Source organism: Geotrypetes seraphini, chromosome 4 (genome assembly GCF_902459505.1).
Source record: "Geotrypetes seraphini chromosome 4, aGeoSer1.1, whole genome shotgun sequence".
Taxonomy (NCBI): Eukaryota; Metazoa; Chordata; class Amphibia; order Gymnophiona; family Dermophiidae; genus Geotrypetes; species Geotrypetes seraphini.
The window spans coordinates 239,354,648-239,931,363 of record NC_047087.1 but is presented as its reverse complement, the minus strand read 5'-3'; the positions used below and the strand labels follow the sequence as shown (position 1 = coordinate 239,931,363).

The window sequence follows — 576,716 nt, the reverse complement described above, 5'->3', positions numbered from 1 at the left end:
ACTAGCAAACTTTAAGATCTTCAATCAAGTTTGCTTGAAAAGCTGTCCGCGATGGGGCTCCGTGGATGATGTCACCCACATGTAGAGAATATCTGCGTGCTGTCCCTGGATAACACCTGTTACGGTAAGTAACTGTGCTTTAAAGCTCTGCCTCTTGAGAATTCACAGCCTTCAGTTTGTAGCTAACAGTTCGATCCCTTTTTGGGTACCTGTTGGCCACCCTGCATCATTTTATCTGGAATGCAGGGCTCTCCCTGAAGGGGCTCATCTACTGTTAAGGGAGGTTCAGCCCAGGCTCTTAGGTGCCCTTAGTTGGCTCAGCTGTGACTCGCAGGGTGCCAGCTGCGTCTTTGCGCCTCCACCCATCCCGGTGCGCATTCGTTAGTCCGCAGGGGTGGATGTATAATCAGACAGGAGTCTGACTGGAAGCCTGAAGATCAGTTTTGAAGAATCACTCCCAGCATTATGGCAGTGAAATTCTCATACAGCTACTGTGAAACAGATGAAAGCAGGTTTGCAATACGGATCCTGTCTGGTAACAATGAGCACACAGGCTGACAACCTGTGAGACATTGAGGGAGACTGGAAAAGTGGAATTTTGAGTGTTTCTGGATGTTCAGTGTTCACCTTCCTGAAAAATCCTAAAATCAGTTTTTAAAGTTCTGGAAATCTAATCTAATCTAATCTAAACCTTAAGTTTATATACCGCATCATCTCCATGAGTATGGAGCTCGACACGGTTTGCAAGAACTTAAAATAGTGTGCCGGTGGTTATCTTGGATTTTTTTTCCCCAAATGTTTGAGTTTTGAATGATATACATTGAGAGTGAGATTAGAACAGTAGAACAATAAGAAAGGTTGTTGCTTTGTAATTAATAATGCAGTTTTAAGCAATGTCATATCAAGAAGGATGATATATTTTACAAGAGCCCATGTTTTGGAAGAACAGTTAGTTTTTCTAGCATTAATTTCTTCATGTCTTCATATGATGCAAAGATAATTCCACTATTCAGAGAAATTCAAATTTGAATTGTCTTTCCAATGACACTATAAGGTGCACTGCTAATGCAATCATTATGTCAAAGGGGTTTGCAATAGCCTGTTTTATCTTTTGAATGCTGGTCTGTGCTTTGATGTAGAAGTCATAGTTATCACCCACAGCTAGTTCTTTCTGCCAGCTTTTCTTTAAGGTTAAATGCAAAGCTTATCACATTTCATTTATAAAGAGTAATGGCTTGCATTTTTCATCCTTTCCATAGGTGAGGAAGATAACTCTGCTATTGTATGGTTCTGGGTCCATGCAGGAGAGGCTCAGCGGTGCCCATCATGTGGCGCTCACTATAAGCTGGTCCATCACGACCCTCCACATTAGAAAACTGCTTAATACAACTGAAAGAAAGAAGATTTTACATTTGTTTGAATAAAGCATATAATAAGTGTTTGCCAATATTTTGTTTCAGTTTCTTTGGTTTTTTTTTATAGCACTTCCACAACTTCATACGGTGTTCCACTCATTGGGTGCAGTCATGCTAATTGTGCTGGGGAGAGGGACTGAACAATTATGGCTTTATTTCTTGAAATCCTGGTATCAGCTTTGTTAGTGTGTACTCCTGGCGGTAAGGATCATGGAGCAGACACCATTCAACTTATGTCCTACATATATACTGTATAAAAAAACCTACAGAATATTTATCAATTTTGACATTGTGCCTTGACAATTTCTTCAGGGGCTTGATTTACCTGAAACTGATCAACAATGTTACCTTTCCACACAAGGATCAGTAGTAGAGTCAGTTCTGTTTAAGTGAGTTTTAACTTAGCTACCTAAGCTATTCATTCTTTTTTATGTTTCTTAAAAGAGAAAAAAAAAATATATATATATGGCTGTCAGTTTAACCTTTGGCCCTAGCTTAGGGGTGGGCAACCACAGTCTTCCAGTGCTACAACCCAGTCAGATTTTCAAGATTACCATAATGAATGTGAGATTGTCATACAATGGTCTCATGCATTGTAGGAATCTTGAAAACCCAACCGGGTTGTGGCTTTTGAGGACCTTTACCCAGCTCTGCCCTAGCTTACAGGTGCACAATGGCTGAGAGACACTCCCCATTGGGGCTATAAATTTTACCTCCCCTCCCCCATCTAGGAAATGGAAGCTAAAGCCTGGGCTGGGAATCAAACTTGTTTTCTGCCATGGTATGTATTGCCATTCAGAATAAAATATTTTGAAGAATACCTTGGAAGAGCCAATTTAAATATGACAGTAAACTGAATTAGATTCTACAGACATAAATTATTTTTTTTGTTTGTTTGATATATTATGAAATATATAAATAATTTAATAAAATTTTAGTGAATATCTCATGTCCGCAACCGCCTTCAGTTCTCACCTCCTCCAGCACCGGACACAACCGCCAATTTACATCAAGCAGTCACCACCAGGAGAGGTGCCGAATTTTGCGAGAGTTCATGAGATTACGTATACACACACAAGCTGCACTGCCTCCAATGGTTACCTTATGTTCTGGAACGTTGCCCGTCTCACTGCTGTAACCTCATGCAAGCGCTTGAGACGCAGGAAAGCACTTGTGTGAGGTTACAGCAGTGAGGTAGGCAACTTTCCAGAACAGTGGTGACATACCGAGGGCCTCAAAATAGTACCTGGTGGGCCACATGTTTGAGACCACTGCTCTAGACATCATCTGTTAGGGGGGATTTTTTTAAAACTTCTGTTGCAGTCCCAAAACAATGCCATCTTAGAAAATACCCAGATGGCACCCATTTGATTTGGATCACTGTTAAAATGCAGCCTCTCTATACTTTCTGTACTGTTTATTGGTAGGAAATATTTATGTATGGTAACAAATCAATGGATTTGGTGCCTTTCAGTTAATTATTTTTTTTAACTAATCAAGTGAATTAATATAAGATTACTGGAGCCTACATTTATTCTTTTTTTGTGATGAAATTACTAGATCTAGGTAAATAACATTCTAAGACAAGCCACAATAAGCAAACAAGAACCACACTGTCTGAAAATGTGACATTTTATTACAAAATAACTTATTTACAAAATCATAAGGCTAACTGTGAACAGGAAAACAATGTTTTCACTTGGTGATTAAAGAAAATCAGCAAATCTTTCATGCACTCACGCACAATCAAATTTCATTAGCAAAATGTTAAAATCCATGTTGTGGAAATTGAAATTCATTTGCAATACACATTTTTTTAAGATGGCAATCAAGATGTACAGACTGCTCTGTTCAGTCTGTTCACCATAATTGTAAGGATCTATTTATTTGTGTGTATCTCATAGTACTGAACATTTTGCAAATAGTGTTTATCATTGCCTTTGTTATGTCTGCTGGACCTAGCACTTCAATAAATTTTATGTAATGAGTTTGAGTCTTTTTCTGCCACATCATTATTTCACTTCAGATACTATACTAAATTGAAGCCTTCATAATGATCTATAGCTTGGATTAGCTTGGACTTCAAGGTTTCTTTATCTGTGTACTTTGGAAGATCAAGAAGATTAAAGCAAGTGTGGGCCACTGGAAGATAACTCTCTCCTCCTGCAGTTGGTTGTATGACCAGCTTAAGACTCTTCATTCCGAGGATAGGGATCCGATCACTACCAGTTAGAAATACTATCAGGAAAATACATCAAAGAGAAATCTTATTAGGATTCTACAAGCCAAGACAACTAGTACTGCATTATACCAAAACTATTTTATGCAACAATTTCTCATTTTAATTTTTTATTAACTTGTAGCACTAGTTGAAATTATTATACAGGTCATGCAATAAGGCCTACTTATGATTCAGAAAGAAGATTATTGGATGAGCAGTACCCTATTCAGATAATTACGTGCTAAGTTAATAAATATATTCATATAAAATTTACAAGCTTGCAGTTTATATGTATTTAAACTTTCTATACCACCTTGCCTGATAAGCCAGATCTAGATGGTTTACAGACTAAATAATAATTGTGAAAGAAGTCAATAAGTCAAACATATCAGTTCATACAAAGTGAGTCAAACAAAAGAACAAATAAAGTTAAAAATAATTGCTTAGAAGCAGTGTCATTCTTACTAGCATGACTTTCTGCCCATCTCCCCAAATACCTATAGAAGAAAACATTTTTACAGCCACTTTAAATTTATATAACAAGGTTTTGCCCAAAGATAATGTGGAAGACATTTTCATAAAGCTGGTGCAATGAAGGAAGCATAAGGAAAGATTAGGTTCTTACCTTGGTAATCTTTTTACTGGTAGACAGACACTATATTCCTGAACCTGTGGATAGTCAATTCCTTCTCATGAGAATTCTTATAGGGAGCTTAATTAGCATTCTTTTTCTCCGCCTCCCATCCTGGGCTGTCCTCCAGTTTTTCAGTTTGTACCAAAGCAGATGGTTAGCCCTGGAGAGGAAACAGAATATGGAGGGGTACGGGGATACTTCCCGAGAAACATGTCTGTTCTGTTCATATCATCAAGCATAATATAAACAAAACAACCATTTGCAATATATAACAAGGTGAAAAACAATCAAATCACCAACTTGAGCGCAACCTGCAATAAGAGTGTGGGAGATTTTATAGATACTCCCTAGTTTCTTCAACGCAACTTTGCCATGGCTTTGCCCACCTGAAGGGGCCCTTCCGGGTCCTCCCAATGGTCTGTGTGCATTTTTGTAATGGCTTGATGAGAGGAAAAACAGGTGGTCTTTGCTTTTGTGCTGTTCATAAGCAAGCACTGTGATAGGCGATCAACTCCAAAAATGCTGAAGACTTAAATAGCCTGCACACAGTTGGGTCCTCGCTGAGATCAGGGGCCTCCACCAGATCCAGCTTCCCTAGAGATGAAGCAGCATTTCTTACTAAAAACATACCCCAACTAGAAGAGTAAAGGCATTGAAATAAGAGCCCTTTTCATCCCAGTCTTCCTCAGACTGGACCTCCCCATCTGGTGCACTGAACTGTTGCTGGGGAATTGTGCTCTTGGGTGGGGGGAACCCACGGTGCCAGCATGGCCATGATCCCCGAGGGTTCCATGCAGCCATATTAATCATGCAAGCTTCAAACATAATGAAGAATTGAGGGGGGGAACTCCTGTCCAGGACATCCAGATAGCTCTTGTGGATGCTCACAAGCTCCTTTCTGTGGTTTTGCAGCAGCACCACGTCTGCACTTTCCCGTGGATGCACTTGCAATGTTCCTCAGTTCAAACTTGGACTTTTTCTCCTGGCCCTCATATCATCTTGGTATTAAGACCCGCCCTCCCACGGGGGACATGGATAATCCTCAAATGGCCATCCATTGCAAATCTAGTATGAATCCTGAGGAGTCAATCACATCTGGTTTTAAACAAAATCAAGATGTTATGAGGCAGACAGAGGCTTTTATTTTCAAATTGGAAAATCTATGGCCTCCAGGGCAGTGATTTTAGCACCAAAAACGGCCTGGGAGAGCTACAGTGTGTCTCAAAAACTAGCAATTTTGGGATTTTAGAGGTGGAGAATCTGTAACCACAGAACCCAAAAAAACCCTCCTACAATTAGCCCTTGCTAGATCCAAACAACTATTCACCCTCACAAACCAACGCTTCACCAGTATCCAAGGAAAAAGCCACAACAATCAAACAGAACTTGATAGTGAGACTCTCTCGAACTTCTTCCAGTCCAAAGTACAAACTATTCACAACAATCTTGACACCAACACTAACCACACTCCCACCCCCAGCCTAACCCAAATTCCCCATCCTCTACCACTCTCCCCCAACTTGATGTGGCCATCCATGCCGAGGTTCTCGAGACCCTGAGATAACTCAAACCTTCCAACACCATCCTCGATCCCTGTCCATCCAGCCTCCTGCTGTCCACAGAAGACGCCATGCCAGAATCCATCCTTCCCATCATTAACACCTCCCTCTCCACAGGGACAGTTCCCCTCAGCTGGAAATCAGCTATTATCAAACCCACTCTCAAAAAACCCACCCTTGACCCTAACGAACCTGGCAACTATTGCCCGGTCTCCAACCTCCCATTTGTCTCCAAACTCCTAGAACGAATTGTGCTCCGCCGACTACACCCTTTCATAGAAGAACAAGTGGCCCTGTCCCCTGCTCAATCCCCCTCCTATTCAACCTCTACATTAGACCTGTCATTGATATAGCACAGAGTACATTAAAATCCACTCCTATGCCGATGACATCTAGCTGCTCCTCACTCTAGGCAAAAACCGATCGTCCCAAATTGCTAACCTCCAACACTGCCTCTCTGACATGAAAACCTGGATGACAAACAACAAACTACAACTGAACGCCTCTAAGACCGAACTCTTATGGATTAGGAAAAAAAACACCAAATACACACGCCCAACACTATCATGGGACTCCACTCTACTAACGGCAACAGATCAAGTACGCAGCCTAGGAGTAACCTTAGACGGACACCTATCCCTATCCACCCACATATCCCAAGTAGTCTCTACCTCCTACTACCTCCGCCAACTGAGAAGGATCAAACCCTACATCTCCACACGTGACCTAGCCCAACTCCTCTACGTATATGTCCTCTCCAGAATGGATTACTGCAACTCCCTATTTAATGGAATAACCAAAAAAGATCTCAAGCGCCTCCAATGGGTCCAAAATGCAGCTATCCGCCTCCTACACAGCCTCAACTACCATGATCCCATCTCCCCAGCACTCCGCGCTGAACACTGGCTCCCAATTAACCAACGCTGTGCATTCAAGGCCCTGGCAATAGCACACAAAAGAATTTATGCCACTACATAAAATCCAAGCTACCCATCTACATCCCCACCCACACCCTCCGCCCGCAAACGCTCCTACAGTCACTTCATTCCCCAACTCTGGAACCAACTCCCCCCCTCAATTCAGACTACAGAACTCACTAATGACATTCCGGAAAATGGTAAAGACCCTCCTCTTCAACTAAAGGTCACCCTCAGTCTACACCTAACCCCCTTAAACCCCACCTCTACCCTTCTTTCTCCATTCTAATCTTCTGCCTAAATTTCTGTATAGTCCACTCTCAGCCTATACTCAAATAACTTGTATCTAAACTAAACTACTTATATTTAACTTACTGTTCTTAATTTGCTGTATAGTCTCTATATCTAAACTGCTGCACAGTCTCGTATGTCCAAGTATTTAAATCTACTGTATAATCTTGTATGTCCAATTCACTCCATTGTGAATGTTTACTTGTAAACCGTTCTGAGCTACTGGGAGGACGAGATAAAAATCTAAATAAATAAATAAATAGTGCAGGCTATCCAAGTGGGTGCAGTGCAAAGCAGCCTGCCCCTTGAGAGGAAGAGGAAAATTACAGTAAACTCTGGTATGAAGGAAAATACACTAATAAAGTCCTTGTATGATACAGGTGAAGCACAATAAGTCCTTTGGATAACGTTAAAGGTGAAGAAACCAGATCTCAAATGAGAAAAATCCCTTTTCTCCCCTCCTGCTTTAATAAATCAGTATATTAAAAGACATTTCTGACTACATTTGCCAGCTGTCATGTACTGGTTGGGAAATAACCTGCTGGACTAAGCGAAACTTATGAGGAGGAACAAACAAGCAATACTTAACTCTTTTGCATGGCAACAGGGCCGCACATCTGGTATGATACTATAGAAAGATGAACACATCTCATGGTCAAAAATAGAATTCTCAAGAATATCATTTAGTAAGACGTGTCTTGTGATAACAGGGCAGGGGGGGTGAGGCTCGGAATTGCTGATATGATAGATTAAAGGGACATTTGCGGGAAAAGGATAGGCCTTAAGGTAAACTGAACAGACTTATAGCGTGACACAAATGTATCTCTCTGCGTTCCTGAATCCACCCCTCAACTTCCGGTACATGACATTTAAAATCAGTCACTTTGCGGCGCGCGCCAAAGAGGGACATATACTAAATTTATAAAAATATGGGGGCCATTGACAAAATATTGCAATGAATAAATAGTAGGATTTTTCTTCTTCTTTTCTTCTTTTAAATATCTTCTTTGTGACACACATAGAGGGGGGTAGTGAAAATAATTTTTACATAATAGACTATAATATGATATATAATATGTAATATATGATTAAAAAATAATAGAAGGGTGGGGGGAAGGAGAGGGGGAAAAATATATTTAGAATATGATGTATTAGATATAAAAGTGATATTGTGTATTTATCAATTGTATTTTAATATTTTGTACACTTTATGTAAAACTTGAAAAAAAAAAATAAAAAGGAAAAAAAAAAAAAAAAGGAGCAGGTTCTGCTCCTTAATGCGCTCCTTTGTGCGATACTGCAGTGCGGATTGTGGATTATTTCTAAAGTCATTTTCAAATCCAAAAAAACTACAAAAAAATTAAATAAAATTTCTAACCTTTGCTTAATAGCTCCTTTTTTTTGTGCTATACTATTGGAAACTGACGTATATGCTCCTCATACTCCTAATTCTAATTTTGCAGATATGGAGAATACACCATCATTTATTCCGGTCTTTTGGGGTCGTAGACACATAAAAATCGAACCCAATCAGATTAACACGCACACTATTTCACCACCTAATTTAAAATTACTTTCTACTGATAGAACATCTTCCACTAACTCCAAATTACCTCAAAAGCTCAAGTTCAAATCTTTAAATATATGCTTAATTAATACTCGCTCTATTAAAACAAAATATCATCTTATTAGCGATCTTATTATAGATCAATCGATAGATATATTATTTCTAACTGAAACGTGGTTATTAGAGGGTGATGAAGCGTATCTTACTTTTGCCTGTCCAGATGGTTTCTCCTTTTTTTATAACCATCGTTCCAAAAAAAAAGGTGGAGGACTAGCTGTAATATTTAAAGAATTTTTACTAACCCAGGTGGATCAATCTATAGGCAATGTGCCTATTGAATATTTGCAACTTACCATACAAACAAAACCTAGAACAGATGTATTACTAATTTACCTTCCTCCCCCGATAAATTCTGATAATATTGCCCATCTTCAATCCTTACTTTTTGAATTCGGTAGTTCTTCCTCAAATCCATTAATCTTGGGAGACTTTAATATCCACTTTGATGATCAAAGCAACAGTTTTACTAAAACAGCTCTTTCCTTTATTAATCAATTAGATTTATGCTCATTAATAACACAACCAACACATCAGGCTGGTCATACCATTGACACAGTATTAATTCCAACATCAGAAAAGAATAACTTCTCCTTAAATTATTGCCGTTCAGTTCCTTGGTCTGATCACTTTCTGATTTCATTGACATATGTTAACCCATATATTAAACCTAATATTAAACAACAAACACTTTCATTCAGGGATTTTACGGAACTTTCATCTGAAACAATACAAGCTACATTTAAACTAGATTTTTCTGAATCAGCTACTACCTCAATAGAGGATTTAACCAATTTGTGGAATAGAGCTATTCAATCTACTTTAAATAAGCTTGCTCCAATACAAAATAAAATCATTTCTGCCCGTAAAATTAGTAATCCTTGGTTTACCGCAGATCTTTTACTACTAAAAAAACAATTAAGATCTCTTGAACGTAGATGGAGGAAGGATAAATCCCATAATAATCTTATAACATACAAGGAACATGTGAAAACCTATAAAACAAAAATAAATCAAACCAAAATGAAATACTATTCCGGAAAAATTTTAAAAGCTAAAAACCCTTCTATTCTTTATAACATCCTTAATAAAATAACATCAAATAATAAAAAACAATGTGATTCAAATAGCAGAGTTCCTACAGCCCAAGAAATTGCTGACTATTTCACTGAAAAAATTATCAACATTAGGAAATCATTCAAAAATTTATCACTTTTAAGTGATTTTGAACAGACCAATCCAGATTTACTATCCTCTAAATGTTCAAAATTCAAAATGCCTAGCATAAATGAGATTGAAATTATTCTAAAAACTCTGAATATCAAAAGTTCAAAAGCTGATCAAATACCACCACTAATTCTTAAACAATATTTTGACATCTTTGGGCCTTTGATTCATGTATTAGTTACAGAGAGTTTAAATCAACATACGGTACCCTTGGATTGGAAAAAATCATATATCCGACCAATTACTAAAAAAAAAAATGTAGATCACAATGAACTGTCTAACTATAGACCAATATCTAATATTACATTTCTGGCAAAATTAACAGAAAAAATTGTTTTCAACCAAATTTCAGAGTTTATAGAACAAACCAATGTGTTACATCCGAATCAAACCGGTTTTAGACAACACCATAGTACAGAACACTCCCTCATTGGTATGACAACTTCTATTCAATATTTTTTGGATCATCATCAATCGGTGCTGTTAATTTCGTTGGATCTTTCAGCAGCATTTGATACGATTGATCACCAGTTACTCCTCGCTCTACTTCAATCTATTGGGGTTACAGATGAAGTTCTAGCCTGGTTCACATCTTACTTTAGTGATCGTACTTCTACAGTTATCTTCAATAATTCTTCATCTCTACCTTCTCAGATTTCTCATGGGGTTCCACAAGGATCTATTCTTTCACCTTTGCTTTTTAATATTTTTCTAGCACCACTAATGACACTATGCCAATCCATAGGATTTCATGTTTTTGCCTATGCCGATGATATACAATTATTGCACCCCTTAAATAACAATAACATAAGTGAAATTTCGGTCATTAATGGAAAACTTGATCAAGTTCATCATTGGCTAGATAAAAACAGACTGGCCCCTCAATATCAAAAAAACTAATGTTATGCTATTTCCTTGGAAGGATAGTTTTCCTCTTGTTTCTCCAATTTCAATTCATAACACTCCCCTACAATTAGTTAAAAATGCAAAAATTTTAGGAGTAATTTTTGATAATAAACTCAATTATCATGATCATATTAGTAACATTGTGAAAACTACCTTTTATAGGTTGCGTAAAATTCGTTCCATCTCTAAATTTCTCTGCCCCAAGGCACTTACTATATTGATTCACTCTTTGGTGATGTCTAAAATTGATTACTGCAATTCTTTATTCAAAGGAATTGCGCTATATGAAATCAAACGACTACAAATTATACAAAATACAGCTATAAAATTAATAACTAAGTCTAAAAAATTTGATCATGTAACACCTCTCCTCAAAAAGGCTCATTGGCTTCCTGTTATTCATAGAATCACTTATAAGTTATGCATAATTATTTTTAAAACTCTAAACAATAAAACCCCTGCATTTTTATTTAGGTTACTTATTCCATATTCTGCAAAGAGAATTCTACGATCTAGCGAACAAAATCTGCTATCTATTCCTTCATTAAAAATTATTAATACGAGGAGACAATTTATTTTTTCATGTACAGCACCACAGACTTGGAACGCCCTCCCTATTTTTTTACGGGAGGAGAAAGAGTTTGGGAAATTTAAAACCGAATTAAAAACCTTCCTTTTTAAAGATGCATTTTCAACATAATTTTATTATTGGAGTATTATATTTTACTTTTGTTATACCTGTGTTACCTATTTCCCTTTTGTATTTTCCCTCAATGTTTCTTCTTTACTTTATGAATTGTATTTCATCCCTCCTTACCCTATGTTTAGTAATGTTAAAATTAAGAGCAATTTACCGCTATTTAAGTATTTGTTTGTATTGTATTGTTTTCTAAGAATTGTAAATTTTATAGTGTACATCGCTTAGAATGTTTGATTAAGCGATTAATCAAGTCACCTAATAAACTTGAACTTGAACTTGAAACTTAAACTATAAACCAATAAATGAATTTACAGATGTAATGACGTATAAGAGAACCAATAAAGATGTATCGCGATTTAGACCAACGTGGTGCTGACCACCAAGAAATGTATAAAAACAGGCCTTTAAAAGGAAGTAAGCAGAACAGACATAAAAGGATCCTCAGGCCTGAAGATCACATTCTGTTACTCTATATGCTGAATGATTTATTCTTGTAGGCTGTTACTGATTTGTTAATAAATATCCTTATTGATTGATACCAGTATATAGAGTGTGAGGTCTCTATCTCGGTGTAAGCTCCGACAGCGGCCTACTTCACCCTTGGAAGCAAACATTCAATCTCAGAATCTGCGCTCTCCCACAGCCAGAGATGCCCCAAGATTGGGATCCTCTGCAGCACTAAACAGCCTCGCAACCAATCGGCAAAAGCAAAATTTATTTGAAAATAAACACGAGCAGAAAAGACATGCTCTTACCATCTTACTTGTAGAGAGACAACTGAGGAACTGGAAGGCAGCCCAGAAGGATGGGAGGCGGAACAAATGCTAATGAAGCTTCCTATAAGAATTCTAGTGAGCAGGGATTGACTACCCACAGGTTCAGGAATGGAGTGTCTGTCACACCAGAATGCATTGTTGATTCTAATTTAGCTGCTTAAGGGTTAGGATGACCAAACTATGGTCATTTAAAAATCTAATAGCATGCAGGGGCACATAGGAATAACTCTAAGTCTAATAGATGTTGGCACTGTCATCTCAAAGCAGGGTCTTTAGATCATTTATTATTCTATTGTCCATTTATTATGACCTTTTGGAAATCAATTTGGGACCAAATTAATTGTTTATTAGACAATCCAGTGGCATTGTCATATGATACTGTGTTGTTTGGTATGGCAATGAGAGCTAAAAGTCAGATTTCTTCAAATAATAAAAAATTATTATTTATAATGACTGGGGTTGCCATTCAACAAATTATATACAATTGGAAAAACTGGAGTAGACTAAACTATAATTTTTGGTGGAATTCCCTATGTCATATATATAAAATGGAAAGATATATTGCAATACAGCGAGAGTGTTTTAGAAAATTTCAAGATATGTGGGAACCATTAACAAAATACTGCAATGATTAAATGATTTTTTCCCCCTTGATTTACAGGTTCAATTATGAGGGGGGAGGGGAGATAATTTTATTATTATATATTGTACAATGTATTTGATTATATAACAGGAAGGGATGGGGAGATGGGGGTTATTAGCATTTTATGTGTACTCTTGATGATTATTAAGTGATATATTTATGATTTATTTGTTTTATTATATTGATGCACTTATTGTACTTTTGAAAATGAATAAAGAATTTTTTTAAAAAGAAAGCCCTTCCTGAATAGCTCAGATCATCAAAATAAGAATCTTAAATGTTATCTTTAATGAAACCAGAAGCCAATGAAAAATGAAATAACAATGGAGTTGCATGATCAGCTTTTCAAGGTTGACCTAAAAATCTGATAGCTGTATTTTGTAACGATTAAATTTTCTTCACATTAGCTTGGGTAATGCGAGCATAAATGAAGTTACAATTATCTATTCTTAAAAGAAAAAGGGCATCTTGATGATAACGGATTGGCTGAAAGTGACAAAGTATAGAAAACTCAGTAGAAACTTAATTTAGATATTTGGGGTATGAAAGCAAGCTATAAATTAATAAAGACTCAAGATATTTTAAAAAGTCAACTGATTGAACAGGGGAATCAAATGAAATTGGGGTTACAGAGAACACAGACGAATGATCAGAGATCAAGTAGTTTTTTTTGTCTGGATTCAATACCAAATGTTTGAAAGACTGATGAGTACTGGAAGACAGTTTATAAATATTTAAAATAAATACATACAAGGGATTTAATATAAACATCAGCATTTGTCATCTCTGATTAAAGAAATGTAAAATTATTTATTTAAAAACCTAGAAATAGTCAATTAATGTGGCAAACCTAGATTCGAACACTATACTTACATAAAAATTGCTTTTTCTTTTCCAGTGGTAATTCATGAAACACTTCCCAAAAGAGTTTAATTGCAGTGTGCTCTGCCCAGTACTCGTCTTTGTATTCAGTGTTCTAATGAAAATAAAATATTTGTTCAGATGAACTTATTCCCACACATCTATATATAATAAGTGACAAAACAAGATGTATGCAAAAGAAAAAAGAGATCTTTAATTACAAAGGAATAAATGAGTAAATTTGACAGATACATAAATAGTAGCCAGGGTTGAAGTTTTGATAACTAGTACCATTGCTCAAAACTTTCAAACTTCTGCAAATGCAACACCCTCTTGTGCCTATTATGAAACGTAAATATAAACATTTTTCCTGGTATTTATAAAAACAGATCAATTAACAGGAAACCAAGGGGCCCTTTTACCGAGCAGCACTAAAAAGTGGCCTATGGTAGCCCCAATGCGGGTCTTTCCTACATACTGAGACCACTTTTTAATGCTGCCATGCCAAACACGGCCATGCGCTAATTTCTCCATTAAAACGTGAGCCCTCATTGCCATCCCCAAAGATCAGAAGAACTCAATCGCATTGACGTCCAATTACAGACCCATAGCGAGTACCCCCTTATTCACCAAACTACAGGAAGGGTTGGTCAACCTGGAATTATTAAATCACTTAGATAAATTCAACCTCCTCAATGAACATCAATCTGGGTTTAGAAAAGGATTCAGCAGAGAGACAGTCCTAGATCTATCCTCAACCACCTATATGATCTCTTCAGTAAAGGTACCAGTGCCCTGATCTTACAACTGGACTTCAGCAGCGCTTTCGACTTAATGGATCATGAAATAATGCTGAACTGCCTAGACGCAATGGACCTCTCAGGAAGCGTTTGGACCTGGTTCCAGGGCTTCTTAACGAAACGATCGTATCAAGTGGTCTACGATGGGAAATATTCTAATTCTTGGAAAAGTCCATCGGGAGTTCCCCAGGGTTCCCCCCTATCTCCCACCTTATTTAACATCTATACTTCTTCCTTAGGCCATCTTCTACAAAAGTTAAACCTAATATACTATATATACGCCGATGACATCTCTATCCTAATCCCAGTGACCAAAGTGACCAATGACACCTCAAAACAAATCTCCCACATCATGACCGAAATAGAACAATGGTGTCTTAATTTTAAACTGAAACTCAACTCAGAAAAGACAAAAATCTTCATAGCAAGCCCAAAAGATAAAATCAACTCAACAATAATACACTTAAATGGTCATGACCATCTAATATCCAAAACTATAAAAATACTAGGAGTCACCCTAGACACTCATCTGACCTTGATCGAACACACAAACTTGGTGACCAAAAAATGCTTCTACACACTTTGGAAATTAAAAAACATAAAAAATATTTCGACCCTCCATCTTTTAGACTACTGGTTCAGTCACTGATCCTATCCACCTTAAGACTACTGTAATATCATCTATGAGGGCACTCCCAAAAAAACTTTGAGAAAATTAAGGATAGTGCAAAACACGGCCGTCAGACTAATTTTCGGACTAAAGAAAAGTGACCACATTAGCCCCTACTATAAACTGCTGCACTGGTTGCCAATTGAGGCACGGACTTTATTCAAGTTTTTCTGTTTTTGCTATAAACTGGTGTGGGGAATGGCCCCAATTTACCTATTACCTCACTTCGAACTTTTCACCCCCACAAGGACAACCAGAAATCGCAACCTCTTTGCCTACCCGAAGATCATAGGTTGCAAATACAGAACCTTTCTGGATAGAACTTTTAAATTTCAAGCTGCCAGACAGCAAACCTGGCTAGGCAACTTCACCGACAAAACCAGGCAGACCTATGGTGCCTTTTGGAAAGAAATCAAGACCGCTCTATTCAATAGATTTATTTCCCAGCCAGACAATGCCCCCCCCCATCCCAAAACCTTTTATCTTTACATTGACACCACACTCTTCACAAATGTATTCTGTTCTACTCTTGAATATTCAGTGTCTCCCTCACCTCCTGTATTCTGTAATTCGCTGACCATCCAGCCCCTTTGATGTAAAATGCTTAAGATTATACTGTAACCTATTTGTAACCTGTAAACACTGATTACTCAGTGACTTTCTACCTGTTCTCACCTTGTAATTCGCTGATTGTACAGCTCTCTTTCACTGTAAACCGCCTAGAAGTCGCAAGATTATGGCGGTATAGAAAAAATAAAGTTGTTATTATTATCTATTTTGTAGTCTGCAAGAGCTCATGCGCTAATCCTGCACCAGTTAGTGCCCACATAGTAACCGATTAGGCATAGCTGCGCCTACTCTTAGCCCCCAAATATGCTCCCAGCACTAAAAAATAAATTGTATTTTTTAGCACGTGGGTAGTACACTTGTATGCAAAAAATACTGAGCACACCCTGTGTTAGTGCTTACTGCAGCTTAGTAAAGGACCCCTAAATATAGAGAAACTGTTGCAGACTATTACTTTACAAATATGACTAGCCAGTGTTAGAGGTCTGCTTTCAGTGCTATTTCTAAAACATTCATTTTAGAACACAGAATATGTAGAATAATACATTTTTTTGTGAGGCTGATGGGGTATATTTCTTCCATCTTTCATTTAAAGAGCAATTTTCAAAGCAATTTTTGCAGACAAAAAAGTATGTTATCTACAATTTAGTAGTCTAAAAATCATTCAACCTATGTCTATATTTAAAAAGGTATATTATGCCAGTTTGAAAAAAAAAAACGTTTTAAAGTGTTTTGCAATGTTTGCAATAGTTTTATTTTTTTGCCTATGCTTTTTAATATCTTTCTAAGTCTTCTGGCTACTTTAGTATCAAAACTTTCTATTATACTGACATTTTGCTGTTACTTCTCACATCACACCTTGTACCAATCTACCACCTTTCCAGGATTATTTATCTGTTGTATCTACTTGATTATCTATCAATAGACTGGTATTAAACCCAGAAAAAAATAGTGGTCTGTTGGATGACTGGTTCCCATCTAAAACCCACGTTGATTCCTCATCTGTTTAATATGGATTTCCAACCAGTCCAGTCATTTCGCTACTTACAAACTCTTCAAAATAATGCTGCTTGTTTTCTGTCATGAACGAGAGGTACCTGGAGTATTCGTGGATTACAATTAGCAGTGGTTCTGGATTACAATTAGCAGTGTTTTTTCTAAATCTTTCTTTCTCCCGTTTGACTACATTAGCTAGTATTAAGATATCTGAATGCTTTAAACTTTCCTATTTTAATTGTAATAATAATAATAATAATAATAATTTTATTCTTATATACCGCCATACCCGGAGAGTTCTAGGCGGTTTACATCAGTTACAGTAGTATCTGCGTTGACACGCAGATTTACAAACAGTTTGAACAATTTTAAACAATTTATCAGCAGTACACAATTTATCAGGTAGAAACAAATGTAAGAGCGGGGTTTACAGCATTTTATCATGTAAAGACAATTTATCCGATGTAAATAGTTTATTGGATATAAGCAGTGTTAATCGAACTTAACAGAGGATGACTGGCGGAGGGGAGATGGGGGAGAGGGGAGCAATTAAGGGGGGGAAGAGCGGGGGTGGGTGGGGGGGGTGTAGTAATGTAAGCGGGGGGGGGGGGGTGTTAGGGGTCTTGTTTGCCGAATAGGTGGGTTTTGAGTGATTTTCTGAAGCCGAGGTAAGTGGGGGCCTCGAGTATCATTTGTGCAAGCCATGGGTTGAGCTTAGCTGCTTGGAAGGCGAAGGTTTTGTCTAGGAATCTTTTAAGGTGGCAGAGTTTTAGAGACGGGAAGGCGAACAGCTGAATTCTACGGGATTTCTTGTTTGTGTTGTAGAGGTTAAAGTGAGAATTAATGTAACTTGGTGCTGAACCATTTATCGATTTGTAGCAGAAGCATGCGAATTTAAAGAGGACTCTAGATTCAAATGGCAGCCAGTGAAGTTGGTGGTAGAAGGGGGTGATGTGTTCCCATTTCTTAAGGCCGAAGATGAGACGCACCGCGGTATTTTGGATTATTTTTAGTCTCATGGTGGTTTTCTTTGTGGCGTTGAGGTATATGATGTTGCAGTAGTCAAGGATGCTGAGGATGGAGGATTGTACAAGTAGGCGAAAAGAGGTGTCGTCAAAGTATTTTTTTTATGGTGCGGAGTTTCCACAGTACGGAGAAGCTTTTCCTGACCATGAGATCGGTGTGGTTTTCTAAGGATAGATTTTTGTCCAGAGTGACTCCCAGTATCTTTAGCGTGGGCTCGAGGGGGAAAGTTTGTCCTTTTAGTTGAATTGAAGTGTCCTTGATTTTGTCCTTGGGGGTGGCTAGGAAGAATTTTGATTTGTCGGGATTGAGTTTCAGTCTAAAAGATAACATCCAGAGTTCGATCTGGTTGAGAATGTTTGTAATGTAGTTGAGTCGTTCTTGTGAGAAATTGGTTAGTGGGATGGCTATTGTGATGTCGTCTGCATAGATGAAAGATTTAAGTTTGAGGTTGTGTAGAAGGTTCCCTAGGGAGGCTAGGTAGATATTGAACAGGGTGGGTGACAGGGGGGAGCCCTGAGGGACCCCGCAGGTATTGTCCCAACTATATGAGAACAAGTTGTTCTTGAGCACCGTGTAGGATCTATTTCTTAGGAACCCCTGGAACCCCTGGAACCAGTAGTTCTTTTTACTTTTGTTTTTTAACTATTATAAACTGCCTTGACCTTAGAAAATGCAATATAGCAAGTTTTAGAATAAACAATAAAGGGCTCATAATCAAAAGTTTAAAGCATCCAAAAACCAGCCTAAGTTGGTACTTGGACGTCCAAGTGCTGATACTCAAAACCAACTTTCTGGACATGCAGCTGCACTTCTAAGCTGCTGTGTGTCCAGAGAGCAAAGGGGCGTCTTGGAAGGTGTGTTATGGGCGGGAATTGGGCGGGCTTTAATCTGGACATACCCCAGCTATAATCAAAACTTTTCTAGAGGGAACTTAGACACAACTCAAACAGGTCTGTCTAACTGCTGGCTTCTAAGTTCCACAAAGGTGCCTTAACTGACAAGAAGACCACTGGAGGATTTAAGGCATGACCCCCCCATCTCCCCCATTACTTCCCCAGTGGTCACGACCCCCCCTCCCACCAACCAAAGATCAGAAAAAAACAAACAAACCCCGTAGGCTTCCCATCAGTTGATCGCGGCAGAAGGAATCCCCATGGAGCCCTACACACACACCCTGATATCCCATACCACCCCCAACATCTCTGCCCCCCACCACATTCCTGGCCACCCCTCCCACATCCCCGGAACAAACAGCAGGAGGGAAGATCATTCCCTCCTGCATACAGGGCCACGTGCTGCAATGGGGCTTCTCCCTCCCAATGTATCTTGGGATGCATTGGGAGGAGGAAGCTCCATTGCAGCACACAGCCCTGCAGACAGGAGGGAGTGAGCTTCCCTCCTGCCATTTGCTCTTCCAAAGGTACAGGGGGTTCCGGGGATGTGGGAGGGTACCCAGGAATGTTAGGATGTGTGTATGTGTATGGTGGGGGCGGGGGGGGGGGGGGTAGAGACGTCGGGGAAGGTATGGGATATCAGGATGTTAGGGGAGATGATGATGGGATGTGAGGGGGGAGGTACATAAGAACATAAGAAGCGCCATCTCCGGATCAGACCTTCGGTCCATCAAGTCCGGCGATCCGCACACGCGGAGGCCCTGCCAGGTATACACCTGGCTTATTTTATAACCAACCATATCTTTATATGCCTCTCTCAAGGAGATATGCATCTAGTTTGCTTTTGAAGCCTAGGACTATCAAGGGAATGGGTGTAGGGCTCAATAGCTCAACTGATCCTGATATGAGGAATCCCCATCAGCTGAGCTGCCAGGAATCCTCCAAAACCGGCTTAGCTGATGGGGATTCCTTCTGCCGTGATCAGACAAGGTAGTTGGTGGGTACATTTACAAAACTTGTTTTTGTATGTTTTTCGTGTTCATTTTCAAAAATAAAAGATAGAAATTTGGCAGCTTTGAAAATGGACATTTTTCCTGCTGAGTTTGTGGATGTTTTACACAAAACGTCCACCTAAGTGTTTAAGCAATTCTAGACTTTGTGAAGCAGCCAATGCAAATGCAGAATTCTGACTGGTTTCTTTCAAAGAGGAGACTTCTAGCTTCCTTTACCTAGGTGACTTAATATAATATTAAAATTGCCAGTCTACTTAAAATGAAGTTATGGTACCTACCCATAGCAGGTATTCTCTGAGGATAGCAAGACATTAGCCATCACTCATGGGTGACATCATTGATGGAGTCTGGAATGAATAACTCCAGCAATTTTTTCCAGAGGTTTTTGAGCAGTTTTACTGCACATATGTGCCTGTTCCCACCTGCTGTTCCCGTGTGGGATCTCCTCTGTAAAATTTCAAATTCAAGTAATATAACTCCTTGAGGAGATAGGTGGGTGACTTATGAGAATGTACTGTATGTTCTACTGTCTTTGGAGAACACCTACTAAAGGTAAGTAAGTTATTTTCTCCAAGTTTAAGCAGGACTGATAAATCCTCACTTAGGGTATTCCCTAGCTAGAGGAATCCCTTTCAAAATCCTCAGATTTAAGCAATTCTAATGATAGATATATCCAAACTAGGCTGGAGGGAGGGACTCATTAGACAAGTTCCACACCCAGGGTATATGGTCTGCTCAGGAGAAGCATTATCAGATAAACCTCCCAGAGCTACGGGCAGTATGTAACACTCTAAAGTCATGGTCTCCAGCCTTTTTCATATAAAGAGCTGCAGTGTGAATACAAGAAAGCTCTGAGAGTCATCAAAAGATTTCAAGCTTACACATACTACTATTTTTGTGAACTGCCTTGATCTGCTTGTTCAGGTTGAGTATTAAACATTAACATAGTAACATAGTAGATGACGGCAGATAACGACCCGAATGGTCCATCCAGTCTGCCCAACCTGATTCAATTTAAATTATTTTAATTTTTTCTTCTTAGCTATTTCTGGGCAAGAATCCAAAGCTCTACCCAGTCCTGTGCTTGGGTTCCAACTGCCATAATTGCCGTCAAAACCTACTCCAGCCCATCTACGCTTTCCCAGCCATTGAAGCCTTCTCCAGCCCAACCTCCCCCAAACGGCCATATACAGACACAGACCTTGCAAATCTGCCCAGTACTGGCCTTAGTTCAATATTTAATATTATTTTCTGATTCAAGATCCTCTGTGTTCATCCCACACTTCTTTGAACTCAGTCACCGTTTTTCTCTCCACCACCTCTCTCTTGAATCTACCACCCCTCAACCTCAAATTATGTTCACTGGTTTTAACATTTTCCTTTCTCTGGAAAAGATTTTGTTCTACGTTAATAACCTTCAAGTATTTGAACGTCTGAATCATATCTCTCCTGTCCCTCCTTTCCTCTAGGGTATACATATTCAGGGCTTCCAGTCTCTCCTCATACGTCTTCTGGCACAAGCCTCCTATCATTTTCATTGCCCTCCTCTGGACCGCTTCAAGTCTTCTTACGTCCTCTGCTAGATATGGTCTTCAAAACTGAACACAATACTCCAAGTGGGGCCTCACCAATGACCTGTACAGGGGCATCAACACCTTCTTCTTTCTACTGGCTACGCCTCTCTTTATATAGCCCAGCATCCTTCTGGCAGCAGCCACCGCCTCGTCACACTGTTTTTTCGCCTTTAGATCTTCAGACACTATCACTCCAAGGTCCCTCTCCCCGTCCGTGCATAACAGCTTCTCATCTCCCAGCATATACGGTTCCTTCAGATTATTAATCCCCAAATGCATTACTCTGCATTTCTTTGCATTGAATTTTAGTTGCCAGGCATTAGACCATTCCTCTAACTTTTGCAGATCTTTTTTTATATTTTCCACTCCCTCTTCGGTGTCTACTGTTACAAATCTTGGTATCATCTGCAAAAAGGCACACTTTTCCTTCTAACCCTTCAGCAATGTCACTCACAAACATACTGAACAGGATCGGCCCCAGCACTGAACCCTGAGGGACTCCACTATTCACCTTTCCTTCCTCCAAGCGACTTCCATTAACCACCACCCTCTGGCGTCTGTCCGACAGCCAGTTTCTAACCCAGTTCACCACTTTGGATCCCAACTTCAGCTCTTCAAGTTTGTTCAACAGCCTCCTATGAGGAACCGTATCAAAGGCTTTGCTGAAATCTAAGTAAATTACATCTAGCATATGTTCTCGATCCATCTCTCCAGTCAACCAATCAAAAAATTCAATCAGGTTCGTTTGGCACGATTTACCTTTTGTGAAGCCATGTTGCCTCGGATTCTGTAACCCATTAGATTCAAGGAAGTACATTATCCTTTCAGCAACACTTCCATTATTTTTCCAACAACCGAAGTGAGGTTCACCGGCCTGTAGTTTCCCACTCATCCCTGTGACCACTTTTGTGAATAGGGACCACATCCGCTCTCCTCCAATCCCCAGAAACCACTCCCATCTCCAGAGATTTGTTGAATAAGTCTTTAATAGGACCTGCCAGAACCTCTCTGAGCTCCCTCAGTATCCTGGGATGGATCCCATCTGGTCCCATCGCTTTGTCCACCTTCAGTTTTTCAAGTTGATCATAAACACTCTCCTCTGTGAACGGCACAGAATCTACTCCATTTTCTCATGTAACTTTGCCAGACAATCTTGGTCCTTCTCCAGGATTTTCTTCTGTGAACACAGAACATAAGTATTTGTTTATCACATTTGCTTTTTCCTCATCACTCTCCACATATCAGTTCCCAGAATCTTTTAGTTTAGCAATTCCATTTTTTATCTTCCTCCTTTCACTAGTATATCTGAAAATATTTTTGTCTCCCTTTTTTACATTTTTAGCCTTTTGTTCTTCCGCCTGTGCTTTCGCCAGATGTCTCTCTCTCTTGGCTTCTTTCAGTTTCACCCTGTAGTCCTTTCTGCATTCCTCTTCTTGGGTTTTTTTATATTTCACGAACGCCAACAATTAATACTAACATTAATTTTATAACACTTCAAGTATATATTTAAAAACACTTTATTTTGGATGGTCAACAGTAGCATTCCATAAATGAGACATCTGAATACACTTAAGAGATTGCAGTTATTATTGAAATTAATACATTTACAGGATTTGAAGAACATTTTTCAGCCAACTGTTTGAGGGCTGAAATTGAGAACTTCAGGGGCTGTGCGCTGAAGACCACTGCTCTAAGGGCTTTTAGAGGTCAATTATCTGATAAGGTTGTTCTGATTCAAATAGATAAAAGAGTGGTGGCTTTAGCTACAATGCAGGCTGGGACATCTAGGCCCTCTTCTGTCTGGGATCAGAGACAGACTCCTATTGAATTAGGAGGAACAGGAAGGTGGAGGATACCTGTTTGTCTTTGGGATTAACAGGATCTCCAGTGCCTGATAAGGCTGGGCTGGCGAGTGTCACTGCTGCTTTATGAGCATAGAAGCCTCTTGCAATTTCTGACGAGATTGTCTCAATGGTATGGCAGTAGGCTTTTCTTGTACATCAAGACTTAGGTCTGAGACCTTCAACCTAATGAGTCTGTGGGTACCCATAGCATAAGTTCTTGATACTTTATAAAAAAAAATCATAGGTTGTATGGATCATGTATTTCTACAGTATTTCCTTTTAATTACCAATAAGCAGAATTCTTCTACCTTCTCCCTAGGAAGAACATCAGCAAGTTCTGCTATACTGTACACAATGTTGTGCAAGTACATCCGATGCTATATAGGAAGTGAGCACAGAATTTTGAAACAATCTTTTCCTAAAAGATTCCCTTGTCCTACCCTTCCCACCCTGGAGACGCTATAGAGTGAGAGTCTTGAAACTTTCAGTTCCTTTGAAAGTGGATTCTAAAACTTTCCTGCTCTCATATAAACCCAGCTATGTCCACCTGGAAAGCAACTCTTATCTCTTTCTACTTCTGACTCTATAGGGACATTTCTGAAAATGTATGTTTTTTTAAATTAAATGAATAAAACTGTTGCATATATCTTATAGTTCATTGTAATTAGCTTTGTATCATTTCCTATTTCCTCCCTCTCACACCCTGCATATCTTTATCCTTCCATACTCCAGGCTGGGTGACTCTTTCTCCCCTCCTCCTTAAGAAATAAACAGCCTAAAGCTTGTTAACCTAAACCCATTCCCTGTTCTCATAAGCACAGCTATTTCTAGCTGGAAAACAACTCATCTCTTGCTACTTCTGACTGTCTACCAGGAACATTTACTTCTGACAAATGCCCCTAGTTAAAGTACAGGCTACCTTCTAGGAGATCTCCATAGCTGCACTGTGAACTCAGCCTAGGCCCCCCCATCCAGCCTCCCCCTCATCCCACCCAACCCTAGGCTCACATTACATATATAGATCCACTCACCAATCACCCCCAACACCCTCCACCTGTTACCCAGCCAAATCCAACCTACACAGAAAAAAGGTAACAAAATAAAAAATTTTATTCAACAACCCAAATGTTATACCTTATACTTATAATAATCTTACCCATCATGTGCTGTCCTGTCCCAGTCATCAACCAGGGCAGATACACTGACCCAATAAATTCTTCTCAGAATAAACCATCCCAACACAGCCCCCACAACCTAAAAGACATCCCTATTTTCTCATACACCCTCACAACTAAAAATCTATCTATCACCCTCATAAATATCAAATCAGTAAATAACAAAGGCATCATACCAAATGACCTCACAGATAAAAACTGGGACATATTCCAGATTCTAAAACTTGGCTTAAAGGCAATGATGGAGTTACACTAGATATATGTCCCTTAGGCTATCAAGCTTTAGCAGGCTCCCATACACACAAAAAAGGAGGAGTAACAGCCATTACCTGCCCATGACCAATCAATTACAGAGAAGTATACATTGGCACTAGATCCCAATATGTCACATTATAATAAAAACTTGTATTGAAAAAACATGCACTGTAAGGATAACTATGCCAAATTGTAACCGGGAAACTATATTTGTTGATACTAGACTCTTAGTTTGTATCAAGTTAGGATACAACCTTGTATTGTAATCTTGTACTGTAATTATTTCAAATTATAATCTGTTAACCATATAATATGTATGCTTAACCTGCAACCCATTCTGAGCTCTTTGGGGACAACGGGATAGAAAACAAGTTAATTAAATAAATTCAATGTTAAGGAAGCTGCTGCTTTTCAAATCCAGAAGGGTTCTGGACTCTGCAAACCCACTTCAGGAGTCTATGAATCTCAGACTCCCTTGGTAGGTCAAGCAACTGGAAGATATCAAATGTTGCTGCCCTGGACTCCTACTCAGCCTCTAACTGAAATGGGATGGCCTAAGCCATCTCCTGGACAAAATCAATGAAAGAGTTCCACAGGTGGAGATTTGTACTAGAGAATGACACGGGGAAAAAATATGTCCCCGTCACTGCACCGTCCCCGGCCCACCATCCTCTGCACCGCCCCGTCACCGCCGTTCCCTTCACCGCCCCGTCACCGTCACCGCCATCCCTTTCACCGCCCCATCACCGCCACCCCATTCACCGCCCCCGTCTAGCACCCATCTTCTTCCCTCCGTTCCCCCATAGTCTGGCATCTGTCTTCTTCCCTTCCAGCGTCTTCTCCCCACTCTGCCTTCCACATTTCCTTTCAGGGTCTGTTCCTCTCTACCCTCTTTCAATGTCTGTTCTATTCCTTTCCACCACCACCCTTCCCTCCCTCCTTTACCATCTGTTCCTTTCTACCACCCTTCTTTCATATCTTCTATCAGTCCCCCCACCATCACTAGCAGTCTCTCTTCTCCCTTACCATGAGCAAATAGAAATTCTGAAAATTGTATTGCTGAGGCATTATTTCTAGTACGCCTTTTTTTCCAGATGGATAATGACATCAATTTTATAATTCTTACTGTCTGCTCTGATTTCATTCACAATTTGGTTTGTGTTTTGTACCTGAGGATTCCATGAGGCATTTAACCTTTTCCTGTCTTCTGTGATTTCAAGTTGATTCCTTCAATTATGGAGTCTCAAGGCAGTAGCAGTTTTCTATTTTGGGCTCTTTTGACATTGTTTAAGGGATTTCTTGTACATTTGGTGCTGGTCTTCTTTGATGAGGTCACTTCAGAATCTATTTCCAAGGAAGAGAAACTTTTTCCCTTTCACCCCCTCCTTCCTTGTGTGAGCCGGAACATGCGGTCCCCGCAAGCAAGTAATTTTATATCATTTTCATTCTATTCATTCATAGAAATTAAAGTCTAGATAATGCCAGTCACATAACAAAACATGATTTTACAAAAATAATTCCCTGCACAGTCAAGCCTGCAAGGATTACTAGATGTCTTTCAGCAGCTCCCCTCCCTCCCTCCCCCTTACCTTTGTGGCCAAGTCAAAATGATCTACCAACAATAAAAATTTTAAAAACACAAAGCACGCTGTACGCAGAGAAAATGTTAATTATCATTTATATTCCATGGGTTTTCAAAGAGGTCAAGGCAGATGACTTTATGCAATATCACCTCAGTAACAACTATACAAAAATAGACAAATATTCCCCCTCCCTTTTTACTAAACTGCGATAGCGGTTTTTAGCGCAGGGAGCTGCGCAGAATGCCCCACGCTGCTCTCGACGGTCATAGGCTCCCTGCGCTAAAAACCGCTATTGCGTTTTAGTAAAAGGGGGCCATAGTGCAAAATATAGACAGAAGATATAAATTCTCAAAATGGACACATTTTGATCACTAAGTTGAAAATAAAATCATTTTTCCTACCTTTTTGTCTGGTGATTTCATGAGTCTCTGGTCCTTCTTCTGGTCCTTCTTTCTTCTCCTGCCCCCCCCCTCTTTCTTTCTCTCTCCCCCTGGCTCCCCTCTTTCTTTCTGCCTTTCTTTCTCTCCCCCTTGACCCCCTCTTTATTTCTGCCTTTCTTTCTCTCTTCCCCTGGCCTCCCTCTTTATTTCTCTCTCCCCTTGGCCCTCCTCTTTCTTTCTGCCTTTCTTTCTCTCCCTCTTGACTCCCTCTTTATTTCTGCCTTTCTTTCTCTCTCCCCTGACCCCTCTTTATTTTTTCCTTTCTTTCTCTCTCCCCCTAGCTCCCACAAAGCCATCGTGCCAATTTCTCCACTTCCACGATTCCTACCCTCACCCCCAAGCCAGCAGCCGATTTCTCCCTGCTCCTTCCCCGATATCCTGATGTCCTGAACTTCATCGGGCAGCAGCAGCATTCACAATTCACTGCTGTTGCCCGCTTCAGGCCTTCCTCTCTGTCGGGTCCTGTCTTCATGAAAACAGGAAATAGGCAGCACCCGGCAGAGAACAAGGCCTGAAGCCGGCAACAGCAGTGAATTGTAAACGCTGCTGCTACCCGAAGAAGGTAATGGAGCACGAGGCAGACCGCTTCTCCCCCCTCCCAGCCGAACCCCCGCTGACCCTCCTATCTCTCCCCCCCAAGTGAACCTTTCCGACCCTCCCAGCGAAAGCAGCAAACCTCCCTCCAGTAGCGTCGGCTTTCTCCTCCCTCTGCCGCGTCACTGATGGACCCATTGAGACCGAAATTTCTGATGCTGATGGAACAGTTATGTCCCTAAAAGCTTCTCATATTGCTTTCCTCTATCACAAATCCCTCTCTGATCTCTGTGAAGGATCATGGTTGGGTTCCAGGTATTGCAGGATCCAAGAAAGTGTATCCAAAACAGATATGATCCTGTTGCACCAAAAGCAACTTTTTTAAACTGCTGAAAGTCTTCTTTTTGGACATATCTTACCTAAAAATAACTAGCAAAATCAAACTCTTTAATAGTGAGAAGCACCTTTAATAGGAGCTCAACGCTATGCCTGACTCAGACTGAGCTAAGGCAGATTACAAAACAGAATTTCAAACTCATTCGAAAAGCCTAACTAAGGAGGCTAAGAGGGAAAATTAATCTGCACTACAGCAAAATGGCTTAAAATTAGAACCATGTGCTTAATCGATTGCTCTGTGAAAAAAGAAAGTCTTAGGAGGTCTCACACAGCAACACATTTGGGAACAGGGGTGCATGTGTGGTAGAACTGCTTAAAAGCTTCAGAAAAAAATTGCTGCAGCAGTACTTCCTGTGCTGGGCTCCATCTATGACACATCATCCAAGAGAAAAGATTTATCAGCTCTGCTTGTCCTCTGAGATTACTAAGAACTGAAGCATAGCCCAAAACCCATAATCAAGCCTAACATATTTAAACCTATTAGACACATAAAAAGAACTAGTTACTTCTACCTACATTTAGTGGCACCATTCCTCACTGATATCTGTACATTTATATTTTCAAAAATGTGCACTTTTAAGAAAAGAATATCTGCACAAAAAATGAGAGAGATGTATGTGCAGATACTTTTCCTGGCTTTTATGGCTCATCATTGTAAACTACTTAAAGCTGTTTACATGTTATAAAGAAAGTACATGCATACCATCCTTTGAAAAATGGTGTAACTTATGCACACATTTGAAGCATAAGTTAGTTGGCATGTTCTATAATTATCTTAATAGAAAAGAGTGGGGGGTTTTAGTCCAAGCACTGTGACTGGAAATTAAAACCCCTATGACTGGAATTGCAATAAGATTATTGCAATTGGAAACATTAGGATTGTTTGAATTTTTCATTCTGGTGGGAAACTGTATGTCAATATTACAGGTTTGAAAGAGAGATGTCAGAAAAATCTGGGGAGTTTCGAAAATTTAAAGAAACATGGGGTCCACTAGATACATATGTTAATTTTCTTTAAGCATACTCACATATAATATACCCTTTTGGACTTGGTTTCAGTTCAAAATCTTTTTATACACATACAGGAGGTGGGTGGGGGGTGGGCTTATTTTGGGGGGTTGGTCTTAAGTTATTTATGTATAGTTTCTTGGTGTTTCTGAACATATTGCTAATTTATGTAAATTTTCTTACACTGTGCATCAGCTATATTTTAATGTTGGACAGGAGGAAAAGGAAAGAGGTGCTGCTGGACAGGGGGAAGGTAAAACAAAGGGAGAAGGGCTGCTGCTGCATAAGGAGAGCAGTGAAGGGGTGGTGGTTGACACAGGGGAGGTAAAAGGAAGGGAAAATGGACAGGGGGAGCAGGCAAGGGATGGTGATGGACAGCCAAGGAAAAAGAAAGGCAGAAAGAAAGAAAGCGGCTAAGGAGAGAGAGAGAAAGAAATAAAGACAGACACACACACATATGTTCTAGCACCTGTTAATGTAACGGGCTTAAAGACTAGTCAGCTATATTTTGCTATATAAAATTAATAAACAATTTAAAAAAAAACAAAAAAACCCTACAACAGTCCCATTTCATTTGCAAATTATTTAAACTCATTAAGTTAATTTTTTTTTCAAAAGGAAGTTATTAAAGAAACTCCTTGACAAATAAACTGTAGCTTATTAGCAATAATTCTCCCCTAATAGAAGATATCTTTTAAAAAACGGCCCTGATTAAGCATTTAAATTTGAAGCATGTTTTAATTTTACATTTATTCTTAAAAAGAATTAGACTACTCCTTACTTTTTCTAGTTCCTTCCAGTCATAATTTGTGTTTCCAATCACCATTGCTTGCAGTTCATTGGGCTGAAAGAGCTGAAGAACTTTACCTCCACAAACCTTGTGAAAGCCTGCATGAAATGCATCAAATAAGGAAGCCACGGATTTATTGAATATATAGTCCACATAGGCTTCTACATATTCCTGCCTGTAAATTTGGAACAAAAAATAAAACAGTTTTATATTATACAAATATCTATCTTTAAAGTTGTTTGTTGCTACTTTATGCCAATGTTTATGTTATATAAAATACAGCAAAAGAGTAGATTTTCTTACAAACAATTTTGAAAGCCTTTTATTCAGGTAAATAGCAGTGTGAAAAATGCTTTCACTCATTCCAGCTGAAATTATATGCAAGCAGTGACATAGCGAGGGTGGGTGGCGCCTCTCCCCTGCGCATGCGCGCCCCCTTCCTTTCCTCGTACCTCTTTAATTTTCCTGGCGTAAGGAGCATCACGAACTTGCTGCCCGTGTTGTATCAGCTCTCCCTCTATCACTTCTTATGCACGGGACCTGGAAGTGACATCAGAGAGTTGACACTGACATGAGCAGCAAGTTCAAAATGCTGCTCATGCCAAGAAAATTATAGAGGTTCGAGGGAAGGGGCGCACGGCAGGGGAGGGGCTGGGAAAAAGCAGGGGGGTGGAGAGGACGATGGGTGCCTGCGCTCCCACCAAGATGGCACCCAGGGCGGACCACCCCCTTCCCCCCTTATTACGCCACTGTATGCGAGTTTTCATATAGCAAATCAATGGGAGGCGCTCCTGGCATTACATTTAGGCATTACGTTTAGGGGTAACAAAATCTAAGGGCTCCTTTTACAAAGCCGCGCTAGCGGGTTTAACAAGCGCAACTTCATCACACGCTAACCACCGCGCTGGCCGAAAAACTACCGCCTGCTCAAGAGGAGGCGGTAGCGGCTAGCGCGGCCGGCGGTTTAGTGCACGCTATTATACGCGTTAAACTGCTAGCACGGCTTTGTAAAAGGAGCCCTAAGTGTATTGTTTCTCAGCCCAAAAAACAGGTACAAAGACTATGGGTACCCCATGAGCAATTTTAATTTAATTTCAGTTTATATACAGCATTGTCCCAAACAAGTCCAAAGAAAATGAAACTTGGTTATTAAAATTCAATCAATACGACTTTTGGCATGTGACCCCTTTATATTTAAAGTTTTATTGGTTACCCATTAAGTTTTGCATTCAATTTAAATTTCTCAGTTTAACACAGATCTCTTTATAGAAATAATTATTTGAGCTCCTTTATATATTTATTTGAGCATCTTTATTTGAGCTCCGTGAATATTTCATGTAAGATAAATGTCCCAACAAAGATTGGCGGTTCCACTGCGCAGATGGAAAAAATATATCTTATCTGATATTTTCTTTCCTTTAGTGACCATCTACCAGCAGGTAGAATCAGAGAGCATTAAACTACGGTAAGTTCTGTCACACAGGATGTCATGCCCTAAATAAACGAGCCTAAACAAAATAAAAATTGCATATGAAAGACTCAATATTAAACAAATTATCCTAAAAGCAAAATGATATGAAAAAAAAATTTGTGAACTTAAAAAATGGTAAGAGGTAACCAAATTGGCTATTCAAAGCAAGCAAGAAACAAGAACCATAGAGGGGCAAAATCGAAAGGGACATCTAAGTCCGTTTACATCCATCTCGCAAGTCATCCAAAGTTAAAAAGAGCCTAAGACATATTTTCAAAAGAGACGTCCAACTTTTTTTTCGTTTCGAAAATCGTCTAATTATACGACCTGCCGATCTGATCATCCAAGCCGCTAAATCGTACATTTTTATACCACATTTCCGTCCAAGTCCAAAACGCCTAGAACAAACCCTGTTGGATGTGGGAAGGGTCTGCAAAGTGATGGACTGCACACCCAGACATGCCACCTAAATAGTGGGGTACCTTTTTGTGAAGTGCTGTGAACTTCACAAAAAGAGTGCCATGGCTTCTCCTCCCTACAGCTCCCTTATAGGTCACGGTGAGCCCCCAAACCACCTCCAGAATCCCCTAGACCTACTTATCTACCACCCTAATAGCCACTTATATGCCAGTAAAAAAGGGTTTTGGGGGTGTATTGGGCAGTGCACATGTTTAAGTATCAATGCAGTGATTACAGGGGCTTATGGGTATGGGTCCTCTTCTCTATGGGTCCCTAGCCCACCCCCAAGATGACTTAAGCTGCCTCTGGGCTGGACGACTAAGCTTTCCTATGCTAGGCAGCCAGGTGATGATAGTCTGGAGGCTGAAATTTAAAGTTGTGAATAAAATTTTTATGGGGGTTGGGGGGGTTGGTGATCACTGGGGTAGTGTGTGGGGGTCTGTGTTATGTGTTTGAAGTGCTTATCTGATGAGTTTAGGTGGGTTTTTGTAACTTAGACCATGTTTTACATGGTCTAAGTCACAACGTCCAAGTTCCATCGATCCTGGGCTGTATAACTTTCGGTTATACATGCTGTATGACTAAGTCTAAGCCGGCCCATGTCCCGCTCTCGATACGCCTTCCGAAACTCCCCGTTTAGCTTTGGACGTTGAGCGGCACTATGAAAGCCTAGGTCATTTAGAAATACGTCCAAAACCCATTTTTATTTTCGGCGCGTGGACGTTTTTGAGAAATGTTCGTCCAAGTGCCGACTTAGGCTGGTTTTTGGACATTTTTCTCTTTCGATTATGAGCCCCATAGTGTTCAGTAAAGGGCTAATGAAATTTCAGGTCCGTTTTCTTGTTCCATTTCCCATTTTTGTTATTAAAGTTTTTAATTTGAAGGTCTGGTCTTCTCTGCTCCTCTGATGCTCCTTGGTCAGCCAGTGTTTCTCATAACAAAGCAGAAGGATAATTAGTGAGAACAATGATATAAGGAGAACTCCTCCCTCACAGCCACTAGATATGAATCTGACAACAATCAGAACTTGATGATGCCAGAAGGCCAACTATCTAAGAAAAGGAAAAGGGAGGGACTCTGGATTCAATAATAATAACAACAACAACAACAGTTTATATACTGCAGGACCGTGAAGTTCTATGCGGTTTACAATGATTAAAAGATGTTACAGATTGAGTAGAATTAACAAAGTTCAGAGTTAGTGATTAACAGTTCTAAATATCATTTGTTGAGGACAAGATTGTATAGGTCAGTTACCTAAGTACTTCAGGAACAAAATGTGTTTTTAGGCGTTTCCTGAATTTCCTATAAGTAGTATGCATGAGCAGTTGTTCCATTTACCCCATAATGCTGCTTGATGTGAGAAAGATGTTGGTGATGACTTTTAAATTTACAACCTCTAAACGGTGGAGAAACAAAGTTCAGATGTGAGCTTCTCCTATGTCTGTTGGTTGTGAAAGAGAAAAGGTCTGTTATATATTTAGGGGCTAAGCCATAAAGTACCTTGAAGCAAAAACAACCAAACTTGAATTTCACATGTGCCTCCATCGGCAGCCAGTGTAGAAGTCGATAGGAAGGTGTTACATGATCAAACTTCTACAAGATTCAACTGCTATGACTAAAGGAAAGAAAATTATCAGGTAAGACATAATTTTTCCTTCCATGTCATCAGCAGCAGATGAATTCACAGACTTCTGAGATGTAGCAAAGCAGTCCTCATTAGGGTGGGATAGTGAAAGTTATGCAGCGGAGCCAATGTCATAAAGGAGGCTAGTGAGCTAGCTACTACCTAGAGGTTTAGAACCAGTGTCCACATGTTCTGAAGGAAGATATCCTTCACCTACAGATTTGGGAACTAAAGATTAGATTAGAAAAAAGCCATTCACTGTCGCTGACTAGAAGAGGATAAGGGCTCATAGCCACCACATAGTTGTGGATAACCAGCCTAAGAAAAACAGACCAGACCAGACACACAGTAGAAGGCAGCTATAAAGAGAGATGTAGAAATGAAGACAGATCCACACCTCTACGACGAGAACGAAAATCCAAATGCAAGAGTTGTAGGGCAGAGATGTCATCAGCCAGGAAGTTGTTCAACAAATAAATCTTTATTGGGTCTGCTATTAGTCTAGACTTGACACAGCCAGTGTTTCGGTAGCTCTTGCCTTTTTCAAGAATCTACAAAACATATCAATAAAGAGGGACCAGAGAATTGCAACTGAGCAATGAAATGGAGCCCATGCTCAAGCGAGGAGGTATGGACCACCAATCGCTATGAAACTGAACTCCAAATCCAATATTGCAAGGAGCTAAGCTGAACTAATACAGCCAGAGAAGAGGTCCTAGGCCAAGATAGAACACTTTGGAATAACCCATCGCTGAGTGTTCAACATCCTTTGCCTCACGACTTCCCCTTTTCTGGATCTGCCTAGGCCAAGATAAACATATAGATAGCAGATCTTATTCTGTGACAGAGCGAGTAGATCAGTGCCTATATTTAGCACTGTAAACTGCATAATACCGCATATCAAATGAAATACAGTGGTACCTCAGTTTGCGAATGCACCAGTTTGCGAGTGTTTTGCAAGACGAGCAAAACATTCGCAAAATCGACGCCTCGTAAACTGAGTGTGCCTCAATTTACGAGCGCCCCCCCCCCACGATCCGGCACCCTCCCCCCCCACGATCCAGCACCCTCCGCTCACGTCGCACCCCCTCCTCGCCACGATCCGGCATCCCCCAGGCATCCACCCACCCACCCGATCACATTTCTTGCCCCTGTTTGGCACCGGCACCAACGCACAGGAATCTCAGAGAGAACGGGAACCCGAAGGCCTTGAGCATGCGCAGATGCTCAAGGCCCAGCGCGAAGGAGGCATATCTTCGGGCACCGGCATATCCTGTGCGTTGGTGCCGGTGCCAATCGGGGGTAAGAAATGTGATCGGGTGGGTGGTGGATGCCTAGGGGATGCCGGATCGCGGCGGGGAGAGGGTGCGACGTGAGCGGGGGAGGGGTCGCCGGACCGCGGGGGGGGGAACGAGCGGGGGGCCTTCATGAGCGGGGGGAGCATTGCCGGTTCTTGGGGGGGGGGAGCAGCGCCGCTGGCCTCGGGGAGGGGGGGTGGGAACGTATCAAACTGAGTTTCCATTATTTCCTATGGGGAAACTCGCTTTGATATACGAGTATTTTGGTTTACGAGCATGCTTCTGGAACGAATTATGCTCGTAAACCAAGGTACCAATGTAAATCTAATCCAATGAATAAGACTACATAAAACACAACATGCAGTTGATATGAGAACTAACATATGAGTACAATGACCAGTAATATGTTCCAGCATATTCTCAAATATAGCTCACCAGATTAACAAGTAACTGACCTCAGGATTTACACCCAGGAAAGGATAAAAAGGGAGAGACTCTAGAGGAGGCAACGTGAGCTGCCTTTTATTTTTATCATTATTAGCTCAGTGATGTAACCAATTCAAATGTGACACAATTCTATTGAAGTGGCAGAAATGATACTAAGAAATCAATTATTTTCCACCACAGTTCAGACAGAAAGCAAATCTGCTTTTAAAACTCACAGTGACCAAAATCACTACTCTTCCCCAATTTCTCATTTAACCCCCCCTCCCCCCCCTCTCAGGGGGTTTCACTATTATTAAAAAGGTCTCGAGTTAAAGTCAGGCAGGAACAGAGGGAAGGAGGGTTGTCAGGGCTGGCTCTGCTGCTTCAGGAATGGAAGGAGGGGTTGAATGGAAGGAGGGGATTGTCAGGACTGGCTGCCTGCTGCTTCAGGAACAGAGGAAGGGAGGGAGATTTGTGGCTGCTGCTGATGCCTTTGGGGCTGGAGGGAGGGGTTGTTGGGTGACGAGCACCACTTTGGACATTGTCTGAGGAGTGCAGGAGACAATTTTTTTTTGCTGTCAATTTTTTTTGCCGGTTGGTTGAGAATGCCGGTTAATTGAATACTGATTAACTGAGATTCTACTGTAGAAAGGCTCCAACAGAAAACAAAATAAAAACATGGAATCATTAATTATCAACCAAAATATTAAACTCTAAAATAAATTACAATCAACAAAGAATACAAATAAAAATCCAACAGTTATAAAAATAATAATCAAACCAAACAGCTTAAAAGACGGAAATCCAAAACAGAATTGACTCATTGAACATAAAGATTTATGACAAATGTTAAAAATTAAGAATATGACCTGATGCTGGTTTGAAATGCAAGATTAAGTTCTTCCAATAAATAGAACTGATGGTGGTAATTGTATTAGTTAAGACCTTAAAATACACTAATATTATATAAAATGATCTAGCTGAATAATAGAACTGCTTCAGAGCATTACATAGTAACATAGTAGATGAAGGGAGATAAAGACCCGAATGGTCCATCCAGTCTGCCCAACCTGATTCAATTTAAATTTTTTAATTTTTTTCTTCTTAGCTATTTCTGGGCAAGAATCCAAAGCTCTACCCGGTACTGTGCTTGGGTTCCAACTGCCGAAATCTCTGTTAAAACCTACTCCATCCCATCTAAACCCTCTCATTCTGACACAGCAAAGTATAAACAGCACAGTACGCAGAGTACATATTTTTCTAAATAGAACAAAATATTTTGGTTTAATGTCTGAACAAGATGAAGCCATAACATGGACCTGAAAATAAGCTAAAAGTCACACTAATATATTTGTCGCTTGAAGAGTTAGGAGAAATCATGTGACTATAACTGTATGGTTGCAGCATACAGGAACGTATTGCTTAGCAAATGAGAAAGTTTCTGTAAACTATTCTGCAATAGAAGAGAACATGTCTGTAAGGCCAGCGTGACCTTAGTAAGCATGTTGTTTACTTCCTTCTATTGCTGACAGAAGTGAAACCAATAGCATGTGATGAGTTAAGTCACTGTTGCTAAGGAAAAGTACTAATGAAGTAAAATTAACAGAAAACCATGCGATTTGAATAGAACCAATAGAATATTGTTGAAGTTTGTAATTTGTAAATGGATTTTAATTGGAAGATGTACCAATTATGTATGTTTAATAATGTCATTATCCCAATAAAATGACCAGTCACTCGTAATATGATGAGACTTTGACTGTGAGCTTACTGGCTTCAGTGAGCAGTCAAATATTCCTCAAAGCTTTGACTATTAACACACTTTTGTGTGTTAGATTTCTTTCTTGACTCCTCTGAGATAAGAACTGAGGAATATATTTAAGAATTGAGGGGGGCATCCTGTCCACATAGTTATTTCAGCCAAACAGAACAACAATAAATTGGGGCTTAAAATTGTAGACAAAAAGGAAATAGAACTGTGGAGCCAGAGGAGGGGACAAAAGTAACAGAAAAGGAGCAGAATGACTGGTTCTGTCCCAGACTTGTGCTTTCCATCCTTTTTAAAGGAAGGGGATAGAGAAGGCAGCAGAACATCCCTAAAGTTCTGGATTTTGAAAAGAAGTGGTGAAACTATGTTCCAGGCCAAGCCTCCAGAGACAATACAAAATTAACTTTTTATTTATTTATTTAAAAATTTCTTATTCACTACTTCCTATAGTCCTGCATTGAGAAATCTGGCAAAAATGTTTTCTGCATAATCAAATATTTGTTAAATTTACATAAATGATTCTTTGACTACTACTCACTTGTTTTGTTGGTTAACAAAGGTGTTTTCACCATTTGGAATCAGTTCTTTAACTTCTGTTGCACCAAAATTTTCCACAGTAATCTATTAAATGGTATAAAAGATATAAATTTACTATCCACAGCATGAAAATTACCATATATGGCGACTTGACATGTTTCTACAACATATGTGTTGAAAGTCCATTCAGCCACGTCACTTTTCTTATTAAAGTAAAGCATATAAATTATCACACAGTGAAGCTAGAATAAAAGGAAAACCTGATATGTTTAGACCTCCTCCCCCCCCCCCCACACACATTTAAGCTACAGAGCAGTAAAATTAAAATTTCCCAGCAAAAACACTCCTCCCTCCATATTCACAGGGGTTAGAGGCAAAGGTGGCCCGCAAATAAGAAAAATTTGCAAATAATTTTAGACCCACTCCCACCTCCCTGACCTCTCCACACCTTGCTTAGGGCCGCCTTTGACCCACCTTCAGCTCCCTCCTGCCTCCCAGACCTCTCCACACATAGAAAAATGATAGCAGATAAAGGCCAAATGGCCCATCCGCAGTAACCATTCTCTCTTCCTCCAATCCTCCCAGTCCTGTTCTGCTTGGTCATTTAGGCTGTTAGCTGGCTTTCTCTGTGGTGGAAGAGATCCAATGCCCCCAGGAAGTATAGTGCATCCCAGACCTGTCACATAAGCTTTTCACAGGAGATTCACAAACTCCGGGGTAAATCCTTGAACAGGTGGCCCCATAGACCCTATAGAAACTCAGAATGGCTTCTCTTGGACTCCATAGTATCCCTACACTTGTGTTTTGTGCCTTCACTGTTTGTGGCCTCCTGAAGGGGTTTTCACCCTACCACTCAGACCCCCTGCAATTCCCCAACCTTAGAGGACTCAAGAGGAGGTTCAGCCCGAGGCTCCAGCCTTCCCTCGTGTGCCACAAGGCACATGGATGCTCCTCAGTCAACCAACCAGCACAAAACTGACATGATATATGGGCAGAACAGCCTGAGGAGTCTATCCCAGTCAATTTTGAGCCAAATCAAGGGGTTCTGAGGCAGATTGAGGCTTTAGAAAAAAAAAGATAGTTTAAAATCTAAGATGGTTGCTGCCAATGAATTTGCACCAAAAGCGGTCTGTGAGGACTCCCTTGAAGTTTAAAAAATTCAGGGAAAGGGATATTGGAGGTGGGGAACCCTACCTCTGGCCCCAGAAATTACATAGGAAAAAGTGGGCTATACTCAGAGTGCTGAGCTGTTGCCTGCCTATGTCAGATTTGCTGCAGCCTGACTTAATGCCACAAATTCTCCATGGACTTTATCCAAAATTGGAGATCTTTGGGCTGCCAGTCAGACTGATACCAACTGTGAACTCAACCCCCACTAATCCTTGCGGTGCGGCAGGGAGAGTTAAAAAATGCAGCCGGCTCCCTAAAACCCAAAGGGAGTCACATAGGGGCCCCACAGCCTGTGCTCAAGCCTCTAATAAATTAGAAGGCAAGCATGCTTTAAGGAGAACATACCCCGAGTCTCGAAGAAGCACAAAGAAGGCTGGCTCAACAGGTAAAGTTGGGAGTTGCCCCGATAGCTGCAGCCCACTCTTGTGGAGTCTGTGTCCCAAATCTGGGGGTCCTCTTGGCACTGAAGCCTCACGAAATGTAAGAAAAATACCCCCAAATAATACAAACCAAACAGAACACACCTTCTCAGTTTGCTTACAGAAGGAAAAATTGAACAGGGCACTATAATCCACTAGTGGAGAAGGAGAAGTTGAAAGATATGATTGTGCAACAGTTTGCAAGCACGGATTGAACACCTAGCATATGTAGACTCCTGTGTTTATGTAACAGAAATGGAGTTTCCACTTGGAAAATCTGACATGAGTTGCAATCAAAAATTTAGCAAAGAGAGGGCGACATCTATGTCTAAGAAGAATACTCACGATCAAATTATTTATTCATTGTAGACAAACGTGAGATGATTCAAGCTATCACTGTTTTCTGGTCAGAGAAAATACTTCTAATCAGTCTTCTAAACAATTTATATAACAAAAACTTACTGTAAAATTGAGATACAATGTCTCTTCTAAATTATCTTCTGGATAATCAAGCAACAGCTGCATACTTCTGTAAGAGAATGAACATATTTAGTATCATTTCACAATTAATACATTACTCCACATTAAAATGAGCAGGGCAATTTTCAGAAATCCTTTTCTTGGGTAAATTATGATTCATCTAATTAAAAGGGCTTTCTGAAAATTTACTCTTTGCACTCAGCTTCCACAAGGCACACAGTTTTATCCAAAAAGGAGTAATTTTATAAATTGTTTACAACATATAAATGGAAAATGTCTACTATAAAATTGTGTGGAAGCATCTGCATGTAATATATGCATAGAAACTTACAAGATGGCACAGGGGCAGAACTCTGATATAAATGTCTTTTATAAAGGATTCATGTACTGTATAGAGTTCATCTACAGTGGTGCAATTGTTTCAGAGTAGGTGTATAGTTCAAGAGAAAAATATTAGGATTTTGGTTTTCAATCACGGGTATCCTTCTAGCCAATGTGCATTATCAGTCTAATATTTAGCTGTTAATTAAGGGGCCTTTAACTAAGCTGCTCTAGGTGTTAATACAGCTTAAAGGCATATCATGGAAAGCACTCAGGTGTCTTGCAGTAAATGCCAAATTAGACGCACTAAAACTATTTTAAAAATTGGGGGGGATGGGGTGTCAGGGGCAGAGAGTGGGCATTCCTGTGCTAATCAGTTAGTGCAGCTACATTACAGTGCATGGCTATTATTACAAAAAATAGCTGTGGTAAAAAATAGCCTTAGTGTGTGGCATTCTAAGGCCATTTTTGCCACAGAATAGTAAAGTACCTATAAATGTGTAGCTCCAACATTCAAACCTATACAGTTAATTATGTGCATAAAAGCTAATAATGCAGTCAGTATGCCCTTCTAAAATTAGTTTTAAAAACACTGAAGTTTGATATTGTCTTTCAAATACCTTCTTAATACAGTGGGTGCCTTGGTTTAAGAGCATAATTTGTTCCAGAAGCATGCTCTTAAACCAAAACACTCGTATATCAAAGCAAGTTTCCCCATAGGAAGTAAGGGAAACTGCTTTGATTGGTTCCACCTCCCCCCCCCCTCGAGGGTACTGGCGCTGCTTCATTCTCCCCCCCCCTTGAGGAATCCGACGCTGTTCCAAACCCCTCCCCGTGATCTGGCTTCCCCCCCCTGCAAACAGGCATCCTCCTCCTACTCACATTGCCCCCCCCTCCACCGCGATCATACTCCCCCCCCCCGAGCAGTCAATGACACTTCCTTTACCTGACTTGGCACCAGTGCTGGTGCCCGAAGATCCTCCCTCTTCTGGTGCGGCATGGGCTGGGCGGTGCATCGGAGATCCTCCTTCTTCTGGTCTGGGCTGGGCTGGCTTTGAGCATTTGCGCATGCTCAAAGCCTTCTGGTCTAGCTCTCAATCTCGGAGAGAGTGAGACCAGAAGGCTTTGAGCATGCGCAAATGCTCAAAGCCAGTCCAGCCCAGCCCAGCCCAGCCCAGAAGAAGGAGGATCTCCGATGCACCACCCAGCCCAGGCCGCGCCAGAAGAGGGAGGATCTTCGGGCACTGGCACTGGTGCCAAGTCGGGTAAAGGAAGTGTCATTGACTGCTCGGGGGGGGGGAAGTAGGATCATGGTGGAGGGGGGCAACGCGAGTGGGGGGGATGCCGGATCGCGGGGGGGGGGGGGGGGGGGCGCTCGTACAGCGAGGCAAGCTCGGTTTACGAGGCACCAAGTTTGCAAATGTTTTGCTCGTCTTGAAAAACACTCGCAAACTGGTGTACTCGTAAACCGAGGTACCACTGTATAATGTGCCTTTTCTCTCCAAAAGACCCGACCCTGAACCCAGTTCTGCTAAATCACTGCATCAGGAGCTTTTTCAAAACCAATAGTGTTACTCATTACAAAGAATTTTATTTTTATCCAGTGAAACTGCCAACAATGATATTAATAAACTATAAATGTTTAGTGCAGTATTCATATTACTAATAATACAGATGATCCAACAACTCTCCCTTTCCATTGTATTTTTTTATGAGAAAATTAATATCCCCTACCCTTCTCTGGCTATATCCATGCTCTATTTATTATTCCTCTGTGTCTCATATTGAAAACCATACTGCTAATTCCTCTATACAGTGAAATAAATCCTCAGAATTTCCTCCATTTACATTTATCCTGGTCCTTAGGTCACTATTCATTTCTTCAATCTACCCTATAAACTTCTCAAAATCCTTCCTCTCCATAAATTTCCAATTCACTTGATCAAATGCATATTTGCTATCTATGGCTAAGGCTGACAATTGGATTCAAATTCTCAGGACAGAGTTGATCCAGTCCTGGGTTTACCCCAGTGCATGCTAGGACTTGTAGTTTTGCCTTTTTAGGGAATACAATGGGGAGATCAGAACTACAAGCCCCTCTGCATGCAACAGGATAAATCCGGGACTGGATCAACTTTCTTCTGTGAATCTAGATCCAGTTTTATCTATGGCCAGCAGTATTGATGGGACTTTCTCTTGCCTTGCCCTTCAAATCAAATTTAGGACTCATTTATTCCCTGCATAACATCTGGAGAAAAAAACTGGTTTACAATCCCTGGATATTAAAATTCTCCCCATCTTGTGCTCTGTATAGTTTGCTGGCAGGAAACAGAAGATCAATGCTCAAAAGATAACAACGAAATGAACACAGTGGAGATTAGTGCTGCCGAATTCACTATTTGAATCGGTTCACCGATTCATTTCGGGTGAATCGATTCGAATCGATTAAAAAAAAAAAAAAAAAATTGGCTTCCTGATTCAGATGACCCTCCCCCCTCGCCCCCTAAAGCAGGAGCGGCAGCACTGCTCTTGTTGGCTGGCTGCTGCCGCACCTGCTTTAGAGGCAAGGGGGGAGGGTCAGTTGCGAAGTACTGCTGTCCAGTTCCCCCCCCCCCCCGTGGCGTCCGCCTTCCCCGAACCGTTTACCTTTGAAGAGCAATCTGTACAGAAGATCGCGGTGTTAGCGATGTTTGCAAACAGTTTCGGAGCTGTTTCCTCCGCCGCGATCCTACCTCTGACGTCAGAGGAGGGGCGGGACCGCGGAAGAGGAAACAGTTCCGAAGCTAACATCGCTAACCCCACGATCTTCTGTGCAGGCTACTCTTCAAAGGTAAACGGTGCGGGAAGGCCAGGGGGAAGCTGGACACCAGGGGGAACTCTCAGGCCTTCTGGGAGGGGGTGAGCAGTCCTTTGGTGTGGGGGGTGGGACAGGCCTTCAGGGAGGACAGGCAGGCAGGCCTCCAGGGGTGTGATGGAGGTCTTTAAGGGGGGAAGACAGGCCTTCAAGGGGGGGAGACAGGCCTTCAAGGGGGGAAGACAGGCAGGAAGGCCTTCAAGGGGGATGGGGTGCAGGCCTTTAAAGGGGGGTCAAGCTTTCAAGTGGGGTCAAGCTTTCAAGGGGGGAGACAAGCCTTCAAGGGGGAGGAAACAGGCCTTCAAGGGGGAGGAAGCAGGCTTTCAAGGGGGGACAGGCCTTCAAGGGGGGGAGACAGGCCTTCAAGGGGGGGGAGACAGGCCTTCAAGGGAGGGTACAGGCCTTCAAGGGGGGGACAGGCCTTTAAATGGGGGACAGACCTTCAAGGGAGGGGGCCCTGGTGTAGAAGTACACGGAGGGAGGGAGGGAAGGGGGGTTGAAAGAGACATGCATATGCTGGACTTTGAGGGGGAAGAAATAATGGGTCTAAAAATAGAGGAGAAGAAGAGGGATGATGGACAATGGGATTTAGGGAGGGAAGGAACAGAAAGGGAAAGAAGTTGGACACAAGGGATGGTGTGGAGGGGGGATAGATACTGGATAGGAGGGTAGTTGAGAAAAGAAAGGGAGAGATGGTGGACTCTGGGGTGGTGGGGAAGGAGGGAGAGATGCTGGATGAAAAGGTAGTTAAGAAAAGATGGATCTGTGGAGGGAAACGAAAAAAGGAAAGATGCCAGAGGACAGAGATGGCAGGTGGATGGTTAGCATGGAGAAAGAAGAAAGAAGGACACCCTGGCAAGCAAGTTATCAGAAGACAACCATAGCCTGGGACCAACAAGATTTGAATAATGACCAGACAACAAAAGGTAGGAAAATTAATTTTATTTTCTGTTTTATGATTACAATTTGTCAGATTTGGTGTTAGACCGCAAACGTGAACTAGGATTTAACAAAGAGATGAAAAGTCTTTTTTGTTTGTTGATTTTGTTCACACCACAGCACCAGTGTGGTTAGGAGAAGGCAAAGGGGGTGAAGAGGCTATAAAATAAACACACCAGGATGTTTGAAAAAAACACCCAATTGGGAAGGAAAATTGAATCGAATCAAAAATCCAATTCAATAGGCTGAATCGAATCAAATTTTTTTTTCCTGAATCGGGCAGCACTAGTGGAGATGACCACAAGGTGCAGAAAAAGTCTTTAACAAGACAATTTCAAAATGACTTGATACGGCCATGTTTAGACCGCCTGGCCTGCATCAGAAATCTACATTTAAAAAAAATTAGATTACATTAAACAAATTAAAATACAAAAACAAATAATCATACAAACATTAAATTTTAAATCATTTTAGTAATATAAATACCAATACTTCCAAATAATGTATAACCTAAAACAAAAAATATGAAATATGAATCTGAAACCCAAACATATAAATATTAAGGCCCTTTTATACTAAGCCGAAGTAGAGGTTTTTTACCGCGGTTTGGAGTGCTAAATGCTCCGACACTGCTCTGATGCTCATAGGAATTCTATGAGCAGAGCAGCATCAGAGCATTTAGTGCTCTTAGCTGCGCAAGAATCCTCTACCAAGGCTTAGTAAAATGGGGGGGGGGGGGGTAAAATTATACATAAATTGTTGACATAAAAGCACAGATATCCAAAAACATTTAAGTACTTAATAATTTAAAAAAAAATTAAAATATTTTTGATAAATAAAAAGTCAATTAACTACAAAGAAGGAAAATTAAAAGGCACATAAAGAAGCAAAAAAATGATTTTGTCTATCAAAAAACTATTGCACATACCTGAATTCTATTCAGAAAAACAAAGTCTTGGACAGTCACACAGCTTGCGATAAACCTGATATTAACTGAGCCCATAAGGAAAAGAAGAAAAGGAAAAAAGTGGTGAAAGGGGGGAAAACAAAAAAAAAAGGGGGAGGGGAAAAGGAAGAATATAAAAAAAGAAAAGAACAGGAGGGGAAAATTAAAACATGATATACAAAAGACGAACAATGTAGAAAACATCAGTAACAGGTTTTACTAAGCAACGTAAGAGCATTTTACGCGGGCCAGCAAGGTAAGTGCTCCGATGCTCATAGGAATTCATACATCAACTCGAGCATGAGCATTGGAGCGGTAAAATGACCTTACGCTGCTTAGTAAAAGGAGCCCTAAATATCAAACAGGAGAAAATATTGGAACTAATTAAAACCTATCTCTTTGATAAATTTCTCTGACTCCTTCCTGCCTTGTTGTATCTCTGAAATACTTCCGGATATACCTAACTACTCTCAGCTTACTAATGTAATTTTAAAGTTTTTTTCTGTAACATCGCTGTCTCTATACAGTCTCTTCCTCTGTAAACCGCTCTGAACTGCTTGTGGTATTGCGGTATACAAAAATAAAGTTATTATTATTATTAAACCTAATTATAAAATTTAAACATCAAAAAAGTGAAAAAATTAAAATACTAGCTCATCAGAAAATCATATATTGACAAACTTATAAAAGTATCAAAACCATATATCATAAAATATATAGTGCTCTTGTAACTGGGCTCTCTTAAAATCTATGTTCCACGACAACACTGGTGAGTCCAAAATAAAAAAAAGTGGATCAAGTGTCCCTGGATATCATTGGGGTTATAAAATTTTAAAAAGTTTATTTTGATCAACATGTAAAAATAGTCTTCAAAATAGATAACACATATATAAAATTTTGCTACAATACCCTAATTGCTCCCAAAGAAGTATTGTGGCAAAATTTTATATATGTGTTGTCTATTTTGAAGACTATTTTTATATGTTGGTCAAAATAAACTTTTACATTTTTATAACTCTTGTGATATCCAGGGACTCTTGTTCCACTTTTTTTGGGTTTGGACTCTCTTAAAATATGACATTGTCCACATTTATCTCAATTAAAGAAAAACCTTATATAGGGCCCCTTTTATAAAAACATGGAAGTAATGCTGCTGTGGTAAACACAATGAAGCTCATTCAATTCCTATGGACTTTGGTGTATTTACCAGGGCAGTATCGCTATCACGGCTTTATAAAAGGGCCCATAGTGAAATGTACTTTCTGTGAAAAAAGTCACTGTTTCATTGCAGCAGAGGTGCAAAGGCTTATGTGCGCTGTGAAGCTGAAATAAAGCTTTTTTTCTTTTTTTCCCCTTTGTAATCGCAAGCTGTATGACCATCTGAGAGTTTCTGTTTTCCTGACTAGAATTCAGGTATGTACAATAGATTTTTAAGCATATAAACTTTGCAATTTTTTTGATATACAAAAAACTTTTTTTTTTAACTTCTTTATATGCCTTTTTTATTATTATACCCTTTTTTTAATTAACTCTTTATTTTCAAAAATGTTTTAAAAATTAAGTACAATTACAATTTATTAAAATGTAATATACCACCTAGCCCAAATAGATTTAGGCAGCATATTATTACACAAATGTAAAATAAAATAGTTCCAATAATTAGAAAGAAGAAATCTAATCTATTCATACACAAAAGAAATACATCAACATACACTTACAATTCAAACAAGCTCCTTCAAATATTTACCCCCCCCTCCTTTACAAAGCCATGCTAGTGTTTTTAGCGCCAGCCACCGCAGTAACAGCTCTGACGCTCATAAAATTCCTATGAGTGTCCGAGCTGTTACCGCGGTGGCTGGCGCTAAAAATGCTAGTACAGCTTTGTAAAAGAGGGGGTTAGTGCATTGATAGATCTTGGCCTCCCCATCGAGATGACACTGAAATGCTAATTTGAAATAATGCATTTTAAGCAGAATTTTAAACTTTTTCCCAGACATTTCTCCCTGAACCTCCCAGGGTACATTATTCTAAAGGGTAGAAGATATCCAAGCAAATGCACTATTACATGTTGCTACCCAACGAGAACTACCGTATAACCATGCGCGTTATATTCGTGAGCGCGTTATCCCCTTTTTTTTTCCATAGTTCCCCCCCTCCCGACGTCCGATTCACTCTGCAGGACCGCTCGCACCCCCACCCCGAAGGACCGATCACGCTCGAACACGCACCTCCACCCCCACCCCGAAGGACCGCTCGCACCCCCACAGCCTCCCCACCCCCCCATCATGTAGAAGCTGCCTACCGTCGTCCTGCTGCTTCCTCTTCCGGCGGTCCCGCCTTTTCTCTGATGTCAGAGAAAGGGCTGGATCGCCGGAAGAGGAAGCAGCGTAGACGCAGGGCTAAGAGAAGGGGCAGGACCGCCGGCAGAGGAAGCAGCAGGACGACAGTAGGCAGCTTCTACATGATGGGGGGGGGAGACTGTGGGAGTGCGAGCGGTCCTTCGGGGTGGGGGTGCGAGCAGTCCTGCGGGGGGGGGGTGAATCGGACATCGGGGGGGGGGCATCAGGCTTTCAGGGTGGGGACAGGACTTCAAGGGGGGACAGGACTTCAAAGGGGAGAGGAGAGTCGGGGCGGGCTAAAGGAGAGTCAGGCTGGCCAGAGGAGAGTCGGGGGCGGGCTAAAGGAGAGTCGGGCAGCGACGGGAGAGTTGGGGCGGCATGCGCGGTATATAAAAATTTATTTACATAAATTACAGTTTCCCGCGCGCTATACCTGTGTGCGCGTTTTACACGGGTGCGCGGTATATGAGTGAAAATACGGTATATACTGAAATATTCTTAGGCTGATGATCTTAGAGCCTTCACAGGTTTTGAATAGTTTCACTAATGCACTTACACCGCCCCCCCCCCTTTTTACAAAACTGCAAAAGTGTTTTTTAGCACCAGCTGGTGTGCTGAATGCTGTGCGCTGCTCCGACGTGAGAGTTCCCATGAGCATTGGTGCAGCGCACAGCATTCAGTGCACCGGCACTAAAAAAAAAAAATGCTTTCATGGTTTTGTAAAAGGGGGATTGAATACAAAGGTTGTTTATCATAAAACACATAGGGCTCCTTTTACAAAGCCGCGTTAGGGCCTTAATGCGCGGAATAGCGCATGCTAAATTGCTGCACGTGCTAGCTGCTACTGCCTCCTTTGGAGCAGGCAGTAGATTTCCGGCTAGCACACGCTAATCCAGTGCGTGCGTTAAAACCGCTAGCACGGCTTTGTAAAAGGAGCCCATAATGTGCTAATAAAAGAACTTTAAACCAGGTTCTATAGAACACTGGCAACCAATGATACCGCACAAACAGAGGGGTAATGTGATTAAACTTCTTCACGCCTCCTAACAATGTACTTTGAATTGTCTGCTTTTTTAAGCCAGTAGCTGGCAAACCCACATAAACCATGAGTATTAGCATAATCTAATTGGGAGATTAACAAAGAATATGCATATAATAGTATTTGTTATGCAGATTCCTCCTTATACTTCCACAATAATTGCTGTTGACAAAGAATTTTTAAACAAACTTTTTTTTTTTTTTATAAAACTGAAATGTGTTCAGCAAATGTCAATCTAGCATTAAAAATAACTCCTAAATATCAAAAATTAGATACCACTAGCAGAGTACTTACATGATTTTGGATATCTGTGCTTTTTTGTATAATTTACAGTACATATGGAATTTTTATATTTATATGTTTGGGTTTCAGATTCATATTTCATATTCTTTATGTTTTAGTTTATGTGTTATTTGGAATTATTGGTATTTGTATTATCTAATACTGTTTATAATTTTATATGTTTGTGTTTGTATGATTTTTTTTGTTTTTGCATTTTCATTTGTTTAATGTAATCTCATATTTTTTCTTGTAGGTTTTTGTTGCAGACCAAAAGGCAGAAACATGGCCATGTTGAGTCATTTTGAAATTGTCCTATTAAAGATTATTTTTACACCTCATGGTCATCTCCAGTGTTCGTGTGCCTGCATAGTTTGCTGTCACCGGATGGTGTGAACAACATGAAGAAAGACCTGGCAAAGCTTGAAGAATGGTCTGAAATTTGGCAGAAAAGATTTAATGTTAAGAGAATGCAAGGTCATGCATTTGGGCTAAAAAAAACCCCAAGGGAACGGTACATTTTAGGGGGTGAAGAACTTATGTGGACGACAAACGAATAGGACTTGGGGAGATTGTATGTGGATGATCTTAAAGTGGCTAAACATGTTGAAAAGTTGACGGCAAAAGCTAAGGATATTAGGGTGAATAGAGTGGGAAAAAGGAGGTATTGACTCTGATGAGACCTCATTTAGAATATTGTATACAATTCTGGAAGCCGCACCTTAAAAAAATATATAAAAAAGGATGGAGTCGGTCCAGAGGAAGGCTACTAAAATGGTGCGTGGTCTTCGTCATAAGGTGTTTGGGGATAGACTTAAAGATCTCAATATATATACTTTAGAGGAAAGATGGGAGAGGGGAGATATGATAGAGATGTTTAAATACCTACGTGGCGTAAATGCGCATGAGTCGAGTCTCTTTCATTTGAAAGGAAGCTCTGGAATGAGAGGGCACAGGATGAAGTTAAGAGGTGATAGTCAATATCGGGGTAGTTAAATCACCCATTATTATTGTATTACCCAATTTATTAGCCTCTCTAATTTCTGACACATTTCAGCATCTGTCCATTCATCCTGGAATTTCTACCCATAGGGATTCTAAAGTGTGTTTCAAGCGTTCTCATCATCATCCATTTCTTACCTTCATTACAGGAAACAACTCAAGACTTTCTTGTTTATTAAATTCCTTAGCTCTTAATACTAATATATTTTTCATTTTGATTTATGTATCGTAGCTAGTCTTTTGGAAACCACATTGAACTTTACGGTAATGGCGGTCCTAGAAATAAATTCTTATGTTATGTTTCTGCTCCTGTCGAATTTTCAGTCCATTCAATTCAAGGCCCTCCTTAACATTTAACTCTACTCTTCCACCAATTTGATCCACTGAGTCACTGCAATCTAGTTCGTACCTTGGTATGACAGTGTGCCATTGGTTATCTTCCTTCAACCAAGTCTCAGAGAATATAAGAACATAAGAATTGCCGCTTCTGGCATTTGCATGTTTATCATATCTATTTACAATTTGCTCAGCAGTTGGCATGGATAATTTCTTCAAAATCAGCCTGCTCTGTACTTAAAGAAACCTGGTTTACTGTGGCTTGTATTGCAATTTCACTATTGGGGTGCTCTGTCTTCCCTTTTATGGTGATATCTTTTAAAGATACCTGGTTCCGAACCATGCTCTTTTGAGTGACTGTCAGCCTTCCCCCAGTTTCTAATTTAAAAGCTGTTCTATTTCCTTTTTAAATGTTGACAACAACAAACTATGATATAAAATACACTAGGAGCATGATGCTCTTTTGAATTTTAAATCAAAAGCCAGAAGAAATGAAAAATATGTTATCATTTACTTTTGTTTTAGGTACAAGGATGACTTGATATGATTTATATTGTTTGACTGTTTTGTGTTATATTTTGCTTTGATTTTAATGCACACCATCTCAAATGGCATTGTTAAAGAAGGAGAAATTAGGTTCTTACCTGCTAATTTTCTTTTATGTTAGCTTGTAGACTGGTATAGTCCTTACGAATGGGTAATATGCCTCACTGCTACCAGCAGGTAGAGACTGAGATCAAACTTGTATATCAGTATAGCATGCCCCTCTTGCTACTCCAGTTTGCCAAACAGCCAAGCAGAACCTAGGAAATTTCTTAACTGAAAAACAGTAAATGACACTCCAAACAGGAGTGTAAGAAAACAACAAACATCTTTAAACAACTAAGATGGCTAAGCTAGCTGAGCCATCGTCGCTGTTCTTAATTCTCCCTGGCCCTAGAAAAATACTTGAAACTGCAGAAAAATTCAGAATCTGCACGCGAGCAAAAACCCGCAAACACCACACAAAGACAGACAGACAGGGGGACTACCGTATTTTCTCGCATATAATGCGCGCGTTATACGTGGTTTTTACGTACCGCGCATACCCTTGCGCGTTGTACAAAATTTTTTTTACATAGTTCCCCCCCTGACGTCCGATTCACCCCCCCCCCGCAGGACCGCTCGCACCCCCACCCCGAAGGACCGCTCGCACGCACCCGCACCCCCACCCCCACCCCGAAGGACCGCTCACATGCACTCCCACCCGCACTCGCACCCCCACCCTGAAGGACCGCTCACACCCCCACAGCCTCCCGACCCCCCCACCCATCATGTAGAAGCTCCTACCGGTGTCCTGCTGCTTCCTCTTGGTGGTCCCGACACCCGACACGATCGGGGCAAGAGGGAGCTCAAGCCCTCTTGCCCCCCCCCCGACTCCCCGACAATATCGGGCCAGGAGGGAGCCCAAGTCCTCCTGGCCCTGGCGACCCCCTGGGGGCGGGGCCTGAGGCACATGGGCCCAACCCAACCATGTGCCCAAGGCCCCGCCCCCAGGAGGGACCTAAGGCTCCCGGGCCTATTCTGATTGGCCCAGGTGCCTTAGTCCCCACCAGTAGGCAGAGCTTTGGGACAGATGGGCCAATCCGGCCTCATTCCGTCGTTGGCTGCCTGCCGGACAGGCGAGTTTGGCTCCTGTCTGTCCGGCCAACTACACAAAGGTACGGGGAAGGGGAGTGGGGGTGTCGTGGGAGTCGGCCAGGGGGGTCGCGGGTCGGCTGGGGGGGCGGTCGTTGGGAGGAGGGATGTTTGCGTCGAGGGCAGGAGGGCCTGGGATCCCTCCTGCCCGTAATGTAGTGCGGGGTGGGGGTGGGGGGTCGCCATGGCCAGGAGGGTTTGGGCTCCCTCCTGGCCCGATATTGTCGGGGAGTTGGGGAGTCGGCGGGGCAAGAGGGCTTGGGCTCCCTTTTGCCCCGATCGTGTCGGGGAGTCGGGGGGGGCAAGAGGGCTTGAGCTCCCTCTTGCCCCGATCGTGTCAGGGGTGCCGCTGTTGGCTGGAGCAAGAGGGCTTGAGCTCCCTCTTGTCCCGATCGTGTCGGGGGGTGCCGCGGTTGGCTGGGGCAAGAGGGCTTGAGCTCCCTCTTGCCCCGATCGTGTCGGGGAGTCGGGACCACCAAGAGGAAGCAGCAGGACACCGGTAGGAGCTTCTACAGGGGGGGTTGGGAGGCTGTGGGGGTGCGAGCGGTCCTTCAGGGTGGGGGTGGGAGTGCGTGCGAGCGGTCCTTCGGGGTAGGGGTGCGAGTGCGTGCGAGCGGTCCTGCGGGGGGGGGGGTGAATCGGACGTCAGGGGGGGGCATCAGGCTTTCAGGGTGGGGACAGGACTTCAAGGGGGAGAGGAGAGTCGGGGCGGGCGAAAGGAGAGTCGGGGTGGCCAGAGGAGAGTTGGGGCGGGCGAAAGGAGAGTCGGGCGGCGACGGGAGAGTCGGGCAGCATGCGCGGTTTACGGGTGTGCGCAGTATATAAAAATTTATGTACATAAATTTGTGTTTTTCGCGCGCTATACCCGTGTGCACGTTTTACACGGGTGCGCGTTATCTACGTGAAAATACGGTATACCAGTCTACAAGCTAAAAGAAAGAAAATTAGCAGGTAAGAACCTAATTTCTCCTTCTGTATCGCTTGGTAGACTGGTATAATCCTTACGAATGGGATGTACCAAAGCAGTACCCATCAAGGGTGGGACCCCCGAAGGGCCGACACCAGAACACGTTCACCAAATAACGTGTCCCGATGGGTGTGACCATCCACACGGTAGTATCTGACAAAGGAATGCAGAGAAGACCAAACTGCAGCCTTGCAAATATCCACTGGAGGCACTAGAGAAGACTCAGCCCAAGAAGCTGTCTGACCCCTAGTGGAAGGAGCCTTGAGAAAGTTGGGAACAGGCTTCTTCTTCAGATGATAAGCGAAAGCAATAGTCTCCTTGATCCAGTGCACAATAGTAGCCTTAGAAGCACCATCTCCCTTACAAGGACCCGCTAGAAGGACAAAGAGATGATCTGATTTCCTGATCTCCTGGGTCCTCTGCACATAAGAGCGAAGGACCTGACTGACATCCAAATTGTGCAGCTGTCTCTGCTCAGAAGAGCCCTCCCAACAACCCAACACTGGGAGGACTACAGCTCCCTAGAAAACTCCAAGAAGGGAGCCCTACAAGAGAAAGTCTGCAGCTCAGAAAGACGTCTAGCTGAAGTAATGGCCAACAAGAAGACCACTTTAAGAGTAAGGACCTTCAAAGAGAAGACACCCAACGGTTCAAAAGGAGGGCACACCAGAACCAGAATCAGATACTAAGATGGAAAAGAGGGTCATACAGGAGGCCTGAGCAACTTGGCCGCCCGCGAGACGCGAATCAAATCAGGAATGGCAGTCAAACGCTGACCTTTCAAGAACCCCCAAAAGGCTGACAAGGTCGCAAGCTGAACCCGGAGAGAAGACCAAGCCAGTCCCTTATCTAGGCAATCCTGCAAGAACTCTAAGAAGTTAGGCAGGGAAGCGCGAAACGAGACCACTCCATGCGAATCACATCACTCCTCAAATAGACGCAAAATCCTTACATAAGCCCGAGAGGTAGAGAGCGTTGAGATCACTTTATCTGAATACCCCTTCTTACCTAGGTGACCCCTTTCAAGAGCCAAGCTCTGAGACAAAAGAGACCCCGATCGAACATTGGAATGGGACCCTGAGTTAGAAGGTCATCCAAGAGAAGCAGAGGAAGAGGATCCACCACAAGATGCCTCACCAGATCCGCGCACTACGGTCGTTGAGGCCAATCCGGAGCCATCAGAACCACGAGGCCCGGAAGGCAAATTATGCGGAGAAGAATCCTGCCCACTAATGGCCACAGAGGGAACACATACAACAGCCCCTCCGTTGGCCATGGTTGAACCAGAGCATCCAGGCCCTCAGCTTGCACAGGCCGGCCACAAGTACCACGCGCCTGGAGCACAAGGAGCACTTTTTCCCTTTAAAAGAGCTCATTGTGCTGAAAATCGCCCTAGTTGTAAAGAAAGTGTAGGTTAGTTGAGAAAAAACACAGAAAAAAAGGCAGTTATAAAGGGAAATGAGCCCTTTAGACCGGCACACCTCAGGATTTTTTTGTTATTTCTTTTTACTAAGTCAGAACAGACTCCATGGCTCTCAAAGCTGGAGGGCTGACCAATCAGGGGGCCAGGCTGCCTGCTGAGGCCCACTACAAAAATATGGGGAGGTGGAGGAAGGTGGGGGGGAGGGACCCAGCATGAGACTCGCCGGGTTTAACACCCCCGAGGTCGGACGGATCCCCAAACAGAACCCACCCAAGCTCTATCCGGCACAAAAAGGGGAACCAGGAGTCCACAAACAAAGTTCCAACAGTGCTAAGAGGGGAGCTTGAAAGCCATACCACCTGCTACCAGAGACTGAGGAAAACTGGAGTAGCAAAAGGGGCATGCTATAGTGCTATACGAGTTTGATCTCAGTCGCCATCTGCTGGTAGTAGTGAGGCATATTACCCATTCATAAGGACTATACCAGTCTACCAAGCGATACAGAATGCGTATATTAAATTTTGAACAAATAAAGGCAGTTTACCGCACACTAGCTCTAGAATGGTAGCAAAAGACAGAGAAAAAGAGCAGCACTCAAGTTTGGGAAGCCACTGTATAATGCAGACACCTCGCTTAATTCAGTTTGACCCTTTCTAAATCTTCTTTCCATGTCTTAACAATATAGTAAATGGCCATCCAAGGGTGCACAAAGATTTCACTGACCCACAATCAACAAAAAATCACAGCATGGTACAGTGAGATTCTTCCTCTTTTGATAGGTGCATGTAAAACTTCAAACTACAATTCAGTATCAGCTCCCCCCCCTCCACACACACTTGGGATCATCTCACTTGGGACACTTGGGACCATCTCCATGGTATTAACTAACCTGCCAACGTCTGGCATCAGCTCCTTTAAATCTTCCAAGGTTGGTTTATTTTTCAGCAGCTTCTTATATAAAGCCAAAGGGAAATGAAGGTCTACAATGGTAAAATTGTAAATTGCTAGGCCACAGACAACACCAATTAGGTGGAACAAATCACTGTCTTCAAAAGTCTAAGAATGAAAAAAATGAGACAATACACACATTACTTATTCCAGCATTTAATACGTTTCATTGCAAAATTGTTGAAAATTTTAGCATTAAAATCAAGCAAACTGAAGGCCTAATAAAGTAAAGTTGCTTACCTATAATAGGTGTTCTCTAACAATGCTATCCTAAGCAGCCAGAGTCTAACAGATATAAAAATATAGTAAGTGTTTTCTAGAGCAGGACACAAAGCATGTGAAGGACTTCCCGCTTCAGCACCATAGCATGGGACCACCTCAATTCTGTACAGAGCTAGTATTAGAAGCAGCTGACTCCTTATGGAGAGGGGTGGATTTTGTAAAGACTGATAACCTGCTTGAGGTAAGCAACTTTGCTTTCTCCAAAGACAAGCAAAATATGTAGACTTTACAAGTGGGAATTCCTAATTGTAGGTAGCTTTAAAAAAATATACAGAATGCCAACAGGCAACAAAATATGTTTTGCTGGCAACATGCCCTATCTGTACATTTTCTCTCTCTTTCTTTAAAGAAAGCACCCTGAAAATTAAAAAAAGACCCTGGGAGAATATTGTTGGTTAAGATGGAGTTCATCCTTTTGGAACAAGTGCCCTCTTTCCCAGAAGGTTGCCCAGTTCCTAACAAATCTAAATCCCTCACCCCTGTATCATAGTCTCAACCACAAATTGAGACTTCGGAGCTCTGCCTCTTGGGTCCTGTGCATGGAACTGGGAATATTTCTGAAAATGTTACCATGGAGGATCTGGATTTCAGCCTTCTACCTAAGAGCCTAAATTTGGCTTTCAGAACCTCTTTCCCACATTTTCCTATGTCATTGGTACTATATATACCAAGACACTGGCCCCCTCCCCAGCACTAGCTAAAATCCTATCTAAATGACGTGTGAGGTCCGCCACATTCGCACCAGGCAGGCAAGTGACCAGGCAATCCTCACGCCCACTAGCCACCCAGCTATCTATATGTCTAATGATCGAATCACCAACTACAACAGCTGTCCTAACCCTTCCCTCCTGGGCAGAAGCCCCTGGAGACACATCCTCGATTGTTACACTTTATTGAACAGTGGGAACATAAGCACCCTTTCTCCACCAGTAATTTATATTTGGATTTAGCTTATAGCTTTTCATTGGTAACTGATTTACAATTGGGTACAGATATTTCCCTCTCTAGCCCTAAGTTTGTTTCTGAGGTAATGGAGGGTGAAGTATTTTGCCCAAGGTCACAACAAACATCAGTGGGAGAAACAGGATTTGAACCCTAACTTCCCTGGTTTTCAGCACACTGCTCATTAGCAATTTTCTTAGTTCTGGGTTAGGTTACCAAGAATACCACATTTCTTAACAGATTTTAAAATGTTATTTATGCTTTTTAAAAAACATACTGTAGCTGTTTAGTAGTTTCCTGACTGTTGTTCTACTTGCATCAAATCTTTTCCAAGAAAATCATAGCTTATTGTACTCCAGTACGTGTTTTGTGAATTATACCTTATCAGAAAACCAGATGAGTCTGGATTCTTCATAGTACTGGAACATTCCATATTTAGGATCCAGAAGCTCTCTCATGATCAACAAGAAAAATTCCTTGCGCAAACCGCCAGCATCAACAGCTTCTTCCCCTACAAAAATCACCTGAAGAGTGCATTTAAAATTAACTCTCAACATTAATAATAAATCTATGTATATTATAACTATGACAATGAAAGAAATTAAATGGCTTTACTGCATATAGGTGAGAAAAATTCTAAGAATACTGGGCTCAATTTTCAGTCGGTAGCAGGCAGCATGGTTAACTGCTGTCGCTGGTGCTAACCCCAGATATTCAATGTCGGGCTGTATCCTGCAACTGGCACTGAATATCCAGTTTCAGGTTTGTCCACAACTTAACCAATTAAGCTGATATTCAGCACTATCAGTTAAGTGCTTAGTGGTTAAACATAGGCCTACTATTTATGTGCTAAACTTAGCTGGGTTAGCGCTGAATATTCACATTTAACCTGCTAAGTCAAGTAGAAGTCAGTTAGTGGTTAGCTATTAAGTGCTAATATTCAGCAGAGATAACCAGCTAACTCATGATGAATATTAGCAGCCAAGCGCTATTCCTGGTCGGTTAAATAGCATTGCATATTGGAGGGGGAGTGGGAAAGTAAAAATACATCACACGTTTACAGCTGTGATATCTGTATACTGGTATATGCAGTCTGTGTGTCCTGGATGGGTAACAAGGCAACATTGTGATCAAATTGGGATAATGAGCAAGCACACTTTGAAGTGGAATTCTGAAACTGACTGTACATACAATGGTAAAAGTTATATACTGTACCTTGAGTGGTTTCTTGTAATCTATATTTTTGGTTTTTCGAAGGACTTCCATGGCATCTCCTACAATATTTTCTCTGCGCACTATCAGAATTAAACAAGGGTTTACAGATTCAAAAACTGGTAAAAAAATAGATGTGAAATTCTGTCTGTGGGCTTGATCAACAGCCATCTAGAAGAAAAGCAAATTTTAAAAAAATCTAGTTTTACTATGCATAAATGTTACTGAATATCAAATGATTTTTCTTATATCAAATAATTTTTATTGTAGTTTGAAGAATTAGAAAACAGTAAATCATGCAATATATTCATATTTCCATCAACTAGAATTTGGACATACACATATACTAATATAAAGGCAAACATATGCAGAAAATCAAAGTATTCATCAAAGCCCAAGGAATCAACAGTCAAACTAATGAAGGCAGACAAGTCCTGGAAAACATACATGGCAGGATCTTGAAGTTTTATGGATTCAGAGGATCATGTCTTTTGCAGGATTAACTCCTTGTCCACATGTTTTGTAAAGCACACAATAATATCTTGAGTTTCAAGTTTATGTTAATTTGATGTATCGCTTATTTAGATTTACTAAGCGAGATACAACATTAATAAAAAATATAAACATATATTTAGATATACCATTTAAAATTTAAAAATGATGGGTTAGACCAACAGACTTACAGACTAATCAATACAAAAGGTAAAAAGGGACAGAACTAAAATTCAATGCTTTAAAGTACAGAGGAGAACCACAAATGGAAAGAACATTAGGGAGACCTGTTATTTTGTGATATGGGGTTCCTAGGAATCGATGCGCTTGCTTGAGATTTGTTTGGGAACAGTGTCAGTGCCGGAAATCTGCTGATAGGCTTTGCACTATTTGTGCAATGTTTTATTGACTGGTGATCTCTGGAACTCCCCTGAAATGAGTACTCCTCCCACAATTTTCAAGGATACCAATTTCATCTGCCAACTCATTGTGTTGTACATGTAGATGGTCACATTTCAAGTGGTTATTGGCTCTCCTTTCTCTTTTGATCTGGACCGGACAGAATTCATCCGAGAGTCCTAAAAGAACTGAAATTTGAAATTGAAGAACTATTGCAAAAACTTGCCAACCTGTCAATCAAAACAGGACAGATACCGGACGACTGGAAGATAGCGAACGTCACGCCAATATTTAAAAAAGGATCGAGAGGAGTACCAGGCAAGTCTCAAGTCTGTCCCTGGAAAGATGGTTGAGGCGCTGATCAAAGATAGTATAGTCCGGCACCTAGACACACACGACCTGATGAGAGCCAGTAAATATGGGTTCAGGAAAGGGAAATCATGTTTGACGAACCTACTTCAATTTTTTGAGACAGTGAACAGACAAATTGATAGTGGAGAACCGGTGGATATTGTATACTTGGACTTTCAGAAAGCTTTCGACAAGGTTCCACATGGAAGACTTCTCAGGAAACTACAAGGCCATTGAATAGAGGGAGATATACTAAGACGGATAGGCAAATGGCTAGAGAACAGAAAACAGAGAGTGGTCATAAATGGGAAGTTCTCATAATGGGAAAAAGTGCCTAGCGGTGTACCCCAGGGCTCAGTACTTGGACCCATCTTATTTAATATTTTCATAAATGACCTAGAAGAAGGAACATCCAGTGAAATCATCAAGTTTGCAGACGACACAAAGCTATGCCGGGCAATCAGATCGCAGAAGGACAGCGAGGAACTCCAGAGCGACTTGAATCAATTGGAGAAGTGGGCAGATAAATGGCAGATGAAATTTAATGTGGAAAAATGCAAAGTGATACATTTAGGCAGAAAAAACAAAGAACACAAGTATAGTATATCAGGTGTAACTCTGGGAAAGACCGAACAGGAAAAGGACCTGGGTGTACTGATAGTTAGGACCCTGAAACCATCAGCGGTGAAGAAAGCAAATAGAATGCTAGGCATGATAAACAAGGGAATTACGAGTAGATCAGAGAAAGTTATAATACCGCTCTACAGAGCCATGGTCAGACCGCACCTGGAATACTGCGTCCAGCATTGGTCTCCATACCTAAAGAAGGATATAAAACTGCTAGAGAGGGTGCAGAGACGAGCAACGAAGCTAGTGAAAGGTATGGAGAACCTGGACTATGAGGAACGACTTAAGAGACTGGGGTTGTTCTCCCTTGAGAAGAGGAGACTGCGAGGAGAACTGATCAAGACTTTAAAAATACTGAAAGGATTCGACAAAATAGAGCAGGGGAAGCAGTTATTTACAATGTCCAATGTGACACGGACAAGAGGACATAAACTGAAGCTGAGGGCGGACAGGTCCAGGACGAATATCAGGAAGTTCTGTTTCACGCAGCGAGTGGTGGACACCTGGAATGTTTTCCCAGAGGAAGTAATTGCAGAATCCACCGTTCTAGGATTTAAGGGTAAACTAAATGCACATCTCCTTAAGAGTGGCATAGAGTGATACGGGTAAGGGTAAATTAGATGCACATCTCCCTTGAGAAGCATACAGTGATATGGGGACTAAAACTAGGCTAGGGTACACCTGGTGGGGCCTCCGCGTGTGCGGATCACCGGACTTGATGGACCCAGGGTCTGATCCAGAGATAGCAATTCTTATGGTCTCCAAGGTTCTCATGCAGACACCCAGATGCTTCATATCACTGTGCAAATGTTCAATCTTACCAGACGCATTTGTGCATATTTCTTTGGGTGACTTCTGAAGATTGCTAAAAAACCGTTTCATTTCCCGACTAAAGGAGCTGCTGTTCATGTGCCTCAACTGACATGTTGCCTAAGTTGGAAACAGCCTCACATGTCAGCTTAGCCGGCCACAAAGTAGAGTCACTCCTGAGTCTCTAGAATTGCCATAGTTCCTTTACATCAGTCTGCTTGATTGTTAATCATATATTGTGATTAACAACACGGACAGGGCAAAAGATGCAATTGATCTGTCTTGATGGATGAGTATATGCTGTAACTATTTTGTTGAGTGGCGTAAAAAAGCTTTGGCATTAAGTGGCCATTTAGGAGCCTGACATCACTTCCTCTCCCATTAATCAGTTTCTATACATATCCTTTATTTACCAATTGGGCTATTATGTTTTTCCCAACAACATTTACTATTGTACCTTCCCACCTTCAAATTTGTTTGTGCTCAGACAACCTGATTTGCTGTTCTGGCCTCTTCACTCTAGAATACTGTTCCTGTTGAATTTAATCTAGAAAGCACAGTTACTTACCTGTAACAGGTGTTATCCAAGGACAGCAGGCAGATAGTCTCACATGTGGGTGGCATTATCCATGGAGCCCGATACGGACAGTATAAAAATGTACTGTCACTTTAAAAAAATTTTCAAAGTCTTGAGACTGCCTGTGTTGTGCATGCACTGGTGCTTTCCTGCCCAACATTGGCTCGCAGGACCATTAGTTCAGTAAAAAAGCTAAAAGGCCAACTAGGAGAGGTGGGAGGGTTGTGAGAATATCTGCCTGCTGTCCTTGGATAAGAAGGCAGCATATTCTCTCATGTAGGACTCCCTAACTGCCAGGATCATAATTGGTTGGAGTAAAGTTGGCATTTAAATAGAGAATAAATTTTGCAGAACTGCTTGGTCAAACCGACTATCCCATCTGGAATGATTTTCCAAACAGTAGTGGGATGTGAAGGTATGAACTGAGGACCAAATGGCTGCTTTACATATGTCCTCATTGGAGTGGCACGTAGATGGGCTATTGAAGTTTCCATTGCTCTTACTTTATGTGCAGTGACACGAGCTTCCAGCATCAGCCCAGCCTGAGCATAACAGGAGGAGATACAGTCAGCTAACCATGTGAAGATAGTTCTCTTGGTGATAGGGGCTCCAAGTCTATTAAGATTGAAAGACAAAAACAGTTGAGTAGAAGTTCTATAAGGCTTGGTCCAAACTAAGTAATAAGCTAGTGTACGTTTATAGTCCAATGTGTGGAGTGCAGCTTCACCAGGGTGAGTGTGTGGTTTTGGTAAGAAGACAGGAAGAACTATGGACTGGTTCAGATGAAATTCTGAGATGGCCTTCAGGAGGAACTTCGGATGAATATGAAAAACTACCCTATCGTGGTAGAACGTTGTATAAGGTGGATCTGATACAAGTGCTTGAAGTTCACTGACTCGACGAGCAGATATGATGCAAACTAAAATTATTACTTTCTAAGTGAGATGTTTGAGAGATGAAGATGCAAATGGTTCAAAGGGAGGCTTCATCAGGGTTGAACGTATAACATTAAGATCCCAAGCAACTGGAGGAAGCATGAATGGTGGGTTTGGTATGAAGACCTTTCATGAATCTGGCAACTATAAGGTGTGCTAATAAAAGGTTATTTGGTTTTTTTTTTTAAATCGAGAAGGGTATGAAAAGCTGTAATAGCACTGAGATGAACTCTAACTGAAGTAGTTTTGAGACCAGAGTCAAAGAGGTATAGGAGGTAGTCCAAAATCAATAAGAGAGGACAAGTGATTGGATCTAACATATTTGTATTACACCAGTGTGTGAAGCAAGTCCACTTAAAACGATAACAGCGTTATGTGGAAGGCTTTCTAGAAGCATCAATGATGGCTGATACTGGCGCTGACAGTGGAAAAGCATCTACCTCTTGGGAGAGAGATACCATGCTGTGAGTGCTAACGAACGTAGTTTAGGATGGAGTAGAGAACCTTCATTCTGTATCAGCAATGTTAGAAAGTTTGGAAGTGCAATGGGTTCCTGTACTCTGTACTGCAGGAGAAGAGAGAACCATGGTGCTATGAGTATTATAGTGGTTTAATCTTGGCGAAGTTTGAGTATAGTTTTCCCAAGTAGAAGAACTGGAGGATAAGCATAAAGAAAGGTATCTTGCTAGTCGCAGAGAAAAGCATCAGATCCAGACTGGAAGCTTGTAGTTGGGAGGGGAGGGGAAAAACACAAATACATCAACTTGTGGAGTTTCACAAGCTTTGAATATTTGGCATAGAGCAGTTGAACTGAGTGACCACCCATGAGGTTGTAGGAGTCTGCTCAGTCTGTTCGCCTAGATATTCTGCTTTCCTGCTAGATAAACTGCTTTGAGGAATATGTTTCAAGGTATCGCCCAGGACCAAATTTGAATTGCTTCCTGACAAAGCAGGCGAGATCTTGTGCCTCACTGTTTGTTAACGTAGTACATGGCTATTTGGTTGTCTGTTCGGAAAAGCACTAGAATGAGAAGGCAATCCTGGAATGTGGGTAGAGCATTCCGGATTGCTCAGAGCTCGAAGGTGATTTATGTGGAGTGTTCTTTCGAGGGTACTCCTTGTTCTGAAGAGGTGCTGAGTTATTAAGCGGAAGAAAAACTCTATTGAAATATCTTACCTGCTAGTATTTATACTTGGGAAAAGGTGCAAGTACTTCTGCAACCACAGTATGACAGGGAAGCATCGTGTAACCAAAGCTGTTGCTCAGGTTATAACTTCTGTCTGTTTACAGACAGAAAATGTTACCCAAGCAAAGGGAGTGGTTCCATGTGCAAGTTGTCTTCAGTTTGAATCCATCACGATAGAAGTAAATGAACTGAGGCCAGGATTCTCAAAAACCCGCATTAAAAAGCGATGGTCTGCTAATGCAGCCATTTTGATAGCGAATCTAAAAAAGCGAGACATTCTCAAAATATCACGCGTCCTAAACAGAATTTGGGCCCAAGTGTTTTATTTATGAGATTTTGTGAATAAGTAGGAATATGGTCAGCAGAAGTTTTCATTAGATATAAAATGTATTGTTTAAATACATTGTATGTTGACTGTAAACTGCTTAGAATTGTAAGTGGTATATAAATTTTTTAAATAAATAATTAAAATTGATATGGGAAGGCACAAAAAAGGGAAAAAAAGTAGCACAACTGGAGAGACTCCAATGACACACGTCTTCTTAGCTCCACGGAAAACTAAGAACTGATGGACCTGCGAGCGAATGTCAGTCGGGAAGGAACTTGTGCATGTACAGTACAGGCAGTCTTGAAACTTCTAGGAAGTTAAAGTGACAGCACACTTACACTGTCCGTACCGGGCTCCGTGGATTACATCACTCATCTGTGAAAATATGCTGCCTTCTTGATCTGGGATAAAATAATCCTCTTAGTTTGCTGATTCTACCTTACAATTAAAAGAAGTACAAACAATTATTACTACTATTTATTATTTCTATAGCACTAAAAGGCGTACACAATGCTGTACATTTACATTTAACATGTAATAGATGGTCCCCTCTCAGAAGAGCTTACAATCTAATTTAGACAGACAGGACATATAGAGGGTTGGGAGTTTCTTGCAAACGGGCTTGCACTGTGGGGAAGAGCGGCAGAAAGCAGGAGAGTCGGGGCGAGCAGGCAGGAGAGATCAGGGCAGGTGTGTTCGGGACAGGCAGGCAGGCTCATTCGGGGCTGCAGGAGATGGGGCTGACAGGTTAGAAAGCAGGACGGCAGAAGGCAGAGCAGTCGCAAAGAGCTTCAGCGACTGGTCCTGAGCAGTAATTTTTGCGAGCCTAGTCAGATCGAAAAAAAGTTTAGTGACTTGCGTCCCTGCCTACTTTGCATGCAGTTCCCCTCATTTGCATGCACACACCAGAAGCGGATTGCTACACAGGTTTGTGAATACTGCAAGAGGGAAATCTGGTTGCTAAGGGCTCGCAAACCAATCGGTACACGATCGGTTTGCTTAGTGAATCTAGCCCAATGAACACTGTGTTCACAGCATTCTTATCTCTAGTCAAGTCTGGCAAGAGGCAAGAATCAAATCTGGGATTTTCCCAATGGCAGCACACCATGCTGCTACTAACCCCCTCTTTTACAAAGGTGTGTTAGCCATTTTAGTGCGTGCTAAATGCTAACGCGTCCATAGACTAGCATGCATGTGTTAGCATTTGGCGCGCGCTAAAATGCTTAGTGCACCTTCTTAAAAGGACCCCTAAGTTACCAAGCTGACCCTCAAATATTATTTTATCAATTTTAAAAAATACTTAGGAAGAACTTAGTTTATGGAAACAGTTCCAACAGAAGCATTAAATTATAAAAGTCAAATTAAAGTTTAACCTGCATCTGCAAAACAGCATCAGTCTGCAACAGTGTCGTCTTTGCTTGTGCATCAAAAACAAATGGATATGTGCAAATTGTAATTGGAACATCTGCTGCCTGCAAGAAGAAAGCTCCAAGTTGACATTCACAATAGCAAAAAATTACAGGTCCAATCATAGTAGCCAAGAAAATATTTCAACTGCTGGATTTAAAGTGTTAATTAAATGTTCATTTTAAACTAACATTCAGGCACATGTGTTTGAAATTGCACATCATTGATGAATCTACTCTATAGGCACTATGGCGTTCAGTAAAACATACTGCTGTTTCGAGTCTTATCAGATTCTCATGTAGGCATCACACTAATAAAAGTACAGCTTACAAACAGTAGGAACCAACAAGCCAGACTTGGCAAATACCAATGGAGACCTTTAACTAAGGTACACAAAAAAATGGTCTTAGCGTACTTTTATGTGGGTTTCCCCCACGCACTAAGGTAATTTTTACTGCAGTCGCAAAAATGATCTCTCTCTATTTCTTGTATTAAGGTCATGCGATAATGTTGCCATTAGCGTGTGTCCATTAAACAAAATTAGTACTTGTGTACTACTTTCTGTCAACTATTTTATAGGCGGTAAGGGTTCACAAGCTATTCCTGCATTATTCAGTTAGTATGCAGTAATATAGCTGTGCTAATGGCTTTGCGCAGGAACGTCCACTCTCTACCCCACCAGACATGTCCCCTCAAAAAACAAGTTTTGTTTTTTAATTTAGTGTATACACATTTGGCATTTACTGCAGGATGCTTAAGTATGTCCCATGATATGCCATTTTAAGCTGTGCTAGGCATGCATTAGTGCCTAATGCAGGTTAGTGAAAACCCCCAATATTAGCAGACCTCTCAACAACTATCCAAAGACAGACAGAAGGCAGATGGAAAGATGAGAGATCAATAAGAAAGACTGTCTCCATTTGCCCTTTATCATTCTTTCTCTCTTTCACATCTTCTTACCTGTTCATCGTCTCCAGTTCCCAACTCTGCTCACCCTCCCAACTACTCTCCCTAAGGTATTTGAGCTAGGAGGGAGAGAAATCAGTGAAGGAAGAAAGGTGAACAGGAGGCTAAACTGTCTTATGACAAGAGGAAATGCATCAGGGGCTGAGGCAACTAACCTTGTCAGGAACGTAAAGGTTATCAGATCATCCAATACAAGGTGAATAAAACAGAACAGCAGCTGAAAATGATGCTGTAGTTAACTACAAATATTCACTTCATCATGAAAAATATGTTTCATTAATATTGTTAATAAACATCCACACAGAATCAGAAATCACATCAGCAGACAATCAACTCAGTGTCCATATTTGAATAAGAAAGTGGACTTTCCCAATCAAAAGGCTCTTAACACTGTTACAGTTTTCTAACGCATGTTTTCATCAATTCAACTTTCCAGATTTTTAAAACTATCAAATCCAACCAGTAGCTTTCATATATTCATGACTTCTTAAACAGAATTCAGTTAATATTTTTAAATATATAGCTGTTTGGTTTGAAGTCTACTTTCCCAATCAAATCTTTGGATATTGTTATGGGCATTGAATTGGTGGTAATTAATATTGCTGGCATGTATAATACTCTTTCATACTCTGCAAGCTGAGATAACTAAAATTGAACAATACATGGATAATTTTACAAAAGACTAGTTTAAACTAGTCCTTTTTTTAGAGACTGCCTTCAAAAATCTCAAATGCAGACATACATCATCTTTGGTTAATTTGTACATTAGCCCAACAAAAAATATTGCAACCTGTTTAGAAAATATCAAAGAAAAACATTGTAGATGGAAGAGCAATGAGAACAAAGTTGTATGGAAATGGAGAAATTCAAAAATATTGTAGATATGCAAAAGAAAGATATTTTCAACAAAAATATAAAGATCTCCAAGTACTGGGCAGCAAAATGTGGCTTTAACGCGTCCCTTATACAGGTCTTTCGTCTGCACTAAGGCACTTTTCCTGTGACCATAAATTGGCCGATATTCTAATTTTCCAAATGGCCACGTGCTAATTTTTCATTAAAATAATTAACTCGTAAGCCGCTACCACCTTTTATTATAGAGGCAGTAAGGGTCCCCACACTAATCAATTAGAATGCAGAAATGCCCCATGTACTAACAATTAGTGCTATCATACCCATTCTCTGCTCCTCAGAAACACTCCCTTGCAGAAAAATTACTAATTTTTTCTTTGTGCTGTGCATTTGTATGCAAGTGTCCATTTAACATGGGATGCCAGAGCACATCCCACAGTAAGCATTTTTAATCTGTTATAAGTGTGCACTAGCACTTACTGCAGTCTAGTAAAAAGACCACAGAGTCCCTTGCTGTTTAAAAAACTACACACGAAATTAAATGTACAAAACAAAGGCAGTAATTTAATCTAATCTAAACCTTAAGTTTATATACCGTATCATCTCCATGAATATGAAGCTCGACACGGTTTACAAGAACTTAAAATATAGGTAGAGAAGGAAAAGGTTTACATGAACTTATACGTAGAAGGGAAGAAAAAGGGGGGAGGATAGAATTACAATTTGGTGAAAAGCCAAGTTTTCAGTTGTTTGCGGAATAATTGGAGGGAGCCCAGATTCCGCAGCGGGATGGTGAGGTCGTTCCAAAGTCCTGTGATTTTGAAGAGAAGGGATTTTCCCAGTTTACCTGCATAGTGAATGCCGAGTAGAGAGGGGAAGGCTAGTTTATACCTTTGGGCGGTTCTGGAGGAGTCGGGACTTGAGGAGTTGTAAGATAGTGGGATAAGGGGAGGAAGGATGCCGTGAATGATCTTAAAAGCCAGGCAGGAACATTTGAAATGGATTCTGGAGATCATTGGGAGCCAATGAAGTTTGGCAAGGAGTGGGGAGACATGGTCAGATTTGCGTTTTGTAAAGATCAATTTGGCTGCAGTATTCTGGATTAGCTGGAGTTTTTGAAGACTTTTTTTTTGATAGGCTTAAGTAGATGGCATTGCAGTAATCTAGTTTGGAGAGGATGATGGATTGGACAAGGACGGCAAAATGTTGTTGGCGGAAGTAGGATCTTACTTTTCTAAGCATCTGGAGGCTGAAAAAGCATGATTTTGCCAAGGAGTTGAGGTGGTCATTGAGGGAGAGAGAAGAATCGATAATGATGCCAAGGACCTTGCTTGGGAACTCAAACTGCAGTGCATCACCTGAGGGTAACGCGAAGAGGGAATGCAGGTGTTCTAATTTTGGACCGAGCCAGTGTAATTTGATTTTGATTCATTTAGTTTCATCTGTACCGAGAGGGACCAGGAGCGGATTCTCATTATGCAAGCTGTAATGTTCTTGTGGAGGTTGGTGAGGTTCTGGTCTGTCTCGAGGAGGACAAGGATGTCATCAGCGTATGTGTAGATTGTTTCTAGGGGGGATAGTTGAAGGAGTTTCAGGGAGGACATATAGATGTTAAAGAGAATAGGGGATAGGGGTGATCCCTGAGGGACACCGCAAGATGGTGTCCAAGGAGTGGACATGGTGCCATTTGTATAGGAGCGAGAGCGTAAGAAGTTTGAGAACCACTTTAGGACGGTGGAGTCAATTTCTATCTCGGAAAGTGATAAAGTAGTATGTCGTTGTGCAGAAAGATCGAATTGTAATAGGACAGCGAATTTGTTACACGAATGTAGTTGTTGCACCTTTGAAATTAGGGAAACTAGGAGGGATTCGGTGCTGAAGCTGGGTCTAAAGAGGGAGACATTAAAGGAAGCTAAGCAGAGTACATTAGAAGTGAGAACTCTCTAACCTGATAAGAAAATAAGAGTTGCCATACTGGGACAGACTGAAGGTCCATCAAGCACAGTAGTCTGTTTCTATCAGTGGTTAACCCAGGTCACAAGTACCTGGCAAATCCCGAAGAGTAAAACAGATTTTATGCTGCCTATCCTAGGAATAAGCAGTGCATTTCCCCAAGCCATCTCAATAATGGCTTATGGTTTAGGACATTATCTAAATCATTTTTAAACCCTGCTAAGCTAACTGCTTTTACCACATTCTTTGGCAATGAATTCTAGAGTTTATACAATGAGTGAAGACAAATCACTTCAGATAACATCCCATGCGATTCTTCATCCAGGAATATTTGATTCAGTTCAATTACTATGAATGAACAAAGATGGGTTTTATTTTCATATGGGCTTTATAAAGGCAATTTTTGGAACCAGAGCTAATTTAGGCTTGCTGTGACAAAGGTTGTGAATACTTAGGTGAACAGACCTTTTGGTTTCTTATTAATTTTTTAAAAATCTATTATTGCTCTTTACATTGAAAGCATACCATATGTTGTATAGATTAATTAATAAACTCCTACTATAACGCATTTTCCTTAGCAACAGCAGCAGATGAATCCAGAGACCAATGGGATAGCACACATCTACCAGCAGACGGAGATAGAGAAACCGATTAACAGGTGGTCCTATTGGCTGGCACTCCTCCTGTATCTCCAGTATCTCCCAGCAGGTGATGGTCACTATTCAACTAGCTCCTGGATTCTGGCTGTGACTGGAAACTTATTTTCTCCTGTTGAGGTTTCTCTTCAGTGAGACTGCCATTCTGTTTCTCCTGTTGAAGTTTCTCTTCAGTGAGCTGGCAATGCTATTTCTCCTGTTGAGATTTTCTCTTCAGTGAGACAGGGGTGTCCGGCTGAACGGTGCCGGCTTTAGGGATTACACCTGCCCCCTCCCCCCCCAGGTCCCTGCCTCACCCTCCCTCCATTGCTAGAGGTCTCAATTTTTTTATTTTTTTCCCTTCTCTGTTTAAAAAAAATAAAAAAAAGGGAGACCACAGTTGCTACATTCTGCCCTGTTAGTGCTGCACAACCAGCTCTTACTGGCTTCAACCGGCCCTAACAACAAGCTTGTGAGTATGTATGTGTTTTTTACTGTTGTTTGAACTTCAGGTTCTGTTTGGGAGTCTTAGTACTGTGGGTTCAGTCAACGTACATTTAAGGAATGGATATTTTATTGAGGCTAAGTTTTTTATGACTAGAAATCTGTTGAGGGAGCCGGGACTTTTCCGCCTTTTGCATGCATGCGCTTGGTTTCCTTGTTGGTTACAGGGTGGCAGTAGCTGTGCGATTTCATGCTCACACTTGTTCTCCTTGTCTTCAGTGCAGCAGTAGTAGTCCTGTTTATTCTGAGGCTCTCTTTCATCGGTGTTTCTCACGGCCATGTGCAGCTGATTGTGCAGGTTTATAGCAGCGCGCATGAGATGGGACATGTTTTTTCCGGCGCTGTGGGACGCACCGCACCGTTCTTCTGGTTATTCCCGAGTCTTATTTTCTTTCTATGCAGGCCGCAGCAGGGTAAATTTTGCGGGGCTTGAATCCGACTATGTTTCTAGGAGCGTTGATGAAGCAGCCACGTGTCAGCGAGAATCAGGCAATGGCAGGAGAGCTGCAGCATTCCGGTAGTTTATTTACAGCTGACTTTGGTGAGGGTATGCCGTGGCTTCTCTCCTTTCCAGTTCAGACAAATTGTACGTGTTATACCAGCTTTGGGACAAGCTTGGGCAGATTTATATGTCTATGTCTGTGTTCCTGCTGTATTCCCTTGAAGGAAGCTGCTAGTTTAATCGGACTCTGGGATTAGCACTCAAGGGGATTACCAGAGAGACTCTGATCTGTGCTAGGTCACCCAGTCTTGGTTTGTCTCCGGACTGGGTCGACATACGGCAACTCATGGCAAGTGAGATCAGCAGTAAGATAGTGCCCTGTATTTCACACGGGTATCTCATTGTCTCTCTTGGGGTCCCTGCAGATTGAGCCTTTGTCTGTTGGTAACTGTCCTTATTTAGGCCTCTGTGCTGAGCTGCATGTGTCTAGTAGTGGCATAGGATATATATGCCTAAAGGTAGTACTAACAGTTTCCAAGTTCGGGCTGTCTCTATGGGCATAATGACACTTTGCATCTTCCTGCGGCCAGGACTCTCTTTCTCTATTTCTCTATAACGCTGGTTTCTCCTGTCGTCATCTTCTCATGGCACATGCTAGATGGACCCCCCCGACCAGACAGGAAAGGCTGTGCAGCTGTGCAGGAGCCAGTTACTTATTCTCTCAAACCCATGGAGGAGCGCGCGCTATGTGGCGGTTAGCCTCATCCCTGAAGCTCTCATTAGCGATGTGAGCTTTGTCTGATACCTGTTAGGATGCTGTTGTTTTCCATGGGGCGGTAGATGCAGCATCCTGATTGCATCTAGTACGTATTCTCTTTAAAGGACATACATATTTCGCTCACGTTGCATGGAGTTAGTACTGTTTTCATGGTTCCAGTATACTCCTCTTTACATTGCGAAACTTGATTTTTCCTAGGAGAATTTCTTTCTTCTTACAGATCCTACCGTTCTCATCCTGCCATTCCCTGACCTTCTGCACTTCATTGTGAGGGGATCTTGACTTCTTCCAATGACTCGTCAGGCTTTCTCATGAGGGAGAAGACACTATAATGTCAGGTCAGGGGGCTGTGAAGATTTTTCAGAATGCTTGCAACTTTGCATCCTCCTCAGGTTTCCGGTTCGTTCTTGGAGTCTCAATGTTTTGTGTTTCCCTTTTAAGTGTTACTGGTCCTCAGGGCAGTTCTTGTAGTTCTTCGGGAACTAAGGGATGTTGTTCCACTTACTGCATGGTGCCCAAGATGGGGGCATTGGGCAGGCTGGATCCCATTCTGCTGAATTAGTTTCTCAGGGTTACACATTTCTGCAGAAAAACTGGGAGAATATTTACATTTTCACTATGGACTCCAAATCTGCACTAGGTTTGCTTGCCTCTCTTGGAGCAGCGCTTTCGGTTTTGGCACATGCCATTTCGCCTACCCAAGGCTTCACGAACATTTTAGAAAATGTGGGCAGTAGTACCGTTTTGGCGCTACCAAGCGATTCACCTAATTTCTTCTTGACTGACTGCTTGATTCGGATGTCTTCCAGTCAGGCCATTTGACTGACACGAAAAGGGTGGTTTCAGTTCTTCAAATTTGCACAGTGCTCTTTTCTCTTGTATTATTTATAGGTATATCAGGGAGATGTTTTTATTCATATAGGAGAGAAATGTGTTTCTTCCCAGAGACTAGGGCGATGGGTCACAGTCTCAGGTTTGCATTCTTCTTCAGTCACCATGACCAAGAGTATGGGATTCTGTACAGGTTCTAGGATCCATGTTGCTGACTCCATTGGGAACTTCGGCTTGCTTTCCCATTATAACGCTACAGCAGTCGCTTTTGTTCCGGTGGTTCCCGGTATCTCAGTGCACAAGTAGAGAGAGACACACAGACAGTCACAGAAGGACAGGGGGCTAAAGACACAGATTGAAAAAATAACAAAACACAGGTAAGGTCAAAAAATTTTGGGAATAAGATTTTAGAGGTGGGGGATCCCGTCCCTAGATTCAGAAACCTTAAAAATTGACTCTTCTCTGCCCCCCCTCCTCCTCCCCGATTTTTATCATGGGCTGTCACAGCCTTACTTACTCTGCCATGCTGATGCTGGGAGCTGCAAAGGGCTGAAACAGCAGCCAGAGAACTTCTGCCTCAGACAAGCCTGGAAACCCAGATAGCTTGCTTCTTCAGTCTGTCCCTCAGTCCAATAGGCCGGACCTCAATCCCCAACGGAACCCACGCGCAAATTCGGGGGAGGAAACACAGTCAGCATCCAATCCTGGTGAAAAATCGCCATGGGGCCACTCAGCCTGCGCTCAAGGTCTCTGTGGACAAAACCTAGAGCAAACCTTGCTCCCAAGCGAATGGTTCCTGAACTCCAGGACTGTTAATGCAGACTGGCCAAGCAGGTTGCTGCTTAGCTACAGACTACTGCCCTCAGTGTCTGTTGTTCTCTGCAGCCAGAGATTTTCTGAAACTGGGATCTTCCGCAACACCGAAAAGCCTCACCACCGGATTTAAAAAAAAAAAAAAAAAAAGATTAAATGAAAAATAAATACAGACAGGCTCCTACCATCTTGCGTGTAGAGATTACAACTGAAGTGTTAAAGAAGAGCCCAGAGTGAGGGGCGACTGAGCAGAAAAATGAGGCTCTCTACACAGATCTCATGATCAGAGGTTCACAACTCATCTGTTCCAGAATGATGTGCTTATTGCACTCAAAATAAGTTTTTGTAGCACAGAACAGTGCTAAGCTTACCTCAGTTAATCCATTATTGGGATCCTAATATAGCACAGCAGCAGTAATTAGAAGGAAAAAGTAGTATTAATGAATCTATAGCCAATTGTATTTTGCTGTTGTATATATACACGTTATATAGTGTTATAAAATCATTATGTGAACAATACTAAACTGCATGCAAAACCAATTCATGACAACACTTGGATATGTTGTGGGGATTTTTTTTTTTTAAAGAAAGCTTTCATTAGCAGCCTTCGCTGTGCTCATCTGTCTCCTCACAAGTTTAAAACCCTAATCTTTACTTTATTTCATGGAGCCTGCCCATCTTGTTATTCATTCATTTATTGGGATTTATTAGCCTCCTTTATGGTTTCACCTTTTATATTTTCAAAATTCATGTTTCAATTCTGACATCAGATTAGGAATTGTCTGTCAAGAATTATATTTCTATGAGCCTGCATTTAAAGAACAGGCTGCAGATTAAATAATTCTTATTAATCAGACTAGACTGCTCTACCAAGAATATACTGTAGAGTCAGTAGAGTGTCAACTAAATAGCTTCTTTCTATCAAGTTCTCTTCCCTGGGCAATGCTAATCACTAAGAGGGAAATTCTATAAAAAGCGTCTAAATAAATAGGCATCTAAAAGATAGGCACCTGACTTATTTAGTAAATTGACTTCAATTTTAGCTTTAACAAGCTCATAGTTGAAAAAATAAAAATTAATTGGATGATGGGCGCCTATCTTCTGAGGCACAATTCTACAAAAGATAGGTGCCCAACTCCAAAGTAGGCATGTTTAGGGGTGGAGAAGGACTTCGGTGCCCCTAGGCACGATTCTCTAAAGCAGTGGTTCCCAACCCTGTCCTGGAGGAACACCAGGCCAATTGGGTTTTCAGGCTAGCCCTAATGAATATGCATGAAGCAAATTTGCATGCCTATCACTTCCATCATATGCAAATCTCTCTCATGCATATTCATTAGGGCTAGCCTGAAAACCTGATTGGCCTGGTGTTCCTCCAGGACAGGATTGGGAATCACTGCTCTAAAGGACTTGGGTGCCTATAATGTAGGCCTTTAAAACCCTAATCTGCATTATAGGTGCCTAAGTTTTAAGTTAGGCAGGCACCTATTATAGAATCGTGCCTAAGTGTGATTGACAAGAGACAGGCGCCTATCTTTTCTAGTCATTTACAGAATTTCCACCTAATATTACAAAAGCACATACCTAATGAAATACAGTAACTGGGCTCAAATTTCACCACCAAAAATATACTGGCTATTAACCATTTTGAGGTCATGGGACTGGGCTCTAATTTGTTTAACCACCGAGAGCACACAGACCCGATCCTACCAAGAGTGTGAACTCTTCCCCCCCTGCAATCCGCTAAGAAGATCGACTGTTGGCTCCGGGCGGCTTTCCCGCAAAGGAGAGAATCCTGCATTCACCGTGGACCTCATCTGGGGCAGCCTCCTTGGAGCGGCTGGGGCACAGGCAGTGTGTCTGGGAGGGAATACATGGATGGGAGAACATCGCAGGGGAGGAGACATAGGCATCCTGGGACTGTCGGCCAAGTCTCTTCCCTGAAGAAGCCCTTTCTGGAAACGTCAATCGCTCCTCCTAAACTTACTTGCTCCACTTCATCACTGACGCTGACCCATTCTGCTTCTATTCCTTTCTCTCCTCTCTTCTACCTTCCAAAGTATTTAGATCAATGCTGTCTTGTTAAAATGTTTATTTTATTTTTATTTTTCCTCTAACTCTACTTTTCACTTCTCTATTACCCTCCAGGTACTTTAGTTAGATTGTGAGCCTTCGGGACAGTAAGGGAATTTTCCAAGTACCTTTCTTATTTCTAATCTTAATGTATATTTTCTGTAAACCGCTTAGAACCTAACGGATGTAGCGGTATATAAGAAATAAATTACATTACATTACATTTTTATCTTTGTTTTAGCTTTGCAGAGCTAATCATTTAAGGGGCTCTTTTACTAAAGTTTAGCGTGCATTAACAGAATTAGTGCACACTAAATGCTAAGAAGCTCATAGGTATAAAATGGGCTGCTCAGAATATAGCATGCACTAATTCCATTAGTGTGTGGGAAGCTTTAGTAAAAGGGCCCCTATATGTAGCTTTTCTCTTTCAATAGGTGGCATAATGCCAAAGGGATTTTGTTTTGGAAATCTACAAGTTCACATTCCACAAGGAATTGCCACGTTTGATCTCATGGATGCTGGACAACTATGTTTAGGTAATGCAGAGATACAACGGCCACACTCACCACTCCATAAGCCTGTTGCTGGAACCAGTTGATATAATCATTCCTGATATCTATGTAATCTTGCACTTCTTGAATGTAGAACTTGTCATACTGTATTATTTGCCCTGATCTTTCATTCACCTGGAGGAAAATATAATTACTAAATATAACCATGCATATTAAGTCTCTGACTATCCTTTATTATGACAAGTATCTATGGATTCTAAAATTAATGCATTTTCATTTCTAAAAAGATATGGAATAAAAATCAATACCTCTGAGATGTTTTTGTAATTTGAATAAAAAGGGGGGGGGGGAAATAAACTTCCAAACAGTACTGCAACAAAAACCTAAGTATTGGTACTAAGACAAGAATGGGTAAAGTGACATCATAAGCTGAAAGCCCAATGAAGGAAGTTTATAAACCTTAATAGTTTTCAGGGCAATTTCCAAGAAAAAAAAAAAAGGATTTTAGAAAACTGCCTACCCTCTATAGCAGTGGGGCACAAACTCAAACCCTTTGCAGGGCCACATTTTGGATTTGTAGGTACTTGGAGGGCCTCAAAAAAAAACAAAAAACAGTTAATGTCTTATTAAAGAAACTAGTCTTTAAGCCCATTACATTAACGGGTGCTAGAATATATGTCTCTCTTTCTTTCTGTCTCTCTCTCTCTCCCGATGTCTCTCTCTCGACTCCCTTTTTCTGTCTGTCTTTCTGTCACTCTCCCTGCCCCTGTGTCTTTCTTCCTTTCTGTCTGTCTCCCTCCCTCCTTCTGTCTGTCTGTTATTCTTTCCCTCCATTTCCCTGTGCAGTAGTATTTCCACCCCACTTCCCTGCAACAGCATTTCCCTCCCCCCCTCCTGACTTCCCTGTGCAGCAGCAGCAGCGGTATTTGTCTTCCCCTCCAGGTCCCTGTGCAGCAGGTGCAGCAGTTACAGCATTTCCCCCACCCCTTCCCTTCTCTTACCGCGATCTTGCCTACTCCGTTCGGCCCCTCCCCCACGTTCTGGCCTGCTGCGATCTGGCTGCTCCGTTCGGCTCCTCGCGGCTGGAGTCCTCTTCTTTGTCGTGTCCCCCCTTCCCTTCCCGCGGTCTTGAGCTTCGGTCTGGTCTGGCCTGCTCGCCTTGCCGTATTTTTTTTTTTAAGTTGAAAGACGCGGCGGTGGCTCCTCTCATTATCCCCACCTGCGTCGGAAGTCTGACGCAGGCGGGGATCGCAAGAGAAGCCACCGCTGTGTCTTTCAACTAAAAAATGCAATACGGCAGGGAGCAGGCCAGACCGAAAAACAGAACTGTAAGCCGCGCATGCATACTTCCTATGGGTCGCTACAGCTCACGGAAAAGCGGCGCACGCATAGGAAGTGCGCATGCACGGCTTACCGTTTTATTATATTAAATGACAATTTTGCATAAGGTAAAACTATAGTTTATAAATATTTCCTTTTGGCTAAGTCTTAATAATAATATTGTAATTTATAGCTAAAGAGATATATGATCAAGAAACTGTTTTATTTTACTTTTGTGATTATGATAAACATACCGAGAACCTCAAAATAGTACCTGGCGGGCCGCATGTGGCACCTGGGCCATGAGTTTCAGACCACTGCTCTATAGGGTAAAAATAAAGCATACTCTTTGTATAACACACATAATTTTATCCATGAAGGTGGAGTTATGTTAGTGGAGACAACAATGCACATACTGTAGTTTTAGAGAACCACGATAGAAAACAGATATATATTTCTGTGGGCACTTTTTCTATGGGCAAGAATAATCAAAGCAAAACCACCCATGCAGTTTTGCTTTGATTAGTAGTACAAACTTTATGGGTAAATACTTGGGGCAAAACATACACCAATGTGGGCAACTTAATTATTGCCCTAGGGCAGGGGTAGGCAATTCCGGTCCTTGAGAGCTGGAGCCAGGTCAGGTTTTCAGGATATCCACAATAAATATGCATGAGATGATTTGCATCTCAAGGAGGCAGTGCATGCAAATCCATTTCATACATATTCATTGTGGATATCCTGAAACCTGACCTGGCTCTGGCTCTCGAGGACCGGAATTGCCTACCCCTGCCCTAGGGTGATGGTGGGTTTGCTTTTTTTTTAAATATATACTCTAAAATTAACATGAAGTTTCCACAAAAATCCATTGTTCAAATTTTTCTTAGGGTCAAATAAAGAAAGAAAAAGGAAACTATTTTTTGTTATTGTAATCTACTCCGCTGCACATTTCCTTAGTATACAGCAGTGGTTTTCAACCCTGTCCTGGAGGACCACTAGGCCAATCGGATTTTCAGGTTAGCCCTAATGAATATGCATGAGAGAGATTTGCATAGAATGGAGGTGACAGGCATGCAAATATGCTCCATGCATATTCATTAGGGCTATCCTGAAAACCCGATTGGCCTGGTAGTCCTCCAGGAAAGGGTTGGGAACCACTGGTATACAGCACATACAAATGAGGAGAAAGTTAAACAAAATCTCGCTAATAAAAATAGGGAAAAATAAGGGGGAAGCATCACACCATTCATTTACCCCAAAACAATCTCTGACTATACTACACTTGCAGACATAGCTGTAATAAACACACCATATTAACAGTAAGAAATGTATCCAACTGATCTAGTTCCCAAAAAGCATAATTATGCACTTGATGACTTACAAAACACTTGAAAGAACAACAACAAAAAAAAAAATAGCCCCAATTGCAAGCATACTAGCCTTCATCTAGTTCATGCTCTGTCAGGAAAAACCTGCAGTTTTTTACAATATTTTTTTGCACACTTCTTTCAAAAGCCAACTGGAACAGGGCAATCTATTGGTCACCAATTTGAATTTTGGTGGGGGGGGGGGGGAACCTGTAACAAGCACAATGCTAGCTGTGGAAACCCTGAGAGAACATACTGTATATCCCAGCTTCATGGGTAGATCATTTTTAAACTCACCAGACTTTTCCATTCTATGGGGGGGTGGGAAGACACCAACTAACTTTCCCACCAAAATTCAAATTGGTGACCAATGAACTGTCCTGTTCCCAATCAGGTCAGTGAACCTATTATTTACAAAGACAAACTGCAGGCTTCACAGCATACCTAGAAGAAAGCCACAGCATGATGGCTGAAACTTCTGTTTCTACAAGACGTAATGAGACCTGGAAACCTACAACAAGCAAGATGCCAGCTGTGGAACAATGAGAGAATGCAGTTGTATGAGCCGCCGATTTGGGTACCCCTTTTCATGTTACATCGGTGAGACCTGTTCGCGATGTCCTTGATCTGCTCCTACCACATCTAGGTGTTATGGGTGACATTTTGAACCCAGCCCAGCACCAGTGTAAAGGAGAAAGAGTACCCCCCACCACATCCTGGTCCACTAAACTACCAGGAAAAACACCAGGTGAGCCCTTGGGGGTATAGTCAGATTATGTGGTGAGCTTTGGCTTGAAGGGGCTGATTGGGGGGGGTTGCTTTCCAGGTGGGAGCCTTGTATTGCTATGGTCTTTGGCATATAGTAGATGCTGTTTAGGAAGGGGGGTGAATAAGGGTACACGACCAAAGTAATCCTCTCTCTTAGTTTTGTGCCAAGGTCTGTGACACGGAATGTGGGCCCATGTCTCCTACATTTACCGTACAGGCTTTGTGCTTACTGTACCTTTTGTTTTACACTTAAGCTAAGTGCAAAAATCTACTGCACTTTAGTAAACAGCCCCCTAAATTTTCACAAACATTTAGTACAACTTAAACATTAAGAGAATCATATTTACTACCTGCATGTGAGAAATTTTGTTTTATTTGATTTCATGATAATCACAATACAAGGCATTAATTCAACAATTCACTACTGCATTAATTCCTGATATCATAATGGAAATCCTTTCTAAAATTTCAATGCAACGTTTATCACTTTAGTTTGCACTGATTTTAGGAAACAGGCAAGGTAGTCACACAAACTTAACATTTTGCTTGTCATAACATCAGGAAAAGAAGTTATGTGAACATCAAAAGAATTTCTTCTACATTTTTATAGTCAGATCAGTTCTAATAAAAAGCAACTCCAAAAAATTCTTTATGACAACTTGAACATACCCTGTGCAAAATTCCCAAAACTTTGAAGGCAGCATGCAGAAAGCTACTGAAGATTCTTCTCTCAGTAGTAGGGATACCAATCTTGTAAACCTTCAGGAGCTGTACAACAACGTCTTTGAAAAGTTGCACTATCTTGAGAAACAATGGGGGTTCTAACAGAGACCACCAGTTTTCTGTCATGAAAGATTCAAAATGCAATTTTTACAAGATGCACAATCACTAACTTATTTATTTTATTTACTCGTCCACTTGTAACAGATTTAGTTAACACTTATGAAAAAGGTGTCAGGCTGATGATACCTCTTTGTGTAAAAACATCCATTTATGCTAAGAAAACAGGACAAATATGTAATCCATTCTGTCTTTTACACTGTCCCAAAACTTTTATGGAGAGATCAGTTCTCAAGATGAGAATATAAATATTTGCCAAGTAGTGTCCCTTGAAAAGAATGATTTCAATATTGTGTTCCACTGGGAAACAGACTGACACCACAAGCTCATTGTACACAAGCATTCAAAAGCTCAAATACAGTAGAATCCCAGTTAACCGGCACTCAACCAACCGGCAAAAAAATAAAATAAATCATCTTCTGCCCCATCACTTACCCCCTCCCTCCAGCCCCAGCAGGGCTTTTCCTTTGTCTTGTCACTTCCAACGTGGAAAAGGAAAGGCCTTGCCAGGGTTGTCCGCAAGCAGCCTGTTTACAGTGCTGCCTCTGCTGCTTTGGGAGAGCTGCCGGTAAAAGATGCTGGCTCTACTTGTTGAGGTGTGTCCATCGGAGGCCAGACCTGCACGGAAGGAGGGCAGACCAAAAGTGTGTCGGGAGAGGAAGGGACATGGATACTGGACCTGCAGGGTGAAGGGCAGGGGAGGGGAGATAGATAGATGTTGGACCCATAAGTATGGGGGAGAGAAAGTGACCCAGACCAGAAAGGAAGGTAGGAAGGTAAGAAGAGATGGGATATAGTATTAGTTAGGCCTGTTTTTAATAGTTAACTCTCAAGCAACCAGAAACTACATTTATCCAGCATCTACCAATCCCCATGGGTGCCAGTTAACTGAGAGTCTACTGTAATTTTAATCAGACTGGGCTGGATTTAAGTTAGCAACAGAGGAAATTTTCTGTTAATGTGCCAGGCTCTTAAAGTATTCTTTTAATCACTTGGAAGAAAATAAAACAGTTTGGTCCCGATGCTCAAAAGCTTTCTGTGGCAGTAAAACTTGTCAAAGCAGTCTTACTGGCATAGAAATCTCTGCCAACGCACAAAAGGGTTCTCCATGATTGCTAACAGGAATGCTGTACCATCACCAAATAATCAGTGCCAAAATTTTCCAGCAGCTCTAGAGCTGCCAGTAGCTGTTGTGCGTGTGTTCTATGGTGAACAACACACACACACACAACAGCTGTGCCCATTTTTTTTTAGCGGGCGCAGCTGTTGTGCGTGTGTTCTGTGCTCACACAACACACGCATAAGAGCAGTGGCCATTTTTTTTTTTTTAAAGTCCATGGCTCGCTGCTATCGGCTGATCGTGGCAGGGGAATCCCCAATCAGCTGAGCCAGCAGGACTCCCCAAAGCCGCTAATTGACGGTTTTGGGGAGTCTTGCTGGTTCAGCTGATCAGGAGAAGTGATCAGCTAAACTAGCAGGGAGTAACCTCCCCAATTTCTCCCTCCCACTGATCCCACCCCCAATCCCCAAGCACAAATATACATAATAATAATAACAGTTTATATACCGCAGCACCGTGAAGTTCTATATGGTTTACAAAGATTAAAAGTTACAGATTGAGTAGTACTAACAGAGTTAAGATTTAACAGTCAGTTATTGTGTGGAGAGATTGTTCAGTGTAGCTGCTTAAGTACTTTAGGAACAAATAGTCCCCCCCCTCCCACTGAGCCCCCAACCACAACCCCCCATACCTTTGCTGGAAAGATGGTCAGGATGGATGCCCACTCCCCTCCTGCCCCAAGGCAAGCCTTTTCAAAATGGCAGCCGTGCCCCTGTCCAGTGCATCTTGGGATGCACTGGGAGGGGCCTAAATGCCATATAAGCTGACTGGTGACTTTGGGGAGTCATGCCAGCTCAGCTGATCAGGGATTCCCCTGCCGCAATCAGATGAGTCGGCAGGGAGAGTAGCAGCTGGGCAGAAGAAAATTTTGACAGAAGGGTTGAGAGGGGAAGAGGTGTGCCTAGTGATTGTTTTTCTGAAGAGGTGCCAGGCACAGTTCTCTCCCACCCCCCTTTTACTGGGGCTACTCACCACGAATAGCATGCATATAATTTGCATGCTATTCATGCTGAGCATCACCAGTACCTGAAAAATCGTTCCCACCACAGTATTTTTTACCATGGTATCAGAGCTTTGTGCTTCTTGCCCTCTGATGTTTCTGTCTTTGGCTTATTTTTTTGTTAATACCTTGGAAGGCGGTGACATACCAGAAACCAATTCAGTATATCAACCAATTCAGTATGTCAACAAACTTGCTCCAAATAAAATAAGCTATCATCAGAACAAAGAAACAAGCATTTAGGACTACCCCTTGTTGTGTCTTATCTGGGGGAGAGCCTGTATAGTCTGTGCTCCTCACTGCAGGCATTTTTGATCACTGTTCTCATGAGGCAGGAGCATAGGAAGATAGCTCTTGACCTGCTTCACTGCTAGACCACCAGGGCTTTAAAGGTAAGATCTACAGGGGTCAGGGAGGCGAGGTGGTGTACAGTAGGCTGGGACAGGACGCGAGAAGGATTGCTCCTGTCCCGGCTCATCGCTGGACCACCAGGGCTTCAGGCAGGCCTGTAGTGGGCATCGAGGGCTGGGCAGGAAGGTAAAGAAGGAGGGAGGAAATGAGGGCTGGGCACAAGGCAGGGAATTTGAATATAAACCCCCCTCCCCCATTATATTCAAGTCAACCTTTTTTTCTTATTTTTTGAAGGAAAAGAGGTGGCTAAATTTCATGATTTTCAGATGATATTATAGCAAGTCAAGTGATGTTTTATAATTCAAATGTTATTCCATGTTACACTTGATGTAAGTTATAAAAAAGAATAAAAAATTATTAAAAAAAAAAAAAAACCCATAATGTCTATTCTGCGATCCTGATTATCTTTAACCATCACACTCCCCTCGTTAGGGAGGTCTGTGCGCCTGATTACCTGTGCCACAGCATTATCTATTTTAAGTTGTTCAGAAACTGCTGAAATTCAGGCGCCAGCGAATAAAGCTTCAACATAGTTTTAGGGATGCCTGAATCAGCCCAAGAAGCTGCAGATGAGACAGAAAAAAAGGAAGACAGCACTTTAGAATGGTCCAGAACCGAAGACGTGGAAGGAAGAGGATCCAGCTTGAGCTCTTTTAGAACATCAAGAGAAAGGAGACAGAACTGCTGAAAAAGCCTACATACTGCAGGGTTATCCCCCAAATCTGGACTCTCATGGCGACCAAGGCGACTAGTCCCAGCAAAGGTATGTCAGATCCAAATTAGAAGCAGTATCAGGAGATATAATGGGTATAATATCAGAATGGCAGCAGATGCAATCGAGGTCCACCACAGCAGGATGAGAGGACTCCTGAACAGGAAGCTTTGTCACCGGTGTAACAGGTCGTGACGACTCTGCTGCGCCTGCCGGCCGCAACAAACACACTGGGCCTGTGGAATAAGCTTTTCAGAGAAGCCAAATAAATTCAGGCAAAAAGTCATACCCTGTCCATGGCAGGGAGCTGTTGAGACATTTGCGCTCCACCACAAGAGCCCCCCAGACTCGGAACACCGGCATTTTGCACCAGAAGCTAGTAGAACTGCTGGATGATATTCTCCACCGAATTCATGGACCCAGATTGGCTCCTCAATCCATGAGACTGCGGAGGAGGCCAAATCCGAAATTCCTGCCCCCTCCTCCTGTATACACGGTTGAGGATCAGGCGCCAATCGGACACAATCACTCTACAAATTCAGTAGATTAGAGGCTGGGGAGTCCATCCTAAATGATTTTTTAACAAGTTGAGGGGTTTTGAGGCAGAAAAAGAAGTTAGAAAAAAAGATCGATTTTAAAATCCAAGATGGCCACCGTCACAAATTTGCACCAAAAAGGCAAAAATAAACAAAATCGAAAATCAAAAATAGTGATTTGGGGTCTGGGGAGGTGGGAGACCTGAACCCTACTCACAGAAACTGTGAAAAACTAAGTTTAAATCGATCCACAAGATACTCCCGAAGTTCCCATAGGAAATAATGGAGGCACTCAGTCTCTGTAGTGCCTTTTACCTGTCAGTATTTTTAAGCAGCTGAGTGGAGAAAAAGGACTTTCTGCCTCAGAAACAGCTCCAAATTGCACAGAATTAAAGATCTTCGGACTGCCAGATGGCGAGAGATTGACCACAACCTCAAACCCCCCCCCCCCCCCAGATCTTCTGCCAAGCAGTCGGGGATGGGAAAGGCAATGAAACCCGGATGGATTTCTGTCCACAGCACACAGCCTGCATTAGAAACCTACAACAGAGTCATAAGAACATAAGAATTGCTGCTGCTGGGTCAGACCAGTGGTCCATCGTGCCCAGCAGTCCACTCCCGCCGCGGCCCTTAGGTCAAAGACCATTGTCCTAACTGAGTCTACCCTTACCTGCATACGTTCTGGTTTAGCAGGAACTTGTCCAACTTTGTCTTGAATCCCTGGAGGGTGGTTTTACCCAATAACAGCCTCCGGAAGAGCGTTCCAGTTTTCCACCACTCTCTGGGTGAAGAAGAACTTCCTTACATTTGTATGAAATCTATCCCTTTTTAACTTTAGAGAGTGCCCTCTTGTTTCTACCTATCTTGGAAAGGGTGAACAACATGTCTTTATCTACTAAGTCTATTCCCTTCATTATCTTGAATGTTTCGATCATGTCCCCTCTCAGTCTCCTCTTTTCAAGTGAGAAAAGGCCCAGTTTCTCTAACCTCTCACTGTACTGCAACTCCTCCAGCCCCTTAACCATTTTAGTCACTCTTCTCTGGAACCCTTTCGAGTAGTACTGTGTCCTTCTTTATGTACAGTGACCAGTGCTGGATGCAATATTTCAGGTGGAGGATGTACCATGGCCCGGTACAGCAGCATGATAACCTTCTCCGATCTGTTCGTGATCCACTTCTTAATCATTCCTAGCATTCTGTTCGCCATTTTCACCACCGCCGCACATTGCACGGAAGGCTTCATTGTCTTGTTGACCAGTACTCCCAAGTCTCTTTCCTGGGGGATCTCTCCGAGTACCGCATCGGACATCCTGTATTCATGAATAAGATTTTTGTAACCGACATCCATCACCTTACACTTTTCCATGTTAAACCTCATTTGCCATGTCGCGGTCCATTTCTCGAGCGTGTTTATGTCACGTTGCAGGTCTTCGCAATCCTTCTGTATCTTCACTACTCAGAATAACTTCGTATCATCCGCAAATTTTATCACCTCGCTCGTCCTACCAATTTCCAGGTCATTTAAAAATATGTTGAAGAGCACGGGTCCAAGCACTAAACCCTGCGGCACTCCACTTGTGATGCTTTTCCAGTTTGAGTATTGTCCATTTACCCCCAATCTCCGTTTCCTATCCACCAACCAGTTTTTAATCCACGTGAGTATTTTACCGTCAATTCCATGGCTCGCAATTTTTCAAAATAGTCGTTCATGCGGGACCTTGTCAAACGCCTTCTGAAAATCCAGATATACAATGTCGACCGGGTCACCCTTGTCTATCTGCCTGTTTACTCCCTTGAAGAAGTGCAGTAAGTTCATCAAGCAAGATCTTCCTTTGCTGAAGCCGTGTTGGCTGGTCCTCATCAGATTGTGTCCGTCTAGGTGATCAATGATGCGGTCCTTTATCAGTGCCTTTACCATCTTTCCCGGTACCGAGGTCAGACTCATCTGTCTGTAGTTTCCTGGATCTCCCCTCGAACCTTTCTTGAAGATCGTCGTAACATTCGCCACTTTCCAGTCTTCCAGAATCCTTCCCAATTCGATCGACAGCTCTCTTCCTATCTAGAAAGATTCTCCATTCTCCTACCTTACCAATATGGCTTCAGACCCAACTTCTGCACCGAATCCCTATTGGTCTCACTAATCTCTAAGGTTCAGCAACTGCATTCTCGTAACAAGTTCGCTGTTCTTCTACAATTCGACCTCTCTGCAGCTTTTGATGTTGTCCACCACGATATTCTAATTTTCCAACTCTCCGAGATAGGCATTAGCTCCACAGTTCTAGACTGGTTCTCCAAATTCTTACGTTCCTGCTCTTACACGGTTAACATGAGCGGCATCTCATCCTCCCCCTGGATTCCGACTTGTGGTGTCCCGCAAGGCTCACCCCTCTCTCCAATCCTTTGACATGTCCTCCCTGAAACTCCTCCAACTATCCCCCCTTGAAACACTTTACACTTACGCTGATGACATCCTCGTCCTCCTTGAGACCGACTTGAACCTCACTAACCTCTCTACGAACATATCCTCATGCATAACGATCCTCCAATCCTGGGCACTCACAGTACAAATGAAACTGAACGAGTCCAAAACAAAACTCCTTTGGCTCGGCCCAAAATTAGACCATTTACCCTCCTCCATCCCATTGTCCTCCGGCTCCTCACTACAGCTCGAGTTCTCAAGCAAAGTTCTGGGTGTCACCTTGAACTCTTCTCTATCCTTCAATGACCATCTCCACTCCTTGGTAAAAAAAATGCTTCTTCAGCCTTCATATGCTAAGGAAAGTCAGACCCTACTTTCATCAAAAACACTTTGCCGTCCTAGTACAATCCATCATCCTTTCCAGATTGGACTATTGCAATTCTGTCTACCTCAGCCTAACCAAGAAAAGCCTCCATAGACTTCAGCGGATTCAGAACGCCGTGGCTAAGCTTATTTTTGCAAAAAGCAAATTTGATCACGTCTCGCCACTCCTGTCTAAGCTCCATTGGCTCCCAATAATCCCCAGGATCCACTTCAAATGCGCATGCCTAGCTTTCAAGATCCTACATGGCATCCTTCCTGCAGTTACTCCTCTATCCTGGAACTCCGCAACTCCTACCCTCCTCCAGATCCTCCCAAACTCTTAAACTATCTTTCCCTTCCACAAAAGGTATGTCGCATGGAGGCAAACTAGGGTCATCCCTCCCCTTTAGAATCACTGAGCTCTGGAATAACCTTTCCTCCCCGCTCCAAACCTCAAGCTCCCTCCAACTCTTCCGCAAACACCTAAAAACCTGACTATTCTCAAAACTGTAACACTTCCCCCCTCTTTGGCCTCTCCCACCTATCCATACCCTCTTACACCTAATCCTTAAACCCTCCACTGGAGTTCCTTTCTCATCCTAAATCCTGTAAACTGTGCCGAGCTCTGCGTCTACGGAGATGGTGCGGTATATAAACCTATGGTTTAGTTTAGTTTAGTTTTAGATTGGTTATTAGTTGAAGCAGTTCAGCTATAGCCCCCTTCAGTTCCTTGATTACCCTCAGATGGATGCGTCGGGTCCAGGGGATTTATTGTTTTTAAGCCTATCAATCTGCCTGCATATCTCTTCTAGACTGACTGTCAACCTAGTCGTTTCCCACCTTCGTTTCCTGCGTATAGCCTGTCAGCTTCCGGTATGCTGTGTATATCCCCTTCGGCAAATACAGACGCAAAAAATGTGTTCAGTTTGTCGGCGATGCCTTTGTCTTCTTTTAGCACTCCCTTTATTCCATGGTCATCCAACGGCCCCACCGCTTCCTTCACGGGTCATTTCCCCTAAATATATCAAAAGAACGGCTTGAAGTTTTTTGCCTCTTTGGTTATTTTTTCCTCGTAGTCTCTTTTAGCCCCTCTTACTGCCTTATAGCACCTGCTTTTATGTTGTTTGTGCTTTCTCCAGTTTTCATCCATTTTTTGATTGTTCGTATTGCTTGCAGAAACTAGGGTTTGTTACTAACTCAGCCTGAGGGAGTGGACCATATGATTAGAAAAGATGTGGATTTCTGCAACACCCGGTCTGCAGGTTGGGATTAAACACCTAGCGTATGGAATCCGAAGGGACATAACAGAAAAAGAAATTACTTTAAAAATACAACAAAAGAAACAAAAACCTACTTACAAAATTCAATACACTTGCACAATGCATCCATATAATTAAAATCCACAAACTGTTCCTGCCTTCATTATATTAAGTATACATATGAATTCCTAAAACATTTTTGAAGCAGCACTTCTGCATTTGCTTAACAAAAATTATACACATATGCACACACAATAATATATATACTGTGTTCTCTCTAATAGTAACCCACCTCTAGTAATGGCATACATTTCTGTTTCAGCATCAAAAAACTAAATTTGCAGTAACCGACACTGTTCTTCTCCACTCTTCACTACATTCCCCACCCCATGATGACCAGATCCCTTTTCTTTCATTTTTTCACGGTTCTAGCGCTGAGTCAGTGTGGGGCCTTGGGCACGCACCGATCTCAAGGCTTTGTGAATGCGCAAGTTCTCAATGCCCTGCACCAGACAAGTGCCATAACCATGAGGAGAGGTAAGAAAGAAAGATCCGGTGATCTCGGGGAGAGAGAGTAGAAAAGAGCAATGTTGGTTACTGTGGAGGAGCAGGATGAAGGTTAAGAAATTTTGCCTCCATCAATAACCCATCCTAAACTTCAGATAGCCCATTGTTCCTAATAATATCCCAGAAAAATGCAGCTTTTGGATTGGAAGCGACTGCCTTTATATTTGTGGGTCTCCCAGCTACCATTCCCTCTTTGCTGGGGGATCTCAAAAGAAAGCATATTCTTCTACAGATGCTGCTTGCAATATTTTTGATCTTCTTTTCCATAGGATATTTTCATTTTAAATATACAGTATCTACAACATTTCAATAAAAACACCACCATAATCTGCTTACCAAGTATTTTCAGAGGTGCTTTGTCTAGATTCACAAGAGCTGTTCCAAAGGGAATAGCTAATGTTGTGAAATTGTTTTCATCATTCATAAGTGGGCATTCTGGGAGGGTTAGATACAATCTCAGAGCTTCAACATCAGGTAAAGTATTTGTCAATTTAGGAATAAGGTTTTTCTCCAAGCTAGCAGCCACCTAAACAAAAATTAAAACACGAACTTGATTTTGCAATAAATATTCAAGTATATGAATATGTCTGAAGAACATAAAAATCACAATGCTCAATTCTTGTTAGTTTAACTAGTAAGTAATTCAGTATGCTAACTGCACTTTATGAACTCAAAGCAAGCAAAGTCTTTCAATTCTCTACTTTACAACACATCAGTCTGGAGAGGCTCAACATAATGGTGTCAAACATATTTGTTAGCTTGCAGAGAAGACACTACAGGACAACTTTTACATACCTTCACTTGTAACTTTCTCTCTTTTACCTGGATTTTCTTCCACTAATTTGCTTACCATGAGCACAGTTGTGTCATACTCAATAATTGGAGACTACCAAAACATCTTGTATTCAGGATACTCACAATGAACATTTATAAGTTTCATCTGTATTCTCTAGTATAAAGTTTTTTACCTGCTTCTATTACTTCAAAAACCTGATGTGATAGCAATCATCAAATATTCCTTGTTGCACTAAAGGATAAGATAAAAAGTTTTCCAAGCTCATCTCAGAAGTGTTGCTATGAAGACAATGTACATTAATCCAGCCCCCCCCCACATTTTATCTGGATTATTCTGCTTGGAAAACTGTGCCAACCAATCTGATTGATCTCTTTAACAGGGTGACCAGAGAACTAGTTTGAGAACATGCATGTAGTCTTCTTGAGTTTCAACAAAGCATTTGATACAGTTCCTAATTGGCGGCTCATGAATAAACTGAGCAGACTGAAGTTTAGAACCCAAAGTGTTGAACTGAAATACAACCTGGTTGACTGACAAACAAATGCTTGTGGTAAATTAAATTTGCTCAGAGGAAAGAATGTAAGTAGTGAAGTGTCTCAGACATCCAGTGCGTTTGGAGGAAGTGACATCATTGAGCATGATGGGCACTTAGGCTCCCAGATCCTCAGTCTGCAACCCTAATCCGTGGCCCAGCAGAAATGCCATCAGCTCTAGTGTAGCAATTTTTTTGCTTTTTATCAGTCGAGTGAATTTCTTCCCTATATGAGTACATTGATATGAAAACCAGCAAGAGCGGTTGATGTCTCCGAGTTTGCTTAACATAACGCTTTCGCACCATCAAAAGGCAGGCTGTGTCATTATGGTGGCTGAGCAGGGGACAGCAGAATCTGATTCAGACTACAGAGAATCCAATGCAGGAAGTTCACAGTTTACTCAAAAGATATCAGAGCTGATCTTAAGGCTGTACGAGAAGAACTTTTGACTTAGGGAGCTTATTTGAGAGGGGAAATATTGGAGCTTGATCATTGCATGGAGCAGGCTGAAAAAATAGGCTGTGGCAGTCATTGGCTTCCAAAAACAAGTGAGAGATATGAGGTCAGTGATCTTGAAAATCGCCAGCTGCCATAGTAATTTGTGATATAGAGAAATTACATGAATAAGGAGATTTTGTGTCTGATGTGCAAAGAATTGCCAGCTCCATATTAACAGAAGGAGACAAGAAAGTCCTACCAGCAAAGATAAATATTGTCAGAGCCCACTGATCTATAGGGATCTCAAGAGCTAATATTCATAAGGACATAATAGCTTGCTTCCAAAGTTATCAACAGAAGGAAGCCGTACTGTGCTAAGGCAAGAAAGCAAACTGTTATTCTTTGGGAAACTTATGAAATTTATATTTATCAAGATCTGGCAGCAATAACTTTGAGAAAGAGAAGAGAGTTGTGAACTCTAACTTCACACCTAAGAAATATGGGCATCTGATATCGGTGGCAGTTTCCCTTTGCTCTTTTGTTTAGTAAGGATGGTAAATCTCATTGCATAAGAAATAAAAGAGGAGGCAGCGCAATTCCTTCCAGCTGAGGAGAGGTTGGATCCACCGCAGGTGGGCCTCTCATCATCATAAAATCACTGCTCTGCAAGATCTTCAGTGGCAGCTGGTTTCTACAGGGTGAGACTGTCTGTGACAACAAGCTTTGGATGTTGATGTCACCATGGATAAAAATCCCTGAGGGCGATTATATGTACAGGGAGGTTTTGACTTTTTTGCGACTCATCTAAACACTTTTGGTTCTGGCAAAGTATTGATGGTGCAGGGACCTATAAGTTTTTTCATTTATGGCCTGTTGCAGTCTTTTCCTTTTTGGCTGTCTCTGCACTTGCACTAGTTGAGAACTGATGTGTCTTCCTCATTTTCTCTATTTAAGTCAAACGTTCCCATTGACTCACCTGAAAACACCTTAGAACAACTACAAAGGAAGCTCTTTTCATATGTGTGGAGGAGACAACCCCTAAGGTCTCAAAATTCATTTTACTTAAGAGGCGAGTAAAAAGGAGGGGCAGGAACTGCGAATGTTAGGTGGTACAACTGGGCCTCACAAATTCAGTCTTTGCTGGAGTGGGGAGAGGATGTTCCTAAAGCTTGAGTTAGGATTGGACAAACTATGTTGTGGCCCATCTCTCGATATACTGTCCTTTGGGATCATGAACGCATGTCCAATATGGCAGAAATTCCCAATCTCTTTTTGAGACATTCTATTACACTATTGTCAAAAGCTAAGTTCTTATTGAGTGCAAAAAGATTGTCCTTGTTAGCACCTTTTACTCTTCTATCCGCACATGCTTCATTTTGGGATTCCAGAATGCTTCACCTATGGGAATGTAGGGGTATTCATCATATAGGTGTGTTGTATGATAAAGGTTTCTTTGGTCCTTTGAAGATTTGAAAGAACATTCTAATATCCCAAATCAAGAATTCTACTTTTATTTATAATTACGCCGTTTACTTAAGAGTTGTCCTGTGAGGTCTTGGTTGCCCAATTAACATCTTTTGAAGAGTTATTCAGAGGGGGAGCATGACAATGTAGGTTGATTTCTTATCTATATGACTTCTACACTGCTATGTGAATGAAAGAGGTGGTATGATTTGGGGCAAACTTTCACTGACCAAGAGTGGACAGATATTTATTAGAACACCCTTCATATTTTATTTATGTACATTCATTGCTCATTTTTGGATTATTGCATAGTCTGGTGGAGGAGGGCTGAAGAAACAAGTGGGGAGTTATATACTGTATTTAGTATCCTCTAAAAATTAAGAGGTTCCTTTCTGGGCCTTTATGTCTAAGAAGCAATTCATTTTACACAGTGTATATTTTGCTTCTTATTTTTAATGTGTATTGTTTTTTCGTTGTAACATTGTCTTCAGTTGCTAATAACAAGACCTCTAAATTTTTTTTAAAAAAATTGTACATTTGGTACAAATATTTTCCCTTGCTGTTCTGTAATCTGGAACCTGGGACGTTGGATCATTTACTGTATCATTGTCCCTACATTAAAAGTTTTTGGAATGCAATTTGGCCACAAATTAATAAATTGATGGAAAATCATGTAGCAATATCATATGATACAGTGTTATTTGGAATGATGATGAGAAAAAAAAGTCAAATTTCACCAGAAAATAACAAGCTTTTACTAGTCATGACAGGGGTTGCCATTCAGCATATAACCAATAACTGGAAGAATCATAGTAACCTTAATTATACATTTTGGTGGAATACAATTTGTCATATATTCAAAATGGAAAGAGTAATAGCAATACAAAGAGGGCCATATCCTAAATTTATAAAAATATGGGGGCCATTGACAAAGTATTGTACTGAATGAATAGTAGGATTTATTTTCTTCTTTTTCTTGTCTTCTTTATGGCACACATGGAGGGGGGGTAGTGAAAATAATTTTACATAACATGTTATAATATGGTATACAATATGTATAAGGTGATTGGAAAGTACTTGAAGGGTGGGGGGTGGGAGAGGGGATAAAAAAATTTGTTCAGAATATTATGTAATAGATATAAAAGTGATATTGTGTATTCATTAGTTGTAACTCAATATTTTGTACACTTCATGTAAAATATGAAAATGAATAAAGAATTATAAAAAAAAAAAATTTAGTGATATCTCTGGACCTCTTTTGTTATATCAAGCATTGAAAACAGGCATATTGAATCTCTTTAAAAGTAAATAAATCATAGGAAAATATTTTATTTGGGGAACTTAGAAAACAGGAAAGCAAATTGCTTTCTAAATACAACTGATACAGGAAGGTTAACAAGAGGAAAAGTGTAACCTCTCTTCCAGTTTTAGACATGCTGGGGCCCAGGGCTGAAATTAAGAAGGGCTCCCTGATCCTTCTCCTCCTTGCACCCCACCCCCCACCGGTTCTCCCCGCTTGCTATTACTACTACACATAATGCATTATTAAATTACTTCTTCACAACAAAACCCAGACAGACCTTTACTAAATACAGACCAAGGGATCACAAATCGAAACTGAACTGGGAACCCCAAGAAATTATACTCAGCAAGTAGCACAACAATGGAAAAATAAAAACAGATACACACTTCTTTCAGTACGAAACATACAGGGACCTGGGCCCAAGTCCACCAAAAATTAGCCACCCTCCCTTGCTGTGGCTGGTGGGGATCATGAAGCCCTGCCAGCTGAAGTCCACCTCTTCCTGTCTGGCACCCCAAAATTTCCAAGTTCTATAGTTAGCGGCAGTGTCTCTGAGCTGCTACCAGCAGCAGAGCAGATCCTGGAGAGCTCTGGCCGCTGAACTGGAGGAAGAGGTCTTCAGCTGGCAGGGCTTTGGGATCCTCACCAGCTTATGTATTTATATTTTGCATTTGGGCAGGGGATAGGAAGAAAATTTAGTGCCCATCCACTTTGGGATCAAGGCCACTTCCCACCCTTACACCTCACTCCTCCATTAGCTGTCCTGCATACAATACAAAGATCTGTGATGCATATATCCCAAAGTTAATATATTCCAAGTAAAAAATTTAAAATAAAACACTTTCTTCTACCTTTGCTGCCAAGACACTTTATTTTTCCATCATGCAGGTCCCATTTTGTCTCTTCTACTTTCTTGTGTCTTCTGATAATTCCCTTTCCCGTGGTTGCTGTCCATATGTCTTTTCTACTCTCGCTAGTCTTGTTTCATTCCTTCAATATACCTATTTTTAATATAATATTTCCTTTTTTTAGCTCTTCCTTCTCTTTTTTCTTTTATGCACCTCCATCCACTCAAATGTCACTCTTTCCTTCTTTTTATTTTTCAGCTACCAACTTCCCATCTCCTTTTCTCATGCTGTAGCTTTATTTCCCATCTCACACCTTCCCCAGTCTCCTAGACCCTTCTATCTTTCATCTACTCCTCAGTACCACATTTCTAGCTCTGTACTCACTATCCTCCTCTCTACTCCTCATTATCATATTTCTACTTCTATACTAGCTCTTTTCCTCACATTTGTCTCCTTGTCACTCCCATCCCTTGGTCTGTCTCATGATTCCACAATTTCCAGTACATAAGAACATATGAATTGCCATACTGGGACAGACCAAAGGTCCATCAAGCCCAGTATCCTGTTTCCAACAGTGGCCAACCCAGCTAGATCCCAAGTAGTAAAACAGATTTTATGTTCCTTATCCTAGGAATAAGCAGTTGATTTCCCCAAGCCATCTCAATAATGTAGCCAAGCATTGCCTCTCCCTCTCTCATTGCCTGGAAGAGTGGGCGAATAAATGGCAGATGAAATTCAATGTAGGGAAATGCAAGGTCATGCATATAGGGAGAAAGAACCCGATGTTCAGCTACCAAATGGGGGGATTAGTATTAGAGGGAAGTAACCTTGAAAGAGATTTGGGTGTACTGGTGGATACAACAATGAAGTCAACTGTGCAATGCGCAGCAGCCGCGAAGAAGGCAAACAGAATGTTGGGTATTATTAAAAATGGTATTACGACCAGAACAAAAGAAGTCATCCTGCCGTTGTATCGGGCAATGGTGCGCCCGCACCTGGAGTACTGTGTTCAGTATTGGTCACCGCACCTTAAGAAGGATATGGCAATACTTGAGATGGTCCAGAGGAGAGCGACACGAATGATTAAGGGCATGGAAAACCTTTCATACACAGAAAGACTGGAGAAGCTGGAGCTCTTCTCCCTGGAAAAGCGGAGACTCAGAGGAGACATGATAGAGACCTACAAGATCATGAGGGGCATAGAGAGAGTGGTGAGAGACAGATTCTTCAAACTTTCAAAACATAAAAGAACAAGAGGGCATTCGGAAAAATTGGAAGGGGATAGATTCAGAACAAATGCTAGGAAGTTTTTCTTTACTCAGCGGGTGGTGGAGACTTGGAATGCGCTTCCAGAGGATGTAATAGGGCAGAGTACGGTACTGGGGTTTAAGAAAGGATTGGACAATTTCCTGTTGGAAAAGGGGATAGAGGGGGTATAGATAGAGGATTATTATGCAGGTCCTGGACCTGTTGGGCCGCCGCGTGAGCGGACTGCTGGGCACGATGGACCTCAGGTCTGACCCGGCAGAGGCATTGCTTATGTATCTTATGTTATGTATGTATCTTCCTGTCCTTTTTCCTCCACTATATTCCTATCCCATCTCTCTTCCCCTCTGTCCTCCTCCCAATGATCTATCATATCACCTCATAAGAACATAAGAATAGCCTTACTGGATCAGACCTAAGGTCCATCAAGCCCCGTAGCCCGTCCTTACGGTGGCCAATCCAGGTCACCAGTACATGGCAAAAACCCAAAGAGTAGCAGCATTCCATGCAACCGATCCAGGGTAAACAGTGGCATCCCCCATGTCTTTCTCAATAACAAGACTATGGACTTTTCCTCCAAGAAATTGTCCAAAAGTTTCTTAAAACCATTTACGTTATCTGCTCTTACCACAACCTCTGGCATTGCGTTCTCTGAGTGAAAAAATATTTCCTCCTATTGGTTTTAAAAGTATTTCCCTGTGTTGGCTGCCTGGATCCAAGAAGGCCGTGGTGCAGACTCTCTGAGAGCGACACTTCTGACTGTTTCACTCGTTTTCCTTTTTCCTGCTAGTCAGCTTTCTGGTTACTTACTTTAGATGCCGAAGAGAAGGGGCCGGAGCGCAGCTGGCGCCTCGCAGCGCTCCGAGGCGCCCTCCTTCGGCAGAGTCGACGAGATGTTGCGGCGGTTGCAGGAGGCAGTCCTTCCTGTGTCGGGAGCAAGCCCGTTGAGAGCACCGGAGATGGGCGAGACCAGGGTTGTCTCTCCAGGGCTAGAAACTACCTTGAGCCCCGACTTGAGAGCACCACTTCTGTGTCCCCGGTCAGCCAGTTCCCCAGAGGTGGAGGAAACATCGGAGATGGGGGAAGTACTTCCCCTCGAGGCAGCAGGGCCATCATGGGAAACTGAGGCAATACTCTCTGACCAGGGAGTAGTTGCTGGAGAAGCCGGGCTGGGACAAGCAACCGGTGATGTAGGATTCCAGCCTGAACCTAATTAGGGGAACTTTTCTTCTTCTGACGGTGAGCATTTTTACACTCAGCAAAGTCTTTCAATTTTGGAGAAACCAGCGCAAGTGACTTTAGATTCACTATGGGATTTGATTGCAAATTTTACTAGGAATATTAGTCCCAATTTCCAATATATTGAGGGGAAATTGATTCAACATTCTAGAGAGCTGAAAGATTTGTCTGAGGAAGTGACTGTTTCAAAGGATACAATTCAAAAGCTTGATCAAGAAATTTCTTTGACCTAACAAGTACAGGAGTCCCTAATTAAAAACAATATTAACTTAAGGAAGAAATTGGAGACACTTGAAAATAATTCCCGGAATAATAATTTGAGATTAATTAATTTCCCTAGATTGACTTCGGTTACGCCTAGGGAAATGCTTAGGAGAAACTCTGCAAGTTTCAGAAGAAACTTTACTACCATTTGTTCAAGGGTACTATTTGCCAAATAAAGCAGGGGCCCCAATGCAATTTAAAATATCGGATCAAGCATTACTGAATGTTTCTGAATTGTTAGAAACTTAAAATAGAGAAACAGTTGTACCTTCTACAATGATTTTGACTGTAGCTCTCGCCATGGATAAAACATGGTTATTGAGACTTTTCTTTAAAAATAGACAGAAAGAGTTTCTTGGTTGCAAAATATAAATGTTTCCTGATCTCTCTAGAGAAACTCAAAAGCAACGTAGATAATTTTTGCTGTTGAAATCTGGAGTCACTTCACTAGTAGCAACGTTTTACTTGAGGCATCCTTGCAAGTGTATTGTCTGCTACGGTTCACTTAAGTATGTTTTCTTTGAGCCACAACAATTAACAGCTTTCCTGGCTATGTCCCGACTGGATAAAGAGAAATCAACAGCTCCATAGTCACATATCTGCCCATCTCTCAGTTGTGTCTGTATTTTATCTTCTAATAATAATTTCCTTTGTTCACTTTAATGAATTCTTGGATCCACATTTTGAGGACTTGAGTTGAGTTGGTTGAAAGAATTTTCCTGTATGTTTCTCTTTTTATTTAGATTGAACATGATTTATATTGGATATAGGTCATATCTATACTAACTAACTTTCTGTACAAATGATTACTTGGTATGTCATTTGAAAATTAATAAAATAATTAAGAATAAAAGTATTTCTCTGTAACTTCATCGAGTGTCCCCTCTCTCTTCCCTCCCCCATATGGTCCAACATTGCTTCCACTCTCTTTCCTGATGTTCTGTCCTCCTCTCAGCCTATGATCCAGCCCGGGACTGGCATCCTATACAGAATCCGGGCCTTATAGTTTGGATTTAGGTCACATCTTCCTGGAAAAACACTTGCATTTAACCTGTTAAAAAATACATCAAATAATGATACATCCCTAAATAAGCATAATACATCAACAGAAACATACCTGCTGGCATATTTGTGGATGATCAGGCTGTATGAGCTTGTGAAACAGAAGTCTAGCAGTATTCATGTCAACCCCTGGGAATCTGGCACTGGTTCGGTAATGATCATCATTGCTGAAAATATACATAAATATAAACTCTGGAATTCACTGTCAGAGAATGTGGTGAAAACATTTAGCTTAGCAGGTTTAAAAAAGGTTTGGATAATTTCTTAAAAGAAAAGTCCATAAACTATTATTAAAATGGACTTGGGGAAATCCACTGCTTATTTCTAAGATAACCAGCATAAAATCTGTTTTATTCTTTAGGATCTTGTCAGGTACTTTTGACCTGAGTTGGCCACTCTTAGAAAAAGGATACTGGGCTTGACGAACCTTCAGTCAGTCCCAGTATGGCAACTCTTATGTCTTATGTACATTTGTAAATACACTTAAATTTTAACAACTTCTATGCAGCCCAAGAACCCCTCCCTATGTCTCAATCTATTTAAATATGATGCTTAATCTCTTCTTAGTAGGGTTCCTTTTAAAGCTATAAACTAAACTCCTCTTCACACTTTTTGCCCCCATTAACAAATACAGGATTGTTTTGGTAATATGCTATAATGCAGCTGCAACATTCCATGTTAAGTTTCTGCAGTGTAATAACATGTTCAAAAATCATATTGTTTGCTGTCCAATGGACATGGTATTACTGAACTAAAATATGGGTCAAATATTTGCCATGCTTAGTCATACCACCTCCTAGTAGGACATGCAGTAAGCTATCCAGATCTCTTTCCTGTGTGCTCATACCCCTTCTCCTTTTTAATATTTTAGAATTTTTCCTGGCTTTAGAGGATAATAGGTAATCTTTTCTTTAAAACTGCCATCTTACTAGTGTAGTCAGCATGCATATACGTAAAAACAATTTTCTTAAGGAGAAAATGTACACACCCCTGTGAAACTTTCCAAAAATACCCACATACAGTTAACCCAAATTTTAAGAACAGTTACACATACAATCTGATAATCGAAGGGTATGAGTAAAAGTCTAACCCCCTCTTATACGAAACCATGCTAGTGGTTTCTAGAGCAGGGAGCTGCACTGAAAGGCCCGCGCTGCTCCCGACGCTCATAGGAACTCAATGAGCATCGGGAGCAGCGTGGGTCATTCAGCGCGGCTCTCTGTGTTAAAAACAGCTAGTGTGGTTTCGTAGAAGAGGGGGTAAATTTTGTTCCAGCTCATTAAGGAGCACACCGGCTTGTTCTAGGTAAAAGTAAGTTTGCAAGGGAATTCAGTACACACTTAACTGCATATTGTCCATTTTTAAATGTGCAATCACCTGAAAAATTAACCCCTTTGAAAATTGCCCATACTGTGTACATGTACCTTGATCCACAGGATGACACAATTGCTGGTGGCAGAGACTGAAATGATGCATATACAGTGGTACCTCAGTTTACGAGTGCACCAGTTTGTGAGTGTTTTGCAAGATGAGCAAAACATTTGCAAACTTGGTGCCTCGTAAACCGAGCTTGCCTCGCTGTACGAGCGCCCTCCCCCCCCAACGATCTGGTATCCCCTCCAGCGATCCGGCATCCCCCCCGCTCGCGTTGCCCCCCTCCACCGCGATCCTACTTCCCCCCCTCCCCCCCGAGCAGTCAATGACACTTCCTTTACCCGACTTGGCACCAGTGCTGGTTCCCGAAGATCCTCCCTCTTCTGGCGCGGCCTGGGCTGGGCGGTGCATCGGAGATCCTCCTCCTTCTTCTGGTCTGGGCTGGGCTGGACTGGCTTTGAGCATTTGCGCATGCTCAAAGCCTTCTGGTCTCGCTCTCTCTGAGATTGAGAGCGAGACCAGAAGGCTTTGAGCATGCGCAAATGCTCAAAGCCAGTCCAGCCCAGCCCAGACCAGAAGGAGGATCTCCGACGCACTGCCCAGCCCAGGCCGCGCCAGAAGATGGAGGATCTTCGAGCACTGGCACTGGTGCCAAGTCAGGTAAAGGAAGTGTCATTGACTGCTTGGGGGGGGGTGGAAGTAGGATCGCGGTGGAGGGGGGGGCAATGTGAGTGGGGGAGGATCGCGGGGAGGGGTTTGGAACAGCGTCGGATTCCTCAAGGGGGGGGGAAATGGAACCAATCAAAGCAGTTTCCCTTACTTCCTATGGGGAAACTTGCTTTGATATACGAGCAATTTGGTTTACGAGCATGCTTCTGGAACGAATTATGCTCGTAAACCAAGGTTCCACTGTACTTTGGAATTTTCAAAAAATATGTACACTATTTTGGTCACAAAAAAAACTTGCAAAAAGAAAAAATGAGAAGGGAATACCTTTCTTCAGGCAATGCTTACAATGAAGTGCATGTGGACTTTCACTTTGAAACAGGAGAAAAATGAACTGGCAGTTCATCTAGTATGAAAACCAGCTCATTAATAAGCAGACACCACTGAATTACAGACTCAAAACCACCACTTCTGTCTCTGAAGAGTTTAGTTTTATCCTATAAGACTGCAATAATTTATTTCAACTGAAGATAAACTGATAAGCTACAGAAAGGCTAACATCATGAAATAGTGGCAGGTAAATTTGTAAAAAGGCACCAACTGTAGGAGCTGATTATGGCACCTACAGTAAGCCTATTCTATGAAGAAAAAAAAAATATGTGCCCACTTTTCTCCACAGAATACTAGTAAGTGGCACATACATCTTGGTGTGACCACTTACACCAGACCTATAGCTGGTATAAATGCATGTGCCTAGATGTATGTATTAAGGCAATAAATGGTAGTAACCTATAATTTATTACTGTATGTGTATGCTCTGCATAGACTCTACCCATGCACATAACAAGCAGCAAATACAAGTCATCAAACATGGTGTATATTTTTCCACTAGATGGTAAGAGGCCATTCACATGTATACTCACTTACACATGTAAATAACTAAAATATTCAAAACTCAAAAGGGAAACACAAACTATTACATGCTACTAAGTGTATGCAATCAAAATGAAAAAAAAAAAAACCACACAAAAAAATTAGCAAAATATGCAAATCTTAAACTTTTCATATACTTGTATGTCAGTGTGCTCAGAGGTGTTCTTGGAGAAACCAAGATGTAGGGTGAGGCCCCATAGGTAAAAATCTCAATCTCTTCTCAATCATTGCACATAATGAAACTGCCCAATGATGCAAATTAATAATCTGTGTATGACAGAAAATATGCACTGATTTCTTATAGCAAACTCTTGGGTTCTGTCCTGACGCATTTTGCCAGAAACTGCTTCAAAAGACACTGACTACATGGGTCAACGATTGGCTGAGTGGCAGATGTCAGAGGGTGGTGGTCAACAGCACCCTCTCTGAGACTTCGGAGGTGACCAGCGGAGTGCCGCAGGGCTCGGTCCTGGGTCCACTCCTTTTTAATATATTCATAGGGGACTTGACTCGAGGGCTTCAAGGTAAAGTAACATTATTCGTCGACGACGCCAAACTATGCAATATAGTAAGTGAAAGCAACTTGCAGGACAGTATGGTGCAGGACCTGTTGCATTGGAAAGCTGGTCCTCGACCTGGCAGCTGGGCTTCAACGCTAAGAAATGTAAGGTCATGCACCTCGGTAGCGGTAATCCATGCAGAACTTACACCTTGAATGGAGAAACATTAGCTAGGACTTCAGTAGAACGAGATTTGGGAGTAATCATCAGTACAGATATGAAGGCTGCCAAACAAGTGGAGAAGGCCTTATCCAAGGCAAGGCAGATGATGGGTTGTATCAATAGAAGTTTCGTCAGCCGGAAACCTGAAGTCATAATGCCACCATACAGAGCCTTGGTGAGACCTCATCTGGAATACTGTGTGCAATTCTGGAGGCCACATTACCATAAAGACGTGCTCAGAGTCGAGTCGGTTCAGCGGATGGCCACTAGGATGATCTCGGGGCTCAAGGATCTCTCGTACGAAGAGAGACTGCACAAACTGCAGCTCTACACTCTTGAGGAACGTAGGGAGAGGGGGGACATGATTGAAACATTTAAATATATCACAGGATGTGTCGAGGTGGAAGATGACATTTTCTTTCCCAAAGGACCCTCGGCCACAAGAGGACATCCGCTCAAACTCAGAGGAGGGAAATTTAATGGCGACACCAGGAAGTACTTCTTCACGGAAAGAGTGATAGATCGCTGGAACAAGCTTCCAGTGCAGGTGGTCGAGGCCACCAGCGTGCCTGACTTTAAGAATAAATGGGACACCTACGTAGGATCACTACAAAGGTCAAGTTAAAGAGTTGGGTCATTAGCACACAAACTAAAAAGACTAAATTAGGTGGGTCAGTAGAGTGGGCAGACTTGATGGGCTATAGCCCTTTTCTGCTGTCATCTTTCTATGTTTCTATGTTTCTATCCATAACAAACTCTTTTCAATGTGCGGTATAGTCTCATTTCAAAAGTTCCAAATCTTTTGAGGCAGCTTCTGGTGAAACGCGTCAGGATCCAAGAGTTTGCTATAAAAGATAAGTGCATATTTTCTGTCATACACAGATTATTGATTTGCATCATTGGGCAGTTTCATTATGTGCAATGATTGAGAAGAGGTTGAGATTATTACCTGTGGGGCTTCACCATACATCGTGATCTTTCCAAGAACACATCTGCGGAGACAAGGCCATTCAACGCTCCACGGGGCGGTGAATGGCCTTGTTCCCGTACCAGCGGTGACCACTTTTTTTCTGTTCCCATTTTGGCGGGTTACCCGTGGCTAGCCACGGGTAACAGCCACCGTGTCATTCTCTAATACAAGTACAGTATGTGAAAAGTTTAAGATTTGCATATTTTGCTAAGTGTTTTTCATTGTAACAACTAAAATACTGCCATTTACATGCCTTCTGAAACTAGGTAGTTCCTTATAGAATTACGCCCCTCCCTTTCCCAGAACACAGCCTGTGCACCTACCCGACTGCAAGAAAACTTCCATTCAGACATCCAGTTGATGAAAATGTTCCATCAATCTCACTGAAGAGTAAAATACATTAGAAAAGCAGAGTGTCAGATTAGTCTCAAAAATATATGCTAATAAAGATTAAAACATTTTCAAAAATGAAAATCTTACAAAGCACAAGTTAGCAGTTGTCAATCTGAAGCAGCATTCTACTCAGAAGTGGATTCTATCATAGATAATTTAGGAGTTACTTCACATGAAATATATATAGACTTAATATTTTGAGAATAAGCATTTTATGTATTATCACTTTTGTTATAGTAGCTCTTCTTTCATATCAAAAGAATATATGCCAATTAGCACTGAACACCAGACACCTAATGCAACAAATCAATAATAACTGCCAGATTTGAACAGATATTTGAGCAAATCAGATTCAACAGATTGATCACTGGTTATTAACACTTGTTCTAGTCGATTCTAATTTGACAAAGTTGTTTGTAAAGAAGATCAAATAATGAAATTTCTTGCCCGATACCATATATTCTCGAATATAAACCAAGATTTTTTAGCCAAAACATCTAACACCTACATATAGTTCCATGGTTGAGGTGCCTGGGTCTTTACTAAGGCCCAAATCTGGATTTTTATTTATTTATTTTATTTTATTCTAGTTCTGTTTGGAAGGCCATTTACTGGCTAGCATCAACTAAATTAAACCAGATATTCCAGTCTTTGCAAGGGTATCTTGACTTTGGCCCTGGTTTATTACCCAGAGTAGGGTCTCAAACAGTAGCACCTCTTTTGAAATCACCCTTATCAACCAAACATCTCAACGGGGGTATATACAAGTCACCCCTCTTTCCTCTACTAGTCTTTTTTTCCCACATTTTTTAAAATTTTCACATTTCAAATTTTACATCACAATTTACATATTGGGATACTTGAAAACAATAGAAAAATTAACAGAAATAGTCATCAAGAAATCTGAGATGACTTGACCATAGGATTTTCATACAAAATAATGGAATCATGAACTAATTGTTGTGTTAACTTACACGAAGTCCAGAATGAGCCAGAAGGTTACCACCTTCTTGGAAACTACATAGTAAATGGAACCTCTTCTTCTTTCTGCCCTTGGGTAATTACTCTCACCTAAAGTAGTCTCGCCAGAGTGCCATTCATGAACCCCTTTCTCAGAAGTATGGTCACTAGGACACCATAAAAGCCTATAGGATTAGTGGGAGGGGAGCTAGTTCCACAAGCCATCTTCTTCAGTCAAAGCTGAAGCTCCTTGACTTGCTAAAGGTCTGATCCTCTCTGGCAGGTCAACTTCCTCAGGCTGATTCGCACCCAAGGGCCTCACCCTCTCTGAAGCCAAGTTATCTTTCTTATTTATATTTTTGAGTCCTTTTACCCAGTGGCATAATAAGGGTGAGGGGAAGGGGCAGTCCACCCTGTGTGCCTTCTAGAGAATGACAAGGGGACCGTTTACCACGGTAAACCGTGGTCACTGCAGTAAATCCGCAGGAATGGGGACAAGATTTTTCATCCCCCACGGGAATAGGGTCAAGGCCTTTCACCGCCCCATGGAAGCGGTGAAAATTCTTGCTCCTGTGGTAAAAAAAATTGCACCCTTGTCAGACTCAGCATCTCCTCCCCAGCTCCTCTTGGGCCTATTTTACCTTCAGGAGCCAGCCATGCCACAATGAAGACAGAAAGTACTCAAAACCAAAGCCTGAGACCAATGTGATTTGAAGAATCAAATTACCAGACAACAAAAGACAGAAATTTTTTTTTTTTAATATTTTGTGATTAGAATATTTCAGATTTGAAATATGTATCCTGCTAGAGCTGATATTAAGACATAACTGGGGACCGCAAAGCCCAGGCTGTGCTTCTTTAGCTTCCAGCTGACCTAGGGCTCTCTCTGACCAGGGGGCAGTTGCCCTAGTTGCTCTCCCCTAACACTATTCCTGCCATGTATGACTGAAATATTCTGTTAGCTTGATTTTTCTATGTAGCATTTTGTAGTAATTTGGTTTGTTCAGTTTTCACAATAGTGGAGGGGATATTTGTGAAAGGGAAGGGAGACAGGGGTTTCGTTGATCCTTGCTCTGTATTATTGTGTTTATAAAATGACAATTGTACAGAATAGTCTCTTTTTATACTTTAATAAAATAAGTTCTGTATAAAATCATAACTATTCAAGGATTGTGCGGGTGGAATATGACAGTTTGCAAAGTGGGGACTGAGCTTGCGGGGATGGGGCAGGGGCAGGGGACTGAACTCGTGGGAATGGGGCAGAAATGGGGATGAGCTGACGGGGCAGGAACAGTGATAAATTTTTTCCCCGTGTCATTCTCTAGTGCCGTCTTGGTGGGGGCACCAGCACTCGTCCTTCTTTCTGCCCCTCCCCACTCTTCCCCCCCTGCCGTGCGCGTGCTCCCCTTCCCTCATACCTCTTTAATTTTCTCAGCGCAAGCAGTATAACTAACTTACTGCCCATGTCGGTGTCGGCTCTCTCTGATGTCACTTCCAGGTTCCATGCCTAGAAAGTGACATCAGAGGGAGAGCCAACATGACATGGGCAGTAAGTTTGTGATGCTGCTAGTGCTTGAAAAATTAAAGAGGTACGGGGAAGGGGGGCACACATGCAGTGGGGGGGGGGGCAGGAAGACATGGGGGATGGAGACGAGGGTGGGGAAGGGGCACCACCACCTCAGGTGCCTCTCACCCTTGCTATGCCACTTCTTTTACCTATATCTTCACACCAAGTTTCTGGATACTCTTCTAGGTTTATCTTTCAGGCACCATAGCAATTTCTGCTCCCCTATACTCTGTGCTTTTTCAGTTCTTTGCTAAATAGACACCCTTTGAAGAACTGCTTGTTAAGATGAGCCTTGGAGCCTACACCTGCGCCTAATGACACAGCCAGATTCCCCTGTGAGCAGCAACCAAAGAAGCCACTGCCTTTGCTGAAGTTCAAATTAAAATCATGCTTGACATCTGTTAGGAATACCGTTTAAGACTTTAGTCTACTTTCTTTATTTGCCAGCAGTTCTAGTTGAGACTTCTGGATCACTCTCAGCATTGCCCTTGCTAAATTTGCCCTCATCTGATCCTATTTCTAGTTTGGGCCTCTTTAAAGTTGGCTCTGCCCCCAGGCTTGGCTATGGCACCACAGGCTGCTGTAATAGCAGGTCTGGAATTTCAGCTGCATTATATTTCTTTTTTTTTTACTTGAAAATCTTTATTAGAAGTTTTATGATATACAAGCAAAATGTAGATATCAAAGCTCAATCACCCCATAGTATGTAACAAAACAGAAAACAGCATAATCAGAAATCACAATAAAGCAAGAAGAAAACATCATTGACAAACAGATATCCCCTGCAATGAGTCGCAAATCCCCCCACCCCTCCCAAATAAACTGAAATATTCAAAGTGGACAACTCCCTGTTGTTCCTTCAGGCAGTTATCCCCACAGCAACAAACCCCCAATTCCCCCAGCCCCAGTAAACTTAAACCAAAGTATCAATCTTGTCCATAATAACAGTCCAAGTTCGAATAGATGAAAAATAGTGCCCATGTTGTTTAGCGATGGAAAGTTCCATGGTACACAATTGATGAAATTTCAGAGACCATTCTAACATAACAGGTGCCTCAGATCTTTTCCAGTGGTAAGCAATTAAACATTTAGCTGCAGCTAATCCCCACCTTCGGAGTTTAGTTTGCCAAGTGTGTTCACACACATTATGGAAGCCCAGTAAACATTCTACTGGCACTAACGGGAGCACAAGTTGTAACAATTGGGATAAACAGCCAATAACATGTTTCCAAAAAATGTGTAAAGGAAGACAATCCCACCATATATGCAAAAATGTGCCCACGGCCCCCCCACATCTCCAACACATTGCAGAAGACCCCGGAAACATTTTATGTAATCTAGCTGGGGTATAATACCACCTTGTAAACACCTTGTAGGCATTCTCCTGTATAAGAACACAAGAGGATGCCTTTCCCACCTCAAGACAAAGTTGGGTCCACTCCCTCTCCGAAAAAGAACACCCCAAGTCCCGTTCCCAAAGACCCTTACATTTAGGATGAAAGACAACCGAGCCCCTAAAATATTGATAGAGAACTGAAATGGGTTTGGGCAGACTACGAAGTGTAAGCCACAAGTGTTCCAAGGGAGCCCTCATCTTGATCGATTCCCCAGTCCAGCCCTGTGATTGAATAAAATGTCGGGTTTGGGAGTAAGCTAAAAAATCCCCCTTAGGCAAAGCTGTACTCTTCTGAAAAGACTCAAAGGACACCAGGATCCCCTTATGAAGGACATCAGAAAATGTCCGGAGCCCTAGACGCTCCCAGCGCTGAAAAACCGAGCTCCTACCCACCGGGAAGTAAGGTTCTTCACACAATGCCCCCAAAAGCGAAGGCACCATCCCTGCTCCCCATTTCTTCCGCGTCTCACACCATATCCGCAAAAGGTGAGTCAAAATAGGGTTACTCAAAGTTCTGAAAACCACCCGTTCAGATAAAGAAGACCAAATCAAGGATCGCAAAACCCGGTTACCCATGAATTGCTGTTCCAATTGTACAACACATTTTTGTTCAGCTATATCCCAATCCAACAAAATTCGCAACTGCGCCGCCCTATAATACCAGAACCAATTGGGAAGCGCTCGCCCCCCAGACTCACGGGGCAACCACATACACTGACGAGATATCCGAGGCGGCTTTCCCTTCCAAATAAACCGAAAGAAGAGAGCATGAAGTTCTTTTAAACACCACCGACGGTAGCGGTATAGGTAATGTTTGAAAAAGAAACAATAAACGAGGCAAAATATTCATTTTAGTAACCGCTATCCATCCCCACCAAGACAACCACAGCCCAGACCACCGCTGTAAATCCGTCCTAATCTGCCTAATTATGGGGGTATAATTCAAAGTGTATAGTTGAGAAAGATCCCGAGAAATATAAATCCCCAAGTATTTCAGCGCCCCAGAAGCCCAACGAAACGGAAATCTCCCCGACAGTCCTCTTTCATCATCAGCAGTCAAGGTGATTCCCAACAATTCCGACTTATCCAGATTGACAGTAAAACCGGACACCAGACCAAATTCAGCAAATATGTCTAACAAGATAGGAAGGGAAAATTCAGGGTCTCGCACATATAACAAAACGTCGTCAGCAAACAACGCAAGCCGATGTTCCTGAGCCCAATCCATACTCCTCTCAAATCTGGATGCTCACGTATGCGGATAGCTAAGGGCTCAATAGACAACGCAAACAAGAGCGGAGAGAGAGGGCACCCCTGACGTGTACCCCGTTCAATTGAAAAAAACTCTGTGTAGCCCCCATTCACCCTAATAGTCGCCCTCGGAGATCGGTAGAACGCCCGCACCCAAGCCAGAAAGAAATTCCCACACCCCGTCCGCTCCATGACCTGCCATAAAAAGTCCCAACCCACCTGATCAAAAGCTTTCTCCGCAACAACTACTAAAAGAGCTACTTTATCCAAAGTTTGCTGCGCCTCCCAGATAAGATGCAACGTTCTTCGAATATTGTCACTAACTTGACGTCGTTGAATAAACCCCGACTGATCCATATGAATCAGGTTAGGCAAGCACTTCCCCAGCCGGAGGGCCAAAACTTTTGCCAAAATTTTGCATCGGTGTTCAATAATGAAATGGGCCGATACGCACCACAACTATCAGAATCTCTCCCCGGTTTAAGCAATATCGAAATACCCGCGTCCCCCATCAATGGCGGTAGTGAATTCCCTCCCCTCACCCCATTAATAACCCGTACCAATAGAGGAGCTAGAACGACCCGATACTGTTTGTAAAAACTATTAGTGTACCCATCTAAACCCGGGGACTTTCCCAATTTCAATCTGGCAATAACCCCCAGTACCTCCCCCAAGGAAACAGGACTATTAAGATATGCTATATCAGAGTCTCCCAGGTGTGGCAATGTCACTTTATCTAAATACGCCGTGATAGAGTCCAATTGTACCCCCTCCATTTTCCCATATAATTTGGTGTAAAAGAAAAGAAAAACCTTCTTAATAGCCTCATCAGTACACTGCATCTTCCCCTCCATATCCCTAATCCGGGTAATAGCGGTTCGGGCTTGTTTCAATTTAATGTATCGAGCAAGTCGCGAGCCAGCTTTATTGCTATATTCATACATCGTCTGGCGCAATCGTAGTCTATAATAGTCAATCTCCTCCATCTATAGAAGAGAAAGCTCATGTCGCGCTCTCAAAAGCTGTGCAAACACTTCTGGGTCAGGAGAACTCTGGTGTTGCCTCCCCAAAGAAATCAAAGTCTCCCGAAGGGATATAGCTCTGCGCTCCTGCTGTCGCTTAAGGCGTGCCCCCCCCATTTAATAAAGACCCCACGGATCACAGCCTTAAGAGCATCCCACAATATGGAGTCCCCAACCATGCCATTATCATTGTCATGTAGATAATTAGTAATAGCCTCCCCCACCTCCCTGTCCACCTCCGTATGCTTTAACAGCGATTCATTAAGCCTCCGAAAGGCCCGATGATGCCCCACATCCCAATAGCCTTCACAAGCTATCCAGACAGGCGCATGATCAGAGATATGTATAGCTTCAATTTCAGCAGCTCTGATTCCCACCCACTGATTACGATGAGTCCAAATACTATCAATCCTGGCATAAGAACAATGAACAGAAGAATAATGTGTATACGTCCTCTGAGAAGGGTGGTGCAAGCGCCAACCGTCAATCAAGCCCAGGGAGGACATCAGGGCAAGAAAAGCCTTGCGAGAAGCTTGGGAAGATGGTTGAAGTCCTCCCTGTGAGTGATCAAGCAGCACATCAGGAGTGACATTAAAATCCCCCCCCAAATATACAGACCCCCCAACAAAGTTGACTAAATCTTCCTTAAGAGAGCCATAAAAGGCCGCCTGACCTCCATTAGGACCATAGATATTAATCACAGTGATAAGACGGCCCTGCAATGTACCCTGCAGTGCCAGACACCTTCCCCCAGAATCCCTATATACCTTCAGAACAGTAAAACCCAAACCCTTGCGGATAAGAATTGCCAGTCCTCCCACCTTTTTAGTAGACTGAACACTTTGATGCGTCCATACATGCTCAAAGTGAGAGGACTGCAAGACCCCCACATGTCTGGGTCTCAAATGGGTTTCCTGAAGCATACAGATATCCCATTTTAATCTATTCAATTCACAATATACTACACTACGTTTACCCGGACTGTTCAAACCGTTTACATTCCATGATCCAATAGTTAGAAGTTTACTCTTACTCCCTCCCAAACCCCCCCCCCACCCCCCTCCCCCCGTACCCAAAGCTGACCCCCTCAATGAAGGTCTAGCCAGCCCTTAGAAAGTGAAAATTACCCCAGGTGACTAGCCCAAGCAGCTCCCCATGACAGCAACACAGAACCAAAAACTGCAGCAAAACAAGCCGCCAGTAAAGCTAAAGATAAACATCAGAAAGTGCAGAGTCTCTTTCCAAAAGCCAGACCGGAGATAGCACACCAATCAGTACCTCTCCCAGTCCATGTCAATCCAGGTGGCCCTGGTAAAGAATTGTCGAAATAAGAAGTCTCCTCCATAATCAGGTCCCCTGTTTAGCTGCTCGCTTGCCAGAGCGCAGAACTGTAGACCAAGCGCCAGGTACTCCCGAAGTGCTAGCTGTAGCAGGCACTGGCACCGTCTCTGGAACATTCACACAACCCAGCTCTTTCATAGCTAACCAGGCTTCCGTGACCGTAGCCACCTTTTGAGACCTCCCATTGACGGTAAGCCAGACCCCAAAGGGGAACAGCCAGCGGTACTTGTGGCCACCATCCCGCAGCACTTGCGTGACCTCCTTGAACGCCCTGCGCTTCTGTAGTGTAGCCCAAGCCAGGTCCTGATATACGCCCACTTCCAACTCATTCCAGCGAAAACGGGGGTGGCGCCGTGCCAGCTGCAAAATCTTCTCTTTAAGGGAATAATCCGCAAAACAGGCGATGATATCTTTAAAGCCAGGACCTCTCACAGGACCTAAGCTCCGATGCGCTCTCTGCAGCTTAATCTCCTCAGGCATCTCGGCTCCATCCACACCTAGTAGGCTCCGACAGAACTCTCGCACCACACTCTTGCAATCACGATATGCCTCCCCCTCTGGGATTTTCTTAAAGCACAGGTTACACCGGCGTGACCTATTCTCAAGATCTTCCACCTGCGCCTGTAACTCCTGCAGCTCAGATGATAAATGGGCTGTGGATTCCTTAACCCCGGTAACTGTGGCAGACAAGACCTCCACGTGCTCCTCAGAGGCTGACACTCGGGCTCCCAGCTCTCCCACATCTGCACGGAGCTCCGCCAGAGCAGCTTTCACATCCACTCTCACTCCTACCATTTCATCCTTCAGGTCCTGGAACCACGTTTGAAAGGATTTGTGCACCGTCTCACTGAGCTTCTCCGAAAGCGCCACAGTCCCAGCCTCAAGCAGCTCCACCGGTGCCGACGGCCCCGCGGCCATTTTGAGCGAGTCTCCTGCACTCCCCTGTGCTTCACTCGCTGTTTTCTCCCCTCCGTCGCCGAAATATTTGAATTTATCCAGCTTTTTCCGCATCGCCATAGCTTCACCCGTGAAATGTGATCCCGTTAATAAGCGCGGTTTAGCGCTAGAAGCTTGAAAAGCACTTTTTCACAACGGCCACTACGGAGCTCCCGATTCAGGCAGCCATGCGCTAGGATGACATCACTTCCTTCGACTTCGCATTATATTTCTTTTTAATTTAAAAAACATTGTGGCAATTTCTTCTTAAAAGATCGTCCTATTTTATTTACTTTTTTATTGTCCACTCCTACTTCCATATAGCCCCAACAGCAGATTACAGACTGAAAACCCAATACATTCTTTCTAAACCCCTTCCTCCACCTCATTCCAAACATAACAAAATACAGCATGTTACTATGAAAGAATATACTGTATAATTTACATATAGAAACACAGCCGCTACAATAAAATGAATTGGGCACAATAAAGCAGAAGTAGTCTAATGGTTAGTGCAGTATGCTGAGAACCAGGGAACTGGATTTGATTCTCATTGCAGCTTTTTGATATCCTGGACAAGTCAACCCTCGACTGACCTAGATACAAAAGTTTAGACTGTGAGCTCACTAGAGAGACAGAGAAAATACCTGCATATAATATGTACCACTTTGGTTATATCAAGAATCTAATAAGTATATGCATGATTTCTACTCACTTTGCTATCTCCATTGGAAGTCTTCCTGATGGGTAATTCTTCCATCTCTGAATAATCATCTCATTCACAGTCCAGATCTGCCTAGAAGGGTCTATATTTCTAAAGTCATCCGGTGCTAATAAATTCTAAAATATAAAAACAAATCCAAAAAAGCAAAAAAGATTAAAGCAATGACATCAATCCTTTTCTGCCCAAACTTTAAATTGTACCACAATTCTTAATATACTATGACTGTTCCTCTCACAGCTGGGGAAAAAATAAGGACAGGTAAAAACACTTCCATAAAAAATTGCCATGTTGTAACAACTTTCAGTTCAAGTACAGGTATGCACCACACAATATCCACGTTACATTCTGTGAAAGTGGATGTTATGTGATTTGGATGATGTATGAACATTTAGTACAGCTAGGTTAGTGCCGTCAGTGCATGCCATCTCCCCCCCCAAAGAAAATACTGTGCTCCCCCTCCACCCCTAAACAGACACCTCCAACCTCCTTCCCAGACCAAGAGGAAGGACTTCAGGACTATCTTGTTTCTCTGGTGATCTAGTGGCACATTTGATCAGGAGCTATTTCCACAATGAAAATGGAAGTCTCGGTGATTCCCACTTACTCATTTCATCGCTGAAAGGAGTAAGTGGGAATCGCTCCTATCCCAATGTACGACTAGCCTACCCAGTCAACAAGGTAGGGCTGGGGTCCTTCCTCTGCATCAGGGAGGAAGGGGGAATGTTACCTTTCCTTTTCAGGGGGACCAGTCCTTCTTCCAAGCAAATATTTCTGGATGTTAATAGGGACTCTTGTTTTTCAGTGATGACTCCTATTTTGTGGAACTCTCTTCCGTTATATTTAAGGGCTGAAACATCATTCAAAAATTTCAAGTCATAATTAAAAGTCTACTTTTTCAGTAGTGCTTTTGGGTCAACATCTTCCTAATTCTTAACTTTACTCAACCCGGACAAATACTTTTTTTTTTTTAATCCTTTTAGCTTTTGTTATTGCCAATTTCCTTTTTTACCTACAATACTTTTGTAAGAACTTTTCCTATTGGTTTTTCCATTCATCTCATTTTGTTTTGGTTTTATCGTGTTATATATCCATTGTCTTTTGATACATACCCTCCCTGTTTTAATAATGTAAACCACTTAGATTTAATTTTATTTGTTAATCATTGTGGTATATCAAATAAACTGAACTAAACCATGGATATTAATGTGAAAATGAGATTATGTATGCACCCTGGTAAGCTATTTTCCAGTAGATGGGTGAGACATTCTAGACCATAAGGTTATTTCCCTTTACTCGCATGGGTTGCAGAACAGAATAATAAGTTTTTCGTTCCACCTCTAGGGTACATCACAGGCTAGCTTAGCTCGTCCTATCAGTTCGTACCCAAGCATACAGAGGCACTACCATCTGTGAAGTAGAGGCATAGGCTAAACAAGTGTTCTGCTCAAAACAAATAAACAGTACTATTAACCATCAACATAGGCTTCAAAGAAGCTCAGGAACTACTCCCATAACATGGAGAACATATTCACAAAACTCTCCTTAGCCCAAAAGGGCTGACCATTCTCCACAGAACAGATAGGAGACGCATAGGGAGATAGACATCTGACTTGAACTCTGAAATCTGCAAGCAAGCATAGCAAGGACAGGGCGAGTGTCTAGAATGTCTCACCTATCTATTGGAAAAGAGCTTACCAGGGTGTACAAAAGCAGTCCCCAACTAGTCAGGGTTGGTTTGCTGCGCTGGCCTTCAATACCGAGAACCCAAAAGCAGAGTTCTGACAGGCAGCATCATCCACTCTGTAGAATTTGGCAAACATGGGAAGAGACAACCATGTTACCACCCTGTAAAACTCCTCAGGCGAATAAGATCTAGCTTCGGACCACAAAAAAGCCACACTCCTGGCAAAATGCACCTGAACAAAAAGGGGACTCTTTCCCTGCAAGAATGTAAGGGTATCAAATGGCTCTACAGATCCACCTGGAGATCGTGGCCTTAGAAGCAGGCACACCACGCTTCAACAAACAAATCAGCACAAACAGAGGGCCAGAAAAACGAAACCCGTTAGTGCTCTCCAGAGAACTCAGAAGCATCCTGCGCATGCCTAGTTTCCTCATAAGCCAATCCTGATGTTTGGAACTCACTGGCTGACAAACAGGCAAACACACTTTTGAATGACAGGGAAAGCTGAAACCACCGTCTGCAAAAAGGAAGGAACTGTCCGTAGAGAAACTTGTATCTCCGAAATGCTGAGAAAGGCATCCTAACAAGACAATGCCCACAGATTGGAAACCCTATGGGCATAAGTGATGGCGATCAAAAAACACAGTCATGAGAACTAAGTCCAGAAGAAACGCAAGATATGGGTAAACTTGCAACCTCCTCCTCCAATGAGCCGCCCCAACCACCAGCACAGTGTTGAAGGTCCGGGGCGCTGTCGTCATACAACAATGGCAGAGCCATAAACTGATAATACTGATCCCGCACATGAAGCTCTAGGAGGAAGCGGTGACCTGGGAAAAATGGGAATCTCTAAATCTACCCCTGTGAAATCCAGGGAGGCCCGAAACTCACCTGGAGCCACTGTTGAAAAGACCAATTTCAAGGTCTCCATTCGGAACCGAGTAAGCTTGAGAGCCACCTGCAGGTATTTTAGATCCAGAAGAGGTCTCCAATCTACTGATGCATTCTTTAGTACGATCAAGTATACAGAGTATCTGCCTAAGCCCGAAAGGGCGCTTCACCTCGGCTCTATTGCTCGAATATCCAGGAAATGCTGAACAACAGGCTGGACTATGCGCGTTGCATCCAGTCTCCTGACAGGAGAACCACAAACCAATCTAACAGGGGATGGGCAATTGCCAGCTTGTAGCCTGACTGAAGAAATTCTAAGACCCACATGTCTGTCACAATGTGCATTCAGGTCTGCAGATGCTCCAAGATCCAATCCTCTATCCACAGAGGAGTCCCTCAGATCCCTGGCATCATTTTATTTTTTTTTTCTTTTGGGCAGGTCAGGCAGAGGCAGGCTGAGAGCACCCGCAGTTTGCAAACCAACCCCTGGAACCTTGAAAGGATCTCCACAACAAGGAAGAATAATGTGGTCTGTAGACACAAAAAATTCTTTGGGAGCCCCAAAAAGGGGGCGCCATACCATTTGGCAGCACCTGCGGATGACGATCCATCACTGAAGTTATGAGGGCATCCACTCAATTGCCCAACAGCAACTGACCATGAAAGGCAGCTAGGCTAGAGTTACCATGGAGGACATATCAGCAGCCTACTGCCAAACCCAAAGCATTCGGCAGGCTGACATAGAATACACTGACTCTGAAGCCAGCCCTCTCAAAAGGTCATAGAACCATCTGTCATGAAGTTCATCCCAGCCATCAGAAGCTAAGGAGGAGGCTCTACCACCTCAGTCTCTAGCATAGGCAGTGACATGCGTCGGGACACCTGAGCACTCCTGGAATCACCTAAGGATGCCGCAACAACTGCTGTTACTCCTACACCAGAGGATACCAGTTGGAGATAGCACTAGCATTCCGAAAAGCCCATCCGGAGAGTCAAACTGTTCCATAACTATGAGACTGATATCCGGATGCAATGGAAAGGACTCAGACTGCGAGCGCACACTGCAAAGTCAGGGAGAAGAAGTAACAGAAATAGGAGGAACTGATGCACACGCTGAACTCCCTGAGGAGGAAGTGTCGGGCAGAAACTGTGCAGGGGGTACAGAACAACCAGCAGCCAGATCCTTGGCTGGAAACTTGGAGCACAAAAATCTCACGCACCCTGAGAAGGTATCTGGACCCTGGGGCATAGAGTCACCTTAAATGACTGAAACTTGCACATTTAAGGCTGCAGAGGGTCCATCTCGTGGCTGGCCACTGCCACCGCAGAATCAAGCAAAAATGGCCGCCCTGATGAGCTAGTTGAATGTGTAATCACCTTCTTCTGTGAAGGGGAGGCTGAAACACTCTAAAAGCGGCAAATTTGCTCAAATTTGGAATGAATCCAAACCAGGAGACCCTCAGGACTCCATTCCAGCAGTTTTCCTGGCAAAAACCTGAATTTTAAAGAAGCAGGGAGAAGTTGAAAAAAAAATTGCTGAAAATCCAAGATGGCTGCCGGACCCGAATTCATGCCAAACACACACTAAAAACGGCACTTCCTGAAATTAAAAAATTGCCAAAATAGGATTTTTCAGGTGGGGGAACACAGAGATCACTAGAAAACACTCAAAACCCCTTGAAATTTTGCTTTAGAAATCGTTGTTGGAACCTGTCAGCTCCTCTTACTCACAAACGCTGGTCACAGAAACCGCAGCTGCTCTCTAGCTCTGATTAAGAGCCAAAGTGAGAATTCACTGCCACATTGCTGGAAAAGCTGTCTTCAAGCTGATCTTCGGCTGCTGGTCAGACTCCACTGTCTGACTGTGCTTCCATCCCTGCAGACCACCGACTGCGCATGAAGATGAGCAGAGGTGCAAAAATGCAGCCTGCACACAGCGAAACACCGCTGAGTCCTCTAAGTATGCTGAACAGTCTGTGCTCGACCTCCCCCCCCCCCATTAACAGGGAGTAAGATAAGGTCAAGGACGGCTCTGACATCCAAGGAAGACTAGCAGACTCGCTGACAGGTACCCCAAAGTCTGTGAATTCTTAAGCAGGCAGCACATCAAATGTCCATAGAACGCAAAAGGGAACAAAATTACATTAAATTAAAAATAATAAATTGGAGAAAGCAGAACTAACACACTGCAACCACATGCAGAAGAGAAAAACTGATGGGAAGAGCTAAGCTAGCCTGTAATGTACCCTAGAGGCGGAGTGAAAAACTTATAATTCTCTTCTGCAACCCATGCGAGTAAAGGGAAATATAATCCTACTAGTATTTTAGCCCGTTACATTAACGGGTGCTAGAATATATGTCTGTCTGTCTTTATTTCTGTCTCTCTCTCCCTCCCGCTGTCTTTTTTTCTGTCTGTCTCTGTCCCTGGCCCCCTTTGTCTGTCTGTGTATCTCCCTGCCCCTGTGTCTTTCTTCTTTTCTTTCTATCTCTCTTCCTCCCGCTGTCTGTCTGTCTTTCTGTCTGTCTGTCTCTCTCCCTGCCTCCTATGCAGCAGCATTTCTCTCCCACCACTTCCCTGTGCAGCAGCCAAAGCAGCATTCCCTCTCCCTCCATTTCCCTCCCTCCACACCACTTCCCTGTGCAGCAGCAGTAGCGTTTCCTCTACCCCCTTTCCTTCCCTTCCCGCGGTCCCGACTAGGAACCTGGCGATTCCAGCAGCATATGCAGCAGTCTTCACACGCTGCTTCGGGTCCTTCTACTGCCCTGATTTACTCTGGCACGTCCCTAATGACATCATCAGAGACGAGGCAGAGCAAATCAGGGCAGTAGAAGGGCCCGAAGCAACGTGTGAAGACTGCTTCACATGCTGCTGGAATCGCCAGGTTCGTAGTCGGGACCGCAGGAAGGGAAGGGGAGGGAGGCAAAGGACTAAGTGAGCCGTCAGACGTCGGGAAGGGATGGGAGGGTCAGACTAGCGAAAAAAAACCTTACCGAGTGGGGAGCCGGCAAAGGAGTGTTTTCTGCTGCCGCGAGCATGGGGTCTGTTAAGCGCGCATGCGCACTCCTGCGGCCACAGACATATGGAACACGCAGATAGGAGTGTGCATGTGTAGCTAGCATTTTATTATATAGGATGGTCTAGAACAGACATGGGCAACTCTGGTCCTCAAGGACCGGAATCCAGTGAATAAACTTTCAATGCATATTCATTGGGGAAATCCTGAAAACCCAATTGGATTCCAGCCCTCGAGGACCATAGTTGCCCATGTCTGGTCTAGAATGTCTCACCTATTGCAATGGAATGGACATTGTTTGGAATGACAGTATGCAGCGCATGATTGTATTGTATATTTGTAATAAGCCTATTTCTGTATAAAATACCTTTTTCTGCACCACACCCGCGCCTGTTGTCTTATTGTACTATAACCCCACTACTTCTGAGAAGTGGACCCGGGATCAAAAGAAAAAGGAACCATTTTAAGATTGAATCAGGTTGGGCAGACTAGATGAACCATTCAGGTCTTTATCTGCCATCATCTACTATGTTACTATGTATTTAAAACAAGACAAAATACAAAGAAAGATTACATGCCATACATATATTTTATTGATGTATGTCAATTATAATCCAAAAGCACAACTGTGTTGCACACCAAATGTGAAAGATGAATTGTCTTCTGGGGATTTGTTTTATGTAGATGTACTGTCTTTTTCATTACAATAAACCTTTTGTTTTATCAATTCTTACTTCAAGGGTCTACAATTTATTTATTATTGGCCACTCACACTTTTATGTCTTTTGGCATTACTTTCGTAGGGGACATTTCTCCTTTTTTGTTTTTGCTTTTTCTGACTTTACAGGTTCAAATAGGCCTGATAAAGATTTAAGAATGGTAGCAGTATTTAGATGCTGTAAAGATGCAGAAGGCTGAAAATATGCTTACTTTGGAGTCATTAAACAATTATGAATATTGAAGGTCCTTGTCTCCAGTGAGTCGATTTGTCCTAGAGAGCAGTTAGAGGAAGAGCTTAAAGTTCACCAGAGAATGGTGCTCCACCAGGATTCTGTCACAAAAGGCACTTTAACCTCCTTTTTCCTACTTGTCATTCCTCTCCCTGTGCACCCTTCTAATTGTTTGGTCATCTTGAGATCAGAAATTTTTGCTCCCAGGATCCTACTCTTCTTTCACGCAAAGAATTACTTCATCCCCCTATAACCCCCTTGGGGTTTTCCAGCCCAAATTCATGACCTTACATTTTTTTAGCAATAACTTTTAGCTGTCAAATTTCAGATCATTCATCAAGGTTCACTGGTTGCCCCATCTTAAAAAAAGGATAGATATAGAACTATAAAAGATACAGAGAAACAGCAACTAAAATGAGAAAGAAGGGACAACTCCCTTAAGATACTTCAGTTGGAGAAGAGACAGCAGAGGGAATATGAAAAACTTACAAAATTATAAGTGGGATAGAACAAGTAAATAAGCAATGGTTATTTACCCCTTCAAATAGTTCTAATAACTGGGGACATACAATATTATGCAAACAAAGTGTGAGGGAGTCAGGATTCTCCCTCACTAGTGATATTATTGTGTCAATGGGCAGCAGGAAGGTGCAGGCCCATTAGTGGGTAAACTACAGGGTCCAGGATGCACTAAGCTCTGTAGCTTAGAGTTCAACCCTCATCCAGCAGGTGGCCCTGAACTGCATGAATAGGTTACCCTGCTGAGTCATGGGGTGGCACCCAGGCAGGAAGAGATTTATATGCCCAGTCTGGAATTCATTCAGAGAGGTCCTTGTGGGAAGGGAGGTCCCCATGGGAGAGAGGCCCCAGAGAGAGAAAGGTCTAAGGGAAGAAACCTGCAGAGAGACAGTGAGAGAGAGCTGGCTGGGTGAGAAGCCTGCTATATGTATTGGAGGTTTGGACAGTGTTGGCTAAGGTAAGGTGTTGGCTAAGGTAAGCCAATTGCAGTTTGGTTGAAGCTGTGTACTGAAGACACTTATACTGATGAGAAAATGACAGCTAATGTTTGGTTTGGCTGAGGTAAGCCATCCATGTCCTTTGAAAAGGCTGGAAGCCGATTAATTGACTAAAAACTGAGGATTGCTGAATTGAATGTGAAATGATACTGCCTAGAGAACAGACTGTTGCACTGGACTGAGAGAGAATAGTTAAAAGTATATAGAGTATTGTTTTTTCTGAACCTATGAGGGAACAGGCTCAGGCATATGAACAAATAAAGTTTTTCATTATACCTTCCAAGAGTGTCTAGAACAGTAGTCTCAAATTTGCGGCCCGCCAGGTACTATTTTGAGGCTCTCGGTATGTTTATCATAATCCCAAAAGCAAAATAAAACAGTTTCTTGATCATATGTCTCTTTAGCTATAAATTACAATATTACTATTAAGACTTAGCCAAAAGGAAAGATTTATAAACTATAAAGAGTTTTACCTCATGCAAAATTGTCATTTCTTTAATAAGATATTAACTATTTTTTTCTGAGGTCCTCCAAGTACCTACAAATCTAAAATGTGGCCCTGCAAAGGGCTTGAGTTGAGACCATTGGTCTAGAATGTGTATATATGTGTGAGTACACAAGGGTTATTAGAAAACCTGACCAGGAGCCTTACATGTGCTGGTAATATTATGGGAGCTGACCGCTCAGCCCATTCACACAAAGCAAATCACAGAAAGCACTTCTTCACTCAACACACAATCAAGCTATGCTACTGAAGGGTAAGGCTGTTTTTGTAAAAGGGTTAATTTAAAGCTAGTGCTATGATTTGTGAAGGGACTCCATAAACCTTTATTAACCAGGTACACCTGGAAATGCCACCATTTATCTCTAGGATATTCCAAGTTATTTCCTAATGTCCCAGACTTGCAACTATCGGATCAAGATCCTGGACTCAATGAGCCTGTGGTCTGACCCTGCATGACACATCTTACATTCTTACATGTAATAGTCTAAAGGTATGAGGCCACTGGCCTTCACTTTGTATTAGGGAATCATTTTCATTCTTGCCTCATTTGCAAAATTAATGTGGTGCATTTGAATTACCTGTGGGTCACAGTAATGTGAAAAACTTTGATCCCCACCAGAAAATATTTTCTTTACACAGTAACAGTCGCTTAAACCTGTAACAGAAAAATATAAATTTAAATCTTTAAATTTGTTGCATTTAAAAGATATACACAGTAATGCATACACATGAATCTTATATTTTATAATGTACTTTACCTTAATCCTATCGTTCCAGTAGGTCCTGTATGTTTTAATATATGTTACCCTATTTTACTATTTTTATTATGTATAAACCACTTAGAAGACTGATAGGCGGTATATCAAATTTTTATTAAACTTGAAGCTTGAATCTTTATGGGCTTTGCCAGAGCAAACCCTACATATTTGATGAATGCCAAATAGCAACAAGATTCTGGACTCATACATTGAATAAGCCACATAACAGCAGTTTTGTGCCACGTCCTTACTTGATGTGGGTAGGTTCAGGCTACTGTGAGAAACCCAGTTGCCTTTTACAGTGAAAGGACTTTTCCTGTTGCAAGTTGTCCCAGTCCCTAGTTGTCCATTACCTCCAAGACCAAAGGAATACATTCTTCCAGATGAAGGAACAAAAGCTAATGTGTGCTGTCTAATAGTAAAGTAAGAAATACATAGTTATAAACAAATTGAACCTATAATCTAAATTAAAAGGCCAACAGTATAAATTACCGTTTTATTCATTCAAATCTTTACCAAAAAATAAATAAAATTACATAGCGACACAGCAACACAATAAATGATAGCAGAAAAAGACCCATCCAGTCTGCTAGACCTGCACCTGCTACTTCAGGCAGGTTATACTCCTTCTTGATCAAATACTTGCATCACAAATATGGCAATCAGCAATTTCCCACAATGCCAACTGCATACAGACAGTTTTGATACAATATTGGAAGACTGACTTTATAATTTTGCTTGCAGCATAGTCACATTTGTTGTTAATGCTTGATCAAAACAACAATTCCAACAATGTTGTAAACTGAAATTTTACTCACTATCAACCTTAAGATGTCTTCTCCTTCCCCCCCCCCCCCACTCCCCCGATATACTCCTAGAATGTGATATGAATGTGATAAAAAAATGCATACTTGTTCTTGATCTGTCTTACTATTGTCAAGATACTGTTTGGAAATAGCCTTACTCACCAAAGCCAACTCCAACCCATTCAGATCGGTCTTCCATAACTGAGACACAACACAGACCATAGAAGCTTACCTTCTAGTGCCCTTACTTTCCAACTACTTTTTAGGGGGTGAAGAACTTATGTGCACGACAGAATAGCGGGACTTGGGTGTGATTGCATGTGATGATCTTAAGGTGGTCAAATAGGTTGAAAAGGTGACGGCGAAAGCTAGAAGGATGCTATGTTGCCTAGGGAGAGGCATGGCCAATAGGAAAAAGGATATACTGATGCCTTTGTATAAGACTCTGGTAAGACCTCATTTAGAATATTGTGTACAATTCTGGAGGCCGTACCTTCAAAAAGATATAAAAAGGTTGGAGTCATTCCAGAGGAAGGCTACTAAAATGGTATGTGGTCTGGTCTTCGTGATAAGGCGTATGGGGACAGACTTAAAGATCTCAATCTGTATACTTTAGTGGAAAGGCGGGAGACAGATAGAGAGAGAGAAAGATAGACAGAGAGAGAGACAGATAGAGAGAGAGAGAGAGAAAGAGAGCAAGAGAGAGAGACAGAAAGAGAGAGAAACAGAAAGAGAGAGAAATAGAGAGATAGAGAGCAAGAGATAGAAATAGAGAGAGAGATAGAAAGAGAGAGAGAGAGATAGAAAGAGATAGAAAGAGAGAGAGAGAGCGATAGAGAGAGATAGAAAGAGAGACAGATAGACAGAGAGATAGAGAAATAGAGAGAGAGACAGAAAGAGAGATAGAGAGAGAGAAAGATAGACAGAGACAGAGAGAGAAAGATAGAGAGATAGACAGAGACAGAAAGAGAGATAGAGAGATAGAGAGAGAGAAAGATAGACAGAGACAGAGAGAGAAAGATAGACAGAGAGATAGAAAGAGAGAGAGATAGAAAGATAGACAGAGAGATAGAAAGAGAGAGAGATAGAAAGAGAGAGAGAGAGAGATCCTTCTGGCCCAAGAGAGAGAAAGAGCACTTGTGCTTCCTTGTGATGTACGTATGCCGCCGCTGTGGCGTCGGAAAAACTCACAATGCTGCTCCTTTCTAAAGTGGCTGAAGAGTGAGTTGCGGCAGCCAAATTTCCCAAAGCTCCAGTCAACTGACGTTTCGGACCAGGAGTCCACTGCTCCTGAATGCAGTGGCCCTGCAGTGAGCCCCCACCCAACAGGCTGACAGCCATCATAAGGGTCATCCACTCAGAAATCCAAAGAAGCCAGCCCTAGCAGAGAGCCTCCCCCTGAAGCCACCAGCTCAAGCCGCTATCTGGCACCGTCCAGGGGAGTGGCATCTGAAGGGGAAAACTCTGCAGAGACCACCAAGATAGGAGCGGCTACTGTAAAGGGTGCTCTGGTCCAGGGGATCACCTCCAAGGAGGCTGATAGAGACCCCAGAACCTGCAGATAAAACCAGGCTGAGGAAGCTGGACGGTACAGGAGAATTCTGATCCATTATTGAAGGTTCTGTCTGCATGCCTTGAGAAGAAATATACGGCCCTGGAGATGATGAGAAGGCCCAGAAACTCCAGAGTCTGGGAGGATGCCAAACGGCTCTTCCTGAACTTGTGCTAATGCCTGCAGCAGAGACACTATCATCTCCACCAGACTTTCGCACTCCTGACAAGACAGAGCCCGGATCAACCAGGAAGGGTGGACTTGGACCCCTTGCTGGCAGAAAGCTACTACAACTACCATCACCTTGGCGAAAGTGTGGGGCGCCGTAACAAGGTCAAAGGGCAGAACATGAAATGTTGTTGCAGAACCTGGAAAACGCAGAAACCAGCGTTGCTCCGGGTAGATCAAAATATGGAGGAAAACTTCTGAGATCCAAGGATGCTAGAAACTCCCCTGGAGAAACAGTAGCTATTACCGTGCACTCCATTGCCATTTGGAAAATAGGAATTCGCAAGAAGCAGGTGACCAAATTTAGATCCAGAATGGATCTCCAATTCTCTGATCCTTTCTGGGGTACGATGAAGCATGAGGAATATCAGTCTAAGCCTGATTCGTGTTCTGGACCACGATATCTAAGAGGCGCTGCAGAGAATCTCGGACCTCGGACTCCATTCCAGTTGATTTGCCAGAGTCCAAAAACAAAGTCAGAGGAGGGCAAAGGAGGACTAACTAGTGTCTTATGAAGGTTGAGTCCACTCCTGATAAAACTGAGAAGTCAGCCTCTAAGATGGGGAAGCCATGCCCAACCCCTGGCGTCATCACCACTGCACAGGAACCTGAGGCCGACTGGAACTGGAACTGTTATAAGGTGGGTGTAGCCCTGGGAATGTCTCCGGGATAAAACTGCGGATCCCTGACAACACCTGCGGGAGGAAAGAGTACTATGATCCCCCCTCCCGACATCCGGCAAAACTTGTTCACAGGGAGAGACTTAGGGCGGCGCTCGGCAACACCTGAGTAGAGGTCATCCAGACCTGTATCAACAAGAATCTGACCCTTTAAAGGAAGTCCACTTAAGGAGACCTTTGAGGTATCATCCCCAGCCCAAAGACTGATCAAAAAAAGTCCAGCGTGCAGACACTTCACCAGTAGAGAATGTATTAAGAACTTGAAGGAGATCATAAAGGGCATCCAGCACCTAATCCACACCAACCATCACTAGCGGAGAACAGGCATGCACCTCCACAGAGGATGCATTGCACAGGCCGGAATGAAAGGCACACGCCATAAAGGAAATGGCCACCGCCGCTTGGATATCTAAAGATTCCACTAGAAAAGAAAGTTTTTAATATAATATCAACCCTAATCCTGAGAGTCCTTAAATCTCATTCACAAGGGAGGGCTGCGCGCTGGATAATCTGTGCTAAGGTGGAATCTACCTCCGGCTGTTCAAACCTGCTGAAAATCAGGATTCCGGTGATAAAGGTTTGACATAGTATTAGATGGTTGGGAAGAACTTTTTGGGGTATCACAATGTTCTGAAACCAGACCAAAGAGTTGTGAACTGAATGGAGTAAAGGCCCATGACCAAAACCTGAGAAGTGAAAGGTGAAAAATCCAAATGGAGCTCTTTCAGAACATCAGCAGTAAAGAAGCCCGCTTAAAAATCTGCAAAAAAGGTACCAAAATTCAGACACACAGGGCGGCTGAGGTGATTGATCCCAGCAAAAGCATCAGCTGAATCCAAAATAAAGGCAGTGGCAGGAGACAGAAGAATCATAATATCTGCATGGCAACTACTGCAATTGAGGTCTGCCAAAGCCAGACGAGAGGGTTCCTGAACAGGAAGCTCCACCACAGGAGCAACAAACCAAAAAAAACCTGACGTACCCGCTGGCTGTGTCAAATGAATGGGGTCTGAAGAATGTGCCAAATAAAATCCGGTGAAAAGGCACATCCCGGAACCATGGCAGGGCTCTGTTGAGGTACATGTGCTGTGCCAAAAGTCACCAAACACAGAATGCAGGCATTTTGTGCCAGACTCCTGGACGGCCTCTGGGCAAGTTTTTCTTTGGAAGGCACGGACCCAGGCTGGCTCCCCAACCCAGTACTCAGAGGGGGCAAAGTCTGAAGCTCCCTCTACCTCCCCTGTGCACTAGGTACATGATTGCTGATCTGGTGCCGATCCAGCACAATCAATGTTCACATTCAACAGATTAGGGCCTGGGGAGTCCATCCCAACAATTTTTAATAAAATTTGAGGGATTTTGAGGCAGAAATAAAACTTAGAAAAAAAAGATCTTTTCAAATCCAAGATGGCCACACCAGCGAATTTGCACCAAAAATGGCAAAAATAAACAAAATCCAAAAATAAAAAATAGCTATTTGGGGGGTCTGGGGAGGTGGGGGACCTGAATCCTACCCTCAGAAACTGTGAAAAATGACTTTTAAAGCAATCCAGAAACCACCCCTGAAGTTCACATAGGAAGGTACACATAGTTCTGTAGTGCCTTGCCTGTCAGCAATTTTAAACGAAGCACAAACACTCCAAGAACCTGCCAAAGAAACTTGAGAAAGAAACCCACCAAGAGGCAGAATAGATCACAAGGTTCTAAGAGTGGCGACTAAATGACCAAAAAACTGTGAACACAACGCTAAATAACATGGATACAATAAATATAATTTAAATGGAGTACCCTCAGTGTGATTGGGCAGCGAGGGGAGATATACTCCAGCGCTTCACATAACAGGACAGGGACCAACAAGCCCCTGCCCACACACCATCATAGGGTACCTCCTTGTGTGTGATAAATCAAAATTGTGAAAAATGAATCACCAACCAACAAGTGAACACAAGAGGTCAATTAAGAAGCCACTCTAAGAACCTCCCCAACCAGCTCCCACGAACAAAAATCAAAAACCGACTTAGCTTGAAGATGTTCTTGTCAAGTTGTCAGACAGCAGCGACCCACAGTGAAACGCCGCTGAATACCAGGTCATTTAGTCACCACTTAGAACCTTGTGATCTATTCTGCCTCTTGGTGGGTTTCTTTCTCAAGCAATTTTAAACAGCAGCTGAGTGGAAGAAAATGATTTTTCTGCCTCAGAAACTTCTCCAAATTACCAGAGTGGAAGATCTTACTGCTAGCCGGCCAGACACCGATTACGACCTCTGCCCCGTCCCCTCGTCTACACAATCGGGGACGGGAAAGGCAGCCTGTACCTTGAAACCTGGGTGGGTTTCACTCCAGACACAAACAAGCCTGCGCTTGAAACCCATGACAGGATCACCAGCAAGTAGATTCCCCAGAGGAAGAGACCCCAAGTCTAGAAATGGTGGCACACAGATCCACGAGAGTTTCTCTTTGAAACAGCAGCCTAGCACTGTCGGACTGCATCCTTTCCTCCGACAGGGGACCACTGGGAAGGGGGTCTCAAGACACTGAAGCCACTGAGAAAAAAAACTTTAAGCAAAAATTAAGAAAAAGAAGCAGAGCAACTGCAAAAGACATCTGCACAGATTGCTTGCAGAAATTGAAACTGGATATGTTTGCTAGCTCTCAGGCTAAGGGGGTGGAGCAAGTGCTCAGAAAAGATTGTGGATTTCTGAAACTCCTGGACTGTGGGTTGGGAACACCTAGTGTATGGAATCCAAAAGGGACTTAACAGAATAGCTGGTTAAAATAGATATCTAAAAAGATTTTAATAAATAATGTTTTACAAAACATCCGTGTTGACTTCTTTTCAATAGAAGCAAAATCCTACCAAATACAGAAATAAGATCACTTCCTTATGTTAAAAAGTGACACTGTACAAAACAAGAAAATGAGCAGGTGCAATGTAAATATCAATTGAGAAAATCCAATTTGAAAGTTTGAAAGACCTGTCTTACCACATATTTTAAGAAAATGTGTAACAATTTCAGATATTTGTATCACGCTACTATATAAAGCCATCTCAGCCAGAAACATTTCTGGCTAACAGAAGGCAGACCAACATATTCAACACTATAGAGGAGTACAGATGTCTTTAATCTGAAGCTCAGGAGGCATGTGTAACACATATTAGACCTTTCTAATTTTTAATATTGTAAACCGCCCAGATACATGTGATGGTCGGTATATCAAGCCATGAATAAACTTGAAACTTCTTCAACTAAAATAACTGTAGGCAGAGTTTAAGTCTGAGCTACATTAATAGTCCAATATGTGACAAAAGCTGAGTGCAATAGAACTAATTTTTCTTGGAGGAAGGGATGGTATCAGCAGCCACAGTCTCTCTCCCAGGGGCTGATGGACAAAAGCCATAACTGGATTTTCCACACTTTTTTCAAAGGGTGTCTTTTTTTAAAAAAAGTTTTGAAATGCTTATTAAAACTCCTATCATATAGAAAGGATCCTACCACATCTGTAGAACTTGTTACTAAAATTAATTGTCATTTGGTTCTTCACTGAAGAAATCAGTTCTTACAGTTGGCCTGTGCCATTAAATATTTGCTACATTGACCATTACCTGCCACAGGCTATCTGTGTGACGATATTTCCCATGAGTTCAAAGACTTTTCTTGGGTTTATTTCATGGTTTGTAGAATTGTGTCCCAACTGGCCATATCCTCCTGCTCCAAATGTAAACACACCTCCTTCCTGAACAATAAAATGTAAAAATTAGTTATTATTCAAACCAATAGAAGGCAGGAGTTTACATTTTTCTGGGCTAATCTGTCCAACTCATCTACAAGATTTCAGCACCTCTATGGGCAATAAAAATGCTACATGCTTTAAACAATTTCAAAGTTTTGGGGTGCGACTGTTTACCTAATATACAAAATAAAAGGTTAGAACCAGTGCACTTTTCAGGTAAATACCAAATTGATAGCTCAATCAGACTCAACTTCAGTGATCCAGTTACACATATAAAAGTCACTTTCTGAAGGATGCTATGAGAGACTCTCCGCTTCAGGCTCTTGAGCTCTGGCAGTGTTTCTTTCAATATTTTGAAAGGACAGGCTACACCGCTCTTGCTTTTCTGTGTACTAATAATGCTCTTTGACAAAGAAAGAAGACACCACCTAGACTGTGCAACTGATATTGACAATCCCTGATGCAGGCATCTGCCAAAGCACAGCCTGTGTCAGGTGCCTCATTAAAGTCAGGCTACAAACCTATTCTTGGAGGCCCATTGTGCTTTTGTTGTTTAGTACTGCTATAATGAATAACAATACAATATTTCATGGCATCAAAGGTACTTATAAAATATCAAAACAATATCATTCATTACTAATTGGAACATGTACCTCTAATTGGAACATCACTAAGAACTGCCTTCAAAAACTATAATTGATTCAAAATACCACCGTGAAGTTGATCTATGGAAAGAGCAAATTCGACCATGTGACTCCTTTGCTTTTCTCTCTCCATTGGCTCCCGGTTTATTTTAGAATTCAATTTAAGTGTTTATGAATTGTTTTTAATATTTTACATGGTATCTTTACTCCTCTTCTTCCTCTGCTATGGAACGTTTATAGATTTTCATATGCGAGAAGCATTCATCGATTTAAACTTTCTCTTCCTTCTAGGAAAGGAATTCAAGGAGTTAAGAATTTTAGCAGCTCTCTGGCATTTAAATTTCCCCAATTATGGAATGAACTTCCCCTAATTTTGAGGTGTCCCAGTTCCTTCCAACTCTTCCATAAACTTCTAAAAACTTTTTTATTCGCTAATCAATTTGAAAACTAACTCTCTTGTATTTCAGTTTACTTTATTTTTTTAATTTATTGTTAACCGCGTTGAGCTTCCTTTGGTTGATGACCCGGTATATAAGGTTAAGGTTAAGTTTTAGTTTAGTTTAGTAAATACCTTTGTAAGAGCAGCTGTGTGATCTTCTCCACAACATATGTGAATAATCTTCTGAGACCTTAATGACTTTAGAAGGACAGGGTAATATTTATCTGAAATTTAATAAAAGCAAATAAAAGTTGATTTCATTGTAAAATGTGCATGAAATTAGCAATAATGATGGCTCATCTTCACTTTGGTCTATCATCAAGAAGCCACAGTTCATGTTTCTAACTGCAGACTGACTAATTGACTTGTATAGGAAATGAGAACCCTATGCACCCTTTCATTTTAAATAACTAATAATATTGATCTTTTTTTGGAGGAGGTTCGATCCTTCAAAAGCGGATGGGAAAGGATATGGATTTAGCTCAAGCCTTTCTCAACAGTACCTCAAGACAAGTTATATTCATGTACAATAGGTATTTTCCGGTCCCTAGCATGCTTACAATCTAAGTTTATATCCAAGGTAATGGAGGATTAAATGATTTGCTCAAGATCACAAGGGATTTGAATTGAGTTATTTTGCCACTCTCTGGTTTATACAGTACTTACCTGTTCATTTCATTTCCTTGAAATCTGGCACCACCAGATGATCCAGCGCAGCTCAATTGGGAGTCAGCTGACCAACTGGATCAGGAGCATAAAAATAAATGTCTCAGAACTAGAAGCTGCTATGACCATCTGCCCGCTGGAGACAGAAAATATTGAGGAGCAGAGCTCAGCTCAGTGTTTTATATTTCCACCTGCTGGTTGATGGGCATAACTATCCCACAAGTTCTGGAATAGTGGGAAGCAGCGTAATGGAAGAACAGTTTATTAAAACTGAACAAATCTGTGTTTCCAAGTTTATTCCAAATTTGATATACTGTCTATCACATGTATCTAGACAGTTTACAATACTATAACATTTAAAAAAAGGGTAGTAAAAAAGAAAAAAAAAGTTTAAAAGTAATATATATATATATATATACACACACACACACACACACACATACATACACACACTGGATATAGTCATACAGAAACAGGAGGATCTGGGGGCTGGTCAAGAGTAAAAATACATTGAGATAAAATAAATAAAAAGGGTGGTAAAGGGGGAGGGGAAGAAAACAAAGGGGAAGGGATTACGCTTCTTAAAAAAAAATCCATAAAAACGGTGTCAGTGGTTGCTATAGGCTGTTATAATGAAAACTAACAAACAAGCATTAATGGTCTTGGCAGTCAAGATTGGCATATACATTCAAAATAGAAGTGGCTGCTGACAACATGCACGATTGAGCAAAGAATAATTTAGAGACAAATGTCATTATTTATATAAATTCCAGTATCTGCATGGGTTTCCAAACCTTATAGGTATCTACGTGCAGTGGCGTACCTAGGGTATGTGGCACCCGGGGCCCATCATTTTTTGACACCCCCCCCCCATGTAAAAAAATTTTTTTTTTTTTGCAATAACCATGAAATGGAATAAATGGTCAGAATAGAAACAGGCAGTGAAATTTTTCTTTTATTGAACCTCATATATGTAACCATTATTCCAAACATAACATAACATAAATTATGTCTAAATTGTCATGACATTAGAAGTACATATGGAGTAGTTGCAGGTGATGCTTGGGACAGTTCTGATTGTGTTAGTTCGATTTTATGTGTTTTTTGAATAGAAGGGTTTTTATTTCTTTTTGAAGGTTTTGCAGTCTGTGGTTGATATCAATTGGTTGTAGAGTTGGGGGTCGAGTGTTGCAGCTCGAATGGCTAGGAGGTTGTCTAACAGTTTTTTTCTTTTGACGTTTTTGGTTGGAGGGTGTGTGAATGGTGCACAAGTTCTCCTATGTCTGTTTGAAGTGGATTGAATTATTTAGCTGAAGAAATTAGTTACCCCCCCATTCCACACACATTAATTCTCTTCCATTTTTGTTCCCATTATAAAAAAACACTGATAAGTTCCCAGGAAAAAAATACATTAAAATAAGAAATGAAAACAAAGGCCCCTACAGATGAGAACATAACATAAAAATAGCCTAACTGGGTCACACCAATGGTCCATCATGCCCAGTAGCCCATTCTCATGGTAGCCAATAGTGCTGCCCGATTCAGAGAAAAATATTTCATTCGATTCGATTCACCCTGTTGAATCGATTTTTCGATTCGATTAACCGTTAATGACACCGCTTTTTAAGTTTAAACAAAGTACAACAATAAATTTCACAACAACAATAAATTTCACAAAGTACTTAAAAAAAAATCACATTTTTCCATTAAAGCAGTTCTGGAGACATTTGCTTGAACAGTCTTTTTTCCCAGTCCATAAGCAAGCAATATGAAAAAGATTTCCTTAATTATCTACTCAAACATTTTTGCTATTTACTTTCATTGTACCTAGACTATTATTCAGTAGAAAAAATTTAGTTTGTTCAATCAAGCAGAACATTCACTCATAGAAGTCCAATGTCCACACAGGATTTGATTGAACAAACCAAATTTTTCTACTGAATAATAGTTTAGGTATACTGAATAGCAAAAATGTTAAAGCCATACAGAAAAGCAGTAAAAGTCAATAGGTTCTCCAAGTGAGAACAACCTGATGTCTCAGCACTTGAGGAAAAGACCATGTAATAATGTTTATAAGATAAATCATATAAATGATTATACTGAAGCAGGTTGTCCTCAGCGTGAGAGGTAAGCAAGAGGAGAGAATTCTCCAGCGCTTTACACAATAAGGCACAGGTTAATCACCCTCTGCCTGCAGTGCACACCATCATAGGACACCTCAGGTGTGCTCAAATTAATCAATGTGATAAATTAAACAGTAATAAACAATTGGTCAATCACAAGAGTGCAAGATCAAACAGGTTGTTCCCACTCAAGAGAACCTATTGACTTTACTGCTTTTCTGTGTGAGTAGATAATTAAGCAAATTTCTGATAGCCTACAGAACTGATTCTCACCTTCCATCCCCAGCCCCCAAGACTTACCAGACCCCCCCCTGCCGATGTATTTACTTACTGCCTGTACTGGATATTAAATCGTGGGGAAGAGAGGAGAAATGCGGGAAAAGAGCCAGCCAAAACTAGTATTTGTTGCTGCTGAGTGCACCAATCCAGGGCAAGCAGACGCTTCCCCCATGTCTTAATAACAGACAATGGACTTTTCCTCCAGGAATTTGTCCAAACCTTTCTTAAAACCAGCTACGCTATCTACTTTTAACATAATTTCTGGCCACTTCATTTTTAAGCTTAGATCTTTCCTTCCAAATAGAGACCTTGCTAGATGTCAAATACAGCACAAGGTAACTTCACACGGACTTAACTGTGCAGGAAATGAATCTCCTCATACATCCACCATATAGTGCAAAAATGTGCAAAGGTCTGTTTTTTTCTTTCGATCACTACATAGCCTAATGCCACACAAGCAGCGCTGTTACAAACATATTCTGAAGGTCAATGCTAAGGTTGACAAAGTTTCCTTCCTTGGACCAGAAGGAGATACTGACAAACCACTGGAAGAGATTCTAAAACAACTACCCAGAAATAACACCCAAAGACCCACTCAGTGTGTGAACCAGTTGAGTGGAGTGGACTAACTGGGGGTGGAAATGGGCCCAGAGTTTGCTCAGCAGAATTTCCCAGACTACCTCTTCCTCTCAACACACTGACATGCTACCACCACCACCAACACTAGGAACACCTCACCGAGTATGCCAGCAATGCTTATAAACTTTATAAAACACATTACAGTGGTGCCTCGCATAACGAACGCCTCGCACAACGAACGCTGCACACAACGAACTTCATGTCTTGATTCACACAACGAACTTCGTTTCACACAACAAACTTCACACAACGAACTTCGTTTCACACAACGAACTTCGTTTCACACAACGAACTTCGTTTCACACAACGAAGTCGCCCGAGCTGCCGATGTATTGCATCCTTCCGCGCAGGCACTGCAGGCAGTCGTTAGTCACTGCGCTTAACTGCCCTCTCTCACTGTATACAGTCGTCCTTTTAAGATAAACTCAATATTTTTTATATATCATGGCTTCTAAAAAAAGCAGGAAGGTGATTTCTGTTGAAATGAAACGGGAAATAATTAGAAGGAGTGAATGTGGGGTAAAACAGTGTGACCTCGTCAAAGAGTTTGGCCTCAGCAAGACCACCATTTTCACCATTTTGACAAATTTATCTTTTTTTATGTCATCTTAGCATATTTTATGCTGCAGAACGAATTATTTTTTTTAACATGTATTGTTATGGGAAAACGCGTTTCACATAACGAACTTTTCGCATAACAAACTTGCTCCTGGAACGAATTAAGTTCGTTGTGTGAGGCACCACTGTATTATATTTTCTTATAAAGCATATATTTTAACTGAACTCAGCCTTGCCATTCACAAAAATAGAAAAGTTCCCATTTCAAGCTGTCTCATGTATACTTTTCAAATCTAACATATTGTAATCACAAAACAGAAAATAAAATTATTTTTTCTACCTTTTGTTCTCTGGTCAATATTCAAATCTTGTTGGTCCCAGGCTCTTGTTGTCTTGCTTGCCAGGGTCTCCTTTCTCCGTGCTAACCATCCGTCTGCCATCTCTGTCCTCCCCTTCCGTTTCCCTTCCCTCTCCCGGAGATCTGGCATCTTTCCTTTTTTTGTCTCGATCCACAGATTCACCTTTTCTCAACTCCCCACCACCTTTTCTCATCTCTCCCTTTCTGTTCCCAACTATCCTCCTATCCAATATCTCTATCCCCCCTCCACACCATCCCCTGTTTCCAAGTTCTCTTCCTTTCTGTTCCTTCCCTCCCTAAATCCCATTATGCACCATCTCTCTCCCACTCCTCTGTTTTTAGACCCATTATTTCTAACCCACAAAGTCTGGCATATGCACGTATCTTTGAACCCCCCTTCCCTCTCTCCCTCTGTGTACTTTTACACCAGGACCCCCCTCCCCCGAAGGTCTGTCCCCCCTCCGAAGGGCTACACCCCACCCCTGAAGGCCTGCACCCCCCGAAGGACTTTACCTCCCACCCAAAGGTCTGTCCCCCTCTGAAGGCCTAAACCCCACCCCTGAAGGCCTGCACCCTCCCCGAAGGTCTGTACCTCTGAAGGCCTGCACCCCCCCTGAAGGCCTGCACCCCCCCCCACCCGAAGATGTGTCCCCCCCTGAAAGCCTGCACCCCCCCGAAGGTCTGTACCTCCTGAAGGCCTGCACCCCCCTGAAGGCCTGCACCCCCCTGGAGGCCTGCACCCCCCCGAAGGACTTTACCTCCCACCCAAAGGTCTGTCCCCCTCTGAAGGTCTAAACCCCACCCCTGAAGGCCTGCACCCTCCCCGAAGGTCTGTACCTCCTGAAGGCCTGCACCCCCCTGAAGGCCTGCACCCCCCCTGAAGGCCTGCACCCCCCCTGAAGGCCTGCACCCCCCCACCCGAAGATCTGTCCCCCCCTGAAAGCCTGCACCCCCCCGAAGGTCTGTACCTCCTGAAGGCCTGCACCCCACTGAAGGCCTGCACCCCCCTGGAGGCCTGCACCCCCCCCTGAAGGTCTGTACCTCCTGAAGGCCTGCACCCCCCTGGAGGCCTGCACCCCCCCTGAAGGCCTGCACCCCCCTGAAGGCCTGCACCCCCCCTGAAGGCCTGCACCCCCCCACCCGAAGATCTGTCCCCCCACCCGAAGATCTGTCCCCCCCTGAAAACCTACACCCCCCCGAAGGTCTTTACCTCCCACCCAAAGGTCTGTCCCCCCCCTTAAGGCCTACACCTCCCTCTTAAGGGCTACACCCCACCCCTTAAGGCCTACACCCCCCATCTAGTACTGTCTAATGCAATTAGGTACGGGTCAGGAGGCCAGAGGGGAAGCAGGACATTGCAGCAATTCCCAACTGACCCTCCCCCCTCGCCCTCTAAAGCAGGAGCAGGCTAGCAAGAGGAAATTGCCGATCCTGCTTTAGGGGGGGAGGGTCAGTTGATGATTCGGGAGGCCGATTTTGGGCTTTTTAAAAAATTGATTCGGGCAGAAATAAAATAACAATAAAACCACCACCAAGCAGCCCAGCGATACTCACCCTCAGTTCCTGCCTTAATTGCAGTGTTCCACGCGGCTCGGGCTCCCTTTCTTGCTTCCACCCAGCCGGAAACCGGAAGTTGCTGATCAAGCTCCGACGGCGACGGGGGGTGTGGCCGTGGGTGAATGGAATTTGAGAGAGGGCTCAGGCAGGATCACTTCGGGGACTCGCGGAAGCCTTGGAGTCGGGCCATAGCAGGGAAGTTCCCGGGCCATGACTCCAAGGCTCGAGCACCCCTAATGAGCTGGTACCCGGGGCGGCCCGCCCCCCCCGCCCCCCCCTAGGTACGCCACTGTCTACGTGTTACACTCATATGCAAAAGGTTAAGTCAGTGGTATTTTCCTGTTGGTTAATTCTAACAGCAAAGTTTATTCCAAAGACCAGAATAAACATCAGCTACAATTATTCTAGTTCAGAGAAAAGTAGCTCTCCTGCATCAGAGCCAAACAAGTCACAATGAATTTTTTTGGGTATGTCAGTTGATCATCTAGCAAATCAAGCTATGTTTGTCCTTAACTGCCTCTCACCATTTTCATCCATCTTAGTGATAGCAATAGCACACTAGCACTAACACACTTCCGGTTGACATACCACATTTCCTTCAGGAAGCTGGCACAACCATTTCTTCAAACCAGCAATTAATTGTTGCTACTAAACACTGTCTTCGCAATTTCCCTTGCTCCTACAGGTTTCTACTGTCTAACTTATACCTCAGACTTAAAGAGGAAGAGGGAATATAATACTATTAATATTAAAAAAAAAAAAAAATCATAACTAAAATGACTGTTTCAATCATTTCCAAAGCTTAGCCAGAAAAGATTCCAGTTCTGGCCTCCTATCCTACTTGCCAACAAAATGTTAAAGGCTCAGAATTCCCTGGCAGTTCTTCTGATCCACGTAGTTCCCAAAGATACACATTAATTTACAAATCTATTTTTTTCCACAGTCTTTAGCTCAAGGAAAGATTAGGTATTTACCTGGATTTTTTTTTTTTTTTATCTTCTTTCTGGAAGGAGAACATACATATGAGTCCTGACAATAGGTGATATTCCTTTACTCGTGAGATGTTTGCAGAAGGATGAAATTTACATTATGTCCAGCATCCAGCAGTTCGAGCTAATACATGCCCATGCCTCCCAGAACTCCGTTAGCCTGTGGGAATTTGGCTACAGTTCTGGCATCATTGGGACTTCCTGGAGGCTGCAACAGAGCGTGGTCTATAGGCCTGGGTATGTCTAGAGTTATCATACATTTGTCTGGGAACCCATATTGCTCTCTGGGCAGAAAATCCTTTGGAATACTAAGGAAAGTGCACGGAGCCACAAAAATTATTCAAAGTAGACCTTCAAAGGTTCCAGGGTCTACTGTTTGGAAGTGTCTTAGGAAGACGATCAGCCACACTGACTATAAGATGTCCAAACCCTTTCCAAAAAGCATCTGCCTCTTAAAGGAGAGTCTGCTTAAGATGGCTTTAAGAGCCGAATCTCCCACCCATTGTTGGATCCATTGCGGGATTCTGGATCCATTGTGGGATTCTGTGGGTGGAAACAGAATAAGCTGAGACTCTGCTCAGGACTCTTAAAAATGTTATACATGGCATCTACCACATAGCCAATCCCTTCTATGACTAATTGTGGGCACAATTCATTGCTCTGTTATGACAGATATGTGCCAAAAAAAGGCAGCTGAGGCCATTTTAAAATCACAAGTCTAAAGCTCCAAACTGGTGTTTAAGGACTATATCCACTGTGGTCCTACAAATCCTTCAAGTCTACAACCCCTCACTAGGGAAGAAGTCCTCTTGGTAACCTGAGCTACCAATGAGTCCACCTTAAACCGGACAAATAACTGCTGAAATTCAGGAGCCATGGGTTACAGCCTTGTCATTGTTTCAGCTCTCCTTAGGGAGCCATCTGGGACCTCCCAATGCTCTGTAATTAGGGCAGTAAGATCCAGATGCAACAGAAAAAATGAAGTCTGCGCCTGGGATGCACTCATAAACAAGCACTATGCTGCTATAGACTAGAGAGCTGAACGGGAACGGGGACGACGGGAATCCCGCGGGACCCGCGGGCATCCCGCGGGTTCCCCCTTTGGGTCACGGGGATCCCGTGGGGACGCCCCCTAGGGTCACGGGGATCCCGTGGGGACGCCCCCTAGGGTCGCGGGGATCCCGTGGGGACACCTCCGAGGGTCGCGGGGTTCCTGCGGGGCTGGATGTACTCAGTCGCGCGGCTCTTCTCCCTACCTTCTCTGCTTGCAGCACAGAGCCGATCGGAAGTCTTCCCGACGTCAGCGCTGACGTCGGAGGGGAGGGAAGGCTTAAACAAAGATGGATGTACTCAGTCGCGCGGCTCTTCTCCCTACCTTCTCTGCTTGCAGCACAGAGCCGAACGGAAGTCTTCCCGACGTCAGCGCTGACGTCGGGAAGACTTCCGTTCGGCTCTGTGCTGCAGGTAGTGCAGGTAAGGAGGAAAGTAGCCTCGCGGTTCGAGTGGCTACCAAGGGAGGGGGCGGTCCGCCCCGCCACACCCCGCCCCGGTTGCAGCACAGCCGGCCAGGTCCCCTTACTTTTGTGGCACTTCCCCGACCGACCGACAACAGCCCCGGTCCAACAAGCCTCCCTGCCCTGTAGCCGCGAATCTAAATTATCTTCTTACAGCAGCTGTAATAAGGTAATTTAGATTCGCAGTTAAGGGCAGGGAGGTTTGTCGGACCGGGGCTGTTGTCAGTCGGTCGGGGAAGTGCCACAAAAGTAAGGGGACCTGGCCGGCTGTGCTGCAACCGGGACGGTAGAGAAGGAGTGGGGAGAAGGACGCTGAAAGGCCATGGGGAAGACGGGAGGAGGGGGGGAAGGACTCTGAAAGCACTTGAAGACAGAGGAGGGAGAAGGACGCTGAAAGCACATGGGGAATACAAAGGGGTGGAGAAGGACGCTGAAAGGCCATGGGAAGGACGGGGGGGGGGACGGACTCTGAAAGCACTTGTGGAAGACAGAGGGGGGAGAAGGATGCTGAAAGCACATGGGGAAGACAAAGGGGTGGAGAAGGACGCTGAAAGGACATGGGGAAGACAAAGGGGTGGAGAAGGACGCTGAAAGGCCATGGGAAGGGCGGGGGGGGAAGGACTCTGAAAGCACTTGTGGAAGACAGAGGGGGGAGAAGGATGCTGAAAGCACATGGGGAAGACAAAGGGGTGGAGAAGGATGCTGAAAGCACATGGGGAAGACAAAGGGGTGGAGAAGGACGCTGAAAGGTCATGGGGAAGACGGGGGGTGGGGTGGAGAAGGATGCTGAAAGGCCATGGGGAAGACAGAGAGGGAGAAGGACGCTGAAAGGACATGGGGAAGCAGAGGGGGGAGAAGGACACTGAAAGCACATGTGGAAGACAGAGGGGGGAGAAGGACGCTGACAGGACATGGGGAAGATGGCGGGGAGAAGGACGCTGAAAGGAAATGGGGAAGAGAGAGTAGGGAGAAGACACTGGCAGGGAAGAAGACAGATGCCAGACTATGGGGGAGCGGAGAGAAGAAGATGGGTGCCAGACCAATTTGGAAGGGGGAAGAAAGGGAGAGGCACAGTAACAGAGCAAATGGAAGATGCAGAAGGAAGAGAGACAGTGGATGGAAGGAATTGAATGAGAACATGAGGAAAGCAGAAACTAGGAAAAGAATTATATTTTATTTTTTTATTTTGCTTCAGGATAAAGTAGTATATTAGTTGTGTTGATAAAAATTTATAAACATTAGAGGCTCTGGTAGAAACCCATTTGCAAAGTATGTATTCTTCCCAATTAATATTTTCAAATTAATAAAGTCTTTTTGCTTATTTGTAAATGGGTTTCTACCAGAGCCTTTAATTCAGTAGCATAATTAAATGAAATAACAATTTCTGAAGTTTATATGGACGGGCGGGGACGGAGGGGATTCCTCGCGGGGACGGGTGGGGACGGAGGGGATTCCTCGCGGGGACGGGTGGGGACGGAGGGATTCCTCACGGGGACGGGTGGGGACGGGTTGGATCCTCACGGGGACGGGTGAGGACGGGTGGGACTTTGGCGGGGACGGGTGGGGACGGGTGGGATTTCTGTCCCCGCGCAACTCTCTACTATAGACTGCAGAGCCTTCAAGTTTATCTCCCACAACGACTCTGGGATAAGCCCCAGCAACGCCGTCGCTTTAAAAAGGCAGTGTATTGTCAGATCTTCCCCATGTTCAAGGGAGACTACAGTCTCCTGGCCTCCTGTCTCTGTTTGAGACCCCGAATCCCCCAGAAGGGACGATTCACTCTGGGACAGTAAAGGCATAGAATCAGACTTCCAGTCTCCCCAGTCATTATCAGCCTGGTCCTCTGGCTCCTGTTCCTGCATTTCTGCTGAAGCACGTGCACTTTGAGAAGACACATCCCCTTGTGCAGAAAACATTGTTTCCTCGACCACCGTGGAAGACCCCTGACAGTTTAAGTAACCTTTCCAAAATAAACTGACAAAATCCAGGTTAAATCCCTGACCAGAGACTCCTGGTTTACCCTGCCAGGCCTCATTTGGCCGTTTCCTGGGATCCACAGCGTCCATGCACCTGCCCTTCACCCATGCTCCATCCCAAGGCTACGGAGAGGATCTCTTCCCCAGACAAGGGGTCCACTGTGAACCCCAGCCTTAAGGGTGCCAGACAGGACTAAGCACAAGGCTCCCACCCCTCTATCATGTGCCCCACGGCACACAGCTGCTGTTCAGTCTGCCATCTGTTCAAGATGGCTGCTGCAGCAGTGTGGTCACACTAAAAAACGGCCCGAGGACCCCCCTCCTCCTCCCCAAGGGTCTAAAAATTCTGGGAAGGGGTCCCTAAAGATTCAGTCATTCCTACAACTCAATTCCATTCTGTTCTACATCTTTAGTTTGGATCTTTGCTTGGCACTGAACCTATTACTCTGCATTGGACATAAATAGGTTATTTACTGAGGAGTGTTTCTGATAGACACAAAGCCTCTAATGTACTGAAGTACTCAAGTAAAATATAAATAAGCTTTACAGTAAGAAATTCAATCTGTCTCCAAGGCCTCCTTTTACAAAACTGCGATAGTTTCTAACGTGGGAACCACGCTGAATGGCCCGCGCTGCTCCCGACGCTCACTGAGTTCCTATGAGCATCGGGAGCAGCGCAGGCCATTCAGCGCGGCTCCCCGGGCTAGAAACTGCTATCACAGTTTCGTAAAAGAGGGTGCAAGTTTCCATTTGGTGATGTTCATCCCTTTATCTTCATTAACAGAAATTAATGTTTTAAATGGAATGCAATATAAACAATTTATAATATTAAAATTTTGCACAAACTAATTATAGGTTGCAGCATTTCCCAATTTAACACAGATATCAGTCTACCACTCACTGTTAAGCTGATCAACTTACATCCTTAGGTGTACTACAGCATCTTTTCTGGTTTCTCCAATAAAAGGTATCATAATCTACAGATTACAAATTGCTTTACCACATGTTATGTTACTATGTATATATTGCTTTACTGCTGCCCTATGCATATCAATAATGAAATAAATAACTTACCATTTTCATCATTAAGTCCTAGTTGTCCAAATTTGTTGCGCCCCCATCCAAAAATGGCCCCTGAAAGAGTCAGTACAACACTATGTGCTCCCCCTGCTGCAATCTGGGCAAAAGGAATTCCCAATAATGTCTTCACTAGTTGTGGTGAAGTCTGGTTTTTGTATTCATAGCCTATTCCCAGTTGTCCATATTTATTCTGTCCCCAAGAATAAACTTCACTTCCTAAAAAAACAAACAAACAAAAGCCACACAAAACCAAAATGCACAATTAGCAGAAAAAGTAATTTAAACAGGGGGAAAAAAACACCTTGATTATTCAATTATGGAAGCTTATAGGAATAGTTTGGAAAGGGAAATAAAGAAGTAGGGTGGTAGGGGAAATGGTGGACAATTTGTCACCAACACATAGAGCAATTCATAGGAGAATTAACTCCCTTGCAATCCTCAAACTATGCCCACAGCATATCATTGTGCACGTTATTATAAAGGACACCAGTCAGGTAATGTATCACATGAGTTAGCAGTATTTTCACTCACAGTGTTATAGCCATATACTGTAATTCTCTTGAGATATTACCTTATCTTTAAACCCACTAAAATGAAGCTCAAAATCAAAGAGTATGCAAAGCCATCAAGATATTTTAAACTCAAAGCAAACATTCATGGCACAATGTAACTACAGAGTTATATTCAAACAATATAACCACATCTAGATCATCACATGGTATACTTATAAAGATCACTCATAAGATCAGGACATCTAAACAATTCTATATCTTAAAGATGCTGTGCATATAGACCTTTCACAATGCACAAACTACACTATAAGCAATGGCGCATCAAGAAGGGAGAAGGGGTGGTCTGCTCTGGGTGCAGCCAATCAGGGCTGGCATCTTGGTCCGGGAACTTCTTCCCTATCTGGCTGCGGCATCCTTCATAACTTACTGGTCTGCCAGAGTCAGGCCCTTCTCTCTGCCGGGCCCTGCTTCATGGAAGCAGGAAGTTGGTGGGACCAGCAGAGAAGAAAGCCTGACAGGCAAGAGCAGCAAGTTGTGAAGGATATCGCTGACGATGAAGGAAGGCAAATTTTCTTGGGGTGCAGATTGAGAAAGAGGTACCCATCAGGGGGAGCGAGGGAGAAAGAAGGAAAACTAGGGAAGGGAGAGGAGAGAGAGATGCCATAGCATGGGAAATGGAGGGAGGGAGAGAAGGAAGGAAAGGAAGGAAGGAGAAGATGCCATAGCATGGAGGGGGAGGGAAAGTAGGAAAAATATGCCAGACGGTGGGATGGGATAGAAGAAAGCATCAGTTACTGCTCCTTTGCTTTGGAACTCTGCCCCAGCCCATTTAAGAGAGGAAACAACCCTAAATCACTTCAAAACAAAACTGAAAACCTTTCTGTTTCAAGATGCCTTTGGGCTATAACTGTCTTCTTAAGGACGTTTTCCCCCATCAATTCTTTCAGTTTGCAACTTTCAGTTTCCCCTCCCTTTTGTAGCTTCCCTTCTCTTTTTTGCACTTTAAAACATTGTAGTTTTCCCCCTGTTCCTATTATGTTCTGTATGTTTTCCTTCCATGTTGTTTGTCTCTGTATTAATATGTATAAAACAATGCTCAGTTTTTAAGCTTTTTGTTATATTATGAATTATGTTTTACCCCCTTTGTTATTTTTAAATTTAATTATTACATGTATACCGCCTTGAAGCCTGATTTGGCGGTATAACAAACTTTTTTTTTCCCCAAAAAGTTTATTGAGGAAATGCAAAAAGATACATAACAATGAACAAGGCAACCAACATCTCATACAATCACATCCTGCCACCCCGCCAAAAGTCATACTGGGATTCTTCAGTATGAGACAAAACAGTCCAAAGCAAAACAAAACCCCATCCACATCCCCTCCCACCTCCCCTCATCCCCATCTCATTTGTGTGCAAAGAGCTAACTAGGAACCACCAAAGTAGCTGGGTGAGACCACTAGGAGACCGATGACCACTTAATGTAAGGATCCCAAACCTTCAAAAACTGAAAGAGGCGATTATGCATGAGAGCTGTCAATTTAGACAAATGAAAAATAAAAGCTAATTTCCCCAATAAATGCTGCCTAGTAGGTAAACTTGAAGAGATGCCAGAACATGGAAGGGGGATGGAGAGGGGGTGAAGCTGAAATGAATCATGTATAAAGAAGAGATGGGGCACAGACTGGATGGAAGGGAGAGAGGGTAGACAGTTTATGGAAGGGGCACAGAAACACGGAAGATGCAATATGGAAGGGAAAGAGAGAGCAGACAGTGGATGGAAGGAGCAGAAAAAGAGGGTGGACAGTGGATGGAAAAGAGAGAGGGGCAGATGTTGGATGGAATGAAGAGAGTGAAGAAAAGATGAGGAAAGCAGAAACCTGAGATGAGAAAAGGTAGAAAAAAAAACTTTTTTTTTTTTGTTGTTACTTTAGCATAAAGTAGTATTGTAGCTGTATTGATAAATGCTTATAAACAGAAAATGGAAATAAGGTAGTCTTTTTGTTGGACTAATTTTAATACATCTTTTACTAACTTTTAGAGACCAAAATCTTCTTCCTTAGGTCAGGACAGGATATCATAACAAAAGTATACTGTCCTGACCTGAGGAAGGTGGTTTTGGCCTCTGAAAACTTATTGAAAAACGTATTAGTACAATAAAATAGCATTATCTTATTTTCCATTTTTTTGTTTTATTTCTATTTGTTAAGTGGTGATTGTTATTTGTCAGTTTTTTCAAATTTACGTCTGCTACCTTTATAATTTAAATTTTGCACAGTATTTTGAGACCTGCATCATCACTGTTTCTGTTTTTGTGGTGTTTAACTGTATGCAGAGTCTGGCTTTTTGATTTGATTTTATTTCTTATATACCGCTATACCGTGAGGTTCAAAGCGGTTTACAATGAAGATAGATTAAAGACACATTAAAATAAAATAAATAAAAATGGTACTTTGAATTTCCCTAGCTGTCAGTTCAGTTTAACTTTGTCTACATATTTCATTTTTAGTTTGTGATTACTTATTCCATATTGGATGGAGGTGTATCTGTGTTTTGTGTGTATGAAAGAGACATGGTTTCTATTAGCATTGACTGTGCAGGAACAATCTGTACTAATCTGGCTTGTTTAGTTTTACAATGTGTGTATTGGTGTTCTAGTGTTCACTAGTGTTTAAAATGCTGCCTTTTCCTAGGTGCACCCTTGTTGTGTGACTTGTGAATTATTAATAAAAATAAAAATAACTGTTTTTATATGTCAAATATACTAGCTATGCCGCTGACTATAATTAACAGGATAATACCACTTTGTCTATTTGTCTATTAAGAGAAACTGGATGGGATTTACTATACCGCCTTTCTGTGGTAACAATCAAAGTGCAGGTACTTATTTTGACCCTTAAGTGACTTGCTCGGAGTCACAAGGAACTGCAGTGGGATTGGAACTGCACTAGCCATTAGGCATATAAAATGTGTGTCTGTAGACATGCTTACTGGTAACTTGAGGTGTTAGCTACCTTAAAATCTTATCAAAATGACTAAATCCCACCTAAAGAAAATCATAGGCATGTCCTTTGTCACATTATCATTTTTAGGACTTTGTTTTCAGCTAAACTGGATTGCCAGATATGGGACACAGACCGTACTAGTATGGCTGTGACGAACTAAAGCTAGGAGTCATCACCTAAGCATCACTCAACACATTAAAACGCACATGCAACCATTTTGTTTTGTTTTTTTATACTATTAATTTTCAAATTAGAGATCCTCTGAGTTCATCCCATGCCTTTTTGAATTCAGTTATTGTTTTTGTTTCCACCACCTCAGTCAGGATGGCATCAACCACCATCTCTGTAATAAAGAATTTCCTGACACTACTCTTAAGTGATGATTCAGCTCTCAACACATAACTAAAGAGGTACAAGGAGGATATGCACATCTTATTTAGATTAAAACCGATGCTCCTGCCTGTGGATTTTCGTTCTGTCGTTCAAGCCTTATTATTATCTCGAATTGATTACTGCAATCTTTTGTATCTCGGATTGTCAAAGAAAACATGTAAACCTGTCAACTTTTAATGAATTCAGCAGCTAGATTGATAATGGGCATTCCTAGGGTTGCCCATATTACTCCAATCTTAAAAGCTCTCCCCTGGTTACCTGTTCAACAGAGAATTTGCTATAAAACTCTGTTTATCAAATATTGTACTCCTCTTCTCCTACTTGTTTTCAAAGCTTGTGGGAAATCTACCAACCCACAAGATGTTTGAGATCTGAAGGAGAGATATTGCTCATCAGTTAAAAGAAAATGGGATTCGTTATGTTAAATACAGAATATCGATTTTCTTACTTGCCGGTAAGAATCTTTGGAATTCAATTTCAGATATAATGAGATTATGCAAAGATCATGTGTCTTTTAAGAAAATGTTAAACACACAATTATTTGTGGACGCCTTTCTTTAACTTTGTGGTTATTATTTGTTTTAGATTTAAAGAATTCTGTATTGAGGAAATTTGTGGGGAAGATTTATTTGTTTGCTGCATTTTACAATGTTTCTGCTTGAAATTGTGGATGTAAATGTTTTGTACATCACTTAGATTTATGCGATTCATAAATTTTTAAAATAAATAAATAAGTCTATCATCCTGCAACCTCAATCCATGTCCTCTAGTTTTACCGTTTTCCCTTCTCTGGAAAAGATTTGTTTCTATACTAATATCTTTCAAATATTTAAACGTCTATATCATATCTCCCCTGTCTCATTTCTCTTCTAGGGCAGTGGTCCCCAATCCTGTCCTTGAGGGCCACCAGGCCAATTGGGCTTTCAGGATAGTCCTAATGAATATGCATGGAGCAGAATTGCATGACTGCCACTTCCATTATATGCAAATCTCTCTCATGCAAATTCATTAGGGCTAGCCTAAAAACCTGATTGGCCTGGTGGTCCTCCAGAACAGGGTTGGGGACCACTGTTCTAGGATCTACATATTCAGGTCTGCAGTCTTTTCTTGTATGTCTTTTAGCACAAGCCCTATACCAATTTTGTTGTCTTCCTCTGGGCTGCTTCAAGTCTTTTTACATCCTTAGCAAGATACAGCTTCCAAACTGAACACAATACTCCAAGTGAGGCTTCACCAATGACTTGGAAAGAAAACAAGAAGCAGACCATATGAAGAATAGTAGCTTTAATTAATATACTCCCAGGAAGCGGTGCCTGCCGTGGCTGCATTAGGGGCTAAATTATCAGCTGGTGACAAAGAATGACTTCTACTAGTGCTGAAAGACATGATCCTGGGTCTACCACAACTGACAACTAGTTGTTGTTTGTCACAGCCACTGCCTCATCACACTGTTCTGTTACCTTTAGATTCTCTGATGCTATCACTCCAAGGTCTCTCTCCCTGTCTGTACATATCAGCCTCTCACCTCCTAGCACATAGGGTTTCTATGGATTTCTACTCCCCAAGTGCTTCACTCTGCATATTTTTGCATTGAATTTTAAATTGAGAAACATTAAACCATTCTAATTTTTGCAGATCCTTTTTTATGTTTTCCACTGCCTCTGAGATGTCCACACTGTTACCAATCTTGGTATCATCCACAAAAGGCAAACCTTACCTTCTAACCCTTCAGCAATGTTGCTCACAAATATATTGAACAAAATCCTTGTGGTGATTAATGAAATTCACTCGGAGGAAGGAAGTTGAGTAGTGGAGTTTCTCAAGGATCAGAGGAGATTACAGCTTCTTCTTCTGTCACTACTTTTGTGGAGAGGGACCACATCCACTCTTCTCCAGTCCTGTGGAACCTCTCCTGTCTCCAAGGATTATTAAACAAATCTTTAAGAGGACCTACCAGAACCTCTTCGAGCTTCCTCAATATCCTGAGATGGATCCCCTCCGGTCCACCTTCAATTTTTCAAGTTGTTCACACACTTTCTTCTGTGAACAGTGCAATATCCACTTCATTCTCGTATGTACCTTTGCCAGCCAATAGTGGTCCTACTCCAGGATTTTCTTCCGTGAACACAGAACAGAAGTATTTATTTAGCTTGTTTACATTTTCCTAATCATATTTCACATAGTGGTATATAGCATCTTTCAGTCTCACAATTCTATTTTTAGCCTTTCTACTTTCATTAATATACTTGAAAATATTCTTGTCACCTCTCCTTACATTTCTAGCCTTTTTTTTCTGCTTTAATGGTCTCCTGGAAGAGGTGGTGGAGACAGAGACTGTGTCTGAGTTCAAGAAAGCCTGGAATAAGCACGTGGAATCTCTTAGAGGAAGAGATAATGGCTACTGTGAATGGACAGACTGGATAGTCTATTTGGCCTTTATCTACCATCATGTTTCTATGTTTCTCTCTTGGGGGTCCTTTTACTAAACTGCAGCAAAAAGTAGCCTTGCGTCCTCTTAGGCGGAACTTTCCCACATTCTATGGCCACTTTTTCTGTGGACAGAAAATGGCCAATTTTTCCATTTAATGGCCATGCACTAATTTTGTCATTAGCATGCAGCCATTAAAAAAAATTAATGTGTAAGCCCCTACCACCTATTTTGTAGGCAGTAAGGCTCCGATTATCATAAAAGAACTCTAAGTTAGGTAGCAGTAGGCGCCCTACCAATGCCTAACGTAATTGTTTTAATTGGTGATAAATGGCATGGTAATTAACTGTGTCGTTTAAACCCAATTAAAAACACATTAAAAAAAATGTAGGTGCCTAGAGGTAACTACAGAGAAAAGTAACTATTTCCCATCTGTAGAGGCACCTACTGGTGCCTATGTCGAAAGCAGGTTTGGTTTACACCAGAAGTGGACATAAGCACTGATAGGCACCTCTATGGACACAATTCTCATCAAAAGTAAGCACCAGAAATATAGGGCTTTAAAACTCTGGCCTATATTTCCAGTACCTACTTTCAACATGGTCATGATTTTGTAAATGGCATTGTTGTGTGATTATAAGCCACACAAAATGATATTCAAAGTTTCAAATACCAGAAAGTAGGTGCTAATACTCTTCAATACAGGACAGCAGAAGAGACCTCAGTGTTTCTCAGGAATAACCTGTGAAACTTATCTATGGCAATAGATATATTGTCATAGAGAAATACATTCCTGGTCTCAGCTATTTCCACTGCCTGATCAAACTTCCTTTTCACTTATTATCACTCTTTCGTTTTTCAAAATATTATCGAGGATAATCCAAATATAGAAAAGAGAAAGCACTTATCTTAGTTATTTCTTCTGGTAATGTAAAATCACCGCAGAATGCAGTTTAAAAAGGAGCGAGGTAATAAAACTCTCTCGCTTAAAGAAGTCGGTCTCCTTTTCCAGAGTCGACCTCTTGCTTTCAACGATATCCCGACAGGCCCTGTTTCGCCCTACGGCTGCATCAGGGGATTATTTTTTAAAGTACGAGCTACTGCTTCAATGATTTCCTCATAAAGAAATTCCTTTTTCTTTATGAGGAAATCATTGAAGAAGTAGCTCGTACTTTAAAAAATAATCCCCTGATGCAGCCGTAGGGCGAAACAGGGCCTGTCGGGATATCGTTGAAAGCAAGAGGTCGACTCTGGAAAAGGAGACCGACTTCTTTAAGCGAGATAGTTTTATTACCTCGCTCCTTTTTAAACTGCATTATGCCGTGATTTTACATTACCAGAAGAAATAACTAAGATAAGTGCTTTCTCTTTTCTATATTTGAATTATCCTCGATAATATTTTGAAAAACAAAAGAGTGATAATAAGTGAAAAGGAAGTTTGATCAGGCAGTGGAAATAGCTGAGACCAGGGATATATTTCTCTATGACAATATATCTATTGCCATAGATAAGTTTCACAGGTTATTCCTGAGAAACACTGAGGTCTCTTCTGCTGTCCTGTATTGAAGAGTATTAGCACCTACTTTCTGGTATTTGAAACTTTGAATATCATTTTGTGTGGCTTATGATCTTTTGAAGATATTCAGCTTGTACTGAGATAGTAGTATTGTTGTGTGATTGACATGTGAATGGTGATACTTTTCTGGGTGGTCATCGATAACGGTGCCATTTAGAGTCCAGGCCTAAAGGCCCCCATACTAATCAATTAGCATGTAGCAAAGCCCATGTACTGATTTGCGCAGTCATGCCTATTCCCTGCCCTCAGACATGCCCCCCTTACAAAAATTAAATTAAATTTTTTTTCAGTCCACACAAAGTGCATATTTTACATAGGATTCCAGAGCATGTCCTGAAGTAAGCCATTTTAACCTGCGATAAGCACATGCTAGTGCTTATCGCAACTTTGTAAAATGGTCCCTTGGCTTCTTTCATTTTCATCCAGTATTCCTTTTTATGTTCCTCTTGAGTTTTTCATGAACACCACCAACTCCTTAGCCTTTTTTTTTTTCAGCCATTTGTTTGGAGAACCATATTGATTTCCTTTTTCTCTTCCACTTCTTGTATGTCCTCCCATCCTATCAGTTCTTTCTTCAAGTATGGCCCCATTTTACTAAATTTATTAACTTCATTGGTTTACTCAGAAGTAAATTATGAGAAGGATAAATAGCTCGTTCCACTCATTCCAAGACAGTCCTTCACAATCCACATTTATCATATATAAATATCAAATGGGCCTCAGATGTCATATGAATTCCACAAGATCATCTACTTTTCTTCTACTGCTGAATCACACAACCAAATTCTTACCTTTAAACAGCATGCCTGATATCTCATAGTGATAACTCCCCAAGATGGAGTCGTCCTTCACACACACTTAAATAGAATCAGTCAGCTAATCATTTAATGGCCAGTCACAGAGCACATAGATAAACCAATTCCAATCCATTCATTCTTGGCATTAAGCCCATTAGGATTAACAGTGCTTAAAAAAAAAAAAATCCAATGCTGTCCTTTCTCTTCATTGGCTTACAGAGAGGAATGAATGAATGTTGCTACCATGATCACCAGCCTACAACTGCAAAAGAAATATTATGAGACTGAACCTTAAAGCTTTAGCACTTTTTTAAGTAATGTTCTTTGTGTACTATTGGAATTTTTACTACTTTGTGAAATTACCAAGACAGTGATAGGTCAATTAAAGGAAATATGTGTTTTACTGGATGTAAATTTTTTTATTTTTTTATTTTTTAAGAAAAAAACCTGTATGTATTGTCATCCTGTATTGAATCTTGTATCTGTTCCTTATTTTATGCTCACTTCAAGAGAGACTTTCCCATGTCCTCCTTGCTGCCTAGCTGGCATATGTGTAGTGAAGGAAAATGAAGATACTTTAGCTGATCAGAAATGGAAGCCATGGCTGCTGCAACAGATATTGCCTCAAGACAGACTCAATCAATCACTCTTCCTGATCCAGAGGTGGAGGTTTCTGGATGGGGGAGTGCAATGCTGAACATAAGCTCATAAAATGGGCTGTCACCCATGGTTCAGGGAGATTCTTGGTTGGATCTGCCAGTTAGCAGATCACCAAGCTCTCTCAAGGCCTTAATTTTTTAAACTATAATTTGTGTGTAGTTGTTATTCCTTGTCCTCCCCTAGAGCTGGAAGTAAGGGCTAGGGGGATAGGAAGTCTGTCCATGTAGTTATTCAGAGCAAACAGGTCTTTATAATTTAACCATCTCTCAAAAATGCTGCAAAGGAAGGAAGGGCTAAATACTGAAAATGGTGACAGATAGTAACATAGTAAATGGCTTAAAAAAACAAGCAGTAACAAGCCTCCCCATCATGAGAAAGGCCATCGGAATGTCTGGTATGTGGTTTAGATGCCTGTGTTTGTGGGAGTTTCTACATTTCAAAAATTTATGGCGGGGGGTCTAGTTGGGCTTTGTATTCCTTGTGGGCATTGGGGGCGGGGACTACTTGGTTTCTGTTTTTCCTCATGTTGGACGGAAGATCTTAAAGACCTGAACGGTCCATCCAGTCTGTCCATTAGTTATACCCATTAAAAATACATGATTAAATTAACTTGTCTCTTCTTTGATATTTCTGGGTCATAGACTGTAAAGCAGAGTTGCCCAAGTCTGGTCCTCAAGATCTACTGGCAGGCCAGGTTTTCTGGATATCCGCAATGAATATGCATGAAAGAGATTTGCCTGCATTACCTTCTTGGTATGCAAATCTCTCATATGCATGTTCATTGTGGATATCCTGAAAACCTGGCCTGCCAGTAGATCTCAAGGACCGGACTTGGGCAGCCCTGCTGTAAAGTCTACTTGGTATTATCCTAGGTTCCAAATGCTGAAATTGTCATCCAAGCTCACTCCAGCCTATCCAACCATCCTGTTTGCAGGATATCTACCATAAAGTCTGGCCAGTAACATCCTCATGTTCCAAGTTAGTGGAGTTCCCATTGATGCCCTCCCCAGCCCATCCTACACCAAATCATCACATATGGGACACAGACCGTGCAAGTCTGTTCAGTACTGACCTTAGCTCTTCAATTTACATTTAGAGATCATCTATGTTTATCTTATGCTTTTTTGAATTCCATCAGCATTTTCCTCTCCACCACTTCCCTCGGGAGAGCATTCCAGGCATCCACCATCCTTCTCCGTGGAATAGAATTTCTTAACATTGCTCCTGAACCTTCCTCCACGCATCCTCAAATTATGCCCTCTAGTTTTACCATTTTCTCTTCTCTGGAAAAGATTTGGGTTTATATTAATACCATTCTAATTCCAGTGACCAACGTGACCAAAGATACCTTAAAACACATTTCCCATATCATGACTGAAATTGAACAATGGACTATCAATTTTAAACTGAAACTAAACAGAGAAGACAAAAATTTTCTTGGCAAGCCCAAAGGACAAAATCACTATAACATCAATACACCTAAATGGTCACGAACACCCAATATCAAAAAGTATAAAAATATTAGGAGTCACCCTAGACACCCACTTGACTTTGATCGAACATACAAACTTGGTGACAAAAAAGTGCTTCTCTACACTTTGGAAATTAAAAACCATCAAAAAATATTTTGACCCTCTATCTTTCAGACTACTGGTACAGTCATTGATTCTATCCACCCTAGACTACTGCAACATCATTTATGTGGGTATACATAAAAAAAACCGTGAGAAAATTAAGAATAGTGCAAAACATGGCCGTCCACTTAATATTCAGACTAAAGAAAAGTGATCACATTAGTCCCTACTACAAACTGCTACACTGGTTGCCAATAGAGGCACAAATTTTATTCAAGTTCTCTTGCTTTTGCTACAAACTGGTGTGGGGAATGGCCCCCACCTATCTCTTACCTCACTTCAAACTATACACCCCCACAAGGCCAACCAGAAATTGCAACCTCTTTGCCTATCCGAAGATCACTGATTGAACTTTCTGGACAGAACTTTTAAGTTTCAAGCTGATAGACAGCAATCCTGGCTAGGCAACCTCATTGATAGAGCTAAGTCGACCTACAATGTTTTTCGGAAAGAAATTAAGATCACACTGTTCAATAGATTTATTTCCTAGTCAGACAACTCCCTCCTTTTTAAAACTAATACTCATCATGTCGATACTGCGTATTCTCACTAATTATTCAATAGATTTATTTACTAGTCAGACAACTCCCTCCTTTTTAAAGCTAATACTCATCATGTCGATACTGCGTATTCTCACTAATTATTCAATAGATTTATTTACTAGTCAGACAACTCCCTCCTTTTTAAAGCTAATACTCATCATGTCGATACTGCATATTCCCACTAATGGCATTCTGTATTCACTGAACGCTCAGTGACTTCCTCACCATCTGTATCCTGAAATTCGCTGGCTATCCAGCCCCCTTCACTGTAACATGTTAATATTATATTGTTAACATTAATATTATAATTCTTACTATTCTGTACTCTATAATCACTGACTGCTCAATGACATCTTCCCTATTTGTACATTGTAATTCGCTGATTGTACAGTTCTCTTCACTGTGAACCACCTAGAAGTCGTAAGATTATGGCGGTATAGAAAAAATAAAGTTATTATTATTATTAAACGTCTGTATCATATCTCCCCTGTCCCTCCATGATAAAAAAAATTCAGATTGCAGCAATCCAAGATAGCCGCACTCACCTGAAGCCTGCAAGGTCTCTTCTGGGTTTTTCCTTGGTTTATAGTTTGCCTGAGTGTAAGGAAAACTTCTTTCTTCATGCCGAAACAGCACAGTAGGAGCGCTGCAAGCGCCTCGCGGCACCCCAAGTTCACTTATTGGACAACTTTTTGAAAAGACTGCAGAAGGAAACTATGTCAGAGGGACGCCCGCTGGAGACTTTGGAATGGAGCAGAGGTATGCTGGATATCCCAGGGCTGGACACCACGTTGAGCCCCGATTACAGAGTCCCTCCTCCTCAGCCGCAGAGTGTCAGCTCGCCGAAGCGGGTCAGGATACAGAGATGGTGGTGGTTCCTCTTCCATAGGCTTTTGTATCAACACCAGCAGACTCTGACTCCCCTCGTTTGAAGGAAGGCCTACCTAAGGACTCTGTGAGCAGGATCCCAATGGAGGTATTCAGGAGAAGAGTCAGATTGGTGAGCAGTTTACAACTGTGCAATTGCAAAATTGTTTCTTGACTAAACCCTCCAAAGTTACTCTTGATTTTCTATGGATTTAATGGCTAATGTGGGGAAACCTTTGTGCCCTCAAATTCAGTGTCTGGAAAGAAGAATCAAAAAGCAAGAAAAAGAATTAAAAGTTGAAATGGGTTCTTCAAAATCTCAGCTTGATACATATGATAAGGATTTAAGTGAGATACGTCAAACTCAGGATGTTATAATTAAAGATAATATGAACTTTAGCAGAAAAATAGAAATATTGGAAAAAATAGTTCTCGGATAATTTACATTTCTTGAACTTTCCTCAGGTATTCACAGTGATGACAAGAGAGATGCTGAAAAGATTTTTTTTTTGGCAGAGAAAGGAAATCCAAGATGGCGGCAGCCCCGGGACGGCATCTCTGACTGCAATCTATTGAGTAGTCCATTTCGTTTTCAAAAACTTCTAATGCTGCATTCGAAGCGTAAGGGGGACGATCCGGACCGATTCCCTTGCACTCCGGACTTCAACCCCAACACAACACTCTATTTTGGACTTCACAAACGTACCTGGGAGTTGCAGACCAAATGTCGGAGGGATGTCTGGAGTTTCCTCGAAGGAAGAGGAGCTGAGGTATCGGACTGGGAGATTTCTCTCTCCCCTCCAGCAGTTGTGCTTCCTTCACGCCCAGATTATTCTGCAGCTGAGTTGAGGGAGCCCAGTGAACTTTCTCACGAGGGAGACCCCAATTGCAGGGGCAGAAGCAGTGGAAATCTCGGCTGAACAATGAGATTTGGAAGGAAATCCTCCAGTAGGATCATCTCCGGTGGTTACATTAGAGAGCATATGGAATGCTCTCTTAAAGCTCAACTCTGCTGTTAATAAATCTTCTCAGAAGCTAACAACGCTTGTGAGTACTGTTAATTCCTTATCTCAAAAATTTGAAGGAACTAAGCAGCAATTAACTTCAGAGGTTATGCAGGTGAAAGAAAAAGTTGAAGATCTCCAATCTTTATCCTCAGGATTGGTTAAAGATAAAATTTTTCTTAACAGAAAAATAGAACAATTGGAAAATTATAATCGCAGGCTCAACACTCGCTTGTTAAACTTTCCAAAATCATTAGGAGTGACTCCCATGGAAATGTTTAGAAAATTTTTGACTGAAACTTTCAACTATTCGGCTGACTGTATTCCACCAGTCAATCATATTTACTATATTACTGTAAAAAAGGTCATGGGAACCACACCGGAAGAAGGTGTACAGAATCCATCAGAAGGTGTTTTGAATTTTACAGATTTCCTTGAGACCTCAATAACTGAGACCTCAGAGCGTGCCACGCTAATTGTTTCCTTTGTTTTTGAGCAGGACATGTCTGCTTTACTTAGACAATATTTTTGCAACCCTCAAGTATTATTCTTGGGGGAAAAAGTTTGGATCTACCCAGATGTTACTAGACAGACGCAAAAGCGCAGAAAATTATTTATTGCTATGAGAGTTGAAGTTGCAAATCTAGGTGGGAATTTCTTTTGGCTTACCCCTGTAAGTGCATTATTAAGTATTTGGGGTCAAAATATGTTTTTTTTTCACCTGAGCAACTACGTGTTTTCATAGATATGAAGAAATTGTCGACAGGGGGAGTTTATTGTTTATAACACAGCAATGTAAAAGGCTGGAATTTTCTGTTAAGCCAATACCGGGCCACATTTTGGATTTGTAGGTACTTGGAAGGCCTCAGAAAAAGTAGGTAATGTCTTATTAAAGAAATGACAATTTTGCGTGAGGTAAAACTCTTTATAGTTTATAAATCTCCTTTTGGTTAAGTCTTAATAATAATGATATTGTAATTTATAGCAAAAGAGACATATGATCAATAAACTGTTTTATTTTACTTTTGTGATTATGATAAACATACCGAGGGCCTCAAAATAGTACCTGGCAGGCCGCATGTGGCCCCCAGGCTGCAAGTTTGAGACCACTGCTTTAGAGGGTTCTCTTCACCATTTTCTGATTCCTTTCTCTTGTTGGACTTATTGTGGTCTAAGGAAGATATTTCTTTTTGCTACTTATGTTTAAATATACCTCATTTTGACTTTTCCTTCTGTATTTCTTTCACAAGAGTTATCTTGTACATTATTTGTAAATTCAATAAATAAATAATAAAAAGATTTTTTTTAAGTATTGTTGGTTCCTAAGGAATCAATTCCTCCTTTTTCCCAGGTCTATTATCTACCAATTAGAAGATCAAAAGACCAGCAAATTCCTAATCAAAATAAATAACAGTTAGTTATTTCAACTATTTTGGAGACCTCTGATAAAGAAGTAGCTAAATCTTCAATATTAGAGGCTTTGCTGGCACTTTTGCAAGATAAAATGTGGATTTTGAAAATGTTCTTCAAAAACAGACAGAGAATTTCTGGGCTTTAATATCCAGATATTCTCAGATGTTTCCTGGAATACACAAAAGCAGGAGTTAGTTTTATAGGAGGGATTTTCTTTTTGAGATACTCATGCAAATGCATAGTGAGATATCAATCTTTAAAATATGTATTTTTTAACCTTCTCATCTTACTGCTTTTCTATTCATCAAACGCCTTGAGGAAGTACAAAGTTTGAGCTCTTAAAAGATTGATAGTCTCTGGAAGCCAGACATCAGATGATATAATTTCCTTTTAGTTTTTCTAGTTTAAACTAGTAGTATTTTTATATTTCTGCTCTTTGTAATCTTAGATCTATAAATTGTGGACTTGAGAATTATTAGTCAATAATATATGGGAATCTGTTAGTAGGTATGGTAATTAATTGTGCTATGTTTGTAATACAGTGGTGCCTCACACAACGAACTTAATTGGTTCCAGGAGCAAGTTTGTTATGCGAAAAGTTCGTTATGTGAAACGTGTTTTCCCATAACAATACATGTTAAAAAAAATAATTCGTTCTGTAGCATAAAATATGCTAAGATGACATAAAAAAAGATAAATTTTTTGTTATTATTTTTATTTAGATACATCTAAAAACATACCGTATTTGCCGGCGTATAAGACGACTTTTCAGTACCTTAAAATCCTCCCCAAAGTCTGGGGTCGTCTTATACGCCGGGTACTGTTTACATGCCCTTACTTTACATGCCCTAACATCTCCTTCTTTACCTCCTTACGGTGCTTACGGTAAGTCCTCCTGGCCCTGGCGACCCCCCCCCCCCTAGTTGTTCGGGCCAGGAGGGAGCCTAAATCCTCCTGGCCACGGCGACCCCCCTAACCCCACCCCGCACTACATTACGGGCAGGAGGGATCCCAGGCCCTCCTGCCCTCGACGCAAACCCCCCTCCCCCCAACGACCGCCCCCCCCAAGAACCTCCGACCGCCCCCCCAGCCGACCCGCGACCCCCCTGGCCGACCCCCACGACACCCCCACCCCCCTTCCCCGTACCTTTCTGTAGTTGGCCGGACAGACGGGAGCCAAACCCGCCTGTCCGGCAGGCAGCCAACGACGGAATGAGGCCGGATTGGCCCATCCGTCCCAAAGCTCCGCCTACTGGTGGGGCCTAAGGCGCCTGGGCCAATCAGAATAGGCCCGGGAGCCTTAGGTCCCTCCTGGGGGCGGGGCCTGAGGCACATGGTCGGGTTGGGCCCATGTGCCTCAGGCCCCGCCCCTAGGAGGGACCTAAGGCTCCCGGGCCTATTCTGATTGGCCCAGGCGCCTTAGGCCCCACCAGTAGGCGGAGCTTTGGGACAGATGGGCCAATCCGGCCTCATTCCGTCGTTGGCTGCCTGCCGGACAGGCGGGTTTGGCTCCCGTCTGTCCGGCCAACTACAGAAAGGTACGGGGAAGGGGGGTAGGGGTCGGCCAGGGGGGTCGCGGGTCGGCTGGGGGGGCGGTCGGAGGTTCTTGGGGGGGGCGGTCGTTGGGGGGAGGGGGGTTTGCGTCGAGGGCAGGAGGGCCTGGGATCCCTCCTGCCCGTAATGTAGTGCAGGGTGGGGTTAGGGGGTCGCCGTGGCCAGGAGGATTTGGGCTCCCTCCTGGCCCGATATTGTGTGGGGAGTTGGGGAATCGGCGGGGCAAGAGGGCTTGGGCTCCTTTTTGCCCCGATCGTGTCGGGGAGTCGGGGGGGGCAAGAGGGAGCCAGGCGGAGAGAGGGCAGTTAAGCGCAGTGCCTGCGTGGAAGGATGCAGCTCGGGCGACTTCGTTGTGTGAAACGAAGTTCGTTGTACGGATCAAGACATAAAGTTCGTTGTGCGCAGCGTTCGCTGTGCAAGGCGTCCGTTATGCGAGGCACCACTGTATATTCATCAGACTGTGTTAAAAATTTAGGGTAAATGCAACTTCCCAGGAATAATTAGAAGTTCTTGTTATAAGTATTATTATATTTGTATACTTTTAGGTTTGCTGTTATTTGTGTTGTTTTTTTAGATTTGTAAGTTTATTTATTTAAAATTTCAATAAGTTTATTTATGTGTTAACAAATCTTTCTGAGAACAACATAACATATGTTCATATAAATCTGTAATAATGTTGTGAGCCTGTGACACTGACTCCCCTTTTCAAAACCCAACATGCATCTAAAATAAGAGGGAGAAAAAGCCTCAGATTAACGTAGCAGTATGAACCAACAGGTGCAAAATAAACTTAGGGCTGGTCATGGCTTGGCTGCACTTTTCAAGGCAGGATAGTTCCCCTGATGAGCCAAATCTTTTGGTAAAACAAGGTTGCTTGTTGGGAAGTTTTGAAAGACATGACAGTGTTGGAGCTCATTGTCGTCTTTTTCAGCTAAGTCCTTGAACGTGCTTCTGTTTGAATTTGCCCTTTTTCTTAAACCTTTCTTAAATGAATTAAAGTGGAGGCAGCTTTAGTTCATTGCCCCTGCCTTCCAAAAGGCAGAAAAAAATGATCATTCAGCAATGACTATTGTGCAACCTAAACAATTTTTGTGGTTGCCCTTGTTGTGGTTGATTTGCCATCTCCTCAGCAGTGGGAATACCAGTCTACTGCTGGAGACAATGAAAGAAGGCAAGGAGTAAAGTCAAATGCATGATCTCACCTGGGAATACAGGCTAGATATGAGATGAGTTTTTTGCTATGTTAATCTGAGGCTTTTTCTCCCTCTTATTTTGGATGCATGCTGGGTTTTGAAAAGAGGAATCACTCAGTGTCATGGGATCACAACATTATTACAGATTTAAATAAATTATTTATGGAAAAATAAATAGAAAACAAAGAGCAAATAAAATGTTTCTTTACATATTTTTGTTCTTCTGAAATGTATTGGACTGTATCAATCTTTTCTATACAAGATTTATGCTTGATAAAATAACTGAAACTTGATTTTAAAAAATGATACAAAAATGCAGGTTTGCCTTGACTGTAATATGCAGATAGACCTCTGAAAGATCCAAGGAGATCAGCTACTCACCTAGAGGGACCGAGGTAATCACCAAGCATAGTGTCCCCATCCAAAAGAATCTTGAGGCAGGCATTGACCTCTTTCAGGTCAAGGGTAAGAAACCCTTTCTTTGGAACCACAAAATAATCTAGATGAAAAGCATTGATAAAGAAGGCTAAAAGATGCAAAAACTCACAGTAACAACTTTTTCAGGTACACCAGAAGTAGAAAGCCTGTAAGGGAATCCATGGGGCCATTAGATCATCAGGGAGCACAAGGTCAAGAGGCTGAGTGAATTATTTGCTTCGGTTTTTATGGAAGATGTATGAGATATACCTGAACCAGAAATGGTTTTCAAAGGTGACGATGCAGAGGAACTGAAAGAAATCTCAGTGAATCTAGAAGATACTAACAAATCAACAAGTTAAAGAGTGATAAGTCACCTGGTCCAGATGCTATACACTCCAGGGTACTGAAAGAACTCAAACATGAAATTGTTCTGTCAGTAATCTGTAATCTGTCGCTAAAATCATCTGTAGTACTTGAAGACTAGAGGGTGGACAATGTAACGCTGATTTTTTAAAAGGGTTCCAGAGATAGTCTGGGAAGTTAGAGACTTCTAAGCACAACTTCAGTGCAAGGCAAAATAATAGAAATTATTATAAAGAATAAAATTATGGAACATGTAGACAAACATGGTTTAATGGGACACAGTCAGCATGGGTTCAACCAAGTGAAGTCTTGCCTCATCAATTTGCTTCATTTCTTTGAAGGTGTGAATAAACTTGTAGAAAAAGGTAAGCCAGTTGATGTAGTGTATCTAGATTTTCAAAAAGTTTTTCACAAAGTTTCTCATGAGAAACTCCTGAGAAAATTAAGAGACATGGGATGGGAGGCAATGTTTTGTTGTAGATAAGGAATTGTTTACTGGACAGAAATCAGACTTCCTGTTTTTGACCTCAGCCCTTTCTCTCCTCTGCTAATATCTGGTCCTACCCACTCCATGGGACACACTCTAGACATGGTCTTCACTCCAAACACACTAACCCATCTTTTTTAACTTCAGAATATCATCCCCCTCCCATGGACTGACCACTCTTTGATTACTTTCTCCTTAAGCACTTCCTTTGATAAACCAAAAATTTCCACATAGATCTTAGCAAAATCAGTTCCTCTATAATTCATGATTCATTGGAACTTCAACTTGAGAAATTTTCATCACTAACAATCAATGAAAAGATAAACATATGGTATGAATCCATGGAATGCTTACTTTAATGAACAAGACTGCTCCTTTAATATACCACACTTCTTCCTCATTTAAAAAGCATTGGTATTCTTCAGACTTACTACTACTCCACTGACAACTACGCTCTCTAGAAAGGAAATGGAGACATCATCATACTCTTTCATCACCAAATCGCTACAAAGAAAAAGCATGGAAATCAAGTTAACAGAATACTTTAGTCACACATGGCAAGAATAATGTTAGGGGAGTGCAACTAGGGCAACTGCCCCCTGGTCAGAGAGCCCTAAGCTAGCTGGAAGCTAAAGAAGCACAGCCTGGACTTTGTGGTCCCCAGTTATGTCTAATACCAGCTCTAGCAGGATACATATTTCAAATCTGAAATATTCTAATCACAAAATATAAATTAAATTTATTTTTTTTCTTTTTGTTGTCTGGTAATTTTATTCTTCAAATCACATTGGTCCCAGGCTTTAGTTTTAGGTTCCTTCTGTCTTCATCGTGGCATGGCTGGCTCTTGAAGGTAAAATAGGTACAAGAGGAGCTGGGGAGAAGATGCTGAGTCTGACACGGGTGCAATTTTTTTTACCACAGGAGTAAGACTTTTTACCGCTCCCACGGGGTTGTAAAAGGTCTTGTCCCCATTCCTGCGTTAAACCAGTCTCCATGCTCTATTCTAGAAGCTAAAAGGAAATACTATTCCAAAAGGATATCTACAGCCAATAACACATCAGCACTTTGATACTCAAATCTCTAACATCTCAAGCAAATCCTGATTTACCTAATGCTTCCACCCCCACAGCTAAAAATTTGGTGAACCATTTTCAAAACAAAATAGTGTCAGCATGTAATAATTTTTCTTAGTCACAACCATCCCAAGATCCAAGATCCCCAAGCAAACTCATCCATTTGTCATTCAGTCTCCTCTCCACATTCTCACTACCATCACTCACCGAGATTGAGCAGACCTTACAGTCCATGAAAGAATTAGAAAATTCACTTGATACAATTCCCTCTATAATCCTGAAAAGATATTTCACTATATTCGCTCCTTTCATTCAAAATATGATCTTTGACAGTATTTCTACAGGAACTATGCCCAGATTAAGGAATTCAACCAAAACCCAAAGGACAGACTTTATCAACTGAAGAATGCTCAAACTTTAGACCAATAGAAAATCTTCCATTCTTAGCTAAACTTACCAAGAAAATAATATTTAGTCAACTATCTTCCTTCCTAGAAAAAACAAGCGCTTTTTATCCAAACCAAACAGGATTCAGACCCTAATCTAATTAGGTAATCTAATTAGGATTTCTTAATTGCACTTATCCAGTACAGGTTCAAGGCGATTTACAAGATAAGAAGCCCATGCAGAATCATGGGGAAATAGTTAAATCACATTGAAGAAGATGGTTATACTGTTATAAGAGAGGAAAAAGTTATAACATTGTAGAGGAAGGTTACATTGTGCAAGAAAGGAAGCAGTTACAAAAGATTAGGTTCTTACCTGTGCTAATCTTCTTTCTTGTAAATCCGCACTTTATTCTGGGACCAGTGGGCTATTTCCCTTCACCCGCCAGGATCTGTAGGAAGCCTCAAAACTTCAGAAGCTTTTTCCCCCTCCCTTACATACCTTCTCCCTAAGCATGCTCACCAGTCAGTCTGAAAGCAGCCAGGAACATCTGTAGAGGATAAGATAACTCCCTGACAAGTAAGTACAATCCCACTTTATTCCAGGACCAGTGGGATGTAACAAAGCAGTCCCGAAAATTCATGGTGGGACTGATAAGACCACTGCCAACACAGAGGCACCAAAAGCAGCATATTGCTTGGACACCACATCGATCCTGTAAAACTTGGTAAATGTAAACTAAACTAAACCTTAGGTTTGTATACCGCACCATCTCCGCAATCGTAGAGCTCGGCATGGTTTACAGGAGCTGGGATGGAAAGGAACTCCAATGGAGGGTTAAAGGATTAAGTGTAAAGAAGGTTTAGATGGGTGTAAGATACCGGAGAGGGAGGAAGTGTTACATTTTTGAGAATAGCCAAGTTTTCAGATGTTTACGGAAAAGTTGGTGGGAGCTTGAGTTTTGGAGTGGGGCGGTAAGGTTATTCCAGAGCTCAGTGATTCTAAAGGGGAGGGATGTCCCTAGTTTTCTTGCATGGGATATACCTTTTATAGAAGGGAAGGATAGTTTTAATATTTGGAAGGATCTGGTGGAATTAGGAATTAAGGAATTCCAAGATAATGGAATAACGGGAGGAAGGATGCCGTGAAGGATCTTGAAAGTTAGGCAGCACATTTAAAGTGAACCCTGGAGATTACCAGGAGCCAGTGAAGCTTGGACAGGAGTGGTGAGACATGGTCGAATTTACTTTTTGCAAAAATAAGCTTAGCCACAGCATTCTGAATCTGCTGAAGTCTATGGAGGTTTTTCTTAGTTAGGCTTAGGTAGATAGAGTTGCAATAGTCCAATCTGGAGAGGATGATGGATTGTACAAGGATGGCAAAGTGTTTTTGATGAAAGCAGGATCTCACTTTTCTCAGCATATGAAAGCTAAAAAAGCATTTTTTTATCAGGGAGTTGAGATGGTCATTGAAGGATAGTGAAGAGTCCAAGGTGATGCCCAGAACTTTGCTTGAAAACTCAAGCTGTAGTGTGGAGCTGGAGGACAATAAGATGGAGGAGGGTAATTGGTCTAATTTTGGGCCGAGCCAAAGTAGTTTTGTTTTGGACTCGTTCAGTTTCATTTGTACTGTGAGGGCCCAGGATTGGAGGTTCGTTATACATGAGGATATGTTCTCGGAGAGGTTCGAGTCGATCTCGAGGAGGACAAGGATGTATGCAAGGAGGACCAGGCAGCGGCACTGCAAATCTTGTCCAGAGAAACAGCCGATAACTCCACCCAAAAGGAGGAAACCCCTCTGGTTGAAGGAGCCTGGACCTCGAGGGGGGAGGGAGGCCATGCGAATCCACCTGGAAATGGTAGCCATTGAAGTTGGCTTCCCTCTGCGAGCAAGACCTGCCCAGACAAACAGGTGGTCAGAGAGGCGAATCTCAGTGACCTCCAAATACCACAATAAACTTCTGCGCATGCCCATAAACCAGAAGAAGCAAAAGCAGGAAGCTGGACTTCTTGATTCACATGGAAAGTGGAAACCACTTTCGGAGAAAAGGAAGGAACAGTATGCGGCATCACCGTGGAATCCAGAATCCGTAGAAAAGGAATCCTGCAGAAGAGGGCCTGCAGCTCTGAAACCCTGCGGGCTAAAATAACAGCCACCAGGAAGACTGTCTTGAGTATGAGATCCATCAGAGACACCTGCTCTAGAGGCACATACTGAGGGCGAGCAAGAGAGTGAAGAACCAGATTAAAATTCCATGTTGGACAGGGAAGGCACAAGGGAGGCCTGAGCTGCAACACTCCCCACAGAAAACAAACCACATCTGGATTGACTGCCAATGAGCTCCTCAGGGAAGGAGAGCCCATACACAAAAGCCTAGAAATCTGTACCCGGAACGAACTACTGCTAGACCTTTCTTCTGGTCATCATGAAGAAACTCCAGGACCCAAGGAATCAATGGAAAAGAAAGGTTCACCTGCCTCAAGGTGCACCAGGTGTAACACCTCCAAGCCTCGCATAGGCCGCCATAGGACATCCGCTTGCTGTGAAGCAACATGGCGATCACCGTTGAAGAATAGCCCAGGCTAGTCAAGGTCACGCACGCTCAAGAGCCATGCCCTAAGATCAAAGCGGCCCAGAATTTGCATTGCTATCGGACCCTGTGTGAGAAAGCAATAATGACAAGAGAGCCTGAGCCTCCGAACCTGCTGGAGCTAAAGTTGGCATACCACAGCCACCTCTGCTAATTGGGTGTTACCAGAATCACAAGACCCTCATGGGCCGCTATGCACCTCTACAGACACCCATCATGGGCCACGGAGGGAAGCCTTAAAGAAGACCCTCCTGGGTCCCAAAGATCCACTATGCAAACAAATGCTCATCGAGAGAGTGACCACTCTCCAGGGTCAAGCATCTGATGACTGAGAAAGTCTGATTGGACGCTGTCCACTCCTGCCACGTGCGCCGCACACAGTGCCACAAGGCATCTCTCCGCCCACCAAAAGAGCAGCTGAGCCTCCACACTCAGAGGGGCTCTTCGTGCCACGCTGATGATTGACGGAAGCCACCACCGTGGCACTGTCCGAGAACACACGGACAGCTCGATGGAGATGACTCTCAAAGAGAAGGGCCAGCCAAATCGCCCGCAGTTCCAGGCGATTGATCGACTACTCTGAGGGTGCCTACCGGCCCTGAACAAGGACAGACATGCACACAGTTCCCCACCCTTTGAGACTCGCATCTGTTGACAAGATCACCCAGTCCAAGAACCAGAGTGGAAGACCCTGGGACAATGAGAGAAGACACAACCACCACTCTAGACTGTTGTCGTCCAGGGCAGGGGTGTAACGGGTCCTGTTGTGAATTCTAGAGTAAAAGCAGGGTATCCTGCAGCTGACGTAGGCGGGCTCTAGCCCAAGGAACCACATTGATCAATGCCACCAAGGTCCCCAGAACCTGGAGATACTGCCAAGCTGTCAGGACTGGAGTGGCCAGAAGGTCACTGATAACCTGTTGTAGCTTCTCCTGATGGGACATGGGCAGAGACACTTTGTTCTGACTCGTGTGAAACCGAACTCCCAGGTACTCTAAATCCTGGGTGGGCTCAAGGTGACTTTCTGAAGTTGATCATCCAACCCTGAAATTGCAGCAACTGTATCACCTGATGGACAGCCTGATACCCCTTGGACACAGAAGGCACTCTGATCAACCAGTCGTCCAGATACGGGTGAACCAGGACACCCATGGAGCACAGATGTGGCTTCATTTTGGTGAAGGTCCAGGGTGCCATCGCCAACGGGCAGTACCATAAACTGTAAATGTCGCCACAGAATATGGAATCCCAAGTACTTCTGGCGGTCCGGGAAAATGGGAATATGGAGATCTGCCTCTGTAAAATCCAGGGAGGCTAAAAACTCCCCCGGCGCCACCAATGCAATCACTGAGTGCACCATCTCCATGTGGAATCGAGGGACTTTCAGGGCTGCATTGACAGTCTTGAGGTCTCTAAATGTTGGATTCTTTCTTTGGAACAATGAAGTATATCGAATATCTCCCAGAGTCCGAGTCTTGCTCTGGCATAGGTTCTATGGCCGCAATATCCAAAAGTCTGTGGACTTTAGCCTGCATCCAAACCACCTGCTCGGGGTGGCTGGCAGGGGAATCCAGAAAATAATTGGTCAGAGGACAGAGAAACTCCAACTTGTAAACATCTGAGAACCTCCAGAAACCAGCGGTCAGAGGTGATGGTCTCCCATTCCACCAGAAAGGCCGACAACCGCCCCCAATGCATGAAGGGGAGACAATGGCCTGGCATCAAAACTGTTTCTTGGCAGCAGCCACCGATCGACTTGCCGCGGACTGCTGATGGCAAGACCCATCAAAATGCAGTCTGGCAGATGAGGTTGACCTGTGGAAGGGCCCGAGTACATGTGAGGACGTCGAAAGGGACGAGAATTAGAATGCCCAGAAGGGTGGGACCTGCTCCCAGGCAATGCCTTGGGGTTACGATCCTGAACACTGGCCATAAGGTTACCCAGACCCTGACTGAACAGGAACTGACCCTTGAAGGGCAACCAGCTCAATTTAGCCTTAAAAGAGGAATCACTAGACCATTGCCAAATCAAGAGCATCCTGCGAGACGAAACAGAATAGGCACCAAGCTTGGAAAAAACATTCAAGATGTCGTACAGGGCATCAGCCATGTAATTTACTCTGGACATGAGAAAATCCAAATCCTGACGCACACAGTGTCAGGATCATGGCGCAGCTTGGAGTGGCATGCCTGAGCCATGAAAGAGGAGGCCGTCGCTGCTTTAACCCCAGCCAAATCAAACAGATGCTTAAGGATAAAATCCATGTGTCGGTCGTGGACACCCTTCAGCCCCCCCCCCAATCACTAGGGAGAGATGTGCGCTTGGTAAATCCACCCTTCGGAGAAGTAAAGCACTCATTAAAGCCATCTGCCATAGGATAAAGCCACGCCATGGCTTGAGCACATTTCAAGGGACTCTTAGAAGTCTCCCAGAAATCCGTAAGAATCCAGACAACATCAGGATGATCAGGAAGAGGTAGATTGTGGCCTCTGGTCACTTATAAGGGAACATTCAGCAGAAATCAGCTGGTCTGTCTGTAACTTCAATTCCTACAGAGAATCAGAGATTAAATCCACAAGATATGTGGGTTTGAAGAATCTGTGTACAGTGGGGTCCTCCCCCTGGAGATCCACTAGATTCGCCATGTCCATGGCCGCCGAAGAGCAATGGAAAGACTGACTGGCACAATTGCAGGCACAGTCAACTTACTCCCGGTACACTTGCAGGAAGACAAGAAGAAAGACCCTGGTCCCTTGGAACAGGGGTCCCTGTGACTAGCACAAGCACCAGTGGAAGGGAAACAGGCCGGGAGTTTTTAACTAAGTATGCCTGATAAAGCATGTGCACAAATTCCAGGAGAAAACCATCCACTCAGATTTGAAATGTGTGAAAGATTTATGAGGTTTTTCGCTAGAACTGTGCTTAAGGTTCACTGAAACACAGCCAATGTACTCCCCAGGGCCCCCTGACATCAATTTTGCATGAGTCGGGGCATAAGGCGCATGAAGAACCTCCCTCGAGATCAAAGGCACTGCATTCAAGCAAATCTTGCCCCCTCATGATCCGCAGCACACATGGAACACGGCTGTGCAACCGATAGCCATCTGTCACAAATGAGGCATGAATCCATCCCCATCCTGCCCTGGGGAGGTCATCTATGTGGCTTTCTTTCTAAAATGAAGCTGGCAACTATGAAAAATAACTTTAAAATCAAATCTGGAAAAATCCAAAATGGCCACCGAGACCCTGTTTTGACTAAAAAATAACCCAGAAAAACCAGAGATTTTAGGAATTTAGGGGTGGAGGGTATAGGACATGCAGGGGAAACACCTAAAACCCCCTTTTTAAAGACCCCCAAAAATCACTGATTCAAGCTGTTAGCTTGCTCTCACAGAACCATGTGCTCAAAGGAAAAATAAACATTTTACTCACTGTGCTGAATGAGAGAAACAGCATGTAGCTAAACACAGCTTGCAGGGAGTTCCTTTGCCTCAGTGAACTGGAAATCTGGATTTCAAGTCTTCTGACTGCCCCACTGGCCTGATCACCATGGCCAGAGACTTCCACCACCCTTGGACATGCCGCACAAACATCTGGTGGAGGGACGCAGTCTGGCTCTGATCTTAGTCGTGCCTCCATGGAACCATCTTAGCCTGTGCTACACCCACTAGCGGACAAACCTGGGATGAGCTAGCTCCCAAGGGAAAGGTCCCAGAGCCCCGATCTAATGTGCAGTCTGTCCAGAGGGCTTACTGCTGAACAGGGAAGCAGACACTCTCTAATAGTCTGCGATTTCCTGTAGTCAAGGATGAACCCGAAGAGAACCTCCAAAGCATGAGGGCTAAACTGTGAACAAAAATACAGAAAAATAAAACACAAGAAGAAAAGATGAGCTCCTACAACCGAGCTCCTACAGCCTAGCTTGTAGGAAGAAAAGATTGGTGAGAATGTTCAGGGAGACTGTATGTAAGGGAGGGAGGAAAAAGCCTCTGATGTTTTGAGGCTTCCTACAGACCCTGGCGGGTAGAGGGAAATAACCCACTGGTCCTAGAATAAAGTGGGATTCTACAAGAACATTACATTGTGGAGAATGGTTACATTGTCAAGAAGAGAGCACAGAGTCATTGATCGGAAAGGAATTTTCAATCTTTTCTTAAAAGTGAGGTAGATCAGTTCTGTTCTTATGGATGTTGAAAGGGTGTTCCAGGTTCTTGTAGCGACGTATGTAAAAAGGGTGTTGAATATTTGCTTGTATTTCACTCCCTTGGATGAAGGGATGATCAGCTGATGAGTGTTGCTTATCCTGGATGTGGTGAAGAGGGATGTGGAGAATAGGTGGGTTATTTGCTCTGGCAAGTTGACATTTAGTGCATGATATACAATGCAGGGAAATTTAAACAAGATTCAGGCATTTAAAGGCAGCCAGTGAAGTATGCGGTAGTATGTAGAGATGTGGTCATATTTTTTTAAGCCAAATATTAGCCTGATTGCAGTGTTCTGCATCAATTGGAATTTGAAAATTTGGGAGGAGGTTATGCCCGTGTAGAGAGAAGTGCAATAATCGAGTTGTGTAAGGACTGGTATTTGAACCAGAATTGCAAAGTGGTTGCTACAGAAGTAAGGTTTGATCAGTCTCGGTTACTTTAAGCTACAGAAAGTTTTATTTTCCAGAGGTTAGATATTTGGGGTGCTTAGGAAAGTGTGGCATCAAGCAGGATTCCAAGCACCTTGGAAGACTTCTCAACATTTTGTGTCGCACCAGAGGGCAGGGTTGGGTCCATGAGTGCTGACTGTGTGGTATTATGGAACCAAAGAAGCTTGGTTTTGGTGGTGTTTAGGAGTAGATTATTTTCAATGCTTTTTGAAATTTTTTTTTTGAGGGCTTCCTAGCATTGGCATAATGTCTGTATAGGATAGTAGACATTCACCATCGGTGAAGGTGAGGTTGTCCAGGATGCTCATAAAGATGTTGAAGAGCACTGGTGAAAGTGGGGACCCTCGAGGTACTCCACAGACTGCTTTCCAGCTTTGGAAGAAGGTGCTATCTTTCCAAACACAGTATTCTCTGTTTGTCAGGAACTCATTGAACCAATTGAAGACAGTTCCAGTCAGACCTAGGTCATTGAGTTTGTTAAGTATGAGCTTATGATTGACAGAGTCAAACACAGCTGATATGTCAAACTGTAGGAGGATTGATTGGTGCCCCTCTTGAGCATCGGTTTGATTTTGGTGGTTAGTGTGAGTAGTAGTAATTCTGTGCTATGTTGGGGCCTGAAACTATACTAAGAGGGATGTAGACAGGAGAATTTGTCTAGATAGGCTGTGAGTTTCGTACAAACCATTATTCCAAGAAGTTTGGTGAGTAGAGGTATTCTAGCTATGGGTCTGAAGTTGGAGGGGGAGGATAGATCAGCTCCTTGACTTCTCCCAGGCAGAGGTATCAACCAGTGGAAACCTCTGGGCACTGACTGATCCTCTAAGCAAATACTGAGAAAGTGTGGGGGGGGGGGGGGGTGTGGCAGGAGCAGGTCCCTAGGAAGGAGGTGGAGTTGAAAACATGATTGACAGTTTTCTGCAAGCAACTTGTTAGTTCAGATACAAGACCCTACTGTCCAGGACCACTAGTCACATTGTACTAGAATGTTCAGTTATGGATTAGGAATTGATGATCAGACAGAAAACAAAGGGTAGGGATAAATGTCCTTTCTTCTCAATGGAGAACCGCAGGGATCTGTTATGGGACTGGTGCTATTTAACTTATTTATAAATGATCTGGAAATTGGAATGACGAGTAAGCTGATTAAATTTGCAGATGACACTAAACTGTTCAAAGTTACATGCAGATTATGAAAAATTGCAGGAAGATGTTAGGAAATTGGAAGACTGGGTGTCCAAATGGCATATGAGATTTAATGCTGACAAATGCAAAGTGATGCATATTGGCAAGAATAACCCAAATCATAGTTACCAGATGCTAAAGTCCACTTTGGGGGTCAGCACCCAAGAGAAAGATCTCGGTGTCATTGTAGACAATACACTGAAACCTTCTGCCCAATGTGCAGCAGCAGCCAAAAAAGCAAACAAGATGCTAGGAATTATTAGAAAAGGGATGGTAAATAAGTCTAAGAATGTTATAATGCCTCTGTATCACTCCATGATACGACCTCACCTTGAGTATTGCACTCAATTCTGGTCACCTTATCTCAAAAAAGATATAGAGGAACTAGTAAAAGGTTAAAAGAAGAGAGATCAAGATGATAAAGGGGATGGAATTCCTCTTGTATGAGGAAAGACTAAAGAGGTTAAGGCTCATCAGTGAAATATGATTGAAGTCTACAAAATTCTAAGTGATGTAAAACAGGTACAAGTGGATCAAGTTTTTACTCCATCAAAAATTACAAAGACTAGAGGACACTCGATGAAGATGCAGGGAGATATTTTTAAAATTAATAGGAGGAAATATTTTTTTCACTCAAAGAATGGTTAAGTTCTGGATCACATTGCCAGAGGATGCGGTAAGAGCGGTTAACATAGCTGATTTTAAATAAGATTTGGACAAATTCCTGGAGGAAAAGTCCATAGGCTGCTATCGAGACAGACATGGGGGAAGCCACTACTTGCCCTGGATTGGTAGCACAGAATGTTGCTACTACTGTATTTTGGGTTTTGCCAGGTATTTGCGACCTGGATTTGCCACCGTGAAGATAGGATACTGGGCTACATGGGCCATTGATCTGACTCAGTAAGGCTATTCTTATGCTCTTATGTAAGGGGGAGGAAATGTGCCTGGTGCCTGTTCAGAAGAGCAATTGCTAGGCATGGCTCATCCCCTCTATTCCCCCTGTCAAAAATTTCTTCTGCCACTGCTGCTTTCCCTGCTGGCTCAGTTGATGGTGGTAGGGGAATCCTCGATCAGCCAAGCTGGTAGGTCTCCTCAAAGCTACCTGTGTTCTGGATTGGCTACTGTTGGAAAAAGGATACTGGGTTTGATGGACCTTTGGTCTGTCCCAGTATGGCAACGTTTATGATCTTATGTTCTTCATCAGCTTTTCCAGGTCTTCTCCCAAAGAGCATGTGGCCCTTGAAGGTGAAAAGTTCAAGAACTTCTCGGAAGACACATTTGACCTCCAGTGACACAGCATTAGCCACCTCCAGGAGCTGCTGAGTCTCATGGGTGATGGCTTGTGGATTATAGCTCCGCAGCACCAAGTCTACCAGGTCAGGTCCAGTCTGTGAACCAAATCCTGGGAGAAAGACCGTTAAGCTTTACCCATTGGAACAGCCTTAGCCTGTACAGCTGGGAGCTAGGCCAGAGACCAAATGCACCAGTCTGCATAACCTACAATCCTTCTGGTGATAGAGAAAATACTGGAGTTTTCCATAGAACACCAACCCTTACATCAGTGATGTCACTGGGAAAAGACAGTTTCTCTACCACCATCTGCTGGTAGAAAGGGAATTCAACCCAATCATCAGACACTAATATCCCCTTTTATCAAACCATGGTAGAGCTTTTTAGAGGTAAATGCTCTGATGCTCATAGGACTTGAATGAGCATCAGAGCATTTACCACACTGGTCTGCGGTTAATAGCTCTACAGTGGTTTGATAAAAGGGGCCTTAAGGAAATTAATTTTGGAGATCTAATGCTTTTCCAGTTATGGTTCTGCAACTATTGAATAACCTGCTGATATTACTTGCTGAGCTGAGGCAAGAATATCTTGATTTTTAGGGGAAAAATAAAATCCCTGATTTTCCCTATCTAGATACTGAATCTAAGAATATGGGTAAATAAATTCTCTCTGCACCATGGGATGAAGGAAGAATGGATCAATTGCAGTTTTTATTTTTTATTATTTTAGTTTTATGATTACATATTTTTAGTTTTATGTGATTAAAACAAGTTATGTACATCACTGACTAACAGAGCAGATGAGATGGTATAGTACATAAATGTTTTTATAAATAAATTGGCTGTTGTATTCTTACCTTTTGAAAGTGCAAAAGAATGGTGGCTACCACAGGCAACTTGGATTATCTGAATATCTGATAAACCTCTAATATTCCTGAAGAAAATTTAAAAGAAAAATGTATTAGAATTTTTAAAATTAAGAGTTAAGTCTAAATCCTATCAGGTCAGTATTCAAACACTATGATCACCAGTTTTGGTTTTATTTTGTTTTAACACTGGCTGCAGCATTTAAATATTTTATATATATTTATTTAGCACTGTTATCCAGATAGCCAGTAGTTCTTAATATATTTGTTTGTTTATTTATCTCCCATCCAGGGCGAGTTACACACTTACATATATAACATAACATAACATAATAACAGATTTCTATACCCCATAACCCTTAGTTCAATGCGATTTACAAAAGATTATGCTATGAGTGAATACAGAGATAATGCAATACGCAAGAATTAGCTAGCTACAAATTTAGAAAAAAGAAAAAAGTTTTCAAAAGTTTTCTGTTAATGTTTATAAGATATTGATCTGGTCAGTAATGGGCGGAATTCTCTATCGAATTGAGCTGCTTGATAGGAAAGACAGTGCCCATGATATTTCTTACTTTTACAGCCCTTAACAGAAGGGAACATAAATAGGGCATGGGATTGTCTACTGTTCCCATGAATCATAGTAACAAATCTATCAACAAGGTAAAGCGGAGCGACACCAAAAGCGACTTTATAGTATAAACATCTCAACTTAAAGATCACCCGGGCCTCAACTGGGAGGCAGTGTAGTTCACGGTAATAGGGGGTTACATGATCATACTTCTTCAGTCCATAAATCATTCTAACTGCTGTATTTTGGATGGTCAGCTTAGCCAAGTTTTTCTTTGTACTTGTCAGATATATAATACTAGTCTTTTAGCCCGTTACATTAACGGGTGCTAGAATATATGTCTGTCTGTCTTTCTTTCTGTGTCTCTCCCTCCCGCTGTCTTTCTTTCTGTCTGTTTCTCTCCCTGGCCCCCTTTGTCTATCTGTCTTTCTGTCTCTCTCCCTGCCCCTGTGTCTTTCTTCCTTTCTTTCTGTCTGTCTCTCTCCCTCCCACTGTCTGTCTTTCTTTCTATCTGTCTCTCTCCCTGCCCCCTATGCATCAGCAGCATTTCTTCCCCCCCCCCCCACTTCCCTGTGCAGCAGCCACAGCAGCATTCCTTCCCCCTCCATTTCCCTGTGCAGCAGCATTTCCCCCTCACCCCACTTCCCTGTGCAGCAGCAGAATTTCCCTCTCCCCCACTTCCCTGTGCCACCTCCCCTTCCCTTCCCTGTGCCACCTCCCCTTCCCTTCCCGTGGTCTAGCCTGCAGGATTAGTTTGAGCCTCGATGCGGCGGCTTCTCTCACGATCACCGCCTCTGTCGGAAGCCTTCTCTGACGCAGGTGTGGCTCGTGAGAGGAGCTGCCGCAGCTGCTTTTAACTTAAAAATAAACTTTGGTCGGTAGGGCCGTATTTACTGGATGGAGGACTGCGCGAGGTTGAGAGCAGGGAGGCCAGCCACAGCTAAGCACGCATGCGCACTCCTGCCAGCCAGGGACCTACGGATCACGCAGGTAAGAGTGCGCATGTGCGCTTAGCATTTTATTATAGTAGATTGCAGTAGTCCAGAATGCTAAGTAATAGTGTTTGAACTAAAAGTGTAAAGGCAGTAGCATCAAAATAAGCTCTGATAGCGCGGAGTTTCCATAGAGTATAATAACTCTTCTGGACCACAGTATCTATTTGATTTTTCATAGTTAAGAATCTAATCAAAAAATATAAAATTATGTATAACATACAAGTCGCATCAGTGACAGACATCACTATAACGATAAAACAGTCCAGACCATAGAATACATCAGTGACCCGCACCCTGCACTCAACAGTCTCCACTCCTGCTCAATTAACCAATCTCAGACCCTGTATTTCATCTAACAGAACAGGTGTCTTGAGTAATTTCTTAAAATTCTGTATATTCTGCTGTTGATGAATATATCATATTTTTCAGACCATAAGATACACTTTTTCCACCCCCAAAAAAGGGGGTGCGCATCTTATGGATCGAATACACTGCATCATCACAGAGCGGCGCGGGACCAGGCAGGAAGTGCAAAGGTCACGCTCCTGCATTGTGCATCACTCTTCTAAGACAAAGGCAGCGGTCGAGGAGACCACGCTGGACCACCGCCACTAAAAAAGGTACCGGGAAGGCTGCAGGCAGCTTCAGGCTTTGGGCGGCTTCTGGCTTTGGCCAGCTTTGGGTTTTTCCTCCTCTACAGGTAGGTGTGTCTTTTGGTCCAAAAAATATGGTACCTTTGTCAAGAGTGCACACTCTTGTTCTAGAAGAAAAAAAAAATGACAACATTTTTGGTTGCCCATCCCTAGCATTAGGATAGCCATGGAACTATTCTCTGTGTCTTTCCAAATACTGTAATTGCCAACATTCTATTTGCTTTTCTGACTGTCACCACATACCAAATTTCAATCTTCAGTGGACTTTCCAAAATGGCTTAAAGAGCTTCTCCTAAGTGCTAATTCTTACAATGGAACCCAATATTCTGTATACAGCATAGACAACTTAAAAGCTATATCTACATGTAAAGTGCATGAAAAGCACAGTTACTTACCGTAACAGGTGTTATCCAGGGACAGCAGGCAGATATTCTCACATGTGGGTGATGTCATCCACGGAGCCCCGATGCGGACAGCTTTTCAAGCAAACTTGATTGAAGATTTCAAGTTTGCTAGTGCTGCACCACGCATGTGTGTGCCTTCCTGATCCACTAGAAGGCGCATACCCTCCTCATGGTCTTCAGTTCAGATAGCTAGCAAAGAAGCCAACCTCGGGGAGGCGGGTGGGTTGTGAGAATATCTGCCTGCTGTCCCTGGATAACACCTGTTACGGTAAGTAACTGTGCTTTATCCCAGGACAAGCAGGCAGCATATTCTCACATGTGGGTGACCTCCAAGCTAACCAAAAAGGGATGGAGGGAAGTTGGCAATTCAAGAAAACATTACGCAAAACCGACTGGCCAAACCGGCCGTCGCTCCTGGACAGAGTATCCAGGCAGTAGTGGGAGGTGAAAGTATGAACCGAAGACCAAGTGGCAGCCTTGCAAATCTCCTCGATAGGCGTCGACCTGAGGAAAGCTACAGAAGCCGCCATCGCTCGGACTTATGTCCCGTGACTCGACCATGCAGCGCGAGACCAGCCTGAGCGTAGCAAAAGGAAATACAAGCAGCCAACCAGTTGGACAAGGTGCGCTTGGAAACTGGGCGTCCTAACCGATTAGGGTCAAGGGACAAAAACAATTGAGGAACCGTCTGAGGAGACTGAGGGCGTTGAAGATAAAAAGCCAACGCCCTCTTACAGTCAAGTGTGTAAAGCGCCACCTCGCCAGGAGGCGAGTGGGGCTTCGGAAAAAAGACCAGAAGAACAATGGAATGATTGAGAGGAAAGTCCGACACCACCTTGGACAAGAACTGGGGTTGAGTACGCAGGACCACCGTGTCATGATGAAATACAGGAAAAGACGGGTCCGCAACCAGAGCTTGCAGCTCACTGACTCTGCGAGCAGACGTGAGAGCAACCAGGAATACCACCTGCCAGGTGAAGTAATTCAAAAGAGCTTTATCAATGGAATCAAATGGAGGTATCACCAATTGAGCCAGGACCACACAAAGATCCCAACCCACCGGGGGGGGGGGGCTTTGAGTGGAGGATGTACATTGAAGAGATCCCTCATAAAGCGGGAAACCGTCGAATGGACGGAGAGCAGCGTCCCATCAAGCGGCCGATGAAAGGCAGCAAATGCACAGAGGTGGGCTCAAATAGATGTCGATTTGAGACCAGACCGAGACAAGTGAAACAGATAATCCAGCACTGAAGGCAAGGAGGCAGAGAGCGGATCCATGCGGTGCTCAGCACACCACGCAGCAAATGAGGACCATTTCTGGGAATAGCATTGCCGAGTGGAGATCTTTCGAGAGGCCTCGAGAACACTCCCACCGACTTGAGAGAAACAGAAGGAGGGAGGCACGTTGCGAGGAACTAAGCTGATAAGTGTAGAGACTGCAGATTGGAATGCAACAGAAACCTCAACACTGAGACAGCAGAGAAGGGAACATAGGTAGAAGCAGAGGCTCCCTGACATGCTGGAGGAGCAGGGAGAACCACAGCTGCCAGGGCCACAGAGGAGCCATCAAGATCATGGTGGCGCAGACCGACAGGAGGTGTATCAAAGACCTGAGAATCAGAGTAAAGGGAGGGAACGCATAGAGGAACCTGCCCATCCAATCGAGAAGGAAAGCATCCACCTCGATGCGAACCTGGGAGAACATCCTCGAGCAATATCGTGAGTGAGGGGCAAAGCGAACAGAACTACCTGTGGGGTTCCCCACCGAAAACCACATGCTGCAGAGTCTGAGAATGGAGCGACCATTCATGCGGCCGAAAAGGGCGACTCAACGTGTCCACCAGACAATGCTGCTCGCCCCAGAAATACACCGCCCAAAGAAAGAAGTAGTGGTGTAACTCCCCCTCCAATGACGAAGGGCCTCCCTGCAAAGTAACAGGGAACCTGTACACCCTAGCTTGGTCACAGAATACATCGCCACCGGGATGTCGGGACGCACCAGGACCCCGCAATCCAGCAACCAATAACGAAAATCCACCACGGCATTGTAAATGGCCCGGAGCTGCTGCAGATTGATGCGGCTGCGACAGTCCGCACCCGACTAAAGACCCCGAGTCCGAAGGCCGTCAAGGTGCGCCCCTAAGCCTAAGCCGAGGAGTTCATCGGCAGAACCCTCTGATGTGGGGATATGAAGAGGTGGCCCACCAACGAAACAAGCGTATCAAGGAGGGAGGCACCACAAAAGTGCTGGGAAGCGGGATCCCGATCCTGCCATCACTGAGATGCTCGGGTCCAGCGGGGAACACGAAGATGAAACCAGGCGAACATCGGGACATGAACCGTGGAGACCCATGATCCCAAAGGATCAGCATCAGCTCGGCCGAGGCCGAAGACCGCTGAGACACCAGCTGACTCAGGCGCAGACAGGCGGCCTGCCGAGGCAGAAAAGACTGGAGGCGGACCGAGGACAGAGGGGCCATCTTCCGGTATAAACAAACAAGGCCCTCCCCCTGAGGCCGAGACAAGAAGGAGCGCAGACAAACTGGGTCCAGGTCCGCCCCGACGGACTCCCGAGACTGGGGCGGACAGAGTCTGAACCGCTCCCAACTAGTGCAGGTCACGAAGGGCCAGGACCCGACGCAGATGGGAGGATGGGAACGCCCAACCGACAGAGGTGAGGCTATACTCCCAGTGCGTAGACACGGAGACACTCCTCCCGAAGGGAGGGGAGGAATCCCCAGAAGGAGAGCAGCCCGGAGGCTATGCGAGAATAGTCAAAAAGACGGCCAGGAGACGCCGAAGCCGGCGGCTGGACCATAACCCGGCGCTGCTGCAGCTATTGCGGCTGCTGCGAAGGAGGCCGAGATAACACAAGAAAGGTATCCGGAGGGCCCCTCCGGAGGAGTCCAAACTACCAAGGCAGAAGGGATTCAGCTGAAGGCGTCCCGATAGGCGAAGGACCGGTCGCGTTCTGAGAGGCGGTTAGTGGCCTCCGCAAGAGAGGCCTCAAGAAACGCAGTACTCACGCAAGTAAAAGTGGCGAGACGATCCTGGAGGTTCGGATCCTCAGCCACACTCTGCGCCAAGCGAGATGACGCGTGGCGGGAGCAATAGAGCCAGAGCAGGGAGAGAGTCTCCTCCAGGAAACCAAACTCCGTACTACAAGATTCCGTCACGGCTGCCCGGAATGAACCGAAGAGAAAACGGGGACCCTCTCGAACAGGAGCCGGAGACGCCGAGGCACAGAGCCCCAGAAGACGTCGAGGCACGAAGCCCCCGTCGAAAACGGGGCGCAAACCCGCAGTCGACGCCGAGGCCCAAAGCCTCAGCCGATGCTGAGGTATAAAGCCCCCAGCGACGTTGCGGCACCAAGCCACAGTCGACTTCGAGGCACAAGGCCACAGTCAACCAAAGGGCACAAAGCCCCAAGCGACGTCAAGTCACAAAGCTCCAGTCAACGACGAGGCACAGAGCTCCAGCTGACGATGAGGCCCCCAGCCTCAGTCGACGTCAAAGCACAAGCATCAGGCGACGCGGAGCACACGGTCTCAGCCTACGTCGAAGGTACAAAGCATCCGTCGACGTTGAGACACCCAGCCCCAGTCGACGTCGAGGCAGAAAATCGAAGCACAAAGCCTCAGACAACATCAAGGCACAAAGCCCCAGCCGACCTCAGACGACGTCGAGGCACAAAGCCTCAGTCGACGTCGAGGCACAAAGCCTCAGTCGACGTCGAGGCACAAAGCCTCAGTCGACGTCGAGGCACAAAGCCTCAGTCGACGTCGAGGCACAAAGCCTCAGTCGACGTCGAGGCACAAAGCCTCAGTCGACGTCGAGGCACAAAGCCAGAGTCGACGTCGAGGCACAAAGCCCCCGTCGAGGTACAAAGCCTCCGTCAAGGTCGAGGCACAAAGCCCCAGTCGACGTTGATGCACGAAGCCTCAGTCGACGTCGAGGCACGAAGCCTCAGTCGACGTCGAGGCACGAAGCCAGTCGACGTCGAGGCACAAAGCCTCAAACGACGTCGAGGCACAAAGCCAGAGTCGACGTCGAGGCACAAAGCCCCCGTCGAGGTACAAAGCCTCCGTCAAGGTCGAGGCACAAAGCCCCAGTCGACGTCGAGGCACGAAGCCTCAGTCGACGTCGAGGCACGAAGCCTCAGTCGACGTCGAGGCACGAAGCCAGTTGACGTCGAGGCACGAAGCCCCAGTCGACGTCGAGGCACAAAACCTCAGGCGACGTCGAGGCACGAAGCCTCAGTCGACGTCGAGGCACGAAGCCTCAGCCGACGCCGAGGCACGAAGCCTCAGTTGACGTCGAGGCACGAAGCCCAGTCGACGTCGAGGCACGAAGCCCCAGTCGACGTCGAGGCACGAAGCCTCAGTCGACGTCAAGGCACAAAACCTCAGGCAACGTCGAGGCACAAAACCTCAGGCGACGTCGAGGCACTAAGCCCCAGAAGACGTCGAGGCACTAAGCCCCAGAAGACATCGAGGCACAAAGCCTCAGTCGACATGGAGGCAAGAAGCCTCAACCGACGTCGAGGCACGAAGCCTCAGTCGACGTACGAAGCCTCAGTCGACGTACGAAGCCTCAGTCGACGTCGAGGCACACCGAAGTCCGTCGAGGTTCAGAAGTCGGCACCGTACCAATGAAACTGGTAATAAAGGTGCAGCAGTGCGCTCCATAAAGGGCAACCTCGAGATGAGTATTCCCATGAAAGGAGGCACGCTTCGATGGTCTCGTAGAGGCAGGCACGATTGCACTCGATGCCTGGAATGCCTGAGACTCAGCCGGTGGCGTTACCGAGGTAACGCACCTAGAAGAAAGAAAGAAAGAAAACTTACCGGGGATCGAAGCTACTCAGTCCGATTCCAACAAAGGAAAAAGGGTCCCGGCCATTCTGCTCACACGAGGTGAGCCCAGAGAGAGGCCAGGGAAGAAGAAAATACAGCTGCAGCAAAATGAGGCCTAGCAGCATGGCTGAGGCCCAAGAAGGGCCTGCCGATGGAACCAGCAGAAACACAATAAAAAGTCCTTTTTTTTTTTTTTGAAACAAAGAAAATACACGATCAATTAACAAACGCACAGCGACTCCCTAACAAAATAAAGAAGCCGCGGTGCCAGAAAGGCACTTAGAAGAACGCAGAGAAGAGAGACAGGGCTTTCTGGCTCAGCGGAAAACTAAGAACTGAAGACCATGAGGAGGGTATGCGCCTTCTAGTGGATCAGGAAGGCACACACATGCGTGGTGCAGCACTAGCAAACTTGAAATCTTCAATCAAGTTTGCTTGAAAAGCTGTCCGCATCGGGGCTCCGTGGATGACATCACCCACATGTGAGAATATGCTGCCTGCTTGTCCTGGGATAATGTGTATATCCTATATGTGTGCAACTATAATGAATGGAAATGTTCCTAGAAGGCAGGGATGAGGAAGGATTTGCATTTGTGTGTATTTCCAAATCTATGTATTTTATAAAGGTTGGCTCAGAAAGCGAGTTAGAGGACATGTAAACACAAATTCCCTGTGGTAATTTTGAATAGAGGTATGCACACATTTTCATCTAAAAAAATTTGCTGGTACTGACAGGGAAAAAAAGTATGTGCATGCTATTTATGTATGTGCTCAGTCATAAAATTACTCATACAATTAGAATTATTTTCCCCATATGTATTACTTTCCAGATTAGGGAGGAGTGAGCATGTGACAGAATACTATGTGAAGCTCTATTGGTTGAAGCTAGAGTACCGGATACATTATAAACTGTTACTGATGGTCTATCTCTGCGTGTGTGGTTTGACACCAAGAAGTCTGATGGCTAGTATTCTGCCTTATGTTCCACTACAGAAATTGTGCTTTATAAAGCATACTGGTCTGTATACCATTAGTCAGGCACCTGAAGTTGAAGGTGTCTAGGGCTAGTATGTTTTCCTGTATTGGCCCTTGGGAATGAAATGAGATTCCAATGTATATATGGCAGCAGGATAATCTGTGAAATTTTAAGCGATTTTTGAAACAATATTTATTTTGCAAGATGAAGCATGGGGTCTAAGTTGTTGTTTATTTTATGTATATATGAGCACTGGCCGCTGATTTGTTTACTTTTCTTAGGCCTGTAATGTCTGTATTAGTGCTTTTGTATTTTTATACTGTGTATGTATTTATTTATTGTGACCTGCTTTGTATAAGGCAGGATATAAATGAATATATTAGAAATTACTTTGCATTTGTGCACATTAAAAAAAGGAATTCATGAAAGCCAAAGCATTAGTTTGCGCTAACTGCTAAAGACATCCATTATATTTCTATGGGTGTCTTTAGCAGCTTGCATGCGCTACCACGCTTACGCCCTTTCATGAATTCCCCCTTAAATTTTATCTAAATGCTTTTTTATCCTAAATATATAACAATATTACATTACATTAGTGATTTCTATTCCACCATTACCTTGCGGTTCAAGGCGGATTACATTATTAAAGGCGGATTACATTATTACAGTTATTACAGTTTACAGGTATTGGGTCGATTGGAGATACATAAGAAGTTATGTGGAAGTTTACAGGTATTGGGTCGATTGGAGATATATAAGAAGTAGTCTGGAACTTTATTAAGATGGTAAGGATCAGGGAGTGTTGTAGGTGGTGCTTGGGTCAAGTATGGTTGTGTTAGTTTAGTTTAATGTATTTTTTGAATAGTAGGGTTTTTGTTTCTTTTTTGAAGGTTTGAAGTCTGTGGTCTTGATTAGTAGGTTGGAGAGTTGGTGGTCCAGTTTTGCAGCTTTAGTAGCTAGGAGGTTGTCATACTAATATGTTTTATTAATAAGTTCATTCAAGTGTGCTTTTTAAATATGTAAGAAAAGCCTTCAGATTCATTTTTCATCCAAGTTGAGGTCCTATAAAAGCAAACCTATACAGGTAAAACCACTTCTTTGTCTCTTTCATAGTGCTCTTCAGTGCACCAACAAAAATATAAATTGTGCAACAATGTGCCAAAGTGTCTAATAAACCATACAGTGATATTAAATACATATGAGACCTCATTATTAAAGAATCTCTCTATAATGGCCATCCATAGGTCATATATGTAAGACTAATAACAGAATTAGCACATTGTTGCACAATTGATATTTTGTTGGTGCACCAAGAAACCCTATAAAAAGGCAAAAAAGTGGTTTTATCTGTATAGGTCATCTGGGATGAAGAATGAATCTGAGGTCTACTCTCATATGTTTAAAATGCACACTTGCAGCGCTTATTGTTAAGATATTTTGTTAAGTACTGAGGCTGAAAAAGCATTTTGCTAAAGCATTGGTCTATTTTTGATCTTTTGCTCGAGTACCTGTCCAGTGTGAGAGGGTAGATATTTTGGTTTGCATGCATTAAATTTCATCTGACATTTTATTTTATTTATTTGGTTAGTTTTATATCCTGTCCTGCCCAACAAGCTCAGAACGGGAAACAAGGTTGACATACATAATGCACAGACAAACAACATGTGTACTGAAACATTAGATATAAAGTCAAATTTAGCATACAATCTGGTCATTTTACATTAACATAAGAGTTATTTCCATCGGTTAACAAACAGAGTGGATCTAGTTCAGCGTACATTAGAATACATATGGTTGGGAGTGACTGGATTTATGGGAAGAAGTAAGTTTTAATTGCTTTCCTGAAGTTCAGAAGCCCTTTGAGAGATCTGATGTGAGGAGGCAGTTGATTCCAATAGCTTGGTGGGAAGTGGGAGTAGAAATGGGGTCTGGTGCTCTGGAGTTGGAGGGCGTGACCAGGAGATATTTGTAGACGTGATTCTTCCTGATGTATGGGGGACGTTTGGTTGATAAGAGTGCCCTGTTCTCTAGTCTCACAATGTCCTCCTGCAATTCCTGCAATAATTCACCTGCAAATCTTGTTATCTTATAGCTACTTTTTCCAGATTATTAATGTATACTTCACTATAAATTTCTTTACAATGGGAAAGCTGGTCATCAGTTCTACTCTTGCTTCCTAGTTTTCATCGATTATCAATCCCCAATAGATGTTACCTCTTGTCAAATTTATTTCAAATTCAACACCACTCAAACAATCCTCATAAGAAATAACATAAATTCTTAACGATCCTCAGAGGGTTTAGAACAGTGTTCTTCAACCTTTTTACACTCGTGGACCGGCAGGAAAAAAAGAATTATTTTGTGGACCGGCAAACTACTAGGACTAAAATTTAAAAACCCCGTTTCCGTCCCATCTCCACGAGCTCGGTCCCCACAAATCATCTGATCCCATCCACACAAGCCTCAGTTATGATTTTATATTGAATGTATTTTATTAAAGTATAAAAAGAAACAATATTCTGTACAATTGTCATTTTATAAATACAAATAATTCAGAGCAAGGATCAACAAAACCCCTGTCTCCCCTCCCCTTCACATATATCCTCTCTACTATCAAGAAAACTGAACAAGCCAAATTATTACAGAATGCTACATAGAAATATCATGCTAACAGAATACTGCAGTCACACATGACAGGAATAGTTTTAGGGGAGTGCAACTAGGGCAACTGCCCCCTGGTCATAGAGAGCCCTAAGCCAGCTGGAAGCTAAAGAAGCACTTCCTGGGTTTTGCAGTCCCTAGTTATGTCTAACACCAGCTCTAGCAGGATATATATTTCAAATCTGATATATTCTAATCACAAAATAGAAATAAAATTATTTTTTTCTACCTTTTGTTGTCTCTGGTTTCTGCTTTCAATCTTCTTTTCACTCTCTTCCTTCCAGCGTCTGCCCTCTCTGTCTCTTCAATCCAGCATCTGCCCCTTCCATCCACTGTCTGTCCTCTCCCCCTTCCATATGGTATCTGTCTTCTTTCTATGCCCCTCTCCCCTTTCCATCCAGCTTGTACCCCTCTCTCCTTTTTACATGATTCATTCCAGCTTCATTGCTCTCTTTATTTTTATCTCTCCTACACCAGATCTATCATCGTTGTCCCTCTCTGGTTATTTTTCTGCTGACCCCTTCCTATCATCAATCTCTCTACTTTCTCATGCCTGTGTCTCCCCTTCCCCTCCTCTAATCTCTCTGCCAGCTGTTTCCTTCCTTTTTTCATTCTCCTTTTCCTCCTCCTCCAGTCCAGCAGTAACTCTCTTCCCTTCCTCCCCTCCCAGCAGCATCTCTCCTTCTCCTCCCCTCCAGGTCCAGTAGCAGCTGTCCCTTTTTTCCCTTGCCCAGCAGCTTCCCAGATTCCTTTTCCTCCTCCCCTCCCAGCAGCATCTCTCCTTTTCCCTCTCTAGTAGCAGCTGTCCCTTTTTTTCCTTGCCCAGCAGCTTCCCAGATTCCTTTCCCTCCTCCCCTCCCAGAAGCATCTCTCCTTCTCCCTCTCCTGTAGCAGCCCTTTTTTTCCCTTGCCCAGCAGCTTCTGATAGTGGCTTTCTCCCCTCCCAGCAGCTCTTCTTACTTCCCAGCGCAGCGATTCAGGAAGGCAGCCTCAGGTCCTTTGATGGGTCGCGCCGCCTCTGAGGAAAGAGGAAGTTGCATCATCAGAGGCAGCTGCGACTCAGCAAAAGCCCCGAGGCTGCCTTCGTGAATCGCTGCGCTGGGAAGTAAAGGAGAGCTGCAGAGAGGGGAGAAAGCCACTGTCGGAGGCTCCCCAAGATCTCTCCGGCCCAGCGCAGACTAGAGAGTTGCACAGGAACAGAAATCCCACCCGTCCCCGCCAAAGTCCCACCCGTCCCCGTGAGGAATCCCACCCGTCCCCATGAGGAATCCCTCCATCCCCACCCGTCCCCGCGAGGAATCCCCTCCGTCCCCGCCCGTCCCTATAAACTTCAGAAATAGTTATTTCATTTAATTATGCTACTGAATTAAAGGCTCTGGAAGAAACCCATTTAAAATAAGCAAAAAGACTTTATTAATTTGGAAATATTAATTGGGAAGAATACATACTTTGTAAACGGGTTTCTACCAGAGCCTCTAATGTTTATAAATTTTTATCAACACAACTAATATACTACTTTATCCTGAAGCAAAAAAAAAAAAAAAAAAAAGAAATAGAATTCTTTTCCTACCTTTGTTGCCTGGTTTCTGCTTTCCTCATGTTCTCATTCAATTCCTTCCGTCCACTGTCTCTCTTCCCTCTGCGTCTTCCATTTGCTCTATTACTGTGCCTCTCCCTTTCTCCCCCCTTCCAAATTGGTCATTCACCCATCTTCTTCCCTCCACTCCCCCCATAGACTGGCATCTCTGTCTTCTTCCCTGCCAGCGTCTTCTCCCCACTCTCTCTTCCCCATTTCCTTTCAGCGTCCTTCTCCCCCCCCCCCCCCCATCTTCCCCATGTCCTGTCAGTGTCCTTCTCCCCCCTCTCTCTTCCCCATGTCCTTTCAGCGTCCTTCTTCCCCCCCCCGTCTTCCCCATGGCCTTTCAGCGTCCTTATCCCACCCCCACCCCGACTTCCCCATGGCTTTTCAGCGTCCTTCTCCACCCCTTTGTCTTCCCCAGTGCTTTCAGCGTCCTTCTCTCCCCTCAGTTTTACCCATTTCCCTTAAGCGTCTTTTCTTCTCCACTCCACCTTTCCTCCCTTTCTCCCTCCCTACCCCTTACCTTTGTGGCGCTTCCCCACCCAACCGACAACAGAACAGGCCCGGTCGGACAAACCTTCCTGCCCTGTAGCCACGGATCTAAATTACCTTCTTACAGCTGCTGTAAGAAGGTAATTTAGATTCGCGGCTACAGGGCAGGGAGGTTTGTCAGACCGGGGCTGTTGTCAGTCGGGGAAGCGACACAAAAGTAAGGGGATCTGGCCGGCTGTGCTGCACCTGGGGCGCACCGCCCCCCTCCCTTGGTACGACACACGAGCCGCGAGGCTACTCTTCTTCTCCTTTCCTGCCCTGTCTGCAGCACAGAGCCGAACGGAAGTCTTCCCGACGTCAGCGCTGACGTCGGAGGGAGGGAGGGCTTTGTTTAAGCCCTCCCTCCCCTCCGACGTTAGCGCTGACGTGGGAAGACTTCCGTTCAGCTCTGTGCTGCAGACAGGGCAGGAAAGGGAGAAGAGCCGCGCGACTGAGTACATCCAGCCCCGCAGGAACCCTGCGACCCTCGGAGGCGTCCCCACGGGATTCCCGTCGTCCCCGTGCAGCTCTCTAGCGCAAACTTCAGATGTTGATCTTGCCGGCCCTACGCAAACCGGCAGGAAGTTGAAGTAAGGCAATCTTGAAGGCCCTGCGTGGACCGGCAAAAATTTCCTGCGGACCGGCGGTTGAAGAACTGTGGTTTAGAATATCCTATAGGTTCTAATGATAATAATCACCGGACCCAATTGTCAAAGGATCAGTAATTTATGTATTGTTTATATATTGTTTATATTATATATTTTTATATTTTTATCTTAAACTAGCTGATGCCCCGGCGTTGCACGGGTATTTAATTATAGCAATAACACTGTAAATGGATTCAAATAAAGATACTTTATAGTGGTGAATGAAATTATTTTTTTACAGCTTTATAAAAAGAACAATATTAAAATTATAAAGTGAAATATTTGACAAAATGAATACAATACAACTAACACAAAACTTGATTATAAACAACATTTTTAGTTTCACCTCCAGGAGCAAGAACATATACATTCTTGGGTGAACCCACCCTTGAGCAAGCAACATAGAGTTGTCCATGGGAAAAACAGGGGGATCTTAAATCCACTCCACAGTATGTAATTTGTTGATTGTGATTTGTTGATTGTGATAGAGAATGCAAGTCTCACTGGAATTTGCAATCTCTTAAACTGAAAAGGAAGATCTGTTGGAATAAGTGGTATCCGCGGGATAAATACGGTTTCACCTTGTCCCTTTCCGGTTAAGATAGTCGCTTCAATTACATTGGCAAGTAACCTCTTTACACAAAGCCTTGTGCCATTGCAAAGTTTTGGTGGGTCAAGATTGCTAAGTAAAATAACTGGAGATCCCACAGCTTTTTACATTTTTTCCATTGACTTGAATGGGTGAAATCAGATTTTCTGTTTGTAGCTCCGCCCACATGTGCAGGTGGGCCGCGAGACCCCCAGAACATATCACCCCAGGTAGTGAGGGATCTGCATACCAAGTTTCGTTCAAATCGGTCCCACAGCTTTTTACATTTTTTCCATTGACTTGAATGGGTGAAATCTGATTTTCTGTTTGTAGTTCCGCCCACGTGTGCAGGTGGGCCGCGAGACCCCCAGAACATATCACCCCAGGTAGTGAGGGATCTGCATACCAAGTTTCGTTCAAATCGGTCCCACAGCTTTTTACATTTTTTCCATTGACTTGAATGGGTGAAATCTGATTTTCTGTTTGTAGCTCCGCCCACGTGTGCAGGTGGGCCGCGAGACCCCCAGAACATATCACCGCAGGTAGTGAGGGATCTACATACCAATTTTCGTTCAAATCGGTCCCACAGCTTTTTACATTTTTTCCATTGACTTGAATGGGTGAAATCTGATTTTCTGTTTGTAGCTCCGCCTACGTGTGCAGGTGGGCCGCGAGACCCCCAGAACATATCACCCCAGGTAGTGAGGGATCTGCATACCAAGTTTCGTTCAAATCGGTCCCACAGCTTTTTACATTTTTTCCATTGACTTGAATGGGTGAAATCTGATTTTCTGTTTGTAGCTCCGCCCACGTGTGCAGGTGGGCCGCGAGACCCCCTGAACATATCACCCCAGGTAGTGAGGGATCTGCATACCAATTTTTGTTCAAATCGGTCCCACAGCTTTTTACATTTTTTCCATTGACTTGAATGGGTGAAATCAGATTTTCTGTTTGTAGCTCCGCCCACGTGTGCAGGTGGGCCGCGAGACCCCCAGAACATATCACCCCAGGTAGTGAGGGATCTGCATACCAATTTTCGTTCAAATCGGTCCCACAGCTTTTTACATTTTTTCCATTGACTTGAATGGGTGAAATCTGATTTTCTGTTTGTAGCTCCGCCCACGTGTGCAGGTGGGCCGCGAGACCCCCAGAACATATCACCCCAGGTAGTGAGGGATCTGCATACCAAGTTTCGTTCAAATCGGGCAAGCCGTTTTTGCGTTGGCAGCTTTTTACATTTTTTCCATTGACATGAATGGGTGAAATCTGATTTTCTGTTTGTAGCTCCGCCTACGTGTGCAGGTGGGCCACGAGACCCCCTGAACATATCAACCCAGGTAGTGAGGGATCTGCATACCAAGTTTCGTTCAAATCGGGCAAGCCGTTTTTGCGTTGGCAGCTTTTTACATTTTTTCCATTGACATGAATGGGTGAAATCTGATTTTCTGTTTGTAGCTCCGCCCACGTGTGCAGGTGGGCCGCGAGACCCCCAGAACATATCACCGCAGGTAGTGAGGGATCTGCATACCAATTTTTGTTCAAATCGGTCCCACAGCTTTTTACATTTTTTCCATTGACTTGAATGGGTGAAATCTGATTTTCTGTTTGTAGCTCCGCCTACGTGTGCAGGTGGGCCGCGAGACCCCCAGAACATATCACCCCAGGTAGTGAGGGATCTGCATACCAAGTTTCGTTCAAATCGGTCCCACAGCTTTTTACATTTTTTCCATTGACTTGAATGGGTGAAATCTGATTTTCTGTTTGTAGCTCCGCCCACGTGTGCAGGTGGGCCGCGAGACCCCCTGAACATATCACCCCAGGTAGTGAGGGATCTGCATACCAATTTTTGTTCAAATCGGTCCCACAGCTTTTTACATTTTTTCCATTGACTTGAATGGGTGAAATCTGATTTTCTGTTTGTAGCTCCGCCCACGTGTGCAGGTGGGCCGCGAGACCCCCAGAACATATCACCCCAGGTAGTGAGGGATCTGCATACCAATTTTCGTTCAAATCGGTCCCACAGCTTTTTACATTTTTTCCATTGACTTGAATGGGTGAAATCTGATTTTCTGTTTGTAGCTCCGCCCACGTGTGCAGGTGGGCCGCGAGACCCCCAGAACATATCACCCCAGGTAGTGAGGGATCTGCATACCAAGTTTCGTTCAAATCGGGCAAGCCGTTTTTGCGTTGGCAGCTTTTTACATTTTTTCCATTGACATGAATGGGTGAAATCTGATTTTCTGTTTGTAGCTCCGCCTACGTGTGCAGGTGGGCCACGAGACCCCCTGAACATATCAACCCAGGTAGTGAGGGATCTGCATACCAAGTTTCGTTCAAATCGGGCAAGCCGTTTTTGCGTTGGCAGCTTTTTACATTTTTTCCATTGACATGAATGGGTGAAATCTGATTTTCTGTTTGTAGCTCCGCCCACGTGTGCAGGTGGGCCGCGAGACCCCCAGAACATATCACCCCAGGTAGTGAGGGATCTGCATAGCAAGTTTCGTTTAAATCGGTCCCACAGCTTTTTACATTTTTTCCATTGACTTGAATGGGTGAAATCTGATTGTCTGTTTGTAGCTCCGCCCACGTGTGCAGGTGGGCCGCGAGACCCCCAGAACATATCACCCCAGGTAGTGAGGGATCTGCATACCAATTTTCGTTCAAATCGGTCCCACAGCTTTTTACATTTTTTCCATTGACTTGAATGGGTGAAATCTGATTTTCTGTTTGTAGCTCCGCCCACGTGTGCAGGTGGGCCGCGAGACCCCCAGAACATATCACCCCAGGTAGTGAGGGATCTGCATACCAAGTTTCGTTCAAATCGGGCAAGCCGTTTTTGCGTTGGCAGCTTTTTACATTTTTCCATTGACATGAATGGGTGAAATCTGATTTTCTGTTTGTAGCTCCGCCTACGTGTGCAGGTGGGCCACGAGACCCCCTGAACATATCAACCCAGGTAGTGAGGGATCTGCATACCAAGTTTCGTTCAAATCGGGCAAGCCGTTTTTGCGTTGGCAGCTTTTTACATTTTTTCCATTGACATGAATGGGTGAAATCTGATTTTCTGTTTGTAGCTCCGCCCACGTGTGCAGGTGGGCCGCGAGACCCCCAGAACATATCACCCCAGGTAGTGAGGGATCTGCATACCAAGTTTCGTTCAAATCGGTCAAGCTGTTTTTGCGTGATCGCGGCACATACACACACACATACATACACACATACCTCCGATTTTATATATATAGATTATTCATCAATCAAGTTTTACTTAGCTTTATAGTTACTTCACTCGAAATTCATAGATATTTATCTTCAAAAAATAGCTTAAAAAACAAACAGTCTCCTTTGTAAGGGATTCTTCTCACATGCTAAACATCTTAGGAAATATGAATAACATTAATGACGAAGATTGGTTAGTGACATTGGACATTATGTCCCTATACACAATGATCCCAGTAAATAAGGTACTTAACATTTTAGAGAATATTTTTCGGACACAAATATGGATACCAAGATTAAATCCTGCTTTTTTATTAACTTTAACTATTATGGTTTTGAAAAGAAATTACTTCATGTTTGAGAATGAATATTTTCTACAGACTCATGGGATCGCAATGGGGGTCTCTATGGCCCCATCAATAGCCACAATTTATGTCACTGACGTGGAAGAACATTATATTTATTTAAGTACTTTGTTTCAGCATGTTAAAATATTGCAGAGATTTTTAGATCCTTATAAAATAAGCTAAAGCACAAGACAAAAATCCAAACTGGATATAATGGAGAAATTCTTTAAGGATCTCAAGCGCTCACAGCTTGTCTTGTGCTTTAGCTTATTTTATAAGGATTTAGTGTGTTTCACAAAGTTTTGAGGTTTCTAGAGATTTTTAGATGACATCTTTTTTGTCTGGTCAGCTTCAAAAGCGGAATTGGATAGTTTTATCAACTGGCTGAATACAATAGATCCACAATTAAAGTTCACAGCGACAATGAACCAAAATACAATAGACTATTTAGATATTCATATCCTGAAAATAAATAATATTATTCAAACATCTTTATTTTGTAAAAAAAATGGACCGTGCAAGCTTTTTATATTATCATAGTTTCCACCCTCAGAATTTAAAAGCGAATCTCCCTATAAGTCAGTTTTTAAGAATTCGCCGACTATGTTCTTCTGTGCAAGACTTTAAAATCCAAGCAAAAAGATTATGGCAAAAATTTTCTCAACGGGACTATCCAAACATAGTAATAAAAAAAGCTTATTTAAGAGCTAAATATGCCAATCGGGATCTCCTTTTACAAGATAAAAGTCAGTCATCAGATTCTGAACCTGAAATTATTTATGTGCAGAAATTCACAAACCTTTCTATGAAAATAAAACAAATAATTTTAAAACATTGGCATGCTATACAGCTTATGCAAGATATGCCTGAATGACCACTTTTTGCATTCCAGAGGCATCGCAATATAGGGGAAATTTTACATAGTCCTCATTATTTACATTCTAGTGGTGACCACCAAGCATGTGGACATTGTCAATGGTGTTCCCACACTTTAGTGGGAAATAAATGGACCCATCCACAAACGGGAGAAGTGTTTGATTCTAAACAAACAACTACTTATGATATAATGAATGTAATATACATTATACAATGTCCATGTACAAAAGTATATGTAGGTAGGACCTTTAGATCAGTAAAAATACGCCTTAATGAACATAAATCTAGGGTAAATACAGAAACTGATACTGCTCCGATAGTTAGCCACTGGAAACAGATGAATCATACTTGGCAGGACATAAAATGGAGAGTGATAGACACGGGGGGAAATTATAAAAAAGCTTTAAATATAAAAGAACAAAAATGGATATATTTGTTAAAAACTTTGGTTCCAAATGGTCTAAATGAAGAAATAGACTGGATGTCAATAAGAAAACATTTAATATGGTATTTCTTATGGGATCCGGTTTTCACCAGCTATATAAACCAGATCTGACATCAGACGCTGTTGAAAACCATGATACTCTATGGAGAGGAGCGGCTGCTAAACAAACACGATAGTAAGGCTTTTTTTATATACTGTTTAATTCTAAACTGGAAGGTTCTGATTAGGTTTATGTCTATATAATCAATATATATAATTATATATGCAGTTTTAGTGAGGTTTGGAGTGAACTAATATTCTACTTTTATCCTGTTTCTTGCTAGATTAATTACAGGAGCCTCAACCCTGATGAAAAGACCTTTTGAAACATGTACATGTCGGTAGAGGCGCTCCCAATTCGAGTGAAGTAACTATAAAGCTAAGTAAAACTTGATTGATGAATAATTTAAGATAAAAATATAAAAAATATTTAATATAAACAATACATAAATTACTGATCCTATGACGATTGGGTCCGGTGATTATTATCATTAGAACCTATGGGACATTCTAAACCCTCTGAGGATTGTTAAGAATTTATGTTATTTCTTATGAGGATTGTTTGACTGGTGTTGAATTTGAAATAAGTATGCTAGAGTCCAGTCTGGAATAGCCTACAATATAGATTTTGATTTGACCTCTTGTCATATGACATTTAAATTTTCTAAGGTGGTTCTAATGAGGGGTTTTAACATATAAAACAATAAGAAGCCTTTATCTTAATAGTGATCAATCTGTCTCAACAAAAAGAGAAGTTATTTCATATTGGAGTGAAGGAGTGGCCTAGTGATTAGAGCAGCTGCCTCAGTACCTAAGGTTGTGAGTTTGATCCTAGTGCTGCTTCCTGTGATCCTGGGCAAGTCACTTAACCCTCCACTGCCCCAGGTACCACAGTTAAGATTATGAGCCCACTGGGACAGATAGGGGAAATACTAGAGTACTCGATTATTATTCAGCGTCAACCGCTAGGACATAAGCGGTATATATTAAAAAAAAATATTGAAATGTTTGCATTCAGTTCCTTTGGTTTACATTTTTCAACTGTTCTTTAAATGGCAGAACAGCACCATCTTGGCAGTCAGGAGAAAGGGCACAATACATAAGGACAGAACCTCTGCTAATTCCCAAGTATGCTACATTGGCCTTAGTAAAGAGACACACAACTGTCCTGGGTGTACCTGAATAAAAGTGCCAACTTGTGAACAACTTATGGAGAGCACCATTTGTGACGTTTCTTGGCAGACTATTGATGGGGTGGTTTGCCATTGCCTTCCCCAGATACTAAAATTAAGATACTGTTAAAATTGGTAAGACTTCCTTTAGTCACAGATTACCTGGGCACTCTGATAAGGTCCTCAGACCCTGGGAGACCAAGCTGTCCATCTGTAGCAAGACCCCAGGAAAACACCTGCCCTTTATCATTTAATGCCAATGTGTGGGCTTCACCACACGACACTGCTACAATATTTTGAGCATCCAGAGCACCAACATGTCCTATAAACAAGAAAAAAGAAAACCAATATGGTGGTAAATATTTGTTGTCAAGACCATGACAAGCCTCCTTAAATGTTCTTAAAATTTCTCTACTTGTGACAGTTTATACTTCAAGTAAATCTAATTCCTGTGCCTGGGGATACATGAATGGTGCAAGATGTGATATTTCACTTAACATGTTAATCCCTGTTTTATTAGTTATCCCACTAGTACGAAACCAGTGCTCTTATCTATTCCTAGAATTCTCCACAACTGTACAATACAAAATTTGAAGAACATTCTCCCACCCCTTACAAAGAATATGCCACAGGAACCAGGAAACTGTTGCCAGATTATGTTGGCTCTACCCATCTATACATCCTCCCCAATCATGGTGGGTGCTAAGTGGTGTCACATGTGGTACAAATCAGCAGTTAGGCTTTAGGTGGAAGAGGATGATGATACAGGGCAATGTGCATCTGCTCTCCTCCACCTCTTATAATGAGGTGGAAGAAAGTAGATGAACACTGGCCTGTATCATTCTCCTCGTCCACCTAAAGTCTGACTGCTGATTTAAACCATGTGGGGCATCACATAGCACCCACCATTCAAAAGAGTTGGGTTTCATGCAGTAGAGAGGAATTCAGCCCAGAGTACTGCTGTTCTATGTCTTCTCTTGTATATGATCAGCTTAGGATGGGGGGGGGGGAAAGAAAGGTAGAGGTTACAGAGAACCAGAATAAAGAAAGTCAGAAGATCAACCAGGAAGAAAAAACAAGCAAGCTGGTAGTATATGCCAGGAGGAGTTAAAAAGCACTAGGAGTCTTGCCAAGGGGATGGAGAGTGAAATAGATCATTGTGAGGTACAAAGAAAAGAAGAGAAACAAGCTGGAGAACTTGCTGAAATTAGAGAGAAAGAATGGGGGTTTATTAGAGGCAAAAAAGAGAGAGAAACAGAGAAAGGAGGAGAAAACTTGGACGGAAAGAGCAAAAGCTATTGGGTGTTGACCTTGGATAGGGAGAAGAGGAAGTTGGGAGTCAGCAGGGGTTTTGGTTCGGAGATCAAAGCCTAGGGAAGAATTCAAACTAAGGCAGGGAGAAGAGAGAGAGCAAGGGAGGGATAAGTGGAGACCCTGCCCTAGCTGCAGCAGTCATCAGAGGTCCACAAACCTGTGGTGACCCACAGAATTCACTATCTCCCTCCTCCCCCCATAACTCAATCAGAGAAAGGTTTGTAGGCCAATCCTGAGAGCAGACCCCAATGGACCCCTCAGCCTGAGGCAAGGATTGCAGCCCAGACTTCTAGGAGCCTTCTTAAATCCTGCTGCTACACTAATCTAGAGTCATCTGCTAGAGGTAAATAAATACTGGAGCTTTCATGTCTGCCCCAATCCTTATTGGGTGGATCTGACATCACTGAATGTCAGTGTTCTCTACCTCCACCTGCTGGTTGGGAAGTATAACCTACTGATCTGGACTGATTTACCAGGAAGGTAAGGAAAGATATATTTAACATTAACGTTATAGGGTACTGTTACAGAAAGGCAACAGCTATTGTTGTGCCATCTCCTTCACTGGGAGGCTGTGCACATAAACAACCAGAAGCAAACTACATGGCTGTGTCCCTAGTTGTCACAGTACATAGAAACAAGAAGAAACATACAATTCAGTCACTAGGTTTCACAGTAGAACTTACAACGAAAAATGAACCACAGGTGTGTGTGTGTATACACACCTTGGCTCCACGTTTCCTCACTTGTAATTTTTTCCAACCCAACAGATGCTGAAGAGCAATTTTATATAAGAGAAAGAGAATGATTGTCTATTTTATTTACTATACTGCCTTTCTCGAATTCATATCAAAGTGGTTTACAAAGCAGTAAAAAATATAAAAAATAAAAACACCATGTCTCACAGCTCTTTGTGTCAAGTGGTCAGTCGAGCTAAATCAAGACTATAAAGTGGACCTCAAAATCCAAAAGGATCAGTGCTCTAAAGCAGTGTTGACTGCTGATTCCTCCCTGCCACCCCCTGTCAGCTCCATTTAATTATCCCCTGCCGCAACTCCGGGAAGGAAAGGGCTAGGCGTGTGCAGCGATTGCACGTCATCAGCCCAGAAGCCTTACTCCCCCACACCCCAACGTCAATTCTGACGTCTGAGAGAAGGTTCAGGGAATGAAGAAAGAAAGGATGCACAGTCAGAAGGAAGTGCAACCAGAGACTCATGAAATCATCAGACAAGAAAAGATAGGAAAAATGATTTTATTTTCAACTTAGTGATCAAAATGTGTCAGTTTTGAGCATTTATATCTGCTGTCTATATTTTGCACTATATTTGCTTATTTTTCTGTAGTTGTTACTAAGGTGACATTGCATATTTTAAAGTCACCTGCCTTGACCTCTTTGAAAAACCCCGAATATAAATGATAATTAACATTTTCTCTGCGTACAGTATGCTTTGTGTTTTTATAATTTTGTGGTTACCATTATGTATTAATAAGATTATATTGTGTGTATATGAAAAATTGGATGGAATAAATTGCATTAAAATCAGTACTATTATGGGGTGGAGTTTGGGCGGGTCTGGGGTAGAGTTTGAATGGGTCTGGGGCAGAGCTTGGGCAGGGGTACTCAGTTGATATTTGTTGGGCTTAGGGGGTACTTGGCTTGAAAAGGTTGAGAAACACTACTCTAAAGTACACAACTCCACTGAAAGAGTCTATTTTTTAATCATAAGTCTGCTCTGGAAACAAATCAACTGCCCTCACACTAGGGAAGAAAAAATCTCTGACCAAAAAAACAGGCACTATAAACTAGCTCGTAAAGACCACCCAGCACAAAAATATTATCAAAAACACTTAAAGAGGTTATCAAATCATAACTGGGTGCTGCAGCAGAACCATAGAACAATCATCATCCAAATGTACTTAACTTCAAATTAGTTGTGCAGTTCTCCAAAGTCCATCCGTTGCTACTCAAAACGACGATTGTAATACAAAAGGGTACGCTCTATGAAAGTTCACCTTTATGCAGACCACCCATAATCCAATAGAAATCTCAACAAGAGTCATTGCAAATCCTTGTTTCACAAAATACTGCGTCAGAAGAAACCTCTCTCGTTACCAAACAGACGGTAGAGTTAAATAGTCATTTTTCTCAATGGAGGATAGTAAACAGTGGAGTATCCGTAGGTATCTGTACTAGGATCGGTGCTAGTTAACTTATTTATCAATGATCTGGAAATTGGAATGACAAGTAAGCTGATTAAAATTTGCAGATGACACTAAACTGTTCAAAGTTGTTAAAATGCATGCAGATTATGAAAAATTGCAGGCAGACCTTAGAAATTGGAAGACTGGATGTCTAAATGGAAGATGAAATTTAATCTGGACAAATGCAAAAAATGCACATAGGGAAGAATAACCCAAATCACAGCTACCGGTTGCTAGGATCCAGCTTGGGGGTTAGCACCCAAGAAATGGATCTCAGTTTCATTGTAGACAATACGATGAAACCTTCCGCCCAATGTGTGGGGACGGCCAAAAAAGCAAACTAGAAGCTAGGAATTATTTAAAAAAGGGATGGTTAACAAGACGAAGAATGTTATAAGGCCCCTGTATCACTCCACGGTGCAACCTCACCTAGAGTATTGCATTCAATTCTGGTCTCCTTATCTCAAGAAAAATACAGCGGCACTAGAAAAGGTTCGAAGAAGAGTGACCAAGATGATAAAGGGGATGGAACACCTCTCCTATGAGGAAAGACTAAAAAGGTTAGGGCTCTTCAGCTTAGAAAAGAGATGGCTGAGGAGAGATATGCTTGAAGTCTATAAAATCCTGAGTGGAGTAGAATGGGTACAAGTGGATCGATTTTTCACTCCATCAAAAATTACAAAGACTAGGGGACACTCGAAGTTACAGAGAAATACTTTTTTTAAACCAATAGGAGGAAATATTTTTTTCACTTAGAGAATAGTTAAGCTCTGGAACGCATTGCAAGAGATTGTGATAAGAGAGGATAGTGTAGCTGGTTTTAAGAAAGGTTTGGTCAATTTCCTGGAGGAAAAGTCCATAGTCTGTTATTGAGAATGATATGGGGGAAGCCACTGCTTGCCCTGGATCATTAGCATGGAATATTGCTACTCATTGGGTTTGGGCCAGGTACTAGGGACCTGGATTGGCCACCATGAGAATGGGCTACTGGGCTCAATGGACCATTGGTCTGACCCAGTAAGGCTATTCTTTATTCTTATGCACAGAATGGGAAAGATGGCCTTGCCGTTTAAAGGCAGCTGCTCACCTTTTCTGTACCTTTAGTAATAACAACTCAACAACAACACTTAGGCTGCATCAAAATAAATGTTTAATTAATAAAGCATAAGGTCAGCTTACAAGATCAGGTATCAAAAATGATTATACAGCAAAGTGCCGAATGAAAAGGTCAGTTCAGAGGCTAGCTTGTCTGAAAATGACCCTCACACTCTGGCTTGGATACATGAACCTTGATTTTTTATAAGATATTACATGGTTACTTTGATTGGCAGATAGTCAGTCTGTTTGGTTGATACATTTTCAAATTGTTAATTAGCTAATTGGTCGTCATGTCAGGTAACTTTGGGACATTCCAAGACTTTGGGTGGTGTCACAAATGACTTCCCCTGTCTCCCATGACATGGTGTTTTTGGTGCTTTTTCCTAGGCCATGGGTAGGCAATTTCGGTCCTCAAGAGCTGGAGCCAGGTAAGGTTTCAGGATATCCATAATGGATATGTATGAGATGGATTTATATGCACTGCCTCCTTGAGATGCAAATCTATCTTTAGCATATTTATTGTGGATATCCTGAAAACCTGACCTGACTCCAGCTCTCCAGGACTGGAATTGCCTACCCCTGCCCTAGGCCATCTAAACATCAGTCCCTCCCTTCTCAGTAGCCATGCTTGCTTTGGATTTCTTGGATATTGTTATTTCCTTTAGCTTATTATGTTCTTAGGTCATATGAATTATTTCCAACCTCCGCCCTGCAACTATCTGTTCAGGGCAGGTCATGCTGACCTGCTGTAGTCACTTATTTTTGAGACCAGTGTTTTTTTTCTTGGAATTTTTCCACAGCAGCTGTCTCAGCTGTCTGCGTCCTTGTTCATAGTTCATGTTGTTCTTGTATCAGAGATGAAGTCTGTAGAATCCATTTTGTAGTTTAACCTGTTATGTCTATGAGGCCTAGTTTCTTAGGCCAGTGTCTTGGGGGTCTCATGAGGGGTGTGGTCCTCTCTCACGTTCAAAAAGACACCAGTATGGAAGATCTTGAAAACCAAAGTTACTGCTGTAATTTGCAATTTCGCAGGATACCTGAAAGCACTAGAATATCTAGACTGGTGACTGCCGATTGAATTGGTCAGAGCACACCAAACTGTGAGAAAGGTCCGGGTGAACTCATCGAAAGATATTACTTACTTCCAAAGTTAAAAGCTCAAGGAAGCAGCTCTCCACAAAGCCAAGGGATGTTCTACTTTCACATGGAACCTGTATGATATAATCTGCTACTTTTCCATGACAAAGCAACAACTACTTTAAAACACAGAAGTGGGCTGAGATTTGTTACACAAAAGATGCCATTTCCTTTCATGCTTCTGTTCACCAAGGATGATTAAAAAAAAAACAACAACAATACTTAACTATGCAATAAAGAGGAGACCCTACAATATTTCTCACCAGATGCATTATCAGAGCAGCCTTTGGAGTAACTTAAACATCAAAATGCAGCTATAAAAAAAAAAAAGGACCAAATAGCAGAGGTTGGGTACAACATCAAGCTTCAGATACTAGTGTGTCATGGGATGCAGTTCGCTGAAACAGCAAAAATATCTGGAAAAGTTAAGAGAGGCTGGTCATGTAGTCAGGAAAGCAAAGATGCAAATGGAAGAAAAAACAGCTGACACGATACAACGGGGAGACAAAACATTTTTTAGATATATTAGTGATAGGAAGAAGTGAGACTCAAAGGTGAAGGGGAGAATTATGTAGAACCTAAGAAAGGCTGAATTGCTTAACAAATATTTCTGTTCTGTGCTCATGGCTGAAGCATTGGGAGCTGGACTGCAGAAAACAAACGTGAATAAGGATGGAGGGGTAGACCCTGATCAATTTTCAGAAGGTTGTGTTTGTGAGGAGCTAGCTACAATAAAGCTAGACAAAGCGATGGGGCCTGATGGTGTACATCCGAGGGTGCTGAAGGAACTTAGGCAAATTCTGGTGGATCCGCTGACTGACCTTTTCATTGAATCTCTAGTCAGGAGTAGTACCAGAGGACTGGAGAAAGGGTGATGTGGTCTCTCGCCACAAAAGTGGAAGTAAGGAAGAAGTAGGGAATTACAGGTTGGTAAGTCTGACTTCTGTGGTAAGCAAATTAATGGAAACACTTTTAAAACAGAGAATGATGAAGTTTCTGGAATCCGGTAGATTACAGGACCAGAGGCAACATGGATTAGAGGTAGGTCTTATCAGACAAATCTTATCAATCTCTTTGACTGGCTGACCAGAAAATTGGATAGAGGGAGTGCGCTAGATGTGGTGTATTTAGATTTTAGCAAAGCCTTTGACAGTGTTCCACACAGATGTCTAATAAATAAAACTGAGTGCCCCTGGGATGGGTTCCAAAGTGACGGGCTGGGTCAAGAACTGGTTGAGTGGAAGGCGACAGAGAGTAGTGATCAATGGAGATCACTCTAAGGAAAAGATTATTACCAGTGGTGTGCCCCCACCCAATGCTTATTCTTTCTCTTTTCCCCCTTTCAGCATTCTGCCAGTCCTCCTGTTAAAATTCACTTTTTCTATCTAATAGTCAGAGTTATCAGAAGGAGCACAAATGAAAGAATTAAGGGGTAGGGGGATATTCAGACATCATCTCTGCAGCCAGCAACTGCTATGACTGTGGCCACAGGAGAGGGAGCAACACCTCACATTTCTGGGCCATGGTAGCAGTAGCAATTCTAGCCACTGTCAAGATTGCAGGTTGGAGCATTTCCAGCCTGGGCTGGTGACAATTCAGGTTCAGGATACAGTGCTGCTGGTTGCTGGTGGGAGGGGAAACACAACTGCATTTCCTGCTTGGCCTGGTGGCAGCTGTGATCACAAAGTGGGGGGAAGCTGAATTAGGGCGATATTTTCAAGTACCTAGCTTCCTGCTTTGTACTCTCACCAGCCTTCAGGCATTGGCTTTCTGTCCATGAGACATTAGAGAACTGGTAGTGGTAAAATGAAAGGAGCAGTGGTTGAAAGAACTTAAATACACTCTGGGTTTTCTATTTCATTGGGGATTTTCTTTTTTCTTGAATTTCTCCTTTGAGTTTTATAAGGAATATGTGAATTTATTTACGTGCACGGTGTGGTTATATAAATGGTATTTATAAATGTATGTAATTTTAAAAAGCTTGATTGTTAATAAATTTATTAGAAATTGCACAAAAGGCTTCTTGCTGATATTGTATTATCAAATTTTAATGAGATGCCTCCCTCTCTTGTTGACACACTGGTTAAGAACCACTTCTCTAGTGATATGTTCCAGTGTACCTCCAGGGCTCAGGTCATTGGGAGCCAGCTCAGTAGGTGCTTGAGCACCCCAATATTGAGCAAACTGCATGACTATGTCCAAGGAGGTGTAATTTCTACTGGGTTTAGCACCCCCAATCATTTTGAAAAGTTACCGTAATCGGGTCCACTTCTTATTTGCTCCCATTGTTTCCTACAGTAGGAAAATGAACTTTGGATTTCCTGTTTCAACTGGGAAAAGACATGGTAATTAACTATGCTACACAATTTCCTGCTACTCTATTCCATTTCAATGGAATGGAACTGGGGGGGGGGAGGAAGTCCTGTCTGGATCCACTTCTCACATATTTTAAACAGACAATACTATAAAGGCTACAATACTTCCAAGTACTTCCCTACTGAAAACCAGTACCAAGAATTTCCACCCACTACACAAGCATCTATATGTGCATATGCTTCCCATGTTTACATCCTTCATCCGCTTTGAACTGTAAGGTAATGGCGGAATAGAATCCCTAATGTAATGTAATTTATATCTCTTTCTTTAAAATCAATTTTATAAGATCAGGACTTACCTTGTATAGATGAGTCCTGGATGAGTCAGAAAGTCTCTCCACATGAAATTCACAAATTACTGGGAGAAGCCTGGTGCAGGGGAAGTAAATAAAGCCTGCAAGTCCTCCAGTTGGGCTTTCGCAGGGTCCCCAGATACCACATGCCTCTGCTTTGCGTTGCCATGAGAAAAGAGTCCTGGGTGGTATTTTCTGCCCATGTGACAGACCCATAGCAGTTCAAAAGCCCTGGAGGACAAGGATGAGGCTAAGGCCAAGGGTTCTGCCCCTCCCTCGCTTATGTTGCGGTACACGGTAGAAGGACCCTCTTCTGCCAGAAACTCAGCACAAATTTTACATGAATTCACGTCCTCACCCCCTGAGTAGTCCATCCCAATTGATTGGGAGCAAAATTGAAAGGTTTTGAGGCAGAGAGAAGCTTTTAGAATCTGGTGTAAGCTACTTGGATTTTAGCAAGGCCGTTGACATGGTTCTGTATAGTTTTTGAATAAAAGACTGTTTGAAATCAAAGATGGCCACTGTCAGTAAAATCACGCCAAAAACAGCCCATGGAGACTTTTTGAAAAGTTCAAAAGGGGTTTTTAAAGTGGGAGATCTGAACCCTAACCCCAGAAACCCTCAAAATTTGGATTTTCAGACCCTCCCTATTCTCCCATAGGAATGAATGGGGCTGTACTTACAGTTCTCTGCTGGTGCCGCCTACAGCTTTATTCAATGCAGCTGAAAAAGTGGAAAGGACTTTCTGCCTTAGACACTTACAGTGACTCACCAAATCAAGGAATCTTCGGGCTGCTAGCTGAACCAATACTGGGCTCTACCCCCAGGGAACCTCAAAGCACAACAGGGGTGTGGGTAAATATGTAGCCAGTGCCCCGATACCCCAAGGATTCTTATTCAGGGTGCCTACAGTCTGCACTCAAGCCACTGAGAAACTCAGAAGGCGAGCAGGCTCCCAGGGGAACAGACCCCTAGTCCAGAAGAAACACAGCAAGCTGGCCCTCCAGGTCCACCAGAAGGCTTGCCATGCAGAGCTGCAGTCCGGCTCAGTGGAACCTGCATCCTGTCCCAGGCAGAGAATCCCTGAGAATGGGGTCTCAGGGCACCAAAGCTTCAGAAACATGAACTTTGAATGCAAGAAAAAAAAAAATCTAAGCAGAGCAGATTAGAAACACCTCTACACAGTTCGCTTGCAGAAGAAAAACTGGAGGGTGCACTAAGCTCTGCCGCCATATGGGAGGTGCTCAAAGCTGTAAGTAGTCTCACTTCTGCAAGTCCAGTTCATGAGAATGGATTGATCACCACCACATGTACAGAATCCAGAGTAGATGTAACAGAAAGAGCAATATAGGTCGCAAGTATTTGGCAGATCTCAAAAAGTAGCTCTATTCTTCATAGCTCATTTCTGAGGAAAATCAATTGCTCTCCTAAGAAGGCTATTTATAAATGTTTCCTCCAGAAACTTGTCCAACTCTCTTTTGAATCCTGCTGTATTAGTTGCCTTGACTACATCCTCTGGCAACAGTTTCTACAGCTTATTATATACTCTGTGAGGGAAAATAAAGGTCAACAATTTGCTCGTCATTTTCACGGAGTATCCTCTTGTTTTTGTTTTATTTGAAAAAGAAGAACTGCTCCTCCCTATTTCACCCTATTCATGATTTTATAAACTTATATCATCATAGCCCCTCTTAGTTGTGTTTTCTCCAAGCATTTCTTCAGAAAGAAGATACTAGTCTCTCTCATCTTTGTCACTCTATTTCAAGCCTTTTCTAGTTCCACTATATCCTTTTTGAGATGGGGCAACTAGTATTGCACATAATTGTCAAGATGTAGGTGACCAGGGACCTACACAGAGGCATAATATTGTCAGTTTTGTTCCTCTTCCCTTTTCAAATAATCCCTATTTGCTTTTTAGCAGGCACAACAGAGTTGACAATTTCAACATACAACCCACTATGACTCCAGGATTCCTAACTCATATCCTAGCGTTTTGTACCAATAGTAAGGGCTTTGTCCCTAAGTGCATCACTTTGTACTTTCTCACATTAAATTTCATCTATTTAGATGTCCAGCCTCCTATTCTCACAAAATCTTTTTGCAAATCCTCACAAACCTCTGACATTTTAACAACTTTAAATTAATTTGGGTCATCTGCAACTTTGATCACCTTATTTATCATTCCTAATGCCAGATCTTTTATGAATATGCTAAATAGCACATGACCTAGTACTGTGCAGATATTAGGACGCTCCACTACCGACCCTATTCCACTTGGCAAATGGGACAAAATGATCAGTTATCCATTTCCTATCAGTTAGTTTGCAATCCACAAAAGCAATTTGCCTCCTGTCTGTCTCTCTAAAACTTCCCTAAGGAGTCTTTTATGAGGAAAGCATGCCAAACACCTTCTGAAAAGCTAATACTATTATGTGTGTTAAACCACTGGCCCGGCTTGATAAAAGGAGCCCTTAGTGTTAACTTCTGAAGAGTTTTTCCTTATTGTACAGGAAGATGCTCTGTGGTGACCACATGTTTGCCTGCTAAAGTTAATTTTTCTGAACTTAGATTTTGGGGAGTCAGAGTTCTGTATATCTGAACTCATTTTTTAGCTTTATTCAAGGTTTTAAAGGCTATATTATAAAGCATTTGTGTGTTGATTTTGACCACTCCACTTTGTTATAGGTGGGTGTCACCATTAAGAACATGTTTTTCTTATAAGATTTTCTAAAACATTCTCCGAGTTCGGTACTTTTTTTTTTTTACTTTCTGGAGGGGCCTGAAAACTTTGTTTTGCTACATATATCACAAATTAATACCTCTGAGTAACCACAGTAGCTAATATTTCTCAGGTAAGTACCTAAATGCAACTAAATGCAAACTGGTCTACAAAAATGAATACCAACAACAGCAAAACTAGTATCAAACAGTTGCTCTACCCCTCCAGCGGAAGAAAGACAACCGAAAAATACAAGAAAAGGCCAGCAGAGAAACACAAGTCTTCAACTTAGCAGAAATACAAGATCGTTTGTGTATTCTTAATGGTTGTTATTTCTGCATTCTGCTGTATGTGCCACCGACCATTTTCAATAAAAAATATATTAAAAAAAAATAATAAACTAGTCTAAAAGATAATCAGAAATTGCAATTCCTCATGAGATAAAATATATATACGCACAGTTGACTTCTCTCTGATGAACTCTTTAGTTGGTTGCTAATCTGTACTCTACACTTAAGCTGCCTAGAACTATTGATCATGGCCCCAAATGGGGTCACAAATCCCATGTTTGGGGTCTCAAACTATGTGGTTGCTTTATAGGATGTTTTAATCTGTGTCACCCAAAGGTTATGCACTTTCAGTGTCCATATGAATTGGGGTTGCAGCCAGGAAGGAGGATTACTTCAGACCCTGCACACAAAACTTGTTACACTGTTGCTTAAATATGTATGTAACAAAAAGTACACACTGTCCTATAGAAGTCACTGCACAGAATACCTTATAGCAGTGTTTTTCAACCTTTTTTGGGCAAAGGCACACTTGTTTCATGAAAAAAATCACGAGGCACACCACCATTAGAAAATGTTAAAAAATTTAACTCTGTGCCTATATTGACTATATATAAAGTAATTCTCTTGAATAGGAATCAAATAAACACAAAGAAAGTATTTTATAATTACTTTATTATGAAATATTAAGTAAACAGAATAGTGAAAAATTATAAAATACTTTATTCAGTGCGAAACCTGGGCCTGTTTGGCTGAACACAAAGCTGATATTCTGGCTGGAATCGAAGAAAGACACACACGTAGCTCTTCGTCAACAGCTCTCAGTCTCTCTCTGTATTTGGTTTTTATAGCATACAAAAATAGACAAATATACCCTCCATCCTTTTTATTAAACCACAATAGCAGTTTTTAGCGCAGGGAGCTGCGCTGAATGCCCAGCGCTGCTCTTGACGCTCTTAGGCTCCCTGCGCTAAAAACCACTATTGCGGTTTAGTAAAAGGTGACCATATTGTAAAATATAGACAGCAGATATAAATTCAGAACTGTGCATAGTAAGTGAAGGGAAGTTTTCATCTCTGGGAATTTACCCAGTTAACTATTAAGTTATTTGGGCAAATTCCTTTGAAAACTGTGGTAATACTGCCTCCACTTTGCTAAATTTAAAATAAAATCATTTTTCCTACCTTGTCTGGTGATTTCTGGTTGCACTTTCTTCTTCTGACTGTGCATCCAATCTTTCTTCCCTTCTATCAGCCTGTATGCTTTCTCTCCTCCACACCTCATTCCCTCCCCCAACTTTTTCTTCCTCTCTCCCTGGCCTTTCTTTCTTTTTTTCTGTTTCTCTTCTTTCCTTCTGTTTCCCTGCCTGCCCCTTTCTTTCTTTCTTTCTCCCTGCCGTTCCCCAAGCCACTGCCACTGCCGCTGCCATCGGGGAACAGGACCCACCAATGGATAACAGGCCCCAAAGCCGACGCCGATGCATGCTCTCCCTGACGTCAATTCTGCAATCGGAGAGGAAGTTCCGCCCAGCCAGGCAGCGATTGGCTGGCCCGAACTTCCTCTCCGACTGCAGAATTGACGTTGAGGAGAAGAAGACTTATCGGCTCGATAGATTAGATCACCAAGACAAAGTGAGTCCTGGGTGATCGACTCACTTTGCCTTGGCGAGCTACTGGCGCCCCTGCCTCGGGCCCCCTGTCAGCTCCGGGCCCCTGGATGCAGGACTGGTAGTACTGCCCTGATGGCGGCCCTGCAGCACACCAGGCAACATCTCGCGGCACACTAGTGTGCCGCGGAACAGCGGTTGAAAAACACTGCCTTATAGGTAGGAAAGTCTGATAAACTCCTGTGCTCACTTAATAGAAAATACTTCTAATCAGATAGTATAAGAGGTCCATTAGTTGCAGAAACAGTTAACACTGCAAAACCAATTAGGCACACTGAAAAAATAAGCAATTTTTAAAAAAATCTTTATTCCTTTTTAAAAAATTTATACAAGCGCAAGCAAATATACAATCAGAATATACACATATCAGCACTTATCTGTAGACAAATATTAAACAAACTATTTTTATCTCCCCCCCCCTCCTCTCCCCCCTCTCTGGATGTGTGTAAGGATCATCAAGGAATCAAAGGTTCATTAATTAGTCAGTTTTTTGTTTCACAAATTTCTCTACTGGGCTCCATATTTTTTTTTAAATTTGTTATTTCCCATTTGCTCTACATACATTTTTTCATATCTGTAATATAAACAGAGCGTTTCCCACCAAAAGGAAAAATTTAGTCTGTCCCAGGCCTTCCAATTTCTGGTGATCATTTGCATGGCAACCCCTGTTATGATCATAAGAAGTCTGCTTTTATAACCATCTATTGGATTTTTGACTTTCAACAATGTCCCACATATGACCACATCATAAGACAATGGAATCAATGTTTCCAGTATCATATTAATTTGGCCCCATATTGATTTCCAAAAATTAAGTATCAGAGGACAATAAAACAACAAGTGATCCAGTGTCCCTACATCAAGATGACAGTGCCAGAATCTATTAGATTTTGAACTAACTTCTGCAAACGAACTGGGGTCCAAAAAATTCTATATAACAGAAAAAAACAAGTTTGTCTCATAGATGCTGACGCTGTACATCTCATCCTCCAAGTCCAAATCTATGGCCATTGAGTTGCAGAAATCTGCTGCTTTATCTCAATGCTCCAAATGTCTATTAGGCTTGTTTTAGGTTTTTTTATTCAAATGTTCAGATATCAATTTATACCACTGGGCAGCCTGGTGCCCTTGCAAAACTGTCTGGAAACATAGGCCCGGCAAGCAATACTGATTTTTTAAGTTGCGCCATTCAGGGAACCCTTTCTGAATAGTCTGTTTCAACTGCAACCATTTAAATCCTTGAGATACTGATATGCCAAATGATTGTTGCAATTGTAGTAAATTTACCATTTTCCCGTTTGAAATAACATCATCTAAAGTACGTATGCCTGCCTTTAGTCAATGTTTCCAGAGGATTTTAGACTTGCTGATTTGTATCTTGGAGTTTAGCCTTAGGGATTGACATGTGGATTGTTATATTGGAGTAGGAGCTAAGGTGTTGATAAATTTTAATGTATTCCAAAGAATACTATTGTCCTTGTATATTTGAGAAAGCTTGATACTCAAAATATGGCTAAGACGTAATGGGGCCAAGAGATGACTTTCCAGTATCAACAAATCTGGTAGATTCTCCATGAGCTCAGGAAGGATCCAATACATACCCTGACACACTATAAAGGCTCGATGATACCTATAAAAATTTGGAAAATCTACCCCTCCCGCCGATTGAGACTTTTGCAACAATACCAAGACGATTCTAGTAGTTTTACCCAGCCAAAGAAATTTTGTAAGAATCCCATTCAGTTTTTTATAAAAGGAACTTTGAAAATAAACTGGCAACATACTTATTTGGTAACAGAACATAGGCAAGATCATCATTTTAATGGTTTGGACTCTCCCCCATCAAGAAAGATGTAATGGGTTCCAATGCTCACACATTTCTTTAACTTTCAACAATAAAGATTTTTCATTTACTGTCATTGTGTCTGCCAATGTTTTTTGAATCATGATACCCAAATATTTTATACCCTCTTCTTTCTAAAGGAATGGGAATGGATCAAATAAGCCTTTAATGCACATTTAATGGAAGAACCTCTGATTTGCTCCAATTTATTTTATAACCAGAAAATTTGCCAAATCGATCAATCAATTCCAGTAAATGAGGTATGGTTGATTCAGGATTCTTCAAATGAAACAAAATATCATCTGCATAGACCGAGACTTTATAATCACGACCCGCATACAGAATTCCCTGCATCTCCTTTGCCTGTTGTATAGCCAACAACAAGGGTTCCAAAACAATATCAAAAAGCAAAGGAGATAGGGGACATCCTTGTCTAACTCCCCTCTGCAGACAGAAACGTTCAGAAAATGTATTGTTTCTATATAATCTGGCAGAAGGGGAACTATATAAACTTTGAATCATTTGATCCAATTCCAAACCGATCCATTGCTTGATACATAAATGTCCACTCTACATGATCAAAGGCCTTCTCAGCATCCAAAGAAACAGAGAAGGCAGGATCATCCATTGTTTTTGCCAAATTTAGCATGTGAAATGCCAATCTGATGTTATTTGCAGAATGTCTTTTAGCAACAAAACGTTTGGTGCATTCCAATAATATAAAGGAGAGCCTTGGCTAACCTCAATGCCAATAATTGAGCTAAAATTTTCCCATCTACGTTAATTAAAGAAATAGGCTTGTAATTTGAAACCAACATGGGATCTTTGTTTGGTTTCTGCAAAACTATAGTTCAGGCTTCTGCCATAGTACCTAATATCTGACCTTTCGTCAGCTGCGATTGGTACATTTTAAAAAGATGAGGTAATAAAATAGTTTGAAACAATTTAAAAAACACCACTGTGAATCCATCACTACCCGGAGCAGATCCAGCTCTGAGAGATTTCAATGTTGCCTGAAATTCTGAAAATGATATAGCACTTCAAGTTTTACTATTATATGCTCTGCAATTTTTGGCCCATTAATTAAATTTAAAAAAAACTCTCTACCTTCATTTTAAAAGAAGAGCTATGGGTGCAACACATTCATAATACTGTTCAAACTATTCTGTAATTCATTTACTTAGGCCTCGATTCTGCAAAGTGCGTCCCGATTGTAGGCAGCTGTAGGTGTCCTACAGCTGTCTAATCAGCCAATCGGGAGGCACATTTTCTAAAAAAAAAAAAAAAAAATGCTCCCCAGGCAGGCCGCCTATATTGAAGGTGCCTCCGGGAGCCTAGGGAGGCCCATAAGCCCGCCTAAGCTCGCCTAAAGCTAGGCGGTAGCCTTAGGCGAACCTAGGTGGCTCTACGCGTCTCCCTAGCAGAGCGGGAGACGCTTACAATGTAGGCTAGCATGTAGCGGCCGCTATATTTTATCACAGCAAGGATCTCCCCGCCATGATTAGTATAGCAGCCTCAGCTACGGCTGCCAATCTCCCCAACCCCCTCCCACCCCCCGACATTCGCGGCAGGAGGGTGCCCAACCCCTCCTGCCGACAAAACCCACGATCGTCGGCAGGAAGGTGCTCAACCCTTCCTGCCAGTAGGCCCCACCTCCGATGATCGCGGCAGGAGGGTGCCCAACCCCTCCTGCCAACAGAACCCGTCCCCCTGAAGATTGCCGGCAGGAGGGTACCCAGCCCCTCCTGCCGGACCCCCCATGGAGATCCCTTGCCGCGATTAAGTATAGCGGCCGCGTCTAAACAAACCCGATTCTGTAACCAGCGTCTGCAACATGGACGTCAGTTACAAAATCAGGTTTACTTTGGGAGGGTTTTGTTACGATTCTGTATAGGACACCCAGACGGTTGTCCTATACAGAATCCGGGCCACAGTGTCCATCTAGAAAGGGATTATTTCTTGAGAACCTGAGAAATTCACAAAAAAATTTGCCAGAGAGGAAAAGCAGTTGCAGTCCAGAATGTTGGGATTATTTAGCTTTGGTTAAAAGTTAAGATGCAGACATATATTATAAAATTAGTGATTTATGTGAAAGCACAAAAAGAACTTTCAAACATTTGGAAACAAAAAAGATAATTTAATTTACTCACCTGGTTTCTTTCGACCCTTTTCATGCCCTAGTTGGCCTAGATCATTGCATCCACAGGTATAAACAGCCCCATCCTCCAAGACAAAAACAGTATGTCTGTAGCCGCACCCCACATCCCGCACCTTCTTATCACGGAAAAAATCACATCTCCTGGGTTCTATTACAATTTCTTCATCAATCCCTCCCAATCCCAGCTGCCCAAAGGAGGCATTTCCCCAGCACAACATTCTTGCCACGCTTCTTGATGCAAGAGAGCTTCCTCCAGTTTGTTTTCAGAAACTCTGCATGTGCAACTGCTCTTGAACACTGTAAAGAGAGAAAGATCTTTATTACAGTTGCTTCATATCTACAGTACATTAGCCACAAGGCTTATAACTCACTGAGTTAATAATGGCCAATATCTTGTTTAAGACTCTTTTGCAATAAATATTGGAAAATAAATCTAACAGCTAAACTACAAAAGAATCAAATTATGACCTTAGGACTAATTTCTATGGTCATAGTAAATGCACAACATAGGATGCATACCATGGCTCCTGAACCTGAGTCACCTTCTAAAAAAATAAGGTAGAGATAGAGGAAGATACCCTGAAACAATTTTTTTAAAAAATACCTAGAGAATCTTCTTTGTTTTATTAAGCAACAGAATATTATGAAATATCAAATCTAAACTGATTGTATATCGATATACGTAAGATCATTTCAAAATAGATAAATGCATTGAGATAAAGAAGGCTTGATGTATTCAGTAATCAACTACTTCTTGCACTCAAAATTGCCAACAAACCCATCTCTGTATCCTTTACACTTGCTCTGCTTCATGTAGATCTAGGTAATAATAATCTATCTATATATATATAAAATCGGAGGTATGTATGTGTGTATGTATGTGTGTGTGTATGTGTGTGTGTATGTGCCGCGATCACGCAAAAACGGCTTGACCGATTTGAACGAAACTTGGTATGCAGATCCCTCACTACCTGGGGTGATATGTTCTGGGGGTCTCGCGGCCCACCTGCACACGTGGGCGGAGCTACAAACAGAAAATCAGATTTCACCCATTCATGTCAATGGAAAAAATGTAAAAAGCTGCCATTCTCACAGTAATTCAAAAACGGCTTGACCGATTTGAATGAAACTTGGTATGCAGATCCCTCACTACCTGGGGTGATATGTTCTGGGGGTCTCGCAGCCCACCTGCACACGTGGGCGGAGCTACAAACAGAAAATCACATTTCACCCATTCATGTCAATGGAAAAAATGTAAAAAGCTGCCATTTTCACAGTAATTCAAAAACGGCTTGACCGATTTGAACGAAACTTGGTATGCAGATCCCTCACTACCTGGGGTGATATGTTCTGGGGGTCTCGCGGCCCACCTGCACACGTGGGCGGAGCTACAAACATAAAATCGGATTTCACCCATTCATATCAATGGAAAAAATGTAAAAAGCTGCCATTCTCACAGTAATGCAAAAATGACTTGACCGATTTGAACGTAACTTGGTATGCAGATCCCTCACTACCTGGGGTGATATGTTCTGGGGGTCTCGCTGCCCACCTGCACACGTGGGCTGAGCTACAAACAGAAAATCTTATTTCACCCATTCATGTCAATGGAAAAAATGTAAAAACCTGCCATTCTCACAGTAATTCAAAACCGGCTTGACCGATTTGAACAAAACTTGGTATGCAGATCCCTCACTACCTGGGGTGATATGTTCTGGGGGTTTCGCGGCCCACCTGCACACGTGGGCGGAGCTACACACAGAAAATCAGATTTCACCCATTCATGTCAATGGAAAAAATATAAAAAGCTGCCATTCTCACAGTAATTCCAACTATAAAACACTTTCTATGACACTATAACCAATAGGGACATCGTTTCTATTCTACCACGGACACCATACATATAGAGTTTGTATGTTCTTACTGTGTTTGTAACTGTTTCCTTCATGCACCCCAGTTCATAATGTTATTACATTACATGAGTACTCACATATGCTGAACTAGGAACACAGGTTCCATTCTGAACCGGGAACAAACTGCATGGAGTTTCTTTTCAACCTGAGTTTCCACATATTGAGTTGTTTAAATCAATACTGAAACTTTTGGATGCCACTTATTCCAACAGAGCTTCCTTTTCAGTTTAAGAGATTGCAAATTCCAGTGAGACTTGCTTTCTCTATCACAATCAACAAATCACAGGGACAGACTATTACATACTGTGGAGTGGATTTAAGTTCCCCCTGTTTTTCCCATGGACAACTCTATGTTGCTTGATGAAGGGTGGGTTCACCCAAGAATTTATATGTTCTTGCTCCTGGAGGTGAAACTAAAAATGTTGTTTATAATCAAGTTTTGTGTTAGTTGTATTGTATTCATTTTGTCAAATATTTCACATTATAATTTGATTATTGTACTTTTTATAAAGCTGTAAAAAAATAATTTCATTCACCTCTATAAAGTATCTTTATTTCAATCCATTCACTGTGTTATTGCTATAATTAAATACCCGTGCAACGCCGGGGCATCAGCTAGTATACCTATATATGTTTTAATTCCTCAAAAGCTAAAAGATATGTGTCTTTGAATTCCAGTGGACTTTGTGCTACCAGTATTTTGAACACTGGTGGATTTTGTGCTATACTTTATACAGTGTATCAAAGCTTTTTCCTGCATTGTTCTGTAACATATACGTACAGCTAAAAGTCCATGACCTTTGCCACTCATGAACCATTTTAGTAGAGAAAGAGAATCGCCTCAAATAATCACCCTGAACAACTGTGATGTCTTAAAACTTGAAACTATCTTCCTTGGTCCAGTGTTCCAAACATTTATCCAGTGGGAGGAGTGACCTAGAGGTTAGAGCTACAGCCCCACACTGCTCCTTGTGACCCTGGGCAAGATACAGGTCCAGGATAGGGATCCACAGGAAGAAATAGATAAGCCTAAAGAGGAAGGATGTTTAATTTAACTTTAGTCCTATCTGAAATGCAGTCAATTGCTTACTATTATTTCTTAATTTCGTTGTGCCTCTTTTTCATAATAATTTTCTCCCCCTCCATTTGAGGACTTATAGGGGATTTAGCTACATGATTAAGCTACATGATTATTTTTGATATATGTCTTTCATTATTTTATGTTTGTATTATAATTTGTGTGTAATAGCTATTTTTTTATTTTTTTATTTTTTTTATTTATTTCTTATTTCTAATCTTAATGTATATTTTCTGTAAACCGCTTAGAACCTAACGGATGTAGCGGTATATAAGAAATAAATTACATTACATTACATTACATTTTCTGTTTCCTGAGGCATATAATCTGTTATAATTCAATTAAAATTGAATAAATTAAGAATTAAGAAAAAAAAAAAGTCCAACGGGGATAGCGTCCAACGGGAATAGTGTCCCGAAGGTCTCGGTAGGAGATAAGCTAGCCTCCAGCGACCACAACATGGTGTGGTTCTACCTCAGGAAAGGTTTCCCTAGATCAAACACGAAAACAAAAGTACTCAACTTCCGAGGCACTGACTTCGAATGCATGGGAGATTTCGTCCACCGGACACTGCAGAACCAAGCTACGACCGATGATGTGGAAGCTATGTGATCATCCCTGAAATCTACCATACATGAAGTGACAAGCCTCTACATTAAATCAGTACACAAACGGCGGAGAAACAACAAACCCCAATGTTACTCCACAGAAATCTCGCACCTCGTCAAGGAGAAGAAAAAAGCATTTATTTCCTACAAACGAACGGAGATTAGGGAAGCTAAACTAGAACATAGGGCGAGGTCTGCAGCAGTCAAAACAGCAGTCAGGGAGGCCAAACTTCGAGTGGAAGAGACTCTGGCAAAGAACATGAAGAAAGGGGACAAATCCTTCTTCAGGTATATTAGTGATAGGAAAAAGAACACAGACGGGATAGTACTCCTTAGAAAACCAGATGGGAACTGCGCAGAATCCGATTCCGATAAAGCAGAACTACTGAATGAATACTTCTGCTCGGTCTTCACCTGCGAGGCACCGGGGCACGGTCCACAGTTGCAGGCAAGGCCCAGCTTGGAAGACCCATTTCAGAATTTCAAGTTCACACCTGGCAACGTCTACTATGAATTGGCAAGACTCAAGGTGAACAAAGCCATGGGACTGGACAATCTACACCCCAGTGTGCTCAGTGAGCTGCGTGATGTCCTGGCAGAACCGCTATCAGGACTCTTCAATCTCTCCCTAAGTTCGGGGAGAGTCCCCATAGACTGGAAAACAGCTAACGTCGTTCCACTGCACAAAAAGGGTTGCAGGGCAGAAGCTGCAAACTACAGACCGGTGAGTCTCACATCAATAGTATGCAAACTCATGGAAACACTAATCAAACGTAAATTAGATGCAATCTTGGATGAGGAGAATCTACAGGATCCCAGTCAACACGGATTCACCAAGGGTAGGTCCTGCCAATCCAATCTCATCAGCTTCTTTGACTGGGTAACAAAACAGTTAGACTTGGGAGAATCCGTGGAAGTCGTATACCTAGACTTCAGCAAAGCTTTCGATAGTGTCCCGCATCGCAGGCTGTTGAGCAATATGAAATCAATGGGGCTGGGAGAAAAACTATATGGATCAATGGCTGGCTGAGTGGCAGACTTCAGAGGGTGGTAATTAACGGTACCCTCTCTAAAACATCGGAGGTGACCAGTGGAGTACCGCAGGGCTCAGTCTTGGGCCCGCTCCTTTTCAACATATTCATAGGTGACCTAACTCAGGGGCTTCAAGGTAAGGTAACGTTATTCGCTGACGATGCCAAACTATGCAATATAGTGAGAGATGGCAATTCACCCGATAGTATGACACAGGACCTACATTTGTTGGAGCTTTGGTCCTCGACCTGGCAGCTGGGCTTCAACGCTAAGAAATGCAAGATCATGCACCTCGGCAGCAGAAATCCGTGCAGAACTTACACCTTGAATGGTGAGACCTTAGCTAGAACTTCAACAGAACGAGACTTGGGAGTCATCATCAGTGTCAGCATAGCTATCGCTAGCATTCAGCATTTTCAGTTGGCATAACTTATGTCAGCGAAGGCCTATAGCCCTGATTGATATATTTTAAGTAGCCCTGATTGAATCATGATTAGCTAAAAGGTGTTAATGTCTGATTAAGAGGGTGCTTAGGGCAATGGATCCAAGTGCACAGATAACTTATCAGAAACTATTGTCAGAGACAGACTGGAAATACATATATGACTACAGCCTATTCTTTGGCTGTCTAGCACAAGTTTACTAAAGGGGGGAAGATTTAACTTCTATTGAAGCTCAATAGTTTTCTATATTCAGAATAAGATTCCAAGCTATAAAAGCCTCCTCTCTGCAACACACAAAAATCTATCTCTTGGCTCTTGGCACTCTGGTCCTCTCTTGTTTCTCTTGAGCTCTAGCTCTCTCTTTCTCTGTCTATCCTTCTCTTTATCTATGGAACATGAAGCTTGGACCATCACCCCATCCCCCTTTTCTCTCTCTGCCTTTCCCTGGAACCTCAGGCTTCTATGTCTCTCTTTTCCTCTGAACTCTGTAAGGCAGGGAAACTGCTTTGCTCTCTCATAAATTGTAATGCTTAATTGTTGTAATGCCTATGAATACTACTTTTCTGTAAGCCTATTTCTATAATATATTCTTTATGCAATCACCTCTGGCTGTGCCTTTTTGATTCTACTTCCTGGTGAATCATCTGTGAGGGAACTGAACCTGGGACCTGGCGTTTGTAAGGGCGCCTCTCAAGTGACCCCACCAACCATATATTGTGGGGGTCACTAACAAACCTGACAATCAGCGCAGACATGAAAACTGCTGATCATGTGGAGAAGGCTTCATCTAAGGCAAGACAGTTGTTAGGTTGCGTCCGCAGGAGTTTCGTCAGCCGGAAGCCTGAAGTCATAATGTCATTATACAGAACCATGGTGAGGCCTCATTTGGAATACTGTGTGCAATTCTGGAGGCCACACTACCGAAAAGATGTACTGAGAGTAGAGTAGGTGCAATGGATGGCCACCAGGATGGTCTCGGGGCTCAAGGATCTATCGTACGAGGAAAGGCTGAAAAAATTGCGGCTGTACTCACTCGAGGAACGTAGGGAGAGAGGAGACATGATCGAGACGTTTAAGTATATTACCGGCCGTATCGAGATGGAAGAAGAGATTCTCTTTCTCAAAGGACCCTCAGCCACAAAAGGGCATCCGCTCAAACTCAGGGGCGGGAAATTTAATGGCGACACCAGGAAATATTTCTTCACCGAGAGAGTGGTTGATCCTTGGAACGAGCTCCCGGTGCAGGTGATCAAGGCAAACAGCGTGCAAGAATTTAAGAGCAAATGGGATGCCCATGTGGGATCCCTTAGAGGGTTAAGCCAAGGGAACCTGTCACCAGGAGTGGGATCCCTAGGATAATAGACTTGAGGGTGGGTCAGTAGAGTGGGCAGACCTGATGGGCTATGGCCCTTATCTGCCGTCATCTTCTATATTTCTATGTTACCTGTCGGGCTCCTACTCTATCTAATGCACCTGGGTCAATGGGAATTAAGTGATTTGCCCAGGGTTACAAGGAGCAGTGCGGGATTCGAACCCACAACCTCAGGGTGCTGAGGCTGTAGCTCTAGCCACTGCACCATACACTCCCACCCCAGTGACCATGATGCCCAGAAAATGCTGAATAATAAGCAGCCTAGATTGCAGTGGCATGTTGGTCTACAGAATATGTCAGCGCTCAGCAGGGTTCTTCCTTTCATGGAAGATATCATCTGAAAATTAAGGGCAAATAGACGAGTCAAAATTTTATTTAAACATATAAAACTGTCCTTAGCTTTGAAATAATATGATCCAACTCCTTGGCTACCCTGGGCTCCATACAAAAGCCAAGAAGTTTAAATTTGCCCCCTTCTGCTGGCAAAATGGAATTCATTCACTTATCTGAACAGTTCTGGTGTAGGGTCATGAAATGGTTAACTGTTGTTTAAAATATTGCTCTGGTCTACATAGCTTGAAGAAAGTGTACAATCTATTGACTTCATCTGCCTAAAATGTATGTCCCTACCTTACCACATTGTAAGCTGAATAGATAAGAGTTTGAGCCATGATGTACCCTGCCCTTCTGTACACGTAGCATTTAGACCTGTAAGATTTAGATAAGCAGAGAAATGAACTAGTTTCCTATAGGACTATAAGTTGTACCCCTGAACCTATCATAAGTGCTGGCTTAGGACCAATAAAAATTGTAGAAAGTTATAGAAGTAAAAAATGAAAATTGTAGTTTTTGCATATATTAGTTTGCGAAAAGGGCATAAAAGTCCGTGTATTTCCTGTTTCTGACACTCTAGTAGGCAGGCTATTAACTGCACTAGAGTCCCGGCATGCTGTGAATAAAATTTCTTGTACTTTCTTCACGCCTCTGACATTGTGTGTCCAAGTGACCTTTCACTAGCAGAACTCAAAGAACAATAATTTGACTATTATGCTAATTATATACAAATAAAAAATTTAAAATAAAACACCAATCTGTTTTAGGAATAATCACATTTTAATGTTGTATAAGGTATTAGAGAAAAGACTATTGTGCGACATTCCCTCAAAATGCCTTTGTCTCATGTATAATTCGTGAAACTTGGTATGTGTGCCCACACGAGTATCAGTTACAACTTTAAACAAAAGTGCAGAAGGGATAACCTGCACAGAACTGCAGTTATAACCTTAAACATTTTACTGGGCAGACTACATGGGCCATTACAGGTTGTTTCTGCTTTCATCTGCAATGGTACTACTTTCAGTCATATGTTTTTGGACTGTTCTTTTATGATATATGGACTATACAACAGATTCTGTCCTCCATCCTATTTCATTCTCTGTAATTATTCTTCAATCACTACATCCAAACCTTAACCTAGCATAAAACCACAATATTTTGATGAATGTATTTCTTTCAATTGCTCTTCAAATACGATTCTAACATCATGGAAAAAAGAAACTTAAACATTTTGGCGGCATACTATATGTCTTGTTCATAAATACGAACTTAAAGTACCAGAAAACAGTGCTGAATACATTTAGCAGCACTATAGGAAGCCACACTTAGGCCCGTTCCGAGCGTCCTATACAGAATCAGAACAAAACCCACCAAAGTAAACTCGATTCTATAACCGACGTCCATGTTGCAGACGCCGGTTACAGCGCTGATAGGGAGCCTGGTGCAGCAAAGTAGAGTGGTGCAGTGGAGTAGAGTAGTCAGGCTGACTATTCCTGACAAGGGGGCTAGTACAGCAGCTGCAAGCCCATTGGTGAGAGGATCCATGGGGACCTATTCACCAGCAGAAAAGAGCTGGAAGTAGACAGAGGGCCCAGTAGAGCCTGGAGTCAAGAAAGTGGCTCAGGCTTGACAACCGGCAGTGAAAATGACTCCAGGTGGTGACGAGGCAGCTGTGGAAGAGCTGGAGGAGTCCAAGGCTATATCTATGCTGATGATATCTTGTTGATATATACTCAGGATCCAAAAAAACCTGACTTGAGATCATTGCAAGCATGTTTAGATATGATTGATGAATGGACTTTACAAAACAAATTAATATTAAATCCACAAAAAACAACTGGTATATGGATTACTGGTTCTTTGGAATCCCCGGTCGAGTCTCCACTTTTGCAATCCCATACTAAAGAATTTCAAAAATCTATAAAATATTTAGGAGTCCTTTTGGATACGTTTGACCTTTCATCCGCAGTTACTCTCGGCAGTCAGATCTTGCTTCTATTCTTTGCATATGATACATTCAATACGATCATATATAGACACTAGATTACTGTAAACAGGACTCCCTCAAGTTTACAATTAAAAATTGCAGACAGTTCAAAACACTGTGATTAGAGTTATTACAAACACTCGTAGATATGATCATGTGACCCCATTGTTTAAGGAATATCACTGGCTACCAATAAAATTCAGGATGATGTTTAAAGCATTGACCTTGGCCTTTAAAGTATTAAATAGTGGGCAACCTGACTATCTTGCAAAACCTCTCATCCCATATAAACCTTTGCGAAATAGATTGACAATGCCACCAATTCACCTGGTTAAACTTAGGTCAACTCAAAATTCTGCATTTTTTTTGCATCAGTACCTTTCATGTGTTAACTCACTTCCTAATGAACTTCAAGGTGAATTTACTTATATTACATTTAGAGCCAAGCTAAAAACTTACTTATTTGTATTGGAATTTCCCTCTTAGTTCGTTTATTTTTATTTTAGTTTAAGTATGTTTTAATTTTGTTTTATGATTTGGTTTTATTTTTCAATTAGGTATCTCTTAATACAGCAACTAAATTAAATTATTTTATTTTTTTCCTTTTATCTTTGTATCATGATTTGGCGTTCCTTTCCTTTTTAACTGATGTACACCAAACTGATGTTATAATCGAAGAGCGGTATATAAATACAAATAAACAAACATACCTGAGGTAACGGAGAGAGATATTCTCTGCCAAACTCCTAATTAAAAGAAGACACAGTGAAGTGTAGATAACATGGTCCTTCAAATTCACACTGCAATAAAAAGTAAACTACTAGTTACAACTGTATGCATAACCCAATAAAATGGAAAATATATATGTTGAGGCTCATTTTCAAAGCTATGGCCATTTAGTTAGCTAATTAATTTTCTATACCGTTCTCCCATTATGCTCTTGCTTCAAAATTATAATCTAATGAAAATGTTATATCATACAGTACATGGAAACATGTTTTAAAAGCCCGATTATAAGGCAAATGAGATTTTTGGATTGTGGCTTTCTATATAAATTCAGCATATGATCACAAACTAGGCGGCACCAGTAAGTCTGGAAATACCAGATGGAGCAGGGAAAACAGGTGGGAGAGAGACAGCTCCATGCAGTTCATGAAGACTTCAGCAGTTCGGTAGGACATGCAGAAGCAGCATAATAACTACATATAAGCCAGCAAGAAAGAGGTCTGATAAATCTCTGAGAAGAGGAGCAAGAGAAGAGAGCGAAAAGGAAGAGATTATGGAAAAGGAAGAGGCTACACAGGGAAGAAAAGGCAGATGAAAGCATTTACTCCCAAATTCTACATATTATGCTCAAAAATGTGCATGTGCTCAACTTATACACGCAATCAGCACCAATAATTGAGCATAAATAATCAACTATTGATGTGAATTGGCAACAATTTGAATATATGTACATATCTTGCTAGACTGTATTCTATAAAGATGCGTGCAAACATTTTTTAGCATGCAACTGAAAAGGGGGCATGATCATAGGAGGGGCATAGGCGGGACAAGGGCGTTCACAAAGATTTAAACAGTATTATAGAATCCAGGCGACCAGCACTTAATATAGGATATACACCAGGTTTCAGTTGTAAATCCTTGTACCCCAAATTGTGCAAGAATCCTGGCAATAAGTGCTATTCTAGAAACGGGAACCAACAGTGCCATTTATAATCTAATCTTTAATTTCTGAATCACTCTATGCCTATCTAGGTTCAAAGCGACTTACAAATTAACCCCCTCTTTTACTAATGCATAGCGCGGGTTTTAGCGCCGGCAGTGGCGGTAACTGCTCCGATGCTCATAGAAACATAGAAACATAGAAAGATGACGGCAGAAAAGGGCTATAGCCCATCAAGTCTGCCCACTCTACTGACCCACCCCATTAAGTCTGAGTACTAATGACCTAGTTCCTTAACTCGACCCTCGTAAGGATCCTACTAGGGCATCCCATTTATTCTTAAAGTCAATAACGCTGGTGGCCTTGATCATCTGCTCTGGAAGCTTGTTCCTGTGATCTACAACCCTTTCTGTGAAGAAATACTTCCTTATGTCACTATCGAATTTTCCTCCTCTGAGTTTGAACGGATGCCCCCTTGTGACCGAGGGTCCCTTGAGAAAGAAGATGTCTTCTTCCACCTCGACATGTCCCGTGATGTATTTAAATGTCTCAATCATGTCCCCCCTCTCCCTGCGCTCCTCTAGAGTGTAGAGCTGCAATTTGTTTAGTCTTTCTTCGTACGAGAGACCCTTGAGCCCCGAGATCATCCTAGTGGCCATCCGCTGAACCGACTCAACTCTAAGCACGTCTTTACGGTAATGTGGCCTCCAGAATTGCACACAGTACTCCAGATGAGGTCTCACCATGGTTCTGTACAGTGGCATTATGACTTCAGTTTTGCGGCTAACGAAGCTTCTATTGATACATCCCATAAGTTGCCTTGCTTTGGATGAGGCCTTCTCCACTTGTTTGGCGGTCTTCATGTCTGCACTGATGATTACTCCCAAGTCTCTTTCTTCTGAAGTCCTAGCTAGTGTTTCTCCATTTAAGGTGTAAGGTTTGCATGGATTTCTGCTACCGAGATGCATAACCTTACATTTCTTAGCGTTGAAGCCCAGCTGCCATGTCGAGGACCAGTTTTCCAACGTAAGCAGATCCTGCGTCATACTATCCTGCAGATTGCTTTCACTTACTATATTACATAGTTTGGCGTCATCAGCGAATAGAGTTACTTTACCCTGAAGTCCTTGGGTCAAGTCCCTTATGAATATGTTAAAAAGGAGTGGACCCAGGACCGAGCCCTGTGGCACTCCGCTGGTCACCTCCGATGTCTCAGAGAGGGTGCCGTTGACCACCACCCTCTGACGTCTTCCACTCAGCCAATCCTTGACCCATGCAATTAGTGTCTCACCTAACCCCATCGATTTCATCTTGTTTAATAGTCTACGGTGGGGACGCTGTCAAAAGCCTTACTGAAATCCAAGTACACTATGTCCAGAGACTCTCCCGAGTCCAGCTTTCCTGTTACCCAATCAAAGAAGCTGATAAGATTGGATTGGCATGACCTACCCCTAGTGAATCCATGTTGACTAGGATCCCTTAGATTCCCCTCATCCAAAATCGTGTCTAATTTACATTTAAGTAGTGTTTCCATGAGTTTACACACTATTGATGTGAGACTCACTGATCTGTAATTTGCAGCCTCCGCTCTGCAACCCTTTTTGTGCAGAGGAACGACGTTAGCTGTTTTCCAGTCCAGGGGGACTCTCCCCGTACTTAGGGAGAGATTGAAGAGCATGGTTAACGGTTCCGCCAGGACATCGCACAGCTCCCTGAGCACTCGTGGGTGTAATTTGTCTGGTCCCATGGCTTTGCTCACCTTGAGTCTTGACAGTTCGCTGTAAACATCAGCTGGTGAGAACCCAAAATTCTGAAATGGGTCTTCCTTGCTTGGCTTTGCTTCCAGCTGTGGCCCGTGTCCAGGTGCCCAGCTGTGGCCCGTGTCCAGGAATAGGAATTCTATGAGCGTCGGAGCAGTTACCACCACTGCCGACGCTAAAACCCGCGCTATGTTTAGTAAAAAGGGAGTAAGGGTTTACATTATAAATTTGAGCTACAACAATAAGGTGGAGGTGTACTAGGGGGAAATTACCAGATGTATTGGAAAGCATTATGCAGAAATGCCATTAGAGATTACAGCATAACGGTTTAAAGTGCCATACTGTTATACAACAGAGAGCTCAAGGAGAAGCTATGCATTTAAGTGCTAGGCATGTCCCTAACCCATCCATATCCCTAGCAAGTCCACACTGTTATAGAATACCAAGGCCTAGATTCATGAACCTGCCCGATCGGGCCTGAGCCGGGCAGGTTCAACAAATTCACAAAATGGAAACATTCAAATGAGGGCACTCGCAGGAACGCCCTCATCTGGCCTACATGGATCGCTACTGTGTGATCCCGCACATGCATAGACCATCTGTAGATGGTCTGCGCATGCATCAAGACCCCTGTGAGCCGCAAGTTTTATTTTTTTTGTTTTAACTTTTTTTAAAAAAACTTTTGTAGCCCAGTGAGCCCGTGGTTTTAACCCGCTTTAAACCCGCGAGTTAAAACCATGAGCTCGTAGTGCGGGGCAGAGCAGGGCATGCAGAGAGCAGGAGACACAGAAAGACATTTTCGACTGGTCCCCAGCAGTCGCTTCTTGCGTTGATTGGCCAGCACAAAATTTCTTTGGTGAATTGCGTCCCTGTCTACTTTGCATGCGTTTCCCCTTATTTGCATGCACGGATTGGAAGCGGACTGCAGGAGAGGTAAGTGAATCAGGCCGGAGGGAAATTTGGTCGTAAAGGGGTTGCAAACCGATCAGTACACGACTGGTTTGCTTTGTGAATCTAGCCCCAAGTTCAGTTGCACACATAACTGCAAATTCATGCAAAAGTAATTACAAATTAATGCAATTAGCACTAATTAACTCTAATAGCCAATTAGCACCTAATTTAACAATTAAGTTACATACTATTCTATAACCTACATGTGCTATTTGCATGCTTAGTGCAAAAATAGACTTCGACGATTATAGAATTATGGATTAGAGACCTAAATGGCAGCAGTTTGATTAATAGCCCCAAATCCCCATGTATAAACATGAAAATAAATTTTTGCTTGTTTTACAATCAGTCATAAGACAGAAAAAAAAATTACTTTCCATCATAGGTTAATAGTCAGATATGTACACTGCAATTTTCTCTTCCATTACAACATTAGCTGAGAAAGAATTTCACCTCCAGTGGTTACTACTTGTAAAATAAAGTCCGTGACGATTTTTAGAATTTGTAACTCATATAGTGCATTGACTTCTCCTTATAATATGCTTCTTGAAGATTTAAATTTTAATCTTGAGGATCATGAGGCTCTTGTATTATTTGAACTCTTTAGATTATATAATACCATCTTCTGTCAGGACTTATCAGAAGGGTCATCAGCTTGACTTGGTTACTCTGTCTAATAAAGAATTATTATTTCCATCTATATCTCTGTCTGATTTTTCTTGGCAGGAGAGTCTCCAGTCAGACCATTACTTATGTATTTTTACGCTTAACTGGAAGAAATTTATTCCTCTTAAAAGTAACACTTCTAGGAGGGTCACCTCCCATGGCTATATAAATACAACTGAATTTTGGTCTAATTACAATTTGAAATTCCCTTCGCCCTACTTCAGATTTTCTTTAACATTGGAAATCTTCTATTTTGGATAGTATTGCTTCAAAGAGAACTTGTACTTACTGCCAATGTAAGTCTGATTGTTGGTATGATTTCAAATTGTTGTTAATGAAGCGTGATCTTGGATGTCTAGAACATACCTGGTATAAGTCAGACAGAGCGGAGATTCGAGAACAATGGAGAATGAAAGTTTGCAAGTATAAGGGACCACTGAAGGATAAGTGTAGTAGAACATCTAACCTTAATGCTAAGAGTTTGCTCAACTTGGTACACAGGTTTTTTAATGTTAGAAGTTTTATATTACCAACCCATGACTGTCCACTGACATCAGAGATGTTAGTTTAATATTTTTGCATTGATATCATTCATGCCTTATGATTGTATAACTTATGCAACTGATGTATCATGTCTTGCAGCTCTGAGTTGGAGTACCTTTGAGTGACCGACCTGATTTACGTTTAAAGAAAGAGTTCTCCTTTAAATTGAAAGGAGGCCTCTTTATATAATTTTGGTGGACACGGATCCAGAGAACAAAGAGTGGGCATATGTTTTTGGTCACAGCAGTCATATTATTGTAGCTCCAATTATAAAGGATTGGAAAGGGTCGGTTAACTCAGTTGCTAACTATAGGCCTATAGCCTCCATTCCTTTCTTAGTTAAACTTTTGGAAGGTCTAGTTTCTCTTCAATTAACAAATTATGTGGAACATTTTGATCCACTGAACAGTTCACAATCTGGTTTCAGATCGTTCCACAGTACAGAAATAGTACTGGCATCTCTATTGTACTGTTTAGTAGGGGATTTGGGCCTTTAATCTTACACTTTGATCTTAGCTGTGCCTTTGACCTTGCTGATGATAGCATATTATTTCAATGCTTGGATTCCATGGTAAACACTGGTTATGTTTTTCAATGGCTTCATTATTTCTTGTGCTCGCATTCTTACCAGCCATTATTTGACAATACTCACCAAAAATTGGAGAGAAAATCTATCTTCTTCTGTGATACTAACATAATATATACTAACAATAATCACAGCTTTAATTTTAAAAACATTTCAAATTAAATTTTTATGTGAAAAACTCAGACCCTGAACCCGTGAAAAATAGTGTAATAACACCACCTGAGGTTCATTAGGAGACCATCATAGTTTTTCACTGTCCCCATATACCATCCATACAATATAACACAATAAATACACCAGGTACTTATCTGAATCGGATGGATTATCGCTGTTATAGAACCACAGAGGTTTATGAAGTGCCAAGTGCAATAAAAAAAGCAAATATTAAGTTGATTGAAGAAAAATTGACTCTAATGACCCTGTCCCCCCGACTCGAGTTTCAAGTCTTCTTCAGGGAAGGACACTAGCAATCCAAAACACAAATATAACTATTAGAAGAAATCCTATCTAAAAGCAAACAAAACCCACTATTTATGGGCTCAGGAAATTAAATTATTTCCCATAAAGGTTAAACATTTTAATTCTCAATAGGAAAACTATATATAAATACCTGTTAGTGGCGCAAAGCTTCAAAGAGGTAACCTTATCGGGACGGGCTGACCGAAAAATGAGAATGGAAATACTACCCCGGGACACTCCATATATTCCAATCCCACCGGAAATGACATAAAAGTGCCGGAACTGACGGAACCCCAACCAGGAAGTGATAGTATACCCACGCCGAGGAGTTACGTAAGCAACCATTCAATTTCATGATTTAAACCATGCGGGGTCAAAGTTTGCCATTCAAAAATAAATCACTGTTCTCTCCGGATCAAAGACCCAGAGAGATCTCCCTCTGAGTCTCTGATCTGGATGAGAACAGTGTACTTGAGTTCATCAATAGAGTGTGATTTCTCTATCCAGTGGGTCGTAAGGGGGGCGGACATCCTGTGATTACGAATACCACTTAAGTGTTCAGAAATCCTGGTCTTAATCTTGCGAGATGTTTGGCCAATATAAAATTTGTTGCATGGGCATTTAATGCAATATATTACCTCGGCAGAGTCACAATTTGTATCCGATTGTAATTTAAATTTATTCCTTTGACCTGTCGGGATATCAACATACACAGTATCCCGCACATGCTGACATAGGCGGCATTTGCCGCATGCTTTATGAGGAGAGAAATTTCTTATATTAGATCTCAACTGCCTATATTTTAATTTTTCTCCTAAATTCGGGGCCCTGGAAAAAGCAAATTTAGGTCTCTCTTGAAAAGCCGTATGATATTGAACAACCGGCCAGTGTTTCAAAATAATTTGTTTAATATCGGAATTTTTACTGGTATGTGGCATAACACATACCATCTCATAAGAATTATTCTTATTTTTAGAAGATGTTTTCATAATCCAGGGCCTGTGGCAGTTTTTTTGCTCGTTTCCAAGCCTTCTTGATTACCCTATGAGGATACCCCCTATCTACAAAATTATTGTACATTCTAAAGGCTTCTTCATTGAAATCGTGTTCTCTAGAGCATATTCTCCTAAGACGGAGAAACTGCCCTATTGGAATGCTGTTTCTTGGGGCCGTGGATGGAATTTAAGAGAAAAATTAAAATATAGGCAGTTGAGATCTAATATAAGAAATTTCTCTCCTCATAAAGCATGCGGCAAATGCCACCTATGTCAGCATGTGTGGGATACTGTGTATGTTGATATCCCGACAGGTCAAAGGAATAAATTTAAATCACAATCGGATACAAATTGTGACTCTGCCGGGGTAATATATTGCATTAAATGCCCATGCAACAAATTTTATATTGGCCAAACATCTCGCAAGATTAAGACCAGGATTTCTGAACACTTAAGTGGTATTCGTAATCACAGGATGTCCGCTCCCCTTACGACCCACTGGATAGAGAAATCACACTCTATTGATGAACTCAAGTACACTGTTCTCATCCAGATCAGAGACTCAGAGGGAGATCTCTCTGGGTCTTTGATCCGGAGAGAACAGTGATTTATTTTTGAATGGCAAACTTTGACCCCGCATGGTTTAAATCATGAAATTGAATGGTTGTTTACGTAACTCCTCGGCGTGGGTATACTATCACTTCCTGGTTGGGGTTCCGTCAGTTCCGGCACTTTTGTGTCATTTCCGGTGGGATTGGAATATATGGAGTATTTCCATTCTCATTTTTCGGTCAGCCCGTCCCGATAAGGTTACCTCTTTGAAGCTTTGCGCCCCTAACAGGTATTTATATATAGTTTTCCTATTGAGAATTAAAATGTTTAACCTTCATGGGAAATAATTTAATTTCCTGAGCCCATAAATAGTGGGTTTTGTTTGCTTTTAGATAGGATTTCTTCTAATAGTTATATTTGTGTTTTGGATTGCTAGTGTCCTTCCCTGAAGAAGACTTGAAACTCGAGTCGGGGGGACAGGGTCATTAGAGTCAATTTTTCTTCAATCAACTTAATATTTGCTTTTTTTATTGCACTTGGCACTTCATAAATCTCTGTGGTTCTATAACAGCGATAATCCATCCGATTCAGATAAGTACCTGGTGTATTTATTGTGTTATATTGTATGGATGGTATATGGGGACAGTGAAAAACTATGATAGTCTCCTATTGAACCTCAGGTGGTGTTATTACACTATTTTGGTTCAGGGTCTGAGTTTTTCACATAAAAATTTAATTTGAAATGTTTTTAAAATTAAAGCTGTGATTATTGTTAGTAGATATTATTTGACAATATACTTTCTCAACTCTGGAGCAACCCTTTCCCCTCTGGTTTTTAATATTTATCCTCTTTGAGAATTATGTTATCAGATTTGGGGGTTAAATTGTTTAACTATGCAGATGATATTACTGTCGTCATTTCTATTGCATCAGTTCCCTCAAAACATTGCAAGGAAATCTCAAGGGTGATGTTTGCTGTTGAGGAATGGACAAAGGAATTTAAATTGAAAGTAAATTCAAATAAAACCAAATTGTTCTTTGCTATGCCAACTAAACTTACTGAGGATTATTTGTCATTACATGGGGTACAATATCCTATTCTTTCTACTTTAAAAATATTAGGAGTCCTCTTGGACTCAAATCTTACTATGCGAGCACAAGTGGATGTGGTAGTAAAAAAGACACCAAGCCCTTCCTAGCAACCAATGGAAACCAACACCTTCTCTCCCTCCCTCCCCCTCCCGCCTCCCAACTTGCAGAATTCTTCAAAAAACAAGATCACAACTTCCAGGTCCACCTTCAACTGCACCCCCAAGTCTCCTGGACAAGGTAGCACTACCCCTCCCCCCCAAGAAGGAGAGTCCATTGCAGAAAACAGAACATGAACCAACTTCCCAACAGTACAATGGCCTAACCTGAATTGACTCTACTAAAAATACAGCCATGCAGCAAACAACCTTAACAACTGTCCCCCCTTTCCTACTACAACCATCCATCCCATGGAAATTAAACTATGGAAATTATATTTACTAAGGGCTATTTTTCATGACTACGCTTTCAATTATTGGTGCAGTCTTCAGTTTTATCATTTTTGGACTAAGTATTATAGTCTATTTTGCTGGTCTACAAAAGAATTTTCAGAAACTGCGATTAATTCAGAACTCTGCAGTACGACTGATTTTTAATTTGAAAAAACTGGATCACATTACTCCACATTATCCTTATTCCGATAGAGGCCAGGGTAGTTTTCAAATTTGGCTGCTTTTGTTATACGGCACTTTATAGTCTATTGCCATGTTATTAGTTTGACCAATTTGCTTTCAATACATCAAGGTGCCCTTAACATTTTTCTGCTTTTTTATATTTCCTACTGCAAGGAGCTGTCCTACAGCGGGAACTCATGGCAGCCATGTTAGCTTGCGGCTCTTCATAAGCAGGAGTGTACAAAATTCGCTCCTGTCCTGCTTCACCGCTAGACCACCAGGCTTTAAAAGTAAGTTGTGGAGGGGTCTGGTAGGCAGGAGGGAGCTGGGGGTGGGTCAGAGTCAGCCTTAAGTAAGTTGTGAAGGGGTCCAGGAGACAGGAGGGAACCGGGGTGGGTCAAAATCGGCACTATAGTTATTCATAGGCCGGCTTTGCCCCTAACCCCTGCATGTATTGAGAGGGAAGTGTAAGAGGAAAAGATATTGGCTTTTCAGGCTGCTAGTTGGAAGAGAAAACTAGGCCCTATAATATGAGCATCTGTATCTTATGATCATTATAAGAAAATGTTAAAAAACATACTTAAGCTATTTTTTTAAAGAATAATGTGGATGTAATGTATGTTTCCATTGTTATTTTGTAATTCTCTTTATGTTAACCGCATAGAACTGTGATATGCTGGTGGTATTTATGCATCAGAACACAACTCACTGCTCCAATTGCACAACCTTTCAATTGAGAAATTTCTATTAGGAAGAAGGGAAGGAAATAATGTAAAGGAAAAGGGGAGTTAGACTTAGCTCATGCCTTTTTCAACTGTAGCTCAAGGTGAGCTTACTTTCATAAAAGTAGATATTTTCCTATCACTAGAGGGCTTACAATCTAAGGGGCAAATGCAGTAAAGTGAGCTAGGCTTTAATATGCACCAATTTGGTTGGGTTTAGAACACAATTGGGAATGAGGGGTAAACTAGGTAAAAAGCACAAGCTAACCAAGCACAACACCTAACATATACACCAGCATTCTAGCTATTCAGTGCAAATGCAGAAAAGTACCAAACATCCAGATGTGTCCTCAACAGTTGACTCCATCAGGAAAATGCTCAAAATCTAACAACAGCTGTGTTGAAACTTAGCCTAACTCATTATGGCTGTCAATAATATAAAAAAAGCTATAGTAAAGACAGCATCTATGGTGTATTTTTCAAAATAGTCAATGTAAACAATTTTTTACTTTTAAAGTCTTCAGAATATGTCAACCAACACAACAGCCAAATAGTTTTTGGCTTGGTCTCTCAATCGGCATGTTCGTCTTCATCAGACTTAGTTTTATACTTTTTAGTGCTCTGTGCTCATTATGTCTAAACTCTGTGTTGCTTCTAAATACATAAATACTTATTATAACTTTTTTAAAAAAGGAAGAAAAACTTTGTACTTAACTTCAGCAGTGCATTAGCTCTGCATGAGCATTTTTGATAATTCTCCTTAAATGTTGGGTGAGGACCTGTCGGCTCAACATGTTTCTTCTTTTTTTTTTTTTTTTAATTCTTTATTCATTTTAAAACTGTCAACAAGTGTAACGATTACAATCAAATACACTTTAATATCACTTATTAATCTAGCAAGGATTATACATGTTTCACCCGAAGACTTTTTCAAGAACGAGTCTCCACTTCAAATTCACTCCGCAGCATCCCAACTGAGAATTACCAAAAATGCTCATGCAGAGCTAATGCACTGCTGAAGCTAAGTATAAAGTTTTTCTTCCTTTTTTTAAAGTTATATAAAGTATTTATGTATTTAGAAGCAACACAGAGTTTACACATGATGAGCATAGAGCACTAAAAAGTATAAAACTAGGTCTGATGAAGACAAACACGCCGAATGAGTGACCAAGCCTATAAACTATCAGGCTGGTGGTTGGCATATTCTGAAGATTAAAAATGTAAAAATTTGTTTATATTGAATATTTTGAAAAATACACCACAGACAAAATCTAGCATTGGCACTGGAGGCAATTAATGCCAGACTAGAGAAGAATGCTGAGCAACAAGTTATAAAAACTAACAATTTTCCAGATTTGCAAGAATTTTTGTGAGTGACCATGTAAAATCTGTGAACAACACTCCTAGAATGTATGAGCAATTGCTCATGTGCTCATCTTAAGAGGTAACATAGCTTACTGCTGAACACCTAATATCAGCATGGAGCAAGCATTAGGGTGCTTGAAGAGAGGATTTCTCATGATTCTGTCTTTAAAAATCTGCTGATTTTTATTTTAGAAATAGAAGGAAGCTTTTGCAAACCCCTAAATCAGGGGTATCAAACTCAATCACATTAAGGGGCCGAAATCCAAAACTGAGGCTAAGGCGCAGGCCAGACCCCACCCAATCTCTGCTCCAGGCCCCACCCCCATAATAGTACTAATTATAACACCATTTATTCCATTCATTTTTCAAATATACACACACACACACACAATATAATCTTATTAAAACATAATGGTTAACCACAAAATAAAATTACACACAGCACACTGTATGCTTCTCAACATTCATTCTTACCAGAACACAGAAAACCCCTATGCAAACACGGGACCAAAAACAAAAAGTACTAATATATACAAAGGAAACCCTAAGATTCAAGACTTTGTATGTAGTATACACTCCCAAAGAAAAAGAAACAAATGTATTTCTTCCTGAGCAGTTCAAAATATTGACAGCAGATTAAAATTCTCAAAATTGACATAATTCAAACACTAAATCTATATACATAAAATCGGAGGTATGTGTGTATGTATGTGTGTGTGTATGTGCCGCGATCACGCAAAAACGGCTTGACCGATTTGAACGAAACTTGGTATGCAGATCCCTCACTACCTGGGGTGATATGTTCTGGGGGTCTCGCGGCCCACCTGCACACGTGGGCGGAGCTACAAACAGAAAATCAGATTTCACCCATTCAAGTCAATGGAAAAAATGTAAAAAGCTGTGGGACCGATTTGAACGAAAATTGGTATGCAGATCCCTCACTACCTGGGGTGATATGTTTTGGGGGTCTCGCGGCCCACCTGCACACGTGGGCGGAGCTACAAACAGAAAATCAGATTTCACCCATTCAAGTCAATGGAAAAAATGTAAAAAGCTGTGGGACCGATTTGAACGAAACTTGGTATGCAGATCCCTCACTACCTGGGGTGATATGTTCTGGGGGTCTCGCGGCCCACCTGCACACGTGGGCGGAGCTACAAACAGAAAATCTGATTTCACCCATTCAAGTCAATGGAAAAAATGTAAAAAGCTGTGGGATCTCCAGTTATTTTACTTAGCAACCTTGACCCACCAAAACTTTGCAATGGCACAAGGCTTTGTGTAAAGAGGTTACTGGCCAATGTAATTGAAGCGACTATCTTAACCGGAAAGGGACAAGGTGAAACCGTATTTATCCCGCGGATACCACTTATTCCAACAGATCTTCCTTTTCAGTTTAAGAGATTGCAAATTCCAGTGAGACTTGCATTCTCTATCACAATCAACAAATCACAAGGACAGACTATTACATACTGTGGAGTGGATTTAAGATCCCCCTATTTTTCCCATGGACAACTCTATGTTGCTTGCTCAAGGGTGGGTTCACCCAAGAATGCATATGTTCTTGCTCCTGGAGGTGAAACTAAAAATGTTGTTTATAATCAAGTTTTGTGTTAGTTGTATTGTATTCATTTTGTCAAATATTTCACTTTATAATTTTAATATTGTTCTTTTTATAAAGCTGTAAAAAAATAATTTCATTCACCACTATAAAGTATCTTTATTTGAATCCATTTACAGTGTTATTGCTATAATTAAATACCCGTGCAACGCCGGGGCATCAGCTAGTTGAAAATAAAATCATTCCCCCTACCTTTGTTGTCTCCCTCCCTCCACACCGTGCCTCATTCCGGCGGGTGTCTTACCTTCTGGCCGGCTCTAACCTGGCCATTTTATGCAGCCTGTGGTCCGATGCCCCCAGTGTTATCTTGTGGCCGGCTCCCTCCTCACAGCCACAGTGTGCACGAAGCCGCGTGCAACGGCTCCTCGTGTGTCCTGCGTCTGAGTCGGAAGCCTTCTCTCTGACATCGCAACATCAGAGGGAATGCTTCTGGATGAGGCACGAGACGTGCAAGGAGCTGCTGCACGCGGCTACGTGCACACTGCAGTTGTGAGGAGGAGGGAGCCGGCCACAAGGTAACACTGGGGGCATTGGATTGCAGGCCGCATAAAACGACCAGGCGGGCCGGATTCAACCCGCGGGCTTTGAGTTTGACACCTGTGCCCTAAATTATAGCAATGGCAGTGAGATGACTGCAAATCAGCGCAAACCTGAAACTGAAAGCACACATTGGTACCTTTTTTCTATGCCTTTAAATATAAGCTTTCCAACTTGTTTTACTTGGAAGACTTATATTTAAGTTGGAAACAGATGCTAATGTGTACTTCACCTTTGGGTTTGTCTGGCACATGTGCACAAGAGCTAAGCTTGCCTCACAACTCTTGTGCGCATGCACCAGGATTATTCCTCCCCCTTAACTTCCCAATGCTTGCTCAATGCTAACAGTACACATATAATTTGCATGCTATTAGTGTTGGGAAGTTATTTTGCTGTGCTATTTTTGTGATATTTCCCAGAACTGTCCCATACAGAAACAGAGTTTTAAGCATTGGCCCACAGGTGACCCCCCCCCCCCCCCTCATAGTTTTATTGGCAAAATGCAGGAGTGGCTTGCCACTGCCTTCTCCCAAGGCATGGAAGATAAAATGATTTGCCCAAGGCCACATGGATCCATTTGAACCTGGGCCTTCCGGTTCTAAGCCCACTGTCTAACCATTAGGCTACTATTCCTCTCCTCCACAGAAAAGTACACAAACACAAAAAGGCTAAACACAACAAAGGGCTTTTAAAGCAAGATCTGAGGGAAAATAAAAGATTACACTTCTCCCTCCGTATTCGCGGTTTCGATTATTCGCGGTTTCCAGTTTGCTGGCTCCTCCCCCTCAATTATGTCAGCTTGCATAGAGAAATTGCCAATTACAAGCGTTTGCAGAGAAAATCACTGGTTCCCAGTACTTTCTTCATCCTGTTTTGCCTCTCCTTCAGGAACAGGCCAGGTTATTTGCGGTTTCACCATATTCACAATGGTTTTTAATAGAAAACAGAGAATAACATATGAAAAAGTTATTTGCGGTTTTTCTGTATTCGCAGGCCTGTTAATCCCCTATCACAGTAAATACAGAAGGAAAAGTGTACCTTGGAACTCTTTCCTTAAAAAAAAAAAGAAAGAAAGAAAGAAAGCTGTGGTCCTTTACACTCATAGTAGAGCATGTGGTAGGTGTGCTGACACAAAGGCCCCAATTCTATAAAGTCCACCCAAAGTTAGGCACTGAGATCAGCACTGATTCTATAAAACTTAAGCGCCCATTATAGAATCATGTTTACAGTTGCCTAAGCATGCTTAGGCAAAGCTCACCGTCCTAACATTTAGGTATCCCCAATTTATGCCAGGGTTTTCTATGCCTAAAGTTAGTCACCAATATCAGAGCCTAGCAGCAACTGATTCACGAAGAGGTGCTGAACTCGAAAACACGCCCATGATCTGCCCCACTTAACCACACCCATCCTAGCTTTAGGCTAGGCACCCACTTTTTATAGAATCAAGGTTTTCCAGTTAAGCACCTTTCAATTAAGTCCAATTAAAGCTGACTGTGAGTGCCAATATCGGTAGTGATTAAGCCTATTTATCAATTAACTCTCTTTTACAAAACTGTGGAAGTGTTTTTTAGTGCAGGCCAGCACACTGAATGCTCTGCACTGCTCCCGATGCTCATAGGAACTCTATGAGTGTCAGGAGCAGCACAGAGCATTCAGTGTGCCAGCCGGCTCTAAAAAACGCTTTTACGGTTTTGTGAAAAAGGGGATAAGTTAGGCACCAATATCAGAACCTAACTTTAGGTGAACTTTATAGAATCAGGGCCAAAAAGTATACACATATATCTGCTCATGCATGCTGAAATAACATTCTGCACATATACTATTATTAATTATTTATATAGTGCTTCCAGTCCCACACAGTACTGCACAGTCACAAAGAAGAATAAAACAGTCCCTGCTCGAAAGAGCTTACAATCTAAACAGCTAAGACAGACAAAACAGGATGTCATGAATACAGTTAAGGGCAATGGATAATCAGCAGGCTGGGTTGGAGAGCAGAGGAGTAAGGTTAAGGATGAAGACTATATCAAAAAGGTGGGGTTTTAGTCTGCTTTTAAACAAGGGAAGGGACCTGACAACATTTTTATGTGAAAATTAGCGTTCCAGCATTGTGGGTACTAATCTGTGCAAAAATTATAGCTGTCACTAGCATAGACCTGCGTTCTCACCCAAGTTAATGCACATTACATAACATTTTTTTGCACAGGGACAATTTGCATATTATTTGGTTAACATTATTATTTCTATAGCGGTTACTGCATTGGGGAGCAAAACTTTGGTATTACTTTTGTGCCAGGAAGTCATGCACTAAAGGTTAGTACAGGTTTCTACATCGGTCCCTAAGTTGGTCTATGAGGCAATGGAGGAAAAACTGACTTGCCCAAATATCACAAAGAACGCCAAAGGAATTAACGACTGCTCTAACCATTAGGCTACTCCTCCACTCAAATACACAGCGGTACCATATCACGCGCATTAGGCGGGTGACACACGCATTTGAACGGTCTTAAACTCCTCTTCCCTCCCCCGCGATCTACCATCTCTCCCGCTATCCCCGGTCAGCATGTCTCCTTCTCTCTTCCCCGAAACCAAGTCCAGCACCTGCCCCTCGTTCCGAAGCGCCCCACCCCCGCGTCCTACCTGCCAACTTTTCTTTCAGGTCGCCCGCCCCGTGGCCAGCCCCGCAGTGTTCCTTCTCAGGCGTCCAGCCACCTCTGACGCAACGTCTCTTTTCTTCGGCCGTCCCGCCCTGCCGGAAACAGGAAGTTGCATCAGAAGGGGACGGGACGAAGCGGAGGGAAGAAGCTTTGCGTCAGAGGCGAACGGTGAGAGAAGGAAGGCTGCGTGACCGGCCGCGGACGACCTGAGAGAAAAGTTCGACGGTAGGATGCGAGGGTGGGGCACCTCAGAATGAGGGGGTAGGTGCCGCTCTGGGGGTTTAGGTTTGTGAGGGGTCGCGTGTGGGTTGTTTGAGTGTCTGCTTCGCCGCTCACCGCATTTGGTAAACGTTGTTTCCTTGGGGTGGTTTCGACTTCGTTGACTTTCCTGGGTTGGGGTTGTCCGAGAGTAGCACCCGTCCTTGCAAATTCCTAAGGAGAGAGCGCCTGTTCCGATTGGTCGAGAGCAACAATTTGTGATAGGCCTTGTGTGTATCCAGTGAAAGGTATTATGAGCCTGCGAAGCGTCTTCTAAATAAAAATAAAAAAAGAGATCCGACAAATATCAGTCTGTAATTTATCGGCTTGACCCATAACTCTTTTTAAACATTGTCATTACACTGATCACTTTCCATCATCCAATACCATGGATGATGATGATTATATTAGGTTACAGATCACCAATAGTAGATCAGCCCTTTACTCCTTGAGAGACTAAATGGCAAAATCCAAGACTTGTCTTTGGTAGCTCACCTGGATATGATAAAGGTTCCTCCAGCATGGGGGTGGGCGCAGACATGTTCACCTCCTTTGAGAGTGCTGCTCTTTTCCAGTGTGACCTTAATTTTGTACTCTGTGTCCTGGGAGAACACTCCTTTGAAGCTTTTAAGCATACTACCCTGAAGGATCTGGCGCTGAAGATGGTGTTTCTAGAGGCAATTTGTTTAGTGAGGTGGGTCTCCCAAGTTGCAGACTTTATTCTGTGGGGCCCCTTACCAGTCTTACTCAGAGCCCTCAGTTTCAGTTGTACCCAAGTTGATTTCTTATTATCATCTTAATCAGGTGGTGATTCTGCCAGCCTTCCAAGCAGGGCGATGGTTCTGATTCTTTGCACAAGGTCTATAAGCTGGGTGTGCAGAGGGGGATGTTAAGCTATTTGAAAGTGACTACAGTAATTCCTTTCAAACGTTTCTCAAGTTCAGGGGCTGCAAAAAAGGGTGACTGCATCCAAGGCCTCCATAGTGTGCTGGATTATACTGGCCAGTTTATTCCAGCAGAAGATACCTGCTGAATGAAGACCTACTCATTGTTGCATTTCTTCATAAAGCATGACAAGTTAGTCATCCTAGCCCAGGGGTGGGCAAACTTTCTGACTCATGGGCCACAATGGGATCTTAAATTTCACAGAGGAGCCGAACCTTTTTAAATCCTCTCTAGTATCTTTTTAAATCCCCCCCAAGTACCTTTTTAAAACACCCCCGCCCCGTCGTACCTTTTAAAATCCCCCTTATAGCCTGGTGATCCCGTGTGTATCGTCAGGAGTAAGCTTTCTGTGCTCCTGCCAGGCCCCGCGCCACTTACTGAATGACTGCCGTCAGTTCTCTAAAGCAGTGTTCTTCAACCGCCGGACCGGTGCTGGTCCGCAGAAAAATCCTGCCGATCCACGCTGCACCGGCGAGATCGACGAGGTTAAATTTCCTGCCGACTGCGGTGGTGTTGGCGGAAGACTGCTGTTCCACCCAGCCTCCGGCGATCAAGACAGGCTGCCGACATCGGGGCCTTCCCTCTGTGAGTCTTGCCTATGCGGAAACAGGAAGCAGAAAAAAAATAGGCGGGACTCAGAAAAGGAAAACCCCCAATATCGGCAGCCTATCTTGATCGCCGCCCCTGCCGAGTCGCCAAAGAGGGCCGCGGGGAAGGTACAGGTGGAAGGGAGATGGTCAGCGTGCGCAGGGCCAGCGTATGGATTGGGGCTATCGGCAGTGTCTGGGCTGAGAGTCCACCCACGTGCGGGATGCGTGAATGCACCCAGCGGTTGAGAGGGTGTCTCTAGGTGCAGCGGGTTGAGCCCATGCGGCTGTGGGGTCGTGCCATGTTCGCTGGCTGCCACCAGGTTGTTGACAGCATCCACAGGTCAGCGAGTGGTGCGGCGCTGGCCCTGAGCTTTCCTGTCTGAAGGCCGCTCGCTCATGGAGACTCGACGGCAGGGTGGTGGGTAGGGGCCTAATGTGCAGGGCGTGCGTGAGCAAGATCACAGGGAGCCTTCAACAGTGGCTGTCTCCCCTCCCAGCAGCTCTTGTACTTGCCAGGGCAGTGATTCACTCCGGCAACGTCCTCTTTCCTCAGAGGCGGCAACGAACCCAAGGCTACCTATGTAAATCACTGCTGCAGGCAAGTACTGAGAGGTGCTGGAAGGAGAGGAAGCCACTGTTGGAGGCTGGGCAGCTGCTGGATAAAGGGAGAGCTGCTACTGGACCTGGAGGGAGGTAGAAGGAGAGATGCTACTAGGAGGGCAGGAGGGAAAGGGATGGGCAGAGAGTTACTGTTGGATAGAGGGAGGAGGGAAAGGAGAAGGAAAAAAGGAAGAAAACAGCTGGCAGGGAGATTACAGGAGGGGAAGGGGGTCAGAGTGGAATGGAGAGATCAGATGAGGGAAAGAGGAGAGACAGAGGAATGAGAAAGTAGAGAGAGATTGATGCTGGAAAGGGGTCAGCAGAGAAATGAGAGAGGGATAAAGATGCTAGATTTGGTGTAGGAGAGATAAAAATGAAGAAAGCAGTGAAGCTGTAATGAATTATGTAAAAAGGAGAGAGGAGGCACAGGCTGGATGGAAAGGGGAGCAGGGCATAGAAAGAAGTCAGTTACATATGGAAGGGGGAGAGGTAGAAACAAAAGGTAGAAAAAATAATTTTATGTCTATTTTGTCATTAGAATATATCAGATTTGAAATATATATCCTGCTAGAAACATAACTGGGGACTGCAAAGCCCAGGCAGTGCTTCTTTAGCTTCCAGCTGGCTTAGGGCTGTCTCTGACCAGGGAGCGACTGCGGCAGGGAACCCCCAAACCCAACTGTAGATTGACCGGCAGGAAGGAGGCCTTGTACTCCGGTTGTTCCAGATGCCTAAGGCCCTTCCTATGGGAGGGGCGTTAGGTGCTTGGGCCAGTCAGGGACTTAGGCCCCTCTCCAGTTTTTTTTCTGTCTCATTTGGGACAGTAACCAGGCCTTAAATCTCTCTTGGTTAATTTGCTGCCTTGTGTTCTCAAATTTGCTGCTCTTGAGTTCTCTACAGTCTGTGAAATAGCTTTTTATTGAACTAATATAAGAATTTCCCAAGAAGGTTGCTGTGCAAGTTTTTCAGGCATCATGGTGACTAGTTGTCAATTTTTCATCCTTTCTTATAAAAAGCAGTTGAATTCAGTTTTATTTTAATGCCTCTGTCTTTCTGATTTTCAGAACAAGATTAAGAGGGAAGGTTCCCTGTGTGCAAGTTGTTTCCTACAATAATTAATATCAAGAGGAACTGTCAATCAGAAGTGTCTATGGAAGGTCACCAGATTGAGAAAACAAGGCTTACTTTATTTCACCCTTATCGTCTTCCACCAAAGCACTGGGAAATACCTCTACAAGAAAGAAGGTATTGGCACAATGGGGACACAAGTCATGGATTGCAACTTCGAGTTTACTTATATCACAGTGTTATCTGGTAAACTTGACAGCACTTTAAGAAAAGTTATGGTAGATTTCAAGGTAAAATAGAGTTTCTCATCTATGCAAAAGGTCAAGGAACCCATTATTACACTTCAGGCTCACGAAGTAAACACAAAATAGAATGTGAACTAATAAGATTGGTAAAGGCTATGGGAACTTCATTTAAATGAAATTGCATAAATAGGGCTCTCCAGCATTTGTCAAAATATAATAAATAAAGCAGAAATTATTTTCAGCATTTATATAGACGAACTGTAATGGCCAACTTAAATTCTTAAACTGATCATTTAGAAGCAAGGCTGTGAAGTTAGCACGCCAAGCATCCAATTCCTACTTTCTAGTGCAACAGGCACTTTATTCCTGAACCTGTGGGTAGTGCATCCCTTCTCGTGAGAATTCTTGTACAGAGCCTCATTAGCATTCTTTTGCTCCGCCTCTCATCCCTTTGGGCTCTCCTGTTCCTCAGTTGTGTCTCTGCAAGTGAGCTGGTAGGATTCTTTCTTTTCTGCTCGTGTTTATTTTTCAATTAATTTTTGCTTATTGTTTGGAGATGTGTGTAGCGCGGTGGTTGGAGCTACAGCCTCAGCACCCTGAGGTTGTGGGTTCAAACCCCGTACTGCTCCTTGTGACCCTGGGCAAGTCACTCAGTCGTCCATAGCCCCAGGTACATTAGACAGATTGTGAGCCCACTGGGACAGATAGGGAAAATGCTTGAGTACCTGATTGTAAAACCGCTTAGATAACCTTGAGAGGCGGTATATAAACACCTAAGATAATAGAAACTTGCTGCAGAGGCTCCCAATCTTGGGGCAGCTCTGAGTTTGAGGGTCTGATTCCAAGGGGCAGGCTGCTTTGCACTTGCACCCACTTGGACAGCTTGCACTAAAAGTCTGGGTGCTCAGGGACCGATTCTTTGGGAGCAAGGCTTGCCCCAAGTTTTTCTACAGTGGGCTTGAGTACAGGCTGAGTGGCTCCATAGTGGTTTTTCCAGGATCGGGGTTGACTGCTTTCCTTCCCTTTTGTGTGCATGAGGTCCGATGGTGGTTGAGGTCTCTGGCCAGTTCTTGGGTCTGAGATACAGTCCAAAGACATAAGCAGTTTGGATTCAAGGCTTGTTGAGGCAGAAGTTCTCCATTTAAGCTGTTTGCAGCTTCAACAGCAAGGCACAGTGAGTAAAAGGCTCACAGCCTAAAAAAAAAAATTAGGGAGGGAGGTTTAAAATTGTTTTTTGGGGGGGGGTTATGGGGTTAGAGCCATGTTTCCCCATCTCTAAAATCCCCAAATTGTTAGTTTTTGGATCCCAGTGTAGCACTCTCAGGCCGTTTTAGGTGCTAAAATTGTTGCCGCAGTGGTTTTCTTGGATTTCCCATTTTGAAAATAAAAGCCTCTTATCTTCCTCTCAACATCTGGATTTTGCTTTAAAATAGGTGTGATGGACTCTTCAGGCCACAATACCTTGGATTCATGCCAGATTTGCGATGGATGGCCATCTGAGGATTGTCCATATTCCAAGTGCCATGCAGTGCATGAAGATTAGGTAGGTGGGAGCCACAGGCTTAGCCTTCTCTAGTCCCCCAGGGGGTGTTAGTGCCCAGATGGTGCGAGAGTCAGGAAAAAAGTCCAGGTTGGAGCCAGGGAGCAGCACAAGTGTGTCCCTGGTGAAGTGCAGCTGTGGTGCACAAAACCACAGAAAGGAGCTTGTGAGTGTCTGCAGGGGCCGTTGGATGTCCTTGGGGATCATGGCCATGCTTCCCCCCCTCCCCCCCCCGAAGAGTACAATTCCTCAGCAACAGTGCCATGTACAAGATGGGAAGATCCAATCTGAAGGCTCTATTTCAATGCCTATACTCTCCCAGAGTCCTCTGTAGCAGGAGATGCTGCGTCATCTCTAGGGTGGCTGGATACAGATCTGGTGGAGGTCACTGATCTCGGAGAGGACCCAACTGTAGGCATGCTGTTTGAGCCTTCAGTGCTTTTGGAAGTGATCCCGGAATCCTTCCAGGAATTAAAGATAGAGACTCCACAGTCCTCTGCTATATAATAATAATAATAATAACTTTATTTTTCTATAACGCCACAATCTTGCGACTTCTAGGCGATTCACAAAGAAGAAGAGCTGTACAATCAGCGAATTACAGTAGATGAATACAAGGTGGTTGAAAGGAAAATTATACATAGGTTGAATTATAAGAAATTAACTATTTTACATCTTACAATTGAAAATAGTCAGACACCAGCGAATATCAGGATGCAATTATGAAGAGGAAATTTTAGCAGACAGGGAATGTGGATACTTAGTGTGAGGAAGAAATTCAGGATAAGGTGTGGAAGTTATGTTCGCGGGAGAGTATCTGGCTAGGACAAGAATTTCTTAAACAAAGTGGTCTTTAGTTCTTTCCAGAAGATGCTGTAGCGGTATCGATGAGATAGCCTAGCCATGATTGCTGTCTACCAGCTTGAAACTTGAAAGTTCTGTCCAGGAAGATTCAATATCTGCAGCCAGCGATTTTCGGGTATGCAAACAGGTTGTGGTTTCTGGTAGATCTAATGGGGGAATAGAATTCGAAGTGAGGTAGAAGGTAATTGGGGGCCATTCCCCAGATTAATTTATAGCAAAAGCAGGAGAACTTGAATAGAATTCTTTCTTCGATTGGTAACTAGTGCAGCCGTTTGTAGAAAGGACTAACGTGATCACTTTTCTTTAGTCCAAATATTAAGCGGACGGCCGTGTTTTGAATTATTCGCAGTTTTATTATGGTTTTTTTTAGGTATCCCCAAGTAGATAATGTTACAATAGTCCAGGGTGGATAGAATCAGCGACTGTACCAGTAATCTGAAGGATAGAGGGTCGAAATATTTTTTTATGGTTTTCAGTTTCCAAAGAGTGGAGAAGCATTTTTTTGTCACCGAGTTTATGTGATCGGTCATAGTTAATTTGGTATCTAGAATGACTCCTAATATTCTTATAGTTTTTAATAATGGGTGGTCATGGCCGTTTATTTGTATTGCTGTTGTGGTGATTTTTTCCTTTGGGCTAGCCAGGAAAATTTTTGTTTTTTCTGAGTTTAGTTCTCATGTATAAGCAGCACAAAACCACCTGTTTTCCCTCTTATCAAGACATTATAAAAATGCTCACGGACCATTGGGAGGTCCTTGTGGGGCCTTTCGGATGGCCAAGGCTATGGCAAGGCTCTATCCGATGGATGCTGAATTTAACCAGCTCTTTGTTCCAACGAAAGTGAATTCCCTGGTGGCGCAGGTTGCCAACAGTACCTCCCATCCCAGTGAAGGCGGCATCGTACGAGCATTAAAGGAAGGCCAAGACTGCATGCTGGATTTTGTTCATAAGAAGTTCTTTGAGGCCGCAACCTCAGGTTTAAAAGCAGCAGCGTCTTTTAAAAAGTTCTATATAAATTTTAAAAAAAAGTTTTAAAATTGATCTATTAAATAATATGAAAAGTAATTAATGAAAATTGAGGGAAAGAGCTGAATTTAAAAAAAAGGAATAATGATTGTATCTTATGTTATACTTATTGAAAGTTTTAAAAATGAATAAAGACTTAGAAAAAAAACAAAACAATTGTTTGTGCAAGTTTTTCCTTTATATTACTTTGTTGTTTAACCCCTTTTATTTCAAAATATAATATAATAAAGAAATAAGAAAATAAGGTGGTAATCACATTTTTTGTACTGTCATAAATGGTTTATATTAGTGCAATAAAAAGGTATCGCCTTTATTTTTGTTTTATTTCTACGAGTGCTCTAATACCAATCACACTGTTTTATTCAATAATGCACCTAGCCTAGCCTAGCCTAGCTCCCTGCTTTACTGGTACGATAGTGCATCATGGGTGAGCCTAAGAGCTATTCAAGTTAAGTTCAAGTTTTATTTAAAATTTGATAAATCGCTTAATTATAATTCTAAGCTTACAGATTTGTTCTATGCCATGTCGAGCGCAAAGCTTTACTCCGCAGCCTACAGTTTGCACTTAATAGTACTATTAGCTGCAGCTTTATGCTAAGTCCCATGGGACCTTGCCTAGAGGGTGTGGGTCCCCATCCCCGCCTTGCCTGGCACCTCTGGAGTCTCCTGGAACCATTCTGGCATCTTGGGCTACCCTGCAACCCCAGGTTCCTTTTTTTTCTTAAGCCTGTTAATTCTTTTCTATGTTAGAGATAGAGTTTATGCTTGCTGCCCTATGCAGCTTTCAGAGCTCTGTACAAAGCAGCACAGACTTAGTTACAAGTGAGGGATTTCCCAATTCACCCAGGGAACATTGGGGCTGCCTGGACTTCAGGTGGGGAGTGAGTTTTGTCTCTGGCTCAGGTCCTGGTATTTTGGGAGTCTTGCAGCATGACCTGGACCAGGGTTTGGTCTTGAAGTCACTGAAGGTTCAGGTGGTGTTCTCTAGTTTAAGGGAGTAGGTGAATGGCATCTCTCTAGTCTTGCATAAAGGGGTGGCACTTGTGTGCTCTACACTTCAGCCTTTCTTTCCATTGTGGGATCTCGATCTGGTGCTTAGAGGCCTATCTGAGGCTCCATTTAAGCCTCTATTAAGGATCTCACGCTTTAAAATGGGGTATTGCCAGTCTCTTTATATCTGTCCTTTTCATAGGCTTGTGTGTCCTTGTGGATGGTCCCCCTCCTTTCTGCCAAATGTGATTTTTTCCTTTCCATATGAATCAGATTTGCTTGCCCTCCTTTATGGAGGAGGGTGCAGTGGCCCCAGATTGGAGACTTCACAAACTCAGTGTTTAGAGGCCTCTTCTCTAGTACCTGAAGGAGACAAAAGAATTTCATCTTTGAACACCTTTTTGTACTTTTTTGTGGCCCTTGAAAAGGTCAAGCAGTCTTTGAAGGCCTCCATTTCGAGGTGGATTAAGGTGGCTATTGAATCCACTTACATCAACAGGAATAGGCAAGTTCCTCAGGCGCTGAAGGCCTATTCTACTAGGGCTCAAGCTGTGTCTTGGGCAGAGGCCCAGATGGTGTCCCCTGAGGAGATTTGTAGGGCAAGTGATTTTCTTTCGCACTGTAAGCATCTTGCTATCTACCTCATCTTCTAGCCATAGGATGTATCCTTCTGTGGGAATGGAGGACTGCAGTCAGAGATAGATTCATGTCCAGATCCAAGGGGTCCTGAAGTTATGGTCTCCCTATTACCAAATGGGCATGTTAATATTTAACACCAGCTCAAAGCAAAGGTTAAACTAGCTTCTTATAAAGCAGGCCTAGTGCATAAAGTGATAATGAGCAAGTTTTTTAATGCATAGACACTTCATATGGTACCCTGATAATATCTGAAACTGGCTGGGCCACACACATCAGTAGTATGTGACAAGCAAAGTCAGATGTTATTCTGATCTCCTTTCATTGGAATCTGATATTTGATTTGGTTAACCTCTTTCCAGTTCAATGTGGTTTCTTGTGAAGTCTGTGCAGATGATGCATCTTTTAGTCTTGTGCTGCTGTGTATCATGTGTGAACACCTGTTACTAAATACAAACTCACATTTAAAAAAAACAAGCACAGACTGAGCCTTGCAGATAGAGAAGGGATATGTGAGCTTTTATAAATAAGCCTGTTTTATGAATGCTGTCTATAGTCTTATGAGAAATAATAATCAGGGGTTTTTTTAATGCTAAATTTCCATACAGTCTTTCATGTCTTTATAAAAAGTTTTCTTTAAATACCGGCAACTTTAATGAGGTTACAATTTTGCATATAGTACCTTAATAGAGTCAGGGACTCTTTCACTAAAATGCATTAAGCACTTACCCCCCAATTCTGGCACCTAAAGTTGGCTTAATTGGTGAATGGGCCCAATTAGTGCTGATAATTGGCAATTAACATATAGTAATTGACACTGATTGGAACTAATTATAAGTTACATGCACAACTCAGAAAGCATGATTCTATAACAAGTGTGTGTCGGTTGCAGTGCGTGAAATTGAAAAGGGGATGTGGCCAAGGTAGATTGGGGGTAGTTTTGCGTTTTTGAATCTGGGTTTCTATTGGTAATTGTACTTCTCCCTGTTGTTTCAGAAATTCAAAAAAGTATCCTTTTCATTTGGAGCCTTAATTGGTTTGGCATGTATATATAGTTGTGAAAAATCCAGCATAGCAAATCTATCGCACCTACAACTAATTCAAAACACTGTGACCATATTACAATGATTCTGTTTAAGCTGCAATGGCTGCCTATAATTAAGTGGATTGAATTCAAGTACTTTGCCTAGTTTTCAAAGCCTAAATATAGAAAAGGGGACAAGTTATAACCAATGTAACAAGAGTGATAAAGTGCATGTGTTGAAATGAAAAAATCACTCTGGACCTATTCAAAGAGTTATATGGATGATATAACACAGTTCACAAAAACTTGCTCAGAATCAAGGAGGGGAAAACTGGGGCTAACCCCAGAAAAAAACCATCTCACAGCCCAGTCATCGCACGGAAAGTAAACAGAACGTTATATCATTTCATATATGCTTTTTGTATTATGAAAAAACCACTGGCGTTCAGCACACTGTTTACTAGGCTTTTAGTCAAAGAACTGAGCAAACTTAACTTGCAGCTTGCGGGTTCCGACGTGCACGTTTCGATCCTGCCTCAGGGAACACACAGGAATGGTTGGAAAAACCTCATGCGATGGGTACAAAGATTCAAAACGGACTGCTGTCTCACATAGAGAAGCGCGTAAAGCAGTCAAGCCGCAACTACCAAGAGCACACAGACCCGATCCAACCAAGAGTGTGAGCTCCACCTCCCCCTGCAGTCCACTAGGAAGATCAACTGTTTTTTACACCTAGGCAGCAACAGAATCAGCCACCACTACCGAGAGCCCTTTGCCCTGATCCAGCCAGACAAGTAAGCTCTTCCCCCAGCATTCCGTTGGAAAAATCAATATGCTTGCTTTTAAATATTATCAGAAGTAGGAGTTCAACTACTTTTATACCTAAGCAGCACCAAGACCAGCCGCCACTATCGAGAGCTTTTGTCCCAATCCAACCAGACGTGTATGCTCTTCACCATACAATTTTGTTGGAGAGATCAATCTGCCTGCTTTTAAATATCAGCAGCAGTGGAGATCAACTGCTTTTACACCTAAGCAGCAACGAGACCAGCCACAACCACCGAGAGCACACAGACCCGATCCTACCAAGAGTGTGAACTCTTCCCCCCATGCAATCCGCTAAGAAGATCGACTGTCGGCTCCGGGCGGCTTTCCCGCAGAGGAGAGAATCCTGCATTAACCGTGGGCCTCATCTGGGGCAGCCTCCTTGGAGCGGCTGGGGCACGGGCAGTGTGTCTGGGAGGGAATGCATGGATGGTAGAACATCGCAGGGGAGGAGACATAGGCATCCTGGGACTGTCTGCCAAGTCTCTTCCCTGAAGAAGTCCTTTCTGGAAACGTCAATCGCTCCTCCTAAACTTACTTGCTCCACTTCATCACTGACGCTGAAACCGTGGATTGAAGACAAAGTTTTATTTTATTTTTCTTTCCAGCTTATGATTTATCTTTAATCTTATCTATTGTTTTGCCTTTTGTCTTTGTTTTGTTCTATTTCTATCATTTATATTTCTCCAGAATTCTACTGTTCAACGACTCCCCCTTCTGCTTCTATTCCTTTCTCTCCTCTCTTCTACCTTCCAAAGTATTTAGATCAATGCTGTCTTGTTAAAATGTTTATTTTATTTTTATTTTTCTTCTAACTCTACTTTTCACTTCTCTATTACCATCCAGGTACTTTAGTTAGATTGTGAGCCTTCGGGACAGTAAGGGAATTTTTCAAGTACCTTTTTTATTTCTAATCTTAATGTATATTTTCTGTAAACCGCTTAGAACCTAACGGATGTAGCGGTATATAAGAAATAAATTACATTACATTACATTACATAGTATAGGAAATAAAGCTCTAGAGCTAGAGCCTATAGTGAAAGACACTAATATAATTATATTGGGCTAAAATATAGGTAGTCAGGAAGGACAGAATAGGGAAAAATAAGAGAGGTGGAATGGCATTAAACAATACAACTGCATGACATCACATAAGGAGGAGGCACTGGGGGGGAATGTTAATGGAGGGAATAGGACATCTTTTGGTGTCATGTATAGACCAAAATTGAGGTCTTTATTATCCATAATAGTTCTGGATACTTTAAGGGCTCTTTTACTAAACTATACTTGTGGTTTTAGCACGTGCTTGGTGTGCGCTGCAATGTCGCGCATACTAGACACTAATGCTTCCATTGAGCTGGTATTAGTTTTTCCGCACAGCGCGGGGGTTAGTGCGTACTAATCTGCAGCGCATGCTAAAAACGCTACCGCAGCTTAGTAAAAGGAGCCCTAAGTTTCAGATTGCCATCAGATGTCTTTAGTGCCTGTGGTGCTTAGAAATAATTTCAGAGACTTGTAAAAGTTATTTCAATATTTTATTTATTCAGTTTTCTATACCACTCTCCCAGGGGAGCTCAGAGCGGTTTACATGCTCAGGTATTCAAGCATAATGGATCTCTAGTGGATCTTGCTTACAGAAGGGTGGGACTAATATTGATTAAAAAAAATTTAGGGCTTAGTTTATTCAGCGGCACACCTGTGTAGTAATTGCCAAAATGAATATGTGATAACTGCAAAATGTCTGCATTAACTGCTGGGGTGTAGTGAACATTTTGTCATGTACAGTAGTTAAAATTCACAGAAATTGCCCTTACTGCATATTAATTGCACTGCAGAAAATGTGATGCAATTACACCTTTTTGAGGTGGCATTAACTGTTCTGTGTTATGTACTATATCAATAGCTAACGCATAGTAAATGACAGAAGATAAAGACCCGTGTGGTCCAACCAGTCTGGCCAACAGTCTATTTTTTTTTTCTTTGATATTTCTGTCGAAGAAGTCTGCCAGGCACTGTCATTAGGTTTCATGTACTGGAGTTGCTGTCCAAGCTCACTCCAGCCTTTCTAAATCATCCCTAAGTATTGTAGTTCCTGTCAAAGCCCTCCCCACCCCACCCCAATCATACAGGTATAAACTGTATATACAGTTCTGGCCCTAGTTCTTCAATTTACGCCCTTCACTTTCTGATTAGAGATCCTCTGTAACAACCTACACATTAAGAATAAAGCACAGTCCTTGATCATTCCATACCCTATTCGGTATGACTCATGCAGCTCATGCTAACAGGTATTTCTCATCTTAAACAACTGATGGCTAAGTAAATAGGCTCCTCAGTGATTTAAAATCTTTTGAAATTCATTTTTCTGCACACAAAAAATGTTATTGCCAGCAGACTTTACCCCATGAAACTAATTGCCCCTGCCTTGCCTTTCATTATCGTAACTTCTGGTGTTGAAAGCTATGTTGATGTACAGCCAAACGCTGCAGGGACTACCGCTTCAGAGTAACACTCTGTGTTTCAGATATTTAAGGGTTTTCACTTGTACTGGAACACGTCTTTGATAATACGCTTCTGCTCTGGACGGCTGCTCATTTGTCTCAAGTTAAAGGCATCAGTGATGCATCCAGTGGAATGAGCTCAAGCTGCAAGCTGATTTGCGTGCAATATAATTGTTTAACAAGACCAATCAATGCTGATAATTGGCAATTAACACCTAGTAATTGGCACTAGTTAGATGTTATGCACACAAATTGGTAGGTGCATTCTATAAAGTGGTGCACATCATTTCTAGTGCATGATCTCAAAAGGGAACGTGGACAGGGGAGGAACATGGGCATTCCTAAAAATTAGATGCACTGTTAAAGAATATGCCTGATCCATGCACAACTAATTTTCCTTGGCCTAAATGTTATGCTGCGTACGTCCGCTAAGTGCGATTTCTATATAGAGCGGGAACCTTTTGTAGAATCGCACTAAGTGCTGTGCTGATCAATGCCAATATATAAAATTTGGATCCAAGTACAAAATATGTCTCTTAAACATTTAATGTTTCTGTAGAGAAGTAAATCATAGACTTGTATTCTGGAGTTATTTATATAAATTTGAATAAAAGGACCCCTCTCCTTGTTGATATTTGTCCTGGATCTTTTGCAAAAGAGCTCATATCACACCAATTTCAAACGTCTTTCTTAAGAGGAAATCTATATTTCTTGCTCCATGCTTCAATAGTGGTTCCTCGGCTTTCAGCAGAATGGGTTAGGTGTGGTTGAACCACTGTGACTCAAAGCTCATATTTGATGGCATGCTTCATGTTCTAATCCCAGATGAGATCTGTACAATTGAGGTTCTACATGCCAAAGACAAACTAAACAGGCTCTTTGAGATTGCCTACATGACATACAAGGATGCAAGCCAAAACCTCCTGGATTCTGTCTACAGCCACCTTCCTGATGTACTGTAAATGTCACTCTGCACACTCGGAACGTTACTGGTATTTGTATAAGCTTGCTATGTGCTGAAAGGATGGCAAAAGAATGCTATTCGATCAGGAGGTACTACTGTCACTATCTGTCCAAACTATGACTTTCTCAGGCCTCGATGTTCTAAACTTACCGTTAAAATCCTGTGGGTTGTTAGAGTGTGGATAATTTTTTTCAATTTGAAAAGATGAGCAATGCTGCAAAAACTTTACATGCAAATGAGCTCTGTGGAGGTCCACAGAAATTCTGTGTGATCAGTCATTGTAGAAAGCGACTGACATTCAGAATAGTCCACAGAAAGAGGCATAAATGTGCACATGCTCTAGGAAATGCTATGTCATAGGCACGCATGAGCATGAATCATAGGTGTGTCTTACTGTAGTGCATCATGGGTGTATGTTATAAGCGTCCGTTGATGTCATAGTTGGAGGGGAGGGGCAAAGAATTACCAGCAAACCATGCAAATGCTTTTTTCTACACTGCTTCTGCGGGACATATATGCTGCCCCCATATTTTTTTTTCAACTTCCATTTCTCATGCAATTGGCAGCCCTTTTAAACCTGCTGGCATATGCTTTTAACAAATGTACATGAGACACACGTAACACACATCACCTCCGGACCTGCCGATAATTTTGGAGCATTAAAGGTCAGCGCTTCATTTTGTGCATCACTAGGCAATGTCTTAGCATTGTGCTCATTTTAATATTAATGACCTCATTGTATTACATTTACATATTATTATCAGAGGACACTATGAAGCACAGAAAAGACTGAGCAGAGCTATTATATGCATCAGGGGGCTGAAATACTTCGATGCTAAACCAGTTAGAACGGGTTTAATGCCGATCGTTAAAGGCAAAGTAAGTTTTGAAAATTGGGGCCTCAGAAACTTGTGAAACTTACAAAGAAGCAATTATGAAAGTTCTTCAAGAAAATGTGTAGAAAACATTTCTCTGACACATGGAGTCAAACCAGTTGGTACATATGAAATTTCCAACATAATACTTATTTCTCTTCTGAGGAAGCAACTTCATTCTTCAGAGTTAATCAAAGAGGCATTATATTCATCCAATAAAAAGAATGTCAGCTGCAGCTGGTTTCTTGAACTTTATTCTTTTAAAGGGAGCATTTAAGTGTTTTAAATAGGCAAAAACCCTTTTAAAAATTAGGCATCCACTGCCGGGAGTGTAAATATTGTATTGGACACTGCAGGTACCTATAATCTGCCTACTTGAAAAGGTCAGTTTTGGGATGCAAGGAAGTCGGGAAAGGGGATGAAAGCTAGTTCCTTTGAGCCAAGTGTGTAACACTTGACATCCCCTGCATGTGATAAATTTGCTCTTTTTAAGGACACTTGTGATATTATACCTCAGATCTCTCCTTTGTGAAATGTGTTGGAAGTACACCTTGAAGTAATTATTCTGCCCCTGAAGCAGCCCTGCTGAGCAAAACATGGCTGTGTTGGGCACCTTTTATGTGACCTTCTGCATTATAGGATTTTAACTGACTACCAATGTGTCTGCTTATTCATCTTTCATTCTTCTGGTGCTAGTAAACTGCTTACCCATCTGTTTTTTAAGACCTTACTTTTGACAGCTTCATGTTCCCTGGGTCCCTCATTGATCACAGTGCCAGTTCGACAGCAGAGATCAAGCGTCGATTAGCACTAGACCAGATATGGAAGTGCAAGAACATCTCAGTCACCATCAAACAGACTGATCACTGCCATTGTGTTCCTACTCATGACCCCCTGTCCCGTGAGAACTTGCAGAAGCCAATCAGCTAGCGATTCTGCATAGGCAGGAGAGAAGGAAGGTCGCTCCTGCTGCAGTTCACCGCTGGACCACCAGGGATTCTAAAGGTACATGAGGGAAGCAGGAGGAAGGTAAAAATTCTTAGAATCAGCTGGGTCAGGACTCGGAGGCAGAAGGGTTCTCTGCTGCCCCGGCCCACCGCTGGACCACCAGGGATTTTAAAAGATACACCGGGGAGGAGGAGGGAGGTAAAAGTTATTAGAGTTGGCCGGGACATGAGACAAAAGGGATTCCTCCTATCCCGGCCCACTGCTGGACCACCAGGTCTCATGGTATGCCTGACAGAGGCCTGCAACAGGTTTGGGAGGTGAGCGGGTCAGTGCTGATTCAAATATAAACAAAGACCCCCATTTTTGGGCCATTTTTATGGCCCAAAAACTGTTTATATTCAAGTATATACGATAGTTAGTCCAGTGGCACTACACTTCTCCCTCCGAATCTGCGGTTTCAGTATCCGCGGATTCGGTAATTTGCAAATTTTTTTAATACAGGAAACGCTGCATTCCAGACTTCCCCGGACCTTACTTGGTGGTCTAGTGGGCTTTCGGGGCAGGAGCGATCTTCCTTCATTCCTGCCCTATGCAGATCACTGAGACAAAATGGCTGCAGGGAGTTCCAGTAGTCTATCGAGACTACGACGGGAACTCCCCGCAGCCATTTTGCCTCAGTGATCTGCCCAGGGCAGGACATAGGAAGATTGCTCCTGCCCCAAAAGCCCGCTAGACCACCAGGTAAGGTCCGGGGAGGTGGGGGTGAGTCAGAGCCAGTCAAAAAGTTATTCGTGAATTTTCAACATTAGCGGGCCAGCTCTGCCCCTAACCCCCATGAATATTGAGGGAGAAGTGTAGTGCTATCACTCTGCTAATAAAAATAATTCTATTTGTGTCTGTGCAGCATCATTAATTTGCAGTATCCTTCATGATTTTCAGTAAATGGTTATTCATAAGAACATAAGAAGTTGCCTCCGCTGAGGCAGACCAGAGGTCCATCTCACCCAGCGGTCCGCTCCCGCGGCAGCCCATCAGGGCCATTGCCTGAGCAGTGGTCCCTGACTATTTCTATAACCTACCTCTATTCCTATCTATACCCCTCAATCCCTTTGTCCTCTAGGAACCTGTCCAAACCTTCTTTGAAGCCCTGTAACATGCTCCTGCTTACCACAGCTTCTGGAAGCGCGTTCCATGTATCCACCACCCTCTGGGTGAAAAAGAACTTCCTAGTGTTTGTTCTAAACCTGTCCCCTTTCAATTTCTCCGAGTGCCCCCTTGTACTTGTGGTTCCCCATAATTTGAAAATCTGTCCTGTCTACTTTTTCTATGCCCTTCAGGATCTTGAAGGTTTCTATTATGTCTCCTCTAAGTCTCCGCTTCTCCAGGGAGAACAGCCCTAGCTGTTTCAATCTGTCAGTATATGAGAGATTTTCCATACCCTTTATCAGCTTAGTTGCTCTTCTCTGGACTCCCTCAAGCACTGCCATGTCCTTCTTGAGGTACGGCGATCAGCACTGGACACAGTATTCCAGATGCGGGCGCACCATTGCACGATACAGTGGCAGGATGACTTCTTTCATCCTGGTCGTGATACCCTTTTTAATGATACCCAACATTTTGTTTGCTTTCCTTGAGGCTGTGGCGCACTGTGCCGACGCCTTCAATGTTGTGTCTACCATTACTCCCAGGTCTCTTTCAAGGTTACTTACCCCTAGTAGTGATCCCCCCATTTTGTAAGTGAACATCGGGTTCTTTTTCCCTACATGCATGACCTTGCATTTCCCTATGTTGAAGCTCATTTGCCACTTTTTGGCCCACTCCTCCAGTGTCGTTAGATCCTTTTGGAGATCTTCGCAGTCTTCCGTGGTTTTAACCCTGCTGTATAGTTTGGTGTCATCCGCAAATTTAATGACCTCACAATTTGTTCCCGCCTCCAGGTCATTAATGAATATATTGAACAGGAGCGGTCCCAGCACCGAGCCCTGCGGAACTCCGCTCGTGACCCATTGCCAGTCTGAGTAATGACCCTTTACTCCAACCCTCTGTTTCCTGTTTGCCAGCCAGTTTTTGATCCATCGGTGACATAGCAACAGTAAGGAAGATTTTACTATATAGCTGGGATGCGATGCATACATTGAACCCTAATGTCTTCCAACAAGTCCAAGAGGGGCTGTTAAATGAGGCTTATGCCCTTATACAGCACTTAGGTTTTATGGGAACTCATGTAAACTAGTCATAATCCCCTAGACCAGGGGTTCTTAACCTGGGGGTCTGTGGATCCATATGGGTCCATATATGGGTTTCAGGGGGTCTGTGAGGATCAGATGAAATTAACAATTATATTCACTATACAGCCCATTACTGTTGATTTTTATCACAGATGAGAGAGTAGATGTAGTAGTAATGGTAGTAGAAAACAGGATTGCAGTAGTAGATCTGTTTTAATTTTCACAAGAAAATTGTATTTCATAATTATAATGAGTGGCCATTACTTTTTGCATAAAAAGACTGGTTTTTTAAGACTGTTTACTTTAAAGTTTAATAATACTTTGTGTCATATAAATATAAGACAATCAAATATCAGTAAATAAAGCATATTATATTCATTGCATGCAAAGTTGTGTTTAAGTGAATATTACTGGTGAAGGGGGTCCATAGCTTTCATCAGATTTATAAAGGGGTCTGTGACTCAAAAAAGTTTAAGAATCACTACCCTTGATCCAATAAAGCTGCACTCCCAAATTTCCAACTAGCAGCCAAATTTGGACACGTGATTATAGAACAGGGCCAGTTGCAAGTCTAACTTAACTCTTAAATTAGATGCTAATTGGCTTTAATTACCAACAATAGCCCCTAAGTGGCATTAATTGGTACTAATTTGTAGAACACATGTAACTGCATTTAGGCACTATTCTACATATAAATCGTACTTAAATGCTATACCATGCAACTACAAAGGGGAGGGGGGGAGTGCACATGGGTAGATCCGGGGCATGTCTTGCAATTGCATCAGGTGCAAGATAAGTGCTGCACTATGCAGACACAAATCCACAAAACCATCCAAAAAGCATTCTTCACAATGCGAAACTTAAGAAAAATAAGAAAATTCTTTAACAAAGATCAATTCAGGATCATTGTCCAATCCCTTGTGCTTAGTATTGTAGACTACTGCAACAGCCTCTACCTACCATGCCCAATCAACACAATAAAACAACTACAGACCGTCCAGAACACAACCCTCAGACTCATATACTCACTTAGCAAATTTGACCACATCACCAACGCATACTTAGAATCTCACTGGCTACTGATAAAAGCAAGAACACAATTCAAATTCTACTGTCTTCTATTCAAAGTAACCCATGGAGCTGCACCCAGCTACTTAAACAACTGCTTTTACCACTACCTCTCACCCAGAAGAAGGAGAACACAGAACCTTTTCACCTACCCACCTCTCAATGGTACTCGACGTAAGAAATTATACGACAACCTTCTAGCGACACAGGCAGCTAAAATTGACCCTGCCATCTCAAAAATACTGATCAAAACAACAGACTTAAAAGTGTTCCGAAAAGAAATAAAAACACTTCTATTCAAAAAAATACTTCCCATCACTCTAACCTCCATCTAATGAGCTCACGATCAATCCCTTGGGAATACCACCCCTATAGTAACACTTTGTCCAATCCTCAAACTAAACACCTCTACAGACTATATCATCAACATTATGTAACCAACGTCATGTAATCATCAACGCTATGTAACCACCTTCTATGACATGAATATGTTGTTATTCTCCATCCGCTGTAACTTGAATCTGTTGTTATGTAACATCTTCTGTAATCTTGAATGTATTGTAATTCTCTACTGTAACCTGTAATTTACTCTTCTCCTGTAATGCAATTCTACTGGAAATGCCCAAATATCTTCTATATTGTAATCCACCTAGAACCGCAAGGCACAGGCGGAATAGAAATCTCTAATGTAATGTAATGTAATAAGTGCTTGTCTGGACTGTATAAAATGCTTTGATTGTGGCCACCCACAGAGAGAGTGGTATATCGGGCCCTGTCTCCTTTACCCTTTGCCAGAAGCATTGTATGCTCCGCATATAACAACTACAAGACCCATCCATTTTCTTTCCTGTGACTATACCATAGACCTTGCTTTGATCTTGCACCGTATTTTATTCATGTCCAAAGATTTATTTTGTTTGTGCCGGCCTTTGAGTTTTTGCACTTACAGCATAGACCCCGTCTTTCAGGTCACCTAAATTTAAGCGCCATTTGCATGCTTACATTTATTGATTACCACCATTCTCGCAGATAACTGTACACTTGTGAATGCAAATGGCAGTAATCCGCCCAGCCATTGTTCTGTATGTATGTGCTAAAATGGCTTAGCATTTATATACATTAATTGTTAGGGGCCATTCACAGGGAGGGGAAGGAACTAAGAATGTTATAATGCTTCTGTATCGCTCCATGGTGCGACCTGGGGTGGGAAATTTCATGGTGACACCAGAAAATATTTCTTCACCAAAACAGTGGTTGATCGCTGGAATAGTCTTCCACTAGAGGTAATTGAGGCCAGCAGTGTGTCAGATTTTAAGAAAAAATGGGATTGGCATGTGGGATCTCTTCACGGAGGGAGTTAGGGGGTGGGACCTTGGTATGGGCAGACTAGATGAGCCGTGGCCCTTTTCTGCCGTCAGTTTCTATGTTTCTATGACCTCACCTTGAATATTGCGTTCCATCCTGGTTACAGTATCTCAAAAAAAGATATGGTGGAAGTAGAACTTGCAGTGCTGAGACTTAAGATCTTTTTCACACTTTGTGTGGCACAGTGGTTAAAGCTACATCCTCAGCACCCTGAGGTGGTGGATTCAAACTCATGCTGCTCCTTAATCCCCCCATTGCCCCAGGTACATTAGATTGATTGTGAGCCTACCAGGAAAGACAGTGAAGAACGCTTGAGTACCTGAATAAATTCATGTAAACCATTCTGAGCACCTCTGGGAAAATGGTATAGAAAATTGAATAAATAAATAATAAATATTACTTAAGCGCACAACTACCAACTTTAGGTGGCAGCATTCACACCAGCCTTTGACATGCTTAAAGCACTCATGCCTAAAGTGAGATGCATACATGCCTACATACACTCTATTCTATAATGGCAATTTTGCATGTAATTGCTGTTCTAGAATTGGCACTTAGGCCCCGATTCTACAAACAGTGCCTACGAATGCATCACCTAGCACATGTCAGTCTCAAGTTAGGCGCCGTTTATTGAATCACGCTTACAGGCACCTAAAATGTACTTAAGTGCCTATAGGTGCCTGAATCATAGGCTCACCCTATTTATGCCAGGGTCCATGAAAAAATGCCTATTTTTTGGTACCGCCTTGGGTTAGGCGTCTACCACTCAATTCATTTTACTTTTAAGCCAATTATTACATTATATTACATTACATTAGAGATTTCTATTCCGCCTGTGCCTTGCGGTTCTAAGCGGATTACAAAATTGGAAGAGAACTGGACATTTCCAGGAAGTTTACATATCAGGTATATAACAAGTTTACAGATCAAGTTTACATATCGGTAAGAATAGTAATACATTCAAGTTAGGAAGATTATTACATAACGTTGAGGGAAGAAATATTCTGGTTACAGATGGAGGTTGCTTACATAGCGTTGAGGGATGCTATAGGGTGGTGTTTATGAAGGAGTAAGCGTGTGCCAATTGCTTATCAGCACCAATTAAGCTTTTTAAATAATTAAGCTAGGCACGTAGATCGGCTAGAAGTGCCTAACTTTAGGGGTGTTTTATAAAATAAGGACCTTAGTGCTCATATTTTGTATGCCTAATTTTTGGCATTCTTTCTTGAATCTATCCCAATGGGGGTAATTCAGTAAGTGGATCATTTATATTCAAGTCGATCACGTTGCCTTTGCAATCTTGTTCTTCCTGCCTTCCCGACCCAGGCGAAGTGTGTACAAGCGCTGGGCCCAAAAGCCTTCCTCCCCCCCACCCCACCCCCCGAAGTCAATTCTGATGTCAGAGAGGAACTTCGGAGGTGAAGGCTTGTGAGTCCGGCACTTATATGTGCCTGGCCTGGCTCAGGAAGGCAGGAAGAACAAGATCGCAAAGGCAATGCGATTGACTCGTATTGCCTTTGTGATCTACTGGTCGATCACGATCGACCATTTGGGCACCCCTGCCCTATATAGTTAAGGGCCCTTTCCTTAGCAACAGCAGCAGATGAATCCAGAGACTAGTGGGATAGTACACATCTACAAGCAGGTGGAGATAGAGAACTGATTTGCAGGTGCTCCTCTTGGATGGAACCTGTCCTGGCCAATTAGTATGCTCTATCTCCAGCAGGCGGATGGATACCATTCCTCTAGCTCCTGGCTTCACTGACTGAAAGTGGATTACACTACTGTTGCTAAGGCTTCAGTTAGTGCAGGGGTGTCTGGCCGAGTGGTGCCAGCTTTGGGGGTTACACCTGCCCCCCCCCCCGAGGTTCCTTCCTACCCTCTATTGATTGAGGGGTTTCAGCGGATCTCTGTGTATTTTTCTTCTTTCCCAGTTGGTTTAAAAAAAAAAGAGAGAGAGAACATTTGGAGGGATTAGTGCTATCACTATCCTTCCAAGATAAACTGCAACCACTAGCCCTAACAGGAATGGCGATGCTGGCTGGTGATATCGAGCTTCATTGAGTAGATTCATGGTGTGCTCATTTGGTTGAGTGTGTGTGTATTGGCAACACAAGTTTGCGGTTTGCAATTTCGATTGGATCATGGCAGCAGAGGGTGTTAAACAGTGTTTCAACGAACACCGTTGGGCCTCTGTATGGCAGGCTGCTCGGACAGCGCCCTCATGGAAAGAAATATGGCAGTGGTTTAATTTCCTGCACAGATGATGCGTCTTCACTTCTGTCTGGGGTCAGCGTTTTGACTAACATCGGGGTGGCTACAGCACAGAGCATGCCTGATTCAGCGCTGCTACAGACTGGATCCCTGGTGCTGCCGTTTTCTCTAGAGTTTGTTTTGTTAATGCATAAGGCTCTTGCACAGGTCTGTGCCATTACAGCCTGGGATCAATTTAAGGGTCGACTCTGTTTTGGCAGTGCAACAGCCAGGGAACGATTACAGGATGGGTTCCGTGGCTGGGGAAGACCCTGATCTGTCTACTACTCTCACGGCATCCATGGTTGATGGAGATTTGCAGGATCTGCAAGACTTGGATTTGGGGGAGTTCCTGGCCAAAGAGGTGGACGTTCCCATAGCCCTTTGTTTTTTCCATAGGGAAGATCTGTCTGTGTTTATATGTAAGGCGCTCCAGGGGCTCAATATTTCATAAGAAGTGCCACAGTTGTCTACATCCCCCAACCCATTCATGACTGGCACGAAGAAGCCCTCCAAATCCTTTCCGATTCATGAGGTCATGCAGGAACTACCCTTCTCTTCTTCTAGCTGGAAACACCTCCTGTGACTGCTATGTACATCTCTCTGTATCCTGTTTTGTCCTATGCTACCATGGCTACACACAGCTCCATGGCTGCCCTATATAATGTACCATGAACTCCTAATATAACTATAATGTGCCATGAATGTTTAATATATTCTGACTAAATGTATCAACTGTATTCTACTGTGATTGTTCTTTTGTAACCTGTTCTGAGCTTATTGGAGGACGGGATAGAAATCTAAATAAATAGCAAGGGCTATGCTCCATTTATACCCTATGGTGCAGGATGAGATGGAGAAGTTACAGCTGCCGATGTTCTATCACACGGAAAGTAAAACATGTTGTGTAGGTTAGTGAAACAAATTCCAGCAGAATGTAAGACATGAATAAGGTGTGAAACCTTTAGAAAGCATTGTGAACCAGATATTCAAAAGCACTTATCCACTATATAGTTAAGGGCCCTATCTGCCAGTTTGCAGAGGCACTATCCAGATAATACTACCGAACAGTCTTACAGACCACTCTGGCACTATCCAAGTGTGGAGGGTAAGAATTCCGTCTAACTCTGTGGATAGTGTGATTGAAACTATATACTGTAGCTCTATGAAGAGTGGCTGAATATCACATCTATCCATAGAGCTGATGGCAGTCACCACTCCTCACCTACGTTCAGCATCATGTTAAAATTTTTAAGATTTAGGTTGCTCCTTCTAGGAATTTCATTGTCTGATGAAGTCTGCACCTGGAAGAATGAGCCTGGGTTCCACAATCTGCAACAAATTTGAAAAGGGAATCTATAAGGCCCCAAATCTAATATTTAACCAGATTTTTGGAAAGTTCATATGCTGATCATATACAAGATAAAGAAACCATTACTGTGTCTCTATGCTATACAATTAATATAACAAAAAATAGAAAAAGAGACTTAGGAATAGAACCATATGAACATAGATCACAGATAAAAACAACAGCTTCATAAATAAGATAATCATGTATCCTGATGTGGTTGTTTTTTTTAAGTTCAGGAAAATTTTTTATTAAATTTCAGTAGCAAAACATAAATACTTTCATTGCTAACAAGAAACTCACACAAAAAACCAACTGCCTGTAATAAGTTCATGTCTATGGCTGTTCATCATTTTGAATTCTAGTACAATCCCTTATTCTGAGTCAACTTGATTATTGTAACATCACCTACTTGGCACTCCCCCAGAAGTACATGCGGTGATTGCAACTAGTTCAAAATACAGCGGTTAGACTACTTTGTTGACTGAAGAAGTTTGATCACGTGACACCTTCCTATCGACTTTTATATTGGCTACCGATGGAGGCACGTGTGAAATTCAAGTTTGGTTGTTTTTGCTTCAAGGTACTCTATGGCTTAGCCCCTAAATACATAACAGACCTTTTCTCTTTCACAACCAACAGACACAGGTGACGCTCACACCTGAACTTCGTTTCTCCACCGGTTAGAGGTTGTAAATTTAAAAGTCATCATCAACATCTTCTCGCACATCAAGCAGCATTATGGGGTAAAGACCTTGAACAATTGCTTGTGCTTACTACCTATGGAGAATTCAGGAAACGCCTGAAAACACATCTATTCCTGAAATACTTAGGAAACCATCCTATTCAATCTTAGTCCTTAACAAACGACCGCAAGAACCACCAATCGCTAAGTCTGTACTTTGTTTATTCATTCCATCTGTAACTTTGTTTATTCACTCAATCTGTAACATTTCTAATCATTGTAAACCACATAGAACTTCACGGTCTTGCGGTATATAAACTGTTATTATTATTATTCATGCCTATGATTGCTTTTATTTGATGACTAGTGTTTAAGCCCGTTACATTAACGGGTGCTAGAGTACATGTCTTTTTTTTTTTAATTTGTCTATCTCTCCTTGGATGCTGTCTGTCTGTCATTCTTTCTGTCTGTCTCTCCCTGGCCCCCTGTCTGTCTATCTTTATTTCTAACTCTATCCTCATTCCTGCATGTGCCCTTTTTTCTTTCTCCTCCCCACTTCCTTCCAATGTCTGCTCCCCCTGTCTCTCAGATTTCCATTCAGCGGCTGTCCCTCCTCTCCCCCATACTTCCATTCAGTGTCTGTCTCCCTCTCTCTATCCCTTCTATCTACTGTTCACCCTCTGTCTTGCCCCTTCCATTCACTGCCCTCTCTTCTCTTTCCATCCAGTGTCCGCCCTCTCTCTCTCTGTTCCATAAGGCATCTCCTCCTTCCTTTCCACTTGGTCTGGCATACATTCCTCCTTCCCTCCATGCCCTGCCATCTCTTCTTCCCTCCAAGCCATTCTCTCCCCCTCTGCTCCCTTTCCTCCTTGAACTTCATCGGGCAGCAGCAGCATTCACAATTCATTGCTGTTGCTGGCTTCAGGTCTTCCTCTCTGTCGGGTCGGGTCTTCATGAAAACAGAAAGTAGGCAGGACTCGCCAGAGAGGAAGGCCTGAAGCCGGCAACAGCAGTGAATTGTAAACGCTGCTGCTGCCCGAAGAAGCCAGGCCTTGAAGCACCCGAGGCAGACCGCTTCTCTCCCCTCCCAGCCCAACCCCCGCTGACTCGTTTCTGGCCGGCTCCCTTACCCTTTCTGATTCCCGCCTGTGTCACACGACACCCTCCTTCGCCACCACCAACATGCCTGCATGCGCCGGAAGCGTGAAGACGTCGGAAGCAGTTTCACCCTGAGCACCGGCAATCGTGGTGGTGAGGACGCGGCTCAGGAGACTGTGAAGGTGTTGGCAGGCGGTGGCGCTCCACGAAGCCCTCCTCCCAGCAGCCACCGCCAGCACCAATCGGGTCGACAAGGACGCGGGCAGGGAGAGAGCTTGCCTGCGCTTCCTCCAGCGGTTGGTGAGTGAGGGCGGGAGGAGGGGAGTGGCTAGAGTGATCCCTGCCGCCGCATTCTAAAATGGAACACGGCCACGAATCAGAAATCACAACGGCAGGGATCCCGCAGTTTTAAAAGTGCATGCGCGGGTAAGGTTTTATTATATAGGATTATGTTGAGATTAATAAAAATAATTACAATGGGGAATGGGAGGAAATGGGAAAGTGAAGACAGGGAACAATGGATGTGAATTAAAAAAAAAAAATTTAATAAAATGAGTTTTCTATAACTCAAGAGATAAAAGATGAAAGAAGCACAAAGAATAGACAATACACCCTAGAGTAACAAAATCCATCCCTTACGGTTTGAGAGCAACACTGTTTTGGACAAACACTTGTTCCCTACATAACTTAAAATGAGACAGTGAACTAGTAGGTCTCCATTGTAACATGAGTTATAAATAGACAGCTGGCCTTTCTCTCAGTTCAGCCATGTTTTGTTTGAAGCTGAGGCTCAGCAGAAGCACAATTAGTCTCTTCTCAGAAAATAGCAGCCCCACATGCTGCTGATTCTGGCACGACAAGATGTCTTTCCACTGAGAGAGTGATGAAGCTGGCTAAAATTAGCGCACTTACTAGTTTGTAAAGAGCAAAAAGACAGCCCAGCCTATACCTCCTGAACTGAGGAGGGAACAGACCCAGGACTCAAACAGGGAGTGGAGAAATTGCTGGATTGCCCAGGATTCCTTCATTGGATGGTAAGTAAATGATGCTCAAAAGTTCTAATTACTCGCTTTGATTTGTTTAAAAAAAAAAAAAAAAGAAAAGATTTTCTTTTTCCTGAATCTCAGACTACTTTTGCTGAAGTGATTTTTGAATTCCTCAGAGTTTGTGAAAGAGTCATTGCTTTTGGTCTCGTTAAACTGCATATAGCGTCTCTGGCTGTTTCACGTGGAATGGAATTGGTTGCCTACTGCTCATGTACAAAGCATGTAGCATGCCAGACTATTATTGATTTCTTATTGGCCTTTCTCATATTTCTCCAGTTCCAGTTTCTTCAAACAAATGTCAGGCACAGTGTTACACTAACTTTGGTCCCAGAAAGATGAGTGTGTGAGACATGAAACTGAAAGGTGATGAGTAAACACCTGTTGGTTATCTTCATTGGTATTTGAAAAAGGCCTACAAACAAACAGGTTTTCCTGTTAGTATGTTGTGGTCAATGTCACTGAATTTTCCTTAGTTACACTGATTATGTTACTGTTGCAGACGATAAAGACTTAAACACTTAGAGCACTTTAGCACAGAACAGATCACCTGAGTAAAGAATTTGAAAGTAGCAAGGGGAATTGATGCATAACTTTCATTTGGAGCCCATGTCTTCAGGTCTGAAAATGGCATCTTATGATACCAAAAGGGATAAAGATTTCAAGAGAAACATCACCATGAAATGCTGATACATTTCAGCCACACTTACCCTCCCTTAAACTAGGAAGGAGTTCACAATCACCAAGACTTTTGGTGATTTCCTCAAATCTTACCTATGTAGCCCTCTGCTCACCACAACAGTGGTGACAGTTATCAAAATTAGGTTGGTTTACAGCTATGCAAACAACATGTGCTTGTGTGTTCATGTTTGAGCATTTGGGAAGGAGGGACGGATATGTTATACTCCTTTTGAGGAGGCAAGAAACTTCAGGTAAAAGGCATAAGATTTTACTGGATCAGTCAATAGGGATTTTATTTTTACCTAGTGCTACAATTAAACAGTTTCTGTTCTTTATATTCCTGGGTCTAGCTTTCTTGAGAACACCATTATAATGTTTTACATCCAGGTTTGTAGTAATAGAGATTGGTAAATGAAGTTTGTAAAGTTCTGAGTTATGTATCTTTTACCACTTTCAATGCCCTTCTTGATTAATACATACAGAAAAGTGTACTAGGATTCAATGGTTTGCCTTCTTCCCAAGGAAAATACATTTTTCCTAATCTACCTTAAACCTAGTTTTGTCATGCTTATAAAAATCTCTAGGGATGTGAATTCATGATCATACAGTTCATTAATGACCTTAAAAATTGTGGTATGCATCAAATCAACTTAAATACAAAGATTCAAAATATCACTCCAAAACAACTTAATACACATTACCCTATGGATTAATACACATAAGGGTCATGGATTTGATAAACTGCCTTTCTTTGGTACAACTATACCATATAGTTTCTTATATCCCATAATTTTCAACAAGGAATCACTGTGTTTTACAATAAGATTGGAATCAGTTATTAGCAATTAGATTCTAGACAGCAAGTTGGGTAGAGATCAGTCATTATGAGGAAAAAAAAAATAAGAATAACATTCTTCTGAAGCTGCATTTTAGGTACTTGACATAAGTATAGGGATAGTCTATTCCAGACTCTAGGGCCTAGAGATTTGAAGGTGAAGTTTTTTTTTATTTAACATGTTGAAAGGAGGGATAGCTTAAGACATTGCGTCTTTCTTGCATTATGGAATGAACGTGGAATCTTGATGTCTGATACTAGTCCACCAGAGTTATCACCATAAATCACTTTATAGACCATGCAGGCTATCTTGAAAAGAATCCTATTTTTCATTGGTAGCCAGTGCAATTTTCCCAACAGTGGGGTAACCCTTTTGAATTTGCTTACTTCACAAATTAATCTGGCTGCAGTATTCTGGAGTAGTTGCAATCTCTTGTGTTCCTTCTCAGTGATATCATAGTACAAGGAATTACAGTAGTCCAGGTATGATAGCAAGGCGGCCTGTGCTACAATTGTAAAATTAGCCTGGCTCAAAAGGGATCATAGTGTTCTTAGTAGTCTCAGTCTGAAAAAGAAATTTTTTGACCAGGGAATTGGTTTGATTTTTAAAGGTTTGTTGGGAGTCGAGGCTAATGCCTTGCATTTTTTAGGTTTTTTCAATTTTGAGGATCTCACTACCAGATCTGTGCATGGTTTTGTGTTATAGTCTACAAACCAAAACACTTTGGTCTTTTGTTTATTAAGTTTAAGGAAGTTCTTTTGTATCCACATGCTCAGGTCTTCTATGGTCCTCACTAGGTGTTGTAGGGTAGCCTACACAAGTAGGAAGATATCGTCAGGGCAGGATTAATTTATTGAGGGCCCCTAGGCACATAAGTACACTGGGCCTCCTGCGCTGCCCCACCCCACCATGCACCCAGGCGGAAACAGGAAGCTACATCAGAGGGAAGCTTTGGGCAAGCAGCACCACTTACAATATTATAGTTCCCGTTGCCTTTCTTACCTGCGTTGCTTGCTTGTCTTACTTTCCGTCAATGGGGGGGGCCCCTTGTTGCCGTTTGGGGGGGCCTGCATTACCAATCGGGGGGAGGGGGCGCAATGCTGATCGATGCTGGAGGAGCCCATCACCGTTTGGAAAAACAATATTGATGCTGTCCTTCATCGGGCCCCCCTGACCATTTTAGGCCCTAGGCACGTGCCTACTTGGCCTATTGGTTAATCCTGCCCTGGATATCATCCATGTAAGAAAATGTATGGATTTGAGGGGAGGAGAATCTTTTTGCCAAGGCTCTTAAGTAGATGTTGAACAAGGAGGGAGACAGTAGGATCATTGAGGCACTTTGCAAGAAGCAGTCCATTTTTGGGACCTTTTATTTCCTTTTCTTACATTGTAGGTTCTATTTCCTTAAAATTCTGCAAACCATTTTAGGACTAATCCATGTACAGTATACCTAATTCATTCAACTTTAGTTGTAGTAAAGAGTGGTCTACCATGTCAAATGCAGCAGAAATGTCAAACTGTAGCAACACAGATTGTCTATCCCTGCATAAATATGATTTTGCTTTTGACATCAATTCAAGCAGTAACGATCCTGTACTATGCATAACAACATGGATGCATAATAAAAGCTAATTTTGAATATAAAAAAAGACAGAAATGATTTTTGTTGGAAATGATGAAATCCTGTTAGAGCTGAAGGAGTTGAAGATAGGTGAGGTGTTTTTTACCATGGCATCACATATCAAGATGTTAGGAGTGATTGTGGATGCACTTTCCATGCAGTCACATATTATGTAAGTTGTCAAAGGAGCATTCTTTCAATTACAATTATTGTCAAGAGTAAGAAATATGATGTCTAGGTTTGATTTTCAAACTGTAATATAGAGCAGGGGTCTCAAAGTCCCTCCTTGAGGGCCACAATCCAATCGGGTTTTCAGGATTTCCCCAATGAATATGCATGAGATCTATGTGCATGCACTGCTTTCAATGCATATTCATTGGGGAAATCCTGAAAACCCGATTGGATTGCGGCCCTCAAGGAGGGACTTTGAGATTCTTGGTATAGAGCTTGGTGTTATCCAGATTGGATTATTGCAATTCCCTATTATTAGGTATTGCGAAAAATAAAATCAAGACACTTCAGGTTGTGCAAAATGCTGCAGCGAGAATGATTACAGGGGTGGCATGGAATGAGCATATAACGTGGTACTGAAAAATCTCCATTGGTTGCCAATTCAAGGTAGAATTCAATACAAAATTTTGATGGTTATTCACCAAGCGATCTATGGGGTAGCACCGTGGTATCTAAAGCAAGTATTGAAACATTATTTACCATCTAGAATGTTAAGATCTGAATCTGCCATGAAGCTATCAATAGAGGTGCTTGGTGAAACCCATTACAAGAAGACACAAGCAACAGCCATTTCTGTGGCGGGTCCTTTGAAATGGAATGCTCTGCCAGGATATTTGAGGTTATGTAAGAACAAGATATCTTTTAAGAAGCAATTAAAAACACATCTGTTTGTGAGAACTTTTTATTAGGTTAGATTTCAATAGCCTATTTTACTGAAGGTTAGTTTTTGATAGCCTATTTTACTGAAGTTGTACTAGTTTTAGTACATTAGATAACTGTGATGAGTCAATGTAATAATAATAATAACAACTTAATTTTTATATACCACCATACATAAGCGGTTTACAAGGGATGAGACTACGGTATATACAGACAGTGACATTACAGAGAACTTTCAAATTTACATTGGCATGTTAAGTTTAGTCAGGTTTATCTGGAAATGTATTGGAAGTGGAGTCAGAGAAATTTGTCAAAGAGATAGGTTTTTATTGACTTTCTAAACGTTGGGCATGCTGTCTTGATTAATGTTTGTGTACATGATTATGTATGTCTTCTTTGTAAACCGCTTAGGTTTTAAGCGGTGTAGAAATTTTTTAAATAAATAAATATGCAACTCTATGAAACCATGTTGTGAACTGTGAAGTCCATCTGTCTGATTTAAGAAGCCTATGGTAAATACACTTCCACAAAATTATGAATGCAAAGATGTCATGCAAAATAATAACAGTAATAGCTATTACTGTTATAATAGTAATTATAATAGTAATAGCTATTACTATTATAATAGTAATAGCTATTACTGTTATTATTTTGCATGACATCTTTGCATTCATAATTTTGTGGAAGTGTATTTACCTTATATTTGATTTTTCACAACTCCGAGTATTTTGTGATTTAAGAAGCCTGACAGTTGTCTATTGACACAAAATTCTACCAGTTTTGCAGGCCATGGTATCCCTGCCACTGGCCTTAAATTTTCAGCTCTGGATAGGTCTGATCTAATCCCAATGCCTTAGGTATAAGGGTCAGGGCAATGACTACTATTGCTTTGGTGATATATATCTCTACCCATGCATATGTTAACGAAATTTGTCAGCCATCATAGAAATCTCAGAGGTACATCCGTTGGCCGGTTGGATGGGTCTCAAGCCTGTCCGCCCAGCAGGCCTGTCATCCGCTGAATGGCGGGCCTTAGGGCGTGATTGGGCCAGGCAACTAAGGCCCTACCCACAGGAGGGGCCTTAGGTGCTTGGGCCAACCAGAATTGGCCCAGTTGCCTTAGGCCCCTCCTGTGGGCAGGGCCTTAGGCACATGGGGCCAATCCAGCCCATGTGCCTAAGGCCCCGCCCACAGGAGGAGAAGTGCCACGGTTCGGGGGATGGGGGATTGTCATCGCGGCAGGGGATATGAGCCATCTCTTCCTGCCGCAATTGTTGCAGTGGGGGGGGGCAGCTTGCTGGGGCCGCTGAGCTGATTGCAGCAGCCACGATCAGCTCAGCGGCCCCTTTTTGGCACTTATATCTGTTTTGACTTGGTTTGTCAAAACGTATAAGTGCTGACTAGGCAACCTGTTAAGCCTTTTGGTTATACCTGCTGTACGACTAAATGTAGGTCAGCCCACCTCCCGCCCTTTACCCTCCTCTAAAAACGCCTCTTTTCCCTCTAGGCGTTTAGAAGCAGAGGAAAGGCCTAAGCTGGTTTTAGATACATCTAAAACCATCTTTGATTATCGGTACTTGGACGATCTGGCTTTTTGATCGTCCAAATACCGATTTAGGCCACTTTTTAGATGTTTGTTTTGATTTATGAGTCCCATACTGTATATACAATATAGTAACAAACAAAACAAAATTAAAGTTGGCTCAATTTTTCCCTAACAATTAAAACTAGTCAGCAAAAATACCTTGGGGTTACTCCTGGCAGAATTCTGCAACTGCAAAATTTATGCAGAATTCCTCACCCCTTCAGAACGCATAGAATTCTACACATGCTGTGCAGACACAGGCAGCAGGGGAAGAAGCTACAGCAACAAAGCTGATATATATATATATATATATATATATCAGCTTCTGTAAAACTTGTTGCTGTAGCTAAATATATATATAAAAGAAATGAAAAAGCAATAGAATAAGAGGGAGATACTGATAAACCACTGGAAGAGATCCCAACACAACACCCAATGACCCACTCAGTGTGTGAACCAGTTGAGTGGAGTGGACTAACTGGGGGGTGGAAATGGGCCCGGAGTTTGCTCAGCAGAATTTCCCAGACCACCTCTTCCTCTCAACACACTGACACGCTGCCACCACCACCACTAGAAACACCTCACTGGGTAGGCCAGCTATGCTATAAACTTTATAAAACACATTATTATATTTTCTTATAAAGCACATATTTTAACTGAACTCTCTGACATCCTCAGCCTTCCATTCACAAAAATAGAAGGAAGAAAAGTTCCCATTTCCTGCTGTTTCATGTCCCCGGCCTATACAATATTTTTTTTCTGCAGACCCTTCAAAAGTCTGACCAAATCCTCGTTTCACTTGCATTATAAAGTACTGAGGATGCCATCTCTCCCCAATCCCAGGTCCTAAAGTCTAAGACAGTAGCGCAAACTAATGCTGCCAGATTCAGGAAAAAAAATTTCGATTCGATTCAGCCTATTGAATTGGTTTTTCAATTCGATTTTCCTGCCCAGTTGGGTGATTTTTTTCAAAACTCCTGGTGGGTTTTATAGCTTTTTCACCCCCCTTTGGCTTCTACTAACCACACTGGCGCTGTGGTGTAAATAAAATAAAGAAACAAAAAGGACTTTTCCTCTCTCTGTTAAATCCTAGCTCACGTTTGCAGTCCAACACCAGCTCTGTCAGGATATACATTTCAAATCTGACATATTATAATCACAAAACAGAAAATAAAATTAATTTTTCTACCTTTTGTTGTCTGGTTATATTTTAAATCTTGTTGGTCCAAGGCTCTGGTTTTCTTCTGATAACTTGCTTGCCAGGGTCTCCTTCTTTCTTCTTTCTGCGTGCTAACCATCCATCTGCCAACTCTGTCCTCCCTTTCCATTTCCCTTCCCTCCCCAGGAAGTCTGGTATCTTTCCTTTTTTTCATCTCCCTCCACAGATCCACCTTTTCTTAACTACCCTTTCATCCGGCATCTCTCCCTCCTTCCCCACCACCCCAGAGTCCACCATCTCTCCCTTTCTTTTCCCAATTACCCTCCTATCCAGTATCTCTATCCCTCCTCCACACCATCCCTTGTGTCCAATTTCTCTCACTTTCAGTTCCTTCCCTCCCTAAATCCCATGGTCCATCATTTCTCTCCCTCTCCTCTATTTTCAGACCCATTATTTCTTCATCCCCCCCCCCAAAGTTTGGCATATGCACGTGTCTTTGAACACCCCCTTCCCTCTGTGTACTTCTAAACCAGGGTCCCCCCCAAAGGCCGGTCCCCCCTTAAAGGTCTGCCTGTCCCCCCTTGAAGGCCTGCACCCCCCTTGAAGGCATGTCCCACCCCCTTGTAAGCCTGTCCCCCCCCTTGAAGGCCTGTCCCTCCCCCTTGTAGGCCTGTCCCCCCACCTTGAAGACCTGCCTGCCTGTCCCCCCTTGAAGGTCTACACCCCCCCGAAGGCCTGCACCCCCTTGAAGGCCTGTCCCACCCCCTTGTAGGCCTGTCCCCCCCTTGTAGGCCTGTCCCCCCCCTTGAAGGCCTGCACCCCCCCCCTTGAAGGCCTGCACCCCCCTGAAGTCCTGCACCCCCCCTGAAGGCCTGTCCCACCCCCTTGTAGGCCTGCCCACCCCCTTGAAGGCCTGTCCCTCCCCCTTGTAGGCCTGTCCCCCCACCTTGAAGACCTGCCTGCCTGTCCCCCCCTTGAAGGCCTGTCTCCCCCCTTGAAGGTCTGCACCCCCCCGAAGGCCTGCACCCCCCTGAAGGCCTGTCCCCCCCTTGAAGGCCTGTCCCACCCCCTTGTAGGCCTGTCCCCCCCTTGTAGGCCTGTCCCCCCCTTGAAGGCCTGTCCCCCCTTGAAGGCCTGTCCCCCCCTTGAAGGCCTGCACCCCCCCCCGAAGTCCTGCACCCCCCCTGAAGGCCTGCCCCCCCCCTGAAGGCCTGTCCCACCCCCTTGTAGGCCTGCCCACCCCCTTGTAGGCCTGTCCCCCCTTGTAGACCTGTCCCCCCTTGAAGGCCTGCCTGCCCCCCCCTTGAAGGCCTGTCCCTCCCCCTTGAAGGCCTGTCCCTCCCCCTTGAAGGCCTGCACACACCCCCCCGAAGGCCTGTGCCTCCCCTTGAAGGCCTGCCTGCCTGTCACCCCCCCCTCCCCCTTGAATGCCTGCCTGCCTGCCCACCCGCCCCACCCCGAAGGACCGCTCGCCCCCCTGGCCTCCCCGCACCACCTATGAAGCAGCACTACCTATGCTCCCGGCCTTGCCGTTCAGTCCCCACCACCACCACCACCCCCGAAGGACCGCTCGCCCCACTGACCTTCCTGCACCACCTATGAAGCAGCCGCAGCAGGATCGCGACGTCAGCTATCCCTGCGCTGCTTCCTGCGCCGCATTCCCGCCCCTCCTCTGACGTCAGAGGAGGGGCGGGACCGCGGCGCAGGAAGCAGCGCCCAAGCAGCTCAGGGATAGCTGACCTCGCGATCCTGCTGCTTGCTGCTTCACAGGTGGTGCAGGAAGGTCAGTGGGGCGAGCGGTCCTTCGGGGGTGTGGGGGGACTGAACGGCAAGGCCGGGAGCACCCCTTCAGGGCTGGCACCCGGGGCGGACCGCCCCTCCCGTCCCCCCCTTGGTACGCCACTGTGTAGAAGATATAACAAATGTAGATGATAACAAATGGTGCAGCTGTCAAAACTCACTACGAGACTAACTTAGGGAACGGTACTTTCCTTATTACAAAACGAACCTCAGAACCAACTAGCAGAGAAGAAAAAACTTGGCTAGAAAATTAAGCCATAATAGGATCAAGTAAAATCATAGGCTCCTCGAACCGGGGGAAAAACATAGTAAATAAAACTCAAAGGCTCAAAGGGCCACATGAGAAAAACCTGCACCTGCCCTACTGGTTGAGCAAACAATGTTCCAAATGTTCCCCAATATTAGACGCGGCAAAACACAATGTAGAAGTGTGTACTCGAAATTCAAAAATCAGAAAAAACAAAATATTGATAAAACTCCACCAAACTTACCTCCAGACGTTTGCAACCGTGTAGTACCAAAGGGATCCAAACATGGATGAAAACATGCTGTCCTCACACATAAATTTGTAATCCAGCTGGAGCCAGGGAACTGCTCACAAACTTCCCCCCTCAACAAGAGCCTTGTTTCGCTAAATTTGGCTGCTTCAGGAAAGAAAGAAGCTAAATCAAACCACTCATAAACTGCTGTTGTGAGAAAGAATTACAAACTGCTACACCTAAGGTTCAGATGGGGCAAGCAGCTTTACTCTGCGGTGAATACATACTGGATGTTCATCAAACCTACTGATCGTAATACCATTCTCTCATTTGATAGTATGCATCCTGATCATGTGTGCTTTCATTCACCTTTGGATCCCTTTGGTACTACACAGTTGGAGCCATCTGGAGATAAGTACTGGTGGAGTTTTTTCAATATTTTTTTGCTTTTTCTGACTTTGAATTTTGATTGCATACTTTTTACATTGTGTTTTGCCACACGTCTAATATTGGGGAACATTTGGAATGTTGTTTGCTCAACCGGTAGAGCAGGTACAGTTTTTTTTAAAGTGGCCCTTTGAACCCTCGGGTTTTTTTTCACTGTGTTTCTCCCCCAGTTAGAGGAGCCTATGATTTAACTTTGAGCCTACTATGGATTAATTTGCTAACCGAGTTTTCTTCTCTACTAGTTGGTTCTGAGACTCGTTTTGTAATAAGGAAAGTTCCATTCTCTAAGTTTCTATGTTTCTATGTTTAAGTTAGTCTGGGTAAATGCTTGCCTGTCAAGTAATTGTATGCCATTTATAGAATCCAGAGCATAGGGTGTAAATGCAAGGGGGCATTCAGATGAGCATGGGCAAACAATGCGCAGGGCTTCCACATTCATAGATTACCATAAGTTATGCATATCTCTGCCACAGTTTTTGTGATCTATAGCTCATGTAACTGTGGGTGTATAAATGCAAAGTATGCTGAAACCAACTTATACTAGTATTCTATAATGGACTCTGGGCAACCAGATGCTGTTGTAGAATGTCTCAGAACTGCCATATTCCAAGAACTCATTGGCACATACGTAAATCAAGTGGGCCACCCAAGTGTAGCTAGAGGCTGCATGAAGAAATCAACTTGCAACATGGCTGTTTGACATAAGAACATAAGCTTAGCCTTACTGGGTCAGACCAATGGTCCATCAAGCCCAGCAGCCCGTTCTCATGGTGGCCAATCCAGGTCACTAGTACCTGGCCAAAACCCAAAGTGTAGCAATATTCCATGCTACCGATACAGGGCAAGCAGTGACTTCCCCTGTGTCTTTCGCAATAACATATGGACTTTTCCTCCAGGAACTTGTCCAAACCTTTCTTAAAACCAGCTACACTATCCGCTCTTACCACATCCTCTGGCAACGCGTTTCAGAACTTAACTATTCTCTGAGAGAAAAAAATGTCCTCCTATTGGTTTTAAAAGTATTTCCCTGTAACTTTATTGAGTGTTCCCTAGTCTTTGTAATTTTTGACAGAGTGAAAAATCAATCCACTTGTACCCGTTCTACTCCACTCTGGATTTTGTAGACTTCAATCATATCTCCCCTCGGCCGTCTCTTTTCTAAGATGAAGAGCCCTAACCATTTTAATCTTTCTTCATATGAGAGGAGTTCCATCCCCTTTACCATCTTGGTCGCTCTTCTTTGAACCTTTTCCAGCATCACTATATCTTTCATGAGATAAGGAGACCAGAATTGAACGCAATACTCCAGATGAGGTTGCACCATGGAGCGATACAGGGGCATTATAACATTCTTAGCCTTGTTAACCATCTCTTTTTTTAATAATTCCTAGCATCCTATTTGCTTTTTTGGCCACCGCCGCACATTGGGCAGAAGATTTCATCGTATTGTCTACGATGACACCCAGACACTAAGACAAAAAAAAAAAAACCAGACAAAAAACAAACAACAAAACAGGAGATCACATAGAAAAAAAAATCATATGAAATTGAGTTTAGTCATGTCAGGAAAGATTCTTTTGCAGTGCAGATGGAAGAGATGACACTTTGCTTTGCTTTTTTATCCTGGCTATAATTCCTGGGGAATCTACTCCATGTCTATCCTGCATAATTGCTGTTTATGTTGCCGATGACAGCATGATCACTTGTGTCCTATTCAAAACCATTTCTCTATTTTACCCATCCTAATGTGTTTATACTTTCCAAAAATAACCTGTGAGCGGAATCACCTAATGCCTGGCTTAACTGGTATTAGGAGATGTACTGTATAATGTTATCAGTGATAATATCCAAACTGATTTTTAGACATCCTGGTAATGAATGACTGACACATGTTTTGAAATGTGCCACTAATTTATACTGAAAGATTTTATAGTGCTTGCTGAAGAACATGTGTGTGGAAAGAACTTTTATTTAGCACTATTTTCAAAGTGTTCATAAGGTAGAGAGCTCATGTGGGGCAATCTTTAATTACTTTCAAGACTGGCTCAGACTCTGGCCATAGGCAGACTTAGTGGTCACCGACTCGTATAGCAGTATTTCCCCAAATTGGTCCTCGAGTACCCTCTTGCCAGTCAGGTTTTCAGGATATCCACAATTAATATGTATGAAAGAGATTTGCATGCAGTGGATGTAGTAAATGCAAAGGGGTATTCCAGGATTGACTCGGGAAACACTGACCTAAAGCATGAACATTTGGAAGGGAGCACTGAATTTGAGCGCCAAAAGTTGACTCCACGTGACTCCTCTAAGTTCAAGTACTAAAATTTGCTCTACCACCAGGCTTTAAAGGATTGTGGAGGTTCACAAAAATATAAAAGGAAGAGAACTCCATAAAAAATAGGATACACCTAATATCACACAACTTTTGAGGCATGGACTGTGGATCTGTGTGGTAGGTGTCTGCCCTATGCAGTAAATGCAGAGCTTGCACTTACCACACCTTAAAGTTTTTGTACTTGAGGTACAAATCTTACCTCATTTTAGTAATGAGAACAAGTGCAAAGTAGTGCACTTAAGGAAAGATATTTTGACTACATGTGCAGAATGCTGATTTCTGAGCTGGGAAGTGTGGACAGTATGTTGAACTCAAACATGAAATTGCTGACTTGCTGTCGCTAAAATTGTCTGTAGTACCTAGCCAATGTTACGCCGATTTTTAAAAAGGGTTCCAGGGAAGATCCAGGAACTGACTTCAGTGCCGGGCAAAATGGTGGAAACAATTATAAAAAATAAAACTGTGGAACATGTAGATAAACATGATTAAATGAGACAGAGTCAGCATGGGTTCAGCCGAGGGAGATCTTTCTTCACCAATATGCTTGACTTCTCTGATGGTGTGAATAAACGTGGATAAAGGTGATGTAGTATATCTAGATTTTCAGAAAGCTTTTGATAAAGTTCCTCATGAGAGGCTCTTAAGAAAATTAAAGAGTCATGGGATAGGTGGCAAACTTCATTTCTGGATTAGGAATTGGTTATCGGATAGAAAACAGGGTAGGGTTAAATGGTCATTTTTCTCAATGTAGGAGAGTAAATGGTGGAGTGCCACAGGGATATGTACTTGGACCGGTGTTATTTAACTTATTTATAAATGATCTGGAAATTGAAATGATGAGATAGTTGATTAAATTTGCAAATAACACTAAACTTTTCAAATTTGTTGAAACGCATGTGGATTGTGAAAAATTGCAGGCAGACCATAGGAAATTGGAAGATTGGGTGTCCAAGTGACAGATTAAATTTAATGTGGACAAATGCAAAGTGATGCACATTGGGAAGAATAACCCAAATCACAATTACCAGATGCTAGGTTCACCTCGGGGGTTAGCGCCCAAGAAATGGATCTGGGTGTCATCATAGACAATATACTGAAGCCTTCCACCCAATGTGCAATGGTGGCCAAGAAGGCAAACAGGATGCTAGGAATTATTAAAAAGTGGATGGTTAACAAGCCTAAGAATGTTATAATGCCCCTGTATTGCTCCATGGTATGACCTCATCTGGAGTATTGCATTCAATTCTGGTCTCCTTATCTTAAGAAAGATATAGCGGCACTAGAAAAGGTTCAAAAAAGAGCAATCAAGATGATAAAGGGGATGGAACTCCTCTTGTATGAGGAAAGACTAAAATGGGTAGGGCTCTTCAGCTTAGAAAAGAGAGGGCTGAGAGGAGATATGATTGAAGTCTACAAAATCCTGAGTGGAGTAGAATGGGTACAAGTGGATCGATTTTTCACTCTATCAAAAATACAAAGACTAGGGGACACTCGATCAATAGGAGGAAATATTTTTTCACTCAGATAATAGTTAAGCTCTGGAAAGCATTTCCAGAGATTGTGGTAAGAATGGATAGCGTAGTTGGTTTTAAGAAAGGTTTGAACAATTTCCTGAAGGAAAAGTCCATAGTCTGCTATTGAAAAAGACATGAGGGAAGCCATTGCTTGCCCTGGATCGGTAGCACGGAATGTTGCTACTCCTTGAGTTTTGACATGATACTAGGGACCTGGATTGGCCACCATGAGAATAGGCTACTGAGCTTGATGGACTATTGATCTGACCCAGTAAAGGCTATTCTTACGTTCTTATGAGATTTTCAGCCCAAGGATTAAGTGAAAATGGATGGAGAATAAATCCAAGAACATCATTATGCCTCTGTATAGGTCCTTGGTGTGACCATATCTTAAGTATTTTGTGCAGTTCTGGTCTCCCCATTTCAAAAAGGATATAGTTCAACCAGAAAATGTTCAAAGAAGGGCAACATAAATGATACAGGGGATAGAACACTTCTCTCATGAGCAAAAAATAATTTTGAATTACTTCACAGTGTCTGACAACAGAAGGAGTTTGCATTGCTACTACTGATGTAACAAAATCAAAGGGTCACGATTTTCAAAAAAAGGATTGTCATTAATAGGTCTTAAATTATGGAATGATCTTCCCTTGCAACTGAAATGTATTTATTTTAAAATATTTTTATGCCACCTTTCTAATATTCCAGAGAACTCATATCACAAACATAAGAAATATGAAAAACTATAGACACACCACTAAAGTTCAGGAGTTCAAATTCAAAATAACCAATATGAATATTCAATTAAAAAATGTTCAAAATGTATATATATAGATCAGTTTTCAAAGCAGCTCAGCAGGAGAACATCTTCAACGGTGAAACGCACCACATACTCATTCCAAAATACTTTTTCTTTTTTATAATTCTTTATTCATTTTAAAACCTTCAATAAGTGTAACATAACATAAAACATTTTACACTTTAACATCACTTAATATTCTATCATAGTATAATTCATATCAAATATTTATATCCCTCCCCCCAGTATACCAACAATTGTCCTCAACCACATGTAAAAACAAAGTATTCCCCCCCCCCCCAACTTGGACGTGTATATTCAAAGGGAAAAGTAATAATTGTTCTTTACAAAATTTTGTTAATGGCTCCCAAACATCCTTAAATTTCTTAAAATGCCCCTGCTGTATGGCTATCACACACTCCATTTTAAAAATGTGGCATAAAGAATTGCACCAAAAATTATAATTCAGCCGGTCCTAATTTTTCCAGTTCTTCATAATATGTTGTATGGCAACCCCTGTCATAATAAATAGAAATTTATTATTATTAGAAGATATTTGGCTCTTAGCCCTCATTGACGTGCCAAATACAGTATTATACGTTAGTGCCACCGGATTTTCCAGTAAATTATTCACTTGACCCCAAATGGATCTCCAAAATCTAAGCATCAAGGGACAATAGAATAATAGATGATACAATGACTGTGCCAATATCTATTAGACTTTAAACTATCTAATTTCTGTAAATGAACTGGGGTCTAAAATGCTCTATGTAATTTGAAAAACCAAGTTTGTCTCATAGATGCTTTCAATTGTGAAATCCCCTCTACCTAGACCTGAGTTTTGCCTAAATGGCATTTTCAGGAGGGGTGACTTAAACTATGTTGTTTGAAAACATAATAGTGTCAGTGCTCTGGTGTCCATTAAACAAATAGTACTAGCTCTGAAGTATTTAGATGCTAGACAATATTCTCAATCATTCATGAGAATATTTATACATTAATTTATTAACTTTTTAATATCATATGTAAATTAGATAGTTTTTTATGTATGGATCTTCAGAACGTCGTCGGGGACAAAATACTCCCAACTGCTTAGGTCTTCATCAATCCAATTATTAGTTATTTTTTTCTTCGTACATATTTCTCTTTTCTTATCTTTGTGCAAAAATTATAAAGCTTAAACACCACTTGTGCAGTCTTTTTTCAGTGCATTGTTAAATCTTCAATTTGCCACCTCTCCCGATATACATATTTCAAAGGAAACTTTCTTCAGGGTTGAGGGGGATCTATAACTGCATGAAATACTTCTTATTAAAATATATTCTCTAAAACAGGGGTGCCCACGCTTTTTGGGCTTGCGAGCTACTTTTAAAATGACCAAGTCAAAATGATCTACCAACAATAAAATTTAAAAAAAAACACAACGCACACTGTACGCATAGAAAATGTTAATTATCATTCCTATTCCAGGGTTTTTCAAAGAGGTCAAAGCAGATGACTCTATGCACTATCACCTCAGTAACAACCATACAAAAATAGACAAATATACCCCCCTCTCTTTTTACTAAACCACGATAGCAGATTTTAGAGCGCAGGGAGCTGCGCTGAATGCCCAGCACTGCTCTCGACGCTCATAGGCTCCCTGCGCTAAAAAACTATTGCGGTTTAGTAAAAGGGGACCTTAGTGTAAAATATAGACAGCAGATATAAATTCAGACACATTTTGATCACTAAATTTAAAATAAAATCATTTTTCCTACCTTGTCTGGTGATTTCATGAGTCTCTGGTTGCACTTTCTTCTTCTGACTGTGCATACAATCTTTCTTCCCTTCTTTTAGCCTGTATGTTTCCTCTCCTCCAGACCTCGTTCCCTCCCCCAACTTTTCCTTCCTCTCCCCCTGCCCTTTCTTTCTCTCTGCCTCCCTTTCTTTTTTTTCTGTTTCTCTTCTTTCCTTCTGTCTCCCTTCATGCCCTTTTTCTTTCTTTCTCCCTGCCCTCCCCCAAGCCACTGCCTTCGGGGACCAGGCCCCAAACTGCCACCAATAACAGGGCCGAAAGCCGACGACGCCCCAAGCTCTCCCTGCTTCGGCCAACCAGCATTCCTCTCCCCGACGTCAATTCTGCCGTCGGAGAGAGGAAGGCTGATTGGCCCAAGATCGCGATCAACCTATTGGGGGAAATGCTGCCGGGTCCTACCTTCGCGGAAACAGAAAGTAGGCAGGACCCGGCAGCAAGAAGAGCAAATGCTTCACTAACCTGTCTCCCGCCTTAGCCCATAGCGAACGCTTGCTTCAGGGCTCTCAACATGTGCTGCCGGCTTCCCTTCTCCCCCCCCCGGACATAACTTCCGGTTTCGGAGGGAAGAGAAGGGAAGCCGGCACACACACGTTAGAGCCACGGAGCATAAGTTCGCTACGGGCTGAAATCTCCAAGCCGTTTTTTTTTTAATGTTCAGCAGCGGCGGCGGCAGCAGCAGATGACAACTGGGCGGACCGCCCAGCTAAAAGGCCCTAGAGAGAACACTGGAGAGGAAGGCTGATCGGCCCGGTAAATCAGGACGGCAACACGAGTCTATCACGGAGCCCGGGATGGGCTCCGCGATCGACTCGCGTTGCCTTCCTGAGCTACTGGTCGATCGCGATCGACGTGTTGGGCACCCCTGCTCTAAAACATTCAAAGTCCAGCATTCCAAATGCTTTGGTATGGCACATCTTATACCTCTTATATGGGGGATGTGCGAGTGTGACTAGCAGAGACTTTAGTGCATCTAGCCCTCTGTCGTCTTGGGCTAAGGCCATATATTTCTAACTATGTGCAAAAGAACAGTTGAATGTTTTTTATTCCTAAGCTGAAAACCCTCCAAAATTATTCTGATATGAAATCGGTTTAGAGTTTCAATACACACATTCATACAATATCTGAGCAATCTCAGCTTTATCTGTATATCCAAGTATTTTTGATTCAGAAATAATGAAACTCACGGCCTCCTCACACAGAGCCTGAAAGTGCTGTATATCAGGAATACTAACTGGAAACAGCTCTGCACCACAGAATTTCCTAGAATCCCAAGACAATAGAACTCCGAGTTCATCACATCACGATCAATTTGAAGTCCCTGGTCCAAGATTAATAAAAGTACAAACAACTAAAAAGAGCTCTCTCATATGCAGGTCCTAACCTTTGGAACTCCATACTTCATAGCTTCATTGAGGAAACATCTTACTTCTCCTTCTAAAAACTGTTGAAATCAATTCTGTTTCATCAACACTATGGAACTCTATGCAATACTCACCATAATCTACAAATGAGTGTCTCCCACTAACTGCAATTTCTCCCTCTGATTATTCATACCTTATTTCATTTTTATTTTGCTGGGTTTGTCTTATTTTATTTTTTTTTTCTATTTCTTTTCTCCTGCCTGATATAGTAATTTATATTTATCTTGTTAGATTTACTATTCAATTTTTTTCTCTCAAATGTAACCACTCTGCTTCACTTTCCCTGGTTCCTTCTTCCTTTCCATCTTCTTTCTATTTTATCTTTGAATATATGAATGATGTTATTTTTCTCTTAGATTGAAAGTCCATTTGGGACAGAGAGTGAAGTCCAAAGTGCCTAATGTATTTAGTTTTGTAAACCGCTTAATACTCATGTTCAAGCAGTATATCAAATATAATAAATACAATACAATACAATAGATTGCTCCTGAGACTCCAGACCCTCAGTTCTCAAATGAACATTCAGCCCCCTACAAATAGTTTCAGATTCTCCAAACTTCACACAATGGTGTGTACTGGCCAAGGTCTCAGCAGACCAGGCACCAAAAAAGACTGCAGGAAAGCACTCCAGCAGAAAAAAAAAAAACCCAGCTGAACATTAAGGGCTCCTTTTACTAAGCTGCACTAGCTTTTTTAGCGTGCGCTGAATATTAGCGCGCACTAACCCCGTGTGGAAAATCTTTCATAACTTGGTTGATCATCACCTCCTCTTTGATACTCTATTCTCACTTGGAGTTCAGGACTCTTTTCTGTCTTGGTTCCATTCTCATCTCTCCCATCTCACTTTTAGTGTATGCTCTGATGGATCCTCGTTCCTTGCTATCCCATTATCAATGAGTATAATTTATGGCTGTTTTGGGACCTCTCTCTTTCTCTGTGTGTACTTGTTCCCTTGGTGCTCTGATCTCCTCCCATGCTTTCTCTATGCTCTTAATGCTGATGACTCCCAGATCTACCTGTCTGCTCCAGAAATTTTATCAGGAATTCAGTTCCAAATCTCAGCCTGCTTGCCTGACATTGCTGCCTATATGCCCCACCACCACCTTAACAAGTATATGTAGAGTACTTCTTCTTTTACATTAATCTCTTTCTTTTTCTGTAGATCTGTCATCCTGGAGTCCTCAGCTCATAATCTTGGATTCATCTTAGACTCCATTCTCTCCTTCCCAGTATACATCCAACATAAGGCTAAAATCTGTTATTTTGCTTTCTTTAATCACCCAAATTTGTCCATTCTTTTCTGATCACAGTACTAAAGCACTTATCCATACTTTCATTGCATCCCTCTCAGAAGTCTCCCACTGGACCATTCCTCTCCATTTTAACCTATTTGAAACGTAGTTGTAGAACTTATTCATCTAGTGTCGCTACACTCATAAAACCCCTTTTCTCATGTCACTTCATTAATTCATCTGTTTCTACATATAGGACTCAGTTTTATAAATGGCGCCCAAAAATCAGCACCAGCTAAAAAACAAAGCAACAAGAAGAGGGGATCAAAGTACACACCAAACAGTAGACTAAAACCAGTAACAAGGGCTTCATAGATTGGGATAGCAGCGTTCACTTTATTGAATGACCCAATAAAGTGAATTCTGCTGGGTCATTCAATAATGTGAACCCTGTCAGGTCATTCAATAAAGTGAACTCTGCTATCCCAATCTGCGAGGCCCTTGCTGCTGTTTTTAGTCCATTCAAAGTTAGGTGTCATTTATAGACTAGAGCTTACTGCCAGGTTCTATGCCTAACTTTAGGTGTGAAGATTTACACTAACTAAGCTCTGATGTAAATTCTCATGCCTAAGTTATGCATGGACCACCCTTATTTTATAATAGCATGCATAAATTTCAGAAACACCCCCAAGCTGACTATGACATTCCTACACTCATGCTCCCTTTTTGGAATCACAAGTAAAACTTATCCTATGGATCCCAGCACCTATAAATACACACGTAAATTGTAATTGATGACAATTAGCTCCAGTAACTGATTATTAGCATGCAAAAGCTTGTTATGCAGTTAAATTACACATGGAAATTGGGATCACATCCAAATTTCCATGAACAATTTTTAGTGTAATTTATAGAATTAGGCTAATAGTTCATTCTTCTCTTAAACACCTACAGGTACATTCATTCTGCAGCTCCTCATCACCTCTCCTCTCCTATCTCTCCCTATACTTTTCCATAGGAATTTCACTGTTGAGTAATTAATCTTATCTGTGCCTTTCTCCTTCATCACTAATTCCAGACTCTTCTTTCCAACTTGGAAATAATCTTTCTCAGTTGGTACATCATGCTCCCTCTTTGGTTTTATTCAAAGCCAGCCTAAAATCCCAGCTTTTTGAGGCTTCTTTTATATCTTAACCCTGTACTTTCCTAGTCTTAGCCATGTTGAACTGAGCCCCTTTAACTGAATTTTCAGTCCCTGGCAGCTGGGGGACTAAATGTAAGCTAGAACATTTGGAACAGGAAACTAAAAGTTTACAAACTAACAGGTGAGCCTTGATTAAGGATTAATCTGGATCTGTTGTAAGATGGAAATGTTGGAGAGTCAATCCAGTAGGCTGATTCTCCGGTTTTTGAATTTTCCAAAGTTCCCGTTCATGATACCTGGAATTTGCTTAAGAAATTTTATACAATGGACTTTGTGGCAGATATTGCTTGATATCTTTATCTACAGTAGTTGTAGTAAACGGGAACCAAAATAGACCTTCCTAGCAAAACTCAGAATAAATAAGACATATTTGCTAGCTTGAACTTTCATCTGATTTGTCAAAATCCATACTGTATCTACATCTATGTATCTGTATACACATTGTATGGTCTTTGCTGATATATATATTATGAGAGATTCTATAGGTAGAGTCTGTCAATAGGTACTGTTATAGCAGTAGAATCCCTTTGCTCAGTGCTCTTCTCCAATGAGGTGGAATGTTTCTCAGACACATGGTTCACAGTGCCCAAAATAACTTCAGACCTGCAAACTGACAAATACTGCTAGTCCAGTGGTGACAGGTTCCCCCCTGCTTCTGACAGTCATCTTCTCTAAAAGTGAAGTTAACTCCTCCTGATCGGTGGACAGTTAGCTGATTTTGACCCTAAAGACCTGAAGGATTATTTTCCTGCTCTTTTGTCTATCTTGGACCTTTCTGGGTTCTTGCCACTGCAGCACAGTGCTAAGATCGAACACTAAACACCTGGGTGAGCAGAAAAAGGTAATTGCTACAGATCGTGTCTGTGTTCAGCTAAGGTTACGGTATGAGAGTGCTTGGTGGATGAGAGTGAAACATTGACAGAATTCTCTTGCTAACAGAAAGTTGATAACTTGGATCTTAGTATTATATTACCTAACTATACAAGCTAGAATGAAAGAAAAATAAAACTTCTGGTAGCGTTTGATAGGCAGGGGTATGTGAAGCTTATGTACTGTGATGGAACACCAAGAGAAGAATAATTACCTATACAAAGTGTGACTTCCACAGATTTGCTTGATTCCCTTTTCAAGTGTGCATTGATCATAATGTTACGATGTATGGATTTACTCATTATAATTTGTGTATCCTTCTTAAACAAAGCTAAGCCTCCCTGAATATAAGCCTGCAGTTAATGAGTTGCGTTCACATTTTTTTTGTCATGTAAAAGGACACTAGGGGCTATATTTAGTGCTGAGTGGTCAGTGCTCTGGATTAACATACACAGCAGCTGCAGGAACAGTCCTGCTGGAAAGGCACCCATGCTTCTTTCTCCCTCTTCCTTTCTCTGCCTGCTCATCCCTATCAGAAAAACATCTGACTGTCAGCAGCAAGTGTTTGGCCCAATTTGTTAGAGCATTAAGCAATACTTACTAGCCGAGCATAGATTATCTAAATAATGTACACAGAGCCATCCTAAAAAGGTGAGCAAAACAAAATCTTGGCTGTCATTTACTCAAGCAAGTGTGATGCACATCAGTAATAACATAAAGCTAGCCTGGAATGTTACCAGTTACCTTTATTTTGGATTGTGAAGGGCATCAAGCTTTACAAATGTTTAAAGGCCCATGCTCGAGAAACCTCAGTTCCATTGTCTGCAGGAAAGAGGAAGGATGAATATTTAAGCTCCAGACTGGTCATCTGATGTTTTCTCTATGTACTTGCAGCCACGTGAATAGGAGGTTCATTGTATTTTAATGCGCAGCTGTCCAATGTCATATTTCAGTAGGTTCATGTAAGTTACATGAAGTCAAAGAACGCTCACCATGAAAATGCAGACGCATATGGTTCACATGATAGCCAGCTGCTGCTAGGGTAAATACAGTTGTTGCTTGGCTGTGTCATCCTTTTCAATCTTCTTCAGTAATAGCCTGACTGTGCTACTTGGATAATAAGCAAGTGTGTGTATGAGATTCTGCAGGTCACATCTTATGTGGGGGCAGAGTAGACGAACCTTCATTCTGTGGTGGCTAAAATGTTAACTTCCTACTTTTCTCATTCACTAGTTCCTGATTGTCCATCATGTCTTCTTTCAGTTTTATAGTCACAGTTGAAAAAGAGATTCATGTCTTTTATTGATTTAATGAAAACTATCAGAAGCTATGAAGATTCCTGCTTTCTCCAAATCCAATGTAATTACTATATTCCACCTAATAATTTTCTTAGTCCGGTGGTTTAATTTAGTATTTCTCAACTCAGTACAGTCAGGTTTTCAGGATATCCACAATGAATATGCATAATCTTGATTTGCGTATACTGCCTCCTTATATGCAAGTTTATTTCATTCATATTCATTGTAGATATCCTGAAAACTTGACTGGACCGAGTTGAGAGACACTGGTTCAATTAACTTATTAATTTTCTATTCCATCCTTCTATGTAAGTATTCAAAATGGGCTACTGCATATTTTATAGAGACATAGAAGTAGCCTGATGGTTAGCACAAAGGGCTGAGAATCTGGGGAACTGGGTTTGGCTAACATTGTGGCTCCTTGTGATCCTAGACAAGTCACTTAACCATCCATTGCTCCAGGTACAAAAATTTAAGATTGTTGTGAGCTTACTAGGGACAGAGAAAGTACCTGTATATATACCTGTATATATATATACAGAACTACTGTGGTTGTACCATAAAAGGTGGTATATCAAATCTATGACCTCCTTTATAACACAACAATAACCATAACAAGTGGCAAAAAAAATGGACTAAAACAGACACCAATTTACCACCAGAGTTGAGGCCATGGTAACAGCAATAAAAATCAATTGTATAAAATCCAAGATTGCCATGCCATACTATTAACCACAGAGAAGACCACTACCAAGCAGAGTGGCCACATTCTGTGGAAGTAAACCCAATCTCAATCATGAATTCTCTGATGGTTAAAGATGTTCTTTGACTGGATATAGAACAGAAAATTTCAATGAAATTTTTTTTTTCTTCAATTGCATTGTTATAACAAAATGGAACAAATTTGAATGTTTTTATTTCCAAAACTTGCACCACCCCTCCCCCCCCCCACCAAGTAAACCCTAATCCTACCTTCCAGGTCTGTTCCCTTCAAGCTGCATATCTTATACTTGCAATCTTCACTGGGTAGAAATGCTCTCTGGTTGTTCCTACTTCACCATTTTATTTATTTATTTTATTGTTTAAGTACCGCGTACATGCCCTAAGAGGATCCTAAGTGGTTTACATTAAATGCTGATCAGTAAAAGACAACGGGGCAGATATTCATCAGGATTTAAGTACGTGAGCAAGGCTCCTGCCCACTATGGCCCGGATTCTCTATAGGAAACCGATATTGGCAGCTGCTGATCATGTATCAATCATGTGATGGCGCCCTATAGAGAATTGTGCCTCTGAGAAAAATAGGTGCCAGAAATAGTTTAGTTTATAGTTTATTTATATTCTGCCTATCTTGCTGTGAATCACGCCTATGCAGGCACTTTACGATGCCTAACAGCACTTCCAGCATAAGTCATACCCATTGTGGCGTTAGGCACCGTAAAGCGCCTATGTAGGTGCAATTCGGGCACCTTTTATTTAGATGCCATTAGGCGCTTTAATATTGAGGTTTTTTGCCGTTTTAAATAGCGTTTGTTAATCAACTTAGGTGTGTTTCTAGAATTTCCCCTTTCGTGGCCACCCCTGAATAATCAACAGCTTTGAACCAAACAGTGCCACTGAATATCCCCCCATGACATCCTTGGTTAGTGCTGGGGCAGTCAGTGAGCAGAGCTGGGGAAGAGCCAGTAGTTATGTGGCCATTGGCCATATTCTGTGTCAGTGTCCGCATTGCTACGTGGGTAGATAGGATTGCACAAAAGACAGTCCTATGTTGCCTGCTTAGCTATGTGGATATCAGCCTTAAATATCAGCTGACACCTGCATAATTTCCAGTTCAGTGGCTTACCCAGATAGTCAACGCTAGTGCCAAACATGGTCCCATCATTGAATATCCAGGTTAAATTAAGCCAGCAGCAGTCAGTTTTAAAAATCACTGATTGCCACAGGCTGAATATTGGGCAGAATTACTCCAGTCTCATCTGCCAATGTCATTTTGAAATTCTACCATATACGTAACAAAATGGTACCTTCACCATGAGAGTCACACCGTTTTGTTATATGGCAGTATTTCAGAATAGTGCCAGTCAAGGGCCAGCTGGTGCCATTGTCTTTTACAGCTATAGCAACTTGGAATTAATCCTGCCCTGGGAATGAGGGGATTGAGTAAGAGCCCGGATAGCGTTTTCTTTTTTCTCAAAGCAGGCTTAGATCTAATATTTAATATTCCATTTGCGTGTGTATTTTCTTTTTTTTAATTTCATTTGTGTGTGTGTTTGTGTGATATGTGACATTTTAGCAATATAAAACAAGCTTTATTCCAGCCCTTACCAAAGCAGCTAAGAAAATTTAGCTCATCTTCCGCTCACATAACTGATCTAGAACTTGCACAATCCAAACTACGGGAATTGTACTCCTATTTGCAGAAACATTATTTCAACTAGCATGTAAAGAACATCAAACCTCTTAAGTAATATGAAATTGCACATGAGAAGGATTTATTATGCATATGGCCAATCTCGCATTTTTAGCTGCAGAAGTATGCAATCAATTCTCTGACTGAAAATGTAAGACTTGTCTTGAGTACCTAGTTTTATGGTCTGCACATTAAATAATCTAATCTTTTAGGATTATGAGTATTGTGATCATTACTTTGGATTGGATTCTGTTGTTCACAGGCAGTCTATGAAGGCTTGCTAGAATTGGGAAATATGAATGGATCACTACTAAGAGCCTGGCAATGTATTTTGAATCAGTTGCAACTGTTTGACCTTGTTTTACAGTAATTCTAGATAAAATATAGTAATCTATCCTGGGACTAATAATCATAGAAACATGATGGCAGATAAAGGCCAAATGGCCTCTCCAGTCTGCCCATCTGCAGCATCTACTATCTCCTCCTCTCCCTAAGAGATCCCAAGTGCTTGTCCCATGCTTTCTTGAAATCACATTGATAAAGCAGTAAATTTGAGAGACTGAAATCATAAACCACATACTCTGGTTTAGGAGTGAGGTTCATTACTGCAAAAATTGTCCATTTTGGAAACATTACCCCCGAGATAAAATTTGGCTAAATTTGGCAGAGTTGATAAAGATAGAAAAAGTACATCTGTACTGCCACAGAGATCTGCAAATTTAGATTAAGATCCATGCCATAAGATTGCTCCAAGTCTATGTACTTTATCCTTCACATCAATGATGATACCATTTAGCTTGAAATTGAAAGCAGGGGACGCAGATCAGAGCTTGTTCTTGTCTGTACCCAAACAGCATCAAATGTACTTCAATTTCATCTCAACCTATGGCTACATAACCTGTCAAAGTTTCTTGTGAGCAAAAGTTGAGACAATTAAAGGCCTCCTGATAACAAAACCCAAATGAATCATCTATGAAAACACCACAGTTAACTCAAAATGTAGTAATGATTTTACCCAGAGGCTCCAAGTAGAGACAGAAGAGTAGAGGAGACAGCAGTTACCCTGCTATATTCCATGGGGCAAAAGATACATGTCTAAGAACATACTGCTTCCTGTTGGACAACAATAACCAAAACCAGAGAGTTTACCCTTGAATCCCTCTGGTAGATGTCAGAATTGGTGATCACACCAATATTAGCACCCCCACTGTTTCTAAACCATAAGTTCTCAACCCAGTCTTTGGGACACACCCAGCCTGAGCAATAGTTTTCAGTTAGATAGGATGTCATCTTAGTTCTCCTGCATTGCCTCTTTCATAATTCAGAAGTACCAGCTAGATTTTGTAAGATATCAGTCTGTAAATTCTTTGCTTCCAATATTCCTCTTGTAGCCTTTTTATTTTCAATCTGTGTCTTACAATAGTTTAAGGTCGATATTCAAGAAGTTTCTCCAGACTTTAAGTTAGCCAAACAGACCCCAATGATGAAATTTCCTCTTTGCAGTTTACCAAGCAAGTATCCAGTTTAAAAAGGTGGTACTGGGGATATTCCTGCAGCACAGTTTAACTTGGGCCAGTCAATATTGACAGTATCCAGTGCCAGCCAGCCAAGTTATCTGGGTAACTCAATAAAATAGCAGGCATAAAGTTCATGGGACAACTCAGGTTATTTTCTAACTGGACACAACTAGCTGAATATCTGCTTTCATCTTTCTTACATTTTTGGAACAAATTCATATCTCTTTAAAATCTTATGAGCTCACTTTTTACCTATTCATACTACTGTATACACAAGTTTCATACAAGTCACACCCGTACATGCTAGGAGGCCCTTCAGACGCAGCTCCAAGCTCAAGCAGAAGAGGTTTGGAGGGGCTGGGGCAGAACAGGGTGTGACTTGGGCGGAATGGTGTGGGGCTGGGGGTAGGGCCACGTGTCTGGATTTTAGTGTTACAAAATCTGGTAACCCGACTTCTGAAGTCACTTCCTGTTCGTGGGACCAGGAAGTGACAGAGGGAGAGCTGAGACCAGTGCAAGCAGCATATTGGACATTCTGCTCATGCCAGTGAAATGTTAGAGGTATGGGGGGAAGGGAAGGTATGTTCTTGGCAGAGAAGGAGTGGGGGGAGGGGCACCACCGCCCCTTACTATGCTACTGCCTAGGATGCATAAACATGAACATTAACCAAGAAAATATTCACAACACTGAGAAAACTGAAACAAATCCAGCATTGCTTCAAAGAAAACTTTCAGATCTTGGTTCAGTCACTGGTACTATCCCAAATAGATTGTAATGTCTTTCTGTAGGATTGTAATACAGTATATGGAAACAACTACAAACCATTCAAAATGTATTATCCAGACTTATTTTCTCAGCAACCAAATATGATGAAGTGACACCCTTGTACCTCAAACTTCACTGGCTCCCCTACCAAGCAAGGTGTATTTTAAAACTTCAGTGATGAAACACCACACTACATGTTGAATTTTATCAAAATACCACCCAAAAACAAACACAACCTGATCAGCAACCATATGAGAAAAAGATTTCCAAATCCTAGAAGAATCAAATATAAAACTATTCACTCTACAATTTTTCCATACCTGGCAACAAAATAGTGGAATCCTTTACCAGCACAGTTTAAGGAATACCCCCTACTACCAAAACTTTTTTAAAGGTCTAAAATCCTATCTGGAAAATACCTTACTCCTCTCCCTCTCCCCCCCCCCCCCCCCACACACACACACAAGCTAAGACCACCAGAAACCAAACAAGACACAAATCACCTCTCCTATCTCGATAGATGACCAAGCTCCCTACAAACTGGGAAAGTGGCACCCATACCAGATCCCATAATATCAAGACAACAATACCACTCTCCATACCACTTGCTATAATCATACGCCTACTCAAACCCAAACCAAAATATCTGTGTCATGAACCCTAATGAAATGTAATCCCTGGATATGCCAGGCTTTTCTAAATTGTAAATCGCATCGAATTCCTTCTGGAGCATATTAGCTATCCATAAATACTAATGTAAAGTAAAAAAAACTTGCAAGGTTCTGTTTTGCTTTTGACTTTTCCTAGAAACTTATAGAAATATTTCCCATCATATCATCACAGGCTTCATAAAAAAGAAACAGGCACACCTTGCTAAGTTGTTTATACATGTTACAACTTATGAACTCCAGAAGGAAGCTCTCTTTGGCACAATGCAAGTATTATGGTGACTGATAGCAGTAAATTTGTCAGACTGAAATGATACTCCACATACTTTGGTTTAAGAGTGAGATTCATAACTGTCATGGTATGCATAAAACTTGAACAGCATTCTGAAGCTAAATATACTTTATCTGGATTAAAACACTGGTAAAATAGAAAAAGTAGAGGGTTTAAAAAATATATACCGTATTTGCCGGCGTATAAGACGACTGGGCGTATAAGACGACCCCCCAACTTTTACAGTTAAAATATAGAGTTTGTTATATACTCGCCATATAAGACTACCCCTTCTTCCGCACACCTTCTGCACAACAAATAAAACTTAAAAGAACATCAGAATTTATTTCAACAATTTTAATTAATTCACTAAAGCTGAATAGAACAATAAACCCATGGGAGCTGCCATGCTATTTGTTTTCTAAACTGTTAACCAAACTGAAACTGTCAATGATAGAAGGAAGATAACATATAGAGGGAGAGAGCAAGTGCCGGGCAAGTCCCTAGCAAGTTTGCTGGCATGACAGTTTCCCTTTAAAAGCCTTCAAAAGCCTCCTGTTCGCCCCCGCAACTTCCTTAAGGGCTAGACTCCACACACGGCCGCATGTGCGAGAGACGTAGTAAAGAGAAAAGGGGTGGGGCCAGAGCGCCGCTGCTTCCCGCTGCGCAGGATGAAGGAGCTGGCACCCTTGTCACACTGATGTCCCGCCATGGCCCCGCTGATGTCCCGGCAGGTTTACTAGTACCGTAAGCACCGTAAGGAGGTAAGGAAGGAGATGTTAGGGCATGTAAAGTAAGGGCATGTAAACAGTACCCGGCGTATAAGACGACCCCCGACTTTGGGGAGGATTTTAAGGTACTGAAAAGTCGTCTTATACGCCGGCAAATACGGTATATATCTGTGATGATTCAGTTGAGCTCTAGCTTTGAGAAATCACATGTAAATTGCTCTGAGGAACTGAGATATTTTTCTCCTTGCAAAGTGTTTCTGCCTAAATTGTGGTTTTGTTTTAGGATTGATCAGATTTGCCAGCAATTTGTGTGTTTATTGGTGATATGTGTATAACTAACTCATTTTGAGACATTACCCTGAAAGTAACATACTGGAATGGAGGAGGCAACTAGAAATTGGCCATAAGAATGGTTTCTTCTGCCTATAGTAGTTATCCCTTGTGAGTTGAGTCTTGGGTTTTAGACAGTTTCGAGGACTTCAGTGAATACAGACTGGCTGTCAAGTGCAAAACCAGGATTTAGGAATAGGAGCAGGATACACTGGAAAAAATCCAGGAATTAGGACAGAAGTCATAAAAGAGCAGGATTCAAGAACAAACCTAAACTCTATGTAGAATAAGGAGCAGGAAACCATAATGAGTCAACACAGGAACTGGCTGACAATATTTAGCCAAGGAATTTCTGGACGGGGAGACAAATAGACTCATTAGTGGAAGCAGATAGGAATCAGAAACACCCATGAAGCACAATTAACTCTTGGGAACTGGTATCAGCACCTGGCCTAGCAACATAAGAACATAAGCATTGCCTCTGCCGAGACAGACCACAGGTCCATCATGCCCAGCAGTCCGCTCCCGCGGCGGCAGTCAATGACCTGTAAGTGATCTAATGCTCCAAATCATTTTGTACTGTATAGTAACCCTCTAATTGTACCTTTCAATCCCCTTTTCCTTCAGGAACTCGTCCAATCCCTTTTTGAAACCCAAAATCATACTCTGCTCTACCACCTCTTCTGGAAGTGAATTCCAGGTGTCCACCACCCTCTGAGTGAAGAAGAACTTCCTAGCATTTGTTCTGAATCTGTCTCCCTTCAATTTTTAGAGTGCCCTCTAGTTTTTGTTGCCCCTGCCAGTCTGAAGAATCTGTCCCTCTCTACCTTCTCTATACCTGTCATAATCTTGTAAGTTTCTATCGTATCCCCTCTAAGTCTCTGCTTTTCCAGCCTCTCAGCATATGGAAGGTTCTCCATGCCCTTTATCATTTTTGTTGCTCTTCTCTGGACCCTCTTGAGTATCACCATATCCTTTTTAAGGTACGGCGACCAGTATTGAACGCAGTACTCCAGATGCCGTCACACCATTGCCCTATATAGCAGGAGGATAACCTCCTTGGTTCTGGTAGTGATACCTTTTTTGATAATGCCCAACATTCTGTTCGCCTTTTTTGAGGCTGCTGCGCATTGTGCCGCTGGTTTCATTGTTTTATCCACCAAAACCCCCAAGTCCTTTTCTAGGTTGCCTTCCCCCAATATCATCCCCCCCATTGTGTAGTTGTATATTGGGTTTCCTTTCCCTATGTGCATGACTTTACATTTCTCTACATTGAAGCTCATCTGCCATTTATTTGCCCACTCACTCAGTTTGTTCAGGTCCCTTTGAAGTTCTTTACGTTCCTCAACAGATCTAACCGTACCGGAGAGTTTTGTGTCATCCACAAATTTTATAACTTCGTACTTCATCCGTTTCCAGGTCATTAATAAATATATTGAACAGCAGTGGTCCCAGCACTGACCCTTGCGGAATGGGTAAAGGTCCAGGCTCAAGTTCAAGAATGAAAACATACCCAACAATTCCACAGGTAACAAGGAAAGACTAAAAACAAAAGGCAAAAGTTGTGGTCGATGTTCATAGTAAAAAATTAAGTTTATTGATACATATGATAAAATACAATGAGAGGGATGAAATCCAATGTATATGCAAATAGCGTAAATCATAAGGAGAGAACGACTACAGTCAATGAAGATCTGTCGAGTGGACCTGACACAGTCCGTGTTTCGGATAAGAAGCCTTCTTCGGGGGTCCAACTTGAGCCAACAACAGTTCTAATGAAAGCTGTGAACGGAATAAATTGGAAGAGTGACTAAAAAGTCACTTTAAAAGTAAATAAAATCATTACTGGGTATGCCAATTACATCCTGACATGTTTTTCCATTTCCTACGAGTTGGCACATGATTGGTATACATTGGATTTCAGCCCTCTCATTAGTATTTCATCATATGTATCAATAAACTTAATTTTTTATTTATTTTTTTTAACAAGAACATCGACTTCACAGCTTTTGCCTTTTGTTAAAGGTCCAGGCTAGAGAATTACATGGGAACAAAATTTTCCCCATCCCCACAGGAACTCAATATCCCCATCCTGTCCCCATGAGTTTTGTCGCTGTCTCTGCCCCATTCCTATAAGCTCTGCCTTAACTGCAGAAGCCTTGAATACTTATGATTTTAAAGTGTTTGAGGCTTGTGCAGATGAGGACAGAACTTGCAGGAATAGGGCAGGGACAGGAAAAGAGCTCTTTGGCATGGGAAAATGAGATCTCACGGGAACAGGGAAAAATTGGTCCCCGTGTCATCCAGGCTACAAGCAGAAGAACCTGTTCAGCTCTCAATAGCTCCTGATTTTTGATTACAAAAGGGTATATAAATAATCCTGATGGCTTGTCAGTGCTAATGGAAGAGGTATAAAATCTCCCTGGGTTATATGGATCTTGGGGGTTGAATGTCTATACTTGCTGATACCAGGGGGAGAGTGTTGACATCAGTGGGTTTTGCAGTTTTGATGCATGTACTACTTTTGTACTGCACTGCTGTTTCGATGCATTGTTTTTTGTTATAAACAAACAATTACAAAAAAGAAAAAGCCCCCCAACTGCAGGCGAGGAGGCAAAAGCAAATCAGAGTTCAAGAAAGCAGAAAAATGACATGAATGCATATTTGGAACCTCCTGTGTCCTGTATCAAAAGCATCTTCTGAATGTAAGAGAATGCAGTTGTGAAGAAAAATAAGAATGAAGAGAGGTAACCGAAGCAAGAATCTAACCATGCTGACCCAGAAAGCTACCAGCATTAATTTCCCTCACAAGCACCCCTCAGCATTGGATGCACATCTCAATTGTTGGTATTTCAAAACTTACAGAAAAATTACCCTTCACTCAAACAAAAATATTTGATGAGCTCAAAAAAAATCTTTGAGCATTTCCCAGTGTGTCTCATCTGTCACCTCTGTCTCTTTTTCTGTTATTCTTTCTCCATCCGTGCAAATATAGGGCAAGAACACGATGATACTACAAGAGGCAATGAAAAGGATCAAATGGATACAAAAAAGGATGTGAAGACCACTAAATCCAAGAAAGTAGCAAGAACAGAACTTAAATGTATGTACACGAATGCCAGAAGCTTAGGAAACAAAATGGGTGAACTGGAAGAACTAGCAAACAGAAAACAACTGGATATCATAGGAATAACAGAAACATGGTGGAATGAAGAAAATGAATGGAACACAGCATTGCAAGGATATAAACTATTCAGAAGAGATAGAATTGGGCAAAAAGGGGGAGGTATTGCCCTGTATGTACATGAGGATAAAGAATCTTAGGGAAGGAGAGAAGGAAGAAAATGATAAACTAGAGTCCCTCTGGATGAAGATTCCTGGACAAGAAGAAGCAGACATACAAATAGGCCTCTATTATCGACCCCCGGGACAAACTGAGGAAACAGACAAAGAAATGATCGAGGAAATTATTCGGAGATGTAAATCAGGAAATGTAATGATCATGGGGGACTTCAACTTTCTGGGGATAAACTGGAAATTGGGAACATCAAATTGCGGCAGGGAGATAAAATTCCTAGAAACGATGGGAGATTGCTTCCTTGAACAAATGGTGGGAGAACCGACAAGAGGAAATGCAATCCTGGACTTGGTCATAAATGGCATTACTGGAAGGACAGCAGATGTAGAGGTTACGGCCCCACTAGGGACAAGTGATCACAATATGATCAATTTTACCATTGGCATCAGAAAGGGGAAACCATTCAAGACTAAAGCCACAACCTTTAACTTCAAAAAAGGGAATTATGAAAGCATGAGAACCATGGTTAGAAAACGGCTCAAGAAGGGCAAAACAGAAATCCAAACAGTTGATCAAGCATGGTCTCTACTAAAAAACACTATCACAGAAGCACAGAATCTCCACATACCGAAGATATCCAAAGGAAAGCGAAAAAAGAACAAAAGAGAACCAGCTTGGTTATCCAAAGAGGTGAAGGATGCAGTGAGGGAAAAGCGGAACTCGTTTAAAAAATGGAAAAGGGAAAAAACGATAGAGGCCTGGAACAGTCACAAAATCGACCAGAAAAAGTGTCATAAAGTGGTAAGAGAAGCCAAAAAAGTCTATGAAGAAAAGATAGCGCAAGAGGCCAAAAACTTCAAGCCCTTTTTCAGGTATATAAAAGGAAAGAGACCAGCAAGAGAGGCAGTGGGCCCTCTCGACGATCAAGGAAGGAAAGGGTCAATTAAAGAAGACAAACAAGTTGCCGATAGGTTAAATTCATTCTTTGCCTCTGTCTTCACAAATGAGGACACTTCAACAATGCCAGACACAGGGAAGATATTCACGGGAGGCATAGAGAAAAGCCTCGAAACAGTAAATGTGGAGTTGGACATGATATACTTTCAGATTGACAAACTGAAAAGTGACAAATCTCCTGGACCGGATGGAATTCACCCGAGAGTATTAAAGGAACTTAAGGTAGAAATTGGCGAACTATTACAAACCGTAGCTAACATGTCAATTAGAACCGGGCAAATACCAGACGACTGGAGGATAGCAAATGTCATTCCAATTTTCAAAAAAGGATCAAGAGGTGAACCAGGAAACTACAGACCTGTGAGCCTCACATCGGTTCCTGGAAAAATAATTGAAGCACTAATTAAAGACAACATTGTACAACACTTGGAAGAGCACAACCTAATTAGGGCTAGTCAACACGGCTTCAGGAAAGGGAAGTCATGTTTGACAAATCTACTTCAATTCTTTGAGAAGGTGAACAAACAAATTGATAGTGGTAATCCAGTGGACATAATTTATTTGGACTTCCAGAAAGCATTTGACAAGGTCCCTCATGCAAGGCTTATGAGAAAACTATTAAACCATGGAATAGGAGGTGAAGTCCACAGATGGATCGGTAAATGGCTAGAGAACAGAATGCAGAGGGTTAACATAAATGGGAAATTCTCGGAATGGGAGAGAGTAACTAGCGGCGTACCCCAGGGCTCGGTTCTCGGGCCTATCTTGTTCAACATTTTCATAAATGACCTAGAAGAGGAAACAACATGCGATATAATAAAGTTTGCAGATGATACAAAACTTTGTCGGGCGGTTGGCTCTCTAAGTGACTGCGAGGATCTTCAAAAGGATCTGAACCAGCTGGAAATGTGGGCGACAAAGTGGCAGATGAATTTTAACATAGACAAATGCAAGGTGATGCATCTAGGAAGGAAAAACAAAGAACATGAGTATAGGATGTTGGGGGTGACATTAGCTAAATGCGAACAGGAAAGGGATTTGGGGGTACTGATTGACAGAACCCTAAAGCCTTTGGCTCAATGTGCAGCGGCGGCGAAGAAAGCAAACAGGATGTTAGGCATGATTAAGAAGGGGATCACGAGTAGATCGGGAGAAGTCATAATGCCACTTTACAGAGCAATGGTCAGACCGCATTTGGAATACTGTGTACAACACTGGTCTCCATACCTTAAGAAGGATATAACTCTGCTGGAGAGGGTGCAGAGGCGAGCCACGAAACTAGTCAAAGGTATGGTAAATTTGTGCTACAAAGAACGGCTCCGAAAGCTGGGGCTGTTCACCCTCGAGAAGAGAAGACTGAGAGGGGATTTGATTGAGACTTTTAAAATATTAAAAGGATTTGATAAAATAGACCAGGAAGCAGCATTACTAACATTTTCGGATGTGAAACGGACAAGAGGTCATAGCCTGAAACTGAGTGGCAGCAGGTTCAAGACAAGTGTCGGGAAGTTCAGTTTCGCACAACGAGCGGTGGGCGCTTGGAATGCTCTTCCGGAGGAGGTTGTGGCGGAGACTACTGTTCTGGGTTTCAAGCGCAAGTTGGATGCATACCTTCTTGCAAATCATATTGAGGGATACGGGAAATTCGGGTCTCCAAAAAGGAGTACCTAAATGGGCCACCGCGTGTGCGGATCACCGGACTAGATGGACCTCGGTCTGATCCGGTGAGGGCGTTTCTTATGTTCTTATCTGTTCTGTTTGTGGCCTGTGAAACTTTTATTTTATATTTCAAAAGTAGGAGAAAGATTGTAACATAGTAACATAGTAACATAGTAGATGACGGCAGATAAAGACCTGAATGGTCCATCCAGTCTGCCCAACCTGATTCAATTTAAATTTTTTTTTTTTTTTTTTTCTTCTTAGCTATTTCTGGGCAAGAATCCAAAGCTTTACCCGGTACTATGCTTGGGTTCCAACTGCCAAAATCTCTGTTAAGACTTACTCCAGCCCATCTACACCCTCCCAGCCATTGAAGCCCTCCCCTGCCCATCCTCCACCAAACGGCCATACACAGACACAGACCGTGCAAGTCTGCCCAGTAACTGGCCTTAGTTCAGTATTTAATATTATTTTCTGATTCTAAATCTTCTGTGTTCATCCCACACTTCTTTGAACTCAGTCACAGTTTTACTCTCCACCACCTCTCTCGGGAGCGCATTCCAGGCATCCACCACCCTCTCCGTAAAATAGAATTTCCTAACATTGCCCCTGAATCTACCACCCCTCAACCTCAAATTATGTCCTCTGGTTTTACCATTTTCCTTTCTCTGGAAAAGATTTTGTTCTACGTTAATACCCTTTAAGTATTTGAACGTCTGAATCATATCTCCCCTGTCTCTCCTTTCCTCTAGGGTATACATATTCAGGGCTTCCAGTCTCTCCTCATACGTCTTCTGGCGCAAGCCTCCTATCATTTTCGTCACCCTCCTCTGGACCGCCTCAAGTCTTCTTACGTCTTTCGCCAGATACGGTCTCCAAAACTGAACACAATACTCCAAGTGGGGCCTCACCAATGACCTGTACAGGGGCATCAACACCTTCTTCCTTCTACTGACTACGCCTCTCTTTATACAGCCCAGAATCCTTCTGGCAGCAGCCACTGCCTTGTCACACTGTTTTTTCGCCTTTAGATCTTCGGACACTATCACCCCAAGGTCCCTCTCCCCGTCCGTGCATATCAGCTTCTCTCCTCCCAGCATATACGGTTCCTTCCTATTATTAATCCCCAAATGCATTACTCTGCATTTCTTTGCATTGAATTATAGTTGCCAGGCATTAGACCATTCCTCTAACTTTTGCAGATCCTTTTTCATATTCTCCACTCCCTCTTCGGTGTCTACTCTGTTACAAATCTTGGTATCATCTGCAAAAAGGCACACTTTTCCTTCTAACCCTTCAGCAATGTCACTTACATACATATTGAACAGGATTGGCCCCAGCACCGAACCCTGAGGGACTCCACTAGTCACCTTTCCTTCCTTCGAGCGACTTCCATTAATCACCACCCTCTGGCGTCTGTCCGACAGCCAGTTTCTGACCCAGTTCACCACTTTGGGTCCTAACTTCAGCCCTTCAAGTTTGTTCAACAGCCTCCTATGAGGAACTGTATCAAAGGCTTTGCTGAAATCCAAGTAAATTACATCTAGCATATGTCCTCGATCCAGCTCTCTGGTTACCCAATCAAAAAATTCAATCAGGTTCGTTTGGCACGATTTACCTTTTGTAAAGCCATGTTGCCTCGGATCCTGTAACCCATTAGATTCAAGGAAATACACTATCCTTTCTTTCAGCAACACTTCCATTATTTTTCCAACAACTGAAGCGAGGCTCACCGGCCTGTAGTTTCCTGCTTCATCCCTGTGACCACTTTTATGAATAGGGACCACATCCGCTCTCCTCCAATCCCCAGGAATCACTCCCGTCTCCAGAGATTTGTTGAACAAGTCTTTAATAGGACTCGCCAGAACCTCTCTGAGCTCCCTTAGTATCCTGGGATGGATCCCGTCTGGTCCCATCGCTTTGTCCACCTTCAGTTTTTCAAGTTGCTCATAAACACCCTCCTCCGTGAACGGCGCAGAATCTACTCCATTTTCTCGTGTAACCTTGCCAGACAATCTAGGTCCTTCTCCAGGATTTTCTTCTGTGAACACAGAACAGAAGTATTTGTTTAGCACATTTGCTTTCTCCTCATCACTCTCCACATATTTGTTCCCAGCATCTTTTAGCCTAGCAATTCCATTTTTTATCTTCCTCCTTTCACTAATATATCTGAAAAAATTTTTATCTCCCTTTTTTACATTTTTAGCCATTTGTTCTTCCGCCTGTGCCTTCGCCAAACGTATCTCTCTCTTGGCTTCTTTCAGTTTCACCCTGTAGTCCTTTCTGCTCTCCTCTTCTTGGGTTTTTTTATATTTCATGAACGCCAACTCTTTTGCCTTTATTTTCTCAGCCACTAGGTTGGAGAACCATATCGGCTTCCTTTTTCTCTTGTTTTTATTGATTTTCTTCACATAAAGGTCCGTAGCCATTTTTATCGCTCCTTTCAGCTTAGACCACTGTCTTTCCACTTCTCTTATGTCCTCCCATCCTAACAGCTCTTTCTTCAGGTACTTTCCCATTGCATTAAAGTCCGTACGTTTGAAATCTAGGACTTTAAGTATCGTGCGGCCGCTCTCCACTTTAGCCGTTATATCAAACCAAACCGTTTGATGATCGCTACTACCCAGGTGAGCACCCACTCGAACATTAGAGATACTCTCTCCATTTGTGAGGACCAGATCCAATATCGCTTTTTCCCTTGTGGGTTCCGTCACCATTTGTCTGAGCAGAGCCTCTTGAAAGGCATCCACATCTCCCTACTTCTTTCCGATTCCGCAGACGGAACATTCCAGTCCGCATCCGGCAGGTTGAAATCTCCCAACAGCAGAACCTCCTCTTTCCTTCCAAACTTTTGGATATCCACAATCAGATCCTTATCAATTTGCTGCGATTGAGTCGGAGGTCTGTAGACTACACCCACGTAGATAGAAGTTCCATCTTCTATTTTCAGAGCAATCCATATCGCTTCTTCCTCTCCCCAGGTCCCTTGCATTTCAGTCGCTTGGATATTGATCTTTACATAGAGAGCTACTCCTCCACCTTTATGACCATCTCTGTCCTTCCTAAAAAGATTATATCCCGGTATGTTTGCATCCCATCCATGTGATTCACTGAACCATGTCTCTGTGATAGCAACAATATCTAGATCTGCCTCTAATATCAGGGCTTGCAGATCATGAACTTTGTTGCTTAGACTGCGAGCATTTGTGGTCATCGCTTTCCAGCTATTTTTCAGCGATAATCTCCTTTTTTGTATGGATTTTTGTGTCGTTTCACTTTCCGTTGCAATACTAAGAAATGAGTTGCTGATATTGCTTATGTTGCAGCCTTTACTACTATCACATCTTTTCTTTTGCCGGGGGTGGTCTCTATAATTGTCCTTCGTACATACACCACCCCCACCTTCTAGTTTAAATGCCTAGAAAAATATTGTCTAAATTTCTCTGCAAGGTTTCTTTTTCCTGCTGTAGTAATATGTAGCCCATCAATGCAATATAGCTTCTTGTCCTTCCATGTATTTCCCCATCCTCCTATGTACCTGAAGCCTTCTTGATGACACCAGGCTCTGAGCCATCTATTAAAGTCCTCTGTGTTTTTCACTCTTTGCTCTCCTTTTCCATATGCAGGCAGTATTTCAGAAAAAGCTAAAGTCTTTACAAAAGGTTTCACGCCCTCACCAAGCTCCCGAAAAGCTTTCTGTGCTGCAAGTGTGGAGTTGTTGGCCAGGTCATTTGTTCCCAGATGGATAACAACATCAGTGTTAAAATCCTTAGTTTCTTCCTTAATTATAGTCAGTATTTGCCTGGAACTCCTGGTAGCTGAGGATCCTGGAAGACATTTCACTATTTTGGTCTCCTCGCCCTGTGTTCCAAGGTTAATGCCTCTGATGATGGAATCCCCCAACAGTAATAGTTTTCTGTTTTTGGCTTTTTTATTTGTACTTAGGGTGCGCTTGTTCTCTTGAGTTACCTTCATTGGTTCTAGTCCCACCTCCCTTCTGTTTTCCTGAGTATCGCAGTGCACTAGTGGAGCGAAGGAATTCTGTAGAGGTAATATTAGTGAAGGTGGATGTTTCTGTGTTACATGTCGCAGTCTTCCTGAGCCTACTATGACCCATTTATTCCTGGGCTGTTTTATTCTTTGAGGTAGAGGTGGTAAGTTGGTATGATTTTGTGGAGTGATGGAAGCTGCTTTAATTGTACTCAATTCCTGTTTAAGTTTGCAGAGCTCCTCCTTAATACTGGCAAGTTGAAGGCAGATGGGGCAAGCCTTAAGCCTCCAAATAGTATGTCTTGGAATTAAAGCACCACAGTGATTGCATAGAATAAAGGTCATCTTGATTGGTTGTGAAGTGACTTGATTTGAGTAGTCCTGATTATATGGGTCTCTATATATGAATAGTGGTCCCTGGGGTTGGTGGGACTATAAGTAAGACTACTAGTAAGGCAGAAATATTGACGCGATTTACTTGTACTGGATCCTGAGGGAAACTTCTCTGGAAGGATGCCTCTTGCTCCTGTGACTAACCTGGTAGTGGGACTAGGCCCTCGATTACTAAGCCGTGGTAAAAGTTCCTACTGCAGCCCTGGAAGCTAAATGCTCTGATGCCCATAGGAATTCTATGAGTGTTGGAGGATTTAGCACTCTGGGCCACAGTAGAAGGGGGGGGGGGTTAGTTACCTACAGAAAACTGCTGTTCATAGACAAGCTGCTAAAAATTTGCAGTGCTTATTAACCAAACTAATAGCAGAGATGCATGCCCATACTTTGGACAATCTCTTTACCCATAAGTACGAAAATTATATGCCTTGTATATTGTGAGGTGTGCTACAATGATTGAAGGGGATCTGTAATATTTACTTATTTAATAGGTTTCTTGCTGAAAAAGTCATTCAAAATGGTTTACACACAATACTAAAAGAAAGAATAATAGAAAAGATACAATAGAAGACTGAAAAGAGAGACTCAAGTATGATAATTCTTCCCCAGATAAATTCCAGACTTATCCCTTCCAGATAAAATACAAAATATATGAATATGCATATACTTGATTTGCATACACTGCCTCCATTGTATGAAAATTTTCTTTCATGCATATTCATTGTGGATAATCTGAAAACCTTTCTGGCAAGGGAGTACTCCAGGACCGAGTTGAGAAACACTGCTTTAGAACACCAAGAAACTCTCCTAAATTTGTAATCCTGGGACTTCAACTACTTGGCTATCCTGATAGATAATAATTTGTTTTATTGTATTACTGCTTGAACTTACCTTGTTGGTTGTGTTCCTTGTTTATTGTACTACTTAAATGCCAATAAACAGTTTGAACTGAAAAAAAAAATCATATAGGCACAGGTACAGCATTATTCTATCTTTTAGATAAATTGGCTTAGCATTATTACCTTAAACATCAAAACAACTTAAATAGACATTCTTCCTGAACTGACAGCCAATATAACTTCTGCAATAAAGGGCATGTGCTCTTCCATTTCTTCCAACAATAACCAGGCTTTAGCATTCTGAACAGTTTGGGGATTCTTACTATATTTTGACAGAAGACCAATATACAAAATATTACAATAGCCTAAAGGTACTTAATAAAAGCTTTTGCTCAAAAGCCTCACATTTGAGTATCATTCAAAGCTTTTACAGATGTAACAGAAGGAATCAATTGATCCATTTGTGGCCAAATCTTCCAATCATCATGCCCAATACAACCTAGACAAGTAGATTTGGTAGTATTTACCACTAAACCACTGTTCTGAAGTTAATTTTCTCTTTACCCATCTTTGATTCATCCTCTGTATTGCTTGATTCCTATCTCCTTCCAATCGTAGAACCAGCTGAACAATATATCATCAGCAGTAGCATAGCCAGATATGTATTTTGGGTGGGCCTGAACCCAAAGTGGGTAGGCATATGATTTCCCCTCTTGATTTCTGCCCCCACCCCTGCCTCTGCCTGATTGACATCTCAACAAATAAAATAAAAACTTGAGCTGGTGGAGATCCAAACTCTTCCCTCCAGCACATGCTTAGTTTTCACATACTTATGTGAAAACCAACCATGCGGGGGGGGGGGGGGGGGGGGGAGGGGTGCGGTGCCTGGTCACATGGCAGCAATGCATGAACAGTTCTGCCAGATGCAGCAAGTAGACAAATGACCTGTTCTGGCTACAGGAAGACTTCTTCAGCTGGCAGGGCTTGGTGATCTCTGGCAGCCATTACAATGGCACAAGAATTTTGGGTAGGTCTGAACCCAAGCCCACCCATGGCTATGCCACTGATCAGCATATAAATAATCAGTACTGTGTTTCCTAATCAAATTTCCCTAAAAAGGAGAGGTGAAAGAGGGAGTCGGGGGGCATTGATAAAACCCCCACTGCCAGAAATAATAACTTGACCAGAAAACTCCCAAATCCTACCTGGAATCTCCATCCTTCTAAATGGGTAATATGCAGAAATAAAACAAACAAAGGAATAAAACTATCTTTTTTTTTTCTTTGTGCTTTTGAGAAAACTCCCAAATCCTACCTGGAATCTCCATCCTTTTAAATGGGTAATATGCAGAAATAAAACAAACAAAGGAATAAAACTATCTTTTTTTTTTTCTTTGTGCTTTTGTTTTTTCTACATATACCCGGAAGAGTGGACTAACACAGCCACCACACCACGTCATCCTTCTAAAAAAACCGAAGCAATCCCTTTTAAAAATACATTATCCACCCCCAATTGCTGACATCTCTCCTATAACATTTATAATTCCACCACATCAGATGCCACTGATAAATCAAGTGACACAAGTGAAACAGGAATAACGTCATCTATATAAAAATAAATCTGATCAACTGGGGCACACAGGTTCAGGTTTATTAAATTTGCTTATCTGCTTAGGGAAATAAACATCCATACAAATGGTTACAAGAGACAGACAGAGAACGAGTGCCACCACCAGTGCAGAAACCTGCTTGTGAGGAATCCAACAATTACCTTCTAAAAATAAACCACATAATTGTGGTTCAACCTTCTTTACAATTACCTCCCCTTTTACAAAATTGTAGTGCGTTTAACGCCAGCCGCAGTGGTAAAAGCTCCGATGCTCATAGAATTCCTATGAGCATTGGAGCTGCTACCACTGCGGTCAGTGCTAAAAACCGTGCTAGTTTTGTAAAAGGGGAGGGGGAGGTGGTTAATTATCTAACAATGAGAGATTGGACATAGGCCTAAAGTTAGCATAATTCGTCTCATCCAAATCTTCCTTTCATAAACAATGTATAACTAGCGTTTCCTTTAAATGGGCAAGCATCAGCCCTTGTAACAAGGAACTATTAATAATCAACGATTCAATTTTGCATAATGTCTGAACAAGATTGAATCAATTTTACTGAAATGAGATCTATAGCACATTTAGGCATCCCCAATTTATGCCAGGGTTTTCTATGCCTAAAGGTAGGTGCCGATATCAGAGCCTAACGGCACCTGATTCACAAAGAGGCGCCTAACTCAAGAACATGGCCATGATCTGCCCTTAACCACACTTTGGGCTAGGCGCCTACTCTATAGAATCTGGATTTTCCAGTTAGGTGTCTAACTTTCAATTAAGTCCAATTATAACCAATTGTGAGGTGTTCAGTGCAAATATTGGCACCAGTTAAGCCGATTGCTTATAAATTAGGCATTGATATAGATGCCTAGCTTTAGGCAGACTATATAGAATCAGGGCCTAAGGGTACAATTGTATATGAATCTATAAATGTATGCCCATTTTCCATTTGTTTATTGATTCTTTTCTAGGGCTAATTTTTCCCACTTATCTAAACTATACTTACCTCGCAACAATGATAGGGAATTGTTTAGTCTAAGAAGGCATATTTGTAGTATGATTATGTGTGTGTGTGTGTGTGTGTGTGTGTGTGTGTGTGCAATTAAAAATATGTTGGATGTAGTTTAGTTTGGCAAGCGGTCAAATGTATTCATCTTCAAAGGTCTATGGATACACCCCTTTATACTATAATCATAGGGCCCAAAATTCAAAATCCAGACGTCTGGAAACCCTATACATAGGTGCGATTCACGCAAAAGCCAGGCACCAGAAATGTAGGCCATGAAAACCCTGTGTCTGGGCCAGAGTCTTAGACTCTCCCACTGCATCCCAGGATGTTCACTAAAAGGTGCAAGGAGTGTGTATGGGAATGTCAGGCTCAGGGGAGGGGTCTCTCCATGGAGGGTTAGTGTGTATGGGGGAGATCAGTTGGTGAGAGAAAGAAAGAGAGAGACAGGAGACAGAAGGAGAAAAAAATTGGGGGTCTCCCTGCCAGTTCAGCTAATCACAGTAGGGGAATCCCCAATCAGCTGAGCCAGCAGGATTCCCTGAAGCTGTGGTTTTGGGGAGTCCTGCTGGCTCAGCTGATCGGGGCTTCCTCTGCCATGATCAGCTGATGGCAGGCTGTGGACCATTGTTGGAATCCCTCAGCAAAGATAGACACCAGAAATGGAACTTTTCTTTCTGTGTATTGTAACTATGTAGACACTTTAGGCCACCTAACGTCACTTCTGGCGTTGGCCATGTTGTTCGGCAGTCTAAGGCACCTACGTAGGTGAAATTCTGGCACTGGTGAATGCCTCAACATTGCTATTTTTTTCTGTTTCTAACAGTGTTCTTCAATTAACTTAGGCATCATTTTAGAATTTCCACCTTAGTGTCCATCTCTGGGATAAGGTGACTGAAGTCACCAGAAACAAAACTTCAGGTTTTAATGAATTCTGTCAGAGCAAACAGTTTGTAAAGCAGCTGCTCAGACCCCATCCTTTTATGTGAAAAAAAAAAGTTACAAAAGTTCAGACGTAGTTTTTTTAAAGGTGGCTTATAGACCCATGACATGAAAAATGGCCAGTCTCGACATTCTGAATCCGCTACTTTTGCCACCTTTTCCCAGAGATTGGTCACATATGTTATGTTTTAATATTTACTAAAACTTACTGCCTTAACTACAAATAGTGAGAAAAGAACTTCAGTCATCTGACAGGAAATAGTCATTCAGGCCCATTCATTCATACAAGATAAACAGTATGAAAGAAAACATATCCAGAAATCATGACAGCCTGGCTATGCCTCAAGGTCTAGGTTGAGAAGCATTGCCTTTTAGCATCCACAAAAGGAAAGTAATGCATAGATTGAAGTATATTGGAATAGGAGATAATGTCCTTTTGTGGATTAAGAACTAGTTAAGATAGAAAACAGAGAGTAGAGTTAAATGGTCAACGGAGACAAGTAGATAGTGGGGTTCCCCAAAGTTCTGTTCTGGGACTGTTGCTTTTTACCATATTCTCACTTCTAAATCATTTATAAATAACTAGTGAGGTAATTAAAGTTGCTGATGACATACGAGTTCTCAAAGTTGTTAAATCGCAAGAGGATTATGAAATCAAAATGGCAGATGATTAATTTGTGAGCAAGTACAAAGTGGTGCCTATGGGAAAGAGGAGCCAGAATTATAGCTATGTGATGCAGGGTTCCACACTAGGAGTCACCACCCAGGAAAACATTCTAGATGTCATAATTGATCATACATTGAAATCTTCTGCTCATTGTGCAGCAGCAGCTAAGTAGAGTGTTGCACGGGGACAGAAATCCCACCCGTACCTACCCATCCCCGCCAAAATCCTACCTGTCCCCACCCATCCCCGCGAGGAATCCCCTCCATCCCCGTCAAAAGTTACCTGTCCCCATAAATGAAACACATTACATAGTATGGACATCCGGAAATCCAACTGCATGAAGTAATATAAATAAAACATACATACATACATACATATATATATATATATACACACACACATATATATATATATATATATATATATATATATATATATATATATATATATATATATATATATATATATATATATATTTTCTATGGGGAACTTTGCTTTGATAAATAAGCATTTTGGATTACGAGCATGCTCCTGGAACGGATTATGCTCGTATTCTAAGGTACCACTGTATGTATATGTGTGTGTGTGTGTGTGTATATATATATATATATGTATATATATACCCACAGTGGTACCTTAGAATACGAGCATAATCCGTTCCAGGAGCATGCTCGTAATCCAAAATGCTTGTTTATCAAAGCAAAGTTCCCCATAGAAAATAGTGGCAACACCGACGATTCGTTCCAGAACCCGGGGTCTGTACCTGTCGGGTGCCGGATGCTGCAGCGCCGTCTCCTCCGTCCGCCTCCTCTGTCCATCATCCAAAGAAGAACCCCACAGTGCCGCTTCAGGGGGGATGCCTCTAATGTCCGCCAGCTGCAGGAGAACCCTGCAATGCCACTTCAGAGGGAGGCCAGCCCTCCATGTTGGATGTCCCCCGCATGCTGGAGAGCCCCCACCTGAGCCCACGCAGCCAAGCGCCACCCCACCTGCACGCCGCGCACGACACGCACAACACCGATGATTGATGCTGTGCGCATCACATGCAACGTGCAGGCGGGACGGCACCCGACCGCGTAGGCCCAGACAGAGGTCATCCAACCTGCGGAAGGCACCCGACGTGGAAGGCTGGCCAGAAGATAGAAGAGGAATCACCCGAAGCGGTGCTTCCTGGGCTGTAAGTGCTCGTTTATCAGGGCAGTGCTCGGTTTGCGAGTCAAGTTTGCTGAGTGTTTTGCTCGTCTTGTAAAACACTCGCAAACCGGGTTACTCGCAAACCGAGGTTCCACTGTATATATAGTATAAATAACAGAAAATCACAATGAATCAAATACCAAATGTATGCATAGTGTAACAAAACTAAAATGAGGACCAAACCCAATTAAACATAGAAAAGCCAAAAGCATTTATAAAATCTGGCCACATGATAAATGAGAGAATCTAGCAATGATAGCATAGAGACAAAAAGGCATAATATATGGATCAAGGGGAACAAGTCAAGCAAAAACCTAGAACACAACTTAAATAAAATAAGTAATGTAAAACAGACTGGATTGTGTAGTTTGAAAAAAAAAAAAAAGAGGATTTAATAGTAACCAAAAAAAAAAAAAAAAGCTAAATCCCATATAAAAGCCATCATCAGGTGTAAAACCAATAAATGTATGTTTTCAGCTAACGAAAAGATAAAATCATGATATAAAATTGTTCTAAAATAATGTAAAATTAAATAAGCCAGACAAAATAATGAGGAAGCATAGAAAAGCCAATTAAGAAAAAAACATGTGCAATTGTATATAAACCAGAATAAAATGTCATGAGAAACCAAGGTAAAGCCACAGGGTAACATAATCAAAGTGAAAATTTGAAATATGCGCTAAACAGAAGGAAAGGCAATGAAACTAGATACAGCAGTGAGTAAGTCAGAATAGATGATGAAGCCAGAACAAAAAAACAAAATTAGACACTGGGACAAACTGAAACAACTGAAGCAATGAATACAACCAAAATAGAGAATTGACGGTAGCAAACGGAAAGAGAAGCATGAACTAAAGCAAAGAGTAAAACAGGACATCAGGGCAAAATAAAAAGGGATTTTCCTGATTAAACACTCCATTCAATGTGAAACATTTTCCTTGGTCGCACCGCTACTTCTGAATCAGGTCTTTTCCTCCTCCTCTCAGTCGCCAGTATCGGGGCCTTTGGGGGACTCAGGCAGCTCAAATACAGGCTGACTTCCTGCTCTAGCCTTGCATGTGACACCGCCCGACCAATCAGCGCAGCAACGCAGTGAGCTCAGCACGTAGGCACACTGAGCGCCTACGTGCTGAGCTCACTGCTTAGTATGGTTGTTTCTGCTGCGGTGCTGGATCCAGACTAGTCTCAATTTGAAAATCAACGAATGACATTAGCCTCGGAATGGGAACCCCGGATCCATCCCTGTGGGAGTCCCGTTGACTTTGGGGGATTCCCATGATCCCCGTTCAGACCTCTACTAAGAAGCCAAATAGAATGTTAGGAATTACTAGGAAAGGAATGGAAAACAAAGATGGGAACGTTATAACGCCTTTGTATTGCTCCATGGTATGGCTGCACCTTGAATAATATGTGCAGTTCTGATCACCACATCTTAAAGACATTGTGGAATTAGAAAAGGTACAGAGAAGGGTGACAAAAGGGATGGGAAGTCCGCCCATCCCCGCATAGGGAAGTCCGCCCATCCCCACTTAATCTAAGGCCTGATTGGCCAAACAGACTTTAGATGAAGTGGGGATGGGCGGACCCGCTATGCCAAAGGCCTGATTGGTCCAGGCTTCTAGAGCCTGGGCCAATCAGGCCTTAGGCTTCGGCGGGATGGGCCGGGAAGGGACGGGCTCGCTTCATTTCGACGAGGCGTGCCTGCCGGCTCAAGACGTGCAAGACCCATCTAAGAACAGGTTTGGTGGAGTGGAGGTTTGGGGGTTGTTAGCATCGGGGGGGGGGGGGGGGTGCGTCTTCGGGCAGGAGGGATTGGGCACCCTCCTGCCAGCTATCGATATTGTCGGGGGGGGAGATCGGTAATGTCGGGGGGGGGGGGCGTCTTCGGGCAGAGGGTTTGGGCACCCTCCTGGTCAGGGGGCCGCGGCCCGCTATACTTATAGCGGCAGAGAGATCCCTTGCCGCGATAAGTATAGCGGCCGCGCCTACTTACAATGTAGGCCAGCATTTTGCTGGCCTACATTTTAAGCTTCTCCTCTACTAGGGAGACGCGTAGGGCCGCCTAGGTTCAGCCTAAGGCCCGCCTAAGGCCCTTAGACGAGCTTAGGCATCTTGCGGGTCTCCCTAGGCTCCCAGAGGTGCCTTCAGGCTTGCCTGGGAAGCATTTTTTTTTTAAAAACGTGCATCCCGATTGGCTGATTAGACAGCTGTAGGACGCCTAAAATCGGGATGCACTTTAGAGAATCAGGGCCTTAGGGCCTGATTTTATAAACAGTGCCTAGAGAAAGTTCAATATTGCTATTTTCGTGTGGTACTAATGAACTGAATTGAAAGAGAGTTTTGTTCATACTGCTGGTGGCTCATTCTGTGTTACATCTGTGCAATTAAAATAAATTTTAAAAAAGGTACAAAAGTATAAAATAAAATAAGAAAAATTTTAGGATAAATGACAATGAAAACTGAACATTTTATGATCTGTATTTGACAGTAATAAATGAAGAGACTTTGGAAGGAGGGGTTTAAGGCCGATGACTGAAGCAGGAGTTTACGTAGTTCACCTACCAAGCTGTTAAACTGACTCCAATGAAGTACTCTGAATCCGAGGCTTTTCCTACCGTTGTTATTTAAAGTATAACACAGGTCACTTTTTGGTGGGCTTTTCTGATGATTGCAAAGTGTTGGCTTAAGACCACCATATAGATTTAAGAAAATTAACGTTTGACCATTAGTACAAAAAATAGGAATTTCAGCCAGTTTACCCCAGTGCCTCCTCTTTTCCAAATATAATAAAATTATAGAACTAGAGGACATGAAATGAAGTTGCAAAGAGAGAAGTCAAAATCAGGAAGTACCTTTTCTCACAGAGGGTTGTTAATACCTGAAATGCTCTTCTGCAGGAAGTGATGGAGACAAACAGTGACAGAATTAAAAAACACAGGATACACATAGAAGATCCCTGGGGATGGAGTATAAGCATAGAGCATTTTCACTCAAAGCAAAACATAACTTACCCCCTCTTTTACTACGCCCGGTACCTTTTTGGCCCTTATTCGTTTTAAAACCTGGTCTAGCCCAAAACATTCAAATAGTGCTGTGGACGTTTTGTAAAATGTTTAACTATCGCTATAAAATGTCCAAGTGTTAAGCCAGCCCTAATCCCACCCAAAACACACCTTTAACACACATCCCTTAAGATTTAGGCACACTGGAGATAAAACGACCAGAAAGACAGTTTCCAACATGGATATTTTGACTAGTAATATGTTCAAGTGCTGATTTGTCATCTTTTGGACATCTGTTTTTTCAAAAATGAGCCCCAGTGCACACTAAATTATGTCAACTCCTATAAGTCCACAATAATCAAGGGGACAATCCAGTGGCGTAGTAAGGGTGAGTAGCGCCTGGGGTGGTGGCATCCCTCCCCCGCTCTTTTCCCTGTCCCCCTGCCGCGCACGTGTCCCCTTCCCTTTCCTCATACCTTTTAACTTCTCTGGCGTGAGCAACATGCTGCCCACATCGGTGTTAGCTCACCCTTTGACATCACTTCCTAGGTGTGGGTCCCAGAAGTGACAGAGAGAGAGAGAACGCTGATGCCAATGCAGGCAGCAACCTTATGCCAGAAAAGTAAAAAAGGTATGGGGAAGGCAAGGGCGTGTGCAGCAAGGAGAGGAGCAGGGGAGTGAGCAAGCGAGGGTGGCAGAGAGGAGGAGGGGTGCCAATGAACCCTTAGGAAGACCGCACCTCCCTTACTATGCCACTGGGACAGTTCCTAAGAAATAAAGGCTAATTTTCTTCAATAAGAAAGAAAAATAGAATATAATTCTAAATCAAAGAAAAGGTCTAGATTGATACATATTTCATTCTCTACTTCCATTTTCATCTTGCCTGGGTTATGGGAGGCAGAATCGATCGACAATTATCAAGAAAAGCTCTAAGTTTGGGATCATAAAGCAAGTAAGGATTACCATCTATATGAATCAAACATTTACAAGGAAATCTTTAAAATTATTGTGCGCTCAGAGCCAATACTTCTGGATGAATCGATAAAAATTTCTTCCTCTTGTCATATGTCTCAGTAAATATGTCTGGGGAAAAAACAGACTTTCTCTGCATAACACCTCTTGTCATATGTCTCAGTAAATATGTCTGGGGAGAAAACAGACTTTCTCTGCATAACATCTTCTCTTGGTTCCTGAAGTATAACTTCGGAAACCAATGATTATCTGGAGTAGCTCTTACTACTTCCTCCTTCAGAGAGGTTCCCGAGATTTGAGTTATTACATTACATTACATTACATTAGGGATTTCTATTCCGCCTGTGCCTTGCGGTTCTAGGCGGATTACAATATAGAAGATGTCTGGGCAATTCCAGTAGAATTACATTACAGGATAAGAGTTGATTTCAGGAACAGTAGAATTATGATACAACAATTTTAACAGAATGGTACATAACACAGAGGATAATACATGTCACAGAAGATAATACATATCACAGGAGATATTATATATCGATTGAATCAAGTTAGATTAGGTGTAGTGTAGAAGGGTTACAGTACCTTCTAAATCACAGACAAGGAGATACTATAGGTGGGTGTTTCTGAAGGTGTTGATTGGGAACTCGTTGGGAGGAGGTTAGAGTGATGGGAGATATTTTTTGAACAATAGTGTTTTTATTTCTTTACGGAAATCTTTTATGTCTGTTGTTTTGATCAGTAATTCTGAGATGTCAGAGTCGATTTTAGCTGCCTGTGTCCCTAGGAGGTTGTCGTAAAGTTTCTTACGACGAGTTCCGTTGAGAGGTGGGAAGGTGAAGATGTTCTGCGTTCTCCTTCTTCTGGGTGAGAGGTAGTAGTGGAAGCGGTTGTTTAGGTAACTAGGTGCCGTGCCGTGGGTTACTTTGAAAATGAGGCAGTAGAGTTTGAATTGTATTCTTGCTCTTATTGGTAGCCAGTGCGATTCTAAGTATGCATTAGTAATGTGGTCATGTTTGCTGAGTGAGTATATGAGTCTGAGGGCTGTGTTCTGGATGGTCTGCAGTTTTTTTATTGTGTTGATAGGGCAAGGTAAGTAAAGGCTATTGCAGTAGTCCACAATGCTCAGCACAAGAGATTGGACAATGATCCGGAATTGGTCTTTATTAAAAAATTTTCTGATTTTTCTTAGATTTCGCATTGTGAAGAATGCTTTTTGGGTGATTTTTTGAATTTGTATTTGCATTGTGCAGCATCTGTCTAGATGTATACCCAGGATTTTGAGGGAGCTTTGTATTGGGTACTTGATTGAGTTTACTTCCAGTTCTGTTAGGGATGGTTTTTTGTCCTTCTCTAGCATTAGGAATTTGGTTTTGTCTGGGTTCAGCTTCAACTTATGATTTGTCATCCATTTTTCTACTGTTTCTAGTGTTGTTTTTAGGCGTCCTGTGGAGGTTGGATTGTGGATGTCGAAAGGAAGGAGGATGGTTATGTCGTCCGCATAGCTGAAGGAGGTAATATTTAGGGTGTCCAGGGTGTTGCCTAGGGAAGCTATGAATAGGTTGAAGAGTGTGGGAGAGAGGGGAGAGCCTTGTGGCACTCCGCATGGATTGGTCCATGGTTCTGATAGAATGTCTTTTGATTTGACTCTATATGTTCTTGTTTTAAGGAAGCCTTGGAACCAATTGTGAACTTTTCCTGAAATTCCAATTGCGTCTAGTATCTGGAGAAGTATGGAATGGTCCACCAGATCGAATGCAGCCGAGAGATCAAATTGGATGATTAGCAGTCTGTGTCCTTGGCTGAGGTGTCTTCGAGCTATGTCTAGTAAAGATACCAGAAGAGTTTCTGTACTGTGGTTGGTTCTGAATCCGGATTGGGATGGATGTAGGATGTTGTGGGCATCTAGGTACATGGACAGTTGTTTTGCTACTAGCCCTTTATTATTTTGACGTATGTTGGGATTGAAGCGATTGGTCTGTAGTTCGATGGGCTGTCTATTAGACCTTTGGGGTCTTTCAGTATAGGCGTAACTATGATTTCACCAAGGTCAGGTGGGAACTGGCCTTCCCTGAGTGTTGTTTGCAGCCATAATATGTAGCTAGCTCTGAAGTTGGTGGACGCTGTTGCTAGTAGGTATGGTGGGCAGTTGTTCAGATCACATGAGGATTTGCAATATTTTCTGTATAGCCTGTCCAGATCAGACCACTGGATTGTGGGGAAGTCGGTCCAGGATCTGTCTGCTGATATGGACTCATCTGTTAAGGGTTTTATTAGAATCTCGTCTATGTTGTTTTGTGAGTTATTGAATGTTGTTCTGATTGAGATGATTTTGTTTTTGAAGTGGTCTGCTAGTTGCGAGGCTGTAGGTGTTAGGTTTCCCTGGGTGGCTAGACATGGTTTGGTGTCGGTAAGGGTTTTTACTAGGTTGAAAAGTTTTTTTGTGTCTGGGTTGTCGGTGCCTATGAGGTTGGAGTAATAGTCTTTACGTTTTTCCTTCAGTTTGATTTTGTATTGCTTGATTTGGATTTTCCATTCTGTTTTAGTGTTATCTTGTTTCTGTTTTAACCATGCCCTTTCTAGTTGTCTACATTTCCTTTTTAGTTGTAGGAGTTCGATGTCAAACCATTTGTCTGATTGTCTACATATTTTATTTTTTGCTTTTAGTGGTGCTAGTTTATTCAAGGTCGATTCGCTGAGAGACCGCCAGGTGTTTATGAATTCACTAGGGTTACTGGAAACTAATGCTGGGTCCACTGCGCTCCAGAATGTGTTGGGGTCGATTTTCTGTCTGGTCATAAAGCTTGTTTTGGGAGGAGTGGGTATATTTTTGTTTTGCTGCCATTTGATGGTGAAATTGTATTTATAGTGGTCCGACCATAGGGTGGGTTGCCAAGCGCCGTTGGTTATTTGGATGTTTTGTGTATTGAGGTTTAGGGATGAGTATGCTGCAATATCGAGTTGATGACCTTTTTCGTGTGTTGGTTCAGGATTGAGGATCTGGTACGATAGGGTATTGAGGTATGATAGAATATCTACTACTTGTTTGGAGGTGTGGTCTTCTAGGTGGAGGTTTAAATCACCAAGGATCAGATTATTTGTAGAGGAAAGAGAGTTCTGGAGGATGAACTCTTCTAGATCTTGTTTGGTGGTATTCCATTTTCCTGGGGTGATATAGCATAGAAGGCAGTTTAGATTTCCTGTAAGGGTGGAGTCAGAAAGTTGGCAGGCTAGAAGGTCTGAATGAGGGGTGGAGTGCTTGGCTAGTACTTTGATGTTGAAGTTGTTTTTTACTATGATTGCTAGCCCTCCTCCTCTTCTGTTAGCTCGGCATATTAGTTCAATTTTGTATCCGTTAGGGCAGAGTTCTATAATGTGTGGGTCTGTATCAGATGTGAGCCAGGTTTCTGTAAGGAAGAGGCATCCTAGATCATCTTTTATCAGCCAGTCTTTGATTAGTTCTGTTTTTGGACTTACTGATCGTATATTTAAGTATGAACATGCTATTGTGGTTTTTTTGAGGGGGATGGGGGTAGTAGTTATATTTGATAGTATTTTATATGATGTCTGAGGTCTTTGTAAGCTTGTCTTGGCTTTTGTTGTATGTCTTTTACCCCAGGTTGTGGGAATGCTTACTTGGTCGGGTGGTGAACAGAGGATCAAGTTTCTAGAGGTTTGTAGTTTCCTGGTTTGTAAAACAGATTTGTGTGGTACTGTGATGATTGGGATTGGCTGTGTGTGGTATCCTGCTGTTTTCCATTTGTCTATGAAGAGGGATAGCAGTAGTAGCGCAAGGATGAGTTTGGGTGTGTTTGTATCCATTGTGTGAATGGTGGGTAGTAGTTGAAGTGGGATTTGTTGGTACTTTGGTGGGCCTTTTATGGAGGAGTCCGGCTATCTGAGACTTCAGTTGGTACTTTGGTGGGCCAGTTATATTCAAACTATCCATAGAAAGATTTCTGCCTGATGTCTTGGTGCCTTTTCTTTGGCAGATAGAATATTCAGGATATTTGTGGCAATGCCTCCTTAAGATTCCAAGGACTTTCTGAAAATTATTTATTTAAAAGTTCTAATGGAGATATGCTCATAGATTTAGGAAAATTCACCAAATGAAGATTTAACCTTGTAGAATTCTCAAAGTTCTCCATTTTGGAAATCAAATCTCAAATACCATCTCCATGTAAGTTATCCATTAAGTCACCCATCTTTTGCAAATCTGCCACTTTTTGTTGAACACCACCAAATCTTGCCTCTAGTTTACTACTTTTCACCTCCTGGGTCATTAGTTTGTTTTTACAATCTTGTAAGGCAGCATCAGTATCAAATTTATGAAGCAAGAACATTTTTTTCAAGTCATGGAACTACATCCCGATAGTCTAATGTAATGCTCGCAGGCTTAACCAGTGGGGTATACTGTGAATCAGATACTTGTACAGTAAAACGTTCCTGAGTTAATGCTTCCTTCAGTGATCCACTGACATTCTCATTTCCAGCAGAGACACGTTGTTGAATGCTATCTGACAAACCAGACGAAAACTGTTCTGCTTCTCTCAGTGAATCAACTACCAGGGCTCTTAATTCACCTTCATCAATCTCCATTGGCAGAGCATTAATCTCTTCTGACTGCACCAGCACCTCCAACCCATTAGGAATTGATGTGGTGGTGGATTGCTCCACTGTCTCTTACATACCTGGACTAGGGGGCAGAAATCAGTCCTTGGGGCTCAGCATGTTATCAAGTACCAACAAGGCTGCCTCAGAGCTAGTGCTGGAACAAATGGATCCTCCTGTCATCATGGTAACAAACTTCTGAAATGATGAAGTTGCAGCAAGCAAGGACTTGGAAGGGTTAAGTCCTAACTTTACCCTTACACTTCACCATCTTTGGGGAAAATTCTTTACCTCCTTCAGAGCCCAGATCGATATGTGCCATCTGTGATCACCCACACTGTTCAACTTATTCTTCCTGTACACTGCCTTGGGTGAATTGTTTCCAAAAGGCAGTAAATAGATCCTAATAAACCAATAAATTATGTTCATACTTTAAAAAAAAGGCATAGAAAGGGTAACCTGCAAAGAGCAGCAGCTGCAAGCCAAAAAAGGGAAGGGGTGTTGAGCAGTCCCAATGTTGAGCAAGAGATGGATCACTCTTCAGAGTGGAAGAGTAGCCCAATGCTTAGAGCAACAGACTGAGATCCTAGGGATCTATGTACTATTTCCACTACAGCTCCTTGTGACCTTGGGCAAATCACTTAACCCTGTATTGCCTCAGTACAAAAAAAAAAAAAAAAAGCAAACAAAGCAAAACTTAGATTGTGAACCCACTAGGGACAAAAAAAAGTACCTGGATATGTGTATATCTAGTAACACTATAGAAATGATTAATAGTAGTAGGGTTAATCTGCATGAAGCAGCAAGTACAGTCATGGGCAATTGGAATAAAGAACTTTAGTTTTTGTTTCATGAAAGAAATACATTTCCTTAGTGCACACATGAATGTAATGTAATGTAATGTAATGCAATTTTATTTCTTATATACCGCTAATCTGTTAGGTTCGAAGAGGTTTACAGAAAATATACATTAAGGATGCAATAAGATAAGATAGGTAAAGATAGGTACTTTGAAAATCCCTTACTGTCCCGAAGGCTCACAATCTAACTAAAGTACCTAAGAACAAACAAATTAGCAAATAATAGAGAGGTAAATAAAGATAGAAGAAAAAAGTGAGATATGAAGCATCCTAATAAGAATACATTGAATTTAAAAGTACCATGAAAAAGGCAACAATAATTTCAAGGCAATACAACTATTTGCTTTCAAAGGAAAATACAAAGGTCCATTGCAAATAGCAGCAGCCAAATATAGACATGCAATTATTTATTTGGTCTTAACTTTAAAATATGACCCCTCCCCTTTAATAAAACTGTAGCACATTTTATAGCACCGGCCACGGTGGTACCAACTCCGATGCTCATAGAATTCCTAAGAGCGTCGGAGTGTTGCCGCCGCGGCTGGCACTAAAAATCGCACTTTGGTTTTGTTAAGGGGGAGGAAATAATGTTTTAGAAAATTAAATTATATGTGATACAGAATAGAACTGAATGTATTACTATGTCATATGCTGTCAGCCGTTAGGCATCAATTTCATGGAATCAGAACAGACCCTGAAGTGAAAAGGATAGCCTTCCTCTAGCAGAGACAAGCTGCAATCACAGATGAAAATTGTTTTACCTCCTGTTGGCTTGTGCTAGAAAAATGCATGACTAGACAGCTGGAGGAACTGAATCCTCTTACATTCTCAAACTAAGTAAAAGGAGATGATATCGATGGCTCTGAACAGTGCATACACTTTCAACCACTGATTTTTATAGAACTCATAGAAAATAGTTTTCATAATATAGCTGTGATTAATGTGGGAAGTAGAGCTCTAGGACAATTCATTGCAGTTCCTTATTAAGCCCCTCTTTTATGAAGCTGCGTTAGGCTTTTTTTTTTAATCACTGGCCGTGGTGGTATTAGCTCTGACATTCATAGAATTCAGCCATAGGAAGCATATAGGGCACCTATCTGGTTGGCATGGTGGACATTATCTCACTTGGCTGCAGATCCACAAGGTCTACAAGGTCACCCTTGAATTTACTACAAGGTCACATCCTTCTCTCCTACCCACCATCCGCTCTCCTGAATTTTTCAGACTCACACCACCCCTTCATCCTTCACCCAAACAACTCAGGAAGCTCCCCTTGCCTGGTTCCACCCTCTCGACCATCAGCTACTGCTGACTTTTCTTCCTTCTCTGAAATCACAGAAGAAACTGCACAACTTCTGTCTTCAGACAAGCCTACTACACACCCCTCAGACCCTATTCCCACCCCTCTACTTGACCCCTTCTCACATACTGTTATCTCTCCCATCTGTCATATTCTCAATCTATCCATTTTCACTGCAACTGTCCCCACTGCCTTCAAACATGTGGTGGTTAAGCCGCTTCTCAAAAAACCCTTGCTAGACCCCACCTGCCTGTCCAACTATTGTTCTGTCTCCCTTCTTCTATTCCTATCCAAGCTACTTGAGCGCGCTGTTCTCTGTCACTGCCTGGGTCCTCTTCTGTTGCTATCCCGCTAGCAATTGCCATACCATAGGGTTCTGTCTTAGGACCTCTTTTTCTTTCTCTACACCTCTTCTCTCGGTGCCCTGATCTCCTCCCATGGCTTCCAGTATCACCTGTATGCTGATGACTTCCAGATCTACCTCTCTACACCCAAAATTTCACCTAAAGTACAAGAAAAAGTCTCTGCCTGTTTGGCCAACATTGCTGCCTGGATGTCCTGCTGTCATCTGAAACTAAACATGTCCAAGAATGAGCTTCTCCTCTTTCCTCCTAAACCCTCAGCACCTCCTCCTTCACTCTCCATCTCAGTAAATAGTACTGTAATTGTTCCAGCCTCCTCTGCTCACAACCTTGGAGTCATCTTCAATTCCAACCTTTCATTTTCTACATACATCCAAACTGCTAAGGCCTGTCGCTTCTATCTCTACACAAACAGGCAACCTAGTCACATCAAGGTTTGTGAGGGGGACGCTCAGGGCACCAAAAATGGCTCACGACTTACAACCCAAAATTAGATAAATGTAATGTAGATAAAGGGTGAAGGGTGCTCTCAGTGTGAACCATCAGTGATAGGAGCCCAGCTCCGACACTTCACTTCTGGGTCAAGGCGGTAAGCCTCCACCCCCACACCATCATCGAGCACCCTAAGTGTGCTTCAAATTAAAGGGATGAGAGTCCACTGAATCAAACAAATCAATCAATTAAAGTGAGTAAATCAAACTCAACACAGAAAACCTGAGCGACCCCCAAACAAACCCTGCCAGCCAGACCACATGACAAAATCACACACCACCATACAAAATTTCCAAATGAATATAATACTTATCTGAAAACAAACTAATAAACGCAAAACCGCACCAGGAGAAAAAGGTTCGACCGCGCTGGTTTCGGGAGGAGCCCTTCTTCAGGAACCTGACCCCCGACGGGACACAAACGAAGAGGTCGGCTGGAGGGCGGGGTGCCCGGGTGGGAGAGCACACACGCCTAAAACGGAACTCAAAGCAACGTCATACACCAACCAACCAATCATACAACAACATACAGACCAATCACACACAAGGGCAAAAACACCCTTTATCTACATTACATTTATCTAATTTTGGGTTGTAAGTCGTGAGCCATTTTTGGTGCCCTGAGCGTCCCCCTCACAAACCTTGATGTGACTAGGTTGCCTGTTTGTGTTATTTCTATAATAGGATTTTTGGCAAATTTTGGAGTGTATTGTTGTGGCTTCTATCTCTACAACATCACCAAACTTTGCCCCTTCCTCTCTGAGCACACTACCCGGACCCTTGTACACACTCTCGTAACCTCACATGTAGAATATTGCAATCTACTTCTAACCGGTCTCCCGCAGTACTGCCTCTCCCCTCTGCAATCTGTGCAAAACTCTGCTATGTGACTAATCTTCTACCAACCTCGCTACACTCTCCTTAAATCACTTCACTGGCTCCCTATCCGCCATCGCCTACAGTTCAAGCTCCTATTGCTGACCTACAAGTGTATTCATTCTGCTGATCCTCAATATCTCTCCTCTCTCCGTATACACCTCCTAGAGAACTCCATTCCTCAGATAAGCTGCTCTTAGCTGTACCCTTCTCCTCCACTGCTAATTCCAGACTTCGTTGCTTTCATCTAGCTGTCCCCTATGCAAGGAATAAATTTCCTGAGTTTATCCACCAAGCCCCTTCTCTTGTTTAAAAGCAGACTAAAACCCCATCTTTTTGATATAGCCTTCAGTCCATAACCCTACTCCCCACTGCCCACCAACCCAGCCAACAGATTAACCGTTCCCCATAGCTGTATCTATGACATCTCGTTTGTCTGTCTTGTCTGTCTTATCTCTTTCGAACAAGGGCTGTCTTCTTTGTGACTCTGTACAGTGCTATGTACGACTGGTAGCACTATAGAAATAGTAGTAGTAGTAGATCAACAAAAATGCAGGATAAGAACCTAGCTGTGGAAGCAAGATGGGTTTTCTGTATGTTTGTAATGGGATATGCATTGAGCTTTTAGTGAATAGTGGTAAGGCTAAGGTATTGTTAAAATGTGCCAATAAAACAGTAGCCGTTTTTAACCCATCCTGCAGTTCAGTATGTCTTTATGGCTGGTCATTACTAGGTATAGTGGAGAATGATGGGAGAGGGAATCCCGGCTGCCTATGTTAGGGAAATGGCCACCAGTTGATCTTCACCAGCCCCACCATGAACATAGCAGAGGGAGACCTGTCAACATTAGGAGCTCAGTCTGGACCCATCTTCCCCTTCCTGGAAGCCCATGTATGTGTGGGGTCACAGCTACATGTGTGATTTTTTCTATGTTGGCTATCAGCTGGTGAGAGGAATGGGAAAGGGCCTTGAGTAAATTAAAGTAACACTTGGAAGCCTGTTACCATTTGTCATTGAGCCAGGCTACCAAACTCCACCCTTCCACCCACTTTGAATTACTTGCCAGATCAGTCAGATGCATATGGAAGATAAGGTTCTAATTAGAAAGAGTTATTGTATTAACCTGTCCTATTAAGCCCTCTTAGCTCTGTTAAATGTATTCCTGATGTGTCGGTTGATAACCCATGTTATTCAATATTATGTCACAGTTTGGTGGAGCACCCAAACCTTGATGACAAGAAAATATTGATAATGGTCAGGTTAAACACTGTGAAGCCACTGTTCACCAGGAGGACAGGCTGACTAGTTAGTGCGTGTATAAGGCTTCTAGCTGGTTGGCATTGTGGGTAAGGTGCAGCATTTATACTTCTCCACATTCGATTAGCAAAGTTATTTTATAACATCTTTTTCATTGGACCCCTGAGGAAGGTGTTTTACCGAAACACGGCCCGTGTTGGGTCCGTAAACACAAATGTGGACAGTGTTTCTTTGAAGAAATAAAACAAAGTTTTTGAACATTGTTGGCTTCCACATCTTTTGCCTTGTTTGGTTAGCCATTTTCTCTGTTTTTTGTCATTTCACTGGACCAGGGATCGACCAAAATGTAGAATGGAAATCTAGCTTGGCAAACAAGGCAAGTTACCTGTGTATTTGTGATGGTATAAGCCCTGAGCTTTTATGGAGGAAGCAAGGATGGAGTAGTAAAAAAAAGGGGGGAGGGGTTAAGGGAAAGGCTCAATTTGCTTGGGTATTGTTGTTGTTATTGTTGAAAGGTGCTCGTCATTGTGTCTTTATGGCGAATGATGGGAGAGGGAATTCTTCCTGTGTTATGTTACAGGGTTAACATAATTGTATATGGTGTTGTGTGCCTTGCTTGATGTGGCACACCAAGAGGACACAATGGTCTTTCTAGTCCTATTCAAGGCATATATTAATATTTTGGCGTGCATGAAAGGTTATTCTTTGGATAAAATTTCAACATCTATTAAACCATCCAGAAAGTAATTTAATATTGTGCTAGATCTACTGGACTATCTCATACCACCAAATGAAGAAGGATTAGTGAAGTGTTAAGACATTATTAGATATGTTTCAGGTGAAATTAAAGTATCTTTTTGCCTATGATATTATGTCAATAACTTAGAACTGTGTCGTCTTTGGCACTCCTTCAGATCTTGTCCTTTCCCAAGGCCCCATATTATCCTTTGGATCTTTGCCCAGTTTGTTTGATAAAATTGTTTGCAGAATGTGCTTGCACATGGAATTTCTGCCTTTATTAATTCTTTCTGTTAGAGAGAACAGAGAAGCTAATCCCATTGCTCTGAATGTCCTGTTTTGCAGGGGACAGGACCCGGCAGGCTATAAGCATGCACAGAGGTGAGTGTTTTCATACATGTTGACCACCTCGCCAATACTACTCCATGGGGTTAGGGAAAGGAAGCTGCTGAGAAGTGGGGAAACACAAGGAAATAGAAGATACTGAATACCTCGAGACAGGAGGGAGAGGGATGCTGGATACCTCAGGGTGGGGATGGGAGAGAAAGAGGGAAATACCTTGAGAAGAGATGACAGGGAATGAGAGAGATGCTGGAAACATAGGGGGGGGGGGCTAGGAAAAGGAAGGGGAGATGCTGAATATGGTAGGGAAGGGCCTTGAGCAGTGGTCTCAAACTCAAACCCTTTGCAGGGCCACATTTTGGATTTGTTAATGTCTTATTAAAGAAATGACAATTTTGCATGAGGTAAAACTCTTCATAGTTTATAAATCTTTCCTTTTGGCTAAGTCTTAATAATAATATTGTCATTTATAGCTAAAGAGACATATGATCAAGAAACTTTTATTTTCCTTTTGTGATTATGATAAACATACCAAGGGCTTCAAAATAGTACCTGGCGGGCCGTGAGTTTGAGACCACTGGCCTTGAGTCACCCCTTGATGGGGGAGTCACATAGCTGAACATTTGCTTAGGCTATCAGATGCCCTTGGGCTGGCCCTGGTGGTGAATATAAATTCATTATCTACATATTTTAAAATGTATATATATGATACTGGGCCATTTAATTTACTACACAGTCAGATATTAACCATATAATAAGAAGTATACATAGGTCAGGGGCAGAGGTAGAACTTACACTTTATATATGTATAGCTGTAAAATTCAAGACAAAGAACAAAGAAAGAGAGTCCAAAAGTCCAACCAACAACAACACCCACAAAGATGAAACTGCCTTCAGAACTGGAATAAAACTTGTACTTTATTGCATGAATTATGAACAAGACGTCTTGTCCATAATTCATGCAATAAAGTACAAGTTTTATTCCAGTTCTGAAGGCAGTTTCATCTTTGTGGGTGTTGTTAGCTGTAAAATTCAGCCAGGAAAGGAGACAATTTTATAGAATAGTGCTAACAGTTACATGCCTATTCCATATACATGTGTGTGAAATAAGGGCATTTATGCACATATGTATGCAAATTCACGTCTAAATGTCAAAACTTCTCTTTATTACTATTGTGTAGAACTGTGTTTAACTTGCTTCTTTTTTTAACTCTGTGTTCCGTCAGGAGAAGTTATGACCGACTATGCATATCGTGTATTCTACATATGGTTTCACACATGAGCAGAACCTGGGCGGGACTCGTGTACACCTTCATGCTTAACTAACAGAGGGTTCCTTTTACTAAGCTATGCTAAGCGCTAGCATGCACTTACCACAGTTTAAAATGGCTTACTGCAGGGCACCCTCAGGTGTCCTGTATAAGTTCCAAATCTGCTTGTGCTACGTATGCGTCAAAAAAATATTGTTAAATTTTTGTTGGAGGGACGTGTCTGAGGATGGAGAGCAGGCATTTCTGCACTCATCAGTTAGCATGTCTACATTACCACATGCTAACTGCCTAGTGCAGGATTACCACTTGAGCCCTTACCACCTACATAATAAGTGTCAGTAAGTGCTCTTAAAGTAATTCTTTGTAATAATTGAAATAAAAAATTGGTCATTTTCCAGCTATGATAAAAATGGCCTTAGTGCCTTGTTAAAATTGCCCTGTGTATGGGTAAATTATCAGTTTATTTTATGCCTGCTGAAGTAAAAACATAGTCACCCCTGTCGTTACCACTTACATGTACAGTATATTATTCAGTGGCACTACATGTGATCTTTGGCAAGCCTCTTAACCTTCCAATGTCTCAAGTACAAGCTCAGATCGTAAGCCCTCTGGGGACAGGAAAATACTGACTAAACATGAATGTAACTTGTCTTGAGTTACTACTGAAAAAGGTGTGAGGAGGAGGGATTCCTCTGTTCACTGCAGGAAGCTGCTATTGCACAGCACTAATAGAAATTACATCAGACAAGGCAGGCCACAGTAGAGAAGATGGGCCGGCGGCAGAAGGGCAGCACATGTGAATCAATGCTGTCATCCAGTAACTTTTGAAACAGTTAAAAAGGTAGACTCAGGGCGGGGGGTGGGGGTTTGAGGAAGGAAGAAGATAGATGCTGGCCAGTGGGGAGGGAATGGAAGGAGAGATACCAGGGAAAGAATGTGACAGAGACAAAAAGTAGGTACTGGTCTGTTCGGCGGCAAGATGCCACTCCTAGAAATGTGCTGCCTGAGGTCTCCGCCTCAGTTGGCCTCATTATAGGGCCAACCCTGCCAAAGAGCTTGCCTTAAATTTGGTATATTTTGTTACTCAATTCTAGCCATTTTGGAGCCCACTGATTTCTGTACTAGTGTGTCAGAGTTGCAGGGATTTGAAAATAAAATAAGCACAAGAAAAAGATCTTAAATAGAAACTGGTTTCTGTGCTTTTGGGTATTACTGTGAAATGGCAATGCAAACTTTTCTAACTTGGTGTTCAGGAGAGGTAATTGATTCTGCACGGGCCTTTCTGTTGGAAGAGGTTCCTTTGGGAATTAGTTCTCAGGAAATTCAAACTGTACTGGAAAGAAACACAAAAGTGGAAGGTATAAAAATCCTAGGTAGGATGGGGGACTCCACACAGGAAAAATTACTAGTCTTGAATGCATGCCCTCAAGACAAAGACCCTAGAACACTTCCAGAGAAGACAGTGCCAGACACTGAGGCCACATCCTGGAAAGTCCATAGTCTGTTATTGAGAAAGACATGGGGGAAACCACTGCTTGCCCTGTATCGGTAGCATGGAATGTTGCTTCTTCTTGGGTTTTGGCCAGGTAGTAGTGACCTGGATTGGCCACCGTGAGAACATGCTACTGGGCTTGATGGACCATTAGTCTGACCCAGTAAGGCTATTCTTATGTTCTTATAGTCTAAAGAAGCTAGTGGCCCCTCAAAACAGACAGAGGCAATAGCAGCTCTCTGTAATGAACAGAGGAATCCCCCCCCCTCCTCATAATACTAAAGATACCTAAATGAATAGTGCCACTGAATATACATTAAAAGTTAAGTGGTGGCCCTAGCAGTGGTGTAGCAAGGGGGGGGGGGAGATGAGGGGGGTGGTCCGCCCTGGATGCCATGTTGGTGGAGGCATCAGCACCCCTCCTCCTCTCTGCCTCTTGCCTCTTACCATTCCTCCACTCACTACACACACGCCCACCCTTCCCCCGTACCTGGATTCTAAATTTATGTTCGTGGCAGTCAACAATGTGCTCCCCCGCCGATGTCACTACTGGGTGCCGTGCAGACGGAGAGCCGATGGGATCGCAAGGAACATGTTGTTGACCGCCACAAGCAACAATTTCAACTAGAGGTACGGGGAAGGGAAGGGCAGGGTGCACAGCAGGCAGGAGTGGGGAAGAAGTGGGAGGGGGAGATGAGGGAGGGGGAGGGGCGCCACCGCCTCAGACACATTTCACCCTCATTATGCCACTGAGCCCTAGTATTTTATGGATATAGTCCAATGCTCTGGTTTTTATTTATTTAAAATACTTGTAACCTCCACTTTCCAAATGTTTAAAAATACCTGCAGGTGCTGGGGCTAATTAAGGATCAGTTTGAATTCCCAGCAAGAATAATACATGAGAATATTGGGTTCACCTATGCTTCAGAGGTTAAATATCTTGGGGCAATTTCAAATGCAGACTGCTTTTTTCAAGATGAGGACTTCATGCGCTAGTGTACACTGTCAGCCTCAGATTTTTGGGCAGTTGTCACACACACAGACTATTGTAATGCTGTATATCTGGGTTAACACAGGCCTACATTGGCCCTTTACAACTGGTTCAAAATGATGCTGCCCTGATACTTATGGTACTAAGAGGAGAGAGCATATTATTCTGGTTCTGAAGACTCCATACTAGTTGCCGGTGGATTACACTATGTAACATAATTGTATTTATTTTTTGTTCCTGGGTAATAAGTGTTCTTTCTTAATTGCCGATGCCACAGAAGTATAGAACATGGCTATCATTCCCCTCAAACTATACTTTTGTGACCAGGACATTGATATTTTTGAAATTTACCTTTTTTGCAGAACATTCCAGATTGAATCCAAGCTATGTAAATTTAGGGGCCCTTTTACTAAGGCTCAAACATCTGGCAGATGCATTTTGCTATGTATGCAGCCAATTTATCAAGACAAGAGGGAAAAAGTACTCCATAGAAGCATCTGCTAAGATGTGCAGTACCTACAAGACATGTTTTGGGGACTGTTGGGGATCAAGACAAACCTTGGGCACCTCACTTCACATGCGAGCACTGCCCAAAAAAACTCTGGCAGGTAAGACAATTATGTTTCTCACTAGGATGGTGGAATTTTCTGCTATAAAATTTCTTAGAATGTTTAATTTTTTTTAAATACAATGATATTTGAAAATATATCAAATATGAAATATGTTGCAAGAATCTCATACATATTAGTCTTAAGTGAAATAAATTTATTGTTGTCATTACTACAAATTCATTTTATTCTTCTACAGGATAGTACAGAAGGGAAAAGAGAGCCATGAAGTTTGAAATCCCTAGAATTTGACAGGAAACCACTGAACACTCAAGCAACTGCTACATCTGTATGGTGGACCCTTCCAAACATTGAATTGACAAGCATGCATCTGCAATCATGTATCTGGACATTCCTTCATTCATCACCCTGGTGCCACATTACCTTGAGCTCCCCATACCCACTGCCCCAGAGAGAGAGCAGCTGTCTTCAGAAGAAAGCAGCAAGTCAGAGAAAGAGGAAGACGTCATAGATCCAGTTTACAACAACAATGGTGCAGTTGATTTTATGTGAACAGAGTCGAGCTCCTTTTGGGGAGATGACACGGTATATAAATCCAAGATTTAGATTAGATGAGAGAAATCCCATATTATCCAAGTCCAAAAGACCTCAATGACTTGATCAGAGATCGTGGTCTCACCAAGTCCAATGCCACACTTTTGATGTCTAGATTCGAGCAGTGGAACTTGTTGGATCAATATGTGCAAGTCTCAGATAAGAGGAAGTGTCACCAAGCTTTTTCTACCTTCTTTACTCATCAAGATAGGCTCTGCTTCTTCCACAGTGTGACCAGTTTGAGACAACTGGAATCACCTGTAGCCGAAAGGTGTGGCATCTCTTCATTGACAGCTCATCAAAGAGCATCAAAGCTGTGCTGCTCCACAACGGGAACAAGTACCCATCTCTTCCACTGACTCATTCAGTGCACCTCAAAGAAGATTACAACAGCATCAAGACCTTACTAGGTGCCTTGAAGTATGATGAGTAAGGCAGGGACTTCAAAATAGTGGCATTCCTAATGGGTCTCTAAAGTGGTTTTACCAAGTTTCCTTACTATCTCTGCCTTTGGGGCAACAGGGACACAAAGGCACACTACCAAAGGCAGGACTGGCCATAGTGGGCCAAGTTCTTTGTGGTGAGAAACCATGTCAAACAGAAACCACTGGTGGACCATCGGAAGGTGCTGATGTCATCACTGCACATCAAATTGGGCCTAATGAAACAATTTGTCAGAGCTCTAGTTAAGGAGTCAAATAACTTCAAAGTGTCTTCCCTAATCTGTCTGAGGCAAAAATCAAAGCTAGTGTCTTCATTGGACCACAGATAAAAGAAGTTTCTGGAGTGCAAGGAATTTCCCATGAAGCTAACTAGGAAGGAGAAAGCAGCTTGGAACAGCTTTGTTGCAGTGACAATCACAAGGCTCAAAACTTCATGGAGTTTGTTGAGAATCTGGTGAAGAATTACAGTAAAAAAGTCTGTAGGATGTCTCTCAAAGTCCATGTCCTTGATGCTCATCTTGAGAAATTCAAGAAGAACACGGGAACATACACAGAGGAACAAGGTGAGTGTTAACACTAGGACATCGAACATCGCTATCAAGGACAATATAATGAGAACGTGATGGGAGACTACATCTGAGGACTGATTTGTGAAAGTGACTTACAATTAATCACAAATCTTGAAAAACTACTCACTTCTAAATCTGTGGTCATCTTTGTATAACTTCAATATAAAGGCATGTTAATTGTGATTCATATGTTGCTTTTTATGATTAAGAATGAAAAGATGAATATTCGTAGTTTTCATGTTTTAAATAAGTAAATAGCAAATTTTGACTATCCTGGACATAAAAGCACAATTTTATGGAAATAGATATGTTCTATACTTTTTAGGCATGAACAATTAGGAAATTACACTCAGGGCTTGATTCTGTTTTGGATGCCAATCGCGTGTTAATCACATGTTGGTGTCCAAAAGAGAATCACATCTACAGTCCCAGTTAGATGCCGAAATGTAGGCCAACATTTTCAGGCCTACATTTAAGGCATCCTTCTTGCATCTACGTAGTGTCACCGTGTATCACCAGGCTGGGCCGCACCTAAGCGGGGGGTGGCCGAAAGAGCCTAGAGCACACGGTGCTGACCGAGCGGATTTATCAATACTAATTGGAGTTGGTGGATCAAGTAAAAACACCCAGTTTTGCTTCCAATACAAAATTATTTTATTCCAAGAGAACTTCAGCTCCCAAAAACCAAAATTGCATTCACAGTTCAAAAAGAAAAAAAAACCCTCGTATTTCCCAGATATAGTCCAAAATAACTCTCCTCTATCTCAAGGCAATAGTCCATAGATTCCAAACTACTTTCAAAATGCTTTCATGCAATTGGATACAGCCTCTTGCTGGCAATCACTTCTGGCAGCTTTAGACTGGATCCACCTCTGAACTCTTTGGATGCAGAGCTCAGGGCAGAAGGGACTTCCTCCCACAATGACCAGTGTCTGTGGTCCCTCCCAACTAGGAACCACAATCCAACCTATGGAAAAACCTCCAAAGGAAAAAGGTCTTCAAACTATTGCCAAGGTTGGGCAGTGCTAATTGCCACAGCCTAGAAACTCTGTGGTTCTTGCTCAAAAGGAACCCTCACAAGCCACTAAGGCTTTCAGTAACCTCTCTTTTGCCTTGTTTGCCTTGAAGGTTACAGAGACAGACAGCACCTTAATTAGCACAACCAGTCTCAGCCTAACTTCCTTTAAACCCCATCGGTTTCCATAGCCCACTGGTCAGCATCAACATCTCCCTCTTTAAAGTCCATGGATTCTTCCTGGTCTAAAAAGTCTTTATTATCAGAAGCTTCCCTCATGAATTCATTTAACATTTCAGTTTCCATAAAGTTAGATCTGACCAGGGTGTTAGGCTGAGGTATACTGCTGCAAGCCTCAGGATAATGAGCAACAGGTGTGACTTGTTCCTGGCTAAATTGAGGACTAGAATGTTCCTGGTGTTGCCGGGAATTATGTCCCCCATGGATGTTAGGAGATGTGTGGTGCACCCTCCACCTAGGAACAATATCCTGAGAACTTTTAGTTACCCTTACCCTTTGTTCTCCCTTTTCTAATTCCGGCAAAAACAAATAGGTATTTCCTTGCTCTTCACCGAACCTTCCTTGCCTGGCTGTAGTTCTGGGCTGAGGTGTTGATGTGGGTAGTGTTTTATCACTTTGGGAGAGTATTTTCCTCTGCCTAGCCCTAGGCATCGGCGTCCTTTCACTACCCGGCTCAGTCGCAGGGCCTACCCTGTGACAGTAGACGCATAGTGACGCTTAAGCCTGCCCATGGCCACTTCTGTGTGAATCCATGTCCATGCCACTCCTTGGGTGTACTTAAGCATCGCTACACATCAATGTAGACACACTGTGCATCTCTGTAGATGCACTCCAGAGGCCTACAGTGTGGGCATCCTGCCTAAGAGAGGGTTTTTTTAAAAACATGCATCCTGATTGGCTGCCACATGGTGGTAGGACTCCTACTGCTGCCTGCCATCGGGACACATGCTTTCGAGAATCAGGCCCTTAGGCCCTGATTCTCCAAAGTGCGTCCCGATTTTAGGCAGCTGTAGACATCCTACAGCTGTCTAATCAGCCAATCGGGATGCACGTTTTTAAAAAAAATGCTCCCCAGGCAGGCCGCCTATATTGAAGGTGCCTCCGGGAGCCTAGGGAGGCCCGCAAGACGCCTAAGCTCGCCTAAGGGCCTTAGGCGGCCCTACGCGTCTCCCTAGTAGAGGAAGAGACGCTTAAAATGTAGGCCAGCAAAATGCTGGTCTACATTGTAAGTAGACGCGGCCGCTATACTTATGGAAGCAAGGGATCTCCCTGCTGCAATAAGTATAGCGGCTGCAGTCGCGGCCGCCTGTCCCATCGCTGACAGGAGGATGCCCAATCCTCCTGCCGGAACCCCCTTGGAATCCCCCTCCCCCACAAACTGGTAATCGCTGGCAGGAGGATGCCCAATCCTCCTGCCGGAAAGCCCGACGACCCGACAACCCCCCCCAAAACTAACCTCCCTCCCCCAACTAACCTTTACATGTTGGTCGGTTGGACGGGTCTTGCTGCCGTCCAGCCGACGGGCCCACCTCGTGGAAATGAGACAGGCCCATCTCTTCCCAGCCCATCCCCGCTAAATCTAAGGCCTGATTGGCCCAGGCTCTAGAAGCCTGGACCAATCAGGCCTTAGGTATAGCGGGTCCGCCCATCCCCACTAATTCTAAGACCTGATTGGCCCAGGCTAGGCACCAGGCTAGGCACCTGGGCCAACCAGGCCTTAGGATTAGTGGGGATGGGCGGACCCGCTATGCCTAAGGCCTGATTGGTCCAGGCTTCTAGAGCCTGGGACAATCAGGCCTTAGATTTAGCGGGGATGGGCCGGGAAAGGGCGGGCCTGTCTCATTTCCACTAGGCGGGCCCGTCGGCTGGACGGCAGCAAGACCCGTCCAGCCGACCAACATGTAAAGGTTAGTTGGGGAGGGAGGTTAGTTTTGGGGGGGGGGGGTCGTCGGGTCATCAGGCTTTCCGGCAGGAGGATTGGGCATCCTCCTGCCGGCGATTACCAGTTTGGGGGGAGGGGGGTTGCAGAGGGGTTCCGGCAGGAGGATTGGGCATCCTCCTGTCGACGATGGGACAGGCGGCTGCGACTGCGGCCGCTATACATATTGCAGCAGGGAGATCCCTTGCTGCCATAAGTTTAGCAGCCGCATCTAATTTAACCCGATTCTCTAACCGGCGTCTGTACCATGGACGCCGGTTACAGAATCGGGGTTTAGTGTAGGACCGATTCTGTATAGGACACCTCTCCTGGGCGTCCTATACAGAATCAGGGCCAAAATATCTGAGGGTTGTGTGTTGACACAGAATTCTAACAGTATGGCAGGCCAGGGTTTACCAGCTACTGGCCTTTAGGTTTCAAGTTTAGTTAAGTCCAGAGTTGATGCTTTAGGTTTTTGGGACCAGTTCCAGATAACGAGCAATTTCATCATATAGCACAGTGCCTCTCAAACTTTTTTAGCTCTGGCACACTAAACAGAACAAATGTTTTTGGGGCACATTATAATTAAAATTATAAAATTGCAAAAAACAATAAAAAATTAGATTTTACAGTTATTTATTTAAAGTTCTTTAAGCTATGTATGGATAATTGTAGCAATGATGAAACTAAAGTAGATAGAATAGAATTGCTAATCAATGCAATGGAATGTGCTTGCTTTTGAGTGCAAATTAACTCAAAATACAGCTCGATAGTCGACAAGCAAACACGCATTTCATCATCCACCATCTGTAGTTGTTCTCTTTTTTTTGATTTAGGGCTCCTTTTACTAAACTGCAATAGCGTTTTTAGTGCGCGCAGAATTTTAGCGCACTCTAAACCCGTGCTATGCGGCTAGAATCGCAGCGGGAGGGTCCTTAGGTACCTGGATCAATCAGGCTCTAGGATCCTGTGGGTTGGGCAGTGGAGGGGCGAGCCCGCATCAATTGGACGGGGGCGGGCCTGCTGGCCGGACGGTGCGAGGAGCCGTCCAGCCAACTTGCAGGTAAGCCCAAGGTGGGGTTCCGGGGTGGGGGATTTCATTGGGGGGTCCAGCAGGAGGGGTTGGGTACCCTCCTGCCAGCGATCTTCGGGGGGGCCATTGGGGGGGGTCTGGCAAGAGAGGTTTGGTACTCTCCTACCGCGATCGTCAGCTGGGGGCGGGTTCTGTCAGCAGGAAGGGTTGAGCACCTTCCTGCTGGCGATCGTGGATTTTGTCAGCAAGAGGAGTTGGGCACCCTCCTGCTGGTGATCTTCGGGGGAGAGCCTGGGGGGGGGGGGGTTGGGGCATTTTAAACCCGACTGTGTAACTGGCATCTGCAACATGGATGTCGGTTACAGAATCAGATTAACTTTGGGCAGGTATAGGCCCGATACCGAATCCAGGCCTAAAAGGCCACTTGAAGTCCAAAAACATAAACCAATATGAAAAAAATGCATGGCCTATTAAGTTTTTAAAGTGTTTGTTTCACTGCATGTGATCAGCCCATCTTCTGCTTGCTATAACTTATAGCAGGTCTTCCCCATTGCTATTCTGGGGACCTCACAGCCAGTTGGGACTTTTGGGTACATGCAATGAATATGCATGATATAAACTTGCTATACCCAGCCTCTAATGTCGACAAATTTATTTCTTGTATATTCACTGCCAATTTATGCTGTAGTTTGCTGACTGTAGTCAGCCTTAACTCTTTTGTAAACGGCTTAGAATCGAAAGGCTTTTGCGATATAAATAAAAATTGATGTTATGTTATATTATTCACTATGGATATCCTACATGCTATTCAAGTATAGTGCATTCTTTTCCAAAATAATGCATGCTCTTATGAAATGAAATAGAATACTGTAATACAAATGAAAAACAAAATAAGATGCAAAGAAATGGAAATGTTTTGCCAACATACCTCTAGCATATGTCATGGCAGCTTAAATTTACCTTGTAGCTTCCAATAAAAATATATATAATATAACACTAATACAGAACAAAATATATACATAAAAAGCAACAACAAAAATAAATATTAATAATTATTCCTTCTCATATTCCAAAAAGCATGCTGAGAAACAATTGTCTTTAGCCATTTCAAAAAAAAAAAATATCCTCCATAACATAACATCGTATTTCTATACCGCATAACCACAAGTTCAATATGGTTTACAAAAATTACATAATCTATAAAAAGGGCCATAGATAACTACTTGGACAAGTACCTAGGGAAAAGATAAGACTTCAATTGTTTCCCAAAGTGTTCACAAGAGTGAGAAGTAAGAAACAGTGAACGAAAGTCTTTGTCATGAAAAGCTGCTTGAAATGAAAGCAGATGATCATGGTATTTCTTTCCTTTGCAGCCTTTAATATTGGGAAATACAAACAGAGTATGTGATTTTCTAATATTCTTATGGGATGCAATTGAAAATCTGTCAGCTAAATAAAGTGGGGCTTGGCCATAGATAATGCGTGCCTCCACGGGGAGCCAATGCAACTCACGACAGAAAGAAGTTACATGATCATATTTCTTTAGACCATAAATCAATTTTACCGCAGTGTTCTGGATTAATTGTAATCTGGTAATATTTTGCGTAGTCGTAGTTAAATAAGCAATATTACAATAGTCCAGAAGACTCAGTACTAATGATTGAACCATAAGCTTGAATGCAGAAATTTCAAAGTACGATTTAATAGTACGGAGCTTCCAATTAAGTTTAAATTCTGAGATCCAAGAGTCCATCAGATTCAAGACAAGTTTAATGGTGTGAGTGATTTGAACCAGTGTAGTATTGTAAGGATTGATTGTAATATCATCAGCATAGCTGAATAATTTTATTCCTAAATTGTTCAGTTTGAAACCCAGTCTCATCTGGGTAGGAAGATTACCCACAAAGTTGGACCAGTAGCAGAGATCACTCCAGCCCAAGCTTCCATTAACTAAGCCTGCTGAAGGGCTGGAAGCTGAAACTACATCTGCCCTGATGAATGCAGTGAATGAAAGGGATCGTATTCTTCTAAACGTGTTTTAGTAACTGAGGGTCCTTTCCTTTTCAATGCCTGACAAATTAGACATAGCACCTTGAAATATGTTTGATAACACTATGTAACAAGATTTTCTTCCTGGGCACTAAGGGGCATATTCTCAAAACTAAAATGTGCCTTTAAGGTGCTCACTAAACTGGTTCCAGTCGGTAGATTATCAAAATGGCTTACTGTGGTCTTTTACGAGTTTTCTAGCAGTCTCCGATACTGCCATGCAAATGTAGTACAACAAGATAATTAATTTTAAAATGAGCACTCCAAGCAATTCTTCATAATCGCCGAGTGATTTCCTAACCTTGCTGTGCCACATTTGCAGCCAAAATTTGCCAACAAGGTTTGAGCTGTCATAGCCTTACTTTCTGATCAGTGCCTGAGCGTTGATTGGCTCAGGCACTGACATGAAAATAAGGTCTGACAGCTCAGACAACACCCCCACCACACACGCATATTAAAATTAAAACAAAAAATCAAAATTGAAGATCAGCAGGAGAGATGCCTACTCTCTCCTGCTGCATCGCACAATCACCAGACACTGCTAAACTCCTCCCTCCCTCCCCCCGCAGTGAGAGAGATGCCCACTCTTTCCTACCATTGCCCAACACCCCCAAACTCTCCCGGGCCCCCGACTCTACACATCCCTCCCACAGTGGGAGAGATGCCAACTCTCTCCCGCCATTGCCCAACCTCCCACCCCTCCCTACCTTATTCAGGAAGTCCAGTTGGAGGGACACCTACCTGCCCAGCTAGCAGGCCAGCCTCTTACAAAATGGTGGGCCTTCCCCTTCCCAGTGCATCCTGGGATGGGTTGGAGCCTTTGGCGCTGATTGGCCCAGTTTGCTTAAGGCCCCTCCTATGTGTCTGGGCCAATCAGAGCTTTAAGCCCCTCCCTGTTGAGTTCAGGGCAGGGGGGTAGTTATCGGGGGGTGGAGGGTTGGGCGATGGCGGGAATGAATGAGCATCTTTCCTGCTGCCGGAGGGGGTGTAGAGTTGGGGGCATGGGGGAGTTATGGGGGGGGGGTTGGAGTGGACATCTCTCCCGCTGCCATGGACATCTCTCCTGCTGCCATGGGGTGTCGGGAGGTTGTGCAACATGGCAGAAGAGTGGGCATCTTTCCTGCTGATATTTGATTTGTTTTTTGTTTTCTTTATTTTTTTTTGGGGGGGGGGGTTAGTGTGGGTGTATTCTGCGCTTATGCTGATTGCTACCATCAGCTACTCATCTCAAGTAAATTTAGCAAGTCTATGCTCCGTGAACCTCATTTACATGCACTGTTTTTGGAGAATGACATGCTTTTTTAAAATCGTTACAAGAACGGCTTCAATGAGTATATAGACACAGAAAAACATCCTCAAACTTAACAAACAGATGAGTAAAGTGCTGTGGTTTGGGGATAATAATTCACTGCCGAACACTGATCTACTTCTGGCTATAGGAGAAAAGCTAAAAATTGGGGGGGAGGGGGGAAACCCATTAAAAAAATACTAGGTGTTATTCTGGATTCTTACTTAACTTTTGGAGACCAGATTGACTCCCTGGTCATAAAATTCTTCTTTGGATTCAGACAATTAAGAGCAATTAGATCCATCCTAATCCAGACCAGTTTCAAAATAGTTGTGCAGGCTGTTCTACTTCCATATCTAAATTAGTTTAACACCTTGTACTATGGTATCACTGAAAGGAAATATAAGAAATTGCAGCTGCTCCAGAATACAGCAGCTGGATTAATTGGGTGGGTTGATTTGAGAAGTTGAGTCCATTACTGGCTGCCAATGAAAAAGAAAGTTCAATTTAAGATCGTTTGCCTGGTCTACAAGGCAATATATGGTGAGAACGTTAACGGATTTGTATCAGATATTAAGGTCAAGCACTCTTTTCATAACTCAAGAACAGCACAGTGCCTCAAGTTGGCTTTCCCTTCTCCCCACCAAGTTCAGCAGAAAAAGTTATTTGAGTCTACCTTTGAATTCCAGGGATCAAAAGTTTGGAATAGCCTACCATTAAGTTTGCGCCAGCTCCCCTCTTACTACAATTTCAGTAAAATGTTAAAAGACATATCTCTCCTCCTTGCAACTCACTTGAGATGCACTCTCTTAAGATCCAATAAACCACACTGTAACCTGAATCAATTATCCTTGTAACTCTATTGTAAACTACAATGATTCCTAGTTGAAATTTGCAGGATATATGAAATTATGTGGTATGGTATTCTGTACTTTCAGTACCTGTATTGCTTTTTTTTTTAAAAAAAATAAATCTTTATTAATTTTCAATTCAAGAACAGTGCAATGAAATGTACATACAATTAACTTCATAAACAGCACTTACAATCAAGCAAAGAATATTACAAAATATTTTTCCCCACCCTCCCACCCTAATTCAAGAACAGAAACAAAGTGCATTAAATTATACATACTTATAATATCAGAAAACAGCACTTACATTTGATTCATGAATACTACAAAATATATTACCCCCAACCTCACTGGATGTGCAAATCAAATAGAAAATAAAGGCATAATTCAACTAATCAGAATTAACAAAATTCATCAATGGACCCCATATTAATTTAAATAGCTTATTATGACACAATATTTCTGAGCTCATTTTTTCATATTTATAACATAAACATAAAGATCCCCACCAAAAGGAAAAATTAAGTCTGTCCCAGTCATAATGAGAAAGAGTCTGTTTTTATGTTTTTCTAATGGACGTTTAGTCATTAATAATGCCCCACAGATTACCATCTCATCTCAGTATTTATGAGACAAACTTGGTTTTTTTCTGTTATGTGAGAGTTTTTTGGACCCCAGTTTGTTTACAAAAGTTGGACAGTTCAAAGTCTAATAGATGCTGGCACTGTCATCTTGAAATAGGGACACTGGATCATTTGCTGTTCTATTGTCCCTTGATACTCAACTTTTGGAAATCAATATGGGGACAAATTAATTTGATACTGGAATCTTCAGTTCTCTTACCTGTATTGCTTTTTGATTTCTTTTACCTTGTTCTCTTTTTCTTACATTCTTTTGGTTATCATTTTATATTGGATGGATATTATCACGTAAAATGTCGTACATTTTTGTCTGTATAGATTAGTTCAATAATTATTGATTACCTGTATTTCATATATGGGTTTGGGTACACAAGGCCTATATTTTGAGACGTATTTTTTTCTTATTGTAAGCTGATTAGTGTTCTGTACATTGTTAGTATAAGATATTTTTGAAGCAAATTTTAAAACTCTTTACTGATATTATTTCATGCCCATAGCCAGAGTCCTCTAACAACTATAGATATAATATCACATGTGATCTCTATAGGTTTCTTTTTAAAAGCTGTGATAGAAAGTGGCCTTAGCGCGCCCTTAGGTAGTTGTTTTCCACATCTTAAGGTAATTTCTACCACAAGCAGATAATAGACAATTCCCCCCTCCTCTCCTTTACAAAACCGTCCTAACATTTTTAGTGCTGTTACCATTGCAGCCAATGCTAAAAACCGCACTATAGTTTTGTAAAAGGGGGAGGGCATTTATTAGCAACCAATAGTAAAACACATATAGATCATTATCTGGCACAGTGTGGTTCGTTTGAAGACCAGACGCACTCTACTTCTGTTTCTGGATTTTTTTCTGTTTTTTGCCAGAGCTGACTTTCTCTGTTGTTCAACACATACTTATGTTGCTATTAGCACATGTCCATTATTAAAATTTAGTGTGAGAGCCCTTACCAGCAAGGGCTCATGCGCTAATCCCATGCTAATCATGTCATGCACGACAATGTAGCTGCACTAGAAACAGCCACTCTGCACCCCCAGACATGCCCCCCGTGCAATAAAATAAAGTTTTTTAAATTTATTTGTATTTTTTAGTGCATGCTTGCAGAGGTAGATTGATAAATTATGAAGGGATACATCAGCGCAGCCTGCAGTAAGCCCTTTTCAGCTCCAGTAAGCACGTGTTTGTGCTTACCACAGTTTAGTAAAAGGAATCCTATAAGAGTTATGCAAAGTAAACTTGTTCTTCTTGCCTTAGTAACATACGAATGAAAGCATACCATCATTTAAATTATTTTTGATATGAATTTCCTTCATTTGCCTTGCTGTTGATGTCATTCTGCCTGCAGAGTCTATTCTTAGCCTTCTAATTTCATCGTCAACCTATCTAAAAAAATAAAAAAGAAGCAATAATTCACTATATAATAAATCTTGTGCCATAAAGCTGGCCATTCAAAATATTTTGCTACCTTTGACAAATCAACAGTCTCCCCATGTTCCTCTGAGGAAATTTAATAGTAGCTAACCATTAAAGTGCACAATTTTCAAAAGGATGATAGAGTGTTGGCGTGTGGCAGATCATACAGTATATTTTAATGAATAGGACCTTAGTATTGTAGACATTAACATGCCTAGTTTTCTCTTTCTGTTTTTATACCCCATCTCCATAAAGAAAGATGAGGTACAGCGTAGACTCCAGTTGCAATCTTGTAGTGTAGTAAGTATTGTGGAGTTGATTTGATGATGTTTTCTAAGAGGTTGTGTCATCATTTTGTGGATTCAACTCATGTAACACTCTTTGGGCTTTGCTCTTTTATTGGCATGTGAAGAGAGAAAGAGAGAGTGTGATGTAAAATCACCCTAACTACTTTGTACTTGTCATTTTTCTAATATCACATGACATTTAAACTGTTCATTAACCAATTAAACAAACAGGAATTCCACTAAGGCTTTCAAGAGATATAGCACCAAGTCATTTTGAGATGAACAAAGGTACTGTTTTTGAAGAACAGAACGGGTATTTTAGTGCTTAATCCATAATGGCTTTTGACAGATTAAGGGGTCTTATCTCGAGAGTCAAATTCAATGAAACCTATTCTGAAAACTTCTCATCTTCGTTTGGAGTTCCACAAGGATCAATATTATCTCCTCTTCTATTTAACATTTTTCTATCCCCGCTTATCACCATTTCACAGTCACTAGGATTTACAACCTTTTCATACACTGACGACATTCAACTCATGCACCCTTTCAACCCAGAAAATACAGAAGAAATAAAAATTATCAATGACAAATTAGAAAAAATAAAAAACTGGTTAAACAATAACAAACTAGCCTTAAATACTCAAAAAACAAAAACAATGCTTTTCACTTGGAAAGGAGACATATTTCAAAAAATACCATTCATACTTGATAACACTCCTATAGAATCGGTCTCTAAGCTGAAAATCCTCGGTGTAGTAATCGATGTAGATCTTTCATTTCATGACCATATTAGCGAAATAGTTAAATCATGCTTTTACAGATTACGGCTCCTACGTTCAATTTCTACTTTTTTAGATGCTAAATCACTCAATATTTTAGTTCATTATCTTATTATCTCTAAATTGGACTATTGTAATTCTCTTCTAATCAACATAACCCAAAAAGAAAATAGACGTCTCCAAATCATCCAAAACACATCAGTTAAATTAATTCACAATGCAAAAAAATTCGACCACGTTACCCCTTTACTTACTAAATCACATTGGCTCCCCATAACTCATCGAATTACCTTTAAAATTTTATTTTTGGTTTACAAAACATTGAGCTTCAACGAACCCCAATTTATAGCAAAAATGATTGTCCCATATAAATCTTCTCGTTCTTTAAGATCTTCCTCATTACAATTGCTCTCAATCCCTTCGCTAAGAATCATAGGCACAAGACGTAATGATATGTTCTCTGTGAAAGCCCCTACATTGTGGAACTCCCTTCCAAATTTTATTAAAAACGAAACAGACCTCGTCGCTTTTAAGAAAATTTTAAAAACATATTTATTTCAAGATGCATTTGATTCATGAAACGTAACATTTTAGGTTCCCGCATTCTTCTTATCTTATCTTAACCCATTACTACCCAATGTGCTTTCCTTTTGATGTCAAATTCTAATATATAATAAAATTGTAACTTTCCCCCTTCCTTCCCACCCCTTCCTGTTTGTCCAATTTTGTCTGTCTTTTATTTGACTTTCGTAAACTAAATGTATTACCACATTCTGATGGTTTTTAAACTGTACATCGCTTAGATATTGTTATAAGCGATTCATCAAATGAAGATTAAACTTGAAACTTGAAACTAAGGTATGCTAACAGATTTGGGGCTCCTTTCACTAAGGTGTGCTAGCGTTTTTAGTGCACGCAGGATATTACCACGTACTACACTGCACGCTACGCTTCTAAAACTAATGCCAGCTCAATGCTGGCGTTAAGGTTGAGTGCGCGCGGCAATGTAGCACGCACTATTCTGCACATTAAAGCCCTAGCACACTTTAGTATAAAAGAAGCCCTTAGTGTGCGCTGTATGCTAAGAAGCCCATAGGTATAAAATGCTGATCCCTAAATGACAAGACAACCCCTCACAGAGACAACCTTCACCAACTACAGAATAAAATATCAAAAATTAGAAATGGAAATCTTACAAGAAACCACAGGACAACACAGGAGAAATAAAACAAAAAATGAATTTCCTCCTGTTCTATGCCTTTTTGTTGCATTGCCTCCTTTTCACTTTGCACAGTCTATACTTTTCTCAACTTGCTGACTTGCCATTTTAAGTACCAATGGAGAGGTGGAGAGGAACCAGAGCAGATGGTGAACAACTTTGGCTTAACATAGCTAGATCTACATCTTTTTAGGGTTATCAGATTTCCTCTTTATAAAAAAAAAAAAAAAAAAGCAAAAAAGGACACCTGCCACCTCCTTCTGCCCCAACTCAGCCACACTCCATCCCCATACAAACCTCTTGTCTCCAGACATAGTTTGGGGCTATATCTGGAGGACCTCTGCGCATGCTCAGATGTCAGCACGATGACATCATGCACATGTGTGTGATGTCATTACATTGACGTCTTTGCATGCGCAGAGGCCATCCAGATACGATCCTGAGCTCAGAGCCTTTCAAAACCCAGACAAACTGCTGGGTTTTGGAAATTCCTCCGAGCACCCGGACGGTCCTCTATAAAGAGGACATGTCCAGGTTTTTCCTGACATCTGATAACCCTACATCTTCTTATTATATTTATTTCCAAATCAGTGTAGTATCCTGTTGTGTTTTCAATGCAAAGACATAGAGAGACATTTTCAAAAGAACAGCCAAGTCAGAAGTGAAATGCCCGTCTCATAACATTTAAAAATATGTCACAGCCAGTTTGAAACACGGAAAAACTGGGTTTTCTGTTCGAAAATATGTAAGAACATCCAAAATGAACATCTAGTATCCCAAATAAAACATCCAAATTAATAACACCAAAAAATCAGGGACATAGTTGTTTAGCAGTATTTGTACAAAAATGGCCACACAGACATCCCTGCAGAGCAGAAGGATATCCAAGTGCTAAATACAGTGAACTTTACTCAAGGGTACACTGGTTCATATTCCACTGCTACTCTGTTGTTTTAAATGGGGAGCCCTCCAGAGATAGAAAAATACTTACTGTATCTGTCTATAAATCACCTCAATAGTCCTCAGTTTGCAGGTATCTTCAATATTTAAGTACAGTAGTTATACCAGATTTACAATCTAAATGCCTATATCCACTGTATGAACCTCCTTTGTTATATCTACATTTTTTTAGATTTATCCTTATGCAGATTGTCCTGACCTTCTTTACTGTACTTCTTTGCTCTGATTGTACCTTTTTCGCTGATTACTCCATCTTTTGCTGATTGTACCATTTTCGCTGTTTGTACCATTTTCTCTGGCACCTAGTTTCCCTGATTGTACCATTGTAACCTTTCCTGATTGTCCAGCCCTTCTTCAGTGTAAACCGCCTCGAACTACTATGGCTTTGGCGGTATATAAGAAATAAATTATTATTACCTCTGTTTCTAACAAAGTTGAATTGGGATTTGAACCTGGGTCCCCTGATTTGAAATCTGCTGCACTGACTTCTAGGCTACCCTACAGGCCTGTTTCCTGCTGTGGTCAGAATGCCCATAATACCTGATGTTGTCAGGGATCCTAGTTTCCCTTTCTGGTGTCATTTTCAGGGCTGAGGGAGGAAGATAGTAACCACTGAGGGATTAGGGAAGGATCATGCCTTAATCCTTCCATTAGTCAATTTTTCAGTCAGGGCACCTTTTTATACCCTGGACGTGATTAAAACAGGTCTAGCATAGGTTGCTCTTCTTTTTTGACTTGGGCATTTCTTCCCATTCGATTATCGATGCTGGGCATCCTAAATTTGGGCTGTCCTTAGTCCCAGCCTAAACATGCCCACGACATGCCTCCTTGCTATTTGGATGAATTGCAGTATGGGGCGTCCAGATTCTGCCTTTTGAAAATTGCAGTTTGGATGATTTTACCAGATGGACTTTTGGGGGCATTTTGAGATATCCATTTGCTTTGGAAATGAGCACTATTATGTCTGATGATAGTTGGAGAATTAAAGTAACTACAGTATTTTGTTGAAAGAAAGCTCTTAATGGATTTCCTGTACATTGCTGCACTCACTGATTGAGAAGAACACACACTAAATACTAAGTTGTGTGATAAATAACTACATTATGGTGTAGAGTACGAGTTGAAATCTGATTGTCTTTAAAAAAATTTTTTTTTTTTAGAGTATATGAGTATCTGTGTAACCAGAATGTACGAAAGGCGCAATGCTGGCTCTGAATTAAAAGGATGGTGTGACTGGTGCCATATTTGTGAAAATCTTTGATACTATTTTTCCTTAGTTAGCTTTTGAGTTGCATAAACACTTCATCAGTAAGAACACACTGTTGTATGTGGGCCCTATTTGAATTCTTGATTCTCCTTCACCCTGTACAGTACATATAATTAGATGGCAAATCTATTCTTCACCTACTTTCCATTTCATATATACTACACTAAGAAATAATTGTGAAATATGGAATAATGTTCTATAAGGTATGAGGGGCCGCTGAAAAGTTCTCAGCCCATCTCTGCAAAGTTGGGGCAGTCTCCATCTAGGGCTATACTCTATGAGCGTCGGGAGCAGCACAGAGCATTCAGTGTGGCTCCCTGCGCTAATAACCACTATCACGGTTTAGTAAAAGGGGGAGTTAGTCCAGTGATGTTCCACTTTTTTCATTCTGTTGGAAAAATATGGAACAAAAAAAGTGGAAAATTGCTGGACTAAGAGTATAGCCCTCGATGAATACGGCCCCAACTTTGTTGGTTAGGCTGAGAACTTTTCAGCCCCTCATATATTGTTGAAACTTGGAATAACTTCCTACAAAACTTCATATTAACTTCTCTGAAACTCTGAGGGTATAGGGAACAGACAACATACTGTGGGCTAGCTTGAAATAGGGTGATTGTACTTCCATCCACCCTGGAGTAATGTATTAGAGAATCCAGCACAGGCAGAATTGATGAACAGAGACCTATGTTGTGACATACAAAGGACTACACAGAAAGGAGAAACATTGTTAGTAGGAGATTCAAGAATATCAGACTTGGAAAGAAGCATTCTCTCTGTGGAATCAGACCACAGTAGAGACGTTCTCAGGACTCTCTCAAAGGGACTCTCTTCAGATAATTGCTAATGAAACCAATGGGGATGGGGGTGAGGGTGTTAATAGAAGATCTGGTACTCAAGAACAGGAAAGTATTTTAGATTTTTGGAGCTCAAGTTATGATCAGATACATGGTTTAATGTGAATTAAAAGGCGGACTGTAGGGGTGGAAGAGGGGGCATACAGAATTAAGAATCCTGGGCTGAAATGGTATAGGCTTGGTTAAAATATGGGCATTCCTTAATGAAACACTGGCAAGATGGAAAAATATTTAAGATGTATAATGAGAACAGTGGGTTTAATCAAAAAGATTTACAGAAAAGGCCAACAAAACTTTTTTTGTAAAGAAGGTAAATAAAAGAAAAAGGAAGAGTAGACTGACCTGGTTCTCTAAGGAGGTAGCCATATAAGGGTTCATAGTCAATTGCGCGCAAGACAACAACGCGTGGACAAAAAGGCGCAGACAAGTGAGCACAAGTCAAATGAGCGTGAAGACAACCAGGCGCAAAATACAATTAATATCAGACATCACATGATACATAATATTAATATCATAAATGACCCTTCTCGTGCTTTTACTATGCGGGACAACTGAGCGCAAGACGGGTGCAAGAATGACGAAACTTTGATCCGCGCATGTGCGCTAAGCGTTCCATGATAACCAACAAAACTTTAATTTGAACAAGTTCACTCAGAGTTTTATTATTATACCCTCGGTTTTCTTGTGATTGTGTAGCACGCATCTTATATAGCTTTCAAAAGTAGCAACATAAAAATATACGATCCGTGTGCGCGTGAACCGAAAATATAAACATACCGAAAATATAAACATACCTGGAAATGAAGAAATCTGAAATTTGGAAGTACTGTTGCTCTTACCAGAGGCAAGTAAAATCCGCACAAGACAAATATCCGTTATAGAGCAAGTTCTAGCAAAACCAGAGCTTTACCTATAACGTACACGGTCAGGCAGTGAAAGGAAGTCGGGCTATTCTGAGCACATATATAAAGAGGAAACGTAACCATAGTAACGAAAATGCATTCACATGACTTATATTCAAAACACAAAGAGGCAAGGAAACCATCCATACTGATAATGTGGTGACGTGATCACGTGTTAAAATGCTGAATGTGCGCGTGCCTTTCCTTTGCCATGCACCATTTTGAGGCGTGCTGAATTGTCTTGCACTGAGTTATCCTTGCGCTCAATTGTCTTGCGCGCTGTTATATTTGCGCACTATTATGTTTGCGCTGATTTATCTTGGCATTTTTGTCTGCGCGTTTTTGTCTTGCGCGCATTTGACCTGTCATCTATATAAGTGAGGGCAAAATGATTAATAGTTAAAAGATACAAGGAATCTCAGAAAGAGGAAAAAGACAGGAAAGAATATCAAGAACAGGTAACCAAAGGAGGACCTTTTTAGCAGGACAGATGCCATACAATTCAAAGAAGAAATGTTTGTATGGAACTAAGAGAAAGTTCTTTTGTCTTAACAGGCTGTACCGAATTTTCATTTTTGATCTGATTTGGCCCCAAATAATGGCCCGAATACATTATTTATATTTGCCCAAATGGAGATTTATATTCAAATACAAATAATCCAGGGCTCTACAGTGCTAAATATTACTGAAATAAACACTTGATCTCTGATTTTACATTGCTTCATTTATTATTTAGAAACATAGAATACGACGGCAGAAAATGGCCGACGGCCCAACAAGTCTGCTCAATCATGATCCCTTCCACCCTCGAGAAACTATCCCCTATAGTTTCACCACCACCAGTTGTTATATTAAAAGCGTGATTATTCATATTCAGCCAAATCTTATTTTTCATTAGTGATATTTGGCCAAATAATAAAATATGCTATGCGATAAAGCTCTAAACAAAGTCCAAATGTTTTCCTGTGCACCCCTTTGAGTGTGTGGTAGGTGGATGCTGCTAGGAGCCAATATATAGAGATTCCTGGGAAAAAGTCACTAGGGAAATATTTCTCAACCTTTCTTCTGCTGTGACATACCTGAACACAACAAGCTATAACTGACGAAAAGAAGAGCTCAAATATCATTTTATTGTAGTTAAAAATAAAGCAAGAGGGAGGAGAGAGCTTTGCTGGGAGGCCCTGAGAGGTTCAGAGTAGAAAGGCTGGACCTTGAGGGAGAGATCACCAGCATCTGAGTTCATTTCCAGATGCATTGGACCCTTCAAATTTCAGCAGGTCCCAACAGAGAGTAATGCAGAGAGCTTTGCTGGGCGGTCCTGCGAAGAGGAACGGGACCAGAAGAGGCGGGACCTTGAGGGAGAGATCGTTGGTGTCTGATATTATCTCCAGATGCATTTGATCCTTCAAATTTCAGTGGGTCCTGACGGAGAGTGGAGCTTTTCCAAGAGGACCTTAGAAGTATGGAAGAATGGGAACAGAGAGGTTTCAGATGCACTGGACGCTTCAAATTTCAGTGGGTCAAGCAGAACATGGCCCACGGACACATGCCCATGGGTATGTGTCTGAAGTGGTGTGTCCAAATAGGCACACCCTTTTGGAGCCAACTGAGGGGCCCGTGAAGGATTTGGGTGAGTCTGCTTCCTTTCTGGTTTGAACAAAATACTTCAGGTAATAATTTAACTCTCCTTTCTTTTTTCTGAACAATGATTCTGGTAAATATTGGTAAGAGAAAGGGTCTAATTATAGGGCCTACGACTGTGAGTTCATCTAAGATTCAAGGCCCTATCAATAATTATACTGTTTCACAAGGAAAAATCATAGTGGCAAGTTCTATATGTTCAGAAGGTCCCTCTCTGAGTCCCGACATTCACACATTACCTAAACTATCCAATGTTAAACCTGGCTCCTCCATCTAGTCCCTTAATAAGTGAAACAGAATCTGGTGGAGATGTTTTACTGCTTGGGGGCCTAATGTATCTTGATTTGATCCTGAATGTTCCACTTCCAGACTCTGTCAGTGAGGGATCTTCTGTTTCATATCACTTCCCAAATTAGCTTTAAACCAGTTTCATTTGGATACTGCATTGGAACTGAGTCTAATCTATCCACCCCCATTAAGGAGGATTCCAGTGTGGAACTGTGGAAACTGATATTGCGAATGAAAGGAATATTAACCAACTGTTTGTCACAACTTTGATCTTTTATGGGGTAAGCGGCCTCTAAAGTTACTAATTTGGATACTGATGTATATGCAATCAGTAGGAGACTAACCAAGTTGGACAGGCTCTGGAAGAAATCTATCGTCTCCTTAATGAAAGGGAATATTTTATTAAAAACTAGACTAGAAAAGGTTGAGAATCAGTTGTGAGCCAATAATATGTTAATCTCCGACATTAAGATTCCTGTGACTATGTTATCTGTAGCGGGTGTAATGCTGTGGAATACCCTGTCAGGAATTCTGCGTTTGTGTACTGAATTTTAAGAAAATGTTAAAAACTCAACTGTTTGTGAAGGCTTTTTTGAGTTTAAATTTTATATTCAAACTGGATTTGAAGATTTCTGATGTTTACCGACCATTTTTAAGAGTGTTGTTTTTTTAACAAAATGAATTATGTATGTTTGTTTAACATTTTATGCTTGTTACTATGGAAACCATATAGGTAATATACGATATATAAATTTTTTAATAAATACAATGTCTGATTTTTGAATTTTCCTTATAATTCTATGATTTCTTCTAATGAGGTGTTGAAACAGTATATGGTACAGATTTTATCTTTAGACCTCTCATCGCTCCCTAAGATTTCTAAATCTTATTATATTTCCTCTTCTATAAAAAATATTTTGTGTGGAGCGATAGAGGTGGTGGGGATAGATCAATATGCTGGAAACAACCTTACAAGAAACCACGTTAAGAGCCGCCTTATTGGTGACCTTGGAAAGTGGGGAAGATAGAAATAAGGTTCTTATAAATTTCTTTTATAAAAGTCAGGCTCACTCTATGATTCTCTAATTTATGTTTATCCTGATGTTTCTCATAGAATTCAAATGTTCAGATGAGAATTTCTTAAGTTGATGCTAAGAGCTTTGTCTCTTGCCATGACCTTTTTCTTGAAATTTTCCAGTCTCAGGAAAAATTTCAGGGAAAGGATTATATTTTTCTTGAGCCCTCACAGTTGGAGAAATTGATAGTAACTCAGGAAACCAAATCACCTGATGTGTTATCTTCTTAATGTGATGAGTAATATAGGTTTATATATTTGTACAAAATATTTATATAAATTGATTATATGGGAGTATAGGTAAAATGTTGGAATAGGGCTAGTGCAGCTAAGGGAGTATTCTCCCACTATTATAGAAGCATAGAACCATAGAAATATGATGGCAGATAAAGGCCGAATGGCCCATCCTGTCTGCCCCTCCATAGCTTCCACAGCCTCCACAGCTTCACCCTAAGATATCCCACATGCTAGTCCCATGCTATCTTGAATTCAGATACAGTCTTCATCTCCACCACCTCCACCGGGAGTCTATTCCACACATCTACCACCCTTTCTGTGAAGAATTTTCTTACATTACTCTTGAGTCTATCACCTTTTAACTTCATCCTATGCCCTCTCCTTCAGGAGTCTTCCTTCATTCAAAAAAGACTCACCTCTTGCACATTAACGTCACAGAGATATTTAAACGTCTATCATATCCCCTCTTTCCTGTCTTACCTATATACATATTAAGTTATCTAAGTCTGTCCCCATACGATTTATGACAAAGACCACTAACCAATTTTGTAGCAGCCCTCTGGACTGACTCCATCCTCTTTATATCTTTTTGAAAGTAGAGTCTCCAAAATTGCACACAATATTCCAAATGAGGCCTCACCAGAGACTTATACAATAGTATTATCACCTCCCTTTTCCTACTGTCCTTTCCTCTTCTTATGCATCCAAACAACTTGCTGGCTTTGGCCGTCACCTTTTCTCCCTCTTTTGCCACTCTGAAATCATCAGAAACAATATCTCCCAAGCCCCGCTCTTCTTCACCTCCTATACTTTACCGTTCTCCTGGATTTTTGCAGCCCAAGTGCATGACCATGCATTTTTAAGCATTAAATCTTAGTTGCCAATTACCAGACCATTCTTCAAGCTTTGCCAGATCCCACCTCATGTTATCCACACCCTCCGGGGTGTCTATTCTATTACAGAGCTTGGTATCATCTGCATAAAGACAAACTTTACCAGACAGTCCTTCTACAATTTCACTCACAAAGATGTTAAACAGAGCCAGCCCAAGGACACATCCCTCCAGCACTCCACTAACATCCTTTTTCTCAGTAACAGCAACACAAAATCTCGCCAAATGCAATAATACAAAATCTTAAAAATAACCTACTCAGAACCTAAACAACAAACTTTCAATGCCATAATAGTACTAACCTTTAGGATATAAGAACTGTCCATTTGAAAAAGCATTTCTGAAGATATAGAACACTAATACACATCCTTTTGGGGAAGCTGAATAAATCAGACTGCTATAGACACCTATATGAGTATAGAAACTAAAGGGTCCTTTTATTAAGGTACGCTAATGGATTTAATGTGCACTAAATGCCATGCAGGCCATATGAATATAGTGTTCCTTTTACAAAGTCATGGTAGAGGTTTCTACCACAGGCCAGTGAGGTAAATATTCTGACATCTATAAGAATTTTATGAGCTTTGGAGCATTTACCCATACTATGTGTTCATAAAAGAGGGGGTTAGTGTATGCTAAATCTGCTAGCACACCATAATAAAAAGACCCCCTAAATAACAAGAGAATCTCCCTCACCTTAGTTATACACATAGACAAATCGTCACCAATTACAGAATAAAATGCTAAAAATTAGAAATGGAAATCTTAAGAAACAGTACAACATAAGAGAAATAAAAGCAAAAATGAATTTCCTTTACTATGTAAAATACAAAAACATAAGAAATACACATTCCAAAATCTTTTTTTAAACACTAAAAACTTAAAATAAAATACTTTTCTTTTTTTTACCACTGTTATGGGGGCAATTTATTTTTCTCTTTGATGTGATCCCTGGTCTCCTCCACCCTCCTTTTGTTGGTCTTCTCCTAAATCAATTTCCCATAGTTTCTTTTTTTTATCTTTTATCTTATGCTTTTCTTCCTTACTTCTGTGACCTCTCTCTTGTTGCAAGTTACGCTAAGATATACAGTATAACAAACTTGAAAACCCTGAGGCAGTACACAGAATGAGGAGACATCTAAAACAAATCTTAAAGAGTGGTTGGATACTTGTCAGATAAATTTCAGTGCAAAACTTAACTGTGTATAAATCTTTATTCATTTTAAAACATACACAAAGTGCATACAAAAATATAACAATTGGCACCAAATAACAGCACTTATTATTAACAAATAATAATAGACACCTTTCCCCACCCCCTTCCCCCCCTGCCTCCCAACCCGGATGTGTACAAAATTCAATAATATAGAAGGCTTGGACTAATAATTGGTGGATACAAAATTTGCTAATGGGCCCCAAATCTCATTGAAGTTTTTACCATAACCCTTTAGTTCCGAATTCATATGTTCGTATCGATAACACAAGTAGAGGGATTCCCACCAAAAGGTGTGATTCAGTCTATTGCAATTCTTCCAGTTTTTTGTAATCATTTGTGTAACAATCCCAGTCATTACAAGAAGTAATCTATTCTTAGCTACAGGAATATTAAGGGGCAAAAGCACAGCATGTTATCCAGCATCCCTATTTCAAGATGCCAGTGCCAGCATCTATTAGACTTTGAACTATCTAATTTTTGCAAACGAATAGGGGTCCAAAAAATTCTACGTAATAGAAAAAATCCAAGTCTGTCTGATAGATACTGATGCTGTACATCTCATCCTCCAAGACCAAATCCGTGGCCATTGAGTGGCAGAAATCTCTTGCTTTACCTCAATGCTCCAAATTTCCCTTAGGCTCATTTTTGGATTCTTATTCCAATATTACAAAATTAATTTATACCACTTGGCAGCTTGATGTCCTAGGAAATCTGTCTGGAAGCATAGGCCCAGCAAGTTATACTGATCTTTTAAATTTTGCCACTCAGGGAACCCTTTCTGAATGGCCTGCTTCAACTGCAACCACTTATATACTTGAGACTTTGAAATACTGAATGTTTGTTGCAGTCGTGAAAAGTCAAGCAGTTTCCCATTTGATAATACATCATCCAAAGTATGTATACCAGCTTGCAGCCAATGCTTCCAGAGGATCTTAGACTCGCCAATTTGAATCTTGGAGTTCAACCATAAGGACTAACATGTGAATTGTTGCACTGGTACAGGTGTTAGATCATTAACGAATTTTAAAGTTTTCCATGTATCCAAAAGAATACAATTATCCGTATAAATCCTTGGCAGTTTAATACTCAATATGTGACACAATCTTAGAGGGGACATGAGTTGATGTTCTAAAATTAGCCAGTCTGGAAGATGCTCTAAGACTTCAGGAAGGATCCAATACATACCCTGCCGCTGTATGAAAGCTTGATGGTATCTATAAAAATTTGGAAAATTTACCCCACCCGCCTTAATTGGCTTTTGCAAAGATACTAGGGCAATTCTAGAAGTTTTATCCAGCCAAATAAATTTAGTGAGAATTCCATTCAGCTTTTTATAAAAGGACCCTTGAAAATAAACTGGCAACATACTCATTTAGTAGCAAACTACAAGCAAAATCATTTTAACAGTTTGAACTCTCCCCCACCAAGAAAGATGTAATGGGTTCCATTGCTCACACATTTCTTTGACTTTCAGCAATAAAGATTTTTCATTTACTGTCATTGTGTCTTCCAATGTTTTCTGAATCATAATACCTAAATATTTTATACCCTCTTCGTTCCAAAGGAAGGGGAAAGGATCAAATAATCCTTTTGCACAATGCACATTTAATGGAACAACCTCTGATTTACTCCAATTTATTTTGTATCCAGAAAATTTTCCAAATCGGTCAATCAATTCCAGTAAATGCGGAATGGTAGATTCAGGATTCTTCAAATGAAGCAAGATTTCATCTGCATAAGCAGAGAACTTATATTCCCGACCTGCATAAGGAATCCCCTGTATCTCCTTTGCCTGCTGTATAGCCAACAACAAGGGTTCCAGAACAATATTAAAAAGCAATGGAGATAAGGGACATCCTTGTCTAACTCCTCTCCCCAGAGAAAAACGTTCAGAAAATGTATTATTAATATATAATCTGGCAGAAGGGGAACCATACAAGGTTTGAATCGTCTGAATAAACCTGGATCCTAAACCAAACCAATCCATCGCTTGATACATGAAAGTCCATTCCACATGATCAAAGGCCTTCTCTGCATCCAAAGAGACAGAGAAAGCTGGATCATTCATTGTTTTTGATAAACTTAGCATATGAAATGCCAATCTAGTATTATTTGAAGAATGTCTTTGAGCAAAATCTTTTTTTTTTACACTAAAAACTGAAAATAAAATACAGGTACTTTTTTTTAACCACTTTTATAGGGGCAATTTATTTTTCTCTTTGAGGTGATCCCTGGTCTCCTTCCATCCTTATTTGGTTGGTCTTCTCCTAAATCAATTTCCCATAGTTTCTTTTTTTATCTTTTATCTTCTGCTTTTCTTCCTTACATCTGTGACCTCTCTCTTGTTGAAGGTTACGCTAAGATATACAATACTATAAGAAATTTGAAAACCCTGAGGCAGTGCACAGAATGAGGAGACATCTAAAATAAATCTTAAAAAGTGGTTGGATACTTGTCAGATAATAATAAATTTCAGTGCAAAACTTCAGTCATGAATTTGGGGCAAACAAACCTGAAGGTGCAGCAGGTGGTGAAAATGGGATAATCATTTCTAATAATCTCAAGTTATTGATACAAGGTAGTGTTTTTATGAAGGCAGGCAGATCTAAATGAATACTAAGTAGAAGTAAGGTGATGATAATGCTTCTCTATGGGACATTAGTGGGACTTCTCCAGGTGTGTTATTCTTGAAGGCCACACTTTTGGAAAGATTTAAACAGATTATTTAAAGGGTGTCAGATCTGCACCAAAAATCAATTATATGAGATGTAAATATGTATCAAAGAGGGCAGGAGAAATGAGAGACAAATATAATAGAGACATTCAAATACCTAAAAGGAAATTCTGGAAAAGAGATGATGAGGATCAAAGTGGGTATGCTCAGAAGTAACATTAGAAAATATTTCTTTACAGAAAAGGTGCTTGGTGCCTGAAATAGACTCCGAGCAGAGGTGGTGGAGACAAAAAAAAAACCACTAAGAAAATTCAAGAGGGCATGGAATAATTGCAGAGGAACCTTATTTAAGAAGGAGTGAAAGGAAAGCTGAATATCAACTGGGGCCATGGAATAAAAATAAAACTGGGCAGACTAGATGGCCTTGAGGTCCTTATCTGTCCACAAATTCTGTTTCTGAAAGTAAGTTTATAGTATAGAATTTAGGATAACAGAGAATATAAAGTATCAAAACTGTACTTTTTATTTTTGTCACATCTTTTCATTGGCAGCTCAAGGCAAGTTACATTTTACAGTAGTTCAGTGTGTATTTTCCTGACCCTAGAGGGCTTAAAATCTAATTATTATTAATAATAATAATAATAACAACTTTATTTTTATGTACCGCAATACCACAAACAGTTCAGTGCAGTTTACAGAGGAAGCGACTGTATACAGACAGTGATATTACAAAAAACTTTCAAAATTACATTAGCATGGTAAGATTAATCAAATTGTTCCTGGAAGTGTTTTAGGAGTACATCATGGTAGAAATGGAGTCATAGAAATTTGTCTAAGGTGATGGAGGGTGAAGTGATCTGAGAGCAAGAGCATTTGTACTGTGGTTTCTGTGGTTTACATTGCACTTTTCTAAACATGAGGCCACACTTCCACTCTAAGTATAAGCTATAATATATTGTTCACTAGGAATACGTTTACTAGGAATACGTTTACTAGGAATATGCTGTGGCATTAGTAGAGTCATATTTTTATTTTATGTCTATAAATTTAATATTTATGTGGTTTGGACCTGTTTGTACTTTTTATTGACAGCATGCAAGACGAAGGTATAGAAACTTCCACTTCCATATCACAGCTTTTGAAAGAGAGCTATTTAGCTGAAACCAGAGTACACCACGAGAATAGTGAAAGAAGTAGATCAGATCCTTCGCCAGATCTCAACCGTTGTGGCACATCTGGGTCTTCTGAGGAGGTAGTGGGCCAAGATGACCTCACAGATCTCTCTGCTTTTCTGAGCCAAGAAGAATTAGATGAAAGTGTAAATTTAGCAAGACAAGCTATTGACCATACTCCACAAGAGAAAAAGCAAGGCAACAAGCACAGGCAAGAGGAATTGAAAAACACTACAAAAATAGTTTCAAATACGCAAACAACTGAGTCTACAGGTTTGTCAGCTTCCTCAGAAAAAGGTCACCACTCTAATTTCCATCAGGAGCAAGCCGATAGAGATACAAAGAGCTGTAGAGAAAGTTCTCAAGATCTGAGGAAACAGCAGAGACTCAATCCCTATGGTTCTGAAACAGAAAATAAAAAGGAATTCCTAAACAAAGCTGCTGATTTCATAGAGGAGCTTTCTTCACTTTTCAAAACGCACAGTTCCAAGATTAGGCCTAAATTATGCAAAAACCACAGAGCCAAGTATGAATCGAAGAACAGAATCCCCAAAGGAAGTGGTTTTGATTTAACAAATCTATCAGAAAATCGAGAGCGACCTCAAACCTCTATCCCCATAGAAGCAGAAAAAGAACCAGAGCCTGTGCCGGAGATCCAGGAAATTGAACAGGAGGAACAGGAGGAACTGGAGAACTCTGAAGCTGCAATTGAACTAGAAGCTACAGAGTTAACGCCTGAAGCATCACCTGCATCATTATATTTTCAGGATCCTATAGTGCAGTCACCCAGCTTTATCCAAAAATTAAAGAGCAGAGAGATTCCAGAAGGAGCAAGAGTACAACTAGACTGCATTGTGGTAGGAATTCCAACACCTGAAGTCAGGTAAATGTTCTTCTTTTGGTACTTTGCATATCTGTGTCGGGAATCATGTATTTACTTCCTGTTATGTCTTGATTCAGCATATTTTCAACACTGTTTGTTTTCCTACTTGCTCTATGGCAGGGGTGTCAAAAGTCCCTCCTCGAGGGCTGCAATCCAGTTGGGTTTTCAGGATTTCCCCAATGAATATGCATGAGATCTATTTGCATGCACTGCTTTCATTGTATGCTAATAGATCTCATGCATATTCATTGAGGAAATACTGAAAACCCGACTGGATTGCGGCCTTCGAGGAGGGACTTTGACACCCCTGCTCCATGGTAAAGGTTTTAGAGATTAGGCAGATTAGACAACCATTTATGATTTTAGGAAGACATATAGTAAAAACAATTTTTTTTTTTTCAATTTACTGAATAAAAGGACTATGGTTTTTGTTGGATTTCAGAGTAGTAATGACATGCCTTTGCATTAGCAGATTATAAAACTGCTGGCCATGCCCCGCAGCAGTCAATGTAGATGTTTTGCAGATATCACACATTAAATTTGTGCAATTAATGTGTGGTAAGTAATCTTAGCATACTTTAGAACAGGGCCTATAGAGTTTTACCATCTTCATTTGGATCACTAAACATAGAAAAGTGATACTCAGGGACTAGATTTTACAGTTACCAGCTGTTTAACGCAAAAATTAATGTGCGATAACTGTAAAGCTTTTGTGGTAAATGCAGGGGACATGCTCAGCATCTACCCTGCATTTATAGGCAGCAGACACTTACCACACTGCACAGTACAGCACTGCGGGCCCTTTTTACAAAGCCATAGCAGCAAGTTGTGGTACGGCAAATGCAAAGCAACCCATAGGAATTGAATGGGTCACTTTTGCCGCGTTGGGACTCGCTATCACACTTTTGTAAAAGGGATCCTACATGCAGATATAGATGACACTGGAGCAACTGTATTAACTGCGTCTGCATGCACTGCGGTACGGGGCCGGCCATACATATATAAATATAAAGTCACATTGCAGTGGTGCACGGCCCCCTTCCACAGCCCTCCTAGTCCTGCTCTCTTCCTCCTTCTGTTTGCATTAAAACAATCTTATAAAATACTAGGAAGTTTAGCCTTGTTCTTATCCTCTTTCTGTTGCTGCCTTGGAAATCCCAGGAAGCAGATCAGCAGAGGAAAGAATGTTTAAGAAAGCATTTGTGAGCATCAAACCTGTTACACAGAACTTTTTAGGATATTTAGATCATTTCTTTGGTGCTTCTTTTACTGTTTGGAACAGGGGGTTTCAAATGAAGTTCTAAGGTTACAACCAGTCTCTAGGATAAATGCCAAAATACTCCTGGATATACAACTGTGTCTTGTTATGCTGTCTTTTTCTGGCCCCTAACAAGATCCAGGCTCTCTGCGTATGGTACACTTCCTTTCTGTCTTTCTATCTTAAATATTTAATGTTGAGGAGGTGCCGTATTTCGTTTTGTTGACAGCGCGTTACTGTGTCATTCGGATGAAAGCTTGCTCATACAGTAGCACCGAGTTATGTATGGTATGCCCCAGCTTGGTCAGCTCTGTCAGCACTGCTCATCACCGATGGGGTTGTTTCATTTTTTTTTTTTCTTCTGCCTTGCTGTCTAGGCCGTTGAGTTTAGTCAATATGAAAGTTGTACGTTGCATTCTGTTGCCTAAATTGTTAATGCTTTTTGCCGTTTAACCTTCAGTTGGTTATTCCTCTTTAGAAGTCGACAGTTTTTCGTATTTCTGAAGCGACAAGCTGCCTTGTCTCTTAAGTTGAAAATAAAAACATGATAAGGTAAATTGTCATATAGTAAAACCACTATTTTTCAGAACTGTAAGAGCTTCTTTGAAAAACTGCGTGATTCAGGTTTAGCAACAGGATAACAAGATACTTAGATATACGTGCTATAGCGAAAATATTGTATGTTGGAATTCGACCTACTAAGTTTACCGTATTTTCACGCAAATAACACGCACCCGTATAAAACGCGCACACGGATATAGCGCGCAGAAATCACGATGATTTGCACAAAAACTTTGATATACCGCGCTCACGGGTATACCGCGCATGCTGCCCGATGCTCCTTTCGCCCGCCCTGACTTTCCGTGCGCTGTCCCGACTCTCCGTTCACCCCCCCTGACTTCCGTGCACTGTCCCCCCTTGAAGGTCTGTCCCCATCCTGAAAGCCTGATGCCCCCCCCCCCCGACATCCGATACATCCCTCCCCCCCCCCCCCGAAGGACCGCCGACTCCCCAACAATATCGGGCCAGGAGGGAGCCCAAATCCTCCTGGCCACGGCGACCCCCTAACCCCACCCCGCACTACATTACGGGCAGGAGGGATCCCAGGCCCTCCTGCCCTCGACGCAAACCCCCCTCCCCCCCAAGAACCTCCGACCGCCCCCCAGCCGACCCGCGATCCCCCTGGCGACCCCCACGACCCCCCCACCCCCCTTCCCCGTACCTTTGGTAGTTGGGCCAGAAGGGAGCCCAAACCCTCCTGGCCACGGCGACCCCCTAACCCCACCCCGCACTACATTACGGGCAGGAGGGATCCCAGGCCCTCCTGCCCTCGACGCAAACCCCCCCCCCCCCCAAGAACCTCCGACCGCCCCCCAGCCGACCCGCGATCCCCCTGGCGACCCCCACGACCCCCCCACCCCCCTTCCCCGTACCTTTAGTAGTTGGCTGGACAGACGGGAGCCAAACCCGCCTGTCCGGCAGGCAGCCAACGAAGGAATGAGGCCGGATTGGCCCATCCATCCTAAAGCTCCGCCTACTGGTGGGACCTAAGGCGCGTGGGCCAATCAGAATAGGCCCTGGAGCCTTAGGTCCCACCTGGGGGCGCGGCCTGAGGCACATGGTCGGGTTGGGCCCATGTGCCTCAGGCCGCGCCCCCAGGTGGGACCTAAGGCTCCAGGGCCTATTCTGATTGGCCCACGCGCCTTAGGCCCCACCAGTAGGCGGAGCTTTAGGATGGATGGGCCAATCCGGCCTCATTCCTTCGTTGGCTGCCTGCCGGACAGGCGGGTTTGGCTCCCGTCTGTCCGGCCAACTACTAAAGGTACGGGGAAGGGGGGTGGGGGGGTCGTGGGGGTCGCCAGGGGGATCGCGGGTCGGCTGGGGGGCGGTCGGAGGTTCTTGGGGGGGCGGGGGGTTTGCGTCGAGGGCAGGAGGGCCTGGGATCCCTCCTGCCCGTAATGTAGTGCGGGGTGGGGTTAGGGGGTCGCCGTGGCCAGGAGGGTTTGGGCTCCCTTCTGGCCCGATATTGTCGGGAAGTCGGCGGTCGTTCGGGGTGGGGGTGCGAGTGGTCCTGCCGGGGGGGGGGGATGTATCGGACGTCGGGGAGTCGGCCGGGCAAGAGGGCTTGGGCTCCCTCTTGCTCCGATCGTGGATGCGGGTGTGGGTGGGAGCGCGTGCGAGCGGTCGTTCGGGGTGGGGGTGCGAGCGGTCCTGCCGGGGGGGGGATGTATCGGACGTCGGGGAGTCGGCCGGGCAAGAGGGCTTGGGCTCCCTCTTGCTCCGATCGTGGATGCGGGTGCGGATGGGAGCGCGTGCGAGCGGTCGTTCGGGGTGGGGGTGCGAGCGGTCCTGCTGGGGGGGTGAATCGGGCGTCGGGCAGGGTGGGAACTATGTTTTAAAACTTTGGTATACCGCGCTCACGCATATAACACGCGAGGGGTATGCGCGGTAGGTAAAAACGCGTATAACGCGCGCGTTATATGCGTGAAAATACGGTACACGTGTTCAGTTGTAATAGGTTTGGGAGCCTGGATCAGCTTTTCTGTCTTTGGTACAGAATGAGAATAATATTTTTTTAAACATTTTTGTGTGCAAATCGATGCTTTAGATACAGAAATAGGCTTGTAAGAAATTCTAGCGCTGGCTCCCAGCCTAGCCCAATACAGTGACTATTAATACCATCTTGGGTCCCCTGTGGACATATACCCAAAAGCCAGTACTTTCTGAATTATTTATTTGGATTTATTAATCGCCTTTGTCATGAAAAGATTCACCCATAGTCGATTTACAATACATTGAAGAGTAATCAGGTATTCTAAAGTATTTTTCCCTATCTGTCCCGGAAGGCTCACAATCTAACTGTGATACCTGGGGTAAGGGAATACTAAGTGACTTCATCAGAGTCACAAGGAACAGGCTGGGATCAAACTTACAACCTCAGGGTGCCGAGGCACCTGCTCCAACCACTAGGCCACCCCTCCACAACTCAAGGTTCTCTCCTACCTTGATAATCTTCACACACAGACTCTGGAGCCTTAAGCATGAGCCTCATTGCTTCCCTGCAGCAGTGTAGCAAAGGAAGGTGGCGCCCAGCATCGTCATGCCATGTACTCTTTCCTGCCATGCCTAGCCACACTCCCCCTGCACTCTTCCCCGCCGCATCCTGCCCTGCATACCTCTTCAAAACTCATCACTGGCAGTGAGCAGAATCTCCTACCTGCAGCTTGCACTGGTCACGAACCCTGGAAGTGCTATCAAAGGAAGAGCTGAGGCCGGCGTATGGAACAGGTTGGAAATGCTGCTCGCTGCTGCCGGTGAAGATTTCAAGAGCTACTGGGGAGGGAGATGCGCATGGTGGGGAAGAAGCAGGAGAGCGGGTGCAGTGGAGAAGAGGTGGGGGGGGGGGCATGACTCAGCGATGCAGGACGCCACCTTCCCAAGTGCCTCCTCTCCTTGCTACACCGCTGGCTTCCACTATGCACGGTGAAGAAAATCAGCTGTTCAATATGCACATACGTATTCAACATGTATGAGTAGAACAAAATATTATTTTATTTTATTCCATATTTCCCAGCCCTAGAATTGCATTTGCTTGTGCTAAATATTACAGATCCAATTTTTATAAAGCACTTAAGCAGCTGGCAGTAACACTGAGGCCCGGATTCTGTAATGGGCACTCGGTCTCAGAAGCCACCTAAGCGGCTTTTCAGAATTGCACACAGGCGGCCTTTACAGAATTGTCCTAAGCTGCCTAACTGCCACAACTCTTTAACTGGCGCCCATGTTACAGGCACCAGTTAGAGAATTACATTGCTGCTGAGCTGATCGTAAAAGGGAATCTCCCTACCATGATCAGTTTAGCGGCTGTGGCAAGCTGTCGTTCCCCCCCCCCTGCGAAGACTACCTGCAGGAGGGATGTCCAGTCCTTCCTGCCGGGACCCCACTACCCCCCAAAGATTGTTAGTAGGAGGAATGTCCAGTCCCTTCTGCTGGAAACCCCCACCCTGAAAAGTAGCCCACCCAGACCCCCAAGCCCATCTGGACCCTCTCAAGCCCACACCCACACGGCGCCCATTAACCCCACACGGACCCTCCCCCTACTTTACTGACATGGCCAGCCAGAGGCATCCTTCCTGCCTCCAGCCAGCTGGCCTGCCTTTACTAGAATAGTAGGTCTGCCCCTTCCTGGTACATTGTGGGATGAACTTGGGAGGGGCCTAAGGCCCTGATTGGCCCAGGCACTTAAGATCCCTCCCATACATGGAAATTGAACAAACTGAACAGTAAAAAATCACCTGGATCAGATGGTATACATTCCAGAGTGCTGATAGAATTGAAAATAAACTTATAGAAAAATTGTTAGCAATCTAGCATAGATTAGAAGACCACTAGAAGGTGGCCAACATGATGTCAATTTTTAAAAAGGTTCCAGAAGTGATCAGGGAAATTATAAACTGGTGAGTCTGAAGTCGATGCAGGACAAAATGGTAGAGAATATTATAAAGGACAAATTGAAGAACATATACATACGCATAGATTAATGAGAGAGAGCCGACATGAATTTAGGCAAGGGAAATCTCGTCTCACCAATCTACTGCATTTTTTTTGAAGGGGTAAATGAACACGTGGATAAAGATGAGCCAGTTGATATTCTGTGTTTGGATTTTCAAAAGGCATTTGACAAAGTCCCTCATGAAAGACTTCTGAGAAAATTAGAAAGTCATGAGATAGGAGGTAATGTCCTATTATGGATGAAGAACTGTTTGAAAGACAGAAAACAGAGAGTGGGTTTAAATGGCCAATATGCTCAATGGAAAAGAGTAAATAGACTTCTGCACAGCTGAAATCTATAATTCTCTCACCAAAAAGCCATGCAACTCATTGTGCAGCTGTGGCTTAGAAAGCAAATAAAATGGTAGGCGTTATCAGGAAAGGAATGGAAAACAAAATTGAAAATGTTATAATACCTTTGTATCACTCAGTGGTATGGCCACAACACCTGTTTGTCTTGGCTATTTAGATTGTAAGCTTTTTTGAGCAGGGAGTGTTTTCTTCTTCTCTGTGACTGTGCAGCGCTGCGTGCGTCTGATAGCGCTATAGAAATAATTAATAGTAGTAGTAGTAAGACTGTGTGCAATTCTGGTTGCTGTATCGCAAAAAAGATATACCAAAATTAGAAAAGGTACAGAGAAGGGCGACAAAAATGATAAAAGGGATGGGATGACAAGGCTAAAGCAACTAGGGCTTTTCAGCTTGGAAACGAGATGGCTCAGGGGTGATATGATAGAAGTCTATAAAATACTGAGTGGAATGGAGTAGAGTGGAGTGGAGTGGAGTGGAAAGGGTGTTTGTTTACTCTTTCACAGCATGTACTTAAACTCTGGAATTAATTGTCAGAAAATGTGGTGAAATCAGTTAGGTAACAGAACAAAAGAAAAAAGAAGACCCCAAAATCCACAAAAGAATCAATCCAACAACAAAAAAACAAAAACCTGTGGATACTGATGTTAGCGATTTTTTGTGCCATTTGTGCTTGTCTCCAGTCAGTTCCTACTACATGCCTAAAGACAAGTACACTGTCTTTAGTCCATTTCTCTATTTTTGCATTTGACAACAATTGGACCCCTTAGGAAGGCGTGTTTACCAAAACACAGACTGTGTAGGGTCTGGTTGGACTTTTCATATCTATTTTTATGAAATCAGTTAGGTAACAGGATTTGGATAATTTCCTAAAAGAGAAGTCCATAGGCCATTATTGAGATGGCTTGGGGAAATCCACTGCTTATTCTTAGCATAAGCGGCATAAAATCTGTCTTCCTACTTGGGATCTAGCTAGATACTTGGGACCTGGGTTGGCCACTGTTGAAAACAGGATACTGGGCTTGATGGACCTTTGGTCTGTCCCAGTATGCAATCCTTATGTTCTTATGAGGTGAGTCTCTTCAATTGAAAGGAAACACCAGAGTAAGAGGGCATAGAATGAAATTAAGAGGTGATAGTTTCAGAAAGGGTGGTTGATGCATGGAATATTCTCCTGGTAAAGGTGGTAGAGGCAAAGACTGTATCTGAATTCAAGAAAGCATAGGAAAGGCACATGGGAATCTCTTAGGGAAAGGAGGAGATAGTGGATGCTGCAGATAGGCAGACTAGATGGGCCATTTGGCCTTTATCTGCCATCATATATCTATGTTTCTATTATTAACCCACCATGAAACTATAAACAAACCAAAGACAGGAGATTCAGAAATATTGTCCAGCATTATGCACCATCAAAAACAAAAGAACAAAATCCAACAACTCTGCAGTAAAGAAGCAATGAAACCAAAACAAATGACGAAACTGCAGAACAATTGTGCAAGATGTAGGCAATGTTTATTCCAATAAACAATTTGTTGCGTACAAAATAAACCACCTTAAATGAGTAACGGGACCCGACACGGTCTGTGTTTCGATCAATGGGCTGCAGCGTTTCACAGCCTTTCCAGCAGTGCCACTCCTTGTTTCACACCACAGCCCATTGATCAGGCAAAAATTGTTGCGTTTATATCTTTTACCACCATTTCTGGGACCCCTGATGAAGACGTCTTGATCGAAACACGGACCGTGTTGGGTTCCGTTACTCATTTAAGGTGGTTTATTTTGTGTGCAACAAATTGTTTATTGCAGGGATAGGCAATTCCGGTCCTCGAGAGCCGGAGCCAGGTCAGGTTTTCAGGATATCTACAATGAATATGTATGAGATGGATTTGCATGCACTGCTTCCTTGAGATGCAAATCTATCTCATGCATATTTATTGTGGATATCCTGAAAACCTGACCTGGCTCCGGCTCTCAAGGACCGGAATTGCCTACCCCTGGTTTATTGGAAGAAATATTGCCTGCATCTTGTACAATTGTTCTACAGCATTATGCACCATCCTTACCTTTCCAACAAAATCACTAGGGGGTGTGCGTTCATTAGTATGCATTCAATAATTAGCAAACCTTAAATTTAGTGCATGCTGAATTTAATTTTGATTTATTAAATTTAATATATCACTTTCCATTAAAGCGGTTTACAACAAAATCAAGTTATAGCAGTATAAACACATACAACACAGACCACAGCAGGACCCCTCCTGTAAAACACTACGGGCCTCTTCTATCAAACTGCGTTAGCAATGTGTAGCGCGGTGAGCCGTGCTGAATGGCCCGCGCTGCTCCCAACACTCATAGAGTTCCTATGAGCGTCGGGAGCAGCGCAGGCCATTCAGCACTGCCCCCTGCATTAAAAACTGCTAGCGCAGTTTGATAGAAGAAGCCCTATATCTGTTTCTTATTCCCTCTCTACCTCTTCATCCCTTTGTGTTTCCCTTCATGAACAGCAGATTGATATACTCTGTGTCCTGTGTGTCTGTCATAATTAAATTGTAAGCTCTTTCAAGCAGGGACTATCTCTTGTGTTTTTAATGTACAACGCTACATGCATCTGGTAGTGCTATAGAAATAATAAATAGTAGTCATAGTATTACTTCAACAGTTAATACAGTAAATTACTATGGTAAGAACTCCGAACCCTTTTGCCTTCCCTCCACTCAAGGGCACTCAGCGCAAAAAGATGTTTGATAACCTTCTGGCGACGCAAGCAGCAAAACTTAACCACTCCATCTCCAACCTGTTGACGGCAACGGGTGACTTCAAAACTTTTCAAAAAGAAATCAAAACCCTACTTTTCAAAAAATTTATCCAGATATCTTAATCCAACCCTTACCCCTCCTCCTAGATAAATTCTCCCCTAAAACCTCCACTTAAATAATCTCTTCCTCCCCAAAACACCAACCAAGTATTCAGATCCCTGAAAGGTAACGTAATCTTATTTGTACTCTAACTGTAATCTATTTGTTATATCACACAGTAACGTACAGTCAATTTAATATCCAATTTGCAAGTTCTTCCAGAATTAATCCAGGTACCTCTCCTCCCTTGTAACCAAAAAACAAACAAACCCCAAAACTGTTGTAACTTCACTGGAAATGTCCAGTTAGCTCTTTTGTAATCCGCCTTGAACTGCAAGGTATAGGTGGAATAGAAGTCCCTAATATAATGTAATGTAATCAGTTAACCCCTACTCCCTCTAGTACCATGAAAATTACTTTAAGCAAATGCTGACCCAAAAGCCCATGTTTTAACAGCTTTAGGAAAGCTAAGACAACTAGCCAGTTCAATCAATTCCTTAGGCAAAGAATTCCATAAGGACAGGTTTACAAAGCAGAAGGCCTGCCTCCTTGTGCACGTGAAGGTGACCATTGATAAAGAGGTTAAGAGGGTAAGGGTAAAGTATGTTGGTGAAAGGATTTAACACATGTAAAGTGAAGTCAGTCAAAGCTCTAATGGTCATTAAACATGTAAACAGCAAAAAAAAAAAAAGTCTGAAAATCTGAAAAAAAAAAAAAGGATGAAACAAACTGAAAATGTTTTCCTCATTCACATCCCTGAAAATCACTATTGGCTTTATAGGAGGCTGAGATTACCTAAATCAATCACAAACATTCTTTCAGGCAGAGCCTAGGGAAGGTCACAGCTCATTATCTGGTTTCATTATTCCATATTTATTAAACTGTTACATACCCATTCTTTCGACTTAGAATTAAACCTGCTAGTTATCACAGGCAAATAATAAAACATTTTTTTTTAAAGTGTCCTTCACTCTCTGCCCATGTGAAAACTGCTTTGAAAACAGATGATTAGGTGATAGTGTACCAACAGTCATTTCAGTCTTGACACTGTTTAAATTCAATCCCCACGCTCAAGTATCCACACTTAAATTTGATAGCAAGCAGTGGCAGCTCTCATGGATTTAAACAGGTGTAGGCTGTTGACTATGCATAATTATGTGCCCCGGTTTATTTTAACCTTGTTGCTTCAGCTACTTATTTATTCTAGCCTAAACTATATGTTTTCTGTAGCATACACAAAATACCCACAACTTGTGAAATAGCAAACATTTATCAACTGCTACATAGTATTCATTAGCACAGGGCAAAGGTTTTCACTGAATACCATGTTGTCTATGTATGTCCATATAATAATGGAATGCCTCGTTTTTATGTAGCTTAATTTCTGCTTGCTAATAAAAAGTAAGTACATTCATTCAGCTTGCTGAAAATTCACTTATGTGAATTAACTCTATTTTTAGCCATATAAAAGGCACATACCGTATTTTTCGCTCCATAAGACGCACCTGACCATAAGACGCACCCTAGATTTAGAGGAAGAAAACAAGAAAAAACATTCTAAACCAAATTGTGTACTAATATATACCAGGCTCTGCACCCAACCCCACATTCCTGCCAGGCTCTGCACCTGTCCCCCCAGTACCTTTTTAAATCCCCCCATCATACCTTTTAACAACACCCCCATACCTTTTTAAAACATCCCAGTAACAAAAGATTCTAGAACCCCAAAGAGTATCAAGATTCCAGGCAGAATCTCAAAGAATAGCAAGATTCCGGAACCCCAGAGAGTAGCAACATTCTGTGTTACTGATCCAGGGCAAGTAGTGGCTTGCCCCGTGTCATTCTGAATAACAGTCTATGGATGCTGTCAACCTGTTCCAGGCATACAACAAGAAAGAAGGGACAGACTCTGGAGTTGGCGGTGGAGAGAAGACTCAATACTTGCATTATTATAGTGTCCAAATCTGGTCCTCTGGTAGACCTGCCCGCCCATCTATCTGTCCGTCAGTCAGTAGACCTGCCCACCCATCCGTCCGTCATGTGGTCTCTCTGGTGAATCACTCGCTGTACCTTTTAAAATGCAGTTTAAAGCCTGATGGTCCAGCAGTGTGGTGGCTGTCAGGAAAGGGCTCTCCATGCTCCATGCTCCTGCCTGGGACACGCTGCTTTTTGAATGGCTGCTCTCAGTTCTCATGGGACTGGGCCTGGACTTGCTACAGAAGGCCGAAGGACACAGTCCCGGGGCTCAATCACACTCACTCAGTCCTCACTCTGTCTTCTGGTATAAAGGAATCAAACTGAGATCAAGGTGCAATTGATAACTGGAACTTTTACTTAAATCTGATTGCAGAGTCAATGCATAAACTATTTACAACTTCTTCAAATGTGGATATGTTGAAACTGGTTTTACAGTGGTTTATAATAAAGTCACTTCAGAAACACCACTATCGTGTTCCTCAGTCTCTTCATTCAAATCCTCCTTACACGCAGTGAGCTACTTCTGGGTCCCACCCTCTTTCCTCAGCCTGAGACCACTGTATCTTTACCACCAAGCTGGAACACTCCACACAGGAACTGCCTTACACAGCATCTGTTCACTCACTGTTTTCCTTTAGAGATAGGTCTCCACACACTCTTTGTTATGTCTTCTCCTCTTGGAAAAGTAAAAGCCCTGTATGTTCACTTGTAGTGCCTTCTTTTTAAAGAAGCCTTTAACTGAAAATATAAAGTCCATTCAAGAGGTAATACTTTACGATTTCTACCATCTCCAAAACTAGATTTCTAATAGCTCTCTTATTCGACCCCACTTCTGCCAGCAATCCTCTTCTTCCTACCCTCCTTATGTACTTCCCTTTTATGTACTTTTTCTTTAAAAATTGTATTTCCTCCCCTCTTTCCTATTGTTTCCCGTGGTTTTAAAAAGCAATTACCCATGTAGGTCCGGTTAATGTATTATGTATATGTGATTTCTCTAAAATCATATTTTTATCTTTTGTACAACTCTTTGTAATTTGGAAAAGCGTTTAATCAAATAATATGAATAAACTTGAAACTTGAAACACAGGGAAAAAATTTTCCCTGTCCCCATGGGAACTCATTTTCCCATCCCATCCCATCCCACAAGATTTTTTCCTGTCCCTGCCCTATTCCTGCAAGCTTTGTCCTCATATGCACAAGCCTCAAATCATAAGTGTTTAAAGCTTGTGTGATTAAGGCAGAGCTTACAGGAATGGGGCAGGTACAGCAACATAACTTGCGGAACGGAACGGGGAAATTGAGTTCATTTGGGACATGGAAAAATTTGTGCCCGAGTCATCCTTACTTTGAAAAACGAAATAAGCGATTCATCAAATTAAAATAAAACTTGAAATTCTACTCTCCAAGTTCTCTTCCCTGTCATGTGCTCTGCTGCAAACCCTCTTAGGCTTTTCCCTCCACAAACAGTCAGTACTTCTGGAGTCTCCCTCAGTACTAGGGCTCTGGTGGGAGAGCAGGATAACCAAAAAACTAGAACTTACTCCTAACTCCCCTTTTATGCTGTAGCCCCTCCCACTAGGGTTAAAGAGCCTCCAACTCCTCCCACTTGTCTCTGGTATCTACAAGTACACGTATTCAGTGACCCCTTGAAAAATCCAGTATCTCCTGCTGTGCTGCAGAGGCATTTTTCAGGGGGGGGGGGTCACAATTGTTTTATGAATACTATAATTAGCTGAAGGACCGGAGTAGAACGGGTAAAAGTGAATCGATTTTTCACTCTGTCAAAAATTACAAAGACTAGGGGACACTCGATGAAGTTACAGAGAAATACTTTTAAAACCAATAGGAGGAAATATTTTTTCACTCAGGGAATAGTTAAGCTCTGAAATTGAGAATGACAAGGGGACAAATTTTTCTCCATCCCCACAGGAACTCAATTTCTCCGTCCCGTCCCTGTGAGTTTTGTCGCAGTCATTGTCCATGCCCCATTCCTGTGAGCTCTGCTTTAACTGCACAAGCCTTGAACACTTATGGGGTTTTTTTTTGTTCAAAAGATTTATTGCAATTTTCAATAAACATACCAAATAACAGAAATGACCAGATCAGTGATGTAAAAAACTAAAACCTATATATACGTTCCAATTCTTAAAGAAGAGCCTTCCATGTAATAGTGTTTGAGGCTTGTGCAGATGAGGACAGAGCTTGCAGGAATGGGGCAAGGGCAGGAAAAGAACTTGCGGGGATGGAACAGGAAAAAAGATCCCGCAGGGATGGGGAAAAATTTGTCCCTGTGTCATTCTCTACTCTGGAACGCATTGCCAGAGGTTGTGGTAAGAGCGGATAGCGTAGCTGGTTTTAAGAAAGGTTTGGACAATTTCCTGCAGGAAAAGTCCACAGTCTGTTATTGAGAAAGACATGGAGGAAGCCACTGCTTGTCCTGGATCAGTAGCATGGAATGTTGCTACTCTGAGGATTCCGGAATCTTGTTACTCTTTGGGGATTCTGCATGGAATGTTGCTACTCCTTGGGTTTTGGCCAGGTACTAGTGACCTGGATTGGCCACCGTGAGAACGAGCTACTGGGCTTGATGGACCATTGGTCTGACCCAATAAGGCTATTCTTATGTTCTTACCTACAACATTTATACCATTTAACTTATTCTAATCTAACCCTAGTTTGTATATCTTTTTTCCTCTCTCTTTTATACATCCCTGTCACCATGGGTGGCACCCATAGATGTCAAAGGGGTAGAGTGAGGACAGCGAATGGCCAGGATAGGTCTACAGTACTGATGTGGATTCTTCATTTTACCCAGGGAATCCATGTCTGTACTGAAAAAGACACATGTCAGTATTTGCTGCTGCCCCAAAGAATGTCTAATTCACTGCTGTAAGGGGCAACTCTAAATCTTGTTGTCTGGACCCTGCAGATCACCCCCCCCCCCCCAATATGTGTCTTCTCAGTCTCCTACCTGACCTCCCCCCTCCCAAGGTATTCATTTATACTCTCCCCCCCAGTGGAAGCCCCACTCCCCAAGGCAACAACCCAATACAAGCTCCCCATGTGTGGGTAATCACCCACTATTTGCTACCCTCCCCCAAGGTCCAAACTGCTCAAGAGCCAAATCTCCCAAGAAGCTGCACATCCTCCCCAGCCCCAATCTACTTCCTGGACTTACCAAGGTCTCTGGACCCAGAGGGGGGGATCAATGCTCACCCATTCATGCCTCAATAATACCTCTAATGCTGGCTGGACATGTTGAAAACAACTATAGGAAAGACGCTGGAGTTCCTTACCAGAATTGCACAAAACCAATCTCTTTTTAAATCTGTAATTCATGAAGTTGTTGGGACTCGAACATGAGTCAATGGTGCCTAATAATAACAACAATTTATTACAGGGGTTAGGCTTGCATATATGGGTAACACACCCATATACTCATATGGAAGCCTGGCCCCTAACAATAATATCACAATATTTCTGCGAGAGGTCTTGGTGGCCATTTTGAGAGACCCAGTCACCAAGGCTTAAGTGAGTAGGCATCACTCCCAACCCACTAGACTCTACCAACCCAGGGAGTTGATCAGGGTGGGGGCCTGCCAGGGGCATTACTTCTTGGGAACATTGGACCTCAGAGGGAGAGTGACATTTGATGAGTGGTTGCTTACATGTCAGGGGCAGGGGACACATATCAGGGGGTTTCTGCAGAAGGGGTTTGTATTTGAGGTTTATAGAAGAACCTGTATTAGAGGTTTGCTATGTGGTGGCAGTGGGGACTTGTATTAAGGAAGGGGCTGCCACAGTGTTTGCCACAGGGAGAGTTTGATGTAAGGGATTTGCATTAGGGGGCTGTGAAGTGGAGATACTGGCATCAGGGTGTTTATGGCCATTGGGAAGGAGGGGGCGGGGTTGTAACCACAGGGAAGAACGGATGCCTTGGGGGATTGTCAGTGCTGGGATCAGAGCCCTTTTCAGACAGCTGTCCCCATGTCAGTGTGTTTGGGGGGTTTCAATATTTGTTTTTCTCTATGTTTATCCCACACATTTTTTGAATTCTATCACCATTTTTGTCTTCACAATCTCCTGCAGGAGGTCATTCCAGGCACCACCATCCTCTCTGTGAAAAAGTATTTCATCAGATTGCGCAGTCATTTTCCAAATGATTTAGAGATATCAAGCATTGCTATCCTCAGAGAGGTAGAGAATGTTGTTTCAGGATGGGTTTTTTTTTTGTCAAAAGAAACTGGTCTCTCCTGCACATGATTTTAAGATTGTTATACAATCTGGAATTTGACAAAAGTAAATTATTGAAATGCACTTTATTTGGATCATGGCATCAAGGTATAAAGCCTCAGAGTCATAGATCTTTCATAATTCTGCAGCGAGGCTAATAATGGTGGCGCCTATTTATATTACATTAGTCTTTTTTTAAATATATATTCAAACAGTAAACGTTGCTTTTTTTAATATCTGTATTCATTTTAAAGCTAAAAATAAGTGCAACATATTATACAGACATTTTACACTTTAACAGCACTTAAATTCAATCAAATTATATGTCATAACAAATACATGTATCCTCCCCCCCCTTCTATATACCCTACAATTGCACTCAACCATAATTAAATTAAAAATATTTCCCCACCCTGGACGTGTATGTTCAAAGGGCAAAATCCATAATCACTCCTTAAAGAATTTTGTCAATGGCTCCCAAACATCCTTAAATCTATATATATAAAATCGGAGGTATGTGTGTATGTATGTGTGTGTGTATGTGCCGTGATCACGCAAAAATGGCTTGACCGATTTGAACGAAACTTGGTATGCAGATCCCTCACTACCTGGGGTGATATGTTCTGGGGGTCTCGCGGCCCACCTGCACATGTGGGCGGAGCTACAAACAGAAAATCAGATTTCACCCATTCATGTCAATGGAAAAAATGTAAAAAGCTGCCAACGCAAAAACGGCTTGCCCGATTTGAACGAAACTTGGTATGCAGATCCCTCACTACCTGGGGTGATATGTTCTGGGGGTCTCGTGGCCCACCTGCACACGTGGGCGGAGCTACAAACAGAAAATCAGATTTCACCCCTTCATATCAATGGAGAAAATGTAAAAAGCTGCCAACGCAAAAACGGCTTGCCCGATTTGAACGAAACTTGGTATGCAGATCCCTCACTACCTGGGGTGATATGTTCTGGGGGTCTCGCGGCCCACCTGCACACGTGGGCGGAGCTACAAACTGAAAATCAGATTTCACCCATTCATGTCAATGGAAAAAATGTAAAAAGCTGCCAACGCAAAAACGGCTTGCCCGATTTGAACGAAACTTGGTATGCAGATCCCTCACTACCTGGGGTGATATGTTCTGGGGGTCTTGCGGCCCACCTGCACACGTGGGTGGAGCTACAAACAGAAAATCAGATTTCACCCATTCATGTCAATGGAAAAAATGTAAAAAGCTGCCAACGCAAAAACGGCTTGCCCTATTTGAACGAAACTTGGTATGCAGATCCCTCACTACCTGGGGTGATATGTTCTGGGGGTCTCGTGGCCCACCTGCACACGTGGGCGGAGCTACAAACAGAAAATCAGATTTCACCCATTCATATCAATGGAGAAAATGTAAAAAGCTGCCAACGCAAAAACGGCTTGCCCGATTTGAACGAAACTTGGTATGCAGATCCCTCACTACCTGGGGTGATATGTTCTGGGGGTCTCGCGGCCCACCTGCACACGTGGGCGGAGCTACAAACTGAAAATCAGATTTCACCCATTCATGTCAATGGAAAAAATGTAAAAAGCTGCCAACGCAAAAACGGCTTGCCCGATTTGAACGAAACTTGGTATGCAGATCCCTCACTACCTGGGGTGATATGTTCTGGGGGTCTTGCGGCCCACCTGCACACGTGGGTGGAGCTACAAACAGAAAATCAGATTTCACCCATTCATGTCAATGGAAAAAATGTAAAATGCTGCCAACGCAAAAACGGCTTGCCCGATTTGAACGAAACTTGGTATGCAGATCCCTCACTACCTGGGGTGATATGTTCTGGGGGTCTCGCGGCCCACCTGCACACGTGCGCGGAGCTACAAACAGAAAATCAGATTTCACCCATTCATGTCAATGGAAAAAATGTAAAAAGTTGCCAACGCAAAAACGGCTTGCCCGATGTGAACGAAACTTGGTATGCAGATCCCTCACTACCTGGGGTGATATGTTCTGGGGGTCTCGCCGCCCACCTGCACACGTTGGCGGAGCAACAAACAGAAAATCTGATTTCACCCATTCATGTCAATGGAAAAAATGTAAAAAGCTGCCATTCTCACAGTAATTCCAACTATAAAACACTTTTTATGACAGTATAACCACTAGGGACATCGTTACTATTCTACCACGGACACCATACATATAGAGTTTGTATGTTCTAACTGTGTTTGTAACGGTTTCCTTCATGCACCCCAGTTCATAATGTTATTACATTACATGAGTACTCACATATGCTGAACTAGGAACACAGGTTCCATTCTGAACCGGGAAAAACCTGCATGGAGTTTCTTTTCAACCTGAGTTTCCACATATTTAGTTGTTTAAATCAATACTGAAACTTTTGTTCGGGACAGGGACAAGGTGAAACCGTATTTATCCCGCGGATACCACTTATTCCAACAGATCTTCCTTTTCAGTTTAAGAGATTGCAAATTCCAGTGAGACTTGCATTCTCTATCACAATCAACAAATCACAGGGACAGACTATTACATACTGTGGAGTGGATTTAAGATCCCCCTGTTTTTCCCATGGACAACTCTATGTTGCTTGCTCAAGGGTGGGTTCACCCAAGAATTTATATGTTCTTGCTCCTGGAGGTGAAACTAAAAATGTTGTTTATAATCAAGTTTTGTGTTAGTTGTATTGTATTCATTTTGTCAAATATTTCACATTATAATTTGAATATTGTACTTTTTATAAAGCTGTAAAAAAATAATTTCATTCACCACTATAAAGTATCTTTATTTGAATCCATTTACAATGTTATTGCTATAATTAAATACCCGTGCAACGCCGGGGCATCAGCTAGTTTCCTATAATGATCCTGCTGTATAGCAATCATATGTTTCATTTAAAAAATGTGGCATAAAGATTCCCACCAGAAATTATAATTTAATCGGTCCCAGTTTTCCTAGTTCTTCAAAATAAGTTGTATGGCAACTCCCATCATAATAAAGAGAAGTTTATTATTATGGAAAGATATTGGGCTTTTAGCCCTCATTAACGTGCCAAATAGCACGGTATCGTACGTCAATACCACTGGATTTTCCAATATTTTATTCACTTGACCCCCAAATGGATCTCCAAAACTTAAGTATTACAGTAGATGATGCAATGTCCCTACATCGAGATGACAATGCCAGCATCTATTAGACTTAGAACTATCCAATTTCTGTATACGAACAGCGGTCCAAAAAGTTCTATGTAACAAGAAAAACCATGTTTGTCTCATAGATGCAGACGCCGTACATCTCATCCTCCAAGTCCAAATTCGTGGCCATTGAGACGCAGAAAACTGCTGCTTTATCTCAATGCTCCAAATGTCACAAAGACCAGTCTTTGGTTTCTTATTCAAAAATTCAGATATTAATTTGTACCACTGGGCAGCCTGATGCCCTAGGAAATCTGTCTGGAAGCATAGGACTGGCAAACTATACTGATTTTTAAGATTTCTCCAATCAGGGAACCCCTTCTGAATGGCTTGCTTCAACTACAACCACCAATAATTTTGAGACTTAGCAATACCAAATGATTGTTGCAGTCGTGAAAAGTCAAGCAACTTTCCCTCTGATACTACATCATCCAGAGTATGTATGCCCGCCTGCATCCAATGCTTCCAGAGGATCTTAAACCCGCCAATTTGAATCTTGGAGTTTAGCCAAAGGGACTGACAGGTGGATTTATGAATCGGAATAGTGTTAAATTATTAATAAATTTTAATGTCTGCCATTAGTCTTGAAACAATCGCATTGGTTACCCGTGGAGTTAGAATTCGATATATGATTTTGTTGCTCATTCATCGGACATTATATGCAACATCTCTTTGGCATTTGTACCAGGTATTGCAGGTATATTACCCAGTATGACAGCTAAGATATGAATGAAATGCACTTATCAATTCCAGGATTAACTGGTATAAATTATGCCGACTCATATAGCTGCTCTTTCAGTGGCTGGTCCTTTGATATGGAATAAACTGCCTGAATGTTTGTGTCTATGTGGGAGATTGGATTGGATTTATTGAATCTAATATACTGCTATGTACATTGGTGTTAAGTGGTATACAATTATTAAACATATATGCAACAATAATAACAGCAATTTCTACAATCACAATTTCACATAATTCTCTACTATGTTACCTGCTACAATAGGTTTTTTAGTTTTATCTCAAACTACCTCTCTTTTCTTCCTAAAACTGTTGAGCATAATGCTGTTGAAATAATAGTCTTTATAAGTTTTTGAAAAGTATAATATGAAAGTTCATCTTGAAAACTGTCTAACCAAAAATTCCAAAGGGCTGAGTCAGCAAATGAGAGAGCTCTTTTCTTTGTGGAAGAAAGCCTAAAGATCTTAAATCCTAGTAGTTGGAGAAGATTTTTTTTTTTTTTTTTAGATGAATGCAATGTTCTTGAAGTTGAATGCTTGGTCAATTTCTTAAATAAGTACTCTGGGTGACCCATGTGCAATGCTTTATAAATAAGACACAGTAATTTAAATTCAATATACGAGTCTGGTGACTTTTCACACTTAGAAAAAATTAGAAAACACGTCTTTTTTTTGGCAAGCATTTCCTGGTGCATAATTGATTTGAACTGTTCATGAGGTGAGGAAGTTTCTTTGTGTGTCCAGCAGAGGAGTTGTTTTGGCTATAAAGTGTTTGGGTTATAGTATAGTTTTATTATTATTATTATTATTATAGATCTTTATTTTTATTATAATTATAGATCTTTCTATTATAACCTGCCTAGGCTATAGGCAGGCTATCCAAGAGAAAAAATAATTCATTCATTCATTAAGAGACTACAATGGAAATGAGTCAGTATTTTGCTAGTTGTTGAGAAGTATATTTATGTTTTCCAAAACACCTGTAATATCAGTAGATATATAGCAGGGTCCAATTCGATTAGAAGATGCCTTCAATTCAGTGCCAAAATGCCACACAGTTAGAGAGACTAATCTATACCTAGATTACATTACAGAATACTAGACAGAGTAATCTGTATCAGTAAGCCTTACATATTTGCATGTCCACAGTTATAGTACTAACCATAAACCTAGCATAACTGCAGGCACCTTAATTTAGCAAGGTACATGTAACTTACAGTATTCTGAAAGTTATGTACGTAAGTGAACCCTTGCCATTTCCTACTTATAAAAGGACAGGTTGTACCATTTCAGCCATTCCAGGAAGGAAAATGCTGTAACCAAATGGTGCATACCTCCTCTGTACTTTAACTTGGTGCGGTCCTGAATGAAGGAGCCTTGGGTGTATTGGTTCCATCTTAAAGGGGTCAGTGGTCAAGAAATGATCCCACCACCTCCTGATTCCCCTTTCACACCTGAACAGACCCCCCCCTCCCCCATCATCACCTACTGATCAGTATGCCCCATGTTCATTATATTCTGTTTTCTGGTGCTATAAATTGCCAAGTTGTGATATTGATAGAGAACTTACTAATTATTTTATATGAAATAATTTCTTGAGAAATAAAAAATAAAATAAAAATTCAGACCTTTTGAATGAACCTGTTAAAAGAACCACTGAGGAATCCTGACCATAAAATCTAAATTTAGAGTAGGTAATTAAATTCTCTGGGACAAGAGGACTGGTGTGATATCAGTTATCCATTCCATTTCCTTCATACTTGAAGCAGATGTCCCGTCACTCTGTCCTGTTATAGCTTGTTGGATCATGTTTCTTTATGTTTTCTTCCTTTAGTCTTAGTAAAAAGATTGAAATACAAAGTTATGGTAACTGTGGTGGTTTTGGAGGTTTAGAATCTAGTCTGAACTGTAAGCCCAAGTCATCTGCTCTTAACCTAATCATCATATTGATATCAAACGTGAAAGTAACAGGGGCCTAGTCTGGTAGTATTCACTTAAGTGGCTGCCTCTTCAGAACTCAGGAGCATGAGCACTGCCCAGTACATAATATTAGTTATTTTAGAGACTCAAAAATGCAGGTTTCAATGGAGGATATGCTCTGAACTAGAAAATAGTTTCAAGTTCATCAGAGTATGCAAATCTTTACTTAACTTGACTTGACAACTTCCCCAAAAATTCTCAGTTGGTATTATAGAGCCATCATAAGTGGCACCCCAAATAGAGAATGACACGGGGAAAATATTTATCACCGTTCCCGCCCCATCCCCGTGAGCTCATCCCCATCGCTGTGAGCTCAGTCTCTGTCCCTGCCCCGTCCCCATGAGCTCAGTCCCTGCCCCGTCCCCACCCTGCAAGCTCGGTCCCCATCCCCACCCTGCAAACTGTCAGATCCCATCCACACAAGCCTTGAATAGTTACGATTTTATACTGAACTTATTATATTAAAGTATAAAAAGAGACAATATTCTCTACAATTGACATTTTATAAACACAAATAATACAGAGCAAGGATCAACAAAACCCCTGTCTTCCTTCCCTTTCACAAATATCCCCTCCACTATTGTGAAAACTGAACAAACCAAATTACTACAGAATGCTACACAGAAACATCAAGCTAACAGAATACTTCAGACACACGTGGCAGGAATAGTGTTAAGGGAGTGCAACTAGAGCAACTGCCCCCTGGTCAGAGAGAGCCCTAAGCCAGCTGGAAGCTAAAGAAGTACAGCCTGGTTTTTGAATCCCCAGTTATGTCTAATACCAGCTCTAGCAGGATACATATTTCAAATCTGAACTATTCTAATCACAAAATATAAAATAAATTTATTTTTTCCTACCTTTTGTTGTCTAATAATTTTATTCTTCAAATCACATTGATCTCAGGCTTTGGTTTTGGGTTCCTTCTGTCTTCTTTGTGGCATGGCTGGCTCCTGTAGGTAAAATAGGTGCAAGAGGAGCTGGGGAGGAGATGCCGAGTCTGACACAGGCACAATTTTTTTACCACAGGAGCAAGACTTTTCACCGCTTCCACAGGGCGGTAAAAGGTCTTGTCTCCATTCCCGCAGGGCGGTGAAAGGTCTTGTCCCCATTCCTGCGGTAAATCAGTTACAAATTTCTCCATTCCTGTGCATTTACTGCAGTGACTATGGTTTACCGTGGTAAACGGTCCCCATGTCATTCTCTACTCTGAACCATATAAGCTTCACTGAAACTTTTTAAAGTCACTTAGATCTAAGGCACAGTAGCAGCAGAGGCAGTATTAATGCAGAGGCTTCACAAATGTGTGCGTTTATCAAGTTTCAAGTTTCAAGTTTTATTCAATATTTGATTAATCGCTTATCGTAACTACTAAGCGATTTACATTTACAAAAAAATACATAATAAAAAATAAATAAAATCTAAACATCAATTTAAAAACAAACTAGACAAATTAGAACAGGAAACATTGGGAAAGAGGGGGAAGAAATACAATTTGTAATAGGAAAGGAGGGATAAATAAGGGTCAATACACAGAATGGATGGGAAAACAAAATTATATATATATATATATATATAGCTGACTGATGTGAAAGGGAGTTGTAAAGAGTAATTGGCAATTCAATTAAGGATTAAAAGCGTCTATAAAAAGAAAGCTCTTGAGTTGGCTTTTAAATTTGTCGAGGTTTTTCTCCTCCCTTAAATATAGTGGTAGAGAATTCCATGTTTGCGGTGCTGTGACTGAGAAAATATACTGTCTTCTGGTATTTATGATTTTGAGAGAGGGGATAACTAATAAACGTTGCTGATTGGATCGTAAAGTTTTTTGAGAAGTGTATGGAATTAGAACTTTATAAATGAATGATGGATTTTTGGATGATAAAGATTTAAAGGTGAGTAAAGATAGCTGGGAGCCAATGTGCTTTTTGTAATAAAGGAGTTACATGGTCAAATTTTTTGGCCCCAGTAATTAATTTAATAGATGTATTTTGTATGATCTGTAGTCTTCTGATTTCTTTTTGGGCCATTCCTTTGAATAAAGCATTACAATAATCGATTTTTGCAATAATTAATGAATTAATTAATATGTTTAAAGATTTGGCACAGAGAAATTTCGAAATAGAACGAATTTGACGTAATCTGTAAAAAGAGGCTTTGACTACATAACTAATGTGGTCATGATAAGTTAAGTTTTCGTCAAGGATGACACCTAAGATCCGAATTTTGTTAATTTGTTTAAGCGTTACTCCTTGGATTTTAATAGGAACAGATATTTTGTGATTTTCTTTCCAAGGAAAAAGTAACGTGTTGGTTTTATTAATATTTAGGGACAGTCTATTGTTGTCCAACCATAAATGAATCTGTTTGAGTTTGTCATTAATATTGACGATTTCGGATTGATTATTGGGGTCGATGGGATGTAAAAGTTGGACATCGTCAGCATATGCGAATACTGTAAAACCGATAGATTGACAAAGAGTCAAAAGGGGTGAGAGAAAAATATTGAAGAGAAGAGGGGATACAATAGAACCTTGGGGAATACCGTAATGATTAGAAAAACTTGCAGAAACAGTATCATTGAAAGAGACTTTAGAAGTTCGATTGTCCAAGTATGATCTAAACCATTGAAGAACTTGCTCGGAAATACCTATAGACTCTAATCTATTTAATAATAGGTTATGATCGATTGTATCGAATGCTGCCGAGAGGTCTAATGAAATCAAAAGTACAGAAGAGTGATGGTCCAAATGATAGAGAATTGAGGATGTCATACCTATCAAGGAATGTTCGGTGGAATGATTTTGCCTGAAACCAGTTTGATTAGGGTGTAAAATGTTTGTTTGCTCTATATAATTTGATATTTGAGTAAAAACAATTTTCTCTATTATTTTTGCGAGAAATGGGATATTAGCAATTGGTCTATAATTAGTTTTATCTTCAATGCTTATTTTGTGATCCTTGATAATGGGATAGATAATAGAGGTTTTCCAGGCCAATGGCCAATGGCCAATGGCCAATGGTTGTAGACTTTCCTTGATCATAAAAAGTATTAATGGTCCGAAAAAATCGAAATGTTGTTTAAGAAAAAAAGGAGGAATAATTTCATTTTGCATACCTTTACTGTTGATTGTCCTGATTATTGATTTTAATTCTTCAAGGGAGGGGAGATGAAATTGTGTACATTTAGCCGATAACTCTGAGAGGGTAGCTATATCGTTTTGTTCAATGATAGCTTTGTCATTGGTATCAAATTTTTCTCTAATTTTTTTAATTTTTTCAACAAAATGGGTTGCAAGTTCTTGAGCTGTTGGTAATTGATTTACAGAGCATTTTGGTTTTTCACAAGATGAGGTAATTGTTTTTAATAATTTATATAGAGTGGAAACATTTTTAGTTTTTGAAATTTGCTTTGAATAATATTTCTTTTTAGCTTGATTTATTTCTTCCTTATACATATTGGAGTGAATTTTAAATTTTTCTAAATTAGTTTGATTCTTGTTTTTTCTCCAACAGCGTTCAAGGGATCTCATTTGCTTTTTAATTAATGCGAGTTCTGCAGTAAACCATGGATTAATACGTTTCCTTGCTGAAATAAATTTGGTTTGATAAGGAGCTACTTTATCAAGCAAAAGTTGGATGTTCTCGTTCCACAAAGATAGGTATTCATCTACAGTAAAAGAGTTGGAGTTTGAAGGTGTAAAATGAAAATTATCAATTAGTTGGTTAGCAGATATTTTATTAAATTCTCTAAATTTTATACTTTTCCCTACAGTTTCGTTTTTAATGATAGGAGAACAATATTTTATTGGAATTAGAGAGTGATCTGACCATGGGACAGATATTGAAGAACTAATTGAAAAATTTTTTGTCGTTGTCAATGGTGCAATGGCCATGTCCTTTCTGTTACTTCATAGTGTTATACTTTCTCCCCTTTTTATTTATGAGAACCTGTAAAGGTCTTCAGTCTCTCCTCCAATAACTTTCTTCTTTCATAAAAACAGTCAGCACCATTTAACTTCCAACTGAAACAAACTCACAGTGCAGATGTTCTCAAGAGTCACAGGACAGGTGGCTTCCTGGTCCCAGACGGATTTGCTGGATATATGGGGAGGTCTTTCCTTTTCTCAGGAGGTTGCTGCTGATATAAAGCTGCAAATGCTTCCGTCTCCTAAGCGTTGGATTACACTGAGGATTAGACGTTGTAGCTAAATTCTTAGGATACTCAAGGTTTAGGAATTAGTTTAGAGACACCTTCCTCTTCTCCATAAAGAAGGTGAAGTGAGTACCCCGCTCACACATAACCTCACAGCAGGTCAGAGGTCTGTTTGACACTTCTGGCTCCTTGTTGCTTTTGTAATCTATGTCATTTGCAGAAATGTTTGTTTTGTTTGGGTTTTCTTGACATTTTGTCATTACAGGAGCGATGTCGTTAAGAGAACACTTTTTGCAAGGAGGGCACACTTATCAGGAAAGAAGAAAACACAAAATGTCATGGTTTTCTCTTTGTTTTTGTTTGCTATTAGCATGCGATGAAATAGAATATGTACAAATTACAGTCCCTCCTTACTTTTCTGTATAGAATAGGCTTCAAATAGGTGCTTTAAATCTAGGCACTAGAAAAGGTTCAAAGAAGAGCAACCAAGATGATATAGGGGCTGGAACTCCTCTTGTATGAGGAAAGACTAAAAAGGTTAGGGCTCATCAGCTTGGAAAAGAGATGGCTGAGGGGAGATATGATTGAAGTCTACAAAATCCTGAGTGTAGAAGAACGGATACAAGTGGATTGATTTTTCACTCCACCAAAAATGACAAAGACTAGGGGACACTCGATGAAGTTACAGGGAAATACTTCTAAAACCAATAGGAGGAAATATTTTTTCACACAGAGAATAGTTTAGCTCTGGAATGCATTGCCAGAGGTTGTACTAAGAGTGGATAGAGTAGCTGATTTTTAAGAAAGATTTGGACAATTTCCTGGAGGAAAAGTCTATAGTTTGTTAGTGAGACAGACATGAGGGAAGACACTGCTTGCCCTGGATCGGTAGCATGGAATGTTGCTACTCTTTGCGTTTTTGCCAGGTACTAGTGACCTAGATTAGCCACCGTGAAGACAGGGTACTAGGCTAGATGGATCATTGGTCTGACCCAGTAAGGCTATTCTTATATTCTTAGGTGCCTCCATATGGAATGACCTTCCACATGTATAGCAGGCAACTATGAGTTCTGTCTACATATGCTCTGTCCCAATGACTATCTGCATAGATGTGTTGATTAAACATATTGGAGTCAATATTTGGAGCAATTTAACTGGTTAAATCCCCTGTGCAGGCCTATCCATGGATATTCAGTGGCACATAACCAGATAGTGCTACTGATATTCCTAATCGCTAAAGCTGAAATTGGCTATGTTGTGGGAGGTCCGGGGCGGAGTCAGGGCAGAGTTGGCACTTTGGCAGTTAGATGCCAATATTCAGCTCTTAAATGAATAAGATAATCAGACAAATTGGACCACATATAAACACAGTCCTATCTTTGGTTTCATCTAAGATCTGAGTTTTCAAGTTTCAAGTTTCAAGTTTCAAGTTTATTAGGTGACTTGATTAATCGCTTAATCAGAATTTCTAAGCGATGTACACTTTAAAATTCACATTTGTTTAGGGGACAATACAATACGTACAAATACTTAAATAGGGCTACTTTACATGAAATTAACATTACAAAACAATGGGTAAGGAGGGAAGAAATACAATTCTTAAAGTAAAGAAAAGACATTAAGGGAAAATACAAAAGTATAGCAAAGTTAAATAAGACAATAAAATAGTAAAATTAGGTTGCGAAGGCATCTTTGAAAAGGAAGGTTTTTAACTCATTTTTAAATTTCCCAAACTCCTTCTCCTCCCGTAAAAAAATAGGGAGGGCGTTCCAAGTCTGCGGTGCAGTACAAGAAAAGATAAATTGTCGTCTCGTATTAATAATTTTTAGTGAGGGAATAGATAATAAATTTTGTTCACTAGATCGTAAAATTCTCTTTACAGTATATGGAATTAAAAACCTAAATAAAAATGCAGGGGTCTTGTTATATAGGGTTTTAAAAATAATTATACATAGTTTATAAGTAATTCTGTGAATGACTGGTAGCCAATGAGCATTTTTGAGAAGTGGTGTTACATGATCAAATTTTTTAGACTTGTTTTGGCCCTCATAGACACATGCCCCCCCCCCCCCATAAAAATTGGCGGTAGGGAGTGACATGGGAACAATTACTGCAGTATAATTAACATGGTAATGGGAAGCACTTTTGCCATGCTGCGGGAATGAGGAAACTGAGTGGCGCCACATATCTTCTTTATAGGCTGCTGGCAGTAGTTCCTACATGTTGCCAGTGGCTGACTCGGAAGCCTTCCCTAAGACCATAATAATTGCCATACTGGGACAGGCTAAAGGTCCATCAAGCCCAGTATCTTCTTTCTAAAAGTGGCCAACCCAAGTCCCATGTATCTAGCTAGATCCTAAGTAGTAAAACAGATTTTATGCTGCTTATACTAGGAATAAGCAGTGGATTTCCCTATGCCATCTCAATAATGGCCTATGGAATTCTCTTTTAGGAAGGACAGATGCTGCATGGACTGGAGGGGTTGGGAAGGAAGGGAAGGTCAGATGCTGCTCGGGGTGGAGGGCTGAGAAAGGAGGAAAGGACAGATGCTGTATGGGCTGGGGGTTGGGAAGTGAAGGAAGGAAGGACAGATACTGTAAGATTTAGAAGGGAGAGAAAAAGAGATGTTGCACGGGCTAGAGGGTTGGGAAGGAAGAGAAAGAGATGCTGTACAGCCTCGGGGGGGGGGGTGAGAAGGAAGGGAAAGAGATTTGCTGCAAGTGGGGCAGAGAAGAGAAAGGGGGAATGATTGGACATAGGAACGTGGAGCGGGCGGGAGGGAAAGAGAAATGTATACATGGGGATAGGAAGAAAGAGGGATAATTGTTGGATATGATAGTGGTGAAGAAAACAAGGGAGAAGTATCGGATGCTGTAGTGGAAAGGGAAGGGTGGGACAGATGTAAAGAATGCAAGGGGGTGGAATGTTGGATATAGTAGTGGAGGGAAGGGAGGAAGAGATGCAGTATGGTGTTGGAGAGGGTTGATTGATGAAATGTTTAGCATTGGGCTGGTGGGGAGGGGCAAAAGATGCTGTACAGGGGCCAGGGAATTTTGAAGAGATGATATCTCTTTGCCCACCTAGTCTAGCTAGACTTGTTGGGTTCTTCAGGTCATTATTAGCTGTTGCTAAAGTTAGTGTATGCTTTTGCAATATTAGGCTATCAGTCGGATGGCTCATTTTAATATTAATGACCTCATTTTATTACTAATGAGGTCATTTGAATGGCAGAGTCGGAGAATGTATGAATGCATGGAAAACCAAGTGATGAGACATTTGGAACATCAGGTCGGAAAATTAGGTCATCGCTAACGATGATTGTTAGACGATCAGACAATTTAGTGCATCTGGCCCATGGATTTTTAACATTTTGTGCAGGATCGATTTGTACTACTCTGGCTTATTTAGTTTTTCCTTATGGGGCTCATAATAATAATTTAAAAAAACATCTAAAAAGTGGCCTAAATGAGCACTTGGACGATCAAAAAGCCTGATCGTCCAAGTGCCCATAATCAAAGCTGGTTTTAGACGTATCTAAAACCAGCTTAGGCCTTTCCCCTGCCTCTAAACGCATAGAGAGAAAAGAGGCGTTTTTAGAGGAGGGGAAAGGGTGGGCGGTGGGCAGGAGGTGGGCTGACCTAGACCTAGGCGTGCAGCAGGTATAACCAAAACTTTAGGCAGGTTGCCTAGTCGGCACTTAACGTTTTGATTTAGACCAAGTCAAAATAGGTATAAGTGCTGAAAACGGGCCGCTGAGCTGATTGTGGCTGCTGCAATCAGCTCAGCGGCCCCAGCAACCTGCCTACCCCCTACAGCAATGATCGCGGCAGGAGATGGCTCATCTTCCCTGCCACAATCCACCCTTCCCCCTCGACAACAATCAGGGCAGGAGGGAGCCCAAGCCCTCCTGCCCCACGGCACCCCTGAACCCCCGATGAAGTTCGGGGCAAGAGGGAGCCCAAGCCCTCTTGCCCCGCGGCACCCCCAAACTGCCCGACACTATCAGGGCAGGAGGGAGCCCAAGCCTTCTTACCCCGCGGAACCCCCGAACACCCCCCGACACGATCGGGCAGGAGGGAGCCCCTCCCGGTACCTTCAAACACGTTGGTCGGATGGACGGGTGCCAAGCCCTTCCATCCGACAGGCCAGCCATCTGTTGAATGGCTGGCCTTAGGACCTGATTGTCCCAGGCAGCTCAAATCCCACCCACAGGTGGGGCCTGAGACACCTGGGCCAACCGGAATAGGCCCAGTAGGCTTAGGCCCCTCCTGTGGGAGGGGCCTTAGGCATATGGGCCGGAATGGGCCCATGTGCCTAAGGTCCCGCCATTCAGGTCCTAAGGCCAGTCATTCAACGGGTGGCTGGCCTGTCGGACGGTCGGGCTTGGCACCCGTCCGTCCGACCAATGTTTTTGAAGGTATGGGGAGGGGGGTGGAGGGGTCGTGGGTCGGCGGGGAGGGGGGCAGTCGAAGGTTCGGGGGGGCCCTTGCATCAAGGGCAGGAGGGCTTGGGCTCCCTCCTGCCCCGATAGTGTTGGGCAGTTTGGGGGTGCCATGGGGCAAGAGGGCTTGGGCTTCCTCTTGCCCCGATCGTTGGATTCTGTAACCGGTGTTGTTTTTGACAGACACCGGTTACAGAATCCAGCTTTTAGGCAAAGGACTAGCTCCTCCTTCGCCTAAAAGCCCTTGTTTTGGACGTTTGGGACTTAGGCTTTTTTTAGGTTGAACATATGTTGTTAGTGTAGACGTAGTGGTGGTCTGGGCGTTTAAACAGCTGAATGTAGAGGCAGGCCATTATAAAAAAAACTCTCCTTTTGGACATTTTTTTTGATAATGGACATTTTCCCTGCTTCTACTTTCAACTTTTAAGGCCTTAGGCCAAAAGGGGACTTAGATGTTTTTTTTTATTATGCCCCTCCACGTGTTTTAGTGTCTACCTCAATGCTTATGGTGATGCCATTTCCGAGGTAGGCTCTTGTGTGACTCATAAAAGTTATTGTTATAATTGTATGGTAGAATTGCACTTTTGGTCCTGGTGTGCCAGGTACTAGATTTTGATCACATCTTTCTCAATAGTAGCATAAGGCAAGTTACTTTCAGGCACAGTAGGTATTTTTCTGTCCCTGGAGGGCTTAGAATCTAAGTTATTCAAGATTTCAAGGAGCAGCAGTGACATTTGAATCCTGGCTTTCTTGGTTCTCAGCCTGCTGTTCTAGGAGATCATTGGGGAGGGGGGCTAGAGTGGATGGGGCCTGTAGAGAGCATCGTGAATGGGGGCTGTAGAGAACAGCTTTGGGAAAACATGGGGGTTGTACAGGAGAGCATTAGGGAGGGAGCTGGAGAGCATGGGGAATTGTAGATGACTGGGTTATGTACTTTTACCAGCAGATGGAGACTGAGAAGAATTGACTTCCAAAAGCCCCATGCCAAAATACCAGCAGCTCTTCTATTTGATATATTAACTGTTTTACAGTTTGTACTTATTTAGTGCACTTATGATATGTGCCCTGGGATCAGTAGCATGGAATGTTGCTACTATTTGAGTTTCTGTCAGCTACTTGTGAAATGGCCACTGTTGGAAACAGGATTCTCGAAAGAGTCCAGAGAAGAACAACTAAAATGGTTAAAGGGCTGGTGGAGCTGCCGTACAGTGAGAGATTGGAGAAACTGGGCCTCTTCTCCCTTGAAAAGTGGAGACTGAGAGGGGACATGATCGAAACATTCAAGATAATGAAAGGAATAGACTTAGTTGATAGAGACGAGTTGTTCACCCTCTCTAAGGTAGAGAGAGAGGGCACTCTCTAAAGTTAAAAAGGGATAGATTCCGTACAAACGTAAGGAAGTTCTTCTTCACCCAGAGAGTGGTGGAAAACTGGAATGCTCTTCCAGAGGCTGTTATAGGAGAACACAACCTCCAGGGATTCAAGATAAAGTTAGACAAGCTCTTTAAACCAAGGAATAGGTGTGTGGACTGCTGGGCACGATGGACCACTGGTCTGACCCAGCAGCGGCAATTCTTATGTTCTCATGATACTGTAAGGGGCTTTCAAGGGTTTGGGGGCAGAAATTGGGGATGGGTTATGACTATACATCAGGGATCTCAAAGTCCCTCCTTGAGGGCCGCAATCCAGTCGGGTTTTCAGGATTATCCCAATGAACATGCATTGAAAGCAGTGCATGCACATAGATCTCATGCATATTCATTGAGGAAATCCTGAAAACCCGACTGGATTGCGGCCCTCAAGGAGGGACTTTGAGACCCCTGCTATACATCTACTGTATTTTTGCGGTGATTTGTGTTGAGAGTGGGCGTTGAACTCACAAAGCTTTGCAGTTTGTGCAATGTATGATGTTTATTAAAATTAAATAGCTAAAAAAGGAAACAGGGTACTGGAGAATTGGTCTGACCCAGTATTGCTATTTTTATGCTCTTTGCAGGGTTTTGATTTACTTTTTGATGTTTCTTGATGCACTTCTTTGGCACTGAAGAGGAGTTTTTTGTAGCAGTTACTGAGGTGACATGACATATTTTAAAGTCATTTACCTCGACCTCTCTGAAAATAGCAAAATATAAATGATAGTTAATTAACATTATCTCTGCATACAGTATGCTTTGTGTAGTTTAGTTATGTGGTTACCATTATGAATTAGTGCTGTCCAGTTCATGATTCTAATCAATTCATTGATTCAGTTTGGCTAAATCGATTCAAATCGTTTTGGGGTTTTTAAAAAGATCAGACTCACCAATTCAGGCACCAAGGGGGAAGGGGGAGGAGCAGTCTGCCCTGGGGGTGTTGATCATAAAGGGGTGAACATAAGAACATAAGCAGTGCCTCCGCCGGGTCAGACCATAGGTCCATCCTGCCCAGCAGTCCGCTCCCGCGGCGGCCCAAACAGTTCACGACCTGTCTAAATCACCAGAAGGGGCCCCCATGCCTCCTTGGTTTCCTAATTGAGTCCTATCTTCCTATCAAAGTCCTAGCCCTCCGGTCTTGCACCTGCACGACCTGGTTGGGTTTCTACATTTATTTTCTGGTTAGCTTTCTCAGTTAGCTTTCTCAGTATCCCACGATCCCTTTATCCCTCAGGAATCCATCCAGTCTCTGTTTGAATCCCTGTACTGTACTCTGCCTGATCACTTCCTCCGGTAGCACATTCCAAGTGTCCACGACCCTCTGGGTTAAAAAAAACTTCCTTGCATTCGTTTTGAACCTATCTCCCTTCAGTTTCTCCGAATGCCCCCTCGTACCTGTTGTCCCCTTCAGCCTGAAGAATCTGTCCCTATCCACCCTCTCTATGCCCCTCATGATTTTGAAGGTCTCTATCATATCACCCCTGAGCCTCCTTTTTTCCAGAGAGAAGAGCCCCAGCCTATCCAACCTCTCAGCATATGGATAGTGTTCCAGCCCTCTTACCAGTTTCGTTGCTCTCCTTTGGACTCTCTCAAGTACCTCCATGTCTCTCTTGAGGTACGGCGACCAATATTGAACGCAGTATTCCAGATGCGGACGCACCATCGCTCGATACAGTGGCATGATGACTTCCCGCGTCCTGGTAGTTATGCCCCTCTTTATGATGCCCAGCATCCTGTTGGCTTTTTTTGAGGCCGCTGCGCACTGTGCAGATGGCTTCAGTGATGCATCCACCAGCACACCCAAGTCTCTCTCAAGATTGCTTTCTCCCAACAATGCCCCCCCCAATTTGTAGTTGAACAACGGGTTCTTTTTCCCTATATGCATAACCTTGCATTTTTCCACATTAAAGCGCATTTGCCATTTGTTTGCCCAGTCTTCCAGCTTGTCTATGTCCCTTTGCAGGTCCTCATACTCCTCCCTGGAGCTAACTCTCCCGAGATCCCGAGCTCCCGAGATCAGCAGCCAAACTTCTTCCCCTTCTTACATCAGCAGCAGCAGAAGCCTTCACCTGGTGTCTAGCCTTCCTCTCTGCTGGGTCCTACTTTCATGGAAAAAGGAAGTAGGCAGGACCAGCAGAGAGAAAAGCCTGATGCTGTCAGAGCAGTAAATTGTGACGGCTGCCGCCTGTCATGCGTCATGCGCCATATATCGTGGTCTGTGAGCCTGATCTATAAGAACATTTACACACCTAAATATTCTAATGCCAGGTTTATGGCTGGCATAAATATATGTGCCCAAATTTGGCATTTACTTCTCTTCCTCTCTGTGGAATTTTTGCCCCTTGTACCCTGTGTCTTACTCAAGTTTAGGGCTTGAGCACATTTTGTTAGCCTGGACTACAGAGTTCTTTCAAGAAATAGGTATCATCAAGGCTGGATTATTGTAATGCACTCGACACTGGGTTTGTGCCGCAGCATATCTGTTAGAAGCTTGAAAGCAACAAGATCACATCATATCATTTCTGCAAGAACCTCACTGTTTACCAGTATAATACAAGGCTAAATATCTTTGATCTTGAAGGCCCTTAAAGGAAAATCTAAATGTAGATTTTAAACGTCTTAACAAGCAGGTAAGCAAGTAAAGTATAAATAAATGCTTATCTGATTGTATCCTGCCAAAGTGTGTCCTTACTCACTGTCCCCACAGATTCGGTGCTTTCAATAAGTCCAATTGTTGCTTACCAGCTTGTTAAGACGTTTAAAATCTACGTTTAGCTTTTAGGTTTTTTATGGCCAATGATAGAGGGTTGCAGGAGAGCCAGTAAGGTTGTACAGTAGAGAATGACACAGTGACAAAATTCATCACTGTTCCCGTCCCCACGGATAACCGCGGGAAATAATCCCATGTCATTTTCTAGTGTCTATTTCAACCTCAGTCCTTCTTCAAAGCAAAGCTTGCAGGTCAGTGGTTGTGTGATTCTTATGTGAGCCAAGGATAATGAAGCCATTGTGACATCACTGATGTGATTGGCTCTTAGGCACTGGTGGAATGAGGCATTATGACATCACAATATCTGCTCTGGATACCAGAGACTGTCATTCTGTAGTGTCTATCTCAACCTCAGTCCTTCTACACCAGCATTCTTCAAAGCAAAGCTTGTGGGTCAGTGACTGTGGCCATTCATACTCTGATTCTTCCCTCTTTCCTTAAAGAATGACATGAAGATGGTTTCCCGCGGGGACGGGAACGGTGATGAATTTTGTCACCGTGTCATTCTCTATTGTACAGCTCTTTCCTTCATAGCTGTGGTGTAGCATTTGCTCTCCGCGGCTCTTGAGGCCCTTTTCCTCCTTCAGAAAAATGTTTGCATTTGACAGAGACTAGAAGGCAATATACTCGGCACATATAATTGGAGGTTAGTTTGTATTTGTCCAAAATACTGCCATATAAGTGTACATGTTACACCTGTAGGCCTTGGTTTTATAGGTCTCTAGTGATTGTGACACCAAAATGGCTGCAGTGACCTGTCAAGGGTTCTGCACTGGAAGGGCAAAATGACAAGTTAGATCTGATATTCAATGACACTGCCCAGTTAAGTGCCACTGAATACTAGCATTTAGGCAGAACCAAGTGATTTAAATGCACAGGAGCCTATCCTACCCATTTAAATCACTTTGAATATCAGGCGGATATACCCCCTCTTCTACGAAACCGCACTAGTGTTTTTTAGCACAGAGAGCCGCGCTGAATGGCCCGCGCTGCTCCCTACGCTCAGTGAGCTCCTATGAGGGTCGGGAGCAGCACGGGCCATTCAGCGCAGCTCCCCGCACTCGAAACTGCTAGCACGGTTTTGTAGAAGAGGGGGATAGTTTTTAAAAGCTGGAGAAGGAAAAAAAAGAAAAGAAATTCCAGTCATGTGCTCTCTTCACCTTCAGAAAAATGCAAATCTTGCGATTCCTTTTAAGCTTTTTATTAAAAGATTCTGCTTTTAGATTAGGAAAGTATTCCATAAGAAAGGTACAAGCGTAACAAAAGCTGAACAACATGTATCTCAAAAATTACCCTTGAATAAGAGCTGATTGAAAGCAAAAAAGGCTGTGATGAACAAAAAGTCCTAGCAGGTGAATAAGGGATTAACATGATAGCTGACTGGGGGTGCGTTGGGAGGTCAAAAGCAGAAAAATATGATCAAATGTTCTTGGGTACATAAGTATTTTTTTAAAAAATTTATTTATTTATATACCACTTATAACTTAAGTGGTTTATATTCAGGTACTCAAGCATTTGTCCCTATCTGTCCCGGTGGGCTCACACTCTAATGTACCTATCGAAGTATTATTATTATTATTTTATTTCTTATATACCGCCAAAGCCATAGTAGTTTGAGGCGGTTCACAATAAAGAAGGGCTGGACAATCAGAAAATAGTTACAATCAGTGAATACAGATACAACAAAGAATCAGCGAATATGGTTTACAACAGAGAAGGGCGGGCATCAGCGAATAGTTACAGTCAGCGAATACAGATACAATAAAAATGCGTGTGCGAGGAACGGGTAAAATATGAGGGACAAAAGTAAGGTGGGCAGGGCGAAGGGTAGGGAAAGAGAACTTGGGGAGCAGGGGAGGGAGAGAATTAATTAAAGCTTCCTATGGGGCGTTACAGATATGCCATTATATAAAGAATTACAGCAGTGTACATTATATGTGAGCGGACCACAGCGTTAAAAGCAATTTGAGGTTGAGATCCATTAAGCCCAGCCAATGTTTTACACTCTGATGCTTTAATCACCGAAAAAATTTTAACATTTAAAGATAACAGGGAATCTAAGGGTACACCAAGTGTGCCAGCTGAAGCCTTCGGTGCAATGGCATTCCATGAACTGCTGGAGTTAACGTTGGAAGTGGAAGATGTCTGACCACATTACTTCATACAGCATGTAGGTGAATGCAAAAACAGCTTTAGTCACCAGCAAGCCATTATTTCCAAGCAGGTATTTAACAGGAAAATGTCAGATGAAGCATGATCAAGAGAAGACATACATTGAATATTATCTGTATATAGATATGAGTTACAATTTAAGGGCTGAGTGAGAGTGAACAATGGGGGGATATGTCAAATAGATCAAGAGGCAGCAGAGAAAACACTACAGTGTAACAGATGCAGTTTCGAGAGAACAAAAGAGTGAGCCTCAAAGAATGAGCAGAACAAGAGATAGACTATACTCAGATCTCCAGGTCCCTTAATCACCCAAGACTATCATGATCTAGCACAGTGTGCCGCAAATGTTTTGAAACCACAGCATACTAAATGCGGGGCCACAGCTAGAGGATATCTGGAAGTGCGCGGACGTTGAAACGATGATGTCACATGCTTATGTGATGTCATCATTCAACATCTGTGCATGTGCAGTTGTCCTCCAGCCGCGGCTCTGATCCTCCTATTACCACCGGTGTTGGGTGGGAGGGGGGGCATGCTGGAGAGGGAGAGGTTCAGAGAGGAGGACGGGCGCCATGCCTCTCGCTGCAAGAGGCACGTCCTGTAAGCAATCAGCTGGCACCGATGCCTCTCCTCCTAGGGCATCTTGTGGCACACCTGGAATCTGCTGCAGCACACTAGTGTACCTTGGCACACAGATTGCGATACACAGATCTAGCAAGTGAAGCAGTTGAAAGGTCTAACTGATAACTTGATTACATTTTCATCTCACCTGAAAGCCGATTTCAAAAAGAGAGCGTCCTCTCATCTACTATTTTATCCATCACAGAAGGAATAGCCAACCAGGCACCAGATTGGGTGGGAAGAAATCACATAGAACTGCATTTGGGCCTCAATTTGAGCAAAAACGTTTGGGCCAATCCAATGTAAATTTTAAATACAAAACTAAGCAGATCCTCTTCGACCTTCACAAAGGGAGTGGCTTGACAAAGTTTGGTATAGAGCTGGTTTGGAGAAACTGCTGTGGATTTGTAAACATAAGATATGGAAATATGAATTATTTTGGGCATCTCTCTTTCAAAATACTTAAAGCATTCAAGGAATATTCTTTAAACCCCCTTACACTAGTAGTTATATAATACTAGTTCACATCACCTGTATTTGTCAATAACTTGAACTTAAATTTTGTTACTCCGGTATCTGGAGTCTCTGGACATTGTTGTTTTTCCTGGTTCTGCTGATTAAGACAAAGTCTAAGTTATTATTAATGACATCATATAATTGTTTAAACAATGTTGGTAATATACATATATATGACTGTTATGCATGTTCTCATAAATAACTGATCTAATTTTAATTAACGATATGATATTGGATATAATTTGCCACATTTTTCATAGTTTCTTATCACTTCTTTAGTGGCATACTGGTATTAAAGACCTTGTCTTTATTTATTATTCTATCCTATATAATAAAACCCTAGCCGCGCATGTGCACTCCTACCTGCGTGTTCTGTTTTCCCTGATCCGTGAGGTGTATATCTGTGGCGGCAGGAGAGCACATGTGCGAGTCTCCAGCCTTCCTGCACCTAACTACACTCGCGGCAGGACTGGCCGCCAGCGCTGGACTCCCTGCTCTCTCGCGGCAAAAAAACAGTAAGTTTTTGCGGTCTCCCATCCCTTCCTGACGTCTGACCGCCCTCCCCCTTCCCTTCCCGTTGTCCAGACTCCAAACCTGTCTGCAGCCGACTCTAGCAGCGTCTGTAGCACTCTACACACGCTGCTTCGGGGCCTTCTACTGCCCTGATTTGCTCTGCCGCGTCTCTGATGATGTCATCAGGGACGTGCCAGAGTAAATCAGGACAGTAGAAGGCCACGAAGCAGCGTGTGTAGAGTGCTGCAGACGCTGCTAGAGTCAGCAGGTTTGTCGGGACCGCGGGAAGGGAAGGAGGGGGAAGGGAGCAAGGGACTAAGGGAGCCTGCCAGACTTCTAGCACCCGTTAATGTAACGGGCTAAAATACTAGACTGTTAATAATAATCGCCTATAACTTACTCCCTGTTTTATGAAGCCGCCCGGCAATGGCTCCGAAGCCCTTTAAATCTCTATGGGCTTTGGGGCCATTTCCGCAGCGCAGCCGCTAGCGCAGCTTCGTAAAACAGGCCCTTAGTTGTACATTCTATACAATATATTTGCTTGGGGGGTGAGTCTTTTGCTATTAAAATAGGGCATCATTTGAATGATATAAAAAAATAGTGGGTTGACAGAAGTGGTATACCAATGATAAAAGAGAAGTGGAACACTTATGTGTAAAAAAATTTTCTTAAAGCAAATATTGTTTAAATTATCCTTCATACCCCCTTTTTTCTAGATTGATGATATCTATGTGTGGGTTGGATAACTTAGAAGGTGATCCATGTTAAAGGACTGCTTAGTAAAATGGCCCCCAGATATTCAATAATGAGCCAACAATGACTCCCAAGCTTTTACTTTGTGACTGCAGATGAAAATCTTCCCAATATTCACTTTCTTCTTGGATAAAGAATCAAATCACCTTCCAACCTATTAGACAGTTTTAGCCAAATTCAATTTTGCTTTTTCCCCCAATTAATAGTTTCCAAAGAGAATGATAACTGAGGAACCATGCGGGTTGCTATTCATAATCTGGTGGATATATGCAGGCCAGCAGAACATAAACAACTGTATGAAGTAATTATCAAGTTCTTCATTGAGTTTATCCACATATTATTACATCTATAAGCCCTCTTAACTATATCTGTACTCACTAGTACAACTATAAGATGTCATTATCATGTTCTCCACTTGTAATTTACTCATGTTCTATATGGGTCTCATCGCTTGTAATTCGCAACTATAATATATATTTATCTTGTTTATAGATATCTACTTAAGCCTAACTAAGAAAAACCTCCACAGACTCCAACAGATTCAGAATGCCACGGCCAAGCTCATCTTCGCTAAAAGTAAATTTGACCATGTCTCCCCGCTCCTGGCCAAGCTCCACTGGCTTCCGATAATCGCCAGGGTCCACTATAAATGCGCCTGTTTAACTTTCAAAATCCTATATGGTATCCTCCCTCCCTTTATCCCTCTTTCTTGGAATTCCTCAAACCCTAAAACCACCAGATCCTCCCACAAATTAAAACTATCCTTCCCCTCGCTAAAAGGCATTTCCCACACAGGAAAGCTAGGGACCTCCCTCCACTTCAAAATCACTGAGCTCTGGAACAACCTTACCTCCCCTCTTCGGAACTTGAGCTCTCTCCAAGTTTTCCGCAAACATCTGAAAACCTGGCTTTTCTCAAAAAATGTAAGTCTCCCTTCAACTTAGGAATCAAGGAAACTCTTATATCTTGGCATCCCAAGTCCTCTAAATTTTCTTCACACTTCTACCTCTAACCCTCTGTTGTAGTTCCTTCCTATTTCTCCTACTGTAAACCGCGTCGAGCTCTACAAACATGGAGATGATGCGGTATACAAACCTAAGGATTAGATTAGATTAGATATGTAATTCCTCATGTACGAGGGGGCGCTGAAAAGTTCTCAGCCTAACCAAGAAGAGAATGATGTGGAACCATGAAATTTACAAGTTATTCCACATTTTTCTTGACATTGTTTTGTTTCATTTCATTGAAACAAAAAAAGTGTCAAGAAAAGTGTGGAATAACTTTTAAGTTTCATAGCTCCACATAATCTCTTCTTGGTTCGGCTGAGAACTTTTCAGCGGCTCCTCGTACAGTATTGGGCTCTTTGCTTGTAAATCGCCTTGAACCTGTTCTGGAAAATTGTAATGCAGAAGTTAGGATTAGATTTAACAGTTCTAACCATAAAGCGCCATCAAATATTCCCTCTGACTGCCTCAGCACTATCTGGATAGTGCTAGGGAGGTCTGTGGACAATTTGAGCACAGCTAGAGGTTATCCAGCAGAGATATTCAGATTAACACAATAGCTAAACAGATAAAGTTAGTGGTCTGAATATTTTATTTTATTTTTTTAAAAAATTTTATTTCTTTATTAATTTTCAATTTAAATCAAGCTAAGCACTTGTACAGAAAGCAATAGTCATAACAACAAAATAATCATGAAGAAATTAAACATCCAATAAGAAAACATTATTTAACTATTTAAGCTCAAGTCCTCCTAAAGGATCCAAGATTTTAAATTAGCGAAAAATTAAAATTATAGAAATTATTTTTGCAAGATGTTCAAAGCAGAAGCACTGAGAAATGAGGTTTCTTAATTATATTAGGGTTCAAGATGATTCTCCATCCAAACGAGACGTAGCTACAAAAGTTGTCAATTGAGATGGTTCAAAGAATACATATTTAACAGAACGGTAACACACTATACATTTACATGGGTGTCTCAAATAAAAAGTTGCCCCCAGAGAAGTAACCCCAGGTTTCAAAAGAAGAAATTTACGGCGATGCTTCTGTGTCTCCCTTGTAAGATCAGGGAACATCTGTACTTTACAACCAAGAAAAATTTTTTGTCTATTTTTAAAGTAAAATCTTAATAACCATGTTTTATCTAACGGAAGCGCCACAGTTAGAATCAAAGTTGCTGGTGATGCCAAGTCTTTATCAGATGTCTCCAATAATTCTGAAACATTTAAAGTTTGTTGGGCCAATTCTTTTTGTTGATTTACAGAAACTTTCATAGGCAAATAATAAACACGTGAGAATGGTGGTAACATTTCTTCTGATACTTCTAAAATTTCCATCAAGTATCTCTTAAGCATTTCTCTTGGATTTACCATTTCTAATTTAGAAAAGTTAATTAACCTTAAGTTATTACTATGAGAATTATTCTCAAGCATTTCAACTTTCCTTCTCAAGTTAGTATTGTCTTTAATTAAAGTCTCTTGAAGTTGTTTTGATGTAATTATTTCCTTTTCAATTTTCTGAATGGTTTTATCTGAGTCAGACAGTTCTTTTCTTAAATCTTTAAATTCTTTTGTATGTTCTGTAATTTTCCCTTCCAAATATTGAAATTTAGGCGTAGTGAGCTTTACAAAACCAGCCATTAAGTCCCATAGTGAATCTAAGGTTACAACTTCAGGTTTTACCAAAGAAATTGAAGCTTGTAAAATAGTAGAGTGCTCACCATTCTGTAAAGAATCTTCAGGGCCTGTCTCTTGGATTTCACCCCCTTGTAAAGCTGGATTCTCTTCAGGTAGATTTGTTAGGGCTCCTTGAGCATGAGCCCCAAGCTCCAAACCTTCTCCCAGATTTACACTTGCCTCTAATGGAGAGAACACCTCCAACTCCGGGGTTTCCCCACCCCTGGGAGAACTGGTAACCTGAGAGTGTGGGGGCGGCTCCCTTACATCGGGGCTTCCATGCCCTGGAGGAACAACTACGGGTTCGCCTCCCTGTGTCCTCAGCGGGCCGCCTTCCGACGCTCGAGAAACCTCCTGGACTCGCCTCAAGAGCCGCTCGATATTGCCCAGAGAGGGAACCTCGGGACGCCGCGAGACAGCAGCAGCTCTCCGTCCTCTTCTCTTGGGCATAATTGTAAGTAATCAAAAACCCTTTCCAGAGTTCAGTTGTGAAAAAATTTGTGGTTTATGAGCAAGCCCGACTCGAGCAGCTCAGCGCGTCTGACTCGAAGCAGCCATCTTGGATCCTAGCAGCCTAGTGGTCTGAATATTGTTGATAACTAGATAACCTCTAGCTTTACTGGTCAGTGCTGATTCCTAGATGTTCAGCACTGGCTAATATTTGGATACCGGTGCTGAATATCCATTTTTTCCTCAAGATGGCCGGCATTTTAAAAAATACTGATGATCACCATGGGCTTAATAGTGGCACCATGGTTATCAGGAAATCTATTTTGGGAAAAAATAACTGAAAATCATCAGCACAAGAGAATAGAGAGAAGCTATGTCCCTGAATCAAATCCCCTTGATCATGAATAAGAACGGAAAATAGGACTGGAGGAAGTGAAGAGCCCTGAAAGACTCCAGATTGAACTAACCTGGCCTAAGATGTGTCACCCTAGAAAATCACCATGACTTATCAGGAAAACATGATTCATACTGGGGAAATCTACAAACCAAATACTCTGTTCTGAGAATGAAGGGTTAGACGTGCTCAGTTTTAGGAGTATGAGCATTAACTGACTAAACCTGTAAGTTGAACAGTGCCATCCAGTGGCCATTTAATAGATAGCATCCTCATTATAATAGGCTTAAATTTAAAACATACAGCTGTGGTATGTCAAACACCTTCGACCTTGCCATTCTCCATAGGTGTTTAGAGTTCTGCTATATGTCAGTTTACTGTAGCCCAGCACCAGGGAATGGCGGTAAAACCACAAGGCAAAGTAGAAAAATATCAAAATTATATGCTAACAATCAATTCTTTTCTATCGGGGGAACGACATAGCAGCCACAACTTATAAGTGGAGAAAAAAAAAAAAAAAAGAGACCCCACATTTAGGGCTCCTTTTACAAAGGTGCGCTAGCATTTTTAGCGCATGCACCGGATTAGCGCACGCTACCTGAAAAACTACTACCTGCTCAAGAGAAGGCAGTAGCAGCTAGTGCATGCGGCATTTTTGCGCACGCTATTCCGTGCATTAAGGCCCTAACGCACCTTTGTAAAAGGAGCCCTTAATCAAGGAGCCTTGCATTCAGCACATAGCTGTCACCAAGCATGCTCATAATCATCATCAGTGTCAAAGAAAAAAAACCTTCCACTTACAAACTGGGAGGCTGTTACCATCCACCCCACAATAGGACTCTCAAATATTCAATAATGAGCCAGTAATAACTCCCAAACTTTTAATTTGAATGTTGTGTGAGCAGAGTTTAGAACAGGGGTAGGGAACTCCGGTCCTCAAGAGCTGGATTCCAGTCGGATTTTCAGGATTTCCCCAATGAATATGCATTGAAAGCAGGGCATGCAAATAGATCTCATGCATATTCATTGAGGAAATCCTGAAAACCCGACTGGAATACGGCTCTTGAGGACCGGAGTTCCCTATCACTGGTTTAGAAGATAAGTACTTGTTTGTTTTTGGAGAGTTTTTTTTGTGGGGAGGGGGGTTGAGGTGTGGGTGGAACTTGCCTGTTCCTATTGTTGGGTGCACTGTAGTAACTTCTGAGTTTGTAAGTGGAGGGCTTTTATTTTCTTTGAGACCGATGATGATTATGAGCATGCTTGGTAACAGCTATGTGCCGAATGCAAGGCTCCTTAATTAATTGTGGGCTCTCTTTTTTTCCCCACTTATAAGTTGTGGTTGCTGTGTCATTTACAGATACACACCCACACCCCTACCCCCCCCCCCCCCGATAGAAGAAAGTGGATTGTTAGTGTATAATTTTGGTAATATGCTCCCCCCAGCTTCTTATCCTTATACCCAATTGTTTGTAGACACCTTTTTCTAGCCAATACTTTTTTAGTGTTGTTGATTGCAGAATCATTCATGACTCTTTGAATAAGTTTTTAGGATTATTTTATGGATATGTTTCCTGAGGATTATTTGTTTGTTCGTTTAATCATGTTTTTTACAATTTTATGTATGTAAATCATGTAAAACCGTTTAGTTTTAAACGGTATAGAAATTCTAAAATAAATAAATAAATATTCTGTTATTCAAAAAATGTGCTCACATTTGTTCTTCCCTATGGTCTCTCTCCATTTCCTCCTTTCTCTTTCTTCAAGCAGCCCAAATGCCTTTGTGTTCTTCTCTTGGACTCTTTATTCTCTGTGGATTATCCAGAGTCAATTTCTTTGTTTTTGTTCTAAATCAATTCAAAACATATCATTCCAATTGCATCAAGACTTATAAGCAAAATTTCATGATCAACAAGATCAAACGCACTACTTAGATCGAATTGCAGGATCAAGGCACTTACCTACACTGAACAGTTGGTATAGGTAGTCCAGTAAGGATACTAGTTCTGTCTCTATGCTATAAAGTGAATAGAACCCTGATTGGCAAGGATGTAAGATTGAAAATTGATCTAAATAATTATTTAGTTCAATGCACACAAGTCCTTCCATCACTGTTAGCAGCCTTTACTGAACTAGCCTACTACTCAGATCGCTAATTAGAATATATATGAGCAAACTTTCACAGTCCAAATCCAGGAAAGGAGATGGTTTGGATAGGCTGGAATGATCTTCCATGGCAACTCCAGTAGTTGGAACCTAAGGACAGTACAGGGTAGACTTCTAAGGTCTATGGCTCAGAAATAACAAAGAAAAAAGACATTTTATTTTAATCATGAAATTGTAATGCATGTGATTACAGGGTAGACTGGATGGACCATTACTATGTTACTGTAAAATGTGAAATGTGCATTGCAGTTTGCAGCTTTTTGAAGCTCCATAGGAACACAGAGCCTGATTCTGTAAACGGCGTCTAACTGCACCTAACTTGAGGCAAAAGTCAATGCAGTTGTCAATCAACCGCTAGGCACCACTTACATGTACAGAATTTAGTGGTGCCTAGTTGTGGATTAGTTATCGCTAGGCGTCCATGTGGTAGGCGCCAATATATTAGGCCAGGGTTTTCCTGGCCTAATTCACTGGTGCCTAACACAGATGCCTAGTGAAAACTAAGGGCTTCTTTTACGAAGGTGCGCTAGCATTTTTAGTGCACGCACAAGATTAGCGCACGCTAGCTGAATAACTACCGCCTGCTTAAAAGGAGGCGGTAGCGGCTAGCGTGCATGTCATTTTAGTACGTGCTAAGCGCGCGCTAAAACCGCTAGCGCACCTTTGTAAAAAGGAGCCCTAAGTCAATTATGTCTATTCTCCACCCTTAATCATGCTTACATTTCAGGTAAGCACCTTGACTTTGGCATGGTTAGTTACTGCACAATATTCTGTGCACAACCCTATGTTTCACTCTAAAATTTAATTTTTTGTATTTAGCTTACACCTTTTCACTAATAGCTCAAGGAGAGTTACTGTATATTCAGGTTGTCGCCGAAGGGCCTGCGGGCTGTGTGGCGGCGACTCTGTCAGGCGGCAAACAACAGTCTGGTGTGCTTCCCAATTGGAGGAAAGCCCTAAAGTGATCTTATCAGTGAACTATTGCCAAAACCCAGTTTATAAAGTTCACTCTCAGTGCACACTACTGAATTAAACAGTCTTGAGGATCAACTGGTATTGTGTCTTTATTCTTCAACGCAGACAGGAATGAGCAACATTGCAGTCAGGCAAAGAAAAATACGTGCAACATTTCCAAAGGCATAAATAAGCACAAACACAGTTCACTAGGGATATGCTTTAGTTTAGGCAAAAGCCCACTCCTAAGCCCACTCTTGAGCCCAGGCGTTTCATACAACCAAAATATGCTGGCTTCAGACTCTCAATTGGAAAAAAATGTCCATTAGCTCAGTTCATTATTATTGCCTCATAATGTCCATTTAATTGACTCTGATTTCAAACAGCATGAGCTTCTAGCTCCTGAGAGCTGGGCAGGGAAGACTGCTGAGTCTGCTTACAATGGCTTCCTAAGCTTCCATGAATCCATCCAAGGGTATAATAGCAGACTCATCCCAAACCAATCCTCAGTGTCCTATTGAGCCCCCCCCCCCAAAAAAAACCAACCAAACAAACAACACCCCAGCAAAAAAAACAACAACAACAACTTTGCACTTCAGAAACACAAATTGTTTCTTCTTCAGCACAAGTCTGTGCCCATCCCCCAATATGTGTAGCAAACACTGCAATAGCTGTCCTTTACTTTTCCCATTTCAATATCAGTGGACTTAGTAAAAAAACAAAAAAAAAAACAACCCTCCAAGATACAGTTCATATATTTTAGACAAAAAAGAAATACTCACTTACGACTTTAGGTAGGATCCTTGTCAAAAGGCAAAACAATCAGTTGTCCCAATTCAACACACATCCATGGACTTTAATTTCCCCCTCTCCTGCAGGAAGCTGAGCTGTAATCTCCATGGGTTCTTCCAGGTTTTCCTGATCATTATCATGCCCAGACCTGAGTTCACTCCCCAGGAAGTCTTTCTCCTCTGCTTCCCTCTGTGAAACGAAAGTTCTCTGCTTATAAGTGTGTGAACCTCGCCCAAACCTACCTGTACCTGACTTGGGATTTGGCTCACTTGGGCTCCCCCTGTGGTCATTCTGCAGAATGCTGAACTGCCTAAATACAGGGCATTATTTTCATCCTCACTATCATTCATGTCACCTTGCTCTGGGATGGACTTAGGATAGGCAGCCAAATCAGACCGGGAATGTGAGCTGGGCTTTTGGTGGACTTTTCTTAACCCATACTGGATTTCTTTTGGTTTTTAAAGGGGACCAAAGTAGGCACAGAGTCTGTTTGGTCACAAGGTACAGTAGATATTATCCAGGCCATGGAAGGCCTGTAACCTGAGGTAATGGATGGTTAACTGAGTTGCTCAAAATCACAAGGAGCCAGAGTGAGATTTGAACTCAGACTTTCCTGCTGCTCAGCACACTGTTCCAGCCATTAAGCTACAAAGGATTTGTTTCCTCAGTTGGGAAGATTATATAGTAAAAATTAGTTGATGAATATCCTGCAAAATGCATGTTTTAAAAGGCAAATTTATACTGAGACTCAACATTCCCCTAGTTTTTTTTTTTTACTTCCAAAGAAATTATTTTTCAGTATAAGAAATAATGCTCATAACTTTGTATCAAAAGGAAATCCATGATTGAATGCTTAGTCTCAGAATCAGACCTAAAATGCTGAACATCGTGAAATATAGCTACAGTTAAAATATGCTCTGATTGTGCACAGGTCATGTATACGTGCAGAAATGCATAACAGAACCTTTCAATCTGCAAAAGTATAAGGGCAGAGGCTTTTGAAAGTAAAATGCTGCTTTGATTTTTCACTTTTTACTATTATTTATTTATCAGACAACTTTCTGCAGATCAAAGTGCTACACATCAAGAAGCGTTAACAGTAAAATTAGTATCCAAGTTCACTCAATCCATTTACAAGAAGTCTTTTAGAGTGACTGAAATTGCCTTCACCTCTGATGTATCATTGAAGAAAAGTTCAAAAATGTCAAGGTAGGGGGGCGGAGCTTGGCTGTTCAATGGTATGGACGGATAATCCGTTGCTCTTCCCTCCCTGCACTTGATAACTTTCCTAATATATTATAAATAACTTGAAGTTCCCATACCATTGTCTTACGGAATAATATTGTTTGGAACTTCAATTATGAATAAGAGTCCACTTAAAAGACAAATGGATAAACTCCTCCTGATTATGACTGGAGTCGCATTGCAAATGATAATAAGGAATTGGAAGCAATAGGATAGATTAAATGTACCATTCTGGTGGGAAACCCTATGTATATACTATAAATTTGAGAAAATATTGGCAGAACGAAAGGGTGAAATCTGAAAATTCAAGGAAATTTGGGGTCCATTAGATGCTTATGTAAAACATTTTTTAATTTGAAGGTATGATGTTTATTAATACCATATTTCATTTCTTATACACTTCCAGTTAGGGAGGGAGGGAGGGAGGGATTTATTTCTTCTTGCTTTGTTTATATTTACATAGTATAAAAGTGCTGGACATGACATAGTATAAAAGTGTTGGACATGACAATGAAGCCGACAGCACAGTGCGCAGTGGCCGCTAAGAAGGCAAATAGAATGCTAGGCATAATCAATCAGAACTAAAGAAGTTATCCTGCCATTGTATCGGGTGATGGTGTGTCCGCATCTGGAGTACTGTGTCCAATATTGGTCGCCGTACCTTAAGAAGGACATGGCGTTACTTGAGAGGGTTCAGAGGAGAGCGACACGTTTGATAAAAGGTATGGAAAACCTTTCATACGCTGAGAGATTGGAGAAACTGGGTCTCTTTTCCCTGGAGAAGAGGAGACTTAGAGGGGATATGATAGAGACTTACAAGATCATTAAGGGCATAGAGAGAGTGGAGAGGGACAGATTCTTCAAACTTTTGAATAATAAAAGAACAAGAGGGCATTCGGAAAAGTTGAAAGGGGATAGATTAAAAATGAATGCTAGGAAGTTTTTCTTTACCCAACTTGTGGTGGACACCTGGAATGCGCTTCCAGAGAGCGTAATAGGGCAAAGTACGGTACTGGGGTTCAAGAAAAGATTGGACAATTTCCTGCTGGAAAAGGGGATAGAGGGGTATAGATAGAGGATTACTGCACAGGTCCTGGACCTGTTGGGCTGCCGCATGAGTGGACTGCTGGGCACGATGGACCTCAAGTCTGACCCAGCAGAGGCATTGCTTATGTTCTTATGCTTAGGTGATATTATTATTATGTAGTTTGTCTGCACTTTATGTTAGTTGTTTTTTTGTTTTTTTCTAAAAATTTAATAAACAGTTAAACAACCAAAAAAAAAAAAAAAAAAAAAGGTCAAGGTAGCAGCTGAAAGGGTGTTAGCATGGGTGCATGTTGTTACCAGAATAAAGAAGATGATGAAGTGAGGTTAAATGGAACCTTCCACAAATATGGGTTAAACCCACTTCAGAGTGAACTCTATACAGGAGGGGGCAGCATATATAAATCTGATGTTAAAATTGTAAAGGGTTCAATCTTAATCCTTAACCCTTATACAGTGGCGTACCTAGGGTATGTGGCACCCGGGGCCCATCATTTTTTGACACCCCCCCCTATGTAAAAAAATATTTTTTGTAATGACCATGAAACAGAATAAATGGTCAGAATAGAAACAGGCAGTGAAAATTTTCTTATATTCCAAACATAACATAACATAAATTATGTCTGAATTGTCATGACATCAGAAGTACATATGGAGTAGTTGCAGGTGATGCTTGGGACAGTTCTGATTGTGTTAGTTCGGTTTTATGTGTTTTTTGAATAGAAGGGTTTTTATTTCTTTTTGAAGGTTTTGCAGTCTGTGGTCGATGTCAATTGGTTGTAGAGTTGGGGGTCGAGTGTTGCAGCTCGAATGGCTAGAAGGTTGTCGAACAGTTTTTTTCTTTTGACGTTTTTGGTTGGAGGGTGTGTGAATGGTGTGTGAGTTCTCCTATGTCTGTTTGAAGTGGATTGAATTATTTAGCTGAAGAAATTAGTTACCCCCTCATCCCACACACATTAATTCTCTTCCATTTTTGTTCCCATTATAAAAAACACTGATAAGTTCCCAGAAAAAAAATACATTAAAATAAGAAGTGAAAACAAAGGCCCCTACAGATGAGAACATAACATAAGAATAGCCTAACTGGGTCAGACCAATGGTCCATCATGCCCAGTAGCCCATTCTCATGGTAGCCAATCCAGGATACTAATACCTGGTCAAAACCCAAAGAGTAGCAACATTCCATGCTTCCGATCCAGGGCAAGCAGACACTTCCCCCATGTCTTAATAACAGATTATGGACTTTTCCTCCAGGAATTTGTCCAAATCTTTCTTAAAACCAGCTACACTATCTGCTTTTACCATAACTTATGGCCACTTCATTTTTAAGTTTAGATCTTTCCTTTCAAACAGAGACCTTGCTAGATGTCAAATACAGCACAAGGTAACTTCACATGGACTTAGCTGTGCAGGAAATGTGAATCTCCTCATACACCCACCATATAGTGCAAAAATGTGCAAAGGTCTGTTTTTTTCTTTCAATCACTACATAGCCTAATGCCACACAAGCAGCGCTGTTACAAACATATTCTGTAGGTCAATGCTAAGGATAACAAAGTTTCCTTCCTTGGACCAGAAGGAGATAAACCACTGGAAGAGATCCCAAAACAACACCCAAAGTCCCACTTAGTGTGTGAACCAGTTGAGTGGAGTGGACTAACTGGGGGGTGGAAATGGGCCCGGAGTTTGCTCAGCAGAATTTCCCAGACCACCTCTTCCTCTCAACACATTGACACACTGCCACCATCACCACTAGGAACACCTCACTTGGTAGGCCAGCTATGCTATAAACTTTATAAAACACATTATTATATTTTCTTATAAAGCACATATTTTAACTGAACTCTCTGACATCCTCAGCCTTTCCATTCACAAAAATAGAAGGAAGAAAAGTTCCCATTTCCTGCTGTCTCATGTCCCCGGCCTATACAATATTTTTTTTCTGCAGACCCTTCAAAAGTCTGACCAAATCCTCGTTTCACTTGCATTATAAAGTACTGAGGATGCCATCTCTCCCCAATCCCAGGTCCTAAAGTCTAAGACAGTAGCACAAACTAATGCTGCCAGATACAGGAAAAAAATTTTTGATTCGATTCAGCCCTATTGAATTGGTTTTTCAATTCGATTTTCCTGCCCAGTTGGGTGATTTTATTCAAAACTCCTGGTGGGTTTTATAGCTTTTTCACCCCCTTTGGCTTCTCCTAACCACACTGGCGCTGTGGAGTAAATAAAATAAAGAAACAAAAAGGATTTTTCCTCTCTCTGTTAAATCCTAGCTCACGTTTGCAGTCCAACACCAGCTCTGGCAGGATACACATTTCAAATCTGACATATTATAATCACAAAACAGAAAATAAAATTAATTTTTCTACCTTTTGTTGTCTGGTTATATTTCAAATCTTGTTGGTCCAAGGCTCTGGTTTTCTTCTGATAACTTGCTTGCCAGGGTCTCCTTCTTTCTGCATGCTAACCATCCATCTGCCAACTCTGTCCTCCCTTTCCATTTCCCTTCCCTTCCCAGGAAGTCTGGTATCTTTCCTTTTTTTCATTTCCCTCCACAGATCCACCTTTTCTTAAATACCCTTTCATCCGGCATCTCTCCCTCCTTCCCCACCACCCCAGAGTCCACCATCTCTCCCTTTCTTTTCCTAATTACCCTCCTATCCAGTATCTCTATCCCTCCTCCACACCATCCCTTGTGTCCAATTTCTCTCCCTTTCTGTTCCTTCCCTCCCTAAATCCCATGGTCCATCATCTCTCTCCCTCTCCTCTATTTTCAGACCCATTATTTCTTCCCCCCCCCCCAAAGTTTGGCATATGCACGTCTCTTTGAACACCCCCTTCCCTCCGTGTACTTCTAAATCATGGTCCCCCCCAAAGGCCTGTCCCCCCCTTAAAGGTCTGCCTGTCCCCCCTTGAAGACCTGCACCCCCCTTGAAGGCCTGTCCCATCCCCTTGTAGGCCTGTCCCCCCCTTGAAGGCCTGCCTGCCTGTCCCCCCCTTGAAGGTCTGCACTCCCTTGAAGGTCTGCACCCCCCGAAGGCCTGTCCCCCCTTGAAGGCCTGTCCCACCCCCTTGTAGGCCTGTCCCCCCCTTGTAGGCCTGCCCCCCTTGAAGGCCTGTCCCCCCTTGAAGGCCTGCCTGCCTGCCTTTCCCCCCCTTGAAGGCCTGTCTCCCCCTTGAAGGCCTGCACCCCCCCCTTGAAGGCCTGCACCCCCCCTTGAAGGCCTGCACTCCCTTGAAGGTCTGCACCCCCCCGAAGGCCTGTCCCCCCCTTGAAGGCCTGTCCCCCCCCCTTGTAGGCCTGTCCCCCCCTTGTAGGCCTGTCCCCCCCCCTTGAAGGCCTGCCTGCCTTTCCCCCCTTGAAGGCCTGTCCCCCCCCCCTTGAAGGCCTGCACCCCCTTGAAGGTCTGCACCCCCCCAAAGGCCTACATCCCCCCCCGAAGGCCTGCACCCCCCTGAAGGCCTGCCTGCCCCCCCATGAAGGCCTGCACCCCTTGAAGGTCTGCACCCCCCCCAAAGGCCTGTCCCCCCTTGAAGGCCTGCCTGCCTGCCTGTCACCCCCCTCCCCCTTGAAAGCCTGCTTGCCTGCCCGCCCACCCCACCCTGAAGGCCTGATGCCCCGACCCACCCCGAAGGACCGCTCGCCCCCCTGGCCTCCCCGCACAACCTATGAAGCAGCCGCAGCAGGATCGCGAAGTCAACGTCAGCGATCCCTGCGCTGCTTCCTGCGCCACGGTCCCGCCCCTCCTCTGATGTCAGAGGAGGGGCGGGATCGTGGCGCAGGAAGCAGCGTCTAAGCAGCGCAGGGATCGCTGACGCTGACTTCGCGATCCTGCTGCGGGCTGCTTCACAGGTGGTGCAGGAAGGTCAGTGGGGCGAGCGGTCCTTCGGGGGTGGGGGGGGACTGAATGGCAAGGCTGGGAGCACCCCCTTAGGGCTGGCACCCGGGGCGCATCGCCCCCCCGCGCCCCCCTTGGTACACCACTGCCCTTATAGCCACCTCCTTCTTGATGTTATGTGAAAATCTTACTGCTACTCATTTGGTTTATAAATAAATTTCAAAGAAAATTATCACAGTAAGTTTCGTCACTTATATTTATTATGCAGCATTACTAGCCAGCCCGACGGTACCCGTTTCGCCAAATAATGGCTTTATCAAAGGTTCTATAGGAGCTCTGCATACAATTAAAAAGGACATATTTCAACCACTTTACAACATACATCACTAACATACTCAAACTTTGTTAAAGCCCCAAGTGAATTTATCAAATATATTATGTGAACTGCCTAGAACTATTGGCAGGGCGGTATACAAGAAAATTAATTATTATTATTATTACACTTATAATTTCATATTAAATAATTAATTCCATATAATTCATAATATGTATTATGTATTAAAATTTTATGAACCATTGTTCTAAAAAAAATTTTAAATTCATAATATACTAATCCATTATCTAATATATTGAAATTATATGGCCAATTATAAATGTGATCAAAAAATATAGAACTACAGTTAATTTATTACCAACACACTTTTTCAATTATAGTTCAAAGAAAACTCATTCCTTGATCAAACTCATATTAAAATCATGGCATTGTATATATATACACTGTTAGTCCCTCATATATCACCTAGGATCTGATTAACATACCATAAAACACGATAAGATATAATCAGATTATCACATCCACTGAAGTTAAATCAGCATTTTATATCAACTAAAGTTGAATCAACATTCTACACCATGCTTCCCTAATACGGGGCTCCATTTAACTAAAGAGCTCGATTAAAGCATGTTCCAAAATCAGCGTTTTCACTCATACGCAGTTGGTAAAATCTAATGTTCAGTGGATGGTACACAAGATTTAAATCACGCACAGGATTTAAATAAACATTGAGAGGGATTCCTAGTGTATAAAAAGACTATTCATATCTAACCAAATTCTACCTACAATTTTGAACATTGATCACCATCCTCTAACTAAAGAAAACTTTAAAAACTCTTTTATCATGGTTTAAAACTTTCCTTATCTTGCACATGTGTAGAGCATTACATCTTGCACACGCGCAGTTTAATTTTAGCGCAGAGTTAATATCATAGAACATAAGAACATAAGAAGTTGCCTCCACTGGGTCAGACCAGAGGTCCATCCTGCCCAGCGGTCCGCTCCCGCAGCGGCCCATCAGGTCCGCGACCTGTGAAGTGGTTACTGACCATTTCCATAACCTACCTCAAGTTCTATCTGTACCCCTCTATCCCCTTATCCTCCAGGAACCTATCCAAACCTTTCTTGAACCCCTGTACAGAGTTCTGGCTTATCACGTCCTCTGGAAGCTTGTTCCATGTGTCCACCACCCTCTGGGTAAAAAAGAACTTCCTAGCATTTGTTCTAAACCTGTCCCCTTTCAATTTCTCCGAGTGACCCCTAGTGCTTGTGGCTCCCCACAGTTTGAAGAATCTGTTCTTATTCACTTTCTCTATGCCCTTTAGGATTTTGAAGGTTTCTATCATGTCCCCTCTAAGTCTCCTCTTCTCCAGAGAGAACAGCCCCAGCGTTTTTAACCTGTCAGCGTATGAGAAATTTTCCATACCTTTTATCAGTTTAGTCGCCCTCCTCTGCACTCCCTCGAGTACCGCCATATCCTTTTTGAGGTACGGCGACCAGTATTGAACACAGTACTCCAGGTGCGGGCGCACCATTGCGCGAAACAGCGGCATGGTGACTTCCTTTGTCCTGGTTGTGATACCCTTTTTGATGATGCCCAGCATTCTGTTTGCTTTTTTTGAGGCTGTCGCACACTGCGCCGATGGTTTCAGTGATGTGTCAACCATCACCCCCAGATCCCTTTCAAGGTTACTCACCCCTAGCCGTGTTCCCCCCATTTTGTAGCTGAACATCGGGTTCTTTTTCCCTACATGCATGACTTTGCATTTCTCTACGTTAAAACTCATTTGCCACTTATTTGCCCAGTCTACCAGTCTCATTAGGTCCCTTTGCAGGTTTTCACAGTCTTCCGTGTTCCTAACCCTGCTGCAGAGTTTGGTGTCATCAGCAAATTTGATAACCTCACATTTTGTCCCGGTCTCCAGATCGTCAATAAATATATTAAACAATAGAGGTCCCAGCACCGACCCCTGTGGAACTCCGCTCGTGACCCATTGCCAGTCTGAATATTGGCCCTTTACTCCAACCCTCTGTTTCCTGCCTGCCAACCAGTGTTTGATCCATCGGTAGATATCCCCTTGCACCCCGTGGTTCCACAGCTTTTTTAATAGCCGTTCGTGAGGTACCTTGTCGAAGGCTTTTTGGAAGTCAAGGTAAATGATGTCTATGGATTCCCCCTTATCTATCTGGTTGTTTATTCCCTCGAAGAAGTAAAGCAAGTTTGTGAGGCACGACCTTCCCTTGCAGAAGCCATACTGGCTCGCCTTCAGTTGTCCATTTTTTTCTATGTGTTCACAGATTGTGTCCTTTATTATTGCTTCCATCATCTTTCCCGGAACCGAGGTCAAGCTCACAGGCCTGTAGTTTCCCGGGTCACCCCTTGATCCCTTCTTAAAGATGGGCGTGACATTTGCTATTTTCCAGTCCTCTGGGATCTCCCCAGTTTTTAGGGAGAGGTTACATATTTGGCGGAGTGTCTCTGCTATTTCGTTTCTCAGTTCTTTTAGTACCCTTGGGTGGATGCTGTCCGGGCCTGGTGATTTGTCGCTCTTCAGTCTATCTATCTGTCTGAGGACATCCTCTTTGCTTACCTCTAGTTGTACCAGCTTTTCGTCGTGTTCCCCATTTATAATCACCTCGGGTTCTGGGATATTGGATGTGTCCTCTCTGGTGAAGACTGACGAGAAGAATTTGTTTAACCTGTCAGCTATCTCTTTTTCCTCCTTTATCGCTCCTTTCCTGTCTCCGTCATCCAGTGGTCCCACTTCCTCTCTGGCTGGTTGTTTCCCTTTGACATACTTGAAGAAGGGTTTGAAGTTTCTTGCTTCTCCTGCCAGTCTTTCCTCATATTCTCTCTTTGCTTTCCTGACCTCTCGATGGCATTCTTTCTGGTCCCTTTTGTGCTCTTCCTGGTTCTCCTTTGTTGGTTCTTTTTTCCATTTCTTGAAGGATGATTTCTTGTTGCTTATCGCCTTATTAACTGCAGTTGTTATCCATGCTGGGTTTCTAGTTCGATTTTTTTTTCACCCTTTCCTGAACCTTGGGACGCACAGGTCCTGTGCCTCGAGCACTGTGCCTTTAAGCAGTGTACAGGCTTCCTTTACAGTTTTCATCTTCCCTGAGCTGTAGCTGAGCTTTTTACCTACCATTTTCCTCATGTCATTGTAGTTTCCTTTTCTGAAGTTGAGTGCTGTCGTTGTGGTTCTTTTCACCTTTGATGTTCCCATGTTTAATTTGTACTGGATCATGTTGTGATCGCTGTTCCCTAACGGTGCTAGTACCACCACTTCCTTTGCGGGTCCTTCTAGCCCGTTGAGGATTAGGTCTAGAGTGGCATCCCCTCGTGTTGGTTCTGTGACCAGCTGCTCCATGAAACAGTCTCTTATCACCTCTATGAATTTAGTTTCTCTCGTGCAATTTGAGTGCCCAGTGTCCCAATCTATTCCCGGATAGTTGAAATCCCCCATAACCACCACCCTTCCACTTTTGCACACCTGCCTCAGTTCGGCCTCCAGGTCCAGGTCGTTTGCTTCTTACTGTCCTGGTGGGCGATAGTAAAGTCCCAATTTGATGTCAGCTCCTTCCCCTCCTGTTAGCTTAACCCATAGTGACTCCAGCCTGTCTGCCCTTATTGTTGTTTTTGATCTGGATGAAGGAATGTAGTCCTTTATATACAGTGCTATTCCTCCCCCCTTCTTGTGCGCCCTGTCCCTCCTGTAGAGTTTGTACCCTGGCAGGGCCACATCCCATTTGTTGTCCTCTGACCACCATGTCTCTGTGATTCCTATTATGTCTAGGTCCTTATTTCTGGCTATAACTTCTAGCTCCCCCATTTTAGTCCTTAGGCTCCTAGCGTTTGTATATAGGCAATTTAAGTCCCAGTTAGTTACCTTTTCTTTTGGGCCTACTCTTGATTTGATGCTCCTGCTGGTCTCCTCACGGGCTACCTCCTGTGGTGTGTCTATCCCGTCCTCCGCCCGCTTCTTTGATCTTTGATAGTCCTCTGGTTCCGGCTGTGTCCTCCATGTCTTGCTCTTTAGCTCTACTTGCCTCTCGGGTCCCTGTACTGTATCCTTGGGTTTATGTCCATAAAGTGTCCATTTTGCCTCTAGTCCACTATCTTCCTTTCCTGTTTCAGTATCCTTGCTCGATACTGTGGTCCGATGTGTCGAGGTCAGATCGACTCTTGGCTTTCCCCTTGTTATCAGTTTAAAGTCATGTCTATGCAGGTCTGGATGTTACGTGACAGCATCCTCGTCCCAGCCGTGCTCAAATGCAGTCCGTCTCTCCTGTAGAAACATAGAAACATAGACCATAGAAACATAGAAAGATGACGGCAGAAAAGGGCTATAGCCCATCAAGTCTGCCCACTCTACTGTCCCACCCCATTAAGTCAGAGTGCTGCTCGACCCACGTAGAGATCCCACGTGGATGTCCCATTTATTCTTAAAGTCGAGCACGCTAGTGGCCTTGATCACCTGCACCGGTAGTTTGTTCCAGTGATCCACCACCCTCTCTGTAAAGAAATACTTCCTGGTATCACCACCAAATCTCCCTCCTCTGAGCTTGAGCGGGTGCCCCCTTGTGACTGAAGGTCCCTTAGGAAAGAATATGTTGTTTTCCACCTCGACGCGACCTGTGACGTACTTAAATGTCTCAATCATGTCACCCCTCTCCCTGCGCTCCTCTAGAGAGTAGAGCTGCAACTTGCCCAGTCTTTCCTCGTATGAGAGACCCTTGAGTCCGGAGACCATCCTAGTGGCCATTCGCTGGACTGACTTAGCTCGAAGTACATCTTTACGGTAATGTGGCCTCCAGAATCGCTTCTCAACGTGCATAATTAAAACTGCACTCGCAGTTTCAAAGTCCAGTATATATTCTTCTTAAATTAACTAGAGCAGGGCTGTCCAAGGCCGGTCCTTGGGATCTACTGGCAGGCCAGGTTTTCAGGATATCCACAATGAATATGCATGAGAAAGATTTGCCTGCACTGCCTTCATGGTATGCAAATTTTTCTCATGCATATTCATTGTGGATATCCTGAAAACCTAGCCTGCCAGTAGATCTCGAGGACCGGAATTGGGCAGCCCTGAACTAGAGCATAGCAGAAATATATTTAAACAGCAGGAGTTTAATTTACATTCTCAAGCATCCATTCTTTCTTTAGGGCTAGATTTGACTGTGAGGGCACCCTCGCTTCAAGCGAGTTTTAAAACTACCTTCTTCTAGCACATGCGCAGTGAACTTAATCACGTGCATGTGCAATATACTTAAATTCTCATGAATTTTTGAAAATATATTAAGCCCCTACCTTTAAAAAAATTATACTAACATAAACTGATCTAAAAGTGTATACTATTGTCCAGAAATCAATATGGAAAATAACTCATCAATACTAAAAATATTTGGTGATCTTGGCTTTTTTCAACCCTGGGTATGCGTGTTTTCATCAAATGCATTTAATCACACCCATGCGCAGTCTGCTCTAATCTCGTGAAGTTATTTTAAAAGTTTTTAAACCCCTACTATTAAAAATCAACACTACTATAAGTTCATCTTAAGGTATATTCAATTGTCAGTGGTTGTGTTTATGACCTTTGCTCTCTGTATGCCCGGTAGGGCGGTTTTTTCTGGATTGATGGATGTCCATTTACTCTGTTATGTTCTGTATGTACTGGTTTGCTCAATAAAGAAATATTATAAATAAAAAAAAATAAAATATTTTGTGATCCTAACTTCTTACAGACCCAAGCATGCGCAATTTCATCCAATTACTTTATAAACACTAATATATTAATTTTTTTAAAAAAAAAACTTTTTAGAATCATCCCAGTGTTTAACTATATTCAAATCAATTTTGATCTCATTTATTTAAATTCTGTGGGCACTTGATGTGGGCTTTTTTTCTCCATCTAGACTTCTTACCACTTCAATGGCTTCATTCTGTGGTATCGAGGTATAGAGAGACACCATATCGAGAGTAACCATAATAAATGGGAAGTCTTCTATTGGTATCTCTGCTAATAAATTCAATACATGACCTGTATTTCTAATATAAGATGGAGTTTTCTCTACCAAAGGACTAAGAAAATAGTTTACAAAGCACGACAGCGGTTCTAACATTGACCCCTTTGAGGACATGATAGGGTGGCCTGGAGGATTACTTTTATCCTTATAGATTTTGGGGAGAGTATAGAATATGGGTGTAATGGGATTTTCATTGATCAAATATTGTATATCTCTTTTGGTCAGAAAACCCAATTCATTCCCACCTTTCACTATTCTTTTGATTTTACCCATAAGTCTTCTAGTAGGATCTAGACATGTTTTATAATATATATTCCTATCAGTCAGTTGACCCTCAATCTCTTTGTGGTAGTCTGTTTTACTTTCTACTACCACAGCACCTCCTGCTCCCAACTTCTAGGTACGGAGAGGGGGGCCTCTGGTGGCAGGAGGGAGTGGGCATCTCTCCTGCTGTTTTCCTTGAGGGTGGAGGTCCTTCATGGCAGGTGGAAGTGGGCATCCCTCCTGCCACCTTTTTGGGGTTCGTGGGGGGGGGAACAGTGGCTTGGGAGTGCTAGCGGGGGATGGGAGATTTTCTAATAGGACAGATAGTGCACAGAACATCTGTCCTGTTAGAAAAAAAGCAGAAACTCTGACAACAGTAACAGGAGGCTGCTTCCCCTGTCATTACTGTTAGGGCTCTGCATTATGTTAATCGCTCACTGAGCGATTGAGTCGGTAGATTTGCATGCAAAATGAATTGCACCTCCGTGAAAATCATTTGCATGCAAACTTAATAGTGAATCAATCTCTGTTGGAAAATCGGTCAGAGAATCGGCCAACAGCGATTGAGTCGCTCTTGTTAGTGAATCTAGCCCATTATGTTTTGGGAAATGAGCTGGGAGGGGCAGGGACCTTGGGAAGAACTGATTTCCTAGAATCATCTCTTAAAACAGTTAGCTAGAGACTGACTCTAATTGTAACATTTTCTCTGGAACTGGATCGCAATAATGTTCTACGTTTATATTTCCGCAACATTAATCAGCAGTTTATGGGATGAAATATTCGGATATTTCCTGATTTATCTAGAGAGACACAAAAAATGCACCAGTCATTCTTGGCTTATGGACCAAGGGTGATTGCGTTGGGAGCCAATTTTGTATTGAAATTTCCCTGTAACTGTGTAGTACTATTTGAGGGTATAACTTTTACTTTTGTTGACCCAAAACAGCTATTAGATTTTCTTTTGGCTGTAGAAGAGATTAAGGGCTCCTTTTATCAAGCCGCGCTAGTGGTTTAACGCGCGTAATACTGCGTGCTAAACCACTGGTCGCGCTAGCCGCTACCGCCTCCCTTGAGCAGGCAGTAGTTTTTAGGCCAGCGCGGGGGTTAACGCGTGATGAAACGTCGTGCGCGTTAATCCCGCTAGCGTGGCTTGATAAAAGGAGCCCTAAGGTAACTGCATAACCCTTCAATGAGTTACTTGAGCAAGTTGAGAAAATCATGTGGGGGAAGCTTCCAGGGAAGTAAATTTGCTTTTCCTTATAATTTATTTCTTTGCATTTTGGATCTTATTTCTTAAGTATTGTGGTCTGTTTGGAAAAGATGTTTTCCTGGTGTTTCTTTATTTCCTTTTTGTAAAGTTACTGCAATTTCATTATCATGGATGTATTGAAGTGATTGAAAAATCGAAATGTTAATAAATTAAGAAAAAAAGAGAATGACTACAGAGGGTGGATGATGAAATGTGTTTTTTCTTGCAACCTATCAAGCCACATTGTGAGTTAATTTGTACTAAAAAGCAAGCAAATCTATTGCAATGATTAGCAACAGAGGTAGAGATAGGTTTTAGATAGAGGTAGAGATAGGTTTTAGATGGAGTATGGATAGAAGGATAAAAGGGATCAAAGGGCTTAGAGAAGGATCACATTACAGGTTATGGGCCTGATGGGCCGCCGCGGGTGCGGGCTGCTGGGCACGATGGACCTCTGGTCTGACCCAGTGGAGGCAACTTCTTATGTTCTTTTTTTTTTTTTTGAGTTCAATAATTTTATTGAATATTATAAGTAATATACAGAAAGCAGTTCAAATACATAAAAATTGAATAAGAAATAGTGATGTAGAACAAAAGAAATCATAATTGCAGTCATTTGCATATAATAGATTAGTAAGAAGAATTCAGAGTATTTGAAACTGCTAAGAAAAGAAATAGAGAGGATAGAGAAGCAAAGAGGATGAAGTAAAAATAAAAAAGAGAGATGAAGAAAGAGAGAGAGAAAAAGAGAGAGAAAGAGAGAGAGGCAAAAGTGTCTACAAGGTAGAATGAACATATGAATCTAAGAATGACCAAGGTGATTTATTTCGCATCAAATTTGTAGAATAACGGGATATCATGTTCTTTTCATATGCATATGATTCGAATTTGTGGTACATGCTCAAGGAGTTCCACCAGAAGGTGTAGTCTAATAGTGCGGGTGACTTCCAATTTTTCAAAATGTGCATAAGAGCTGTCACAAACATGGTGTCAATAAGTTTAGGAGGACAGTTAGATAATGCAAAACAAGGGTGTTGAGAACGAAGGATTATAATATCTATGGAAATAGTTTCTGAACATTTGGTAATAGATTCTATGGTGTCCCAGATACGAATCCAAAAGGAATGAACCATAGTGCAGTGAAGAAGCATGTGATCAAGAGTTCCAGGCTCTTTCAAACAGTTCCAACAGGTAGGATCTTGTTTCAGTTTCGCTTTCCACATTCGAAATGGAGTCCATACTGCATTCCACATAACAAAGAACATCGATTGCGAAACTCTTGAGGATAATAGAGGACGATTTGTAGATGACCAGAAGAGTTCCCAATCTATTTCAGAAAGCGTGGTCTTTAGAATAGAGCCCCAATGGTTCATGGATTGAGGTGTGAAGGTGAAGGTATGATCTCTTAAGATACTAAAAAAGAGATATCGCCTTACCTTTCAGTAAAGCCAAAGTAGACCAGTGACGAATAGTTTGTTGAGAGGTCATAAAGTCATAATTCTATCTACTTTAGTTTCAACGTTGTTACAATTACCCATATAGAGCTTAAAGAACTTTAAATAAATAGCTCTCAGATTTAATTTTTTGTTGGTTTTGCAATTTTATCATTTTAATTATAATGTGCCGCGAAAACCGTTTGCACCGTTTATTTATTTAACACATTTGTATACTGCCTAAAATCTAGGCAGTTTCCAGTATCAAAAACCTTCATAAAATTCCATAAAACCAGCAAACATACAACATTCATTATCTGCATAGCTATAAAGTCCATAAACATGAACAACATTTGCTATCTGTGCATATAGTATAGTTTAGTGTGCCGAACCTAAAAAAAAGTTTGAGAGACACTGTTGTAAGCAATGAGACAGCACTGTGCACAACAGAACACAGGAAGAAGAAGCTGTAGATAACCCACAGCACAGAGTGATAGAAACACATTTCTGGCCTAAGAGCCCCTGCATTAGCTTTCTATGTGTTAATAATGTTATTCTCAGTTATGCATCTTAGGGCTCCTTTTACTAAGCTGTGTTAGCGTTTTTAGCGCACGCTAAACCCGCGCTACGCGGTAGAACTAATGCCAGCTCAATGCTGGCGTTACGGTCTAGCGCGGGCTGTAATTTAGCGTGCGCTATTCTGCGCATTAAAGCTCTAACGCGGCTTAGTAAAAGGAGCCCTTAGACCAGGGGGTAGGGAACTCCGGTCCTCGAGAGCCGTATTCCAGTCGGGTTTTCAGGATTTCCCCAATGACTATGCATGAGATCTATTTGCATGCACTGCTTTCAATGCATAGTCATTGGGGAAATCCTGAAAACCCGACTGGAATACGGCTCTCGAGGACCAGAGTTCCCTACCCCTGCCTTAGACTATCAGACTTTTTGGATATTTTGAGCCCTGCTAGGAAACCTTGCTAATTTTCTAGCAGGGCTCAAAACAGCCAAACAATCTGATAGCCATGTGAAGTTCTAGTTGCCAGCTTTAAAAGGGAATGAACAAATCGTGCACTCAGCACTTGGTGCTCTACCCCTTGGTCCGGAAAACAAAGACACTACACAAGTGTTTTCAACTAGTGTGGAATTTATTAGGCCGCAGCCATAACAGCACTATTACATCACAACTGTCATCAATTGAGCAGAATAACCAATCAGGTATGACCCCCACATGATCAGGTGCACAGCATATGCCTCTTCATCCTCTCCGAATGTGGGTTGCCGTAACCGCTTCCCCTGCTCGCTGGACCTATCCCGTTCAAGGATGTGTCCTCTCATCAGCAGTACGTTGCTGTGAAGATCAGGGCCTGGCCTCCCTGCCGTCCAAGCAAGGTGACATGCCCAATTTCCTAAGCAATGTAAAGGTGTATGTCGTTGACTCATATGCTGTGCTTACCCTCCTTTCCCGTCTGGCTGCGACAGAAGTAGAGGGTGGGCGGGAGGGAAGCCGCGTCCGCCTCGTGTGAAGCCGGATCGAAAGGGGCGACCTCCCCTCCGCTCACCCTAATCTAGCCCCCCCCCCCCCCCCCCCCCCCCCTCCTGCTCCTAGCCGATTGGCCCCAAGGCTTCGGCCGATTTGTCATCGCTCCTCCCTATGTGGTTCGGAGCTTGTTCTCAAATCGTGCACTCAGCACTTGGTGCTCTACCCCTTGGTCCGGAAAACAAAGACACTACACAAGTGTTTTCAACTAGTGTGGAATTTATTAGGCCGCAGCCATAACAGCACTATTACATCACAACTGTCATCAATTGAGCAGAATAACCAATCAGGTATGACCCCCACATGATCAGGTGCACAGCATATGCCTCTTCATCCTCTCCGAATGTGGGTTGCCGTAACCGCTTCCCCTGCTCGCTGGACCTATCCCGTTCAAGGATGTGTCCTCTCATCAGCAGTACGTTGCTGTGAAGATCAGGGCCTGGCCTCCCTGCCGTCCAAGCAAGGTGACATGCCCAATTTCCTAAGCAATGTAAAGGTGTATGTCGTTGACTCATATGCTGTGCTTACCCTCCACTACCCGGGATAGCGAAACCTCGCTTATCGCGGGTTCCCCCCAAGTGCTGTAGCTGCGGCCTATATGCTACCCACTGCATGGGTATGCAAAGGTACTGATAACTTTTCGTACTGAATCGCCTCAGTGTAATGAACATGGGTATGTAAAGGTACTGATAAGATAACTTTTTGTACTGAATCGCCTCAGTGTAATGAAATATACGCAACCCACTGCACGGGTACAGCGCTCCAACTATATATGCCAAGGTACGGGTAAATTCATCCACTGATATTTGCAAAACTTCAGATAAGCGTGTGCTGATAAGCGTTGACAATGTACCGAGGAGCGCCTGCAATGTGCTGATATAAGCGTTGCCAATATACCGGTGGCCGTGGAAGCCTCTGCTGTTAGAGCCGCTGATGTTGTATATTGCTGAAATTGTGCTGCCGTAGAAGCTGGCGCTGCAGTTGAGGCCGTGGAAGCCTCTGCTATTGTATATTGCTGAAATTGTGCTGCCGTAGAAGCTGGCGCTGCAGTTGAGGCCGTGGAAGCCTCTGCTATTGTATATTGCTGAAATTGTGCTGCCGTAGAAGCTGCCGCTGCAGTTGAGGCCGTGGAAGCCTCTGCTATTGTATATTGCTGAAATTGTGCTGCCGTAGAAGCTGCCGCTGCAGTTGAGGCCGTGGAAGCCTCTGCTGTGATAAGCCTAGCCAATGTAGAGCACATGCGATGTACCAATAAGCGTTGCCAATGTACCGATGTGCTGATAAGCGTTGACAATGTACCGAGGAGCACCTGCAATGTGCTGATAAGCGTTGCCAACCCGTGGAAGCCTCTGCTGTTAGAGCCGCTGTTGTTGTATATTGCTGAAATTGTGCTGCCGTAGAAGCTGGCGCTGCAGTTGAGGCCGTGGAAGCCTCTGCTGTTTTGCTGAATTGTGCTGCCGTAGAAGCTGCCGCTGCAGTTGAGGCCGTGGAAGCCTCTGCTGTGATAAGCCTAGCCAATGTAGAGCACCTGCGATGTACCAATAAGCGTTGCCAATGTACCGATGTGCTGATAAGCGTTGACAATGTACCGAGGAGCACCTGCAATGTGCTGATAAGCGTTGCCAATGTACCGGTGGCCGTGGAAGCCTCAGCTGTTAGAGCCGCTGATGTTGTATATTGCTGATATTGTGCTGCCGTAGAAGCTGGCGCTGCAGTTGAGGCCGTGGAAGCCTTTGCTGTTGCATATTGCTGAAATTGTGCTGCCGTAGAAGATGCCGCTGCAGTTGAGGCCGTGGAAGCCTCTGCTGTGATAAGCCTAGCCAATGTAGAGCACATGCGATGTGCCAATAAGCGTTGCCAATGTACCGAGGTGCTGATAAGCGTTGCCAATGTACCGAGGAGCACATGCAATGTAAGCGTTGCCAATGTACCGCGGAGCACATGCAATGTGCTGCTAAGCATTGCCAATGCAATGTGCTGCACATGCAATGAACTGATAAGCCTAGCCAATGTATAGAGGAGCACATGCAATGTGCTGATACGCCTAGCCAATGTACCGAGGAGCACTGAACAGAGGATCGTATCCAATGTACAGAGGAGCACATCCCATGTCCTGATAAGCCTAGCCAATGTACAGCGGAGCGTATCCAATGCACTGATAAGCCTAGCCAATGTAGAGAGGAGCACATGCAATGTGCAGATAGCCTAGCCAATGCACAGAGGAGCACATCTGTACAGAGGAGCACATCCAATGTGCTGATAAACCTAGCCAATGTACAGAGGAGCACATGCAATGAGCTGATAGCCTAGCCATCATGCCATGTGCTGATAAGCCTGGCCAATGTACAGAGGAGCACATGCAATGCCCTGATAAGCCTAGCCAATGCACCGAGGAGCATATCCAATGTACCGATACAGAGGAGCCCCTGCAATGTGCTGATAAGCTTAGCCAATGTACAGAGGAGCCAAGCCGATGCACAGAGGAGCCTATCTAATGTACTGATACAGAGGAGCATATCCAATGTAGTGATAAGCCTAGCCAATGAGAAGGAGCATATCCAATGTACTGATAAGCCTAGCCAATGTACAGAGGAGCGTATCCAGTGTGCTGAAAAACCTACCCAATGTACAGAGGAGCATATCCAATGTACTATGTACAGAGGAGCGTATCCAATGTGCTGAAAAGCCTACCCAATGTACAGAGGAGCATATCTAATGTACTGATGAGCCTAGCGATGTACAGAGGATCCAGTGTACTGAGGAGCCTAGCCAGTAGAATATCTGGATCAGCGTGTAAATATCACAATATTTATCCCATATTCCCCATAATCTATCCCATATTCCCCATAATCCAAGCATGTGAGACCAGTAATATGTGTGTGTTGTAGTTCAGGAAGGAATGCAAACCGTAAGGGAGGCATCGGACCTAATGTCCTGTAAATGCTGTTGAGGTAAGGTGAACGATATCCTTCAAATGCCCTGCGGACTTACCTACCAAATGCTGATAGTCGAACTGCAGATGCTTGTGCTGACAGGATTCCAGATGTCAGCTGTTGTGGTCTCTGGTGATGAGGTCGTAAGCAAGATGGTATGAATAGACTGTGTGGGAAAGAAAAACGTTAATACATGAGGTGTGCAGGAAGTGAGGTAAATGGCTAATGGAGCTCGTGGGGCCCGTTAAGGTCCCGAAAGAAAATTTAAGGAAGCCCAGTCGGATAACCCTGTAATGCTTACCCCTACGCGAAGAGAAGATAAAGTGATACCATAGAAAATTCCTGGATCTGGTTCCCTCGGTTGCAGTCTTCGTTGAAGACGAAAACATCCGCCTACGACTACCTGTGCTCTCGTATGGAGCAAGTGTTGTACAGTAGTATACATCGGAGCCGTGCATCGAATTCTAAGGGCAGGACCTGTGAATCGAAGTTAACGCCGAGTGGATGCAGCCCTAATCTCGGGAGATCCAATCCAAGGCTAAGTCATTGGACTATCTCATTTGCCCTCCCGCTTAATGGGGTTAAAATTCACGGGAGGTGCAGCTCTAGAATTCACGGGAGGTGCTGAGCTCCAGATGTGCGGCCGTAGAAGTCGCGGTGGTAGCACGTGTGCTGGCCGTGGGCCTCTTCGGTGCTGGCGGCTTGGATCGTAACTTGTCGAGATGGCATGGCTATGAGAAATACTAAGAGAATGAGACTGTAAGAACAGGCAAATACTAAGAGAATGAGACTGTAAGTACAGGCCTAAGTATTGTGGCCTCCGTGATAGGGAGGTTAAGATATATAACAGAAATGTAATAAGGAAACCGTCAATCATTAAGTCCGTGAGGTCCTGCAGAGGCTGTGCGGCCGTAGAAGCCGCGGTAGTAGTGCGCGTATGGATCGTGACTTGTGCTGTCGCGAAATACTTTGAGAATGATACTGTAAGTACCGGCATAAGGAGAGTGGGACATGATTGTTTATAGGCATGTCGTGTCAAAGGAAAACCCCACTTGTCTTCCTTGTTTTATGAGGTAAAGTTATATAGCAGAAACTTAATAAGTAAAACACAGTACATTTATTGCAAGTTATGGTTAAAGAAAATTCTTGGAACTAAGAAATTTATAGAGAAAGATAATTCACGGAAAGCAGAAAGTTATAGTTAAAGAAGATTCATAGAAGGAAGAAATGTGATGAGTCCAGTGTCATCGCTGTCTCATTAATAGGAATAACTGGAAGGATAAATGCTTATCTAATGTGTTGCGATTTTAGCCATATTTCATATCCCAAGGATAAGAATTATAGGATCATTAACATTAGCTGATTGGATAGATGGGAAGACTAGAAATAACCGTGAAGCGCACGGCCCTGAAGGCAAGGTATTATATTTAGTCCAGCACATGAAGGCAAGGTCTTATATTTTGTCCAGCCCATTGCAGCAGAGAAGTAGAATCGAGAATGCAGAGAATTAGACTCAGCTAGCAATAGGGAAGTCACCGAATGCAGAGAATTAGACTCAGATATCAATAGGGAAAAGGCAACTGTATGGAGTTAGGCAATTTCAAATGGGCTTTGAAATGAACTAGAGATGGGAATAACTAGCAAGATAAATAAATTTGTTGATCCCTCCACTAGCTATGGAAGGGGCTGGAACAACGTTTTCCCGATGTCAGAAACAGCAGCACTGGCCATGCCGAGACCTGTGGCCGCGGCAATGCCTCCACTAACATATAGATCAATGAACTAGAGATGGGAATCCCTAACCAGATAAATAAATTTGCTGATCCCTCCACTAGCTAAGGAAACAGCAGCACTGGCCATGCCGAGACATGTGGCCGCGGCTGGCAGCCTCCAGGGTGCCCATGTGGCCGCGGCTGGCAGCCTCCAGGGTGCCCAGAGCGGTTGACCGCCATCAGCTTCGCTGGCCGCGTGAGGCAGGATCAGGGCAGATGGAAGACTGAGATGGCTGTGCAATAGATGCACAGATATACAAAAACATATATAATTACATGAAGACATGTAAAGTTCCTGGAGGAACAGCTCATGGCTGCCAATGAGACAGACATGGAGAAACCACCGCTTGCCCTGGGATTGGCAGCACGGATACTGTCACCATTTTAGCCGGGGCCAGCAAGGCAAATGCTCTGACGCTCACAGGAATTCTATGAGCAATGGAGCATCTACCTCTCCGGCCCGCACTAAAAATCTCTAGCACTGTTTAGTAAAAGGAGCCCTTAACTATTTAAAATTTTTAATTGGCCCCAATAACAAGCAATTAGCACCTCATAACTGGTAAGAACTTTTAAGCTACGGTGTGTGCTAGCATTTACAGTAAAAGGACCCCCTCGTAAGTCAATGTACATTCATCTATAATTATTTTGCACTATGAGTGCTTATGATCAGATATAACAGTTCATAACAGTTCGTAAACAAACTCAACAGATTGCATCATACAATATTAGTTTATGCTTGCAGTGAGTGGGCTTATGAGCAAAATTAATTAGCAGAATACCTAGTTGTATATTTTCCTTGTGCTTTACTGGAGCTGTTTCTAAACATTCCTAATTGCAGCTGCTGCAGACCAGTGCTTGAGGGACTTGTGGGCCCTGTTAGGAGGATTATGGAGCATATCATGTTCAGTGGCCAGCCGCCAAAGGAAAAATGCATGGAATTCAAAACTTGCTTAAGGGCACTGACAAGTGAACTTCTTTAACCTATGAATCAATCAATAAATCATAAAACTTACCATATCATCCATTAAAATCACACAAAAATATTTCTCTTTTTTACAGGGGCATTGCTGAGTGGCGCCTGGTTCGGGGTGGGAGCAGGGCGGCTGGGAGGTAGTGATCCAATTCCCCCCTCCTCCACCGCCGAAGTGCTCAGGGGGGGGGGGGGGGGCACCCGACACGCGGAGCGGGCGAGACCGCCGCCTCGCCGCGGTCGGAGCTGGGCCCCGCAGCCAAAAGAAAAACCCGGCCGCGCTGGGGCCAGCAAGTGGCTGGCGCTCCAGGCCGAAGAAAAAACTCCCGATCCGCTAACACGAGTCCGAGTGGCAATGGGGCCCGTCGGAGTCCGCGGCCGCGTGGCCGCCAGAGGACGGAGACCTCAATCCCTCCCCTTCTCCAACGCCGGACGCAGTAGGCAGGAGGAGTCGGCTGGCGCATCCCCGCCCACGCGGCCGCGTCGGCCCGAGCCGACCGAGAATGCACGCAGCAACAGCACTCCTGGCCACAGAGGCCCGCGGCACAGACGGGCCCGCCACGCATCCGGGCCGCCTGTGCAGTGGCCCGGCCCCGTCCAAGCCCTCCAGCGCTCTTACCCGCAGATCCCCCACAGCGTCTGTGCTGCTGGTACCACGAAGACGCGGCCGTCTCCCGCTCACCTCCAGGCCCAAAGCAAGAGAGGGACAAATAGGTGAAAGACTCCATTAAATAGTTATTTATTTATTTAATTTTTTTTTTTTTTTTTTTTTTTTTTTATTTTATTTTTTTTTTTTTTAAACTAGTGTGTTGAGGGTGAGCGGGAGGGAAGCCGCGTCCGCCTCGTGTGAAGCCGGATCGAAAGGGGCGACCTCCCCTCCGCTCACCCTAATCTAGCCTACCCCCCCCCCCCCCCCCCCCCCCTCCTGCTCCTAGCCGATTGGCCCCAAGGCTTCGGCCGATTTGTCATCGCTCCTCCCTATGTGGTTCGGAGCTTGTTCTGAATCTCATTTAAGTTGTAAATCAGGGTCCATGTCAATTAAGCATAGTTTTAAATAAAATTTTAACAGAAAATGGAAAAGCATAAAACTACATACGGCCTCTTTTACAGAGCCGCGCTAGTGGCTGCACTGCTCTAACGGCCCCGAAACCCATAGAGATTTAAAGAGCTTCGGGGCTGTTGCCGCGCGGCTTTGTAAAAGAGGCCGATAGTGTTCTATATTCTAATTAGGGCTGCACATCAATTTAATTGCGATTAAAATTTTTCATCACATAAAGTGACCCCCCTCACATTTCCTTCCATACTCGTACAATGGCAAATATAGACAGCAGAAGGAAATTCTCAGAACTGACATGTTTTAATTACTAAAATAAAAATAAATCATTTTTCTTACCTTTGTTACCTGGTGATTTTAAAGATAGAACAAAATGTTTAGAAAACTAAAATTATCAAGGTGGAGAGGGTCTATGAGAGAGACTCATTACTCACCTGTCTGGGAACGCAGTTCCTCCCGCACCCCTCTGGATAAATTCTGGTTCATGCAGCCACAGGAGCCGGCCCCATTTCCTGAGGATTTCCACCCGTATGGAGTGGAGAAGTGGAGGGGGATTGACCACAGGTCCTTCAAGCCCGGTTACAAGTGACTTGGCACGATCCCAAGGAGTAAAACAAGTTTTTGGCTGCTTATCCTAGTAATACGCAGTGGATTTCACCAAGTCATCTTAATAATGCTTAGGGACATTTGTTTCAGAAAATTATCTAAACCTTGTTTAAATTCTGCTAAGCTAATTTCTTTCACCACATTCTTTAGCAACAGATTTCTGAGTTGAATTACATGTTGAGTGATGCGATATTTTCTCTGGTTTGTGGGTTTGTTTGTTTTTGTTTTGTCTACTACTGTCCCCCCTGAGCTACTTGGGTTTCACATCTCTCTCTTTGCAGGGAAACAAGCTTCACTGCTCTGAGAGGCATTGCTTTGCAGGAAAGGAGTTAGCTAGGCTGGTGGTTAAAATGTGTGCCTTGTCATTGTTGTGTGTTTGGAGTTCAAGTCTCATCACAGTTTTTGCAGTTCCCTCCCAAAAGAAGCAGACTTCACTGTCATGAAAGACAGTGCTATACTATGTGAGGGGTTGATAACCCCAATCACTAACTTCCAACCTTGTGCAAACCGCAAGGTACTTCACGACCCTACAATACATAACTGTTGTTATTATCATTAATGCTGTTACTATCAGATGTACATTGCAATATTCTTTGCTGTAAACCGCCTAGAAGTCGCAAGATTGTTGGCGGTATATAAGAATAAAGTTATTATTATTATTAGACAGCACACTTGTCCTTCATGGGGTGGTGAGTTCAGATCCCAGCAAGTACGCCACCCCATCCTGTAGTGCCCCAAAGCCAGGAGACCAGCACAGTTGTGGAGTTAACATATGCACAGTCTTGCCATTTGCTAGTCAAGATGGGCCTGATTCTGCAAAGGTTGCTGAAAGTTAGGTACCAGCAGGATCCTCGATCACACCTAACCTAAGTGTTTTAATTGGTTTTAAGTGGTGCAGTAATTGATTGTGCCATTAAAAATCAACTAAAAATACATTTTTTAAAAATTTAGGCACTGCTAGGCAGCCTCCGAGACTGGTGCCTGGGTCCAGGCGCCTAGCAGCATCTAGTAATGTTGAAGCTTGGAAGTAGGCATGTTTAAGGGCAGCGCCAGAGTTCGGTATCACTAGGTGCCACTGGCTGCAATTCTTCAAGGACCCTAGGGGCCTGTAAAATCCTGGACTACATTTAGAGTTCCGTAAGAGGCACCTGTCCATGATTGACATACGGCAGTCACCCTTTTTCCAGGTGCCTCCTGTATCAGGCACCATTTACAGAATCAGGCCCAATATTTTTATGGGTATTGTATTATATTTATATAGGGTTATAATATATCCGGGGAAACCCGGACATGTCCTCCTTTTAGATTTCCAAAACCCGGCAGTTTGTCCAGGTTTTGTAAATCCCACGTGCTTAAACAACTATGAAGGAATTGAACTCCACTATTTATCCTTCTCCACTGAGAATATTGACCATTTATACCTACTCTCTGTTTTTTGTCATTCAACTGGTTCTTAATCCATAATAGGACATTACCTCCTATCCCATGGCTCTCTAATTTCCTCAGAAGTCTTTCATGAGGTACTTTGTCAAATGCCTTTTGAAAATCCAAATACATGATATCAACCGGCTTACCTTTATCCACTTGTTCATTCACCCCATCGAAGAAATGCAGTAGATTGAAAGAAGAAAGTTCCGTTAAGTGAAGAAAACTCAGAAATATGAGGTATGAGGTGGGCAAAAATGGAGGGATTTGCTGTCATCACTCATCATTCCTAGGAAGGTTAAATATGATCTAGGGTAGACTTCCAGGACTGAACTATGAGTCACAACCGTCATCATGCAGTAAAAATTGCAGAAGTGACAGGTAAGAAATGACAGCACACAAACCAGCAGGATTGCAAAACTCTGCTTCACTTAGTAGGAGTTCTAGCTGTACTGCCTACATCAGTGGTCTCAAACTCAAACCCTTAGCAGGGCCACATTTTGGATTTGTAGGTACTTGGAGGGCCTCAGAAAAAATAGGTAATGTCTTATTAAAGAAATGACAATTTTGCATGAGGTAAAACTTTATATAGTTTATATATCTTTCTTTTTTGGCTAAGTCTTAATAATAATATTGTCATTTATAGCTAAAGAGACATATGATCAAGAAACTGTTTTATTTTACTTTTATGATTATGATAAAGATACCGAGGGCCTCAAAATAGTACCTGGTGGGACGTGTTTGAGACCACTGGCCTACATGGATAGATTTTCAACCCTCAGAATTGTGCCATTCCTAGAATTTTATAAACTTGGACATAAGCCTTGTGGGCCTCAGTGGAAATCCAGGCTTGGCTATAAGATTAAAGGGAGGAACAAGATTTATTTATCTGTCCTCCCAAAGGAGCTTAGAACAGGTTACAAATCAGGTACTCGGGCATTTTTCCTCTTTGTCCTGGTGGGCTCACAAGCTTTCTAAGTGACTTCCCCAGGAGCAGCATGGGGTTGGATTTTGGAAACCACCACCTCAGGGTGCTGAGGCTGTAGCTCCAACCACTACGCCACACTCTCCTCGAGGTTGTGGGGGTAATTCTGTATAGTGGCACTTAAATGTAGGCCCAACAAGGAAGCACATTTAGTGCCAGTTCTTTACTGGCTTTATAAAATAGTAGCGCAAAGCCACTTTGATGTGCCGAAATTTAAGTGTGACCACTTGCTTCAGGTCAATGGCAGACATAAGCCTGTGCGGTTAAGTGCACCTTACAATGCACACATCTGACAGCTTGTATTCTAGGAGCTGGTGTGGTATTTCATGTACAGTCCGTGTAGCTCGCTAGTTGACCTTTGCTCTGTAGGTATACGGGTAAAGGAACATTACTTTTGGTGAGCACGGGAGCATTCACTGAACTGAAGCGAGTCATGAGCATTAAATTTAGAGCCTTACATTTAAGCTATGCATAGTTATAATAATAGAGACTACATAACCCTCTGAGCAGAAAATAGACTATGACTGTAATCCTTACAGATATGAATGAGATGTGTGTCAGGAACGTCACAAAACCCGCATAACCTAAGAATCATGATCACCCCTTACAGCTGTGACATCTTATCATGAACCTATGTTAGACAAGATACCGTGCCAGATTCACTCCTTAATACTGCAGGCAAATGCAAAAGTGATAGAACCAGACAGCGAAAACCTGGCCAGCCGTAGTTAGTGTGCCGGGGATGCCTCTGGCTCCTGGGAGTCTTTAAAATAGATTTTCCTTTGTGAAGATCCTAGCTTTTGGTGCTAAAATATTTGCCATTTTGGAAAACAGCATAGTGAGGATGGAAAGGTAAATTGTTTAGAAAAAAGAGCTCTGGTATACTTCTGATCTAACTAATAGATGTGTCAGAGAAAAATATATCTTACTATGGTATGTTTGCCATCTAAGGACGGACAGGAATAGAAGACAAAAAAATCCTCCGCACAAAGCAAGCACACAAAAAAGCACAACACAAGCGATGACAACCAATGGAATTGGATAGATAGGAACACTTTATTTGACATCACAATGTGACGCAACATTTCTAATTGTTAGGCCCTATTAATGTGGCACATCACATTGTGATTTTGAATAAAGTGTTCCTATCTAATTCCAATGGTTGTCGTCTCCTGCGCTGTGCTTTTGTATGTTTGCTATCAGAGGCATAGCGAGGGTGAGAGGCGCCATGGGCAGAGGCGCCCCTCCCCGCCTTCATCTCCGCCTCCCCCACTCCTTTCCCGATCCCCCCCTGCTGCGCACACCCTCTTCCCTTCTCCCGTGCCTTTAGTTGTTCACCGCCATGAACAGCAACTTCAACGTGCTCCTCGCATACCCAGCGGCTCTCCCTATGACATCACTTCCTATGTGTGACACCTGGAAGTGACATCAGCAGGAGAGCTGATGCGATCACAAGGAACACAGCGGTGAGCAGCTAGAGATACGGGGAAGGGAAGAGGGCATGTGCATGGCAAAGGGAGGAGTGGGGAGCAGCAGAGGGGGCAGAGAGGAGGAGGGGTTCTGGCACCCCCATCAACATGGCGCCTGGGGCGGACCGCTCCCCTTACTATGCCATTGTTTGCCATCTAAGCTATCTAATCTCTCTCTATTCTGGGGACAGCTTTCAAGTAGCCTGCATAGTGGCAAAGGACAGAGGTACTTTTGCACTGCACCCTTGCAGTTCTGGTAGTACGGTAGATCAGAATAACTGGGCAGAATAGATGGCACAATTGGTCGCTATCTGCTGTCATCTACTATAGGCAGGGGCCATTCCCATATGCAGATTTTTTACCTACAGACATTAAAGATATTTTGAAAGGAAAATATGACCAGCTAAAAGGACATGCACATATCTGCATCTGCTATTTGCGCAGGAACTTTATCCACGAAAGTGTACACATATACTTTTGGAAATTAAATGTATACATATAAGTGCACTCTTACGAGACTAGGAGATTGAGCTTCCAACTGGTAGAAGACAGTTAATGTGAGCAATTGCAAAGCGAAGCATGCAGGAAAAATGAAGTCAGACAACAGATATGTGATGCAAGGTTTCACATTAGGAGTCACTGACCAGGAAAGAATTTAGGTGTCATTGCTGATGATTTGTTGAAAGCCTTGACTCAGTCTTAAACAGCAGCTAGGAAAGCAAATCGAATGTTAAGAATTATTAGGAAAGGATTGGAAAACAAAAACGAGAATATTATAATCCGTTTGTATCACTCCATGGTGCAACTGCACCTCAAATACTGTGTGCAGTTCTGGTCACCACATCTCAAAAAAGATGAAAATAAAAAGGGGATGGGATGACTTCCCTAAGAGGAAAAGCAAAATTGGCACGGGCTCTTCAGCTTAGGGGGAGAATATGATACAGGTCTACAAAATACTGAGTGAAATGGAATGGGGTAGATGTGAATTGCTTGTTTATTCTTTCCAAAAATACGAGGACTGTGTCTATTTGAAATGTAGGCCAGCATTTCAAAGGCCTACATTTCAAGTACCTATTGCAGCCCTAGGGAGTTGCCTATGGCTGCTTAATCTCGCCTAAGGCCACTTCTGGGCAAAACCACGTCCACGTCCATCCTTGGGCGAGCTTAAGCGTCCCTAGGCACCTTCCTGCACCTGCGACAGATGCCTCAGTATAGGCAGCCTGCCTGTTTTTTTAAAAAAGAAAACGTGGGTCCAATTGGCTGGTTAGACAGCAGTAGGATGCCTTCCACCGCCTACAATCGGACGTCGTTTATAGAATTTGGCCCAAAATGTACTGCTAAAACGTAACCTCTATTTTCCCAGAGACTCAGCATTTTGTTATTTGTGATTTCATGGTTTGCAAATATTTTCAGGAACCATATTACTGCAAATAACAAGAATGGACTGCATGTGTTCTAAACTAGACTCAAATGCCAAAAAATAGAATTCTATGAGTCTTATCATATAATAATTACCAGAAAATGATCCACCAGAAACTCCTTTTAAAGTGGTAAATTAAGTTTACTGACTCCTTTTCATTCCCCTTTTATAGTTCATTTATAGCCTGTCTTTTACAAAGAAGGTCACATAGGGCTAGATTCACTAAGCAAACCAATCGTGTATCGATTGGTTTGTGACCCTGACCTGATTCACTAACCTCGTGGCTGATCCGATTCTGATTCGCGCATGCAAATGAGGGTAAACGGCATGCAAAGTAGGAAAGAAGTGATTCACTAAACTTTTCCAGGAACACCAACTGGGCTGTCTGATCCAAAAAGAAGTGACTGGTGGGGACCAGTCGCTCAGGTCCTTTCTGACTGCCCTGCTCTCTGCTGCCATGCTTTCTGCCCTGACTCTCCTCTAGCCGCCCTGTTCAGCCCTGACTTACCTGCCCAGCCACGACTCACCTGCCCTGCTCATCCCTGAGTTGCCTGCCCTGCTCAGCCCCGACTCTCGAGCTCTGCTCAGCCCCGAGTCGCCTGCCCTGACCAGCCCCAACTCGCCTGCCCTGCTCAGCCCCGACTCTCCAGCTCTGCTCAGCCCCGACTGGCCTGCCCTTCCCTGCAGTGCGAGCCCATGGTTTTAACCCACCGGTTTAAAGTAGGTTAAAACCATGGGCTCACGAAGTATATAGAAATGTAAAAAAACAGAAAAAAAGCAGCTCCCAGCTCTGTAAGCATGCGCAGACCATCTACAGACAAAGAATATGGTCTGTGCATGCTTCAGGATCGCTCACTAGCGATCTGTGTGGTCGCTAGGGGGCATTCCTCCGATCGCCCCCATTTGCATGCTGGCCTTTAGTGAATTTGTCAGCCGGCCTGCCTGCAATCGCCCACGGATTGGACACGGAAAGGAAGGTTAGTAAATATAGGCCATAAAGTTCAGAATGAATGAAATGTGAGACTTTTCAATGAAACATATACTGCACATGTAGCACTACAGTAATGAAAAGCAACAACAATAACAAAAAAAAAAAAATCCAAGAAGAGCTGCAGTAAAAAAACAGTAACAAAAGAAAGACAAAACTGCAGGAAATGTACAAAGTACAGGAGCTTTATTCAATGATGTAAAAAGCAATAAAAACAATATAGTATTGCAATGTTTCTATGAGCAGGAGTTTCGATAGGAGAAATCCTTTGTCTCAAGAACCTTTGTTCAATTGATGTTATCCAATTGGTTCCTTGTACACATACATGCAGAGTATCATGGACCCCTGAAGAAGAAGTATTTTTCAAAACACAGACCGTGTTGGGTCTGCACCTTCCAACACCAAGGACTAACTTTGGATACTGCATTGTTTATATTGATGATTTTTGTTTTTATTGATTTTTAGTGCTTTTAACATCATTGAATTAAACTCCTGTACCTTGTACATTCCTGCAGTTTTGTCTTTGTTCTGCACTACAGTAATGCTCATTTCAACAAACCAGCCAGTTTCAAAGAAGTACGTTAGTGCAGAACAGAGGTACAAAATTCAGATCTATTAAATGTGATATGATCTTTGCCATTTCGAGCTACTGTATATGTAAATTGTTCATGCAACAAGGAGATGATATCATGTATGATATCATGTTATGCTGAAAAACTAAGGAGCTCTTGCACTCCCTCCCCCCCTTTTTACAAAACTGTGGACGTGGGGTGTTTTTTTTAGCTGCTCATAGAAACTTTTGGGGTTTTGTAAAAGGAGGGATTACTGAGCTACTCTAAAAACCAGTCAGTGCTATCACTAGAAAGGGGCTTTCCCATGCACGGAGCCTACTTTTAGTGTGATAGTAAAATGTTTGCCTTTTCCATTTCTTTCTATTAAGGGCTATGTGCTATTGCGGCAGCCCTTACTGACTCCTGTTTTCTAGGCGGTAAGGGCTCCTGTGCTAAAAAAGAAAAATCCTATTTGGTACGTTATTGAGAGCTAAAAGCCAAATATCTGCTCGGAATAACAAACTTCTCTTTATAATGACAGGGGTTGCCATACAACTTATTTTGAGGAATTGGAAGAGCTGGGATAGGTTAAATTACACTTTCTGGTGGGAATCTCTTTGCCATACTTTTAAAATGGAATGTCTGATGGCCATACAGCAGGGACGTTACAAGAAATTTATGGATGTTTCGGAGCCATTGACTAAATTCTGTAAGGAATGATAACTGACTTTATTTTATTGACCTTTAAACATACACATCCAGGGTGGGAGGGAGGGGGGAGGGTTTTGCATTGGAATTTGATTTGGGGAATTTATGGATAGTTTCTTGTAGGTATCTATTTTTCTGGAATATTAGGTGGGAGGGTGAGGAAAAATAATTGATCATTAATGTCTGTAAGTTTAATGTGCTTTTCTTGTAATATTATATATATATGATATATGAATTATTTGAATATATGAATTATTTGTTTGCACAATTATAGTTTGGAAATTTAATAAAGATTTTTTTTTTAAAAAAGAAAATTTATTTTTTTTGCCAGTGGGAAGCATGCACCGATCCTCAAACTAGTGCGGGACACCTGAGCGCACCCCGTGATAGTGCTTTTTAACCTGCAGTAAGCAGGTGTGGCGTGGCATAGTAGTAGAGCTGCTTCCTCATTACCCTGAGGTCGTGGGATCAAATCCCAGTGCTGCTCCTTGTGACCTTGGGCAAGTCACGTAATCCTCCATTTCCCCAGTGTCTGTATATATGTAAACCGCTTTGAATGTCTAATCACAAAAAGGCAGTATACAGGTCGCATCCCCTACTACAGCTTAGCGAAAGGATTCCTAAAATGGAGTCTCATGTTTATTTTGGGTTAATTCAGCAAATGCTGGAAAAAAACATGGGAAAAGCCAGTTACATGATGCATAGCACTTACTGTGTTTAACCTTTCATATGCTCTAATTATATATTCTAAAGAAAACAAAATGCTACAGTTGGTTCCTTTGACCGAAAAATTTGCCTCAGTAATGGAATGGACCATCTGTCTAGTTCATGTAGTCCTGGCTGTGAAATTTTTCTGTGACTAAATGGAATCTTGTTTTGCAGATGGTACTGTGAAGGGCAAGAGCTTGAAAATTCACCTGACATCCAAATAATCCAGACGGGCAATCTACACTCGCTAATCATTTCAGAAGCTTTTGAAGAGGATACAGGTCGCTATTCTTGCTTTGCGTCAAACATCCATGGCACAGACTCAACTTCTGCAGAGATTTACATAGAAGGTAAGGCTGGAAGCCGTACAAATAGTAAGGTTGGATTGGATTGGATTTATTGCTTTTGATATACCGCTGGAACACAGGCATTGAGCTACTCTCTCCGTCCTGAACGGGCTCACAATCTAATCTAAGCATAGAAGAGAAGACATCACTAACATTGCCGAGATAATAAGAGGGAAGAAAAGAAAGCAGCCCGCGGAAAGTATAGAACATTGAAGGCAAAGGAAAAAACAAAACCCCTCAAGATCCAAGAACATGAGTATTATAGTTACATTATAAGGAAAGATAGAATTGTTAAACTAACACACAGAACAAACGCCTCAATTTATCATCCAAGAAAAGCTAGTGCCAGATACAATATCTAACTAGTGACATTCGTTAATGGACTATGGATGGATCCATAGTGAAGATGAAAGAGAATAGGTTTCAATAGTTTCTAGAAGTAGGAATCAGATGTTACTAAGGGCTCCTTTTACTAAGCTGCATTAGCGTTTTTAGCGCACGCAGCAGATTAGCAGCTAGAACTAACGCCAGCTCAATGCTAGCGTTAGTGTCTAGCGTGCGCAGCATTGTAGCACGCGCTATTCCGTGTGTTAAAGCCCTGACGCAGCTTAGTAAAAGGAGCCCTAAATGTGCTTGCGTTGTTTTCAAAATTCTATATGGTATCTTCACCCCTTTTATCCCTCTATCTTGGAATGTTTACAGATTCTCTTTTGCAAGAGGTGTCCAATAATTTAAACTCTCCCTTCCTTCTAGGAAAGGGATTAAGGGAGTCAAGATTTTTAGTCAGTCTTTGGTTTTTAAATTTTCTCAACTTTGGAATGCTCTTCCTTTTTTTCTAAGGAGTTTTGGTTCACTTCAATTCTTCCATAAATCTTTAAAAGCCTCCCTATTTGCTAAAAACTTTGAAAATTAACTTTCTTGAATTCTTCTTATTGTTTTTTATGGTTTCTATTTATTAATTTAACTGTTGTAAACCGAGTCGAGCTTTCTTAGAATGATGACTCAGTATATAAAGTCAAGCATTAGATTAGATTAAATGAAGCTACATTGGTATTAGGCATAACGGAGGAAATGCAGAGATATCACAAGTCAATGCCACTAGCTGAGCTGGCTGAATAACAAATAGGTCAAAGTTCAATACAAAGAATTTATAATGGAACTCATGGAAGGAAAAATATTATTATCATTACTTAGAGTGAAGGAAAACAGAAGGTATGTAACTAAGGCTGTACATTCATTTGAAATAATAACAACAAAATAAACCTCGGCAAACTTCTAGAATTTTTTTTTTTTGTATAATCGTTTTTATTAATCTGCCAAATTTACAAAAGCAAGCAATACAAACATACCAACGAAAATGAACAAGACAAAAGCAGAAACAATCGGGTCATTCGCGTCTTCCTTCATGAAGACCCTCAGAAACCAACCCCACCATACCCACCAGAATCCCCCACCCCCTACCCACACACTCCAGTGTCAAAAGTTCAATAAAGAACTACGAGCTCTTGGGGACAATCCCTCCCAAACGGGAGCCCATATCCTCCTAAATTTCCTCCAGGGCCCAGGACAACTTCTAGAATTTAAAGTTGCGCTTTGTACTTAGCTGTGCTCAGAAGCGTAGTAACGAGACCGTCATGCGAGTGAACCCGAGACAAAACTCAGTCTCAACTGCTTTTCAATCATAGCACCGTCTTCCAAACAGCTTTAGTCAAAAAACGTTTGAGAATGCGACAGGGTTATCGTTTATCTTAAACTTATCTCATCATCTATTACTGGGTTCTGATGCATTTCGCCGTAGCTATTTGTTTTGTTTGGGTATCCATTCATAAGAAATGACATGATGTTTCAGGGTTTTTTTTCTCCCGTGTTGCTAATAGTGTGCTCTCTTTATGAAAACTCTGCACCCTTTGGGGACGATTCTATAAATGGCGCCTAACAACACCTAACACCTAGGCATTGCTCAGTGCAGTTGTCAATAAATCGCTAGCTGCTGTTTACAGAATCGTGCCTACTGGCGCCTAACTCGCATCATAGAGTTAGGCACTGGTGTAATAGGCCAGGGTTTTCCTGGCCTAATTTACCGGCACCTAACACAAGCACCTACTGGTGCATACCATGCCTACTTTTCAGGTAGGCGCCACTCTGAATTCCACGCACAGCTTCAATTAAAGTTAAATTAATGTTTTTTTAATAGACTTGTAATGGTGTTTTCAATTAAAATGCCAATTATAAGCACAAAAACATAAGAATTGCCATAATGGGACAGACCGAAGGACCATCAAGCTCAGTATCCAGTTTCCAACAGTGGCTAACTCAGGTCCCAAGTACCTAGCTAGATCCCAAGAAGCAAAACAGATTCTATGCTGCTTATCCTAGGAATAAGCAGTGGATTTTCCCCAATCCATCTTAATAATGGCCTATGGACTTCTCTTTTAGGAAATTTAGAGTTGCATGCAGAATTTGGCAAGCCACCGCCGATGTAGGTGCTTAGCAGTGCCTAACCTAGACACCATTCATAGAACCAGCCCCTTTGTGAAAAGAGTGTGCACTCTGGGTCTGATTCTATAAATTGTGCCTAACTCCTACACGCCCTTGAGTGCGATTGTCAATTATCCGCTAAGTGCCATTTATAGAATGGTGCCTAGAGGCACTTAAGGGGTCTTAGGCATCAATAGGCATTGAATCCTTAGGCACGCTGCCATTTAGACCAGGATTTTCTTGGCTTAAATGAGTGCACCTAAGTCACACCGTGCCAAAAATCTGCCCAGAATCTGCCCCTAACCACATCTACTTGCTAGTAGTCGTCATGGTGTAGACGCCTTCCTCATAGTGGTAGGTGTCTACCAGCTAATTAATTGAAAGTGCCATTAAAAAAACAAACTAAAATGATTAAAAAATTAACAGCACCAATTGAGACAATTAAGAAAATTAAGTTAGGCACCTAGATTGGCAATGTTTGCGAATCTAAGGCCTAACTTCAGGCACTGTTTATAGAATCAGGGCCCTCTTTCTGATATATTGGCATTCTCTTCTTACATGTTTTTATTAAAATTATAAACTGCCTTGGCCTACATGTTGGAATAAGGCAGTATACTAAATTCAGAATAAACAATTTGTACTTGTACACATTAAATTTCACCAGCTATTTTCCTAAGGTCTTCCAGTTTCCTATGGTCTCTTGAACATCTCACAATCTGCATGCAATTTTACAACTTTGAATATAATCTGCAAATGTAATCACCTCATTCATCATTCCCCTTTCCAGATTATTTATAAATAGTTAAAAAGAACCAATCCCTAGGTTCCACTGCAGATCCCTAGGTCACTCCATTATTTACCTTTCTCTATTGAATTGGCCATTTAACCCTACCCTCTGTTTACTATCCAGTTCTCAGTCCACAATAGAACATTGCCTCTTATACCATGGCTTTTTAATTTTCTCAGTAGTCTCTTATGAAGGAGTTTGTCAAAATCTTTCTGAAAATCTAGATATACTACATCAGCCAGCTCAGTATTATCCATATGTTTATTCACACCTTCAAAGAACTGTAGCAAATTGATGAGGCATGACATCCCATGGCCGAATCCATGATGACTTTGACCCATTAAACCACCTGTGTCTATGTGTTCAGCAATTTTATTCTTTGTACCAGTTTCATTTTGCTTGGCACTGACATCAGGTTTACCAGTCTGTAATTTTCCCGGATCATGCTGAAGCACTTTAAAAAAAAATTGACAGACATTTTTCTTGTTCTTTCTTTCTTTGTTTCAGTTTGTGCATTTCATATAACAAATGAAAAATTAAATTTTAAAACATTTTGGATGGAACATTTTGCCCCCTCTTTCAGCCACAAAAAACTCTCTTTGGAAGCCCTATCCCTATTTCTCAGCCTTCCCCTCAATACCCTTCCACCTTCTCCATAGCCTCATAATCCATATGTTTGTAAGAGAGCTTTTCCTCCTTCCCTAAGTGCCTATGGTTCTCTGTTGGGTAACAAAAAGGAATACAAGGTCCTGTGCTTTCCCACAGGAACAGTTGCCACAGTGGTGTAGCAGTATAGATTTGTTCTAGACAAGTAGTCTCAAACTCGCGATCTGGGGGCCACATGCGGCCAGCCTGATACTATTTTGTGGCCCGTGATCTGTACTAGTGCTGTCTATACTAGTGCTGCCCGCTCTTTGCAGTATTATCTGGCTTCCCCCCTGGCCTCCCGCTCTTACCTTCAGATAATTACCGCAGCCAGCAGAGAGGATTGCCGTGCTGTAGCGATCTTTGCAGGCTGCCGTCATCCTCAGCAGCAGAGGAGGAGGAGGGGATGGGACCGTGGTAGAGGGAACGTGCTGCAGAGGCCGATGGCAGCCTGCAAGGAATGCTACAGCACCGGCAATCCTCTCTGCAGGCTGCGGTAATTAGCTGAAACTAAGACCAGGAGGCCAGGGGGGAAGCTGGAGGACACTGTAAAAAAGGGGGAACATACAGGTCTTCAGGGGAGGGGAAAGATTTATAAACTATAAAGAGTTTTACCTCATGCAAAATTGTCATTTCTTTAATAACACATTAACTATTTTTTCTGTGGCCCTCCAAGTTCCTACAAATCCAAAATGTGGCCCTGCAAAGGGTTTGAGTTTGAGACCACTGTTCTGGACTGAACCACTGTAGGAGGCTCCCTTCCAGAAGTATTCTTAGTAGTTAGGTCTTTTAGATATATACAGAATTTAGGAATCCATAGAAGATTATGTGCAGAGTAGATGAGAGGGAGAGAATGAGTGAGGCAAGTTCATGTCTCTATGATACAGGAACAGTCTAGGAGAATCCAGGAGAGTGCCCCTCATTCTTTAGGGTTTTGTGACTGGAGCAAGGCCACTTGTCCAGTCTGCATGTTCCTTACAAAGGAGTCAGGAAGGAAGCATATTTTTTGGATTTTCAGTCCTGAGGCCTTCTGACTATTGAGTCAGGCCAGCACAAGCAACAGGTCTGAGAAGTTGCTCGCGCTGGTGAAGATTTAAAGAGGTATGGGATTGGGGGAAGGGAGGGAGGGCAGGAGTGTGGCATGGGGGGGAGGGGGGGAGTGGAGAGGTGGCGGCCAGGGCAAGATTAACCAATAGGCCAAGTAGGCACGTGCCTAGGGCCCGAAATGGTCAGGGGAGCCCGATGAAGGAGGGCATCAACATTGTTTTTTCCAAACGGCGATGGGCCCTCCAGCATCGATTGGCAACGCGGGCCCCACCCCGATCGGCAACAGGGCCCCCCCCCCCCCATCGACGGAAAGTAAGACAAGCAAGCAACGCGGGTAAGAAAGGCAATGAGAGCTGTAATTGTGCAAGCGGTGCTGCTTGCCCAAAGCTTCCCTCTGACACAGCTTCCTGTTTCCGCCTGGGCGTTTGGTGGGGTGGGGCAGGGCAGAGGGCCTAGGGGCCCTTGATGAATTAATCCTGCCCTGGTGCCAGCGCACCATCAATACAGCGCTCAGGGTGGTCCACCCCCCACCCCCACTTATTACACTACTGCATGCAGGTGCCTTTACATATAACTCAGATTATTAGCAACTAGGTTTCATTGCAAAAACTTATACTAAAATACATGAGTTGTGGTAAAATAAACCATCTTAATGGAAATCAATATTGATAACTGTAATCTTTGTCCCAGCTCCATTCCCAGATCATCCCAGCACTGTCCAGATAGTGCTGAGACAGTCTGTAAGGATATTTAAGGAGGGGGAGTTATAAGGTGGGCTGCTATAAAAGAACTCATGTTCTTTTAGCACAATTCCCATTTTATGCAATGAGACTTAGTTCCTAATAACCTGGGTTACCAGTAAAATAATCCTTCTTAATGGTAGTCTACATTGATAACTTCTCCCTCTGTGCTTTCTCTGCCGCCGCACAGCGGCGGCGCGTTCCAGATTCCACCCCTCAACTTCCGCTGATCCCTCTGTGCTTTCTCTGCGCGTTCCAGATTCCACCCCTCAACTTCCGCTGATCCCTCTGTGCTTTCTCTGCCGCCGCGCAGCGGCGGCGCGTTCCAGATTCCACCCCTCAACTTCCGGTACATGATACTTAAATTCAACCACTTTGCGGCGCACGCCAGCACTCTGACTAGCATTGATAGTTACTGCATGAACAGAAACTTAACTTTTAGCGTTTATTTTATCTGTTTTAAATGATTTTAAATTTTCAGTTTCATTTTATTTGTACTAAGGTTGTTACCTTGCTTTTATTTTCCTTAGCTGATCCCTCTGTGCTTTCTCTGCCGCCGCGCAGCGGCGGCGCGTTCCAGATTCCACCCCTCAACTTCCGGTACATGATACTTAAATTCAACCACTTTGCGGCGCACGCCAGCACTCTGACTAGCATTGATAGTTACTGCATGAACAGAAACTTAACTTTTAGCGTTTATTTTATCTGTTTTAAATGATTTTAAATTTTCAGTTTCATTTTATTTGTACTAAGGTTGTTACCTTGCTTTTATTTTCCTTAGCTGATCCCTCTGTGCTTTCTCTGCCGCCGCGCAGCGGCGGCGCGTTCCAGATTCCACCCCTCAACTTCCGGTACATGATACTTAAATTCAACCACTTTGCGGCGCACGCCAGCACTCTGACTAGCATTGATAGTTACTGCATGAACAGAAACTTAACTTTTAGCGTTTATTTTATCTGTTTTAAATGATTTTAAATTTTCAGTTTCATTTTATTTGTACTAAGGTTGTTACCTTGCTTTTATTTTCCTTAGCTGATCCCTCTGTGCTTTCTCTGCCGCCGCGCAGCGGCGGCGCGTTCCAGATTCCACCCCTCAACTTCCGGTACATGATACTTAAATTCAACCACTTTGCGGCGCACGCCGCAAAGGCGCGCGCCTTCGGCGCGCGCCAAAGGAGCGCACTTAAGGAGCAGGTTCTGCTCCTTAATGCGCTCCTTTGTGCGATACTGCAGTGCAGATTATGGCTTAAACATTCTAAAGGGAAAAACAAATTACTAATAAGTAATAAATCATTGAAAACTAGCATCTTCTTTTCTTTTATAATCATTTTAATCATCTTCTCTTGGGTTTTTTTATCAGAAGTAATGAAGTTGACTCACTGTGCTTCTAATTTCGAATTGAGAACAATGGAGGAACCAATTTCTTCTATTCCAGTTTTTTGGGGTCATAGACCGAGTAAATTTGAACCTCCAACTAAATTACTAAATAATAACTCTAATCTAAAAAGAATCTCTACTGAAGGAACTCTTCCTAATAACTTACAAGCCGCAAAAACGTTCAGATATAAAACATTAAACATTGGATTAATTAATACTCGCTCAATTAAAACTAAATATCACCTTATTAAAGATCTTATTTTGCATCATTCCTTAGATATACTATTTCTAACTGAAACTTGGCTATCAGAGGGTGAGGAAGCATATCTCTCATATGCTTGTCCTAATTATTTTTCTTTTGTATTTAACCATCGTTCTGTTAAAAGAGGTGGAGGACTGGCAGTAATATTTAGGGACTCATTAGTGACAAAGGTTGATAACTCTACAGGGTATGCTTCAATTGAATATCTCCATCTCACCATACATTCAAAACCCAAAATAGATGTCTTACTAATCTATCTACCCCCGCCAGTCAATTCAGAAAATATTGTTCTTTTACAATCTCTACTTTTTGAATTTGGAAGTTCATCTTTAAATCCACTAATTTTAGGTGATTTCAATATTCATTTCGATGACCATCAGAATAACTTCTCCAATACCATCCTCTCTTATATCAAACAATTAGATTTATGTTCTTTAATAAACCAGGCAACTCACCAAGCAGGTCATTCTATAGACTCGGTATTAGTTCCTCTCTCAGAAAGGAATAATTTTACATTCAATCATTGCCTTCCAGTTCCATGGTCTGACCACTATCTGATCTCTCTAACATACAATAGCCATAGCATTGACCATAAAATTAAACGCCAAACAATTAGTTATAGAGATTTCAAGGATCTTTCTTCCGAATCTCTACAAGCTGCATGGGATTTTGACTTTTCCGAAGCTTCCTCTAGCACTATAGATGATCTAAACAACAAATGGAATATGGCAATTCAAACCACATTAGATAATTTGATTCCGATTCAAACTAAAACCATCTCCGCCCGTAAAGTTTGTAATCCATGGTTCAATGCAGAACTTTCACTTCTCAAAAGACAATTGAGAACCCTTGAACGAAGATGGAGGAATAATAAAACTCAAACCAATCTTACCTTTTTCAGAGAACATTCAGAATTCTATAAAGCGAAAATAAATCAAACAAAAATGAAATATTATTCTGAGAAAATATTTAAAGCTAAAAACCCTTCTTTTTTATATTCTATTCTCAATAATATCACACCAAATAATAAAAAACAATTTGAGTTAAATAGTAAAATTCCCTCTGCCCAAGAACTCTCTGACTATTTTAATGAAAAAATTTCAAACATAAGGAAAACCTTTAATAATGCTAATGTTAAAATTGAATTAGATCAGATTGACCAAGATGTATTATTTTCAAAATGTTCCAAATTTAAAATACCGAGCCTTAAGGAGATTGAAATTACTCTTCAAACTCTGAATATCAGAAGCTCAAAAGCAGATCCAATACCACCATTTCTTCTTAAAAAATACTTTGACATCTTTGGACCTTGGATTCATGTATTAGTAACAGAAAGTCTAAAACAACAAACAGTTCCACTAGATTGGAAAAAATCCTTTATTCGACCTATTCTTAAAGATAAAAATGCTAATCATGATGATTTGTCTAATTTTAGACCAATATCCAACATTCCATTTTTAGCAAAGTTAACAGAAAAAATCGTCTTTAAACAAATTTCAGAGTTTGTAGAGCAAACAAACGTGTTACATCCTAATCAAACCGGTTTTAGACAACACCATAGTACAGAACATTCACTAATTGGTATGACAACTTCAATTCAATATTTCTTGGATCATCATCAATCGGTGCTTTTAACTTCTCTGGATCTCTCAGCAGCGTTTGATACGATTGATCACGGTTTACTCCTTGCTAGACTTCAATCTATTGGGGTTACAGATGATGTTCTAGCTTGGTTTGCATCTTACTTCAGTAATCGCACATCTACAGTAATCTTTAATGATTCTTCTTCCTCAATTTCACAAATATCATATGGGGTTCCTCAAGGATCAATCCTTTCACCTTTACTTTTTAATATATTTTTGGCACCTCTGTTGACATTATGTCAATCTATAGGATTTCATGTTTTTGCCTATGCTGATGATATCCAATTATTGTACCCCCTCAATAATAACAATATAAATGAAATTCTGACAATTAATGAGAAACTGGAACAAATTCATCATTGGCTGGACAAAAACAGGTTGGCTCTCAATATTAAAAAAACTAACATCATGCTGTTTCCTTGGAAGGAAAACTTTTCCTTAGTTACTCCTATTATGATTCAAAATATTCCTCTTCAATTAGTTAAAAATACTAAAATTCTAGGAGTAATTTTTGATAACAAACTAAATTATCATGATCATATTAGTAGTATTGTTAAAACCACCTTCTATAGATTGCGGAAAATTCGATCCATTTCTAAATTCCTCTGTCCTAGAGCACTTAATATTCTTATTCACTCTCTGGTGATGTCTAAAATCGATTATTGCAACTCATTATTTACAGGAATTACGTTACAAGAAATTAAACGTTTACAAATTATTCAAAATGCTTCCATTAAATTAATAACAAAATCTAAAAAATTCGACCATGTGACACCACTCCTTAAAAAGGCTCATTGGCTTCCTGTCATACACAGAATTACACACAAATTATGTACTATTATCTTTAAAACATTAGAAAATAAAACTCCAGCATTTTTATTCAGACTACTTATCCCATATTCTGTTAAAAGAACTTTAAGATCTAGTGAACGGAATCTCTTATCAATTCCTACTTTGAAAGTAATAGGCACAAGAAGACAATATATCTTTTCATGTACAGCCCCCCAGATCTGGAATGCGCTTCCTATGTTTTTACGGGAGGAGAAAGTGTTCGGGAAATTTAAATGCGAATTAAAAACCTTTTTGTTCAAGGATGCATTTGCAAATTAAGTAAAAATTTTTATACAGTGTTATTTTAGTAAATTATTTTTCAGCCAATTTTAACTTCCTTATGTGTTTTCCCTTTATGTTCTTTCTTTACTATAAAAAATGGAGTTCTTTCCCTTTTTACCCTTTTTTTTTTACGTTATAATTGAGAAATTGTATGTAATGTTTTTGTTTCCCTTCATTTATATTTTATTGTACATCGCTTAGAAGTTTGATTAAGCGATTCAACAAGCAACCTAATAAACTTGAAACTTGAAACTTGATGGAGGCAAGTGCTGAAGCATTCTGTAAGGATATTTTGTATTGCTATCTGGATTTAGCTAAGGTGGTCTGTAAGAATATCTGGTGGCATTATTTGAGTGCTGAGGTGATTTTTTGGGATATTTGGTGGCACTTTCTGGATAGTATCATCGAATAGTGATTTAGGTATTTATCCTGATAACAGCAGCCAGTATCCAGATAATTGCTTCCTCTAAATCAGTGGGTCCCAACCCTGTCGTGGAGAACCGCCAGACAGTCGGGTTTTTGGGATAGCCCTAAGGAATATGCACGAGAGAGATTTGCATATAACGGAGGTGACAGGCATGCAAATCTGCTCCATGCATATTCATTAGGGCTATCCTGAAAACCTGATTGGTGGTCCTCCAGGATAGGGTTGGGAACCACTGCTCTAAATCACTAAAATAATTATAAAATTTTGTTTCTCTATAGGTGCTTCTTCCTCTGAATCTGAAGGTGACCAGAAAGAAGAAATGGCTCAGTAAGTGATGACTTCACATGTTGTTTTTAAACATTTTTCTTCCTTGTACCTGAGAACTGGAGGGGGGCCAGAGCAGATTTTCAACAAGAGCTCCAGGGGTGATCCAAGTAAATACAGATCAGTGAACCTGATGTCAGTGTAGGGTACAATACTGGAAGCAAGTAGTAAGAACAAAATCCCTGGTTATATGGAATACATGCACCAATATAGAAACGCCAGGTCATGACTTACTAATCTATTCGAAGTCTTTGAAGCTATGAATACACATATGGATAAAGGTGGGCTGATTGATGTGAAGGCAGGGCCTTTTGTAAATTACCAACAAGGATATGCAGGCGGGCACATATATTTGCTGGCATGTATAACAGTGGCAGTAATTTTATAAATATATACATAGAAAAAATAAGCAGCATAAATCTGGCAGTTTCCACCTTCTATTTAGAAGCAAAAATTTTGCAGCTTCCACTTGTACACATCAAGGTCATTACCAATTCAAATTTATTGAGAAAAGACCCAACTTGGCCAAATTTTAGCATACTGCCTGTTGGTAAAGTTCTGACCTCGTTCACCTTGTCTGGATGTTTAGAAACTGGCCGTTATCCAGCTAAAGGTTCTGAATATCCAGATATTTTTGACTGCTGTAGCTGGTTAAATATTGACCCATTAGTTTACATAGAATTCCATATCATACTCCAGTTGCTAATGTACTTTTACTATCTTTCCCATACATATCTACATCACAGCTTTCTGTTAAATATGACTGACATTCAGTATTCTAAATGAGAAGAATATGGAAAACCATTTCACAGGGGGGAAAAAAAAACCATTCTGCTCGATCTTCCTGCTTTAGTGTTGTCACACCAACTTTTTGGAACTCTCTGCCCTTGGATCTTCATTCCCCAAATTATCATTTATAAAATTAAAAACTGTACTAAAAATACATTGTTTCACTTTAGCTTATCAACTACCATTACAATATACCTCTGTCTATCCTGCTGATTTTTGCCCCGTTACAGCATCACTTTCAAAGTTATATCACATTACATACTCTCCCTTCCTTTTGTATCTTAGTTTAATGGTACTCTGATCTTGATGGTCTTCCAAGCTCACAACACAGTTTCAGGGAGTTGCAGAGTACAGAATCCTTACTACTTGAGCTAACATCAAACACAAAATCGTATCTATGTAAGGGTGAACAATCTGTGTCACTATCATTTGACATTTCAGCCACATTTGACACAGTGGATCACACTCTACTTCTTCTAAAGTTGAGTGAACTAAGCATACATGGAGTGGTTCTAAAATAGTTTTCAGAATTCTTAGGAAATAAAACCTATGAAGTAAGAAAGGGAAATAAGAAGTCCCAAAAATGGAATGCTCTTTGCGGAGTGCGCCAAGGCTCTCCACTGTCTCTTTCCTTGTTCAACATCTACTTAAAAGGATTAGGAAAAAAAATTCTTCTCCCCTCAAGTTCACACATTTTTATACGCAGACGATATTTTCCTACTTTGTATAGCCAAAGATTCTTTTGATATCACCTTACAACACCAAACAAAGACTATTGAAGACCTGAGTTCTTGGACACAAAAGAATTTCCTTAAACTTAATAAACTGAGGAACAAAGTGCTCTGGTATGGTGGCTATAACTCACTACCCTGCACAGATCTAGTGTTAACTAAAGGAGGTATCCTTAAGATTGAGAAAACTTCCAAAATACAATCCATTGCTCTAGATTCTTGTTTTACTTTTGGATATCAGATCGACTCCTTGGTCAAAAAATTATTTTTTAGGTTAAGACAACTAAGAACGATTAGTTCCCTCCTAAGCCAAAATAATTTCAGAATGGTTGCACAAGACTATTGTAACTCTTTGCACTATGGCATCACTGAGAAGGAATATCAAAGATTGTAACTACTCCAGACCACCATGGCTAGATTAATTTTTGGAGTAGGCAGATTTGAGAAGACTAGCCCGCTATTGGGAGAATTATACTGGCTGACAAAGGAAAAAAAAGAGTTCATTTCAAGATCGCTTGCATGACCTACAAAGCAAGATTACTCTAATGGACTAGTATTGGGCATCAAGGTTCCCTGCTCCTTCTATAACTCAAGAAAGACACAACTCCTGAAGCTGACCTGTCCTTCCTCCCACCAAGTTCAACAGGAAAAGCTATTTGAATCTACCTTTGAATTCCAGGGTCCAAAAATCTGCAATTGTTTACCACTATATCTACGTCAGGCCCTTTTCCTTGTAACCGCTATTCTCCAATGCTCTCTAGAATCTTATTATAATTGTAATGATTGATCTCAAATCTTATTGTTAACCACAATGAATCCTTGTTGACAATTGCGGCATGGAAATAACATATACATAAGTAAGCAGATAGCAACATCTAAAACATTTACAATCAGAATCACAATTCAGTCAAGAGGATATCTCCACTAACATCACTGTCCTCAGCAGTTTCCCAAGTTCTCAAATATCAGAAAACAGCCTCAACTGCTTTTTAAACTCTCTTCACCTCTCTCTTACTTACAAACCAATGTAATCCAGGCCTCCTATTGTTTTGTTTCCCTTTTTTCCCCTTTATTGTAATGTAAACCTCTTAGATATTTGTATTATTTGCAGTACATTAGATAAAGGTGAACTAGGAACCATACTGACTAAGTTAACTTTTGCTTATTTCTCTAAATATGCAGGGTAGAAAAGTCACCCTCTACTGCAACTGTATCATCCCACACGCCCAGCACCGTCAGTCAAGATGTGACTCAAGGACAGTCCGCTGTGGCCCAGCAAGCATCGCCAAGCTCTCCACAGCAGGTAAAAAGATTCACTCTCTTTACGTGAAAATCATTATCACTGAATATCAGAAACTTTCTATCTCTAGACAAGGCAAAACTCCAGTTAATACATGGGGGTCAATTCTATTTCTTACCTCCCAGATTCTATAAAGGTCACCCAAATTTGGATGTCCAAAATTGTGTGCTCATCCCAGACTGGCACCCAAAATAATTAGTTAATGGTCTTCAATGATTTAATTATTGGAGTTAGCAAGCACTGGGCACTAATTATAATTTGGGTGCCAATCTGGCTGCTCACCAGTCTGCAACAGTGGGCACCTAAATTGGATCGTGCAAAACTCAAAAAGGGGCGTGGACAAGGGAGAGGCATGGGTGGGTCAGGGGCATTCACAAAAGATGTGCACCGTGTTACAGAATGACAGAGATCTGCATCCAGCTTGTGCACCAGGATTTGAGCCTGAAATGTCTGCCTGTCCAAATTAGATTGTAAGATCTGAGCAGCGACCATCCATTGAATGTTAAATATAACAGGTGGTACAGAATGCCGTAGCTAGATTGATAACAGGAACACCAAGATATGAGCATATCACACCGTATCTCCAACAGCTGCACTGGTTGCCAATGCATTTAGAATCCAATATAAGGCAGTCATGATTTGTCACCAATTTCTATACGGCATGATCCCTGAATTCTTTAAGAATAAGATGGCTGGTTATCAACCAACAAGATCATTATGCTATGAAAATTCTGCATTGTTAAAGACAAGTGTCAACCCGAAATATGTGGAAACTAAGGGCTCCTTTTACTAAGCTGCGCTAGCGGTTTTAGCGCGAGCTGCAATGCCATGCACACTAGACGCTAATGCCTCCATTGAGCTGGCATTAGTTTTTCCGCATAGTGCAGAGGGCAGCGCACGCTAATCTGCAGCGCATGCTAAAAATGCTACTGCAGCTTCATAAAAGGAGCCCCAAGGCAATGACTAGAATTGTGGAATTCCCTTGTTGGGCAAATTCGGAAGTGCAGTGATAGATGTTCATTCAGAAAGTTACTTAAACCACAATTATTTGTTAATGCATTCCTTTGAATATTGATTACACTTGTTTGATGATTTGCTGCAAGAAATGAATCCTTCTGTTTTTATTTGTCTTAATTTGTTTTTATATTTTATGTATGTAAACCGTTTTGGTATGAAACGGTACAGAAATTATTAAAATAAAAATAAAATAATAAATGACATAACATAACATAAGTATTTATTTATATACCGCGCAATGCCTTGCGGTTTGAGGCGGTGTATAGCAGGAATACAAGAGATGTAAAACGCCTCCAAAAAGTCCAGAACTCAGCAATTTGACTCCTATACAACCTCAGCTACAATGACCCCCATTACTCCAGCGCTCTATGCAGTTCACTGGTTACCAGTCAAAAAGCAATGCATCTTCAAAGCCCTGGTCATGACACACAAGAGATTCTACCAAAAACCCCAGCCTACATAGCATCCAAGCTACGCCTATACACCTCTAACTGACCTTCCTCTTCCGCCAATCGGGCCATTAAAAACTGCCTCCTCAATATACTTCTCCTAGTACTCTTCGCTATGACCAGCCTGGTCTCTAGAATAAGCTCTGTTATTGCCTACTGTAACCTATTTGTTGTCATGACTAGTCTGTTTTCAAACGGTTGTGAATGTCTACTTGTAACCCATTCTGAGCTTCTGGGAGAACGGGATAGAAATCGAAATAAATAAATAAATAATTACATCAAAGAAAATTGTTAGTATTAAAGATAGATAAACTGTAGCATAGTATTAAGGCACATAGATATTGCTTGCCTGTCCCAGACAGGATCACAATCTATGCTATACAGCCTGAAAAGAGATGGTAGGAACTATCTATATAATAAAACCGTAGGCGGCGCATGCGCAGTCTTATCGGCGTGCTTCCATGATCCGTATGTCCGTGGCCGCCAAGACTGCAGCATGCCCCGCGCTTACTACGGCCCCACGCGCAGCTCAGTTCGGCACGGCGGTTTCCCCAGATAGGGGAAGCCGAAAAACTCAATCCCGCCTCATGGTCCTGCCGCCGCTCACGAATTCCCCCCCCCCAATCCTCCTGCAACAGCCGCTACCGCTCCTGTTCAAAGCGGCCTGCTGAGGTTCGCGGCCGCTGTAACGAACCTCGCAGGCCGCTCTCCACATGGTAGCACGTTCCCTCTGACGCAATCGCGTCAGAGGGAACATGCTACCGAGTTGGAGAGCGGCCTGCGAGGTTCGTTACAGCGGCCGCGAACCTCAGCAGGCCGCTTTGAACAGGAGCGGTTGCGGGAGGGGGGGGAGTTTTAACAGGAGGAGTCGCCGAAAAAAACCTTCAGCCGCAGCAGGCCAGCACACGGGAAGGGAAGGGGGAGGGGCCGAACGGAGCAGGGCAGCTCAAGGTAAGAAGGGAATGGGGGGTGGGGGAAAATGTTTCTACTACTCAGGAGGGACCTGGAGGGGAAGGGAAAACCGCTGCTGCTTCTGCAAAGGAAAGTGGTGGTAGGGGAGAGAAGGGAATGGGGGGTGGGTGGGGGAAAATGCTGCTACTACTTCTCAGAGATCTGGAGGGGAAGGGAAATATCACAGCTGCTTCTGCAAAATAAAGTGGGGGGGGGGGAGAGAAGGGAATGGGGGGTGGGGGAAAATGCTGCTACTGCTTCAGCAAGGACCTGGAGGGAAAGAGAAATACCGCTGCTGCTTCTGCAAAGGAAAGTGGGGGGGGGGGAGAGAAGGGAATGGGGGGGTGGGTGGGGGGAAATGCTGCTACTACTTCACAGGGATCTGGAGGGGAAGGGAAATAGCACTGCTGCTTCTGCAAAGGAAAGTGGGGGGAGGGAGAGAAGGGAATGGGGGTGGGTGGGGGGAAATGCTGCTACTACTTCACAGGGATCTGGAGGGGAAGGGAAATAGCACTGCTGCTTCTGCAAAGGAAAGTGGGGGGGGGGGGGAGACACAGAAAGAAATACAGACAGACAAAGGAGGCTAGGGAGAGAGACAGACAGAAATAAAGACAGACAGGGGACCAGAGAGACACAGAAATAAAGACAGACAGGCAAAGGGTGCCAGGGAGAGAGAGAAAAAAATTGCAGGAGGGAGAAAGACAGAAAGAAAGGAAGAAAGAAACAGGAGCAGGGAGAGAGACATAAAGAAAGAAAGACAGACAGCCATATATTCTAGCACCCGTTAATGTAACGGGCTTAAACACTAGTTTACATATAATAGAAGAAGAAAACAATGTTAAAACTCAGAAAAGAAGAATGAAAATGAATGAAAAAGAAAAGCAAAAAAAAAAAAAAAGCACATCCAGGAAGTGGGGATTATAAGGTCTTTTAATTATTTATAAAGATGATAATAGGTTGTAAGGATGGGGTTGGGTTTTTTTTTAGGTTTGATAAATAAGTCTGATTAATCATATGTATAACTTATGTTTAAAATATGTATAATATATCTTGGAACATATGATAAAATTTTATAATTACTTTAATAACAAAGATTAAGATGGGTGGGGGAGGGTAATGATCTGTATGAATCTTGTAAAATCATAAGTGATGTCTAAAGTGTTAAATGTGTAATCTATGTTGTTTCCACTTATTGAAAGTGTTTTAAAATGAATAAAGATTATAAAAAAAAAAAAAAGAAAGAAAATTAAGCTGAAGTAGGATAGAAGTTCAATTGGACTCAGTTCAGTGTAAGGCTGTTAACAGCGTGATAAAATGATTGATATATATACAGCACTGCATACGCCTTTCAGCGCTATAGAAATGATAAATGGTAGCAGTAGTAGTTCAGCTGGTTTAAGTACTCCTGCCCAATGCCGAGCACAGAATTCAGCACTCAGTGCTGTTCTATAAAGATTGCTTATCCTGGGCTGCCCTTTATAGAATTAAGTTGAGCACCGGTTTTTATTGGTGCCAAATATTCAGCACAATTTATAGAATTTCCTCCTATAAGGGCTCCTTTTACTAAGCTGCGCTAAATCCACGCTATACGGCTAGAACTAATGCTCAATGCTGGCGTTAAGGTCTAGTACGCGCGGTAATTTAGCGCGCGCTATTCCGCACGTTAAAGCCCTAACATGGCTTAGCACAAGGAGCCCTAAGTGTGTTTACTATGTTACAAAAAAAAGAAGGGAAAACCAGATACTCAAGTAAAGCATCAATAAGAATCATCCTATTCAATATATGTTCCCTCTAAGCAGAGCAACTAAAACATAAACCGGTGGAAGTAAAAACGCACTTATTCATACAAAAATTGGAGGAAAAAGCCTCAAAAGTCCCAGCACAGCTTGATAACTGAATTGCAAACACAAAACAGGACTAGTTTCTATCATAAGAAGAAGAAAAAAAAACCCTCCTCCAAATGAAACAAAAAAAATCTTTAGTTCAAGGCAAGACAATTTTAAAGTCTCTAAACCAATCTGTAGAGCAATTTAAACAAGCACTTGTCTTGTAATGGGTAGGGGGAGAGGGCATTTCACCAAAGACTTCGTCAGAGGATTGTGAAGTGCTATATTTCACCTATAAATTTCATTTCACTAGATTCTCTTTGTGCCATGCTGAGCACATGGGCAATCACTCATACATTCTAGGAGTGTGGCTCGCAGATTTTCCATGGTCGCTCACAAAAATAATCGCCAATCTGGAAAATTGTTGGTTTTTAGAATGCGTTGCTCACACGAAAAAATCTTTTTAGAACTTGTTGCTCACGTGACAAAAAAATTGCATGCACCTGGCCAATCCATAGAGGGAGCATTGCATTCAAATTATATCTGGAAATAAAAAAGTTCCTAAAGTCTACGAAAAGTTCACTCATATTTGGAAGCTAAAAAGCAAGGCACTAAGCGCACATTCTGTATTGACATCTGGGTGCTCAGATTTTATTATACAGTAGAGTGCAAGTTGGCATTTGCACACTAATATTTAAGCACAATCGCGCTATGTAATGGGCTGGTGCAAATATTAGTGAGTAAAATGTTGCCTTAGAACACGTAGTATTCTACAAGTCAGTGTTTCTCAATTCGGTCCCTTGCCAGTCAGGTTTTCAGGATATCCATAATGAATATGCATGAAAAAAATTGCATATAATGGAGGCAATGTATGCAAATCAAGTTTATGCATATAATTTGTGTGTACATTTTAATTGAGTAATAAGTGATAACTGTTAATGCAGTTAATTGGTTTCAATTAAGATTTGCACATGCATCTTCCTAAGCACTATTCTATAAAGATCCATACGCAAATCTTTTAGCGGCAGTCCAAAAGGGGGTGGGCAAGTGGTAGTGTTCTTAGTTCAGAAATGACATTTACATTTAAGCACTAGGATTATAGCATGAGAGGGGTTCAGCATGACAACCAGGGATTTACGTTGAAGAGAGCAGATCTCTGGGGTTGCTTGAACACGTCTTAGAAGAGTAACCCAATTCATCCTACTAGTCTCTCTCTCTTTCTGTATATATAAATACAGGTAGTTGTCGATTTATGATCACTCGCCAACCTGTATATATAAATACAGGTAGTTGTCGATTTACTCGCCAACCAGTTGTAACCTGATTTGGTCATAAGTCGAAAATGGCTGCCATAAGTTCCCGCGGCAATCTCACAAGACTGCCAAACCTCGCGGCAGTCTTGCAAGGTTGCCGTAGGAACTCACGATAGCCATATTTTTCAGCAAGATTACACAAGCAGGAGCGTAAGAGGATCACTTTTGCCCCGACTCACCCCATTGGACTGCCAGAGTCTAAGATAGACCCAGGGGGAAGTCTACACCTGTTCTGGAGAGAGGGATGGAGAATGGCTGCCGCAGTCGGGTCCGGTCATAAAGTTGAACAGTGATAAGTTGGGTAGGTCATAAGTCAATGACTACCTGTATATTTATTTATTTAATTTTCTATACCGTTCTCCCAGGGGAGCTCAGAACGGTTTACATGAATTTGTTCAGGTACTCAAGCATTTTTCCCTGTCTGTCCCAGCAGGCTCACAATACTGACATACATTACCTTCTTAGTATGAGTTATTTTAGCATAGGTCCCATTTTATGAAATCAGACCTAGTTACTAATTGTGAACACTAATGGCATTAAGCATATATGAAGGAAATACACATACTCTAGTAACTCTAGCTGTAAATTTGTACCTGAGGCTTCAAAGGGTGAATTGAGTTGCCCTGGCTTCCCTGGTTCTCCTTCCACAGCTCCATCTATTAGTTACTCTGGGGAATTTGCTTCACTTGAACATGTATCCTAAGCAGCAGCATTTTTTTTTTCTGTTTGATAGTTAGATTATTCCGAGTATGAATAGTAGAAGACTGCTTTAAGGCAAACCTTGTCATTGGTTCTTCACAAGGAACAGTCTTGCGCTGAAGTACTGCTAAGACAGAAATAATAGTTTGTGGCCTCTGAACTACCATTTAAAAGATACTTCGATGATGAAAGGAGATGGGGAAATGGTGATGAGTTAGCTTTAAAGTACACACTGCCCTTTTCTCTTTCTCTGAAGACTCTCGTACCTGCTAACAGCTGGAGTTTTTTTTTTGCGGTGATAAGCAGTCCATTTTGAAACAGAGGAGATGGATGATGCGGATTTAACCATCCTGCATTTAGGCAGGGAGTTGCATATTCCCAGCACAGATGGCTTCTTGAAAATTGAAATGAGCTAGAAATATTAAAATCTAATAGAGTTAAGTTGTTGTGTTTTTTTTTTTTATTTAAGGCATTCCTGGTACTTATTCTTACATTGTACCCAGAAGGCTGTATAAACGAAGAGGAGGATACTCTTCTTACCTTCTGGGCTTATGTGGAACAGGGGAGGGGGCAGGATTCATTTCAACTCTGTTTATTGGGCAAGTTACTCTTATCTGTACCCTTTTCCTGTACTGCCTATTTATGCCAGGGGTTGTTTATTGGCCTAAATGCCTGCATTTAAGTTAGGCACCCAAAGGCTCCTAGATCAAATTCATGCATCTTAGTTAGGCACCCAGTGGCTCCTAGATCAAATTCCTGCATCTTAGTTAGGCACCCAATGGCTCCTAGATCAAATTCCTACATCTTAGGTAGGCACCCAAAGGCTCCTAGATCAAATTCCTGCATCTTAGTTAGGCACCCAGTGGCTCCTAGATCAAACTCCTGCATCTTAGTTAGGCACCCAAAGGCTCCTAGATCAAATTCCTGCATCTTAGTTAGGCACCCAATGGCTCCTAGATCAAATTCCTGCATCTTAATTAAGTACCCAATGGCTCCTAGATCAAATTCCTTCATCTTAGTTAGGCACCCAGTGGCTCCTAGATCAAACTCCTGCATCTTATTTAGGTACCCAAAGGCTCCTAGATCAATTCAAAAGCATGCTCACAACCCGCCCCCTAACCACACTCTCTTATAACTATGTGCTTTGCACTAGGCGCCTGTTGTAGAATCACGCCCACCAAGTTAAGTGCCTGTCAATTAACTCCAATTAGTACCAATTAAGCAGTATTGAGTGCCAATTACTGGCACCGATTTAGCCTGTTGCTCAATTAAATTAGGCACCTACAACAGCTAGGTATGCCAATGTAGATTTCTAACTTTAGGTGCCCTTTATAGAATTTCAGGCTTTGTGCCTAACTTTGGGCAAGAGAATTTACGCCTGTCAAAGGCTGGCATAAATGTTGATGCCTGATTGATGGCAGTAGGCATTCGATAACATTACACCTAATTTCTGGGAGTGCCCCGAATCTACCCATGCCACTCCCATGGCCACACCTCTTTGGAGGTGCCCTCTATGAAATTTAGGCACACGTGTTATAGAATAAGGTAAAGGACAAATCCACACGTAATTCCTAATTACTGCCAATGAAGTGCTTATTAACTCTGATTGTTAGCACTTAATTAATTAGTTTTCATGTGCCCGAACTGGGCACTCAAATTTGGGTGACTTATACAGAATCCAGGGGACAGAAGATAGAATATTATAATTTGCGTGTGTTTTTTGGCAGTGTAGGTGCAAGCATTTATACTGGTGTGAATAGTCACACCTAAAATATAGGTGCATATTTGTCCTGCTATAAAGAAAAGTAGGTGAATGCTTTTCTTTATAAAATAAGCTCCAGTCAACTTCTTAGCACCTAAAAATAAGTGAATTGTTACAGAATTATCCCTATGATGGGAAGTTCTATAATGGTGGCATTCTCTCTCTTTATCCCTCCTCCCCTTTTGGGGATATAAGAACTTAAGAATAGCCATACTTGGTCAGACCAATGGTCCATCTAGCCCAGAATCCTTTTGACACAGCGACCAATCCAGGTCACAAGTACCTGGCAGAAACCCAAATAGTAGCACATGAGTCTCCTCAATGATGTCACAGAAAACTGAAACATGAACAGTGAGGCTCACTGACCCTACTCTAACTACTGATGCCACAACAAGAGGAAGGGCATGACAAAAGTGATAGCCAAACTTTCAAAATATTTAAAATGTCAGCGGCAGGAGAAGGTATACTTGCTGGCAATGAATCTAATAAAAAGAAAAATCTTTACCACCCAGTCAGGAATAACATTATGGATTATCACTAACTCTGGGAGGCCTAAATATGTTTGCACAGTAGCAAATATCTTCTAAATATATTTATTCATACTTTAAAAAGAAATCTAAAACCTGTGGTAAGAGCGGATAGCGTAGTTGGTTTTAAGAAGGTTTGGACAATTTCCTGGAGGAAAAGTCCATACTCTATTATTGAGGCAGACATGGGGGAAGCCATGCTTACCCTAGATCGGTAGACTGGAATGTTGCTACTCTTTGGGTTTTGGCCAGGTACTAGGTACCTGGATTGGCCACCGTGAGAATGGGCTACTGGGCTTGATGGACATTTGGTCTAACCCAATAAGGTTATTCTTATATTCGTATCTACCTTTTCAAAGGCACTACTTATGTACCTTCTGAATTTAATAGAATCAGATTTTATGTAACTTTAGGAATTTGCATTACAATTTACTAGCACTGTATTACCAAATTTTTTTTTTTTAATTTACAGAATCAAAGCACTGCAAACTACTTGCAAGGACTAGATGGAAGACCTATAATAGCTGCTCCAGTTTTTACAAAGGTACTTTATTTTACTATAAATTATTTTGCTTTGGCATGCCAAATAGATACTTGCATACAGATGACTGAGTTGAGTGATTATTAAGGGGCTCATTTTTCAAATCATCTGGACACACACAAAGTACCATAGTAGCCAATGGTACTTTGTTTGTCTAAGTGCTTTGAAAATGAGCCTCTAAATCAACCTTGCCTATTACATAAATCATCATGAAGTAAAATGTGCTTTATGTGGTCTGCAGAAATGCTGTGAGTTCCCTAATGATATGGTGAAGAGGGCCAAGGGGCAAATGCCAGCCAGAGAGGGGCACTGGAGGAGTAGCTAGGACTCATAGAAACATAGAAACATAGAAAGATGACGGCAGAAAAGGGCTACAGACCACCAAGTCTACCCACTCTACTGTCCCACCCCATTAAGTCAGAGTGCTGCTCGACCCACGTAGGGATCCCACGTGGATGTCCCATTTATTCTTAAAGTCGAGCACGCTAGTGGCCTCGATCACCTGCACCGGTAGTTTGTTCCAGTGATCCACCACCCTTTCTGTAAAGAAATACTTCCTGGTGTCACCACCAAATCTCCCTCCTCTGAGTTTGAGCGGGTGCCCCCTTGTGACTGAAGGTCCCTTAGGAAAGAATATGTCGTTTTCCACCTCGACACGACCTGTGACGTACTTAAATGTCTCAATCATGTCACCCCTCTCCCTGCGCTCCTCTAGAGAGTAGAGCTGCAATTTGCCCAGTCTTTCCTCGTATGAGAGACCCTTTAGTCCGGAGACCATCCTAGTGGCCATTCGCTGGACTGACTCAGCTCGAACTACATCTTTACGGTAATGTGGCCTCCAGAATTGCACACAGTACTCCAGATGAGGTCTCACCATGGCTCTGTACAGTGGCATTATGACTTCAGGTTTACGGCTGACGAAGCTTCTATTGATACATCCCATCATTCGCCTTGCCTTGGATGAGGCCTTCTCTACTTGTTTGGCAGCCTTCATGTCTGCACTGATGATTACTCCTAAGTCCCGTTCTTCTGAGGTCGTAGCTAGTGTTTATCCATTCAAAGTGTATGTTCTGCATGGATTTCTGCTGCCGAGATGCATCACCTTACACTTCTTTGCGTTGAAGCCCAGCTGCCATGTTGAGGACCAGTTTTCCAACTTGATCAGATCCTGCGCCATACCATCCGTGAGATCGCTTTCACCTACTATATTACACAGTTTGGCGTCGTCGGCAAACAGTGCTACTTTTCCCTGAAGCCCTCGGGTCAAGTCCCTTATGAATATGTTAAAAAGGGATGGTCCCAGGACTGAGCCCTGCGGTACTCCGCTAGTCATCTCCGATGTCATAGAGAGGGTGCCATTGACCACCACCCTCTGAAGTCTTCCACTCAGCCAGTCATTGACCCATGCCATTAGTTTCTCACCTAACCCCATCGATTTCATCTTGTTTAATAGTCTACGGTGTGGGACACTGTCAAACGCTTTACTGAAATCCAAGTACACTATGTCCAGAGACTCTCCCGAGTCTAGCTTTCCTGTCACCCAGTCAAAGAAGCTGATAAGATTGGATTGGCATGACCTGCCCCTAGTGAATCCATGTTGACAGGGATCCCTCAGATTCCCCTCATCGTGTCTAATTTCCCTTTAAGTAGAGTTTCCATGAGTTTACACACTATTGATGTGAGACTTACTGGTCTGTAATTTGCAGCCTCCGCTCTGCAACCCTTTTTGTGCAGAGGAACAACATTGGCAGTTTTCCAGTCCAGGGGGACTCTCCCCGTACTTAGGGAGAGATTGAAGAGCATGGCTAATGGTTCCACCAAAACATCGCATAGCTCTCTGAGCACTCTTGGGTGCAGATTGTCCGGTCCCATGGCTTTGTTCACCTTGAGTCTTGACAGTTCTCTGTAAACATTAGCTGGTGTGAACTCAAACTTCTGAAATGGGTCATCCAGGCTTTGCTTTGTATCCAGCCGAGGCCCGTGCCCTGGTGCCTCGCAGGTAAAGACTGAACAGAAGTAATCATTCAGTAGTTTGGCTTTATTGGAGTCAGTTTCCACATAATTCCCGTCTGGGGTTCTAAGGCGTACTATCCCATTTGTGTTCTTTTTCCTGTCGCTAATGTATCTGAAGAAGGATTTGTCCCCTTTCTTGATGTTGTTCGCTAGAGTTTCTTCCATACGAAGTTTGGCCTCCCTGACTGCTGTTTTGACCGCTGCAGACTTTGTCCTATATTCAATATTTGCTACTTTTCCCCCCATGTGTTTGTATGATAGAAATGCTCTTTTCTTCTCTTTGACGAGGTGTGATACCTCATCTGTGAACCATTGGGGTTTCCTTTTTCTTTGTTGTTTGGTTACCGATTTTATGTAGCGGATAGTTGCCTCATGAAGGATTGATTTCAAGGTTGTCCATATAGCTTCCACATTATCAGTTACTTCTTGAACCTGCAGCGTCTGGTAGACGAAATCTCCCATGCGTGCGAAGTCAGTGCCCCTGAAATTGAGTACCCTTGTTTTTGTTTGTGATCTAGGGAAGCCTTTCTTAAGGTTAAACCATACCATGTTATGGTCACTGGTGGCTAGCGTCTCTCCCACTGAGACGTCCGAGACGCTTTCCCCATTCGTAAGTACCAGGTCCAGGATGGCCTGGGCCCTAGTGGGCTCTAGTACCATTTGTTTGAGCCGTACTCCCTTCATGGACGTTAATATCCTCCTGCTATCACAAGTTGTCGCTGATAGTGTGTTCCAGTCTACATCAGGCATGTTGAAGTCTCCTAATAGAACAGCCTCCCCCCGTAAGGTGATATTCTCAATGTCTTCAATTAATTCTGCGTCCTTTTCCTCCGATTGTCTCGGAGGTCTGTATACCACACCAAGGTACAGGCATTTTTCTCTACCTCTGGCCAAGTTTACCCAGATGGATTCCCCAATATACTTGACATCTGTGATCCTAGTTGTCTTAATGTTCTCTTTGATGTAAAGTGCTACCCCACCATCTAACCTACCCTCTCTGTCCTGTCCTGTCTAATCAGTAGAGAAGCAGCATTAGAAAGAAAAGTGAGTGTGGAGCATATGATCCAATGAATGCACTCAAGGCCCTGCTGTGTCCCTACCCCTTTAAACAGGAAACTTGCATCAGAGGGAACATGGAAATGGCATTGAATGCCCAGGACTATTTAGCCAGTGACAGTGTTTAGAAAAAAAACATTGACCATCATTGACTGAAAATTGACTGGTAGCATAGTAAATGCTGGCAGAGTCTGCCCAACCATAAATGCTCCATAAATTAATTTAATTTAAATGGTCTTTTTTCTTAGATATTTCTGGGCCAGAAACCCAGAGCCCTGCCCGGTAGTGTGCTTAGGTTCCATCTACTGGAGACTCCATCAAAGCTCACTTCAGCCCATCTTAACCATCCCAGCAATTGAAGCCCTCCCCAGCCTGTCCTCAACTGATATATGGGACACAGGTCATGCAAGCCTGCCCAGTAATGGCCTTAGTTCCTTCAATGTATACCCATTATTTTCTGATTAGAGATCTTCTGTGTTCATCCCATGCTTGTTTGAACTATGTCACCGTTTTCTTCTCCACCACTTACCTCGGGAGCACATTCCACGCATCAACCACCCTCTCCATAAAGAAGAATTTCCTAACATTACTCTTGAGTCTACCACTAGAGAATGACACGGTGGCTGTTACCCATGGCTAGCCGCGGGTAGCTACGGGTAACCCGCCGAAACAGGGATGAAAAAGATCCTGGTCGCTGTGGGTACGAGGACAAGGCCATTCACCGCCCTAGGGGGCAGTGAATGGCCTTGTCCCCGCAATTAATTGAGGGAACACACACAAAATACTTTAAAATCTGACCCGCGCAATCCAAGTATCTCCCTCCCTCCCTTGCCTTTATCTTTGCTGGCGATTTTCCTCTTAACAAGCAGCAGGAGCATTTCCTGAAGTCGCGTGCTGCTGGTTGGCTGCCTGAAACTTCTCCTCTAATGCAACTGGAAACAGGAAGTTGCATCAGAGCAGTTTCAGGCAGCCTGTCAGCCACACACGACTTCAGGAAATGCTCCGGCTGCTTGTTAAGATAAAATTGCCAGTGAAGGTAAGGGCAAGGGAGGGAGGGAGATGCACGGACTGCGGTGGGCGAGAGGGAGGGGGCTGCTGCTGGGGACAGAGGACCCAACTGAAATGAACTTTAAAAAAATATATATATATTAGTTTCCCATAGAGCTTGGGGGGAAAAAAGGACACCAAAGCAAAACTGGCCGAGGAGTAGAAAAGAGAAAGGGGAGAAGTACAGGCAGGTTAGCCAAATACTGGAAACGGGGGGAGAAAGAGGGAAATAAGCTAAATGGGGTTGGAGAGGAGAGAGAAACATTGGTGTGGAAGAGGAAGAAAGGGGATATCTTTTCTGGACACAGGAAGGTAACAGAAACAGAGGGGAAATTATGTGCATGGGGGCACAGGGACTGATAACCCACTCTGACAACTTATATTGTGTATAGGTCAATAGCATAAATCGCATACTTTAAACAAAACGAGCCTCAGAGCTAGAGGCATGGCGAAAAACGCCAAATCCCCTGTAGTACTCAACTACACAGCTGACCTGCTTTAATCATTGGCTCCTCTTACAGCCAGCAAACACCCAGGAAAAAACTCCACCAGGAATAAAAAAAAAACGTGGTGTTAATGGATGTAGAGTCTTATTTAGCATACAGCACTATACTCCATAGTGTCTAAAAGTGTGGTAATACAAAAAACATACAAGTAACAAAACACACACAGACAAGCCAAGTACTTAGCCGTGCCTCTAGCTCTGAGGCTCGTTTTGTTTAAAATATGCAATATATGTTATTGACCTATACACCATAGTGCCTAATATATGTTGTCAGAGTGGGTTATCTGTGTAGTATATTTAATTGACAAAAGTTACCTTGTGTGTTGTGCAAGTGAATTGAGGCATAGGGACTGAGACATAAAAGGAAAATACATGGGGGGAGGGGGAAATTATATGTATGGGGCATAGAGACAGAGACATAAAGGGGAGATACATGGGGGGGAATTATGTGCATCAGACATAGGGACAGAGACATAAAGAGTAAATACATGGGGATGGTATATGGACACGGAGGGGGGGGGCAATGCCTGACACATGAGGGAGTATACAGATACAGAGAGGAGATATTAGAAATGGGGAAAATAGGAACACAGAAGGGAGATGGTTTGTGCGGATGAAATCAGATAGTTTGCGGGGGTGGGACAGGGACCGAGCTCGTGGGGACGGGGACTGAGCTCACGGGGACGGGACGGGGCCGACCTCACAAGACGGGGCAGAGAAGGGGACAAATTTTTTCCCCATGTCATTCTCTATTTACCACCCCTCAACCTCAAATTATGCCCTCTGGTTTTACCATTTTCCTTTCTCTGGAATAGATTTTATTCTATGTTAATAGCTTTCAAGTATTTGAACATCTGAATCATATCTCCCCTGTCCCTCCTCTCCTCTAGGGTATACATATTCAGGGCTAGAGAGACAGAAAAATTGATAGAAGTAAGATGAAAAAGATCAATATCAGATATGAAGTTGAAGACAGGAGGAAAGAGAAGAAATGGCTTGGACAGGTGATTCTGGAAAGAGAGTTAAGAGAAGACAAATATAAAAGCAGAAACTAGATGAAAATATAAAGGAGTGGAGACAGATGATGTGTACGATCAGGTAGTAGTTCCCTTGTATATCTCCGATTAATGGTTTATTTTGATTTAATTGTTATGTTACAACTTCTCCCTCCTTGCGATTCTTGTTCTGTCTTGTCCATTTCTTAATTTTGCACTATCTATTCGTATTTAGGATTGTTTACCAGAGAGATGTAGAGGTTATTTAAAACAATCTGTAATATAACACGTCAAATTCATTCATAAATTCCGCATCTGCTCTTCGAACACACATTCTTCAGTCTCCCTAGTTCCATCAGTGCTTCTGCATCCTCATCTCAGCTGACAGCAGGAGAGTAAAGGTAGTGGTGCGATTGGCTGGCCCTTCTCTAACCCGCTCTTCTATTTGCCAGCCCCCTTCTGCCTCATTCAAAACTATTTGAACCTGTCGGTGTACTCCATGGGTAGAAACATTTCTTGAGCTGCTATGCAGCAGTTCTCCATTTCTATGCAGCAGGGGTACCAGAACCTTTTCTTACCATCCTCCTACCCCCCCACACCACAGAGCCAGACTCTCCATTTGCACAACAGATGGTCCCACTCCCTCTGATTTCACTTCCTATTCCGGGGCAGAGCAGGCAATCATGTGAATGCTGAGTCCAGCCCCGTAGTGATTGTAGCTTCTCTGCTGCCACTGCTGCTGGTCTAGAAAAGCAGCAGCAGTGGCAGGGGTATTAGGGGAGGAAAAAGAAGGGGAAAATGAGAGAGGTCAGAGGCTAGATGGAATGGGGAGAAGAGGAGGTCAGATGCTGGATGAAAGGGAATGAAAAGGAGGACACACACCAGATGGGGGAGAAGGAGGACAGATGCTGGGTGGAAAGGGGAGAAAAAAGGAGTAGATGCTGGATTGGAAAGGAGAGAGAGAGGGAGCAGACCCTGAATGGAAGGTGGAGGGAAGGAGAGTAGAGGCTAGATGGAAGGGGTAGGGAAGGAGAGCCGAGACTGGATGAAGGTGGGGAGAAAGAGGGCAGAGGCTGAATGAAAGGGAGAGAGAAGTAAGGCAAATGCTGGATGGAAAGGAGGGGAGGGGAGAGAGGGGACAGACATATTGGTTCCTTACAGCTTTGTCTCTATTTGATTGCTCCAGTCTGATAGTAAGGATGTGTATCTATTTGCATCCCTTTAAAAATTTACTGCATACAAATTTAATGCAATTTATATTAAAATAAATGTCTGAAACACACTAATCTAATCTAGTCTTCAATTTATATACTGGGTCATCTCCCTAAATCAGGGAAAAATCCAAAACATTTGAAAATGAAACATGATTGTTTATTAACCTAAAGCCTAACTTTGCCCTTATATGTGCCATTTGCCCTTATATGTGTTTTTCCCTCATTTTAATGCCTACTGGGTAACTCAAGATTCACCCTTTAGAGTGTTCCCTGAATCCTTCCGATGGTTGCCACTAGTTCTGTGCCCTGCATTGTATCTAGATTTAAATAATATTAATTTATTTATTTAAAATTCTTTATAACCTGCCTATCCAGAAATCTTTTTTTTAACTTTATTTAGTTTTTAATGCCAACAAAAAGTGCAATACAATTTATATACAAATAATGATAATCAACCAAGCACTTATAATCAATCGGTATCTATACAAAAGATAAAAATTCCCTCCCACATCCATCAGGAATAATACCAAAACAAAAGATATATTTTCCCCCCCCCCCCCCACTTCCACCCCCACTGGATGTGTGCGTGAAAAAACAACAGAAAATAAAGATAAAGGACAACTATAGCAAATCTACAAAAGATGTCAATGGACCCCAAACTAATTTGAATATCTTATTATGCCCCAGCATGTCAGCATTCACAAATACACAAATCTAAGCGGGAGACCGATTCAATCATTATTCTGATACACTCCTTAGTTATCTCACATTTAGATTATTGCAACTCACTTTTCAATGGTCTCTCCCAAAAGGAAATTCGACGCCTACAACTAATACAAAACTCTGCAATAAAACTCATTTATAAAATAGGTAAATACGATCATGTCACTCCTCTTCTAAAAAAAGCACATTGGCTCCCCATCACTCACCGTATTACCTATAAAATCATTTTACTTTCCTTTAAAATAAAACTCTCTCACCAGCCCTCCTTTCTTGATAAACTTCTCATACCCCAATGTTCCCCACGCACTTTAAGGTCAACTGATCAAAAACTTCTTTTTATTCCCTCCATAAAAGATTTTTACTATACACGAAAAGTAAATTTTGCAGTAACTGCTCCATCCTTATGGAACTCTCTACCACAGCAACTCCGCGATGAACAACGCCTAGATAAATTTAAGATAGGCTTAAAAACCTTCTTATTTCGTGACGCATTTGTCAGTGCTTAGACTTATCCTCTCTCCTCCTCTCTCTAAGCAACCAACCGCTTTAATAAAGCGACCCCACCCCATATGTTTTATCCCAATCCCTCTATCTCCTATTTCTTCTTAAATATGTAACTTTTCCCCTCCCTTCCCATTTATCTTCACTCTCTAGTTTGTCCTGTCAATATTATCTATGTCCACACCATATATTTAATGCACCAATTATTATACCTTCAAGTTCTTAGTCTTCCTATCTTTTAAATTTTATTGTTAACCGGCCAGATATTTGTTTGATGGGCGGTATATTAAAACTAATAAACTTGAAACTTGAATTTGAACTTGAACAAAAATCACATACAAAATCACGCTAAATAATACAAAGAAGTACAAAACAGCAAAAGAGAAACAGCATAAAAAAAGAACTATCCTAGCTCAAACTGTTACAGGGGTCACACCAAAGAAACGCTCAAACAATATAGGGTTGGGTTTTTTTAAACAACACAGTTTATTTTTAAAATGTATATACCATCTATATCTAGAGGGTTGCCATATAAAATATACATAGCATAAAATCAACATTACAAAAAGCTTCATGACATTTCTTGCCCACTTCCATCTATTGCCTGTACAAATAGAAATCTTTCCTTACATGAAAGCAGATACAAATAGACGTGTTTTCAATAGTTTTTAAAATTTCAATCTGTCAGCACATAGGCGTAATTGCCCCATCAATGCGTTCCACATTTTAACACCTGCCACACAAAAAAGCAGCTGCTCTCATCTCAGCTTATCACACTTTACTCAATGTTTCAAGTAACATGGCATTGTCTGAATGCAGTGCTCTGCTGGGACAGTATAACATCAGGCTGTATGAAAGCAACACACAGAGCTTGCCTTACTAAATTAATCAAATACAATGAGCAGTGTTGCATAAACTTTTGTAGCAGAAAGGAAACAAAGGCATGTATTTGGTAAGCAAGACAGGGAAATAATCAGCAGCAATGACCAAAGAGTGCCACTAAGGTGCGGATGCACTAAGAATGGTTAAGACCATGTGGGTCGCTGTGGGCCAACGATTTGTCCAATTTCCAAACAGCCAAAAGGTTTTCCATGAAAATGAGTTTCCTGGAGGCCTGCCGTAATTCAATCTCACCAGTCGTTGGAGAACCAACTCTGACACATGTGCAGGGCCAATAGGGAAATCCCAAACAGCTGAGATACAGGGGAAGCCCCAAAGCAGCTTCCTGCCATTTAGCTTTTCAGGACAGGAAGCCTTTAAAAAAAAAAAAAAAAAATGGACACACACACACAATACATGTCCTCATTTTTTTTAAACTCATGCCGGCCTTCCCCCCGATGACAGCCGTGGGCCCCACATGACAGCCGCCCACATGATCCACGTGTAGGAGGTGACATCAGAGGAAGAGCCAACACTGGCGTGACAGCAGCTTGGGGGTTGCTGCTCATGCTAGGAACTTTACAGAGGTACGGCGGAAGGGTTTTTATATACTGCCTATTAAGTGGTTTACAATCAGGTACTCAAGCATTTTTCCATATCTGTCCCAGTGGAGGATTGAATGACTTGCCATGTTTTTAAAAAAATGATGATCACCACAATAGAATATTGTGGGGGAGGGGGGAGAACTAACATGTGAAATATGTATAAAAATCAATTTTTATTTTGATAAATTTGTTTGTTTTTTTAAATAAATCATTATTCATTTTTTAAACTCACAATAAGTATAACACAAAATACAATCATTTTATACTTTAACATTACTTATTATATCATCAAATTATAGCTTTCATCAAATTATAGCTTTCATCAAATATCTCCCCTCCCTTATATCCAACAATTAATCATAAGCCGAAGAAATCATAAAATATTCCCACCCTCCCACCCCACCCTAGACGTGTATGAACGTTTATTCTATGCAATACTTTCAGTCTTTACAGTATCTTGTTAATGGCTCCCAAATAACCTGAAATCTCTTCAAATTTCCTTGCTGCATGGTAATTATCCTTTCCATTTTGAAAATGTGACACAAAGAGTTCCACCAAAAGCTATAATTCAGCCTATCCCAATTTTTCCATTTGTAATTTGTTTAGAACAAAATACTTGCATATATATTGTACCAGGTCAATGTTTATGTGCATAAGAGAGATTATGAATGAGAACTGCTTCAGAAAAAAAAAAAAAAAAAAGTTAGCAGTTAGTTAACATTGTCATTCAGGGGGAGACTGAACTGCAAAGTGATCCGAAATTCTTATGGCAATAATGTTTTTCTTGAAATAACCCAAGCTAAGCTTTCTTTAATCTAACAAACTCCAAATCGCAACAATTTATGTCAGTAGAACCTCCTGAAAATAAGAATTAAAGTTAGATCCAGAAGTTATCTAGCTGTTCTAAAAGTAGCCATTCTTATATCTTAGATGCTGCAGGATTTGACTGCTTCCGAGAGTCAGCTGGTGGTTTTTGAATGCAGAGTGAAAGGAGCTCCTTCTCCAAAAGTCGAGTGGTACAGAGAGGGGACATTGATAGAAGATTCTCCAGATTTTAGAATTTTACAGAAAAGTAAGTTCTACTTTTTTTTTCACTGTCATTTCTCAGGAGCTTCCAAGGATCTTTCTGGTCAATAACATCTCTTGAAAGAAAATCATATCCTTTAAGGGAAAGGGAATGGGGACTTGTATACCACCTTTTTGTCACTTTGGTATTTCAAAGCAGAAGGCACCTACGCCTTCCAAGCCGCCAAACTAAACCCTTGGCTAGCCCAAATGGTCCTCAAGGCCTACAACTACCTCGACTTTAGAAAACTACTCAAAACTCACCTATTTCGAGACCAAGACCCTTAATGCCCTTTTCTATCCTCCTTCTCCCCCCCTTCTGACCTACTCCCCTCCCCTGTCTCCCTCCCTCCCCCCTTCTTTTCTCCTTGCTATTCGCAACTCTACGATCAATTTGATATGCAACCACTTGTAACTACTATCTCCATGTTGTTTGCAACTCTATGATCAACTTGATATGTAACCACTTGTAATCTCTGTCTAACCAATGTGAACCGCCTAGAACTCTTCGGGGTATGGCGGTATACAAAAATAAAGTTATTATTATTATTAAGTGACTTGTCCAGGGTCACTGGGATTTGATCTTCCAACCTCTGGTTACAGAAGCAGCAGCCCAACCAGTAAGCCACAGCCCTTCTTTGTAACAAGGCTACAAATTGGTCACTAAGAAGGGAATTCATCAAGTGGCATTAGGGTTTAATACATGTTAAGGGAATTAATGCACATTAACACTAAAAGCCCATAGGTACAGAATGGGCTTTAGAATTTACTGCATGCTAATTCCCTTACCATGCATTAAAGGTGCGTTAAGACCGAACGCTGCTTGATGAACTCCTCCATATGGGGCTTAGTGCAAGAGAAAAAGCTTTCTGTGTCATAAGAAGAGAATGGACATGGAAGTGTTAACCAGCTAGTGCTTTACCATAGTAGAGCTGGTTTAACTTAGAGAATCCAAAAGACAAACAGGAGAAACTGCCTTCTCAACACTGAGAGTCACAAAAATAACAATGAAGGAGACTTAGAGAATGACACGGCTGGCTGCAGGGGTGCCTGTTGAAACTCCCGGAAGGCAGTCCTCCGGAATATAACAGCCCTCTAAGCTGCGGCGGGAAGATCTTTTTCAAGAGGCCGGTTAGGACCTCTCCCTCTTCACTGCTGTCAGCAGTTGGCCACAAGGGTGCCTGTTGAAACTCCCGGAAGACAGTCCTCTGGAATATAACAGCCCTTAATGTGGACATTTCTATTCCACTTAACCTAACTATGCTCCAGGCAGATCACAACCAAAACTAAGGTAGGGCAGATTCCATTGGATTACAATAATTCACTTATAACAAATAATACTCATTCTGAGCTCAGGGGCCCTTTGAAAAAATTGAGCAAATGAGCCTTAATTACCCTCTTAAAGCAGCGTAACAGGAGATACATTGGATATTGTTTGGTAATTTGTTCCATAGTGCTGATCCTCCTTCTACTAAAGATCTATGCCGACTTATGGCTTTTCAACATATTGAAACTGAGGATATATTCACCCTAATTGTCTGAATAGAATGAAGTTTTCTAGTTGCTTAGTAAAGGAAGACAATATTTTGGAGATAGTCAGATGCTAGTCCATATAGAATTTTGAAAAGAAACATCAATGATTTAAACTGAATTCTTGACTGAACTGGCAACAAATGCAACTTAATAAGGAATGGGGTGGCAAAATCAGTAGATCTGCCCCCTAAAATAAGTTTAACTGTTGCATTTTACAAATGCTGTAAATGTCAAATTTGTGAGTCAGATAGACCTAATAAAATAATGTTGCAGTAACCTAATTGACTTGAAACCAGTGACTTGTTGCTCACGCCAGTCTTGGCTCTCCCTCTGAAGTCACAGGGCAGGGAGGGAAGGGGCAGGGAGGGGGGATAGGGTGCAGAGCATGGGAGGGAGGGGGAACAGGTTGCAAAACCTGGGAGGAAGGGGAGACAGGGAAGGGGGTTGGGTGCAGTGCCTGGCTGTGAGGGGACTGGGTACAGAGCCTGGCAGGGGAGGGAGTGAGTGAGTGAGGGGGCGCTGGGTGCAGATTCTGGCAGGGCACTTGAATTTTAAGGCCCCCCTCATTTTAATGCGAGTCAAACATTTTTCCTCCTTTGGGGGAGGAAATGGGGGTCTCGACTTATATTCATATCGACTTATATTCAAATATATACAGTATTCATTTCTAGATCTCTCCATACTAAAAGTGGAATCTAAGATGAATCCAAGAATTTTAATATTAGTTTGAAAAGAAATCTCTGTGGAAACCAGCCGTGGAGGGGCATAATAAAAAAAACGTCTAAGTCCCTTTTTGGCCTAAGGCCTTAAATGTTGAAAGTAGAAGCAGGGAAAATGTTCATTATCAAAAAAAAAAAAATCCAAAAGGAGGTTTTTTTAAAATAATGGCCTGCATCTACGTTCAGCTATTTAAATGCCCAGACCACCACTACGTCTACACCAGTGTTCTCAAACCCGCGGCCCGGGGGCCACATGCGGCCCGCCAGGTACTATTTTGAGGCCCTCGGCATGTTTATCATAATCACAAAAGTAAAATAAAACAGTTTCTTGATCATATGTCTTCGGCTATAAATTACAATAATTATTATTAAGACTTAGCCAAAAGGAAAGATTTATAAACTATAAAGAGTTTTACCTCATGCAAAATTGTCATTTATTTAATAAGACATTAACTATTTTCTTCTGAGGCCCTCCAAGTACCAACAAATCCAAAATGTGGCCCTGTAAAGGGTTTGAGTTTGAGACCACTGCTCTACACTAACAACATATAATCAACCAAAAACCGTCTAAGTCCCAAACGCCCAACACTAGAGCCAGTCCTTCGCCTAAAAGCTGGATTCTGTAACCGATGTCTGACAAAAAGAACACCAGTTAACGAATCCACCCCTCCCCCCATAACATTGGGCAGGAGGAAGCCCAAGACCTCCTGCCCCAGAGACCCAGGACCCCCCCGACAACATCGGGCCAGGAAAGAGCCCAAGCCCTCCTGGCCCCTCTGACAACGATCAGGCCAAAGAGAGCCCAAGCCCTCATAGCCCTGCCGATGCACAACCCCTCCCCCCCCATGCCGATTACAATCGGGCAAGAGGGAGCCCATGCCCTCTTGCCCTAGCAATCCTTACCCCCCCTGCCAATTACGATCAGGGCAAGAGGGTTTGGCCCATGTGCCTAAGGCCCCGCCCACAGAAGGGGCCTAAGACTACTGGGCCAATTCCAGTTGGTCCAGGCGCCTCAGGCCCCACCTGTGGGCGGGGTTTGAGCCGCTTGGGCCAATCAGGCCCTAAGGCCAGCCATTCGAGGGATGGCTGGCCTGCCAGATGGACGGGCTTGGGATCCGTCTGTCCAGCCAACGTTTTTCAGGTACGGGGGGGTGTCGGGGGTGGGGATGAGGGATAGGGTGGTCACCTGGGCAGGAGTGTTTGGGCTCCTTCCTGCCCGATCTTGTAGGGGGGTCGCATGGCCAGGAGGGCTTGGGCTCCCTCCTGGCCCAATCGTAATCGGCGAGGGGAGGGTTCGCGGATCACCGGGGCAAGAGGGCTTGGGCTACCTCTTGTCCCAATCATAATCAGTGGGGAGAGGGGGGTCGCGGATCGGCAAGGCCAGGATGGCGTGGGCTCTCTCCTGGCCTCGATCATAATCGGCGGGGCCAGAAGGGCTGGGGCTCTCTCCTGGCCCGATCGTTGCCGGCGGGGCCAGTAGGGTATGGGCTCTTTCCTGGCCCGATCGGATCGAGGGGGAAGGGTTGGATCGCAGCAGGAGAGATGGGTCATCTCTCCTGCTGCTTTAGTAATCCCAAGTGCTGCGTTTGGCGGCACTTGGTGTTATTGCTATTGTGGCAGGGGAGATGACCCTCCCTCCCATCCATGCATGAACATATGTCAGAGGAATTGCGGGGGAGGGGGGTCAGAGGATGAATAGGGGGGGTCATGCATTTCTTCTCTGCTTTCCACTCCCCCCATGTGGGTCCAGTGTAGGGTTAGCATATGGCTCCAGAAAAAGGAGGACGGATTGAGACATCAGGGTTTTACGTCAATTGCTTTCAATGTCCTCCTTTTTGTGGATATGCCAATTAGTAGGGAGATATACAATGTTATTCTGTGATGATTATTAAATCACTGTTTATTATTATCACAGCTCTGTAGATAATAATTATTAAATTATTTATATTATAATTAGTGAAGTGTTCAGACCAATACCCGTGTATTCTGTGATCTCACTGAACTGGGGTACATTTGGGACCATCATCACACTCCTAATGTCCCTTTGCCAGCCTCCTTTTGTTTATACTCGATAACATTCTTACTTATTCATTATATATACTTGTAGATAGATTTTAAACCACACTTATCTTGATGATTATTCCAAGGGCTTGGCGTAGTTCTCTTTAACTCCCAGCTGCAGCGAGATAAAGTGCTTAAATCATAAAGTGCTTGTGCATGTAGTGTTGACTACTAGCTACTGTGTTCGCTAAAACTTATTCTTAAGCTCGGCCCCCCCGACTCGAGTTTCGGGTCCTTCATCAGGAGGGGTCCTGTTAAAAACACAATTTTAATTAAAACCTTATTAAAACTTAAACTTTTATATGGTACTGGATTTCTATATCCTACTTAAATCTCATATACTGTCTCTCAGACCAACCTGTTTAAATGATTCATTTTACATACCTATATGGCTTACTTCTACTGGATTGTCACCTCAAAATGAACACGCTGGGGATCGGCCAGCTATCGTGTCTTTTATACACTCTCTCCTTATTGCTTTTAATCCCTCCCCTTATGATCTCTCATTTCCAACCGGAAATGACGTATCGGACTCCTCTTCCAGCCTCAAAAGATAAAAAATTTATGTTATCTACTGGTACAAACTGTGAATCGCAGGGAGTGATATATTGCATAATATGCCCGTGTGGTCTCCCATATATAGGGCAAACTAGTCGCAAGATCAAAATTAGAATAACAGAACATCTAAGCAACATACGAAAAGAAAGAATTACTGCTCCTTTGGTAGCCCATTGGCTACAAAAGGCACACTCCCTGGAGGATTTAAAATACACGGTGTTGATTCATGTAGACTTACAAGAAGGAGACATCACAAAATGCTTGCTGCAGAAAGAACAACGTCTTATTTTTAACAAAAAGACTATGCATCCATATGGACTCAATTCCGAAATAGAATGGCTAAATTTGTAAGCCGTAAGAGGAGTCCGATACGTCATTTCCGGTTGGAAATGAGAGATCATAAGGGGAGGGATTAAAAGCAATAAGGAGAGAGTGTATAAAAGACACGATAGCTGGCCGATCCCCAGCGTGTTCATTTTGAGGTGACAATCCAGTAGAAGTAAGCCATATAGGTATGTAAAAATGAATCATTTAAACAGGTTGGTCTGAGAGACAGTATATGAGATTAAGTAGGATATAGAAATCCAGTACCATATAAAAGTTTAAGTTTTAATAAGGTTTTAATTAAAATTGTGTTTTTAACAGGACCCCTCCTGATGAAGGACCCGAAACTCGAGTCGGGGGGCCGAGCTTAAGAATAAGTTTTAGCGAACACAGTAGCTAGTAGTCAACACTACATGCACAAGCACTTTATGATTTAAGCACTTTATCTCGCTGCAGCTGGGAGTTAAAGAGAACTACGCCAAGCCCTTGGAATAATCATCAAGATAAGTGTGGTTTAAAATCTATCTACAAGTATATATAATGAATAAGTAAGAATGTTATCGAGTATAAACAAAAGGAGGCTGGCAAAGGGACATTAGGAGTGTGATGATGGTCCCAAATGTACCCCAGTTCAGTGAGATCACAGAATACACGGGTATTGGTCTGAACACTTCACTAATTATAATATAAATAATTTAATAATTATTATCTACAGAGCTGTGATAATAATAAACAGTGACTCCTTTTTGTGGAGCCATATGGTAACCCTATTCCAGTGTCTCTGCTTTTCCCCATCCCCACACCCACACCCACCTTGAAGGATCAGCATCAAACTCTGCTGCTGCTTGCTCTTGCTCCCCCATTCCTGTGTGGGTTCAGTGTCTTTCTGCTCCCTCCTCTCCCAGACTGTCCTCCAGTCCTGGAGTCTGACTGAAAGAGGGAGTGAAACAGACTGTTTGCAGATGGCCCTGCTGGGCCTTTCCTCTGTTACGTCCCATCTCCTGTGGTGTGATTTCCTGTAGGCAGACATGACAGACGAAAGGCCTCGGCAGGTCAAGCCACAGACAGTCTGTTTTACTGCCTCTGCTGGTCACATGCCATGACTGGAGGACCAACCGCCAGAGGGGGTACAGAGAGAGATGCCAGGTCTATGTGTGATTGGGGGGGGAGGGGAGTGAGCAGCTGCAGAGATTGATGCCAGACCCACATGGTGGAGTAAGAGGAGGAGGTGCTATTTTGAAAGGGCAGGCCAATGGTGGCTACATCACCAGTCTATACTTGTCAGTCATAAGATATTTTGATGGACCATGTGTAAACAAATACTAGCACACATGAATATTAATTTGTCCCACTGACGCTTTACAGTGTGCACTATGAAGATATTAAAATGCCTGTCTGTATCACTGTACATCTTCTGTTTTACCATATTACTTTGTTTTTTTATGTCAAGTTAAAGGCAGCCATCATAGGCTAGGGATTCCCAAATCTTCCTTGGTGATACCAAATCCAGTTGGGTTGCAGGATATCGACAATGAATATGTATGAGTTAATTTTGCATACTGTGGAAGTAGAGCTTGAAGATCTATCTCATGCGTATTCATTGCGAACATCCTGAGAACTCTCAGTTTGTAAGATCCCTATGCCAGAATCGGAAAACACATAAAGCAACACATCTGTTCTAAAGTTATTTCATTAAATATCATTTATTCAGTTTTTCTTTCTCCTCTTTCTATGCAGTCAAGTTAACTCTGCCTTATTTTTCCTTTAGAACCTCGATCCATGGCTGAACCAGGTAAGCCAATATTCTGAAAATTATTTTTTTAATTGGAGTTTAGTAAACTTTGGAGCTTAATTGTAGAAATAAAATAACTACTGATAACAAATGCTAAAACCAGTTCTGAAGCAGACAGGAGCGCAGGTGGTTTTCTCATCGATCCTCCCAGTTAGAGGCAAGGGAAGAGCCAGAGATGAACGTATCCTGAGGACGAACGAGAAGCTACAGGGATGGTGCCGGGATATGAACTTCGGATTCCTAAACCATGGGGAAGCGCTACAAGGACTTCAGGGACCAGACGGACTCCATCTGACCAGTAGGGGTAAGAACGTCTTCGGACACCGACTAGCCCGCCTGCTTCACAGGGCTTTAAACTAGGTAAGTTGGGGGAGGGTACCCATTCACATATTAGTGCAGAAAGGAATTATCCTGATGAGGTGAGTCGAAACTCCGCTTCCATGTCCAAGGTAAGTACCCACATTGCAAACAGTTCTTTGGGAGTCACACCGACTCGGGTAGGATACGCCTCACAGGGACTTAGCAAACACAAGATATGGAGGGCCATGTATGTCAATGCACACAGTTTAGGTAACAAAATTCTAGAATTGGAGGCTGAAATAAGAAATGCCGACCTAGATGTGGTGGCAATATCTGAAACTTGGTTCACGGACTCACATGGGTGGGATATGGCTATACCGGGCTACAATCTACTTCGTCAGGACAGAGAGGGCAGGTTAGGAGGGGGGGTAGCTCTATACATTAAAGAGGACATCAAAACCACCAGGATCACAGATGTCAAGTACACCAGGGAATCCCTCTGGGTAAACCTGGCAAGAGGCAGAGAAAAATGCCTGTATCTAGGTGTGGTATACAGACCCCCAAGACAATTGGAAGACATGGACGCAGAATTAATTGAAGACATAGAGAATATCACTCTATGAGGAGAAGCTGTACTGCTAGGGGACTTCAATATGCCTGATGCAGACTGGAACTCATTTTCAGCGACAACCAGCGGTAGCAGGAGGCTCTTAACCTCCATAAAGGGAGCACGTCTCAAACAAATGGTAACGGAACCCACTAGGGCCCAGGCGATCCTCGACCTGGTACTCACCAACGGGGAAAGCGTCTCAGAGGTCTCAGTAGGAGATACGCTAGCCTCCAGCGACCACAACATAGTATGGTTCAACCTTAGGAAAGGCTTCCCTAGATCAAACACGAAAACAAAGGTACTCAATTTCCGGGGCACAGACTTCGCACGCATGGGAGATTTCGTCCATCAGACGCTGCAGGACCAAGCGGAGACCGATGATGTAGAAGCTAAATGGTTAACACTGAAATCAACCATACATGAAGCAACTAGCCGCTTCATAAAATCAGTAAATAAACGAAAAAAAACAATAAACCCCAATGGTTCACTGCGGAGATCTCGCACCTCATTAAGGAGAAGAAAAAAGCGTTTCTCTCCTACAAGCGCACAGAGAAAAGAGAGGCAAAAGTAGAATATAGGACCAGGTCTACAGCGGTCAAAATGGCAGTTAGGGAGGCAAAACTTCGAGTGGAAGAAATTCTGGCAAAAAACATTAAAAAGGGGGACAAATCCTTCTTCAGGTATATTAGTGACAGAAAAAGGAACACAGGCGGGATAGTACGCCTTAGAAGACCGGACGGAAGTTACGTGGAAGTAGATTCCGATAAAGCCGAACTACTGAATGAATACTTCTGCTCAGTCTTCACCTATGAGGCACCGGGACACGGTCCGCAGTTGAAGGCAACACAAAGCACATAAGACCCGTTTCAGAATTTTGAGTTCACACCAGGTGAAGTTTACAGTGAACTGGCAAGACTCAAGGTGAACAAAGCCATGGGACCAGACAATTTGCACCCAAGAGTGCTCAGAGAATTGAGCGATGTCCTGGCGAAACCGTTGGCTGAGCTATTCAATCTCTCCCTAAGTAAGGGGAAAGTTCCCCTGGACTGGAAATTAGCTAATGTCGTTCCTCTGCATAAAAAGGGTTGCAGGGCAGAGGCTGCGAATTATAGACCAGTGAGTCTCACATCAATAGTGTGCAAACTTATGGAAACACTAATTAAAAGCAAATTGGACACGATCTTGAATGAAGGGAATCTTCGGGATCCCAGTCAGCATGGATTCACCAAGGGTAGGTCCTGCCAATCCAATCTCATCAGCTTCTTTGACTGGGTAACAAGAAAGTTGGACTTGGGAGAATCTTTGGACGTCGTGTACCTGGACTTCAGTAAAGCTTTTGACAGTGTCCCACACCGCAGGCTGCTAAGCAAGATGGAATCGATGGGGTTAGGAGAGACACTACCTGCATGGGTCAATGATTGGCTGAGTGGCAGACTTCAGAGGGTGGTGGTTAATGGTACCCTCTCTAAAACATCGGAGGTGACCAGTGGAGTGCCGCAGGGCTCGGTCCTGGGTCCACTCCTTTTCAACATATTCATAGGGGATCTGATTCAAGGGCTTCAAGGTAAAATAACACTATTCGCCGATGACGCCAAACTATGTAATATAGTAAGTGAATGCAGTTTACAGAATTATATGGCGCAGGACCTGCTTACATTGGAATGTTGGTCCTCAACCTGGCAACTAGGCTTCAATGCTAAGAAATGTAAGGTCATGCACCTCGGAAGCGGAAATCCATGCAGGACGTACTTCTTGAACGGAGAAACTTTAACTAGGACTTCAGCAGAACGAGATTTAGGAGTAATCATCAGTGCAGACATGAAAACTGCCAATCAAGTGGAGAAGGCTTCATCTAAGGCAAGGCAGATATTGGGTTGTATCAATAGAAGTTTTGTCAGCCGAAAGCCTGAAGTCATAATGCCGTTGTATAGGGCCATGGTGAGACCTCATCTGGAGTACTGTGTGCAATTCTGGAGGCCACATTACAGTAAAGATGTGCGCAGAATTGAATCGGTTCAACGGACGGCCACCAGGATGATCTCGGAGCTCAAGGGTCTCTCGTACGAAGAGAGACTGAACAAATTGCAGCTCTACACTCTTGAGGAACGTAGGGAGAGGGGAGACATGATCGAAACATTTAAGTACCTCACAGGACGTGTCGAAGTGGAAGATGATATTTTCTTTCTCAAGGGACCCTCGGCCACAAGAGGGCACCCGCTCAAACTCAGGGGCGGAAAATTTCATGGCGACACCAGAAAGTATTTCTTCACAGAGAGAGTGGTTGATCATTGGAACAAGCTTCCAGTGCAGATGATCGAGGCAGACAGCGTGCCAGACTTTAAGAATAAATGGGATACCCATGTGGGATCCCTACGAGGGTCAAGATAATGAAATTGGGTCATTAGGGCATAGACAGGGGGTGGGTAAGCAGAGTGGGCAGACTTGATGGGCTGTAGCCCTTTTCTGCCATCATCTTCTATGTTTCTATGTTTCTATTGGAAAACAATTGAACTGACAAATTCTGTTGTCATTTGCAGGGATACCAATTGCACACATCTCTCTTTTTCCGTTAATCCAAATCAAAACAGGTGAGAAAGTATGTTTCATGGCTCTCTTTTATTCACTCAATGACTTGACATGTACATGTTTCGGCCACACCGGCCTGCATCAGGAGCCTTGTAGAGTCACCGCTAACATAAATAAACTCTGGGACTTGGACCACTAAATTCAGCTAATGTGGTGCTTCGATAGGATGGACCAATCTCAAAAGCCCTTCTGCAGTACGAATGTCTTAGGCCTTAGACATTCGTACTGCAAAAGGGCTTTTGAGATTGGGTCATCCTGTCAAAGCACCGCATTAGCTGAATTTAGTGGTCCAAGTCCCTGAGTTTATTTATGTTAGCAGTGACTCTACAACACACAAGACTCCGGTGTGGCCGAAACATGTCTATGTCCAGTCATTGAGTGAATAAAAGAGATCCATGAAACATACTAGCTTGCCTGTTTTGATTGGACATCTCCACTGTTGTTTGGTTGCAGTTGACTCATGGAGTCAATTCTCTTGTTCTGCACGTTGGTTTGACAATTGAATGCCTGCTCAATGTCTCCTCTCTGCGAAATGTCTATTACATCCCTATCTTTGGTAACTACCTGTTAGTATACTGCTTACTTTGTAATCCATTGTTGTAACTCCTAAACAAACTAGATTCTCCTTGATTTGTAAGTCGCCCTGAACCTAGTTAGGCATAGAGTGACCCAGAAATTGTAGATTTGATTAGATTAGATCATAGATTTAGATTTTAACATATAAATCCTGTCAACACAAGAAGTCCATGCAAGCTCTATTCTATTCTAAGATTTTATAAACCATCTAAACCGAAGCAGCTTGACATAAGAAAAAAAACAAACAAGGCAGTTGTGCATTACAAGACATATACAAATTACCCCCAAAATTTTTTCAGCCAACATTTTTGAAATACATAATTCTTTATGTATTTTCGAAAAAGTGAATAAGATAATGTTTTAAGCAGAATGAGGAGATCATTCTAGATCCTAAGTTCCTGAACTGTGAAGGAACTCTCCCATAATCTTATAAAATGAACATACTTAAGGATAACTTAATATTGAGGTCAGGGATCTTTTTATAGGATATAGAACTAAACACAATTGATATTCAGAATAAAGCCCCTATAAATCTTATATACAGTACAAGGTGTTTTAAATTCCACCTGTTCTTCAATGGGGAGCCAATGAAGTTGAATTAACAATGGGGTAGCTCTATCATATTTCTAAAGGTTTGAAATGGGTTCTTACTGCTTATTCTGACATTGTTATGTTATGGTTTTATAACTTGCTTTGGGGTTCTTTTATTAAGGTGCACTAACCGATTTAGCGCATGCTAAATTCTATGGCATCCATTATATCCTATGGGCATCTTAGCATTTAGCATGCGCTAATCTTTAGCGTGTGCTAAATTGGTTAGCGCACCTTAATAATAGGACCCCTTTATCTCTCAAAAGGTTCAGAGTAAGGTAAAAAAAAGACTAATCAAAAATACTAGGGGCTCCTTTTAGAAAGCCGCGCTAGCGGGGTTAACGCATGCGACTTTTCATCACGCGCTAAACCCCGCGCTGGCCAAAAACTACCACCTACTCAAGAGGAGGCAGTAACGGCTAGCGCGTCTGGCGGTTTAGCACGCGCTATTATACGCGTTAAACCGCTAGCGCACCTTTGTAAAAGGAGCCCTAGGTTAGGGATAATACATAGGGTTACCAGATTTTACGTCTGTAAAATCTGGACCCCCCTAGACCCACCCCCCAGGCCCGCCTAGTTCTACCCATCCGCGCTTCATTATGTCCCACCTCCTCCTCCAGCACCACTCCCAGCTGCCTGTTCATTGGGCAGGAAGGCAATTTATTTTCAAAATCCGGACATAGTGCCGGGTTTTGAAAAGCCGTCCGGACCCCCCGACATGTCCTCAAAAAGAGGACATGTTCATGGAAATCCAGATGTCTGATAACCCTAATAATACATTATAACCAACAAACAAAAAAAATAAACTGAGATTATAAAAGGTACTTACCAAACAGATATGTCTTCAATCATCTAATATAATAAAACGCTAAGCCGCGCATGCGCACTTCCTATGTGTGTGCCGGTTTTCCGTGAGCTGTAGCGACACATAGGAAGTGCGCATGTGCGGCTTACGCTCTGTCCTGCTCCCTGTTGAAAGAGGCAGCGTCTCCCTTACACTAACTTTGCCGTCGCCGCCTCTCCGCTTTCTCTCTTCCTCGCGCACCACTGCCTCTCCGCTCTCTCTCTTCCTCCCCCCCCCCCCCCCAGAGACGGATGTCGACCACGGCGGCCCGAGTCGAATGTCGACTGCGGCGGCCCGAGTCAGATGTCGGCCGCGGTAGCCAAACCTGAAAAAAAATAACATAAGTAGGGCATGCAGTTCAGTAGGAAAATACTGCACAGGGAAGTGGGGTGGGGGGAAATGCTGCAACACACGGAAATGGAGGGCAGAAAAGGGGTTGATGGACAGGGGAAGAGGTGCTGATGAACAGGGAGGGGGGGCAGAAAAATAAAGACAGGCCTACTGCTGGACAGGGGGAGCAGGAAGGAGGTGATGATGGACAGGGGGAGGTAAAACAAAGGGAGAAGGGCTTCTGCTGGATAAGGTGAGCTGTGACACAGGGGAGATAAAAGGAAGGGAGAATGGACAGGGGGAGCAGGCAAAGGGTGGTAGTGGACAGCCAAGGGAAAAAAAAAAAAGACACAAACCCGGAAAGCATTTTAACATAAGTAGGGCATGGAGTTCAGGAGGAAGGTATGGGGGGGAGGAAAATACTGCACAGGGAAGTGGGGTGGGAGGGAAATGCTGCAACACATGGAAATGGAGGGGCAGAAAAGGGGTTGATGGACAGGGGAAGAGGTGCTGATGAACAGGGAGGGGGGCAGAAAAATGAAGACAGGCCTACTGCTGGACAGGGGGAGCAGGAAGGAGGTGATGATGGACAGGGGGAGGTAAAACAAAGGGAGAAGGGCTTCTACTGGATAAGGTGAGCAGTGATGGGGTGGTGGAGGACACAGGGGAGGTAAAAGGAAGGGAGAATGGACAGGGGAGCAGGCAAGGGGTGGTAGTGGACAGCCAAGGGAAAAAAAAAAAAATACAGACAGAAATACAGAAAGCGACTAAGGAGAGAGAGAAAAAAAATAAAGACAGACACACACATATATATTCTAGCACCCGTTAATGTAACGGGCTATAAGACTAGTTTATGAAATAAAAGATAAGACGTTCTGCAGTGGTAGCCAACCTTTTACATATAAGGTGTCACAGTGTGAATAAGAGAAAGCTCTGAGGGTTGCCAAAAGATTTCAAGCTTACACATACTACTAATTTTTTTTTTTAACTGCCTTGACCTGTTAGTTCAGAGTAGGTTTTAAACATTCAAAATTAGTGTTAGCATTGATTCTACAATCCTTCTAGATTATATTTTAAAAACTCACTTTATTTTGGATTATCAACAGTAGCAAATTCCATAAATGAGACACCTGAGTAACACACTTAGGAGATTGTTTGCAGTTACTATATTAAGTGGGCAAGGCTGAAATTAAATCACAAAAATTGGGAGTTATTACTTGTATTGCTGGATAATATATTCAAATATTATCAAAAAATCTCAGTTTTATTAATTTTCTTTGTTAAAAACAATACAAAAATTTTTGAATATTTATAAATTAGTAAAGTGCTCAGTCCATATAACCATTAGTGCAATGATAACATGCTACAGTGGTTAATCTGGGGCCATCATAGACTTTACTGCCCCTTTTACCAACCTCCTACCAGATAATAAAAATATTTGAACAACTTATCTGTAGTCTCTCCTTAGATTGGATTACAGTCATAACCACTGAATAAATTGTGAAGGTGAACTTGTGCCAAAAGTGCTATAGTGCTGTAAACATGACTCCTTAAGATTTCATCTACCCCCCAGATTAACCACTGTAGCATGTTATCATTGCACTAATGGTTATATGGACTGAGCACTTTACTAATTTATAAATATTCAAAAATTTTTGTATTGTTTTTAACAAAGAAAATTAATAAAGCTGAGATTTTTTGATAATACAAGGCTGAAATTAACACATGTACAAGATTTGATGTACAGTGGTACCTCGGTTTACGAGTGCACCGGTTTGCGAGTGTTTTGCAAGACGAGCAAAACATTCGCAAAATCGGCGCCTCGGATACCGAGCAGGGGGGAGGGTGCCGGTTCGCAGGGGGGGCCCTGCGAACCGACACCCTCCCCCCCGCGATCCGGCCCTCCCCCGCCGCCATCAGGCACCCCCCCCCCCCGCTGCCATCGGGCACCCCCCGCCGTGACCTGAGGTCCCCCCAACCCACTCGAACCCTCTTCTTACTTTGCTGTAGCCTCCGCAGCGGCACCAGCACCAGCATGTCCTGTGCGTGATGCCGGTGCCTGAAGATCTGCTTCCTGTGCTGGGCCTTGAGCATGTACGCATGCTCAAGGCCTGAGAGTTCACGTCGAACGTGAACTCTCACGTCGAACGTGAACTCTCAAGGCCCAGCACAGGAAGCAGATCTTCAGGCACAGGCACCACGCACAGGACATGCTGGTGCCAGTGCCACTGCGGAGGCTACAGCAAAGTAAGAAGAGGGTTCGGGTGGGTTGGGGGACCTCAGGTCGCGGCGGGGGGTGCCCGATGGCGGCAGGGGGTGCGGATCGTGGGGGGGGAGGGTGCCGGTTCGCGGGAGGGGGCCTTCAGGGGGAGCAATGCCAGTTCTCGTGGGGGGTGGGGGAGCAGCGCTGCTGGCCTCAGGGGGGGATGGGAACCTATCAAAGCAAGTTTTCATTATTTCCTATGGGGAAACTCGCTTTGATAAACGAGCATTTTGGATTACGAGCATGCTCCTGGAACGGATTATGCTCGTAATCCAAGGTACCACTGTATATTTCAACCAATTGATTGAGGGCCACAATGAAAGACTTTATGGGCTGCCTACAGCCCTGGGGCCATGCATTGAAGACCACTAACATATTTCTAGCTGTAAGAATTCCATATCTTTGCCGATGGATAGAGAAAAGAATTCTTGTAAAAACATGTACACTTTAGACCTTGATTATTGATAATTTTTGATAATTCATCAATAAGTTCATCATGTGCATGCATAATACAATTACACAGCCTAATTCCATTCTTTATCCTGCAGGATCTGTATTCAATTAGCTCTCTTTTTTTTTTGTTCCCTTAGAGGAGATTTGCACACTTGTAATCACCGAGGTCTTGTCTGAAGATTCTGGAACCTTTACATGTACTGCAAGTAACAAATACGGCACTGTGTCTAGTACTGCTCGTCTAAATGTGAGAGGTGAGGAATAAATGGCAGCATTATTTTTTTTCCATAACAGCGTCATACCCCTAGTTCCCTCAGCCAACAACTACCTGATCAGCTCTCTCCTCCAAAGTCCTGCGAAAATGTGTTGCACCAAAATACACATGCCACAAAATCCTTTATCCATTCTTTCATCACCTCCAGCTTCCATTATGCCATCTGCACCTCACAGGTTTCCTAATAAAACATGGGAGCCGATTCTGTAAACGGCGCCTATCAGTCAACCATTAGGCGTCCCCAGAAGCCTAGTGAAGCCTAAGTCAACCATTCCTAGCCATGCGTACTTTTCAAGTAGGTGTTGTTAGGCATCGGAAGGCTCCTCAAGTTAGTGTCACTAGGCGCCGCGTGGATATTTAAAATAATCAGTTTTTAATGGCGTGGTCAATTACCATGCCATTTAAACCAAATAAAAACAATTTTGGTCCGTGTAGAATTCTATCAGCGTCGGCAGCAACGCAGAGCATTCAGCACACCGGCCTGTGCTAAAACCTGCTACCTCAGTTTTGTAAAAATGGGAGAGGGGGTAAGTTAGGTGTCGGTAGGTGTCTGTGATTAGGGCATCTAACGGTGCCTACCTGGGCAACATTTATAGAATTAGGCCCTTAGTGAATGTTGGCAGATAAAAACCTGCATGGTCTATCCAGTCGGCCTAACGAAATGTCCAGAATTGTATCTGATATTCTGCGCAGGTTCTCCTTCTTCATGATTAAATACTGGCATTATAAACCTGGCAGTCTTCAACCATCCATTTCTGTCAAGCCTATTTAAAATTAAGCTGCATGCTATATCTTCCACCAAAGCCAGAATGACAATGTAAGCCATCTCCTCAGATCACTACACGACATGGACTCCCCATCCACTTGCACCTAAAGTTCATGCCACTCTACTTGGAAAAGAGACGGCTGATGGGAGATCTGATTGAAGTCTACAAAATCCTGAGTGGAGTAGAACGGGTACAAGTGGATCGATTTTTCGCTCTGTCAAAAATGACAAAGACTAGGGGACACTTGATGAAGTTTCAAGTTTCAAGTTTATTAGGATTTTATATACCGCCTATCAAGGTTATCTAAGCGGTTTTTACAATCAGGTACTCAAGCATTTTCCCTCTCTGTCCCGGTGGGCTCACAATCTATCTAACGTACCTAAGTTACAGGGAAATACTTTTAATACCAATAGGAGGACATTTTTTTTTCACTCAGAGAATAGTTAGGCTCTGGAACGCATTGCCAGAGGATGTGGTAAGAGCAGTTAATGTAGCTGGTTTTAAAAAAGGTTTGGCAAGTTCCTGGAGGAAAAGTCCATAGTCTGTTATTGAGAAAGACATGGGGAAGCCACTGCTTGCCCTGTATTGATTTGATTTGATTTCTTATATACCGCTATACCGTGAGGTTCAAAGCGGTTTACAATGAAGATAGATTAAAGATACATTAAAATAAAATAAATAAAAATAGTACTTTGGATTTCCTTAGCTGTCCCGAAGGCTCACAATCTAGCTAAAGTACCTGAGAAAACAATAAATAAAAATAAATGAAATTCCAGTCAGACAATAGGATCTGATGTTAGAAGTTCATAAAGACGACATGCCAAGGAGCGAAAGCTGGTATGCTCCTTGAGCCCTGACGTATGCAGCCAAGCCAACACACAATATTTCAGCCATGAGGTTTCCCAGGAAGTAGTAATGAGTGCCAAAATACAGGCTAGTCATTTAGATCAGAGTCAATGCAATGCTAAAATGCAGGCATGTCATTTGGATCAGATGACTTCTGCAACAGCCAGACAACCACCACTATCATCTCGGTGCATCAGCTGCATTAAACGGTCAACTGCCACCATTCTCAGATACGATATCTAGTATGATATAGAACCCTGCTGGATTGGGGGAGGGGAGGAGCTGTGCTCTTAAGTCTATGCCACTGCTTCTGCTGCCTGCCGCTGGTTTCGATGTGGTCCTGGCGTCTCCTTGTGCTCACCGTTATCCCCTGCTGGATCGGGGGAGGAGCGGAGCTGTGCACATTAAGTCCCTGCTGCTGATTCTGCTGTCTGCCGCTGGTTTCGGTGCAGCCCCAGCGTCTCCTTGTGCTTAACCGTTAGCCCCTGCTGGATCGGGGGAGGGGCGGAGCTGTGCTCTTAAGTCCCCGCCGCAGCTTCTGCTGCCTGCCGCTCTTTTCGGTGCGGCCCCGGCATCTCCTTATGCTCATCGTTATCCCCTGCTGGATCGGGGAAGGGTGGAGCTGTGCTCTTAAGTCCCTACTGCTGATTCTGCTGCCTTCCGCTGGTTTCGGTATGGCCCTGGTGTCTCTTCGTAGGTGTCATCGAGGTCTGTCAGAGCCAGAGCCTAAAACCATTCCCCTTAATGAAGTTTTGCAGAAAATCTCTCCTGGAAAAGATACCAGTGGCGGGGACCCGGCCCAACCGTCCGGGCTCTATAAACATTCAATTATTGCCTCAAAGTAGCCGCGCCACTTTTAGTCTCTGGCTCTGACAGACCTCGGTGACATTTTAGCGCTGACGGATCCTAATATTTTTCCCTCCCTAAGCTGAGACGGATCCGTCGGCGCTAAATTGACATCGAGGTCTGTCAGAGCCAGAAACTAACTACAAGCGGCGCGGACCTCAGATTTTTAAGGACGTGCGGTTTTAGATTCGCGAGGTCCGCGTTTTACCCCTTCCCGGCCAAGTCCAGGCACCAGCATTTAATATCTGCATCAGCCATGGATTCGGAAGTTAGGATTGCCTTTAGTATAGACCAATTTGCTCAGTTAGTTATGCAGATACTGGCACTGAATATCACTAGCGTCTGGCATAACTGCCGGCTTCTCTTCGACTCCACCAATGGACCACCTCAGCATTAACCACATAGGCCTAGATTATCTAAACGGCGCTGTTTAAAACCACCGCTACAACAACTTTTTTAACTGAGTTTGAAGGTACCTATAGGCGCCTGAAAAAAAAATCAGTGCTGGAATCACACCTTTATAAGTGCTTTAGGCCGTCTTGTGCCATTGTGGGCGTGGCTAACACTGGAAGTGGCGTTACGGAGGTGTAATTCACATTTTAGGTAGGTGCTGGAAATGTAGGCCAGGCTTGGCCTACATTTCCGGCACCTACCTTTGCCAGAAGTGCAATTTTGTACCCATCGCCGTCACGTGATTTCACACACAATTGGCGGCGGCCGCCACCGAACAACAGCACCGGTTATAGAATCCGAGCCATAGTGCTGTGGTGGTCAGAGGCGATATTCAGAAGCATTCTGCAATTAAGTGTCACTGAATATCCAGGGATGGCCTCTCCAGCCAACTTAAACCCCTTTAAAAATTGACCCCGTTATATTATTTATTTATTCACTTGTTCAGCCCGTTCTCCCAAAAGAGCCCAGAAAGGGTTTCAGGAGAACACACACAACAAAGTCAGAACAAATATGGAGAAGATGTATTTGGGAAGCAAGTGGTACAAAGACTGAGTTATGATAAATAGAGAACATCAGAGATACAGTAGGTGATTTTACATGCTATAGTAGAGATAAACAGCCGAGATACATTAGTTGAATACACATGCTGTTTTGGGTATAAACATTCGAAAAGTGCTGAACGAAAACCTGAAAACTCATAAACTTAACACTGATAGAACAAAGGCACATTGTGCAGAAGACTTGAGTTAGACAATGTAGCAGAAGACAGTAGATAAATGGCTCTGCATACAGATAGCCTATGCATTTCCTTTACATGGAATTTGGTTAAAAAAGACAGAATCAAGAGAACAATAGAAAGGGTTACCAGACATCCGGATTTCCTTCTCTTGAGGACATGTCCGGGGCTCCGGTGGCTTTTGGACATTAGCTGTCACTCTGAGTCTGGCGTCAGCCTCTGTAAGCTCTTTTGAGTATGGACTGTCTCTTCTGTGTTGTGATGTACAGTACTGCATATGCTTATACGAGTAGTTTCAGTTTTCATTAGCTGTAGGCTTTGTGTTGTGAAGTTGTTTTGCTTGGAGGTACAACGAGGTCTTTCATTATTTAAATTTTTATATTCTGTCTTGGATACTGCAGGTTTAGCAGAGGGGTGCAGACTGCAAGATCTGACAATCCCTAGTGGCCATCCCTAGTTCACATTCAAAGAACCAGACTTGAATTTTGGTTTCAGTTTCAGCCAAAGCCAGGTGAGTTTCGGCTGTACTTTCAGTTTCAGCCAAAAGTTTTTGTACTGTCACAGAGGCAGTTTTGGTTTCAGCTGAAACTGAAAAAAGTCATTTTGGTTGGTCACTGCTTCAAGATATTGACCTTACACAAGGAAGAATGTTTTGGGGCTCATTGGCAAAACAGAAAAAGTCCAAAAAAAATGGCACAGAATTGCAGATAAACTTTTTTCTTTTCTCATTTTTTACAAAAAATATCCAAATTGCTATTTTTGAAACTCATTTTTAAGACACTTTGCTCTGCAGCTTGCCTAAATCTCAAGGGGGCATGTTGGAGGTGTGTTTTGGGCAGGACTAGGACAGACTTATACTTTGGACTTTTCTTCGATAATGAAACATTGAAAAAATATCTAGGTCAATAAATAAAGATGTTGTGGGCTAGATCTGTTTCAATAACGACTAAGTGCCAAAAAAAGCGCCCAAATTGACCCCTTTAATTTTCCAATCATCACTGACCCTCTTCCCACCTCCCTAAAAGGTGAAAGTGACAGTACATACCAGACTCTAATGCAGCTGCAGATATAATGGTCATTTCTCTTACAGCAGCAAGCAAGTCCCTAGAGTAGCCTTATGGTCAGTGCAGTGGACTATAGAGAAGGGAACCCAGGTCCATATCTACTCTAACTAGGGTTACCAAACGTCTGAATTTTCCCGGACATGTCCTCCTTTTGAGGACATGTCTGGGGGTCCAGACGGCTTTTCAAAACCCTGCACTTTGTCCCGGTTTTGAAAAGCTTGGAACAAATCACTGTTGGGCATCTGCGCATCCGCATGCATGGATGCGTTCCTGCCCAAGAAGAGCGGGCAGCAGGTGCTGGGGCTAGGATAGGATTGGGGGCGGGACTGGGGTATAACGGGGCAGGAATGGGTGGAACTGTGCACGCCTGGGGGCGGGTCTTGGGGTTCTGGATTTTTCAAACGGAAAATGTGGTAACCCTAACTCTAACTGGTACATATGTGGTAAAAAGTGTGAGCACCCCAAAAAATCTACTAAACCCACATATAGGTGACACCTGAGGCATAAGGGTATTGTAGTAGTGGTGGGTTCGCCATACAAAGTGGGTTATGATGTGACGTGTACCTGGGACCTTTTATGTAAAGTGCACTGCTGTGCTCCCTATACTGCCCCACTGCTGGGATGTCTGTGTGGCCAGTTTAGTAAGGCTGCTAGCTCCCATTCGTCCAAATGGTTTGTTGATGGGTTTTGTTTTGTTTTAAATCTTTATTAAATTTTCTAACTACAATTATGTATGCAAATAATTCATGTACATATAATATTACAAGAAAAGCACAATAAACTTACAGGATAACATATAAAATTGCACTCGTTAACTTTTAAAACTATACAAACTAGCGCCCCAGGATTCACAGACTTCTAATTCCATATGATCCTCTGAGAGCTCTTAGATCAACTTCTCAACACACCCTTAATGTTCCTTCGTTGAGGATAATTGGTACTCGTCGTACCGTTATATTTTCAGTGACCGCATCAATGATCTGGAATTCTCTTCCTATATATCTAAGATCTGAACAAAACCTGCAGAAGTTTAATAGCAGTTTAAAATGTTTTCTTTTTAAAGACGCCTTTAACTGAATTTTCGTTACAAGACCAGCAATTTTTAACTTCCCCCCTCCCTATTGTGTTCCCCTTTTATGTACCTTCTTTATATAAAAATTGTAGTTCTACCTCCCTTCCCATTGTTTCTTAATGACTTAAGAAGTCATGTACGTCAAGTTAGTTAACGCTATTTGTCTTCCTATAACTTCTTAGATTTTTAATCTTATTGTAAAACGCTTTGTACCTTAGGATAAGCGTTCAATGAAATATTCAAATAAACTTGAAACTTGAAACATATTAATAAGCAATTATTTTCTCCCAACTAGTAATCAAGAAAATAAATACTCACAAGAAACTACCTAAAAAAATCCCTGAATCAATTCCAATGCAAACCCCTCCCCCCTCCCTCCCACCCTGGATGTGTATGTTTTGTTTTAAAAATGCCTCTTACAGAAAGACACACTGAGCACAAAAATATCCAAAATACGGTAATTTTTGAACCATTAAGATATGATGTGTTTCTGGTTTGAAAATTACCATCCCCCTTCTTTACTAATGCAGTTACTAATGCAGTTACTAATGCAGTTACTAATGTGCCTTTCTTATTTGGCATCTTGATAGCTAATGATGGTACAAGACCATCCTTTCCTATTTCTTCCCTGGCTTGTTCTCTCTATAGGGTTTTAGAATATCTATGAGCGTCAGAATAGTTACCGCCGCTGCGGGCACTAAAACCCACGCTACGTGTTACTAATGGAGGGGGCATATTTGGCACTGGAATTCTGGACTTCTTTTTTTTTTCTGCAAAGTATCCAAAATCAGATTGGACATCATATCGAAAAAGCCCCTCTTTATCGCCTTAAAGTTAATCAAAGATGTATTATTATAATCCAATAGAGAGGTATCATTTTGCTTTCTTCTGTTGTTTTCAATTATTAACCTTTATTTCTATATGCTCAGAAAGAAAGAGTATTTAGGAGCTGATAAGTTGATAACAGAGATATTTCTGTTCAGTTTTCACCAAGTAAGATCTGGATTTGGATCACAGAAAGGGGCCACAAATAGAAAGAGATGTAACATAGACCTCAAACAATTTTCAGAAGACTGTTCCCAAGAAACTAATCAAACTAAAAGTAGTCAGAGCAATGGAACCAGATATGACACATCCAGGGAATTTAGGGAATCTCTGGCAGCTCAGCTCTGACCTTTTCAACACTTCTTTAGAGTCAGGAGTGGTTCCAAAGGACAGGAGGTAGAAAAATGTGCTTCTTCTTCACAATGAATTGGATATGGTTTGGTCTATAAAAATTTGTATTATAATAAACATGGAAATAAGGAGGAGGTTCTAAACGTCAAGTTGCTGAGTCTCACCTTGGTAGTAAGATAATTAAGGGCAGACATGCCAAGTCAGATACATTCAATATGTGACACACGCATTCTTGTCTAGATTTACCAGACATCCAGGAAAACCCAGACATATCCTCTTTTTAGAGGACTGTCCAGGTTCCCGGATGGACTTTCCAAAACCCAGCAGTTTGCCCAGGTTTGGGAAAGCCCCGAGCTCCGGCTGCATCTGGAGGGCCTTCAACAAGCATGCGCGGATGATGTCACACGCATCCGCGCATGCTGGAAGCCCTCCAGACTCGGCTTGGAGGTTGGGAAAATAGAGATGAGACTTTTTGGAGGCAGGGCTAGAGGTGGAATGAGGCGGGGCTGGAGGCAGAACAAGACGGGGCTGGGGGTAGAATGGGGCTAGGCCATGCATCTGGGTTTTTCCATTGTTAAATATGGTAACCCTATTCTGGCCCCTTCTCCAGCTCACATGCTTAAATGGCTCAGTCTCATGCATTGACTCCCTCTCTGCTCCCCAGCGACTGGGCTCTTTTCAATTTCCCTCTCCTAGTACTCCTATGGCTCAGCAACTTTCACCTTCTACAACCTCTGTCCTTGTGATCTTCTAATCTTGCTTTTGGTGGTAACTGGCATGGGGCCTTTCTTCTGCTATGTCTTGCCTCCTCTACCACTACTTCTGGAAGTGAGTCATGGCAGAGGAAAAATGCCAGGTCAACCAAAAGCCACATCTCTTCAGACCTACTAGAAGGTTGGAGAATCATGGGGGGGGGGGGGGGGTGTTTGAGGCATACGTAGCAGCAGAGTATGAGAAGAAAAGTAATAGAGAGAACAAGCCAGGGAAGAAATAGGAAAGGATGGTCTTGTACCATCATTAGCTATCAAGATGCCAAATAAGAAAGGCACATTAGTAACTACCCTCTTGCTCACCCCTTCCTGTTCCCTATTTTTCTTCATGCCCTGTCCTACTTAAATCAGTCTACCTATAATTCCTTGCAAATGTTTTCCCCCCTCTACCCTTACCTTTCTTTACTATGCTGTAAACATAGGTATCATAGCCAGATTGTGAGACGGCTGGGACAGAGAAGGAAATTACTTAGAGTACCTGATCTAATCTTCATTCCCATATTTAATTTTATTTATTATGTTTGTTCTCCTGTAAACTGCCAAGAACTTTGAAGTGTGCAGTATACAAATATTGATAAATAAATAACAGTAAAATAACATTGAGGAGAAGGAGAAAAGATGAAAAGAAAGAGTGTGTGTCTCCCAGAGGGAAAGTATTTCCAGGAGAAAGATAGAAAGGGTGTACACACGATTCTCAGAGAGAGAGAGGGATCAAAAGGTAGAGAGACATCATCAGGAGAATTCTATATACTGTACAGTGCTACTTCTGCCACATTTTCAGTGTGGAAAAGCATTGTAATGGATGCAAGGCGCCAAAACAGGGCAGAAATGACAGATTCACATGAAAACATACTTATTCACTGTGTGGCTCTGCAAAGAGGGTGTGGCCATGGGAGGAATATAAGCAAGTCGGGGGGGGGGGGGGGGTTTCCCTTAAAATTCACCAGCATTATAGAATAGTGCAAATCTGCGTGCAACTTGAGTGCTAGGATTTACACCTGATTTCAGTTGGTGTAACTCTTTGGGCCTAGAGTTGGCTTTGAATCCCAGCGCTACTCACTATTCTATAGAGTATCAATCCCGGAACACCCATTATAGAATACTGCTCAGCACCGTTTGTGGAGGGTCCTGAATTGTGAGCGCCATTCACACAATCCAGCCTCATATGTGTTTTTCTGACTGGAAGAAAGTCTCATTTTGACGCCTCTTGTTCTCAATAGTGAACGTAATGTACATAGCTAGCAAATAGACCATAACGGAGCTTGTCTGAAACTGTATTAATGCATGTTAGTAAATCTAACCCTAACCTTATATCTGAGACAGTAGAGGGTGAAGTAAACTACTTGAGTTCGCAAAGGGAGTAACTCTAAAACAGGGCACCTGGAAGGAGTCTATTCTGTTAATGAGCATAGGTCATTAGCAGCTAGGGCTCTTCAGCTTGAAGAAGAGATAGCAGAGGGGAGATATGATAGGGGGGTCTATAAAATACTGAGTGGAGTTAAATGGGTAGATGTGAATCATTTGTTTACCTTTCCAAAAATACTAGGACTGGGGGGCATGCAATGAAGACACTAAAGAGTATATTTAAAACAAACCAGAGAAAATTTTTCATCACTCAGTGGAATTCGTTGGCAAAAAATGTGGTGAAAGTAGCTAGTTTAGAAGGGTTTTAAAAAGTTTGGATCATTTCCTAAAAGTCCATCTTCCGTTGTCAAGATGGACTTGGGAAAACCCATTGCTTATTACTATACCTAGTTCTATCCTAGTTAGTATCCTAGTTCTATCCTTATTACTATTCCTAGTTCTATACCTAGTTTAGTAATGTGACAAGATGGTGGTTCAAGCCAGAAGAATGCTGGACACAGAGAGGGGCATAACCAGCAGAAGGGAAAAAGTATTAATGCCTTGGTGAGCCCCCACTTGGATCGGTGAGTTTAGTTTGGGAGGCCATATGTCAATACATCGATATTTTTGAATGGCCAGGATTTTCCCATAGACTATTCCATGAAAATTTTGGGAGTAACACTGGATTGGCATCTCACTCTAGAAGAACATACAGATCTGCTAGTCAGAAAATGTTTCTCGGTTTTATGGAAACTCTGAACCGTTAAGAAATATGTTGATGTAATATCGTTTTGCTTGCTAGTTCAGTCTTCTATATTAAGTATTCTTGACTTTTTAAATATAATTTGCTTGGGAACATACAAGAAAACTCTTAAGAGTTATCCAAAATTCAGCAGTACGGTTGACTTTTGGTTTGAAAAAATGGGAGCATAGTAGTCCCTATTCTCAAAAATTACATTGGTTGCCGATGGAGGCAAGAGTTCTCTTTAAATTTGCCTGCATTTGTTTTAAATCAATATTTGGGATGTCTCCATTCTACCTAGGCCATTCTAAGAAGCCCACATGCAGAATTCATATGTTTGCTTACCCAACAGTAAAAGTCTGCCGTTTTAAAAGATTTCTGGACAGAACTCTTGCTTTTCAGGCAGGCAAAATGAACGACTGGTTGGGAAAAATTATTATGTGTGTTTCATCTTATTATTCTTTTAGAAAATTAGTAAAAAACGCAGTTGTTTGATCGATTTGTAACCTAAGGTTTTATTGTTTTTAATCTATGTTTACTATATATTTCTGATGATTTGTACACTTCACTGATTGGCCAGTTTCTCTTACTGTAAACCACCTTGAACTATTATGACTTTGGCAGAACACGGAGGACTACCAGAGTCCGAAGTTCTCTGAGTTTCATGCTGTGAGCTGTTTTGGTAGGGGTTGGGGGTGGGGGGAATACAATATGGGTCTTTGAGCTATTGGTTTTCCTTTTCCTATTGGCTTGGTGGCTGCAGTGCCTCACTATGTTTTTCTGATCTGGGGGGCTGTGGTCCTATAAATGGCTGTTATTTAGTCTATTGTTTAACACGGCAGATTCGCCCTGGTCTGGGTGGAGGTGGAGGGTGAGGTGGGGTTTCCTGCTGTTTATTCTTGGTTATTGCTCCAAGTTGTATGGACTTTGATCTGGTTTGGGGCTTTGCCCGGTGTGTGAATTTGTAATTTATTTGAAAATCAATAAAAATTGTTATACCTTTAAAAGTTGTTATTATTATTATTATCCTATATAATAAAACCTTAAGCGCGCATGTGCACTTAGGGTTTCGTAATCCCTGCGGCCGTGTTTTCTTATCCATGGCCGGATTCTATTTTAGAACCCGGCGGCAGGGAACACTCTGGCCACTCCCCTCCTCACGCCCTCACTCACCAACCTATGCTGCTCGAGGAAGCGCAGGCAAGCTTTCTCCATGCCGGGATGAACCAGGACCCCTGAGACACGAGCGCCTGCAGGAGGAGGCTTCCGCCGCCGCCCGCCCGCTGTACAGACAAGTGGGATGGGGGAGGGGAGGGAAATGGAGGGGGGAGGGAGGGAAATGCTGCTGCTCAACAGGGAAATAGAGGGGGAGGGAATGTAGGAATGCTGATGCTGCTGCTGCATAGGGAAGTGGGAGGAAGAGGGAAATGCTGCTGCTGCACAGGGAAGGGTGGGAGGGAAATGCTGCTGCTGCACAATGAAGTGGGGTGGGGGAGTGGAGGGAAATGCTGCTGCTGCACAGGGAAATGGAGGGGGAGGGAATGCTGCTTCAGCACAGGGAAGTGGGATTGGGTGGGGGGAAGGAAATGCTGCTGCTGCTACACAGGGAAATGGAGGGGGAGGGAATGTAGGAATGCTGCTGTTGCTGCACAGGAAAGTGGGGGGAGGAGGGAAATGCTGCTGCACAGGGAAGGGTGGGAGGGAAATGCTGCTGCACAGGGAAGTTGGGGTGGGGGACAGGGAAAGAAGGCCAGGGTACAAACTTGCTTTGCTTTGAGGGGATGGGTGTGCGGGGGGCAGGGAGCAATCTTGGTTTGCTTTGGGGGGGGAGACAGAATGGGGCCACGGAGAAAGCCAAAGAAAGGCAGGCAGGGGGCCACAGAAAGAGACAGAAAGATAGGCATGCAGCGCACCAGAACAAAAGACAGCGGGAAGGGAGAGAGACAGACTGAGGGGGCCAGGGAGAGAGACAGACAGAAAGAAAGACAGATAGCGGGAGGGAGAGAGATAGAAAAAAAGGAAGACAGACAGACATATGTTCTAGCACTTATTAATGTAACAGGCTTAAACACTAGTAAGGATATAAAAAGGCTTGAAGCAGTTCAGAAGATGTATGAGAGGAGACTTAAGACCTGAATATGTATACCCAGTGGCATAGTAAAGAGTGTGTGTGTGTGTGGGGGGGGGGGGGGTTTCGCCACGGGTGCCAGCACCTCTCCTCGTCTAGGTAGAGACCTAGAATGCACTGCCAGTGGAAGAGATAGTAGGGACAAAAACAGTGACAGAGTTCAAACAGGCATGGGATAAACACAGACGATCCTTATATAGCAAGAGGGTGGGAGCAAAGCAAAACTTAAACGCCTTTTTATGCTTCAAAAAAATGGGGGTGGGGGTGGAGGGGGAGGCATAGAAGGGTTTAACCTGCTCAAGACAGAGCAGCTGGTACAGCCCTAAACAAAAGCATTGAGAGGTGTAACCTACAAGCAGCAGAAGGCACAACTCTAGCCAACTCTAATAGGCAGACGTAAATGGTCCATGCTGGTCTTCATCTGTTGTCGTTTAATATGTTACAGTGTATTACAGATTAGTTTAATTGATCCAAAACTCAAAACCATTTCTATGCAACAGCCGCAGATTTTACCCTGCTAATATAGGGCAGGAGGGTAAAGGCTGTGAAAGTATCTAGCCCCTAAATGAAGAAGGACACATTTAAAAAGCGACCTGATAACCCTTGATAAAGCCATTTAGTGGCGAAACGGGTCTTGTCGGGACTGGCTAGAAACACTGCACGTTAAAAGATAAGTGAAAATCTCTTATAAATTAAAAGTTGACTCCCGAAGAGGGAGTGGAAAATATGAAAAAGGATCTGCAAAAGTTAGAGAAATGGTCTAATGCCTGGCAACTAAAATTCAATGCAAAGAAATGCAGAGTAATGCATTTGGGGATTAATAATAGGAAGGAACCGTATATGCTGGGAGGAGAGAAGCTGATATGCATGGAAGGGGAGAGGGACCTTGGGTGATAGTGTCCGAAGATCTAAAGGCGAAAAAACAGTGTGACAAGGCAGTGGCTGCTGCCAGAAGGATGCTGGGCTGTATAAAGAGAGGCATAGTCAGTAGAAGGAAGAAGGTGTTGATGCCCCTGTACAGGTCATTGGTAAGGCCCCACTTGGAGTATTGTGTTCAGTTTTGGAGACTGTATCTGGCAAAGAACGTAAGAAGACTTGAGGCGGTCCAGAGGAGCTTTGGATTCTTGCCCAGAAATAGCTAAGAAGAAAAAATTTAAAAATTTAAATTGAATCAGGTTGGGCAGACTGGATGGACCATTCGGGTCTTTATCTGCCGTCATTTACTATGTTACTATGTTACTATGTATAATAAAAAGATTTCAATTGAGCGCTAGGGAGGAGGTGGAAATAAGAGTCAATGATTAAAGCTGGTAACCATTCAGTCGTGATATTTCACATTAGTGTTTCTGAGACCCTTTACCCTCCTGCCCTACTATATTAGGCACTCTTTTGTGGGATTCTTCAAAGTTTTGGACAGGCACTATGTGATCCCACATTAACTTTGTGTTAGCCAGTTAGCATGCATTAAGGCCCCCTTTTACAAAGCCGATTATGTGGCAGCCATTGTGAATTAATGGGCTTCTGTGCCGTTGCCGCAGCTTTGTAAAAGGGAGGGGGGAGGGTAAATATAACATGTTAGCTGGTTAACCCATTACATCCAAACCTATTACATCAGTAGCATAGTAAGGGGGGTGTAGGAGGACAGTCCGCCCAAGGTGCGGTCTTCCTAATGATGCAGCACCCCCTCTTCCTCCTCTCTGCCCCCTGCTCCTCTCCATGTCGTGTGCCCCATGCCTTCCCCTGTACCTTTTCTATTTCCCCTGTACCATTTTAACTTCTCCGGCATGAGCAGCATGCCCACATTGGTGTTGGTTCGCCCTTTCACGTCACTTCCTAGGTGCAGGTCCCAGAAGTGACATCAGAGAGCGCGCCAATGCCAACTCAGGCAGAAACCTCACACCGGGGAATTAAAAAAGGTACAGGGGAAGGCAAGGGGCACGCGGCAAGGAAAGGAGTGTGTGTGTGTGGGGGGGGGGAGCAGAGAGGAGGAGGGGTTCTGCACCCTTAGGAAGACTGCGCCTGTGGTGGACTGCCCCCACCGCACTCCCCTTGCTATGCCACTGCATCTGCCATCCTGGAAGTTAACCAGGCATCAGCCAATATTCAGGCTGGTTTCTGGTTAGTACAGTCCATAAAGCTAATACAGCTGTTTTGCTGTCCTAACTTTGGGCCCCTTTTACAAAGCCATGGTAGCAATTCCTCCACAGCAAATGCACCAAAGCCCATTCATTTCCTATGGGCTAGGGTTGCCATATGACTGGGAAAACCTGGCATGTCCTCTTTTTAGAGGACTGACCAGTTGCCAAGAGGGATTTTCAAAACCCAGCAATTTGTCCAGGCTTTGGAGGGCCCCAAGCTCAGGGCCACATCTGGAGGGCATCTGCACAGAGATCCTCCAGATGCAACCCCGAGCTCAGGGAAGGAGACACGAGGTTTGTGTGAGGGTGGGGTTGGGGAGGGGCTTGGGAGAAGCAGGGGCAGGGCTTAGGGTGGAACAGGGTGGGGCCAGGTGTCCTCTTTTTTTTTTAAGAGAAAATCTGGTAACACTACTATAGGCTTTGCTGCATTTGCCACAGGGGAATCACTATTATGGCTTTGTAAAAGGGGCACCTTTATGCAGTTACTTTAAGTTCTTCCTTTGTCTTCAGTTGTAGTATTGCTTTAAGGTGACCCCAAAAGTGGTTGGCTTACTGCCTACTATGACATGATTTACAAACACTGGCTGAACTTGAGCTAATAGCTCTCCAGAGGCTGAGTGTTAGGATTTGATTTATCACTGAAGCATTAAGCTTGAAAGGAAGAAATTGCCTTTGGAGTTTTGACTGGCTTCCTAAAACACTGAGGAATTTGCACTTTAGCAGGAAGTTCCCTGGGCTTAGACTTGATGATAAAAATGTTAACTCCTTAAAACCATTTATTCTCGCAGTCTATATTTGGATGTTCCCATGTAGTAGACATGAAAATAAGCTGAGAAATTTGAAGGATATTACGTTTGCTTTTCTGTATTATACTGTGTTAGAAAAAGAAAGAAATGCCCCACTGATTGTCCCCCCAAATCCTTAATCTCTACCACTGATTGCTTCCCCCAAACCCTCAGTCTCCACCACTGATTGCCACACCTACCCCTCTCCCCCCCACAACGAGCCCTCAATGTTCAAAGGCGTTGGGTGAGGAGGGGGAAGGGAAAAAGACCTTGAGGCACAACTTTGCCAGGAAGCCCTGTGCAGTATCCTGACATAGCAGGATAATTTGGGCTAAATAAAAGTCCTTCTTTTAATCAGAGAAGACAATGACTTCTCAGTATGTTAAATTAAACTGCAGTGAACTTGCCACAAAAGATCAAGGCATCATTTTCCATAGGGTAGCTCCCATGCTTGCACCTAAGTGATTAAGGGGCTCTTTTACTAAAGCTTAGTGTACGTCGACAGAATTATCCCTTACCTAGTTAAAAGTACAAGTGAGGATCAACTCTATATGCTTAGATTGAGTACATGTTGAGTACAACACATTGTGCCGCCAATATATTATGAATAAGCTGTTATATCCCTCACCTGTATCTCTAGTAAAGTGTGAATGTACCTTTAGTCCTAGGCCAGTTTAATGTGACTGTACCCTATTCATATGCCTTAGTCCTAGGGCAATACAATGTGAATGTACCCTATGGAAAAATAATGTGAATGTACCCCTATTCATTTGCCTCAAAACTTTGTGAATGTCTCGCTGTAACCCATTCTGGGCTCCTGGGGAGGACAGCTAGAAAACTAACTAAATAAATAAATATATTTAGCATAGGCTTTCCAAAGTGGGTGTTTAGGTTGAGGGAGAGACATGACATTGCATGGGTTGCATTTTCAAATCTATTAAAAATGAACACAAGTGAAAACATTCACAGGTACTTTTGAAAGAAAGTACACTTCTATTTTCCTCTTGAAAATCGGTGCATAGCCTGCAGGTAAAACATTCTGCACACTTTGCATCTATAAGGACTGATTTCAAAATGTTCCCATTTATAAATTACAAGAAAAATGAAGATCAGTTTAAACTGTGATACAATACAAATTTTGCATTGTGCATAATCCACATTGTGTTATGACATGCCTATGTGATAATCTAACACCAATCTTCCTGTGCTATTGTTGAGATCTGGAGTTATATAAGTGCAGAAACATTAAAATAAGATTTTCTTTTTCAGGATCTGAGAATAACAGTAGTGGTGCTGCCCTTATTATAAACACAATCAACCTGGAAGCCTTTAAGCAACAACCATTACCTTCAAACCCTACGTGTCCTGCACCAGAACAACCACAAAAACCCAAACTGGAAGGCGTGCTCGTGAATCACAATGAACCGAGATCTAGTTCTAAGATTGGCCTGCGAGTACATTTTAAGCTGCCAGAAGATGATAAAGGCAGTGAAGCATCATCGGAAGATGGGGTGATCAATGGGCAAACCTTGAACACATCGAGTCCAACTTCACCTTCAAAGGAGCCTCCTCCAGTACTGGCCAAGCCCAAACTGTAAGTTTGAATCGCAATCTAGATTTTAGGGGTGAGCTTCTTCTAGAACTATTGTTTTGAGAAAATTAATTTACCTCAGTATTTCAATTATGTATAGTTTTAGTGCTACTAAAATCATTTATAACCATGCCCTCCTGCCTTCCTGCTTCATCAGAACCAGAGAAATTCCATGCTGAGGCAGAGTAATGGCCAACCACACCAAGTATCCTGTATCCGACACTGGCCCATCTAGGTTGCTTGGAAGAACCCAAGAAACTCAAAGAAGAACTGTTAGGTCATTTGAATAAGGAAACAATATTTTGTTTTAGCTGACTTGCATTGGAACTGCTATTCTTTAGTTGGAAATTAATGGGATTATTGAGCAAGATTATATTTTATTATCTTGTTCTGAGATGATACAGCAACCCATAGTCTCATTGATTTGAACTAATAAGAATCATCTTTTATATTTGCTCTATATACATTGTCCTGCTTTTCCTGGTAAACTGACCATTACAATAGTAGAGAAAAATGGTGTTTGATCTCCAGATGAATGCAGATTTGTCCTCTTGTAATACAAGGACCTCTCTTCTGGGATATCTAGTTAAACCTGTCTCATACCAGCATAGATCATTATAAGCCAGGCAGCAGCTGCAAAACATGAAATCCTATTTGAAATAGAATCAAGAGATGCTTTAAAGCACATTCTAGGTAAGGGAATACATGTCCTGCCTGTTCTGAATAATCCAGAATTTTCTAACAAATTTCTGCTCCACATACTATCCAAAACATTTTTTAAGTATTAAAGCCATCTGCATCTTTTTATCATTACTTATTATTATATTAATCACTGTTTGAGATGACTTACTTTGGGAGGGAGGAGAATTTTCAATAGATAACAGTGTATGCAAAGTACATGGACCATTTTTAATCTGGTTGCATTATGTTATTTCTCAAAGGAAAAACTCACCTTCTTTGTTTCCCTTTGAAAATAAGTAGCATTATAAGCATTCCATTCTTTGTACCTACTATAAGTTGCCATTTTGGGAGTGCCCAGATTTACCTGAGTAGGCCATTCTCACCCCCACCCCTGCCCCTACTCACGTCTTCTTCTTTCTCCTCCTCTGCTCCTCTGGAGGTTGGGGGGACCCGTGACTCAGCATCTGCCCATGTCTCTCTCTGAACCCCACTATACCCCTGGCCTACCTCAGAGATGTTACTGGTGGCAATTCCTACAGGCTTCCCTCTACCATGTCTACCATATCACTTCCTGTTTCTTCACTGGTGGGGTTGCGGTAGAGGGCAAAAGTTGATTGCAACATCTTGAGGTGGACTAGGGGGAGGGGCTCAGAAAGAGACATGCAGATGCTGGGCCACAAGCAGAGAAGAGGGAGAAAGGGGAGTGAGGTACCACCACTGAGGTATTTTGGGAGCCTTATGGGCCACTACAGTGGGTGGGCCTGAAGCAAAAATGTATGCCCACCCAGGACAACTGGTGGTTGTACCACTGCAGCTACAAATTGTGGGATCAATATTTAAAATGATTTAACCAGGCAGAAGAAGCTCCTGTCCTGTTAAACCACCCTGGGGAACCTGAGAGCAGATATTTAGTGGCATTTAACTGGAGAGTGCCACTGTGTGCCAGGACGGTCCAGGACCAGAGTCAGGGCAGAGATAGGAATTATCCAGGCACCACTATTCAATGCCATTGCCCAGGTAACTAACTGAACATGTTGGATAGGATAAAAACAGCTTTAACTGTGTCCCGTTAGCTATGCAGATTCAACACTGAATGTCAGCTATACCTGGATTGCTTCTGGGAACTGTCAAACACTCAGATATTCAGTGGCAGAATCTGGATATGAGTCAGCACCGAATATGCAAAGCTAAATCAGTCAACAGTAGGCAATATTTTAAGAAACATTGACTGCCGCCAGCTAAATATTGACCGGCGTGTGCACATTTAGATCTATTCTTCTCTTTTCTAGAACATATTCATCCATTTTCGTTTCATAGATAAAGTCACTGATAAATTTTGAGAAGCCTTGACTTTATATCCAGTCATGTCTGAGTCATTTCTCCTAGGGCATAGATATAGGTTTAAAGTTTAACATTAGGAGGCCAGTGCACTAAACTGTAGAAACTGCTGCACATGGGGCTTCACGCCCATGGAAACCCTGAGTTCACAGAATTTGCATTCTCACAATATTTGCCATTTGCTCTAATAAATGTTTACGAATCGTCTGCTATGCACAAAAGTCGATTTCAAATCAAAATTAGTGAGCTACTGTGATGCAAATGAATGTAAAGTAGCTTATCAGATTGTTTTGAAAAACAGCATCCAAAATCTTGATACACCGGTGTATGATAGTGTCCTTTGAAGGCAATATAGGGGGAATTCAGTAAGGGCCAGATTCTACAAAAGCCACCAAAAGCCTCACTTCATTGGTTTAATTGGATTTAAGTGGCACAATAATTGTTTGCACCATTAAAACCCAATTAAACCCTCATTACAAAAACAAAAAAAAACCCCCAAACCAAATGGCCACCGCTACGCAGCTTCTGGGACCGATGCCTAGGTCCCTGGTGGCTAGTGGTGCATAGTAATGCCAAACCCTGAAGCGGGCGTGTTTAGGGATGGGGCCGGAGTTTGGCATCACTATTCACCACTAGCCATGATTCAGGAAGGATCCTAGATGCCGGAAATGTAGGCCTATAAAACCTTGGCCTACATTTCTGGCACTTAGAGTCCTTGGTAGGGTTATCAGATGTCTGGGGAAACCCGTACGTTTCCTCTTTTTAGAGAACTGTCCATGCTCCCAGATGGACTTTCCAAAACCCGATGATTGTCCGGGTTTTGGAAGCCCTCACAAGCTCTGGCCACATCTGGTGCATCTGAGAATGCGTAGATGATGTCACATGCATCCGCACATGCGCCAGGACCTCCAGACACGACTGGAGCTTGTCACAAAGAGAGGAGGCTTTCTGGGGGTGGGGTTGGAGGGCAGAATGGGGCAGGGCTAGAGGTGGGACTGGGTGGGACTGGAGGCAGAACCTGGTGGAACTGGGGAAGAATGAGGCACGGCTGGAGGCGGAACGGGGCAGGGTCATGTGTCCGGGGTTTTCTTTTTTAAATATGGTAACCTTATTCTTTGGGAGCCACGATTCTGTAAGCGGCGCCTGTCAGTGATTGATACAAGGCAGGCGCCTGTTTTGTAGGCCTAAATGGCACCCAAAGTTAAGCACTGGAAAGATCTGTGCTAAACTAGTATTGTGCAAATGGCACATGATCTGTACAGAATATTACCTTAGCACAGATCTCGTCCCTAACTTGAGTGTGGCACTTAAGTCTGCTCAAACCTGATGTAAAGGGTGGTGCCAACTAATGACAGGCATGTAAATGACACTACATCCTAGGAATGCCTCTGACCCACCCATGTGCCTCTCATGGCCACTCCCCCATTTCAGCTGCATGGTATAAAATTTAGGCATGCGTGTTTTAGAACAGTGTTCTTCAACCTTTTTACACCTTTTTACACCTATGGACCGGCAGAAATAAAATAATTATTTCGTGGACCGGCAAACTACTAAGACTGAAATTTTTTTTAAAAAACCTTCGCCGCCCCGTCCCCGCAAGCTCGGTCCCACAAACCATCTGATCCCATCCGCACAAGCCTCAAATAGTTATGATTTTATATTGAACATATTTTATTAAAGTATAAAAAGAAACAATATTCTATACAATTGTCGTTTTATAAATACAAATAATACAGGGCAAAGATCAACAAAACCCCTGTCTCCCCTTCCCTTCACATATATCCCCTCTACTATCAAGAAAACTGAATAAGCCAAATTATTACAGAATGCTACACAAATATCATGTAACAGAATACCACAGTCACACATGACAGGAATGGTGTTAGGGGAGTGGAACTAGGGCAACTGCCCCCTGGTCAGAGAGAGCCCTAAGCCAGTTGGAAGCTAAAGAAGCACTGTCTGGGCTTTGCACTCCCCAGTTATGTCTAGCAAGATACATATTTCAAATCTGATATATTTGAATCACAAGATAGAAATAAAATTATTTTTTTCTACCTTTTGTCGTCTCTGGTTTCTGCTTTCATTGCCTTTTCACTCTCTTCCAACCAGTGTCTGCCCTAAGAACATAAGAATCGCCACTGCTGGGTCAGACCAGAGGTCCATCATGACCAGCAGTCCACTCACGCGTACCATGGCCCAGTACAGTGGCATGATAACCTTCTCTGTCTCTTCAGTCCAGCATCTGCCCCTTCCATTCACTGTCTGTCTTTCCCTGCCATCTCTCCTCCTGCCCCCCCCTCCCCCTATTTGGTCTGGCATCCATCATCTTCCTTCTGTTCCCCTCATGGTCTGGCATCTCTGTCCTTCCCTCCCCCCTGTGGTTTTTAGCATCTCTCTCTTCTCATTTCCTTCACTCAGATCTGATATCATTCTCTGCTCTCTCTTCCCTTTTCTTCTCTGGTCTTCCTTCTCTATTTTCTGCCTCCATCTAAATTAAATTCTTTCTTACTATTTAGTCCCATTTCCCTCTTTTCACTGTGTCTACTCACAGCTTGTCACCCCTTTCCCTCACCCCTCCATTATCTTACTATTTTCTTCCCCCTTTATTTATCTCCTCCTTCCTCCAGTATGTGTTCTTTCCCCACTTCCATTCAGCATCTGCTCTCCCCTCTCAACTGACATCCATCTGCCTTCTGCTCTCTCTCCCTTCTTCCCATTTCCATCATCTGTCCCCTTCTCTCTCTCATCTCCTCCATTTCATCATCTGCCCCTTTTCTCTCTATCTTCCCCCCCCAACTTCCATCATCTGCCCCCCTTCCCCTCACCTGTGCAGGTCACTTTCTTTCCCCTGAGGGTGGCTCATGTCAGAGGGGAAGCTTTGGCTGAGCAGAACCGCTTGCAAGGAACAGTGGAACTTACTTGATTGATGTTGATGCTGGGGCCCGTTGCCGTTTGAAGGAAAAAAAAAAGGGACCTGCAAAGGCGAGAGGAACGGAGACCTCCAGGAAGCTGCTCTTTGCCTTCCTTCAGCGGCCCAAGAGTCCAGACCATCAGCGGCAGCTCTGTTTGCTTTTAACTTCGGCACAGAGCTGCCCCTAAGCAATAGTTTAGCGCGGTTTCATGAGGCAGCCTCGGGGCCTTTGCTAGGCCGGCCCGCTTCGATGATGCGATGTGGGCCGGCCTAGCAAAGGCCCCGAGGCTGCCTCATGAAACCGCGCTAAACTACTGCTTAGGGGCAGCTCTGTGCCGAAGTTAAAAGCAAACAGAGCTGCCGCTGGTGGTCTGGAGGTGAGGAGACAAGGCAAGAGGCAAACGCGGTGGAAGGCAGGAGTCCCGGTACAGCGACTGCAACAGGAAGTTGCAAGTCAGCTGACGCCGGCCTTTTGTTGCTGCGGGGACCGAATCCTTCGCGGACCGGCACCAGTCCGCGGACCGGCGGTTGAAGAACTGTGTTTTAGAATAGCATGCAGGTTAGATCTACATGTAAATCCAAATGAGAGCCAATTATCACCAATTGTTGATTGTTATCCCCTCATTACCTAGTTAGTTTATGAGTGGATCTCGGTTCTATGCCAAAAGTTGGTGACCAATATAGAATTCTGGGGCTAGTGGGCTTTTACTGCCAGGCTTTTTAGTAAATGTTTGTGCATTATTACGGAGCTGATTTTCCTCTGTATAAATCTTATGTAGGTGGGTTGGGGGGTTGGTGTCTACTAATCTGTGGGAAATCCCCTGAGTTGGTTTATTGCCCTCATAAGAACATAAGGGTAGCATACTGGCTCAGACCAATAGTCCATCTAGCCAAATATACTGCTTTTAACAGTGGCCAATCCAAGTCACAAGTACCTGTCAGAATCTCAAAGAGTAGCAGCATTCCATGCTACCAATCCTCGGACAAGCAGTGGCTTCCCCCATGTCTGTCTCAATTGCAGACTATGAACTTTTCCTCCAGGAACTTGTCCAACTCTTTTTTAAACCCAGCTATGCTAACCGCTGATACCACATCCTCTGGCAACAAGTTTTCCTTTTATTCGTTTTAAAGGTATTTCCATGTAATTTCAAAATATAAAGGGCATCCCTGTTGGGAAAACTGACCTTATTGATCTTCATTTCCCCACCCACAAATAACTTTTGAACCATTCAACTGATCTCATTCAGATTACTGTCACAGGAACCTAACTAACTAGTACGTCTGGCAAAACAATACAATATACTACAATACAATACCATACAATACAGTCGCATAATGACAAGGCTGGGCAGTGCAGTAACTTAAGGACAGCGTGGGTGGGGTGCTCAGTGTCAACCAGTGGGAAGGTAAATTTAAAACTGCTTAATGCTCTCACTTCCCAGAGACTTCAACTGAACTGAGGTGGCCTGTTTCTTTCCTGGAGAAGATTCTATATGTTGGTGAAGTCTCTGGGAAGTTAGAGCATTAAGCAGTTCTAAATTTACCTTTCCACTGGTTGACACTGAGCACCCCACCCACGCTGTCCTTAAGTTACTGCACTGCCCAGCCTTGTCATTATGCGACTGTATTGTATTGTAGTAAATTGTATTGTATTGTACTGCCAAATGTACTGTCCAATGTAACATACTGTGAATATTAGCTTGTAACCCGTTCTGAGCTCTCAGGAGGCCGGGATAGAAATCGAATTAAATAAATAAATAAAATGGTTCATAGACAACCCCGCAAAAGACAAAGGCGCGCGCCGACAACTGAGCGCAAGACGGAGGTGCGCGCCGAAGAAAATTACAGTTTTTAGGGGCTCCGACGGGGGGTTTTGTTGGGGAGCCCCCCCAGTTTACTTAATAGAGATCGCGCCGGCGTTGTGGGGGGTTTGGGGGGGGTTGTAACCCTCCTCATTTTACTCTAAACTTAACTTTTTCCCTAAAAACAGGGAAAAAGTGAAGTTTTCAGTAAAATGTGGGGGGTTACAACCCCCCAAACCCCCACAACGCCCCCACAATGCAGTGCGATCTGTATTAAGTAAAGTGGGGGGGTTCCCCCCCCCATGCCCCCCCCGTCGGAGCCCTAAAAACTAATTTTCTGCGGCGCGCACCTCCGCGCTGCGCTCAATTGTCTGTGCGCGCCTTTGTCCCGGCGCGCTTTTGACCTGACACCAATAAAACTGCCTGGCCACAGTTAGTGCCAGAAGTCACCAGTTGGCTCCATTTCCTGACACGTTTTCCAAAGAGGAAAAACTACCTCTATGATTAATACTGTAATATACTCATTACAGAGAAGTTCACATAGCAGATGTTATGTGCAAATTTCTGTTCCAAAGTAGTATAATAGGCATGAAAGTTCACACACATCCTTATATGTCTGAAAAAATGTTTCCCTGGGAGGGCCAAAATTCATGAAGTCAGCATGTTGACAATTGATATATGCTTGTAATTTTAAAATATTTCTTATGTAAAAATGATTTCTTTTTCAATATCTACAGTGACAGACATTTTTCATTCCCTCTTGGAATGTTAAAAAGTTTTATTAAGAATTAATAGTAGTTTTGGAATGAGACTTTTATGTGCTCTCAGGGCTTTTATTATGAAGTAGCAGTGTCTACCAAGCAGTTTTAATAGCAGAAGATGTGGGAAAGTAGGATATTTGAAACCGGTACAGAGTTTTTCTACTTCACTGAAATTTTTCCTCATGTATGCCTGAAATATTTACAAAAATGAACCACCTCAAGAAATTAATTGCACACACACTCTGCAGATGTATGCAGGAATAGGTAAGTGCTTTGCATTTTTCATCACTTCATATGCAGTTTTATCTTCAGATGCTCCCAGATTTTGTAGGTGTATGGCTTTCCTTTTATTTAATAAGATTAAAGGGTGTACCACATAAATTAAAAAAAAATCTTTTTGACTTTTCAAAATTCTCTTTATTTTCTTGTTCAGTGATCCTTTTCTATGTATATTAGCAAGTGTTTGAAATCTTCCCAAGGTGGCAGTGATATGCTGGGGAGTATAGATGCCAACTTTTCAAAATGATTAGGGATGCTAAGCCCAACACAAATTATTCCTCCGTGCCATCTTTGGACAAGGTTAAATTGACTAGGACAAGGAATAGAGCATTTTGTTATGCTGAGCCATGTTTGTGGAATAAGCTGCCTAAACAGCTATTTGTTACCTGAAAATGTTGTTATTCAATGATAACTTAATTTCTAAATAGAATTGTAAACCATGAAAGCAGGTGGATAATTGAATAACTGGGAGGAGTTTTGATGGAATTTGATCTTTTTTATTGGGGAGGGGGTTGTATTGATGAGATTTGATTTTTTTCTTTTTTTACTGGTTATAATAAATGTTTAATATTGTGTAAATTTGTAATGGCTTGATGGGAAGTTGTAGGTTAAAATTGTAAACCGCTATAACACATTTGATTTTTAGTAGTATATCAAGTATTAAAATCAAATTAAATCAAAGAGCTATCTTAAAATTCAGAGTGCTCAGCATCCACAGAGCTGAAATAGACAATCAGGAGTGCTCTGGGAGCCTCATGTAGTGTGTGTTTATATATTGTATGTGGGTGTGGGGGTGTGGGGGGGGTTTGCATGTTTGTTGGAGGGGTTGATTTGTTGTTTGGTTTTTTTTTGGGGGGGTTGCAATAACAAAGAGGTTGTGTCAAGTGGAACAGAACTGATGGAAACACCTCAGAAACAAATTAAAGAACATAACATAAGAACATAAGAATTGCCGCTGCTGGGTCAGACAAGTGGTCCATCAGCCCAGCAGTCTGCTCACGCGGACTGCTTGCCAAGTTCTTCAGGGTACGTTCTTGTTCAGCAGGAACTTGTCTAACTTTGCCTTGAATCCCTGGAGGGTGTTTTCCCCTATGACAGACTCCGGAAGAGTGTTCCAGTTTTCCACCACTCTCTCGGTGAAGAAGAACTTCCTCTTGTTTGTACAGAATCTATCCCCTTTCAAGAGAAGCCTCTGAAATAAGCACATTATTGATTGATGACAGTGTTAATTAACTGCTCCAGAAATGCTGATAATTTTGAGTGGTCTAGATTATATTTTGCAAAGTAAAGTGATGATGTACCTAAATCCTAACGGAGTTTAGCGGTATATAAGAAATAAATTACATTAGTTCACTTTAGTTCAAGTTCAAGTTCACTTTATTTTTGATGGATCGCCTATTTAAAACATTCTAAGCGATGTACATTTAAAAACAGATTATAAAAGAACATTCAGTCATATTAGTAAAACATTATAAAAGTAAAAACCAAAAAACACATATTTGTTAATTAATTAAATTAAATAATACATTAAAAACAAACATGAAAAAGGGAGGAAAGGGGGGAAAAGTTACATATTTTCAATTGGTGAAAAAAACATATATTGGGAAAAAAACATAAAGTAGGGATGTAAAATAAAAAAGGAAAATTATTCATTATTCATAAAAGCCTGACTGTTAAGGGATATAAAATAAAAAGCAGAAAAGTTATTCATTAAAAGCGTCATTAAATAAAAAAGTTTTTAAGAGTTTTTTAAAAGAGATAATATCTCTCTCCTTTCTAATAAAAAGAGGCAGAGTGTTCCAGAGTTGGGGGGCTAAAACAGAGAACATATCATTTCTCCTTGTTCCCACAATTTTGAGTGAAGGGACCAAAAGTAACTCTTGTTGAGATGAGCGAAGTGTTCTATTAGAATGATAGGGGATAATCATTCTAGAAATGAATTGAGGGGTGTTATATATTAGAACCTTAAAGACTAAAAATGCTATTTTAAAAGTTATGCGATGATTAATTGGTAACCAGTGTGATTTAATAAGAAGGGGTGTTACGTGGTCATATTTTTTTGCTTTATGTATAAGTTTTATGGCCGTATTTTGGATTATTTGGAGTCTTTTCTTTTCTTTTTGGGAAATATTGTATAGCAAAGAGTTACAATAATCTATTTTGGAAATAATCATGGAATGAACAAGGATATTAACCGATTTTGGTTCTAAGAAGGATGAAATGGATCTTATCAGACGTAATTTATAAAAACAGGATTTAACCGTTTGACTTATATGATCATGGAAAGATAAATTCGTATCAATTATAACTCCTAATATTTTTATGGATGAGACAGATTCAATTGGATTGTTTTCAAGCAAAAAAGGAGAAATTAGTATGATGTCTTTTTTCCATGTAAATAACATTGTTTGTGTTTTTTGTATATTTAAAGAGAGTTTATTATTACAGAGCCAGACTCCAATTGGCCAGATCCCTTAGGCCACTCCCGCAGCTTCAGGGAGTCGTGCCACCTCAGCTGATCAGAGGAAAATACTCCTGCTGCAATCAGCTGAGCAGCTGTGACAGGGGACCCACTCCCTCCTGCTGGAACCCTCAAACCTCCCCCTTCGAAGTCCCATAGCAGGAGGGATGCCCACTCCCTCCCGCCAGTTGGGGAGGGGTTCATGAATTCAGTGGGACCTGCTAGCAGGAGGGAGCGGGCATCCCTCCTGCCACAGAACTGAGGATGAGGTCTTTTCAGGCAGGAAGGAGTGGGCAACCCTCCTGCTGTTTTTGTAGGGAGGGGGGGAGAAGGGAGCGGGTGCCTTTGTGGCAGGAGGGAATGAGCATACTAATTTGCTTTTGTAGTTCCCGAGATTGTCTCAAAATCTAAAAGTTGTGAACCGCATTGAGCTATGTTAGGTTATGCGGTATACAAATGACAATGTAATGCCTTTTTCTTCAGGGGAGGGGTAGGAAGGGTAGGGATGAGGTATTTCCAGACAGGAGGGAGTGGGCATCCCTCCTGCCATTTTTTTGGGTGGGGGGAGTGAGCGAGCACATTCATGCCAGGAGGAAGTGAGCGAGCATCCATCCTGACTTTTTCTTCAACGGGGGTGAAGGGTAGGGGGAAGGTCTTTCCTGGCAGGAGGGAGTGGGTTTCCCTCCTGCCATCTTTATGAGGTTCCAGGGGGAATGGTAGCTCAGGGATGTTAGTGTTGAGGGGGGCATTTTTAATGGGACAGATGGTGCATGTTTAAGTCGCGCAGATCATCTGTTCCATTAAAAAAAAAAAAAAAAATCAGAAGCCCTGACAGCAGTGACAGGAGGCTGCTTCCCCTGTCACTATTGTTAGGGCTCTGTGCATGTGTCAATCGCTCACTGAGCGATTGAGTCAGTGGGTTTGTATGCAAATGATTTGCACCTCCATGCAAATCATTTGCATGCAAACGAAAAATCGGTTTCAGAATCGGCCAACAGCGATTGAGTTGCTATCTTTAGTGAATCTAGCCCAAAGTGCCTTATGGAGTCTGATGCACCTTTAAAGATAAGCGCTTTATTCAATTTCTTCATAGAACATGTTTAAAAATCTAATCTAATCAGGTTCAAAGCGATTTACAAAATAAGAGGCCCATGCAGTATCATGGGGAGACTAATTACAGCTCAGTTGTAGAAGAAAATTACATAGGGATAGATTCACAAAGGATACCGATCGTGTCCCAACCACTTTGTGACCACTTTGCGACCCGATTGTTCCCCGACCCAATTCACTAACCTTGGTGTCGAGCAACCTCTGATCTGTGCATGCAAATGAGGGGGAACAGCATGCAGATGTAGGCAGGCAGCAATTCACTAAAGAAATCTGGAACACCGACTGGGCTGGCCAATCAACAAAAGAAGCGACTGCAGGGGACCAGTCGCTCACGTGCTTTCCGACTGCATCTCCTGCTTTCTGCCTGGATTCTCCTGCTCTCCTACCCTGGCTCTCCTCTCACCGCCCTGCTCTCTGCCCTGACTCTCCTGCTCTCTGCTCCGATCGCTGCCCTGCTTCTGCCCCGAGTCTCCTGCTCTCTGCCCCAACTTTCCTGCTCTCCTGCTCTCTGCCCTGATTGCTGCCCTGCTTCTGCCTCGACTCTCCTTGCCTTACCCCACAGCGCGAGCCCATGGTTTTAACCCACGGGTTTAAAGCGGGTTAAAACCACGGGCTTGTGAAAAAGTAAAAAACAAGAAAAAAGTTTTCTTTGCAGCTCTGCCTGCCACGGAGGGCCAGTGCCAGGGCAGGATTAACCAATAGGCCAAGTAGGCACGTACCTAGGGCCCGAAATGGTCAGGGAAGCCCGATGAAGGAGGGCATCAACATTGTTTTTTCCAAAAGGCGATGGGCCCCTTCAGCATCAATCGTCAACGCGGGCCCTTCCCCCCCCCCCCCCATTGACATAAAGTAAGACAAGCAAGCAACGTGGGTAAGAAAGGCAACGAGAACTGTAATTGTGCAAGTGGTGCTGCTTACCCAAAGCTTCCCTCTGATGCAGCTTCCTGTTTCCGCCTGGGCGCATGGTGGGGTGGGGCGGGGCAGGGGGGCCCAGTGTACTTGGGTGCCTAGGGGCCCTTGACGAATTAATCCTGCCCTGGCCAGTGCATGCACAGACCATCTACAGATGGTCTGCGCATGCGTCGGGATCACTGGAGAGTGATCCATGCAGTCGGTTGGGAGTGTGATTCCGATCATGCAAATGAGGGCCATTTTCATGAGGGCGATTTGTGAATCAGCCCCCCCGGCCACAGGTCGAATCGCTCACAGATCCGATCCAATCCGATCTATGACTTTAGTTAATCTAGCCCACAGTAAAAAAGGGAAGAGGTTACAGTATGTTAAAGAGAAAAGTTACATTGATGTAGAAGGGAAGTAGCCACACTACACTGTGGCGGACACCTCCATTGTTAGGGAGAGAGTTGGGGCATTACGTTGAAAGAAATTTGTTGAATAGGTAGGTTTAGAATAAGTTATATGAACATTAAATGACTTTGGGAAAGAGTCTAAAAAGCTAAATCAGGATGTGTCAGTTTATAACTTTCCTGTGAAACTATCCCTCCCCCCTTTTACAAAACCGTAGCACGGTTTTTAGTACTGGCTGTGGTGGTAACACCTCCGACGTTCATAGGAATTCTGTGAGCGTTGGAGCTGTTACCACTGTGACCAGCGCTAAAAATACTAGCACAGTTTTGTAAACTGGGGGGTATATTTTTTTTAGAAGTCATCGAATTTCAAAGTAATTTGCTGTTAACATTATTGCATGGCCGTTAATCAAAAAATAAATAGAAAATCGGCCATGATGTTACTGCATGGGAAAACCACTTTCTCCCACAGCTTCGTAAATGGACCCCTAAACTTCTACTCCCTTTGCACTCACTTCATTTCTCCTCATCTGTCCTTCTACCTTTTTTCTGTGCAGGGCATCAATTTTTATTCTGCTCACTTGGGTCCCTGCCAGAATTTCCTTTAAGCTGTGCACAGGCACATGCTGTCAGATGTCTAGTAGACAAGGAGAACAGTCACATTACTGTACCTCTCCAGGCCTGGGAAGAAGAAAGAAGCATTCTTCACTTGCAAGGAATGAGACAGCTGGCAGATGGAGCTGTGACTGGTCAAGATGGAAGGGATGCAGGGGAGGGGGGGAATGCTGAAATTTGGAAGCCCCTGTAGCTCACTTATATAGCCCTTTTTTTTCCCCTCTGCTCAGGGATGGCCATAGTTGATATGGTGGGAACTTGGCAGGGCAGTGTGTTGTACTGGGGCATGGGAAGAGGAAATTTGCATTGCTGCTCCTTGAGCTGTACTTGTTAGAGAAATAAATAGGAGCTGTCAGTCCCAAACCTTTTGCCAAGCATTATATTCATTAGGAAATGTTTTAAAAATCAGTTGTGGAAAAACAGCCTGGAAAGCGAAGATAACATAAATGTCATCATAAATTTCAGCTTCAAAAAATACATTTTCAAATGAGTTCTATTACACATGAAATTTCAGCTTCACACATATAAATTACTATGGGAATCCTTTTACTAAGGCGTGCTAACCGATTTAACGCACGCTAAAGATTAGCCATTCTTAATATGGCTCAGGGAGGATAAGGCCATAGCGGAGAGACTGAATAAATTATTGCTTCAGGCTGAACTGGAAATGGTTTTCAAGGGTGATGATGCAGAGGAACTAAAAGAAATCTCAGTGAACCTGGAAGATGTTAGAGTGATAAATCACCTGGACTGGATGGTATACATCCCAAGGTACTGAAAAAACTTAAACATGAAATTGCTGATCTGCTCTTGATGATCTGTAACCTGTTGCTAAAATCATCTGTAGTACCTGAAGATTGGAAGATGACCAATGTTACACCAATTTTTTAAAAGGATTTCAGGGAAGATATCTTTAATATCCAATTTTGCTAAACAAACTAATTACAGATCTGCTCATGCACATTCTTTGATGTTTCCATCTTTTAAGGGTATTCAATCAAGGACTTTATTTTCTAGTTGTCTTTTATTTTTACCTCCATTTGGAGGCTAATCTAAGAATGTGTACATCTTATCACATCTTTCAAAAATATTTGAAACTTTTGTGTTTCAAACACTCCTAGAATGTTCATCTTAATACCTTACTTCAAGATGAAAGATTAGATTAGAAATTAAAGTCCAGTAAACCTGACTTCAGTGCCGGGCAAAATAGTGGAAACAAGTATAAAAAATAGAATTGCAGAACACATAGACAAACATAAGTTAATGGGACAGACTCAGCATGGGTTCAGCTAAGAGAGGTCTTGCCTCCTTGAAGGAGTGAATAAACATGTAGATAAAGGTAAACTGGTTGATGTATCTAGATTTTCAGAAAGCTCTTAACAAAGTTCCTCATGAGAGGCTCCTGAGAAAATTAAAGCATATGTGATTGGAAGCAATGTTCAGTTGTGGATTAGGAATTCGTTATCAGACAGAAAACAGAGGGTAGGGTTAAATGGCCATTTTTCTCAGTGGAGGAGGGTAAACACTGGAGTGTCGCAGGGATCTGTACTGGGATCTGTACTATTTAACTCAGTGGTTCCCAACCCTGTCCTAGAGGACCACCAGGCCAATCGGGTTTTCAGGCTAGCCCTAATGAATACGCAAGAGAGAGATTTGCATATAATGGAAGTGACAGGCTTGCAAATCTGCTCCATGCATATACACTAGGGCTAGCCTGAAAACCCAATTGGCCTGGTGGTCCTCCAGGACAGGGTTGGGAACCACTGATTTAACTTATTTATAAATGATTTGGAATGATTAAATTTGCAGATGACACAAAGCTGTTAAAACACAAAGTTGACTGAAAAATTGCAGGTAGAGCTTAGGAAATTGAAAGACTGGGCATTCAAATGACAGATGCACATTAGGAAAAATAACCAAAATCATAGTTAACAGAAGCTAGGGTCTACCTTAGGGGTCAGCACCCAAGAAAAAGATCTGAGTGTTATTGTAAACAATATGCTGAAACTTTCCACACAATGTGTGGTGGTGGCGAAAAAAGCAAGCGATGCTGGAATTATTAGAAAAACTAAGAATGTTAAACAAAACTAAGAATGTTATAATGCCTCTGTATTGCTTCATGGTGTGATTTCTGCAAAGAAAGCGAACAGGATGTTGGGCATGATCAAGAAGGGAATCACAAGTAGATCGGCTAACGTCATAATGCCGCTTTACAGAGCAATGGTCAGGCCACACCTGGAGTATTGTATCCAACACTGGTCTCCCTACCTAAAAAAGGATATAACCTTGCTGGAAAGGGTACAGAGGCGAGCTACAAAGCTAGTAAAAGGTATGGGAAATTTGAGCTACAAAGAACGCCTCAGAAAACTGAGCTTGTTCACTCTAGAGAAAAGAAGAATGCGTGGAGATATGATAGAGACTTTTAAAATACTAAAAGGACTTGATAAAATCCAGCAAGATGCATCGTTATTCACGTTGTCAAATGTGACTCGGACGAGAGGTCATGTACTGAAATTGAGAGGCGACAGGCCCAGGACAAATGTCAGGAAGTTCTGTATCGCACAGCGAGTGGTGGATGCTTGGAACGCTCTCCCGGAGGAGGTTGTGAAGGAGACCTCCATTATAGGATTCAAGGGCAAGTTGGATGCATACCTCCTTGCAAATCACATTGAGGGATACAGGTAAACAAGGTCTCATTATGAAGCACCTAGTTGGGCCTCCGTGTGTGCGGATCACCGGACTGGATGGACCAAGGGTCTGATTCGGTGAAGGCATTTCTTATGTTCTTATGCAGTATTGCATTTAATTCTGGTCGACGTATCTAAAAAAAATACTCAAATATAAACTGAGATTTTTGGTCCCCCCCCCAAATATATACTGAAATATAAACTGAGATTTTTGGGCCCATAAAAATGGGTCAAAAATGGGGGTCTCGGTTTATATTTGGGTCAGCGCTGACCCGCCCCCTCCCAAACCTGTAGCAGATCTCTGCCGGGCCTGCCATGAGACCTGGTAGTCCCCTCTGTCTCCTATCCCAGCCAACTCTAATAACTTTTACCTTTCTCCCTCTCCCCGGTGTACCTTTTAAATCCCTGGTGATCCAGCGGTGGGCCGGGATACCAGGGATCCCTCCCGCCTCCTGTCCCAGGCAATTTTAAGAATTTTTACCTCCCTCCCGCCTCCCTGCGTACCGTTAGAATCCCGCCTCCCTGCGTACCATTAGAATCCTTGGATCATGAAGAGATCGGAGAAGGTTATCAAGCCATAGTGCGCCCTCACCTGGAGTACTGCATCCAGCACTGGTTGCCGTACATGAAGAAGGACATGGTACTACTCGAAAGGGTCCAGGGAAGAGCGACTAAGATGGTTAAGGGGTTGGAGGAGCAGCCTTACAGTGAAAGATTAGAAATACTGGGCCTCTACTCCCTCGAACAGAGGAGATTGAGAGGGGACATGATCGAAACATTCAAGGTACTGAAGGGAATAGACTTAGTAGATAAGGGCAGGTTGTTCACCCTCTCCAAGGTAGGGAGAACAAGAGGGCACTCTCTAAAGTTGATAGGAGATAGATTCCATACGAACGTAAGGAAGTTCTTCTTCACCCAGAGAGTGGTAGAAAACTGGAACACTCTTCCGGAGTCTGTCATAGAGGAAAACACCCTCCAGAGATTCAAGACAAAGTTAGATAAGTTCCTGCTGAACCAGAACATACGCAGGTAGGGCTAGTCTCAGTTAGGGCACTGGTCTTTGACCAGAGGGCCGCCAGGTGAGCAGACTGCTGGGCACGATGGACCACTGGTCTGACCCAGCAGCAGCAATTCTTATGTTCTTATGGTGATCCAGCAATGAACTATAGCGGGAGCAAACTTTCTTTGCTCTTGCCCACGTAGAGCCACTAGCTGATTGGCTGCCATGAGTTCTTGTGGTCCCATGAGAACTCACGGAAGCCAATCAGCTAGCAGCTCTGCACGGGTAGGAGCAAGGAAGGTCACTGCTGCCGTAGGTCACTGCTGGACCACCGTGGATTTTAAAGGTACGCGGGGAGATGGGAGGGAGGTAAAAATTTTTAGAATTAGCTGGGACAGAAGGGGGGAGGGATCCCTTCTGTTCCAGTCCATCACTGGACCACCAGGATTTACAGCAGGCTCAGTGGAGGCCTGCAAGGTATCAGGAGAAGGAGGAACAGGGTATAGAATCTGGCAGGGAGTGAGAAGGCTTGATGCAGAGTATGGCAGAGCAGTGAAGGAGGGGGAAGTTTCAAGTTTCTTTATTTTTGATATACTGTCTATCAAAACAAATGTCTAGATGGTGTACAATATAAAAAGATTATGAGGACAGTTAAAATAAATAAATAAAAGCAATATTTTATGAAATATTAAAAAAAATACTAGACGGATTCGGATTAACGTACATGAGACAAAAGGAGAGTAGGGGAGGGCAAGGATATTTAAAATACATCGAAGTAAAATTACTAAAAAAAGATGGGAAATGGGAAGTGGAAAAAAACATTGGGAGGGAAATCATTTCAAAAGAAGTATTAGATGTTTCATAGCTTCACGTGAATCAAGAAACTGAGAGATTGAAGCTGCTACTATATTTGAGTTATCCGTTTTTCCTCCTTTATTGGGGGGAAAAGGTTGCCTCAGTTTATATTTGGGTTGGTTTATATTTGAGTATATACAATATGTAGCGGAATTAGAAAAGGTTCAAACAAGAGCATCCAAGATGATAAAGGGGATGGAACTTCTCTCATATGAGGAAAGACTGAAGAGGTTTGCGCTTTTCAGCTTGAAAAAGAGACAGCTGAGAGGAGATATGATTGAAGTCTACGAAACCCTGAGTGGTGTGGAATGGGTCCAAGTGGATCAATTACAAAGTCTAGGGGACACTCGATGAAGTTACAGGGAAATACTTTTAAAACAAATAGGAGGAAATATTTTTTCACTCAGGAATTCATTGCCAGAGGATGTGGTAAGAGTGGTTATCATAGCTGGTTTTAAAAAAGGTTTGGACTAGTTCCTGGAGGAAAAGTCCATAGTCTGCTATTAAAACAGACATGGAAGAAGTTACTGCGTGCCCTGGGTTGGTAGCATGGAATGTTGCTACTGTTTGGATTTTTGCCAGGTACTTGTGATCTGGATTGTTCACTGTGAAGACAGGATACTGGACAAGATGAACCATTGGTTTGACCCAGTATGCTATTCTTATGTGGGTGGGGCTTCCAGTTATGCATGCCACTTAGAAAATACTGTCAGTTACTTGTGTCCCTGCCATGGTAGTTTTGCCAGACAGCAGTGGTGCTTTGCCATTGCTACCTAGGAGAGCACCAGGATCCAAGATAGCACCTCTAGAAGGCAGAGGCACCATTCTGAATCTTAGTACCATCCCAGGTAACAGCAGTGAAGTTCTGCTGCTCAGCATCCCTGATATGGCTTCATGTAAGTCCTGATGCGTGTAGAGAGGAGTGTGGAGAGGTGGGAGAGGATAGGGCTTTGGGGGGCCACTGCTATTGTGGCTAGGGTGGGTTTTGATGTGGGAAGATCATTCCTGAATGGGTGAGAGTGGCCCGGAGAAGGATTGATCATCACATTGAGGGTTGGGAATGGGATTGTGGGTTCGGAGGGGGATCAGACATTATGGTGGGGAGATCAAATGAGAGTAATATGAATATCTATATTGCTATAGAATGACATGGATGTTCATGTGCTATGAAATGAATGTCTCTCTGCCCACTCTCACCATTCGTATTTTGGATGGGTTTGTTTCTGAAATGGCTGTTTCTGCTGCACATAGTGGTACATAGATGTCTATTTTACCATCTATTTTAAAATAGCTTCTATGTTGGCAGATCCAGTTCTAAAATGATAGGGAGACTTTCGATCTCCCAACTTGGATGTCTGATTTCCCTTTTGTACATTTTTTTCCCAAATGCCATTTATAATCATTTAAATGAAGAGTAAAAACCTTTGCAACCTCTAAAATATGAAATAAGATATGGTCACCTTTTTTTTTAAAAAAAATAGCTTGCCGGGCCTATGCTTCCAGCCAGATTTCCTGGGGCATCAGGCCGCCAAGTGGTATAAATTAATTTTGGAATATTTGAATAAGAAACCAAAAACGAGCTTAAGGGATATTTGGAGCATTGAGGTAAAGCATAAGATTTCTGCTACTCAATGGCCATGGATTTGATCTTGGAGGATGAAATGTACAGCGTCAGCGTCTATGAGACAGACTTTTTTTTTTCTGTTACATAGAATTTTTTGGACCTCTGTTCGTTTGCAAAAATTAGATAGTTCAAAGTCTAATAGATACTGGCACTGTCATCTTGATATAGGGACCCTGGATCACATGTTGTACTTATGTCCCTTAATATTAGGCTTCTGGAAGATTATGGGGATCCCCCAAAAAAGATTAACAGTAACCAAATTAAAGCTGATTAGATTTAGTTCCAAATGATTATTTATTTATTTGTGCTTGGACTGTATCATATCGCCTGCAGTGGGAGATACCCACACGATTTAGCACTGCAGGTAACATAGTGCTTAGTGATTAGTGATTAGTGTCTGCCCAGTACTGTAAATACCAGGCAGATCTTGGACACCTCATAGTATTTACCGCATAGGCTTTGCACATACCAAGACTCTGTGCAACTAAGCATGGTAACTGCAATACTTTTCCACACTTTGATAAAAGAGCTCCTAAAATTTGGATGCCCAGCCTTTCTCACAATCCACATGTGATTTAACAACTTTGAATAGTTTTGTGTCATCTGCAAATTGTCGTTCTTATTTCCAGATCATTTATAAAAACATTCCCAATACAGATCCTTATGGTCTTCCACTATTCACCTTCCTCCACTGAGAGAACGGCCCTTTTGACTGACCCCACTTGCTGATTTCCATCTTTTAACCAATCCACATTCCATAACAAAACATTGCCTACTATCCCATAGCTTTTATATTTTCACATGAGTCTCTCATGAGGGACTTTGTCAAAAGGTTTCTAAAATCTAGAAACTGCCTCACCAAAGTATCTTTTTCTGCTCTTTTTTCCCTCCAGTGCATTTAAATGTACAGTAATTGTACTTGCAATTAAACTGTCAACAATGGAGAGAAGTCATTTATAAGAACTTATCTCAAGTTACCAACATATTAAAATGCCACTGATAATCATTTAACTAGTGCAGTCAAAACATCCCCTTTCTTCTGAATATTGTTTAGTTCAATACACAGCTCAACATAGCTGTGTTTCAGCATTTCGCTGTGCCTGATTAAGGAGGAAAATTCATAGAAATATAGAAACATGAAGGCAGACAAAGGTCAAAAGGCCCATCCAGTCTGCCCATCTACAGCATCCTCCTGTTCCTAAGAGATCCCATCTGCATGTCCCACGCTTTCTTAAATTCAGACGCAGTCTTTGTCTCCACCACTCCTATGGGGAGACTATGCCATGCATCTACCACCCTCTCTGTAAAAAGTATTTCCTTAGATTATTCCTGAACCTATCACCTCTTAACCTCATTCTATGCCCTTTCACTCTGGAGTTTCCTTTCAATTGAAAGAGTCTCTCGCCTCATGCCACATAGGTATTTAAACATCTCTATCATATCTCCCGCCTTTCCTCCAAAGTATACTTATTGAGATCTTTAAGTCTGTCAAACAAACCCACCACCACCACCGCACTTAATATATGACTCTGTTTTAAATAACAAAGAATAATCAGAAAGGAGAGAAAAAGGGACATAAGCAACCTCACAGAAAGACAGACATTTGTCATTTCATAGTTGGGTCCAAGTGTCACTCATTAAAAAAATTCTCCAATAAATTTAATATACGGTAATAATTGTATTTCAGTGAATTATCTTTTGTGAGCAAGAAAATAAAATATATTGTCATTCCACACAACTATTGTTGACTTCATCAGGGGGTGTAAACCAAACTTGCCCATAAATTTAACTTGTTGCTCTGTCTCCCATAGCACTTCCTACATGGTAGTATTTTGTTTTTCTTTATTAACCTTTAAAGTGGACTAACGTGGCTACCACACTACTTTAACAAACAGGTATAAAAGGCTCCCTTTGCTTATGTTGAGAAGCAGCACAAATTTGGTAATCTGTCATTTTCGGTCATATACAAATCAAAGTCTCTTACATCCCAGGTAATCAGAGCAAACTACAGTATAGCTAAAATGACCATCCTGCTTGTTGATGGAAAATGCATGGTTTCTCACCTGTAATAGATGTTTTGCATAGGCAGCAGACTATGGGCTCCTTTTACAAAGGTGTGTTAGGGCCTTAACGCGCGGAATAGCGTGCGCTAAAATGCCGCACGCACTAGCCGCTGCCGTCTCCTCTTAAGCAGGCAGTAGTTTTTCGGGAAGTGTGCGCTATAACGCGTGCTAATATGGTACGTGCGCTAAAAACGCTATCGCACCTTTGTAAAAGGAGCCCTAAATCAAGCTTAAAGTCCCTCCCAGCATGCCTCTCTTGAGCTATGAAATTAATTGAAGGACTGAGGATATTCATGGGCATGGGAAGGCCCACATATGTCCATAAATCTATACTAGTTTCCAGTTTTTCTATCTTGATACCATTGGATGGCATCACCCACTTGTGTGCTAATTAGTCCTGTTATCTACTTCTGGACGGATGTCTGGTCAATTATCTAACAAATCTTTAATTTCGCTTTCGATTTTTCTCCTATAGTAGTCATATTGAAATCCGAGACTCCCTTGCTCAACCTAACTTCACCTCAATATACCTTATTCAACACACTTCTCATTGTCGCTTTGCGACTCATATTATCTAACTGGAAATCATTTGATTCCCTAAATGTAAACTTTTGGTACCAGTCTGTCCTACTACAACACAAACGTGAAATGCTGATCTCTGCTACTAATCCTTTGACCACTAAAGTCCATACTAAATGGGCTAAGTTCAACAAATATCTGAATTCTCTTTAATGCCTTACCACCAGTAATGCAATGCCTAACGCTTCCTATATCCTGTATTTCTTCTTCCAACTTCTTCCTTTCTCTCTTTCTATGGCCTCTGGGGGACTCTCTCTTCTCTTTTTCGCTACCTGTTACTTTCTTATTCACCCTTCGCTTTCCCTCTCCACCCTTCTTTATCTTTCCTTTCCCTTCTCTTTCCCGACCTTTCCTTGTTTTTCTCCTTGAATACTTTTTCATTACCTCTCACTACACTCTTGAAATATTTTAACCTTATTATTGTATGTACCTAATAATTTTTCGTTGTGCTTGAATATTTGTTTTTATCCATTTTTTGTCCCATGACTATGATATTGATATTGATTGTTTGTTTTTCCTTTTTGTATTTTGATAAAATTTCTAATAAATTTTCATGAAAAAAAAAAAGTCCTGTTATCTACACTAGCACCTGTTAACAGATGAGAGATGATACATCCTAATAATGAGGGCCTCTACAATAACCTACATTCCACCATAACATGAGCGTATGTTAGCCTTCTGGTTTACATGCATTGCACAAACCTTATGACTCCTCCTTTCTTGAAAGCAGCACTGAGTTACAGTGAACTTACAGTATGTGATCCAAGAACAACTCTCTGGTTTTTGCCAAGTATTTTGTAAGTCAGCAGAAACAAGCCAAGCTGTGCTATAATTTGCCCAAATATGTTTAAAAAATGTTGCAAAGAATTTCCAAAGGACCTTTTTTTTTATTTGTTTTCTTTATTTCCAACTGAAGTGATACCCTTGGTTTTAAGATACTTACAAATAAAAGAAGTAATATGGAGGGTAATTGTAACAAGACTGCTAAGCAGGATAGGCATGCAGCCATATATGCTGCATCTGTTCCAAAAAGGTAACAGATGCACCAAAGTCCCTTTATAAAATTGCTTTCCCTATAGCTCCTGTACAAAGTTGCACCTGCTTTATGGCAGAAGTAATGCTGCATGTGTACATATGTGCCAAAAGGAATGGGTAGTTATGGACTTACCGTATTTTCGCGGATATAACGCGCGCGTTATACGCGTTTTTACCTACTGCGCATACCCCTCGCGCGTTATATGCCTGAGCGCGGTATACAAAAGTTTTTAAACATAGTTCCCACCCCGCCCAACGCCCGATTCACCCCCCCAGCAGGACCGCTCGCACCCCCACCCCGAACGACCGCTCGCACGCGCTCCCACCCGCACCCACGATCGGAGCAAGAGGGAGCCCAAGCCCTCTTGCCCGGCCGACTCCCCGACGTCCGATACATCCCCCCCCGGCAGGACCACTCGCACCCCCACCCCGAAGGACCGCCGACTTCCCGACAATATCGGGCAAGAAGGGAGCCCAAACCTTCCTGGCCACGGCGACCCCCTAACCCCACCCCGCACTACATTACGGGCAGGAGGGATCCCAGGCCCTCCTGCCCTCGACGCAAACCCCCCTCCCCCCCCAACGACCGCCCCCCCCAAGAACCTCCGACCGCCCCCCCAGCCGACTCGCGACCCCCCTGGCCGACCCCCACGACCCCCCCACCCCCCTTCCCCGTACCTTTGGTAGTTGGCCGGACAGACGGGAGCCAAACCCGCCTGTCCGGCAGGCAGCCAACGAAGGAATGAGGCCGGATTGGCCCATCCGTCCTAAAGCTCCGCCTACTGGTGGGGCCTAAGGCGCGTGGGCCAATCAGAATAGGCCCTGGATCCTTAGGTCCCACCTGGGGGCGCGGCCTGAGGCACATGGGCCCAACCCGACCATGTGTCTCAGGCCGCGCCCCCAGGTGGGACCTAAGGCTCCAGGGCCTATTCTGATTGGCCCACGCGCCTTAGGCCCCACCAGTAGGCGGAGCTTTAGGACGGATGGGCCAATCCGGCCTCATTCCTTCGTTGGCTGCCTGCCGGACAGGCGGGTTTGACTCCCGTCTGTCCGGCCAACTACCAAAGGTACGGGGAAGGGGGGTGGGGGGGTCATGGGGGTCGGCCAGGGGGGTCGCGGGTCGGCTGGGGGGGCGGTCGGAGGTTCTTGGGGGGGGCGGTCGTTGGGGGGAGGGGGTTTGCGTCGAGGGCAGGAGGGCCTGGGATCCCTCCTGCCCGTAATGTAGTGCGGGGTGGGGTTAGGGGGTCGCCGTGGCCAGGAGGGTTTGGGCTCCCTTCTGGCCCAACTACACAAAGGTACGGGGAAGGCGGGTGGGGGTGTCGTGGGGGTCGGCCAGGGGGGTTGCGGGTCGGCTGGGGGACGGGCGGAGGTTCTTGGGGGGGGGCGGTCGTTGGGGGGGGGGGGTTTGCGTCGAGGGCAGGAGGGCCTGGGATCCCTCCTGCCCGTAATGTAGTGCGGGGTGGGGTTAGGGGGTCGCCGTGGCCAGGAGGGTTTGGGCTCCCTCCTGGCCCGATATTGTTGGGGAGTCGGCGGTCCTTCGGGGTGAGGGTGCGAGTGGTCCTGCCGGGGGGGGGATGTATCGGACGTCGGGGGGGGGCATCAGGCTTTCAGGATGGGGACAGACCTTCAAGGGGGGACAGTCTTCAAGGGAGGACAGTGCACGGAAAGTCAGGGGGGGTGAACGGAGAGTCGGGACAGCGCACGGAAAGTCAGGGCAGTGCACGGAAGTCAGGGGGGGTGAACTGAGAGTCGGGACAGCGCACGGAAAGTCAGGGCGGGCGAAAGGAGCGTCGGGCATCATGCGCGGTATACCCGTGAGCGCGGTATACAAAAGTTTTTGTACATGTCATCGTGATTTCTGCGCGCTATACCCGTGTGCGCGTTTTACACGGGTGCGCGTTATATCCGCGAAAATACGGTAATGCTATGTATAGTCCCCAAAAATCAGCACCAAAATATCCCACACTTAGCACTATTCTATAAACCATGTCTCCAGAACAGCATATCCACACACTTGGGAAGCACATAGCAAAAGTATTTGGTTCATGTTTGGACATTTTTGAGAGACTTTTTCCCCCAGTATTTGGGAATTCTCTCTTATCTGTACCCTTCTCCTCTACGGCAAAATCCATTCCTTCTACTTTGCTGCACTGTATGCCTGAAACAAACTGCCTAACTCAATACGTCAAGCTCCATCTCTGGCAGTATTCACATCCAGACTCAAAGCCCTTTCAATTCCAAACTCCAACCCACCTGCTAAGCACCAACATCTGTCATCACAAACTGGGGAGACCTCAGCTGGGTCTCCCTGCTCCTATACCCGCTCCTCCCCCATTTACCCTAAGAGAAGTTTATTGTGAAGCCACAGCATGATTACATAACAATAAGCAATATAGTAATTATCATCAACATGCAACTTAATTCTTACTTAAGTATAATAATGCCTAGCACTAACAATAACTACTTATTTATCACTAATTTCTACCTTTGCTAGTAGATGTCCTAATCTGGACCCGGGGGCACACTACCACACAAAGCGGGAGAAACTGGAGCCGCTGCCATTCACATTAGTCACTCTCTGAGCGTGTAACTGATTGTATATGAGTAGGCATCACCGTTCAAGCTGTGCTCTACTCCCAGTTGGCCCGAGCCTCCATCCAAGCTTCTCAGGCCCCACTGACTGCCCCTGTCCCCCTTTCGCCATTCAAGTGAGTGGGTACCGCTGGTCACCTCTCAGGCGTGCTTCTCCATCCAAAAGGGGTTTCTCACCAATCCTGCCTGCTGCGATGAGCTTAGCCACTGCCCTGGAGGCTACACCTGTAATGTGATAACCTTTAGCGCAGTGGGTGGGAGGGTGGGAGTTCTTGTCCTCCTGGCACGCCACAGAAAAGATGGTTGTGCCAGGTGAAGACCAATTTAAGGGAGTCCAGCAGCTCACCTTGCCCCTCCCCCTTCCTTTCCATATTGGCTCCTCCGCTCCCTTCCTTTCTTTCTGTTCCTCCTCTCCATACCCAGGAGGGCCCCCCACACATACACACTTTGTGGCAGGCCTCGCTAATCACTCCGGTCTGCTTCTTTCCCTCAGTGATTCCCCCACCTGAGCACTGTGTATAGATGCACCTTCTTGTCCAGTTTGTCTGTGTTGACTAGATTGTAAGCTCTTTGGAGCAGGGACTATCTCTTATATGTTTTTATGTACGGCGCTGTGTATGTCTAGTAGTGTTATACAAATGCTAAGTAGTTCTAGTAGTAGTAGTAGTGATGGTCAACGTTTAGGCAAAATGCCAGCCACCATGGTTAAAATAAAACTGGATAGTTAGTTTGGTATCCAGAAACTAGCTGGCATTGAATATCTGGTTTCAGCACCAATCTGCTAGTGCGATCTAGTTAGCGGCCATAGTCAGACCACTAAAGGGATAATTAACCAGATTAAGGATCCCTTTTACAAAACTGCAGTAGCAAGGCCCAGTGCAGTAAATGTGACACTGCCCAGAGGAACTGAATGAGCTGCGCCACATTTGCTATGCAAGAATCGTTAGGGAAACCTCTTTGTTCCACCCAAGGACCTCATCAACACTGTCTGGCTAGTGCCAAGTTAGTCAGAGGAAACATTCAATGGTAGTATCCACCATCCGGTTAGAGCTGCTGAATGTCCCTCTCACCAGCAGTTACCGATTAGCAACACCTGCTAACCAGATAAATGCTTTCATAAAAGCATCTTCATTTCTATAAATATTTTTTTTCTGCCCCCACTTCTGGGAGATCTGGGTCCAATGTGAATCAACTATGAATCAACTGTAGAATGTATTAAGAACACCTTTGTTTTCTGTTTCATGTGCAGTGATCCTGGACAATTACAACAGCTCCACAAGCAGGTCTTGTCTGAACGGCATCATCTGCAGTCGCCATCTCCATTTCCAGCACCTACAAGACAGTTTCAAGCTAACATGAATGTTATGAACAATACCACTTCCTCCATCCAACAGTTAACAACCACGGCCTACAAACAGTCCATGACTGCTCATCAACAAACCTTTACCCATACTCGACCCAAACAGTTCTTTGCAACCTCTCCATCCAGCTCTGCTGTGCCTTTACTCAGTTCAATGCCTCAGGAAAACCAGAGGAAGGAAAATCTTCTGGGTCCTTCCTCGCCTGTACCAGCAGAACCTCAAACGGTGTATTCAGGCAGAACTGAGCAGTATCTGAAAACTTCGAAAGAATTTGTGTTGCCACCTTCCCTGCATTACACCTCTGGCCAGAATCAGTTTCAAGTTCAAACAACGTCGCCACCTCCTGCCTCGCCAACTGTTCGAATCCAGAACCCAGTGGCTTTTCTCAGTTCTGTGCTGCCTTCGTTGCCTCCTTCCTTGCCTGCAACAAATGCTATGGGACTGCCCAAAGCTGCACCATCTTTGTAAGTAGAGTTGGAGCTAACCTTGTTGGAGTGAGCATTTATGGATGCTTTAAGAGCTATACCTCAAAGGGGCAACTTATAGCATAGGTGCTAATGTATACATGCCCCTTATGTGCATAAATGTTTAGGATAATAGCATTTATATGAATATAGAGTATGTGCATACAGGCATGTAAATGTCAATATTTCACCTATGCACCATTCTGCAAATACTCACATAACTTATGTAGCACATATTTGCAGGACAGCATATGCTAAGGTAGGGCTCACATGCACATAAATTATAGAATGTTATCATTTATGTGCGGATCTGGCATATAGGTGTTAATACACCAGCTCTATGGCTGGCATACTTATACTTAAAACTATTCAGCTAGTATTCCATAATGGGGAGTAGGCACCTTTGGTCCTTTACAGGATAGTTTCCTACTTGGCACCCTCCAGGCACATAGTTATAGGTGCCCTGTTATAGAATTGTCATTTAAGTGTGTTATTAATTGATAAATTTTCATTTGCTATTTTGTTGACAAGAGGAAGTTGTACAGATGCAGTAGATGGATTTATATAAATACATCAGCATGTTTTTATAAGATTAGGAAATCAAACTTTCTTTGATACTTAAAATATAGAAAATCCTTATAGAATACATTCTATTGTGAAACCGTTTCCCAAAATTCTACTAGATTTAATATAGCAGAAAATATTGCATAAGCTAAATTGTCAAGTACCTTAAAGGATGTAGGATATAAAACATTAATGAGAAAACAGAGTTGCAATGTTTATTGTTCCAGTCCTAATTATAGTATAACAATAAGATGGAGAAAAAGTTTGAGTCATAAAGTAGACTGATTTAATATTGCAGCATTTTTCTAGGAATTCTGGGTTAAGAATGAAAAAGTTATGCAAACAGATCCATTATCAAAAAATATGTTAGTTTCATGCCATATTCTAATTTAGGATGATCACAGTTTGTTTGCATATCTAGTAGTCAACATAAATCAAGAAGACTAATGCATCTTGGCTTATAAGCAACACCATACTGTTTAAGTATGAGGTGGTCATAAACAATCCATGCATCCTTATAATTACCACTCAGAGCACAAGAGAAAGTCCTGCACCATACTCTAAAACCATTTTGCTTACTATCTCATAAGAAAGTGGGGAAAAGCCCATGAAATATGGAGGGCTCTGTTTTTCAAAAGTTCTTGCTTATGCCATACCTCTTGGCAAGAGTGAAGATTAGTCCTTGAGTAAGTTCTCAGAAAGTGATTTTAGAATGGTATTCTCAGTTTGCTGATCTTATAGTTACTTTGGGAGGGGCCTATCAGAGCCAGGGCTAATCAGAGCTTTAGGCTCCTCTCCGGTGTATCCCAGAATGCACCGGGAAGGGGAAGGCCTGCCATTTTGGAAGAGGTGGGCCTGCCAGTGAGCATCCCTCTTGTTGGTCATCTCCTAAAGGTACAGGGGGGGTTGGGAGGTGTCAGGGGGATGTTGGGGTGTGAGGTAATGTTGGGGAGTGTTGAGGAATGTCGGGTGAGTGTCGGGGAGGTGTTGGGAAGTGTCAGTTGGATGTTGGGGAGTATTGGATGGGTGTTGGGGTGTGTTGGGGAGTGTTGGGCAATCTCAGGTGAGTGTTGGGTGCATGTTGGGGAATGTTGGGTGGGTGTTGGGGAGTGTCAGGCATCCCTCCTGCTGCAGATAGTGTTGGTTGCTCAAGGGTGGCGGCGAGAAGGAGTGGGCATCCCTCTTGTCAGCTGACTTCTCGGGGGGGGGCTCCCTGCTGTGACAGCTCAGCTGATCGCAGCAGGGAGATTTCTTTGCAGCGATCAGCTCAGCGGCTGCATCTATTTGAAATGTAGACCAGCTTTTTGTTAACCTACATTTCAGGGGTCTATCGCAAAACCACGCCCAGCCTTGGGCGAGCTTAAGTGTCCCTAGGCACCTTCCTGCACCCGCAACAGACCCCTATAATGTAGGCAGCCTGCCTCATGGTTTTTTTTGGGTTTTTTTTTAGAAAACGTGTGTCTCAATTGACTGGTTAAACAGCGGTAGGACGCCTACTGCTCCCTACAGTTGGAACGTTGTTTATAGAATTTGCCCCTTGATGCTATTCTATAAGTAGCACCCAACTAGGAGTGCTGTTTATAGAATAATGCTTAGCGTACATATTTTCGGTGCCCAGTTTTGGGCGCCATTTATAGAACTGAGTCCTACTGTGTATGTGCATATTTTAGCTGTTATGCTAGTACATATTTTACAAGGAAAAGTGAACACCTACTTTATGTTATAGAATAGGCTCCAGCTAGGCGCCCTCTAAGTGACACCCCTTTATAGAACTGCCCTCCACCTGCTTCCACAAGAGAAGGTGTTAAATGCATTCATACTAATTGCAGTCCTAACATGCAATAGAGTATATTCCAGAGAGGTAACTGCAGAGGACATGCTGGGCATGTCCCCAACAATTACCCAAATAGCCTTTGAATATACCATGCATTCATTTTTGTTCTTAAAGTGCAATATGTGCAGAAACTTACTACACTTTAGCAAAGGAGACCCATAATGTATCACTGAATGATCCTAAGCAGCTATTCACTCTTCTCCCAGCAATGTTTTCAGTAAAGGATTTATCTTGCAGACCATCACCAGCGATTATATTAAAACCTCCAAGATCACAGAGGTTGGCAGCAGAGGAAGCCATTCACGGAAATAAGGATGCTGTTGTACGTGACTTAGAAAGAAAGCTGCATGTTAGAGAAGATTTTTCTCATAATGAGTATCTCCAGGTAAGATATCAATGATTGGTATGGAGCAAGCAATGAGTTTGACAGATGCTTATCCATAGATGGCCAAGACTATTGACCTGTGTTGAGACTTCTTTTCATGAAATGATTTGATCTTCTTTTAATCTCCCGTGTTTTTAGAAATGATTCCTAGGAAGCATGTAATAGTTAAATCTCAAAACTTTAACAATTCTTGCTCTTTCACATACTTTTTGGCTCCTGTAGTTCTCTCCTGCTCCTTTCAGCTTCCTGCTCAACTAGATCTGACATATACCACTGTTCTGTCACCATAAGCTTTCATTTGTTATATTATAAACTGCCTAGATAGCAATCGCAATAGATGTATATCAAGAAACTAATAAATCTTGAAACATGAGAATTTTGACAAGTAAATAATTAACGATACAATATTTTAGAAAAAGTCTACATCACCCAGTCAAAAAAAGAGCAATAATGAAAAACAATCGAGCCAAAACATGCATGTTACTACATTACCTTCATAAAGTATTTCATTCTCTTTAACAGAGCATTCCAGCTCCACAAAGCACATTTCACATCTACTCTTAGCAGTCTACCCAAGTCAGGAAATATCCAGTTAAAAGAGCTTGCTTTGTGATATCATCCCTTCACCCTCAAGTTACATGATTTTATCTAGGCCTAATGTAAATTATTATATCTAACATATGATACATAATTCAATACAATAGCTCATTGGAGATAGTATATTAGAAGTGTAGTATATTAGATGTGGAGGGGCATAATCGAAAGGGACGTCTAAGTCTGTTTACGTCCATCTCGCAAGCTGTCCAAAGTTAAAAAGAGCCTAAGACACATTTTCGAAAGAGACATCCAACTTTTGTTTATTTTCAAAAAACGTCTAATTATACGTCCTGCCAATTAGATCGTCCAAGCCGCTAAATCGTCCATCTTTATACCACATTTCCGTCCAACTTTCCGTCCAAGTCCAAAACGCCTAGAACAAGTCCTGTTGGACGTGAGACGGGTCTGCAAAGTGATGGACTGAACACCCAGACATGGCACCTAAATAGTGGGGTACCTTACAGGGCACTGCTGTGAACTTCACAAAAAGGGTGCCATGGCTTCTCCTCACTACAGCTCCCTTATAGGTGATGGTGAGTCCCACAAACCACCTCCAGAATCCCCTAGACCCACTTATCTACCACCCCAATAGTCCTCATGGCTGCAGGAGCCACTTATATTCCAGTACAAAAGGGTTTAGGGGGTGTATAAGGGAGTGCACATGTTTCAGTATCAATGCAGTGATTACAGAGGCTCATGGGCATGGGTTCTCCTCTTCATGGGTCCCTAACCCACCCCCAAGATGACTTAAGCCGCCTCTGGGCTGGACGACTAGGCTTTCCTATGCCAGGCGGCCAGGTGATGATGGTCTGGAGGTTGAAATTTAAAGTTGTGAATATATTTTTTGTGGGGCTGGTGGGGGGTTTGTGATCACTGGGGTAGTGTGTAGAGGTCTGTGTTATGTGTTTGAAGTGCTTATCTGGTGAGTTTAGGTGGGTTTTTGTGACTTAGACCATGTTTTACGTGGTCTAAGTCAGTGATTCCCAACCCTGTCCTGGAGGAACACCAGGCCAATTGGGTTTTCAGGCTAGCCCTAATGAATATGCATGAGAGAGATTTGCATATGATGGAAGTGATAGGCATGCAAATTTGCTTCATGCATATTCATTAGGGCTAGCCTGAAAACCCAATTGGCCTGGTGTTCCTCCAGGACAGGGTTGGGAACCACTGGTCTAAGTCACAACGTCCAAGTTCCGTCTAGGCTCTGTTGTTAAACTTTTGGTTATACATGCTGTACAACTAAGTCTAAGCTGGCCCTTGTTCCGCCCAACTCCCGCCCTTGACACGCCTCCCAAAATGCCCTGTTTAGCTGTGGATGTTGAGCGGCACTATGAAGGCCTAGGTCATTTAGAAATACATCCAAAACCTGGTTTTATTATCGGCACTTGGACGTTTTTGAGAAATGTTCGTCCAAGGCCGATTTTGGTGGTGAGCCGGAAGTGAGACACTGCTTGCAATTTCTATTGCAAATGCAAGCAGTGTCTCACTTCCGGCTCACCACACAATTGTTTCCCACGTATTCACCTTTATAGGACCCCCAGGGACCCCTGAAGAAGACTTTTTGTCGAAACGCGGACCGTGTTGGCTCCTGTACCCCTAGCGGACTAGGTCCTTTAAGGCTTTAATGTGGATGATTTATTTTTATGTGGATGAAATTATTTTATGTGGATGATTTCAGTGTACCTTTGGAACTTTGACACTTTCAAATAAAGTCCATTTAGGAACATCATCACAGTTTTTTTGGGTTTCCCCTTAGGTTATAGGCCACCTTCAAGGTAATAACAAATCAGGAGTGGACATGCCTAAGCTCAGAGACGTTTAAATTCCTTCACATGCATAATTGAGTTTCATAAATTGAAATAAATTAAAATTGATGTTTTAGATATAATACATGTGCAGAGAGAGGGAGAAGGGATCCAAGGAGCATGTTATTAAACAAAAATTATTAAACAAAAATTAGTTCTTCAAGAGTAAACATGGAGAACCTATGAGAAGAATCACAGTGAAGGGCTCTCAATTTGTACATATGAAAAAGTTGAGAATTTGCAAAGAGGAAAACTATAAAGACTTTCCTTCTCTCAGTTTATAATTCAGGAAAATGAATTTCAGAAGGTGGATCATTTCTCTGAATAATAGCTATTACAACAAGAAGGGAACAGAAAGTATGTGGTTTCCTGTCAACCAATAGGTTTACCAGTTGTTGTCTAGATTATCATAAATATGTGTATGAAAGAAATTAAAACCTTCTGGAATAGCTGAATGTAACAGTGGGCCATAGAATCAAAATATAATTGAAGGCATCTGATCTCAACTCTTCAATTAATAAATACAAGCCACGGACTCAACGTCACTATGGGGGGATTCTATAAATGGTGCCCAAAGTTAGAAGATCTGTGATAAACTATCACTCTGCAAAGGACGCACTGTACAGAGAACCCGTTACAGAATATTAGCTTAGGCTTGGTCTCAAGCATAGCTTTGGGTGAGAACTTATGTCTGCTGAAACCTAGTATAAATGCAGGTGTGTAGCTAATAGCAGTTGAGCAAATAAATGACTCTTATCTATAGCCCCTCCCTCTTTTAAGTTTTAGGTGTGCATTTTATAGAATAGGGGGCAGGACACCCCTATGACTGCCAATTCACATCAATTATTGATTGTTAACAGGCATTAACTAATTAGTTTATGCGCAGTTCCAAGATCCACACCCAAATTTGTGCACCTAACTTTGGATGGCGTATATAGAATCCAGGATGCATATGATTTGCAAATTAAATTAAATAAGATACACATTGTAGAGAAAAGTTAAGCTATGGATTAGCTTTCAAATTTCCCCTTTTTTTAGGGAAGGGAGAGCTGAGAACGAAGTCTGTTCAAAAAGTTCCAGGACAGTTTGAATTGTGCACCAAAGGGAAGTTCTTTTGAGACACATTAGGCAGCATTGAGTAGCTTGAAACCTCACGAGTAACCTTTTTTCTGTTTGTTGATATCTGCTTTCGTCTCCGGGCTGCAGCAGTTTTTGTGAAAGTGTTTTCATGATCAGCTATTTTTAATCTTGTGCGACCTCAATGAACAGTGCTGCAGCGTGAAGTTCTGTTTTAAATTGGGTAAGACCACTACAGAAACTTATAAAATGTTGAAAGTGGCTTATGGGGAACATGTCATGAAAGGTGTTTTGAATGCATCCAAATTTGCAAATTTTGCACAAAAAATGCGATGACAGTTCTTCTCCAGCTACCTTACTCTCATGACTTGGCCCCTGCTGACTTCTTGTTTCCTAAACTTAAGTACACACTGAAAGGAAAGCGATTCGATACCATTGAAGACATAAAGCAAAATTCAACGCAGCAACTTTTGGCGATTTCTGAAGATACATTTAAGGACTGTTTCCAGAAATGGAAATTACATTGGGAAAAGTGTATATATAGGGAAGGGGAGTACTTTGAAGAGGACCCAATGGAATAAGTTGTAAGATTATTTAATAAATTTTTATAAAATCAGTCCTGGAACTTTTTGAACAGGCCTCGTATGTGATTACCTGTTACAATTTTGTTTTCTTTTCAGTTTGAAAACTACATGGACAGTGTAACGTTTGCATGTATCCTATCTTTGTGCTAAACTATTATAACCTCACATTACGGTAATTACCACTTCGTAGAGCAGCTGACTACCTAAAGTAGTTTTCCTACGCATTCATTTTTAATTTTCTCATTCTGAAATCATTTCTTAATTTTCCAGGGACTAAAAGCCAATCTATCACCCCAAAACAAATGCATTCTTCTAGCGCACAGTCCTCTCTGAAGGCTAATCAAAAGAATTAGGCCTGTAAATAGTGTCATCATGTTTTCTTAACAACATTACCTCCTTCTTAGACAACAACAGATGAGGAAAAATTGGCCCGCAGACTTCTGGGACCAAACACAACTCCCTCAGTCTTCATCAACGAAACAATTCATGATACTCCTTCTCAGGTACAATTGTGGCATACGGCCCCCGTTACTCACTGCTCTTGCCTCAAAGTCTTATTTTTCAGGCTCTTTGCGCCCTTCTGCCTCAGCTAACCTTTTATGGTGAAAATGAATAGCTTCTGCTGGTGAAATCAAAAATCCATCATCATTTCCAAATATTGTATAACTATTACATCTTTTATTGTAAACCGCCTTGAAGTTTAAATTAAAGGTGGTCTGTCAAGACAATAAATCACAAATCACATAACCTCATTTGTTGAGTTGCACTAACAGCCTTTAATTCTCCATGCTTGGACTGTGAAACTTCTGTCAGTTGTGCACATTTTGATATAAAGCCTTGTGTACTGTAGCTTGTCTAACCACATTAGGCAATCTTTTTTGACACATAGAAATTAATATAACTGTTCAAGTGACTGAAGGTAAGCATTGAAAAATATCCAGGTAAGTATTAGTTATATGCAAGTATATGGGAGCTGATTTATCAACATTGCGACAATTTTATGTGATCTACTTGTGGTTTGTTCTTGTGCTGTTGTTCTGTTCAACACAAGACAGTTTCCAAAGTAATCAAATACATTTAAAATGAAAAATTTTAAAATGCATCAACTAAATACAATTATCTTCTTTATTTTGAAAAAGCGTCTTCATTTCTATAAATATTTTTTTTCTGCCCCACTTCTGGGAGATCTGGGTCCAATGTGCCTTTGAAGGGGATAGAATGTTTTAGCTTCTTCTACCTGTTCCCATATAAAATAGTCTATCATCGGGAGAATTGCAGCTGGTTGTAGCTATTACATTTTCTCCACATCGTTGCCCCTTGCCAGAGTAGGTATGGACACCCTGTGCTGTTGCCATTTGCAACAAGAGAAGTGCGGCAATCTAAAGAACTTCATAAGATTTAATGCCAAAATGGAGCCTTGACACAGTTTTGACTAGCTTTTGACTGGCAATAAAAGCCTCATGAGTTCTTTCTGGTTTTGTGCCAGTGCAGATGCGATCAACATAGGGGTCCTTTTACTAAGGCGCGTTAACCAATGTAACGCGTGCAAACTGATTTAGTGTGCGCTAAATGCTAATGCACCCATTATATTCTATGGACGCGTTAACATTTAGCATGCGCTAAATCAGTTTGTGCACGCTAAATCGGTTAGCGCACCTTAGTAAAAAGATCTAATAGTCTTTTCAAATGCCTCACTGAATACCTACTTCGGTCTAAAAGTCCCAGGGATGAAATCTCATTCTATGCTAAGATTGTACGTTCTTTTGAGCAGGGACTGTCTCTTCTGTGTTTTGATGTACAGCGCTATGTATGTCTAGTAGACCTATTGAAATGGGTGACAGGTCAAAAGCGTGCGCCGACAACCCAGCGCAGACAACTGAGCCGAAGCGCGCCGAAGAAAAACAGTATTTTAAAGGGCTCCGACAGGGGTGGGTAGGGGGGAACCCCCCCTCACTTTACTTAACAGAGATCGCGCCGGCATTGGGGGGGCTTGGGGGGATGTAACCCCCCACATTATACTGAAAACTTCACTTTTTCCTGGGTTGTCGGCACGCCTTTGTCGTCGCGCGTTTTTGTCTATGAACCATAGAAATGATAAGTAGTAGTAGTATTATATTCCATTATTGACAATACTATTGGTACAACCAGCAGCAAATCCCCAAATTTTACATTTGTGGGGCTTTAATGAAAAAGGATGAAGATGTGGAGGGGCATTTTCAATATGAAGTCTAAGTCCGACTTTGGACATTTTGTGAAGCGCGTCCAAAAATCAGGTAGGGAAAATGTCCACTTTTGAAACCACGACATCCATTTTTTTTTTATGACCTTTCTAGAGGTGTTCGCCCTTAATGTGTTTATCTTTTTGACCATTTTTGAAAGCCCTCCAAACATCACCCAAAACCATCTGTACCCAACAGTCTACCACCCCAATAGCCCTTATGCCTGCAGGTGTCACCTATATGTCAATATAGTAAGTTTTGGTGGTCTCACACTTTCTACTACAAGTGTACAAATTAGTGTGGTATATGGTCCTGGGTCCCCTTCTCTGGAGTCCACTGTACTGACCATCAGGCTACTCCAGACACTAATTTGATGCTCTAATAGGCCTGACCATTATATCTGCTGCTGTCAGATAGATATGTACTATTTCCTACAGAACTAAGGGGGGCACTGACCACTGAAGGCATGGTGGGGGGGGGGGCGGTTTATGCCTTCATTCCTCCAGTGGTCATCTAATTAGTTTAAGCACCTTTTTTGGCCCTTATTCATTCTTAAAACAGGTCTAGCCCCAAACGTCTAAATGGTGTCCTGGACGTTTTGTGAAATGTTTTGTGAAAACATCCAAGTCCTAATTCCACCCTAATCACATCCAGAACAAACCCCCTTGAGATTTAGACGCACTGCAGATGAATAGCTTAGAAAAACATCTATGAAGTAGGTTTTGAAAATGGAAACTTGGACGTTTTGGCGATTAACACATCCAAATGTCACTTTGGCGTTCTTTGGATGTCTGGACGAGTAATTCTTGGACCCCTTCCGCAGATACTGATATATTCATCACCTCTGTCTTAGATAAATTAGCCTTAAAGCCTGAAAGCTGCCCATAGTCGCTCATAAAATCTTTAAGGGCATTCAAAAATGACTCCGAGGCCTCGACAATAGCCAATACATCATCTGAAAACAAGGACAGTTTTTGTTCTTCCCCAGCAACTCACAATCCTCTTATCTGTTAGGATTGTCTAATTCCTTGTGCCAAAGGTTCGATAACTAATGCAAAAATCAGGGGGGATAATGGGCATCACTGCCTTGACCCTCTTTGGAGTTCAAATGTAGTGGAGTAAAACCCATTTATTTTAACACATGCCATTTGTCTATTGTATAATGCAGGGGTGCCCAAAACGTCAATTGCAATCTACCAGTCATTCGCAAAGGCATCGCCGGTAGATCACAGAAAATCAATTAAAACCGCCCTATTTAACCAATTCATCTGCTAAACAGATGCCCTCTCTCACACGGATTTTCTCTCCCTCTGCTAATCTTAGATGAAATCCGCTGCCCTTTACCTACTTCTCATGTAACCTTTCACTTCTTGCACTCTGTAATTTGGGATTTTTTCCCTTTGCCAACTTTGATGTATTCCACTGCCCTTTACCTATTTCTTATGTAACTTTTCACTTCTTGCATTCTATAATTCACTGATTGTCCAGCCTTCTTCAATGTGAACCGCCTAGAAGTCTTTCGACTCTATAATAATAATAACAAAGTTATTATTATTATTATTATCATAGAGCCAGTGTTCTCCCTAGCATTCCCCCGTCACTTTCTCACCTTTAAAGTACTGTACTGTAATTACGGCAGCCTGCAGAGCGAACAAAGCAGGCTGCCGTCAGCCTCTGTAGCACGTTCTCTCTGCCGCGGTCCCACCCCCGACGTCAGACGAGGTGCGGGACTGCAGCTGAGGGAATGTGCTACAGAAGCCGACGGCTGCCGTAATTAACTTTCAACTGTGGTAGGCCCAAAGGGAAGAATGGAGGTGAGAACTGACCTGACAGTCACTGTGTGCAGGAAAGCAGCGGAGGTAAGGCTCCGCACGTCGTGGTAAAATTGTGCCCGTCGTGAGGACCCCGGCGGGAGGGGGGATTGCCTTAGAGATGCTGGATCAGGGGGGGGGGAAGAGACAATAGGACCTTGAGGAGGGTGGGAAAGCAGCCTTGAACCAAAAGGGAGGGGGAAGACAAGGAAGATAAGGCACATCCTGGACTACAGAGGGGTTAGAGAGGGGAAACACTCTGAACCAAGGAGAGAGGCCCTGAGGAGGGGGCAGACAAAGAGAGTGAGAGAGACAAAGACTTGGACCAAAGGTGGGAGGACTCAAAATGTTAGCAGAAGGAATATAGAGAGAGGGAGAAACCTGAAACAAAGGGGAGGCAGAAGAGAGGGGTGGGGGGAAGATGTTGGACTATGGGAGGTGCAGACAGAGGAGACAAAGGGGGGAGAGACCCTGAGGAAGAACAGAGAGATGCAAGATCAGAACAGAGGAGGGAGACATGTTGCCAATAGGGGTGGAGGAGAGAGGAAGAAAAGCTGGATTCCTGGAAGGACAGAGAGAGATGTTGGTTGGGAATGAAACGAGGTATGGATGACAGAAAAGGTGCATTCGGTATATATAAATATATAAATAAATATGGGGGGGGGGTCCTTTTACTAAGGCGCACTAGCTGATTTAGCACGCGCTAAATGCTAACGTGTCCATAGAATATAATGGGCACATTAGCACTTAGGGCACGCTACATCGGCTAGCGCACCTTAGGAAAAGAGGGAGTATATGTTTAGTATTTTTATTGTTGGTAGATCAGTTTGACTTGGTCATTTTAAAAGTAGCTCACAAGCCAAAAAAGTGTGGGCATCCCTGGTATAATGTAAATATCCAGTCCATAAATCTTTTCCCAAATCCCATGTCTTAACACTACCTCCATAAAACTCCATTCTACCCAGTTGAATGCTTTTTCAGCATTGACCGATACTGCCACCCACTCTGATCCCTCCCTTCTCGCGCATGCTACAATGCCCCGCACACTAGACACTAACGCCTCCATAGAGCTTGTGTTAGTATTTTTCATTTAGCGCGTGGTTTGCGCGCGCCAATCTTCAGCGTGAGCTAAAAACGCTAGCGCACCTTAGTAAAAGGAGCCCTGAGTATTATCTTTCCCTAATTTAGGAAAAATCGTAATTCCCACTAATGATATGTAAACTGTTTAGGTTTATACGGTATATATATATTTTAAAAATAAATAAATAAAATAATCACATAAAGTATGGTAACTGTTCCCCCTCTTTCAAGTTATTAAAAAGTCTTGCCAACAAAGGAGTCACAAATGATATAAATTTTTTGTAAAACATGCCCGTAAAACCATCCAATTCCAGGGATTTGCCCATCTTAATATTATGTATCACCTTACGTATTTCATCCTCAGTTGTGTCCCCATCTAGTCCTTGGGCCTCCGTTTCCTGCAAAGTTTCTAGGCCTAATTGAAACAGATATTGATCCAAAGAGGCATCTGATCCTTGGTGTTCTGATGCATATAATTCCTTATAAAATTCCAAAAATCGTTTATAAATATCTTCCTCTTTTGTTAACATATCCCCTTGATTAGAACGTATAGCCATAATATTGAGCTGAGATTGTTGGGTTTTAATACGATGTGCTAATATCTTACCTGCTCAGTTTCCCAATTCAAAATGTTTAAGGGCTCCTTTTACTAAGGTGCACTGCGTTTGTAGTGCACGCAGGATATTACCACGTGCACTAAATATTAAATTGAATATTTTCATCTTCTATTTTTCACAAAGCCATTCGTATATCCCTAATTTGAATCTTAATCTGCTCTACCACCAACCCCTTCTTATGTTGTGCTATTAATCTCATCAGATTCTCTCTCAATTTTTTTTCCTCTAATTTCTGAGTCTTTTTCTTATGTGAGACCATAGAAATAAATTCCCCCTTAAGACGGTTTTTCATGATTCCCAAATCATAATAGGTGAATATTGATCAATATTATTATTTGCCAAAAATTCTCTAACAGTCTGCTCTGTCCTCTGAATTATCTTTGGATCGTTTAGCAAATTTTCATTAAAAATTATGTTAGAGGTTTCTTCTTATTTTGATTTTAGAAAACTGTTAAAAAGACACAACTATTTGATAAATTGGTATCTTAATGCATCCTGTTCTAACTTTTAATATGTTTTTTTTCGTTTATAATTTGATAAATTTTATCTGCATTGTATGTATTAGTTCTGTTTGTTGTGAACCGCCTAGAACCTTTTTGGTATGGCGGTATATAAGAATAAATTATTATTATTAATTTTTTATTAATTTCCAATATCGTATCCCTATTCTTGGGTATTGCCATAATAAATCCAACCATGTTGGGGCATGATTTGACCAACTAATATCATCTATCTTAGCATCAATAATTTTACCCCCAATCTTTTATCTAACATATTATATTAATACGTGTATATACATCATGAGATGGGGAGTAGTAGGTATAATCCTTTCCTAACAGGTGAGTGGCTCGCCACCCATCTGTTAGATTTAATACTTCTAAAAATGTTTTTAATAATTTCCTATCTTTTTTAAGTCTATCATCCTTACTGCCTGTAAAATCCCATCTAGGGTCTATCACTAAATTAAAGTCCCCCCAACAAGTAATGATCCTTCTTGATACTTCAAAATTATACCCATAATTTCTTCAAAAAATTTCCCTTGATTAACATTTGGTGCATACAAATTCGCCAGGGTCACCTTTTCCCCATTCAAGTCACCCACCCAAATAATCCATCTCCCTCCCTCGTCTCTCCATTCACCTTTTGTGATCATTTTTTAATGTTTACAAATACTATCCCCACCCCTGTTTTCTTTTTCTCCTGTTTATTAAAAGCCCAAATTCGAGTTCGGTAATCTCAATATTGAAACATCTTTTCTCACAGTTTTGCATTTTTGACAAAGTAATCTCTTCAAAACCATAATAATAAACATATCTAAGGCTCTTTGCAGATAAGCATTTTTAGAATTTGCTGTCTTTTACTAGTTTTGATCAATAGTATTGACTTTTTTCACAGGTCCATAGCTCTTTTTAAAAGTAAGTCTATCCAAATAAAATATAATATGCAGCTCATGTCACCTCCATCCTATTGCTCATTTCTTTTTTTTTTTTTTAATATTCTTTATTCTCAAGAGACTAGTAAATGGTGACCCAATCAAAAAAAAAACATCTTTTCTCCCATTTTTTTGTAAATGTATTTCTTGAACAAAACATATATCAAAACTCAATCTTTTCATTTCTTTCAATAATAATTGACGTTTGCATGGTATATTAAGTCCATTCACAGTCAAACTTCCCAGTCTTAATTTACTTCCTCCCATTTTTCAATTTTTCCTTCACTTTATTTACCTCATCCTTCCAATCCTTACAAATCTTAAGATTTTTCTTCCCAGGTACTCCTTGATTCCCCTTCCCCGCCCCTCCCCCAAAATTACTCCTCCATCCACTCCTCCTCCCTTCCCCTCACCCCCCTCTTCCCCCTCTCCCCCATCTTCCTCCACTCCTCAAAGACTTTGTGTAACTTTCACCCAACCTCAAAGTACCTCATCAAACTACCTCCCCTGCCTCTCACCCTTTCACACAATCCAATCACACTCTTTTTCCTCCCCATACACCCATACTATCATACCTTTTGCCTGGGTCAATAATCCACTATTAATTTAACTAGCTTTAATTAGCTTATTTGCAATATAGTCACTGTTCTGTAGTCTGTTCTTCATATAGGGACCGAAACATCCGTAGGCCCCTGGACCAACTTCATTCCCTGCTCAGGTTGTTGATTTCTCCTAGTTCTTGAGGTAGTCTCCTGCCAGCGATATTTCTCCAATTTTTGTACCACCGATTTTCCTGTGAATGCTCTAGTCGCTTGCATCAAGCCCTCTTTGCATAGGTATTCCTCGGCCTCTATCACAGTTGTAACTCTCTTATGAATGCCATTTATTGTTATCAAAAGGCCAAATGGAAACAACCATCTGTAGCGCAGATTTTTCTGCTTCAGTAGTGTAAGTATTGGTCAAAATTCTCTCCTCTTCTGTAATGTAATAGCCGATAAGTCCTGAAATATCTCAATATGCTAGGTTTTCCAAGTTATCAGCCTTTCCTTGTCCACAAAGTTATGCAAACACGCAATTATATCTTGAGGTCGTTCAGTAAGTCGGGGACCCATTGTTTTGTGTGACCTGTCTACTTTTACAGTGGCTGGGGGAGTTGCTTTTTTATTATCAGGGGCTAGCATAGAGGCAAATATTTCTTGCACCACTTGTTCAGCGTCTTTCTCACAGTATTTCTTAACACAATATATATGCTGTATATTTTAATAACACTATACAGAAGAGAGGCAATGTTGTATATACGATATGTGGAAAGCACTATATTAAATCTTAATTCTACTATATTAGATTTGATAGTAGAACAGAAACTTTGAACAGTAACTTTTTCTACTGGGATACATGAACTGTCTGAAGGCTGCCATTAGATTGAAGTAAAATTTTGCTCATTTCTTTGAAAGAAAGTTCAATGTCCCATTGTCTTTTCAATGTTCTAATGTTAAATAACAATACTTACAGTTTAGAACTTTAGAACTATCTCTTTCATATTTCTTTAGCAAACAAGGTTAAAAGACATCACTTATGCTGTTATCCAGGTGGCCCAAGCTATGTGTGTGTGTGTGTGTGGTGTCTCATGTGATATCATATGGATAGCTCAGATGTGAGGCCATTCTTTATTTCAGACAAGGCTCACTTACTTCAGAGAATGTTTTCAAGTTTTATTCGGGTATCTATATCACACAGTACAAAGTCAGTACAGTTTTAAGTTATGGTTCTGTTGTTTCGGGTTAATATTTCTGTTTGGATTAATATCCCCTGCTTTTCCAAAGACCCAGAGCAGTTTACCATTTTAATAAAGTTGAATCAAGGCTAACCATTGGGTTCACTTCCAAGGCCTATCAATCACAACTCTAGCTTATTGAAGGATGTTTCCTGGTTCTGGTAAGAAAAGAGCACCCCTGAGCAGAACCAGCTCTACTTCTCAGACATATGTCTTCATTGCAAACCAGTCTGGCACAGTGATGTTTCTTGCTTCCTATCTCCATCAGGTTCTATAGAAGTAAACACCTTTTATAAGGAAAAGGTCACATTTTCTAACAAATGAGCACACTGCTGTAAAAATAATGGGCTAAGTACTCAAAGGATTTATGCTCCTACCTTTGAAAGCTAGGCTCCTAAATTGACCTCTGTGAAAATTTACTAAGGCAGGCCTAAATTTAAACAAGTAAGATTAAATTTTAATCCAAATTATAATGAATTTTGAATTGGAAATTTAGGCTTCTAAGTCTGGTTAAAAATAGGGAACAAATTTAGGAGCCTAATTTAGGAGCATAAATACAGGAATTTAGCTTTTTTAAAATATTCACGCCAAACATGTTTTAATAAGGATGCAATTATTGAGATGTTTCAACATCTTTTTTTTTTAGGAGTATAAAATTTCCAATTTTGAGCAGAGGCTAATGAATGAGATAGAGTTCCGTCTGCAGCGGACTCCAGTGGATGAATCAGATGATGAAATAGAGCATGATGAAATACCTACTGGAAAGTGCATAGCCCCCGTCTTTGACAAAAGGCTCAAGCACTTCCGGGTTGTGGAAGGATCAGCCATTACATTCACATGTAAAATTGTTGGTATACCAGTACCTAAGGTAAAATATGTTTACAAATATTCAAATGAACTCACATAACGGTAACTGAAAGAGCAGTTTTCTGCCAAAAGTATGTTTATGTATAGACAGGAATTAGGTAGCAGGTTAGATTAAAAGGGAACTTGGTTGGTTCTATGGCAGCTTCCTAGAATCTGTACAGGTTAAAGCAAAGAAGTAGCTACACTTCTAAGGAACTGGATACAATTAGAACAGCAAAAATTCTATTCTATGAGGGGCCGCTGAAAAGTTCTCAGCCTAACCAAGAAGAGAATGATATGGAGCCAAGAAGCATACAAGTTATTCCACACTTTTCTTGACACTTTTCATCTCAATGATATGAAACAAAATGAAAAGAATCAAGAAAAGTGTGGAATAACTTGTAAGTTTCATGGCTCCACATCATTCTCTTCATGGTTGGGCTCAGAACTTTTCAGCGGCTCCTCATAATATTATCCAGGCCACTATCTGAATAAGTTCTAATAGCTGGACATACCCAGATATTCAAGACCAGATTCCAGGTAGGCCCAAATAAAATCCAGGTACTTAGCCATAAGCTAAATATTGACTGAAAATTGTATAGCTTAATTGTGCATTGCCTGACAAATAATGCTGACTTAAAACTGTTGTAAATCTTCCATTACTTATTCTCACATTGTCCCTAATCCTAGCATTATTTAATATTATAAATAACAGCACCCTATTAACTTTTTCTTTGTAACATACAGGTTAATATTAAGCTTCCGGTGGTCAGCATATTTTAAAATGCTAGTCACCATTGGCTTTTTATACTTGTATTCAGTACCCGGCCATATTTAATACTGATGCTTATTATCCAGTTATAATGTAGCTGCCAGCAGGGATATTCAGACCAATAGCACGATAAATAGCCAGAAAAAGTCTTTGGGGCTACACAAATGAGAGCTGTACAGTTCTGCAGATAAACTGCTTCCACTGCAAGTTAAATTAACTGAAATAAGTCCACTGCACACCAAGGTGTATCTTTAACTTCCCTTTAATGGTGACCCAATGGGGAAACCATATTGACAGTACATCTGTTGCAATGCTTTCAACCATTCACAAGGGAGATAGATGCAATTCTTCAAATGTTAAAGTTGCAAACGTATGATACAGTTACTTTTCCCTTTGCTCTATTGGATGTTTCTAGTCCTTTCATACCACTTACTTCTTCTTTTGGCTCAAACAAAATAGGTTTCTGGTTCCTCCTCAGGGCATGATTGATTAAAATGATAAAACAATGAGATCAAATAATATACCTTCTTATAATCTCAACAGGTGTACTGGTTCAAAGACGGCACACAAATTTCAAAGAAAAATGATCACTACAAGATGAAGAGAGAAGCAGATGGAACATGTTCTCTTCATATAGAAGCCACTACAAATGATGACGATGGAAACTATACCATCATGGCAGCAAATCCACAAGTAATATTCTGTTAAACTTGTCTCTTTTATTTTCATTACTCCTTATATTTCAGTATAGAAGTCAATATGTAACATTCTGTAAGTTTGTCCCAAAAGTAGAGATGTAACCTGGCTAAGAAGTCAACTGAGACCCAGGGAAGCCAGGCCTCATATCCTGCTCACACTCATAACCTTAGATAAATCACTTCACCCTCAGGTACCAACATAAGTACTCATTGCACCTTTGGAAGCAGTCTGAGGCTTGAAAGCCATTTTTTATTGAATGATATTGTAGTGCTGATGTGTTTTATAATGCTTTGCTGTCTACGTAGATTATGCAGATGGCCTTAATTGCTGCATTTATGAGTCTTATTGTATATTTGGGTGATTGTGTTTGGCTTCTTTGTGAACTATGATGAGCACATTTCAGGAACTGGCAGTCTCACAAATATAAATAAACCCATGTATTTGCCATTGCTGTTAACATGCATTAATGTGACTTCACACACATTAAATAATGAAAGTCCCACTATTCTCAATGGGGCCTATTTACTAATTATGCACTTAACCTAAATTAATGCATAATAGTAAATAAAGCCCTTAAATCATAAGCCTTTTGGAGGTAGGGAATGTATCTCTTCTTGAGCCAGCAGGGAAAAGGTATGAGCTAAAGCTAAATAAATAAATAAATAAATAAATAAATAACTAGTGCAACTAGAATATCATTCTCTGGAGACAGCCCGGCATTGAATATCTGGGTTTAATGCTGGAGGTGAACAGTCAAAACATGGCCTGCCATTGGCTGAATATTGGACTCTCAAGGCCTGATTTTATAAACAGTGCGAGCAGGATTTGGGATCAGGCCTGTGCCCACACAGCTAGACACAGTCAAATGCAGTAAAGAAAAACTCTTGATTCAAAAGAAAATCCTTCACCCTGGTACTTCACAGGGACAGGTATATAAAGGACAGTCTCTTTATTCAAGAAACAAAAAGTCTTTCTTGAGACATGTAATAAGGCTGACCCCTGCCAGACCTCAGACGAGACTCACAGGTGTTCAGCAAAGGAAAGACTGACTTACCTCAGCCACGCAGAATGTCTAGTCATTGTAGTCAAGGTGCATACAGGCATCACCTCTTCCTTCTTCTCCTCTGGGCCTCCTTATCCTAGCTCTGGCCTTGCCTCTTATACTTCCTGGTCCCTGCCTCCCTGCCTCCTACTTCCCGTGTCACTTCCCCCTAAGGAGGAGCTAACTATATTAAGATAGCTCTGACATTATAAGGGAATATTCAGCAGGGGGAGTGGTTGCATCCTGTAGACTTCCTTATATAGTGCCTAAGCTTGCCTACATTGTAGTTGCTGCTCCACATGTTCTTATGTACAGAATCATGCCTAGCAGTACCTAGATATGCTTAGGCATCGTTAGGCATCCTAGAGGTAGGCCTTGATATTTTAGGCCAGGTTTTACCAGTCCTAATTTACCAGAGCCTAACTCAGATGTCTAGTGACACCTGTCATCCATACCTATTCTCTGCCTCTAACCATGACTACTTTTCAGGTGGGCGTCATTAGGCATCAGAGGGCACCTTGACTTAGGCGTTACTAGGCACCATGCAGAATTCCATGCACAACTTTTAATTGATTGATTGATTTTAAAAAAAATTTAAATTAAAGATCAATGTCGTTGTCAATTACCATGCCAATTAAGCTGTTAATTCAATTTGGGTTGTGCGCAGAATTTAGTTAGGCATCCACAATAAGGGCGCTTAGCAGCGTCTAACCTAGGCGCCGTTTATTGAATCAGGACCTTAGTTTTATGAATTTTTTTTTTTTATGGCCATGACTCCATGATTGTGGCCAAACATAATTTTGAGACACTCCCAAAAGTGTAGGTCAGGTCACGACCCTAAACGTAGCTCTATATCTCTTCCTTCCAAAATAATTTTTACTTTCCTGATGCATACTTATAATTATTTATTTTTGAATATGCCACACAATGAGAAGCAGAGGTGTAAGGCACATAGGATACTTGAATTTAAGAGATATCTGCAAGTGTGGAACAAAGTGATTGGGGGGTGGGGGAGAGAGAATGCCATGGGACAAGGAAGGAAAACAGCAAGGCTTAAATGAAACCTACTGGTCCTTGTCTGGAGAAAGGGGCCTAATAAAAGGGGTTCAAGAGTGCATGGGGGTATGAAAGAAATGTGTTTGCTATTTGTATAACTAATCTTTGCACCTTCTCTCTTACAGGGAAGAATCAGTTGCTCTGGGCACTTGCTCATGCAGACAGTTCTCATCCGACCCCGAATGGCACCAGTTGTCCAGTCTCATAGGTAATGAAAAAAACTAAAGGCATGATGCTTCTATAATCACTCTACTTTTTCCTCAGATCTCAGAGAATTAATAATTATAATAATAATAAATGTATTTTTATATACCACCATACCCGAGAGTTCTAAGCGGTTCAGAACAATTGGATAAGATACAAACAGTACAAGTTATTTAAAAAGACAGCAATTGAAGGCATCTAGTGGAAGAAATACATAAAATATAAAATGCATGCAGTATAAAAGAATGTGGAGAATTTTACAAAGCAAGATAAAAATATAAAAAAATATTAAGACCCTGGCCTATTAAATAATTGAGTTTTTATCTGTTTTCTAAAATCCAGGTAAGAAGAGGCTTCTAATACACACCGGGCAAGCCAAATATTTAATTTAGCTGCCTGAAAGACAAAGATTCTTTCACAAAACCTTTTATACTGGCAAAATTTTACTGAGGGTTAGGTGAACAGATGTAATCTTCGAGAATTCTTGTTTGTATAACTCAGATTAAAATGAGAGCTTAGGTAACTCGGAAGCATACCGAATGTTATTTTATAATAGAAACAAGAAAACTTGAACAGAACTCTGGATTCAAATGGCAGCCAATGGAGCTTTTGATAGAGGGGGTGATATATTCCAATTTCTTTAGACCATAAATAAGGCTGACAGCTGTGTTCTGGACCACCCTTAATTTTTTGATAATTTTCTTGGGAGCGCCTACATAAATAATATTGCAATAGTCGAGAATACTCATGATAAAAGATTGGACTAGCAGACGAAAGGAAACTTCGTAAAAATATTTTTTAATAGTACGGAGTTTCCAGAGCACTGAAATACTTTTCTTAAACACTAAATCTTATCAACAACCTGTCTCCAGTCTAACACATCATAAAGAGGCTTTAAACCCTAAGAGTGCTTAGCATGTGAAAAACAGGTTACTGCAAAATACGTTACATGTTTTGTAGTATTTTGCCTGTTAATGCACGCCAACTCAGACGATAGTTATTTTTAAACAATAATTTTAGGAGAGTACGAGTCTCATAATCAGAACTTTGAAACATCCCAAAAACTAATCCAAGTTGGCACTTGGACGTCCAAGTGTTGATAATCAAAACTGATGTTCTGGACATCCAGCAGCATTTCAAGGCCGCTGTGTATCCATAGCTCAAAAGGGCATGTTGGAAGGTGTGTTATGGGCGGATACCATGCGGGCATAGACCTGGATGTCCAGCAGCTTTCCCAGGACATCCTAGACCAGGAGTGGTAAACTCCGATCCTCGAGGGCCAGAATCCAGTCGGGTTTTCAGGATTCCCCCAATGATTATGCATGACATCTATATGCATGCACTGCTTTCAATGCATATTCATTGGAGAAATCCTGAAAACCCAACTGGATTCCAGCCCTCGAGGACCGGAGTTGCCCACCCTGTCCTAGACAGTCCTTAGACGCCGGCACTTAGACCTGTTTTAGTTGCGTTTAAGTGCCCCAAAGCTACCCAAACTGACCATTTGTTCACTGGAGGGATAAAGGCATGATCTCCCTTTACTCCTCCAGTGATCACCGACCCCCTCCCACCACCCAAAGATGGGGGAAAAAAACATTACATTGAGGGCTTGCCATCAGCTGATCACAGCAGAGGAATCCCATTCAGCTTAGCTTTGCCGGTTTTGAGGATTCCGGTTGGCTCAACTGATGGGGATTCCCCCTGCCAGGATCAGCTGAATTGGCAGGGAGATTCCTCTCTCCCCACTCCCTCCCTCACAGGCACTAATCCCTCCAGTACACCTTAAACTAACCAAATAAAAAAATAGCTGCCAAGCCGTACATCCCCCCCCCCCCCAACATCCCTAAACATCCTTGGACATGCCCCTGACAACCCACACATCCCCCAACATTCCTGGACCCTTTATAGAATATACTCATATATTCTTTTGTTTGTTATTCTGTCTTTTATGCTCTACACCAGTGTTTTTAACCTTGTTACACCCGTGGACCGGCAGAAATAAAAGAATTATTTTGTGGACCGGCAAACTACTAGGACTAAAATTTTAAAACCCCGTTTTCGCCCCATCTCCATGAACTCAGTCCCCGCAAATCATCTGATCCCATCCGCACAAGCCTCAGTTATGATTTTATATTGAATGTATTTTATTAAAGTATAAAAAGAAACAATATTCTATACAATTGTTATAAATACAAATAATACAGAGCAAGGATCAACAAAACCCCTGTCTCGCCTCCCCTTCACATATATCCCCTCTACTATCAAGAAAAATGAACAAGCCAAATTATTACAAAATGCTACACAGAAATATCATGCTAACAGAATACTGCAATCACACATGACAGGAATAGTGTTAGGAGAATGTAACTAGGGCTACTGCCCCCTGGTCAGAGAACACCCTAAGCCAGCTGGAAGCTAAAGAAGCACTGCCTGGGCTTTGCAGTCCCCAGTTATGTCTAACACCAGCTCTAGCAGGATATATATTTCAAATCTGATATATTCTAATCACAAAATAGAAATAAAATTATTTTTTTCTATCTTTTTGTCTCTGGTTTCTGCTTTCATCTTCTTTTCACTCTGTTCCCTCCAGTGTCTGCCCTCTCTGTCTCTTCAATCCAGCATCTGCCCCTTCCATCCACTGTCTGCCCTCTCCCCCTTCCATATGGTATCTGTCTTCTTTCAATGCCCCTCTCTCCTTTCCATCCAGCCTGTGCCCCCTCTCTCCTTTTTACATGATTCATTCCAGCTTCACTGCTCTCTTCATTTTTATCTCTCCTACACCAGATCTAGCATCGTTATCCCTCTCTGTTTATTTCTCTGCTGACCCCTTCCCATCATCAATTTCTCTACTTTCTCATGCCTGTCTCTCCCCTTCCCCTCCTCTAATCTCCCTGCCAGCTGTTTCCTTCCTTTTTTCCTTCTCCCTTCCCTCCTCCTCCTGTCCAGCAGTAACTCTCTTCCCTTCCTCCCCTTCCAGCAGCATTTCTCCTTCTCCTTCCCTCCAGGTCCAGTAGCAGCTGTCCCTTTTTTTCCTTTGACCAGAAGCTTCTCAGACTCCTTTCTCTCCTCCCCTCTCAGCAGCATCTCTCCTTATCCTTCCCTCCAGGTCTAATAGCAGCGGTCCCTTTTTTCCCCTTGCCCAGCAGCTTCCCAGACTCCTTTCCTTCCTCCCCTCCCAGCAGCATCTGTCCTTCTCCCTCTCCAGGTCCAGTAGCAGCTGTCCCTTTTTCCCCTTGCCCAGCAGCTTCCCAGCCTCCAACAGTGGCTTTCTCCCCTCCCAGCAACTCTCCTTACTTGCCAGCGCAGTGATTCAGGAAGGCAGCCTCAGGTCCTATGTTGGGTCGCTTCGCCTCTGAGGAAAGAAGAAGTTGCATCATCAGAGGCGGCCGCGACTCAGCAAAAGCCCCAAGGCTGCCTTCCTGAATCGCTGCGCTGATAAGAAGGGGGGCTGCAGAGAGGGGAGAAAGCCACTGTCAGAGGCGCCCCATGATCTTTCCGGCCCAGCTGAAAATAACTTATCGATCTTGCCGGCCCTGTGCGGACTGGCAGGATATTGAACTTAATCAATCTCGCCGGCCCTGCGCGGACCGGAAGAAATTTCCTGCAGACCGGCACCGGTCCGTGGACCGGTGGTTGAAAAACAGTGCTCTACACTATGGGGCTCATAATCAAAACGGAAATACTTCTAAAAAACGGCCTAAATCGGCACTTAGACGATCAGTGAGACAGGTCATCCAAGTGCCGATAATCGAACAGGGTTTTAGACGTATTTAAAAATGACCTAGGCCTTCACAGTGCTGCTGAATGACCAGAGCTAAAAGGGATGTGTCAGGAGGAGTGTCGAGGGCGGGATTTGGGCGGGACGTGGGCCATCCTAGACCTAGGGCTCCTTTTACGAAGGCGCGTTAGGGTCTTAACGCGTGGAATAGCGCGTGCTAAAATGCCACATGTGCTAGTCACTACCGCCTCCTCTTGAATAAGCGCATGCTAATCCAGTGCGTGTGCTAAAAACACTAGCGCACCTTCATAAAAGGAGCCCTTAGTCGTACTGCATGTATAACCAAAAGTTTTACAACACTGCCTAGATGGAACCTGGACGTTGTGACTTAGGCCATCTAAAACCAGGTCTAAGTCACAAGAAGATATCCAAAGTGACCAGATAAGCACTGCAGACACAAAGTACAGACCCACACACAGTGCCCCAGTGATCACTGACCCCCCCCCCCCCTTAAAAATCATAATAACAACTTTACATATCTGCCTCCAGAACATCAGCACCTGGCAGCCTGGCATAGGAAAGCCTAGTAGAGCTGCACAGAGGTGGCTTAAGTGGTCTTGGGGGTGGGTTAGTGAACCATGGAGAGGAGGACCCAGGCCCATAAGCCACTCTAATCACTGCATTCATGGTGAAAAATGTGCACCCCCCAAAAAAAACCCTAATCCTTTAGTACTGCCATATAAGTGGCTCCTGCAGCCATAAGGGCTATTCGGGTGGTAGATAGGTGGGTCTAGCAGATTCTGGGGGTGTTTTGGGGGGCTCACCATGATCTATAAGGGAGCTGTAGTGAGATGTTTATGTGGGACCCTTTTTGTGATGTTCACAGCAGTAGTCTGTGAGGTACCCTACTACTCTGGTGCCATGTTTAGGTGTCCAGTCCATCACTTTTCTGGCCCCTCCTGTGCCCAAAAGGTCTTTTTTGTGACTTGGATGAATTTTTGGACAAAAATGTAGTATAAAGATGGATGTATTTTTCGAAAATGGACCTTTTCCCATCTCCAACTTTGGGCGACTTGCGACTTAGGCCCAAAACGGACTTATGGTTTATACCACTCTTTCATTTTACTGGTCCAAGCGGATGTTTCTTTTGATTATGCCCTTCCATGTGGTCACCACTATGCTATAGAAAAATAATCTGCATTTCTTAGCTGTTCCTTGGATAAATTAATCCACTTATTACAGAATGAGGTCTCATGTGCAGGAAGCAGAAGGAGAGCCAGTACAAGAGCGATTCTTCCGGCCATATTTTCTTCAAGCACCTGGAGACATGGTGGCTCACGAAGGTCGACTTTGTAGACTGGACTGTAAGGTACTTGTGTTTTCTCTTTCTTCTTGCTTTCAAGAGCTTTTTGAACAAGCACAGAATGAGAATGTCTCTTGTAAACTGTTTTAAAAGTTTTCTATTCTGGGTGTTTTCAATGCTTATTTTAACTATAATGGAGCTGATATTAAGCCTGTGGCAATCAGTATACTCTCCTGAACTGAAGCCTCTGAAAGCTCATTAAAACTGTAGTAAGTTAGTCCAATAAATTGTATCGTCTCATTATCCATTTGTTTTATTTTTATTTATTAACCTTTAGATTGGATTAACATGGTTACCGCATTACTTTATTTTAAAGTATTAATTTTGCAGTTTATCTTCTGCATTCGACCTAGTTGATTATGATATTCTCCTGCAGATTTTAGATGCTATTGTGGTATCGGTGTACAATTGGTTTTAGGGTTTCTTAAAAAAACGAACATGTAGGGTTAAAGTGTGTGGCGCAGTGGCTAGAGCTACAGATTTAGAACCCTGAGGTTGTGGGTTCAAATCTCTCGCTGCTCCTTGTGACCCTGGGCAAGTCACTTAATCCCCTCATTGCCTCAAGTGCGCTAGATAGGGTTTGAGCCCATCAGGACAGATAGGGAAATGTGATAAAGTACCTGAATGTAAACCACTTAGGATATGAGTGGTATATAAATGATTAAATAAAGTACAAGAAGGTTTGTCATCATATTGGGTTAATCCCTGTGGGGTTCCTCTTGCTCCCCTATGCTATTTAATTTTATTTAGCTATACTCTGCCCATGTGAGCATGTCTTTGTATTTATATGCTATGCCACTTATACCCCCCCTACAGAATAGTGTTTAGGTGCTCTGCGAGCACTTCTGTGCATAACTGTGCACTTATTTGTAAAAGTGCCACTGTTCTATAAATGTACACACCCAAAGGCCATCTAAGTGCAGGTGCCCAGTTATAAATTTGCCCCTTTAACTCACGAATTTGTACATGAGTGCAGTAACTGTTCCCATACTGACCTGACATGAGTTAGTTGAATGTCGCGTTGGGTGCAAGAACTGCGGGCGAGTGGAGAATGGGCCAGGACTGCACATTGCAATTAGCATATGGTACTTACTGCGCGCTGCCACTTATGCTGTTAACATGGGTGCACGTAACACCTCCTTCAAGAGATTGGCATTAAGGCCCAGATTCTGAAAACAACATCTAAATCAGCTAGCACCTAGGAAAATGGCAGTCACACTTAGGCGCCTTTAACAGAATCGCGACTACCGGCACCTAAAAAATAGCTTAGGCGCCAGTAATACAGGCCAGGGTTTTAAAGACCTACATTTCTGGCGCCTAAGGTTTTTGAAGAATTGTGCCTAAGATCATCTCTGCCCCTAAACATGCCTGCTTTGATCTTAGGTGCCACTAGCTATGTTTATTGGATGCTTCTACTGTTTACCGCTACTAATGACTGGGGAGCCAATTCAGAGGTTCAATTCCAGTGCCTATTTTATTAATGTGTTTTTAATGCATTTGTTAGGCACCAGTAGGTACAATCTAGGTGCCTATCGTTCAGCACCGTTTACAGAATTTGGCCCTAAGCGTTGTTGCACTATTTGTGAATAAATTAAACATACAGTTAAAGAACTTTTCTATGCAGTTCCTGCAAGAGATACTTCAGGCATGCCCTCAACAGTTACTGCACAACCTATGCACTTTGCACATACCATGTATTCATTTTCAATGTTAAAGTGCAGTAAGTGCAAAAAGTTCCCACCTGTTAGTAGGAGAGCCCCTTATTGTAATTTTATTTTTTTTTACTGATACTTGTTTTTATTTACAATATGTTATGTTGATGCAATTGTTAATGAATTTGTGTTGATCAATATATAATTATAAGAAAGAATAAGATACACTTTTAACTAATGGTTCTGAAGTATTCCAGAATGCCAGAAAGACAGTCCCTTATTTCAGCATGGCTCTAGGCGCCATCTTAATGACTCTTTTGGGCATTGACGACTGATGCATTGTTTATTATTGGGCTGCAGTATTTTCAATGTCATGGTTGCAAAGTTTGCCTTGAATTATTTTGGCTAGCATTTGGATTTTGAATCTCGGTGAATGTTAGATTTGGGGGAAGAAGGGCTGATCCTTATGAAATAGCTGATCCTTATGAAAATGTTACAAGGTTGTCTACCCTGGTGAGCAGAAAACCATAACACAGAGATCTTCTAGGGACAGAAATTCTCTGCATTGTTGGGTTATGACCCAAGCTGCTATATTTAGAGCCTGCCACGTTGTTTTATTCTTCAGCTTTCTGTGGCCATGAAAAACTGTGTGCGCTGGCTTTTTTTTTTTTTAACATGGTTCATCACTATTGTAGATTTAACACTACAACTAATTTTTTTGAGTAACTCAAGCACCACTGTCACATCTATGGGAAAAAAAATATTGCGGCTCTGTTAGACGAAGCGAAGCCATGACTCTGAGTGTTAGAGTGGTGTGGTGTTAGATTCTCAGCATAGAGAACCAGAACGCTTTAAAGACCCTTTTTACTCTGCTGCTTCTTGAAAAATAATACACAAAGACTCATTCAAGTTTTCTTCACTCATATCATTCAGAATACATATGGGGGTAATTTTCTAAAGTTATTTGAATACAATGTGTCAATATGCACGCATAAAACAGTTTTTATAAAATTATACCCCCTCCCCCCATTACTAAGATATCTGGTTGATAGTATTCTGCCATAAGTTCCCCCTCCAAAAATCCGTTCTATGAAAAATGGTAATATGTTTGTCCCACCTGTTAAACACATAAGTTTACAGGTGTCGAGGTCAAGTATGTTTTCTTGTAGAGGCCCACAGGCATGGAATGAGATTCCTCTATACATCTGGGAGCAGGGAAATTTGCACAATTTTAAGAAATTACTGAAAAAGTATTTGTTTTTTAAGATGAAATATGGGAAATGAAGTTTTATAAGTGTAAGCGTTGGTCGCCGATACGTTTTGTTTGTTTGATTTGTTTGTATTGTATGTGATGTGATAAAATTATGTAAGTACTTTTTGGAACCCGCTTTGTATAAAGCGGGATATAAGCCAATAAACTATAAGCTATAGTAGAGGTTTCTAACGCAGCCTGGAGCACTAAATGATCCGATGCTGCTCCGACATTCATAGAATTCTTATGAGAGTCAGAGCAATGTCGGAGCATTTAGCGCCCAGGGCCACGGTAAAAACATCTACCATGGCTTAGTAAAAGAGGGCCTTAGTCAGTTGTAAACATTAGCATGAATGCATAAACTTTTATTGCAAGTGTTGCCATTGGCGCAGTCTGGGTGGGTGGAGTCACAAAGTATAAAATACACCAATCTACACATGCACTTGTATGCTGGAACTGATCTCAAATTTGTGAGCACCAGGGTCAACTAGCACATATACCCGTATAACATCATGGGGTCCTTTTACTAAGGCGTGCTAGCACATGCTAAATACTAACGAGTCCATTATAGTCTATGGACGCATTAGCGTTTAGCGTGTACTAAAACAGCTACCGCTTCTTAGTAAAAGGATCCCCAAGTTAGTGTTATAGAGTTTCAGCAGAGTTTATACAGTAGATTTATCACATGCCCGAAAAACACAGCCATCAGACTGTGCAGGTAGACTGTTAGGCAAAGCCATCCTTGATCAAGGACGCCCCAGATCTTTGGACCCCTGGGTCTAGGCTCAGTAGACCCGTGCAGAGATCCATCCCGGCTTGCATGCTTTTTACATAGACATTTATGCCTGTTCTAACGGCTTAATTTCCACTCCACCAATGTTGGTGCTATTGATGCTGGATTCACACTAGTATTTTATACAGACGCATAAGTGCCTGTGTTTTTATAAAACAGGGCCAAAATAGGTATCTTAGTGCCCTAGTAATCTAAGCGCCCTGTTATATAACTACCTTTACAACTCTGATTCCCTTGGGCGTTTCTCTTATTTTGGGAGAATCAGACCCTAAATCAAGCCTATTACAGCATTTTCAGTAACTAAGGAAGTGTCATCAGTCACGGAGCTCAAGATATTTTTTTGTCTGTTAGGTGAGCGGATTACCAACGCCAGACCTGTTATGGCTTCTGAATGGCAAACCTGTTGTAAAAGATGCGACCCACAAGATGTTGATCCGGGAGAATAGCATCCACTCTCTGCTCATTGATCCTCTCACACAACGAGATGCTGGAACCTATACCTGTATTGCAACAAACAAGACCGGACAGAATTCGTTCAGCTTGGAACTCAGTGTAGTCGGTGAGTCTTACATCTTGAAAAACTACAATGTTAAACATATAGGATTGGTGTGCTGGCTTTGATGTTGCTGTAAACTTTAGAGCAGGGGTAGGGAACTCCGGTCCTTGAGAGCCGTATTCCAGTCGGGTTTTCAGGATTTCCCCAATGAATATGCATTGAAAGCAGTGCATGCAAATAGATCTCATGCATATTCATTGGGGAAATCCTGAACACCCGACTGGAATACGGCTCTCGAAGACCGGAGTTCCCTACCCCTGCTTTAGAGAATTTGGTTTTTACTATTTTATTTTTATTGTTTTAGCCTATGCTCTAAACACATTGTCTACAGCATGGCTGCCCTGGGTAGGCCCGTGCTTGCAATTGGAAGCTAAGCAGGGTCAGGCCTGGCTAGCCCCTGGATGGGGAACCACTAGGGAATACCAGGTGCTGTAGGGCCCTCTGTTGGGCAGCAGCAACATAGTGGAGCTGCACAGGAGAAGGCAATAGCAAACCACTCCTATACTAGAAACATAGAAAATGACGGCCGAAAAGGGCCACAGCCCATCAAGTCTGCCCACTCAATTGACCCTCCCCCTTGGAGATCCCACCCTGATGACCCCTCCCCTTAACTCTACCCTCTTAGAGATCCAACATGTGCATCCCATTTATTATTAAAATCTGGCACGCTGCTGGCCTTGCTCACCTGTAATGGAAGCTCATTCCAATGATCAACCATTCTTTCGGTGAAGAAATATTTCCTGGTGTCGCCATGAAATTTCCTGCCCCTGATTTTCAGTGGATGCCCTCTTGTGGCCGAGGGTCCTTTAAGAAAGAAAAAGTCATCTTCCACCTCGATATGACCTGTGATATATTTAAATGTCTCAATCATGTCTCCCCTCTCCCTACGTTCTTCGAGGGAGTATAGCCGCAATTTTTTCAGCCTCTCCTTATATGAAAGATCTTTGAACCCCGAGACTATCCTGGTGGCCATTCGCTGAACCGACTCAACTACTCTGCCACGAAACATCACAGGGAGGATTCCTCTCTGTGCATGTAGTCATGGGTCAGCAGTACACACTAACACATTGGACTAGATTAGATTCAGTAAACAATGTCCAAATTTGGGTGCCAAAAGAGTGTGTCTTGAGCACTGTTTTATAAACAACACTCTGAGTTAGCCGCCATTTACAGAATAGTGCATAGCACCAGGATCTACACCCAACTGTACTGCGCATAAATTCTAATGTGGCCAGTGGAGGATCATGGGCAGGTTGTGGGCATTCCTAAAAGTTAGGCACACTTATAGAATACACCTCAACCACACACAGCTTAAGCGTATACATTTAGACCTGATTTTTATTGGCATAAATGCCTGCGCTTAAATATTAAAGGGCAAATTCCATAAGAAGCGCCCAAAAGTTAGGCCCTGTTCAGCGCGGTTCAAGTAAAATTGGGTGCCTATTTTGGGCACCTATTTTGGCACCTATTTGGGCACCTATTTTGGAGGCGCCCAATATATAGGCCAGCTCTAGGCACAACTAAAAGTTAGGCGCCCAAGCGAGCGCTTAAACACGCTTAAAAGCAGTGATTCTGTAAGAAGGTGCCTAACACATACCACGCCCACGCCTAACATGCATAGCGCCTATTATTTTGAAGGCCGCCTAAATTTTTAAAGGCGCCTTGTTACAGAATCGCGCTTTCTTGATAGGCGCCTAGGTTTCAATTAGTGCTGATTAAAAAGATTAATTGTTATTCAATTTAGATAGGCGCCTATCTAGGTGGGCGCCTCCGAAATAAGTGCCTAACTTTAGGCGCTGGTTACAGAATTTGGGCCTAAGTGCACAGAAAGGCGCTATATGCCTAATTCCATTATACAGTAGGTTTCAGGTTTATTAAAAATTTGATATACTGCCTTACTGCGCCTAAAAAATTGATGTTGGAATCGTGCCTCCTTAGGTGCTTTAGGCTGCTTAATGCCACTGTGGGTGTGGCTAATACAGGAAGTGGCGTTAGACAGCCTAAAGCACCTACGATGGTGCAGTTCACATCACAGGTAAGCACCAGAAATGTAGGCCAGGAAAACCCTGCATGCTTCTGGTATGCCTCATTGATGCAAATGATTCAGTTTGGTTTATAATCCTGTCTTGCCCAAAGTGCTTCATTGCACTTTTACTTTCAGAAATCATTAAGAGCTTAGAGAGTGAAAATTATTTGTCCACTCTTAGGTGTGCTGTCTTGTAGCTCTCTAAGCTGTTAGCAAACTATACTTTGTGTCTCATTTATAGCAAAGGAAGTCAAGAAAGCCCCATTATTCTTGGAGAAGCTGCAGAACTGTGGGGTACCTGAAGGTCACCCAGTCCGATTAGAAAGCCGAGTAGTGGGAATGCCACCACCAATATTTTACTGGAAGAAAGATAATGATACCATCTCTCCCAACAAGCAAAGGATAAGGTACCCTCTTGAAAAGTGAAATTTCTGCAGTCTGCAAAGTTCCTGGTGGCAGATAATGTTTTACTGGAAATCTTTAAAACAAATAGTGCTATACTTCAGCCCTGGATTAACCATTAGGCAAAAAAAGAAAGCATGTGCTTACGACACCAAGGGAAGAGGGCACCAGAGGTTCTTTTTCCTTAGCTTCTTTGAACTCTTTCACTGCCATCTGCCATACCCATTATCCAAAATGAGTTTCTGTGTTTTTCTAAACATTCTAAATATATATGATATGATGTTTTGTTTCATACAATAATGATATTTCTCAGCATTTTTTGTCTTACCCCCTTTTACTAAGGTGCGCTAACCGATTAGCGCGCTCTAATCGAATTAGTGCACGCTAAACGCTAACGCGTCCATAGACTAACATGCACGCATTAGCGTTTAGCACGTGCTAATCGATTAGCGCACCTTAATAAAAGAGGGCCTTAATGTCTTGTCAGTTAAGCAATAGAAGACTGATGGGGGTCGGCATTGTTGGGCTGTTCTTAGGGCATCAGCTGGCCTTAATCCAGCCTTGCTATGCTTCTTTCTGCTTAAAAAGTGTACACCCTAAATTCCATTGTGTCAATGTAAAAACCGTGATTAGGACCTGAAATGACATTGGCCAGGAATTTCGTTAAGTTCTGATCAACACGGAAATATTCCATTTTGTGTTTATCGGCCCAAATACATTTCTTTTTATTTCTTTATTTTTATACCTTTTCAAATATATTCAAGATAACTATTGACAAGCAGATCCAAATCATAGTAATTTGCAGTATAATGAAGGAAAGAATATATCATTCACAGCAGATATCAATACACTACAAAAAAAAAAAAAAAAAGAAATATGAAAAAGGGGGACGGACAAAGAAAGAAATTATACTAATAAGTAGGAGATTTACAATTGATATAAAAAAACAAGCCAAAATAAAACAATACCTCAAACAGAGATACTGGATATATCCTTCTTATAGACACTATTTTGCCATATTAGAACGAGTAGAAGTTGTCACAAATATAGGAAGTTTCCTTGCTTCTAGTAAATTCTTAAACTGCTCTGAGTCTAGGAAAACATGACTTCAACTCAAACTTTATAAATTACATGGAAATTGAAGGAAAAGTGTCCCTCCCAAAGCCAGCATCTCAGATTTTTTTATTTTATTTTTATTTTTTTACTTTATCTTTATTGAGTTTAAATTTTATGATAACAACAATCATAATGAAATAAAACAGTGTCCACCATACAGTAAATCACATAAAGCAATATAGGAAAAATTAAACATTTTCTACTGTTAATTAGTCTACAATCATTGAGTATCACAAATCGGAGACTATTTAATCCAACATTTTATAAGAAACACTTTAAGCAGGCTGAAGTGGACCCAATTTACTAACTAGGAACATTATCTTGGTTACAAATGGGGGTACTTGCCGTCGTCACCTCCTTATCCAATATGAACCTCGATAACTGTAGATTCCAAAAACAGTATATTTAGCTCCCCTAAAATTAACTAAACATTTACAGGGGTATCTTAATATAAACGTAGCTCCAATTTTTAACACCTGTGGTCTCAAGAGCAAAAACTGTTTTCTTTTTTTCTGAGTTATCCTAGAAACATCTGGATACATTCTTATTTTTTGATTCAGAAACAAAACATCGTTATATTTAAAAAAAAACAACTTCAAAAGCCATTCTCTATCTGAATCTAACGCTAGTTGAACAAAAAGTTAATTCCTCTGATTTTGACTTCTCTAATAAATTTGTTAAATCCAATACATCTATTGCTGGTTCTTTGTGTTCTCCGGGGTCTTCTTCTTTCCCAAGGAAATACAACTTTGTGGGACTTTTAGAATCTCCGAAAGGTACCATTTAAACATATCAAGAGCTGTAGTGGAAATTAATTTAGGAACGTTGATCAGTCTCAGGTTTTGTCTCCGTGTTAAGTTTTCAAGAACCTCCATTTTGAAATTAATGTTATCATTATCACTCATAAGGAGCTGATTTTGTGCTCCCAATATTTCCAATTTTTTTTCCTGCTCAAGTGATTTTTTTTCTCAACTTTCACAATAGCTTACAACTTTCTTTCTTGTTCTAGTGACTTTTCCTCCAGTTTGCCCACTTTTTTTTGCAATATTAAAGTCTAAGAAGCATCTTAGATTTTAAAGCTAAAAAAAACCTTCCTTCTGAGTTGAGTGGCTCTACAGAGGTCAGGAAAAATCTGCATCTTATGTCCGAGAAAATCAACTTCTTTTTGTCAAAAATACAGTCATAAGATCCAGTTCCAATCTGGGTCCAAGGCAAAAGAGGCAATCAATGTGGCTCTGATCACTAGTGGATTAGATCCCTCTAGAACAGTGTTCTTCAACCGCCGGTCCGTGGACCGGTGCCGGTCTGTAGAAATTTTCTGCCAGTCCATAGGGCCGGCACCTCCATCGGGCCCAAGATATTGCTCTGTAGCCGCCGGTCATCGGTACGATCAATGCGGTGTCTACGGGCCAGCTCCCTGAGTGCTACAGTGTGCAAAGCCGTGGGAAAAGGTGCCTACCCGTGGCCTGCGCCTGACCCAGAAGCCTTCTCCCTGACGTCGAAATGTCAGAGGGAAGGCTTCCAGATGAGGTGCAGGACACGCATGAGGAGCCGCTTCCCACAGCTTTGTGCAATGCAGCACTCAGGGAGCCAGCCCGAAGACCCTGCGTTGATCACACCGTGGAACGACCTGAAGCTAACACCGGGGGCAGGACAGAAGGCAAGGCACATGGAGGGAGAGAGACAACAACAGTAGGAGAAATGTTTTTTTTTTTTTAATTTAGTGATTTTACATCTGCCCTAATTGTCTGTCCTAATTGTCTGTTCAGGAAGAAATGCATTTGTTTGTTTTTCTCTGGAGGTTGTACTGCTTGCAGTCTTGCATCTTAGGGTTTGTTTGTGAATATTAGTACTTTTAGATTTTGGTCCTGTATTTGCATGGGGTTATCTGTTTTCTGGTGATTAACCATTATGTGTTGTTAATACAATTATATTGTATGTGTGTATTTATGAAAAATGGATGGAAAAAATGGTGTTATAATTAGTACTATTAAGGGGAAGGGGTCTGGGGCGGAGATTGGGTGGAGATGGGCACTGCTGGTCCAAAAAATAATTATTTGATTTCTGCCGGTCCATAGGTGTCAAAAGGTTGAAGAACACTACACTAGAACACCCTCTGTCCACAGTCTTCTTTTCTTGCTTCTTTTTGAGACTCCCCTCTCCAAGCCACATAATAAACCCGTGTGAGAGGTGGTAAAGATTCTTTAGGCACTTGCAAAATTTCCACCATATACCCAAATACATTTCTAAGGCAAATATTTTTGACATGTATAATAGATCAAATTGTAAACAAAATGCCCTCCACTCTATATGACTGATAGATTTTTTTATAGCATCTTCCAAATACAGTAGAAGATCTCATGCCCTGTTTACTTTTTCATCATTTCAAGGTTGTAAAAGTAAGAAATACTTGGATCATACTTTCAGACAGCTTCCTATGACAAATAATTTTGACCACTGTTACATAGAGCCTGTTCTTACAAACACTTTAGAACCCTGTTGAAAACCTTTCTCAAAGTATTTGCCCAAATAGTTCCAGGCGTTTTTAATGTTATTTTATTATTAATTTTTTGTTAACTGCGTTGAACCTCTGGTTGCGCGGTCTATAAGCACGATGTTATGTTATGTTATCACATCCCACTGTCTTTGTAAACTCATAATTATTTCCTTAGCTCGGCATCTTTAGTTTTGTTTGTATGCATCTTAAAGTAGCAGCACTGGAAAAAACAAACTTTTCAGACAAGTTAATTCATATGGAAAATCAACAGAATACTAGGGGATGCTGTTAGCATGTATAGTTTTTAGAAGCTCATCCTACTTTTCATTTCCATGGCCTTTTGGGGGGTATTGATCGATAGAGTTAGGGCCTTCACATAGGCATTATGGCCTTAATGCATTTTAAGGAAATTAATGCATACTAAATGCGTTAAGGCCCTAATGTCTACATGAAGGCTGTAATGCTGCTTGATGAATTCTCCCCTTGGGCTTATTCTAGGGTTATCAGATTGTACTCCTGTGCCGGGTTTTGAAAAGTAGTCCAGATGCCTAGATATATCTGGGTATCCGGACATCTGGTAACCCTAGGGCTCCTTTTAATAAATGATGGTACAGGTTTCTACAGTGGGCCGGCTTTGACGCTCAAAGGAATTCTATGAGCGTCAGAGCACTTAATCTCACCGGCCCATGGTAGCAATATCTACCACTTTTTAGTAAAACCCAGCAATTGGAATATTGCTACTCCTTGGGTTTTGGCCAGGTATTAATGACCTGGATTGGCCACCGTGAGAATGGGCTACTAGGCTTGATGGTCCATTGGTTTGACCTAGTAAGGCTATTCTTATTTTCTTATGATAGTAACATAGTATATGACACCACATAAAGGCCCACGTGGTCTATCTAGCTTGCCCAATAAGGCGGCCAGAGTTGCACCTGCCACTTTACGCAGGCTAACCTGCATAATGATCAAAAATACTAGCATAACAAATAAGGTAGTTACACAATCATGGAAGAGTGGTTTTATAATTTTGGATAGTCAAAATTATTGTAAATACTTAAATAAACCAGCAGTCTAACCTCGCTATTAACTTTTAGGTATATGTGACACAAACACCCTCTCCCCCCCCAAACGCACAATTGTTCTTGATCCGTCTTTGATATCTTCGAGTCACAGACCACAGAAGCCTACCCGACACTGGTCCTAATTCCCAATCACCGGAATTGCTGTCAAAGCCCACTTTTGCCCATCCATAATCATAATCAATAATCATAATCCATAATCAAATCACATATACCTAAAAGTTAATAGCGAGGTTAGACTGCTGGTTTATTTAAGTATTTACAATAATTTTGACTATCCAAAATTATAAAACCACTCTTCCATGATTGTGTGACTACCTTATTTGTTATGCTAGTATTTTTGATCATTATGCGTAAAGTGGCAGGTGCAACTCTGGCCGCCTTATTGGGCAAGCTAGATAGACCATAATCATAATCAAACTCTAAAGGTCGGTCCTGTTTTGCCACATATGAAATACAGACTGCAGAAGTCCATCCAGCCTTGCCGTCTATGTACCATGCTCTTATTTTGATTTCATCCTTTTTCCGTATAGGGATCCTTTGTTCTAAGACCATTTCTGGGGGACACTGCAGCAAGTCTTCTTCCACATTTCTTCTCTCCCCTGCAGTCAGTGTCTCTCACTTTCCATCCAAGGCACTTCTCGCTCCCCGCCCCCTCCCATGGCATATCCTAAACCTTCCCAAGCAGTATAGCCACCAACATCAAAGCCTTGCGCTCTTAGATGGCATAGACACTTTTTCCTCTGCTGCATCCTGCCTTCTCTGATGCAACTTCCTTTGATGCTGGCGTCTATATCAGGAAGGTTTGCAATCTGCTGGGGTGGCAGGGAAAGATGTCTTGCTAGGCAGGGGGAAGAAAAAAATATGTGATAAACATTCTACAGGGGTGGAGAACAGCCAACTGCCAATACGTGAGAAAAGTGGTATTGTTCTTGTGAGCTGGAGAAGTGATCCAAATGCACTTGACTTGGCATATCTGAAATGCCGACAGGAAAATGTTTTAAAATAGACTTGTATTCCCCATGTACGTATATTTTGAAAGTCCACCCCATGATATCTATGTCACACTCACCCTTTGCCTCATTGAAATCTGTACATGCCACAAATATACATTTTGTAAGTAAAAGTTTTTCTACAATCCAGTTTATACATGTAAATGCCTTCTAAAATGATCTCCCTAACAGAGGAGCATAAAGGTAGGTAAACAAAATATTAAAACCTTGCTTACATTTTCCTAGTATGCATGAAGACACAACAGGGTATGTCTGCCTCGTGATTCAACCTGCTAAGAAAGAAGACGCTGGCTGGTACACATTATCTGCCAAGAACGAAGCTGGTATAGTGTCATGTACCGCTAGACTTGACATATATGGTAAGTTTGTCAGTATTATGGCTGTACAAATGAAGGCTGAACCGATTCTCTGTTGAGGATTATATGGTGTTTACCGAGACTGTTCTCTCTCTCACATCTGCTGGTCTGGAATTTGTTCTTCTATCGCTTTTACTCCAGTTCCTCCTCTCTCTCCTTTGACCATCTCTCCCTCCTCCACCCCTCATTCTTTTTTAACCGATTTAAGTTCTGTCAACCCTCTTTCACTCTTGTGTACCCTCTCCATTTTCCCTTTTCTGTCTCTTTTCAACATTCCTTCTTTCTTTCTCTCTATCTCCTTCGTGTAGGTTAAGAAATGGGTCAAGCTTTTGAACCGCACTTGCATAGTCTGCGTCAGCTTAATGCCGCCTTTATGTCTCACTGTGCCCCATATTATAACTGTTCAGTACTTTGGGGCTGAAAGTAAAAACAGTTCATTAATCCTCCCTATCATGTTCATTTTCATTTATGAATATGTGGCCAAGGTAAACTTACCTTGTCTTCCAAGTCATAGTAATGGCTTAATACAGTTACCACATTTTAGCATATTGGACCTGTAATATGGTATGAAAAGTTATTTTACAATAACAAAAAATCTCTATCTGTACCATGTGTACATACATCAATAACATTAGAAAAAGAGAAGAAAAAACTCAACCAGCTCTAAAATGGACCGATGTGTATAAGACCTGTAACTTCATCATAGACTTATAAAAATCTTCCCAATATAAGGGCCCTTTTTACAAAGCCACGGTAGCAATTCTTTTGCGGCAAATGCACCAAAGTCCATTCAGTTCCTATGGGCTTCAGTGTATTTGCCAAGGGAGAATCACTAGTGCAGCTTTGTAAAAGGGGCCCTAAATATTTTACAAGTTTAAAACTTTAGAAAAAAAAAACTCCAAGAACGCTTATCTTCAAAGTCAATTCCTGAATGTGGATTTAATTTTGGGGATCAAGAATCGACCTTGAAGATAATTGATTTTGAGTTTTTTCTGAAGTTTTCAACTTGTAAAACATATATATTCAGAATATATTTTTAATGCCTAAGAGCTCTTATGGACCAGCAGGCTCATAATTTTAAAAAAACACATAGACAATCAAAAACCATCCTAAATTGGCACTTGGTCGTCCTAATTGCCAGGACATCCAAGTGCCGATCGAAACCATCTTTCTGTATATCTAGCAAGGTGTTCCAGCCTCTCTATGTCCAGAGCATGAGTTGGGCATGGTTGAGGCATGTTATGGGCAGGCTTTGGGCAGTCTCAAGGGTGGGTTAGACATGGATGTCTTGCAGCAATAATCATTTTGCAAGACATCCTGGATGGAACTTATACATTTGGAAACAGACCTGTTTTAGAAGGGTCTAAGTGACACAAAGGTGCCCAAACTGACCCGATGACCACTGCATGCATCAAGGTAAGACACCCCCACACTCCCCTAGTGCTCACTGACCCCCTTGCACCAAACAGAAATGAGAACAAAAAAGGTACATACCTGTCTCTAAAACAGCAGCATCTGGGTGGTTGGCATCAAGGGACTTGATGCAATGGTGAACTGCGAGACCTGTTGGGAAGCTGGCGGCTTTTTAGCTGACTTACATGATGGAACAATGCCACCTGACGCCAACACTTTCGATGTTGAAGGCTATGATGTAGTCTCAGTGTCCATACTGGTGCCGAATAGCTTTTCTTGTTAGAGCTTTTGACTCTTAATTGTACGTTTTTGCAGGATAGAATGCCACGCACAGGATGTTTTTTTTCAAAAATTCCCTTCTTGGTCAGTTTTAGAGCTGGTTGAGGCTTTTTATTCCTTTTTTCTTATAGTGCATCTAATTCTGATCTGGATGTCTTGCGAAATGCATCTAAAAATTGGGAGACGAAATTGTCCATTTTCAAAATTGCTAAGAGACTCATAATCGAAAGAGAAAAAAATCTAAAAACTGGCCTAAGTCGGCATTTGGACAAACATTTCCCAAATACGTCCAAGTGCCGATACTAAAAACGGGTTTTGGACGTATTTCTAAACAACCTAAGCCTTCATAGTGCCGCTGAATGACCAAAGCTAAATGGGGCATTTCGGGAGGAGTGTCGAGGGCGGGAGTTGGGCAGGACATGGGCCAGCTTAGACTTAGTCGTACAGCATGTATAACCAAAAGTTATACAAGCTGGGATCAACGGAACTTGGACATTGTGACTTAGACCATGTAAAACATGGTCTAAGTCACAAAAAACCACCTAAAGTCACCATATAAGGACTGCAAACACATAAAACATACCCCCACACACTACCCCAGTGATTACCGACCCCCTACCCCATATAAATATTAATCACACCTTTAAAATTCAGCCTGGCATAGGAAAGCCTAGTCGTCCAGCACAGAGGCGGCTTAAGTCGTCTTGGGGGTGGGTTAGGGACCCATAGAGAGGAGGACCCATGCCCATAAGCCCCTGTAATCACTGCATTGATACTTAAACATGAGCACTTCCCTATACACCCGCAAAACCCTTTTTTACTGGCATATAAGTGGCTCCTGCAGCCATAAGAGCTATTAGGGTGGTAGATAAATTGGTCTAAGGGATTCAGGAGGTGGTTTGGGGGGCTCACCGTGACCTATAAGGGAGCTGTAGTGAGGAGAAGACATGGCACTCTTTTTGTGAAGTTCACAGCAGTGTCCTGTAAGGTACCCCACTATTTAGGTGCCATGTCTGGGTGTTCAGTCCATCACTTTGCAGACCCCTCCCATGTCCAACAGCGCTTGTTCTAGGCGTTTGGACTTGGACGAAAAGTTGGACGGAAATATGGTATAAAGATGGACACTTTAGTGACTTGGACTAAACTAAACTAAACCTTAAGTTTATATACCGCATCATCTCCACGGATGTGGAGCTCGGCATGGTTTACAAGAACTTAAAATATAGGAAGAGAAGGGAAATAAAAGGTTTACATGAACTTATATATAGAAGAGAAGAGTAATGGGGGATAGAATTACATTTTAGTGAAAAGCCAGGTTTTCAGTTGCTTGCGGAATAATTGGAGGGAGCCCAGGTTCCGCAGTGGGGTAGTAAGGTCTTTCCAAAGACCTGTGATTCTGAAGAGAAGGGATTTTCCCAGTTTGCCTGCATAGCGAATACCGTGTAGAGAGGGGAAGGATAGTTTATACCTTTGGACGATCAGATCGGCAGGATGTATAATTAGACGATTTTCGAAACAAAAAAATTTTCAACGTATTTTTGGAAAATGTGTCTTAGGCTGTTTTTTACTTTGGATGACTTGCGAGTTGGACACAAACGGACTTAGACGTACCTTTTGATTATGTCCCTCCACATGTCTATCTTTATTTTTCAAAAATCGCCTATCTAGATATTTTGGCCCTTAGGATGTCTAACTTTTTTGGCCATTTTCAATAAGAAAAATCTACAAATTCAAAAAAAATCCAAAACCAATCCATTTGGACATAGGCGGGGCCACCATTTATACTACACTGGTCACACAGATATGCCAGTGGGGCACCTTAAGGGGCACTGCTGTGAAAGTCACATAAAAGACGGCAGGTGTACATCTCACATAACCCCTTTAAAATGTATGGGGAGCCTGCCAAAATCCCCCTAAAACCTAATATTCCACCTGTCTATCACCCCAATAGCCCTTATGGCTGCAGGGATCATTTATATGGCAGTACAATAGGATTTTGATGGGTTTTAGTGGGCTCACACTTTCTACCATAAATGTAGGGGTTAGGGTGGGATATGGGCCTAGGTCCTCCTCTCTATGACTCCATGACCCACCAGGTTACTCCAGACAAGGATTTCCCATACCAGGTGCTGCTGTTATAGAGACGGGCATGTACTGTTTCATTGACATCTTTGGGGTGTTGAAGGGGGTCAGTGACCCCTGGGGGAGTGTGGGGGGCTATGACTTAATCCCTCCAGTGGTCATCTGGTCAGTTTGGGTACCTTTTCGGCCCTTAGATGCTTTTAAAACAGGTCTAGCTCTGGACGTCTAAATGGCATCCTGGACTTCTTGGTTAATGTTCGATTTTCACTGCAAGACATCGAAGCACTAAGCACAGGGCCATATTAACATTACAGTAATTACAGTATATTGGGCCCTAGGCAAACATATACAATATTTGTGAGCCGTCCTACCAGGGCTCTCCTCCCCCACCATTATTTCTCCTCACCAGAAGTAATACAGAGCAGGGAAAAGTGCAGAGTCTAGCTGTGGGTATGACAGCAGTAATAGTTTATAAGTAAGCATGGGAACTATACAAGCACATGCTTTGAATAGAAAAGCATAAGGGGTAGAGCTGGAGAGCAGCCACATTACTCAGTTCAAAAGGACAACTCAGTCTTGGATTTCTGCAATCCTATCCTGGTACATTAGGGGACCTGAAGTGCTGATTTAAATTGGTGTTATCAGAACACTGAACATAAGAAATGGGATATAAGTTCAAAAACAGGACTGACCAAAAAAGTCTCTTTGCTGGAGCTGGGTAACTTGGCAGCATTTCTGCGTTGGGCAGCTGGGCAAGTCATTTTCACTCTCCATTGCCTCTGGTACAAACTAGTGATGCCTGGTTGGCCCAGGTGCCTAAAGCCCCTCCTATGGGAGGGGTCATAAGTACCTGGGCCAATCAGGGCCTTAGGCCCCTCCCTGGTGCATCCTAGGATGCACCAGGAAGGGGAAAGTCCACCATTCTGAACAGGCAAGCCTGCTGTCCGGAGGGAGTAGGCATCCCTCCAGCCGGCCTTACTTATAAAGGTAAGGGGAGGTCCATGGAGCGCTTTGGGGGGTGGGAGGTCAGGATTTCGGGGGAGAAGGTGGTCATGTGTTACAGGTACGGTGGTCTGGGTGGACTTTGGAGGGTGGGAGCTTGGGGGGTGCCAGCAGGAGGGAGTGGGCATCTCTCCTGCCAGGGATGTTGGGGATGCCATCAGGAGGGTGGGCATCTCTTCTGCCAGGGATTGTTTAGAGGTTTGCAGCAGGAGGGACTGGGTATCCTTCCTGATGCAGACAGTGGGGGGGGGGGTTCAGAGTGGCGGCAGGAGGGAGTGGGCATCACTCCTGCCAGCCAACTTGCGGTTGGGTTCAGGTATTCCCTTCCACTGCCGCTCAACTGATCGCAGTTGCTGTGATGAGCTCAGTGGCAACGTGATTCTCTAAACAGTGTCTGTGACATGGACAACGGTTACAGAATCGGGGTGGTTAGGTGGGGCTAGGCATCTGTCCATTAGGACAGACGCAATTCTGTATAGGACACCCGTGTGTGATTCTCAGAAGCCACTTAGGCGGCTGCTGAGACCATGCATCCTATACAGAATCAGGCCCTAGGTGAGCTAAAAGAATGATACCTGAGGAATACAGTATATACAGTAGAAGCATGAAATAGTTTTTATAAGCTACTGAGTGTAAAGCAGCAACAATAACTTAGAGAACTCAATATAAGACTTATACAGTATTTATATTACTACTTATTTTTCATTGGACTTTTCAAGGACTAATGTTATCAGATTAGTATGTTGTCACAGTCCTTGTTTTGTTTTAAGATAAATTACTGTGTAGCCAGGATATACCACTGAAAGAGACTTCCTGCGACCCTTAGCATTGTGTATGACCTTCATCTAGATTTTCCTGCTCAGTCTGGAGAATACTATACAAAATAAGTACATCTCCCAGAGAGTGTGAAGTAATATTTATCTATTTTTATTTATTTATGTATATATTGTGGACTTACTATACTGTCTTTAACTAAAGTAGTAGAGCAAGGCAATGTACAATCTAAAAAAAATTTAAGAAAAGAGGTACAAATCAAGATAGGAAAGTAGCAGTCACACTTAGGTAAACACTCAATTCCCCCCCCCAAAAAAAAAAAAAAAAAACCCACCTTATTTTAGGGAGCACAACAATCAAAATCTTGAGAAGGCCATATAGCAAAAAGGTAGAATATGAGCTCTAATATGAATTTTCCTTGAATACACAAATTTAGGTTTGAAAAGAATGACGTGGATATGGTTCAATCAATGATCTGAAACAATATCAAAACATAGAATTTCATTTCTGCAAATTGGCACTTAACAAAATAAGATAACACTCTTTTCAGCTACAGTGGCAAAATAACACTTAGGGCTCCTTTTACAAAGGTGCGCTAGCGTTTTTAACGCACGCACCGGATTAGCGAGTGCTAGCCAAAAATCTACCACCTGCTCAAAAGGAGGCGGTAGCAGCTAGCGTGCGGGGCAATTTAGCGCATGCTATTCCGCGCGTTAAGGCTCTAGTGCGGCTTTGTAAAAGGAACCCTTAGAATTTAGGAAGGTGGTTGGTTGGGCTGAGAACTTTCAGCACCCCTTCATAGGTATTTTTCTAAGATGTTTACCAATTGCTGGTTAAAAAGAAGCAGAAATATGTTCTCTCAGAGTTTCCGCATCTGGTATTGTGCAAGACCCGGAAACCTGCAACAAGAACATAGAAATATGATTACAATCAAAGGCCAAATGGCCCATCCTGTCAGCCCATTCATGCCATCCACTATCCATGCCCTTAGAAATCCCACATGCTTATCCCAAGCCTTCTTGAATTCAGATACTGTCTTTGTCTCCACCACCGCCGCCGAGAGGCTGTTCCACGTGTCCATCACTCTCTCTGTAAAAGCTGAACTATGTACAACTCAGCACAAGTGTCTGGACTCAAGTGGACTCAGCACCAAATCCCTATTGGCCTCACTTATCTCAAAGGTTCAACAACTTCATTCTCGTAATAAGTTTGCCGTTCTTCTACAATTCGACCTTTCTGCAGCATTTGAAGTTGTCCATCACAATATTCTTATTTTCCAACTTTCTGAGATTGGCATTAACTCTATAGTCCTAGACTGGTTCTCGAAATTCTTACGCTCCTGCTCTGTTAATATGAATGGCACCTCATCCTCTCCTTGGAAACCGATTTGTGGAGTCCCGCAGGGCTCACCTTTATCCCCCATTCTCTTCAACATCTATATGTCCTCCCTGAAACTCCTCCACCTTTCCCCCCTGGAAACACTTTACACTTATGCTGACGACATCCTTGTCCTCCTCGAGACCGACTCGAACCTCACCAACCTCTCTGAGAACATTTCCTCATGTATAACAAGCCTCCAGTCCTGGGCCCTCACCGTACAAATGAAACTAAACGAGTCCAAAACAAAACTACTTTGGCTCGGCCCAAAATTAGATCAGCTACTCAACCTCATCCCATTGTCCTCTGGCACCACACTGCAGTTTGAGTTCTCTAGCAAAGTTCTGGGCATCATTATTGACTCTACACTATCCTTCAATGACTACCTCAACTCTTTGGCAAAAAAATGCTTTTTCAGCCTTCACATGCTGAGGAAAGCGAGATCCTGTTTCCATCATCAACACTTTGCTGTCCTCGTACAATCCATCATCCTTTCCAGATTGGACTATTGTAACTCCATCTACTTAAGCCTAACAAAGAAAAGCCTTCAACCATGCCGAGCTCTACAATTGTGGAGGTGATGCGGTATACAAACTTAAAGTTTAGTTTAGTTAGTGGAAGTAGATCAGTGGCATAGCAAGGGAAACTGGCAATCAGAGCAGAGGAAAAATGACATCTGGCATTCTACCCCCCCCCCCCCCCCGGCAATGGTGGGTCACTTAAATGCACTGTCGTTCCCCCCCCCCCCCCGTACTTCTTAAAGTATTCTGTTCTTCACTGGCAGAAAGCAGGGTCTCCTAGCCGCTGCTCACACTGGCTTGAGCCTTCCTTTTGATGTGCATGCTCTTCCTTACATGTGTGACAAACTGTGGTGTTAAGACCAGATCTAAAATAGGTGAGTAAGTGATAAGATATGAGTGAAGAGAACAGCTATAAATGAGTGATACATACCCTGTTGGTCCTAAGATGGAAGCTCATGTATTATTGATCAGTCCTAATTAGCTGAGGTAAAATATTAAATAAATTTATTGTGTGACCCCAAAGGATTGATGATGTGAATGCGTAGCTTGCAAAATCTGGGGTTGGATAGGATTAAATCAAAGGTCTAAGTTTGCAAACGATCAATCAATATTAAGAGGGACGCCAGCCATGAAATCCGGGGAACCACAGGCGAATGATCACAAACTTATAGATAATGCAATGAGACACACAGAAAACTGGGATAATCGGTCAAATCCACATTGAAACAATGCTAAAACAAGGACATAAAATTTATATAAAAGGCTATAATGCATGGCCTGTCAGACAGTAAAATGCAAAATTTAAATTTTAAAAAACGTTCATTAGGACTGATCAATACTCCACGAGCTTCCATCATAGGACCAATAGGGTATGTATGCCTCGTTTATAGCTGTTCAATGGTGTCATCCTGGAATTAGCAATGTCCTCCTGGATTTCTTCACTCATCTTATCACTTACTCACCTATTTTAGGTCTGGTTGTAACACCACAATTTGTCACACACGTAAGGAAGAGCATGCACATCAATTTGTCTGAGCACTTATTTGGCTTTAGACCATTTTTTACAATCTTGGCACTTCTGGATAAATCTATTGCAATACAGTCACGTATTAATTTTTACCTCGTACTCCTTTACACACTCACATTCCACATGTCACCAGTCACTTCATCACAATTATGAATGATGCCACACGGACCTAATCTTTTCCCACGTATGCACTAGATATTATTCTTTCGCATACATTACACTACATTATTTTATTATTACATCATTACTCATAGGACCCCTGAGGAAGACGCTATTGTCGAAACACGGATCATGTTTGGTCCAAAGCTCCCAGTGGATTGGGTCCTAGATGTTTTTATGTGGATTATCCAATTGAATTAACAATAAATTCTACATCTGGAACATCGCACGCCACTGCTATAACCTGTACATGCAACTTTGCATGCTAAGCTTAAACTGGAAGCACAAGTTTAGAGAATTAGGGAGCATATGCCCAAATTTTATGTATGGCACACAAAAGTGTGTGCTCAAATCTGGGAACATGAACAATTTGTGTCATGAACCAATTAGTGCAGATAATTGGGCACTAATAATCAATTATCGGTGGTAATAGGCAATAATTAAAATTTATACGCCCTGGCACCATTCTGTTGTATAAGGATGTGTGCATAAATTCTTGTGCATGGATCTGAAAAGGGGTGTAGCCCTGGGACAGGCATGAGCTTTCCAAGAATTTGTGCACACTGTGACAGAATATGCCTGATCTGTGGATAATTTAGGTGCAAGAATTTATACCAGGTTTCAGTTAGTGTACATCAGGGGTGTCCAACCTGCGGCCCAAGGGCCGCATGCGGCCCCGTGAAGTATTTTGTGCAGCCCCAGTCAAGGATGATGCAATGTTTTCCTCTGCTGCCCCCGGGTGTTTACTGTCTTGCCGGCTCCCTCCTTTGTCTTACTGCAGTGTGTACGTGGCCCCAGAAAAATTTTTTTTGGCCAATGCGGCCAAGGGAAGCCAAAAGGTTGGACACCCCTGGAGCCCAGTGCTAGGCCAACACAGAACACCATTTATAGAACAGCGTTTAGCGTTCATTGGGGGGTGGGGGGGGGAGGTTGACACACATGTAAAATTTGGTCCATAGTGTATAGTGCAATTAATAAACTAGGATGTGATACCAACTCTAACCTCTATATTTGGAGTTTTGTTCATATGTATAATAAGATTTGTTAGTTTCACCTGATTTTACGACATTTATGGATGGGGGTCATTATTGTCATTGCTTCTGATATTTTGTTCATCCACCCTGTCATCTTCAAATGTTATGATCATTTCTACAGCTCAGTGGCATCGGCAGCTTCCACAGCAAATCAAAAAGGTTCGATCCAGTGGCAACCGATACGCAGCCCTGACAGGCCAAGGACTAGACATCCTTTCTGCCTTCCCTTCCGTTGCAAACCCTTTGGTATTTTCCCCTTCCTCCTTGAAAACGGTGGAGAGCGAAGAACTTTGAACTTTTGCTGTTTCAACCCTAACTAGCAAAGAACTAGAAAGAACTATGAGAAAGATAGAGAGCACAGCCAAGAAACTCAACGTTTACAAGCAACCTATGTTTAGTAAGTGAGCTGCTGCTGGGACTGTTACAGGTAACACAGTACAAGATGTTTGTGTGGTATTATCCTAGGTGATAATGGTGGTATAGAATGTAGGGAAATTGCAGCAGCACTTGCATTAAAAAAAAGAAAAGAAAAAGTATTACAGAGTGTGCAAACAGCCTCAGCGTTAATAGTCACTTTTTCATTCTTTTTGTTCAGAATTTCTTACCTTCATTATTTGCCATGTAACACCCTGATGATGTAATTGAATTGGAGGAACGGAAGAAAGTGGTGAATATGATTAGATGGGTCAATGTTTCTGTGCATGAAGCAGAAACTGGGTGGAAAAAAAAATGAAACTACTGGATTGTCATAATATTGCTCCCACAAATTGCACTTTGAACCTAACTTTCAACATAGAAATTAGTCTTATAAGATCATTATGCCTATGTGGCTGTATTTGTCTGCACGATGTTACCTCCATACAGACACAATAAACCATTTATCCAATTTCATTCACATTTCCGTCACAGGTAATAGAGCACTCAACATCCTCCAGATCACACTTTTCTTCTGCCATTGGCGTAGTAAGAGAGGGGGGTGGTCCACCCCGGGCACCATTTTGCTCAGGGCCCCGGCACCCCTCCTCCTCTCTGTCCCCCTTCCCATTCCTCCACCCGCCACGTGCGTTCTCCTTCCCTTCCCAGGTACCTTTTTAACTTCGGCATGAGCAGCTACCAACTTATGCTCATGTCAGCTTCGGCTCTCTCCGACGTCACTTTTGGAACCCACGCCTAGGAAGTGGTATCAGAGAGAGCGCCAGAGCCGACGCGGTCAATAAGTTGGTGGCTGCTCGCGCTGAAGATAAAAAGGTATGGGGAAGAGGCATGTGCGATTGGTGGGGGGGGCGGGGAAGAGAGCAGGGGAGGGGCACCACCGCCCTAGGTGACGATCACCATTGCTACGCCACTGAGTGTGACATTTGGAATTCACTGGCATGATTTTCAGTGGCCACAGCTTTACTTTATTCATATAGTCAGGAGTGTAATATCAACGTGGTCTACCATTAAGATGTCTTATTTTATACTGTCATGCCATTTTAGCATAAGTTCCGTTGTAAGCAAAGAAAGCTACTTACTAATAACTTGGCTTAGCAGAAAAATAACACATCTTAGCTTTCCTTTTCAGTGATGCTATACGTTTAAGTAGCAGCACTGCTGAATATATATGTACGTAGCATAAGAATATAAGAAATGCCGCTGCTGGGTCAGACCAGTGGTCCATCATGCCCAGCAGTCCACTCAAGCAGTCCAGGTCAAAGACTAGTGCTCTAAATGAGTCCAGCCTCACCTGCGTACGTTCCAGTTTAGAAGGAACTTGTCCAACTTTGTCTTGAATCCGTGGAGGGTGTTTTCCCCTATAACATACTCCAGAAGAGCGTTCCAGTTTTCCACCACTCTCTGGGTGAAGAAGAACTTCCTTACGTTTGTACGGAATCTATCCCCTTTTAACTTTAGAGAGTGCCCTCTCGTTCTCTCCACCTTGGAGAGGGTGAACAACCTGTCTTAATCTACTAAATCTATTCCCATTCAGTATCTTGATTGTTTTGATCAAGTCCCCTCTCAGTCTCCTCTTTTCAAGGGAGAAGAGGCCCAATTTCTCTAATCTCTCACCTTATGGCAACTCCTCCAGCCTTTTAATCATTTTAGTCACTCTTCTCTGAGCCCTTTTGAGTGGTACCATGTTCTTCTTCATCTTGTTACTTCAGTGCATATGTTAGACCTACTTTTTTGCAGACTTATCCAGAGAGGGATTTAATTTTGCTGCTCTCTGGATAATATTTGTGTAGATCTCTGGCCCTCCCCATCTCTCCCCCTTTTCTATATGGATAAAAACTGGTATATATGGCTTTATACTACAGAATTTTATAATTTAACTGCTGCTTTTTCTTTTTAAGCCACTTTTGTGGCCAGCTATGCCACTGGCTGCTGAAGCAGCTTTAAATATTGGGCCGCCTGTTTCTTTTACTTTTCTTTAGAGACAAATGCAGGTCAATTTAGTTCAGTTCATATCTCATAGAGGTATCAGAGCACAATTGTAATGTCGTTGAATATTTTGAAAGCTGTCCTGCCATTGGTTGATACTGAGCATTTTGCAAGTTAACTTGACATTGCTTAATTAACTGTAATCAATGAAGAAACTAAGCCTCATGAAATCTTCTGGAATTCAAGTACAGATGGATAGAAAAGTGATTATATCCAATGGCAATCTCCAATCCTGCCAATAATCTGAATATTTTCGGTAAAGATGAATTTTTTGATATTGCCATTTCTACTCCAGTATGCTAATACTATTACGACTACTACTACTACTATTTAACATTTCTGTAGTACTGCTAGGCATACACAGTACTGTACAACAACATATTTAAGAGGCAGTTCCTGCTCAGTAAAGCTTACAATCTAAATTAACAGACAACAGAATAAGTAGGGGCTTAGGGCGTTTTTCAGGGATGAGGGGGTTATGAGTTCAATGCATTCTCAAAGATGTGGGCTTCTACTCTGGATTTGAATAGTTCCAAGGACGGAGCTTGACGTACTGACTATGCTATAGATACAGTACCGCTGGATTTTACGAAGCGGCGCTAGAGGTTTTTAGCACAGGCCAACAAGTTAAATGCTCTGATGCTCGTGAGCATCGGCGCCTTTACTTCGCTGGCCCGCTCTAAAAACCTCTCGTGCCGTTTAGTAAAACCCAGCATTAGTTAACTATAGCATGCGTCATTTGCCTCGCAACACACAATAACGAACTTTTCTGTTAATTGCAGGGCTGTGCTCCCAAAAATGTTGGGAATATCCCCGAGAGTTAATGCAGAGGTTTTGCAGTTATTGCCTGCAATAAAGGTAATCTCAGGTTCAAAAAAATTCGATCATGTTACACCTTTGCTTCAAAACGCTCACTGGCTACCAATTTCATATAGAATTACTTATAAAATAGCACTTTTAGTCTTTAAGACAATAAGAAATAATACCCCTGCATTTATAGATAGGCTTCTGATTCCTTACAGCCCGTCAAGAGTTCTCAGATCATCCTCACAAGCGTCCCTATATGTTCCCTCTTTCAAAATCATCGGTACTCGCCGTGACCTGATTTTTTCGGTTACAGCCCCTACTATTTGGAACTCACTCCCCCTTTATTTAAGACTTGAACAAGATTTGAAAAAATTTAAAAATAGTTTAAAGTGTTTTCTTTTTAAAGAAGCCTTTAACTAATGGTTTATTTTTCGGTTGATTCCTAATCTCATCGTTTAGTATTAAACTCTGATTATATATCCCCTTTTTTTTAGATTTTCAAGTTTGCAAATTCTTTTCTTACATCATCCTTATGTTCTAACCTAATCTGATTAACACATTTTTTTTTTTTTATTGTATTTTTTCTTTTCCCTCCTTTCCTACTGTTCCATGTGTTTGTTACCCCAGTTCGTTTTATAATTTTTAAGTAATTTTTTTATTTACGATGTATTTGTGATTTAAGAAATCCAATTTTATTTCTTTGTAAAACGCTTTGTATCCTGAAAAGCGTTTAATCAAATAATTTAATAAACTTGAAACTTGAAACTTTGGGCTATTCATGTGCAATAACTGCAAAAGCTTAGCACGTTTAGTAAATCGGAGTTTAATATTCTGCTTATGAGCTAGCATTTCATTTTGATACTGAGAGGAATTGATCCACATCTTGTATTTTGCTGCCATATAACCGCTAGTTGTCTCATTATCAGTCATATGAAAGGTTTGAATGGACTCCTTCATATTTTTTTTTTCTGAGCTACAGTTGACATTTTTTGGCTCTTTCTACTTTCTTGTAATACTAGGAGTTTACAAATTATTAATGTATGCTGCTAAGGATCTGCCCATGAAAAGTGTTCAGATATACAGTGGTGCCTCGCATAACGGCCGCCTCGCACAGCGAACGCTGCGCACAACGAACTTCTTGTCTTGATCCGTACAACGGACTTCGTTTCACACAACGAAGTCGCCCGAGCTGCATCCGCGCCTACTGCTGATGCGTTGGGGGGGCGGAGCTACTCTCGCCGCTTCCCCGATGCTAAAAAAAAAGAAAAGAAAAGTGGACGGTTTGCTCGTTAGGGAGCTTCGTTGCGTTTTAGACA

General features: G+C 42.2%; 3 protein-coding genes and 1 long non-coding RNA gene across 15 annotated transcripts in view; 2 read left to right on the top strand and 2 right to left on the bottom strand.

The window, feature by feature from the left end:
• Positions 1 to 1,449, top strand: part of LOC117359645 (cytochrome c oxidase subunit 5B, mitochondrial-like) — a 13,912-nt gene extending 12,463 nt beyond the window's left edge. Inside the window, exon 4 of the mRNA XM_033942825.1 lies at positions 1,260 to 1,449. Coding sequence (XP_033798716.1) covers positions 1,260 to 1,372 — 113 coding nt within the window. The 3' untranslated portion in view covers positions 1,373 to 1,449. The remainder of the gene's footprint in view (positions 1 to 1,259) is intronic.
• Positions 1,450 to 2,730: 1,281 nt separating this feature from the next.
• On the bottom strand, positions 2,731 to 233,295 carry HERC4 (HECT and RLD domain containing E3 ubiquitin protein ligase 4). Of its 3 annotated transcripts, XM_033942822.1 has the most exons (25): positions 232,834 to 232,970; positions 216,778 to 216,867; positions 207,291 to 207,595; positions 190,372 to 190,531; positions 169,644 to 169,720; positions 138,751 to 138,972; positions 127,150 to 127,241; positions 125,807 to 125,937; positions 119,188 to 119,348; positions 118,757 to 118,833; positions 110,110 to 110,234; positions 100,852 to 100,911; positions 95,919 to 96,030; positions 86,987 to 87,176; positions 78,093 to 78,265; positions 74,023 to 74,142; positions 63,579 to 63,677; positions 56,503 to 56,670; positions 55,668 to 55,811; positions 54,005 to 54,171; positions 38,976 to 39,042; positions 36,926 to 37,008; positions 29,330 to 29,513; positions 13,787 to 13,889; positions 2,731 to 3,653 (listed from the first exon to the last, which is right to left on the bottom strand). In XM_033942822.1, exons 3-25 carry the CDS (start codon positions 207,514 to 207,516, stop codon positions 3,445 to 3,447), a joined length of 3,150 nt encoding a protein of 1,049 aa, XP_033798713.1. In that variant the 5' UTR covers positions 207,517 to 207,595; positions 216,778 to 216,867; positions 232,834 to 232,970; the 3' UTR covers positions 2,731 to 3,444. The 3 variants fall into 3 exon arrangements, 2 of the variants coding, with proteins under 2 accessions (XP_033798713.1, XP_033798714.1); XM_033942823.1 differs by lacking the exons at positions 190,372 to 190,531; positions 207,291 to 207,595; positions 232,834 to 232,970 and adding an exon at positions 233,187 to 233,295; XR_004539287.1 differs by lacking the exons at positions 2,731 to 3,653; positions 13,787 to 13,889; positions 29,330 to 29,513; positions 36,926 to 37,008 and adding an exon at positions 44,036 to 44,100 and having other exon boundaries at positions 38,994 to 39,042.
• Positions 233,296 to 259,610: 26,315 nt separating this feature from the next.
• MYPN (myopalladin) lies at positions 259,611 to 573,903 on the top strand. Of its 9 annotated transcripts, none has more exons than XM_033941748.1 (23): positions 280,247 to 280,480; positions 319,860 to 319,895; positions 336,273 to 336,317; positions 351,401 to 352,363; positions 430,967 to 431,142; positions 441,936 to 441,984; positions 444,684 to 444,804; positions 453,818 to 453,889; positions 464,355 to 464,496; positions 471,453 to 471,476; positions 480,167 to 480,283; positions 496,440 to 496,764; positions 523,708 to 524,283; positions 526,919 to 527,066; positions 531,534 to 531,632; positions 540,709 to 540,930; positions 542,224 to 542,373; positions 544,603 to 544,685; positions 549,642 to 549,768; positions 553,811 to 554,018; positions 556,283 to 556,448; positions 562,374 to 562,507; positions 572,294 to 573,903. In XM_033941748.1, exons 3-23 carry the CDS (start codon positions 336,277 to 336,279, stop codon positions 572,464 to 572,466), a joined length of 4,116 nt encoding a protein of 1,371 aa, XP_033797639.1. In that variant the 5' UTR covers positions 280,247 to 280,480; positions 319,860 to 319,895; positions 336,273 to 336,276; the 3' UTR covers positions 572,467 to 573,903. The 9 variants fall into 9 exon arrangements, with proteins under 9 accessions (XP_033797643.1, XP_033797642.1, XP_033797641.1 ...); XM_033941749.1 differs by lacking the exon at positions 280,247 to 280,480 and adding an exon at positions 306,222 to 306,506; XM_033941752.1 differs by lacking the exons at positions 280,247 to 280,480; positions 336,273 to 336,317 and adding an exon at positions 259,611 to 259,828.
• Positions 387,870 to 398,428, bottom strand: LOC117359273. Of its 2 annotated transcripts, none has more exons than XR_004539196.1 (4): positions 398,222 to 398,428; positions 396,035 to 396,166; positions 389,551 to 389,632; positions 387,870 to 389,416 (listed from the first exon to the last, which is right to left on the bottom strand). It is a non-coding gene; the product is annotated as an uncharacterized LOC117359273 (long non-coding RNA). The 2 variants fall into 2 exon arrangements; XR_004539197.1 differs by having other exon boundaries at positions 389,551 to 389,629.
• Positions 573,904 to 576,716: the final 2,813 nt, after the last annotated feature.

Bases quoted from the DNA above. Each gene is read 5' to 3' on its own strand.
- HERC4 (XM_033942822.1), bottom strand. From the start codon at position 207,516: ATGTTGTGCTGGGGAAATGCCTCCTTTGGGCAGCTGGGATTGGGAGGG. The intron at 190,532-207,290 runs GTGAGTAAATTA...TCTTGTTTATAG, and splicing joins AAAGGGTCGAAAGAAACCAG to GACATGTTGGTGCTCTGGAT. The intron at 169,721-190,371 runs GTAATCTGTGAC...AATTTTCTTCAG, and splicing joins GACCTTATCAGAGTGCCCAG to GAATATTAGAGGTTTATCAG.
- MYPN (XM_033941748.1), top strand. From the start codon at position 336,277: ATGAGGTACAGCGTAGACTCCAGTTGCAATCTTGTAGTGTA. The intron at 544,686-549,641 runs GTAATGAAAAAA...CACTTATTACAG, and splicing joins CCAGTTGTCCAGTCTCATAG to AATGAGGTCTCATGTGCAGG. The intron at 549,769-553,810 runs GTACTTGTGTTT...TTTGTCTGTTAG, and splicing joins TTTGTAGACTGGACTGTAAG to GTGAGCGGATTACCAACGCC.